This window comes from Pinus tabuliformis, chromosome 9, assembly GCF_031772625.1.
Source record: "Pinus tabuliformis cultivar Carrire ecotype Pingquan chromosome 9, CPIR1, whole genome shotgun sequence".
Taxonomy (NCBI): Eukaryota; Viridiplantae; Streptophyta; class Pinopsida; order Pinales; family Pinaceae; genus Pinus; species Pinus tabuliformis.
In genome coordinates this window covers 1609973726-1610495490 of record NC_142307.1, presented here as the reverse complement: position 1 = coordinate 1610495490, position 521765 = coordinate 1609973726, and the positions used below count along the sequence as shown (strand labels likewise).

The 521765-nt window shown below is 39.5% G+C and overlaps 2 protein-coding genes across 3 annotated transcripts; one reads left to right on the top strand and one right to left on the bottom strand.

Annotated features, from left to right (window-relative positions):
- The first annotated feature begins 225799 nt into the window (after positions 1–225799).
- LOC149154944 (psbP domain-containing protein 3, chloroplastic-like) lies at positions 225800–516488 on the top strand. 2 transcript variants are annotated; one of them, XM_089441533.1, is made up of 10 exons: positions 225801–226042; positions 226211–226274; positions 226445–226557; positions 226975–227040; positions 308506–308586; positions 308678–308760; positions 308901–308976; positions 425269–425387; positions 515856–515900; positions 516162–516488. In XM_089441533.1, exons 1-10 carry the CDS (start codon positions 225964–225966, stop codon positions 516186–516188), a joined length of 753 nt encoding a protein of 250 aa, XP_089297659.1. In that variant the 5' UTR covers positions 225801–225963; the 3' UTR covers positions 516189–516488. The 2 variants fall into 2 exon arrangements, with proteins under 2 accessions (XP_089297660.1, XP_089297659.1); XM_089441534.1 differs by lacking the exons at positions 515856–515900; positions 516162–516488 and adding an exon at positions 514530–514576 and having other exon boundaries at positions 225800–226042.
- LOC149154945 (uncharacterized) lies at positions 490412–492641 on the bottom strand. The gene is made up of 2 exons (XM_089442446.1): positions 490889–492641; positions 490412–490764 (listed from the first exon to the last, which is right to left on the bottom strand). Exons 1-2 carry the CDS (start codon positions 492419–492421, stop codon positions 490561–490563), a joined length of 1737 nt encoding a protein of 578 aa, XP_089298572.1. The 5' UTR covers positions 492422–492641; the 3' UTR covers positions 490412–490560.
- Positions 516489–521765: the final 5277 nt, after the last annotated feature.

The following is a 521765-nucleotide window of genomic DNA, read 5'->3' as shown; positions in this document are numbered from 1 at the left end:
AGATTATCCCAAGAGCTAGAACTTTCTTTGTTGTCTTTGAAGGCCTCAAATTCTAAAATGAAATGTTTTTTTGTTTCCACTTTTCGGGAAGAACAAAAAATACATACTCTTTCCTCCCACACATTCAAAAATGTAATTTAAACATCAAAAAATCACAATCTTATTTAAAATTGTATCTCTAGATTCTAGTAAAAAACCATATCATCTATAAATTTAAGTGCACCCTTATGTCAACTCAATGAGTTATAATAACAACATGGAATGTGATTTATAATAACAACATGGAATGTGATTTTTGATAACTTAATGGCATAGATGATAACATGTTAAACCACTTAGTATGATTTATGGGTTATTATATTCAATTAAGAGATTAATATTATGTTCCAATTAAGAGCATATAATAGAAAGAGGTGAGTGTGTTTTATTACCAATTTTTATAGATTATTTTAAAATGTTTTGTTAAATATTTTTTATTATTACAATCTTTTAATTACTATAAATGGAATGTGTAGTTGAAATATTAATAGCTTTATAATAATTATAATTTATATTAATTTATTAAAAAAAATATATAAATTATTTAAAAATGTGTTTTCTGAATTTAGGCTTTTGTCCACACTTTTTGAACCATGTGTTGTGGTTCATCGTAGGACAAGATGGAGCCTCTACATATTTAATATTTAAAAGGAATAAATTTAATTAAAAAAAAATCAAAATAATAATAATATTAATTTATTGATAAAAAATTCTTAAAATTTTAATTTGTGTGGGGTGAGTATGTCATAAAACTACTTTTATGAGAGAATTTCTTCGGCGTAAATCACAAAAAATTTCATTTGTGGACGGGTTTCAAACCAACTTAAGTGTGGTTCGTCAGGACAAGTTGAATGATCAGATCAGGCTTAGTATGATTAAATAGATAGAGCAGAAACTCCAACAGTTGTATTTCAAGACCAGTAACAACTATATTTACAACGGCTAGATTTGACTGGATTAGGGGAATAACCAGTATTTAATTACAAAAATTGATTTAGGTTCATTAAAATCTTAAAAGTGAACGGACCCTTTTTAACCACTTATATCTATTAAAATAAATTATAACCTAAATTAATTTACATTAATAATTAGTTATCAAAGAATTTGTATCTAAAAAGTTAGAGTAATTAATAGTTAAATATAAACATTATTAAATATATAAAAATATATAAATATCAGGATATATATAAGTCAAAGGGGCTAATTCTATATACCAATAAAAATTAAATTAATCTATAATAATAGTTATAAATAGAAATTAATCGAGTAATAGAGTAAATTAAAAATAATAATAATAATAATAATAAATAAATAAATAAATAGAAAGTCAACCAAGTTATTAAATCTAAATAGTGGAGTAGTTAGTTATAAAAGTTATAAAAATAGGGGTAATAGCAAGTTGTAATATTATTACATTTATAATATAACTAATAAAATAACTAAAAATAAATTAATTTTAATTAAAATGTTAGCTCAAAAAGAAACTAGAGTAATTTAAGGGTTAAAAACAATATAAATAAATAAATTTTTAATATTTAAAATTAAAGGTCGAAAATCCAAATTCATTTCAAGCTTATTTTCTCTAAGTTAAAAAAAAAAATAATAGATAAATAAATAAAATAAAAATAATAATAATAAATATATAAAAATAATAATAATAAATAAATAAATTTTTTAAAAAAAAGGCTACTACAAACCTTTCGACTAAAAGAACCTCAAGGAAGGAAGGCCCCAAGAAACAAGAAAACCAAGGGAAAAAAACTTAAAAGACAACAAGAAAAAACCAAACAAAGGGAAGGGGAGGCAGGAAGACCACGACTAGGAGGAGAGGGCTGGGACCCAGCAGCTATTGATCTTCCAACCATCCTCCCTATTGAGATTGTTTAGCCTTTTTTCAATCTCAAGCGCTTCCCTAAATTTCCTGTGATGGAAATGGGAAACTCTAGCAATCACACTAGCCTCCTCAATGCAGACATGATGATTGGTTTTCTCCACATGCTCTGCTAAAGCAGAAGACTTGGCTCTTCTATGCTTAAGGTCAGCTACGTGCTCACTAATCCTTTGATTAATGGAGCGACCAGTCTCACCAATATAGGGAGTCCCACATGAACAAGGGATAATATAAACCCCTTTCATGTCCTTGGGGTCGATAGGATCCTTCACAGATTTGAGGAACTTACAAATGGTATTGAGAGGTCTAAAGGTTGAGGGCACATTATGCCTCTTAAGAATCCTCGCAATCATGTCCGTAATCCCTTGAACAAACGAAAGATGGACAACGAGAATCCTCTCCTTCTTATCTCTTTTAGCTAACGAATTCTTAGCTGCCTTGAGGAAAGCCTTCTGACCCAAGTGCCTACTATAACCGTTCTCAACAAAGACATTAAGGAGATGGGATTTTTCCTCCTCGAAACTCTTATCATCAGAGATCCTTAAGGCACGAGTAGCTAGGGTATTGAGAACCCCCAACTTCTAAGCCGAGAAATGGTGGGAACTAGCATGCAGATATTGCTCCGTATGAGTTTTCTTACAAAACACTCGGTGGGAGAGGGAACCATCACCATTCTTAGAGATAAGAATATCAAGGAAAGGGAGGCAACCATTGACTTCCTGTTCCTTTGTGAACTTAATGGCCGAGGATTAATTATTGAGATGATCGAAGAAGAGGTCCAATTCCTCTTGGCCATGAGACTAGATGACATTAGTGTCATCTACATATCTTTTCCAAAGCTTAGGCAAGAGCCGTGCTAAGCTAAGAGCTTTAGATTCAAAATCCTCCATAAAAAGATTCACAACAACAGGGGAAAGGGGTGAGCCCATGGCAACACCACAAGTTTGCTCAAAGAACTCACCTTCAAAGCAGAAAAAGGTCGAAGTGAGGCAGATTTCGACCAATCGAGCGGTATCAGGATCGGTTAGACAGTTGATTACAACCATGGCCTCATTTATAGGGATGCAAGTATACAAAGAAACCACATCAAAACTGACCAGAATGTCTCCAGAGTCCAGCTTAATGTCCTTGAGCTCCTCTATAAAAGAGGTCGAGTCTTTAACGAAGGACCTAGTACGACCCACTAAGGGTTTAAGCTTCAAGGCAAGGAACTTTGCCAGCAGATAGGTAGGACCTCCAATGGTGTTGACTATGGGCCTCAGGGGAGCCCCTTCCTTATGAATCTTAGGGAGACCATAGATTCTAGGCGTGATAGGATTGCTCTCAATGAGTTTACTGTGCAGGGGACCCACTGAGCTACTGGATTTAATGGCAAGGGCCACATTTCTGGAGATCTTCTTTAACGGGTTTTTGGGAAGCTTTTTATAGCTCCCACTATTATGAAGATGCTCCAACATTTTACTCCGATAGTCATCCTTGTTAAGAATGACAGCAGCCCCACCTTTGTCAGCCTTCAGAACCACAATATCTTTGTTCTGATTCAAGGATTTAAGGGCTTCAAATTCGTCCTTGCTAAGGTTGCTCTTAGGGGCTTAGCCCTCCTAAGGACAACAGCACAATCCTGCCTAATAGTGTTTTTAATACTATCATGTAAACCATGAATCCCAAATTTTATGTCACAAATAATGTCGTCAACAGGAATCTTCTTAGGGGCCAAGGCAAAATTTAAACCTTTGCCTAGAACCTTAAAAATAGAAGAGGGAAAGGAGAAACTAGACAAATTGACCACCTTCTTATTACTATGAGAAGGAGGGAAAGGAGGATTAGACCTCATACGATTATTCCTAAAATTAGGATTATTATATCCGTTAAGAACTTTTAACTTATTATTATTGTTAAATATCTTACAACTACCTTCTATATTATTATTCTCCGAACTAAAATTAATAGTGCGGTCCTCTTTAATATTATTACTATTGCCAACACCTACATTATTATAACTAATATTATTATTATTATTATTATTCCTAAAACAATTATTATTATTATAATCAATATCATTATTAATAATACTATTATTAAAATCAATATTAATAATAATAATAATAATATTATAATCAATATTATTAATACAATACTTATAATTATTATTATTATTATAACTATTAATATCAATAATAATATTATTATAACCATTATTATTAATAGAATTATTATTATTATTATTTTTATATCTAATATTGCAATTAGACAAAAACTCACCCAGAGAGCAACGTAAGGGGAGGCTTGAGCCCAAATCGTCGACCGGAAACAAGCTGCTGCCCGGATTTGTTTCGGAATGCATCAAAACTGGCACATGGATTCCACACTCAACCTTATCATGCAATCCTTTACACGATGCCTGCGCGCTATCAACCTGAGAGCAAGGTAAGGGGCGGTTAAAGCCCAAATCGTCTACCGAAAACAAGTTGCTGCCCGGATTTGTTTTGGAATGCATCAAAACTGGCACACGGATTCCATACTCAACCTTATTATGCAATCCTTTACACAAGGCTTGCGCGTTGTCAACTGGAAACAAACTTCTACGAATTGGCTCAGTCGAAACCGTTGAATTAACTTTGCGCTCCATATTACCAAGCACACCCACAAACTGATCCTGCGTGCCAGAAACATGCTTCGATGAGCTGCCATCGAATACAAATTGACTGCAAGGGACCTGGTTGCTGGAAAGGTTCGATGAAGCATGCCGGGGAGAGACACCTCTCGCAGAATCCACGGACGGAAAACCAACACCGGATGCTGGCAATTCTTTACTATACAACGAGAAGCATCGCGTATCCTCATTAGGCAGATCATCGATCAGAGACAGTAGGCAGGATCTAGGCACATCCTCGAGCAGGGGAATATAAGTTTCAATCTTCAACTCAACGACTAAACTGATCGGACTTTGCTAGCCAGAGGAGCTGGCTACCATGCTTTCTACAGAGCTTCCAGCAATCTCAAGTGGAGGCATGACGTCAGAAACTTCATTCGCAACTAAATCCCTGAGCGAGCCTTCTGGCCGGCCGAGACCCGGCAAGGGGGTTCTCAATACCCTAGCTACTCGTGCCTTAAGGATATCTGATGATAAGAGTTTTAAGTAGGAAAAATCCCATCTCCTTAATGTCTTTGTTGAGAACGGTTATAGTAGGCACTTGGGTCAGAAGGCTTTCCTCAAGGCAGCTAAGAATTCGTTAGCTAAAAGAGATAAGAAGGAGAGGATTCTCGGTGTCCATCTTCCGTTTGTTCAAGGGACTACGGATAGGATTGTGAGGATTCTTAAGAGGCATAATGACCCCTCAACCTTTAGACCTCTCAATACCATTCGTAAGTTCCTCAGATCTATGAAGGATCATATCGACCCCGAGGACATGAAAGGGGTTTATATTGTCCCTTGTTCATGTGGGACTCCCTATATTGGTGAGACTAGTCGCTCCATTAATCAAAGGATTAGTGAGCACGCAGCTGACCTTAAGCATAGAAGAGCCAAGTCTTTTGCTTTAGCAGAGCATGTGGAGAAAACCAATCATCATGTCTGCATTGAGGAGGCTAGTGTGATTGCTAGAGTTTCCCATTTCCACCACAGGGAAGTTAAGGAAGCGCTTGAGATTGAAAAAAGGCCAAACAATCTCAATAGGGAGGATGGTTGAAAGATCAGTAGCTACTGGGTCCCAGCCCTCTCCTTGTAGTCGTGGTCTTCCTGCCTCCCCTTCCCTTTGTTTGGTTTTTTCCTGTGCTCTTTTAAGTTTTTTTCCCTTGGTTTTCTTGTTTCTTGGGGCCTTCCTTCCTTGAGGTTCTTTTAGTCGGTAGGTTTGTAGTAGCCTTTTTTTTTCTTTTTTATTATTATTATATATATATATATATATATATATTTATTTTTTATTTTTAACTTAGAGAAAATAAGCTTGAAATGAATTTGATTTTTTGACCTTTAATTTTAAATATTAAAAATTTATTTATTTAATTATTTTTAACCCTTAAATTACTCTAAGTTTTTTTTTTGAACTAACCTTTTAATTAAAATTAATTTATTTTTAATTATTTTATTAGTTATATTATAAATGTAATAATATTACAACTCGCTATTACCCCTATTTTTATAACTTTTATAACTAACTACACCATTATTTAGATTTAATAACTTGGTTGACTTTCTATTTATTTATTTTTATTTTTACTTTTATTTATTTATTTATTTATTTTTATTTTTTATTATTTTTATTATTATTTTTTAATTTACTCTATTATTCCATTAATTTCTATTTATAACCATTATTATAGATTAATTTAATTTTTATTGGTATATAGAGTTAGCCCCTTTGACTTATATATATCCTGATATTTATATGTTTATATATATTTAATAATGTTTATATTTAACTATTAATTACTCTAACTTTTTAGATACTAATTCTTTGATAACTAATTATTAATGTAAATTAATTTAGGTTATAATTTATTTTAATAGATATAAGTGGTTAAAAAGGGTCAGTTCACCTTTAAGATTTTAATGGACCTAAATCAATTTTTGTAATTAAACACTGGTTATTCCCCTAATCCAGTGAAATCTAGCCGTTGTAAATATAGTCGTTACCCAGTCTTGAAATACAGCCGTTGGAGTTTCTGCCCTATCTATTTAATCATACTAAGCCTGATCTGATCATTCAACTCATCCTGACAATAAACCACACTTGTTGGTTTGAAACGCGTCGACAAATGAAATTTCTTGTGATTTACACCGAAGAAACTCTCTTATATTTGATATGGATCACAGAAGCCTCAATTCAACAAAACTACTTTTGTTTGGGTAAAAGCTAGTTTCTGACACGAGGAAATAGGTTAAAGGTTGAAAATCTGGAGGCATCTAGGAGAAGTATGTAACACCCTCCTCCCACATCTACCCAAGTAACCAGCCAACCGGGGTAAAAATGTGACGAGAGGCTACTATGATATGATTCAACCTCCTAAGTCACCTTAAGGATGTTGAAATATGGCAACAAGAATATTCCAATTTAATTTGTCCTTGATTTAAATTGTGAATTAAAATCGAATTTAGTCTTAACAACTACTTGGAAATAATTAATTAATTAATTTTAAATCAATTAATTGGAGAAATTCAAGTTAGAAGTCTTTCTGAAGTCATGCAAGAGTTATCCCTTAAATTAAGGACATAAGATTGAGTTATATTTGAGTTGTAATTAGTAAAGTCAATTTTCTGAGTTGTGTCCAATTAAATTAGTTCCAAACTATTTGAGGAACTAATATAGAGTTAACATGCAGTTAATGCATGCATGCACTCAACTAGTGCTACTCCGGTTAACTGAAGATTCCCTCATCAGAAACTCATGCATGTCTATTCTAAGAAAGACCCAGTTGAGATTAATGTCAAGAACAGTGTACTATTAGTTGCATGTGTTTTCTTATAAAGAAAACTCATGCATGCAGTCAAGGATTCATCCTTGAAGATTGTGCAGTTTTGGAGGAGGTGTTCCACTTGGTTGAAGGAAGATCATCCACTAGGAACAATGCAAGGAAATAGGAGCTTAGAGGGCAGAGAGGAAGGCTGGAGAGTAGCCAAGATTTCCTGTGAGTATCTGTGAGGATTGTACTGAGAGATAGCTAGCTGTGAGAGCTAAGGCTTTGTATAATTCCTATGTATTTCCACCTGTATGATAATACAATAGTGTGGGGTTTTTAGCTGAGGCTTTCCCCAAAGTATTTTCATGTGTATTGTTCCATTGATTCTTCTTCTTCTGGTTATATTGTTTAGCTCGATCTTTAAGCTTCTACAAATTGATAGTAGAAGTAGGTTATAGTATTATGCTTTGATTTATATTGCATTATCGGGTTAACCTACATCAAATTTTCTACATGGCACTAGAGCTGTGAACAGTATACTGAGAAGAGAATTCAAAGTTTGAAGTTTGGGGTTGCAAATCGAATTCATATCATACTTCAAGGTTGGCCAATGGCCTTCTATGGCTTGAGATTCGAGTATGCCTTGGAAGGTAGCTCGAATTACATAGCATGGAAAGATAGAATGGAGGTTGTATTAGAAGACAATGGCTTGAAGGAATTCCTTGATCAATAAATCCCAAAGCCAGCTTCAACTAATGCATAAGAGTTGGTTGAGTGGAAGAAGTGTGTGGCTAAGGCGAGACGGATCATCCTTGAGGGAGTTCGAGACCATATTGTCTCGAGTCTCCATGGGAAGGATACTCCATTTTCAATGTGGAAGACATTAAAGGACCTCTACCACAATGGTAGCAACCAGAGGAAATTGACACTCAAGGATAAGCTTCGAAGAATCAAGATGGAGAAGGGCGATACTATTTCCACATATTTGAATAAGCTCACCACCTGCAGAGATGAGCTTGGCAGTGTGGGAATAACTACTTCCGATTATGATATGGTGAGCCTCGCTCTCCTTGGCCTTCCAAAGAGTTAGAATAGTTACCAGGACTTTGTGAATGGAAGGGAGAAACTACCGGATTGGAAACGACTGTGGTCGGATCTTATGCAGGAGGAGATCAGGAGGAGCACACGAGATGGTTCTTCATCCAAGAATGATGATGAAGAAAATTTGGCCTTAGCAAGTAAGGCAAGGAAAGGGAAGGGGAAGGCTTCCCATTTCAAATCGAATTCTTCTCATGGAGGGAAGAAGGGTGACATGTATAAAGTAAGATGCTTTAATTGTCACAATATGGGACATTATGCGACTAATTTCCCATTGAAGAAGTCCAAGAAGGGATCCTCGGAAGGATCGGAAGGTGAGGCATTAGCCTCTCAGTTCGAAATGGACTTTACCCTCATTGCATGCATGGTGTCATCGATGATGGGTTGTGTCTGGTATCTTGATAGTGGAGCCTCATTCCACATGACCGGTGATAAAAATTTATTCAGTGCCTTGGAGGAGAAAGACCTCAAGATGCGCATAGAGATGGATGACAACGGAAGGTATTATGTTTCGGGAGTGGGCACGGTTGCTTTTTAGAGGGAGCATGGAGCTCCTATCACCTTGACAGATGTGAAGTATGTGCCTGGACTAAAGAAGAACTTGGTATCGGTCGCGATGTTGGAGGACAAAGGCTACGATGTTGTCTTCAGTAAAGGAAAGGCATTCCTAAGACACATAACCATGGGTTAGACCAAGAGGATAGGGATTTGGGTGAAGAATATCTATAAACTAGAGGTAGATGATTGTGCATCATTAAGTACGAAAGCAAAATTGGTGCAAAGCCAAGACATTGGCGAGTTGTGGCATAGGCGGTTGGGTCATTTGCATCATGGGGCTTTGAAGATAATGCAACAGATATCTACAGGACTTCCCAAAGGTAAACTTGAGCAAGTTGACACATGCAAAGGTTGTACCTTGGGAAAGTACACCAATTCTTCCTTCCATGATCGAGACAGTCGAGCAGAGGCTATCTTAGAGCGAGTTCATACTGATGTGTGTGGACCATTCTCGATGGGATCCACAACGAAGCAAAGGTATTATGTGATTTTCATTAATGACTATTCTCGTAAATGTTGGATTTATTTCATGCAGAAGAAGGACCAAACCTTCACAAAGTTTTGTGAGTTCAAAGCTTTGGTCGAGAAAGAGTCAGAGAAGAAGATCAAGGCCTTGAGAAGCGACAACGGTGGAGAATATGTCTCTCAAGAGTTTAAGGACTTTTGTGCAGCGGAAGGAATTAAACGAGAGTTGACGGCACCTCATAACCCACAGCAAAATGGGGTGGCTGAGAGGAAGAACATAAATATTGTAGGGGCAGCACGGGTAATGTTGCATGACCAAGGCCTATCACTTCACTTGTGGGATGAGGCATGCAACACAAATGTCTATTTGCATAATAGAAGCCCGCATCACATACTTGGGATAAAGACACCAGAGGAAGCTTTCTTCTGTAAGAGACCAAATGTGGGTCACTTCAGGATCTTTGGCTCATTGGTATATTGCCATGTGACAAAGGATGCACGAAAGAAGCTTGAGTCGACAGTAGAGTTGGGAATATTTATGGGGTACACTGATACACCTCACAACTATCGGGGTACTTGCCTACCAGTCGGAGGACAGTGGTTCGTAGAGATCTCAAGTTTGATGAGCAGAAGGCCATGCAAGTTTCCCTTGAGAGGGAGCTCCAACTACAGGCTGTGGAGGAACTATTGGTTCCTAAGGAGGAGGAGCCTCAAACTGATGCAGAGTAGCCACATGCAGAGGTTCCAAGAGTGGAGACATCCACTCAAGCAGAGTTTTCCAGAGATGGACGAAAGTGCACAAAAGGAGCTGATAGATTGTTGGAGGATGCGAGAGAGAGTGTGGGAGCACCATCTTCTCAGCGCAGATAGAGGAGGTCACCTGAGAGGTACACCGCATACATGGCCCTCGTTGGGGAATGTGTTGAGACCGAGCCATTTTCCTTTGAGGAAGCACTGCAACAGCCGATTTGGATTGATGTTATGGTGGAGGAGTATGACTCCATAGTTCATATTTGGGACGTGGTTCCGAGATCGAAGAACAAGTCAGTTGTGAGTTCCTGTTGGCTTTACAAGGTAAATCAAGCTGCTGATAGTAGTGTGGAGAAGCATAAGGCAAGATTTGTTGCCTGTGGCTTTTCATAGATCGAGAGGATCATGTTGCTGCAGTATATTTCGACAGAGGAGTAAGATGCTAACATTTTGACAAAGGCATTGTCAAAGTGTAAATTTGAGTTGCATAGAGACAGGATCGGGGTGGCAGATAATCCCTTTCTTGTTGAGAGGGAGTGTTGAAATATGGCAACAAGAATATTCCAATTTAATTTGTCCTTGAATTAAATTGTGAATTAAAATCGAATTTAGTCTTAACAGCTAAAATTAATTAGTTGGAGAAATTCAAGTTAGAAGTCTTTATGAAGTCATGCAAGAGTTATCCCTTAAATTAAGGAGATAAGATTGAGTTATATTTGAGTTGTAATTAGTTAACTCAGTTTACTGAGTTAAGTCCAGTTAAATTAGTTCCAAATTGTTGAGGAATTAATAGAGAGTTAATAGTTAGTTGATGCATGCATGCACTCAACTAGTGCTACTCCAATTAACTAAAGATCCCCTCATTAGCAACTCATGCATGTCTATTCTAAGAAAGACCCAGTTGAGATTAATGTCAAGGACAGTGTACTATCAGTTGCATGTGTTTTCTTATCAAGAAAACTCATGCATGCAGTCAAGGATTCATCCTTGAAGATTGCGCAGTTTTGGAGGAGGTGTTCCACTTGGTTGAAGGAATATCATCCACTAGGAACAGCGCAAGGAAATAGGAGCTTGGAGGGCAGAGAGGAAGGCTTGAGAGCAGCCAAGATTTCTTGTGAGCATTTGTGAGGATTGTACTGAGAGCTGGCTAGTTGTGAGAGCTAAGGATTTGTATAATTCTTATGTATTTCCACCTATATGATAATACAATAGTGTGCGGGTTTTAGCTGAGGCTTTCCCCAAAGTATTTTCATGTGTATTGTTCCATTGTTTCTTCTTCTTCTGGTTATATTGTTCAGCGTGATCTTTAAGCTTCCGCAAATCGATAATAGAAGTAGGTTATAGCATTCTGCTTTGATTTATATTGCATTATCGGGTTAACCTACATCAGATTTTCTACAAAGGAAGTGGAACCGACGGAAACACACCATAAAAACCTTCCACAACAACAACAGGACTCTAAGGAACCATCCCCACCTCTCAGGTAACCAGCCCCTTAGTCCTACTGAGTTTTTTTACCAATCAACCCCCATACTCTCGCATGATATGGGCATGCCAGTGTCTAGAGGGCTCTAGACGCTCCCACAACATGGCATGCCAATGTCCAGGGACTATTTTTCTTAGTGTTGTGCCAGTTTCCTCGAGATTTGAGCCACTTTTTTAGACCCAAAGCCCAGGTTACTGCCCAGAATTGAATGACACCTCAGAATAGAAAGATAACAAGGGAATGATGATACAAATGCAATAACTTAAATAAGCCCTTGACTAGACCCCTACTTGATCTGAATTTGGAATATTATATTTCTATGCTAAGATCCTCATCATAATATAAAAAAATGCTTGAGGTTTGTACTCCAAAATAGCAAGTAAAACATGAGCTTTTATGTGTGTTTTCTTAAGTTAGTTTCATGAAAAACTTTTAAACATGAAATCAAAACATTGAATGGAAGCATGCATCAATCAATAATACACCAGCCATTGTTAAAGGAGTTCACCCCTCCTGGGCTACATCTCCTTGGATTAGCTCTAAAGGCATGACCCCTTCTCATTATGCTCAATTTCTAGAAAAGAAGAGCACATAAACTGCTTAAATGGAATGGCTAGTTTTTCCTTCAAAGAAACTTCTGCAAGAGTTCTCACTCCATACACTTGTTAACCTACAGTCAAACATGTAAACCTTCAGAAAACACAGGCATGTTACACCAAGACCCCATACCCCATCCTCAAAGAGAATAAATAGTACCACAATCCACTTGAAGTACATAAACAAGTCTCTTCTCAAAACACATATAGAGAAAATAGGAAATAAAGTTACAACACTGATGTAATGGTTGTTTCAGAAAGCACATGGAGGCTGGAAGACCCTTGTAAGGTTATCTCCATCTTCAAACTCCTCCATAAACTGAATCAACACTTCAGTTTTCCATGGCACCCATAGGCTTCAATTTGCAAAAATCCTATCCAAAAGTGCTCCTTTGATCTTGAGACCTGCTCCAATGAGTCCAGAATGTCCAAAAATGGCTATCTAGCCTCTTTTTGCATCCAATTTGGTTGAAAACTAAAGAAGTTATGACCTCTCCTAGCTAGGCCACTATTCGCTCCACAAATTGCTAAAAACCCGACATCGTTCCTACAATTTCACCCCAAAAAGTGCTAAATGGGAGAAATTGTAGGATGGTTAATTTTGCCCATAACCCCGTCGGCAGTTATAAAAAATGTCATCCCCACCGGCCACATGACGGGGTTAGGGTCTAACGGTTAGGTAGATGGTCTTCCCTCTCTTAGTCACGGTTTATGTTAGCGGTTAGGCAAAGCGCTCGCATGGGGGTCGGTTCGGCGGATAAGCGATGACAGTGACAATTGCAGTCAACGTCGGCGGTCACAGTATTTGTTGGGCGCATGGTTATGGTGGTCACATGGGGGGCAGTTAAGTTCGCTTGCCCCCCAACCTGGCGGTTAATACACAATAACACGAACCATAACCCATTATGGTTAAGTAACAATGCATAGGCGGGTTGGTAAAATGTTGTCGTGTTCTGTGGGAGGTCGCAGGGTTGAGCCCAACCTCCGACCTATCTTGCCATACAAAAAATTTCTTGGTCATTAGGAGGACACGTGGCGGCCTCCGGCTTAGCCACAGGTCACCTCCTAATTGGCCCAAACCTAAAACACGTGGACCAACCAGATGAAGCCAACTCAATAATATATTCCAAGAATATTTCGGTAACATTCCAAGAATATTCCTTTTTCCACCTTGATTGTATGGATGCCCATTCAGCATCCCAATCAGCCACTTGCAAAAATTTTACCTATTCATCAAAGTTAACAGATCGCATTTCTTGGAGCATACGGTGTTAGTTTTTTGTGAAACGAGTTGCGCCAAATTCAGGATGACGAGATCTATGCAGTTGTTCAAGTTCCACACCATTCTGACAACTTTTTTTGGGTAAATTTTGAGCTTCTGATCACTCTTTCCCACTGAAAAACTTTTGGTCTCCAAAAGTTCACTTTTAATTGTTCAACATTTGAAGGTACAGTTCCTTCATTTTTCCAAACTCGATCCAATCGATGTTTGTAGTGCCTTGACTTGTACTTTTCTTGGCTCTTTCTCAAGTTGAACTTGAAATATAAATTAACGAAAGAATTCAAATTCAATGTTCTTCTCGGCTTGTCCATGTCGCTATGGCCATCCACAACAACATCCTTCCCAAGAATAATTCCAAGGCATTCATCTACAAAATCCTTATCGAGGATAAGATCCCAAAAGTCTTTGCCAAATGAAAACAAGCTTCACATAGTGAATACTTGTATAACTTGAGTGCTTAACACATTTGTAACATACTGAATGTGTTGCAACTACTCATACCACAGTTTTAAAATGCTTTCTTAAACTACAAATAGAAATGCATTTTACAAGATGGAATAAACTTGACTCCTAAATTTTCCATTCAAATTGAATATCAACAAGCCAAACTAGCATAATAATGCCCAAAGAAAACATCGTTGCATATAAGTGATTTGTTTATGAACATCACTTTTACAAATTACCCAGCTATGGGGATATGCAACTAGTACAAAACAAAGATTTACAAACGTCAGTTGGACAAATAGTCCTCCCATTTCTTATCCAACTAGGTAAATGAATCCTCTATTTTAACTTTTTCTTCTTTTGAAGTTGCTTCAGGGATGGTCGCATCTTGCGCCACTTTTTATTTTGTCGCTTCCTCTTCTAGTGCTTGCATAATTTGCTTGCCCTTATCAGGATGAAGTTGTGGAAACAATTTCCAACACTTCTCGACCCAATTCCCACTAATATTATAGTGAGTGAAAATTTTCTTTTGAGCTTCTCTTGGCTCACATGTCTTTAACCTTGGATGAGATTTTCTCTTTTCGGTCTCAATTCCATTAGATATAAACATCTTCTTGATGATTGCTTTCCTTTTATCACACTTATCTACACAATGGTTAGATGAAAGGAAAAAGGTGCATGGAAATACATTCCTCAACATGTTATTCAAATCAACATGTTGTTTTCCATTATGAAAATCATTTGAATTAACAGGACGATTATACCTTTTTTTGTTGTCCTTTGGCTTATGCTTCTTGTGTGAGGAACTTGCATGGCAAGAAGAACTTAACTTTGTTTCTTCTTCAACTTTTTCATCTCTCTTTGGAGATGTTTTTCACTTCAAGTCCTCCTTGTTCTTGAGGAACCAAGCAAGCATCGATTCTAGATGCAAATCCCAACATCTTTCCTCCTCATGTCCTTTCTTATGGAAAAAGGAACATGATACCCAAGAGTTGTCGCTAGAAGACCATTCTTCTTTTGCAACATAGCATAAGCCTTCATATTTAGGCCTCTCCTTGTCTTCAATTGGATTTTTAATGCCTTGATGGTTTACTCTAAGGCCTCCTCCCTTGTAACCCATCTTGGTCAAGAGCTTGGAACCAATGCCTTTACTACATTTTTCAAAGGTTGCAAATGAATTTACCTCAACACTTTCATGTAAAGAAGAAGCATGTAAATGCTAACCATTTGCCTCGTCTTTTTATTGACATACAAATATGTTTTCAAACTCCCTTTTGATTTTGGATGTGTCCTCTTGGACTCTTTCGCTCTCTTCTTTCAGCTCCTTGAATTTGGGTGCTGATAGAACCTCATCCTCCACATCATGTAGACAAAAGGTACAAACTTGTCCATCTTCCTTCTCTGAGGGATTTTCTACACTAGCATCTTGCATAAGAGTTGTAGAAAAACATGAATATTGTGGAGAAGATGGTGGTTAATCACCATTCTTGTTACCTTCTTCCCTTGGAGAACATTCTCCTCTTAGGGGTCTAGAGCTTTCACCTTGCAATTTGGTATTCCTCTCTTCATAGAGGACTTTCACCATTTTTTCCATGTTTAAGAAATCCTTTCTAAAAGCCTTCACATCCTCTGACAATTTTGTAGGCCCTCCTCCTTGGGACATGCTTTTCTTGAAGCTTCCTCTACAACTTGAGGTAGAACTCGTGGTAGAGATTGTAACAATCATGCTCTCCTTTCCAAAACCTTCTCCTCACTTGAGCTTCAAAACACATTCACTTGCAACAATAGTCAATTCCTCCTTGCACAAAGCAAACCAATGCTCTGATACCAACTTGATCTGAATTTGGAATATTATATTTCTATGCTAAGATCCTCATCAAAATATAAAAATGTGCTTGAGGTTTGTACTGCAAAATAGCAAGTAAAAACATGAGTTTTTATGTGTGTTTTCTTAAGTTAGTTTCATGAAAAACTTATAAACATGAAATCAAAACACTGAATCAGTAATACACCAACCATTGTTAAAGAAGTTCACCCCTCCTGGGCTACATCTCCTAGGATCAGCTCTAGAGGCATGATCCCTTCTCATTATGCCCAATGTCTAGAAAAGAAGAGTACATAAATTGCTAAAATGGAATGGCTAGTTTCTCCTCCAAAGAAACAACTTTTTCAAGAGTTCTCACTCCATACACATGTTAACCTACAGTCAAACATGTAAACCTTCAACATACATAGGCATCTTACACTAAAACCCCATACCCCATCTTCAAAGAGCACAAATGATACCACAATCCACTTGAAGTACATAAACAAGTCTCTTCTCAAAACACATATAGAGAAAAGAGGAAATAAAGCTACAACCTAATGACTATTGGTCCTTTGCATAACATGGATTAACCACTTTATTTATTACTTATGGTCTGTTTGCAACTAGTTGTGGTCCCTTTCTTAAATGCGGATCAACCATTTACAATTATTAATATGGGCTTTATTGACTCTTTAACTAACTATGACTATGACTCGGCCCTATTGGGTTTATTACATAAATACAGGGGTTAGGGTTGGACCCTAACATGCCCTCCCCCATCAAAAGCAACCTTGTCCTCAAGGCTGAAGCTACGGAAACTACTGAATAATAGTGGTTGTTTCCCAGGTCGCATCTTCTAGATTGATGAGGACTTCCTTGATCGTGCCGCTGCGCAGATGTCTTTCACGAGTATCGAGGATCTGTTCTAGTTGGAGCCGGAGTGAACCTTCCTCATCCAATTCGGGTAGACTAGTTTGAATTCTAGAATTGTTCCCCATCACTTTCTTGAGGCATGATACATGGAAGACTGGATGGACTTTTGAAGTTGGTGGCAAGGCCAGCTTGTAGGCTACTGCTCCAATGCGCTGAAGTATTTGATAAGGTACGTAGAATTTTGGAGCTAGTTTATGGCAACCATTTTCTTTGAGCGATGTTTGCTTATATGGTTGCAGCCACAGGAATACTTGATCCCATTCTTGAAATGTGCGCTCTAAACGATGTTGGTCTGCCTGTTGCTTCATTAGATTATGAGCTTGATGGAGATTATCTTTGAGACGAGCTAGCATGGCGACACGGTTCTGTAGGAGTTGATCAACTGCTTGCACCTTAGAGCATCCAAGGATATAAGAAATAGGTGAAGCACCTTAGATATGTCTTCAAATATTTATTGATTGCTTCAGTTTGACCATCAGTTTCAGGATGATAGGCAATACTTAGTTGGAGTTCGGTGCCTTTTAGCTTGAAAAGTTCTTGCCAAAATTTGCTCGTGAAAGTCAGGTCACGATTAGACACAATGGAAGTTGGCATGTCATGTAGTTTGAAGATCTGGTCCATGAAGGCTTGAACCACCAAAGTGGGGGTAAATGGGTAGGGTAGCGCGCAAAAATGAGCGTATTTAGAAAGTTTGTCCACAACCACCATGATGACGGATTTGTTGCTTAACTTTGTGAGACCAGTGATGAAATCCATGGAAACATCCGTCCAGACAAAGGCAGGGAGTGGCAATGGCTGTAAGGTTCCTGGTAACCTGACTATTTCTCCTTTGTGGTGTTGACACACATCACATTCAACTACAAAAGTAAGAATGTCATTTTTCATGCCCATCCAAAATAAATAACGATGAGTGCGAGCATAAGTCTGCTAAAAGTTTGCATGCCCTGTAATGGGAGATGAGTGCAACTCTTCCAAAATGTGGGTTTTGAGGGTGGATGTCGACGATATAAATACTCGATCCTTGTAGCGAAGAATCTCATCCTTCCAAGAGTATTTGACTGAGGAATTAAGATATGCTCTCAAGTTGTGAATAAGTTGGGAGAGAGAGGGGCGTGAAAACCATTCCTTGCAGGCTTCTTCAATCCAATCTAGTATGGGAAGAGAGATTGATAGCAGGGTGCTTTCATCCTCAATTGGCGTGATAAAGAATCTGCTACAACATTGTCTTGCCCTTTCTTGTAAATTATCTCATAATCATATCCCAACATTTTGGCCAACCATTTATTTTGTTGTGTTGAGGATAGACATTGCTCCAAAAAATATTTGAGGCTTTGATGGTCTGGGCGGATTTGGAAACGTCGCCCCAATAAGTATGGTCTCCATGTATCTATATCATGTAAGATGGCCATCATCTCTTTCTCATAGGTAGATTGACCCAGATGTTTCCCACTCAGTTGTTGGTTGGTGAAAGCCAAGGGTCGACCTTCCTGCATTAAGACAACACCAATACCAGTACCGGAAGCATCACATTCAATCACAAAAGATTTGGTGAAGTTTGGTAGTGCCAATGCTGGAGTGGAACACATGGCCTCTTTGAGAGCCACAAATGCCTGTTGTGCTGCATCAGTTCAAAGGAATGAATTTTTCTTAAGAAGGTTAGTGAGGGGTCTAGCAATGCAACCATAATTGCGGACAAATTTGCGATAGTAGCCAGTGAGACCTAAGAATCCCCTCAAACTCTTCAAGGTTTTTGGTTGGGGCCAATCTTGCATTGCCTGTATCTTTTTGGGATCAAACCTGACACCTTCACGACCCACAATGTGTCCCAAATACTTGACTTCTTCCACGCCAAAAGAGCACTTGGACAATTTGACAAATAATTTGTGATTCCGAAGCAGTTGCAAGATCAAGTCTACATGTTGAAGATGTTTTTCCCAAGTTAGGTTGTAGATGAGAATGTCATCAAAGAAAACAAGGACAAATTTTCAGAGATACGATTTCAACAGGTGATTCATGAGGGTTTGAAAAGTTGATGGAGCTTTACAGAGACCAAATGGCATGACCAAGAGTTCATAGTGGCCTTCATGAGTTTGGAAAGCAGTCTTGGGAATGTCTACTTCTTTCATGCATATTTCGTGATAGCCAAAGTGAAGATCTAGCTTGGTAAAGAATTGAGCACCATGTAGTTCATCAAGCATATCATCAACAACTGGAATAAGGAATTTTTCTTTGATAGTGAGCTTGTTGAGGGCCCGAAAGTCCAGACACATGCACCATTCTCCATCTTTCTTTAGCACCATGATCACTGGTGATGAATAAGGATTGATGCTATGGCGAATAACACCTACTTCAAGGAGTTCCTTGATGATTTTTCAATTTCATTCTTTTGGGTGAAAGGATATCGATATGGGCACATATTAAGCAGTTGGGCCCCCGGGACCAAAGGGATGTTATGATTATGTTCACCTCTAGAGGGTGGAAGATTTTTAGGTTTGTCAAATACTTGTTGGTGGCGGTCTAAGACCTATTGCATCTCAGGTTGAATATGAACAGTAGTGGATTCAATGGCCTGGATGGCATTAAACTGGGCGATGACTCCATGATGGCCCTCTTTATACAACTTTTCCATTCAATGCGAACTGATGATTGAAGGAGCACCTGCCTGGAGTCCATGTAGTGTATGAATGTGGTCATTCTGCTTAAAGCTCGAATATAACTCCTGGAAATCCATTGTGATTGGGCCTAGTGTGCGAAGCCATTCAGCACCCAAGACAATGTCACAACCACCCATATTAATCGCAAACATGTGGGTCTTTAGGTGGTAGTCTCCCATTTGAAGTTTAATATTTTCGCAGCGACCTTCACATTTCATTGTCCCCCCATTAGCAATAAGGACTTGGAAATTAGAGACTGCCCGTACAAAACAATGAATAACTTCAATGACTCACTTATGGATAAAGTTATGAGTGTTGCCAGTATCAATCAATACCAAAATAGGGCAATGCTTAAGAAAGCCTCTAATTTTGATAGTTTGGGGTGCAAAAATGCCCGCCAAAGCATGTAGCGAGATAATTGGTTCATCTGGCATAGTTGTGGGATCATTTTCCTATTGGGTTTCCTCAATTTCGTCCTTGAGACCCCTAAGGGGCGGGGCTTTCTCAGATGAGTTGTGATCAGTAACTTCAATGTGAAAGAATTTTGGTTCCTTGCATTTGTGCCTTGGGGAGTCTTTGTCATCACAGTAGTAGCACAATCCTTGCTTTCTTCATTTAGCCATTTCTATTGGAGACACATTTTGAACCTTAAATGTTTGGGTAGGGCCCTGAGCCTGGGTGGGACGCCCCTTGGCTACGAAAATTGGATGAGTAGACTGGGCAACTAAGGCAAGTTCCACCTCGACAACCTTTTTGCAAGCGTCTATCCATGTAGGTGGGTGGTGCATTTGGACATGTGCTTGGAAGGCTTCTTTGAGACCACTGATAAAACACTTCAAGTAGAATTCATCTCCTAGACCTTTCGTCCTAGTGGCTAATGTCTCAAAGGCTGCAATGTAGTATTTTATTGTGCATGTCTGTCGAAGCTTAGTGAGACGGCCCCAAAAATTAGATTCTTTGTCAAAGCGGTCACAAAGGGCTTTGGAGAACATGTGCCAAGTTATGTTCTCGAGACAACATTTCCAATGCCACTGCCACCATTGCCATCTCTCTTAGTCCAAGTAAAGAGTTCCCACAAGTAGTTTAGTTTGATCATCGAAGATATCATTCAGGGTGAAATATTGTCCCATTTGTGCTACCCATAATGCCAGATTAGAGCCATCAAATTTATACATGTCCATCTTGGGTAGACGAGGGTGAGAATGTTGGTGATTTCCATGGAAGTGAATATTATGGCTAGATTCTCCTTTGAGGTGTTCATCAATACCATGCGCCTCCTGATGATACCCCGTCATGCTATTGGTGAATTGTTCAATAGATTTTGCCATGGAGTCGAATATGCCTCACTGCATAGAGAGTCGGATCTGCCTCCGAAACCCCAACTGCTGAATGTGAGTAGTACTGCGGCGATAAAACCCCAACTGTTGGATCTGATTGGTGCGGTGGCGATAGAACCCCAACTACTAGATTTGAATTGTACTGCGGCGGTAGAACCCCAACTGCTGGATCTGATCTAGAAGATAAGATAATGGGCGATCTTTAGAGAGCAAAGGGAACTATGGTCACAAAGGAGTGTCAAGTGCTATAGATCGCAATATACACGAGGGTCCAACAATAGTACTCAACCCAATCTTTCAGGGCACTAACTAAAGAGGATCAATCATACCCTTATCCGTAGTACTTGACTACCCTATTGTACGCTTGAGTAATCTCCCCGAGTGTTGTTCTTAGTGTACTGTAGCAGCACGACGGTCGACGACTTATCTAAGGCGAGGTTTCAGGAGATCCTAGGGGGCTTCCGATATACCCAAAGGGTACGTGGAAGTGCAGTCCATGTGTGGTTTTGTCTAATGCACTACTACTCGAAGGGGTACCCACAGGGGTTACAAGGGAGTCCAACAAGCGTGACCACCTCTTGTATTTCTTGCATGCATGCCTCCCTGAATCCGCATGTTTATGCGCTAAATGACAGATCCCATTGTTTAAAGACACCGAAACATGTCTCTAGCCTAATTTTTTTTTTGCAAAGATTGGAGGTACAACCAGCCCTGGAAAGTTCTCTAATACCACTTGTTATGCTCTTGACCTGCGAGAAATTCTAGAATACCAAATATGCAAAGAAATACAACCCAAAACACATAATAAAATGAGAAAAAACAAGAAGTATTTTATTATTCAGAGATAAATGCAATGTTCACTTGCCTCTTCGAGGGGGCAACCTCCAGCAGAGTAGAGCTTGATTACAAATAAGACTCGATGACCTTTCCCTTCTAACTACGACTATTTATAGCTAAATGACCTCCAACAACCTAATGACTAGTGGTCCTTTGCAGAACATGGATTAACCACTTTATTTATTAATTATGGTCCGTTTGCAACTAATTGTGGTCCCTTTCTTAAATGTGGGTCAACCACTTACAATTATTAATATGGGCTTTATTGACCTTGTAACTAACTATGACTATGACTTATCCCTATTGGATTTATTACATAAATAAAGGGGTTAGGGTTGGACCCTAACGAGTTAGGATCTCTCATAGTTAGGCCACTATTCGCTCCACAAATTGCTCAAAAATCGGCACCGATCCTACAATTTCGCCCCAAAAAGCACTAACTGGGCAAAAATTTCGGCAACCGCCCGGCGAAATTGTAGGACGGTTAATTCCGCCCATAACCCCGCCGTCGGTTATAAAAAATGTCAGCCCTACTAGTCACATGACGTGGTTAGGGTATGACGGTTAGGTAGACGATCTTCCCTTCGGTGGTCACGGTTTATGTTAGCGGTTAGGCAAAGCACTCACATGGTAGTCAACATCGATAGTAATAGTATTTGTTGGCCGCGCGGTTATAATGGTCACATGGGGGGTGTTTAAGTCCGCCCGCTCCCCCCTCCAGCCTGGCGGTTAATACACAATAACAGGAACCCGCAACCCATTATGGTTAAGTAACAATGCGTAGGCGGGTTGGTAAAATGTTTTTGTGTGCTGTGGGAGGTTGTGGGGTCGAGCCTAACCTCCGACCTATCTTTCCATACAAAATTTTACTTGGTCATTAGGAGGACACATGGCAGCCTCTGGCTTAGCCACGTGTCATCTCCTGATTGGCCCGAACCCAAAACACGTGGACCAATAAGATGAAGCCAACTCAACAACATATTTTGAGAATATTTAGAGAATATTCCTTTCGCCACCTAGGCTGTACAGATGCCCAATCAACATCCCAGTTAGCCACCTGCAAAATTTTTACCTGTTTGACAAAGTGAACAGATCACGTTTCTGGAAGCATACGATGTCTGTTTCACGCAAAACGAGTTGCACCGTATTCAGGACGATGAGCCCTACGCGGTTGTTCAGGTTCCACACCATTCTAACAACTTTGATTTGTGGGAAAATTTTGAGCTTCTGATCACTACTAGCATGACAAGCATTTCGTCAAACATGTCATGAATATGTAATCTACAGATGTAAACAACATATCTAAGCATAGGGGTCTCATACTTATATGAGATTCGTTATGAGGCATTGTTTCCTTATCACTTTAGCTGCATTGTCATATATTAGGCCATAAATACATTGTTCATTCAATTACAAGTAAAAATGCGATGAGAGCCATACATAGCCATTGCCATAATACATATTCATAACTAGCATAATAACAACATAAATACGAAGGAAACAAAAGCCATATAATCCACATATAAACCAGGATAGTACTCATGAGATAACAAGAAGAAATAACCTCATATTAATGATGCAAAAGCCAACCCGGTATGGGACTACCACATTCCACCCGACCCTAGACATGGTTAAGCCAAATATCTCTTCAACTAGTCACCCTCGTGCCATATTCCAAGCATTGATGTGGGATCTCATACAACGCATCAATCCAAAACTATCCAGGGCTTCTAGAGGCCAACCCATCAAACAGTGATTCCATCTCATGGTCAGACATCATAAAACCATCCTCATATTGGTCTCTAACCAAGCCTTCCAGGGCTCTAGAGTGTTTGTTCCAACCAAGGCTCTGGGACTAGTAACTCAACCCAAGCTAAAGGAAACATGAGAACCAACTAGAAAAACAAAGAAAAGAACCCACAACACCATGGTTATCCAAGAAATGGCAAGACTAGGCAAATCCACTATCAATCCAAGCAATCCTCCATGCCAATGACAAATCAAGACCAATAAACCACATGCATGCCAAAACTAGTGAGGAAAATATACATGCAACTTGGTAGCTGCAAGCAAAACCCAGTGTAGTTGTTGATTTCGATTTCCTTTTGCACTTTCCTGCTCTTCCTTTGCCTTCTTGCTCCAAAACTACAAGTATACCACACTCTCCAAGAGTGATCCCAAAAAACTCTCCCACTCTTGAATCCAGGAGCCATAAGAAGAGCCCATGACGGACTCTTAGTTTGTTTGTTGAAAGGGCGTGGTAAGTATCCAAGAGTATGAGAGAGAGAGAATAGAAGACAACTCCACCAAAAATGAATTGACCAAGCTTGTCAACTGATCCTTAGAAGCCTTTTTTTCAATGAGGCCTCTATTTTCTTCAATTTCCATTATTTTCCTTCAATTTCCTCCTCACATGCAACCTGTGACCTTTCACCTTCATTTTCTCCTAATTTCCATTATTTTCATAAATAAAATGCCAATAAATGCATCATGCCTTTCCAAAGTCTTTGCCACTGCCTTTGCTAATTTCCGTAGCCATAATAACCGAAATGAACACCCAGTAGGATGATTTGCCCACAATTAAGCTTGGAATACGTGTCCCATGACCATGGTCTTATATATTTTTACATGAATTTTTAACTAGGGTTGTTACAAAGTGAAAGCCTACCCCCTTACAAACCATCAGTAGGTAATTACAGGTGGCGTGGTTTTCCTTGAGTAACAGTGATGACTCAGCTTGCATTTACAAATAGCAATCAATGATGCTCATCCCCACGGCTCGTTTGATAACTAAATTATGATAGGTTTTCCCATTATGGAACACATTTAACACACACACATATAGGGCTAACACATTTATTGGATGGAAGAAGAACGATCAACCCACTAGCTTGCAAGCTTCTTGGGATAGTTTAATTTTCCGAAGTGACTTCTATCCTTAACTAGGCTTCCATCCTCAACCCTTCCCATAAAACTTGAATTTAAAACATATATATATATATATTGATCGTAATCTAACTTATAGACGAAATAACCTTTTTCATCGGAATTCACCAAAATCTGACAATACAATTTCAAGATTTTTTGTTATTTAACATACAATTTTGAATGCATAAATGTATTCAACACCCTAAAAAAACCCTGAGGGCACTTGAATTATGCATATTAAACAATTTAAACTCAAGTTTTTTTAAAAAATCTATTAGATTTTGATTAAAATTAACAAGAAAAATAGTCGTGAAAAATGTCATTTTGTCTATATATATATATATATATATATATACATATAGATATATCTATATATATATATATATATATATATATATATATATATATATCTAACCCATCTATTGAATAGAAGAAGAACGATCAACCTAGTAACTTACAAGCTTCTTAGAATAATTTAATTTATTGAATTGACCTCTTAAAAGGGTTCTTAAAAGGCATAATATCCCCGCAACGTTTAGACCTCTGAACACCATTCGTAAATCCCTTAGATCGGTGAAGGATCCCATCGACCCCAAGGACATGAAAGGAGTTTATATTATTCCTTGTTCTTGTGGTATCCCCTATATTGGTGAGACTGGTCGCTCCATTAATCAAAGGATTAGTGAGCACGCAGCGGACCTTAAGCATATGAGAACTAAATCTTCCGCATTAGCAGAACATGTGGAGAAAACCAATCATCATGTCTGCATCGAGGAGGCTAGTGTGATCGCTAGAGTGTCCCAATTCCATCACCGGAAATTCAGGGAAGCCCTGGAGATTGAAAAAAGGCCGTACAATCTTAATAGAGAGGATGGCTGGAAGATTAGTAGTTGCTGGGTCCCTGCCCTCTCCTCCTAGTCATCTCCTTTCCCTCCCTGAATTTTTGTTATTATATTTTTTCTATTTATTATTATTAGTATTATTATTTCTTTTACTTTAACTTTAACTTTATGTATATTTATTTAAATTTTACCAATATTAATTAATTAATTTAAAACCATTAATTTTATTTATTTATTTAACTTTATGTCTATTTAATTAAAAATTACTAATATTAATTAATTTAAAACCATTAGTTTTTTTTAAAGTAAACTCATTGTCTATTATTTTATTTTTAATTAATTTTTTTAAATCTAATATACTATTTTTAATATTATAATAATTCTTATAATAAAGAGAAATTAACCATTACTCCATTTTTGGTTTTATTTTTGAAGTGAACGCTTTGTCTATTAAGTTTATTTTTATTTTTATTTTTCATAAAATTTATTTAATGTTAATCTATTCTATAATTTCTTTTTAACTCCTTGGAGAATATATATATATATATATTTTTTAATATATATAATTAACTTTTTCTTTTAATATATATAATTAGCTTTTTTTTCCTTTTTTTATTTCATTCACATTCATTAATATATTTACAATGATTTATATATTAATTCTAACATTGTCCCTTACATTTTAATTCTAATATAATATCAATAACCAAAAAAATCGTATTTAATTAATTAATATAATAAAATGAATTAAAATTTTATCTTTATTCTTTGACCCTGTATCAAAGTCAAGCTAGCCGTTTTCCAGTCAATTCTAGCTGTTGGTTATTAGCTGTTAAGGCTGGATTCTCTACCCTATCTATTTATTGTGCTTAATGAGGATTCTCTACCCTATCTATTTATTGTGCTTAATGAGATCTGCTCATTCAACTTGTCCTGACGATGAACTACACTGGCTGGAAAACGCGTCAACAAAAGTTTTTCTATGTAATTTTCGCTGAAAATTCCTCTACAAAATAATTTAATTTCTTCAAATAACTCTATTCTCAAAGGAACTCCCATTCTCAACCCTTCCCATAAAATTTAAATTTAAACGCTACCCTCAACTAAACCCCACAAACCAACTAATCCATATATATTAATTTTGCTCATTTATAATACACGATAATTAATATTTTATCAAATAATGATGCGTGGTCAAACCAAATAGTAAAAAAAACGGAAAGTAGAAGTATCAACATGCTAATTTTACATTAGTGTTTCTCGAACACATTTTGAGGGCATTTCGTTTTTACTCATTCATTCTAACGTGGGACACACACCCTATCATTATGAAAAAATAAAATAAAAAATTAACGTTAGCTATGAAAGATATAATTAATAATCATTTTAATCATGTGTTTTTATTTAAGTGGCAGTGGATTTAAAAAAATAAAATCACTTTTTATAATTAATAGATTTAAGGTTAAAGTTTTTTAATAGGTTAGTTTGAATGCTTCAATCTAATAAATTATAGAAAAGACATCATGCACTGGATTCTTTAAGTTTGTTGTTTTTTGTTTTTTGTTTTTGCGAATATTGTGGGTTTATTTGATGTTTTTTTTAATTGAGTTTCAAAATTACAATTAATCGATTTATTTTTAATATTTTTTTTCGTAAATACTAATTCTATTAAAAAAGGAAAAAAGATATATACAATGAGGTCAAGATCTCAGAGGAGGCCGAGGCCATTCCTCAACCAGAAACTCAGAGATATTACAGTGCAGGCTTTCTGCCAAATTCACAGTACAAACTTCAAAATTTTGTATTTGGGCCCTGACACACTGAAAGATTTTACCAGGACTGATTCCGTCATGCCCCTCATTGACCAAAAAAGCACAAAAGCAACTAGCATAGCCATAGTTATAACAAAAAGCAGAACCTATATTGGCAGTTGCCACGACCTGTAGCAAGAGTATGAACCAGACAGAAACACATAAACTCAGAATCAACGACACGAAACCAAAATTGCACAGCATATAGGCAAGAAGGCCACCCGGCAGTGAGGAGACAGGTTTAGTCTGCATGCTTCGGTGAATCCGGCGTGTCCCTTTCCACCTGGCTGGAAGAGGCTACCCAGGTAACGAAACCGCTTTCATCATGTTCCTCTGCTCCGCCTTCAGGAGTGGTCACCAGATTTAGAATGCAACCGGCACGCTGAGACGGCCCACAGGCCAGAATGTCGCTCTGAGTCGGATCCACGGGCTGCTGAGGCACTTCCGAAACAGGGGTATCCTCTTGCATGTTGTCCGCATGGAACACCATCCCTGTCATGTCCCCTTGAAGAACACTGTCTTCCTGAGAGTGGGAGGAGGTGGTTGGAGCCGAGCTGACCTGATTACTCTCCTCCTCCGCGAGAATGATGGTGATGCTTGCTGTCAAAACAGGCCTGTTGAGCCTGCTTTGAAAAGTAAACCTGGAGGTCTGGAATGAATTATTCGGGAGAGGCCTAGCTTGACCCAGGGGCGGAGAAGAAGGGGATGCTGAGGCTATGGGGACAACATTCTGTGGAACAGGACGAGAAGGGCGGCCTCTGTTCCCGGTATGGCTACCTCTGCGTGGGATACCTCGGCATCGAGGCATACTCAGAAGTGCAGATGGACCGAGAGAGGGATTGAGGCAAAGCAAGCCGATGACAGTAGGAGCGCAGAAGATTTCAGGGAGTTTCCAAACCCAGGCGAGCAACCAAATTCGAAAGACCAAGCAGGGGTGCGGAAGCGGTTCTGCTCCACAATAAAAAGAACCAGTAGCTGAGACAGGCGCAATGAGCGGATCCATACCAATAAACCAACCTGCTTGCAGATCAACCAGGCGCGCATTAATGCCTGACTGCAAGACCAACATTCGAGACTGCTCAGTATTAATTTCACCTGCCCTTAAATCAATTTGCCATCCCACGACGCATGTCATAAGGACCATCTGCCCGCCATCTGCCAGGCCAGCTGCCTGTATTGTGCGGCTCTTCATTAATAACTGTTAATGCCACCCGCATCCGGGTGTGTATTCTTCTTCTGAGGTTTATCCCGAGTAACAATTTCCTGGAATTTAGCGAGTTGGTCCTCGGAGGCTATACTGGAGATAGTCCCTTCAAAGTATCCTACCTCAGCTTCCACTCCGAGATTGGCAAGAAAGTCAGCAAGCTTGTTTCCTTCCCTTCTGGTGTGTTTGAATGAGATTGCTTGATGCTGAGAAAGCCAGTTGTTTATTAGCTCAAGCCTTTGGGCCATTCTCCAACTGTTGCTGACTTTGTGAATGGGGGATCCATGCATGAGATTTGTAATCATTCGAATTATAATTTGCGAATCCCCTTCTATAATGAGTGGAAAAAATCTTCTTTCGTGAGCTAGTTTGAGACCTCTCCATAATCCCTCCAATTCTGCTGAGTTGTTGGTATCCTAGCCTTTCGAGCCTATAAAGATACATTGAGGATTGCCATTGTGATCCCTGAAGACTCCCCCATACCCTGCTTTCCCTGGATTTCCTTTTGAGGCCCCATCGAAGTTAAGTTGGAACATGTTAATGGGCGGCGGTGTCCATTTACTTGATTCCTTTTCCTGCATGGTGGGATTCTTTTTGATGATTGTCTGTTGGTTTATCTGGATCCTCCAATTATCCCACACTGTTTTTTCCTGCGGTGATGTGGGGAGGTCTTCTGAGTACCATTCTCTAATCGATAGAGACTCCATGATGTTCTGATGAAATTTAGTCCAAATTTGCTCTAAGGGCATAGTTTGATCCTTGAAAACTCTTCTATTTCGCTCTTTCCAGATGTTCCACATCAGTAAGCCAGGTATAAGTTGCCACAGAGTGTTAAGGAGATTACTTTGATATGGCTTTTGACTCCAGTTACGAATAGTGGCCTTTAGATCTCCTTGCACTCTACCTTCTTTTTGGCAGCGGAAGGCGACCTTCTCCCAAAGTTTTCTTCCAGTTTGACATGTCTGCATAAGATGTGTAGCTGTTTCCTCCTCTTGCATACAGTTGAGACATATAGATGGGCCCGAGAAGCTTCTTTTCCGAAGATTATCCCAAGTTAGAATTTTATTGTGACATAGGAGCCATAGAAAGGTGGAGACCTTTGGCCAGTTGGAAGTGTGCCAAATTTTATCCCATAAAGTGTCTTTGTTTATCTGATCTTGGACTATTATCTTATACGCTTCCTTTGTGGTGAATATTCCTTTCTCTTCATAGCCCCATCTTAGAATGTCTGATTCTTCTGAGATAGTGATTTGCCTCTTTTGTAGTTCTGTAGTGAGATACTGCTGAGTTTGTTCAGAGCTGTGCATTAGAATTTGATTTGCATTTTTCCATTGCCTGTGTCCTTGAGTTGTAGATGAGCTCCAGAACTGACTGACCTTGGCTAACTGATTGATATCCTGCTCTGATATTGGATGATTTTGGAGTATATCTCTTATTTTTGGTAGTTGCTGCCAGGAGTCTTCCCAAAATCGAGCTATGGACCCACTCTTGACTTCCCAGAAACTGTGCTTTTGTATGAGATTTCTATGTTGTATAGCCGAATTCCAGATTACCGATCCCGTGCTTAACTCCGTCATTCGTATTCTTTCTTCCATAGGACAGTTGCTTGCATACTTAGCTGTCCAGAGGGAGGCCCATGGGGTATTAGGATGGGCTAGCCATCTCCACCAGATTTTTGCACCCATTGCTCTATTGCTGTGCTCAGGATCTCTTAGCCCAATACCCCCTGCTTTCTTTGGAAGACATACTTTATCCCATTTAACTAGAGCCCATTTTCGATTGTGGCTTGAGCTTCCCCATAAAAAATTGCGCTGGAGATTCTTAATTTCTTTGAGTACCCATTTTGGGGCTGCAAGGATGGAGAAGAGATACAAGGGCATGGAATGAAGGACAACCTTGATAAGAACAAGTCTGCTAGCCATATTAAGGGCTCGGTGAGTCCATAGGGAGAGTCGAGCCTCCAATTTTTCCAGCAGTTGTTTCCAAGAAGAGTGTTTGAGAGCTGAGGCAATTAAAGGGGCACCGAGGTATTTGGAGGGCAGGGAAGCAGTAGTGAATCCCAGAATTCGGCCAATAGCTTTTTGGGTGGGAACAGGGGTGTTAAAGAAAAAAATTTGGGATTTAACTCGATTGATAAGGGCACCAGAAGCATCAGAGAAGTTTGACAGGATTGATTTGAGGAGGCGAGCTTCTTGCACCGAGGGATAACCGAAAAGCATATTATCATCCACAAATTGCTGGTGGGAGTAAGAGGGGGAGTTGTTGAAAGAAAGGCCTTTTAGATGCTGAGCCAGCCTGGCAGAGGTGATACTTCTGCCAAGTCCTTCTGCCATAATAACAAAAAGAAAGGGAGACAAGGGGTCTCCTTGCCTGATACCTCTGGAGGGACGGTACGTTGCCGAGGGGATACCATTGATTAGAACAGAGAAAAAAGCTGAAGACAAAAGATTAAAAATCCATCTAACCCATGATGGGGCAAAACCAAAGGCAGTAAGAATTTTTTGAATATAGACCCAACTGATACTATCAAAAGCTTTGGATAGATCTAGCTTAAGCAGCATACCTGGCTTTTTTGTCTGCTTTAAGGAATGGATTATCTCATGAGTTAGAATAATCCCGTCCGTTATTTGCCGGCCTTCTACATACCCAGACTACTCGGGCGAGATAATAAGAGGGAGCAGTGGCTTTAGTCTGGTAGCTATGACTTTTGATGTGATTTTATAGATGATATTACACAGGGCAATCAGTCTATACTTATCTGGAGTGTTGGATTCTTCCACCTTTGGAATTAAGGCAATGAAAGTGGCATTTAACCCTGGATACATCCATCGTAGTGCCCGGGATTCCTCCACTACTTGCCATACCTCATCTCTTATAAGGTCCCAAAACTTATGAAAAAAGTTTGACGTAAAACCATCCAGACCCGGCGCTTTCCCCTCCTTCAAGTGTTGTGCAGCTTCTTCAACTTCCTGTAAGTTGATGGGCTTGAGGAGGAGACTATTATGTTCCTCTGTTATTATCTTTGGGATGTCCTTTAGGAGCTTATTAATAGCCGGCATTCTGTCTATACTGGGTTCCTGATGTGCTTTCTTGAAATATCTGAGAAATTCCTCTTCAATGCCTTCATGTGTTTCTATTTTATCCCCCTGTTCATTTTTGATGTGAGTAATGCAATTGTTCATTCTGCGCTGCACCGTAGTTTTATGGAAAAATTTTGTGTTCTTTTCTCCATCTTTTAACCATCTAATCCTCGATTTCTGCCTCCATAATGTTTCCTCCTGTTTAGCCCTCTCTAATATTCGAGATTCTATGATTTGCTCCTGCTTGGTTAATTCCTCCGTGCGTCCTTCAGTGATAATGTTTTGCTGGATCCTCTTCATTTCTAAATTGAGAGTGGCTTGAGCTTTAAAAATGTTGCCAAAAGTATTGTGATTCCATCGCTTGATTTCTCCTTTAAGATGCTTGAGTTTTTGCTGAAACCTGGACATTTTTGTACCTCCAGTAGGATTGAAGTTGAGCTAGGTTGATCTAACTAATTCCTCAAAGTCCGGATGAGTTAGCCAAAATTCTTCAAATCGAAAGGGGCGCTTGAGGTTGTTGCCGGGCCTGTTCCATTGAAGTTCGATAGGCCAGTGATCTGATCCTGAGATAGGTAGGATGGACGCTGTAAATTCCCCTCCTAAGTGAGTTGCATTGTCTGAGATGAGAAATCTATCAAGACGCGAAGCAATTTGCTGCGATCCTTCTCTCTTATTGCTCCAAGTGAAGAGGCCATTGCTTGTGGGAACATCCACCAACCAGTTGGTATGAATGAAGTTTTTTAGTAGGTTACCATCATTATTTACTCTGCTTCTGCCCCCTTGTTTTTCCTCCATGCTTGCTGTCATATTGAAATCACCTCCAGAAATCCAAAGTGGGTATGGCCTATCTGAGTTGAGGTCTGACAATGTATTCAGGATTTGAGCTTTTTGAGCAGTATCCTGAGGAAAATAGACATTAGTTATAAGTCCATAGGTGTTAGTACCTATGAGATGAAAGGTTGCCTGAATGAAACTTTTATTAGCTTGTATGTTGTTTAGTTGAATGGCTCGCGCATCCCAAAGTATTGCGAGTCCTCCCGAAGCTCCCTGTGCATCAACAGCTGTTACTAGCCCTCCTGGCCAGGCTTTCGCTGCTATTTTTGCCAAAATTGTTGAGTTGCATTTAGTCTCCTGCAGAAAGAGTATGCTTGGTTTTTCTTGCATAAGCATATTTTTTAATAATCTGCCTTTCCTTGGGCCATTGAGCCCCCTTATATTCTGTTAGCGCTTGGAATTCACCTAGGCTGAGATAGACAAACTCTCAAGGCTACATCAAACCATTTCACCTCGTAGCTAGCCCTACGAGGTATGAGAAGGCTCTCTCGGGTCAGATTTGATAGATCTTATAATATAATTAGGCTGACCAATTAGGATCAAAGATATTAGGCTAGTAAATTGATAAAGGGGGGTTGATTTAAAGATTTTTGGTTTTTTGGTGGCAATTGGAGGGAGTGCAATTCAGGGTGCGGGGATTGAGCACAGTTTTTGCAGGGGGATCTTTGGGGCAAGGTAGGAACTTGTGCTGATGCCTTTGGCTTGGATGAGTGATCAGGGAAGAAAGAGAGGAGGTTAAAGAGGGCAAACAAGGACTTTGAATCCTCTTTAAACAGTGGAAAACATAGATATTGAACAGAATTAAAAGCTGAGCATGGCATGCATGAATTCAAACTTTATCACTTCATCTTGTTCAATTATCAGCAAAGAAAGAGAGATGTAACACATAAACAAACTTACAGTAACAATTAGAAGACACACCATCAACACAATGATCCACAAGAATCCACAATGAAGTCTGCAAAACCCTGGCCTTCCTTTCCTTAAATTGCAGAAGTAGATGTACAATACACAATAATGCTTTCTCCCACAAGAGTCCAACCATGAAAATGAGAAGGAGAGAGCATAATATAGACCATCTAGACCATCTAACTCCTTTCCCCACCTCTAGGGGTCGAGCTCAGCTTTCTAGGAGCAGTTTGAACAAATTATAAACTAAGAACTAGAAAATAGGCAGCCAAACAACTTGCCTCTATTACTTAGCTAACTCATCCATGCATTAATTTTTCACTTTTTACATCATGGAAGCTTCTAGAAGGGTAAAGAAAGATAAAATCTACCAAAGTGCCATGAAAATATTACATTTATCCATCATCTACAAGTAAAAATAGTCAACCATAGTCAAAACAGTGTTTTTTTGACCAAAAATGTGAATTCTGGCAAATCTGGAAGTTCTGGTTGCGCCCCTTCACAGCTATTTTTGAGTGGGTTCCACTGGTCCAAATCAGGTGCAAGATGGCTCATTGGAAATATTGGCCTGTCTACTTTCCATCCCAAGTAGAATTTCTGAATTTGGTGTTGATTTGACCCCTCAAAAACCATTTCTCCCAAGGTCACTTTCTGCAACTCAAAAAGTGGGCAGAAAGTCATTTTTTTGATGTATTTTGAGCTTTTGGAGGCTCAAAACTCAAAATCAGGCTTCTCCCAAGTATTGGTAATTTTTCTTTTTGAATGCCCTTTCCAAAAATGCCAAGTTTTCAAAATTCCGAGCAGCCCTTCAAACTGGTCTCACCCGGGGTGAGACCAGTTCTTGGGAAAAACCTGTAATTGGCACAAAAAATTCACAAATGACAAAATTTTCTCAAAATTTCTTGAAATTTGGGCTGGGAGTCCCCAATCAAGTACCATGCTCAGTCAAAGAGGCTTTGGCCAAAATTTGGAGTGGATCGGGCGTTTTCCTTCGTTTTTGTGCTTTGGCCAACCGTCCTTGGAGCACCTTCATTCTCGCCGGTATTTTTGACATTTCTCTCAAACCATCACACCTGTGTAAAAAGTGAAAGAGGTTTTTCTTCCTTGGCATGTTGTGGACAAAAACCTCTCTCAGTTTTGCAAAATTCATCTTTGATTGCTCAGAAACAGCTTTTGAGTGAAACTTGTCCCGATGTGTGAAACAAGGGACTTTGTCGAAATGGAGCGAAATGAAGGGGATAGAGGGCTTCTAAATTCTTGGGGAAATTTTTAGAAGTGGGGAGGGATGTTAGGAAGCAGGGGAAAGTGGAATCTCAGAGATTGAGTGAGGGGAAGGGGTCGAAAAGGGCAAAACACAGGCCAAACCTAGAAAATTGCCATGTTGTAGCTAGAAACTAGGGTTTGTGCAAAAATGAGAAATTTGGCGGATCTAAGGGATGGGAAGTGTTTGATAAGGTACTTTAAGGATAGGGAAAGGTGTATGAACATCAGGAAACAAGTTTTGCCGGTGATTTGACCATCCAAGTGAAATTGCCTTCAAAACCCTAGGAGAGGGAAATGACCTTGCCTAGGTGCAACTGAAGCATGAAAAAGGTGTGAAATGATTCATTAGACACTGACATGATAATGACAACCCTATGAATGATGATAGGCTCAGCTGAATGATGACATGGACTGACATTTGGGCAAACCCTAGACCTAATGCCTAGTGACCAAATTTTGCTTGAAAACTCTTTGAAATGACAAAATTTGACCTTGACACTTTAAAATCACTTTGAAAGAGCATATTTGATCACTGGAGGAAGGCTGGAAAGACTGACACTAACATATTCCATGATATCAGCTTCATTGAGAAGGATGGGGGTCAGTATTAAAATACTTGGTCAGTTTGGCATACCTCCCTGACTCCACTAATACCTCTCCTATCTTGATGGTTCTCTCAAGTGTTGTTTTTCTGCCTCTCTTCTTATTATCCTTGGTTATGAACTTGCCATCCCATGGACTTCCTATCTGGACTCCTAGAGAGTATTTCTTCTGTGCCCTATTTAGGACTTCTACTAGGTTGTCCCCTTGCCGATCTGGTATTTTTTCAAAATTCTCTGTTTTGCATGCTTGTTCCAGGCCTAGAATATCCAGATCCCCTATGTCTAAGGACTCCGGATCTTCTTCCATGATTTGAGGCTCTTGAGAGGTTTCCTCTCGTTCTTTTGATGATTTGTCATTTGGTTCAGTGTTATCAACTTCCATTCCTTGGGAATGCCAGGATACAGATTTAGATTGCGGTTGCAGGATTGATTGCTTAGGAGTCATATCTCCTGTTTGCACTGAAGTTTCTCCTAGCTGTTCTTTATTGGATTCCTTGTTCTTCTGCGTTTCCTTCTCCAGATCTTGCATATCAGTCTTGGCCAGGGCTTCAAAACTATTGCTCGTTGTGGGTATTGGCTTGTTGACTGGATTTGCCTTGGGATTGACTGTTGTTCGTTTGTTCCCTCTCCTTCGATTTGTTACCTTAGTGAAACCATCTGATGTTTGGTTATCTGAACTATCTTGGGAAGAGGGTTTCTTATTTAGTGGACAGTCTCTGTAGAGATGCCCTATATCATGGCATTTCCTGCATCTAAATGGTACATGCTCGTAATCTATAACTTGAATCCATTCAGTATCTTCATGAAAGAAACTTACCGTGTCTGGCAGTGCTTGCTTGAGGTCCATATAAACACAGATCCGAGCATAAGACGTGTATCTGCATGATTTTGTTTCTTCTGCAATCTTTACAAACTCGCCAAGTGTGTTCCCAATCTCCTGAAGAGATTTTTCTTCCCAGTATTCCCACGGCAGCGAATACAGCCTTATCCACACAGGAGCGTAGCTAAGGTCTTCCTTGTCTGGATTGAATCTTTCGACCCACGCTTTGAGATATAATCCTGCAGAGTTGAAAAAGTAAGGACCCCCATCCAGAATTCTATTGCGATCTTCCAGGCAGTTGAAGACTGCAGTGAAGAACCCCTTTGCCCCTAGGTGCAGAGTGATGTGCCCTTTTGGATGCCATTTAGCGCTTATCCAACTTCTCAGCGCTTTCTCCGTCGGCCATATTCCTATGAATTTGCCGATCAGCGCGTGATCTCTCATATACTGTATCCTGGCATTGATACGATGACTGGGGAACTCCACTCTTGGTCTGTGAGTTGCTACTGGCTTGCATGTGGAGGAACTTGCCCTGTTTCTATCTTTCTGATCTGTGTCCTTGCCCTTTTGCTTACTGCGTTCCGTATTACCTCCGCTCTGTTCATTTTCGTTTTCCCTTTCTTCCGTTGGCTGCTTTCTACTGTCCTTATTGGGGGGAGGTGCCTCACCCTCCCCCTGAGGTGACTGCATTTTAGTTTTTGTTTATGGCCACTTTACTCTGATCACCAATTCGCCTGATTGTTACCGGCTGTACTGTGCTTGGCAAGCCTGCCGTTGCAGGAGTTGCAAAAACCCTAGGTTGGGTTGCAAAGGCCGTAGGTCATCCCGCTCCCGTTCCTTGACACAAACGTCATTTATAAATTCGATTTATTTTTAATATTATCTTCAAAATGAAGGGACATTGTTTTTGAAATGAGGGGAAATGTTTTGTAAGTTGTTTGGGATTTAGATTTCATTAATTTTTATTTTTTTATATATATTATAGGTTAAAGTTTAAAGAATTATCTTAACCCATTAAAGCAAAATAGTTCAAACTATTTAATTTAAAAAAAATTATATATATATATATATGAAAGGTTAAAGTTCAAGGGATTATCTTAACCAATTGAAGCAAAGTAATTCAAATCAGCAAATTGCTAGAAAAATGGCATCCATACATGTGGAAAAGCACTGATAAGGTTTCTTTTAAAAAAGGAAAAGTAAAAAAAAAGAAAAAAGAGGAAAAAATAATAATTTGAAAGATAAAAGCTATGTGAGGATTTAATTTTGCACAATAGATTAAGGCAACCCAACTTTTGTTTTAAGTATATGGTAGAGTATAATATTTATATATATATAAGTTAAAATGCATTGGGTTAATTATATAACATATAAAAAATATAGATCCATCTTGATTTGGATTTTTAAGTAGTAAAAGACTTGAATCTAAGTTCTTTCTTTGCCTTTCTCAAAATTTTATAAAATAAATGATTATGGCCATGACAAAATGTTGGCATTAAAAATATGCTTTCATCTTACCATAATGTTTTAATAGGATTTTTAGGATTTTTTGGGTGCGCATATTAATATTTTTTTTTTGACAAATCGGGTACTGATATATTATAAAAACTTCCAGGGACTGAGTCCTATTACATGGATATGATAAACCAAGGCATTAAGGATCCAAAACGGGTTCGCAGACCCTTGATCCTTATTGCTACATAAACGGTAACTAAAATGAAAAAGGTAACGGCTATATTGCCGGATAAAAGAGCCTGCCAGCCAACAAAATTTGCAGTTCATGAGTCCTAGGGGTACTTCTGATTAACTGAGTCATCCGGGAGAGATTCCTTCCTTGCGCTGGCTCTGGTTGAAGCTTCCGCTTGCATACTTTGGGTAAGTGTCCTGATATGAGCTATAGCTTCCTCTAGGTGGGTGCATCTGTCCTTCAAGGCCTCGATCTCAGCTTTTTGTTTTTCCAGCTTCTTCCTTTTTGATCTGCTGTCCGCCTGATAATCATCTTTGAGGTCGTTGAATCGCTTGATGAATCTGCCTATCATGAAGGTGTGCGCTTTGCAGAGAGTGCACTCACTGTTCGTGATGACATTTTCTAAGGGATTGGTAGCAGGCTCCTGAGCTCCCTGCTGTTCCTGCTGATCCGCCATTTCTCCTAGCTGGGAAAGAAAGCCAAAGTGCTGGTGTTGCAGATAGGGGCGGTTTCTGGGGATGAGGGCGAAATAGGGGAAAGACAGAAAGGGGGAGTGCAGAGCTTTGCACAAGGAGGGGACCAGAAGGGAGGAACAGGATGACGGAGGAGCAGAAGAAAGAAAGGGGGAGCGCTGTGACAACCAAACAAACAACCTGTTAGAAGGAAAAGAAACTCTGTAATTAAAATTGCCTGAGTTTACCGCTGTCGAGGGTCGTGATCCAAGCTCCAGATGACTGCGCCCTGCTTCATGAGAGAGTCTGTGCTGGGAGGAGGCGCGTGCCAGGACCTTCGTAGCGGTGGAGGATGAGATTAAAGAGAGAGCCATGCTGCTATAAATAGAGGGAGAGAGGTAGCTCGAGTGAGTGATCCAGTGCTGATCGGTTCGATTCCTGAGGTGACTGTGAGTCCAGGTAGAGATTTTGCTGCGCGCGATGGAGATTTTGGAATGATGTCCGTCTGAGCAGAACCTGAGAATGACGGCGGAGGACGAATAAAACACAAGATCGGGGCTGGGAGAGGTGACATATACGATCACAGGGGGGAGGATCTGAGAGAGGAGGGACGGAGTGGCGCAGTCGAGGAGATTTGGCAGAGAGTGAGGAGATTCGGGGATGAGCAAATTTCGAGAAGGATGGAGTCTGAGGTGGCTCAGAATCTGAGAAGAGGGAGAGGGATAAGATTCTTTAAGGGATTGCTTTGTCATAGAAGGAGTCGTTTTCTCTGACTTGGCCTACGGGTCTACTGGCTGCCTTGTTGGCCTGTTCATCAGCCTCTTTGTTGCTGCTCCTTAGCACATGTTTGAGGGTGGCCCCATTTATGTCTCTTATGTTGTCGATGATCCTAGTTTTAATATTGTTCAGGGCAGTTTGCTTGAAATCCCTCCCCGAAACCATAGCAGCTATAATAATAGCTGAGTCACCCATTATGAGCGGATTTTGAAGACCAAGTCTCTTCAGAATGGAGGTTCCCAGGAGAAGACTATAGGCCTCGGCCCTATTGTTGGACATTATGCCCAATCCCCACTCGTAAGTCACTATAATTTCACCTTGATGATCTTTGATGACTCCTCCTGCACCTGCCTGACCCGGATTGTTTTTTGAGGCCCCATCGAACTGAAGGGAGGGCCTCTTTTGGTTTTGAATCCAATCTCTGATTTCCTCATTAGAGCCTCTTAGCTTCCAATCAATCTTTTTCTGACCTGTACTTGCTGCTTTGTGATTCCTTGATTCATGACTGAATTTGCCCATCCATTCAATTTCCCTTGGGTTCCCAGATTCTTGATCTGATTGGACTATTCCATTAGCACTGATGGTCTCAGAGATGAGGGCAATTGTTTTTGCAAGGGTGCTGGAGATGCTGGCCTTCTTATTGTTAAAAATGCTTTTGTTTCGGGTGTTCCAGATTTGCCAACAAAGGGTTGGAGGGATGCTATTCCACAGTCTTTTGGCAAGGGTTTTGTTTTTCTTGGGGTAGGGATAGCTGTTCCCCCAATTTTTTTGAAGGAGGGTGATCTGATTGGGCAATTCACCTATCCTTAACGGACTGGTAATGAGCTTCCAGCAATTTCGGGCAAAGGAGCAATCTAGGAAGAGGTGATTGCTGCTTTCTTCCGCTGCTCTACACAGGCAGCATATTGAGGGACCGAGGATGCCTTTCTTCCTTAGATTTTCCGCTGTGAGGATTTTGCTTTTAAGGAGGGTCCAATTAAAAAATTTGATCTTTGGAAGGCATTCCGGATTCCAGGCCGCTTTATGAAGAGGCCAATTATTGGTGGCTGTGGCATTTTGGAGGATTTTGTATCCTTCTCTGACTGTGTAGTTTCCGCCATTGGGGTCCCAGACATACTTATCCTCGGACAAACTGTTAAGGGGAGCTGACCCTGAGAGAGATAGCTTGAGGTCGGCCCACAGTTCCCTTAGATTGTTTGGGAGGGGGAGATGCTTCCAGCCCAGCCACCTGTTTTGGTCCCAAGAGGAAATGTCATATAGGGACTTAAGATTTTTTCCTTCCATCCACAATTGCAGAGGTCTGAGATTTGGGAGAGCTTCCCTTGCTTCTGAGCCCATTATACGATCAGTCCAGATGTTAATGTCTCTTCCACTGCCCGGAGCTCTTGAGATATAATCTTTGAAATGGGGGAGAGTTTTTTTTATAAGTTTCCAGACTGGGGTGCACTGCCTGTCAACGATAGATTCCGATAGGATGTTGGAGTTGGGGCCGTTCAGGTATTTTCTTTTGATTACTTCTGTCCACCAGGCGCCTTTTCCGTTGAGAATTCTCCAAATCAGCTTGAAACCCATGGCCATGTTGGCTAGTCTTGGGATTCTTATTCCTAGCCCTCCTTTTTCGAAAGGTAAAATAACCTGGTCCCATTTTACAAGACTGAATTTTTTGGAGTCCTGCCTTCCTCCCTGCCACAAGAAGCTCCTGATAATTAATTCCATGTGCTTATGAGTGCTGGCCGGGGCGAGAGTGGTTGCGAACTGATATATGGGGAGAGCTGAGAGGATGGCTTTTATGAGAGTTGTTCTTCCAGCCAGGTTGAGCCAGGACACACCCCAACTCTGAAGTTTCCCTCTCAGCTTCTCTATTAGTTTCACCCAAATTTCAGTTTTGACCGATTCCTTTGCTAACGGCAATCCCAGGTACATGAAATGGCTCCAGTTCCTTTGAGCAGGGATGTCCAAGATTGAGGAGATTCTCTGAATAATCTGCCTGGGGACGTTCCAGGTATATATCATGCACTTATTGTTATTGAGCTTTCCTCCAGACACTTGTAGAAAGAGCTCTAACGTTTTCTTGAACCTTCTTGCCATGAGACTGGAAGCTCCTCCAATTAGGAGGGTGTCATCAGCGAAGAGAGAGTGGTTTATCCCCTTGGTTCCACGCACTATGCTGATACCTGTGATTTCTTTTTGCCTGCGAAGATTTTCCAGGTGTATGCTTAGCGTTTCGGCCATAATGATGTAGAGGAATGGGGAGAGCGGGCAGCCTTGTCTCAATCCCCTTGAGCTTCTGAAGAAGTTGCTTGGCCTGCCATTAATCAGAGGGGTTGTCCAAGGGAATGATATACACTCCATGATCCTGCTGATGAAGGTGCTGGATATCCCAAATTTCCCAAGGGCTGCCTTAAGGAATTGATGGTTGACTCTATCAAAGGCGTTTGCCATGTCTAATTTAATAATCATACCCTTTTCCTTTCTATTTATGCTGCTGTGAATTGCCTCTTGGATAAGGATAACGTTATCCGTAATTTGTCTTCTGGGGACGAAGCCTCCTTGATTCTCAGAGATGAGGGAGGGGAGGAGCTTTTTTAGCCTGTTGGCTAGAATTTTGGTGATAATTTTATAGGAGACATTGCACAGGGAGATTGGGCGGAATCGATCGAAGGATTGGGGGTTGGGATCCTTGGGGATAAGGGCTAAGTGAGAAGATTTAATGCTGTTCCCCATTTTGCACTTTGAGAAGAAATTCTTTACCATTCTAATGAAGTCTTTCTTGATGGTTTCCCAATGATTTCTGTAGAATGCCACTGTGAACCCGTCTGGGCCCGGTGCCTTGTCCTGCGCCATGCTGAAGATCGACCCCTCAATTTCCTCTGTCGTGACCTCTTGGTCCAGCTCGTTGTTTTGGTCTGCTGAGATTTTATTTTCGATTAGGCTGAGGAATTCCGCATTATCGTTGGGCTGAGTGTCTGCGGATAGGAGGGCGCAGAAGTGTCTGGACGCAGCCTCTTTTATTTCCTCTTGATCTCTGAGCTCTCTTCCATCAATCATGATTCTCTCTATATGGTTCCCTGCCCGCCTGAGTTTTAGGCTGTTGTGAAAAAAGGAAGTGTTTTTGTCTCCGGCTTTGAGCCAAAGGCAGCGAGACTTTTGTCTCTGCTCTTCTTCTTCCATCCTGTTCTGCTTATACAATTCTTTGTACATTTCATTCTCTTTGGCCTGATCTTCCTCTGTATACTGGATTCGCTCCTTTTCCTGGCTCCATTGTTCAAGCTGTGATTGGAGATCAGTTCTTTTTTTACTTTCCTCTGCAGCGTGGTTTCTTGCCCATCGTTTGATAACAGTCCTGAGGGATTTGAGCTTAGCTTCCCAAATATAATGGGGCGAGCCAATAATTTCTTTTGCCCACTGCTCCTTGATCAAGTTTCGGAATTCTTCTTTGCTGTCCCATGCCTTGTTGTATTTAAAGGGGAGAGGCCCCATGTTCTTTCCTTTGTCTAAAGTCAGAGCCACAGGTTTATGATCTGAAATGTATCCTTGGATGATTTTGCTTTGGATATTTGAAAATCTTGCCACTGTTCTTTCTTGAGCGAGGATTCGATCTAATCTCTCTTTTATATTGTTGTTGCCGGTTCTTTTATTGCTCCAGGTGAATCTCCCGTTGTGCGGAGGAATATCCACTAGATTATGGGTTTGGATTATTGCTTCTAGTGAGTCTCTTGAGGGATCAGCATAGTAGTTTCCTCCCAATTTCTCGTCAGCATTCCTTATAAGGTTTAAGTCACCTCCAAGGAAAATGTTCCTTCCCTGTACTGTCATGAGGTCTGATGTTATTGATTCCCAGCATGAAGCTTTGTCCCTATAATGATTAGGAGCGTATATGTTGTATATAGAGTATTCCTCTTTTGAGGCTTTGTTCTGCATGTCTGTTCTTACCCACCAGCTGTAAGACTTTTGCTCTTTGAGTTCCCATTTTCTTTTGTCCCATAGTGTTCCTATGCCTCCTGAGGCGCCAGCTGCACTTGTTGCTACGCCTGCATAGCTTTTGCTTCTTTTTATGTGGTTTTGGAATTCTTGTTCCGTGATTTTGGTCTCCTGAAGAAGGAGAAGGTCTGGATGTTCAGATTTGAGGAGATCCCGGACTGCATTTGTTTTTAGGGAGGAGCCCATCCCCCTACAATTCCAGGAGACCAAAATCATCATTTTCCTTGTTTGGTATTTGCCCCGCTTTTCTCTTTCATTTTTTCTCCGCTTCCTTTTGATTTATCTAGAAATGTGTCCATTGGTTGCTGCATTCCGGTGGCCATTTCTTTTGCAGCGTTTTCATCTCTAATCTCTTTATTAGACTTTCTTCCAACTTTTCTGGGGGGATCTGTGGAGAGGTTGTTTTCCTTTGATTTATTTCTGGTTAAGATTCTTTCCACTGTTGGGGGAGGAGAGGGCTGGGGGAGGGAGATAGGGGAGGAGATAACGATGGCGGTACCTCGAGGGGAAGGGGGGGGGATGGAGGGTCCTCTGCGGACAGGGTTTCAAAGGGGTTGGAGGAGGAGGGGAAAGAAGGGGCAGAGCCAGAGGGATGAGAAGGAAGGGAGGGGTTTTCAGGGGGAACCTTTGAGCTTGGGCCTGGAGGGGGGTTTGATTTTTTCTTTTTGACGTGCTCCCAAGCTCCCTCGGGGGTTTCGACATTGCCTTCAGGAACATTTATTTTAGATTTGCTACATCTATTAGCGAAATGCCCATATTCATGACATACCTTGCACTTGAAGGGTAGCTGCTCGTAGTCCACTTGCTGAATGTGCGTCCACTGATCGACTTTGAGTTTGATTGCTTCCGGCAGTCCTTTCCCCAGATCTACTTCAACACAGATCCTCGCGCATGCATGCATGTTCTCCTTTGGTTCAGATCTATCAATGTATTTGCCAACTGCGTTCCCTATGGCTTTGACTGACTCATCCCCCCAGCAATGAAGCGGCAAGTGGGGCAGACGGACCCAGACGGGGACAGCGTTGGGGACATCCATTTCTGGGTCAAAGTCTGGAGTCCATCTGTTTAAGTAGAGACCCCGGGAGTCCATGAAATAGGGGCCGTTTCTGAAGATGAGGTTCCTGTCCTCCATTGATTCGAATAGAAAGGTGTAAAATCCTCTGCCACAAAACCTGATTGCTATTTTCCCTTGCACCATCGAGTTCCAGTTTCTCTCGACCCATCTCTGAACTGATCTTGGGGAGGGCCACAGTCCCGTGAACTGGCCGACCAGGCCTCTTTCTGCTAAGGAGATTGCTGCTCTCCTCGGGAGGGAAGGAGGTAGAGATACTTCTGGTATTTCATCTAATTTCTTGATGAACTTGGAGGCTGTAGGATGGATTTTTCCCGCTGCGCTCTCGGGAATGAGAGAGGCAAACATTTTCTCAAAGTCTTCTGGATCCTGAGGCGGGGGATCCATTTCTGCCATTGGAGAGTCAGATCTCTGGGAAAACCTCGAGAGGACTACCGGGGGGAGGCCCCGGTGCTGGGGGAGGGCAGGAGGCCCAGGAGCGAAGAAGGGGAGGCCAGCAGATGAGGGGCGCGGGCCTAGCAGCAGCGCTGCCAGGCGCAGAGGCGCGGAAGCGGTGTCAGGGATTCTAGGTCGCGCGCAGGTCCTTCGATCGCCAGAGCATGGGGTAGGAGGTTAAACTTCCGGTGCGCATATTAATATTAATACTTGTTAAAGTGAATAGTTTATTTTGTGGCCAGACAGTTTAAATGGACCTTAATTAAAAATATGGGTTTTATCCTCAATCAATTAAAAAATGGGTTTTCTCATTAAGCATTACATGTCCAATTAGTGTTTTCACATCACCTTATCTAGTCGATGTTTAAACCACATCAACATGTTTTAGTGCATTAGTGCTTTCACATCACCTTATCTAGTTGATGTTTAAACCACATCAACATACTATCAACACTTCCACAATTAGCAATTCAATGTCAACATGCACATTAAACATATGGTCAACATCAACAAGTAACATTTTTGGGACCCTTCTCCATTGAAAATTTGAGTTTAGCACCTTAGCTTGAAATGGTGATATATCAACCATCCATGGGTCTTTTTTCTCTTTGTTTTTGTTTTGTTTTGTTTTGTTTTTTGTTTTTTGTTTTGTTTTGTTTTGTTTTTTTTTAAACATTCAAGGTATTTTTTTAGCTTTATTGTTCTCTATTCCTCATTTTAACAACCTTCCTAGGGCATGTCTCCTTCATACATACTCCCTTTTAAGTGCCAATTTTTTCAAGGCGAAGTCTAATTGTTTTAAAATTTTGTTGCTTTCAAAAGAATTTGGCAATACAATTCTTGGTGAGAGCAATATTTTTAATTGTTTGAAATGCATTTTTTGAATGCATAAATATGTTAAAAGCCTTGAAAAACCTTTAGGGCATTGGGTCTTTACATATTTAACAACTCAAATCTGCCATTTTGACAATTTTTTGCTAGATTTTAGGTAAAACTCATCGAAAAATGTGTTGGAGAAAGGGAAAAAATATAAAATGTTCAGACCGCGCTTTCTTACATTGTATACTTTTTTATATCTATAAATTGGCATAATCAAAGTTTGTACAACAAGTCATTTGTAACTATGTTACATATAATTTCTATTTGAGTCCATTCTCATTCTTTGACCCCTCAGTTTTGTTCTAGATTATTTTATTTTTACCTTTTATAGATTCATATATTGATGTATTTACAACCATGGAAAACGTAAAAATAAAAAATAAAAAAAATTCCATAATGGCATGTTGCATGAAGTATCCTCGCTTTAAATAGAGATCATCCTTTTAGTACATTAAATTAGGGCCTTGAAAGTTAAAAATGTCCTCCTCCATATGTAACAACGTGACAAATACATAATGTTCCACACCTTGCAAGATCAAGTTCATACTCTAGAGCAACTTTTTTTAAGTGTGGATTCCAAGATTGTTCTTCAAGATCCACATCAACGGTTGAAATTTATTGAATTATGCACTCATCCACTAGATGAAATTGTAGAGAATGACATTGTTTTATCTTCTCATTATTCCCATGATTATATATTTTATGTTACACAATTTCCAATTTTAAGCAACACACAACTAGATCTAGTTCTAAATTATTTTGCAAAATGGATTATGAAGGTGGAGATCTTAGGGAGCATTTTCATGAAATTGTTGATGGAGGTGCATTGATTTGTCAAAAGTTCATACATGTGTGGAGGAGTAAAAATGTTTGTGGTTGAAGAACGGTTAATGAACCATGTATGAGCAAAGGTTTCCTACAAAACTGAAAGATATAGTGGTTGGAAACCCATGTACTCTAGTGGATGCTAACTTTTCTATATGGACTTCAACAATGTTTATATTTTGCAGGTGCAAGTTGAAAAATGAAGACTGCGATGAATAATTAAGAAGACCAAAGATCGCAAAAGAGAAATGTTGAAGATAAAGCATATAGTTGAAGAAGTTTAAAGATGGAGAGCATCAAAGAATAATATGAAGATGAGACCAATTCAAAGGACCATTGAAAAAGATAAGCGATTGGATTGTAAGTAACCATTAAGTGGGAGTGTGAAGGAATAACTCCTACTTGTGGTCATGACCAATGTCTAAATAATATGATGGATTTGTAATGATGTAGACCAATTCTAGAAGTCTATGTAAGAATAGGAGACAAGGATAAATAAGTTAGTGGTGAAGATCTATCCATAAATTCATGGAGATGTTATGGATATCCATTTATGAAATAGTTCTTATGGTCACCTATAATTATGTAAGGGGAGAATTTGTATAATAGAATTATACACAAGAATGATAATATTAATATAAATCCCTCTCCAAGGGTTTATGGAGAATATACAAATGGTGTCCCTTACTTTTCATATGTTTGTATTTTAGTTCCTGCAAATTGGTGGTGCCATCAATTGTAAAACCCAATAAACTTGTGCTTTGACTATTTAGATAGGGTCTAGTATATTTTGAACATTTAATTCACTTGCTTATCCAATATTTATGTCACCAATTTTTAAGTGTTCCATAATGTCGTCATGTTCTTCAATTTTCAAAGGACAAAGAGCATTCTTTCCCTTTTACATCGGTGCACACTCTCTCTCTCTCATTCTCAAGATCAACCTTCACAATACACTTCTTCACATTATAAGATGTTTTCCATAAACATTTTACCAAAAAAAAGGTGGCAAGATTTTGGGTTGGCTTCTACTATCCATATCTCTATGGGTGTATTGGTGCTTGGTCATTATGCACTTTCATTGTCTTTAAATGCACTATGCATGTGTGTTTCTTCCACACATGTTATACATATCCTATATGCTAGTTGTATGTGTATAAAATTCTAATCCTTTAGAGTTTTGTCACATTCTAGTGGCAATTTTAGGGTGCTTGTGTCCTTTTACAAGGCACTTTTCTCTAGATTTTTACATTAGTACCACTTTCATATGAAGTTTTTTGTAATATCCCAATTTTGACGCTTGAAATATCTTAGACATTAAGAGAATTTTGGGTCAAAAAAAGGCCTCAAAATGAAGTATTTATTAATGAAATAAACTTTAAAAGAACCAATAAGATTGAAGATGTTGACGTCATCCCCGGGGATAAATATTTTTGGAGGGAAAGAAAAGAAAACTACTCCTCTTTTAGTTGATTTTTTTACTTATCTCCTCATACGTTTACTCAAATCTCATGTGTGGGCACCTGTTGGATGCAGAATTATCCACTCTGCATACTTTTGAGTATGCCCATACTGGAAAAAATTGAAAATACATGAAAATTTGTGTTTCAACATTTTTTCATGTATTTTCAATTTTTTCAATGTGTCTACTTGAAAGCATGCAGTGGGTACTCATTAGATATGGAATTTAATTTTGCATCTAATGGGTGCCAACCCTTAACATTAGAGTAACTCTATAAGGATAAAAGCCAAAAATACGATATATTAAAATATTGTTTTCTTTCTTATCCTTTATAATTTCATCTCTTATTTTTTTAATATTATTTTATTATTTTCCATACGAGGTCCATTTTAGACCTCAAAAAATTCCCCAAATTTAGCTATAGCAATAAACGGTTTTATCACTAGTTAAGCTTCAACTTGTGCAGCCTAAGTTTGTAAATGCTTTCATATCAATACTTTGTATGGTAAATATTTCCTAGATGAATGAAAATAACGTATGTATCATTTTTCATCACTAGGAAGGGGTAGTATTTTCATGTCACCCACTTGTGTGGGATAATATATTTTGTCAAACCACTTATGAGAGGTAGGCCCATATGTTATCCCCTTGTCTTTATGCGAAAATAATCAACAAGCTTATCTCCAATGATTATAAACTTAGTAAATTACCCAACTCATTCCTCCACTTAAGAAGGGTACCCTTGGCTATTGGTATGTAATTCCTTAGCTACTAGACTTTTCCCCGTTTGAATGGTTTCCCATTATTATACTCAATTTAACCTATTAAAAGAATATAGCACCCTAGCCTTAGAAAAAACAGATCAGAAGGATTGAAAGTTTTGTGAAGATTAGGTTGGGAAATTATCTTGAAGAGTTATGTAGTGAACCTTAGTATGTAAAAAGTTATAATTCGTTAACTTTATACTAATAAAATGAATCCACGTATTAGACAAACATATAGAGAGAAGCCAAGCTAGGGTAACACCATCAAATACTCCTTATGAAAGAAATTTCTTCACAATTCATGCTCAGAATAACATAAACTCAACATCCAACATATCTAATATAATGGTCCTTATGTGTATATATACTTTATCACAAGTACACCTTGTGACCTATGCCAACTTCCACTTATTATTGTACTCTTCCCTATAAGTAATTAGTGGGCCCATTTATTACCCACTAAACACAAAGTAGGCCTATTACACAATTATGGCAATTATCAGGGTTTTGAATTGATGCCATTTTCACTGCCAGTCACCCCTTTTCGATCATATAATCATTTCTTTTTTACCTCATTAGTATACCCCTTTCCATAATTTCAGTAGAAAAGTCACTTAAAATGTTACAAGGTAATTTTGTTGTTTAATTAGTCAAGGTCCTATAACCTATATAAACATCCAACAACCCACCTCAATGGTTAGCATGTCTTCACCCCTCTAGAATGAAAAACAAGACATGGGTTTTCCTCCTAGATGCCTTGAGATGCTTATATATCCATCATATTGATTCCAAGTATGATCCGGTGGATCAGTTTAATGCTCAAAATGTGTTTGGATTGGCTCGAAACTAGCGCCAAAGTGAAGATCTCGTCATCCTGAATCCAACACAGCTCCTTTCACTAAAACCGACATCTGATACTCCTGATATCGCATTTTGATCAATTTGCTAAACAACTAAAATTTAAAAAATGAGTTTGTAGGGATGTCTAGTTAGCAATACGCTGATTGGGCAGTCATTGGACATGGCGAGTGTGTCTCCCATAAGCCAATGGGATGAGGACAAGTGGCATGTTTTCATTGGTTCATTTGGGGGCTTGTTATTGGTTCAAGTGTGATTGTGTGGACCAATCAGGAGATGCCAAGTGGGCTAATCCCTAGCTGCCACATGGCCTCCTATTGGCCATGTAAAATTATGGTTGAGGTCGAACTGCCTCCGCAAGGTTCGAACGCGAGACTTACCACATGCCATCCAAGCCCTCCACTGTCCCACCTACGTTGTTTCTTGTTAAACTATGGACACAAACCTTATTTAAAGTTTATGGAACACGCCATTAGGGGAGGGGGGTCAGGCTAAGCCCTAGCCCTTGGCCACCCTAATGCCCACGTGTAGAAATTTCGAATAATATAACGCTTATTCACAAAGATTATCCTGACTATACACTATTTGCGGAATGCATGAATAATACATAACCTTCTCTACGTTGATCATCAATTTGCGGAATTAAGAAACAATCGCATGCGCACATTGAAACATCAATCACACATATCAACACAGTATGTACTGGGGAAAGCATATAGCTGAAAACCCCCAACTATCTGTATATTATAATGATAGAGAACATGTAACAATACATAGTACAATACTCCTCACAAGTACTCAGTACTATCTCCACCTGCTAACAGAAACTAGCTCAGATCTGAACAAGTCACGGGTTCAAATCTCCTCCACTATTTGCCTACCTCTACTGCGCAATCCAAAACGAGAATAGATCTGATCCAAGCTCGAATTCCCTTGGCCTATACTACGCAATCCTCATTGGAAATCTCCATCAATGATTGTGCAAATCTCATGCACAGCTATAGTCACAACTGATAGTAGTCTCACCCTTTCACCCACCTCTAACACTTGTCTCCACTGAACTGTCCATGCACTGAGTTAACTGATGTATTATTTAGTTGATTTATGAGTTAATAATTAGTGAATTAATTAATAATTAATTCACATGACTCATCACTAGTGTATTTGGCAGTTAGACTAAATACAACTAGTTCAACTAAGTCAAACTGAACACAACTCCATCAACTCCACCAAACTCAATCACTTGAGTTCTAACTGAAGTCCATCATGCAATAGCTCAACTAACACATAGGAAAAGCGTATTTCCCTCTGGCAGTTGCATGTGCCACATCCGTAGCTCGAACTGAAGTGCTGCAAGAGGATAAGATAATGTTTATAGTCCAAATATTATTAAGAGCTAATAATATTCGACTGTTCTATTTTTAGACTGGTAGTCTAAAAATAGACTCCGCCCATATGTCTAAAAATAGAGGTCCATCTATTTTTACCAACATGACCAATCATCCACAAATAGCATCCTGCAACTCATAGACCATGATCCATATGTCTAAAAATAGACATAGTCTAAAAATAGACTTTGCGCCAAAAATAGCCTGCGGGCCCACTTAGTGAAGGCGACTTGTTTTCACTAAGCTCCATCATCTTGCATTTTCAACACTCCCTCTCAACAAGATATGGATTATCTGCAACCCCTATCCTGCCTCTGTGGTATTCAAATTTGCTCCTGGTGAGCACCTTCGTCAAGATATCAACATCCTGATCCTCCGTGGGAATGTATGAAAGTAACACGATTCTCCACTGCACACAATCTCTGATATGATGGTACCTGATGTTGATGTGCTTGGATCTATCATGAAATACTGGATTAGCCGAGAGTTTAATGCAACTTTGGTTATCACAATAAATCACAGTAGGCTCCAAGTGTGACCCGAACAACCCGACCAAGATCTTCCTCATCCATATAGCCTCGCATGAATCCAAACTTGCTGCCATATACTCGGCCTCTGCTGAACTAAGTGCCACGGATCTCTGCTTCCTGTTGTACCAAGAAACTGTTGTCGACCCGATACTGAAGATCCCTCTAGATGTGCTCTTTCTGTCCGTTGGGCTCCCTGCCCAATCTGCATCCGTGAAGCCACATAGCTTCACCTCATCCTCCTGTCTGTACCATAGTCCATATCTCGTTGTGCCTCTGAGATAACACAATACATGCTTGCCTACCTTCTAGAAGAGCTTGGTTGGCTTAACCATAGCTTGTGAAAGCTGGTTAACAGCATAGCATATATCGGGTCGTGTATTGACCAGATACATAAGCGACCCCACCAATTGTCGATAAATAGTGGCATCCACTACCTCCGCTGAAGTAGCATCCTCCTTCCTCCAACCTCCAGGAAGAGGAGTATCAACACGCTTGCAGCCATGCATGTTGAACTTCTCCAGTATCTCCCGGGCATACTTACCCTGAGAAACAAATAGTCCATCACTATGCTGCCAAATTTCCAATCCCAGGAAATAATGAGGGAGGCCCAAGTCCTTCATCTCAAACTCTCTGGCAAGATCCTCCTTGCATGAAAGTATCAACAACTCATCTCCCGTCAAAATCAAATCATCTACATAAAGTACAATGATCAGCAACTTACCCTCCACCACAATCTGGTATAGGTTAGGATCCACCTCACTCTTGGAGAATCCAAGTCCAGTGAAATAACTGTCTATCATTGTGTACCAAGCACGAGGTGCTTGTTTCAACCCATACAACACTCTCTTGAGCCTGCACACATGCGAATCACTGCTGAAGATCTCAAAACCTTCAGGCTACTCTATGTACACCTCCTCCTCAATGACTCCGTTGAGGAACACAGTCTTCACATCCATTTGATGGATGTGCCACTCCATCTGCGTTGAGAGAGCAAGAATCGTCCGTATGGAAGAATACCTTGCGACAGGTGCAAAGGTCTCCTCATAATCGATCCCCTCTATCTGTGAGAAGCCTCGGGCAACAAATCTTGCCTTGTACTTCTCCACACTCCTGTCAGCTGCCTGCTTCACTTTGTAGATCCATCTCGAACCCACCACTGATTTCCCCTCCGATCTTGGGACAATCTCCCATGCACTGTTTCTGACAATCGAATCATACTCTTCTACCATGGCATCTACCCATGCAGGATCCTCCACAGCTTCCTTGAAAGAGGATATCTCAGTCACGACACATTTCCTCACAAGAGCCATGTATCCAGTGTACCGATCAGGTGACTGTCTCTGTCTGCGCTGTGCTGTAGGTGGTCCTACAACCTTCTCTGCATCTTGAACCAGTCGCTCAGCTTCTGTAGTGCGCTTTCGCCCTCTGATGGTTGGCGCTACATGAGTGGTCTCTTCCACTCCATGAACTTCATTTTGTGGCTGATCCACGTCCTGAAGCTCCTCCTTAGGAACTAATAGCTCCTCATCTACATGCAAGTGTGGCTCCCTCTCAAGCGAACACTTCATGGCTTTCTCCTCCTAACATTTGGTATCCCGTCGCACAACAGTCTTGCGAGTGTCTGGCAAATACACACGATAGTTGTGGGGCGTATCAGTGTACCCCACAAATATCCCAACCTCTGCGGTCAGCTCCAGCTTCTTCCTGGCATCCTTCGTCACATGCATGTAAACAGGAGAACCAAAAATCCTCAAATGGGAAATATCAGGCCTCTTACTAGAATAAGCCTCCTTGGGTGTAGTCATGCCAAGTATCTTGTGAGGACAACGGTTCTGCACATATACTGCAGTATTGCATGCCTCCACCCACAAGTGAAGGGGTAGGCCCTGATCATGCAACATCACCCGTGCAGCACCCACGATTGTTTTGTTCTTCCGCTCAGCAACCCCGTTCTGCTGTGGGTTATGAGGAGCTATGAGCTCTCTTCAAATCCCTTCTGCGCTGCAGAAGTCCTTGAACTCGCCAGAGATGAATTCACCACCATTGTCGCTCTTAAGAGCCTTCACCTTCTTCCCTGATTCCTTCTCGACTAGTGCTTTGAACTCACAGAACTTTGAGTATGTCTCGCTCTTCTTCTGCATGAAGAAGATCCAGCACTTTCGAGAGAAATCATCAACAAAGATCACATAGTACTTGTGCTTTGCTGTCGAAGCTACTGAGAAAGGTCCACACACGTCTGTGTGAATTCTCTCAAGGATCGTCGTGGCGCGACTATCCTTCTCGTGAAAGGTGGCTTTCACAAATTTTCCCAAAGTACACCCCTTGCACTGATCTGACTACGCAAGAGTGCCTTTAGGAAGCCCAGTAGAAATCTGCTACAGTATCTTCAAGGCTCGATGGTGAAGGTGGCCCAATCTCCAGTGCCACAACTCGCCATCATCCCGGCTCACCAATCCTGCTGCCTTGCATGCCATTGCTGCGCAGCCATCTACATGCAATTGATAAAGGTTCTTGAATCAAACCCCTATCTTCCGGGTTTCTCCAGTTGTCTTACTGTGCAGGAAAGCCTTTCCCTCGCTGAAGACAACATCATATCCCTTGTCTTCTAACATCGCCACAAAGATAAGATTCTTCTTCAATCTTGGAACATGCATCACTTCCTTCAATACAAAGGGTTTACCAGACTCCCTCTCAAAGGAAATGGTACCGATACCGGTCGCACTGTATCTACCATCATCGCCCATCTCGATGTGCACTCCAAGATCTTTCTCATCCAGATCAAAAAACAAATCTCGATCTCCTGTCATGTGAAAAGATGCACCACTGGCCAAGAACCATACCGATCCCATCACACTTGATACCAAGCAAGTGATCAGTGAAAAATGCAGCTCAAACTGCGAGGCTAAGGCCTCTCCCGCTGCAAATCCAGCAGCTTGCTTATTTTTCTTCTTCTATAGACAATTTGTGGCATAATGTCCGTGCTGGTGACAGTGAAAGCACTTCACCTTGGACATGTCCTGCTTCTTGCCTTTCGCACCGGAATGAGAAGCTTTCTTGTTCTTCCCCTTCTTTGCTTTGGCAGCCAAAGCGCAATTTTCTTCATCAGATGCCTTTGATGAAGATCCATACCTGGTATTCCACCTGATCTCCTCTTGCACAGGATCAGACCAAAGTCTCTCCCATCCTGGCAATTTCTCCCGACCATTGACAGAGTCATAGGAATGCCAACTCTTTGGAAGACCAAGGAGAGCCAAGCTCACCAAGTCCTCATCATCGACAGTCACCCCCACACTTCCCAGCTCATCTCGACATTGGGTGAACTTCGTGAGATACTTGGGCATACTGTCTCCTTTCTCACACTTAATGTTTCTGAGTTTATCCTTGAGTGCCAACTTCCTCTGGTCGCTCTTGCTTTGGAATAAATCTGTCAACGCTTTCCACATCAAGTATGTAGAAGCTCTTCCATGCAGGCTGGATACAATGTGATCCTTCACGCCCTCCAACAGAATCCTTCGACACTTTGCTGTCTTCTTTTGCCAAGCATCAACGTGAGCAGCATCAGTAGGCTTTGGGACCTCAGCCTCTATGAACTCCTTCAACCCATTGTCATCTAACACCACCTCCATCCTGTCTTTCCATGAACTATAATTCGAGCTGCCTTCAAGGGCATACTCCAATCGCAATCCGTTGAAAGACATTTCAACTTCGACACCAAGAAAACACTGCTGAAAATTAGAATTCCACCAGCTCAAAACTCAACCGCTTCTGATCTAAAATTCGTGAGAACAAAGTATTTCTCGTACAGAGATTGACTGTATGGGCATTTACCGGATATCTCACCTTCTAAAAGAAGGATGAATCTAGAGGCTACCTGGCCCGATCACAGACTCTGCCTGAAGAAATAAAATGTAATCACTTTCTGAATAATAGATCTGATGATCAACTTCGCTCCGATACCACGTAGAACTTTTTCTACAAATCAGTCAGCCCTGGTACCATGTAGAAATTTTGAATAATATAACGCTTATTCATAGAGATTATCTTGATTATACACTATTTGCAGAATGCATGCATAATACATAACCTCCTCTATGTTAATCATCAATTTGCGGAATTAAGAAACAATCACATGCACACATTGAAACATCAATCACACATATCAACACAGTATGTACTGGGGAAAGCATACAACTGAAAACCCCCAACTATCTGTATATTATAATGATAGAGAACATGTAACAATACATAGTACAATACTCCTCACAAGTACTCAATACTATCTCCACCTGCTACACACAAACTAGCTCAGATTTGAACAAGTTACGGGTTCAAATCTCCTCCACTGTTTGCCTACCTCTACTACGTAATCCAAAACGATAATAGATCTGATCCAAGTTCGAATTCCCTTGCCCTGTACTGTGCAATCCTCATTGGCAATCTCCATCAATGATTATGCAAATCTCATGCACAACTATAGTCGCAATTGATAGTAGTCTCACCCTTTCACCCACCTATAACACTTGTCTCCACTGAACTGTCCATGCACTGAGTTAACTGATGTATTCTTTAGTTGATTTATGAGTTAATAATTAGTGAATTAATTAATAATTAATTCACAACACTCATCACTAGTGTATTTGGCAGTTAGACTAAATACAACTAGTTCAACTAAGTCAAACTGAACACAACTCCATCAACTCCTCAATCAACTCCACCAAACTTAATCACTTGAGTTCTAACTGAATTCCATCATGCAATAGCTCAACTAACCCATAGGAAAAGCATATTTCCTTATTAAGAGCTAATAATATTCGACTGTTCTATTTTTAGACTGGTAGTCTAAAAATAGACTCAGCCCATATGTCTAAAAATAAACTTTGCGCCAAAAATAGCCTGCGGGCCCACTTAGTGAAGGCGACTTATTTTCACTAAGCTCCATCATCATGTTGCATTTTCAACACCACGGACCGCAAGCGGAGGGGCTAAGGGGCTAGGCCTTAGCCCGACCCATGGCCACAAGCCCCAACATTTAATCGTCGGAACTAGCGCTGAACCGCAACAAAACAGTTGGAGGGGGGCCAGCCCCAGGGTCATATGACCCCATATATGACCATCGATGCGGGGTTTGAACCTTACCACTGGGAACCTTACCATAGTCAACGAATGGTTGGGTTATGGTATGGTGAAACTAAGCAATGGCGGGGTTCTGAAACTTGACCACAACAACGGAGGTAAAGGAATGCGATTAATAATCAGTGGAAAACAGTGAAAGAAACCTCGAATCTAACGGATATGGTCTCGCCACTTGGCGCATTTTTATTTAGTTCAAGGTTGACACAGTGCAATTAAGTGTTTGAAAATTCCAAAATCGACGGGAATCACGTTGATGTGGGGCAAAATTATTGCTCCGCGTGGTCGCAAAAGGTGGAATTTGTAGAACAATTTGTAGGAGAGTGTGAATTGGAGGACAGTTAGCAGGAAAGCTTATCTGGAGCATAACTTAGTCAATTTTCGACCTTTTTGAGTGCAAAAAGCCAAGCTAAGGGCTTTTTACTGTTTTGGAGCCATTGGAGACATTGTTTTATCATTTTGAGCACTGTAACTTGATGTAAACACATATTTTTGAGCATAATGAAAGAGGCCCAACATTGGAAGCTGGACTAGGAGATGTAGTCTAGGAGGGGTGAAATCCTTCATCATTTGTTGTCTTGTGTATGTTGTTATGGTATTGATGTCTTCTTTACTTTTGCAAAACTGAGATAAAAATAATCTTCTATGTGTTTAGTAAATTGATCCTCTACCCAAAACACATATAATTTTCGCTTGCAAATTGTTAAAAATCTTCAAGTTTACATATACCGATGATTTTGGTATCAAAGCAGCAGGTTATTATGAAGATTTGACTTGTTTGCAAGTGTTTTTCTGTTGCTTACAAGGTTGAAGCTCAAAATAGGAGAATGATAACTTATGGAGCCAAGATATCAATTTGTTTCAAGGAGAACAAACACACCTCATGCTTCAATAGTGATGGCACATGAAGAAGGTCATGAAGATGAGAAAACTTTCAGAAAAGCATTCTTTGAGATGTCTGAGATGGTTAAGGTTCTTTATGAGGAGAGGAATTCCAGATTGTATGGAGAGAGCTCAAAGCCTCCAAAAGGAGATGGAGGAAAAGGAGACAATCCTCCAAAAGGGAATGGAGGGAATAGTGACAAACCAACACCCTCACCTCCATCCTCATCCCCATATTCAACTTCTTCTACCCTTTCACAAACACCTCTAAATTCTCCAAAAGGTCATGGTAAAACTCCTTTGCTTAAGCTTGATATTAAGTTTGAATTGCCTATGTACAATGGAGAGATAAATGCAGAGAGATTAGATAATTGGGTTCCTCAGAGTGTATTGTAGGATACAAAGAATCAAAGATGATGAAACCAAGATTCAACTTGCTTCTCTTAGATTGGAAGGTGCAACACTAATTTGGTGGGAAGCCAAAACTCAAGAAGACATGAAGAAACATGGTAAAGTTTTGTCCTCTTGGAATGATTTTGTTGTTGAAATAAGAAGGAAATATTATCTATTACCATACATGTAGAAAGCTATTATGGATAGGCAAAACATTAGGCAAGCTAAGGGGCAAAATGTTCAAAGTTGTACTCAAGAATTTAGAAAAAGTGTTTTGATTTTGGGCATAGATTTGTCTTCTCAAGATACTTTTCTCAAATACATTGGAGGATTGGATAGTTACTTGAAACATACCATTCTCATGTTTAACCCTACAAAACTAGATGAAGTTTGTGTTCAGGCAACTCATTTAAAGGCAAGAGGGAAAAATGTTTCTTAAGAAACTAGTGAGAGTTCCTTTGAGTCTGGAGAAAAAGGAAAGGGTAAGTTCAAAGGAAAAGGAAAGAATAATGCTACCATCAAGATGGAGAAAGAAAAAATTACATGCAAACATTGTTCCAAAGAGGGCCATGATGAAGATCATTGCTGGAAAATTCATCCAAAGATGAGACCCAAAAAGTTAAAAAACAAGGAGAAAGAGAAGATAGTTGCAACTACACAACATGATTTAGGTTCTGATTTCGGGGATGAAACAAAGATCACAACCATGGGTTTGAAAGGTAAGGACATTGCAAGTACTAGTTTTTCAAATTGTCTCAATGAAACTGAAGATGAAAAAACAAGAACATAGTTTTTCCATATTCAATTAGAGGAAATTTGATTTTAAAAGGTTAACATTGAATTTCCATGTCATAATATGTAATCCAATGAAAATACTCTAAAATTCAAAAGAGATACAGGTGTGACTAGGCACTGGCAATTTTTTTATTAATATAATTTACCTATCTTAAGCATGAGTGGTCCCCAAGTGACCCAAAACTACATTAAATATTAAAAATAAAGTAAATATCTTATTCTATAAAAGTTATAGTATTGATAATACTTTTAACGACGTGTAACTAATTTGATTTTTAAATTTACCCTTTTAATTTAAATTTCCTTAAATCTTGTGTAAACAAATTAATTTAAATATAAAATATATATACTATTATTTTGAAAAAAATGCATTTATTTGGTTAATTTAAATTTACCTTAAATTTAAATTTTATATTCACTTTTTTAATTTAAATTTTATTAAATCTTGTGTTATTAAATTAATTTAAATATAATATACATGGTTATTTAATTTTAATGACGTGTAACTAACTTAAATTTAAAATTTAGGTACTTTAAATTTAAAATTTGTAAGTTTGTTTGTTTGTTTGTTTGTTTGTTTTTTTTTTTTAATTTAAATTTTGTGCTAATAAATTAATTTAAAAATAAAATATATATATTGTTATTTTGATAAACTACACATTTATTTGGGTAATTTTGATAAAAGTAAAATATTAAATGAGTTGAAATTTCCTCTATTTGAGAGTCATTTCAAAACATACCGAGATAGATACACTGTTTGATAGTGGTTCACAAGCAAATCTTATCTCAGAAGACATTGTCAAGAAGTTGAATTTGGAAACCATTCCTCATCCAAAACCTTATCCTCTTGGTTGGATATGTGACAATGCAAAATTGCATGTGACACAAAGATGTAAACTGAAATTTGCAATCATTTCAAACTTTTTAGATGAGGAAGAGCTTGATGTAATTCCAATTGATACATGTGGTATTGTTTTGGGAAGCCCATATCTATATGGAGGAGAGCTATTTTTCATCACCATGAAAACGAATATCTTTTGTTTAAAAATGGGAGTAAGTACATTGTTAGATCACACAACAAGAAGTTGAATGCATCTCTTGTAAATGCGGGACAAATGAAGAGGATTGTTAATGCTAGCAAAAAATTTGCATTGTTAATGATCAAACATGAAGGTACTGAGGAATCTAAAACCTTTCAAGGATATGAATCACGTTTTAAATATGATTTCATTGAGGTTTCTAATTCATGTGATAAGATGTTTGAGGAGTCTAACATGTTGCCTCCTAAAAGAGGTAAACAAAATGAAGTGAATTTGCAACAGGTTGCATCATTGTTGAACATTGGTGTGAACAAGATGTCAATGTTAAAGCATGCATAGGTAAAAGAAAAAATGCAAAGGCTATTTGACAAAGAGGACATTGGTCCCAAAACATCTTCTTGTGGGTTTCATAATGTTTTGGCTTTAAAGAAGGATGGTGCATGGCAATGGCGATCACATTTGGTAAAGATTCGAGCTAAGTGCAAGGCTAGACATGTTAAGCATCGTCATGACAACAGTGTTCAAGGTGAAAGGAACTTGAAATCGTTTAAGTTTCCATTGATTGAAGACCGAGGAGGGAATGTTCAAATTCCTTCAAGGGCATTTTTTTGTTTTGCATATCTTGAAAAATTGCAACAAGAGTTCATCTCTCATAGAATGTCTAGGACTCCAAAATCAGGGAAAGTGATGTACTTTCATGAAAAGCTCAAAGTGACAAATTCAAGAAAATTTCAGTGGATTGAGACTGAAAGGGTGAGGGAGTTGTACCCTCATCTATTTGTTGACTGATAAAGAGCTTTTGGAGGTCCAAAAGCTTCCAATTGGGAGGAATGATCTGGTAGATCAGTTTAATGCTCAAAATTCGAAGTGGTTAGATTGGATTGAAATTAGCGCCAAAGCAAAGGTCTCGTCGCCCTGCATCCAATGCAACTCGTTTCTCTCAAAAACGACATCAGATGCTCCCGATAGCGCGTTCTGATCAATTTACCAAACAACTAAAATTTTAAAAGTGAGTTTGCGTGGATGCCTAGTCAGCAGTCTGTATGCTGACTGGGAAATGATTGGATAGGGTGAGTATGCCTCCCATAAGCCAATGGGATGAGGACAAGTGGCATTTTTTCATTGGTTTGTTTTGTGGCTTGTTATTGGTTCAAGTGTGATTGGGTGGACCAATCAGGAGATGCCACGTGGGCCAATCCTTGGCTGCCACATGGCCTCCTATTGGCCATGTAAAATTATGGTTGAGGTCAAAAAGCCTCTGCAAGGTTTGAACGCGAGACCTACCACATGCCAGCGAAGCCCTCCATCGGCCCGCCTACATTGTTACTTGTTAAACTATGGATGTAAACCTTATTTAAAGTTTACGGAAAATGCCATTGGGGGGGAGGATTAAGCCCTAGCCCCTTGCCACCCCAATGCCCATGGGACAGCATGCAGAGGGGCCAAGGGGCTAGGCCCTAGCCCGACCCACGGCCACAACCCTAAGAATTTAACCGTCGGAACCAACGTTGAGCCGCAACGTAATAGTTAGAGGGGGCTAGCCCCGGGGTCATATGACCATCGGCACAAGGTTTGAACCTTACCACCGGGAACTTTACCATAGTCAATGAATGGTTGGGTTATGGTATGGTGGAACTTAACCATGGTGGGGTTTTGAAAGCTGACCACGACAACCGGGGTAAAGGAGTGCTGGTTAATCATTGGTGAAAAATAGTGAAACAAACCCCAAATTCAATAAATATGGTAGTGCCACTTAACGCCTTTTTTATTTGGTTCAAGGCTGACATAGTGCAATTAAGTGTTCGACAATTTGCACATGAATCGACAAGAATCTCGCGAGCGAGGGGCAAAATTATTGCTCCATATGGTCGCAAAAGGCCGAATTTGTAGAACAATTTGCAAGATAGTGTGAATTGGAGGACAATTAGTAGGAAAAATTCTCATGAGCATAACTCAGTGAATTTTTTACTTTTTTGAGTGCAAAAAGAGCCCATCTAGGGGTTTTTCACTGTTCTAGAGCCATTGAGGACATTATTTTAGCATTTTGAGCATTGTAACTTGATGTAAACACATATTTTTTAGCATAAAGGAAGAGGCCCAACATTGGAAGCTGGACCAGGAGATATAGCCTAGGATGGGTGAAATCCTTCATCATTTGTTGTCTCATGTATCCTATTATGGTATTGATGTCTTATTTATTTTCTACAAAACTAAGATAAAAATCATATTTTATGTGTTTAATAAATTGATCCTCTACCCAAAACACATATAATTTTCACTTGTAAATTGTTAAAAATCTTCAAGTTTACATATACAGATCAAAGTTGGACAAGGTGTGTGTTGTTAATTGGTTGAACCTATAGTCAAGTGTCCCAAAGATGGCACGTCTAGGAGAAAAAATAAAGTTGTGGCAACAACCTCTACTATTTTCATACCCTCCAACTTTATCATGGTCTAAACTTGTTTGATTGTTGTTGAAGCTTGTCAAAAAATCCACCAAATTACCCACCTATGTCCATCACAATATATATTTAGTGCTTCTAATGCATGAAACAAGGGATTCGATAGATTCCACTTGTTCATCATCTTATGCAATCTATAAACTATGTAACTCATGTGAACAAAAATGTCTTGGGGGTTTTCAATTGTAAATCTTCTTTGTAATTTGTTTAAAGGTTATCAGATCATTAGATCGTTGGGACAACATAGGGTTACGACTATAGATATATGAGACTTGTTTTTTATTAATATAATGTACTAATGTTGGTGCTCTAATATAATTTATGCATGATCACATCATGATATTGTAGTTTCTAAGTAGCGCCACATTGGTTGGGAAGGCCCACCAACTTGGTCCACATAACTCTAATTTCTTCCTTATTCTATGGTGTAGCATATTAGTGATAGATTGTGATTCATTCTGTTGGATTGTGTGGTTAATCTGTTTCATTCCTTAGTTCAATTACTTGCTTTCATTGCTTACGTTTTGTTGTATGTTTGCAAAACAATATCTCTCATTGAAGAGCTAAGAGATGCTTTGTAACTCCCTATTTATTACATAAACACTTTGATTTAAAAAATGAAACAATTGCAACCTACGTGTGTGTTAACAAACTTCATTTTGAAAACCTAGTGATTAGACATATCTCGTAAATTGTATGTATTGATTTACTTTATTTTTCATATTTACATGTATGCCCTTTCTTTGGCAATAGTTATAGAAGGAGAAGTCCCACTGAAATTGGAAACGAGACTTGTTTTATAACGATACATAAACACTTAGGAATATTGCTTGAGTGAAACACGGTCCTCTATGCCCAACAAAACCTTTCTTTGAGCTTTCCATCTAGTGAATGAGACATCTAAGCATTGTTTTTGAGTTGTTTAGTTTTAGAACTATTTTTTCCTTTTTGTAGCATTTAATTAGAAGTTCATATTTTCTTCTATAGTTTGGAAATCCCATTGATGCCTCAAACTTGTTAGAAAATGTAAAGTGACAACTTATTATATCTTATTTTCTTAACCTTGATACTTGCTTGTGAATCTTAGTTATCTTCCTTATGTTATTTAATTAGATTTGTTCATCAAATAATATCAAGAAATTGCAACAACAAAAGAGGACACAAATATAGGTTCTCAACTAAGGAAAAACCCCTCTAAGGGAAAAACCCAAAAAATCTTCTCTTCTTAGAATCTGCTTCAAATGAGATACAGTGCCCCAATCCCTAGATCAAGTAGTTCTCCCAGTACCAAGTCAACCCTTTTCTCAATACTTTCCCTTAAACTACCAGTGACTGCCCAATTACTTGACCCAACAACTTCGTCCCAACAACTGTTGCAGAAACCCTAAAATATCTTCCTTTAGAGACCTTCTTAGAGAAAAACAACTCTCCCCAAGGTCAACAAGGTCAAGAGAAGGATTCCACTCTATCCAACAACTTGTTCGTGCAATTCTACTTCCCAGCAACTACTTTTCTCCCTAGAAATTCGGACATGCAACTTCGGCCTCCTTTTGGCTGCAAAATCCCTTGCTTATTCACACGTGTGAGAGAGATAGAGCCCAAATACAAGATATTTCGACTTCCCAACTTCTTCTAGAACTTCACTCTCCTTTTCCTAGCTTCCCAGCTAGAAATCGAACTCTTTCCTTAATAGATCGATCTTGAGAATGAATGTGTCCAAATGAGGTCAAACTGCTTCCTTTTATAGACTTCTTAAGTGGTCAAATTCCCTCCTTTAGGCCAACTTGTACTTTTGGAGATTCTAAGACTTTCTATACTCAAAAAGAATTCTTTTTACAATTACAAATTTCCCGAAAGGGTCTTATAAACATGATGTTGTCTCTATTGACTCATAACAGTAAATCCTAGGACCTAACAAACCCCAAAAGCACGAAGAACATGCTTTTACTTAAAAGACCATCAATAATTAGCGTGAAACCCATGCTTTAATAATAATAATAATTTTCTTATTTTCTTGTTTGTTACATAGGATACATATTGAAATGAGTACAACAATTATGAAGACCAAATCTAGTTACATTTCTCAACAAAACTCTCTACATATATGGTGTTAGTATCTCACAAGTATACACCCCCAGATTAATTATTTAATGTCCAACATATAAGTTAATAAAATTGAATAACTTTTTTGGTGTCATTGTGAGGGAGATATTAAAGGAAATTTGTGCATTTATGGCCTATTTTTCTTTTATAATTTAGTTTTTAGAATTATTGTGTGTGAATTCCATTTTCTCTTTTGATATTATCATTCTAGATCGAGTGAAATAGTGACGGTAAGATGCAAATATGACCTCACTTCAAAGTTCTCTTAATCGTAATAGTCTGACACATTGACTTTAGTGAGTTTGTTGTCTCTTTGGTTCAAAAGCAATGCTCGTACTACATGAATAAGGCTAGAGATAATAACGGTGGATTTAAAGGGGGGAATATAATAGTTATTTCACATAAAAACACCGATTCAAATACCAACTTGCTAGCAAGAAAATCCATAACAGGATAAGCAAGCAGGACCTCAGTGACAAATCCAAGGCCTACGGTGGGTAGCTCAAAAAATCATAGGTACACAACAAGAAAATATACATAACTCATGAACTTTTAAGCTAACCCTATAGTGGAAGCAACACTAACAAGCAAGCCAAATTAGCAACTAGAATCAGAAGTGGATTTCAACCTAGTCAAGGACCTAGAAACTCCACCATTAGAGGTTGAGTATAACTTGTTTGGGGGAATGAACATCGCAAAGGGTGAAGATGAAGCATATGTAAATGCATAGGTTGAAACACGCACAGGAGATGATGAAGTGGTAACTTTTTGGTTTCCAATTGTAGATCCTACTATAACATAGAAATGAAGAATATCCCTCTATCATACTTACCTCATTTTCATGGTATTATTACTAAAGATCTTAGTGCTTTTAATTTTTTTTTAGTTTGGCATATTATGATGTAGCTACGATGATTCAAATGATGCACAAAAACTCAACTTATTTCTTGCCACCCTCCAAGACTCAATGTTGTGTTGGTTCAAGGGGTTGGGAGGAAATACAATTCAAACATGGGATGAAATGTGTTAAACCTTTCTCAAGAAGTACCAAGAATATTGTAAAACTAGGGGCTTGAGAAAATTTTAAGATGGCACAAAAGGAAGAAGAGAATTGAGAAGAACACCTTGAAAGACTATTGTGTAACATCCAAAGATCTATGAAAAACAAATATGATTAAGATACTATTAAGACCATCTTTTTAAGAAGCATCTTAGACGAAACTAATGATCCTCTTAATTTGATGGAAGCTAGAGATGTTTCACAACCAACTTCAAGTAAATTAGTGAGCTTTGCAAGAGGTATTTAAGAAGTCAATCCATATTTGGTTAGGGAATTAGAGATACTTTTTCTAAAGCTACAAAATCTACAACATGTGATAAAAATAGAATTGAACTAAGACTTTTGCTAGAAAATTTTAAGACTGATCTTCTTGATACCCTTAGTTTGTAATTATATACCTTGTAGCTTAAAAGGAAATAAGAAGATGAAAAGTTAGCTCTTTCTATCCTGTGTCCTAAATGTAGAAATAAATACCTACTTGGAGAATTTCCTCTATACAATGTGAAATGTGTGTTATTTGTGCAAGAGAACATTCAATAGAGTAATGCCCCTCTTTACCTTGTTTAAAGGTAGTTTATCAAGGGAAAAATTAAGCATGCAAACAATTATGTACACTAGCACCAAGATGAACCTAACATCTGAGAACCTCAGGCATACCCTTCGATCCTACATCTCAATTTACTTATTGTTATTATCGTTAGCAATATTCACTACAATTTTCGAATTCTATTATGCCTTGGCAAGCATGTTCTCCACAACAAGTCCCAAGTCATCCTTGGTAACAAAAAAGGTGAGGACCCGACTATGGAAACATGCTTGCTAATCATTATCCTATGCAGTCACAACAATAATACCTCACATAATCATATTCTCCACAATATCAACAACCATACCCCTCACAAGCACAAACTTAACAGATGACACAACCTTAGCAACTACAACTTCCACAACATCAGTGAATATAACTGCCACCCACTCAACCTTTGAAACCAACCCAAGTACATGTCCAACCAATTCCTAACCCAAGCAATAAGGCAACTCAACTTATTTTCAACATCGAGTTACATCACTTTCCCACTTATCTGGTCATCCAAATAGAACTACAAGATGTTAATTTAAGGTCAAGAAAGGTGCTTAATAAATGTTCTCTTGTAATAAGAATAATCAAAAGACCCTGGAATAAATAAATAATAATGTTATAATAAAATATACTCCTTCAACTTCAGAGCTTCCTCAGTCATCTAGTTTACCCCTTCATCCAGAAAGGCTAAACTTGAGAAAATCCATTACCCACTCTAAATTTGATTTGGTTCTAGAATTGAAGAATGATTCGTTTAAGTTCGCCTATTGCAAGTAATAAAAGACATTCCAATCTATGTCGAGACTATTAGGGAACTTAGTGTTAGTCTTCTATTTTGATAATATTTTGCCATGATAATATACCACATTGCAATTTAAATAAACCTATCTTACGCCATTTTGATGAAATTTTGAAATGATTCAGATCAATAAACCACTTCCTAAGGTATTTTGTTATTATTTTTATTTTTGAAATTTCATGAAAATGTATGCATTATAAATTGAGTTTACTAGAATTTTACTAGAAATTAGTAGTTTTCATAATTGCTCATTTGTTAGATACTTGCAGGCTACTTAGGCAAAAATAGGGACATATGTTTTTTTTCCCATAACCCTAAGATGGTTAATTTCCTAATGGTTCCATAAAAAACTGCATGTAGAGGTCCAGTAAACACGATTAGTTTGCCTGCTAAAACACAGATTTAGTGAATAATTTCTCCTAGATCCTAGCATATCCGGTTTTCCCATAATTTTGGTTGAGGGAGAAGTTGAATTACATCTAGAAGAAGGATCAAATTAGTTTCTTGTTAGCCACAAAGAGATTTTTTTAATAGTTTGTTTCAAATGTTATGTATAAAAGCAATGCTGGTGAAGCTTGCTAAACAACTTTTAGATTTCAAACTTTCAAATTTCTACTATGATCTCAATACTCAAAAACTTCATCATTGAAGTTGTAGGTTTTAAACCTGTACAAATAATATGTGCAAATGAATTCTTAGACAAAAACATAAAAGATGTAATAGCGAGAACACAAATATACACAAAGATTTTTCTCTTTGAACCCAAAATTGGGAAAACCATACTGGTTTTTCATTATATTTCTTTCAATGTTACAGTACATTATATACATGTCGAAGCATTCATAAACCCCCAATCCATTAACCCCAGATAAGAATATAATTGTAGTTCCTTTGACCAGATCTACAAAACTGCCCAAAAAAAAATAGGGTTGGCCATGCCCGATACGCCGTATCACACTTCTAGCTAGTCTTGGTAAGAATATAATACATACCCAATAGAAGCTTTGATTTAAGCTTCATTATTAATAATATATGTAGCCATTTTCTATTTTCACTGGTTGGTAGCCTCTGGTGTACAAGCTAAGGCATGTAGGGCCCCCAGTACACTTATTTCCATTGTTTTTCATATCTTTAGATGTTGGTACATATTTTTGTGTGTTTGCCTTTTATGTTTATACATACTTATGCAAACAAGTCTTTACTTCATGAGATTTTAACTATCTTGTCCATAACTCCCTGTTTCAAATTATCAATCTTATTACTTTATTAGTTGTCATAGTTTTACTATTATTCATGGACAAACCAAGTCTTTTTATCATAGACTAGCCAATGCTTTTGAGAAACAAGCTTATTGATAGACTAGGTAAAATATTGGGAGATCCTTTCTATCAAGAAAAGGCCCTAATGCATGCATAACTTATCAAACTAGACTTGCATCAAGCTTATAGGTTTCTTTGGATTGAATAAAAGATTAGGAGAGTCCATCTATTAGGAAAAGGCCCTAATGCATGCACAATCTGTTGGGTCCCTATAATACTAGTGATTACCCCATTACTATTGTAGTTATACCCCTTATTTATATTGATGTACCCATGTAGTGCCCATATTGTTACTATTGTGCCACATAGAATCCCACTATTGTTATTGTTGTGCCCTACAATATTATTGTTATGTAGGCTCTGATTGTATTGGACCACTTAGACTCCTATATATAGAAAGGAGGTTTTTCATTTGTATCATCCAAGAATTGTTCATTTATGTAATGTAAAGGAGGTTGCCCCCTCGAAGAGGCTGAATTATAAGGCGTGGATCTCTCTTTTCTATCTTTTTGTGAGCTGGTTTCATAACATTTGGTATCAGAGCTTTGGATTCTAGGGTTTCGCTGCTCCAAACAGGTCATCGTGGCATTTTCGCTATAACTTTTTTTCTGTGACGTTTCAGAAGTCGCAAAAAAAACCCATTTGAGAAGAATTGGCGCTGAACCTTGGGTCCGAATTTCAGAGCTTTTCTCGAGATATTTTCGGAGATATGATCTGAGGAAGTTGGTCTTTTTGCAGACTCCTGAATTACATTCAAAACAGGTGACCTGGGGAAAATCGTCATAACTCTCTCTCTGAGGATCGGATTGAAATTTCGTAAAAAGGTACAGAAAGAGGACGGACTGTAGTTTCTTGTGCGTGTGTTTTAGATTCAAAGGTTGAAACAGTGACTCGTGGCACGTCGTACAAGTTCGCTCTACTGAACCAGTCTAAAAGCAAGTCACTGTGGGAGATTTCACATAACTCTTCCTTGGAGAATCCAATTTGGCTCAGACTTGTGGCATTGGAAAGAGGACGCAGAAGGCTACTACAGGTAGCAATTTCAGAATTGGATGATCTGAAATTACAGAGATACATCAGATTCAATATCAGGCTTCTATAAAGTGAAAAAAGGTGTGTAGTTTTTTTTAAATTTTTGTGTAAGCTTGGTTTAACGGAATTCAAAGGGCATAGTAAAACATTATTATCGGTAACTGATGCCCCGAGGAAAAAAAATGCAAACACCTAGTAAGGAACCTGAAAGCTCTAGCATGACTCATGAAGAAGAGGAAGAAATGCTACATGATATATCAAAATTACAAGAACAAGTGCAACAAATGTCACGCTCACAAAAGCTAACAGAAGCTAAGATAAGTGGCGTGGAATCTAAGGTAAATGGCGTGGAATCTAAGATAAAGGGAATGGAAGCTAAGATGGATGGCATGGAAGCTAAGATGGATGGCATGGAAGCTAAGATTGATGCTAAATTTGATGGCATGGATGATAAGATGGATGAATTGAAGAAGTTGCTACAAGAAAGGGTCACTAATGGTGAAAAGGTAGTAAAGGAAACTCATGATGAGAACAAAAGAAATGTTAATCATGATTCCATAGATCTAATGTTGGATCGAAGACTCACCATGTTCCAAAAATCGATATGAGGAAGTTTGATGGCAAGGATCCCGCCACATGGATATTACAGATGGAGCAATTCTTCGATCTCAATAATGTGCAAAACACACAAAAGGTACGTATGGCAACTTTATATTTGGAACCAAATCAGTTTGTATGGTATCAATGGCTTTGTTCTCGTAAACAATTTATCACTTGGGCAATTTTTACGGAAGAATTGATAGCACATTATGAGGATACAAAAAGCAACACTTTTTTTAGCCAATTGATAAGTCTCAAACAAAAGGGTTCAATAATGGAGCACATTGAGGAGTTCCAAAAATTGAACATAAGGGTAAAAGATATTCCAGAGGAGCATAGGATTGATGTGTTCATAGGGTCTTTAAAGGATAATATCCAACATGATGTGCGCCTTTGGGAACCTGATTCATTAGAGAAGGCATTCAGGTTAGCAAGAAAAATGGAAAGCAAAATTATGGCAACTAGGAAGCATACCATTCACAACTATAAAGACGGAAGTGTTGTTGCCCATAGTCTTCCACAACCTACAAGGTTGACACCACAACAATTGGAAGAAAAAAGAGCAAAAGGGCTTTGTTACAATTGTGATAGCAAATACACAAAAGGTCATAAGTGTGCTGAGAAGAAATTATTCTACATAGATTGTGAAGAGGAAGAAGAAAAGGAGCAAGAAAGGTCAAAAGAAGAGGATATATTCCAGGAACAAAGCCTAGATGAAGAACAAATAAATCCGACCATATCTTGTAATGCATTGGCGGGAATTACCACTCCTCAAACCATCAAGATAGAAGGACAAATCAAGAAGAAAAAGGTAATAGTGTTGATTGATTCAGGAAGCACCCACAATTTTATTCATTGTAGGGTAGCAAAAGAATTGAATTGCTTCCTATATCCAGCACCAGAGTGTCAAGTGATGATTGCAAATGGAGGAACAATAAATTGTTCTGGAAAGTGCCATAATATCAAGCTATCCATGGGAGAATATGTATTGACTAGCCCAATGCTTTCCATTCCAATGGGAGGTGCTGATGTTGTACTAGGAGTCCAATGGCTACAATCCTTGGGTACAATAGCTTTTAATTTTCAAGAACTTTTCATGAAATTTTCTGTGGAAGGAAAGGAAGTTGAATTAAGGGGTATTGCAGGGAAACCAGGAAAGATAATCAGCTCTAATGGTATGACAAAGCTTCTAAAAAAGGAGCAAAGAGGTGTAATTGCACAATTATGTTCGCTAGATGTTTCCACATTGGAATCATCTATTTCTCCAGATCTCCAAAAAGTCCTGGACAATCATTCCAAGGTATTTGAGACTCCCAAAGGTCTCCCACCTATGCGTGATCATGATCATGCTATTCATCTGATTCCAGGAAGTGTTCCTCCAAACATCAGGCCGTACAGATATCCCTATGTCCAAAAAAGTGAAATTGAACGTATGGTTGCAGAAATGCTAGAGGCTGGTATAATTCAACCGAGTCAAAGTTCTTTCTCAGCTCCAGTAGTATTGGTGCACAAGAAGGATGGATCATGGCGCATGTGTCCAGATTATAGGGAGCTCAACAAGCTCACTATTAAAGATAAGTTCCCCATTCCTGTCATTGATGAATTACTGGATGAATTGCATGGATCAATTTACTTCACCAAGTTGGATCTTCGTTCGGGATATCATCAAATCAGAATGAAGATTGAAGACATTCCGAAAACAGCATTTAGAACTCATGAGGGTCATTATGAATTTTTGGTCATGCCTTTTGGCCTTACCAATGCACCTTCAACATTTCAAGGTTTGATGAATTCAATTTTCAAACCATTCCTTAGAAAATTTGTGTTAGTATTTTTTGATGATATACTAATCTACAGCAAGTCTTGGAAGGATCATGTTGAACATGTTGACAGGGTGCTACAACTATTGGAGGAGAAACAATTATATGCAAAAAGATCCAAATGTTTCTTTGGAGTCCAGGAGGTGGAATATTTGGGTCATATTGTATCTCATGAAGGAGTTAAGGTAGACCCTAGCAAAATTAAAGCCATTAAGGAATGGAAAATCCCCACATCCATAAAGCATCTGCGAGGATTTCTTGGGTTGACAGGGTATTATCGCAAGTTTGTTAAGAATTATGGGAGAATAGCAGCACCTCTAACAACATTATTGAAGAAAGATTCATTTTCATGGACTCGGAAGCAACAAAGGCCTTTGAACATCTTAAAGAGGCAATGTGCCAAGCACCGGTCTTAGCTACACCGGACTTCACAAAAACCTTTATTGTGGAATGTGATGCTTCAGGAAATGGAATTGGTGCTGTTCTAATGCAAGATGAAAGACCCATTGCTTTTGAAAGTCGTCCAATCAAGGGAAAGTTTTTAAGCAAAGCTATTTATGAGAAGGAAATGTTGGCAATACTCCATGCACTTAAGAAATGGCGACCCTACCTAATGGGAAGACACTTCAAGGTAAAAACGGATCATGATAGCCTTAAATACTTTTTAGAACAAAGATTATCCTCTGAAGAGCAACAAAAGTGGGTCACAAAGATGTTGGGTTATGACTTTGAAATCATCTACAAAAAAGGGAAGCAAAATGTGGTGGCAGATGCACTCTCAAGAAAGGATGAGGATGTGGAAGCATTGTTGTGTGCCATTTCTATTATCCAACCAGATTGGATAAACGAAGCAAGGGAGGAATGGAAGAATGACGAAGAAGTGTGGGCACTTATTCGAAAGCTACAACAAGATTCCAGTACTTCTGATACATTTAGCTGGAAAAATGATTCGTTATGGTACAAAGATCGCTTATACCTCTGTAAGAATTCCCAGCTAAAACAAAAGATTCTTATGGAATTGCACACTTCTCCCTTAGGAGGGCACTCAGGATTTTTAAAAACTTACCACAGGGTTAAGAAGGAATTTTTTTGGGATGGCCTTAAATCAGATATTCAAAAGTTTGTGGCGGAATGTTTGGTTTGCCAACAAAATAAAGTTGAAACAATTAAGACACCGGGTCTATTACAACCTTTATCCATTCCAAGCCAACGTTGGGAGGAGGTTTCAATGGATTTTATCACAGGTTTACCCAAGTCTGAGGGAAAGAGTGTCATCATGGTGGTAGTTGACAGACTTACCAAGTATGCACACTTTTGTGCATTATCACATCCATTTAAAGCCAGTACAGTTTCTACTGCATTTATGGAAACAGTTCAAAAGCTACATGGAAACCCAAAGATTATTGTAAGTGACAGAGATCCCATTTTCACTGGAAATTTTTGGACAGAATTATTTTCTTGTCTTGGTACTCAGTTAGCTCATAGCTCATCTTATCATCCTCAATCTGATGGGCAAACTGAGATAGTAAACAAATGTTTGGAAGGATATCTTCGTTGCTTTGTATCTGATAAACAGACACAATGGGTCAAATGGTTGCCTCTGGCTGAATGGTGGTATAACACTTCCTTCCATACAGCAACAAAAATGACCCCATTTATGGCACTTTATGGGTATCAACCACCATCCATCACATCATATTTAAGAGAAAATTCTAAGGTTCAGGCAGTGGAACATCACATCGAACATCAACAACAAGTCCTCCAACTCTTAAAGGATAACCTCGTGTTGGCACAAAATAGAATGAAACAACAGGCAGATCAACATCGCAGTGAAAGAAGTTTTGATGTAGGTGATTGGGTATTCCTACGGCTACAACCATATAAGCAAATGTCCCTCAAGCAAGCTAAGAAGGATAATAAATTATCACCAAAGTATTATGGTCCGTACAAGGTGTTGCAAAAGATTGGTACTATGGCATACAAATTGGAGCTTCCTGCAGCTTCTCGATTGCACCCAGTTTTCCATGTTTCATGTTTAAAGAAGGTTATAGGCGACAAGCTCCCAGTTCAAACAATATTGCCAGAACTTGACGAGGAAGGAAAAATTATATTGGAACCGGAAGCAGTCACAGAAACAAGAACTCGACAGCTACGAAATCGATCAATTTCAGAGTATCTTATCAAGTGGAAGAACTTATCCGCTGAAGATTCCACATGGGAGGATGAGAATTTTATGCAGAAGTATCCAGAACTACTCAAGCGTTGAGGACAACACTTTTTTGAAGGAGAGGGGCATGTTGGGTCCCTATAATACTAGTGATTACCCCATTACTATTGTAGTTATACCCCTTATTTATATTGTTGTGCCCATGTAGTGCCCATATTGTTACTATTGTGCCACATAGAATCCCTCTATTGTTATTTTTGTGCCTTATATTATTATTGTTATGTAGGCTCTGATTATATTGTGACCCTTAGACTCCTATATATAGAAAGGAGGTTTTTCATTTGTATCATCCAAGAATTGTTCATTTATGTAATGTAAAGGAGGTTGCCCCCTCGAAGAGGCTGAATTCTAAGGCGTGGATCTCTCTTTTCTATCTTTTTGTGAGCTGGTTTCATAACACAATCCACCAAACTAGTCTTACATCAAAGCATTGTTTCTATTCCTGAGAATTGCTTTTCATTTTGACTTTTGAAATTAAATGTGATGGTAAGTACAAGACTAAGGAGTCAACCATTGTAAGCCTTTGAACCCAAAGAAACTATAACTCGTGGGACACAAGTTGATCATCCAAAATATTTTAAGTGATTTGTGTGCTTTTAGCTTCAAAAGGTGTGATTAGTTTCTTTCAGTTGTTCGGTTGCTAAATCATAGTTTTGTTTCATATTTTCTTGATTTTTTCAATTTAAGAGTCTTAGATTTTAATTTGCTAGATTTCCTACTAGTTAACTTAAACAACCTAGCTCTAATCTCTAATACAAATAGTAATTTTTTGTTTCTTAACATGAAAATAAATCTAAGCCTAATTCCCTACATATAATAGTGTGCTTCTAAGTTTACGAACACCCAACTTGAGTAAGATATCATGTCTAAAATTATGCCAATAAATTAGCTTGACATTTTTGGAATAAATGAATGCATACCGTGGAGGAATGCTCAAAGTTTTCAAGTTTATCATTCTATTTAGTATGATAGAGTTGCGACTTGGTTGGAACAATCTTTTCTGGCACAGTTTCCTCTTGCCAGACGTGACTGCCTTGCTCTTGTTCATGATTTATAGGTAAACATTTACGTTTTGGCACAATACTTTGTACTAGGTCTAATTGTTGACACCTTTGTTTTTGTAGGTCGATAACAACAGTGATGATTGCATTGGAAATTTGACTTCACATGACCCAATCTCCTCTCTAGTTAAGTTAGGGTTTTCGGTTTAGACTAGTTAGGGTTTGCTTATTAGAGTCTACTTGTTAGGGTTTTAGGTTTAGGCTACTTAGGGTTTAGACATGCTTTTGTTGTATGTTATTTATTGCAGGTAGTTTAGTCTACTGCATGAAATTATACATTTATCTTGTATTCATTTGTTTGTATCGGTCTTCACTGCATTTCATTTACAAGTGTCTACATAGGCATTATATGGCCCTTTTAGTCGTAGTTAGCTTATTTTTATTGCATGATATTGCATTGTACTGTTTCCTGAATTAAATGTAGTTTTATCAATTACATTACATCATGCATCATTTAACACTTAGTTTTATCTTCTCATTGCATATCATGCACTAGTTGTTTACCTAGCATTGCATTTATTCTCTATGTTTCATGGCACTTCATTAGATTTCACATTTTCATCTAAGCCTTGTCCAATGCATGTTCTCCGCAAACCCTGTATTTCGTGTTGAGCTTCCCTTATGCCTCTTTGCACATGCTGAAACCCTAGAAGATATTATTTGGTTAATTTTCCCTAATTCTAAAACCCTAGTAAAATGGTTACATGTGGTTATGATGGCTACTCCAAGAGGAAACATATCTTAGATCCAGTTATCAAAATTGTGTATCGAACATATTTCCTATGAGTCTGACTCATTAACAAGGAAAAATAATAGATGCTCATGGGGAACCCTAATTGGTTCATATGACCTATATCTGTAACCTGAACCTTATGTTTGGAATGGTCCTGAATATTTTATGGTATGTTTTCATTATCCACCTGTAAGTGGGAGATATGATATGGAAATGTGACATGAGGGCAAACCTCAGTCAGGGAAATATTTGAGTTTCTGTCAGATAAGAAACAACCTCTCTTTCCCGTAAAATAAGTTAGGATCCCTCATCCTCCCTGGCACAATAAACACCTAATAAATGATGCCTATGTGTACGCAAAAGAAAATTAATCAAATAAAGGGTAAAGGATTGATAAATTCTTCCTGCATAGAGAGGTGATGCAAGTAACTTCATCGGCATACTGAACAAGCCTGCTCGCAGTGGAGCAATGCTTGTGATTTCTTGAGTGACTCCATTGGGATACTGAATAAGCCTACTGGCAGCAGAGAAACACCAGAAAAAAAAATCACTTTAAATCTCTGAATACAATAAGCTCTTCGTCATTTTTATGCATCATCGTCGAAGATTTACATGTGTGAGCTATTGTTTCAGTGTGATGACTCACAGGATCTAGCAGGAAGACAAAGGAAGGGCATATCTGTAAAAGGTCAAGTAACTCAAGGAGTAACCATAATGTCTAGTTCAATAATTCCTTGTAGTATTAAAAAGACTCGATATGTTATAGAGACATGGGCAGAGAAGTTGGAGTCTACCAGTGGTTTGCCAATTGTTGTAGCCGCTACAACACCATCCAAAAATTTTAAGCCTGTATATCTAAATTTTTTTATCGGCGTGTGCTTAATAGATATCCCTGTCAATTGTAATGGTCAAACTCTTGTCATCAAGGCTACAAGTGCTAGTATGTCCATGAGGCACGTTGCTTATGCTTCCTTGTCTACCTTCATTCTTAACATTATGATTTATGGTATTTTGCATTCATTTGTTTTGTAGATAATGTTTCAGTACTGCCTCGCAGTTTGTGTTTAAGTATATTAAAAAACTAGGGTTTTAAGAAATTTTCAAAATTGTGCTCATGCATGCTTTCATGTTCCCATGGTTTGGACATGTCCGTAGTTAGGCCATAAGGCTAATCATTATTAGGAGCAACTTTGAAAGATATTGCTAGCACTGGCCTATCCATGGTTCTTACTGTTACATTTCGGAGACTTTACATTCTCCGTACTAGCAGCCGGTGCTATGTGGCTTTCCATTATGTTACAATATCGCATCGGAGTTACATATGGTGATGTCACACAATGTCACATTCTCAAAGATCCTTTAAGGAATTACCATCTGTCAACTGGCATGACATCACTGATAATTAGTTTGGAACATGTTGTTGCACATTTTTGAGGAATAATCATGAAGCCATTGAATTTATTGTAAAACATAATGAACTTCTTCAAAAAAATACATCAATTCATGATCTTCCGACTAAATGCAATATGAAGGATATCATTTCTATCCACAACAAAGAGCCTTTGAGTAGAGAAAAATGGAATGTCTTTCAATTTACGATGTTATAAGACACATTGGCAATTTGCATGATGATGGGCAATGGTGTAAAACAATTAAAGAAGAAAGAAGATTATAAGAATAACCATGTCCATGATTCAGGCTCTTTGATTGGGCCAATTTGCTAACTTCATTTGTGATGAGGAACTAGAAACTAGGGCATCTGCTAAGGAAATGAAATGGATATTCCTGCATCTAATTCTTCTGTTTTCTCTCTCTTTCCTATTGAGACAAGTTTGTCGTAAATTGTTGTTAGTGCAACTTTTCAACCTTTAGAAAGGAAATTTTATAGAATTCCAACATTGGGAAAATCCTATACGGAATCACAACATAATTCTATACAGAATCTTTAGTAGTTTCAAGTCATTTCAGAACCTCAGAAAGATGGGACAAATACAGGAATATTTTAACTTGGAAATGGATTCACGATAGGACCTCTTGTTGTTGTAGAAACTATAGAGTGGCTTGCAATACGATGTTCTTCATGTTTATCCTTGATCGGTTCATATCTTGATGTTAAAGGAAAACCTATCTTGACTAATGAAAGAATCTTGCTACTCAAATACCCTATGTCAACATGTGAAGTTGTTGGTGGACACAACAATGTTTTGAAAAAAAACACCCTTCAAAGGATCTTTGTAAACCAATTTCAGGCTACTGGAAATGAGGAGTTGTCATACTAGACAATGATACGAAACTCAAACACAAAATTATGATGTTCCAAGTGGTCCTAACCTCGATGCAACTCATTGGAGTCACTGTAATTGAGGAATGTGACAAGGAGTTAGAATGGGAACTCTTCCTCCAAGTCGCAAATCACACACACAACATACAATGACACTGATGTCTCAAATTGCAACCTGCGATTGAACATTGCATCTGCAATTGCAACCTCCTCCTCACTATAAGTCACAAGTCACATTTCGTGTTTACAATGGTCCCTCACTGCAAAATTCCAATGTAACCTATGACCCCACTGAGCCTTTAATGTGCGATAAATCTATCGTGCACTTCTAGGATGCGACCTCCAAGTAAGTAATGCATGTCCACTATAATTATTGTTTCTTGCTTAATTGCCAAGCATTCAAATCGTTTCATTTCCTTACCCCCTATGTGATTATTACTCACAAGGTGCACTCTCCATGTTTTTTCTACACACCAATAGTATGAGCTTTCATTCCCTCCCATGCCTATCTCCTTTTCCATCATGTGTTCCTCATTTCATCTCTATCATAGGGACATGAGTCTGTGTTGAGCCTCTTAAATTGAGCCCCGTTAGCTGAAACCCCTAACCAGATGCACACATTTAATACAAGCATAAATATTATGGTTTACAACTTGAGGATCACATTCTTTCACTTGAAGAAAAACACGCCTCCTTGTTTATATGTTAGAAATATTTCCATCAATAAAAAAAATCCCCAGTAGTTGCGTACGGCTATGAATTTGAAATCAAATTGTGAGTTGCATTAAGTTTGTGAATTGTGACTAGCATTGGTGCAAGTCACATATATGTTATCCATTGCCAATTGTGTAATGGTGTGACTTGTGATAAGTTGTAAGGTGCTACCTTCCTTGTAAACTTGGATTGCAATTTCACCTTACTAGTCCTACAAGGCCAAGTCGTAAATCACATTTCCAACTCATAGGACAACAATTGGAAAATGCGACCTACCATAGAATTCTAAACTGCGACCTCTCTGCTTTGGGCGCATGTGACAAAACTAGTGCGCAACTCTCAGTTGCAACCTCCTAGTGTGGTCACATATGTGAAGAAGAAATTTCACCTTTGGATTCTAAAATAGATTACTTAGATGATTTGGAGAGTGAGGTAGATGTAGATTTATGCAGAGAAGGATGACTTATGGAAACAAACCATGGTAACTTTCTTTTAACAAATATTTATGTGCCAAATGTTGGAGAGAGGACATAAAGGTGTCCTCGGCTAAATTTCAAGCGTCGTTTTCTCAAAGCATTGAAATGTAGATGTTATAATATTGTGAACTCGGGAAAGGAAGTGGTTGTTTTAGGAGATTTTAACATTGCCCATAAATATATTGACACATACAATGATTGGAACATACAAGATATCTATACCCCATATGAGATATGAAGGATAGATGATTCCTACAAAGATTATATAGATTAATTTTGGCATTTCCATCTAGATGTAAGGGATGTATTTTCAAATTGGAATATGAAGAAGGAAGCAAGAATACAGAAAGAAGGACTTAGGATTGACTATGCAGTATGAAGTAAGGTATTTGTCTCAAGTAATAGATACAAAGATTGTTAAAATGGTGCTCAAGGGTTAGAGTGACCCTGCTGCTATAGTACTTACTTTGAAAGAGAAACCAATGTTGCCTATGCATCCTATATGAGCTATCAATTCCCAAAATATGGAACGATTCAAAGAAAATCTTAGGCAGAAGAAATTCATTGCCCTTTTTGTTGCATGTTAACTATGGTCAACGTCATCTTCCCCAAAGGGACAAGAACCTAGTAGAAATGATGGATGCACATCTCTGAAATAACTTGAGAGTTCGAGAGAAATGGATGCAGAGGATAAGCATCTTATCAAACGCAATCATCAAATTTTGAATGAACAACTATTAAGAGAAATTACAAAAGAAAATGGTTGCTTAGATAATTCCAAGGAGATTGATCACTTTATTTAATCCATGAGATTTACAAAGGAACACCTAACTTTAAACCTAAAGAATGAAAGTCAGTGTCATTTAGATCAGTTAAATAATTCTAACATTGTCGACAATGCATAATTTGATAAAAAAAAAACATGAAATGAGTTCTCCGTTTGATCATAACTTATCTGAGGCATGTGTATTGCCATATGCCAATAGAGCTATTGCAAGTTAAAATGAAAACAATCAGACTTGTAATAAAAACAGGGTTGAAAAGTTTTTTCAAAACACAAAATGGTTGAGGCTAAGTTTCTTATTGCCCGTATATGTCTCTGCTTTAACATTTTACCACCAGCTTGCAGGGTCCATTAAAATGGGTAGCTACTTTAGGGATGACAATTAACAAAGGTCTTATATTGATTATTGTAAAGGTAAAGGCAAGGAACACGATTGTTGGCGAGTCAAAATCAATAGCATTACCTTCCTTCATCTAGTGTGATAAAGGAACTTGACAAAGACTAATTGGAGGAGATTGTGTGCCAAATGTTTCTTGGAAACAAACCATTTAGAACTTTGTGTTTGTTCTCATTTAATTTGAATTGACCAAGGGACTTGCTTATAGATTCTAGTGGTTTTTAGATGGTCTCTTTATTGGACTTATCCAACATCACAGAGGAGGGTGTAGAGCTATAAAAAGGGTCTCTTTCACCTCTAATTACCTCACATTAATATGTCAACCCGGGAACGTTTTGTTATTTCAAATAGTGACTCAGTCTGAGGCTATCATTTGTCAGAGTAATGCTAGTAGTATAGCATTCAACAAAGATACAAGAGCAAACGGATGCTTGTCTATAACTAAGTTACTCCAAATGAATAAATCACACACTCTAAAACTAGGCAGCTTATCAGTTGAGGGTTCGGCAGTGGTAGCCCATCCCTTTGGAAACTGATGGAAAGGAAATTAGAGCATGGACCACGGGTCTGGGAGCTAGATAGTAAATGCCAAGGCTCACTACAGCCATAGATCGTCTCTCACACCAAACAACAAATGTGAGTAAATGTAACAGCAGGTAGAAAAATGGAACAACAAATAAGAAATCGAACAACAAATCTGGAATGGAACAACAATGCTAAAATGGAACAGCAATTCTAAAATGGAACAGCAATCGAACAACTAAGTCTCGCGAGCAGTAATCAAGCTTTATTCTACTAACTCAAATGCACTCATTGTAATCAAACAACAATCTTTCATTCTCCAGGCAAATCAAGCAGCACACACTAATGGAACAACATTAATTACTAATAAGTTATGGAACAGCGTTTGGAAATCATACACACACACAACACGCTTGGAGAGTAATCTGATCTAGCATCAATCATCATTAACAGGAATACAACTGCGTTTCAAAATGGAACAACATTACTCCTTAATCGTAAAAAACACAATTTTCAGATAAATTCCATAACACGAATATACAACATAAGAGCTCTGTAACAAAATAGTAACAATGTTCGGTCAAGACTAATAATATTCAATCAACTCTGAAAGGATTAGTAATATAATGCAGAGTCAATACAATAGTTCTTGTCTGTAAAAACCTTAATGAATGAATCTTAACAGATCATATGATGTAAGCTTATAAAGCATATCAGATTACCAAATAATGACGATAAGCAAACCACTCAGAAATCAAATTGTAGTGATACAGAATCAAGTGTCCTCTAGGGCCAGGCCCTTAGCCTCCAAGGGTACACCGCTTTAAGTTAATCCAGACGCAGAGATAAGATAATCACCAAGTTTATATTAATGCATAAAACAAAAGTACAATGAACCAGTTTCAACGAGACTCGATGATCAAAGTTCGATCTTTAACAGAAAGTTACATAAAAGCATAATCCCCCAAAGCTAACAGTGTCATCCCTTTATATAAGGGTGACGGCGGAGATGTCTAAGTAATAAGATAAATAAAGCAGTGATCCCTCAGGATCAAAGATCCTGAGGGATTCGCCAAACTGTTAATCCTTAATCACTTCTTTTCTCCTCCGCCGAGCTGGTGTCTTCTCCTCCTTTTCCAGACCGGTTTGCTTCAACCTGCTTAGCCTCGTTTGCACTCGGTCCTTCGTCAAAGGGACAGCAGTTACCCTGTTCTTGTCTTTTTCTTTGGAATAGCAGCTCCTCGTTTTTACCCCTTCCTACACAGGAGAATGACAACTATCAGCGGTTAAGTCTTGCATACTAATCCCACATGTTTTGTTATAATTCTTTATTGTTTTCCACGTTCATGATGCAAAAAGGTTCACAAGTTCCACTGAAAAGCCATTGAAATGATCATCAAAAACATACCTTTTTAGTACTCCACACACCCCCCTGCTTACCCTGTTTCATGCCCTCATGAAAACGTTGTAGTTGACATGCAAAGCAGTGAGAGAATAGGCTGGAGAAGGAATCTCATGCGGAGGCCTACAGCCGTGGTGAGTGACTAGGTAGTCAAAGAACTGGCCTGTTTGACCCTCAGGCATCTCATATAGGGCTTGATATCCGGGTGCAGGGTGCCAGATAATTGGACTGCGAAATCTATATCCTAACCAGGATGGTCCTGCCCTCAAAATGCTTTTGCCATAGAGGTTCAAACGGTTGGCAGCTAATTGAAAATTCTCATACTTAAATGGCTCCCTGAGCTGGATGTTTGGATTAGAGATTCGGTACCGAAATTTGGCTGCATCAATGGCGAGGTCTTTGATAGAAAGAAAATATTCTAAACTTTTTCGAATGAGTGCCTCGTGCATGGGTCCTAACGTTTCAATGACACCCAGAGTTCTCATGAGGTTTCTATGTGCTTTCCACAACTGTACTGGGTCCCTAGGCTCAGCCCTTACCCACAAGTCTAGGCCATTTTCCTGCCTCTGGAAAGTATTATAGGCTTTGAGCCATTTAATCTGATTAACCCCGAATGAGATGAATGCTTGCAATTGGATGTCTCCAACAAAAGGGCCAGGGTTCAGTTCAGTCTCCTGATCTAGCACGAGGTTATGCAAATAGAATTCACACAGCAATCTCTGGACCTTCACCCCATAATGTTTACAACAGTCTATAAAGTCATTGACAGTGTTAATTTGTATAGGGGCGCCTGCTTTAACAACTTTTATTTTTAATTGTAAGTACCGTTCCAGTAAAAACAGAGCATAGTTTTTGGCAGGGGCCCTACATGCTAAAACGTCATTGTATAAAGAACACAAGGTATCCATCTGCTTGATAACAGTATCTAGCCTACGAGTTACCTTTGCAACTTTCTCTTGTTCCTTTCGCCACCCTTCAAAGGCCTGGCTTTCGGATTGATTGACGTTCCTTAGTTGCTGTTGTAGTTCTTCATACTTCTCGCGAGGGACCGTTTGCTCTCTAAGCCTTTCTGCTTCTTGTTGAGCCTGTTTCAATCCCTTGCGCAAGGTCACTGTCTTTGGATCTCTTCTCCATGCAGCAGTGGAGGCCGGGAGTTTTACCTGAACTTTCTTATTGCGTTGTTTCGAGTTCAGAACCCTTATCACCCCTGAGGGTGGTGCCTCTGTCTGAATTTTCTTGTTGTCCGTTTCTTTTTTAACACGAATATCAGCTTGTTGCTGTTCCTTTTCAAATGGAACAACAGTCTGTTCCTCAGCATCATTTGGAACAGCAGCTGGATCTTCAGCAGGGTTTTGAATAGCAGGGCGATTTTTGGTCCTCCACCTTTTTATCTTGCGGATTTTTACTGCAGTGGTCATCTTTTTCTTCCCTGCGGTCTTCCTTACCCTCTGCCTCGCTTTCAGGATCCTGATCTGCTGGTGGAGCTGGGCTATTATGCTCAATAATCTCCGTTGTTCCTTTCGTAATTCCCTAATTTCCAGTGTTTTATTAGAAGGAACAGCAGGCTGTCTGCTGTGTTTTGGGTCGTGACTAGTCCCTGGATCTTTCTCCTGGGGTGCTTCTTCGCTGTTCTGTTCTGGCTGTTCTGGGGTAGGAACCCTAACTGGTTCTGTCACTTCTTGGGCAACTTCTTTTTCTATTCCTACTTCCTCCGGAATTTCCTCTGGTGCCTTGGGAACAGATTGTTCCCGTTCAGTGTCTCTTATCTCCTCTTCATCATGAACAGGCAGATTTCCTTCTTCTGCCTCTTCTGCATGTGGTTTTTCAGATGCATTTTCTTCCTGGGGTTTGCCGTGGAGGTCTGATGGAGTGGAAGGTTGGCCATACTCACCCATATTGGCCAAGACTGCGGCCAATTCATCTTCTCCCACTGGGTCCTGTGGTGGGCTACCTTCCTGCTGTCCCATTTCCTCCTCCTGCTTGGATTGTTCAGCTTCTGCCTCAGAATGCTCAGCTTCTGTTTCAGAATGCTCAGCTTCTTCCTCATTTTCTTCTTCAGATTGCTCGGCCTCCTCGGCCTCTCCTTTCTTTTCTCCTTCAGCTTGCTCTACTTCTTCTTCTGGCCGTGAGGATTGCTCGTCCTCAATTTCCACTGGCTGGCTGGTGCTTTCCTGGAGCTTTTCCAGCCTTCCTCGTATCCGAGCTAACCAGACTGATTTTCTGCGTTTCTCTGGCTGTTCGGGTGTACCGGTGTCATGCTTACGCTTTGCCGATTCCTGGCGTGTTTCTGGTCGTTCAGATGTGCTAGCAACATGTTTTTGTTTTACTAATTCTCTGCATTTTTCCGGACGTTCTGGTGTGCTTGTAGTATGTTTACGTTTTGGGGATGGTGCTGTCGCCCTCCCCTCAATTATTGCAATTAGCTCTTCCCAGCTGCTTTGCTGCTGGGTGAGGCTATGACTAACAATTAATCGAATTAACCCGTGGTGACTGACAACTGACTCTACATGCTGTGCCTTTTTTAGGCTTCGTGCAACGTCATGAAGTAATGAATTCAAAAGTGCAGGCAGATTTACAGAGCATTTCTGCTTTAGAACAGCTAAGAGTTTAAGATGTCGTGGTCTTACCACGTCTTTTCTCCCCTCGCAGGTGATGTAGCTTTGCACGGTTCTTGCTAATTCTGCCCAGGGTTCTCCTAGCATTGCTGGCAGAACTCCCTTCCCTTTAATCGTCAAGCTCTGGCCTTCGTCCTGGAAGATTTCCATGATCTTCTGTAATCTTTCCTTCTTTAGTGTCCATACAGGTCCGGTGGCTGGTAGTCCCGAGACTTCTGCGATTATATCGTCGGTGACTGCTATCTGCTTCCCCCTTACTATGGAGTGATCCTCCTGCAGATTCTGCAGGAATTCAATCGCCACTGTTTCATTAGACTCCTGCAAGCGGCTGAGATAAGTCAGCCACCCTGCTCTTTCCAGGATCTCCCGGGCAGCAGCGGAGACTGTCAACTCCTGAGGTTCCCTTCGAATTGCCCTTCCTCCCATGGTTTCACTGTGGATTCTCAATGGAACAGCAACTGCTTGCTGTTTGAAACACAGAGAGGGTAATAATCGCAAGATTTCGAAAAAACACAGAGTATGCAACAGAAATGGCTTATGAACAACAACTTGTGTAAAAAATAGAAATATCATGCCGTTAAGCCGTGCCATACCCTAGTACACTATCTTTCCCAAATAGTGAGCTGACACATAACCCGGGGAATAATGAGGTTAACCTCCCCCCCACAATGTGATAGGCTGTCCCAGCCGTCAAAGAAAGGAGCAACACCCGATCTGCAACCAAGTCATAAAGGAACAACGTATGAAAATATGCCATGTTTAGAAAAACAACGAATTACCGAAATCGAGGCATAAAGTTGGATCGCGTATTACGTAAGAGGCTGTTGTGATATGATGCGAGGCTGGGGGATAGGACGTCTGTCGTACTTGCCAAATCTCAAGTGGTCATTGTCACTTCCTTTGCCATGATTGGTGGTAATAAATGTTCATGCGATATATAAGTCGGGAGATAATGTATGATTAGTGCCTAGGATATAAGAAACAAAAGAGTATTAGTATCTTACCTATTGGTGTAATCAATGTGACTTCAATACCATTAACAGTGCTCTGCTGCCGACAGGTGTCCATAACCTTGGCAGAGTTGTTTATTTCACCCCTGGAACCATGATCCTTTATGTGCATATTAAGGAATGTAATGTCAAAGTGTAGGCCATTATGCTGGCTTGGTAACCAGTTAGCCATAATGCCATTCACGAGGAGGGAGCGAAGAGTGGGCAGGCCGGCTCGTGATGAGACCTCCTGTTCCAAGGTTTGTTTATTTGATATACCTTTTGGACCATATCCCTGGTGTGGTGGCCATAGTGGGAATGCCACTTCACTTCCATCCTCATGATCATGGTAGGCTGGCTCTTGATGAGACCCCCTATCCTGCATTTGACAACTTATAATTCATCTTTTTACTTTCTTCTTTTTCATAAAGCACTTTTCCTTATTTATACACAAAGGGTGGTTCAACACTCCTTAAGAGTAGGAATGGTGGAAGAAGTCTTATCATCTCAATAGGAAGATATAAACCCTTTGCTCTTATTCCTAAACAATAATCAAAGAGGATTAAAGGGAATGTCATGATAAAGATAACCAATCAAGGCAAAATTAGTAAGACAATGACAACAAAAGATGATGAATAAGTATGTCCTTCCTTTTGTCCTCTTACCAATACAGAGCCTTATAAAGATAGCGATTTATAATTTGCTGATTTCAGTATGTTGTGATTTTGTGTTCATTGCATAAGTGCATAGCTGTCTCTAAAAGACTTTGAAAGAACAGGAGCAAGAAGCATCCTCAATTTAGATCAGCAAAAGGGATAAGCTGTTTCACAAGGAGAGAAAAAGTATGCTAGAAGTGTTCCTTTTGGAAAGAGGAACAACAAAGGAGCATAGGTCTCAAAAGTGCAAATGTCGTTCCTTTTGAAAAAGGAACAGCAGAACACACCAATGCCGTTCCTTTTGAAAAAGGAACAGCAGCCATGAAAAATGCTGTTCCTTTGAAAAAGGAACAGCAAAAGACGCAAAAGTGTTGTTCCTTTGAAAAAGGAACAACATAAATAAAAAATATGTTGCGCCTTTGAAAAAGGAACATCAAAAATCAAAATGTTGTTCCTTTTAGAAAAGGAACAACAAAACAAGCAAATGTCGTTCCTTTGAAAAATGAACAGCAGAAGAATCAAGAATGCTGTTCCTTTTGAAAAGGAACAGCAGAAAAATCAAGAATGTTGTTCCTTTTGAAAAGGAACAGTAGAAAAATCAAGAATGTTGTTCCTTTTGAAAAGGAACAGCAAAAAAATCAAGAATGTTGTTCCTTTTGAAAAGGAACAACAAAAACACGCAAATGCCATTCTTTTAGAAACGGAACGGCAAAAATCGAAATCTTGAGGAAGAAAAGGAGCATCAAAAAATGACAAGAAAACATTTAGTTCAAGCATATGTACAAGAACGACTTAAAGAAAAGAACTTATGTACAAATTGTAAAAAGAAATGAATTCCTTAATGAATTACAGGTGAGGAAGACTTCTCTTCCTCTCCTAAAATCTCCATATCAGTGTCTCGGCGTAGCTGCTGGCAGAAGGATTCCCGAGTGAGTGGTTTACGATAGAGACGAACTCGGTGGCCATTTACTTTGAAGGCATATCCAGAACCGTCAATGGTGATTAGAGTAAGTGTCCCATTGTCATGTACCTTCTGGATTTCGTATGGTCCCAACCAACGAGTCTGGAGTTTCCCAGGGAAATCCTGAAACCGAGAGTCGTACAACAGAGCCCAGTCTCCCTCGTGGAAGACTTTGTTTTTGATGAGCGCATCATGCCATTTAGCTCGCTGCTGTTGAATCAGTGCTGTATTTTGTAGTGCAAAGAGCCTAATTTCGTCCAATTCATTGATTTGTTGTAGTCGATTAATCTGTGCCTCGCTTAGATCTAAGCCAACTTCCTGTGCTGTTCGTAATGTTTGGATTTTTATAGGAAAAATGGGTTGTTTTCCAAACACTAATTGATAAGGTGAGTAACCAGTGGTGCTTCTCCATGTTGTTCTATAGGCCCAGAGTGCTTCAGGTAGTCGAGCAGCCCAATCACACCTATGTGACGCAATGGTTTTCGTTAGGATTGATTCTATTACCTTATTATTGCTTTCTACTTGTCCATTCGCCTGTGGGTGATATGGAGTAGTGATTTTATGTTGGACATGATAATTATTAAGTGTTGCAGCTAATCTATTCCCAGCAAATTGTGGTCCTCCATCTGTAATTATTTCCCTTGGAAGGCCATAACGTACAAATAGATGGAACAGGAACTGTATGACAGAGTCCTCTGTGGCTCTTGGCAATGCTTCTGCTTCAACCCATTTGGTGACATATTCTGTTGCCACCAAGATATATGTTTTCTGATTTGATGAGGGGTTGATGGGTCCAACGAAATCAAGAGCCCATCGCTCAAATGGTTCGATGACTAACTGTGGTTTCAGAGGCATCTCGTCAGCTTGACCAGGACGTCCTGCTCGTTGGCAGCTGTCACAGGCTTGGACAAATTTCTTTGCATCTCTGAAAATCGTGGGCCAATAATATCCTGTCTGTAATACTTTATGTCCAGTTCTACGCTCAGCGAAGTGTCCCCCACATGGTCCATCATGACAGGCTTTTAGGATGTCAAAGATTTCATCTTCTCGAACACATCTCCTGATATGCATGTCTGCCCCTGTGTGAAACAAATAGCCCCCAATCCAGGAGAATCGAGTACTCTTCTGAACAATCTGTTTGCGCTCATTAGGGGTTAGGTGTTTTGGTAGTTTACCTACTGCAAGGTAATTGGCAACATCAACATACCAGGGTGTTTGAACGGCAACAACAAACAGATGTTCGTCCAGAAATTGATCTTCAACTGCTGCTGCATCAATTGGCTTTGGCATTCTTGAGAGAAAATCGGCTACAGGGTTTTCTTTGCCAGGCCGATCCTTGATTGTGATATCGAATTCCTGCAATAAAATCAACCATCTAGTTATTCTGGCATTTGTGACAGGCTTATTTGCTAAATATTTTATGGCGAAATGATCTGTATACAAAATAACAGGATAGCCTGTAATATAATGTCTAAATTTATTGACAGCATGTATTACAGCTAGGAATTCCTTTTCAGTAACAGTGTAATTTAATTCAGCAGGGGATAAATTTTTGCTGATGTAATAGATAGCGTATGGTTTTTTATCCTCTTCCTGCCTAAGGACTGCGCCAATGGCTGTATCTGAGGCATCAGATGATATCTGAAATGGAAAATCCCAGTTTGGTCCTCGAAGGGTTGGGGCTGTGGATACGAGCTCCTTTAAATCCTTGAAAGCACGCTCACATTTTTCTGTCCAAAGAAAATCAACGTTACCAGTTAGTGCATATAAAGGTGCAGCAATGTGTGAATAATGTTCTATAAATCGTCTATAATAACCAGAAAATCCAAGAAAGCTGCGTACCTCTGTTTGAGTAGTAGGAGTGGGAATAAGCAAAAGTATTTGGATTTTGGCCGGGTCTACCTGAATGCCGGCTGCTGAAACATAGTGTCCTAGAATAAGTCCTTCAGTCATCATCATGTAACATTTTTCGTGGCTTAAGCAAAGTCTGGTAGCTATGCAGCGTTGTAGGACTTTTTCTAGGGTGTCTAGTGCTGGATCAAAATCATCTCCATATGGTGTAAAGTCATCCATATATACTTCAAGTCCATCATTTATTAAATCTGCAAAAATGCTAAGGATAGCCCTTTGGAATGTGGCAGGAGCATTACATAGGCCAAAAGGTAGAACTCGGTAGGCAAATGTTCCCCAAGGACAAGTAAAAGTAGTTTTGTCCTGGTCTTCAGGGGCAATCTGAATCTGATTGTATCCACTGAAGCCATCCAGGAAAGAAAATAATTTCTTTCCTGCTAAAGTATCTAGTACTTGGTCTATGAACGGGAGAGGAAAGTGGTCTTTTTGTGTTGCTTTATTGAGTTCCCTGTAATCCACACAAATTCTCCATTTCCCATTCTTTTTTGGTACCACCACAAGCGGAGAGACCCATTTACTGTCAGAAATAGGATAGATAAAATTGACATCTAAAAGTTTCTGAAGTTCAGCTTTTACCACATCCTTTAGATGAGGATTAAGTCTTCTTTGTGGTTGACGAACAGGTCTAGCATCCTTTTCTATATAAATGTGGTGTGTACACAATTGTGGATCGATTCCTTTCATATCAGGGTAATCCCATGCAAATGCTTCTTGATATTTTCTTAACAGATGGATGAGCTTCGTTTCTTGTTCAGGTGTGAGGTTGGCATTGATATTTAAAGTTTTTCCCGGTTCAATTTCCACAATTTTACTATTTGCAACAGAAGTAACAGGTATTGTTTGATCATGTGTATCTTTCAGAGGATCTTCTTCTAATTCATTATCAAATGCTGCTTCTATCATGTGACACTGTGTGCAGGATCTGGATTCAGTTTGACTAATGAAGTTGTTAATGGCATCATCTTCTGTTTGATCTTTAAAATCAAGTGCCTCTTGTATAGTCAATGGAGATCTAATGTTATCAGTAAGGTATGATACAGGGTGCTTGTTAGTTTTAATTATTGTGACACTTGGCTGCGCTGGAGGATATAGAACTAAATTCTTGATATCAGGTCCTTTGGTTATGGTCATATTTCCTTGCCGGCAACCAATGTAAGCATCGGCAGTGGCAAGCCAAGGTCTACCTAGGATTAGCGGGTGTCCATCAAGTCGGGTTTTTGGATTAATTATCAGGAAATCGGTTGGATATTCCCAGGAATCTACAGAGACCATGACATCATGTAGAGTACCCTCTGGTCTAACCACAGATCGGTCAACCAATTCTAACAAAGTAGAGGTGGGTTCTACAGATGTAATGTCGAGCTTTTGACAGGTAGTGGTTGTTAAAATATTGATTGCAACTCCTAGATCAACTAAGGCATTAGACAGGGTCTGACCATAAATTTGAACAGTTACAATTGGATTTCTTGGGTCTTCATATTTAATGGGTGTTTCTTTCCCGGATAGTAAATTAGATAAAGTAACGACTACTTGGACTCTTGGATTAGTTGTTATATTCCTCCTTGGTTTCTTTATGCACAATTCTTTGATAGTTTTTGCGTATATAGGAATGTCTTGAATGGCTTGGAGGAATGGGATTTTTATGTACAGATTTTGTAATTCTCCCAGAATGTCAAAGTCAGGATACTGTAAAGGTCGAGGTATGACTAATCGTTCTGGGAACGGAGGAGAGGATGTGGTTGCTTGATTATGAGTCTGCTGCTTATTTACATCCTCTTGTTGCAACTGATGTTCTCTTGATAACTGATCTTCAATATGAACTGTTTTATCTCCCTCAGTTTCAATAATACGTCCAGATCGTAACTGAAGATCGTTACACTCCCTCAAGTCGGGTCCTCTTTCGAGTGATTCTATGATTTGAAGAGATTGGATCGGTCTGTTATTTGGATTGGGGTTGGGTTGGGCTGGGAGTTGCGGTCTCAGATTAGACTGGGGATTTTGTTGTAAAGCTGGCAGAGTAGGTTGAGGGAGCGGAATAGTTCCTACTGGCTGGTGCATCAGTCTTTGCCAGTTTGTCTGCCAGGGTGAACTTTGTGAAGTAGGGGGAGTCCATTGTGGAGGATATGGGCTATTTTTCCAATATGGTGGAGTGTAAGGGAAATTCGGCCAACCAGATTGGCTTGCCTGATTCAGCCACGGGTTTGAAGAAGGAAACGACGGTGGTGACCAGTTTGAAAATGGGGGTTGGGACTGACTTTGCCACATACTATATTGTTGAGCATTATACTGTGGAGGCTGAAAAGAAGAAGTTGGGTCTGGAAACATACCAGATTGTCTCGGCTGCCACTGGCGGCGCTGGTTGATCAAGTACACCGATTCTGGTTCTTCCTCTGCTTCCTTATATACTGCTTTTAATCCAGGAAGTGAGGGGCAACTTTCCGTAAGATGATCTTTTGTACAGATGGCACATGTTTGGACTGTATCCAGTGGACACTCCTTGTGACTATGCTTTTTCCTGCATCGGGGACAGAAGATCGCCAAATTCTGTTCTGCCTCCATCTGCTTCTGTTTAGCCTGCATAATATCAAGTTGTGTAGTTAGTGTCCCTAGAATATCAGTTTTAAAATTTTCTAATAAATTTCCAATCTCTACACATGTTACTCCTTCTGTTGATATTTTGTTGTCTCTTGCAAACCGATCATATTCTGCCGGTTTTACTCTTGTGCTGCCTCTCGAACTCCTGATACATAAATCAATGATGTCAGCAAAATTCTCTTGATAAATATCCCCTTTTCCCATGATGTTTAATGTTTCAATCCACTGTTCCTTCATGCCCCTTATCAATGCAGTTTTTAACACATTATCAGGTAAAGGTAGTGATGCATAAGGAGATCTTTGTAGATTGTACTGAAAACGTTCCACATACTCCTCTAATGTTTCATTTGGTTTGGCTGTCATTTGGAATATTTCGTCCTTTAATTCTCTAGACCTACAATAGTCCTGATATTTTTTTAAGAAAGATTCTTTCATTTGATCCCAATTGTTGATGACCCCACCACCTAGTCCCATAAACCATCTTAAAGCAGCCCCCTTTAATGTAGAGGGGAATAATTTCAATTTATGGGGATCGGTGGTGTAATCATACCCCCTGCACAACACATCGAATTCGAATAAAAATGCATCCGGATCTTCTGATGTGAGACCGTGAAATGTAGGGATATGTTGAAGAGGGATAACTTTCATGGGCGCATTTGCTGCAGAATCCACTATAGGATATTGTAATGTAGAGGCTTGAGTATTTGGCTGGTTCTGAGCCATAGGATCAAATATATGCCAATAACCTTCTGGGATATCTAGGAGGGTATTCCTAGGTTGAGAGGGAACGGTTTTGGCAGGGATGGTTTTAATAACACTTCCTTTATCTAGGATAAGGGGAATGCCTGATGTCTGAGGAGATTGGATTCCTTCAACAATGATTTTCGCAGCACTCCCCTTATCTGGGCTGTTTAATGGCTGATTTGTTCCAATGGGAGATTTTGGTTCCTCGGTTTCCCCTGTTTCTCCTTCTCCTTCACAAAAGTTGCTGAAATTCCCTTTCTGCAATAGTTCTGGAGTAGAATTTTCAATTTCTTGAAAGTCCTGCTCTTCAGTTTCACTATGCACCTCAGCAAAGGCTACAGATGGTGATCCTGTGGCCTGAAGGGAACTAGTAGGCTGTTTAGAAATGATTTTCCTGGGGCCTACTGATGGCTAAGATTCTGTTTTCTTATAGATTTCGTCTATGAAGGTCATTCGGCCAAGGGTCACCAGCCCTTTAGCTTTTTCGGGTTTGGATGGAAACTTAATATTCTTTTCTGGTTTTTTCTGCTTAGTCATGCACTCAAATGAACTACTAAATTCTATTCAAACAAAGCAACATCAAATCTGTTAGGAAAGCCGCCAGTGGAGCAGGGCTTTTACATGCTCCGCACGCAGGTTCTTACCTTCCATTTTTAAGATCCAACTCTTCCCTAGCAGGTTCATACACTACTCTGAAAAAGACAAATGGCTACACTCTTTCGTTGGCAACGATGCCAAAATGTAGAGCTATAAAAAGGGTCTCTTTCACCTCTAATTACCTCACATTAATATGTCAACCCGGGAGCGTTTTGTTATTTCAAAGAGTGACTTAGTCTGAGGCTATCATTTGTCAGAGTAATGCTAGTAGTACAACATTCAACAAAAATACAAGAGTAAACGGATGCTTGTCTATAACTAAGTTACTCCAAATGAATAAATCACACACTCTAAAACTAGGCAACTTATTAGTCAAGGGTTCGGCAGCGGTAGCCCATCCCTTTGGAAACTGATGGAAAGGAAATTAGAGCATGGACCACGGGCCTGGGAGCTAGACAGTAAATGCCAAGGCTCACTACAGCCATAGATCGTCTCTCACACCAAACAACAAATGCGAGTAAATGTAACAGCAGGTAGAAAAATGGAACAACAAATAAGAAATCGAACAGCAAATCTGAAATGGGACAGCAATGCTAAAATGGAACAGCAATTCTAAAATGGAACAACAATCGAACAACTAAGTCTCGCGAGCAGTAATCAAGCTTTATTCTACTAACTCAAATGCACTCATTGTAATCAAATAGCAATCTTTCATTCTCCAGGAAAATCAAGCAGCACACACTAATGGAACAACATTAATTACTAATAAGTTATGGAACAACGTTTGGAAATCATACACACACACAACACGCTTGGAGAGTAATCTGATCTAGCATCAATCTTCATTAACAGGAATACAACTGCGTTTCAAAATGGAACAACATTACTCCTGAATCGTAAAGAACACAACTTTCAGATAAATTCCATAACACGAATATACAGCATAAGAGCTCTGTAACAAAATAGTAACAATGTTCGGTCAAGACTAATAATATTCAATCAACTCTGAAAGGATTAGTAATATAATGCAGAGTCAATACAACAGTTCTTGTTTGTAAAACCTTAATGAATGAATCTTAACAGAGCATATGATGTAAGCTTATAAAGCATATCAGATTACCAAATAATGACGATAAGCAAACCACTCAGAAATCAAATCGTAGTGATACAGAAGCGAGTGTCTTTCGGGGCCGGGCCCTTAGCCTCCAAGGGTACACCGCTTTAAGTTAATCCAGACGCAGAGATAAGATAATCACCAAGTTTATATTAATGCATAAAACAAAAGTACAATGAACCAGTTTCAACGAGACTCGATGATCAAAGTTCGATCTTTACCAGAAAGTTACATAAAAGCATAATCCCCCGAAGCTAACAGTGCCGTCCCTTTATATAAGGGTGACGGCGGAGATGTCTAAGTAATAAGATAAATAAAGCAGTGATCCCTCAGGATCAAAGATCCTGAGGGATTCGCTAAACTGTTAATCCTTAATCACTTATTTTCTCCTCCGCCGAGCTGGTGTCTTCTCCTCCTTTTCTGGACCGGTTTGCTTCAACCTGCTTAGCCTTGTTTGCACTCGGTCCTTCGTCAAAGGGACAGCAGTTACCCTGTTCTTGTCTTTTTCTTTGGAACAACAACTCCTCGTTTTTACCCCTTCCTGCACAGGAGAATGACAACTATCAGCGGTTAAGTCTTGCATACTAATCCCACATGTTTTGTTATAATTCTTTATTGTTTTCCACGTTCATGATGCAAAAAGGTTCACAAGTTCCACTGAAAAGCCATTGAAATGATCATCAAAAACATACCTTTTTAGTACTCCACAGAGGGTGTAACTTTCCAGTCACTTTTGGGTGGAAAACCAATGCTTCTCACGACTAAAAAATCGATTCAAATTCAAAATAAAATTGGAGCAGAAGTAAAAGCATGTAATTGAGCTTAAAACCAGCAAAATTACCTAGAAATACAAACCATGGCTAAATTCATTAGGATGCAATTGATGGATAAGTTTTAATGAAACCAACATTTCAGGGTTGTCTATTTCTCCCAGTCCCTTAACATTATTCATGTTGGGAAACCTTATTCACAACGAATGGAGAGATACTTATTATAAATTTTCCTTTCTTATTTTAATTAAATGTTTTTAATTTGAAGCCCTAGTCATTTGTTACATGCTTTAAGGATTGTACTTGTGGGGAGAGTTATTGCACGTGTATATGATATGGATCAGAAATGATTTATTGATAGTCTAAACAATACCAAGGCCACTCAGGGTTTAACCAAGGCATCAAAGAATCTTGCGGGAAGTGCAACATCCTTCCCACAAGAAATGTCAAGATCATACACAAATCCATATGATTGTAAAGGCATTAGACATTCAGGAGTAATAAAGAAGTTCAAGAGTCATGAGGGTAGGTGAAGGGTCATAATAGATGAACAATGACCTCAATTTTATAAATATACCCTCATGCCTCATTTGTAAGGACTTTAGCACTTGAGTTAGGACTAGCATTAGATAGTTGATTTATGCTTATGGTGTTGGAGGCACTGTAATATTAGCAGCTAGTAGGGTGAGTTGTGGCGAGGCTAGGGTTTTGATTTGAAAATGGTATGAGCACCCGATGTTCCACTCTTGGGATTTGATTGTTTATAGACATGTACTTGTATTTGCAGCAACATTAATAAGAAGTTCTCCTCTTTTGGAATTGATTCCTATGCACTTCCTTGGTGGGTATAATGGTTATCCGTTATTTCCATTATGTGTGTATGCGTGCTTGCATGTGGGTGATTTTTCTATGAACTAATTCATTGTTATTGCACGTGTGTTTTCTTTTGAATCTTTGCTCATGTATTCTATGCTATGTTGATAACTTTTTGTAAAATAATTTGAAATTAACCTTTGACACTTTCCTATTCATGTATACTTGAGATTGTTTTATCTCACTAATCCTTCTTGTGGCATGATTCTTGTTATTGTCTTATTATTACATTCTTTTATCATGTTCTACAAGTTGCCGATCTTGGGTTGACCTCGTTCACATTGTCTGGGAATTTCTTTCTTTCCCTCACTCTAACATATCCACATTTGACAGCCATGAGTAAAACGTTCATGGTGGTTGTCAGACCCACATACTGCATGGGGCTTCTATCCCAAACGACTTGAGTTCTAATTGGGACTTCAAACCGAGGAGGTCCCCTAGCTATTGGCAAGACATTTTTCCATGTCAAAATATTTTTGGAGCTAGAAGGAGGGTCAAATGACAAGTTTAGTCCATGGAGCTTTTATCTTAACATCATATCTTTATATGGCTCCTTCCTGAAACTTCATTCCATGTTGTTTTCCTAAAAGTCTTAGTATTTCAATTCCCACGGAAATAGTCATCACTTGTCACAAAATAAGTTTGATGGTAAGGGTGAATTATTTGTGTTTGAACAAACACGTCAATTTCTTTAGTTTTGTATATCTAATGAAGAAGATTGTGAAGATGTTTCTTTTGGACTTTTCACCCTTGTGCTTAGAGGTTGCGTTAAGGAATGGTGCAAAACATTACCAGATGTGTTTATCCATTCTTTTGAACAGTTCGTCAAGGAACTTCATCATGCTTTCGACAATTATGATTTTCAAAGTCTATTTAAAGGATCAATGAGTTGAATATTTGGAATATTTTGCCGATAAGTTTGTCCATATTTGTTATCAATTTTCTAAAAGAGATGTGGATTGGATGTATTTTAGTGAGAAATTCTAGAGATTGGTTTGTCTTTCTTTGCAACAATTTGAATTTGAAATGAATCTTGATTCTGATCATAATATGCAAATTACAAATAAGCCAGATCTCATCCCTGATTATTTTTTGCCAAATTTTGTGAGTCGGGTAAAGTCTCAAGTCTCTAAGGAGAAAATTATCACCTATGAAATTCCTCATTATCCTACAGCTTCCTTACCTAATGATTTTTTTTCATTAACAAGTTAGGTGATGAAAAGTGTTTGCAAGGAAAGGAACCAAGTTTTCTTTCTTCTGGAACTCTCATACATCTTGTGGAAATTGGACAACCTGAAAGTCAAGTTGATAAAACACCCCTCCCTGTTGATGAGATCCAACTTGAGCCAATTAAACATATTCCAGAATCTTTTCCTGAATCTCCTCAGAATATGCTCCCTCATTCACCTGCTTGCAATGACCCAGGCCCTCTCTCAGATAATACTCGTTGTGCAATTAGTTCCACAGAGAATAATATGGGGGTTGATCTTTTGATGCTAAATCAAAATCTTGAATCTGATTTGGTTAAAAGTGATGCTTCTTCTAGGGATCCTTTGCAGTCTCCTTCATCCACAACCCTAACACAAAGCTTTCTCTCAGATAATGGAGGGTGTTCAACTCAGTTTTTGAAGCATAACATACATGTTCATCCGCTACTTTCTCAAGCTAACACTTATCTGCAAGATTTGAGCGTTGAACTAGATTTGGTTGGAATTGATGTCTCTTCACCTGTCTTTTCATCCTTTTTCCCCTGATTTTTTTAATGAATATGCAACACTAATGGTTTCTATAAACCCTTTATATCTTCATCATGTTGGTTTAGATTGCAATTGAGTACATAACAATGTTGTCCCACAATTAGAAGATTAAAATGTCGAATCCCTTTTTCACGATATTTTTAATCTACACTATTTAACTAGTGAAGAGGAAGATTCTACATCTCGGCAAGTTCAAGAGAGTCCTTCGGTGAATTCGTCTTCATTCTTATTCCTCGAAGAGTCTCATGTGTTAGTTATCAAATCTGATCAAATTAATGTCTTTAACAACTGTCCTTCTATTGACAAGGTATTCACCGAACATCTAATGATAGTTTTATGTATTCACTTTATGATCTCACGAAGCTACCGAAATTTTGATGAGACACCTTCCGAAAGTTTAGGGACTTATCTCGAAGTTGATGCACTTCAGCTTCCGTTGATGGTTATGTCAAGTTCACGTTCCTAATGAGATACCTGAACTAGGTTAGATTAGGGTTTCCTCACAAGATTCTCCTTTCAACGCCATCTTGCTAGAGGAAATCTCATTTCTGAAAGATTTTGATTTGAGTGTTGTGTCTTCGATAGAATCCTTTCATCTTTTACCAATCATTATGCACCACTACTTTTATTCTGGTTTGTTTGAAAAAAGTACACTAGAAATTGTTTCAAATCATTTAGATTCTCGCCTAGCTAGTGCAAATTGTGATGAGACACAAGTTGGTGTTATATTACCTTTTGAAGAGGAAAAGAATAAGCATCTTTCCCATCTTTCACCTAATTAGAAATCATTGTATGTAAGGGAAGAAGTCACATGACTCATCCCTTCCATGAAACTCATCTAATTGATTCATCTCCATCTTGGAAACCAAAAGAATCTTATCTTTTAAACAACCAGTCTATCAATTTTCAAACATTTGATCAAACCAACGATTTAGTCAATAATATTTTTGTTGTCACAACTGGCGATGATCATGTGCATTCATATGTTGATCTTATGGAGCCGTTGATATTTGATGATCTACCATTCGAAAATTCAGAGGTTTATCAGGAAGATGAGGCACTTCAGCTCTCGCTAATGATTATGTCATGTCTTCACGTCCTTGAAAAATTCCATGAACATGATCAGATTAGGGTTTTCACACTAAATTATTTTCATATCATAGTTACACTAGATGAATTCTCATTTTTGAAATATTTTCAGGATTTTCAAGTTGGTCATTTTGAGTACCGTGATAGAATTACTGATTGGTTGGAAGAGTCTGATGCAGGAGCATCCAATTAGGGAGGGGACAACTGGACAAGCTGTTAAAATTAAATTCACTTTTAGTTTAATTTTGTTTTATGTTTAAAGGAAGGCTATCATAGCCAATGTTTTCCTTTAATTTGAACAGTAGTTAGATTAGAAATTAGTTTTAAATAAGTTAGGAAACAAACTGCCAGAAACTAGAATATAACTGCATTGTAACTGTAGGTAGTTCCTCAACAAAATGAGGCTACCAGCAACTTAAATAGGCAACCCAAAGACAAAGGTGGGGTTGCTGCCATCCAGAAGAAAAGAGACCAGAGAGCATAGCTCTGAAATATATTTTTAAAAAGTAAATTGAAGCTTACAGGTATCCACTATTGTTTTAGATAAATGACAAGAATTATGTATTGTGCATAGAAATTAATGACAGAATTGAATGATTGTTAATCAAATTACGCATCAAACTAAAGGAGCCAAACACAACAGAAGAAACCATCCAGGTATTCCCAAAAGCATGCTATTGATTTAACATTGAAAATTTACAATTTATATATCTCTCTCTATATATATATATATATATATATATATATATATATATATATATATATATATATGTATATATATATATATATATATATATATATATATATATATATATATCTATATATATATATATAAACATTTGTCAAAGTTTACGGTAGCACAAAAAGATAGCATTTTGTAACCCCACGCAAATCCGAGGCACAGAACCTTCAAAAACCATCCATAACAGTCCTCATACAATCGACACAGGCCAAGGAGGGTTCCACACAACCTAGAACAAACCAAACTGAGCAGAAACCGAAGCATTACCAACAGCCAGAGATGGGCTACATAAACTTTTCCCAAATTCATAAACAAAAGTTATAGCAGAGGACACGGTGCACAGGGGGCCACCTATCGATAGAACAACTAAGACCGAGAACATACAGAGGCATAGCTTAACTGCTACCAAAAAAATATATATGACTGCATAGCTTAAACAAGAAGGACCCTACCCGGTTTGCGTAAAGTCGGACTAGGAGGACAAAAACCCCAACATTTTCCCCAAAGACCAAACCCTTGCAACCATTGTGACGAGGGCCGAGTACCTGCACAAACAAACAAATAATTAGTGAGGCAGCATAACCATAAACCCATGATAAAGAACAGAGAGAGGGTAGGATGAATACCCACAATGGATACCTAAAGAGGAGGCCAGGCTCCATAGCCGAGCCACAAAACTGAGACCAACAGAGCATAGCCAATGACACCAGAGCCAAGGAAAGCCAAGACACAACAGAGCGCAACCAACGGCCAGAGGGCTAGCAAATACCGAGACCCAACAGAGCATAAACCACGGCCACAAAGCCACAAGACCACCGTCTGCTCACCAGGAGCAAAGCTGTCAGCGAAAGTAAAAGGAAACAGAGAATTGAAACCAGAGTAGAGGAATTACCTCGAGTAGAAGCCGTCATGCCATCATCGGGAAAGTCAGGCAGAGGACCTGGTAAGACAATGCAACCACTGAAACAGTTAAAAATAGTGTCGTCAACCTGGTAAAATCAAATATCCATGAACAAATACAGAGAAGCCAAGGCGTACCCAGGGCGACCACAGAGCCCAAAACCTCCTCGAAAAACCATGCAAGAAGCAACCACCAGGTCCAACGAAACACCATCACATAGTTAACAAATGACAGAGGACCAGAGCCGAAGAAGGACCCAGAAGACAGCGGGAGGCAGAGCTCCATCCTTTCCTTGCAAAACGAACCAGGTAAGAACGCAGGGGAGCAGAACCAAAATCGGCGAAAACATAACCAACTCAACCACAACAGACCGCGCCATAGAGCCGTGTCACACAGACTAATACCACCTCGGGACGGAGGAGAATTATCAGGAAGATGAGGCACTTCAGCTCTCGCTAATGATTATGTCATGTCTTCACGTCCTTGAAAAATTCCATGAACATGATCAGATTAGGGTTTTCACACTAAATTATTTTCATATCATAGTTACACTAGATGAATTCTCATTTTTGAAATATTTTCAGGATTTTCAAGTTGGTCATTTTGAGTACCGTGATAGAATTACTGATTGGTTGGAAGAGTCTGATGCAGGAGCATCCAATTAGGGAGGGGACAACTGGACAAGCTGTTAAAATTAAATTCACTTTTAGTTTAATTTTGTTTTATGTTTAAAGGAAGGCTATCACAGCCAATGTTTCCTTTAATTTGAACAGTAGTTAGATTAGAAATTAGTTTTAAATAAGTTAGGAAACAAACTGCCAGAAACTAGAATGTAACTACATTGTAACTGTAGGTAGTTCCTCAACAAAATGAGGCTACCAGCAACTTAAATAGGCAACCCAAAGACAAAGGTGGGGTTGCTGCCATCCAGAAGAAAAGAGACCAGAGAGCATAGCTCTGAAATATATTTTTAAAAAGTAAATTGAAGCTTACAGGTATCCATTATTGTTTTCCATAAATGACAAGAATTATGTATTGTGCATAGAAATTAATGACAGAATTGAATGATTGTTAATCAAATTGCGCATCAAACTAAAGGAGCCAAACACAACAGAAGAAACCATCCAGGTATTTCACAAAAGCATGCTATTGATTTAACAGTGAAAATTTACAATATATATATCTATATATCTATATATATATATATATATATATATATATATATATATATATAAACATTTGTCAAAGTTTACGGTAGCACAAAAAGATAGCATTTTGTAACCCCACGCAAATCCGAGGCACAGAACCTTCAAAAACCATCCATAACAGTCCTCATACAATCGACACAGGCCAAGGAGGGTTCCACACAACCTAGAACAAACCAAACTGAGCAGAGACCGAAGCATTACCAACAGCCAGAGATGGGATACATAAACTTTTCCCAAATTCATAAACAAAAGTTATAGCAGAGGACACGGTGCACAGGAGGCCACCTATCGATAGACCAACTAAGACCGAGAACATACAGAGGCATAGCTTAACTGCTACCAAAAAAATATATATGACCGCATAGCTTAAACAAGAAGGACCCTACCCTGTTTGCGTAAAGTCGGACTAGGAGGACAAAGACCCCAACATTTTCCCCAAAGACCAAACCCTTGCAACCACTGTGACGAGGGCCGAGTACCTGCACAAACAAACAGAGAATTAGTGAGGCAGCATAACCATAAACCCATGATAAAGAACAGAGAGAGGGTAGGATGAATACCCACAATGGATACCTGAAGAGGAGGCCGGGCTCCATAGCCGAGCCACAAAACTGAGACCAACAGAGCATAGCCAATGACACCAGAGCCAAGGAAAGCCAAGACACAACAGAGCGCAACCAACGGCCAGAGGGCTAGCAAATACCGAGACCCAACAGAGCATAAACCACGGCCACAGAGCCACAAGACCACCGTCTGCTCACCAGGAGCAAAGCTGTCAGCGAAAGTAAAAGGAAACAGAGAATTGAAACCAGAGTAGAGGAATTACCTCGAGTAGAAGCCGTCAAGCCATCATCGGGAGAGTCAGGCAGAGGGCCTGGTAAAACAATGCAACCACTGAAACAGTTAAAAATAGTGTCGTCAACCTGGTAAAATCAAATATCCATGAACAAATACAGAGAAGCCAAGGCGTACCCAGGGCGACCACAGAGCCCAAAACCTCCTCGAAAAACCATGCAAGAAGCAACCACCAGGTCCAACGAAACACCATCACATAGTTAACAAATGACAGAGGACCAGAGCCGAAGAAGGACCCAGAAGACAGCGGGAGGCAGAGCGCCATCCTTTCCTTGCAAAACGAACCAGGTAAGAACGCAGGGGAGCAGAACCAAAACCGGCGGAAACATAACCAACTCAACCACAACAGACCGCGCCATAGAGCCGTGTCACACAGACTAAGACCACCTCGGGACGGAGGAGAATTAATTGCCCATTAAAACCTTACCTAAAACCCCAAGCAAATACGAGCGCAGGAAAAGTTGAACACAGGCCAACCGCCACGTAGGCTTGCCACCTCGGCATCTCAGGGATTGTCACCAAATTTTGGTATCAGAGCAAGTTCTTTCCTTAAGGAAGAAAAAATATGGAAGTAGGAAGAAGAGGTCGAGGTAGAGCTATTCGGAGAGTAGCCGACGAAGGATTGTGCGAAGAAATCAGGATCCTAAGTGCCAGATTGGCAGTAGTAGAAGCAGGGAGGCGTAGGGATCCAGAAGGTGGTGACGACAGTGAAGAAGAAGTTGTAGCTACGATGGATGGATCCAATGAGGAAGGGCCAGAGATAAAATTATTGAGGTCTGTTTGTTAGCAAGTAGCAAACTGAAGCCAGAGCTTTCGAACTATGATGGTAGTTTATCTACAGAAGTATTGTTGGACTGGATTAGCGAGTTGGATAAATACTTCGAATGTGAAGAAATCAATGAGGATAAGAAGGTCAGGTTTGTAGCCACCAAACTAAAGGGACATGCAGCACTGTGGTGGGACAGTGTGCAGGCAGAAAGGAGAAGGTCAAATAAGCCACCAATTAAAAAATGGAACAGGATGATCGCCAAGATGAAAAGTAAGTTTTTACCCAAAGACTATCAGATTGCTCTATATAGACAGGTACAAAACCTGAAACAAAGGGCAATGACTGTGAAGGAATATACAGAAGAATTCTACAGAGTGAATCTGTGAGCGGGTTATGTCGAAGATACCCCAGAAAAGACAGCGAGGTTTGTGAACGGATTATGAATGGAGATACTAGATGAGATTAGTATTCTCTCCCCCAAGTCCATAGAGGAAGCCTATCAAAGTGCTTTAAAAGCAGAAGAGAAGATCACCAGGAAGCAGAATGCCAGAAGAGGACGTGGATCTGGCCAAGGAAGAGGACAGTCTTTTGGCAGAGGCAGAACTGCCAATAGCAATGAAGAAGGCAACAGTTCAAAAACTGTAGGACCAACTGATAAAGAAGGTAACACTAGAGGAGGAAGGCCTTACTAGCGTGTAAGAGTTAATTGCAGAGATAGAGGAAATGCCTATCAGTGTTACAAGTGTCACAAGTGGGGACACCAGTCTTTTGAATGTCCTAAAAGTGATCAAGCAGGACAAAGAGGAGCATATGTTGCTCAACTGGAGGAAGCTGAGGCACCACCTCAAGAAGTGGAGAACATGCCTGAGACAGGAGAGGCCTTGGTGTTGAACAAGGTATTGTTGAAACCAGCTAAAGAATTAGCTGACTAGACACAATGGAAAGCACTATTCTGAACTGTGTGTAAATCACATGGGAAATGTTATAAATTGATTATTGATAGCGGAAGCACTGACAACCTAGTAGCCACTGAAATGGTAGAGAAACTGGGTTTAAAAAGATTGAAGCACCCAACCCCATACCGGGTGTCTTGGTTACAAAAAGGACATCAACTGCTGGTTGATGAGCAGTGCGAAGTGGAGTTTCATATTGGTAGGTATAAGGATAAGGTAACTTGTGATATTATGCTGATGGATGTGTGCCATATACTGCTGGGTAGACCATGGCAGTATGACAGGAAAGTAGTCCACGATGGGAAGACAAACTGTTATAAGTTTGCGAAAGATGGGATCAAGCATACGCTGGTACCCATGAAAGAGGAGGATACAATAGAAAACAATGGAACAAAAGCATTATTGTTAGGAGGAAAAGAGTTCCTACAATAGATTGGAGATGATGAAATAAAGTTTGCAATTGTGCGAAGGCCAAGAGCAGTGTTAATCCACACTGAGATTATTGATTTGCCTGAGGAGATACAAGATATGCTACAAGAGTTTAGCGACATTGTAGTGGATGATTTACTAGATAAATTACCACCAAGAAGGAGTATCAGTCACCATATTGATTTCATTCCAGGAGCTAGTTTACCAAACAAAGCTGCTTACCGAATGAGTCCAAAGGACAATGAGGAGATCAGGAAGCAGGTACAGGAGTTGTTGGACAAAGGGTTGATTCGAGAGAGTTTAAGTCCTTGTGCGGTTCCAACAGTCTTAGCTCCCAAGAAAGGAGGAGAGTGGCGGATGTGTACTGATTCTCGAGCAATAAATAAGATTACCATCAGGTATAGGTTTCCCTTACCACGGATGGATGATATGATGGACTGTTTGAGTGGAGCGACGTATTTTTCGAAGATTGATTTAAAAAGCGGATATCATCAAATTCGGATTCGAGAAGGAGACGAGTGGAAGACCGCTTTCAAGACCAATGAAGGCCTGTATGAATGGTTGGTCATGCCATTTGGATTGAGCAATGCACCCAACACATTCATGCACTTGATGAACGAGATGCTGAAGGAATATATTGGAAAGTTCGTGATTGTGTATTTAGATGATATCCTTATTTTCAGTAAGACAAGGGAAGAACATTTCCGACACGTCAGGTGTGTCTTGGAAAAATTGCAGCAAAATAAGTTGTTGTTAAATTTGAAAAAGTGTACGTTTTTTAAGGAGTTAATTTATTTGGGGTTCATGATTTTAGAAAATGAATTAAAGATGGATCCGGAAAAGGTTGCAGCCATAGTTAGCTGGCCATCCCCCAAGAGTTTGTTTGAAGTACGGAGTTTTCATGGGTTGGCGAGTTTTTATTGGAAATTTATAAAAGATTTCAGTGGGATTTGTGCACCCATGGTGGATACCGTTAAAAAAGCAAATCAACCTTTTCATTGGACGGAGTCGGCTGAAAAGAGTTTTCAACTGCTGAAAAAGAAGATCACCGAAAGACCCATTTTGAGGTTACCAGATTTCAACAAACTTTTTCAAGTTCGTTGCGATGCCAGTGGGATAGCCATTGGAGTAGTACTCAGCCAAGAGGACAAACCAGTGGCCTATTTCAGCAAGAAGTTGAATGAGAGTAGATAGAAATATATGTCCTACGACAAGGAGTTTTATGTAGTGGTACAAGCACTGAAACATTGGAGACATTACTTAATGGGAAATGAATTTGTTCTATTTTCGGACAATTCCGCTTTGCAATATGTCATGCAACAACATAAGCTGAACCATAAACATGCGAAGTGGGTGGAATACCTCCAGAGTTTTATGTTTGTGCTGAAACACATTAGTGGACAAGCCAACAAAGTGGCAGATGCGTTAAGCAGGAGGAGTTTGATTTTACAAGAAAGCAGAGTGCAGGTGTTAGGCTTTGAGCATCTCAAGGATCTGTATGAAACAGATGTAGACTTTAAGGAAGCATACGAAGCTTGCCAAAATTCGTTGTTGAGGGACAACAGTTTGTGGCTAGACTATAATATACAGGAAGGATTGTTGTTCAGGGGAGGACAATTGTGTATCCCAAAATGTTCAATGAGGGAAAACTTAATTCAGGAGAAACATAGTGGGGGTCTAGCTGGACATTTTGGCATAGACAAGACTTTGGACCAAGTAAGTCACTTCTATTATTGGCCAAAGATGCGGCGAGACGTACAAAGATATGTGGCTAGATGTAAGATGTGTCAACTGGCAAAGGGACACAGTCAAAATACGGGATTGTATACGCCCCTACCTATTCCGGATAAACCATGGGACTCAGTCAATTTAGACTTTGTCTTAGGCTTGCCAAGGACACAGAAGGGGTACGATTCAATCATGGTAGTAGTGGATCACTTTACTAAGATGGCGCATTTTATTCCCTGTAAAAAGACCAGCGATGCCACGCATGTAGCCCACTTGTTCTTCACAGAAATTGTCAGACTACATGGCTTGCCAAAGTCTATTATTTCAGATAGGGACGTGAAGTTCATGGGTCATTTTTGGCGGACTTTGTGGAAGAAGTTAGATACTAAATTAAATTTCAGCTCAACTTATCATCCACAGACCAATGGGCACACTGAGGTAGTGAACCGAAGTTTGAGGAATCTATTACGTAGTCTGGTAGGTGAAAATTCACGACAGTGGGATCGTGTACTCGCACAAGCAGAGTTTGCTTATAACGATTCACCCAACAGGAGTACGGGCAGAAGTCCTTTCCAGATCCTATATGGAACACACCCCCATGGCGTGCACAAGTTGCGGGATTTGGGTTGATTGGAACGAAGGAGTGTTGATGGTGAGGATTTCGCAAAGGTGATCAACGAACTTCATGAACAGGTGAAAACCAAATTGCAGGACAACAACCAAAGATATAAATAGAAGGCAGACTTAAAACGACGGGAAGTGCAATTCAATGTAGGAGACCTAGTATTGGCACATCTACGAAAAGAGAGGTTTCCTAACAAGCTCAAACTGGAAAAAACAGAGTTTGCTTATAACGATTCACCCAACAAGAGTACGGGCAGAAGTCCTTTCCACATCCTATATGGAACACACCCCCGTGGCGTGCACGAGTTGCAGGATTTGGGTTGATTGGAATGAAGGAGTGTTGATGGTGAGGATTTCGCAAAGGTGATCAACGAACTTCATGAACATGTGAAAATCAAATTGCAGGACAACAACCAAAGATATAAATAGAAGGCAGACTTAAAACGACGGGAATTGCAATTCAATGTAGGAGACCTAGTATTGGCACATCTACGAAAAGAGAGGTTTCCTAACAAGCTCAAACTGGAAAAAACATAGTTTTCTTATAATGATTCACCCAACAGGAGTACGGGCAAAAGTCCTTTCCAAATCCTATACGGAACGCACCCCGTGGCGTGCACGAGTTGCAGGATTTGGGTTGATTGGAACGAAGGAGTGTTGATGGTGAGGATTTCGCAAAGGTGATCAACGAACTTCATGAACAGGTGAAAACCAAATTTCAGGACAACAACCAAAGATATAAATAGAAGGCAGACTTAAAACAACGGGAATTGCAATTCAATGTAGGAGACCTAGTATTGGCACATCTACGAAAAGAGAGGTTTCCTAACAAGCTGAAACTAAAAAAAAAAAAAAAAAAACAACAAAACAAAACAAAAACAAAAAAACAAAAAAAAAGACAAAAAAAAAGGGGGGGCCTTGCTGGATACTGCAAAAGTTCTCTGCCAATGCATATGAACTGCAACTACCCCCGGGTATCGGGATCTCGCCCATTTTCAATGTGGCAAACCTGTACCCTTACATTATTGCTAATGTGGAGGACAATTCAACAGAATACACACTGGACACCCAGGGAGGAGGAGAGACAGAGACATGGGTAAGACAGATGCCCCCAACCAAGCCTCTAGAGATCGAACAAATATTGGATACTCAGGTAGCTAGACAAACACGACAGAAGGAGTACTTATAGTACTTGGTTAAATGGAAGAACCGTCCAATTGAGGATAGTTCCTGGTTGGATGCCAGATAGATTCAAAGCATCGGGTATTCGATTGAAGAGCTCATGGATAGGAGCCATGAGATTCATTCACCTCGGGAGCTTGATGCAGGAGCATCCAATTAGGGAGGCGACAACTGGACAAGCTGTTAAAATTAAATTCACTTTTAGTTTAATTTTATTTTATGTTTAAAGGAAGGTTGTCACAGCCAATGTTTTCCTTTAGTTTGAATGGTAGTTAGATTAGAAATTAGTTTTAAATAAGTTAGGAACAAACTGCTAGAAACTGCAATATAACTACATTGTAACTGTAGGTAGTTCCTCAATAGAATGAGGTTAGCAGCAAATTAAATAGGAAACCCAAAGACAAAGGTGGGGTTGTTGCCATCCAGAAGAAAAGAGACCAGAGAGCGTAGGTTTGAAATATATTGTTAAAAAGTAAATTTAAGCTTACAGGTATCCATTATTGTTTTCCATAAATGTCAAGAATTATGTATTGTGCATAGAAATTAATGACAGAAATGAATGACTGTTAATCAAATTGCGCATCAAACTGAAGGATCCAAACACAATAGAAGAAACCATCCAGGTATTTCACAAAAGCATGCTATTGATTTAACAGTGAAAATTTACAATATATATATATATGTGTGTGTGTGTGTATAAACATTTGTCAAAGTCCACGGTAGCACAAAAAGATAGCATTTTGTAACCCCACGCAGGTCCAAGGCACAGAGCCTTCAAAAACCATCCATAACAGTCCTCATACAATCGACACAGGCCAAGGAGGGTTCCACACAACCCAGAACAAACCAAACTAAGCAGAGATCGAAGCATTACCAACAGCCAGAGACGGGATACATAAAAATTTTCCCAAATTCATAAACAAAAGTTACAGCAGAGGACACGGTGCACAAGAGGCCACCTATCGATAGACCAACTAAGACTGAGAATAGACAGAGGCATAGCCTAACTGATACCAACAAAATATATATGACTGTGCTATCACCCCAAGAAACTCACCTAGGTTGCATAACGGTGATGCTCGGGAACATTACAAATTCAACAAAATAGTTGGATAAATGGTGGATGAATGAAACAAATGCTGCATATTCAAGCCAGATAACCACTTCTACTATGATTGACCCCAGACATGGGTGAACACCCCCAGACTACAAGGCTTTTAACCACCAATTACTCACAGTTTGAGGATAAGGTGATAATGGAGAAGACTGACCACACCAGCAGATGCATAGGACCCTGTGATGGCCGGCTGCAACCAGTTAAAGGGTCTGTAAATCTAGTTTCTAATACACAGACAGGATGACAACTCTCTATGCATTAAACAACAGAAACCTGCATACACGTTCAATGATACATGCTAAATCCTAACACAGAGGTGGGATGACAGCCCCTCTAATGCTAAACATTAATAGAACATGAATCAATGCAAACAGGCACAGCCTGGAACAAGAAAGAGAAGTGGAAAGTGAGCAATTAACAGCAAAAGAAGCTTGTATTAGCTAGAAATGAAGACTAGACGCTGCAGGTTACAAAGTAGTTACAGTCTCCAGAAGTTGAACCTTACAACAAAGTCACCTTCATCTAACACTCATCCTCGATTACATCTCTGTTCCGGGTATATATGGTGTTACATTACAAAATATCTCTGCTAAACATATGCATGGAGGGATCATAATGGATCACCAACCATTCTAACTGCTTGGTATGGGTCTCTGCTATAGCGTGACTGTGTCAGTAAACAAAATTGATCTTCTCTGATATTCTGTTGTCCTTCTCTGGCAGCTGGAACATTAACTGAAAGACGCCCCATAACTGATAAATGTATTTAACTGCTCGAGACTGTCCTATTTCCTTCTGGCCAAGCTGTTAGTTGCATGCGGTTACCTGCTATGCTGTACTGCTCCATGTCCGCTTTAACCAGTTCCGTGCCACCGAGAAATCCTGCCCGCTTTGCCACTTTTAAATATCAAAGGTCCATTTATGCAATATTTCCTCTATCGGGTCCGCCTTTTGGGTCGTAGTGCATATCACAGCCGGCCAATCCTCTGTTTCTCCTTATACTTGAAAATATATAAAAAACACTGTAAAACACAAAAATTTCCCTTTGGCGGACTTGAAAATTTATGAAATAGAGTGTTGTATAACCGTCAGGTCCGACCCATCGCATCGCAACATAACTTATTTAAAAGCCCCGCCCCTTTGAAAACGCCGATAGCGATATTGTCGTGGACCCGAACATCTATCAAAAAGAATTAATAACGCCATCAGGTCCGGCCCATCGGGTCGCATGCATATCATATGTAAAATCCCTGGCCCTTTGACTATCCCGATAGTGATATTGCGATGCGATCTCGACCGTTGATCCGGATGCGCGATCGACGGTCCTGATCGAATCGCTATATCGCATCGCTATGCTACCGCCGATACCTCCGATGCTCCGATGCTCCAACCCGCCGATACGCCGATGCACCCATCGGCGATCGCTGATCGGCAATGTCCCACATCGCTGCCGCTGCCTGCCTCCTCCGATTGCGATATGCCGATGCGATCTGGACCGTTGATCGGCCAGATCCAACGGCTGATATGAATTCGGACCTTTAAGCCTGCGATTTTGATTTTTGCATGGTTTTGGAGTGTTTTTGCCTCCCGATAATGTATTTCCGCCCTCCCAAGGGCTTTTCCTTTGCAACCATTTCGATCGGTGGAGGCCTTAAGAGGATTTTGAAGGCTTTTGGGGCACTTTGTATCTGTTTTTGGGCATCCTTTTGTGCGCAAACAACCCAATCAGGACTACATTTGATCCTCAAATGTTGGATTATGTAGCAGAGCTAACACTGGCTCCTTTTGGGGATGAGATCCTCCCTATGAGGTCTCAAGAACCTGCAAACCAATGCCTTCATACAAAAACAGCTATAAAAACACTTGCCTAGTGTCCATTGGGCATGGAGTCAACTAAGCATACAACATAAAACTGTAAAAGAACTTAATTACAAACATAAAAGCCTGAAAACTTAAACTTCAAAATTTGCCCATTTGCAGGGCAACCAAACTGTTTCTCCTGCTCTCAGCCCGGTTCATCATAGATCAACAGGACTGGATTGATTTGATCCTCTACCTCAAAGAGTTTAGGACATTTGAGCTTGATAGGTAGGTAGGGATCAAATTTCACTCCCTTTCTGTGTATTTTCCTCCTTGGATGTTCTTCATGGGAGCCTTTGTATACCAGCTGAATATTCGTTTCTAGTGTATACTTGTCTGTGTTATCTGTGGTCTGCACAACTAATATGAATGGTGAACCACAGTGTTCTTGTGTAGGAGACACAAAGACATCATCTGCTCCAACATATTTCATAGAACAATCCTCATCCAAGGAGGAGTCCCATGACTGCGCATTTTCTTCCTCTGTTAACTGATAAGCTGCCTCTTCAGTCTGTGTGGAGGCCATCTGAGCAGGTTTCATAATATCAAGACTGAGATGATCAGCTTCAGCCTCGATCATTGAACTATTTCCTGCCTCAGTGTTTAAGGGGCAACTGAGAGGGATTTTCACTTGAGCAGACAGAGAAGCAAAAGATGATGGGGAGCTTTCCTCCCCCTTTTTAATCACTGAACTGGGGACAATAGCAGGCTGGAAAATTTGCAGATCTGCATAGCCATGGAGAGGTGTGCTGACTTCGGGCTCAGATTGCTGGAAGGGGCAGGTGCTTGCTGCAAGCTGCCACTGCTGGTCAACTTGTTGTTCTGCAGCTACAACAAATTGTCGAGCAGCGCTCTTGGCCAATGCCTCTTCATAGGCAGCTCTGGTTAGGAAAGGAGCACCTTCCAAACCAGAGACCTCCTCCTCCTCAGGATACACTTCTTTCATGACTATATTCTGTAAAAGGGGCCTCTCCCCTTTATCTTCATTTGTATCTCTTTTTCTCTACAAGATCTGCATATGCTCATTGGCTTCTCTATACTGATTTGGAGCTGAAAAAGAAATGGAACAATGAGCTCCTGCTTCTACAAAATGCTGCTCAACTTTTAACTTGGAAACTTCAGAGGCCAAAAACTCAATCATCCTGGCTAACTCTTCAATCTCATGCTCTGAGGATGATGAGAGACCACCCTTCTGAAAGTTCCCAGACTCAGTATGATCATAGAGCAGATCTTCCTTATCTCCCCAGTGCTTTAAAAACACATCATCTAGGGCCTCAATGTCTGCAATAGTCCTAGGGGGTAATTCATTGAACCATTTTCTAGCGTCCCCATCTAGGCTTTGGACAAAAACCCTCATCCATACATCCTCTTCATAGATATCCAGGTTATCAGCAAAGTTATAAAAGGATTCGAGGTGCTCCTCAGCTGATACTCCTTCTGTACCAGTAAACTTTGGCATGTATTCCTGATAATCTCCTATAGGCATGGCATTTAGAGGAACAGGAAAGACCAGAGGTCTATACCTAGCAGCAATGATTCTTTCTATTTTTGTGGGAGCTTGTTGGCTTGCCATGACTGAGGTATATGAAAGAATACTGGTAGACTGAGAGGAATTAATCAATGAAAAGCATGACAGAAACAGAGGAATACGAAGGACAACATGGAAATCTTCTTTCAACTGAGGTCCGAAAGGGAACTGAATGGGTAAGGAGCTGAATGAATCTCTGAAGGTGACATTCACTAATAGAGACACATGGAACTTTTAAGGCTTACCTGACCCTGATGCTCCCTACTGCGAAATTTTCTTCTACTGAACGATCTTCTCAGGATCAGGCAATGATTCAGCTAATATTCTGAAGATATCTTCGTGCATGTTTCAGCAGCTGCGCCAGAACTTCAATGTGGAGTCGCCAAAGGATGGCCTTCCTCCAGTGGAGTCACCAGACAAATGATTACAACCAAAATCTGTGCTCAAACCTTGTCTGTCATCAAAGCTTGAAGCTGTGTCGTCTCCCAAGGAAGCTGAGCTTCGATTCTCTTCTCCCCGGCAACGACGCCATTTAATGTTATCACCCCAAGAAACTCACCTAGGTTGCATATCGGTGATGCTTGGGAACATTACAAATTCAACAAAATAGTTGGATAAATGGTGGATGAACGAAACAAATGCTGCATATTCAAGCCAGATAACCACTTCTACTATGATTGACCCCAGACATGGGTGAACACCCCCAGAATACAAGGCTTTTAACCACCAATTACTCACAGTTTGAGGATAAGGTGATAATGGAGAAGACTGACCACACCAGCAGATGCACAGGACCCTGTGATGGCCGGCTGCAACCAGTTAAAAGGTCTGTAAATCTAGTTTCTAATACACAGACAGGATGACAGCTCTCTATGCATTAAACAAAAGAAACCTTCATACACATTCAATGATACATGCTAAATCCTAACACAGAGGTGGGATGACAGCCCCTCTAATGCTAAACATTAACAGAACATGAATCAATGCAAACAGGCACAGCCTGGAACAAGAAAGAGAAGTGGAAAGTGAGCAATTAACAACAAAAGAAGCTTGTATTAGCTGGAAATGAAGACCAGACGCTACAGGTTACAAAGTAGTTACAGTCTCCAGAACTTGAACCTTACAACAGAGTCACCTTCATCTAACACTCATCCTCGATTACATCTGGTATATATGGTGTTACATTACAAAATATCTCTGCTAAACATATGCGTGGAGGGATCATAATGGATCACCAACTGTTCTAACTGCTTGGTATGGGTCTCTGCTATAGCGTGACTGTGTCAGTTAACAAAATTGATCTATTCTGATATTCTGTTGTCCTTCTCTGGCAGCTGGAACATTAACTGAAAGACGCCCCATAACTGATAAATGTATTTAACTGCTCGAGGTTGTCCTATTTCCTTCTCGGCCAAGCTGTTAGTTGCATGCGGTTACCTGCTGCGCTGTACTGCTCCATGTCCGCTTTAACCAGTTCTCTGCCACCGAGAAATCCTGCCCACTTTGCCACTTTTAAATATCAAAGGTCCATTTATGCAATATTTCCTCTATCGGGTCCGCCTTTTGGGTCGTAGTGCATATCACAGCCGGCCAATCCTCTGTTTCTCCTTATACTTGAAAATATATAAAAAACACTGTAAAACACAAAAATTTCCCTTTGGCGGACTTGAAAATTTATGAAATAGAGTGTTGTATAACTGTCGGGTCCGACCCATCGCATCGCAACATAACTTATTTAAAAGCCTCGCCCCTTTGAAAACGCCGATAGCGATATTGCCGTGGACCCGAACATTTATCAAAATGAATTAATAACGCCATCGGGTCCGGCCCATCGGGTCGCATGCATATCATATGTAAAAGCCCTGGCCCTTTGACTATCCCGATAGCGATATTGTGATGCGATATGGGCCGTTGATCCGGATGCGCGATCGACGGTCCTAATCGAATCGTTATATCACATCGCTATGCTACCGCCGATACCTCCGATGCTCCAACCCACCGATACGCCGATGCACCCATCGGCGATCGCTGATCGGCAATGTCCCACATCGCTGCCGTTGCCTGCCTCCTCCGATTGTGATACGCCGACGCGATCTGGACCGTTGATCAGCCAGATCCAACGGCTGATATGAATTCGGACCTTTAAGCCTGCGATTTTGATTTTTGCATGGTTTTGGAGTGTTTTTTCCTCCCAATAATGTATTTTCGCCCTCCCAAGGGCTTTTCCTTTGCAACCATTTCGATCGGTGGAGGCCTTAAGAGGATTTCGAAGGCTTTTGGGGCACTTTGTATCCGTTTTTGGGCATCCTTCTGTGCGCAAACAACCCAATCATGACTACATTTGATCCTCAAATGTTGGATTATGTAGCAGAGCTAACAGACCGCATAGCGTAAATAGGAAGGACCCTACCCGGTTTGCGTAAAGCTAGACTAGGAGGACGAAGACCCCAACGTTTTCGCCAAAGACCAAACCCTTGCAACCACTGTGACGAGGGCCGAGTACTTGCTCAAACAAACAGAGAATTAGTGAGGCAGCATAACCATAAACCCATGATAAAGAATAGAGAGAGGGTAGGATGAATACCCACAGCGGATACCTGAAGAGGAGGTTGGGCTCCATAGCTAAGCCACAAAACTGAGACCAACAGAGCATAGCCAACAGCACCAGAGCCAAGGAAAGCCGAGACACAACAAAGCGCAACCAATGGCTAGAGGGCCAGCAAATACCGAGACCCAACATAGCATAAACCATAGCCACAGAGCCACAAGACCACCGTCTGCTCACCAGGAGCAAAGTTATCAGTGAAAGTAAAAGGAAACGGAGAATTGAAACCGGAGTAGAGGAATTACCTTGAGTAGAAGCCGTCAAGCCATCGCAGAGAGAGTCGGGCAGAGGGCCTGGTAAAACAATGCAACCACTGAAACAGTTAAAAACAGTGCCGTCAACCTGGTAAAATCAAATATCCATGAATAAATACAGAGAAGCCAAGGCGTACCTAGGGCAACCACAGAGCCCAAAACCTCCTCAAAAAACCATGCAAGAAGCAACGACCAGGTCCAACAAAACATCATCACACAGTTAACAAACGACAGAGGACCAAAGTCGAAGAAGGACCCAGAAGACAGTGGGAGGTAGAGTGTCATCCTTTCCTTGCAGAACGAACCAGGTAAGAATGCAAGGGAGCAGAACCAAAACTGACAGAAACATAACCAACTCAACCACAATAGACCATGCCATAGAGTCGTGTCACACAGACCGAGACCACCTCGGGACGGAGGAGAATTAATTGCCCATTAAAACCTTACCTAAAACCCCAAGCAAATACGAGCGCGGGAAAAGTTGAACGCAGGCCAACTACCACGTAGGCTTGCCACCTCGGTGTCTCGAGGATTGTCACCAAAGTCTTATCTAGTGAATTCCTCTGCAAAGAGGCGACATATCGTCTATCATGTGCTAGATTTAGGGTTTAGAATAAATGAATGAAATTGTGGAGAAATTCTCAGGGTTTTCAATATTACCATTTTGTTTACTAGGATAGAGTTGCGGCTTGGTTGGAACAAACTTTTCTCGCACACTTTCCTCCTAGTAGACGTGACCTCCTTACTCTTATGCATGTTTTACAGGTAAAAAAAAAATTGGCACAATACTTTGTACTGGGTCTAATTGTCGGAACCTTTGTTTTTGCAAGTCAGGAACAACGACGATGGCCGCATTGGAAATTTGACTTCACATGACCTAATCTCTTCTCTGGTTAAATTAGGGTTTTAGATTTAGACTAGTTAGGGCTTACTTATTAGGGTTTTCTTATTAGAGTCTACTTGTTAGGGTTTTACGTTTAGGTTAGTTAGGGTTTAGACATGCTTTTGTTGTATGTTATTTATTGCATGTAGTTTAGTTTGTTGCATGACATTATGCATTTATCTTGTATTCATCTGTCTGCATTGCATTTACAATTGTCTACGTAAGCATTATCCCCTTTTAGTCACAATTAGTTGATTTTTCTTGCATGACATTGCATTGTACTACATAGTTTTTCATGTATTGAATGTAGTTTTGTCTATTGTATTACATCATGCATTCATTTTACACTTAGTATTATCCTCTCCTTGACATCATACATTGGTTGTTTACCTAACATTGCATTTGTTCTATATGTTGCATGGCAATGCATTATCTTTCACATTTTCATCTAAGCCTTGTTCTATGCATGTTCCCGATGAACCTTGTATGTTGTGATGAGCTTCCCTTATGCCTATGTGCACATGCTGAAACCCTAGAAGAGATTCTTTGGTTATTTTTCCATAATGTTGAAACCCTAGTCAAATGTTCATGTGTGGCTGTGATGGTTATCACAAGAGGAAACCTCTCTTAGATCAAGTTATCAAAATGTTTCTTGAACATATTTCCTATGAGTCTAACTCATTAACAAGGAAAATACAAACAAGTGCTCATGGGGAACCCTAATTAGTTCATATTACCCATTTCTGTAACATGAACCCTATGTCTGACATTGTCCTGAATATTTCATTATATGTTTACACTGTCCACCTATCAGTTGGAGATATTATATGGAAATGTGGCATGAGGGCAAACATAAGTCCAGAAATTATTTTAGTTTTTTTTCAAATAAGAAACAACCTCTTATACCCATAAAATAAGTCGGGATCTCTCATCTTCCCCAACACAATAAATGCCTAATAATTGATGCCAATGTGCGCGCAAAAGAAAATTAATCAAACAAAGGGTAAAGGATTGAGAAAGGCTTCTTCCACAAAGAGGTGATGCAAGCAACTTCACCAAGGCACTGAACAAGCCTCTTAGTAGCAAAGCAATGCTTTTGATTTATTGAATGACTTCGTTGGGGTACTAAATGGGCCTACTGGTAGCATAACAACAATATAAACTCACTTTAAATCTCTGAACACAATAAGCCCTCTGTCATGTTTTGTGCATCATTGTTGAAGACTTACATGTGTGTGTTATTGTTTCAACGTGGTGACTAATAGGATCTCGCTGGGAGACAGGGGAAGGGTATATCTGTAAAAGGTCAAGTAACTCAAGGAGTACCCATGTTGTTCAGTTCAATATTTCCTTGCATTGTTAACGAGGCTCAACCTGTTATAGGAACGTAAGTAAAGGTGCTAGATTCTACCAGTGGTTCATCAATTGTTGTAGCCGCTACAACAACACCCAAAATTTTGAACCCATATATCTTAATTTTGGGTCCCCCTATGCTTAACAAATATTCCTGTCAATTGTAATGGTAAAACTCTTGTCATCGAGGCTACAAGTACTAGTATGTGCATGAGGCACACTGCCTATGCTTTCATGTCTAGCTTCATCCTTAACATTAGGGTTTATGGCATTTTTTGTTTTGCAAAGAATGTTCTGATACTGCCTCGATGTTTGTGTTTAAGTAGATTAAAGAAATTAGGGTTTTAAGAAAATGCCAAAACTATGCTTATGCATGCTTTTGTGTTCCCAGGGTTTCAACAAGTCTGCAATTGGACTAGAAGGATAATCATTATTAGGAGCAACTCTTAATGATACTACTAGCGACTTATCCATGGTTCTCAGTGTTATATCGGGAAGACTTTATATTCTCCATATTAGCAGCAAGTGCTATATGGCTTTCAATTCGGTTACAATATTGCTTTGGAGTCGAATCTGGTAATGTCACACGAGGTTACATTCTCAAATATCCTTTAAGGAATTACCATCTGTCAATTAGTGTGACATCATTGATAATTTGTTTGGAACATGTTATTGCACATTTGGATGAATAATGATGAAGGCATTGAACTTATTGTAAAACAGAATGAACTTCTTTATAAAATACGTCAATTTGTGATCTTCCAACTAAATACAATATGAAGGATGGTATTTTGGTCCATAGCAAAGAGCCTTTTAGTAGAAAAAATGGAAATGTCTTTGAATTTACGATGTTATAAGAAAGATTGGAAACTTGCATGATGATGGGGTAATGGTGTAATGAAATTATAAAAGAAAGAAGATTATAAGAATAACCATGTTCATGCTCCAAGCTCTTTGCTTGGGCCAATTTGCTAACTGGAAACGAGGACATCTTGTAGAGAAACGAAATGGATATTCCTGCGTCTAATTCTCTTGTCTCTCTCTCCTATTGAGACAAGTTTGTCGAAAAGTGTTAATGGTGCAAAATTTCAAACTTTAGAAAAACAATTTCATAGAATCCCAGATGCACACATTCATTACGAGCACAAATATTATGGTTTACGACTTCAGGATTATGTTCCTTCACTTGAAGGAAAGCACGCATCCTTATTTATATGTCTGAAACCTTGCCATCAATAAAAAAAAACCCAAGCAGTTGCGTACGGTTATGACACCGACCTCAAATCGTGACACGCACTAAGTTTGTGTATTGCGTTAGTATTAGCGCAGGTCGCATATCTGGTATCCACTACCAACTGTATAATGGTGCGACTTGCAGTAAGTTGTAAGGTGTGACCTTCCATGTAAACCTGGATTGCGATTTCACCTTACCGGTCCTATAAGGCCAGGTCGCAAATCGCATTTCCAGTTCATAGAAATGCAATTGGAAAATGCAATCTACCATAGAATTCTAACTGCAACCTCTCTACTCTGGGCGCACACGAAAAAACTAGTGCGCAACTCTGAGTTGAGACCTCCTGGTGTGGTAACATATGTGAAAGAAGAATTTTCATCATTGGATTCCAAAGCAGATTACTTGGGTGATTTAGAGATTGAGGTAGATGTAGATTTATGCAGAGAAGGACGACTTATGAAAACAGACCATGGTAACTTTATTTTAACAAATATTTATATGCCAAAGGCTGGAGAGAGGACAGAAAGGTGTCCTCGGCTAAATTTAGAGCTGCATTTTCTCGAAGCATTGAAATGTAGCTGTGATAATATTGTGAACTCGGGAAAGGAAGTGATTGTTTTAGGATACTTTAACATTGCCCATAACGATATTGACATTTGCAATGATGGGTCCATACAGGATATCTATACCCATATGAGATATCATGGATAGACGATTTCTTCAGATATTATATATATTTATTTTTGCATTTCCATAAAGATGCAGTGGATGTATTTTCAAATTGGAATACGACGAAGGAAGCAAGAATACAAGATGAGGGACTTAGTGTTCACTATGCGGTATGCATAAGGGATTTTTGTCTCAAATAATAGATACAAAGATTGTTAAAATGGTTCTCAAGTGTTGGAGTGACCATGTTGTTGTAGTACTTACTTTGAAAGAGCAACTTCCTCTGCATCTTATTCCAAAATATGTAACAATTTAAAGAAGATCTTAGGCCGAAGAAACTTACTTCCTTTTTCGCTGAATGTCAACTAAGGTCAATACCATCTTCCCCACGGGGACAAAAACCTAGTGGAAATGAGGGATGCACATCTCTTAAACAACTTGAGAGTTCGAGAGGAAAGGATGCAGAGGATAAGGATCTCATCAAAGGCAATCGTCAAATTTTGAATGAAGAACTATTTAGAGAAATTACAAAAGAAAAGGGTTGCTTAGATAATTCCAAAGGAGTTGAGAGCTCTATTTCATCGAAAGAAAGAAAGAAAGAAAGAAATTATTTTAATGTCCAAGAGGCTAAAGATAGCCTATGGGACATATTGCTTCTTCATATGCTTGATGTATTCGGCCCTTTTTCTATGAAGCTTCAATATTAATGCTCCCAGCTTCTCGACAAACTCTTCGCTAAATAGAATATCCCAAGAGCTAGAAGCCAACATATTTGCATAAATTTCCATGTTGTCTTTGAAGGCCTCACATTCTAAAATGAAATGTTTTTTGTTTCCACTTTTCCGGAAAACAAAAAATGCATACTCTTTCCTCCAACGCTTCTTTTGGCCTTTTCCAGCGCCCTGTTTCAGAACGGAGTTGATGAGAATTAGTCCTTAATTGAGCAATAAGAATTTGGGCTCTCCAAGAGATATTGGCCTCTATGTATGCTTTTGGTTGTTGACTATGAGTGAGATTAAACACTTCAATATAGTACTTTTTCTTTCTTCCTAGCTCCTTATCCCAAGAACGCTTGTGGAACTTTTCCATAACAAAATCTTTTATCTCTTTGTTGTTTATGGGATACACGTTCAATCAAATACCCCATTTACTAAACCATTTGTTATTTTGCTGCATCCAAGTTTTTTTTCTCTTGCACAATCTGTCATTAAAGACAACCTTAGGCCATCTACGCACTTCCATTTGCTCAAATTTTTTTTAAATACCTTATGACTCGCACCATAGCAATTGCTTCAATAGGAGTAGTCATTGTTTCACTTAACAAGATAGCATAAGGAATTGAACTTTTAGTCTTGAATTTGCTTGTAATCAAACGCTTCTGAATTTTCTCAATTTGTCTCCACTGTATGTTGAATGTACTACTGGCCCATAGTTCACAACCATAGAGAATCATCAGAATCACTAGAAGCCCAAAAAGAGTTTGAGTGGTTTTCCAGTCCCATAACTCTGCCTCTCTACACCTATTTTGAAAAGCATAAAATGTTTTCCAAACCCCCAAAGTTCTTTTCTTTCTACAACCATTCCAGCTTAGATTTTTGTTGAAGTCAATTCCGATGATATTTATAAAGAAACACATGACTTTAAACCTAAAGAATGAAAGTTAGTGTCATTTAGATCAGTCAAATAATTATGAACTTGCCGACAATGCATAATTTGATCAAAAACATGGAATGTGTTCTCCATTTGATCATATCTTATCTTAGGCATGTGTATTGGCAGATGAAAGTAGATCTATTGCAAATGAAAATGAAAACAATGAGACTTGTAACGAAAAAAGGGTTTAAAAGTTATTTCAAAACAAAAAATGGATGAGGCTAAGTTTCTTATTATTCGTATATGCCTTTGCTTTTACATTTTACCACCAGCTTGTAGGATCCATTAAAATGGGTAGTTACTTAAGGGATGACAATTGACAAAGGCCATGTAATGATTGTTAGTCCCTTGGCCAAAACCCAACCAAGTGAGCCTTCACCGCTTACCTCCTTGGCCCATTACAACGAAGTCTTCCCAAGCCTTTCAAAGGCTTCATTACATGCTGTCCACTAACAAGAAAAACCGCGTGCTTGTAACCACCACTATTTGATAGAGGAACTTTGACTCTTTCATTAAGTTAACTTTACCTAACAATAATCATAATTCAAAACATACTAAGTGAAAAGAAGTAATCACAATACAATAAAATGCAATATTGCAATATCTAATAAAGCCTTTGAAAATAATTACAACATAATTTGCATACAAGAACTTTGTATTCGAATATAATATCATACAAAGTAATCAACTATGATTATGAATTGATGGCTAAAAAGTAAGCAATTTATTTCCCTTTTTCAACTACGGCTTGCAAGCATTCACTTAGTTATCCCTTTCATAATTTCTCTTTGCAATTAAATTGTGTATGTGTAATTGGTTTAATTACCTTAGTAACTCATTATGGGACACTAACAAACTTAGTGGTTTCTATTAACGAAATTTATCACTAATAATAAATATTATAGTTATGACTATATAAATATTGGTTTCTCTTGTGTTAGGCATAATAACACTATCAATGCAGAATGCATGTACCTTTAGGTATATTAACAATTTAGGGAAATCACAAGAATAAGGAGACCAATATGTCGGTTGAAGACATATGGAGACTGTTCATGGTTATTTGAACAATTCCATTCCCTTAGTTACATTGTTATCACCATTTGTTAGTGGGTGACTTGTTGGTTTCCTTCCTGGGAGAAGACTAGATACAATACATGCATAACAAAAAAAGGTGTAATGCCACTTGAAAGTTCCTAAAACTCTCCTATGTAAACACAAGAATAGATATTGTGTGAATATATCCCTGGGTTAGAGTCCATAGAGATTGTGTAGGGAAAGCTAGTTTTAGAGTTTAGAGAATGATTTAGTCTATGAGATTCTTGTATAATATATTGAATACTTACTATTGATTTGACAAGTATTACAAGAAATGTCTCTTAAAGTCAACAAATAAAAGCAAATTGAATGGTTCGTGGTTAGGGAAAGACCCTTCAAATACTTTCGTTGTTGTTTGTTTTGTTTAATATTGATATGTGATTTTGTGAAGACTATCATGATATTACACTTGAATTTGTGTAGTGAAGATCCTTTTGCACCACATATTTTCATAAAGGTACACATGGATGCAATGGTGACTCATCCTAATTAGTATTTCCTTGGAGATTAAAATTTGTTGTCAATGTTCTATGATTATATTAGTGTTAACATAATATATTTCATGAGTGCCAAATTGTCAATATATAATTAATTGGTGATTTGATGATATCCCATGAATGGGCATTGATTATTAAAATTTATTGTGAATGATAATCAAAATTGATAGTAGAGATTTATGGATATGCCACATCCATTTTTATTTGCTCAACATTTTCCGATGAACCTCAATTGTCGGTTTGAAACGTTGATCAAACAAAAATGGATGTAACATATTCAGAAACCTCTACTATCAATACCACTACCCACACAAGTCTCAAATATAATATAATTGAAATATTGGCATTCAAATATCTTATCCACAAAATGATCAATTGTGATGACTAGGATGATAATTCAAAATTGGGGTGATATGTTTTTTGGATGTCTCATTTGCAAACTGGTAATTGTTCATATCAACATTGTTTGCAAATAGTATAGAACATGGATGGGTTGATTATGTTTTTGATGACATGAATGATAAATTGATTAAGTCAAATTGGGGACTTTTGATAATGTTTTTTGATGATCTCCTTAACTTTTGGATGGTGAAATCTTGACGTCGATCATAGATGATCGTCTTGGTTTTGGACTATAAATACTTGATAGTTGTTTGTTAGTGATTCTCTTGAGTAAAATATGATTTGTGACTTATGAAGATCGATATTTAATTAATAAACTATGCACAATAAGATGATGTACTCATGTTCTAGTTATGGGTTGTCACATTGATTATTAAACAATGATGTTTGATTCCTTAAGTGAGTTTATTTGGTATGTGTTGATTGTTTTGGTTATCTATTTTGAGTGATTATGAATGTTGACCCAAAGTTTTGGAATTTTAGTAGCGTATTAATGATTGTAGTTGATTTTTTATTTGTCAAGGTGCTCTTTACATGTATGGCTCTAATTTAATTTGGATTATTAGTGGAATGTTTGGCATTCATATTATCTGGTAGAGATAGGGAAGCATTTTTGAATGTTTGAGAGGTTTTATTTTTTGAACAACGAGGTGAATATAAAATCTTGTATTGGTTTTTGGATAACTTGAACTTCAAATGGCTTAGGTGTGTAATGTTGTAGGTATGTTTATAGATGAAATTGTCTATGAATGGGTGATGATTTTATTTGTATGGCTAACAATTGATTAACAATAATAATTTGGTGATATTTTTATAACTTGAATGACTAAAAGTGACATTTTCTTTCTCTACTCTATGATTGACAATTATTTGTTGATATTCTTTTTGCTTGATGATATTGTTTGAGGAATGATTTATCATTATTTCAAGGTTAATATCTACCGTTTAATTAATTTTACTTGTTGAATTATCTTTTTGTAACTTGAATAATTGAAGATAACACTTGTTTCCTTAAAAGACACTTCCTTTGCATCCATTAATACCTACATTTGTGTATTGTTTGAGAAATGGCGTAGTATTTGCTTAATGATGAAGTTGATAGACAAGTGTTGTTATAATATATTCTTTTCTTGTTGGGATGACAATGCATGTTCTTATTTGATGATTGTCATCAAATTGCTATTAGACTCACCTAGTAATTATTTATTGAATTTTCTAGAAATGTAATTAATTTTCGTGAGACGGTCATTTTCGTAGTGTATGAGATAAATGATGACACCTGGAAACAAATTGATTTACACCATGTTGGTTTTGAAACTTGGATAGTGGAGCTTGAGTAGGATTGTTTTTTGTGAATAATGATTGCTTAATTCATAGTGAAAGATGTATCTTAATTTCAATGATGAAGTTAGTCAAAGGGGGGAGGGATTATAACACCACATTTTGAACTCAACATCTTTGACTTGGCATTAATTACAATGATTTTAAGTTATTGTTACATTCATATTCTTAATGTTTGTGTTGTGCTTATTTATATGTCATGCATTATTTAATTATGTTCATTGTGATTAATTGGTGCATCTCGTAATTGTGTTTGAGTCTGTATTTTTTATCTAAACTTAGTATACTAACTTTATTTGAAAATTGAACACTAAGGATGATGATATTTGTATTGAGAGGTGTTTGTGATACCCATCCTAAGCATAGTAGTGGGACTATGCAATGCTTTTGGATACAACACTTGGTTTAATAATGAACCTTAATGAATTTTGTGTCATACTTATCTTGATCACCCGATGTAATGTTCCCAAACCATCCAGTTGAGGGACATTGCTCCGAGTTCTATCTCTAATACCATAAAATCAAATTTTCTCTCAACTAGACTCTTAATTCCATAAATGTAAACTCTAATACTAAATAATCAATATGATTTTGCATATTGGCAAGAATGTAAGGCTAACAAGAAACATTGTTATGCATAGTTGAAGCATAATTAATAAATATATCTAATGAAACATACACACTAAAATATCAACAACTTTTTAAATAGAATTACACTTAATTAATCAGATTAAGCCATTCTCAAGGGAGTAAACGCTCATCTTAATGAAATCCACAACATGTTATTGACACAATACAATCCTCCCAACCTTAGGCACTATTCATGTAGAACTCTCAATAGTGGGGCACCCCCGAGCCTGGGATATGACAACACAAGGGCTGACAAGAGCACTTGGTCACTTAACCCAATTCCTTATATTTCACAGTTTTATCACCTAACCAACCATACCAATCACCAACTCTCTTTTTCTTTTCAATCCACACAACCCAAGAGTGGAACCCCCTTCTCAACACTACAGTCCCATTGGTTAACTCCCTCTTCCAGGGCTTAAATGCAAGTTGGCTAAAAAAATATCTATGCTGGGACATTAGTGATGCTTCCAAGATAAGTATACCTCAATTTTCCATGTAATTTTGGTCTTTTTAATGTCCCACTTACCCCCTTTGGAAAACCATACAAATTGTTGAGGATGGAATGGAACAAGGAATGATCAAGAATGCCTCTCAACGCACAAGGAAATGATTGAGTATGTTTGTGTCCAACTTAACACTTTGTACAAAAATAAGTATTTTTCAACTACTTGAAATAATTCCTCAGGTTGTTTTCCATTCTCCTTATTTAAGATAATTTCTCTTTGGTTAGCAATAAAATATTACTATTCATGGCTTTGGCCCCTTTCCCCCCTCATTCCTCTCTCATGGAGTCATAACACCCCTCCAATACTCTTTTCATCCCTATCTTGTACAACGAGTGATATATTTTATTAGTTTATTTGTGTACATTATTTACAATGCAAACCTTTGGCCCTTAGCCACATGATCTAGCTCACTTGGCTATATAAGAATTACGTATAATTACATTACAAAATTAGGGGTATTACATTCCCCTCCCCTTATTTTTGCATTATCCTCAATGTACAAACTACATACGGGTCATTATGATCCTCATAACATCAAAACTTCTGAAAAAATTGTGAGTATGTCTCCTACATAGCATCCTATAGCTCCCACAAGGCATCCTCAAGGTTGTAACAACTCCATTGGACCTTTACCAGGCCTATGGATTTGTTCCAAAACTCCTTGCATTTTTGGTCCAATATGCACATAGGTTATAAATGACAATGGCCTTCAAGCTCCACCTGAATCATATTATAGTCTTGTTAGAGCCATGTACATGCTTTTTCAATAATGAAACATGAAATACATTATGCACACACATGCACGTAGTCAATGCAAGTTCATACACATCCAGTCCAATTATGTGGAGTACCTTAAAAGACCCACAAAATCTAATTGCCAACTTATTGTAGCTTCCTAATTTTAGTGAGATCCTCTTTTGCTTCACTTTTAGGACTTAGTTACCCACTTTAAATTCTTTGGCTACTTACACTTGTTTGCATAACTATTTTCCTATGCTAGGCTACCTTCAAATTCTATTTGATTTTTGATACTTTTTTGTATATTTCCTTAAGCCTCTCTAGCCCAAACACTACTTTGTCCACTTGGTGATCCCACTTAATTAGTGTATTACATCTTTTCTCATACAATGCCTCAAATGGGATCATTTTCAATGATGTTTGACACCACCTATTGTACGAATATTCAATCAAGTATAAATAATTTTCCTATTTGTATGGTTTTTCCATTACACACATTCTGTGCATATCTTTAATAATCTAGTTAACTCTTTCTATTTTCCCATCTGTTTGCAGATGATAAGTTGTACAGATTAAAATTTATTCCTAACACTTTGAATAATCCTTTCCAAACATCCAAAGTAAGTTTAGAGTCTCTATTTAATACAATAACCTTGTACTCGATGTAATATATCCACCATGTGGGTTACCTTAAGTTCCATCTTAATTGAATAAAATGGGTTTCTTTAGTTAACTTGTCCATTACCACCATGATTGAATCATGTTGCTTCAATTTTATGAGCAATTTAGTGATGAAATCAATGGTAACCACATCCCATTTCCATTTGAGGATGTTTAATGGTTGTAGCAAACTAGTTGGATATCCATGTTAAACCTTCACTTTTTAAGATTCCATTATCATTTAGCTCATAATTTTTATGCTTTGATTGTAATTTACCTTACTATAGTGCTACCTTCATTTGCAAATATTGCTAATATGATTTTCCAGCGTCTCAAATTATGATTTTTAAATCTAAAATATGCATGCATATCATGTATTCTTTTGCTGAGTGCATGAACCACCTTATTTTCTTCTCCTCCTATGTGCGTTATCTCGAAGTCATACTCACTAAGAAATTCCAACCATCTCAATTGCCTTGAAATCAAGGTTGTTTGTTTAAATAAATATTTTAGCACATTAAGGTCTATCATCAATTCAAAAAAAATTCTCATGAGGTAATGTCTCCACTTTTTAAGCATATAGTATGATTGCCAACTCCAAGTCATCAGTAGCGTAATTCTCCTCATGCACTTCCAATTTCCTAGCTTCATAACATGCTACATGGCCTTTTTGCATAAGGATTCCACTAAGCCCTTCCTTGCATGCATTGATGTGCATGACAAATTATTTGGATCAACATTTTTCAAAATTGGTGCACTTGTCAATAAATTATTAAGTGTTGAAAACTTGCCTCACACGTTGTTGTCCATTCAAATTTGGTCCCCTTCTTTTGCAAAGAAGTGATCAGTTGAGCAATTTTTTAGAAACCTTGAATAGATCTTCTATAATATCCTACTTCATCCTTATTGCTCATGTCATTCTTCACACTTTTAATAAACAAATATGTCATCAAAAAAACACTATGACAAGCTTTTCTAGATGATTCCCGAAAATGGCATTGATAAGGCACATGAAAATAACTAGTCCATTTGATAACTCAAATGGAACTACTATAAACTCATGATGTCCATATTTGGTTTTTAAATTTGTCTCATTAATGTCCTCTTCTTTAATCCTTACCTGGTGGTAGTTTGATACTAGGTCAATACCTTAGCTTCGTTCAAATCATCAAATATGTCATCTCTCCCAAGAAAATAAATTGTGTTTTTTCCTTGTTATCTTATTCAGTTTCCCCAAATCTATGCACAATCATAATGTGCCATCTTTCTTCTTAACAAAGAGTAGTGTGGCTACTTAGGGTGACACACTTTGGCAATCGTGACCCTTCTTTAAAACGTCCTCATGTTGCATTTATAACTCCTTCAACTTTTGTGTGCTCATCTTGTAAGGTGCTTTGGATATTGGCGCAACTTCGGGCATTAGATTAGTAGAAAAATGTATGCCTTTTTTGGGTGGTAAACCTATAATATCATCAAAAACACCCTAACGTTATTATAGTAATGGAAAATCATCCAACTCTCGACTCTCACTTTGGTTGGCTCCTCTACATGGGTTGTTGACAACCTTTTCTAAAGAATGTTTTTGGCTACAAGGATGAAATTTCTCTGATGCAAATGGCTCTTTGAATTTCCTTCACTAAGCTCTGATTTCGTCCTTTATCAAGACATGTAAATGTATTGTTACAAGAATCTAAGACATGATGATTTTTGTCCAATCAATTTATCCAAATGAGAATGTCATAAGAGCCCAAACAAATGATATTTAAATTAGTAATGATGTCCACAATGTTCAAATTTATGGGATGGATCTTAACAGTTTCATTGATCTTTCTTTTTTTTCTTGCATCTAGTTGATCCAATCACACTCTCTCAAGCTCACTCCTTTCTAAATGAAATCTATCCATTATCTTAGGATTGATATTACTATGTCTTTCCCTTTAATCAATTAAAATTGCAACAAGATGATTTGAAAATCTTAAATTTCATCTTAATCATGTGTGGTTGGTGCTTAGTTTCCTAATCCTATAAGGCTACATATATCCTTGGAATGTTTCTCCCCATGTCTTCAATTGTATTAGCTTCTCGAAGTGTGTGGACAATCTTCATGTTGTCCTCTTTATGAGGGTAATTCTTGAAAAAATTCTCTCCTTTCTAAGCTTTGAGTAAAGATATATGGCCCTTTGAAGTTTGGTAAATTTATCCAATTTGTTCTTGTAATGCTTGCTTTTTTCTAGGAAAAAAATTATACCTTCTATATTAATGTAAAATTGAAAGTACATTCCAAATGCGCTAAGTGCATAGATCCAATACACAAACTAAATCAATGTAAGAAACTTAGATGATCCTTGTCGATGTCTTTTCATGTCACACGCCAACTAGAGTGATCATGGTTCATGCTTAAACTTATATCCCTATATATGAAGACCACATTTTGAATTATTGAAATTGATGAAAAGCCTTCAATTATTGATCCTAACGACCCAATAAGTCCCTATAATTCATTTCATTTCAATTTTGTAGTGCTTCCTCTCACAAGGTCAATGTGGATGGTTTCTCCTTTTAAAAGGATACTAAAAAAAGGGAATGTGTTGTAATCATCCTCTCATCGGATAGTCCTGTGTCATATTCATTCAACACTTTACGAAATAAAAAAACAAAGGTAATATGCTTGAGATATTGTCAATTTGGTCAAAGAACCCAACTTTCTAGTTATCATTATTATTTTCATTATCCATTGTACCATCCACTTCTAGAATTTTGATTTAAATAATTATTTCTACGGGGATTATTCTTCTCCTTCTCCTCTCATTACTTTACCATTTTTTCTTCTTAGTCATTTAACCATTTTTACTTGATCCTTTATTATTCATGTAAGTCATTTCACAGACCTGTTTCTTGCATACCTACAATTAGTCATTTTTATGTATGTCGGTTGCAGATTGTCTTTTTATTCAATTCATTTGGCACTCGTATTACTTCCTTATACTTAGTCATTCTACTTCTATGCAAGTTACGAGAGGCCTTTTAATCCCTTATCCTCCCACATGACTTCCTCTTGCGTTGATTTTTTCTTCACTCATCCTCTCGCACGACTTCCTCCCGCGTTGATTTTATTTACTTAGTCACTTTTCACTTCATTCCATTACTTTATTTCCAAATTACTCTCCTCCTAAACCCTATTTTTATTTCCTTAGTCATTTTTTCACTTTTGATTTGGCTTTTACTACATAGTCATTCTTTGAGTGTGGGTTGTGGGAAGCCTTTTCTTCACTTACTTTTTTTACACGGTCTTTTTAACCTCACTTCACTTTAGATCACCATCCATAGTAGTATTCAAGCTTAGATTATTTCCATGCATTCTCATTCCTAAGTTTTCCCCTTATTTCTTGGGCATACCTCCCAATGGCACATAGTAGTATTTATAACCGATGCTTGGAAGGTATTGTTTGGACACAAGTAACCTGGCATGACGATTAGGTGTTTAGGTGGTGACCAAATATTTACACTGCACACAAGCTACATGAGGTTCCATGGCTCTTTCTGCTTCATGCACAAATAATATGGGAGCGTATTTCCTAATAAATTCTTACAAATTCTCTCCCATAGTGCATAAGGAATAAATAATGTAGATTATAAATCATAGGCCAATATTTATGTGGAAAAAATCAATGGTTGTTTAGTCATTAACTTCCGGAAGCCATTACTTGAGTTCCTGATGTCCAAATTAGTCTAACAATAAGTTGTTTGAAAGACAGATTGGTGGAGAACAACTTAGACATAGTTTCCATGGCAGAAGTAATCGATCATGCCTAAAAAAAATACAATCATGATCATTTAAGACATGGTAACAAATTACTTTTTACAAAAAATGGTTGATTTAAAGGAATCTTTGGATCTTCAAAGTGGGTACCTCTTTGGGGAACAAATATTAAAGTTTAAATTTACCAAAAGGACTTAATTCAGTTAGCTCAAAGGGGCAAGAATCTTGATTGTAAAGTAGTTCCAAGAAGATGAATAAAGGATTGTTAAAAAGAAAAAGAAAAAAGATGGAAGAACATCGAGAAGAGAGAGAGAACCCCCTTCCAGTGTAATAAGTAAAGTAACCTCCTAATTGAGTTATTTGATATATTCCTCACAGTTGGAAATTATATAGCCTTTCATTTCATATCCATTTTTAATGACAAGATGGTTTATGAATATTTTCCTCTTTCTCTTGTATATCTTTTCATTTACATGGTCCACGGGAGCCCAATTCAATCTGTTTTGGACATGTGCATTATTTTTTTGAACATTGAGCTCTTTTTAAATTTTGGTATTTGAGGTTCCACACAGACCTCTCAGGAGTTCATAGCTAGTGTGATCTTTTGACTTTGAGCTTTAAGCTTAAAATTACAAGTGTGTAACTCCTTTCATCCTATGATTCTAATGAAAATATCATGTTTAGTTCTCTGTAAATATGGTATGTTTCTTTTTATCTTTCTCAATGACATAGTTTGTATTCCTTACTACTATTTTGGAAGCCAATGTTCTCACATTCTTTACTTTACTCTAAAATTATTATGATGTGAACATTATGACATGAATATAATTGTTAATACCATTTCCATGAGAATATACTTTTTACATTTACATGTGTAAATATTGTGGATATTTTTCTTTGCAATCATATTTATTCTATTTTCTTTCTATGAATGAGATGGTGTACTTTATTAGTAAATCTGCTATATGGGAGCTTTACTGGAAGACATGTTGGGGTTTTCTCTTTAGCACTCGCTTGCTACATTCATTTGAAGACAAAAGAAGAATCTTCCATCAATCAAGGGAGGAGTATCACCTCTATAAAATGGGGAGAGTATTTCTTTTTCCCCACAAGATTTTCTCTCAATTTTGGTCATTTTAAATTGATAGGAAAAGTGTTCAATAATCCTATAAAACATTTTTGTTTAATCTTTTCATACTAGGTAGTTTTAGATCAGATAGTCTCAAAAGGTAGTAGCAGTAACCAAAAACAAGTAACTTCATCCATTTTTCTTTAGAAACCTAACTAAGCAAACAAAATAAAATGTTTATGAAACTTCTCTTAAAATGGGCCAAATGTTTATGAAACTTCTCTTAAAATGGGCCAAATTTTTATGAAACTTCTCTAATAAAAAAAGGTGTAATGCCACTTGAAAGTTCCTAAAACTCTCCTATGTAAACACAAGAATAGATATTGTGTGAATATATCCCTGGGTTAGAGTCCATAGAGATTGTGTAGGGAAAGCTAGTTTTAGAGTTTAGAGAATGATTTAGTCTATGAGATTATTGTATAATATATTGAATACTTACTATTGATTTGACAAGTATTACAAGAAATGTCTCTTAAAGTCAACAAATAAAAGCAAATTGAATGGTTCGTGGTTAGGGAAAGACCCTTCAAATACTTTCGTTGTTGTTTGTTTTGTTTAATATTGATATGTGATTTTGTGAAGACTATCATGATATTACACTTGAATTTGTGTAGTGAAGATCCTTTTGCACCACATATTTTCATAAAGGTACACATGGATGCAATGGTGACTCATCCTAATTAGTATTTCCTTGGAGATTAAAATTTGTTGTCAATGTTCTATGATTATATTAGTGTTAACATAATATATTTCATGAGTGCCAAATTGTCAATATATAATTAATTGGTGATTTGATGATATCCCATGAGCGGGCGTTGATTATTAAAATTTATTGTGAATGATAATCGAAATTGATAGTAGAGATTTATGGATATGCCACATCCATTTTTATTTGCTCAACATTTTTTGATGAACCTCAATTGCCGGTTTGAAACGTTGATCAAACAAAAATGGATGCAACATGTTCAGAAACCTCTGCTATTAATACCACTACCCACACAAGTCTCAAATATAATATAATTGAAATATTGGCATTCAAATATCTTATCCACAAAATGATCAATTGTGATGACTAGGATGATAATTCAAAATAGGGGTGATATTTTTTATGGATGTCTCATTTGCAAACTGGTAATTGTTCATATCAACATTGTTTGCAAATAGTATAGAACATGGATGGGTTGATTATGTTTTTGATGGCATGCATGATAAATGGATTAAGTCAAATTGGGGACTTTTGATAATGTTTTTTGATGATCTCCTTAACTTTAGATGGTGAAATCTTGATGTCGATCATAGATGATCGTCTTGGTTTTGGACTGTAAATACTTGATAGTCGTTTGTTAGCGATTCTCTTGAGTAAAATATGATTTGTGAGTTATGAAGACCGATATTTAATTAATAAACTATGCACAATAAGACGATGTACTCATGTTCTAGTTATGGGTTGTCACATTGATTATTAAACAATGATGTTTGATTCCTTAAGTGAGTTTATTTGGTAAGTGTTGATTGTTTTGGTTATCTATTTTGAGTGATTATGAATGTTGACCCAAAGTTTTGGAATTTTAGCAGCGCATTAATGATTGTAGTTGATTTTTTATTTGTCAAGGTGCTCTTTACATGTATGGCTCTAATTTAATTTGGATTATTAGTGGAATGTTTGGCATTCATATTTTTTGGTAGAGATAGGAAAGCATTTTTTAATGTTTGAGAGATGTTATTTTTTGAACAACTAGGTGAATATAAAATCTTGTATTGGTTTTTGGATAACTTGAACTTCAAATGGCTTAGGTGTGTAATGTTGTAGGTATGTTTATAGATGAAATTGTCTATGAATGGGTGATGATTTTATTTGTATGGCTAACGATTGATTAACAATAATAATTTGGTGATATTTGTATAACTTGAATGACTAAAGGTGACATTTGTTTTCTCTACTCTATGATTGACAATTATTTGTTGATATTCTTTTTGCTTGATGATATTGTTTGAGGAATGATTTATCATTATTTCAAGGTTAATATCTACCGTTTAATTAATTTTACTTGTTGAATTATCTTTTTGTAACTTGAATAATTGAAGATAACACTTGTTTCCTTAAAAGACACTTCCTTTGCATCCATTAATACCTACATTTGTGTATTGTTTGAGAAATGGCGTAGTATTTGCTTAATGATGAAGTTGATAGACAAGTGTTATTATAATACATTCTTTTCTTGTTGGGATGACAATGCATGTTCTTATTTGATGATTGTCATCGAATTGCTATTAGACTCACCTAGTAATTATTTATTGAATTTTCTAGAAATGTAATTAATTTTGGTGAGACGGTCATTTTCCTAGTGTATGAGATAAATGATGACACCTGGAAACAAATTGATTTACACCATGTTGGTTTTGAAACTTGGATAGTGGAGCTCGAGTAGGGTTTTTTTTTTGTGAATAATGATTGCTTAATTCATAGTGAAAGATGTATCTTAATTTCAACGATGAAGTTACTCAAATGGGGGAGGGATTATAACACCACATTTTGAACTCAACATCTTTGACTTGGCATTAATTACAATGATTTTAAGTTATTGTTACATTCAAATTCTTAATGTTTGTGTTGTGCTTATTTATATGTCACATATTATTAAATTATGTTCATTGTGATTAATTGGTGCATCTCGTAATTGTGTTTGAGTCTGTATTTTTTTATCTAAACTTAGTATACTAACTTTATTTGAAAATTGAACACTAAGGATGATGATATTTGTATTGAGAGGTGTTTGTGATACCCATCCTAAGCATAGTAGTGGGACTATGCGATGCTTTTGGATACAACACTTGGTTTAATAATGAACCTTGATGAATTTTGTGTCATACTTATCTTGATCACCCGATGTAATGTTCCCAAACCATCCAGTTGAGGGACATTGCTCCGAGTTCTATCTCTAATACCATAAAATCAATTTTTCTCTCAACCAGACTCTTAATTCCATAAATGTAAACTCTAATACTAAATAATCAATATGATTTTGCATATTGGCAAGAATGTAAGGCTAAAAAGAAACATTGTTATGCATAGTTGAAGCATAATTAAGAAATATATATAATGAAACATACACACTAAAATATCAACAACTTTTTAAATAGAATTGAACTTAATTAATCACATTAATCCATTCTCAAGGGAGTAAACGCTCATCTTAATGAAATCCACAACATGTTATTGACACAATACAATCCTCCCAACCTTAGGCACTATTCGTGTAGAACTCTCAGTGGGCACCCCCGAGCCTGGGATATGACAACACAAGGGTTGACAAGAGCACTTGGTCACTTAACCCAATTCCTTATATTTCACAGTTTCATCACCTAACCAACCATACCAATCACCAACTCTCTTTTTCTTTTCAATCCACACAACCCAAGAGCGGAACCCCCTTCTCAACACTACAGTCCCACTGGTTAACGCCCTCTTCCAGGGCTTAAATGCAAGTTGGCTAAAAAAATATCTATGCTGGACATTAGTGATGCTTCCAAGATAAGTATACCTCAATTTTCCATGTAATTTTGGTCTTTTTAATGTCCCACTTACTCCCTTTGGAAAACCATACAAATTTTTGAGGATGGAATGGAATAAGGAATGATCAAGAATGCCTCTCAACGCACAAGGAAATGATTAAGTATGTTTGTGTCCAACTTAACACTTCGTATAAAAATAAGTATTTTCAACTACTTGAAATAATTCCTCAGGTTGTTTTCCATTCTCCTCATTTAAGATAATTTCTCTTTGGTTAGCAATAAAATATTACTATTCATGGCTTTGGCCCCTTCCCCCCTCATTCCTCTCTCATGGAGTCATAACACCCCTCCAATACTCTTTTCATCCCTATCTTGTACAACTAGTAATGTATTTTATTAGTTTATTTGTGTACATTATTTACAATGCAAACCTTTGTCCCTTAGCCACATGATCTAGCTCACTTGGCTATATAAGAATTACATATAATTACATTACAAAAGTAGGGGTATTACATTCCCCTCCCCCTTATTTTTTCATTATCCTCAATGTACAAACTACATACGGGTCATTATGATCCTCATATACATCAAAACTTTTGAAAAAATTGTGAGTATGTCTCCTACATAGCATCCTCTAGCTCCCACAAGGCATCCTCAAGGTTGTAACAACTCCATTGGACCTTTACCAGGCCTATGGATTTGTTCCAAAACTCCTTGAATTTTTGGTCCAATATGCACATAGGTTATACATGACAATGGCCTTCAGGCTCCACCTGAATCATACTCTAGTCTTGTTAGAGCCATGTACATGCTTTTTCAATAATGAAACATGAAATACATTATGCACACACATGCATGTAGGCAATGCAAGTTCATACACATCTAGTCCAATTATGTGGAGTACCTTAAAAGACCCACAAAATCTAACTGCCAACTTATTGTAGCTTCCTAATTTTAGTGAGATCCTCTTTTGCTTCACTTTTAGGACTTAGTTACCCACTTTAAATTCTTTGGCTACTTACGCTTGTTTGCATAAGTATTTTCCTATGCTAGGCTACCTTCAAATTCTATTTGATTTTTGATACTTTTTTGTGTATTTCCTTAAGCATCTCTAGCCCAAACACTACTTTGTCCACTTGGTGATCCCACTCAATTAGTTTATTACATCTTTTCTCATACAATGCCTCAAATGGGATCATTTTCAATGATGTTTGACACCACCTATTGTACGAAAATTCAATCAAGTATAAATAATTTTCCTATTTATGGTTTTTCCATTACACACATTCTGTGCATATCTTTAATAATCTAGTTAACTCTTTCTATTTTCCCATCTGTTTGCAGATGATAAGTTGTACAGATTAAAATTTATTCCTAACACTTTGAATAATCCTTTCCAAACATCCAAAGTAAGTTTAGAATCTCTATTTAATACAATAACCTTGTACTCGATGTAAAATATCCACCATGTGGGTTACCTTAAGTTCCATCTTAACTGAATAAAATGGGTTTCTTTAGTTAACTTGTCCATTACCACCATGATTGAATCATGTTGCTTCAATTTTATGAGCAATTTAGTGATGAAATCAATGGTAACCACATCCCATTTCCATTTTAGGATGTTTAATGGTTGTAGCAAACTAGTTGGATATCCATGTTAAACCTTCACTTTTTAAAATTCCATTATCATTTAGCTCATAATTTTTATGCTTTGATTGTATTTTACCTTACTATAATGCTACCTTCATTTGCAAATATTGCTAATATGATTTTCTAGCCTCTAAAATTATGATTTTTAAATCTAAAATATGCATGCATATCATGTATTCTTTTGTTGAGTGCATGAACCACCTTATTTTCTTCTCCTCCTATGTGCGTTATCTCGAAGTCATACTCACTAAGAAATTCCAACCATCTTAATTGCCTTGAAATCAAGTTTGTTTGTTTAAATAAATATTTTAGCACATTAAGGTCTATCGTCAATTCAAAAAATTTGCTCATGAGGTAATGTCTCCACTTTTTAAGCATGTAGTATGATTGCCAACTCCAAGTCATGAGTAGCATAATTCTCCTCGTGCACTTCCAATTTCCTAGCTTCATAACATGCTACATGGCCTTTTTGCATAAGGATTCCACTAAGCCCTTCCTTGCATGCATTGATGTGCATGACAAATTATTTGGATCAACATTTTTGAAAATTGGTGCACTTGTCAATAAATTATTAAGTGTTGAAAACTTGCCTCACACGTTGTTTTCCATTCAAATTTGATCCCCTTCTTTTGCAAAGAAGTGATCAGATGAGCAATTTTTTAGAAACCTTGAATAGATCTTCTATAATATCCTACTTCATCCTTATTGCTCATGTCATTCTTCACACTTTTAATAAACAAATATGTCATCAAAAAATACTATGACAAGCTTTTCTAGATGATTCCTGAAAATGGAATTGATAAGGCACATGAAAATAACTAGTCCATTTGATAACTCAAATGGCACTACTATAAACTCATGATGTCCATATTTGGTTTTTAAATTTGTCTCATTAATGTCCTCTTCTTTAATCCTTACCTGGTGGTAGTTTGATACTAGGTCAATATTACATAAGACCTTAGCTTTGTTCAACTCATCAAATATGTCATCTCTCCCAAGAAAATAAATTGTGTTTTTTCCTTGTTATCTTATTCAGTTTCCCCAAATCTATGCACAATCATAATGTGCCATCTTTCTTCTTAACAAAGAGTAGTGTGGCTACTTAGGGTGACACACTTGGGCAATTGTGACCCTTCTTTAAAACTTCCTCATGTTGCATTTATAACTCCTTCAACTTTGGTGTGCTCATCCTGTAAGGTGCTTTGGATATTGGCGCAACTTAGGGCATTAGATTAGTAGAAAAATGTATGCCTTTTTTTGGTGGTAAACCTATAATATCATCAAAAACACCCTAACGTTATTATAGTAATGGAAAATCATCCAACTCTTGAATCTCACTTTGGTTGGCTCCTCTACATGGGTTGTTGACAACCTTTTCTAAAGAATGTTTTTGGCTACAAGGATGAAATTTATCTGATGGAAATGGCTCTTTGAATTTCCTTCACTAAGCTCTGATTTCGTCCTTTATCAAGACACGTAAATGTATTGTTACGAGAATCTAAGACATGATGATTTTTTTCCAATCAATTTATCCGAATGAGAATGTAATAAGAGCCCAAACAAATGATATTTAAATTAGTAATGATGTTCACAATGTTCAAATTTATGGGATGGATCTTAACAATTTCACTGATCTTTCTTTTTTTTCTTGCATCTAGTTGATCCAATCACGCTCTCTCAAGCTCACTCCTTTCTAAATGAAATCTATCCATTATCTTAGGATTGATATTACTATGTCTTTCCCTTTAATCAATTAAAATTGCAACAAGATGATTTGAAAATCTTAAATCTCATCTTAATCATGTGTGGTTGGTGCTTAGTTTCCTAATCCTATAAGGCTACATATATCCTTGGAATGTTTCTCCCCATGTCTTCAATTGTATTAGCTTCCCGAAGTGTGTGGACAATCTTCATGTTGTCCTCTTTATGAGGGTAATTCTTGAAAAAATCTCTCCTCCATAATCCAAACATTTGAATGGTGGTCTTGGCCTTTTCACTTAAGATTTTGTCATCTTGGATTCACCTTGAACTTCTTTGATTGTTTGTTATACATTAGGACTTCTAAGGCCTTTGGAATGTTTTCCTACTTTTTCTCTTTTCATATATGTGCTTAGATTTCCTTTTTGTCTCTTCCAATGTTTCGGCTCATCAAATTGTAGTTTCTCCTTGTAGAAGTTAGGTAATCCATTCAAGAAACTTTGAATCTTTACTTTTTCATCCACAATGAAACCAACATATCTCAGTAGCTCTAAGAAATTCCTCTCATATTTACCCATAGTTATGTTTCCTAGTTTGAGTTCAAAGAACTCTTGCATCTTTTTTTCATGATAGTTATTAGACAAGTATTTCTCCTAAAAAGGTACTTTTTGAATTTCTTCCAGGTGATCTTCTTCTCATTAATATGCTTGACTTGTCTCAGTTGATTTGACCACATAGAATCCTTCCCTTGTAAATGGTAAATGGAAATTTTGGCTTCCAAGTTGGAAGAATAGTTATATAGTTGAAAATGTTTTTTCTAATCCAAAGTAACCATGCCTTGGTTTCTTCTCCTTTCCTATTTTCTCTATCAAAGCTTGGTGATTTGAATTTATTTATTTCTCCTTTAAATTTATCAAACTCACTCCTTCTCTGATGCCTAATAGGAGATATATTTGGATTGCTTTCAGATTCCTCAAATGAATGTGCCCTTCTCCCTAAGTAATCGAGCGAGTGTTGTGGTCTCTAAGTCCCGCAAACACTTCTTGAATGTCTAACTACTTTGTAACTTCCCTTTATTGCTTGAGATTACGCTTCTTCTTCTGCTTTGATCTTGATCCCATTTAAATTCCCTTTGTACCTAGTTCAAAATCTATAGAAATTAACTGTTGAGGTAATTTTCCTCCTCCCAAGCTCTGATTATTTCCTCATTATCTACCTTATAGCTATATACCCCCATTCTTAGACTTTTCATGATATTTGTTAACTCAATTGTCTATACTTTGTACCTATGCCCATTGAACTTTATCTCCTCATTTCCTATATTGAGATTCATGTCCCTCAATTTCCCCTTGTGATTGTGAGTCCCTTGGGCATATTCCATGCTTTTGGTCCTCATTTTTACAGGTCATTTTGTCACATCCAATCAGATGGCCTTGAAATCGGATCAATCAACACCCATTGACACTTTGCATTCATCTCCTACAAATCCAAGAGAATCCTCTCTTCAAAAGTTCCAATAATTATGAGTTAAACAACTCAAAACCCTAATTTTTGGCCCCATTGAACTTAGCCTTCATGCAAACTGCATTGTTGCAAGTTATACACAGATAAATTGCAATAACCAACGCATGTTTCCTTTAATGAAAGTGCGATGGCCCTTGGAATTAGGTAAAAATAAAAATAAAAAATTGAATCATCTCTTTCTAGAAGTTTCCTGAGTGGTTTTAACTATTTACTATTGGGTCAGATCTCAAACTCCTACTCTTGAGGTATTATCTCTTATCCCTAGAACTTATCCTCCCTCTAATGTGGATCTAAGTCCTATAATGATAAATCCCAAACCACCTCTTTTACCCTATAAATTCACTACCTCCCATAGAGTCTGGGTTGGATTTTGGAGACTCTTAGTTATTCCCTCATGTTGTTGCTTTGTGCCTAGGGATCCATTATCCATCCATGCACTTGAGTTGTGATTGAAGGCTTGCTTTGTGGCAAAGGAAGGACAAGATAGTTGGGAGACATCTACAAGGTCAAGATATGAAAGGGTTGTATTTTCTCCTACATTCATTAATATAAAAAGTAATTTGTTTTTCGATACATATGTCTCCTGTATGCACATGTAGAACAATGCCTTCTTAACTCATTGTTTAGAGATGTTAGTGTATGTTATTTGCCTGTTTTGGTTCTCTTGCTTGTTTCAGTTGTTTTGCAGGTTCCACTTCTAGCATTTAGAGTTGGAGTTGGAGCTTACAAGAAAGGAGAAGAGGAGAGCTTGTGTTGGATTCTAGGTAAGTCTTTATTCCATATTCTAAACTTCTCTAAGGAAATCATAGTCTTTTTATCCCTTTTGTTTCTAGATCAAGCCACTATATCTAGGGAGTTTTCTTCTGTCCGCAGAAGCAAATATCCGTCAAACACTCGTGTTTCCAAAATATGCGGGAAACAAGTTCTGTTAGATAGAAATAATTTAACAAATATGAAATGACATACTTTTCCATCCTTTAAGGTCACTAAAAGTATTATTTTAACTTTCTAAGAATTTTTGCTCCCTAATTCAAAATTTTGGAATGAGTAGATGTATTTTGTTCTTAAATAAATTTCCATTGACTACACATATGCCCCTTTCTAAGCTTTGAGTAAAGATATATGGCCCTTTGAAGTTTGGTAAATTTATCCAATTTGTTCTTGTAATGCTTGCTTTTTTCTAGGAAAAAAATTGTACCTTCTATATTAATGTAAAATTGAAAGTGATACGAAAAACGGTTAAAGGAATTGCTGCGATGAGCTCAAGGAACCCTAGCAATCCAACCGCCGCCTCCATGCCTTTGGCCGCTCTCGGCTCCCTGCCTTCGGCAGCTTTCGGGCTTCGGCTTGGCCTGGAGAATAAGAGTAATGCGTGCCTTAATCACGGATCGCAGGTTCCCCCGAGGAACCACAGCAGACTTGCCGCCGCCTCCATGCCTTCGGCCGCTCTCGGCTCCCAACCTTCGGCCGTTCTCGGGCTCCTGCTCGACCTGGAAAATGATGGTAATGTGTGCTTTAGTCATGGAATGCGGGTTTCCTCAGTCATCAGTGAACAACTCGCCCTCCAATCTCCTCTGAGTGCCCCCAGCACTCTTATATGCTCTGCTTGGGACTTTGGGGCTGCCAGCTCTCGGCCCTCGGATGTTGCTTCACGCACCTGCCGCCCCCTTCAGTTTGAAAACGCATCAGCCAAGGGTGAACACGCAGATCTTATTTCTGGTTCTCCTCATGCGGGGGTTCTTAGAAGGACACATTCTACTCTGGAAGAATACGCTGCTTCTTATCGTCAGAACTCCTCTTGCTCCCTGGATCTGCCTGGATGGAGTAACCGAAACCCCTTTGATGCAGAAGGCAAAAACAAGCACAATGACGTCAGGATGCTCGCATTATCTCTTCACAAGCCCCTGCGGAAAATTCAAGGAAAGACAGCCCTTCAGAGCCCCTGTATCCCCTCATCTCAAATTTGCAGGGGAATGCGAATCTCTGACCTCTCTGCCTCATTTCAGATCCAAATCAGGCTCATCTCGGGCAAAACCTGGCTACAGTGGGTGAGCTCATCGGATTTAGTGCAGAACCTCAAACATGCTCTGGAACTCAAGCTGGGGATACCCTCTGCAGCTCAACGACTCCTACACGAAGGTAAACAACTCGAGGATCTCTACTCCCTTTCTTTTTACAGCATTAAGAGAAATGCCTCCATTATTCTTGCCCTTCGTTTGAGAGGGGGAGCTGTAGGACAGTCTTCTTCAGCCAAGGCATTTTCATACAAAGATGTTGTCCATGCACAGAAGCAGGAGAAAACAGTGCCACCAGCTCAGGCTCCCAAACCTTTTCTGGTGGACAAACTGGAGGAAACCCCCTCCATTGAAATAATACACCCAACGCTGGATGAGAAAACCCAAAAGTATGCAGAGCATGGCATTATTTGCAGGTTCAATGGGCTATGGCCACGCACAGCAGATCTCTACCAGTGGATTCACTCTAACTGGACCAACAATTGTCAGGTTTTGTTATGCTCAAAGGGCTTTTTCATTACAGTGTTTGCTTTTGAGGAGGACTACCAAAAAGCCTTAAAAGCAGGGCCATGGTTTTGGGGCTCAGCAGGTTTATTCCTCACCCCCTGGTTCCCAGACTTCGATCCATCTACAGCAATCATCACCAAGCTCCCAATCTGGGTCAGACTTCCTAATCTCCCGGCGCATCTATGGCACTTCGCTGTATTCCAAGGGATCGGCAACTCCCTAGGCCGCTTCCTAGACACAGACACTTCTAGAGGGGAAAAGGGTTTATATACCTATGCCAGAATCTGTGTAGAAATAGACATGAGCAAAGGTCTCCCTGACAAGATCAATCTCAAAATTGGAGACTTCCATTGGAATCAGTACCTGGATTACGAGAACACAGCTTTCCGCTGCCGCAACTGCCACCACACAGGGCACCTTCAGAGCTCTTGTCCTTCAATACCCGCCCAAAAGAAGAAAGCCAACCCTAAGAAGAAATCCAAAAGCTGGAAGCCGCATGACCCTCCCCCCATGGATGATTTTGATTTCAGCTCAGATGAAGAGGAGGAGAATGAGGAAGGAGAGGCAGCAAAGATGGCATAGGATCCGCCCTCGGCTGAGCCTGAAAATTTATCAGTCTAGCCAATCTCTCAGAAAAGAAATCATGAATCCTCTACCTCGGATTCAGACAAGGAAATCTCTCAGTCTGCCCAACTTAGTTTGCAAATCATGCCAGCTCAGCAATCCCCTCCTGAATGGGTCAAAGTTGGAAAAAAGAAAGGGAAAAAATGCCGCATAGTTGACTCTTCCCATGTTGGGTAGAATCCTATGCTTGGCTTCTGCTCCCCTATTCTTCCAGTTACTTCATGCTCAGCTTTTCTCTCTTCTCTCTTCTTCTAGGAGCCGAGGTGGATAGCCTATCCTTTTCGGCTGCCTGTGTTCTTGCTTCTCTTGGATGTAACTTCTGGCTATATTATACATTTTCTTAATAGACTTAGTTTTTACCGAGAAAAAATAATGTAAAATTGAAAGTACATTCCAAATGCGCTAAGTGCATAGATCTAATACATAAACTAAATCAATATAAGAAACTTAGATGATCCTTGTTGATGTCTTTTCATGTCACACGTCAACTAGAGTGATCATGGTTCATACTTAAACTTATATCCCTATATATGAAGACCACATTTTGAATTATTGAAAGTGATGAAAAGCCTTCAATTATTGATCCTAACGACCCAATAAGTCCCTATAATTCATTTAATTTCAATTTTGTAGTGCTTCCTCTCACAAGGTCAATATGGATGGTTTCTCCTTTTACAAGGATACTAAAAAAGGGAATGTGTTGTAATCATCCTCTCATCGGATAGTCTTGTGTCATATTCATTCAACACTTTACGAAATAAAAAAACAAAGGTAATATGCTTGAGATATTGTCAATTTGGTCAAAGAACCCAACTTTCTAGTTCATTATTATTTTCATTATCCATTGTACCATCCACTTCCAGAATTTTGATTTAAATAATTATTTCTACGTGGGATTATTCTTCTCCTTCTCCTCTCGTTACTTAACCATTTTTTCTACTTAGTCCTTTAACCATTTTTACTTGATCCTTTATTATTCATGTAAGTCATTTCACAGACCTATTTCTTGCATACCTACAATTAGTCATTTTTTATGTATGTCGGTTGCAGATTGTCTTTTTATTCAATCCATTTGACACTCACATTACTTCCTTATACTTAGTCATTCTACTTCTATGCAAGTTACGAGAGGCCTTTTAATCCCTTATCCTCCCAGATGACTTCTTGCGTTGATTTTTTCGTCACTCATCCTCTCGCACGACTTCCTCCCGCATTGATTTTATTTACTTAGTCACTTTTCACTTCATTCCATTACTTTATTTCCAAATTACTCTCCTCCTAAACCCTATTTTTATTTCCTTAGTCATTTTTTCACTTCTGCTTTGACTTTTACTACATAGTCATTCTTTGAGTGCGGGTTGTGGGAAGCCTTTTCTTCACTTACTTTTTTTACACGGTCTTTTTAACCTCACTTCACTTTATATCACCATCCATATTAGTATTCAATCTTAGAATATTTCCATGCATTCTCATTCCTAAGATTTCCCCCTATTTCTTGGGCATACCTCCCAATGGCACATAGTAGTATCTATAACCGATGCTTGGAAGGTATTGTTTGGACACAATTAACCTGGCATGACAATTGGGTGTTTAGGTGGTGACCAAATATTTACACTGCACACAAGCTACATGAGGTTCCATGGCTCTTTCTACTTCATGCACAAATAATATGGGAGCATATTTCCTAATAAATTCTTACAAATCCCCTCCCATAGTGCATAAGGAATAAATAATGTAGATTATAAATCATAGGCCAATATTTATGTGGAAAAAATCAATGGTTGTTTAGTCATTAACTTCCGGCAGCCATTACTGAAGTTCCCGATGTCCAAATTAGTCTAACAATAAATTGTTTGAAAGACAGTGAGGTGGAGAACAACTTAGACATAGTTTCCATGGCAGAAGTAATCGATCATGCCTAAAAAAAATACAATCGTGATCATTTAAGACATGGTAACAAATTACTTTTTACAAAAAATGGTTGATTTAAGGAATCTTTGGATCTTCAAAGTGGGTACCTCTTTGGGGAACAAATATTAAAGTTTAAATTTACCAAAAGGACTTAATTCAGTTAGCTCAAAGGGGAAAGAATCTTGATTGTAAAGTAGTTCCAAGAAGATGAATAAAGGATTATTAAAAATAAAAACAAAAAAGATGGAAGAACATCTAGAAGAGAGAGAGCACCGCCTTCCAATGTAATAAGTAAAGTAACCTCCTAATTGAGTTTTTTGATATATTCCTCATAGTTGGAAATTATATAGCCTTTCATTTCATATCCATTTTTAATGACGAGATGGTTTATGAATATTTTCCTCTTTCTCTTGTAGATCTTTTCATTTACATGGTCCATGGGAGCCCAATTCAATCTGTTTTGGACAAATGCATTATTTTTTTGAACAATGAGCTCTTTTTAAATTTTGGTATTTGAGGTTCCACACAAAACTCTCAGGAGTTCATAGCTAGTGTGATCTTTTGACTTTGAGCTTTAAGCTTAAAATTACAAGTGTGTAACTCCTTTCATCCCTATGATTCTAATGAAAATATCATGTTTAGTTCTCTGTAAATATGGTATGTTTCTTTTTATCTTTCTCAATGACATAGTTTGTGTTCCTTACTACTATTTTGGAAGCCAATGTTCTCACATTCTTTACTTTAATCTAAAATTATTATGATGTGAACATTATGACATGAATATAATTGTTAATACCATTTCCATGAGAATATACTTTTTACATTTACATGTGTAAATATTGTGGATATTTTTCTTTGCAAGCATATTTATTCTATTTTCTTTCTATGAATGAGATGGTGTACTTTATTAGTAAATCTGCTATATGGGAGCTTTACTGGAAGACATGTTGGGGTTTTCTCTTTAGCACTCGCTTACTACATTCATTTGAAGACAAAATAAGAATCTTCCATCAATCAAGGGAGGAGTATCACCTCTATAAAAATGGGGAGAGTCTTTCTTTTTCCCCAAAAGATTTTCTCTCAATTTTGGTCATTTTAAATTGATAGGAAAAGTGTTCAATAATCCTATAAAACATTTTTGTTTAATCTTTTCATACTAGGTAGTTTTAGATCAGATAGTCTCAAAAGGTAGTAGCAGTAACCAGAAACAAGTAACTTCATCCATTTTTCTTTAGAAATCTAACTAAGCAAAGAAAATCAAATGTTTATGAAATTGCTCTTAAAATGGGCCAAATGTTGTTCATCCTCGAATTCTTCATGTGTAAACGAGTTAATAACGAGGATTTGGGTGTCCTTGGAGAGAGCATCAACCTACATATTTAACTCTATAAATATGAGAAAAAGTGCCTTTTAGAAAAAATATTTGTTATTGATTTCAACTATTGTGCAACATGAAGAAGATCTAGATTGTTAACATGCACTATGTCCAACATCCAATTAATAATATTCTTTAAATCTCCAAATATATGGAGTTGTTATATATTTATTTTAGTTGCACATATCAACAAAGCAATAAATGCATTGAATTCGCCCTTATAACTAGTGTCAATACCCAAATTTCCCTTGTCAATGATGAAATTATTTCCTTAGAGATGTGAATGAAAATAGACACCACAGATCTAACCTTCCCCTTGGCATGTTCCATCAAGTAATCCCCACATGATATCCTTGTTTATTTAGACTTCACCAACAATATGAGGGGGAATCAATTTAATAGTGGCTTTGTACAAAACAAGGAGAGTGATTACCTATAGGGCTACTTGCATAGGGGGCGTAACAATGTCTTCAAAAAGTCTTTTGTTAGTGTCCAACCAAATTCCCAAGAAAACTAGGATGGGTAGGGATCTACACTTCTTAAGGGTACTACAAGGCTTAGCCCTGTATGGGTCTCGTCCTCTCATACTCCACATCCCACTTTTTTAGGCTTGGTTTGTTTTCCAACATCCTTTAGCGTCTATATGTATAAGTAGCTAATGCAGAAGTGAGGGAATGCTTCCACAAAGATTATCCTTTCATAGTATATCCTCTTACACTCTGCATCTTATGGTCCTACACTCTACATTCTATAGTCTTGCACTCTATATTTTATAGTCCCACAATCTTGGACCTATATTATTTCCCAACATTCTTTAATGCTCGTGCGAAGAAAAAGTTAATGCAAAAGTGAAGAACTGGTGCTTAACCCATCCTTCCTCACCTACATGAACTATACCACTATCATTGTGTCTCTATAATTATGGAATTTCCATGTCATTTGACATGCGATGTCCACATGGCCTCCACATCATTAAGTACAAAAATTTCCAAAATTCAAGTTTTTTCGTAATTTTCCCAAACTCCATACTTTTCCCATTTCTGAAATTTTTGCTTGGGCTACCATTGAATATTCTAGTCAATCTTGTGTATGCCCAATTTGATCCTACACACATCAAATTCAGCCTATGCACTTACAATTCAATCCCTTTGGTGCTCCTAGGGCACAAAATTGAGCAATTAGCTCTAGAAATTTTAGGGCTTTTTCCCAATTTCACCATGGTTGCACCAAAAAATCCTAATTTTAGTAATTATAGGTCCAATGTTTTCCCACTGATTGCTAAAATTGGGGAATTTGAGCCCCATACACTCAATTCCCTAAATTTCCTCCTAGAATTGGTCCAATTTCATTCAGAAAAATTTGCTAACAAAATTGTAGAAATCCTTTGAATTTTTTTCCTAGTTCATGGTTGCATCTCGTGATATTGTAACTTAGATATGTCACTACTTTGTAACATTCGAAACAACCCAACTGAGATACATTACCCTCAGTTCTATCTTTGATACCATAAAATCAATTTTTCTCTTGACATGACTCTTAGTTGCATAATTATGAACCTTATATACCAAACAATGAATATGCCTTGCATTACACAAGAATGCAATCCTAACAAGATACATTACTATGTACAATTAAAGCATAATTAATAGATATATATATCATGAAAAACACATCAAAATATCAGTGGAAATTTTAAATAGAATTGCACATAATTAGTCACATTAAACCATACATAAGAGAAAAACACATGTATATTAATGAAATCCACAACTAGTTGCTTCCAGTCTTAGGCATTGTTGTTATAGCAATTTCAACAATAGATCACCCCTGGGGTAGGGTTGTGACACCATAAGAGCTAATAAGAGCACTCAATCGCTCAACCCAATCCCTTTGTTTCATAGGTTCCTTACTCAACCAGCCATCCCAATCATCAACTCTCATTTCTACCTGAACCCACACAACCCAAGAGGGGATCCACCTTATCTAGATTGTATTCCCTCAAGTTAACCCCTTCTTCCAGTGCTTAAGTGAGGCTGGATAGGAAAATAATCTATGTTCGAACACCAAGGATACTTCTAGGATAGTTATGCCTTAGTTTTCCATGTAATTTTTCTCTATGTAATGCCCCTGTTACTCCCTTTGGACAACCATATGAAATGGTGAAGATGGAATAGAATAAAGAGTGATTAAGGTGATTAAGGATACCACTTGACACACGAAACAAAATGTTTGGTATGCATGTGTCTAGCATAACATTTGGCACAAAGAAAAGTATTTTCCCTAGTACTTGGAATAATTCCCTAGGTTGTTTTCCCTTCTCCTCAATTAAGGTAAGTGTATTTTGCTTAACAATAAAATATTATTATTCATGGCCTTGGCTCCCTTAGGACCTCTCTCATTTTGCTATTGTGAAGTCATATCCCACCTCATACTATTTTCATCCCTATATCATATACCCAATGACATATTTTATTATTTGATTTATGTACATTATTTACAATGCAAAGCTTTGACCCTTTGCCATATGATCCAACTCAATAGTTGATATAGGAGTCGTGTATAATTACATCACAAAATCAAAGGCATTACAACTTGATATAGTTTGGTTGACTCTTTATTTATTTTTTCTATGTGATTCATGGTTCCCTTAGATTGATGACTACTATGTCCATGAAATATTTGTACCAGTCAAATCTACCCAAAAGGATCACTTCCTACCAGCTCAACCACAATGTCTGACCTCAAGAATGTCGAGATAATTAAACCCATGACCTCTCAATAGCATATGTGCTTTAACAATGAGGACTTGACCAACTGATCTAACCCTTGGGCCTTGTTGAATCTTTTTTTATTACAAACATCACGAGGTATTATTATTTTTGTTAATATTGTGATCACTTGAGCATGCACTTATGGTTTTTCACGCAATGCAAGAAATACTTGCAACATGTTATATATGACTTGGTTTAAAACATGTTATGTTTGAATTTTTTAATTACCATGATTAATTATAATGCTATCATCATGCTCTTTAATTGAATAGGTAATGTTATGAAAATGAAAGGTGTTCCTTAGTATTGGCAAGCATATGGTCTCCATGGAACTAAAAATGTTATTGAGAAACATTGAGTTGCAAGGGATGTTGATATAAAGACCCAAATTGACCCATATTAGATGTTGGGAGCTCAAATGAATGATAATATTCAGTGGAGAAATCATACTCTTAAGTAAGGGCTCTTACTTAATGAGAATGACCTAGTCGATCCTAGAATCATAGGTTCTAGGTAGAAAATGGGAGAAGTAATGGTTCATTTTGTAAAATATCGTTCCTAGAGTCTAATTAGGGTTTAACACCCAAGTAGTTGAGGTCAACTTGGCAATTTCCTATCATATGAATTAAGTAGTTATATCCCTAAACCTAGTTTCATTTAAAGTCTATTTACGGTTCTTAGTTACTCTAATAGGTTTGGGTGACGAAGATGGGATTAACCATGTGTATGCTTTGAAGCTAATGATGGAAATTGATTACTATTCTAGTTCTGCTATTGTGTATATAAAGTCCTCTACAAAAGAATTATATTTGTATGTGTTTTATTTGTGTTTAGTTTCCTTAGGAAGCGTGAACTTGTCACCTAGCTTGTGAAAGTGATTGGAGCGGTTAAGGATTACTCACAAAATTATCTAAGTGGGTAAGATGGGGTTTGGGGTATACCTATCTTATGAAATGTACTAAGCCCATTGTTTTTGTCATCGTCTAAGAAGAGCTCCATTTTTTGATGTGTCGAAGCAAAGTGGGTAGATTTATTACACACCAGTGTCTTATAAGGAAGGGAGTTGATATAATTATAGGTCTCTCCATCACATAGTTATTTATAAAAATTTGAGATTGTAGACAATTATTGTCATTTCTTTGATAGGGGTGTTTCTTGTTGAGTTTGTCCTGTAGTTAGTAGCCATTAAGTTTCCCATTGAGATAGAGCCCTGCATGGGGACCATCACCTAATTTGGCTATTTACAATTAGGTGGGAGGAAAATCAATCTTTGACTGTGATTTTGTTTATAATTATCATTGGAGATGAAGACTAGTATGCATTAATGCACTGGTCATCATCGAAGGAATTATATCTAGAGTAATACTATTTTTTTTGTTTTCTACTGCTAATTTGTATTATTGTTCTAAAATATTGAAAAAAAATGAATTACATTCCTTGTAAGTTACTTTGTCAAGTTAAAGAAGTGACAACCCACCCAACTTGTTAGGTTGTTACAATGCTAGACACTTGAACTAGTGCACTTTTAATTAATGTTGAGCACCATTGCTTTGTGTAATTTTACACACCAAAGAATAAAAGGTGGTTATGAGGGCTCCCCCACAATGCAAATTCAAAAATACAATGCACCAAATGTACAATCCCATCTATTTAAAGTATATAGGTGTGTTGTGAAAAGCACACCCAATATTGAGTAAATTTCAACATTTGGGCTTGGTGCATTATTAGTAAACTGAAGCACCATAAACAATGCATTAGAGGAACTTAGATGCACTTGTCTAAAATAAACCTTCATTGGTAGTTTTCCCACTTGAATGGAGAGAACCATCATGGGAAAGGTGTCATTTATGCCCTATTTTCTCTTGTTTGGTACATCATGGAGAATTAGTATAGCACCATGTGAAGCATAATGATGTGTTGTAATACAAAGCACATCAATACATCAAAGGTAATTTTGGCACATACAAGTTTAATTTATGTAAGGACCTCTACTTTCCACCTTTGTAAAACCTCATAAAATCTAGCACAAGTGACACACTTTGAAAATAACTTCTACAAAATTCTACACTAAAAACATGTATACTAGTAGAGTTTTTTGCATGGTTCCCTCAAAACCTATTTTTTTGCATGAAGGCTTGTTACACTTATGTTAATTCCCTCTAACAAAACTTTGTGCTTTCTCATTGACTTCAATTGATTTTCACTGTGTACACACTTCTCATATTGTTAAGTTTAGGTATGTTCTATGCTAGAGCAATTTATTTAAATTTTCACAGTTAGCAATCACACTAGCATTAAGATAAACTGTAGGTAGAACATAAATATAAATCGCAGAAGACAAGCCAAGACAAGAGGACACAAGATGTGGCGCTAGCCAGGGACAAACCCCACAATGTGTGGGGAAACCCTTGATCAATTCTTCTTTTATGTTCTTCAAAGTTCAGCAGAGAAAGAGAGAGAGAGAGATAGTACATTTACAACAGAAGTCAACACTTTGACTTATCTAGATCTAGCATAGATCATTTCATATAACGATGAGATCACTTGAAGACATTCTGCTTCAACTGATTCTTCAAGGTGACTCCTTCACCTATCACCATGCTGCATCCCGTCCATTTGTTGCACCTTATCGTGTAGCATCATCATGTATCATCATGCTGCTCGTCATATCATACATCACGCTGCCCATACATCATGATGTCCATGATCTACATCATGCTGCCTGTTGCATCATTCATCACAGTTGCACCATTGCTGCTCCTTTACTGAGATCATGGTGGTTGTACCTTTTTCATCATGTTACATAAACACTATATATAAACTGTAGTGATAATTGAGAGATCACTGTTGTGACAACGATTAAGAAGCTAATCCCTAAATTGATGTTGAGACATTACTGCTGAGCTAGCAGGAGCACATATATATACTAATATCCTTTTTCATCCATCATATCTTGCATAATTTCCAGCATGTATGGTTTCTCTGCCCTGCGTATAAAAGATGAGAGCATTACATTGACTGTGTAGACTGTGACTACATTTGAGTACATGTAGCTATTGTTGCGATGAAGGACTCTTCATTAACTACGTTGAATCCGTATGTCCTCACGTTGACGTGTGTAATGATTCTGGATGGCATCACCTTGACTGTCTTATCTTCATGCTGTGAGTATAAGTTCCTACCCTTACTGCGACTAGGTGGAGGATAAATCTTTATGACCCGCATATTAATATTTTGCCCTGCGAAACCCTAGACTACGTGTAAACATGAACAACTTCATGTCCAACGTATATATCTTATGCCCTACGTAACCCTATACGCGTGTATTCATTTCTATGAGTTGTTGCCCAACGTATTGACCAGCGTAACATATGACTGCGTGGTTCATTCCCATATGTTTATTATACCTTTATGTATCGCGTTCTCCTCATGATCAGCATATAATGGCTGTGGCTCTTCCATATGACAACGAAGCAGATTTATCAGGAGACAGTCTTGCATGTAACGAACAACGTATTCCCAAGTCTGCGTATCAATGTAAAACATCAACGTATTCCATGATTTGTGTATTAATGGTCTCCATTAACAACATATAAGGTCTCTGCATGCATCCTCATAAGCCTGCGGCTACAACTAGGGCATTACAGTAGTTAGGGCATCATAGTGGCAACTTCATGTCCAGCGTATGTTTCTCTTGGTGTCTCACGCCTTCTCCAAAAACCCAAGATGTGGAGAGGAGGAGATCACTTAAGAATTGTGTCTTCAAAAGACATCAAATCCTCATCTATTTATACCAAAAATGTATTGGTTGAATAGACATGACGTTTGGGCTTCTAGAGCCAACACAAGTGTTGGTCAGCTTGATAATAATTACATAATCAAAATAAATTCATATCTCCATAAATACTTATCAGAATCGGATGATCTTAGGATAAATCCTACACCTCCCGACGAGAGGGATCCAATAAAAATATCAGCTGCCATAAATAAGCTGACCCACATGGAGTTTGGCTCTAGTTGCCAATTTTAACATTCCCTCTCAACTAGGGAGAACTCCATCCACTGATCCATATGTCCGACTGTACTATCTTTGCCATCAGTGCCTTAACCTGCTCTACCTAGCTTTGCTCAGCTCTGCTCTGCTCTGTTGGCTCTACTGGCTCTGCTCTGCTCTTCTTTGCTTAGTTCTGCTAGCTCTGCTCTGCTCTGCTCACCTTAGCTCTGCTGAACTATGAAGAAGAATAATTGATCGAGAATGAGTCATATCATTCTCCACTGACCCGAAGTCAATCTCAGAGTGCGTACCACTGGTCCCAGACCAGTATCAACTGACCCGAAGTCAGCTTCATGGTAAGTACCACTCCTACCACTGGTCCACTGACCAGCATCATAGTCTCAGAGTGTGCCACTGGTCTCAGACCAGTCTCAACCGACCCAAAGTCAGCGTCATAGTGTGTACCACACTCACTGGTCCCAGACCAGTACTGCATTGACACAAATTCAATTTTGGAGTATGTACCACTGGTCCCATACTAGTCTCAACAGACCTGAAGTCAGTGTCATAATAGGTACAACTCCTACCACTGGTCCCAGACCAGTATCGCAGGCTCAGAGAGTGTACTACTGGTCCCAGACCAGTCTCAACTGACCCAAAGTCAGTGTCATAGTAGGTACAACTCCTACCACTGGTCCTAGACTAGTATCGCAGGCTCAGAGAGTGTACTACTGGTCGCAAACCAGTATCAACTGACCCGAAGTCAGTGTCATAGTATGTACCACTCTCACTGGTCCCAGACCAATCCTGCACTGACACGAAGTCAGTCTCAGAGTATGTACCACTGGTCCCAAACCAGTCTCAACCGACCTAAAGTCAGCGTCATAGTATGGTACAACTCCTACCACTGGTCCCAGACCAGTATCATCGATCTCAGATAAATGGAGGTCATCCTAGCGTAGGGAGTACGGTAGATACAATGATGCGTCCATCGGTACCACTATGGTCCCTAACTTCATTTCCCTACTCATTGATCAGATGAGAGGTACTTCCCATGAGTCCCAGACTGCATGGGTAGGATGCCTCAACAGGAGAACTAATAAATTCTGTCCTCACAGGAGAACATATCAATCCTGCTACAATTGCCATGGAGAACACATCAATCCAAGCCTCACAGGAGAACACATCAATCTTGCTACAATCTCCATGGAGAACACATCAATCCAGGTCTCACAGGAGAACTAATCATCCTGCTACATAGGAAAGCGAATCATCCTGTTCCACAAGAGAGCGAATCATCTTGTCCCACAAGAGAGCGAATCATCTTGTTCCAATGCACACCACCAGGGGAGGGTGAGTCACCCTGTGGTCGTATGTTTCTCCAGTAAGAACCACAAGCCCCTGAGAGCTCCCAGAGCTCAATGTATGCAACTTGCAAGACCCTTTTATAAAGGTCTCTCGACGACTCCAAGTTGTTCGGGAAAATCACAAATTTGATCTTTCCTCGGGGCTCTGACCTGTACATCATCTCAGTGCGATGGAGCCTCCTTGCTCATCGACTTACCATATCCTGGATAAGGTAGTATCTGATGTCTATCTGCTGGAGCAATTGTTGAATACGAGATTCCTCAATAATCGAATCCCTCCTCTGGTTGTTACAGAGAATCACAGTGGTATTCATCATGTGTACAAACAGCTCATTGAAGAGCTTTCCCCAATCAGGCAGCTTCATACGAGATCATACTCGTAGATATGTATCTGGTCTCGGTGGTGCTTATAACAACCGACTTCTGCTTCCTGCTCATCCATGATATCGAAGCAGAATCCAAAGAGAACCAGCACTGAAAAGTGCTCTAGTGATCCTCCACACTGCCTGCCCAGTCAGCATGCAGTTTTCATATTTCCGGCAGTGTATCTCAATCCATGAGAGATTGTGCCCCGAAGATATCTCAAAAGATTCTTGGTATCAATCCAGTGAGGCTCAACCAAATATGAGCTCACCATGCTAAGTGAAAAACATATGTCTAGACGAAAGTTCACCAAGAACATCAATGCGAATGAGTTTATGAAACTCAGTCGCATTTCCCAAATCTGGTCTGACATCACTACCATATAACTTTTGAAAGTTAATATCCTCGAGGTAGTCACAGGCTTGCAGTTTATCATTACACATACAGAATCCAACTTCCTCTGTCTCTTACAAATGAGAGGGTCTGCACCTCTCAGACATAGGTGCTGGTATGAGAGGTCTATCATCCAGAACCTTCGAGTAATCGTTTGGATTGATTTCACTCCTAGTGAATCTCAGCTTCATCAGACAATTATTGATTCTCTCATACTATGCCCAGCGTGATTTGCTTCAAGCCATAGAGGGATTTCTTCCACCTGTCTACATGAGATTCCCATTCAAAACTCCACGGGTTGTTTCAAACCTGTGGACCTGCTACTTGATGGGAATGGTCCCCTTGTAAGATTTTCCTTCCGTACATCTCAAACATGTAGTTTCATGCTCTTTTTGAATTCAGGCTTCCTTGTCACCATCTGACTCACAGACCTCCGGAACTATGTGTCAATGGACATGGTCCTACTTGTGGATTTCCTATAACTTAATACAACCCTGAACTCAAAAGTATCTTTAGAAAATTCTATTTTCAAACACGTACCTTTTCATTGACAAATGCCACCTTAAAACCTTCGACTTCCATTCCTGGGGTTTCTTGCTTCCTTGAAGAGTCGGTCGTGTCCTTAATGACCTGCATCTCTGCCATTTGGACACTCCTTCGCATAAGGGCCGAACTTATAACCAAGACATATGCCTTTCCTTCCACCCTTAGATCCGAACTTCCCAATGAAGTGATCTTTAGATGGGCCATCAGAAACTTCCGCTGCGCCATTCTGATAAAATTCTCTGCTTCGACTTCTCCCTTAGTGAATGAGAAGAGGGATAATGATCCCATTAATCCTTTTGTCTTGTCCCAACTGAATTTGGTGATTGCTCTTTCACTCTTGCTTTGGCATTGTCTTCACCTCAACTCTAATACCATGTTAAGTTTAGGTATGTTCTATGCTAGAGCAATTTATTTAAATTTTCACAGTTAGCAATCACATCAGCATTAAGATAAACCGGAAATAGAACATAAATATAAATCGCAGAAGACAAGCCAAGACAAGAGGACACAAGATGTGGCACTAGCCAGGGACAAACCCCACAATGTGTGGAGAAACCCTTGATCAATTCTTCTTTTATGTTCTTCAAAGTTCAGCAGATAAAGAGAGAGAGAGAGAGAGATAGTACATTTACAACAGAAGTCAACGCTTTGACTTATCTAGATCTAGCATAGATCATTTCGTATAACGATGAGATCAGTTGAAGACATTATGCTTCAACTGATTCTCCAAGGTGACTTCTTCACCTATCATCATGCTGCATCCTGTCCATTTGATGCCCCTTACCGTGTAGCACCATCATGCTACTCATGATCTCATACATCACGCTGCCCATACATCATGATGTCCATGATCTACATCATGCTTCCCATGCTCATGATCTCATTTATCATGATGCTGCCCATTGCATCATTCATCATAGTTGCACCATTGCTGCTCCTTTACCAAGATCATGCTAGTTGTACCTTTTGAAGTTGTTACAGTAGCATCTTTCCAATGATGAGATCTATTTATATCTTCACTGTGCTCTTTGTTAGATAAATTCATTTAGGGCTTCATTATTATAATGACAGTTTCATCATGTTACATAAACACTATATATAAACTATAGTGATAATTGAGAGATCACTGTTGTGACAACGATTGAGAAGCTTGTCCCTAAATTGATGCTGAGACATTACTGCCGAGCTAGCAGGAGCACATATATATACTAATATCCTTTTCATCCATCATAGCCTACATAATTTCCAGCGTGTATGGTTTCTCTTCCATGTGTATAAAAGATGAGAGCATTACGTTGACTATGTAGATTGTGGCTACATTTGACTGCGTGTATATATATATTTCCTGAGTGACAACGTGTATATATTCATTGAGTATATGTAGCTATAGCTGTGATGAAGGACTCTTCATTAACTGTGTTGAATCCGGATGTCCTCACGTTGACGCATGTAATGATTCTGGATGGCATCACGTTGACTGTCTTGTCTTCATGTTGTGCGTATAAGTTCCTACCCTTACTGCAGCTAGGTGGAGGATAGATCTTTATGACTTGCGTATTAATCTTGTGCCCTGCGAAACCCTAGGCTGCGTGTAACCATGAAAAACTTCATGTCTAGCGTATATATCTTATGCCTTGTGTAACCCTAGACGCGTGTGTTCATTTCTATGAGTTGTTGCTCAGCGTATTTATACCCAACTTATTGACCAACGTAAGATATGACTGCGTGGTTCATTCCCATTTGCATACTATACCTTTATGTAGTGCGTTCTCCTCATGATCAGCATATAATGGTTGCGGCTCTTTCATATGGCAACGAAGCAGATTTATCACGAGACAGTCTTGCGTGTAAGGAACAGTGTATTCCCAGATCTGCGTTTCAATGTACAAGTTTACAACATCAGCGTATTCCCTGGTCTGTGTATTAATGGTCTCCATTAACAACGTATAAGGTTTCTGCGTGCATCCTCATAAACCTGCGGCTGCGGCTAGGACATTATAGTAGTTAGGGCATCATAGTGGCAACTTCATGTCCAGCGTATGTTTCTCTTGGTGTCTCACTCCTTCTCCAAAAACCCAAGACGTGGAGAGGAGGAGATCACTCAAGAATTGTGTCTTCAAAAGACATCAAATCCTCATCTATTTATACCAAAAATGTATAGGTTGAATAGACATGACGTTTGGGCTTCTAGAGCCTACACAAGTGCTGGTCGGCTTGATAATAATTACATAATCAAAATAAATTCATATCTCCATAAATACTTATCAGAATCGGATGATCTTAGGATCAATCCTACACCTCTCGACGAGAGGGATCCAATAAAAATATCAACTGCCATAAATAAGCTGAACCACATGGAGTTTGGCCCTAGTTGCCAATTTTAACACATATTCATATTTAACTTGGGTATAAATTCTCTTGCATTAACTCTTTGATGTGACAAAAAATTGCCACATCATTATACTTTCTTTTTGTTGTTTATGGTACATATCTCCCCCTTATGAAATATTTGGTACTCTACTTCATAAATCCATATATTGTATTCATATAGCCTGTTAGTGTCAGTCTTTCCAGCCTTCCTCCAATGATCAAACGTGCTCTTACAAAGTGATTTTGAAGTGTTAAGGTCAAATTTTGTCATTTCAGTGAGTCTTCAAGCAAAATTTGGTCACTAGGCATTAGGTCAAGGGTTTGCTTTCACTCTTTTCAAAGTTACCCAAATGCCAATCTATGTCTCTATTCAGCTGAGTCTATCATCATTGAAAGGGTTGTCATTATCATGTCAGTGTATAATGAGTCATTTTACACCTTGTTCATGCTTCAGTTGCGCCTAGGCAAGGTCATTTCCCTCTCCTAGGGTTTTGAAAGCTAATTTCTCTTGGATGGTCAAATCATTAGCAAAACATGTATCCAGATGTTCATACACCTTCCCCTATCCTTAAATTACCTTATCGAATGCTTCCCATCACTGAGATCCCCCAAATTCCTCATTTTCGCGGAAACCCTAGTTTCTTGCTACAACCTGGCAATTTTCTAGGTTGGGCCTGTGTTTTTCCCTTTTGGACCCCTTCCCCTCACTCAATCTCTGAGATTCCACTTTCCCCTGCTCCCTAACATCCCTACCTACTTCCAAAAATTTCCCCAAGAATTTAGAAGCCCCTTATCCCCTTCATTTCGCTTCATTTCGACAAAGTTCCTTGCTTCACACATCGGGATAAGTTTCACTCAAAAGATTTTTCAGAGCAATCAAAGATGAATTTTGGAAAACTGAGAGAGGTTTTTGTCCAAAACATGCCAAAGAAGAAAAAAATCCTTCACTTTTTACATAGGTGTCATGGTTTTAGAGAAATGTCAAAAATATTGTTGCCTCAGGAGAATCGAATGCACCTTTGAAGTGACCTTGGGAAAATCAAGTTTTCTTCTAGCTTGGTTGGCCAAATGACTTTCTTGATGAGTCAAATGTTAACTAGACACAAAGGTATTTCAAATGAGCTATCATGAGCTCAATTTGGAGTTGAGGAAGGCATTCCAAAGTTGACTGCAACAGTACTCTGCCTTGAGGCAGCCTCATTTGGCACATTTTGACCAGTCTTGGGAGGTTTGATTTCTGACAGGGAAAATCAACTCCAAATTGAAAAATTCTAGTTGTTTTGGAAATTATACTCAAATACCTTTCCAACGAGCTATCCTGCGCCAAATTTGGACACCGGGAAGGCCTCCAAAAAGCATCTGAAAGTCGCACTACGCGTAGGGCTCAGGCGTGCTACGCGTTAGGGTTTTGGCTCAACGCGTAGCGCGCCGCGTGCTACCCTTAAGTTGGGGAGGTCCATTTCACAAAAACTCAGCATTTTTGGATTTTTCATGACAAATTACACTTGCTCAGCCACTTCCAAGACATTTCATGGAGATTTGAGCCCCCAAAAGGTCAAAAAACAAGCAAAAAATGACCTTCTGCCACTTTTTGGACACACAGGAATCAGTCTTGGGAGATTGCAATTTTGGAGGGGAAAATGGCCACCAAATTGAGAAATTCCACTTGGTCTGGAGAGTAGACATCCAAACATTTCCAACAAGCCCACTTGTGCCTCATTTGGATGCCGGGAAGTGCCTCAAAAGTGGCCTGAAAGGCGTGCTACGCGTTGGGAAAATTTGTCAGTTTTGCACCTTCAGCTCAGGAAAACGCAGCATTGACTAGTTTTGACTTTTTGGTGGGATTTTTCACCCTATTTGATGTAATTAATGTATTTTCATGTTGAAATGACACTTTTTTACCTATTCTAGAAGATTCATTCATAAAATAGCAAACATTTAATGAATGAATTGGTTTCCTAGCTTATAGAGGCAAGTTGTTTTGACTGCCTAGATTGTAGTTCTTTGTTTAGAATTGGTTGAAATAGCTCCTAGGATGATGAGCTCGACCCCTAGAGGCTAGGGAATGGGTTGGCATGGTCTATATTATGTATTTTCTAAATCATTTTCATGGTTGGAGAGGTTGGACTCTTGAGGGATAAGCTTAGACTGTATTACTCTTTGTATCTCTGCAATTTTGGCAAAGGAAAGACCAGGGTTTTGCAGCACTATTTGGGATTCCTGTGGTGATTTGTGTTGATGGTGTGTTTCTCTCATGTACTTGTAAGTTTTTTATGTGTACCATTTTCCTACTCTTCTCTTCTGCAAATTACGTAAATGAAGTGTTAAGGTTACAATTCATGGTTTCTATGCTCTGCCTTTAAGTTTGCTTAATATCTATGTTTTCATCTGTTTAAGGAGAACTCTCGATGGTTTCTTGCTCTCCTTAACTCCTCACCGGTCATATCTATCCATTCACTTATTTCAAATGCATCAAGACAATCTCCTACCTTGCCCCAAAAAGACCTCTGCAAAAACTGTGTCTCATCCCCGCACCCAAAATTGCCGTGCTCAGTTTTCCAAAAAAACCCTAAAAAAATAAAATCAAACTTTCCCTATCAGTTTACTAGCCTAAAATCAATGTTCTTTATTGGTAATCTCCGCCCTTTGAAGACCTTTTGCCGAGATAGACCCGGAGAGAGCCCTCTCCTGTCCCCGTAGGGCTAGCTACGAGGCTAAGTGGTTTGATGTTGCCTTGAATTTTGTCTTTTTCAGCCTGAGGCCAAATTCAAGCGCTAACATAGCCTATTCTTTGACTTCACGAAGTATTGCTTGTACTTAGAATTCGTAGTTTGAAATGTATTTTCCTCCATACTTTGCCCAAAATATTATGGTTTATTCATAGTTATTTATTTCCTCTAATCAATATCAACACTCTCTTTTTTGTGACTTGTGATGGTTTCTCCTTCTTTGCATAAATAGAAATTTGTTAGATTAAAAATGCACTCCACCTCATATGCATTGTTTCCAAACTTCCTTTGGGTCTAGCATAATATGATCTTCCTCAAGTTAAACTTTTTGTATGTCACTCTACGATGAAGCTCCCTCCTCTTCTATACCATCTACATTGGACATAGCTTTTAATGTTTTAAATATTTTATGTGCATTTACACATTCCTTGTAATGTGCCTTAATCTCTTGCAATATTTCTTGAATTTGTCTATATGCCCTTTCCATTGATTATGCAAAAGCCTCTACATCATCAGTCATCTTCTAGTGCATGGAGAAACTAATCAAGGTTGCACATCCTTTTATATTCCTCCTATGAACTATCTTAAATAGGGACCAAAACCTTGTCAATTTATTTGTAGAGCTACATTATACGAAAACTCTTCTTGTGCTAATAATTGACCAATTACACTAGGTTGTCTCCAACTAAACATCTCAATATATTTCCTAAACTTTGAATCACCACCTCCATCTATTCATTATTCTAAGGATGGGAATTAGAATACAAGCTTGTTCCCATATTATGTCATAAAATCTACAAAGAATGGATTAAATTGTGCACCTTACCCAAAGTGTTTGTCTTCAGCGATACATTGATTCACACAAACTCCTAGAAGACTAATAGTTATGTGCGTAACTTACATTATCGATTTTCCTATAGGGTAAAAAATGCACCATATTTGAAATCTTGTTAACCATAATGAACATTACATCATATATGCTTTGTCTCCTTTAAAATATTAGCACAAAATACTTGATAATGTCCATTAAGAAAATATTTGATACTAGAAATGGTGTAGATAATCTCATGATCCAAATTTAGGAAGGGAACGAAATGAAAATACATATTTATAACCAAAAAATAGAGATAAAGAGAAACTTGACTTCTATTAATAAACATAAGATGTTGAAACAGTAAAAATGCAGAATGAAATAAATTAGCTCAAATGGTGGTAGCTTATCTTTGGGAAAGGATGTGACTGCTACGCACCTTCACTAGTGTGAGTTACAATGAGGCCGAAAGGCCCTTTTTAACATCGGAAGCGATGAGGAAACCATAAACCTCCAATGGAATGGTTTAACTTAGAATTACACATTTCATATGGACCCAAGATGTGCCTATCGCCATATCTTGGGTCCCTGGGCACGTAAAAAAAAAATCATTTAGGGCCTCAAAAGAACCTCAAAAGTCTAGGACCTGAAAACTATAGAAAATCTGCGAAGATGAAGAATTCTACTTGAGCTAGTGGAGTAGGTGGATGGCCATTGATATTCCACCTGGATAGGTCCTCCCCTCTTAAGAAGTAATGGTCTCTTACATTGAGTGCCCCCATCAACTCGGGAAACTTTTATTAAATTTGTCTCTAATGGCCACAATAATGTTAGTTTTTGTAGCATTGGATGATGCTCTAGTATCAAGACTTTGTGTAGAGGCTAAAACACAGGAGCTCTCCAAAACCTAGAAATCGTTGCTAGAAATTCCACTTAGAGATGGCTCAATTAAATTAATTGAGCATAATTAAAAAATTTCCTAAGTCTAACTTAGGAAAAGTGGTTAATTAATAGGAATTAATTGAGAAATGTGTGAATCATCTATAAACTCACATGGATCTACTAGGAAATAATCTCAGCCATTGATTAAGTTTTAATGTTCGTTGTTGGAGTCCCAACTGGAGATTATAAGAATAAGTCTATGGGTAGATGGAGGAACACACCTAAGATCGATTTTCTACGGGAAGTTCGATTTTCCATAGAGCAACAACAGTTGTTGGAAGAGTTTGAGCCAGAGAAGGGAAGTAGACACAAAGAGTGGCAGGGACAATGAGATCAAAGGAATATTTTCTAGTTCCATAGAGTAGCTTGCGGAGAGGCAGAGATAGCCACAGAGAGGATGAGAAAGGGTTGCGCAGAAGCCTATAAAAGGAAATTCGGTTTGGAGATTTTGGAAGTCGTTTAAGAGTTCCGAAGATAGGATAATTTCACAAAGGTTGGGATAAACATTTAAGATTCAGTGGTAGGCTGAAGAGGTAGCTCAGTATGAGATCCAGGAAACACAAATGTGTGCTTGCGTAGAAGGTGAAACAAGACATTTCATGGAGGGGTTTTAGGGGCCAATCTTCAATGTCATATTGCTTATGGGGTGAGGAAAATTCCTCACTAGATTTTTTCCAGTATTTTTCTTTGTATGATTGTCCAAAAATAACTATCATATTTTGTGTGTGTGCCAGTATTTTCTGAGTTTCTAGTTTATATTCTGCAATATTTTTATTTGTGATGCTTGTAATGTGATTAATTAATTGTTATCGTAGCAATAAACTACTAAATTAATTAACAGTTAGAAGAATTAATTCCAATTCCTACAATAGAATTTCAATGGTGAAATTTTCACATGGTATCAGAGAAAATTTGATCAGATAGGAAGCTCAGAAGTGGAAGGAATAAATCGTCCAGATTAAGAGGGAGTCTAGCAGTTCGATTTCCAGATTTGCACAGAGGATGGATTGGTAGTTCGAACTGTTGGGCAAAGGGTTCGATTTTTCCAGCGCAGTTTACAAGAAAAATTTGCAAAGCCTATAAGCAGTCCCAACAGGAAATAGCGAAGTTGGGAAGCAATTCCGGTGAATTAGATCAATATTTTTTTTCGCTGAGAAGATTGCTTGTATAGGCACATAGGGTTTTTCAACAGTTTGCTAAACCAAAATAAATGCCAGGTGGAAGAGAAAGTGCACACGCTAAGGAATAAATTTCCATATTTTCCTAGTGGATTTCCAGTTCCAATTTTTGGAGGATATCTATAACTTTCCAGTTGCAGAAGGTCGTACAAGTTTGCCATACTAGCCAATTCAAGTTGTTAGGATTTCAATTCATGTGCTAGTTTTCTGGAGAAGGACATTTAGAAATGTTGAGCGAGTGGTTCCAAGAAGCAGCTTAAGGAAGATTGAGGTAAATAGAACAGTTCTGCGCATACCAAAAAGTAGTGTGAGTTTGAGAATAGGCAGTCAAGGAGGCAAATAATAAGAGATCCCAATTTTTTAGTTTCATATAACTTGCAAATTTGCAGAGATGGTCTTACAAGATTGCGAAAGGAGGTTGTGCGAGTTAGCCAAAATTCAAATATGGGAAGTAGATTGAACTCCAATTGCTGGCGATAGGTGCCAGAGGAAGTATGAGTTATCCAATGTGAATCACAAAGCGAAGAAGTGTCCCAAACAGTGACTCAACTCAAAAGGAAATAGTTAGGCACCAGAACCAGGAGAAGGAGGAGATTGATACTCTAGTGTGCCGAAATGGGAAATATCCATTAAGGTGTCTTCCTCATGGATCATTACCTTGCTACGGGGCCCCACAATATTCAATAATATGATGGGTCAGCGTGAGTTGATGCAGTCAATGTCTGGAGTGACAGTTGCAGATTAGTTGCATTCAGGTGTTGAGGAGAAAAGATGGAGTGTTGACAACATAACAGGAGGCTCAGTAGTAGAGTAAACAACAACACAGATTCTTTAATGGACAATGCATAGTCTAGTAGCATTCAGATGCTTAAGAGACAAATGTAGCACAAATACACAATTGATTAAGTATTTCAGATGCTTCTTAGTTGTAGTAACTATAGTAGCAACAACAACAGTTGAGAGGGAGTTGCAATGTAGATGCAAAGTTGGAAGAAATATAGCAGTGTCAACAACAACATAGATGCAACATCAGAGTTCACATTGGTTGGTGGGAAGTGGTAGGCAGTCATAGTGGCCAGACATTAGCAGCATATGGAGGATGATTCAGAGACATTGTGTTGGAGCAGTTCAACACTAGAACACCTTCCTCACTAAGAGGGAGTGTTAGTTTTTGTAGCATCATATGGTGTTCTAGTCTCAAGACTTTGAGGAGAGGCTAAAACATAGGGGCTCTCCAAAATATAGAAATCGTTTGTAGAAATTCCATCTAGATAAGGCTCAATTAAATTAATTGACCATAATTAAAAAATTTCGTAAGTCTGACTTAGGAAAAGAGGTTAATTAATATGAATTAATTTAGAAATGTGTGTATCATATAGAAACACACACAAATTGACTAGGAAATAATCTCAGCCATTGATTAAGTTTTAATCTTGGACATTGGAGTCCCAACTAGAGATTACAAGAAGAAGTCGATGGGTAGATAAAGGTACACACCTGAGATCAATTTTCCTTCGGTATTTCAATCTTCCAAGGAGCGACAACAGTTGCCAGAAGAGTTAGAGCTAGAGAAGGGAAGCAGAGATAGAGAGGGGCAGGGACAATGAGATTGGAGGAATATTTTCTAGTTCCGAAGAGTAGCTTACAGAGAGACAGAGATAGCCACATAGAGGTTGCACAAAAGCCTCTAAGAGGTAGCTCAATTTTCAAATTGGTGAAGTCATTTAAGAGTTACAGAGGTAGGAAAATTTCACAGAGGTCAGGAGAAACATTTCCAAATTCAGTGGCAGGCTGAAGAGGAAGCTCAGTGTGAGATCCAAGGAGCATGAATTTTTTCTTGCGCATAAGGTGATGTAGGGCATTTCATGGGGGGTTTCAGGGGCCAGTATTCAATGTCAAATTGCTTGTGGGGTGAGGAAAATTCCTCACTAGATTTTTGCCAGTGTTTTTCTCTATAGGATTTCCAGTTTGGGCATCTAGTTGTACTCATAATTTTCTCACTGCTACTTAATAATAAAAATACTCAGTTGTTGCACCAATTTTCCTAATTTGGGTTTTTCCAGGGACTTTTGTCCAAAAATAATTGTCATCTTTTATGTGTGTGTGCCAGTATTTTCTCAATTTCCAGTTTCTCTTCCGCCGTATTTTTATTTGTGAAGATTGCAGTGTGATTAATTCATTATTGTTGTAGCAATAAACTACTAAATTAATTAACAATTAAAATAATTAATTTCAGTTTCTACAATAGAGTTTCAATGGTGAAAATTTTTCAAATCACATAATCATTGCCATGTTTGGTGGATGGAAAATATGACATCTAATCCATGGAGACTGACTCGCGGGTCTCTTCTTGGGGTAGGTAGAGAAGTGTACAACCCATGGTTTTTGATGGGTTGTTTAGCAATGGCATACGTGATGCATGACCTGATATATCGCTGGACATCCAGTCGAATATTTGGTCAATATAAATATTACTAAAGTATTTCTATTGACTTCTCCACACCAAAGTCGCCTACTATTAGGTGCCTATAATACCAGTGTAATCCCCTTATTTTTATTATTAGCGTAGCCCCCTATTGTTATTTTAATGTCCATGTATCCCCCATGTTGTTATTGTTTTTACCCATACAGTCCCACTATTGTCATTGTTGTGCCCCTACATTATTATTGTTATGTAGGCTTTGATTATATTGTGATCCCTTAGACTCCTATATATACCAAGGAGGTCTTATCATTTGTATCATCCAAGAATTGTTCATTTATGTAATGTAAATGAGGTTTCCCCTTCGAAGAGGTTAATTTTTAAGTCGTTGATCTACCTTTTCTTCTATTTTGAGAGTTGGTTGCATAACATTTGGTATCATAGCTTTGGATTCTAGGATTTCGCTTCTTCAAACGGGTCATCCTGGAAGTTTCATTGTAACGTTTTTTCTACGAGGATTCAGAAGGTGAAATTGCAACCACGTGGAGACGAATTATTGGTGAACACTGTGTACGAATTTCATATCTTGGTTCGCTATATTTTCAGATATATGATCCGAGGAAGTTAGAATTTTTGCAGGCTCCATAATTCAATCTCAAACAAGTGAGTTAGGGAAAATAGTCATAACTTTCCCTCCGAGCATCAAATTTCAATTTTGTAAAAAGTTAATGAAAAATCCAATATCAGTCTGACTTGTGGGGTTTTAAATAAGACTTAGAGGGATACCAAAGGACGAAATTTCATACCTTGGAGATACGAAATTACAAAGATACAACAATTTCAATATCGAGCTCCTAAAAAACAAGAAAACTGTGTGTAATTTGTTAAAATTTTACATAAGTTTTATTTGAAAAAACAACTTGAAGTTATTCAAAGGGCATAGAGAAGCATATATATCATTGTTTGATTCCAAAATGCCTTGAAACAAAAAAAATGGACACACCTAGTAAGCAACTAGAAAACTCTTCTATTGTAGGAATTTACAGGGTAATTTCCTCAGACAAAACACCAAAGGACACCGCTCACAAACAGATCACAGATCAATACACCAGTATTCTTGATATAGTTAAAACCCTCAAAGAGGGAAACAATCCACGGCCTAAGCTAACGCGGCCACTTCAGGCAATTTATTAATAAAAGAATGAAAATTTACATAATATTCTCTCATGAACGGTTACCCTACAAATGACCCTCCATGCTCTTTATATAGAGATCATGGACCAATCAGGTGCTAAGCCACGAATCAAATGTCGATAATATTGAGGAGAGAATGAACTGTCGGATCACTTCATGTCTAGAACATATCATGACCGTCGGATTGTAAGTTACAAATGTACATAGTAAAGAAACACACTCTACCTAACTCTACACTATACCAAGTAATACTTAACTATTTCCTACGTGTCGAAATATGCTAACATCCCCCCTTACGAACAACTTGGGATAGGATTGAAGGATGTACAAATATGACACAATAGGAGAAGGAAGGAGGCACTAGAGCCTATCCCCCCTTAGTGACAACTTCCTGAACTCCAACCATAAATCGAAGTTTAGTAAACTTCACCTTTGTGAGAGCCTTTGTAAAGATGTCTGAAACTTGATCATCAGTTGAACAATATTGTACTTCAAGAACATGGTCATGAATGAGATTTCTGATGAAGTGCATGTGTAGTTCAATGTGTTTGTTAGGCTAATAATGGACTGGATATTTGTATAGTTGAATGACACTTTGATTATCACACCAAATTGTAGTTGGATGCTACTACTGAAATCCAAACTCTGGCAGGATCTGACGAAGCCATAGGGCTTCCTTACTAGCTTCTACGGCGCCACGATACTCTGCTTCTGCTGAAGAAAGAGAAATGGCACTTTGTTTCTTACAAGCCCATGTAATAGGTCTAGAACCAAGAGTGAACACATAATCTACAGTAGACTTCTGATCATCAAGGTCACCAGCCCAATTAGAATCAGTGAAACCAACCAATAGAGGAGATGCTTCTGCACTGTAATGAATTTCAAACTGAATTGTACCTCGAACATAACGAAGTATTGTTTTAGTTGTTTTCCAATGACTTTCATGTGGGTTTTGCACAAACCAAGCAATAAGGCCAACAACAAAGGAAAGGTCAGGATGGGTATGGATTAGATACAAAATTTTTCCTACAAGCTGACGGTATAAGGTAGCATCAACTTCAAGGGAAGTACAAGTGACTGAAATTTTGGCTCCAGACTGAAAGGGAGAAGGGGATGGCTTACAGTCTTCCATGTGAAAGTGGCATAGAAGATCACAGGCATACTTGGACTGGGAAAGGGAAATACCTTCCTGGGTTTGCAAGACTTGAAGACCAAGAAAATAATGCAAGTGTCCTAAGTCTATCATTTCAAAATTCTTTTTAAGGATGGAATTCACATGGTTTATAAGGATGGGATCTCTACCAATAAGGATAAGATCATCAACATAAAGAACTGAAGAATGATAAGGGACTTACCCACTTTCTTGGTGTAGACAATATTGTCAGAATGACACATAGAAAAGCCAATATCTAGAAGAAAACTATCCATTTTGGCATACTGAGCTCGAGGGGCTTGCTTGAGACCATAAAGGGATTTCTTAAGCCGACATACAAGGCTGGAGTCTATTTTTATAAAGCCAGGAGGTTGTTCCATATATATTTCTTCATGAAAGTCCCCATGCAAGAAAGCATATTTAACATCCATCTGATGGACTTCCCATTTGAAAGAGGTGGCAGAGGAAAGAACAAGGCAGATAGAGTTCATTTTAGCAACAGGGGAGAAGGTTTCAGTGTAGTCAATGCCTTCAAATTGTGAAAAGCCCTTAACAACAAGACGAGCTTTATGTTTATCAATTTTTTCATCTGGTCCAAACATGGTTCTGTAAACCCATTTGCATCTAACAAATTTTCTTCCCTTTGGAAGAGGAACAATATCCCATGTATCATTTGCCAATAATGAATTATATTCTTCATTCATAGTTGCGTCCCAATCTGGATAGCCTAAAGCTTCTGCAAAGGCGTCAAGATCATGATTCACTGAAGCTTAATCCAATAAAAAAGAGGCTCTATCGAACTGAGAACGTGTACGCCATTGATCTGTAGGATCATCTGCAAGAGCACCTGCTGCATCCTGAGTAGCACAGACCCGTTTTGGAAGCTAAGGAGCTAAAGGAGGATCCTAAGAAGGTGGGGGAGGATTGTCATCCTCGCTGTCATCACCTGAAGAAGAAATGTTTTCAGAAGTATAAGGGATAGAGAGAGGTGGCACATCCGTTGAACTAAGCTTGTAGGCCAATATATTTTCAACAAACTTTACATCTCTTCCAATGATAACTTTTTTGGACTTAAGTGGAATAAGTTTATATCCTTTGACATCTTCATAATATCCAACAAAAGTACATTTTTCACTCTTAGGTTCTAAGGATTTATGTTTCTCGTCGGGAATATGGGCCCATGCTTCACTTCCAAAAACACGAAAGTGACTTACATCTGGTTTAATTGAGCTCCATGCTTCTTCGGGAGTGATATTCTTTAAAACCTTAGTAGGAGTGCAATTTACTATGTAATTTGCACAGTTAATTGCTTCTGCCCAAAAATTAAGACAAAGTCCTTTATATTGAAGCATACAATTAGCCATTTTCTTTAAGGTGCGATTCTTTCTTTTAGCTACACCATTTTCTTGTGGAGTATATGGAACAGTATGTTGCATTTGAATTCCATTCTCAGTGCAAAAGTTGATGAATTTTTTGTTAACATATTCTCCGCCATTATGAGATCTTAGCTTAAGAATTTGGTGTCCAGATTGTGTTTCAACAAAGACCTTAGAGGCCAAGAACATATTAAATACTTCACTCTTGAGTTTTAAGAAGTATACCCAAGTCCATCTCGAGAAATCATCAATGAAAGTTAAGAAATCCTTGTAGTCAGAGAATGAAAAAACTGGAAGTGGACCACATAAATCACTATGCACAAGTTGTAAAGGGGCTGAGGCGTGCCAGGAGGCATGTTTTTCAAAACTATCTCGATGATGTTTTCCAAGTACACATCCAGAACAAACAACATCTCTGCAAGATACCATTGGAAGACCTGTCACCATATTTTCTTTACAGAGATTCTAAAGGAAGTGATAGTTTAAGTGGCCAAATCGCTCATGCCAAATTTTGATCACTTCATCATTATGAGCAACAAATACTGAGGGAATATTTGATTACCCAAAGTTGTTAAACTTATACAACCTTGTAGAATCATCAGCAATGCCAGTAGCTAAAATCTGTCTAGGATCTCTTAGGTCCTTAATTACAACATCGTGAGGTGAAAATTCAACGATTTTACCTTCACCTAAATGAGTTATCTTATATACAGATAGAAGGTTGCAAGATAAGGTTGGAACACATAATACATCATTAAATTGACCATTGCCTAGATGAACAGTTCCAATCCCTACAACACTAAGATATCTATCATCACCAACATAAATATTTTTGGTGTTACAATCGTTTAAAGAAGAAAACATGGCTTTCTTTTTGGCCATGTGATAAGAAGCTCCAGAATCAATGAGCCACTCATGAGGATGAGAAGAAGAAGATACATTTAGTGCATAACCAGACCGAGATGGTTGACAACCACATGCAGAAAGTGTTATTCCTGAAGATGAAGTTGAAGTTGAAGAGTGCTCCAAATGGATGTTATGCTTCTTCATTGTTGCTTCCAAGGCTTCCATCTTCTTAAAGCATTTGTATTCTAAGTGGCCATCTCGAATACAAAAGTGGAAATGTCTATCAGTCTTCCTCCCTTTGTTTTTATTTGCCTTATCATTTTGTTGAAATGATTTTTCATTTTGAGACTGAAATTGCTTAGGACCCTTGTTTGGTTTAGGACCATTCTTTTTAGGATACTGCTTCTTAGGATTCTTTGAATTTGGTTGTTGTTGGGCGGCTAAGACTTTCTTAGAAGAGTTTCCAAGATTAAGAAGACCAAGATATAAGAGCTTTTCTTGTTCTCTTATGAAAGAATCACAAAAGGCATCAAAAGAGGGGGACTTGTAGTCTTGTCCTTGAGAAATAAATGCTTCTCTAGTAGAATGGAAGATGGAAACAAATACAGAGTAGGTTGGTCCCAACTTAGTAAGAATGGAATAGATAAGGCTACCATCTTCTTTCTTAACCTTAACACCTTTCAAGAAAATTCTAAGAGTCTTTAACTTGGACAAAAAATAATCAATGGAAGAAAAATTAATTGGGTCCAATGTAAGCAACTCATTTTCGAGTTAATGGGCTCTAATTTCATTTTTAATTCCAAAAACTTTAGTGAGTTGTTTCATTGCTTCATTAGAAGTATCAAGTTCTGCGATATGGAATCTAAGGTCTAGATAAATAGACATCCCTATCAACCCATGTGTTTGATCTTGCCTATTTTCTCATTTGGCTGCCTTATCTTCATCTTGAGGTTTGATTTCTTGGCCCGAGGCTATTCTGTAAATACCTTTACTTCTAAGTAAATCCACAATGTAGGACCACCATTGGAAGTAGTTGGTGCTGTCAAGAATAACTTGGCATGGACTTTCCATTTTAACAGAAACTGAAGCTGTAGATGCTGAAACTAAGTGTTCCAATGGAAAGATCTCGAAAAGATAGGCTGATTAAAAAAAAACAACTTTTGGATGAAGAAGTTATGGCTTTTTGAAGAAAAGTTGTTGAAGATGCCGACGAAGTGTATGAATGTGTGGAAATGAATGATAATGTTATATTTAAAACCCCCCCTCGCAACCCCCCCCCCCCCATTTCCAAACTTAATCTAATTACCTCACTTAAAAAATAAAAAATAAAAAATAAAAAAAATTATGTGATTCACTTTTATAAATAAGTGAAAGTCACTTTTACAATGGTACTTTATGACCTACCCACTAAATTGTACCTTAAATAAAAGATAAAGAAACTTTAGAATTATAAGTGACTCACTTTTTATAATGGGTGAGAACAGTTTTACATAAAGTAACTTTAAAACATAAGTTACATGTGTTTTTTGAAAAAGTAACTCAACAAAAAGAAAGACTTGAACTCAAGACCTCTATTGTCATAAAGTAATTTTGGACTAAGTGAGCTAGTTTAAAAGGTTAGTAATTTTTAGAAAAGATGAAGGGTTTTTTTGTTTTTTTTTTTTTTTTTTTTTTTAAGTCACTGAAGGTTTGGAGTGCGTGCTTACTTGAAAAAGTTTTTTTTGCCTCCAGATCTTTAAAATGACTTAGCTAGGGCTATCGGAAACATTTTCTCGTGAAACGAAAGGGGTTCCTCACTGGAACAGATGCTCCTAACACAATAGAGCGGTCCTCTCGGCCCGAAACCATTAAAAAATAGTAGATCTAGGAAACGACAATCGGATGCAGTTGTACCGACTTCAGATTTGGATCACCAAGAGATGTGGCCCTCAAATAGCTCTGATACCATATAGGAATTTACAGGGTAAGTTCCTCAGATAGAACACCAAAGGACACCGCTCATAAACAGATCACATATCAATACACCAGTATTCTTGACGTGGTTAAAACCCTCAAAGAGGGAAATAGTCCACGGCTTGAGCCAACGCGGCTACTTCAGGAAATTTATTAATAAAAGAATGAAAATTTACATAAGCTTTTCTCATGAACGGTTACCCTACAAATGACCCTCCATGCTCTTTAAATAGAGATCATGGACCAATCGGGTGCTAAGCCACGGATCAAGTGTCGATAATACCGAGGAGAGAATGAACCGTCAGCCCACTTCATGTCTAGAACATATCGTGACAGTCAGATTGTAAGTTACAAATATACATAGTAAAGAACACATTTTACCTAAATCTACACTAGACCAAGTTATACTTAACTATTTCCTACGTGTCGAAATATCCTAGCATCTATGACACATGAAGAAGAGGAAGAGATGCAACATGATATATCAAAATTACAAAACCAAGTGCAATAAATTTCACTCTCACAAAGAGTAACCAAAAATGAATTGGAAACTATGATGAATGTTAAGATGGATGGGTTAAAAGGGAACATAAACGCTTTAGAATGAAAATTGGAAGGTTTGAAGGATGGTTTAAAAGAAGAAATTGAAGGTTTGACAAAGTTTCCACAAGAAATGATTCATGATGGCGACAAGGTATTCCATGAAACTCATGATGAGAGAAAAAAGGAAATTAATCATGATTTTAGAGACTTTAACTTTGGGTTGAAGAACTACCACATTCCAAAGATAAATATGAGGAAGTTTGATGACAAGGATCCGAGAACATGGATACTACATATGGAGCAATATTTTGATCTACATGATGTGTAACTCTCACGAAAGGTACGTATTGCATCTTTATATTTAGAACCCAATCAATTAATATGGTATATATGGATTTCTTCTCATAAACCACTTGTCACCTGGTCAATTTTTACGGAGGAAATGATAACACATTATGAAGATACAAAGAGAAACGCCTCATTTAGCCAATTGATAAATCTAAAAAAAAAGGGTTTAATGGAAGTGCACATTGAAGACTTACAAAAATTGAACGTTAGGGTAATTGATATTCCAGAGGAGGATAGGATTGATGCCATCATAAGGACTTTAAAGGATAACATCCAACATGAGGTTTGCCTTTGGGAACCTGATTCATTGGAGAAAGCATTCATGGTGGAAAGAAAAATTGAAAGAAAAATTATGGCAACAAGGAACTCTACCACTCATACCTATAAAGATGGAAGTGTTGTTTCTCCTAGTATTCCACAACCTACAAGGTTGACACCACAACAATTGGAGGAAAAAAGAGCAAAAGGGTGTTGTTACAATTGTGATAACAAATACATTAAAGGTCATAAGTGTGCTGAGAATAAATTATTCTACATAGATTGTGAATATGAGGAAGAAAAGGAACAAGAAACATCAAAAGAAGAGGATATACACCAGGAACCAACCCTGGAGAAAGAAGAAATGAATATGACCATATCTTGTAATGCATTGGCAGGAATTCCCACTCCTCAAACTCTCAAGATGGAAGGATATTTCAAGAAGAAAAAGGTAATAGTTCTGATTGATTTGGGTAGTACGCATAATTTTATTCATTGTAAGATAGCCAAGGAATTGAATTGCTCCCTATATCCAGCACCAGAGTGTCAAGTGATGGTTGAAAATGGAGAAACTATAAATTACTCTAAAAAGTGCCATAATATCAAGCTAACCATGGGGGAATATGTATTGAATAGTCCAATGCTTTCCATTCCAATGGGTGGTGCTAATGTTGTACTAGGATTCCAATGGTTACAATCTTTGGGGACGATAACTTTTAATTTTCAAAAACTTTTCTTTAATTTTTTGGGGAAGGAAAGTAAGTTGAATTAAGAGATATCACATGGAAACTAGGAAACATAATCAGCTCCAATGGCATGACAAATCTTCTAAATAAATAACAATGAGGTGTAATTACACAATTATGCTCACTAGAGGTTTAAACATCGAAACCATTTATTTCTCCATATCTCCAAAAAGTCTTGGACAATCATTCTAAGGTATTTGAGACTCCCAAAGGCCTCCCCTCTATTCGTGATCAAGATCATGCTATTCATTTGGTTCCAGGAAGTGTTCCTCCAAACATCAGACCTTACAGATATCTCTATGCCCAAAACAGTGAAATTGAACATATGGTTGTAGAAATGCTAGAGGTTGGTATAATTCAACCTAGTCAAAGTTCTTTCTCTGCTCCAGTAGTATTGGTGCACAAGAAGGATGGACCATGGCGCATGTGTCCAGATTATAGGGAGCTCAACAAACTCATTATTAAATATAAATTTCCCATTCCTATCAAGGATGGATTGTTGGATAATTACATGGAGAAATTTAATTCACCAAGTTGGATCTTTGTTTAGGATATCATCAAATTATAATGAAGACTAAAGACATTCTAAAAACAACATTCAGAACTCATGAGGGTCATTATGAATTTTTGGTCATTCCTTTTGGCCTTACTAATGCACCTTCCACATTTCAAAGTTTGATGAACTCCATTTTCAAACCCTTCTTTAGAAAATTTGTATTAGTATTTTTTGTGTATATATTAATCTACAGCAAGACTTGGAATGATCATGTTCAACATGTTGACAGGGTGCTCAAACTATTGGAGGAGAAACAATTATATACAAAAACCTCCAAATGTTTATTTGGAGTACATGAGGTGGAATATTTGGGTCATATTGTACCTCATGAGGGTGTTAAGGTAGACCCTAACAAAATTAAAGCCATTAAGGAATGTAAAATCCACACAACCTTAAAGCATATTCGAGGATTTCTAGGGTTGATAGTGTATTATCACAAGTTTGTTAAGAATTTTGGGAAAATAACAACACCTATAACAACATTATTAAAGAAAGATGCATTTTCTTGGACTCCAGAAGCAACTAAGACCTTTGAACATCTTAAAGAGGCAATGTACCAAGCACCGTATTAGCTACACCAGACTTCACGAAAAGATTTATTGTGGAATGTGATGGTTGAGGAAATGGAATTAATGTTGTTTTAATGCAAGAAGGAAGACCCATTACTTTTGGAAGTCGTCCAATCAAAGGAAAGTATTTACACAAACCTATTTATGAGAAGGAAATGTTGGCAATACTACATGCACTAAAGCAATGGTGACCTTGCCTAGTGGGAAGACACTTCAAGGTAAAAACAGATCATGATAGTCTTAAATACTTTTTAGAACAAAGATTATCTTCAAAAGTGCATCAAAAAGGGGTCACAAAGATGTTGGGTTATGACTTTGAAATCATCTACAAAAAAGGGAAGAAAAATGTTGTTGCAGATGCACTCTCAAGAAATGATGAGGATGTGGAAGCATTGCTCTGTGCCATTTCTATTATCCAACCCAATTGGATAACAGAAGCAAGGGATGAATGGAAGAATGATGAAGAGGTGTAGACACTCATTCAAAAGTTGCAACAAGATCCCAATACATCTGATACATTTAGCTAGAAAAATGATTCATTATGGTACAAGATCACTTATATAGTTGTAATAATTCCCAACTAAAGCAAAAGATTCTTTCGGAATTGCACACCTCTCCTTTACGAGGGAACTGAGGATTTTAAATAACTTACCATAGGGTCAAGAAGGAATTTTTTTGGGATGGCCTTAAATCTGATATCCAAAAGTTTGTGGCAGAATGTTTGGTTTGCCGACAAAATAAAGTTGAGAAAATTAAGACCCTGTGTTTGTTACAACCTTTACCCATTCCAAGTCAGCGTTGGGAGGAGGTCTCAATGGATTTTATCACAGGTTTACCCAAGTTTGAAGGAAAGAGTGTGATCATGGTGGTAGTTGATAGACTTACCAAGTATGCACACATTTTCACATTATCTCATCCTTTTAAAGCCAATACAGTTGCTATTGCATTTATGGAAATAGTTCAAAAGTTACATGGAAACCCAAAGATTATTGTAAGTGATAGAGATCCCATTTTCATGCATTTGACGGAATTATTTTCTTGTCTCGGTACTCAATTAGCTCATATCTCATCTTATCACCCTCAACCTAACAAGCAAACTGAGATAGTGAACTAATGTTTGGAAGGATATATTCGTTGCTTTATATCTGATAAACAAACACAATTGTTCAAGTGGTTACCTCTAGCTAAATGGTGGTACAACACTTCCCTCCATACTGCAGCAAAAATGACCCCATTTATGGAACTTTATGGATACCATCCACCGTCCATCACATCATCTTTAAGAGAAAATTCTAAGGTTCAAGTAGTGGAAGATCACATCGATCATCAACAACAAATTCTCCAACTCTTAAAGGATAACCTCACTCTAGTGCAGAATCGAGTGAAACAACAGGTAGATCAACATCGTAGTTTAAGAAGTTTTGATGTAGGCAACTGAGTATTTTTATGGCTACAACCATACAAACAAATACCCCTCAAGCAAGCTAAGAAGGATAATAAATTATCCCTCAAGTACTATGGTCCTTGCAAGGTGTTGCAAAAGATTGGTACTATGGCATACAAATTGGAGTTACCTGCATCTTCCCGAGTACACCCTGTTTTCCATGTTTCATGCTTAAAGAAGGTTATTGGTGACAAGCTCCCAATTCAAACAGTGTTTCCAGAACTTGACGAAGAAGGAAAAATAATATTTGAGCATGAAGCAGTCACAGAAACAAAAACCCAACAACTACAAAATCAATTAATGTCAGAGTATCTCATAAAATGGAAGAACTTACTTGCTAAAGATTCCACATGGGAGGATGAGAATTTTATACAGAAGCATTCAGAACTACTTAAGCCTTCAGGACAACACTTTTTTGAAGGAGAGGGTCATGTTAGGCTTCAAAATACTAGTGTATTCCCCTTATTGTTATTGCTAGTGTAGCCCCCTATTGTTATTGTTGTGCCCATGTATCCCCCATGTTGTTATTGTTGTGCCCCATAGAAGCCCACTATTGTTATTATTGTGCCCTTACATTATTATTGTTATGTAGGCTCTTATTATATTGTGACCCTTAGACTCCTATACATATCAAGGACGTCTTATCATTTGTATCATCCAATAATTGTTCATTTATGTACTGTAAAGGAGGTTTCCCCCTCAAGGAGGTTAATTTTTAAGTCATTGATCTATCTTTTCTTCTATTTTGCAAGCTGGTTGCGTAACACCTACCACCCGATTGTAACATTTCTCCTAGATTGGCTTGGCACACTTGATTGAAGGAACGCAAAGGTGGCCGAGGTACCACAACAATGTATCCTGGAGTTGGAAGTCTTGAACTTGCTTGCCTGCCATCAACATTTGGTATCTAGCAGTGAATTTTGAATCACTATTGTATAATTTTGGCCACTCAGAAATCTTGTGCCCACAAGAATTAAGAACTATGGTTAGTGCCACAACTAGGGGCTAATTGAGTTTGTTTGTGACATTATTAGTGCTATCTTTCTTGTATTTGATGTTCAAATGGAATTGTTGCAGGTATGTGGACCATTTCTGATGGCGTTCATTCTGTAACTTCCCTTCTCTATGCATAAATTGTAGAGGCTTGTTATCAATGTGGATGATCGTCTCCTTCCCCAAAATATAATGCTTCCATTGTCTGCAAGCCTGCATGATGGAGCACATCTCCTTATCGTATGTGGGGTATCTCTAGATAGTATCAGAGAGTGTTTCACCCTGATAGGCCATCATATGTCCTTGTTGAGTGAGGACTGCAACAATATCATTGTTAGAGGCTTGTGTCTCAATCTTAAACGGTCGTTGAAGGTCTGGCAGGGTGAGGACGGTGCAGGGCAAAGACATTGTTTCAAATCATCGAACACCCTTTGTTGTGACTCTTACAATAATACTTTTCTTTTTCTCCTCCCTTGGTCACTTGACTTAAGGGCCAAACGACATAAGAAAACCTCAACACAAATCTTTGGTAGAATTTAGCAAGGCTTAAGAGCATATGAAGCTCTATTAGAGTCATTGGGGTTGGTTAATCTTGAATGACCCTTATTTTGGTTTGTTCCATATGCGACACACCTTGCTCATCAATAATGTAGCCTAGATATTGGACCTTGTTCAAGCCAAAGGAGCATTTTTCCAAGTTAGCGCATAGATTGTGTTATCATATAGTGTGAAGAGCTTGTCGAATATGCTGCAAGTGTCTTGCCCTACTCTTTTTGAAAATGAGGACATCATCCAAATATATGACCACAAAAGAATTGGTGAAAGGTCATAAGATATCATCCATCAGCAGGGAAGATTTTAAGAACCACCCTAAATTTATATGTATAATAAATGGGCTAATCCCCATGATACATTGGAAAAATGGGAGGCGATTTTATCAATAATATAATATGTATATATAATTTTTTTGGCGAATCTCTCACCAAATTATATTGTCTTGTACAGTGATGGAGAATCTTTCACTGAATTATAAAATCTTGTAGATCTTGGCAAATCTTTTACTGAATAATAAAACATTGTGAAGTCTTGGCGAATGTTTTGTTAAAGTATGAAACCATATATGATAATAAGAAAACATATTCATTAAACTGTAATATACTAACATACATGTTTGGAAAAAAGAAACATAAATTTCTCTTCCTACAAAAAATGTTCCAAGTTTCAGTGGTTGTGTTTGTCAAGGTTCTTACAATACACTCTTTCATATCCTTCTATTAGTTTTGATAATATTCCACAACAAAGTTCTTGTAGTTGTTGATATTGACAATAAGTTCTGTCAAGGTAGGAGAGATTAATCTTTTCTCTACAACTTTTGTCAAGCTACCACTTTTTTCAAGTTATCCAATTTCTTTCTTATTCCATAGACTCCAACTGCGAGATAAAAAAAAAAACACATTAAGTTTGTTTACCCCAACACGCCAACAAGTAGCAAGCCCCAACTATATTATATAAGAAAGTATTAGGTGTCCCAAAGGCTTGAAGGGGACCTAATTGAAAGAAGTGACCATTGTGAGAATCCTTCCAATCAATATATGAATATGTAAATGTAGATGTATTATTATTTTAATTGGAAATCTTCAATTAAATAATAAAATTTAATTACGTCTCTCCCAATCTAAATTTCTTATTAGCATAATTCACTACCCTCATAAGTCTCGCATTTTTTAACAATGTTGTAACATGTAGATTAATTTCCTTTTTGGTGAACAATCTCCACCTTTTAGGAAAATATGGTGCAGTGGCTCCAACCCCTACAGATCATTAGGACAAACTAAGAATAGCACAGAAGATGAAAGGTTGTACAAACCAGCTTATTTTTCAAACAATTAATCCAACATCAGTACCTAAACTTTTTCATGAAGATATCATATTGAGAATGTTTGAAAAATGGTGAGAAATCTTCTGCGAGGGTGATGCAGAAAGAGTGATAAGGTTTCATTGTTTTGAATTTTTTTTGTTAAATCAGAAAAAGTTAAAAATCGATATTAACAGAGATATTGGTATTTTTTACTAAATTTTGTGAAGTGACTAAATGTAGCTTTAACCATTCACCTTAAGATGTTTTTACAATATAATTTCCTAAGTCTATTTAATATATTCATTATCATAAAAACCAACCTATATCCATCTTAACTCCACATCTGCCACTCTTAGGGGGATGAAATCTATTTATCCCTCTTAGCACTTGGTAGACCCATAATTAAGATGGATCTAACATGATATAATTTCCCCTTTAAATAGTCTATGCTCACATGAATACCATGGTATTACCATGGGTTATCATAAACCTAGAGCTTAAAAATTACTATTAGTAATTTATAAAAATTAATAAAATTAATAATTGATTTTTATTTTATTCTTTTATTTTTATCCATGTTAAAATGTTTAACATACATTAAATTACAACATCCATTTTTACTCTTGATCCACCAAGCCCCGAGAGGGATCAAATATTTTTTCACTCTATGCTAGTTTGCATATCATGATATTTGATCCCTCTCGAGTCTTAGTAGATCCATAGTAAAGATGGATCTATGTTGGTTTAATTCCCTCATTTAAATAAACTACATTCCATGTGAATACCATGGGTCAATACCATATGCCATTTTTATTTTTATTAATACTAATATTAGGGCTAATAATGTTTTTTTGCATGGTATTAATAATAATCTAGCCCATGGTATTTGGCCCATAGTATTTTGCCCATAGGTTTCACCTAAATATAACGCATTTTTTTAGTGTTCGTAAATATAAGGTGACTTATGGAGTAAATATAAAAAATGTTTTATTTGATTACCATACCTCTCGTTTATTTATATTTTTATTAATTTACCATACCTCTTTTACAAATATGGTATTTGGCCAATAGGATTCACTTAAATAAAACCTCTTTTTTGAGTCTTCATAAATAGAAAGAGGGTTATGGACTAAATATAAAAAGACGTTTTATTTATTTACCATATGTCTAGTTTATTTATATTTTTATTTCTTTACCATACCTTTTGAGTAAGTATAAAAAAAAAGTTTTATTTATTTACCATACCTCCACTTTATTTATATTTTTATTTGTTTACACCCTTGCATGTATATAATGTGACTTATGGAATAAATATAAAAAATGTTTTATTTATTTAACATACCCTCATTTATTTATATTTTTATTAATTTACCATACCTCTTTTATAAATATGGTATTTGGCCTCTAGGATTCACTTAAATAAAACATATTCTTGAAAATTAGGGCAAATGGAAGGTTGTAACTCCTAATTTCAAGGGCTAAATTTACCTTTTTTACCCTCTCCCTTAAAATACGGTGGGCTATTTGAGGCGATTTGTAAAAATGTACTATGATACAAAATATTCGCCCACTAAAATTTTAAAGCCCCTTAATTTCGCCTAAGGGCGAACATTCGCCCCTAAAATTTTCCATGTCCATCAGCCTCATGAAAGTTGTTGGGGCATTCTTCAAACCAAAGGGCATGATCAACCATTCAAAAATGCCCTCCTTGGATTTGGAAGTTGTCTTCAATACGTCAATTGGTTCTATTGGGGCTTGGTCGTATCCAAACTTCATGTTATGAAACCAGCTCACAAAAAGATAGAAAAGATAGATCGACGCCTTAGAATTTAGCCTCTTCGAGGGAGCAACCTCCTTTACATTACATAAATGAACAATTTTTGGATAATTCAAATGACAAAACCTCATTTCTATATATAAGAGTCTAAGGGGTCACAATATAACAAAGCCGACCTAACAATAATAATATAAGGGCACAAAAATAAAAATAGAGGGATTCTATGGGGCACAGTAATAACAATATGGGGACAATAGGGGCACAACAATAATAATAAGGGATACAACTACAATATTAATGGGGGCATCACTAGTATTATAGGGACCTAACATGACCCTCTCCTTCAAAAAAGTGTTGTCCTCAACGCTTGAGTAGTTCTGGATGCTTCAGTATAAAATTCTCATCCTCCCATGTGGAATCTTCAACGGATAAGTTCTTCCACTTGATGAGATACTCTGAAATGGATCAATTTCGTAGTTATCGAGTTCTTTTTTTTATGACTGCTTCCGATTCCAATATAATTTTTCCTTCCTCGTCAAATTCTGGAAATATTGTTTAAACTAGGAGCTTGTCACCTATAACCTTATTTAAACATGAAACATGGAAAACTGAGTGCACTCGAGAAGCTGCAGGAAGCTCCAATTTGTATGCCATAGTACCAATCTTTTGCAACACCTTGTACGGACCATAATACTTTGGTGACAATTTGTTATCCTTCTTAGTTTGCTTGAGGGACATTTGTTTATAGGGTTGTAGCCGTAGGAATACCCAATCATCTACATCAAAACTTCTTTCACTGCGATGTTGATCTGCCTGTTGTTTCATTCTATTTTGCGCCAACACGAGGTTATCCTTTAAGAGTTGGAGAACTTGTTGTTGATGCTCGATGTGATGTTCCACTGCTTGAACCTTAGAATTTTCTCTTAAATATGATGTGATGGATTGTGGCTGATATCCATAAAGTGCCATAAATAGAGTCATTTTTGTTGCAATAGGGAAGGAAGTGTTATACCACCATTCAGCCAGAGGCAACCATTTGACCCATTGTGTATGTTTATCACATACAAAGCAACGAAGATATCCTTCCAAACATTTGTTTACTATCTTCGTTTGCCCATCAGATTGAGGATGATAAGATGAGCTATGAGCTAACTGAGTACCAAGACAAGAAAATAATTCTGTCCAAAAATTTCCTGTAAAAGTGGGATCTCTATCACTTACAATAATTTTTGGGTTTCCATGTAGCTTTTGAATTGTTTCCATAAATGTCATAGAAATTGTACTGGCTTTAAATGAATTGTTTCCAAAAAAATTCCTTTTTAACCCTGTAGTAAGTTTTTAAAAATCCTGAGTGCCCTCCTAAGGGAGAAGCGTGCAATTCCATAAGAATATTTTGTTTGAGTTGGGAATTCTTACAGAGGTATAAGCGATCTTTGTAACATAACGAATCATTTTTCCAGCTAAATGTATCAGATGTTCTGGAATCTTGATGTAACTTTCTAATAAGTTCCCATACTTCTTCATCATTCTTCCATTCCTCCCTTGCATCGTTTATCCAATCTGGTTGGATAATAGAAATGGAACACAACAATGCTTCCACATCCTCATCCTTTCTTGAGAGTGCATCTGCCACAACATTTTGCTTCCCTTTTTTGTATATGATTTCAAAGTCATAACCCAACATCTTTGTGACCCTTTTTGTTGTTCTTCAGAGGATAATCTTTGTTCTAAAAAGCATTTAAGGCTATCATGATCCATTTTTACCTTGAAGTGTCTTCCCATTAGGTAGGGTCGCCATTTCTTAAGTGCATGTAGTATTGCCAACATTTCCTTCTCATTAATAGCTTTGTGTAAATACTTTCCCTTGATTGGATGACTTTCAAAAGCAATGGGTCTTTCATCTTGCATTAAAACAGCATCGATCCCATTTCCAGAAGCATCACATTCCACAATAAAGGTTTTTGTGAAGTCTGGTGTAGCTAAGATCGGTGCTTGGCACATTGCCTCTTTAAGATCTTTGAAGGCCTTTGTTGCTTTTGGAGTCCATGAAAATGCATCTTTCTTCAACAATGTTGTTAAAGGTGCTGCTATTTTCCCATAATTCTTAACAAACTTGCGATAAAACCCTATCAACTCGAGAAATCCTCGCAAATGATTTATGGATGTGGGATTTTCCATTCCTTAATGGCTTTAATTTTGCTACGGTCTACCTTAACTCCTTCATGAGATACAGTATGACCTGGATATTCCACCTCTTGTACTCCAAAGAAACATTTGGATCTTTTTGCATATAATTGTTTCTCCTTCAATAGTTGTAGCACCCTGTCAACGTGTTCAACAAGATCCTTCCAAGACTTGCTATAGATTAGTATATAATCAAAAAATACTAACATAGATTTTCTAATGAAGGGTTTGAAAATGGAATTCATCAAACCTTGAAATGTAGAAGGTGCATTGGTAAGGCCAAAAGGCACGACCAAAAACTCATAGTGACCCTCATGAGTTCTAAATGTTGTTTCCGGAATGTCTTGAGTCTTCATTCTGATCTGATGATATCGTGAACGAAGATCTAATTTGGTGAAGTAAATTGATCCATGCAATTCACCCAATAATTCATCAATGACAAGAATGGGAAACTTATCTTTAATAGTGAGCTTGTTGAGCTCCCTATAATCCAGACACATGCGCCATGATCCATCCTTCTTGTGCACCAATACTACTGGAGCAGAGAAAGAACTTTGGCTAGGTTGAATTATACCAGCCTCAAGCATTTCTACAACCATACGTTCAATTTCACTCTTTTGGGCATAGGGATATCTGCACGGCCTGATGTTTGGAGGAACACTTCCTGGAATCAAATGAATAGCATGATCATGATCACGAATGGCTGGGAGACCTTTGGGAGTCTCAAATACCTTCCAATGATTGTCCAAGGCTTTTTGGAGATTTGGAGCAATAGATGAATTCGATGTGGAAACATCTAGCGAACATAATTGTGCAATTACACCTCGTTGTTCCTTTTTTAGAAGCTTTGTCATATCGTTAGAGCTTATTATCTTTCCCGGTTTCCCTGCAATATCCCTTAATTCAACTTCCTTTCCTTTTGCATAAAATTTCATGAAAAGTCCTTGAAAGTTAAAAGCTATTGTACCCAAGGATTGTAGTCGTTGGACTCCTAGTACAACATCAGCACCTCCCATTGGAATGGAAAGCATTGGGCTTTTCAATACATATTCTCCCATGGATAGCTTGATATTATGGCACTTTCCAGAGCAATTTATCGTTCCTCCATTTGCAACCATCACTTTACACTCTGGTGCTACATATAGGAAGTAATTCAATTCTTTTGCTATCTTACAATGAATAAAATTGTGGTTACTTCCTTAATCAATCAACACTATTACCTTTTTCTTCTTGATTTGTCCTTCTATCTTGATGGTTTGAGTAGTGGTAATTCCAACCAATGCATTACAAGATATGGTCGGATTCATTTCTTCTTTATCTAGCCTTTGTTCCTGGAGTATATCCTCTTCTTTTGACCTTTCTTGCTCCTTTTCTTCTTCCTCTTCACAATCTATGTAGAATAATTTCTTCTCAGCACACTTATGACCTTTAGTGTATTTGTTATCACAACTATAAAAAGCCATTTTGCTCTTTTTTCTTCCAATTGTTGTGGTGTCAACCTTATAGGTTGTGGAAGGCTAGGGGCAACAACACTTCCATATTTATAGTTGTGAGTGATATGCTTCCTGGTTGTCATAATTTTGCTTTCCATTTTCCTTGCTAACCTGAATGCCTTCTCTAATGAATCAAGTTCTCAAAGGCGAACATCATGTTGGATATTATCCTTTAAAGTCCCTATGAACACATCAATCCTATGCTCCTATGGAATATTTTTTACCCTTATGTTCAATTTTTGGAACTCCTCAATGTGCTTCATTATTGAACCCTTTTGTTTGAGACTTATCAATTGGCTAAAAAAAGTGTTGCTTTTTGTATCCTCATAATGTGCTATCAATTCTTCCGTAAAAATTGCCCAAGTGATAATTTGTTTACAAGAGCAAAGCCATTGATACCATACAAACTGATTTGGCTCCAAATATAAAGTTGCAATACGTACCTTTTGTGTGTTTTGCACATTATTGAGATCGAAAAATTGCCCCATCTGTAATATCCATGTTGCAGGATCCTTGCCATCAAACTTCCTCATATCGATTTTTGGAATATGGTGGGTCTTCGATCCAACATTAGAGTTTACAGAATCATGATTAACATTTATTTTGTTTTCATCATGAGTTTCCTTTACCACCCTTTCACCATTAGTGACCATTTATTGTAGCAACTTATTCATATTTATTTTCAATTCTTCCATCTTATCATCCATGCCATCTATTTTAGCGTCCATGCCATTCATCTTAGCTTCTACATCTTTCTTTAAACCATCCATTTTAGATTCTGTTACTTTTTGTGCAAGTGACACTTGTTGCACTTGGTCTCGTAATTTTGATATATCATGTTGCATTTCTTCCTCTTCTTCATGAGTCATGCTAGAGCTTTCATGTTGCTTACTAGGTTTTTGCATTTTCTTTCCTCGGGGCATCAATTACTGATAATAATGCTTTACTATGCCCTTTGAATTCCTTCAAACTAATTTTTCAGACCAAGCTTATGCAAAAATTTTAAAAAAACTACACACCTTTTTTCACTTTGTAGGAGCTTGATATTGAATCTGATGTATCTCTGTAATTTCGGATCATCCAGTTCTGAAATTGCGACCTGTAGTAGCCCTCTATGTCCTCTTTCCAATGCCACCAGTTTGATCCAAATTATATTCTCCAAGGAAGAGTTATGCACAATCTCCCAAGATGACCTGATTATAGACATTTCCAGTAGAGCGAACTTGTATGAAGTGCCACGTGTCACTGTTTCGACCTTTGGCTCTGAAAGATATATACAAGAAACTATTGTCCGTCCTCTTTCTATACCTTCTTACAAAATTTCAATCTGATGCTCAGAGAGAAAGTTATGACGATTTTTCCCAGGTCGCCTGTTTGGAGTGTAATTCAGGAGTCTGCAAAAAGACCAACTTCCTCAGATCATATCTCTGCGAATATAGTGCTAAAAGCTCTGAAATTCGAACCTGAGGTTCAGTGTGATTTCGTCTCAAATGGACTTTTTTTTTTCGCTTCTGAAACTTCGCAGGGAAAAAAAATAAAAAAAAATAATAATAATAATAAATAAAATAAAATAAAAAGTTATAGCAAAAATGCCACGATGACCTATTTGGAGCAGCGAAACCCTAGAATCCAAAGCTCTGATACCAAATGCTATGAAAATAGCTCACAAAAAGATAGAAATGATAGATCAATGCCAAAGCTCTAATACCAAATGCTATGAAACCAGCTCACAAAAAGATAGAAAAGATAGATCAACGCCTTAGAATTCAGCCTCTTCGAGGGGGCAACCTCCTTTACATTACATAAATGAACAATTCTTGGATGATTCAAATGACAAAACCTCCTTTCTATATATAGGAGTCTAAGGGGTCACAATATAACCAAGCCGACCTAACAATAATAATATAAGGGCACAAAAAGAACAATAGAGGGATTCTATGGGACACAATAATAACAATATGGGGACAATAGGGGCACAACAATATTAATACGGGATACAACTACAATATTAATGGGGGCATCACTAGTATTATAGGGACCTAACACTTCAAATCAATCTCTTTGAAGTGCTTGGCCCCCTTGAGTTGGTTAAGAAGGTCATTAATCTAGAGAATTAGGTATTATTTCCTTACTGTGATTTTGTTTAGTGCCCAATAATCAATGCAAAGTCGCCAACTCCCATCTTTATTCTACAGAAGTACAATTAGGCTTCCACAAGGCGAGGAACTCGATTGAATTTCCCATTTTTGGAGCAGCTCTAGGATTTTTTGCTTGATTTCCTCATTTTCTAAAAGAGAGCTATGGTAGATTCGTCTATTAGGTAGAGGTGCATCGTTGGTTAGATTGATTGGATGCTTGACCTGACAATGCAAAGGTTCCCTAGTGGGTGAGGAGAATATGTATTTGAATTATTCCACAACCTTGTCCATTTGCTTCTATTGTTTGGAGGGGCCCTATGTGGAGGCCATCGATGTGGACACAATCTTATCCTTACTTTGAGACCAAATCAGGAAGAAGACAAACTTCCTGATTTGGGAGATGACCTTACTACATTGCTTAGAAAAGATCAAAGAAATGGCAGTAGGTGGAGCTACCTCTAATATCTTGTATAATTCTTACTAAAGTAATAATAACACTACGAGGTTTATACTCATATACAACATGACGCTTCCACAAGAATTCTTGGCCTAAAAGAACAACACAAACTTCAAGGGGAGCAATATCACACAACACCTCATCCTTGATGGGCTTGATGCCATAGGGTAATCGACATTGTTGGTTGATGCAAAGATCTTTCCCTTGGTGGAGACACCTGATGGTGTATGGCTACAGATGTGGTGTTGTCAGCAGGTCCAACTGCTTGATGACCTTTGCTGAGATGAGGTTCTTTTGATTTCCACTATCGACAATGAAATGCAATCGAGCACCATTCACACACATCTGTTAGTGAAATAGGTTCTCATATTCCTTCACATCCATGGGCTCACTTTACTAGACCTTCGTGCTGAAATGGTGGCACTGGGTTCTGCATCAATGATTTTAGTCGCCCTGTCTAGATCTAATTCAGAGTCAGAACCTGCATCTGACTCTGAGGCTTCAACTCAACCATCAATGACTTCCTTGCATTACATTCATCGGTTTTATGAGAGGGGCTCTTGTGGAACTCACACCACTTTCCATTGTCTTCCTTTGTATTCCCATTATCATTCTTTGTTTGTGGCTTAGATGGTTTGTCTTGGTGTGGTTCACAGTAGTTTTGTCCTTTGTTTTGCGATTTTGGGATTCCCTTTCCTTTCCTCTGTTGTGATGGATTCACAAATCCAAAGTCAACACTTCTTCTTTTTAAACTTTTGCTCGATTTTGACAACATATCAATATGTTGCGCCAAGTGAGGAGATGTCTAGAAACTAGTTTTTTGTTTGGATGTATATGTGCAGACAACCATGGTAATTTAGCACTAGACGTTTCTCAAAGTCTTTAATACCCAACTTGGTGCGCAAGTTATTAAAGATATTTGTGAACTCTAACATTGTTTGTTCCCACTCTTACCATAGTGTGGTCCATCTCACTTATTAGTATTTGTAGCTTCCAACAGTGTAATATTGTTCTTTAATAACATCCCTAAAAGAGTCCCAAGAGGGTGCAACTATAAATAGTGTTGTTCCTTCATGGCCTTTTTCTCACAGTAAGTCTCCCACCAATATTTCACATGGAGGGCAACCTTAGTGAGTGCCAAGGTAATATTTTCTCTACCAAACAAATTATGGACTGAAAAACACCATTCCAATAGAATTAACCATTTTTCTAAAGCATCTGCATCTATTTGGCCTTCAACTATAGGAATATCAAAATTAACTTGTAACTTGAAGGGGTTAACATGTCCAAAGTGTCCACTTGATGAAGATGTTTGAGCTGTTGGAATCCATTGAAGGACTTGGGAAAAATTATCCATCATCTTGTTCCTTTGTCGCGCGAGGGCTTCCTCGAGCAATAGTTTAAGAATCTCATACTCTCTCATCTTTCTTTACTTATGCCATGGGATTTCGTCGGGGACGATGAGGAAGATCTTTCAAGGGCTCAATCAGTTCAAGTCTCAACTCCTTATACCCTAGAATTTTCGGGGACATGCATAGAAAAATATATAAAGAGTAGACAACCCTTGTACCACTGATCCATATTTATGAATGAAATGAAATAAAAATACAAATTTATAACCAACACACAAAGATACAATGAAAATTGAATTATATTAATAAATAAAAGGTGCTAAAAATTATAAAAATGCAGAATGAAACAAACTAGCTTGAATGGTGGTATCTTATCTCTGGGAAGAGATGTGACCGTTACACGCCTTTGCTAGTGTGAGTTATAGTGAAGCAAAAAGTCCCTTTTTAACATCATAAGCAATGAGGAAACCTTAAACATCCAAAATCCTAATCCTAGGATATGAAACACCAAAAGGATTGTGAGCCCCACTAGGGTTAGTTGGTACATCAACCTCCTAGGGTCATAAATTTTGCATAGAATATTTGTTTAGTGTGACTGATATCCCATTGCAAAGGTCTAGCCGAGAATTACACATTTCAAACAAACCCAGGTTTTGTCATGCCTATGGCTACAATGGGGCTCCTTTGCCATGTCAAAAAAAATCGTTTAGGCCTCAAAGCAGCCCAAAGGTTTAGAACTCGAGAAACTGTAGAAAAACTTCCAAGATGGAAAATTGTGCTTTGAGCCAATGGAGTAGGTAGATGCCCAACAATATCCACTTGGACCATCTCATGTTCTAGCAAATCTGCACACCTCCTGCTTCATGCATGAGAAACAATATCGCTCCTCCAACATTTCATGCATCCTTGTATTGGGCCAAAGTCCTCTTAATTTGTAGCTATGCAACTCTTTGCTTAAATTTCCCCTCATCAAAACTCCGGGGATAAATAATCATTTGCAATTTAACGGATATTAATCTCACATGATATAGTACAACAATACTTTTTTATCATGTAATATTGGGATTCTACATTTGTGCATCCTCCACAAAATAATTGTCCTTATCGTATAGTTCCTTCATTTGTTCAAATCCTATTGCTTATTCCCTTGTCATCATCAACATTAATATCCTAATTAGAACGTGCATTAGATTGTTCTCTTTTCCCATACTATGTTTTACTACAAACATACAACTCTATAAGAATTCCATCAATATGGGGCGTTACAGTGTCAATAAATTTCATGACTTGAATATATTTGTAGGATATTATTTCCTTATCAAAAACTACTTTAGATCTCCAACACCTATACTTTTGCATAGAAATCCAAATTATACATCTAGTTTCTGGTTTCCTTGTTAAAATTCTCATTGAATGATGTTGTCAGCCTCCATTCCTCACAAAAGTTAGCATCACAAACCACTTGGAACACTTTATGAAAAATTGTTAATGCCAACACTAGTGCTTTTATTATTTTCTTCTTCAGTTACTCAAAACTACAATTTGATGTTTTCATAAATTGGAATATGTGTCATTCTATGCATTTTATGATTGACCCACATGCATCACCGAAATCATCAATGACATCCCAATAAAAATTTGCAATGCCATGGGAAATCCTTACCTTAGCCCCTGGGGGCATCTCAATTAGTGATTACCATGATAACGAAGTGTTATGTACCATGAGTTTCGAGGTCCAAATCCCCTTGATTTGCCCATGTCTATTGAAGGGGCATACGTAGGCACCTAGATGTTATAGTGGTAGTAATTCAAATTGACCTTGTGTCACATGAGTATAAAATTAGCCCAGTTATCAACTCCTCTAGTTCAAAAAAATAAAAATAAAAAATCACCCTTACCTTATTTGGATCCATGCATAAACCTTCCATATACACAATAAAGACCATGTATACTAAATCATCATTGAAAAACACACCTTTCTCTATGTTGATGGTGTTAGTGTCAGTCCTTCCAGCCTTCCTCCAGTGATCAAATGTGCTCTTACAAAGTGATTTTAGAGTGTCAAGGTCAAATTTTGTCATTTCAGTGAGTCTTCAAGCAAAATTTGGTCACTAGGCATTAGGTCTAGGGTTTGTTTTCACTCTTTTCAAAGTTGTCCAAATGGCGGTCCATGTCATCATTCAGCTGAGTCTATCATCATTCATAGGGTTTTCATTATCATCTCAGTGTCTAATGAGTCTTTTTACAACTTATTCATGCTTCAGTTGTGCCTAGGCAAGGTCATTTCCCTCTCCTAGGGTTTTGAAGCCAATTTCTCTTGGACGGTCAAATCATCGGCAAAACTTGTATCTTGATGTTCATACACCTTCCCCTATCCTTAAATTACCTTATCAAACACTTCCCATCGCTTAGATCCGCCAAATTCCTAATTTTTTCACAAACCCTAGTTTCTAGCTACAACCTGGCAATTTTCTAGGTTTGGCCTGTGTTTTGCCCTTTTGGACCCCTTCCCCTCACTCAATCTCTGAGATTCCACTTTCCCCTTCTTCCTAACATCCCTCCCTACTTCCAAAAATTTCCCCAAGAATTTAGAAGCCCCCTATCCCCTTCATTTCACTCCATTTCGACAAAATTCCTTGTTTCACACATCGGGACAAGTCGCACTCAAATGATGTTCCAGAGCAATAAAAGATGAATTTTGGAAAAATGAGAGAGGTTTTTGTCCACAACATGCCAAAGAAGAAAAACCTCCTTCACTTTTTGCACAGGTGTCATGGTTTTAGAGAAATGTAAAAATTACAATCGTTGGATCCAAGGCGGTTGGCCAAGGCACAAAAAAGGAGAAAGAGGCCCGATCCCCTCCGTATCTTGGCTGAGACTTCACTCAAATATCATGGCACTCAATAGCCTAGCCACAACTCAAATCCCAAATTTTTTTGAGAATTTTGGGTAATTTTGGCATTTTTTGGAAATTTACAGGTTTTGGCTCCTCAACGGGTCTCACCCCCGGTGAGACCCTTTGTCATGGCAGCTCCTTTTTGCAAAAACTCAGCATTTCTAGATTTTTTATGCAAATTTACATATGCATATGGATGGACTTGAGTTTTTATGGAGTTTTGGGCCTCCAGAAGGTCAAAATACATGCAAAATTTGACTTTCTGCCCCTTTTTTGAGTTGCAGAAAGCAGTCTTGGAAGAATTGAGTTTTGACTAGTCAAATGACCTCCAAATTCAAAAATTCTAGTTGGGTTGGAAAGTAGACTCGCAGACCTTTCCAACGAGCTATCCTGTACCCAATTCTGACCCCTGCAAGTGCCTCAAACATAGCTCCCAATTTGCGCGACCCGTTGAGAAGATGTGCGCGACCCGTTGAGCAGACTTTGCCAGATTTCACTGTACAGCTCGGAAAAGCACAGTTTGACTTGGTTTGACTTTTTGGGGATGAAAATGATTATCTTTGATGTAATTTTGGTAAATCTAAGACACTTTTACTCTTGTTTAACACTTCTAGAAGATTCATTCATGTAAAGGGTAAAAATTGATTGTATGAACTGGTTTCCAAGTTTATAGAGGCAAGTTGTTTTGACTGCCTATTTTCTAGTGTCTAGTTTAGAAGTTATTGAAACAGCTCCTAGGATAGTGAGCTCGACCCCTAGAGGCAAGGGAAGAGGTTGGCTTGCCTATATTATGTATTTTCTTAATCATTTTCAGGGGTTGGAAGGTTGGACTCTTGAGGGAGAAGCTATCATTGTATATTTTCACTGTATCTCTGCAATTTTTGGCTAAGGAAGACCATGGTTTTGCAGTCATCTTTGGGATTCTTGTGGACTCATGTGTTGATGGTGTGTTTCTCAATGTTCTTGTAAGCTTTGTTATGTGATTCATTTGCTTTCTTTACTGCTGCACATTAAACAAATGAAGTGTTAAAGTATGAATTCATGCTAGCCATGCTCTGCTTTTAAATTTGTTTAATTTCAATGTTTTCTTCTGTCTAAAGGGAATTCAAAGTCATTGTTTGCTCTCTTTAGCTCCTCATCTTTCATTCCTGACCATTCATTTCAGTTAAAGGCATCAACACTGTCTCCTACCTCGCCCCAAGGAACCCCCTGCAGAAACTGTGTCAAATCCCCGCACCCAAAATTGCAATTCCTCAATTTGCCACCAAAAACCCAAAAAACCCCAAATCCACCTTTTTAATCAGTTTACTAGCCTAATATCAGTGTTACCTTGTTGGTCATCTCATCCCATTGAAGATCTGCCGAGATTGACCGGAGAGAGCCTTCTCCTGCCCCGTAGGGCTAGCTACGATGCTAAATGGTTTGATGTAGCCTTGAGGTTTACCTTTCTCAGCCTGAGGTGAAATTTCAAGCGCTAACAGATGGATGGATCTTCCTTCCTCGATGCTTCAAATGCCAACTTTAGACGTTTCCAACGCTCCTTCATAATCTTATCAAAGACCAAAATATAATTCATGTAAAAAATTGCAAACTTACTTGTGTATGGACTAGACAAAAATCATTAACCTTGTGAAGGTACTTGATACATTGGTCAGTCTAAATGGGATCACCAACTACGTGCATAGTGCATCGTTGGTCTTGAATATAGTCTTCCTTTCATATTCTTATTTGATGCAAAATGATGATGAGTATTCTTTAGATATATATTTTAAAAGCATATGATGCCACTCAAATTATCCATCATGTCATCAATCTTTGGCATCAAGAACCTATGCCCAAATGTGATCTTATTTTAACTCTGGAGATTATACAACTCCTTCATGGTTTATCTTTCTTTGATGTGGTCATCATGGATCCACCCATTGGATCTTCCTCTCTTTGGTTAATTCTTTTGATAATACACCAACCCTTTAGTTAAACTATGCAATTTGCACGAGACTCGGTTGTGTGTGGCCTCACTCAATAAAGTCATTCTAGATTCAAAATTGTATGGAACACTATGTTTGTCACTGACCACAATATATGGTAAATCCTATCATATTATTTTTCAATACTTTTTCAATGATCTTCTAATTTAAACAAGAACGTCCAAGTTTCGATCAATTCCTTTGGCAATGAGGCATAACATTATTTCGTTTTCTATATTGTTCTCAAAAGGTTTTTCACTAACAAAAATAAAACTTCATTTATTTCTTCACCCTTCATGGGGAACAAATGAAATCTCCTCCAAATATTTGAGAATAGGTAGGTGTTCTTCTCTTGTCATAAATCGAGTTTCTATGTATTGGCATGCTTTCCCAACAACACATCTTATAAGACCTCATCTTGGTACTCTCCTATATGAAACTCTATCCTACATTGTTTTGTTGCCATAACTTGTTAATTTTGAGTTAACATGTTGTTTGCTTAGGAGAGTTACTTCAATGATCCCTCTTAGCCCAATTCACATTTTCATTGTAATCACGTAAGCCATCATTATATTAACATTAACTAAAGAAAGAACATAAACCATAAACACAGAGGACAAGCCAAGACAAGAGAACACAAAAATTGGCTTAAGCCATGGAAAAACCCCAATATGGGGAAACCCTTGATAAAATATTATTATTATTAATATCAAATGTTCAGTAGAGAGAGAGAGAGTACAATTTTTTAGATTCAAAATGACTTGCCAATTTGAATATCTGGTATCACTTCTCTTAGACCTGTAATTCAGGCACTCTTTTCACAGAGGTCAAATTGTATTACTATAGAAGGTTGGTCTGGTTAGGGAAATTGCAGTCCATTGTTATCTAATTCAACTGGTCCAAAATTACTCCTTTATAATATGGCCTTCCTTATGATGTTTCCCTTTGTTGGTTCTAGGAGTTGGTCTATGATCACATTAATGCCATTATTCAATTTATCTCTGTGACTCTTGGTTAGGGCTTCTGTAGCATGTTGCTCTAGTCCTTGTTCAACACTTGTAGACCTTCAAACACTGGGGCTTGTTCTCCAAACAGAGGCTCTCTTATTTTTTATTGTTTTTGCCTCTTTTTAGGTTTCCAAGCCACTTACAACAACCACATGTTCACTAACTTGTTAGGTATGTGGGCTACTACAACACCTCGGCCCCCTGGACAAGTGATTATAGGCTTGCGGCCTAACTGTAAGTGAATCTCCTAGTTGTGGCCTACCTTAAAAGAGAAATCCCACTCAAAACAAGCCATAAACCATACACAAATCCACCCTCAACCATAGCGCAACTCTGCTCCTAAACTCGGACCTGTTGAGACAAAACAATAACCCAAATAGTCCCAACCATACACAAATTCGTCCTCCTTAAGCTTTGTTGCCTCATAGATATATTTGCAAAGGAAAAATGCACATGGGATGTCACAAATGAGGTTAGAGGAAACCTCTATATATACAAATTGGTGAGGGTCAAGAGACATGACGTTTGGGATTTATGAGCCTACATGGAGGTGAGACCAAACCTTGACAATTGCATATGAGTGGTCATAAATTCAAAAACACATTTCTCCTTGTCCAAATTTGATGATATTTAGGTCGATTTTGGTCCTCTCGAAAAGATGAATTCAATGCAATAATAATCTCCATCAAATGAGCTATCCAAAGTGGAATTTGGCCCTAGTTTCCAATTTTAACACTCCCTCTCAACTAGGGAGAATTCCATTTGCCAATCCATCCATCATCATGCCATATTGTCATCATGAACCATATATGCATCTCGTCTCAACTCTGTTGAACACTAATATAGATAATGAAGAAGAATTGATCAAGGGTGATTCACAAGACCATGCCACTCTCTAATGATAAAAGTTAGTGCACATAACTGGGGGTCGAACCCTAATCAGACTTGATCCAAAGTGATCGTTGGTTGAACATCATGCATCATAGATATAGGGAGTATGACAATACACGATCCATCCATCTGTAGTGCTATGGTCCCTAAACACTTTTCCCAACTCATTGGCAAGATAACAGGTACTTCCCATGTGTCCTAGATTGCATGGGTAGGATGATGTTTAGGCAGTAGTAGGGAAAGAATAAATCACATCCTGCTCACAACCACATGTAGGGAAAGGATAAACCACATCCTAGAGTCACATGTCACAGCCATCGTTGGGAAAGGATAAACCATATCCTACAGTTACATTTCACAACCATTGTAGGGAAAGGATACACCACATCCTATGTGCATGCAACCCACCGAGAGTAGGGAGTATCCCACACATGGGGAAAGGATGAACCACGTCCCACCGATATGTCAATCATCAATCATAGGAAATGAGCATCCTACATGTAGGGAAAGCATGAACCACATCCCACTGACATGTCAACATGTGACAACCAACAGATGCCTATATGCATCTCTCACTAGGGTATCCACAGGAGAAGGTGAACCACTCGTCCTATGCATATATCATCATAAATAATCACAGGGGAAGGTGAACTAGTCACCCTGTAGCTCCAAGAAGTACCCCAGGCCCCTAGGAGCTCCCAGAGCTCAATTTTCAACCAAGCTCCTCATAGTAGGGTCTTTCAACAACTCCCAACCTCTCTCTGAAGGAAGATAAACTTGACCTTACCAAGAGGCTTTGTGAGGATATTTACACATTCATCTTGTAATGTTGGAGCTAGGTTTCTCCCTGCTATACCATATCCCAAATAAAGTGGTACCTGATGTCAATATGCTTGAAGCGGTCGCGAAACATGGATTCCCTTGAAAAGTGAATCCTGCCCAATATACAATGGAGGTTTCTAGTACATGCTTCGAATGGATTATTGAAGAGCTTTCTCAAATGGTTTTAGAATAATCCATGCATGTTTCTATATACATTCAGCCTCAATGGTGCTCTCGAAGCAACAAACTTTAGTCTTCGATTTATTCATGAAATAGAGGTGGTCCCTGAGAGATATAACCCTTAGATGTGCTCTTTCCATTTACCATATTGTTAGACCAACAATTCTCAACAGTGGACTTCAGAATGTAATTAATCTTAATTAGCAGTTATCCAATATATGAGGCTTAACCACAACTTTTCTATACCCAGATTAGCATATTTTCCATCCTTTAAGCTTAAGACAAACATCATCAACAAACATCATAGCTCCCTTTGAATATTGGAAAAGTAACCTATCTCGCAACATAACCATCAAGTTATTTTCAACCTACTATTAATCCTTTGATCAATGTGCCAAAATCATCCAATCATAATCATGTAGCTTATATGCAGTCTCTAAGGAAACAAATATATGAGTTATCAAAGTCATCATACTCAACTGTCATGACTTGACACAAAAAAAACATTGAACAAAAGAATCATCAGGGATTTTATATCTCCCTTTGAAACCTTGTTATGACAACTACCAACACAACAAATTACCCAATCCATGAAGAGGAGGAGTCTTTCTCATTCAGGAATCCATATCTATAAAACAATTCTTCATAATATCATGTCTCAATGCAACAACAAAAAGAGGATCTTTTGTTTATCGTGCTTGACAAGACATTATGTCGTGCACTTTCTTCAAGGATGAAAGCTACAATTTATTATATTTGCAAATATTTGTAGCTTCTCCATAATATATAAGTTATCCAAAGTTTACATTTGTCTTCTTCACAACTTCGTTTGTGAACAAGACTATAACATATCACCATTGCTATTGGATAGTAACGATGTCATACATAATGTTGGACTGAAAAGAAACCATAAATGATGTTGAGTTGTATATGTTGAGTTTCCATACATAGGGTAGTTCCACACATAAAACCGATGCCACATATAATTGTCACCCATGTGCTGATGTTCCATTTGATGCCATAGGACACTAGGTTGCATTCTAAACTACACCACTACTACTAGTGGCTTTCTACAATCCATTGTTTCTGCTAACACTACCACTTTAACTATCCATTGCATCCACTTATGTTGTTTCTCTTGCTGCCTCTCTTCATTTACTGTACTACCATTCCATTTTTTCCCAATCATATCTATTGTGTACATATCATAACAATTTTGTCTCTGTGAGAGAGTTGTATCATCTATGTGTTACTTTTGTTCAAAAGGCAAACCCTAGTAGCATGAAAATTATCGCAAAATGTCCTTTAGAGATGAATAAAGAAACCCTTACTAAAAATTTCTTATTGCTAATAGTGTGCCTAAAGATGACGTCTCTGACATTGTGCCTATTGTTGTTTGTGAGGCTTTCTTTGATATCTCCACACTAGTGATGTTGTTTCTTTGCTTCAACATATTGATGTCTTTACCAAGACATAAGCAAGAGAAGTTATATTACTTATATCAAGGGCAATTTTTCTCTACATAGCATATGCCTCCAACCTTAGCTAGTAGCACATCATTAAGAAAATCCTAGCCTAGACGGTAAACCGACTTGGAAACAAGAATGAGCTCACTAAAATCCAACTGAAAAAACCCTATTGGTATGATTCTCAAGGGCACAAATCATTTTAAATGCATACACAGTTTCAACATATATATTGTGATCTTATCATAACATCACCCTACTATAACTTTGGCAGTTGTAGATGCAATGGATGCAGATCTATAGGAGAAAAGTGATGGCCTATAGTTTTGATTCAATTAATTCAAGGTGACAGTTCCACATACTTCAATGAACATGTTGATGGTGTTGGACCTACAACCATTCAAGGGATCTCCTCGATATGAAGTCCCAATTAGACCTCGCACCATTTGGTGTAGGAATCCCATCCGGAATATGGCCCGATTACCGATACAATGGGTTTTAATGATGCGCCTTAGATACAATAACGCATAGAGTGATGTATACTGACATTGGTGAGAACAAGTGTGTGACCTTGTGGAGAGTCAAGTGTGATGCATGAAGGTTCTACCACATGGAAGGGAAAATGAGTGAGCCCCTTAGAAGACTGTGATAATATGCACCTTGAAAGGAACACGCGAGCATAAATGACATCACAACCTAATATTTGAAATAGTTTTCAACTTAATAGTGATGAATTAAAAATAAACACCCATTCAAAAAGATTCGTACCAATGCAAATGAAATAGTTCATAAGCATAAGTGTAAGTTAAATAAAATATATTACAAATATAACAAGAATATACCTACTACATTTACAACATATGCATGAAAATGTGTCGACTCTAAGCTTTTATTATGTGAAAGTTGCAATCATACATATACCATTGACGGACCACTAGGCCCGATAGTGGAACGTGAATTCAACATCACCTGCTCCTCCAAATAAATATACTTCCTCTATGCTACGGAGAAGCCAAGGCTCTGACAAACTCCTAAGCCTTTGATTCTAATCCTAAGACTAGCTAAAATATTGGCTCCCAAAAGCCCTTTACATGAGTTATGAGGTTCTATTTATAACAGGAGGGGGTGACTCTTCAACTCCCCTTTGTGAATTTTGGACTTCCCTCGTGACTCTTCAACTTCTTTACAAAATGACTCATTACAATACATCATGACTCTTCACATTCCAATATTAACACTTGGAATTCCACTTACAAATTAATTACAAATAATATTACACTTTACACTCATACCCATATAACACAAAATAGGGAAAAATGAATGGTAACTGAAATTTTGGCTCCCTATGTGGTCTAATGGCGCCACGTGACCAGGATTTTTGGGACTGGGGGCTTAATGACGCCCTTAACTATCCTACAAATTCACCCACTGAGCGGGAATTGTGACATGTTTAGTGCATCAGTTTCACGTATGGGGCGCTTGAGCCAGGTTGAGGCCGAATTGGAGGACGATTAGCTGCAAAATTTGGGAAAATGAAGAAACAAGCATAACTTTCTTAGTTTTTGGCCAAATGAGGTGCAAAAAGAAACAAAATAGGGGTTTTTGATAGTGATGGATCCACTGGAGACATTAGATTTACTATTTGCCCTAACTAAAGCATGTAAACACACTTTGAGCATTTTTAATGAAAGAGGCCCTACATTGGAAATTGGACCAGAAGATGTAGCCCAAGAGAGGGGTGATCTCCTTTATCATTCTTGTATTACGTGTTTTAGATATGCTAGTTTTGTATTTGTTTGCCTATAAAATTTGGATTAAATTTACTCGTTTATGTGTTTAGTAAGCTGATACTCTACCCAAAACGCATATACCTTTCACTTGCAAATTGTTAAAAAATCTTCAATTTTACATTCATATCATTTTCGGTATCATACCAATAGGTTTTTATGAAGATTTGATTTCTTTGTAAGTGTTTTCATGATGCTTACAAGGTTGAAGCTCAAGAGAGGATAAGGAAAATTGGTCGAGCCAAGATCTCAAATCGTTTCAAGGAGAACAAACACTCCTTGCTTCAATAGTCATGGCACATGAAGAAGGTCCTGAAGAGATGTTTGAAGATGAGAAGACTTTCAAAAAAGCATTCTTTGAGATGTCAGAGATGGTTAAGGTTCTGTATGAGGAGAGGAATTCCAGATTGTATGGAGAGAGCTCAAAATATCATGGAGGAAAAGGAGACAAACCTCCAAAAGGGAATGGAGGGAATGGTGACAAACCACCACCTTCACCTCCATCATCATCATCTTCGTCTTCACCTTCAGCCCCATCTTCTTCTACTATTACTACCGTTTCAAAAACACCTCCAAGTTCCCCAATAGGTTGTGGTAAAACTCCTTTGCTTAAGCTTGATATTATGTTTGAATTGCTTATGTACAATGGAGAGGTAAATGCAGAGAAATTAGATAATTGGATTCATCAGATTGAAGTGTATTGTAGGATACAAAAAATCAAAGATGATGAAACCAAGATTCAGCTTGCTTCTCTTAGATTGGAAGGTGCAACACTAATTTGGTGGAAAGCCAAAGCTCAAGAGGACATGAAGAAACATGGTAAGGTTTTATCCTCTTGGAATGATTTTATTGTTGCAATAAGAGGGCGGTTTTATCCATTAGCATATATGCAGAAAGAAATTATGGATTGGCAGAACTTTAGACAAGATAAAGGGAAAAATGTGCAATTTTATACTCAAGAATTTAGGAAAAGAGCTTTGATTTTGGGTATATATTTTTCCTCACAAGATACTTTGCTCAAATAAATTGGAGGATTTCATAGTTATTTGATACATACCATGCTCATGTTTAACCCTACAAAACTAGATGAGGTTTGTGTTCAGGCAACTCATTTAGAGGCAAGAGGGAAAAATGTTTCTGAAGAAACTAGTGAGAATTCCTTTGAGTTTGGAGAAAAAGGAAAAGGTAAGTTCAAAGGAAAGGGGAAGAAGAATGCTACCATAAAGATTGAGAAAGAAAAACTTACATGTAAGCATTGTTCCAAAGAGGGCCATGATGAAGATCATTGTTGGAAACTTCATCCATAAATGAGACCCAAAAAGTTTAAGAACAAGAAGAAGGGGAAGACAACTGCAATTACACAACATGATTTAGGTTCAAATTCTAGAGATGAAACAAAGATCACAACCATGGGTTTGAAATGTAAGTACATTGCAGGTACTAGTTCTTCAAATTGTCTCATTGAAACTCAAGATGAAAAAACAAAAATAGAGATTTTCCATATTAGAGTTGTTTCAAAACATACCAAGATAGATACATTGTTTTATAGTGGTTCGCAAGCAAATCTTGTCTCATAAGACATTGTCAAGAAGTTGAATTTAGAAACCATTCCTCATCCTAAACCATATACTTTAGGTTTGGTATGTGAGAATGAAAAATTGCACGTGACAAAGAAATGCATACTTAGATTTGCAATCATTGCAAACTTTCTAGATGGGGTAGAGCTTGATGTAATTCTAGTTGATATATGCGGTATTGTTTTGGGAAGCCCATATCTATATGATAGAAGATCTATTTTTCATATCCATGAGAACAAATATCATTTGTTCAAGAATGGGATTGAGTACATTGTTAGAGCACACAACAAAAATTTGAAGGCGTATCTTGTAAATGCGGGACAAATGAAGAGGATTGTTAATGCTAGTAAGAACTTTGCATTATTAATGATCAAACGTGAAGGTGTTGAAGAATCTAAAGCCTTTCAAGGATATCATTAAAGTTTGAAATATGATTTCATTGATGTTTCTAATTCATGTGATAAGATATTTCAGGAGTCTAACATGTTGCCTCCTAAAAGAGGTAAACAAAATGAAGTAAAATTGCAACAACATGCATCAATGTTGAACATTGGTGTGAACAAGATGCTAGTGTTAGAGAGTGCAGAGGTAAAAGATAAAATGCAAAAGAAAATTGACAAAGTAGACATTGGTTCCAAAACTTCTTCTTGTGGGTTTCATAATGTGTTGGATTTGAAAAGGGATGGTGCATGGCGATGGCGATCACATTTGGTCAAGAGTCGAGCCAAGTACAGGGTTAGACATGGTACACATCGTCATGATGACAATGTTCAAGGTGAGAATAATTTGAGATTGTTTAAGTTTCCTTTGATTTGGAATGGAGGAGGGAATGTGTTTATTCCTTCAAAGGCAGTTTGTTGTTCTGCATATTTAGGGAAATTGTAGCAAGATGTTATCTATGACAACAAGACAAGGACTCCAAAATAAGGGAAAATGATGCATATTCAAAAATGGCTCAAAAATTCAAATTCAAGCAAAGTTCAGTGGATTAAGACTGGAAAGGTGAGGGAACTGTACCCTCATCTATTTGTTCATTGATAAAGATCTTTTGGAGGTCCAAAAGCTTCCAATGGGGAGGAGTGATATCGTGGATCAAAATAATGCTCAAAATTGAAAGTGTGTGACAGAGCTCAAAACATTTATGATTAGATAGATCTCAATGACTTGAATCCAACGTAACTGATTTCACTAAAATCCAACATCGGATGCTCCCAGAAACACGTTTTGATTGATTTGGGAAACAACTAAAAAAAAATGGAAAAATAGTTGCAAGTATCTCAAGTTAGCATTCCGTACGCTGACTGGGCCATGACTTGGCATGTTGATTGGTCCTCCATTGGCCAATGGTTGATCGACACTTGGCACAACATGATTGGTTGTGGCATGGTGAAATTTCATTGGTTGATGGGTTTGTTGTGGTGGCCCAATGAGGGAGTGCCACGTGGCCTCCTCATGGTGGCCAAAATTTGTCGAGAGGTCGAACAACACCTCTGAGATTCGAAATCGAGACCTCACACTCAACAACCAAAGGCCGACAACATTGTGCCACGGCTTTGTTGCTTGATATACAATGAACACAAATTAAATTTAATGTATGGTAAGCGCATATATGGAGGGGGCGATGGGTTAATCCATGGCCATAGCCCCAAGCCATTGCACAACCATATACCCAGTCGAAAAACCAGGAGTGCAAACGAAAAGGAGCTGAGGGCTAGCTCTGGGTTGTATCACCCTTCCATATGTCCAAAAGTGTGCGCAGAGGAGGGGGCTAACCCATAGTCATATGCGCACCATAGAACCAAGGGTGCACCAACTAAGGGGGCTAGACAAAAACCCTGAAATTTCGGCTCTCTATGTGGTCGCATTGCGCCACGTGACCAAGATTTTCAGGATTGGTGGCTTAATGGTGCCCTTAACGGTCCTACAAATTCGCCCACCGAGTGAGAATTGTGCCAGAAGTAGTGCGTCGGTTCCACGTTTGGGGTGCTCGAGCCAGGTTGAGGCTGAATTATAGGATGGTTTGCTGCAAAATTTGGGAAAATGAATAAACAAGCATAAATTTCTCAATTTTTGGCCAAATGAGGTGAAGAAAGAACCAAAATAGGGGTTTTTGATAGTATTGGATCCATTGGAGACATCAATTATGCTATTTGAGCCGATTAAATAATGTAAACACACTTTTGAGCATTTTTAATGAAAGAGGCCCTACATTGGAAGCTGGACCAGGAGGTGTAGCCTAAGAAAGGGGTGAATTCCTTTATCATGCTTGTGCTATGTGTTTCAAATATGTTGGTTTTGTCTCCATTTGGTTGTAAAATTTGGTTTGAATTTACTTGTTTATGTGTTTAGTAAGCTGATGCTCCATCCAAAACACATATAAATTTCACTTGCAAATTTTAAAAAAAATTCAAGTTTACATTCAGATCAATGAGCATAAGTGTAAGTTAAATAACATACATTACAAACATAACAATAATTGTCCTACTATATTTACAACATATGCATGAAAACGTGCCAACTCTGAGCTTTTATTAAGTGAAAGTTCCAATCACACATACATCCTTGATGGACCACTAGCCCCAATAGTGGAACGTGAATTCAACATCACCTGCTCCTCCAAAGAAATATACTTCCTCTACGCTACGGAGAAGCCAAGGCTCTTACAAACTTCCAACCCTCTGATTCTAGGCCTAAGCCTAACCAAAATGTTGGCTCCTAAAATCCCTTTACATGAGTTATGAGGTTCTATTTATAAAAAGAAGGTGTTGACACCTAATCCGAAACGGATGAGGTGAAGTCGGACAGTCATCCAGAAGATGAACTGATCCGTTTTTATGTATATATAAATAATAGTTGTCTAATGAGAAATAATATGTTCTGTCTTGCGCTCATAAATAGCTGGAGTTACCCTGGCCTGACATGGTATCAGAGCTCAGGTCCCAGTCCTTAAAATAACTGTAACTCCTGCCCTCTGCCAGTTTTCTGCGCCCTCATAGACTGCGCATCCGTTTCGTCTGAATTCGCTGCCCCTCTCTGCGTTCTATTGCTGCTGTTGATCGAACCCCACTGAATTTCTGAATGTCAGATATAATTTCTAGCACTGAATTCGCTGCCCCACTGAATTTCTGAATGTCAGATATAATTTCTACCACTGAATTCGCTGCCTCACTCATTTGCCCGTTTGGCTCACTGGTTTCCTTCTGTAAAATCACGAATTGTATTACTGATGCGCCTTTTCTCTCACAGTCTTCATGACCTGTGCATAGTTCATATGCTTGGCTGACCGTGGAATTGATAGGACGGAGGGAATAGCGGCTTGTGTCTATTCTGAATGAAAAAATAGGTCGAGATATTGCGCACAGATAGTATTGCGCAGTGGCTGCGTTCCATGACAAGGTTTCCGTCATCGGTGAGGAATTCTCTGTCACGAGATCATTCCAGTGAGCTGGAGACTGCGTCCTCTTGGTATCCCCTTGTCCAGAATATCCCATGGAAATTCCCACGGCGTATGCATTGCCTGCGGTGTTATAGAGATCATTCCGGTTAGCTGGAGACTGCGCCCTCTTGGTATTGGTCTTCCATATCAGCTTTCCTGAGTTTTTAAAAGAGAAGTTTATATGAGAAGTTTATATGGAGATGCGTTTTTTATAGTGGGAATGCGTTTTATGAGAGCAGTTTATATGAGAGCATTGCTTCTATGTTTCCAGAATTTTTTTTTATAGTGGGTGAGAAGTTTATATGAGAGCATTGCTTCTATGTTTCCAGAATGCTTTAGTATTGCTTAATATATATTGAAGTAATATATCCTTTATGTGTTTTGAAGTGAATGCATTCAAACATAGTAATATTGCAAACATAGGAAGAAAAATAAAATGCATAAGGCTATGATATAAGGATATTTTTACAGAAGTTTTTGGCAGAGATATTTTTTTCAGAAGGATTTTGTTTACAGAAGTTTTTGGCAGAGATATTTTTTTCAGAAGGATTTTGTTTACAGAAGTTTTTGGCAGAGATATTATTTTACAGAATGCATTCAATCATTTCTATGGTCGGAATAGTTCTCACTGGCAAGGAGAACTATTCTGAATGGTCCCGGATGGTAAAACACACCCTTATCTACAATGAGCTGTGGAAAGGAGTGTGTGTCGGAGAAGAAGACAAAGACCCTGTGCAGCCCACATCAGACAAAGAACTCGCCATTTGGGAAAACAAGAACAACAAAGCCTTTGCATTGATCGCAGCATCTGTAAATGAGGAATTAAGTCGTCATATTTCATGCTATTCCACTGCCTTTGAAGCTTTACAAAAGCTTAAAGAACTCTATGATACACATTCTGCACTTGAAGTTGTTCAGCTCATGATTAAACTCTTCACTCTTGAACTGAAAAATAATGATCCTCTTGCTCTTGCATCTGAAATAAAGTCTATAATGCATGATATAAAATCCACTAAGGTTGAGCTGGATATCTCTCTTATTGCCTTTCTCAAAGCACTCTATCCTACCTGCTCTAATTATCTTGAGTCTTTACAAGCAAATGGAAACCTTAAAGATATAACCTTTGACTCTCTTGTGAAAAAGTTTGCTGAAAGAGAGAAAGCCTTTGGAAAGAAAACAGTCCCTAAATCTTCTGAAGATACTGTTTGCCTTGCTCACAAAGAAAAGCATCCTGCTCAATATTCTGCAAGAGGAAGAGGTGGACGAAGGGGAAGAGGAAGATATTTCAGAGGCAGGGTGGGCAGACATCCTCAAGCAGAAAAGGAAGATCTGCATTGCATTCGCTGCAAACGAAATGGATCACATGATGCTTCTACATGCAAGCTACCATGGGACAAAGTTGAGCAGAGAAGAAATCAGCAGAAAGGTAAAACTGATGACACAGACAAAGGTAAAGCACCTGAATCCGCTCACTATATTGAGGCACAATGTAACATTGGAGTACATGAAGATTTGTTTAATGCTTCACTTACTTCTTCGAAAAATGATTGGTTGCTTGATTCAGGAGCAACCTGTCATATGACTCATAGGAAAGATTTCTTTGAAGATTTCACTGACAATGTTGATGGAGCAGTATACTTTGCAGATCAGTCAAAAATCAAGCCATCAGGGCTTGGCACAATCAGGGTTAAACTGCCTGGTCTTCCAGACTTTCTTCTGGATCATGTTCTATATCTCCCAGAGCTGAAGAGAAACTTGCTGTCCCTGGTCCACATCCGCCAGCAAGGTCACTCCATTCACATGTTTGATGGCAAGCTTGAGTTAAGAAAGGCATCTGACCACTCACTTGTCATGAGGGGTATAGAAGAAGAAAGACTCCTTAAACTGCAAGGAACCTCTGCTCATGCACAACATTTCTCATATATTTCTCATCATGAAGAAGATGCACTTCCATCAAGTCTATTATGGCATGCTAGATTTGGACATTTAAACTATGATAGTCTCCGCTTGTTGAAGAAAAATGGTGTTGCTGGTTTGCCTACAATTCCTAGAAAACATAAACAATGTGATGCTTGCATTCTAGGAAAGCATAGCAAACAGTCTTTTCATGATTCACATTCAAGAGCACATAGGAAGCTTGAACTTATTCATTCAGATTTATGTGGTCCAATGCCTGTTCCTTCTGCAAATGGAAATAAATATATCATGACATTTATTGATGATTACACCAGAACGTGTTGGGTTTACTTATTGAAGAACAAATCTGATGCTTTTCAAACATTCAAGAATTTTCATAAATGGATTGAAAATGATGCACAATCTCATATTGGGTCTATTCGCACTGATAATGGAAAAGAATATACATCAAATGAATTTGAACACTATCTTCGCCAACATGGGATTAAACATCAAACAACTGTGCCTTATAATCCTCAACAGAATGGTGTAGCTGAAAGAATGAACAGAACAATTTTGAATATGGTACGATCCATGCTTTTCTTCAAAAATGTAAAGACAATGTTTTGGGCTGATGTTGTTCTATGTGCTGCATATATAAAGAATAGATGTCCATCTAGTGCTATAAGAAACAAGACTCCTTATGAATTGTGGTATGGACATGTTCCTTCGGTAAAACATCTCAGGATATTTGGTTCCACCTGTTATGCTTTAATACCAAAGGTACATAGAAACAAACTTGGTGCTAGAAGTCGTAAGCGTATCTTCCTAGGGTATTCAAACACATCTAAAGCATACCGCCTTTATGATGAAGTAAATAAAAAGTTTGGTTTATTTAGAGATGTCATTTTTCTTGAATCATCCAAATCTGACAGTGTTGTTGAGCGGCAACTTGATCGCTTGGATAGATTCACAAAACCGAAATCATTTCAAGAGTTTGATAATCAGATTCCACATCTTGAAGGGGGGATTCCTATACTAGATCAACATGTGGAATCTTCTTCTGAAGAACAATCTCCCCTGCATGACACTCCAACAACGGATGATGCTTTAAGTGATGTAATTGATAGAATTGGGAGACTCAATCTTGATTCAGACCCAACTCAATCAACAGAACAGCCTGGACCATCTCAGAAAGGTCCCCCAAAGTGGCTGACAAAGACACTTGAAAGTGTTCATCCTGATGAAATTGGAAAAACAGGAACTAGAAATTCAAACCGACAAGATGGAGGTGATGTAGATAACTCTAATTCACCTGTTGATATGGATGTTACTTATGATTGTGAATTGAACTTGTCTACAGATTTTGAACCAACTTCCTTCAAAGAAGCTGCTTCTCATGATGAATGGAAAGAAGCAATGCAGAAGGAGTATGATGCCCTCATAAAGAATGGCACTTGGAAGCTGGTTGATCCTCCATTTGGAACCAAACCAATTGGCTGCAAGTGGGTCTACAAGAACAAGTACAAAGCTGATGGCTCACTTGACAAGCACAAAGCTAGGCTTGTGGCAAAAGGTTTTGCACAGAAGGAAGGGGTCGATTATGAGGAAACTTTTGCTCCCACAGCAAAATGGGCCACCATCCGGACACTCTTTGCACTAGCTGCTCAGAACAGTTGGAAAGTCCATCAAATGGATGTAAAAACTGCATTCTTGAATGGAGATCTAAAAGAGAATGTTTTTATGTCCTAGCCTGAAGGATTTGCTGTGGAAGGACATGAACACAAAGTATGCAAACTTGTGAAGTCCTTGTATGGCCTCAAACAAGCACCACGAGCCTGGTATGAAAAACTAACTGAGCATCTTCTGAAACTCAACTTCAAACATTTTGATCTTGATGATGCAACTTTATTTGTCAAGAAAGTTGGAAAAATAGTTGTATATCTTGTGGTATATGTAGATGATCTTTTAATGACAGGGAACAATGAAAGCTATATTGCATCCATAAAGAAAGAATTAGGAATTTTTTTTGAAATGACTGATTTGGGCTATGTTCATTACTATCTTGGCATTGAAGTAACCCAACATCCAAAGTCCATATTTCTTTCTCAAAAGAAATACATTGGAGATTTGTTATACAAATTTGGCATGACAGAGTGCAATCCCCTTTCTACTCCAATGGAACAAAACTTGAAGCTCACATCTACTGAAGGAAAGGAATTTGAGGATGCAACAAGGTATAGACAGCTTGTAGGAAGTCTCATCTACCTCACTACTACCAGACCAGACATTTCATTTGCTGTTGGAATCCTCTCCAGGTTTATGCAAAAACCTTGTGAGGGACATTGGTCTGCTGCAAAAAGAGTTCTAAGGTACTTGAAGGGAACTCAAGACCTTGGAATCAAGTATACACAGGTGGACGACTTCAACTTGATTGGATACTCTGATTCAGACTTCGATGGAGACAAAGAAACTGGGGTATCTACTTCAGGATATACTATGAGTCTTGGATCAAGAGCTGTCTCCTGGAGATCACGCAAACAATCAGTACCAGCAGATTCCACAACAGAAGCAGAATACGTGGCAGCAGCTGAAGCAACGAAAGAAATTGTGTGGCTCAGGAAAATTCTTGAAGATTTGCAAGTAAAACAAATACAATCTACTCCACTCATGATTGATAACACATCTGCAATAAAGTTGGCCAAGAATCCAAATTTCCATGATCGTACTAAGCACATCAATACTAAATATCATCTGATCCGACATCATGTTGAGGCCAAAACAATCCATCTCCGTCATTGTTCCACAAACGAGCAAATTGCAGACATCTTCACCAAAGCGCTTGGAAGAGAAAAGCTTGAAAGATTCAGAACGATGCTTGGACTCACCAACATCCCTTCAGATTAAGGGGGGGAATGTTGACACCTAATCCGAAACGGATGAGGTGAAGCCGGACAATCATCTAGAAGATGAATTGATCCGTTTTTATGTATATATAAATAATAGTTGTCTAATGAGAAATAATATGTTCTGTCTTGCGCTCATAAATAGCTGGAGTTACCCTGGCCTGACAGAAGGGCTAACTCTTCAACTCTCCTTTGTGACTTTTGGTCTTCCCTCGTGACTCTTCAACTTCTTTACCAAAAAACTCATTACATTACATCATGTCTCTTGACATTCCAATATTAACACTTGGAATTCCACTTACAAATGAATTATAAATAATATTGCAATTTACACTCGTACCCATATAAGACAAAATAGGGTAAAGCCAATTATGCATCCTGTTAGTGTCAGTCTTTCCAGCCTTCCTCCAGTGATCAAATATTCTCTTACAAAGTGATTTTGAAGTGTCAAGGTCAAATTTTGTCATTTCAGTGAGTCTTCAAGCAAAATTTGGTCACTAGGCATTAGGTCTAGGGTTTGCTTTCACACTTTTCAAAGTTGTCCAAATGTGAGTCCATGTCATCATTCAGCTGAGCCTATCATCATTCAGAGGGTTGCTATCATCATATTAGGTTCCACTAGGTCATGTTACACCTTATTCATGCTTCAGTTGTGCCTAGGCAAGGTCATTTCCCTCTCCTAGGGTTTTGAAGGCAATTTATCTTGGATGGTCAAATCACCTGCAAAACTTGTTTCCTGATGTTCATACACCTTCCCCTATCCTTAAAGTACCTTATCAAACACTTCCCATCCCTTAGATCCGCCAAATTCCTCATTTTTGCACAAACCCTAGTTTCTAGCTACAACCTGGCAATTTTCTAGGTTTGGCCTGTGTTTTGCCCTTTTGGACCCCTTCTCCTCGCTCACTCTCTGAGATTCCACTTTCCCCTACTTCTTAACATCCCTCCCTACTTCCAAAACTTTCCCCAAGAATTTAGAAGCCCCCTATTCCCTTCATTTCGCTCCATTTCGACAAAATTCCTTGTTTCACACATCGGGACAAGTCGCACTCAAATGATGTTCTAGAGCAATAAAAAATGAATTTTGGAAAACGGAGAGAGGTTTTTGTCCAAAACATGCCAAGGAAGAAAAACCTCCTTCACTTTTTTCACAGGTGTCATGGTTTTAAAGAAATGTCAAAAATACCGGCGAGAACGAAGGTGCTCGAAGGACGGTTGGCCAAAGCACAAAAACGAAGGAAAACGCCCGATCCACTCCAAATTTTGGCCAAAGCCTCTTTGACTGAGCATGGTACTTGATTGGGGACTCCCAACTCAAATTTCAAGAAATTTGGAGAAAATTTTGTCATTTGTGAATTTTTTGTGCCATTTGCAGGTTTTTCCCATTAACGGGTCTCACCCCCCGCGCGACCCTTCATCATGGCAACTCCATTTGGCAAAAACTCAGCATTTCCAGATTTTTCATGCAAAGTTACACATGCTCATGGATGGACTTGAGATTTTATGAAGTTTTGGGCCTCCAAAAAGTCAAAAAACTAGCAAAAAATGACTTTCTGCCACTTTTTTGAATTGCAGAAAGCAGTCTTGGGAGATTTGATTTTTGACAGGGAAAATGAACTCCAAATTCAAAAATTCGAGTTGGGTTGGAAAGTAGACTCATAGACCTTTCCAACAAGCCCACTTTTTCTCAATTTGGCCACCTGCAAGTACCCCAAACAGAGCTCCAAAGGGGCGCGACCCGTCAGGCAGGGGGGCGCGACCCGTCAAGCAGATTTGTCAAGAAATGCACTGTACAGCCCAGAAAACGCAGATTTGACTCAGTTTGACTTTTTGAGGTTAATGATGATCCTTTTTGATGTGATTGTGACACATTTTAGACACTTTTACCCTTTTGTAACTCTTCTAGAAGATTCATTTATGAAAAGGGTAAAAAATTAAATGTATGAATTGGTTTCCAAGTTTATAGAGGCAAGTTGTTTTGACTGCCTAGTTTGTAGTGCTTAGTTTAGAAGTGGTTGAAACAGCTCCTAGGATAGTGAGCTCGACCCATGGAGGCAGGGAAAGAGGTTAGATCATCTATATTATGTACTTTCTTGCTCATTTTCATGGTTGGACTCTTGAGGGAGAAGCTATCATTGTATTATTTCACTTGTATCTCTGCAATTTTTGGCTAAGGAAGACCAGGGTTTTGCAGTCCTCTTTGGGATTCTTGTGGACTCATGTGTTGATGGTGTGTTTCTCAATGTTCTTGTAAGCTTGTTATGTGATTCATTTCCTTTCTTTTACTTCTGCACATTAAACAAATGAAGTGTTAAAGTAAGAATTCATGCTTGCCATGCTCTGCTTTTAAATTTGTTTAATTTCAATGTTTTCTTCTGTCTAAAGAGAATTCAAAGTGATTGTTTGCTCTCTTTAGGTCCTCATCTTTCATTCCTGACCATTCACTTCAGTTAAAGGCATCAACACTGTCTCCTACCTCGCCCCAAGGAACCCCTTGCAGAAACTGTGTCCAATCCCCGCACCCAAAATTGCAATTCCTCAATTTGCCACCAAAACCCAAAAAACTCCAAATCAACCCTTTTGATCAGTTTACTAGCCTAATATCAGTGTTACCTTATTGGTCATCTCATCTATTGAAGATTTTACCGAGATAGACCGGAGAGAGCCTTCTCCTGCCCCGTAGGGCTAGCTACGAGGCTAAATGGTTTGATGTTGCCTTGAGGTTTACCTTTCTCAGCCTGAGGTGAAATTTCAAGCGCTAACACATCCTAACAAGACAAAACACTATCATGTTTGAGTTTGGGGAGACTCAAGCTCAACAAATTCCAATTGATTTCTCTCGGTCACATATCGGTGCCAAACTTGGTACTGTACGATGACATCCCCAAACTGTGTGATTGGTGTTGGGTTAGAAGCAAACTCTAGTCTCCATGGAATCTAGGTACAATGATTTGGAACCAATTTGAACTTCCTTCTGGAGCACGAGCAACATTGTCTGCACTTGGACAGGGCCACTGATGTAGTTTTGCATGTTCTATTTGTTCACTTACAAATATTCCTTGGCGGTAATTTGTTTAAGATGCTCCATGTATTCTTCTATCTCCTTTCTAACCGGGTTCCTACATTTCGCTTCAGTGAGTGAGCCAACTCTTCATGTTGCTTCATTTTCTTGCCCAAGTCAAGTAGTGCCCCTTTATTTTCCAATCACCATTAGTGCATGACAACGATTGCAACTTGCACATTCATGAGAGTTTTGAAAAAATCTTTACACTGTTGCTGCAAGCCATGCACATGGACAATTGCCTTATGCACGTAACAAGCTCCTCAAATAGATTATGCATGGTCTCTCCAAGTGTCGATACTTCACTAAGTATCGCAACCTTCATTTCCTCCAAATGTATCTGTGCAGAAGTTGCGTTTTGAACTACTGCATGGAATTGTTCAACCTCTTTCCTGGAAGCCTGCAAGTTATTTGCCAATTCCTTATTCTTGGCCATCAAAAACTCGATATTAGACTTTGTTGCACCTACGAAGGCCAAGTTGGCTGCAACAATGGCATTGGGATTATTTCTGGTGTCTGCCATAATTACCCTTTTCTCTAATAAAGTATGATATGCGAGGTCATTTGGACAATTAATCTTATGCGCTTGTACAATATTCTTCTGAAGTTCATCATATGATAGATTGTATGTGTCCATAACCAAATCATCATCAAGAGGAACAACTTCCTCTTACTCACTTGGAGCTAAATCTGATGCTTGAGGTGGTGGAGACTGAACGGTGACCTGTTGTGTGTTTGGAATTAGGTCGACATCTTGATTATGCAGCTTCAATTCCTCCTCCATGTCTATGATCTCTATCAACTCTTCAACCTGTCGAGCAAGCTCCGTGTCCTACATTTGTCTGCTCTTCTCCTATGCTGGTTGTTGGTTCTTTTCTTGCTCTTCAACTTATTTCTACGTTGTTTCTTATGCTATTGCAGTTCGTCTATCTTCTTCTTCCTGCTTATGCTTCTCTTTTTGTTCTTGCTTTTGCTTTTCTTCCTCCAATCTCTTCTGCTCTTCTCTCTTCCTCTGTTCTGCTCTCTTCATCCTCCATTTCCTCTTTTCCTCTACTGCTAAATCCACTTTCACAATGGCTGGATCCACTTCCATCTCACGGCTTCATTCTCCCCTTGGACTATAAGAAACCTTTCTCTTTCCCTTATCCTGCACAGGGTTGCTCCCTTCTGTTGGCATTACTTCTCGAGTAGCTTCCTTTTACAGAGTCGCCTGTGAAGTTCCTACAAAATTGACTAGCTCGGGGTACTTGGAGGCATTATAACAATTCTTCCATGGATCCTCCTCCGCCCATTGAAATGTCTCGTCGAGCCACTGGAAATGAATTCTCGCACAATGTTCTCTACAAATACCATGGGGATTGTACAGATTAAAGTCCAGAGTACTAAATGCAAACTTCTCTATCACCTTTCCTTCAGTATCCGTGACTTTCAGGTTCTTGATCTCGTACAATCCAATTTGCATAGGAAGAGTTGGCCAAGGTGCTTTCTTCTTCCTGTGCAAAGTTGCTGACAACCCTGTGGAGAGATGATATGAAACTTCTTGCATGACAAGATTATTAGTGGCATACCTTGGAAAAATATGCAGCGACTTCTGATCGCCAAACACTCTAAGGAAGGTGCCATCCAGTGAGGCAAACCAATCTGCAATCTCTGATACTGCTTCCATTGCCCCACGTGACATGCAAGGTGGTTCTTCCTCAAAGATCATCTTGTATAGCAGAATGAGGAAGTGGTCAGTTATCTTCTCCATAACTCCTCTGTGGCTACAATCCAAGAGCAATCTGTAATGAATGTGCACGACAGGATCTCGAGGTGTCCAAGTCCAGTTCATGCCAGGGAATGCATTATGTGCACAAATTGCATCCAGTAGATATGCATACATGTAAAATCTTGCGTGCCCCTTGGGAGGATTCAGGGCATTCGCTACATGGATACTTAACTGTCGAGCCAAAAAGTCTAACCAGTTGAACGACTTTCCCTCATTCATAACTTGGTTCAAAAAGATTTCCACCCTTTAGGAAAGGTCTTTGTGCTTTGCTGACCATAAATTTTGCAAACTAAGATGATCAACAATTGATAGGTCCTGTTGAGAGCTTTTGTCTTGTATGTATTGGTGGGTGTTTGTCAAAATTTTGATGGCTCTTTCACCCAGATTTTAACAACATATTTTGTTCCCACATTTATGTGGGCACGCAAAAGTATGAATCCATGAGTGTTTCTGGTTTGAGAAAATGGTACATAAGGCGGTAATCTACTCCCACAAAAATAGCAAGCTTCTATCTCCTGGCACTCCTCAAAGTCATGCTCTTCACATCAATATGTGAAACAATCCAGTTGATGACATCTGCACATGGGAAGGCTGGATATTTGTGTGCAACCCTATGTAGCCCTGATTTATGGACATTAATGTATACCTTCTGGTCGTATGGATCTGCTTGGAAGCTCTTTGCTGAAAAAACTTCATTCACTTTTTGCCATGTAAGATCTGATTCCTTTTCCACATATAGTTGAGTGTCTGAATATACTGGCAAGTTTACTAGCGTACTCTCAACTGCTTCCCCGGTACTGCTTTATGTGGTATCTCTTGAAGCAACTCTCTTGGGTGCCATGGTAACAGTGACAACTGGAGATAAATGCTCAACAACTATGACACCCGTGGGAGGGAAAAGGCACTCATGGCAAGAATAAATTAACTTTTGCAAATCCACTTTCAAAGCAAGATCAAGCAACAAACCAGAGAACTAATGAGAGAGATTGCGCAATTCTCATGAGAAAAGGAGGGAGACTGGCTAAGGGAACTGTGCATTTCCCAGCCTCAATAGCTAGTGATGCAACCTGAGGATTGAGACTGCGCAATGCGTAGTTCAGCTTGGGCAGTGACAGGGAGAGACTGGGAATTGCACAGTCTCAGTGGCGAAGGTGACAGGACTGAGCCCTGGGATTTCACAATGTGTAGTTGGGCCAGCTTGTACTATGCATGTGCAGTCTCAGAGGCCAAGCTCTCAACTTGAGCCTTGGACTTGCGCAATGCCCAGTTGGGAAAGGCAGTGCATAGCCCAAGTGAAGTGTAGATCTTCCTGGTGAGGGTGTAAGACACAAGCATATCTAAGTGATAATTCAAGTTAAAGTGCATATCCGACTAAGTATGGATATATCAATGTGAATTAAGTGTAGAAACTCAACAAACAAAAGTAAAAGCAAAAACAAATATGCAAGCAGAGTCGCTGAAACGACGATCACCGATGAGCAAAAACAAGGAAATTGATTCAGTACTTATGAAAGGAGAACGAAAAACTAAAACAACACTTCTACAAGCTAATCTAAGTTAAAATGTCAGCAACCATGAAGAGAAACGAGCAAAACAAAACTCACATAAGCGAAACAACAAAAAATGACAGAAAAAGCGGCAAAAGACAAAAAAGGAAAAACTCACACAGAAAAGCGACGCAAAGTCCACCAAAGGCTCCTTGATATTCTTGGGAATGAACTCTAGAGGCATCAATTAAATAGATTTAGGTGGATTCAGTTTATGACGTGCATGCCTAAAATCAAGGAAAAAGAAACACTTGGCGGAAATTTCTAAAAATAACAACTGTGTCGCCTTCAGGAAATTAATGATGAATCCATATTTTATAGTGATTGCTTTCTCTCTCTCTTTTTTTTGTTGCTTTTTCGGGAAACTTTCCATGCATACTGTCAAGGAATATTGCACAATTCTAGAGAATTGGGCAACTTCCCGGGTCAATGCATTTCGCAGTTTCTGAGCTCAAGTGATGGATTGCGCATTTTCTAAGCTTAGTGTTGGGTTGCCATCCATGCCTATGCAATCCTCAAGCTCAAGGTTGATCTTCCATGAAGGATTTCATAGTTTCCATTATCAAGGTTGGCTTGCCTTCCAAGATTGCGCAGTTTCCAGAGGCAAGCCCAAGACTGTTGCAAGGTCAAGTCAGAAGGTTAGCTTGTGACTCAAAAGATCATATAAGTATCAAAACGAGCAAACACAAGCAAAACATAAAAGGATAAGTCTTAATCATTTCATGAATACTTGATGACAATAAAATATAAGCTCATGTGGACAGAAGGCAAGGCTCCAAAATCAAAGCATATGCAAAATTTTGGAGGGTGGTTATAACATACTATTGCAACTATATTTGCATTATCTTTTAGCAAATAAGCTAGGGGATATTCCTTGATTCAACGATTTCATTGATTAGATATCCTATAAAATTCTTCTTCATATGAAGCTATGCTACTGAGATTCCGAAGGTTTAGCACGATGCTAACATCACAAATGCAAGCTTTAGATCTTAAGAGACTTGTTCAAAACTTACTCCACAACAAGACCAAAAATTTTCAGGATTATATTTCATTGTTGCACAATGCAATGCTTCATGACAAGCGGAACAAATTACCTAGTGCACCGACACTGATTGCAAAACATCTATGAAATTTCACATCGGATCACTTCAATCAGTCTATTCATCACACCTCCTATAAGCTTGATCATTTTATAGAAGTGTACCAAAACTCTTCATTTTGAATAACCAGAACACACTTAAAATTAAAGATCATTCAACCATGTTGTGTGCTTAGCTTGGAAGTAAAAATTACCATCACATCACACAAGATCACATATAAAATCTCCAAATCGTCACATTGTTCGGGTGTTGGACATTTCCATCGTAATTTCATAACATTAATCATGTAATTAAGTCACAAAATTTATATACGATATGTTGGCACTAAGATGTGTCTATTATTGCTTCTAATCGAACAATTGTTTGCTCTAGAAGGACAAATATACTCCACTCAGATATGCAAAAGACTTCAATTTTTATAAGATCAATTGCAGCCCAAGTAATGATGAAGATAATTGCAAGTATTTGCTTAGCACATAAAAACAATTTTAGATATAACATGTTTATTGCCAAAGTAACCCTTGAGACCAAACCAATCATCAATCTATCAAATTTATCTTGCCCTGGATATGCTCACATGCACAAAGATGGGTTACACAATAGAAAGAAATAGTCAATGTAGCTTCTTCATGTGTTTGACCAAACACAAAAAGAAAAAAATCGAGGCAAGTTGTTGGTCTAGCTAAGGATTAGAATATGCAATGCATACACAATAATCATAAACCCTCGATGTTCCTGATTCGTGCCTTGACTTTTCTCCACAGACCGAAGGCAATTTCAGACAGAGTCTTTTATATTTGCATTAGTGATTGCTTTTACTCTTGCTTGGGCTTGACCTCTCCAGAGCTATGATACCATGTTAATTTCGAGTTAACATGTTCTTTGCTTGGGGCAGTTACTTCAATGACCCCTCTTAGCCCAATTCACATTTTCATTGTAAGCACATAAACCATTATTATATTGAAAGTAACTTAAGAAACAACATAAACCATAAACGCAGAGGACAAGCTAAGATAAGAGAACACAAAAATTGGCTCAAGTTAGGGAAAAACCATTGATCAAATATTCTTATTATTAATATCAAATGTACAGTAGAGAGAGAAAGAGTACAATGATTTAGATTCAAAATGACTTGCCAATTTGAAGATCTTGTATCACTGCTCTTAGACCCGTAATTCAGGCACTCTTTCCACATAGGTCAAATTGTATTACTGTAGAAGGTTGGTCTGGTTAGGGCAACTGCATTCCACTACTATCTAATTCAACTGGTCCAAAATTCCTCCTTTCTTCTACATCCTTCCTTATGATGTTACCATTCATTGGCTCTAGGAACTAGTCTATGACCACATTAAGGCCATCATTGACTTTATTTATGCAACTTTTGGTTAGGGCTTTTGTAGCATGCTTCTCCAACCCTTCTTCAACACTTGTAGACCTTGAAACAATGTGACTTGCTCTCCAAACAAAGGCTCTCTTATTCGCTGTTGTTCTGGCCTCGTTTTAGATTTCGAATCCACCTCCAACAACCACTTGTTTACTAACGTTTTAGGTCTGTGACCTAATACAACACCTCGGCCCCTGAACAGGTGATTCTAGACCTACAACCTAGCTATAAGTGAATCTCCTAGTTGTGACCTACCTGAAAAGAGAAATCCCACGTAAAGCAAGCCAAATCCATACACAAATCTGCCCTTAACCATAACGCAACTCTGCTCCTAAACTTGGACCTGTTGAGACAAAACAATAAGCAAAACAGTCCCAACCATACACAAATTCATCCTCCTTAAGCTTTGTTGCCTCAAAGATATAATTTCCAAGGAATTATGCACATGGGATGTCACAAATGATGTTGGAGGACACCTATATATATACAAATTGGTGATGGTCAAGAAACACAGCGTTTGGGCTTTATGAGTCTACATGGAGGTGAGTTTGACCTTAACAATTTGCATATGAGTGGACATAAATTCAAAAACACATTTCTCCTTGTCCAAATTTGATGATATTTAGGTCAATTTTGGTTCTCTCAAAAAGAGGAATTCAAAGCAATAAACATCTCCATCAAATGAGTTGTCCAAAAAGGAATTTGGCCCTAGTTGCCAATTTTAGCATAACTGCATAACCTTATTGGAACCAAAACAATCTTTATGGAAAGGAGTGCTTTTGACATGCCAAATTTTACTTTTGTTCCATTACTATAACGAAAATTCTCTTTGTGCTACTACTACTATTATCAATAATCACTCACAACACTCATCTCTGCCCTTGGACCTGATCATGGAAATGTTCCTCCTTGGATAATGCTCTTCCTTTGAGCCTATCATTGCTTTGTGAACGCTAGGATACTTGTTTGCATAATCGAGCTCTCACCTTGTTTTGCTACTTCAAGAATTGGTGCAACTCTTTATTATAGGTTTCCTCGTGTGCCAATGTGGATTTGTGCTAGTTTTTACACCCCCTATTTATAAGCATTCAATTGAATTGTGGCCTTCTATCTTGCATGCACAACAATAAATTTGTCATTAGTACCAATTACATCCTTTTCTTCGCCTTACAAAAATTTTGGCCTCTACCATTACCTAAATATGCATTTTCTTATAAAATTTTCACCTATTATTCTTCAAGTCCTTCCACCTTTGATGTGGAACAAATCATCTTATTCTAGTTTTGATGTTTCTTCTTCTAGCTTGCATTCCATGCTACTTAATCTGTAAATCATCATGGATATTAAATTAGACATTTTGTCACAATGGATCTGATAAAAAAATATAATGAAATTTTAAATCTATACCATTAAGGTTAATTACCTTAGATTTTGGATTTATTAATTTATTGTCTTCTCTGCTTGTGCATACATTAATTTAAATGTGGAAAATAGAGAACAATGAAATACAAGCACACACCATTCACAATGAACATCATATATGATTTGGGAAACCCTTTTAGGAGAAAACCCAACTAGAAAGTGACGCTACTATGCTCTTCATTTATTTGAATGGAAATGATGCAAATACAAGGGAGTGAGACCTGTGGCCTGTGGGATACTACAAAATACAAACCCTCTCTATTTTGCACTCTCTATATCCACTCTCAGCTACTTTTATCTACTATGGAACAAAATGCACTTGAATATAATGGAATCTCTTTTCCTCCTAGTGGCCTTGTTATAACACAACTTGATAGCCAATTAGTGGCTAAATTTGACCCATTTAACCATCATACTTGAATATTCTAAAGTCTTCTTCATAGGGACCATGTGTCTAGCCCCTTTCCACGAGTAACAAGGGCTACATAGGCATCCCCTTGAATTATGGTGGTCAATGACAATAGGTCAAATTTTGGGAGGCATAACTTTTGAGTCAAAACTAGCCCTAGAAAGTTTCAGACCCTCAATTCTCCAAACTGGGTCCCACCACTAAAATTGCTCTTGTAATATGATTTCTCTAATTTTTCCACAAGATAGGTGATAAATAATATAATGTTCCAATTCACATCACTACTTTCTCCTCATCTTTATCATTAATTAATGTACTTCCTTTGTCAAATGTAAATCATGTAAACTTAGTTCCTCATGTATTTTAAGCAAATCCCTTTCACATGCCTTGAGAATTGTTGGTATTTATCCTCTTTGTGTTTAACTCACATTGGTAGTTTGTAAAATTTCTTATTATATTTTAATATGTTCTACTTTGTTTCTCTCAAGTTTTACAACGAATTTAATCCCATTTCTTTGTAATATGTGGAAAAGGTCTTCTTTCTAAGTTTCGATACCATTATTATTCAACTTATAGTCTTTTTCTTGTCCATATAAATTTGTTCTCATTGCACAAAATGCCACCAAATGCACCGTGTCTTGCAAATTTTGTTCCACAAGGGTTCTCCAATTCACTTTTGCAAATATTTTAATCATATTTCCTTCAAACTTTTTTAAGAGCGAGAAAACTTCATTTTTTCATAACTCATTACTATTGAACAACACCACAATAAGCTTTGTAACATCTCTTTCTTTCACTTCCTATTATTCTTTCTCCTTTGGTTTTGATACACTTATTTCTACTTCTCTATTTTATTGATACCTTTTAGCTCTTTTGTTTATTTTCTTACCTCTAACAATTCTTTATTTATTATTTTTTTTCATCACTTCACACCATTTCTCCCTAACAACTCACTTGGTCCCCCCCTTACATAACTCAAATCTTACTTTGATATAAAATAATGTTGTCTAGGTATAATGTTCCAAATCACCAACTTAATTGTGCAACGACTTGAAGATTAATGATCTCACTAATAACATTAACCACTAATAATCATACATAAACATGCCTTCAACAATACAAGACAAATACACAATCTCATGGAAATATGTCTCCTCCTTAATATTAAATGAAAGAGTGCAGTCTTAGTTTTGTTGACTCTGCTGCTTGGCTCTTCATTTTGTTGCTACTTTTCACTTTACACTTCCTAACTTCTAATTCTCCATTATAATAGTTTTTTTCCACGAATCTTTGTATCTTAAGTCTTTGCTTACTAGTCCCCCCGATTGGGGTGAGAGGTGGCTAACAAACCCATTAAGAGGTTCATCATGACAAGGACGTCTGAAGGCAGTGGCACCACCTCCCACATGCTCGAAGCGCAGGGCACGGTGGTTGTCCGCATTGTTAAGATAAGATGGCGGAAGGAAGGTGGCATTCACGTGCACTAGAGTTGGTTGACAACAAAGAGGGTTAGTAGAGAGGAGGGAGATCGCGAAGTGGAGACAATAGTGAAGGTGGCGCAATGGTTTCAGGAAGGTGAAGAGATACAATGATCCCAAGCGTTGGTTAACGAGTATGTTCTCTGCCTGCACTACATTATGCTCCCCTATGTTTGGTTTGTTGAATTGGGATTGCATGGGGGCAAGGGGTTGGGGAGAGAGAGAAATTGGCGATGGCGAGAATAGTTGGGAGCTGAAGGATGGCGGGATTCATCGCAACTACATAAGCTATGCAGGGATATTACTCCGCTTTGGCATTGCATTCTTATGCATGGGGTCTGTTGGGGTATCACTCTGCTTTGGCATTCTCCTCTTGCGCATGGGGATTATAGGGATGGGGAGGGAAGGCTGCTAGTTAAGCGAACCTTGTCTGCTCGTCTACTTGGTAAACCTAAGGGGAAAAGGTAAGGTAGTGGCAATTGCTTTAGCGTTAATTCTAGTCTGGGTCCTGGAATGAGTTACGAAGGCTAGGGCTTTGAGGAGGACGGGGGCCATGAGGGCGGATTCCAAGGCCCTAAGGGGAGTCAGTAGGGGAGATGATGTCAGGGGCAGGAGTCCTCAGGAATTGGGGAATTGGCAAACCAGTGGTTGTAAAACTCCGTGGGAGGAAATCAGTGGCCAGACTGATCTAAGAAGGGACGACTGCATATGCGGGTGGCACCAGATAGGAGATTCAACGACTCATTGCCGAGTGGGAGGAGGATATCAATAGACCTATGAGCGTGGGGGCAGTGGACCGGGAAGAGTGGAAGGTCCTGGTTCCTGATCCGGGACACACTCGCGGTAGAGAGACACAATACAAACAAACTCTATACCTGTATTGGTTGCTGAAATTCCTCCTAGGTAAGGTGATGGAACAAATATGGATGAATGTCATTAAGGACTTTCTAGACTATAAGCAGGACTTTCAAAAGCTACAATTCCAACTGCAAAAATAGGATGGCCACCTGGGTGAATCGAGAAAAACTTCCCATGATTGTTCTTGTTGACCAAGCTGCCCAGATCCGGTGCGAAAGACCCGAGCCCGGTTACCTCAGCCTCTACTGATCAGGAGGACTAGAAGGATGAAGTTGTAGTCTTTTTTTGCTTAAGTTTATATGCAGATAGATTTTACTTTCCAGCTTGCAGTAGTTTATATATATAGACAGACAACTTATGGTTATGGACATGATAATCAAATTTACATAGATTGGATATATAGACTAACTATTTTTTTTTACTGTATGGCGTATAATGTGGTTAGGTGGTCAACAGGCCTGGTTTCCCAATGGGCAGGTTGAGACCACCTAACCAGGCTAAGTGGTTGTAACCTGCTTGCATTTATTATAATGAAAAAGAAGGATTTACCAAGCTTAACAAAAAAAAAAACTCTTTGCTTACTAGTCAATCTCTTCAACTTCCTTTCCGTTGCTTCAAATTCTCCATGATTAGTTGTTATGAACCTTGTGCCTTAAAAATAATAGGAAACCAATAATTACAGTCCTCTTCAAGGGGGAAACCTCCTTTTACAATGAATACAATGTACAAGACAAGATTTTATGATCCCAAAATTAGGCCTCCTTAGAATATATATATATATATATATATGAGACAAAGGGTTGCAATTACAATAAAATGGGACTATGAAAGGTTCTAGCCTACATAAAAATATAAATGTAATCACTCAATATCTAGGTCTTAATGAGAGATTTTAGGGTTAATATGAGGTTTACATAGGGCTTAACACCATCTAACTTCCTTCCATGTTGCCTTTTCCTTGCACTAATAAGCACACTCTCTTGTATTATTTTGGACATGTTATTCATTACTAGAGTCTACATGCCTTTGTGCCCTTTCTCGAACCTCAATGTTTGTGTACTTGGATAAACTCCAAGCATGCCATTTCTCTTTGCACACATCTTCTCATTTTACAATACACACATTTTTCACTTTCTTTCTTCAAGCATACACGTGCCTCTTGAATTATGCATTAATCCAAATTGTTAATGCACATACACGATCTGCATTGTCTAAAATATTTCTCCTTACCTTGACTCAACGATTGTTTCCTAACTTAACTTATTAATTCAAACTTATCATATTCATACTTAAACTATACATCGATGCTCCCACATCATATCTTCATAGGCTCACCACCTCAAAAGATTAAGTATTAGTTTACTACAAATTTAATATTAATCACATGGCACAATGTGGTGTAAATTGCAACAAAGCACGTATCACCATTGAATGCAATTATAACATATTGTTTATTTGTTAGACTAATTTCCAATTATCTAGATTGACGAGTTCACTGTTCCCTAATTTGGGAGAGTTTGCATTTACACTAGCCAACTTATAATATTTAAATAAGAATCCATCAACTAAGGAGTTGTGCATGGGGTATATCTAATGCCAAAGCCATTTAGGACTTGCATTTGGCCCCAACTATTATTACAAGTACAATAACACAAATACGATACATGTATGTGATTTTCATGAGAGAATTGAACCTTAATAAGTAATGGTAATGCATTGCTTTCATTGACTTATTAAGCTACCAACGACATAATTACAACATATTAATAAAAATAACAAATTTCAAATTCTAAAATCAAATCATCACCAATCTATCTTCCACCATCACCTTTATAAGAAAAAATAATAATTTAAAAATAAAACTTAAAACATCACTTCAAACCACTTTACCAATAAATATCTGCTTATTCGCTCATCAATTTACTAATAAATTGGTTATCCCATCTAAATGTGGTGTTTAGATAGTTAAAATAAGGAATCACTTTAATGTGAAAGAGTAAGCTTCATATCGTAATGTGGTTCTTTGTTCTGAATACATTTGGATTTTGTATATTTTTTCTTTCTTTCTATATTTATATGTATATATTTTATGTTAAATTATGTTTAGGCGAAAGTTAATGAACATGGTGGATGGAAGAACGATTTGTGCAATAATGAAATATTGTCACTAGTACAATATACGGTAGGAAGCTCAATCAAACTTGAATGCCCTTAAAGACAATGCAAGCTGCACAATTCTTAAAATTTAAATCTAAGAACTAACAAAAACTAAACCCCATAAAAACCAACTTATCTACCCAGTAAATTATACTTCTATAAAGTTCAACCTGCAAAGACAGAGTGGAAATAAATTTGGTTTTAGTGTCTCTTTACAACGAACAATTCTCTATATTATATTTTAAAGTTTTAGTATTATCCATTTTAAACATCCGAAAGGTTAACGCGCGAAGAGGAGAGGAAATGATTTTGGGGGCACAGTGCGTTGCAATTTCCCCACATTATTTCTAATTTTTATAGTCTTATCCACTTTAAAAATTCCAATACCCACCAACGGAGGAAGTTCCAGCGGAGCTTGACTATCGTGGTGAAGATGGGCATGCTTGGTCTGGTGTCATCAACACCAATTCCCATTACTCACAAGCTGTGCTCTCCTGTCCAACCACTCAGAAGTCTGTTCTAAAATTTATACTTTATAAAACACCGTGGTTAATATATTTAAGAAGAACTCAGATTGCAAAAGTATTCACTTATCAACAATTTATATATTTCGTACATTTTTCTTTCGGTATTCAAAAGGAATCTAAACTGATAGTATCCATCTAAAATGACATGATCAGGTAATTTCAAGAATTTCAAACATGGGAAAAAGCAAGTCACGTGCTGTTTCGAAACCCAGAACAAGTATGTTAATGAATTCAGACTAATATTTATTCTGGTGTCATTCATTCGTGCAGAACTTATTGTTGAAATTTTGTTTTCAATCTTTTTATTTTCTCCAAATTGGTCGAGAATTGTTGGTTGTTTTAAATACTTATTAAACTGTTGTGCAATATATTGTCATTTCTGTGTAGTCTGTCCTCCCATGAATTGTTAAGAAATGGAAGAAGGCAGGCCATATGCCAGATTGCTGCTTTGTTCTCAGCGATTTCTTCTACTGTCTCAGCGGCAACGGCAGCAGAAACTGGTTTTTCAGCTACCCTTATATTATTTTATTGTCGTCAGCCTCTCTTGTCAGATAATGGGATGGTGTTTATAATATAGCCAATATGGTGTTGGACTAAATGCATTTTGTTATTGTTATTTATAATATAGCCAATATGGTGTAGGACTTGAATGCATTTTGTTATTGAAGATAATATATCTCGTTTCGACAAATCTAGGATCAAGGGTGCTTAGCTCATAAAAAAGACCGCGTTACCTGTCAAGCTCCATTAGTTCTTTTGTTGGTATAGTCATTTAAGTTTGATTTTTTTTTTTGTAAATCCTGTCAAAATCACATAAGGGAACCATTAGGTGGTGCAGTCAATTACAATCATTTATCGATGGAATCTGTTTTCCTCCAGTGTCGAGGTTTATGCTAAGATTGACTTCTTTGTTGCAGAGCTTCAAGAAGACTACGAGTTGTATAAGGACGAGGCATACAAATTTTCACTAGTGGTTCCCCGAGGTGAGTGTTTCTTCTGTTTTTGTCTTTCTAGGTACCCAATTTCCATTAATATGTATATGGAAAAACAAAAAAATATACACAAATATCAGCAAGTAGTTCAAGGGCTTAGGAGATTTCAGAATTCAGATAGCTTTAACCTCCTAGTATGCAAGACACATAAGAGATGTTACCCACCATTTGTTGGGTACTGCTATTCTCCCATTCGGCCTGTAGTTTTGTGAAGGATAATGGTCCTTGACTCCTTGTAGCTGAAGTAAAAGGCTACAGGATTTTGTGTGAAGCTCCGAGGGTATGCAGTCTTGAGGAAGGTAGGAGATTTAACCCCATACCTTGTACAGGATATTAGTGCTATGGAAGCGTATGTTGGATGAGTGAGTTGAAGATGATGGTAACCAGGATGATCCTATTACAGGCAGAAATAGAAACTTGAGATTAGATGACGAAGTAATAGTATTGTTCCACTCACATTGGAATGAGGTTGAATAAGTGTTAGTTTATGTAGCTCGACAAGTGTTCTAGTCTCAGGAGGTGTCAATGAGACTAAGGGCACAAGTGGAATAATTCTCTCCAAGCCCAGTTTATTTTATAAAGGGAAAATGTCTTAATTAGATTGTTAGCCAGATTTTAATTATTTTCCTAAGTCTAACTTAGGGAAAATGGTTAATTAATCAATATTAATTGAGACAAGTCGATTTCTCTCTAGTGACTTATAGAAAAGTAACTTGATGGAGTTAGGTGATCTTAGCCATTGATTGGAATTAAATCGTGGCCGTTGATTGCTCAATGAGAGATTATAAGAAAAAGTCAATGGGCATCTTGGAGACACAATTCAATTGAGTAAGGACACAGTGATGTTGTGGGACACTAGCGGAGGGTTTTAAAAGTGATTGAGGGTGAAATTGTTGGAGAAATTTCTTCACAATGATCTCCAGTTTCTCAGCAACAGAGGGAGGTTGAATTATTTTGCAGAGGGCCGAATTTCTTCAGTGATGCGAATTACCAGAAGAAGGCGATTTGCTAGAGAGGACGAATTTGCCGGGGATGTCAGTGTGTAGGAGGAAAGCCGAGTTTGCCAGTGAAGATTGATTTTCTAGTCGAGGCCGAAATAATTTTCCAGGAGGTGTGAGTTGCCAATTGTTAAAATTGGCAACTAGGGCCAAACTCCATGTGGGTCATCTTATTAATGACATCTGATATTTTTCATGGATCCCTCTCATCGAGAGGTGTAGGATTGATCTAAAGATCATCCGATTCCGATAAGTATTCATGTAGATATGAATTTATTTGTGTTATGGGACAATTCGTCAAGGTCGGCCAACAATCAAATCAACCCCACTTGTGCTCAACGTTTTAGTATAAATAAAGGAGGACTTCAAGTCATTTAAACACTCATCTTCTTGGTGATCTCTTCCTCTCCACTTGTCTTTGGGTTTTGGTGGGAGGAGAAACCCAAAGAGGATACGTTGCACTAGAGGATGCCCTATCCTATACGCTGTCATGAAGGAGGCCTCTACGCTGCCCTAATGAAGATCAATCTTCAGTCTTGGAGGAGATCTGGCCGCAGATCTAAGAAGCCCTAGCTGCAGCCAATAGGAGTTCTAATGCACAGCAAAGGGAGCCCTAATCCGCAGCAAAGGGAAGGCTCTAATCCACAGTCAAAGGGAGCTCCAATACGCAGCCCTATCCGCAGATCTAAGGAGCCCTATATGCAGCCAAGTGGAGGCCCTAATCCACGGATCTAAGGAGCCCTATACGCTGCCAAGTGGAGGCCCTAATCCGCAGCAAAGAGGGAGCCCTATATGCAGCCAAGTGGAGGCCCTAATCTGCAGTTAGGAAAGGTCCTAATACGCTGTCCAAAAGAAAATCATATGCAGTCCAGAAGGAGCCTTAATATGCTGTTAACATAGGCCCTAATACGTTGCTTGAAATAGCCCTTATCGGCAGTCCTAAGGGAGCACTCATTCACTGTCAATAAAGTCCTAATTCAGCAGCAAACACAACAATGTTTGTTGTAGGTGACTGTGTGTTAAAGGAAGCTGATGTAGACATTAAGCCACAAGTTATACAGTGAAGGAAAGTGTTGAAGTCTGCTCCTTTGTGTTGCTGCATTAATTTACTTCAGAGTTGCTATGTGCTAGGCCATAGGCCATAACATCATAGCAAGGGTTTCTTAATGACTGCGTGGAGGGTTGTTAAATGCTACAGCTAGGCCTAGTTTGAAGAAAGAAGGACGCAGGTTTGTGTGGGCAGTTTTATGGTAAGGGAAAAAGCTGATTTGGTTAGCTGTAGGTGACAGCTAGTGCAACGACATAATGATATGGTGTAGCAGCATGATGATTTAGATGCAGCAGTTGGATGTAGCATGGAGTGAGAAGCAGCAGGATGATGAGGTATTGCAGCATGCAGTTGGATGCAGCTTAGTGCAATGAAGAGCTCAGCATGGTGCAGCATGAGGAGATGCAGTACTGTGATGGGTACAGTCATGATTAGCAAAGCATGATGAAATTCAGCATAGTGCTAATGAGTGCAGCATGGTACAGCATGGTGAAGTGCAACATGATGACGAGATGCAACACTATGATAGTTGAAGGAGTCACCTTGGAGAATCAGTTGAAGCAACATGTCTTCAACTGATCTCATGTATCATCATCCTAGGAGATGATCTATGCTCTAATCTAGATAAGTCAAAGTGATGACTTCTGTTGTAAATGTACTATCTCTCTCTCTCCGCTGAACTATTGAAGAACATATAAGAAGAATTGATCAAGGGTTTCCCCACATTGGGGTTTATCCCTGGCTAGCGCCACATCTTGTGTCCTCTTGTCTTGGCTTGTCTTTTGCGATTTTTCTGTTCTATCTGCAGTTTACTTTAATGCTGATGTGATTGCTAATATGGAAAAGTTATTGAGCTAACTATGAAAATTGAAATAAATTGCTCTAAGCATAGAACATACCCAAATTAACATGGTATCAGAGCTGAGGTGAAGACGATGCCCAAGCAAGAGTGAAAGAGCAATCATGGAAGACAGTTGGGAAAGGACAACAGGATCAATGGATTCCTCATCCCTCTTCAAATTCACCAAGGGTGAAATCGAAGTAGAGAATATTATCAGAATGGCGCAGCAGAAGCTTCTGATAGCCTACCTAAAGATCACTTCAATGAGAAGTCTGGATCTAAGAGTGGAAGGAAAGGCAGATGCCTTGGTTATAATAAGTTCGGCCATTATGCGAAGGAGTGTCCGAATCGCAGGGACACATCACTTGATGATGATGACAATCATTCCAGGGACATCTTCAATGATCAGAGGAATGACAGTGCAGGTCATCAAGGTAATGGCTAACTCTTCAAGAAAGCAAGGAACCCCAGGTATGAAGAATCAAATGTTGTTTTTGATAAGATAAAGAAGTGCTATCTTGTATTGGCCCTCTCTTTCAGATTCTTTGGGAATCTGGCTTATTGATTGTAGTGCTTCAAGGCACTCCATCGGATAGAAGGGTGCTCTCTCTAATTTGGTAGAGATGGAAACGATCATGGGATTATACTTGGAGCCAATGCTACTTATTCCGAAAAGGGTGTAGGGAATGTTACCCCTCAATTGAATGAGAGTAACTCGATTCACTTACAGAATCTCTTTTATGTACCTGATCGCAAGAAGAACCTGGTGTCCATTTTGGCAATGGAAGTCAAAGGTTTCAAGGTGGAATTCATCAATGGAAAGGTACGTGTTTAAAATAAAATTTTCTAAGATGATTTTGAGTTCAGGGTTGGCACTTTGTATCAAGTTACAGGATGGTCCATTGGGGATCATATCAGTTGACGCATCTGATCTATAGCATCGGAGGTCTACTTATGGGGCCCTACCTGATGTGAGTCAGATGGTGACTTAGATGCCTGAATTCAAGAAGAGCATGAAGGTACATGTCTGAGATGTACCAAAGGAAAATCTTACAAGGGGACCATTCGCCTCATGTAGCAGGTCCATAGGATTTTGAGATTCATGATCGGGAATCTCATGTATACAAGTGGAAGAAAGCCCTTTATGACTTGAAGCAAAACACCTTGGGCATAGTATGAGAGGATTGATAGTTGTCTGATGAAGCTGAGATTCACTAGGAGTGAAACCGATCCAAATCATTGCTCGAAGGTTGTGGATGATAGACCTCTCATAACGACACCTTCTGAGGACGACCTATTTCTGACATGTGCAGACCCTCTCATTTGTAGAAGTAAGAGGGAGTTAGATTCCGAATGTGGAATGGCAAACTGCAAGCCGGTGACTACCTCGAGGATCTTAACTTTCAGAGGTTATATGGTGATGATGCTGGACCAGATTTGGGAAATCCCTTTGAGTTTCATAAACTCATTTGCATTGATGTTTTTGGTGAACTTCCGTCTAGATATATGTTTTGCAGTTAGCATGGTGAGCTCATATTTGGTTGAGACTCATTGGATTGGTGCCAAGTATCTTCTGAGATATCTTCGGGGCACAATCTCTCATGGATTGAGATACATTGCCGGAAATATGAAACTGCGTGATTATTCGAATGCTGACTGGGCAGGTAGTGTGGAGGATTGCTAGAGCACTTCTCAATGTTGGTTTTCTCTGGATTCTACTTTGATATCATGGATGAGCATGAAGGAGAAGTCGGTTGCTATAAGCACTGCCGAGACTGAATACATAGCTACAATTATGATCTCGTGTGAAGCTGCCTAGTTGTGGAAGCTCATCAGTGAGCTGTTTGTACACATGATGAATAACACTGTGATTCTTTGTGACAACCAGGGGGATTCGATTATTGAGGAATCCCGTATTCGATGATTGCTCCAGTAGATAGACATCAGATACTACCTTATCTGGGATATGGTAAGTCGATGAGCGAGGAGGCTCCATCACATTGAGACTAATGTACAGGTCGCAAACACTTTGTCAAAGCCCCGGGGAAAGATCAAATCTGTGATTTTCCCGAACGACTTGGAGTTGTTGAGAGACCTTTGTAAAAGGGTCTTGCATGTTGCATGTAATGAGCTTTGGGAGCTCTGGGGGGCTTGGGGTACTTACTGGAGCGACATACAATCACAGGGCGACTCACCCTCCCCTGGTGGTGCGTTATGTACAAGGTGACACGTTCAACCTTTCCCTGTGATACCTTGTGGCGACTATGGAACAAGATGATTAGTTTTCCTGTGGGCCGGATGATTAGCTCTCCCGTAGCAACTGTGGAACAGGATGATTAGTTCATGATTAGTTCTATGGCAACTATGGAATTGATTAGTTCTTCTGTGGGCCGGGATGATTAGTTTTCCTGTGGCGACTGTGGGACAGGATGATTCGTTCTCCTGTGGATAGGATGATTAGTTCTCCTGTCGAGGCATCCTGCCCATGCAGTCTAGGACTCATGGGAAGTACCTCTCATTTGATCAATGAGCAGGGAAATGGGGTTAGGGACCATAGTAGTACTATCGATGGACGCATCATTGTATCCACCGTACTCCCTATGCTAGGATGACCTCCATTGATCTGGGATCAATGTAATTGATCTGGGATCAATGTAACTGATCTGGTATCAGTATGAGTGATTTGAGACACTCTCTTGTGATATTGATCTGGGATCAATAAAACTAATTTCGGGTCAGTAAGATGAAACTGACTTTGGTTCAGTAGAGAATGGTATGAGACATTATCGATCAATTCTTCTTCTGCATGGTTCAACAGAGCAGAGCAGAACTGGGCAGAGCTCAGCAGAGCAGAGCAGTGCAGGGCACTGATGGCAGAGATAGTACAGTAGGACATATGGATCAGCGGATGGAGTTCTCCCTAGTTGAGAGGGAGTGTTAAAATTGGCAACTAGGGCCAAACTCCATGTGGGTCATCTTATTAATGGCAGCTGATATTTTTCTTGGATCCCTCTCATCGAGAGGTGTAGGATTGATCTAAAGATCATCCGATTCCGATAAGTATTCATGGAGATATGAATTTATTTGTGTTATGGGATAGTTCGTCAAGGTCGGTCAGCAACCAAATGAACCCCACTTGTGCTCAACGTTTTAGTATAAATAAAGGAGGACTTCAAGTCATTTAGACACTCATCTTCTTGGTGATCTCTTCCTCTCCACTTGTCTTTGGGTTTTGGTGGGAGGAGAGACCTAAAGAGGATACGTTGCCCTAGAGGATGCCCTATCCTATATGCTGTCATGAAGGAGACCTCTACGCTGCCCTAATGAAGATCAAGCTTCAGTCTTGGAGGAGATCTGGCCGCAGATCTAAGAAGCCCTAGCTACAGTCAATAGGAGTTCTAATGCACAACAAAGGGAGCCCTAATCCACAACAAAGGGAAGGCTCTAATCCACAGTTAAAGGGAGCTCCAATACGCAACCCTATTCCGCAGATCTAAGGAGCCCTATATGCAGCCAAGTGGATGCCCTAATTGACAGATCTAAGGAGCCCTATACGCAACCAAGTGGAGGCCCTAATCTGCAGCAAAGAGGGAGTCCTATATGCAGCCAAGTGGAGGCCCTAATCTGTAGTTAGGAAAGGTCCTAATATGGTGTCCAAAAGAAAATCATACGCAGTCCAGAAGGAGCCTTAATACGCTGTTAACATAGGCCCTAATACGCTGCTTGAAATAACCCTTATCCGCAGTCCTAAGGGAGCACTCATTCACTATCAATAAATTCCTAATTTAGCAACAAACGCAACAATGTTTGCTGTAGGTGACTGTGTGTTAAAGGAAGCTGATATAGACATTAAGCCACAGTTATACAGTGAAAGAAAGTGTTGAAGTCTGCTCCTTTGTGTTGCTGCGTTAATTTACTTCAGAGTTGCTTTGTGCTAGGCCATAGGCCATAACATCATAGCAAGGGTTTCTTAATGACTGCGTGGAGGGTTGTTAAATGCTATAGCTAGGCCTAGTTTGAAGAAAGGACGCAGATCTGTGTGGGTAGTTTTAAGGTAAGGGAAAAAGCTGATTTGGTTGGCTGTAGGTGACAGCTAGTGCAGAAACATGATGATATGGTGCAGCAACATGATGTGTGCAGCATGATGATCTAGATGCAACAGTTGGATGCAACATGGAATGAGAAGCAACAAGATGATGAGGTATTGTAGCATGCATTTGGATGCAGCTTAGTGCAATGAAGAGCTCAGCATGGTGCAACATGAGGAGATGCAGTACTATGATGGGTACAGTCATGATTAGCGAAGCATGATGAAACGCAACATAGTGATGATGAGTGCAACATGGTACAACACGGTGAAGTGCAGCATGATGACGAGATGCAACACTATGATAGGTGAAGGAGTCACCTTGGAGAATCAGTTGAAGCAGCATGTCTTCAACTGATCTCATGTATCATCATCCTAGGAGATGATTTATGCTTTGATCTAGATAAGTCAAAGTGATGACTTCTGTTGTAAATGTACTATCTTTCTCTCTCTGCTGAACTATTGAAGAACATATAAGAAGAATTGATCAAGGGTTTCCCCACATTGGGGTTTGTCCTTGGCTAGCACCACATCTTGTGTCCTCTTGTCTTGGCTTGTCTTTTGCGATTTTTCTGTTCTATTTGCAGTGTACTTTAATGCTGATGTGATTGCTAATCTGGAAAACGTATTTAGCTAGCTATGAAAATTGAAATAAATTGCTCTAAGCATAGAACATACCCAAATTAACACCAATGGAGGCTGAGTTTTCTCCAGGCTGCACGTGTGGGCCGAGTTGAGGCTGTACATGAGGGCCAAATTAATTCCAAGAGGCCGAATTGCTTCCAAGTTCTAGGAGGTCGAATTAGCTTGCAGAAGTGAAGGACATAATTTGGCGGTGCTTTGCCAGTTTACGACAAGCAGTTTATGTAATTTTCAATTACAAATGTGTTGAAGGATAATAAAACCTTTATTTGCAGAATTGGTTTTCTTGGGGTTTTTCCAGGGAAAATTTGTTCAAAAATCTTGGTGTTTAGTTTATTTGTGTTGTTTTCTCAGTTCTTGCGGTTTATTAATTGGTGAAATTTGCAATTGTGTTTTTATTTAGTATTTGCAGTTAATTAATTTACTGGGTCACATAATCTGCTAAAAGATAGGTGAATAATTACCAGATTAACCATAATAGAATTTTTACAATAAGTTGTTAGATAAGTTAAAACTTTCAGCTTCATGGGATGGGACAAAGGATCTTAATTGGACACTAGGATTAATAGTGGAGTAATATGTTGATTTTTGCGTAGCAACGGATGTGCTCTAGCTCCAAAATTTCGTGGAGGGGCTAGAACACATGAGATCTCCAAGACCTCGAAATCGTTTGGTGAAATTCCACCCAAATTGTATTTTATTAAAATAATTAACATTTTTAATGGGGTTCCTAAGTTTAAACTTAGGATAAGTAAAATATTAATGGGTCTTAATGAAAATATGGGTGAGAAGCTTCTAAGAGACGAGGATCAAATCTAATTTAATCTTAGCTGTTGATTAGAGATTAGATCATGGCCGTTGATCCAAAAATATAAATGGAGGCTTGGGGTCAGTTGGAGAAGACACACAGGGAGAGCAGCACTTGAGCTACATCAAAATTCTCGGGCGTGGTTTGCTGAGAATTTTTGAGTAAGCTTCTAGTGCAGAGAGGGGCAGTTTGGTAGTGGGACTTTCGTTCAAGGCCGAGAATACATAGCAAAGAGGCAGTGTAGCACCAGGGAGAGACAACACAACTCCAGGAGGGTGACGCAGAGGCTGGAGGACTGACACGGTCACATAGAGGCAGCGCTGGGGTTTCTGTGAGGCAGATTGGGCATCAATTCAGCAAATTGATTTCTGAACCAAGAAGGCTCATCGGGAAGGTGACGCAGTTCCTAGAGGAAGTGACGCAGTCCTAGCGCAGAGCTGGGAGTAGCCATCGCTGCACAACACTGGGGACAACACAGTCACCTGTGGGGTTTGTTCATCCAGTTGCTGGACCCGCCAAAATATTTGTCTCCGGATAGAGGTATTTCTGTCAGGTTTATTCTTTGTTGGGTGAGCCGGATTTGGAACCCTAGTTGTATTCAAAAATCTGCATAATAATAAAACCCTCATATCTGCTGCATTGGTTTTCCCGCAATTGGGTTTTTCCGGGGATGTTTAGTCCAAAAATAAGTGTGAACTTTGTGTGGTTGTGTCATTTATTTTTTAGTAGTTGATCTGTATATTGGTGTAGGCTACAGTGTATTTGCATTAATATTTTCTGAATACTTCTGAAAATAACTTGTTAAATGAAGAACACAAGTAGGTAATGCAAATCAGTTTACTGTAGTAGGATTTCTGGTGTATTAGATTCAAAAATTTTCACATGGTATTAGAGCGATTGCAGATCAAGGAAGATTGAAGCCATCGACAAAAGAACAAAAAAAAATCTCTGTGTGAAGGCAACGGTCCCAAGAGACAACATAGTTTCTGGCCGAGAGAGTAGAGGGGGGGTGACACAGTCACCAAGGGAGGCTCACGCAGAGCTTGCATCAGCCTGATTGGGTGACGCTGTTGCTGTAGAGGGCAATGTAGTGATTAATGGGCCAGTGCAAAGACTGTCGAGTCTCGTTTTTCTGGTTACTGGGGCTAGAGGTGCATCGCAGACTTCATCTGGAGTTGTTGGTGGGGTGCTGATTCTGTTGGTGCAGAACAATACCTAGTGGGGCAGAAGCAAAGTAGAGGGAATCAGTTCCTTATAAGATTTCTTGCCAATAAATCTAGATCCAGTGTTGAGCTGCAACAAAGAGAGATCAGAGGGGTGGTTCGACAGTGGCTGCCAGAAGGATTTCCATGAAGGAAATCGAAATTCAAATGGAGCTTGTTCTTTAGAGGATTTCTAGCACCAAAGAAATCCAGATCCAAGTTTTGCTGGGGCAACAACGAAAGAGGGAGAAGAGAACTAGTTCGACATTCATTTGAGCAGAGATGGTAGATAATGGACTGAGGGATCCATAGAGGTTGGATGGAGCATCCAACTTCGTCATCTCAAAGGCCAGGATCCTAGCAGCCTTGGATAAAAATCGCATCAAGGATTATGTCTTGAAGACAGTTGCTGTTCTGGTTGATGCTGATCCTCTCAAGAAGTACGAGGAGGCTCAGGCAAAAGCAAAGTGCATGATCTTGGACAGGGTCAAGGATCATGTGATCCCACATACTGTTGAGAAAGACACAACAAGGGAAATGTGGGAGGCCTTGACCACTTTGTATGAGGGAACTTCTGTTCAGTGGAAGATGTTGCTTGAGAGTCAGCTGAGACAGTTTCAGATGCAGAAGGGAGAAGAAATCAATCCCTTCCTTCTCGGGTTGCAAGGGATCTGTGACCAACTAACTTCCGTAGGGGCTACACCAGATCCTGAATTTATGGTCAGGACTGCCCTGAATGCAGTCACTAAAGACTGGGAAACCTTTTTCCAAAGCATCTTGGGCAGGGCTTCTCTTCCCAGTTGGGAGGAGATGTGGGCAACTCTTCGACAGGAAGAGATCAGACGATTGACCAAGGCGGGAAGCAACAGCAAAGGGATCAGAGTCAAGAAGGAGGAAGAGGAGGATGCAGCTCTCACATCAGCGGGACAACAAGGGAAACAAAAGAGAAAGAAAAAGGACATATCCAAAGTCAGATGCTTCAGATGTGGAGAAATGGGTCATTTCGCCACACAGTGCCCTCGGAAGAAGGGCAAAGAAGACAAATCTGACTCAAAGGCTGCTCCAGCACAAGCTGACAAAGAGGACGATGAGGATTGCGCCATGAGTGCTCATGCACCTCTAGAGAAGAGGTGGGGCGATATTGAGCTGTAGTCGGGAGGACTACAGAAAGGGGCAGGATCCTTGAGTTGCACAAACTCTTGGATCAAATACGGCTACGGGAGCCCTTAATGATAGTAGCAGAATGACGGGAGTCATTTGGTGCGAGGGATGATGTAGCGACAGTGGCAAAGCTAGAGTGCCAAAGTCTGAAGCAGCGTAGTAGAGTGTTGGAGCAGTGCGGGAGGCGCAAAGCATATACAACAACAACAACGCATTAGCATCAGAGGGTCAACACAAATTAGCAGCAGAGGTAGCTTCAGCGTCCAGGGACATCCAGACTAACCAGCATGTCAGCTTTTGGGTGGTTTTTCAGTTGCTTACTTCTTAGCAACTGAGTTGTAATGCAACAGTTAGCAGTGGTAGTGCTATGGGCAACATGATGCAACTTATTGAGAGGGAGCTACCGTACAAATGCAGCAGTATCATGGGCAACAATACAGATTGCAGCAGTGTAGTGGATGAAGGGCAGTAGGCCAAGCATCAACAGCACAGAGGACTGATGTCGTGGATCAGTGTGATACTTTTGCTAGGAAGTATTGCTAGAGCACATTCCTCTCTAGGAGGGAGTGTTGAGTTTTGGTTAGCATCGGATGTGATCTAGCTTCGAAATTTTGTGGAGGGGCTATAACACATGAGATCCCAAGACCCAAAAATCGTTTGGTGAAATTCCACCCGGATTATATTTTATTAGAATAATTAATAATTTTAATGGGGTTCCTAAGTCTAAACTTAGGAAAATTAAAATATTAATGAGTATTAATGAAAATATGGGTGAGAAGCTTCTAACAGATGAGGATCAAGTCTAATTTAATCTTAACTGTTGATTAGAGATTAGATTATGACCGTTGATTTCTCAACCGGAAAAGTATAAATGGAGGCTTGGGGTCAGTTGGAGAAGACACACAAGGAGAGCAACACTTGAGCTAGATCAAAATTCTAGGGCATGGTTTGCTAAGAATTTCAGAGTAAGCTTCTAGTGCAGAGAGGGGCAGTTCAGCAGCGGGACTTTCGTCCAAGGCCGAGAATACATAGCAGAGAGGCAGTGCAGCACCAGGGAGAGACAGCGTAGCTCTAGGAGGGTGACGCAGAGGCTGGAGGGCTGACGCAGTCACATAGAGGCAGCGCTGGGGTTTTTGTGAGGTAGATCAGGCATCAATTCAGCAGATCGATTTCTGAGCCAGGAAGGCTCATCGAGAGGGTGACACAGCTCCTAGAGGAGGTGACGCAGTCCCAACGCAGAGTTGGGAGCAGCTATCGCTGCACAGCACTGGGGACAACGTAGTCACCTGTGGGGTTTGTTCATCTAGTTGCTGGATTTGCCAAAATATCTGTCTTCGGATAGAGGTACTTCTGCCGGGTTTATTCTCTATTGGGCGAGCTAGATTTGGCACCCTAGTTGTATTCAGAAATTTGCATAATAATAAAACCATCATATCTGCTGCACTGGTTTTCCAGCATTGGGTTTTTCCGGGGATGTTTAGTCCAAAAATAAGTGTGTCCTTTGTGTGGTTGTCTCATCTATTTTTTAGTACTTGATCAGTATATTGGTGTAGGTTGCAGTGTATTTGAATTAATATTTTCTGAATACTTCTAAAAATAACTTGTTAAATGAAGAACACAAGTAGGTAATGCAAATCAGTTTACTGCAGTAGGATTTTTGGTTTATTAGCTTAATAATTTTTCACATAATAAAGCTGTTAAGCATAACCAGTGAGCCATTAATTTTTCTATTTCCCGGCTTATATTTAGACTTTAATTTATGTCAATGGGAAAGGTACAATAAATGATCAGCTTTACAACACTAGATAATTAGCGCTCCCATAAATCATGAGCCTTAGTAGGCCCACCTTCATGATACTTGCACACCACCCCAAGACATAAGAATGACCATAAAGGCAGGGATTTACTACCAACCTGGGGGATGTCAATAGTTCCATAAAACAAATCACCATGAAGGTGTTAGTTTTTGGTAGCTCGGATAGGTGTTCTAGTCTATATTGGTGTCTAAGAGGCTAAGGAACACAGGAGAATAGTTATCTTCAAGACCCAGAAAAAGTTTCTAAGGAAAATGCCTTAATTAGATTAAATAGCCAATTACTAAATATTTTCCTAAGTAAAACTTAGGAAAACTGGGTAGTTAAATAAGATTAATTGAGGCAAATCGATTTTGCTCTAGAGACTTTCGGAAAAGTCATCTGATGGATTCAAGATGACCTTAGCCATCGATTGTGATTAGAACACGGTTGTTGATTGCTCAATGAGAGATTATAAGAGCAAATCTATGGCGCTTTTGGAAAAACACACAAGGCGGTTCGAATTACCTAGTTGCAGTAAGAGCAAGGGTGCAGTTTGAGTAAGGAAGACATTGACAAAAGGGTTTTAGCAGAGAAGATTGGGGAGAAGATTTCTGGAGGAATTTTCTCAAAAGATTTCCATATTCTAGTGAGAGGAAGGAGGTCAAATTCATCAGCAAAAGAGAGGTCAAATTTAGCAATGCGAATAGCCAGTGTGTGTGATGGAGGGGCTCGATTTAGTTTCCAGTTGTCTGCTCATTTTCTTGGAGGGAGTGTGAGTTGGTCAAATGAGTTACTAGACGCTGATTTGCTTGCAGGATCATTTTTCCGGAGGCAGTGCGAGTTTGTAGGCAGCCGGTGTGAATTGTTGGGATAAGTGCGAATAACACAGAGAGGTCGTGACACTCTATAGGAGGAGGCTTTGTGATTTCCAGGTCGATTTGGTCAAGAGAAAAATATTTGTTGGAGCTTTGTTAGTGAGAGGCAAGCAAATTGTAATTCTCAATTTTTGCTGAAGATTAATAATAAAACCCTCACATGCTGAATTGGTTTTCCCCACACTAGGGTTTTTCTAGGGACTATTGCCCAAAAATTTGGGTGTTCACTATTTTGTGTGTGCATTATTTTCTCAATTCTTGTTATTATTTGTGAAAATTGTAGTAGTGATTTATTTTTTATTTGCCGTGATTAATTTCTGAAGACAAATAATTTGCACAATATAGAAGAATAAATTTTGGTAACTGCAATTAAGGGAATTTCACATGGTATCAGAGCAGATCTAAAGCACAGAGGGTTTGTAGGAGTAAATCAACGCAGGGCACAGGAAGAGAAAGCTGAGGGTTTATAACCCAATTTATATTCTTCAGATTTTGGGTTTCGCTATATTTCCAGTTTTTTTAGATATGGTAACAACATGTTTGAGAGATCAAGACATAATTGGATGGAGCCTCTAACTTTGGAGTTTGGAAAGCCAGAATGTCTATTATATTAGACAAGCATGGACTGAAGGAGTATGCAGAGAATGTTATAGATGTACTGTTAAAATTGGAAACTATGGCCAAACTCCATGTGGGTCTACTTATTCATGGCAGCGGATATTTTTCTTGGATTCCTCTCATTGAGAGGTGTAGGATTGATCTAAAGATCATCTGATTCCAATAAGTATTCATGGAGATATGAATTTATTTGTGTTATGGGACACTTCGTCAAGGTCAGCCAGCAACCAAATTGCCCCCATCTATCCTCAATGTTTTACTATAAAAGGAGGTGGCTTGCAAGTCATTTTTCACTCATCTCATGTGATCTTTTCCTCTCCACTCGTTTGGGTTTTGGTGGAAGGAAAAATCACTAAGAGTATACGTTGCCCTAATGGAAGCCTAAATCTTATACACTGTCATGGAATGGAAGCCTAAATCCTATACACTGCCATGGAATGGAAGCCTAATTCCTATATGTTGTTATGGAAGCCTAAATCCTATGTGCTGTCATGGAATGGAAGCCTAATTCCTATACGCTGTTATGGAAGCCTAAATCCTATACACTGTCATGGAATGGAAGCCTAATTCCTATACGCTATTATGGAAGCCTAAATCCTATATGTTGTCATGGAATGGAAGCCTAAGTCCTACACTTTGTTATGGAAGCCTAAATCTAATGCGCTGTTATGTGAGGATGTTATCTACAACAATCCTACATACAATCTCTCGGAGGAATGACTTCAGACGAGGACAGTATATGGATCTGCCTATATACCAGTGATATATATGTCTGCACTCTTTCATGGTTTGATGAAAGTAAAGTTTCGAAGACATTCTCTTCAGCATTGCTATGTGCTAGGCCGCAGGCCATAACACCATAGCTAGGGCTACCTTGGTGCTGCTATCTTAGTTTGAAGACAACATGATGATGAATGTTGCATCATGATGTAAAGGGGTGCAACATGATGTGATGGAGTGGTGCAACATAGTGCACAATGATGGGTACAACAGTATGATGGTGCAACATAGTGCACATTGATGGAATGAGTGCACAATGATGGGTACAACAGTATGATGGTGCAACATAGTGCACAGTGATGGAATGGTGCAGCACAGTGCACAATGATGGGTACAACAGTGTGAATGGTGCAACATAGTGCACAGTGATAGTGGTGCAGCGCAGTGATGCATAGTGCAGCATTATAAATAGTACAATATGATGATGAAGAGCAGCATGTTGGGTACAACATGATGAGGTACAGCTCAGTGATGGTGCAACATGGTGCAACACAGTGATGATGAACATGGTGATGGTGCAACATGGTGCAGCACAGTGATGATGGACATGGTGATGGTGCATCATGGTGCAACACTGTTAAGTTATGGTATGTTCTATGCTTAGAGCAATTTACTTCTTTTTATTATTATTATCCACAGATTAGCAATCACATGTACAGTAAGTAAAGTGCAGATAGAACATTAAACGATTGACAGAAAACAAGCCAAGACAAGAGACACAAGATGTGGTGGCTAGCCAGGGACAAACCCCAATATGGGGAAACCATTTGATCAAATCTTCCTTTATCTTCAATAATTCAGCAAAGAGAAATAGTACATAAATCTGATTTACATCAGCAGCAACAAACCCTAGATCAGCCCTAAACTAGGGCAGACAATATCTTGCAAACCGACCGTTGGATCGGCTTGATTCCTTCACCAAAAAATGCGGCCTTTTGAGGAGAGTCAGTTCCACCTATAGTGCAGTTCTGAGAGAGAGTCTGATGGTCAACGTTGGTCAAACTTCCGATCTGCAGTTGCAGCCCTAAATTCTGCGTCCTTCCTTCCACACGTGTGAGAGAAGAGTCCCTTTCTACGCAGTAGGAGAAGAGCCTCTTTTCTACGCAGGAGAGAGAGAGAGAGAGAGATGTGATGAGATGTGTGTGTCCAAATGAGGAAAAGACCTCCTGTATTTATATACAAATGTTGATGATGAATAGATGCGTTTGTTGGGCTTCTGAGCCTACATGAGTTGCTGGTTGGCTTGATAATTATTCCATAATCAAAATAAATTCATATCTCCATAAATACTTATCGGAATCGGATGATCTTTAGATCAATCCTACACTTCTCGACAAGAGGAATCTAATAAAAATATTATCAGCCATGAATAAGATGACCCACATGGAGTTTGGCCCTAGTTGCCAATTTTAACACTCCCTCTCATCTAGGGAGAACTCCATCTGCAATTCGTCTGTCGGTTGCTACTATTCATCCATGAAATGCACTGCCCTATATAGCTTGACCCCTGCTCTGCTCTGCTTTGTTCTGATCTACTCTGCTTTGCCGTTCTGCTCTGCTTTGTCCGAATTATGAAGAAGAAGAAATGATCGAGGATGTATCATACCATCCTCCACTGACTCAAAGTTAGTCTCAGAGTGTGTACCACTGGTCCCAGACCAGTCCTCAACCGACCCGAAGTCAGTGTCATAGTGGGTACAACTCCTACCACTGGTCCCAGACTAGTATCATTGATCCCAGATCAATGAAGGTCATCCTAGCATATGGAGTACGGTAGATACAACGATGCGTCTATCGGTACTACTATGGTCCCTATCCTCATTTCCCTGCTCATTGATCAGATGAGAGGTACTTCCCATGAATCCCAGACTGCATGGGTAGGATGCCTCAAGAGGAGAACTAATCAATCCTGTCCACAGGAGAGCGAATCATCCTGTCCCACAAGAAAGCGAATCATCTTGTCCCACTCCACAGGAGAGCGAATCATCCTGTTTAGTGGATGCCACAGAGAACTAATCATCCTGGCCCACAGGAGAGCGAATCATCCTGTTCCACAATCGCCATGGAGAACACATCATCCAGGCCTCACAAGGGAACTAATCATCCTGCTACACAATCGTTATGGAGAACACATCATCTAGACCTTAAAGGAGAACTGATCATCCTATTACATAGTTGCCACGGGGTGTCGCAGGGAAAGTTTTGAGTCTTTTACCCTGTACACGTACACCACCAGGGGATGGTGAGTCACCCTGTGGTCATATGTTGCTCCAAGAAGTACCTCGCAGCCCCTCCGGAGCTCCAAGAGCTCCATACATCATACAGGACCCTCATTAGAGGGTTTCTGAACGACACCAAGTCGTTCTCGGAAAGTAAAAAATTTGACCTTTCTTAGGGGCTTTGTCAGAATGTCGGTGACCTGTTCATCTGTACCGATATGTTGGAGCCTTATAGCTCCCCGCTGCACCATATCTCGAATATAGTGGTACCTGATATTGATATGCTTGGAGCAATCATGAAATACGTGATTCTTTGATAAACGAATCCCACTTTGGTCATCACACAGGATCACAGTGGTATCCAATGTAAATCCAAACAGCTCACTGAAGAGCTTTCGTAACTAGACTGCCTCACAGGTGGCCATGCTAGCAGCAATATACTCTGCCTCGACGGTGCTCAAAGCCACTGACTTCTGCTTCTTGCTCATCCAGGATATCGAAGCAGATCCCAAGGAGAAACAACACTCAGAAGTGCTCTTACGATCCACCACACTGCTTGCCCAATCAACATCAGTGTATCCAAGTAGTCTCACATCTCCAGCAGTGTATCTTAACCCATAAGTGATTGTGCCACGAAGATATCTCAACAGATTCTTGGCACCAATCCAATGTATGTGGTGAGGTTCAACCATATGTTGACTCAATGTGTTGACTGCAAAGCATATATCTGGACGGGAGTTCACAAAGAACATTAATGCTCCAACGAGTTGACGATACTCTGTGGCATTTCGTAAAACAGGTCCAGCAATGCTACCGCTTAACTTCTTAAAGTCAACCTCCATCGGGGTAGTTACAGGCTTGCAGTCCACCATACCGTATCTTTCCAATATCTTCACCACATATTTTCCTTGAGATAGGAAAATTTCCCTTGGCTTCTGCCAGACTTCAAGTCCTAGGAAATAGTGCATCAATCCTAGGTCCTTCATTTCAAATTCAAAAACCAACTCCCTCTTACATTTGTGAATGAGAGGGTCTGCACCTGTTAGAAAGAGGTCATCCACATACAGCACCAGTATGAGAGGTTTGTTATCTTCAACCTTAAAGTAAAGGTTAGGATCGACTTCACTCCTAGTGAATCCCAACTTCATCAAGTAGCTATCGATCCTCTCATACCATGCTCGGGGTGCTTGCTTCAGCCCATAGAGAGCCTTCTTCAACCTGCATACATGAGATTTTCGATCATAAATCTCAAATCCTTCGGGTTGCTCCACGTATACCTCTTATTTGATCGAACCATGCAAGAATGCGGTCTTGACATCCATCTGACATAGGTTCCATCCTTGTGAAGCCACAAGGGCTATGATCGAGCGAATGGTGGTATATCTGGCAACAGGTGCAAATATCTCGTCATAGTCTATACCTTCCTTCTAGGAGGAGCCACGAGTGACAAAAAGAGCCTTATACTTTTCCATACTTCCATCTGCTGCATGATTTATCTTGTAAAGCCATTTAGAAGTGACAACTGTCTTGTCTGGGGTCTGGGAACTACTTCCCAGACATCATTCTTCATAATAAACTCATATTCTTCGGTCATAGCATCCTTCCATATTTGATGCTTGACGGCATCTGAGAATGATGAAAGCTCATTTTGTATGATCGTGCTCATGATGGTCAGTTATCCCTGATACCTGTTAGGTTTCTTACTTTCACGGAAGGTTCATCGGGGTGCAGTGTGTCCTTCAGCATCGTTGAGTAGCCCCCTAAGCCAAGAGGGCCTCTTCCTAGAAGAGGAAGGCTTAGGTGGATCAATAGGATCCATGGGTTCATCCACATCGGGCATTGTTACATCATCTTTTTCTTTTGGTTCCCTGGTGCCAGCTTCTTGAGAGCTCCTTAAAGTAGGAAGATTGTTCACCTTGCTGAGAGCCATATCTTCGTCAAAGGTGACCTCATGACTAATCACGACTTCCCTTTGATCGGCTACATAGATTCTATAGCCCTTAGTATTTTCACCATAGCCCACGAAGATTCCTTTATTTCCAGATGCACCCAATTTATTCTTTTTCTCTTTCGGCACATGAAAATATATAGGGCTTCCATAAATTCTAAAATGAGATACGTTAGGTTTCTTACTAGTGAACATTTCTTCAGGAGTCTTGGAACCCAATGCTTGATGAGGGCATCGGTTTTGTACATATATGGTGGTGTTTGTAGCGTCGGCCCATAGAAACTTCGGAAGTCTTTGATCATGGAGCATGGCACGGACAACTTCCACAATTGTACGGTTCTTCCTTTCCGCCACACCATTCTATTCAGGAGTATATGGTGTAGTAGTCTCCCTCTTAATGCCAACCTCTTTACAAAAGTCATGAAACTCATTAGATTCATATTCAGTCCCATTATCAGTCCTTAAGATCTTGATCTTCTTTTCGCTTTGATTCTTGATCAAGGCTTTGAAGTGTCGAAACCAAGAGAACACTTCATCCTTCTTTTTCAAGAAGTATATCCAAGTCTTTCGAGAATAGTCATCTGTAAAAGTAAGGTAATATGAATATCCTCCCAAGGAGTTCACAAGCATCATACCAGATATGTCTGAGTGAACCAACTGTAATATATCGGAGGTCTTGCTTTGGCTTGAGGGGAATGGTCCCCTTTTGAGCTTTCCTTCGGCACATCCCGAACATACACCTTCTTTCTCTACTTGGAATTTGGGCATCCCTGTCACCATTTGTCTTACATCGGGTAGAGCTTTATAATGAAGGTGGGCAAACCTCTGATGCCAAAGTTCGGACTGAAGAGATGTGTCACAAGACATGACACCTAGCGGACTTCCACCGACCTGATATAATGAATCAACTCAAAACCCAAGAGTAAAGGCATCTTTAACATTGTTTTTCCATACACGTACCTTGCCATCGCTGAAGGTCACCTTGTAGCCTTTGTCTTCCATTGCTGAGATGGACACCAGGTTCTTTTTGAGGTCAGGTACATATAATACATCCTATAAGTGGATCGTATTACCTTGATTCAATTTAAGAGAGACATTGCCTACATCTTTCATGGGATATTTCATATTATCTCCAAGCACAATTTCCAGGTTAGTTTCTTTCTCTATCAGATTATGGAGAACTTCTTTGTAACCAGTGAAGTGCCTTGAGGCACCACTATCAATAAGCCAATTTCCCAGCAAGTCTGGAGGAGCAGAGGTAGATAGAGCAGCTGGTAGATAATATTCCTCCTGTTTATTGTCAATAGTGTTAGATTCATACCTGGAATTTCTAACCTTCTTGAATGGTTGTCCTCTTCCTTGTTTTTTCTTGAATGCATCTTGCCATTACTTCCTCGAAACCAGGAATTACGTTATTGTTGAGAAGAGTAGTCCTGAACACGTACCATTTGAATGGTAATCCTCCAAGGGTTGAGAGTGCCATTTCCCTATCAGTAATAATTTCTCCAATAGATAGGAGATCGTTCTTGATCTCGGTGATTCTTAAGAAATATTCTTGCATGCTCTCATCTTTGCCCTTCTTAATTTCCTTCAGCTTATTTCTAAGAAACAAAACTTGATTTGCATCATTAACTTTAAATAAACTCACCAGTCTATCGTAGATTTCCTTGGAGGTGTTTAGGTTGGAGATGTAGGCCACCAAGCGCTTGTTGATAGAGTCCCGAATGATCTTCTTTGTTTTGAATTCACTGGTTTTCCATTTGTTCCTAGCAGCAGTGGGTGCATTTGATGGAGGCTCAACAATATTGCCTCTCACATGGTCCAATACTCCTTGATCTTCTAAGGTTAGATCGAGAGACATCTTCCATCTGTGATAGTCAGACTTCTCACGGAGCTTGTCTTTGGCAGGGAAGAGTGTTGAGGACCCCATAGTTCTTTTAGGATAGCCTTGCCAATCTTCTCTTCGGTGATTGCTCTTGCTCTTGCTCGGGCTTTGTCTTCACCTCAACTCTGATACCATGTTAAGTTATGGTATGTTCTATGCTTAGAGCAATTTACTTATTTTTATTATTATTATCCATAGATTAACAATCACATGTACAGTAAGTAAAGTGCAGATAGAACATTAAACGATCGACAGAAAACAAGCCAAGACAAGAGACACAAGATGTGGCGGCTAGCCAGGGGCAAACCTCAATATGGGGAAACCCTTTGATCAAATCTTCAATAATTCAGCAGAGAGAAATAGTACATAAATCTGATTTACATCAACATCAACAAACCCTAGATCAGCCCTAAACTAGGGCAGACAATATCTTGCAAACCGACCGTCGGATCGGCTTGATTCCTTCACCAAAAAATGCGCCCATCTAAGGAGAGTTAGTTCCACCTACAACGCAGTTCTGAGAGAGAGTCTGATGGTCAACATTGGTCAAACTTCCGATCTGCAGTTGCAGCCCTAAATTCTGCGTCCTTCCTTCCACACGTGTGAGAGAAGAGTCCCTTTCTGCGCAGTAGGAGAAGAGCCTCTTTTTTTGCACAGGAGAGAGAGAGATGTGATGAGATGTGTGTGTCCAAATGAGGAAAAGGCCTCCTGTATTTATATACAAATGTTGATGATGAGTAGATGCGTCTGTTGGGCTTCGGAGCCTACATGAGTTGCTTGTCGGCTTGATAATTATTCCATAATCAAAATAAATTCATATCTCCATAAATACTTATCGGAATCAGATGATCTTTAGATCAATCCTACACCTCTTGACGAGAGGAATCTAATAAATATATCATCAGCCATGAATAAGATGACCCACATGGAGTTTGGCCCTAGTTGCCAATTTTAACAAACACAGTGATGATGGACATGGTATGATGGTGCAACACAGTGATAGGTACAACAAGGTGATGGAATCACCTGTGTCCAAATTAGCTACCTCATGTTACATCTTCTTAGAGAAGATCTCTGCTCTTATTTTGATAAGTCAAGATGTTGACTTCTGATGTATATGTACCGTCTCTCTCTTCGCTGAACTATTGAAGAACATAAAAAGAATTGATCAAAGGTTTCCCCACATTGGGGTTTGTCCTTGTTGGCGCCACATCTTGTGTCCTCTTGTCTTGGCTTGTCTTCTGCGATTTATGTTTATGTTCTATTTGCGTTTTACTATCATGCTAAATGTGATTGCTAATTTGGAATTGATATTGAGCTAATATGGAAAATTGAAGTACATTTGCTATCAGCATAGAACATACCTAAAATTAACATGGTATCGGAGTTGAGGTGAAGACAAAGCCCAAGCAAGAGTGAAAGAGCAATCACCAAAGATAGTTGGAAAGGACAAAAGACTCAATGGGTTCTTCATCCCTCTTCAAATTCACCAAGGGTGAAGTCGAAGCAGAGAATAATATCTGAGTGGCGCAACAGAAGCATCTGATGGCCTACCTAAAGATCACTTCAATAGGAAGTCCGAATCTAAGGGTGGAAGGAAAGGCATATGCCTTGCTTGCAATAAGTTCGACCAATATGTGAAGGAGTGCTCGAATGGTAGGGACACATCACTTGATGATGATAACAATCATTCCTGGGACATCTTCAATGGTCAGAGGAATGACAAGTAATGCAGGTCATCAAGGAAATGGCCGACTCTTCAAATAAAGCAAGGAACTCCAGGTATGAAGAATCAAATGTTGTTTTGTATAAGTAAGAGGAGTTCTTCCCTCTTCACTACCTCTCCTTTGGACACTTTGGAAAAGTGGTATATTGATAATGGTGCTTCAAGGAACTTCACAAGACACAGGGATGTTCTCTCTAGTCTGAGAGAGAAGGAAACAACTTGGAGATTATTCTTGGACACGATGCCACCTATCCCGTAAAGGGAGTAGGGAATGTTACTCTTCAATTGGATCAGGGTATATGTACCTGATCTCAAGAAGAACCTAGTGTCCATTTTGGCAATGGAAAGGTTTCAAGGTGGCATTCATCAATGGAAAGGTACTTGTTTGAAAAAGTAATTTTAAGATGCTTTTGAGTTCAGGGTTGGCAATTTGTATCAAGTTGAAGGAAGTCCATTGGGGACCATGTCGGTTGACACATCTCTTCTATCGCACCGGAGGTCTGCTCATTATGGGGCCCTACCCGATGTGAGACAGATGGTGAAAGGGATGCCTGAATTCAAGAAGAGCATGGAGGTACATGTCCGAGATGTACCGAAGGAAAACTTACAAGGGGACTATTCCCCTCATGTAGCAAGTCCACAGATTTGGAACAACCTGAGGGGTTTGAGATTCAAGATCGGGAATCTCATGTATGTAGGTGGAAGAAAGCCCTCTATGGCTTGAAGCTAACACCTGGGCTTGATATGAGAGGATTGATAGCTATCTGATGAAGCTGAGATTCACTAGGGGTGAAGTCGATCCAAACCTTTGCTTTGAGGTTGTGGATGATAAACCTCCCATACTGGCACCTTATGAGGATGACCTCTTTCTGACAGGTCCAAACCCTCTCATTTGCAAAAGTAAGAGGGAGTTGGATTCCGGATTTGGAATGATGAACTACAAGCCCGTGATTACCTCGATGAAGCCTAACTTTAAGAAGCTATGCGGTAGTGATGCCAGACCTCATTTGGGAAATGCCTATGAGTTTCATAAACTCATACTAGCATTGATGTTCTTGGTGAACTCCCGTTCGGATATATGTTTTGCAGTTAGCATGCTGAGCTCATATATGGTTGAGCCTCATTGGATTGGTGCCAAGAATCATTTGAGATATCTTTAGGGCACAATCTCTCATGGATTGAGATACACTGCGAGAAATGTGAAGCTGCATGATTATTCTGATGCTGATTGGGCAGGCAGTGTGGAGGATCGCAAGAGCAATTCTAGTTGTTGGTTCTCTTTGGGTTCTGCTTCGATACCTTGGATGAGCAGGAAGCAGAAGGCGGTTGCTTTGAGCATTGATGAGGCCGGATACATAGCAGTGAGTATGGTCTCCTGTGAAGCTATCTAGTTCTGGAAGCTCTTCAGTGAGTTGTTTGGACACGTGTTGGATACCATCGTGATCTTCTGTGACAACCAGAAGGGGATTCAATTGTTAAGGAATCCCGTGTTCTATGATTGCTCCAAGCATATTGACATCAGGTACCACTTTATCTAGGATATGGTACATCGAACAAGAAGGCTCCATCGCATTGGGACTGATATGCAGGTCGCCTATATTCTATCGAAGCCCTTGGGAAAGGTCAAATTCTTGACTTTCTGAGAATGACTAGGAGTCGTGGAGAAACTCTCTCCGAAGGGTCCTGTATGATAGGGACATTGAGCTCTGGGAGCTCCGGGGGGCTTGGGGGTACATCTTGGAGCGATGAGCAACCATAGGGTGAGTGGTTCAACCTTCCCCTAGTGGTTTGCTATGTAGGCAGGATGAGTGGTTCATCCTTCCCTAGTGATTTGTTGTGTACAGGGTGAGTTGTTTTGCCTTCCCCTGGGATACCCCTGGTGACATGTAGGGAGGATGAGTGGTTCATCCTTCTCCTGCTAAGACATCCTACCCATGCAGTTTGGGACTCATGGGAAGTACCTCTCATCTGGCCAATGAGTAGGGAAATGAGGATAGGGACCATAGTAGTATCGATGGACGCATCGTGTTACTACCGTACTCCCTATGCTAGGATGATATTGATATGGGATCAATTGGAACTGACTTTGGGTCAGTAAGAGTGATATAACTCACTCTATTTTGGAATTGATTTCGGATTAGTAAGAGTGGTATGATACACTCTCTTTATTTGGAACTGATTTCGGATCAATAAGAGTGGTATGAGACACTCTCTTTTATATGGGACTGATTTCGGGTCAGTAGAGGATGGTATGATACATTCTCGATCACTTCTTCTTCCTCTTAGTTCAACAGAGTAGAGCAGGGCACTGATGGTAGAGATAGTATAGTTTGGTAGATGGATATATGGAGTTCTCCCTAGTTGAGAGGGACTGTTAAAATTGGCAACTAGGGCCAAACTCCATGTGGGTCTACTTATTCATGGCAGCTGATATTTTTCTTGGATTCCTCTCATCGAGAGGTGTAGGATTGATCTAAAGATCATCTGATTTCGATAAGTATTCATGGAGATATGAATTTATTTGTGTTATGGGACAATTCGTCAAGGTTAGCCACCAACCAAATTGCCCCCATCTATCCTCAACATTTTACTATAAAAGGAGGTGGCTTGCAAGTCATTTTTCACTCATCTCATGTGATCTTTTCATCTCCACTCATTTGGGTTTTGGTGGAAGGAAAAGTCACTAAGAGTATACGCTGCCCTAATGGAAGCCTAAATCCTATACGCTATCATGGAATGGAAGCCTAATTCCTATACGCTGTTATGGAAGCCTAAATCCTATACGTTGTCATGGAATGGAAGCCTAATTCCTATATGTTGTTATGGAAGCCTAAATCCTATACGCTGTCATGGAATGGAAGCCTAATTCCTATACGCTGTTATGGAAGCCTAAATCTAATACGCTGTTATGTGAGGATGTTATCTACAACAATCCTACGTACAATCTCTCGGAGGAATGACTTCAGACGAGGACAGTATATGGATCTGCCTGTATATCAGTGATATATATGTCTGCATTCTTTGATGGTTTGATGAAAGTAAAGTTTCGAAGACATTCTCTTTAGCATTGCTATGTGCTAGGCCGCAGGCCATAACACCATAGCTAGGACTACCTTGGTGCTGCTATCTTAGTTTGAAGACAACATGATGATGAATGCTGCATCATGATGTAAAGGGGTGCAACATGATGTGATGGAGTGGTGCAACATAGTGCACAATGATGGGTACAACAATATGATGGTGCAACATAGTGCACAGTGATGGAATGGTGTAGCATAGTGCACAATGATGGGTACAACAGTATGATGGTGCATCATAGTGCACAGTGATGGAATGGTGCAACATAGTGCACAATGATGGGTACAACAGTGTGAATGGTGCAACATAGTGCACAGTGACAGTGGTGCAGCACAGTGATGCATAGTGCAACATGATGCATAGTGCAACATGATGAATAGTACATCATGATGATGAAGAGCAGCATGTTGGGTACAACATGATGAGGTACAACTCATTGATGGTGCAGCACAATGATGATGGACATGGTGATGGTGCAACACAGTGATGATGGACATGGTGATGGTACAACATAGTGCAGCACAGTGATGATGGACATGGTGATTGTGTAGCATGGTGCAACATGGACATGGTATGATGGTGCAACATGGTGCAACACAGTGATAGGTACAGCAAGGTGATGGAATCACCTATGTCCAAATCAGCTACCTCATGTGACATCTTCTTAGAGAAGATCTTTGCTCTAATTTTGATAAGTCAAGATGCTGACTTCTGATGTATATGTACTCTCTCTCTCTCTACTGAACTATTGAAGAACATAAGAAAAATTGATCAAAGGTTCCCCACATTGGGGTTTGTCCCTGGCTGGCGCCACATCTTGTGTCCTGTTGTCTTGGCTTGTCTCTTGCGATATATGTTTATGTTCTATCTGCATTTTACTATCATGCTAATTGTGATTGCTAATCTGGAATTGATATTGAGCTAATATGGAAAATTGAAGTAAATTTGCTATCAGCATAGAACATACCTAAAATTAACATGTATCGACAGATCCACAACAGTTGACAACCTATAAAAAAGAGAATGCCAAAGCCAATTGGATTATCCTTGATGGTGTCAAGGACCATATAGTTCCTCATATCGCAGAGAAGGACACAACGAAAGAGATGCGTAACGCAATTGTAATTAGAAGTCTATGAAAAACAAGAAATTGTTTCTCAGAGAAAAGTTGAGGACAATTAAAATGCTCAAGGGTGAAGACGTGGTTTCCTATCTTAACAAAGTTCGTCTTGCCAGGGATGAGTTGGCTGTAGTAGGAGATGAGCCAAGCGATGATGAGCTAGTGTGAGTGGCCTTGAATGGGTTCTCTAGGCAGTGGGATGTGAAAATTTGATGTAGTAATTGTTTTATTTCTCCAAATTTATAATAAGTTATTCATCAATGCTTCAGTAAATATCAAGATAAATTCAACTGCATACTTCACAGGATTAAGAACTAAAAATTAAAAGGCAAGAGAAACATCAACATATGAACAACCACATTGACACAATTTTTTTTGGACAATCGTCCTCGGAAAAACCCAATGTGGGAAAACCGGTGTGGCAGATCTGAGGGTTTCTATTATTGCTAGTAAATATCTGAATACAATCTGGATGCCCTAGAGAAAATGGCAATCCACTCAGAGAAGATAACTAAGAATTTTCTCACACTGATTCTGGAGATTTTATCCTGTCCCTAGAGCCTAGATGACCCACTGCGCAGTCTCTGCGTGACCTACGTAGCCTCTACGTGACTTATGCATGGAGACTCCCTCTGACTGCGTCAATTTGGGATGCTGTTGCTTCTGCTGGTGAGAATTCGAGATTTCTCCTGCCAATCACCCACAGTGATTCTTGGCACTGATCTCTGCTTATCTCCCAACACTTCTGCGTCAACCTCTAGTTTCTGCATTGCCCCTTTGCGTCAATCTCCTCCAGCTGCTGCGCTGTCCCTCCTTGACTCTATTAATCTTCACTGTCTTCTCTGACGTATATTCACTGGAACTGGAAATCACTTCCTTCCAATACTGCCTCTGATCCTCACTGCTTCATCACTGGTTCGAATTCCTTAGCAAACCCTGCCCTAGGAAAATCAAATTGACTGATCAACTCTCTATTTATCTCTAACTGAACCCCAAGCCTCCTTCTTATACTTTTCTCGTTGAGACTTCAATGACCGAGATTAAGTCTCTAGTCAACGACTAAGATTAAAACTTGACTTGATCCGCCTTCTATATTTTGATTAATACCCATTAATATTTTAATTTTCCTAAGTTTATACTTAGGAACCCCATTAAAAATATTAATTATTTTAATAAAATACAATGCGTGTGGAATTTCACTAAACAGTTTCGTGGATAGAGCACATCCAATTCTACCAAAAACTAACACTCCCTCTTAGCGATGAAAATGCTATAGCAACAATGTCCAATTGCATGCTGCTCTGTCTCTGAAGCACCTCCTTGCTGCACTGTTGCTGCCACCAACACTGCGCTGCCGCTGCAACTGTACTGCTACCCATGACACTGCCACTGCCACTACTGCATCTGTACTACAACTCTCTCTCAAACGTTGCATCACGTTATTGAAAGGGATTTTCCAGCATACTCTTCTGTTCCTGAAATTGAACAAACTTTGTTCTTCCTAGAGCCTTGGTGTGTATATTTTCTACCTGATTTCCTGTGGGAGTACACTCCAACTGTACCACCCCACATTGAACACAGTCCTTGATAAAGTGACATCGAATATCAGTTTGTTTGGAGCGATCATGAAACACTGGATTTTCAGAGAGCTTGATACAACTCTGATTATTACAAAAGATATTTGTCGCTTCCATCCTTTTCTGAATAGATTTACAAGCAGTTTCCTGAGCCATATAACTTCACATGTTGCTTTGCTAGCTGCCATATACTCGGCTTCAGCAGGGCTCAGTGCTACCGATTTCTGCTTCTTACTGCACCAGGAGGTCATCCTAGATCCAATATCAAAGCAATACCTAGTGGTACTTTCCTTGTCTATTGAACTTCCTGCCCAATCTTTATCAGTGAATCCACTCAATTCGATATCATCACCCTTGGTGTATCTTAATCCAATGTTGACTGTTCCCTGCACATACCCAATAATGTGCTTTTCTGTTGACCAGTGTGCCCTTTTTGGTTCCACCATGAATTGACTAAGGGTGTTGACAACATAACATATGTCTGGCCTGGTGTTGACCAGATACATAAGCGACCCAATAAGTTGTCTATATAAGGTGGGGTCCACTTCCTTGTCTCTAGAAGCATCTATTTTCTTCCAATTGGTAATCATAAGTGTAGCCATAGGTCGGCAATCCTGCATTCAGAGTCTTTTCAGAATTTTTGATGCATATCTACCTTGGCCAAGGAAGATCTCACCATCCTGCTGCCAAACTTCCAATCCCAAAAAATAGTGCATTAGCCCCAAATCCTTCATGTCAAATTCTATTTCCAGGTTCTTCTTGCAATCCTCTGAGTCTGGACGATCCTGTCAAAAATAGATCATCCACATACAATACCATAATTAGAGGCTCACCTTCTACTAACAAATAATAGAGATTGGGATTGACATCGCTCTTGATGAATCCAAACTGTTGTAAGTAGCTGCCAATTCGACCATACCAAGCTCTGGGTGCTTGTTTCAGCCCATACAAGGCTTTCTTCAACCTACACACATGAGTTCTCTTTTCATGTGTTTCGAACTCTTTTGGTTGTTCGATATATACCTCTTCTTCCATCACCCCATTCAAGAATGCTATCTTGACATCCATTTAGTGAATCTCCCATCCCATTTGTGTTGCAAGGGATAAAATGGATCTGATAGAGGTATACCGAGCCATTGGGGCAAAGGTTTGTTTATAGTCTATTCCTTCCTTTTGAGCATATCCTTTTGCGACGAACCTAGCCTTGTACTTGTCTAAGTTGCCATCTGTAGCATACTTGATCTTGTAGATCCATCTCGAACCCACAACTGATCTGTTCTCTGGTCTTGGTACAATTTCCCAGACATCATTTGTCATGATGGAATTGTACTCTTCTACCATGGCATCCACCCATACCTGGCGCTGAACGACTTCTTGAAAACTAGAAGGTTCTTTGACCTGAGCTACCAATGCTTGGTACTTGTCAGGTTGTCTATGTTGCCTTTTCTCGGCACTAGGAGCTCCAACGAATTCCTCTGCATCCCTCAGAGTTTGTTGTACTTCACAACTAGTCCTTCCATTGGTGGTGGAAGGTTCCATCTGTTCCTCTTCCTGTTGTTGTCCTTGTTGTGACATTCCTAGCTCCTCTTCTCTTGAGGAGATGTTAGTACTATTACCGTGCTTGAACCAGATACGTGTCTTCTTGCCAAATCTGATCCCTGTTGCTGGACCAACGGAGCATCCTCAACCTATTCTTCAAACGTCATCTCTCGAGATTTCCTGAAGGCCCTATCTTCCATGAACTTCGCATCCCGCCTTATTATAATCTTCCTACTGCTCGGGATGTAGATTTGATACGCCTTTGAAGTTTCGCTGTAACCCACGAGATACCCAACTTCGGCAGTTTGCTCTAACTTGCTCCGCTTCTCTTATGGAATATGGCAATAAGCCACACTTCCAAATATCCCGAGATGACTAACTTCTGGCTTCTTTTCCGTGAAAATACCCTCTGGCGTCTTCTTTCCTAAAGCCCTATGAGGAGTCCTATTCTGAATGTATACAGCGGTGCTGCATGCTTCTGCCCATAAAAACTTGGGTAGATTCTGATCATATAACATCGCCTTTGCTGTTCCAACAATAGTTCTGTTCTTCCTTTCTGCGACTCCATTCTGCTCTAGATTATAAGGTGCTGTCCATTCTCTTCTGATCCCTTCTCTTGCGCAGAAATCCGTGAAGTCCTTATCCGTGTATTCTCCGCCATTTTCTGAGCGCAATATCTTGATCTTCCTTCCTATCTAGTTTTCCACTAGAGCTTTAAACTCCTTAAACCGATCAAAGACCTCATCCTTGGTTCTCAAAAAATAAATCCAAGTTTTCCTGGAATGGTCATCTATGAAGGTGACAAAATACTCAGCACCACTGATGGCTCTTGTAGACATTGGACTGCAGATGTCTGAGTGTATTAAGCCTAATACACTCTTAGCTCTATTGTTGCTTCTGGAATAAGCTGCTTTGGCATACTTGCCTAGTACACAACCTTTGCATGTATCATCATGCTTGGTAGTAAGCACTGGAACCCTTGTAACAGTTTCCTTGAGCATCCTTAACTCCCCATGATGTAAGTGTCCCATCCTTCTATGCCACAGTTCATTTAATTCTTTTTCTCCACTGACATTACTGCTTATCAATGCCATAGGAGACTCGAGTTGCAACTTGTATAACCTGTTGCTTCGAGTTCCAATTTGGGCCCTCTTTTTCCACTTAGGATGCTTGACATATACTCTATTACCGATGAAGTACATATCATATCCCTTATCTTGTAATTGAGATACAAAAATCAAATTCATTCCCATACTTGGCACATGCAGTTCGTTCATGGCTCGAAGACTATCTCCTGCCACTGTCTGGAATGTAACGGTGCCCTTTCGTATTGGGGTGCATTTCGTCCTATTACTGATTGTGATTTGGAAGTTCATCTGTTCCTCCTAATAGCTCGTGAAATAATCTCACTCTCCAGTCATATGAGCTGAAGCCCCGCTATCAATGTACCAATCCTTGGCTGATGTAGAACTTGATAAGCAAGCAAATTCCTCCTTCAAACTGGAAGCTAATTCAGAAATATTATGATCCCTACTATTCTCCATGCCCTTTTTCTTTGCTTCCATCTTGCCTGGACCTTGCTTTGATACCATGTGAAAATTTGCTGCAGTAATTGATTTATTTCTCCTACTTATTTACAATAAGTTATTCACCAATGCTTCAGTAAATATCAAAATAAATTCAGTTGCAGACTTCACAAATTAAGAACTGAAAATTAAAAGGCAAGAGAAACATCAGCATATGAACAATCACATTGACACACTTGTTTTTGGACAATCGTCCCCGAAAAAACCAATGTGGGAAAACCGGTGCAAGATCTGAGGGTTTCTATTATTGGCAGTAAATATTTGAATACAATCTGGATGCCCCAGAGAAAATGGCAATCCACTCAGAGAAGATAACTGAGAATTTTCTCACACTGATTCTGGAGATTTTATCCTGTCCCCAGCTCCTAGATGACCCACTGCGCAGTCTTTGTGTGAGCCTATGCAGCCTCTGCGTGACTTTTGCGTGGAGACTTCCTTTGACTGCGTCAACTTGGGCTGCTTCTGCTACTAAGTAATCTAGATTTCTCCTGCCAATCATCCACAGTGATTCCTGGCATTGATCTCTGCTTATCTCCCAGCACTTCTGCGTCAACCTCCTCCAGTTTCTGCGCTGCCCCTCTGCGTCAATCTCCTCCAGCTACTGCGCTGTCCCTCCTTGGCTCAACGTTGGCTCTATTAATATTCACTGTCTTCTCTGACATTTATTCACTGGAACTAGAAATCACTTCTTTCCAGTACTACCTATGATCCTCACTACTTGATCACTGGTTCGAATTCCTTAGCAAACCATGCCCTAGGAAAATCTAACCGATTGATCAACTTTCTATCTATCTCTAACTGAACCCCAAGCCTCCTTCTTATACTTTTCTCGTTGAGACTTCATCGGTTGGGATTAAGTCTCTAATCAATGACTAAGATTAAAACTTGACTTGATCCGCCTTCTAGATCATTCTCACCCATATTTTGATTAATACCCATTAATATTTTAATTTTCCTAAGTTTAGACTTAGGAACCCCATTAAAAATATTAATTATTTTAATAAAATACAATCCGGGTGGAATTTCACCAAACGGTTTTTGGGTTCTTTAGAACTCATGTGCCTTAGCCTCTCCACCAATTTTCATGGCTAGAGCACATTCGATGCTACCAAAAACTAACATGGGATGCCTTTGTCCAAGTTATCAATGGATGAGACTAGTTACTAAGTTGGGTTCGCCTATGGAGCAATTTCACTTAGGAGGAGCTTAGGCTCAGCTTGGTCAGTGGCAGTAGTAGCAGCAACGAAAAAACTCCAAGATTGAGAAGGAACAGGAAACGTAGCCCTAGCAGGAAAAGGGAAGGAGAAGAAGGGTTCCAACAAGGGGTTAGGCCCAAAAGGAGAAAAGAAGAAGAAAGACTTTAGTAAGATCAAGTGCTTGTTGAGAAATCTAGGGGCAGCAAGTGTCGGGGATTTCTCTTACTTTGATAACTGTGTGTGATATCTTTTTACTTATCTTGATTAGCTTATTTTCAACTTGATTATTATTGTGTTCTTATCATCAAACAACTACTAAACAATAAAGAACAATGAGACAAGAGGACACAAAATATAGGCGATCAACCAAGGCCAAAACCTCTCCACTTGAGTGTAGGAATTTACAGGTTAAGTTCCTTAGATAAAACACCAAAGGACACCGCTCACAAACATATCACATATCAGTACACTAGTATTCTTGACATGGTTAAAACCCTCAAACAGGGAAATAGTCCATAGCGTGAGCCAACGCGACCACTTAAGGGAATTTATTAATGTGAAAGAAAGAAAATTTACATAAGTTTCTCTCATGAATGACCACCTAACAATGACCCTCCATGCTTTTTAAATAGAGATCATGGACCAATTGGGTGTTAAGCCAAGGATCAAGTGTCGTAATACCGAGGAGAGAATGAACTATCGGATCACTTCATGTCTAGAACATATCATGATCGTCGGATTGTAAGTTACAAAAAGTACATACTAAAGAAACACATTTTACATAACTATAAACTAGACCAAGTTGTACTTAATTATTTCCTTTGTGTAGGAATATCCTAACATTGAGAGGAAAACCCACAAGAATTCTTCTCTTCTTATAGAATCTTCAATTGACGAATTCCAAGGCCTATGACCCTTAACCAAGACTCCTCCAAGACCAAGTCATCCTTCCTTCTTGATTTGCACAGCTCCAGCAACAAACTTCGACCTTCCAGCAAGTTCGACCCCCTGCAACAATTTCTGCAACTTCGACCTAGTAGATTCACAACTTCGACCTTGATGCAACATCACAACTTTGACCTTGCAACTTCACAACTTCGACGTAAAGGCAACTAGACAACCTCGACCTTGCAGCTTCACAACTTCGACCTATAAGCAACGTCACCGCTTCGACCTTGTAGCTTCACAACTTCGACCTTGCAGTCTCACAGCTTCGACCTTGCAGCTTCACAACTTCGACCAAGAAGCAACTTCACAGCTTCGACCTTGCAACTTCACAATTTCGATGCAACTTCACAACTTCGATGCATCTTCAGAATTTCGACTTAGTAGCTTCAAAATTTCGTCTTGCTCAGTAATTGTAGAAACCCTAATACAAGAGAGAGGCCTAAATCTTCGATCTTGCTCTTCTTCTTCTTTTTCGTCCCTTTTCCAGCTTCTATCTTAAGAGATCGAACTTGCTTGAGTGTGTGTCCAAATGACGCCGAGTTCCTTCTTATATATAGGCTTTTGAGGAGTACGAATTGCTATCTTTAGGCCGACTTGATCTTTGTGCCATGACGGGGTCTTGGAGGGTCTTTTGACTCAAATAAATTTTCTTCACAATATGTAACAAGCCCAAATGCGTCTTCAATACACGAGAATGACTCAATTGACTATATGACAATCCTAGAAGCACTCAATGGGTGCTTGACCTAAAAATATTTTTTCCTTGAGCATGAAACATGCCTCAAGAATAAGAATAATAAATTTATTTTTCTCTTTACATTAAATATATAAAATAATGATTACATATGTCATTATGAAGACCGAACCTAGTTACATATTTCAACAGTGCTTTGGTCGTGCTAACTAGGACAATCTGTTAGCCAATGTCCAAACCGGAATAAGGGAGAGAAGAAAGGGATTTGTCGTTAAGGCTAGAGGACGAATTCACTCTCATAGCTTGCCTCTCAAGCTTTACATCCATAGGTGTCTGGTATATTGATAGTGGAGCGTCAACACATATGACGGGAGTTAGAGAATATTTTTCAGTTATAAGGAAGAAAGATGGACTTCCAGATTCAAGTGGGAAACAAGACTAAATGTACTCTAGTCGGGAGAGGGACCATCAACATTCAGAGGGAGTCTAGCAAGAACACTAGTGTTATATATGTGCTACACGTGCTAGGTTTAGGCATGAACTTGATTTTGTTGATTTTTCTGAATCTAACACATCCGAAATTCCTACTGCATTATTTGGTTTATTTCACTTACCTGTGTATGCCTTAACAAGTTATCTAACCATATAAATACTGAAATAAACACAAATGCAGTCTCAACCATCTACAGATCAACAACTGAAATAACAAACAAACACACAAGGGACACCGTTATTTTTGGACAATCGTCCCAGGAAAAACCCAACTTGGGAAAACCGGTGCAACAGTTCTGAGGGTTTTATTATTAAACAGCTTTCTTGAGTACAACTAGGGTGCCAAACTGGCTCACCCAACAGAGATATCTATCTGGCAGTGATATCTCTCTTCGGAAGCAGATATTCAGGAAGTCTGCTCCACGAAATTCCTTCCAATGCTTCTCTGAGGCTCTGCGTAGCTCTGAAACCCTTTGCGTTAGCCCTCTGTTGCTCTGTGCTGGCTCTCTGGACTTCTGCGTCACCCATGACAGGCCCTGCTAGCCTCTGCGCAATCTCTCTGGGCCTTTGCGTGGCTTCTGCTAGTTCTGCGTAGCCTCCTGTGTCACTACGCTGGCTCTCCAGCACTATCTTTGCCTCTCTGCTATGCACTCACTGCCCCTTGCTACAACTCAGATCACTTGTTTGAATTTTCTCAGCAACCCCGCTCTAGAAAATCGAACTGACTGATCAATCTTGGTGTGTCTCCAACTGACCCTCAAGCCTCCTCTTATACTTTTACTGTTGAGTCTTCAACGGTCGAGATTAAATCTCTAATCAACGACTAAGATTAGATTTGGTTTGATCCATGTCTTTTAGAACATTCTCACCCAGTTCCCAGTTTTATATTAATACCCATTAATATTTTTATTTTCCTAAGTTTAGACTTAGGATCCATTAAAAATATTAATTATTTTAATATCTTTATAACTGGGTGGAATTTCCCTAAACCATTGTTGGGTATTGGAGATTGCATGTGCTTTAGCCTCTCCACCAATTTTCATGGCTAGAGCACATCCGATGCTACCCCAAATCAACACTCCTTCTTAGCGAGGAATGTGCTCTATTAATGCTCCACCACTAAACATCACCTTGATCATCTGGCGCTTGTACCTGTACTGATGCTTGGCCTGCTCCCCAACATACTCTACATTGCTGCCTCCTATACTATTGCCCATGGCTCTGCGACTGCCACTACTACATCTGTACTCAGCTCCCTCTGCATTCGCGTTGCTGTTAGTCCTTCCTGCCAACACTGCATCTGCAATGCAGTTCTTTCTCACCATGCTGCATCGTGCTGCCCATAGCACTACCACTGCTAATCGCTGCACTGCAACTCAGTTACTGATCTACCCAATTACTGACATCCTTTTCAGCTTAGAAGCCCCCTGATGCTGAAGCTACCTTTGTTGCTATCCTGTGATCCCTCTGCTGCCTCTGTGTTGCTGCAACATCTCTGTGCCTCTCGCATTGCTGTAACCATCTCTGCGCTACTAGAGACTACTGCACTCTAGCACTACCTTGTCGTTCCATCTGCATCTTGCTTGTACCGACATCCGTCATCTTACTACTGTCATTTGGGGCTCCTGTAGCCGGATATGATCCAAGAGTTTGGGTACTTCAAGGATCTTGCCCCTCATCTTCTGTAGTCCTCCTGACTACAGCTCGATGTCACCCCACCTCTTCTCTAGAAGTGCATGAGCACTCATGGCACAGTCGTCATCCGTCTCGTCTTCTTTTTCCGCCTTAGTTGGAGCTGCCTTGGAGTTAGAAGCCTCTCCCTTATTCTTCTTCCTAGGACACTGGGTTGCATAATGACCCAACTCCCCATAATGGAAGCACTTTACCTTGGAGATGTCCTTCTTCTTTCTCTTCCTTTGCTGTCACGCATATGCTAGAGCTGCATCCTCTTCCTCCTCTTTCTTGATTCGACCTCATTTGTTGCTACTTCCCGCCTTGGTCAGTCGTCTGATCTCTTCTTGGCGAGGAGCTGCCCACATCTCTTCCCATCTTGGAAGATTAGCTCTGCCCAAAATGCTTTGGACAAATGTCTCCCAATCCTGGAAGACTGCATTCAGGGTGGTCCTCACCATGAACTCTTGATCCAGCGTTGCCCCTATGGAAGTAAGTTGGTCCCGAATCTCCTGCAACTTGCCAAGGTATAGATCTATCTGCTCCCCCTTCTGCATCTGATATGACTGCAGCTGATTCTCTAGTAGCATCTTCCTCTGCATGGAAGTGCCCTGATACAATGTCATCAAGGTATCCCACATATCCTTTGCTGTGTTCTTCTCGACAATATGCTGAACTACATGATCCTTGACCCCATCAAGGATTATGCACTTTGCCTTGGCCATTGCATCCTCGTACCTTTCATTATCAACCGGGTCGACTGGGATAGCCATGGTTCTCAAGGCGAAGCCCTTGATGCGATGTCTATCTAGAACAGACAGGATCATGGCCTTCTAGATGACAAAGTTGGAAGCATTGTCCAACCTGTCCTGATCCCTCAGTTCGTCCATTGCCATCTCTGCTCTTCTCTTGGACTCCCTTTGAGTCTCGATTTACCTCCTGGAAATCCTCCTGCCAGCTGTCGAATTGGTCCTCTCCGATCCTCTGTGCACCTGCAACACGGATCTGGATTTCTTTGGCTAGAAATTTCTCAAGGCAGCGGTTCCCTCTACCTTGGTTCTGTCCCGTTAGGTACTTTTCTATTTCGACAGAAACAAAACCCCACCAAATTCCCAATCCACAATCTGCCCACAGCTCCTTAGGCCCCAGCAGTTGAAGAAATTAAGCCTCTTAGCTCTGTGCAATCCCGACAAGTCTAAATCGCTCCTCCGGCCAACTGCGTGAAGCCTACCTGACTGAGTAGGATGATGTGGCTCTTCGTGAGCCTCTTTTGCCTTCCTTTGCCTCTGCGTTGACCCTTTCTCTGGCTCGAAATGATGACACAGATCCTCTGCGTCACCCCTTCTCTGCTGCTTTCTGCTTAGGAACAACTTCTGTCTCTCGGGACAATTGTTTCTGCTGCAAATTTTCTGATTTAGCTGGTGCCTTCAACTCCACTGTGATCTACAATGCTCTGATACCATGTTGATGTTGAAGTTTCTAAGTTTACTTAGTTAGAAACCCTCCATGCACATTATTTAATTTATTTCTACCTACTTGTTATTTTTCTTAACAAGTTATTTACGATGTAAATACTGAAAATAAACACTAGTGCATGCTCAGCATATTACAGATCAACAGCTAAAGGAAACATAAACAATCACACCATATGACACCATTATTTTTGGACCAATGTCCCCAGAAAAACCCAATGTGGGAAAACCGGTGCAGCTATCTGAGGGTTTTCTTATTAAGCAATATCAAAGTACAATCTAGGTGCCGAAACTGGCCTACCTAACAGAGAATTTCCTTGGTAGTAATACCTCTCAGTTTCTGACAAATATCCTAGCTGAAACCTCGGATAATCCTTCCGGCAGCTCCTCAGCACCAATTTGCCCCAGAAACCCTAGCGTCAGCCTCTCTCTGGACTGCGTCAGCCCCTCTCTGCCCAGCGCTGGCCCTACGTCACCCCGGATGGGTCTGCGTCAGCCTTAGGAGGCCTTGCGTCAGCCTTCTGGCCCTCTGCGTCAGCAACGCTGGCCTCTCTGAGGCTCTGCGCAACTCCTGACTGCCTCTGCGTGGCCTTGCGTGAGCCCTAGCTAGCTCTGCGTCACTCTCCCCGGCTACTGCGCTGCTCTCCCGGCACTATCTCTGCCTCTCTGTCTCTCTGTACTCAATGCCCCTCAGCTGCAACTCCCGATCTCTAGTTCTATCTCTCTTAGCAAACCCCGCTCTAGAGAATAGAATGACTGATCACTCTGGTGTGTCTTCTCCAAGTGACCCTTAAGCCTCCTCTTATACTTTTCCTGTTGACATATCAATGGCCGAGAGTAAGTCCCTAATCAACGACTAAGATGAGATCTGGCTTGATCCATGTCTTTTGGAGTCTGGACCATTTTAACACAGTTTCATATTAATTTCCATTAATATTTTATTTTTCCTAAGTTTAGACTTAGGGACTCCATTAAAAATATTAATTATTTTAATATCTCATGAACTGTTTAGAATATGCCCAAACCCTTTCTGGGTATTGGGGATCTTATGTGCCCCAACCTCTCCACCAAATTTCGTGGCTAGTGCACATCTGATGCTACCCCAAATCAACACTCCCTCTTAGCGAGGATTGTGCTCTAGCAATACTCCTCACTGAGTATTACTCTGATCATCCGGCACCGATACCTGTGTTGATGGTATGCTTTCCTGCCCAACATCCTCTGCACTGTCACATCATGTACTGTTGCCCATGGTTCTGCCACTGTCACTGCTGCATCTGTACAACAACTCCCTCTGCATCTATGCTGCTGCTGGTCCTTTCTCCCAGCACTACATCCGCACTGCACCTCCTCTCATCATGCTGCATTGATCTGATAATGAGATCTTAGACAATTATTAAGGTATTACAGACTCATGTGCATGGATTTGCCTATGTTACTTTGTGCAATGGATCGAAAAGATTGCGAAATACATAGACAATGAAGCAGTTAAAGAGCATAATAGACAAACACACATAAACACAACAAGTTTAATAAGGAGTTCACCCAATACTGCTGGGCTACGTCTCCTGGTCCAGCGTTCAGTGGTGACCTCTCTATTATGTTTTCAGAAGCAAAGTTTTTACAAAAGTGAGTTCAATTTGAGTCTCACACAACAGATACAAACAACAAGGCTTTAATTGGATCCCCCAAGTCTTTCTGAGTACACAAACTCTCCTCATTGACTCTCTGTCTATGTTTGTGCTCTGTCTCAGCACTGTTTGTCTCTGTTTTTGGCAGTCTGTGGCTTTAAATCCAATCGGGGCTGTCTGTTCGTTTCTCCTTCTCGGCTTTCTGGCTTTCCAGCCTCTGTCCGCTCAGATCCCCTTCTGAGCGTTAGCAATCATTGCTAAATGCCTTCAGGGATGGTGGCCACCTATTCTGTAACGAAATGGGTCATCGGGCCTTTGAAATTCCCAGAAATAGCGTTCTCTGTTTACAGAGAGAAACACACTAAAAACTATGAAAATCCGCCAAACTGCCGCTTATTGGATTTGAATTATTATAGATTCCGCCTTATAACTCCTATTGGGTCCGCCTTTATATCGCTTATCGCATCCCCACCATTGATCTGAGAGATCTTGATGTAACGGCTGAGGTTCATTTCGGGCAGCTCATTCGTATGGGGGTTAACCGCCCGAAAAGGGTGGTTTTCTATCTCTAGGGCCTGGACACGTGGCAGCCAGTGTATGGGCTCGGGCGGAAATCCCGCTTGTTTCGTGATTTCCCTTTGTATTTTAAAAGTACATGAAAATATTGAAAAACCCTGTAAAATGGCTTTAGACGGACTTGAAATATTATATATTTGCATTCATAAACCCTTTTGGGTCCGGTTTCATCGCATCGACACATTTCCTTCGTATTTCGTTTATTTAACGAAAAACGCAAATACAAAGGAAAATGTCGTTTTCTAGATATCAAAATATATGAAATATCATCTATATCTCCATTGGGTCCGGCTATCGCGAGTTATGTTTATATCGGCCTCGCTTCATTGTAATGTTTCGATGCAATGTTGGATGCGATTGATCGCAATCGCATATCGCACATACCCCCGGGCCGTTTGTAAGCGCTCCTTTGTGGTTTGCTGACGCGATATTGTGATTCAACTTGGGCCGTCGATCTGCACGCTTGATCGACGGTCCTCGTTGACCCCGCTGATCGTTGTCGCATATTCCATGTGGTCTCCGCCGATAGCCTCTGCTTGCCACCGCCGATTGCGATTTGCTGATCGGATCTGGACCGTTGATCGGCCAGATCCGACGACTCCTGTGCATTGCTCCGTTGACCTCCGATAGGCTTCATTTCACTGTTTTCTTTATGTTTTTGCCTCCCGATAGTGTTATCCAACTTTTCTAAAAGTTCTTCTCATGTGATAGTTTTGATCTTTAGAAGACTTAGAGGGTTTTCTAGGATCCATTTGGATCACGCCTTCCCACTGAAAAAGCTTTTGGACCACAAAAAGTTGGTTTTTAAGCATCAATCAAGTGAGGATACAACTTCCTTACTTGTCCAATCTCTATCCATCTTGCACTGCTTGGTTTTGAACCCTTGAGTCCGATTCTGAGGTACTCAACATCCCCTTTGGTGTAGTTCTCACCTTCCTGTCCAGAACTATATCTTCCTGCAATTCATTGAGATATTCAGGCAACAGATCATCAATAGAAGGCAACTGACTTTGCTCTTCAGGATCTTCAATCAATGAAGGTTCAAACAGTCTCAAGTTCTCTGCATTAACTACTGAATAGATGTGCATGTAAGCTGGCAAATCAAGGCGAAAAGCGTTCTCACCAATTTTCTCAAGTATCTTGAAAGGCCCATACCTTATTGGCTTCAACTTCTTACCTTCACCTTGCATTCTGTCTTTGCTGATGTACAACCAGACTTGATCACCAACTTGGAAGCTATGCTCAATTCGATGCTTGTCATGCCTTGCCTTGTACTTGGCCTGGCTCTGTTCCAGCTGTTCCTGCACTGCCTGGTGAATTTCTTGGATCTGTTCAATGAACTTGGTTGCTTTGTCCACATCACTGTGTCCATCAACTGCTATGTCTTTACTAAAGACAAAATCCAAGGGAGACTTTGGTGTAAAACCAAAACAAGTCTCAAAAGGAGATCTCTGTGTAGAAGAGTGTTTAGCATGGTTGTAAGCATGTTGCACATAACACAAATGTTCATCCCAAAGCTTGGGATGCTTGCTGCAATAGCCTCTGAGCAACTGGATCATTGTCCTGTTGACCACCTCTGTTTGGCCATATACTTGTGGATGAAATGCTGTGCTTTTCTTCAATTTGGTGTCCATCAACTCCCATAGACTTGACCAAAACTTCCCAACAAATTGGGAATCTCGATCAGATACAATAGAAGTGGGTAACCCAAAATGAACCCATACATGCTGAAAGAACAACTTTGCTGTTTGTTCAGCTGTAATCTGCTTGTTACAAGGTATTAAAATACATATTTTGCTGAATCTGTCCACAATAACATATAAATAATCATGACCTTTATTAGATTTTGGCAATCCCCCAACAAAGTCCATGGAAACACTTTCCCGAGGATGAGATGGAACTGGAAGTGGAGTGTACAAGCCTAGTTTTCTGTTGCTGGGCTTGCTTTTAGCACACATGGTACACCCTTTAGTATATCTAGAAACTGTCTCATTCATTTGTGGCCAATAACAGAATCTTTGCAGCTGTGCAACCGTTTTACTTACCCCAAAGTGACCTGATATTAGAGAAGTGTGTGCTTCTCAGATTATATTAACTCTTTTAGTTTGAGGAATGCATAACTTTCCCAAATGATATAAGAGTTGGTCCTTAACATGATAATCCAATTCTTCTACTTGTTTGCCATGACTTAAAGTTGCATATACATCTTTAAAATCTACATCTTGAGCATATTGTTCAATGTAGCTTTCATGCAATACTGAGTTATGCTTAAGTATAGTAGATGCATTTATGATTGGTCTGGATAACATATCTACAACCTTATTGTGTATGCCTTTCTTATATCTGATGACAAGATGAAACTGTTGTAGAAAACCCATCCACCTATAGTGTCTTGATTGCTGTAATTTAGTTTATGAGTGCAAATATTGAAGTGGTTGATGATCTGTATGTATAATTGTTTCTTTGCCCAATAGGTAATGTTTCCATTTTTTCACATTCTGCACTAATGCATACAATTCTTTATCATATATGGGATAATTAACTACTGCAGAATTAAATGTCTCAGAATGATAACATATGGGTTTACCGTGTTGCATCAACACTGCTCCCATGGCATAGTCATTGGCATCTGTTTCAATCTCAAATGGTCTTTGAAGATCTGGCAATGCTAGTACTGGTGTTGTACTAATTTTTTCTTTCAAGGTGTCGAAGGCTTTCTGCTGTTTGCCTCCCCATTGAAACACCTTGTTCAATCCTGTTAAAGCATGTAAGGGAGCTGCAATCAAGGAAAAGTTAGCAATAAACTTTCTCAAATATTGCGCTGCTCCTAATTTCTGTAGCAGATTTGGGTTTAGGCCAGTTCACAATGACTTCAACCTTAGAGGGATCTATCTTCAATTCACCACCCCTACAATATGACCCAAATAATTTAAAGATGTTTTGCCAAATTCACATTTTGATAACTTAACAGAGATTTTTTTTTCAAAACATCTAAAGTTTTCTTTACATGTTTCAAATGTTCTTCCCATGTTTTACTGAAAACAAGAATGTCATCTAAATATACAATTACAAAATCATCAATAAAAGGTCTGAGTACATGATTCATAACTCTCATGAAAGTGGCAGGAGCATTAGTTAAGCCAAAAGGCATAACTAGCCATTCATACAGCCCTTGCTTTGTTTTGAAAGCAGTCTTCCATGCATCTTGTTCTGCAACTCTGACTTGATGGTAGCCACTATGCAAGTCCAACTTGGAAATATAAACAACTTCTTTCAACTGATCTAATAGATCATCTATGCAACGAAGAGGATAACGATTCTTGATCGTTATTTTATTCAGTGTTCTGTAATCAATGCACATCCTCCACAAACCATCTTTCTTTCTCACCAACACAATTGGAGATCCACATGGTGATGTGCTTGGCCTTATGAACCCTTTATTGAGCAACTCCTGTACCTGCTTCTTGATCTCTGCATCCTCTAAAGCGGATAACCTGTACATTCCGATGTTAGGCAATGGAGCATCTTGCTGCAAATGAATATCATGTACTATTTCCCTTTTGGGTGGCAAAACTTTAGGTTCTTGAAATAGGATATCATATTCTGAAACAACTTTTTCTAAATCAGCGTTCTGTTTAGCATCACAGTTTTCAAATACATTGGTTTTAGTAGGGTTCTTTTCCTTTCGAACCATTAGTAAAAATTGCTTGCATGAATTTACAATCCTTTTCATCTGCCCTGAGTTTATGAGAGTGTAGTTATTTTTGAGCTGATGAGCTCTTACAATATATTCTATTCCATCTTTTGCGAGTTCATACTTATTTTCAGTTCTATAGAAAATGGCTTTTCTATCATACAAGTAAGGACTTCCTAAAACAATACCACATATATCCAAGGGAACTATATTTAACTCAACCTCATCTACAAATGTTGACCCAAAAGCAAACCTAAATTTACATTGTCTAGTCACTTGTAGCTTTGCTTTATCAGATACCCAACCTAATGGATATGGCTTCTTGTGAGGTGTGGTTAGTAGTCCCAACTTCTTTACAATTGCTTTAGAAATCAAGTTTACTTGTGATCCATTATCAAATAAAGTATCAATCTTTTGATGCTTGGAAATAACTCTAATATGAAAAAGCTCATGCCTTTTCCTCTCATTTTCTTCATTATCAATAGATTGTGCAGAATTACTAGTAGATGCTTCAGAATTTTTACCTTTTATACCTATGGCTGTGACTGTTATTTCATCACTTGAGTCTGACCCCAAATTTTTCTGAATAGCAGCAACAGTCATCTTCTTCTTGCCATTGAACTTCTTGGGTTTCAGCTCCGAATGCAAAGACTAGCAATGTTCATCATCATGTCCATCCTTCTTGTAGTGAGTGCATGAAGGTTTGTCTTTCTATACAGAGTTTGCCTTCCTCTCTTTCTGTTTCTGCTTCCTCTTTTCCTTGTTCTTGCTTGCAGTGGGTTTTGATGATCCCCCAATCTCTGGGTTCACATTCTTGCCTCTAGCCTCCAGATGTGTAGCCTGAACTGATACCTCATCTATGATAGTAGGGTTAAACATGAGAATGGTGTGCCTCAAATAGCTATGTAGACCACCTATATACTTCAACAAAGTTTCAGGTGAGTTTAGAGAAATGCCTAGAATTAAAGCTCTTTTTCGACATTCCTGGGTATAGCTTTGTACACTTTGCCCCTTTAATTGGCGAAGAGTTTGCCAACTCATCATTGCTTGTTGCGTATAAGCTAGTGGGTAGAATTGTTTTTTAATGGCAGAAACAAATTCACTCCACGTATAAATAATTTTACCATGCTTCTTCAAATAAGCTTGTGTCCTGCCTTCCCACCACACTAGGGTAGTTTCTCCAAGGCGAAGGCTGGCCAGCTGAATCTTTCTCCTTTCTGAATCGATGTTCTACACCCTACAATATACATCAATCTGTCTAATCCAGTTATCTATCTTTTCTGCATTTAATTCTCCATCATATATTGGCAAATCAAATTTTACATCTAATTTAATCAAATATGTTTTCTTCTTTTTATTTTCAGGGCTAGAAGGAGGTGTTGATGGAGGAGGCTCTTCCCTTTTCCCTTTGCCTTCTGAATGGCCATCTAGAAGAGGTTCCTCTATTCCTTTGTCTTGTTTGGAGGTTGAAGTACTTTCACCTCGACCTTTCTTAAATTCTCGATACATCTCTTCTACCATGGCTCTCATGGTCATGAAACTGTCCATGAACTGAGAGTCTAATTCCAAGGGAATTTCTTCTGCCATTTTCCTCCTAGGATAGACTCTTCCAATTTCTGGGTTAGCCTCAACTAGTTCTCCTTCTCCTAATTTGAGCTTTGACCTAGTTAGCATTCAACAATCCAGCACAAGCTTGTCTAACCTTAGCAAACCTAAAGCTCTGATACCACTTGATCTAATAATGAGATCTTAGACAATTATTAAGGTATTACAGACTCGTGCATGGATTTGCCTATGTTACTTTGTGAAATACATAGACAATGAAGCAGTTAAAGAGCATAATAGACAAACACACATAAACACAACAAGTTTAATAAGGAGTTCACCCAATACTCCTGGGCTACGTCTCCTGGTTCAGCCTTCAGTGGTGACCTCTCTATTATGTCTTCAGAAGCAAGGTTTTACAAAAGTGAGCTCAATTTGAGTCTCACACAACAGATACAAACAACAAGGCTTTACTTAGATCCCCCAAGTCTTTCTGCGTACACAGACTCTCCTCACAGGCTCTCTGTCTTTGTTTGCGCTCTGTCTCAGCACTGCTTGTCTCTGTTTCTGGCAGTCTGTGGCTTTAAAGCCAATCGGCACTGTCTGTTCGTTTCTCCTTCTCGGCTTTCTGGCTTCCCGGTCTCTGTCCGCTCAGATCCCCTTCTGAGCGTTAGAAATCATTGCTAAACGACTTTAGGGATGGTGGCCACCTGTTCTGTAACGGAATGGGTCATCAGGCCTTTGAAATTCCCAGAAACAGCGTTCTCTGTTTACACAGAGAAACACACTAAAAACTGTGAAAATCTGCCAAATTGCCGCTTATTGGATTTGAATTATTATAGATTCCGCCTTATAACTCCTATTGGGTCCGCCTTTATATCGCTTATCGCATCCCCACTGTTGATCTGAGAGATCTTGATCCAATGGCTAAGGTTCATTTCGGGTGGCTCATTCGTACGGGGGTTAACCGCCTGAAAAAGGTGGTTTTCTTTCTCCAGGGCCTGGACACGTGGCAACCAGTGTATGGGCTGGGCGGAGCCCGGCCAAAACCACTTACCGCCTACGGCTCGCCCGAAATCCCGCTTGTTTCGTGATTTCCCTTTGTATTTTAAAAATACATGAAAACATTGAAAAACCCCGTAAAATGGCTTTAGACGGACTTGAAATATTATATATTTGCATTCATAAACCCTTTTGGGTCCGGTTTCATTGCATCGGCACATTTCCTTCGTATTTCGTTTATTTAACGAAAAACGCAAATATAAAGGAAAATGCCGTTTTCCGAATCTCAAAATATATGAAATATCACCTATATCTCCATCAGGTCCGGCTATCGCAAGTTATGTTTATATCGGCCCCACTCCATTGTAATGCTCCGACGCGATGTTGCGATGCGATTGATCGCAATTGCATATTGCACATACCCCTGGGCCGTTTGTAAGCGCTCCTCTGTGGTTTGCCGACGCGATATGGCGATTCAACTTGGGCTGTCGATCTGCGTGCTTGATCGACGGTCTTTGTTGACCCTGCTGATTGCTGTGGCATATTCCATGTGGTCTCCGCCGATAGCCTCCGCTTGTCGCCGCCGATTGCGATTTGCCGATCGGATCTGGACCGTTGATCTGCTAGATCCGTCGGCTCCTGTGCATTGCTCTGTTGACCTCTGATAGGCCTCATTTCATTGGTTTCTTTATGTTTTTGCCTCCCGATAGTGTTATCCGACTTTTCTAAAAGTTCTTCTCATGCGATAGTTTTGATCTTTAGAAGACTTAGAGGGTTTTCTAGGATCCATTTGGATCATGCATCGTGCTGCCCACTGCTGCACTGCAACTCAGTTACTGAGAAGTAAGTAGCTGATTGTTGGGGCCCTATAATACTAGTGATTACCCCATTACTATTGTAGTTATACCCCTTATTTATATTGTTGTGCCCCTATTACCCCCATGTTGTTATTTCTGTGCCCCATAGAATCCCTCTATTGTTATTTTTGTGGCTTTATATTATTATTGTTTGGTCGGCTGGATTATATTGTGACTCCTTAGACTCCTATATATAGAAAGGAGGTTTTGTCATTTGTATCATCCAAGAATTGTTCATTTATGTAATGTAAAGGAGGTTGCCCCCTCGAAGAGGCTGAATTCTAAGGCGTTGATCTATCTTTTCTTGAGCTGGTTTCATAACATTTGGTATCAGAGCTTTGGATTCTAGGGTTTCACTACTCCAAACAGGTCATCGTGGCATTTTCGCTATAACTTTTTTTTTATGATGTTTCAGAAGTCGCAAAAAAAACCCATTTGAGAAGAAATCGCGTTGAACCTTGGGTCCGAATTTCAGAGCTTTTCACGCGATATTTGCGGAGATATGATCTGAGGAGGTTGGTCTTTTTACAGACTCCTAAATTACATTCAAAACAGGTGACCTGGGGAAGATCGTCATAACTTTCTCTCTGTGGATCGGCTTAAAATTTCGTAAGAAGGTACAGAAAGAGGACGGACTGTAGTTTCTTGTATGCGTGTTTCAGATTCAAAGGTTGAAACAGTGACTTGTGGCACGTCGTACAAGTTCACTCTACTGAACTAGCCTAAAAGCAAGTCACTGTGGGAGATTTCACATAACTCTTCCTTGGAGAATCCAATTTGGGTCAGACTTGTGGCATTGGAAAGAGGACGCAGAAGGCTACTACAGGTTGCAATTTCAGAACTGGATGATCCGAAATTACAGAGATACACCAGATTCAATATCAGGCTTCTATAAAGTGAAAAAAGGTGTGTAGTTTTTTTTAAATTTTTGTGTAAGCTTGGTTTAACGGAATTCAAAGGGCATAGTAAAGCATTATTATCGGTAACTGATGCCCCGAGGAAAGAAAATGCAAACACCTAGTAAGGAACCTAAAAGCTCTAGCATGACTCATGAAGAAGAGGAAGAAATGCTACATGATATATCAAAATTACAAGAACAAGTGCAACAAATATCACGCTCACAAAAGCTAACAGAAGCTAAGATAAGTGGCGTGGAATCTAAGATAAATGGCATGGACTCTAAGATAAATGGCGTGGAATCTAAGATAAAGGGCATGAAAGCTAAGATGGATGATTTGAAGACAGATTTGAGGACAGATTTGAAGACAGACATGGCAGATTTGAAGACAGATTTGACAAATTTTCTACAAGAAATACTTACTAATGGTGAAAAGGTTGTAAATGAAACTCATGATGTGAACAAAAGTAATGTTAATCATGATTCCATAGACGCTAATGTTGGATCGAAGACCCACCATATTCCAAAAATCGATATGAGGAAGTTTGATGGCAAGGATCCTGCCACATGGATATTACAGATGGAGTAGTTCTTCGATCTCAATAATGTGCAAAACACACAAAAGGTACGTATGGCAACTGTGTACTTGGAACCAAATCAGTTTGTATGGTATCAATGGCTTTGCTCTCGTAAAAAATTTATCACTTGGGCAATTTTTACGGAAGAATTGATAGCACATTATGAAGATACAAAAAGAAACACTTTTTTTAGCCAATTGATAAGTCTCAAACAAAAGGGTTTAGTAATGGAGCACATTGAGGAGTTCCAAAAATTGAACATAAGGGTAAAAGATATTCCAGAGGAGCATAGGATTGATGTGTTCATAGGGTCTTTAAAGGATAATATCCAACATGATGTTCGCCTTTGGGAACCTGATTCATTAGAGAAGGCATTCAGGTTAGCAAGAAAAATGGAAAGCAAAATTATGGCAACCAGGAAGCATACCACTCACAACTATAAAGACGGAAGTGTTGTTGCCCCTAGTCTTCCACAACCTATAAGGTTGACACCACAACAATTGGAAGAAAAAAGAGCAAAAGGGCTTTGTTACAGTTGTGATAGCAAATACACTAAAGGTCATAAGTGTGCTGAGAAGAAATTATTCTACATAGATTGTGAAGAGGAAGAAGAAAAGGAGCAAGAAAGGTCAAAAGAAGAAGATATACTCCAGGAACAAAGCCTAGATGAAGAACAAATAAATCCGACCATATCTTGTAATGCATTGGCGGGAATTACCACTCCTCAAACCATCAAGATAGAAGGACAAATCAAGAAGAAAAAAGTAATAGTGTTGATTGATTCAGGAAGCACCCACAATTTTATTCATTGTAGGGTAGCAAAAGAATTTAATTGCTTCCTATATCCAGCACCAGAGTGTCAAGTGATGATTGCAAATGGAGGAACAATAAATTGCTCTGGAAGGTGCCATAATATCAAGCTATCCATGGGAGAATATGTATTGACTAGCCCAATGCTTTCCATTCCAATGGGCGGTGCTGATGTTGTACTAGGAGTCCAATGGCTACAATCTTTGGGTACAATAGCTTTTAATTTTCAAGAACTTTTCATCAAATTTTCTACGGAAGGAAAGGAAGTTGAATTAAGGGGTATTGTAGGGAAACTAGGAAAGATAATCAGCTCTAATGGTATGACAAAGCTTCTAAAAAAGGAGCAAAGAGGTGTAATTGCACAATTATGTTCGCTAGATGTTTCCACATTGGAATCATCTATTTCTCCAGATCTCCAAAAAGTCCTAGACAATCATTCCAAGGTATTTGAGACTCCCAAAGGTCTCCCACCTATGCGTGATCATGATCATGCTATTTATCTGATTCTAGGAAGTGTTCCTCCAAACATCGGGCCGTACAGATATCCCTATGTCCAAAAAAGTGAAATTGAACGTATGGTTGCAGAAATGCTAGAGGCTGGTATAATTCAACCAAGTCAAAGTTCTTTCTTTGCTCCAGTAGTATTGGTGCACAAGAAGGATGGATCATGGCGCATGTGTCCGGATTATAGGGAGCTCAACAAGCTCACTATTAAAGATAAGTTCCCCATTCCTGTCAATGATGAATTACTGGATGAATTGCATGGAACAATTTACTTCACCAAGTTGGATCTTCGTTCGGGATATCATCAAATCAGAATGAAGATTGAAGACATTCCGAAAATGGCATTTAGAACTCATGAGGGTCATTATGAATTTTTGGTCATGCCTTTTGGCCTTACTAATGCACCTTCAACATTTCAAGGTTTGATGAATTCAATTTTCAAAACATTCCTTAGAAAATTTGTGTTAGTATTTTTTGATGATATACTAATCTACAGCAAGACTTGGAAGGATCATGTTGAACATGTTGACAAGGTGCTACAACTATTGGAGGAGAAACAATTATATGCAAAAAGATCCAAATGTTTCTTTGGAGTCCAGGAGGTGGAATATTTGGGTCATATTGTATCTCATGAAAGAGTTAAGGTAGACCCTAGCAAACTTAAAGCCATTAAGGAATGGAAAATCCCCACATCCATAAAGCATCTGCGAGGATTTCTTGGGTTGACAGGGTATTATCGCAAGTTTGTTAAGAATTATGGGAGAATAGCAGCACCTCTTGTTGTCGCGCAGATTGACACGACAACGCTCAGACCGGGGGCTGTCACTCTGATCCCCGATCCCTCCGTTTAAGCCTGTCTCCCGCGGCTAAGGGGGGTAGACCCTATGATATTACGAAGACCAACTGTCGACCAGCTGGTTGGGAGACACGAGACACGATATGATAAGCACTAAAAGGATTTGATTAATTTAGCAGACCAGTGCCTTAAGAGATTGTTGTTAAAACGATTACTTGTTAGATGATATAGAAACATAAACCGTGAACAACAATCATTTGTCATCAAAAGGTATCAGCTAAATCACAATGCTCTTAAAATGACCAAAAAACAATATCCAGCAATTGAGAATTTTGAAAAGATGAATGCTTTAAACCACCACGAGGATCATAAATCATTAACCAGATATCATATTCGTATCTAGACTTGAAAATTTCAATCTCAGGATAAAAGATATAACATGATAATTCCCTGAGTAAAACAACTGAAACTGGCAAAAATATCCACGATGCTTTTATGCTTTTTCAATTTTTTTTTTTTTTTTAAACTATATCGAAACCCTAAAAAAGAAATTTATAAAAAATATTATTAAAATCTAAATCAAAACTAAACTAAATCAAAATTAAAAAAATCGAATTATAACTAACCAAATCCTAAATCTAAAACATCAAAGTATAATTAAAACATAACGTCAAAACCTAATATTAGAACTAAGCCTAAATTTAAAATCTTACTTAGTCTAAAGCAAGCAAATAAAAACAAATCAAAACGTAATGTAAATCAAAATATATTACGATTTTTTATTTTCTGAATAAATAAATGCACATATAATTCTAAAACGACTGAATCTAAAAAGGAAAATTATACCCTAACTAAAGCATGAAACGAAAAACCAAAACAGTGAAATATTACCTGCGCGTAAACTCTAAAAGGAAAACGCGTTTCCTCACGGGCCAAGAGAAATTTCACAAATGATGGCATAGCAGGGTTTTGCAATGGCGTGATCGATGGTGGATGTTAGATGCATACGATGACCAGATGCATAGACAGTTTTTTGGTGCACAAATGCACAGTCAATGGTGGCAAATGGAAATTGATTCGAAAAAATTACCGGAGTGATGGCTTGCAATGATGGGTTCAATGCGTAAAAAAACTCCTGCGTAACCAGAACTCTGACGGCGAACCAAATGGAAACCCCGACCATGTAAAATGAAACCTCGAGAGCACGCTTCGACTGACAATCAATGCCAAATCTGCAGGCTGAGCACGTTGGAGGCTTTGCTCGTCACTGATATAAGTTCATGCCACTGTCTGAAAATATGCAGCCATCGTTTTCAGAAATTGTGTTGGAGCTTAGAACGTCTCACTAGATGCTCACACTGAATGATTTTGACACACTTCAAGAAAGATTTACTCAGCCAAATATGTGAATCCTCAGTCCACGCAGCACGTGAGTTGTTGAATGGGCAGAAAATCTTAACGCTGGTTCTGTGAGGGCACAGGGATGCTGAGACTGCGTGAGATGCTGTGGTTATATTGCATAGAAGAAAACTGATGTTTTCACTGTTTGTAATCTGCAGGAAAAAAGAGAAACCGCAACATCATATATGCATAAAACAAAATTTAAAACCCTATATTAGCTGAGTATTTTACAGGATTTGGCCCTTTAACAGCCAGATTTAGCAATGATTATAGTAATATTTTCAGAAGAAAATTTCAAATTAAATGTGAAAAATCTCTCATGCAAACCAGAAAAGGAACTTTTAAATAATTAACCCAGGGCAAAATCAACTGGGCTCTGCAAGGAAGAGCCTGTGGGAGTTGGCTGGTTCAGCCTAGAACTTCCCCAAACGCCCACCAATCTTTTTCAGTTCAGGTTTCTCTGCACAGCTCAAAACAACCATCAATAAAGAGAGTAAAGAATGTTGCTAGATCTCAAAAAGTAATGGAGATACCTGCCATTACTTTAGAAACCCTAACACCACTCAAAACCCTAGCAAATGAACAAGATACCTGTGCTCATAATGCTCTAAAATAAGCTATTATTAATGGCTGAAAAATAGAAAATGCAGAAAATTAAAACATCTCACAGCACTTCTAGAGAGTAACACCAGCAAGATTTGGACCCCAAAGTCTTCTTTTATTAACCAGAAATCAGATTACAAGAGAGCTTTTTCAGCACAAGACTCACAGATCCAATGATCTGAAATGACCCCTAGCACCCTATTTAAAGGAAATGATCCCAACGGCTAGTTCGAGTGATCCATGTCGAAATGATCTCGACCGTTGATGAGAATCAAGACATCTCTTAATCTCATCCGTCGATTTATTAAAAAATGATATTTTACATGCATTCACTCAAAATATTATTATTTTATTATTTTAGGGTTTTTGCTTTATTTTATAATTTTTTATTATTTTATTATTATTTTTATTTTTATTTTATTTTGTTATTATTTTTTATTTTTTATCTTTCAGTTATTTATTTATTTATTTTTTAATTTTTTAATTTTTAATTCATTTTCTAAATGGATCCTCGAACTTAGCCTTTGGAAAAAATTCCCTAGGACCTAGGACTTAGGACTCATGAGGGGATTTACAACATTTTCCAACCCTCAAGACACTTTACATCATGACTTTTACAATTTACATCTTAAGGGGGAAAACCCCTTTTCATAGGCCCTCAATAACCACCCAGTTCTGCGACACAACTATAATCTAGCAATTTAACACACTAGGATTCTCCTAAAATTCGAATGACAAAATCAATCCCGGCTTTGGGGTAAGGCTGAAGGAAAACTCTGCCGATCATGGATCGGTGAGACGAAAAACCTTCCGGGACGTAGATTATCATTAGAAAGTTAGGTCCACTTAGGCAATTTCATACACGACTCATATCTGCTAAGATTATTTACATTTCATATATGCAGTCTGGGTTTACAACATAAATCGATCAAGCTGCTGATGACTGCGGGATGGCACGGACATGCTGATCAGGTGCTACCCCTTTCTGCCAAGAAAAGGGGGTGTACTGCATGGGTAGTTGACCAGTAGTGGTCAACACCTCTAACAACATTATTTTCATGGACTCCGGAAGCAACAAAAGCCTTTGAACATCTTAAAGAGGCAATGTGCCAAGCACCGGTCTTAGCTACACCGGACTTCACAAAAACCTTTATTGTGGAATGTGATGCTTCGGGAAATGGAATTGGTGCTGTTCTAATGCAAGATGAAAGACCCATTGCTTTTGAAAGTCGTCCAATCAAGGGAAAGTTTTTAAGCAAAGCTATTTATGAGAAGGAAATGTTGGCAATACTCCATGCACTTAAGAAATGGCGACCCTACCTAATGGGAAGTAAAAACAGATCATGATAGCCTTAAATACTTTTTAGAACAAAGATTATCCTCTGAAGAGCAACAAAAGTGGGTCACAAAGATGTTGGGTTATGACTTTGAAATCATCTACAAAAAAGGGAAGCAAAATGTGGTGGCAGATGCACTCTCAAGAAAGGATGAGGATGTGGAAGCATTGTTGTGCACCATTTCTATTATCCAACCAGATTGGATAAACGAAGCAAGGGAGGAATGGAAGAATGATGAAGAAGTGTGGGCACTTATTCGAAAGCTACAACAAGATTCCAGTACGTCTGATACATTTAGCTGGCAAAATGATTCATTATGGTACAAAGATCGCTTATACCTCTGTAAGAATTCCCAACTAAAACAAAAGATTCTTATGGAATTGCACACTTCTCCCTTAGGAGGGCACTCGAGATTTTTAAAAACTTACCACAGGGTTAAGAAGGATTTTTTTTGGGATGGCCTTAAATCAAATATTCAAAAGTTTGTGGTGGAATGTTTGGTTTGCCAACAAAATAAAGTTGAAACAATTAAGACACCGGGTCTATTACAACCTTTATCCATTCCAAGCCAACGTTGGGAGGAGGTTTCAATGGATTTTATCACAGGTTTACCCAAGTCTGAGGGAAAGAGTGTCATCATGGTGGTAGTTGACAGACTTACCAAGTATGCACATTTTTGTGCATTATCACATCCATTTAAAGCCAGTACAATTTCTACTGCATTTATGGAAACAATTCAGAAGCTACATGGAAACCCAAAGATTATTGTAAGTGACAGAGATCCCATTTTCACTGGAAATTTTTGGACAGAATTATTTTCTTGTCTTGGTACTCAGTTAGCTCATAGCTCATCTTATCATCCTCAATCTGATGGGCAAACTGAGATAGTAAACAAATGTTTGGAAGGATATCTTTGTTGCTTTGTATCTGATAAACAGACATAATGGGTCAAATGGTTGCCTCTGGCTGAATGGTGGTATAACACTTCCTTCCATACAGCAACAAAAATGACCCCATTTATGGCACTTTATGGGTATCAACCACCATCCATCACATCATATTTAAGAGAAAATTCTAAGGTTCAGGCAGTGGAACATCACATCGAACATCAACAACAAGTCCTCCAACTCTTAAAGGATAACCTCGTGTTGGCACAAAATAGAATGAAACAACAGGCAGATTAACATCGCAGTGAAAGAAGTTTTGATGTAGGTGATTGGGTATTCCTACGGCTACAACCATATAAGAAAATGTCTCTAAAGCAAGCTAAGAAGGATAATAAATTATCACCAAAGTATTATGGTCCGTACAAGGTGTTGCAAAAGATTGGTACTATGGCATACAAATTGGAGCTTCCTGCAGCTTCTCGATTGCACCCAGTTTTCCATGTTTCATGTTTAAAGAAGGTTATAGGCGACAAGCTCCCAGTGCAAACAATATTTCCAGAACTTGATGAGGAAGGAAAAATTATATTGGAACCGGAAGCAGTCACAGAAACAAGAACTCGACAACTACGAAATCGGTCAATTTCAGAGTATCTTATCAAGTGGAAGAACTTATCCGCTGAAGATTCCACATGGGAGGATGAGAATTTTATGTAGAAGTATCCAGAACTACTCAAGCGTTGAGGACAACACTTTTTTGAAGGAGAGGGGCATGTTGGGTCCCTATAATACTAGTGATTACCCCATTACTATTGTAGTTATACCCCTTATTTATATTGTTGTGCCCCTATTACCCCCATGTTATTTTTATGCCCCATAGAATCCCTCTATTGTTATTTTTGTGGCTTTATATTATTATTGTTAGGTCGGCTGGATTATATTGTGACTCTTTAGACTCCTATATATAGAAAGGAGGTTTTGTCATTTGTATCATCCAAGAATTGTTCATTTATGTAATGTAAAGGAGGTTGCCCCCTCGAAGAGGCTGAATTCTAAGGCGTTGATCTATCTTTTCTATCTTTTCTTGAGCTGGTTTCATAACACTGATCTCCTAATTTGACCTCCCTGTTGGGCTGGAGACACCCATTGATGCTGAAGCTCCCTCTGCCGCTGACAAGTGCTCCCTCTTCGACCTCTACGTTGCTGCAACAACTTCCTACATCTCGCACCATTGCACACCTCTCTGTGCCATCCTGCACTGGTGCAACACTCCTGTGCCTCTTGCATTATTGCAGCCTGCTAGCCTCGCGCTATCTTGGGACTCTTGCACTGTAGCTCTCTCTGCCGCTCCATCCGCATCCGTCTCTACCCACATCAGCCAGTCCTACTACTCCTCATCGGGGCTCTCGTAGCAAGGTCTAATCCAAGAGGCTGGGTACCTCGAGGATCCTGCCCCTCATCGCCTGTAGTTCGTTTGACTATAGCTCGATGTCTCCCCACTTCTTTTCAAGTGGTGCGTGTGCACTCATGGCACAGTCATTGTCTATCAAAACTTCCTTCTCTTTCCGTGCTGGCACTGCCTTAGTCTCGGAAGACTCTCCCTTACTCTTCTTCCTTGGACACTAGGTTGCATAATGAGCCATCTCCCCACAGTGGAAGCACTTGATCTTGGAGAGATCTTTTTTCTTTCGCTTTTCCTGCTTTCCCTTAGATGCTAGGGCAACATCTTCCTCCTCCTGCTTGACTTTGATCCCCTTGCTGCTGCTACCCGTCTTCGATTGTCGTCTGATCTCTTCCTGGCGAAGAGCTGCCCACATCTCGTCCCAAGGTGGGAGAGTCCCTCTGCCCAGTATACTCTGGACAAATACCTCCCAGTCTTCTGAGACAACATTCAGGGTTGTCCTCACCATCAACTCCTGATCCGGCGTGGCTTCTATAGCAGTCAACTGATCTCGAATCTCATTCAGTCCTCCGAGGAAGGTGTCAATTGGTTCTCCCTTCTTCATCTGATACGACCTCAACTGATTCTCAAGTAGCATTCTTCTCTGCACAGAAGTATGTTGGTACAATTTCTTGAGAGCCTCCCACATCTCATATGCCGTTTCCTTCTTGGAAATGTGTGGTATTACATGATCCTTGACCCCGTCAAGGATGATGCTCTTGGCCCTCGCCATTGCCTCCTCGTACTTGTTGTTATCATTGGGGTCGACTAGGATAGCTATTACCTTCAAGGTGAAGTTCTTGACACGATTTCTATCAAGTCTAGATAAGAATTTGGCCTTTCAGACTACGAAGTTCGACGCTGCATCTAGTCTATCTTGGTCTCTTACTCCGTGTAGTGCCATGATGCTCTTTTACTTCCCTTTTGGAAGTTCTCTGTTCGACTCCTCCAAGTCTCTACTTCCCGTCTGAAAGTTCTCTTTTGGACTCCCTCTGAGTCCTGATTTCCCTCCTGGAAATCCTTCTGCCATTATCGAGATGGCCCCTACTCTGATTGTCTTGTGCAACTGCACCACTTATTCGGGTTTCTTGACTAGAAACCCTCGGTAGCAACTCCCTCCTCTTGGCCTTGCTCTGTCAAGTACTGTTCTGACTACAGTACCTCACCAGCTCCACTTTGCAATATTTCCACAGCCTTCTAAACCCCATCAACCGGAAGGTGAGAGCTCCTAGGCTCTGCGCAATCCTGACACCAGCAACCCGGCCTCCTCTGCCTGAGCCCTGGTTGGCTCTGCATCACTCTCCCCGACTACTGCGCTGCTCTCCCGGCACTAGCTCTGCCTCTCTGTCTCTCTATACTCAATGCCCCTCAGCTGCAATTCCCGATCACTAATTTTATCTCTCTTAGCAAACCCCGCTCTAGAGAATAGAATGACTGATCACTCTGGTGTGTCTTCTCCAAGTGACCCTCAAGCCTCCTCTTATATTTTTCCTGTTGACATATCAACTTCCGAGATTAATTCCCTAATCAACGGCTAAGATTAGATCTAGCTTGATCCATGTCTTTTGGACCATTCTAACACAGTTTCATATTAATTTCCATTAATATTTTATTTTCCCTAAGTTTAGACTTAGGGACTCCATTAAAAATATTAATTATTTTAATATCTCCTGAACTGTTTAGAATCTGCCCAAACCCTTTCTGGGTATTGGAGATCTTATGTGCCCCAACCTCTCCACCAAATTTCGTGGCTAGAGCACATTTGATGCTACCCCAAATCAACAGTTGATTTTTCTGAATCTAACACATTAGAAATTCCTATTGCATTATGTGGTTTATTTCACCTACTTGTTTATGCCTTAACAAGTTATCTAACCATATAAATACTGAAAATAAACACAAATGCAGTCTCAACCAATGTTTTAAAACTTCGACTCCGACTCCGACTCGGTATCGACTCGACCGACTTGATTTCATTGACTCGGTCATTGTAAAAAATACATTAAATAATTTTTTGTTTTTATTATAAAAAAACATAATTTTAAGGATTTTCATTCATGTTTCCAAACACATAGCATTAGAAAATAGATAGAAGACAACATATGATCAAAGTAGGCTCATGAATATATCCATTGTATCAAAATGGCACCCAGTGCACTGTCCAATACATACATGATGATGATATAGAGATCAAAACAAAAACACATAACCAAGGAAGCTAGAAATGGCTTCTACAACAAAAGTACACTGTGACCAGTACTACTGGCTACTGCTAGAGGAGCCAAGATCATCTGGCTCAACCTCTGGATCATATTCACACTGGCCAGCCCATGGCTCTTCCTCCTCGTCATGTCCAAATGCAACTGTAGAAGTGGTAGCACTAGCAGGTTGTGCAACACAAGATGAGATAGACGAGATATGCGCTTCTGTCGTGGCTGAGTAGAGGAAGTGCCTGCAATTGGAGGACTTGGGGCTGGCCCTGAGGCTGGTACAAGTGGATCAGGATCTGCATTCAACTGAACATTATGTTCGAGTGATGCTTCCGCCTGTAAATCCAAATCAAGATCCTCATCAGAATCAAACTCTGTTGGATTACTCTCCACTACCCAATCTGATGTTGGATCAATGTCTTCCAACATAATGGGATCTGAATTAGGTCTTTTGTTCAACAATTGGTTGCGTTTGAGCCAGAGGTTGTATTGGACACAGACTAGATCATTTAACCGTTTTTGATCCAAACGGTTTCTCTTCTTTGTGTGAATCCTCTCAAAGAAAGACCAATTACGTTCACACCCAGTAGCACTGCAAGTTTGACTCAAAATACGAATTGCAAATTTCTGTAAGTCAGGACAATGGCTACCAAAATCCTCCCACCATTGTGCTACAAAAAACATAGGAATGTAATGAGTTAGCTCAACAAAATTACAAGTTATATCCAAATTTCAAATTATAAACGATTTAACAAAATAAGTATTAAGAATTTGAAAATTGAAATTTTTGTTTACCTGACTCATCTGCTTCCCTTGCAATCTTTGCTAGGTTCTTCCCAAAGGTACTTGAGGCATTGCTGAAGGTTGTGGCCTGTCGGTGTATCTCCAGCTGATCACACTCCAATGGGATCATGCGATCAATGCAATCAATCAATCCATCTCTAACCTCCCCCTTCAAAGCTCCTGTCACCTTAGCTTTATAATGATACTGTGGGTTCAGAAAATACCCAGCTGTATGTATAGGGTGATGGAGTTGATTGTTCCATCTTTCATCAATGATTGCACAAATGGGCCCATACTTAGCCACTTTATTCTTGTATGCCGTCTTTATTTGCTCCTTTTTTTGATCCATAGCCTCCTAAATGAAGCCCATAGCCAATCTTTTCCCATCCACCAGCCACAACACTTCAACCGGTGGCTCAGCAAGCTTCACAATCTCTGCTGCCTTTCTCCAAAATATTTCTTCATTAACTTTCTTTTTCAATTATTTCCCTTCCTCTTTGTGAAACCACTGGCTTTGATTCCATTCTTCACTGGAAAATATCTTTTGCAAGTTTCTATGTTGTGAAAACATAGATTGCAATGTCAAAAAATGAGTAGCAAATCTAGTGATGACAAACCTAATAATATCCCTGTCCCCTGTGTGTTTCCTCATCAGGCTCAAAATCCATGAATGATTGTAGATAAATTTTGTTATGCTTTTGGCATGATCAATAGTGTTTTTGACCCAATCTAATTTTGCCAATATCCTCAAGCATGAGGTCTATGCAATGTGCAACACATGGGGTCCAAAAGATGGTTCTGTGTTTTTCCTCTAACAGTTTACCAACAAGAACATAGTTAGAGGCTTTATTTGTGATGACTTGAACAACATTAGCCACCCCCACTTCCTCAACAACCTCATCCAATAGCTGAAACAACAATTGTCCATCTTTTACCTTATTAGATACATCAACTGATTTTAGAAACATGGTTCCCTGTGGGCAAAAGATAAGAAGGTTTATGATGGTATGGTTTCTTTGATCAATCCATTCATCTGACATGATGGTACATCTTGTTCTTGCCCATGAGTCCTTGAAATCTTTCAAATACTCATTAATGGAGGCAATTTCCTTCTGCAAACGATACCCCCTTATCTCATGCATAGTAGGGCCTTTGAAGTCTTTTCTAGCAGCATGTATGGTATCAATCATTGGCTCATAATATGGTGGGCGGGAGCATTGAAGGGGATATCAACATCATACCACCATATACATATGTAATCACAAGTAGTCTTCCTCAATTCTTTCTTCCAATGGTCATTTAAAGTGAGCTGCAAAGTTCTACTAGCTTGAGGACCATGTGCATCTGATGGAGAGGAGGGTGTGACAGTGAAATAACTTTTGATATTCATATCACCCTTCTTTTTCATTTTACCCTTACCCTTTTCTTGAATAGACTCAAAAGAGGGAGGAACATATTGGAAGGGTTGGATGCATCAGTACAAGGGATAGAGGAAGAACCCTCAAAATCAAGATGGGGGTTGGTAGCCAACATTTTTTGTATATTCCTCTTCCTCCCAATTTTAGCCTCTAACTCTTTTTGCCTAGTCTTTTCTTCTTTAAACTTCTCAAAGTTGGCTAACAATTCCTTTCTAATCTCCCCAATTTCATTTGATTCACATGGAGTAATTTGGCCTCTAATCCCCGCCAAGTGTTGTTTCAACCTATTATTGCCCCCAGGACCTTCCTTAATTTTTCTATGGCAAAATTTGCAATGCATTTGACTATCAACCATTTCAACATATGCCCAAGCAGCATCTTTCACTCTAGGTGCCATTTTTTGACTGGGAAATGAAAGCGAAAAATCTGAAAATGAAAAAAAAAAATAGCATTGCTTCAATGTTCATTCCTTTCACAAAAAACACTCTTTTCAATTTCCAGATTTGCACATAAAAATTAATAAGCAAAAACATATTTTTACAAGTGAAGAAAATGCGCACAAACTGCCTCCTCAAGGTTGCTCCAACAAACCAACTCCTCAATGCTACTCCAAATGGTTGCCCAAGAAGCTCCTCACCCCTGCTACAATGCTTGGGGAATGGACCCCAAATAACCTATAGGCAAATTAGAAATTTGTTTGGGGTCCCCAAAAAGCAAGTAAAACAAAATCGTTGTGGTTGTTGTTGTTGTTTTTTTTTTTGTTCGGGCCGCTATCATCGAGCCGACCAGATTATGACCGAGCCGGCTGAGTTGTCTACCGGTTCGATGGTCGAGTCGACCTAGTGAGGACTTGACTCGGACCAACCCGGTCGAGTCGGTTCTGAGCTGACTGATTCTTAAAACAGTGGTCTCAACCATCTACAGATCAACAACTGAAATAACAGACAAACACACAAGGGACACCGTTATTTTTGGACAATCGTCCCTTGAAAAACCCAACTTGGGAAAACCAGTGCAGCAGTTTTGAGGGTTTTCTTATTAAGTAGCTTTCTCGAGTACAACTAGGGTGCCAAACTGGCTCACCCAACATAGATATCTATCTAGCAGTAATAACTCTCTTCGGAAGCAAATAGGAAGTCTGCTCCACGAAATTCCTTCCAACGCTTCTCTAAGGCTCTGCATCAGCCCTCCTGGCCTCTGCGTAGCTCTGAAACCCTCTGCGTCAGCCCTCTGCTGCTCTGCGCTGGCTCTCTGGCCTTCTACGTCACCCACGTAGGCCCTGCTAGCCTCTGCGCAGTCTCTCTGGGCCTCTGCGTGGCTTCTACTAGCTCTGCGTAGCCTCCTCTGTCACTGCGTTGGCTCTCTGACACTATCTCTGCCTCTCTGCTATGCACTCACTGCCCCTCGCTGCAACTCAGATCACTTGTTCGAATTTTCTCAGCAACCCCGCTCCAGAAAATTGAACTGATTGATCAATCTTGGTGTGTCTCCAACTGACCCTCAAGCCTCCTCTTATACTTTTTCTGTTTAGTCTTCAACGACCGAGATTAAATCTCTAATCAACGGCTAAGATTAGATTTGGTTTGATCCATGTCTTTTAGAACATTCTCACCTAGTTTTATATTAATACCCATTAATATTTTTATTTTCCTAAGTTTAGACTTAGGAACACATTAAAAATATTAATTATTTTAATATCTCTCGAACCAGGTGGAGTTTCCCTAAACCATTGTTGGGTCTTGGAGATCGCATGTGCTTTAGCCTCTCCACCAATTTTCATGGCTAGAGCACATTCGATGCTACCCCAAATCAACACTCTCTCTTAGCGAGGAATGTGCTCTGGTAATGCTCCACCACTGAACATCACCCTGATCATTTGGCACTTGTACCTATGCTGATCCTTGCCCTGCTGCCCAACATCCTCTGCACTGCTGCCTCCTATATTGCTTCCCATGGCTCTGCCACTGCCACTGCTACATCTGTACGGCAGCTCCCTCTGCATCCGTGCTGCTGCTGGTCCTTCCTGCCAACACTGCATTTGCACTGCAGTTCTCTCTCATCATGCTGCATCGTGCTGCCCATAGCACTACCACTTCTAATCGTTGCACTGCAACTCAGTGACTGAAAAGTAAGTCACTGATCTACCCAATTACTAACATCCTTGTTAGGTTAGAAGCCCCCTGATGCTGAAGCTACCTCTGTTGCTATCGTGTGCTCCCTCTGCTGCCTTTGCGCTGCTGCAACATCTCTGTGCCTCTCGCACTGCTGCAACCATCTCTGCGCTACCAAAGACCAGTGCACTCTAGTACTACCTTGTCATTCCATCTGCATCTTTCTTGTACCAACATCCGTCATCTTGTTACTGTCATTTGGGGCTCCCGTAGCCAGATATGATCCAAGAGTTTCGGTACCTCAAGGATCCTGCCCCTCATCTTCTGTATGTAGGTTTTAACTCCGTACAGAAATTACCTGCATATGAATTCTAAAACACAGAAAATAAACAATGCGAGAGCATAACACATAAAACACATATACACATAGATTTTCCCTTGGATCCCAAAACCAGGACTACCAGCTTGATTTTTCATTATGTTCCTTTCAATGTTACAATACATATTTATACATGCCAAAGCATCCAATACCATGGACCGAAAACCATCGCGTCCAAAACCATGGACCGAAAACCATCGCATCCAAAACCATGTGCAAAAATCATGCACAAAACCATAAGTAGGTCCGCCCAACCTAACATAGGGTCCAAAACCAAAATTTTCCGGGGCGCTGCCTCAGACCCCATAGAGTGGGGTTCCCTGCACCCCTCAAACCCCCTGTGACTCCCTCTGCTATGCAATCGGCGCAATAAAGGGGGGGCTCCGCCCCCCTTCTAACCTCCCGGTTAACTACGTGGGCTAGTCGTGGAAAGAATATAACGCAACCCAGCATTGTAGTCCTCTTGACTACAGCTCTATGTCACCCCACTTCTTCTCTAGAGGTGCATGAGGACTCATGGCACAGTTTTCATCCATCTCGATTTCTTTTTCCACCTTAGCCGAAGCTGTCTTGGAGTCAGAAGCCTCTCCCTTATTCTTCTTCCTAGGACACTGGGTTGCATAATGACCCAACTCCCCACAATGGATGCACTTTACCTTGGAGATGTCCTCCTTCTTTCTCTTCCTCTGCTGTCCCGCAAATGCCAGAGTTGCATTCTCTTCCTCCTCTTTCTTGATTCGACCTCCTTTGCTACTAATTCCTGCCTTGGTCAGTCGTCTGATCTCTTCTTGGCGAAGCGCTGCCCGCATCTCTTCCCATCTTGGAAGATTAGCTCTGCCCAGAATTCTTTGGACAAATGTCTCCCAATCCTCAGAGACTGCATTCAGGGCGGTCCTCACCATGAACTCTTGATCCGGTGTGGCCCATATGGAAGTAAGTTGGTCCCGAATCTCCTGCAACCTGCCGAGGTATAGATCTATCTGCTCCCCCTTCTGCATCCGGTACGACTGCAGCTGATTCTCTAGTAGCATATTCCTCTACATGGAAGTGACCTGATACAATGTCGTCAAGGTATCCCACATCTCCTTTGCCGTGTTCTTCTCGGTAATATGCTGAACTGCATGATCCTTGACCCCATCAAGGATTATGCACTTTGCCTTGGCCATTGCATCCTCATACCTTTCATTATCAGTGAGGTTGACTGGGATAGCCACGGTTCTCAAGGCGAAGCCCTTGATGCGATGTCTATCCAGAACAGACAGGATCCTGGCCTTCCAGATGACAAAGTTGGAAGCCCCGTCCAACCTGTCCTAATCCCTCAGTTCGTTCATTGCCATTTCCGCTCTTCTCCTGGACTCCCTCTGAGTCTCGATTTCCCTCTTGGAAATCCTCCTGCCAGCTGTTGAACTGCTCCTCTTCGATCCTCTATGCACCTACAACACGGATCTGGATTTCTTTGGCTAGAAATTTCTCAAGGCAGTGGTTCCCTCTACCTTGGTTCTGTCCCATTAGGTACTGTTCTATTTCGACAGCAACAAAACCCCACCAACTTCCCAATCCGCAATCTGCCCACAACTCCCTAGGCCCCAACAACTGAAGAAATTGAGCCTCTTAGCTCTGTGCAATCCTGACAAGTCTAAATCGCTCCATTGGCCAACTGCGTCAAGCCTACCTGACTGAGTAGGATGACGTGGCTCTTCGCGAGCCTCTTTTGCCTTCCTCTGCCTCTACGCTGGCCCTCTCTCTGGCTCGAAATGATGACGTAGGCCCTCTGCATCACCCCTTCTCTGCTGCTTTCTGCTTAGGAACAACTTCTGTCTCTCGGGACAACTGTTTTTGCTGCAAATTTTCTGATTTAGCTGGTGCCTTCAACTCCACTGTGATCTGCAATGCTCTGATACCATATTGATTTTTCTGAATCTAACACATTAGAAATTCATACCACATTATCTGGTTTATTTCACCTACTTGTTTATGCCTTAACAAGTTATCTAATCGTATAAATATTGAAAATAAACACAAATGCAGTTTCAACCATCTATAGGTCAACAATTGAAATAACAGACAAACACACAAGGGAAACCGTTATTTTTGGACAATCGTCCCTGGAAAAACCCAACTTGGGAAAATCGTTGCAGCAATTTTGAGGGTTTTATTAATAAACAGCTTTCTTGAGTACAACTAGGGTGCCAAACTGGCTCACCCAACAGAGATATCTATTTGGTAGTAATACCTCTCTTCGGAAGCAGATATTCAGCAAGTTTGCTCCACGAAATTCCTTCCAACGCTTCTCTGAGGCTCTGCGTCAGCTCTCCTGGCCTTTGTGTAGCTTTGAAACCCTCTGCGTCAGCCCTCTACTGCTCTGCGTTGGCTCTCTGGCCTTCTGCGTCACCCATGCAGGCCCTACTAGCCTCTACGCAGTCTCTCTGGGGCTCTGCATAGCCTCCTCTGTCACCGCGCTGGCTCTCCAGCACTATCTCTGCCTCTCTGCTATGCACTCACTGCCCCTCGCTGCAACTCAGATCACTTGTTTGAATTTTCTCAACAACCCCGCTCTAGAAAATCGAACTGACTGATCAATCTTGGTGTGTCTCCAACTGACCCTCAAGCCTCCTCTTATACTTTTTCTGTTTAGTCTTCAACAACAGAGATTAAATCTCTAATCAACGGCTAAGATTATATTTGGCTTGATCCATGTCTTTTAGAACATTCTCACCTAGTTTTATATTAATACCCATTAATATTTTTATTTTCCTAAGTTTAGACTTAGGAACACATTAAAAATATCAATTATTTTAATATCTCTCTAACTGGGTGGAATTTTCTCAAACCATTTATGGGTCTTGGAGATTTCATGTGCTTTAGCCTCTCCACCAATTTTCATGGCTAGAGCACATCCAATGCTACCCGAAATCAATAGATTTCAATTTTTGCACTTCAGGACCAGGGTTACGATGTATATTTTGTTGGGCAAAAGGTGTACATCAAACACTAGAGTTGGAAGAAGGTCAAATCGATTAGGATCAGGAGCAACAAGTTGTATAAGTTGCAGATTGATACTCCAAAGGCACTGATTAGCAACAATAGTAACAGAGACATGGGAGAGCTATGGCATAGGAGGATGGGGCACTTACATCATGGAGCAATCAAGTTGCTCAGGGAGACCGTGACAGGAGTTCTAGAAGTTACCATGAAACATGACAATGTGTGCAGAGGGTGCGTGCTTGGGAAGTTTGCAAAAGCAACGTTCCCAAGGAGTGAGAGTAGAGTCAAGGGTATGCTTTAGTTGATACATTAAAATATATGTGGCCCTTTGTCTACAAAATCTCTTAGGGATTATGAGTATTTCGTAACTTTTATCGACGACTTCTCTAGGAAAACTTGGATCTATTTCTTGAATAAAAATGATGAATTCTTCATTCGCTTCCAAGAATTTAAGGCTCTTGTGGAGAACACGACAGGAAAAAATATCAAGGTGCTTCGGACAAGCAATGGAGGTGAGGACACAGATAAAGCCTTCATGGGGTTCTGTGCGAAGGAGGGTATCAAAAGAGAGTGGACAACTCCATACAACCAATAGTAGAATGGGTTCGTAGAGAGAAAGAATAGAACGATAGTTGGGGCAGTGAGGGTGATGTTATATGACCAAGACATGTCTAGATTTCTTTGGGCAGAGGCATGTAGCACAACTATGTATATTTAGAATAGAGTTTCTCACTGATAATTGTGGAAGATGACACCTGAAGAGGCTTTTACAAGAAAGAAGCCAGATGTTGGACATTTCAGAATCTTTGGCATTATAGCTTATTTTCATGTACCAGATGACAAACGCACCAAGTTGGATCAAACTGCAGAGAAGGGCCATTTCGTTGGATACAACGTAACGTCCAAGGCATACATGATCTACATTCCTAGTAGCAGGAGGATTATCGTGAGATGAGATGTTAAATGTCAAGAGGAGAAAGCCTTCAGAAAATCTCGCGAGTTGTTAGCAGATGATTAGAGTGGGCTAGCAAAAGCTCCAAGGGCTGAGCAACAACCGCAGGGATAGTAGAGCACAAGTACAATTGCCAGTACAAGCACTAGCTTAGGTGTAGGTGGTCCAGTGAGTTCACAACAATCGAAGTAGCAAGGGCCAGGATGAAGAGCATGAAGCTCCACCCACCACTAGTAGAAGAAGAAACAGGGAGGTGCTTCAAACATTGAAGGATGTGCAAGAGTTCGTCGGAGTTCCTAGGGCAAGCACTAGAGAGCACAAACAACCAAACAGGTATAAGGCATTGGTGACAGAGGTCATTGACAGGGAGCCTTCTAGCTATCAGGAGGCTGCATAGCATCAGATGTCGCAGGATGCTATGGTGGAGTATAACTCCATCATGCTCAATGATGTATGGGAGGTCATGCCTAGACCAGTGGATAGGTCAGTAGTTGGCTCTCGATGGATCTACAAGATCAAGTATGCTGCAGATGGCAGTGTGGAGAAATATAAGGCTAGGTTCGTGGCCAAGGGTTTTTCTTAGAAGGAAGGCATAGACTATGTGGAGACCTTCGCTCCAGTAGCCAGATATACTTCTATTAGGGTCGTGATACCATTAGCAACACAAACGGGATGGTAGATTCATCAGATGGACGTCAACACTACTTTTCTGAACGGGGTGATAAAAGAGGTGTATATCGAACAACCAGAAGAATTTGAGACACATGGGAGGGATACTCATGTTTGTAAGTTGAAGATGGTGCTATATGGACTCAAGCAAGCTCCTAAGGCATGGTATGGTTAGATCGACAACTACTTGTAGCAAATGGGCTTCATGAAGAGTAAGGTAGATTCTAACCTCTATTATTTGATGGTTAGAGGTGAGCCGCTCATTCTCGTACTGTATGTGAATGATCTATTTTTGACAAGGTCATTAGGGCTCATAAAGGACTGCAAGAGGTACTTGGCAACAAAGTTCAAGATGAAGGACTTGGAACTAATGCATTATTTCCTAGGAGTGGAGGTATGGTAAACGGATGGGGAGATCTTCCTTGGCCAAGGGAGATATACTATGGAGATCTTGAAGAGGTTTAGGATGTAGGACTATAGATCCATGTTTATGCCTATGATTACCAACTGGAGGAAGATAAACGCATTAGAGGACACAACAATGGCCCAACCTTGTATAGGCAGCTCATTGGATCTCTTATGTGTTTGGTCAACACAAGGCCAAACATTTGTTTCCTGGTCAATATTCTCAGTCAATTCATGTTGGAGCCAAAGAGAATACATTGGACAACAATGAGACATGTACTTAGATATCTACGAGGTACAGTCGAGTATGGGTTGAGATATGCTTGAGGTGATGGTGTCAGTTTGATGGGATATACAAATGCAGACTGGGCAGGTTGTTCAGTGGATTGACAAAACATGTGAGGGTGTTGCTTCAGTATTTGATCAGGGGTTGTCTGTTGGTGCTGTTAAAATTTGGGTACCAGAAGACAAGTGGTTCCCTAAGGCTTTGATCTTTGGCCTAAAGAGAAGTGTCCAAATTTATTTCTACTTTTCTCCTAAAGTGACTTTATAAGTGGTAAAGTCAATTTAATTTAAAAGTGACTTTATAAGTGGTAAAGTTACATTCTAATTTAAAAGTGACTTTATAAGTGGTAAAGTTACATTCTACTTTAAAGGTGACTTTATTAAAGTGAATGAAGAATTAGAAAGTGAAAAAGTGACTATGGCAATAAAAGGTTAAGTGGGTCTTTAATTAAGTGGGTGAGTTAAAAAATAGAAAGTGAGAATTAAATGCACATTTATTCTCATCCCTAGATCTAAACGAATCTCAGCCATTAAACCTTAGGGTAACCCAAAAGGTCATTTAGAGAATAAAAGGAGAAGAGAAGAGGAAAAGATCAATTCATTCTTTCATGAGCATTTGAGAGAAAGAGAAGAGAGAGCAAGGAGAGAATTTCTGAGCAGTGAGGAAGTGAAGGAGAGCAGCAAGAAGACATTTCAGCGAATCTGGGCAGCAACATTTATTGGCATGCATCCCAAGGAAAAACCGTACAACAAGAGAAAGGCATAGAAATTAAGGAAGAGGGACAACAAGTTCTGGGCACATTTTTCGAGGCTGGCCGTACAAAATTTAATGTTGTTTTATTGCTGTAAAAATTTTGTTTTGGCTGTTTGCTGATTGGCACGATTTTCGAGGTGGAGTTCAAGCACGAAAATCGAGATAAGTTGTAATTTGTGGTCGCTGGAATTTTTACTATGTATTTCAGTTTCTTTGTAAAATCATTTTCAGAAATAAAGAAGAGCTCTCAAACTGGTTTTCCCCAAGAGTTGTAGGGGGTTTTCCAGGGTCACATTGACCAAAAATCACTGTGTTATTTTCCATGTGTGGCTGTCATAATTTTGCTGTGTTTTATTTCTGCAATTTCAGCAGTTGTGAAATCTCTAAATTTGTGTTTTCAGAAAAATATTATCATTTCCAGATTTTAGAATTTTTATCATGCTTGGATTTAAAATTAAATGCATGGAGTGATAGGGAAAGCTGATAATCAGAGTTGGGGTTGAAATTTCTTCATGGTATCAGAGCTTGGTTGGCTAAAAAGTGCAGTTTGGGACAACAAAGTGAAAATTATAGCACGCTGATTTTTACACAGAAAATAGAAATCTTTACCACAGATTTGAAAATTTCAATTTGGTAGGACAGTGAAACATGTCTTTGGGTTTGAGAGTTGAAGATAGGTTGGATGGGCAAAACAACTACAGTGCATGGAAGGAGAGAATCCAGAGCATCTTTGAGGAAGCAAAAGTCTGGGGCATTATGGTAAATACCACACAGAACCCAGTAGTAGTACATGCGGACCCTATATAGTTGGTAGAGTTTAACAAAAAGAATGCTAAGGCAAAAAGATTGATTTTGGAAGGAATCAAAGACCATGTCATTCCTCATGTGAGAGGAAAGACTTATGCACATGAGATGTGGACAACCTTGACCAGTCTTTACCAGAGCTCAAATGAAAACATAAAAATGGTCCTAAAGGAGAAACTGAAGGCCATTAAAATGGCTAAGACTGACAGTGCTACAACATACCTCACAAAGATCACTTTAGTGAGAGATGAGTTGGCAGCCGTAGGTGAGATCATTGCACCCACTGAGTTGGTGAGGATTGCTTTGAATGGTCTTTCCAAGACTAGGGAGAATTTTGTGGATGGCATTGTTGCACGGGAAAACCTTCCTGATTGGGAGAGGTTGGGGGATGATTGCATTTAGAATGAGATCAGAAAGAACCATCTTGGGGCAGCCAAATAGGTGGAGGAGGATGACAATGTGGCATTGTTAGCAAGAGGCAAGAAGGGCAGAGCAAAGAAGCAAGCTTCCAACAGTGGAGGCAAAAGCAAAGGTAAAGGCAAGCAGCAGAACAAGGAGAAGGACTATTCCAAAGTCAAATGTTGGAATTGTCAAAAGTTGGGACACTACGCTGTTGTGTGTCCGAAGAAGAAGAACAAGAAAGGGAAAGACAAACCCATGGCAGCTTCTGCAGAGATAGAGAGCTTCTCAGAGAGATTTGATCGGGAGTTTGGGTTCATAGCTTGTGAGTCCACTAGTGCAGGATCACCTGCCATACATGTTCAGAGGGAGTGTGCATTGCCCGCTACTAGCAGAGCATTTTCTAGCATTTGGTATGTTGACAGTGGCGTTTCCCGCCACATGATAGGATTCAGAGAGTACTTCTCAGAGCTTTCAGAGAGTGACACTGATATGGAGGTAGTACTTGGTGATGACAACATTGTTAGAGAAGTCGTTGTGGGGAAATTGGCATTTGATAGGAGACCCAAACCTCCCTTGAAAGTGTCAGATGTTCTATATGTGCCTGGAATGAAGAAGAACCTGATATCCGTCTCAGCACTTGAGGATAGAGGGTATGATGTGTTGTTCAGGAGAGGGCAGGTGCTTATATATCCTAGGGGAACTCCATCTTCTTCACCTGGAGAGATTGGTGTGCGCCATGCTAAGGTGTACAAGTTCTCATTCCAGCCCTTGATGGCATTGAGTAGTAGCACCTGAGACAGGACCGACAACAGATCTAGCAGTTTAGAGTTGTGTGAGATTTGGCACCTTAGGATGGGGCACATGTATCATGGGGCCTTGAGTACATTGTGGGAGATCACCACTGGTGTGCTAGATTTCAGTTCTGATCACCTTGATGTATGCAGATGTGCTATGGGGAAGTTTGCTAGATCCCCTTTCCCCAGCAGTGACAACAGAGCCACTGGGATCCTTGACTTGATACATACCAATGTGAGTGGTCGGATGTCTCATGTATCATTGAATGGCTACGAGTACTATGTTTTATTCATTGATGACCACTCCAGGAAGACCTGGATTTATTTCTTGAAGACCAAGAGTGAGGTCTTCAAGCGGTTTCAAGAGTTCAAAGCTCTTGTGGAGACCCAGACAGGTAGGAAGATCAAGGTCCTCAGGTCGGACAATGGAGGGGAGTATACCCTTGGTGAGTTTGTTGATTTTTGTGTTGAGGCAGGCATTAGGAGGGAGTTCACAGTTCCTTATTACCCCTAGCAGAATGGGGTTGCAGAGAGGAAGAACAGATCCATTGCAGGGGCTGCCAAAGCCATGCTTCATGATCAGGGGTTACCTTTATTTTTGTGGGTAGAGGCCTGCAACACTGTTGTGTACTTGCAAAACAGGAGTCCACATCGTGCCTTGGGGAATGTGATTCCGGAGGAGGCTTTTTCTAGGAAGAAGCCTAATGTTGGGCACTTTCGTATCTTTGGGTGCCTTACATATTCCTATGTCCCCAAGGAGAATAGGACCAAGCTAGAGCCCACTACAGACAAGGGCATCTTTGTGGGTTATGGCGAGACCTCGAAAGCTTATTAGGATTATATTCCTGCGCAGAGGAAAGTGGTTGTTAGGCGAGATGTGAAGTTCGAGGAGGAGAGAGCTTTCAGGAGGTCATGGGAGTTAGAGTATCCAGAGTCACTAGACCCTCAGGAGTAGCTGAGTTAGTCACAGGGATCCAGTGGTCAGGGATCAGGAGGTACGTCGATTACAGTGTCAGGTCCATCAGTGAGCAGTGGCTCTCAGAGTCAGGTGGGTGGTTCTTCGGGCAGCATGTAGGGCAGTCCATAGAGAAATTCACAGGGTAGTCCACTAATGGACAGTTCACATGCTACTTCAGCATCTATAGGCATAGGTTCAGGCATGAGGTCAGTTGACAGGCCTTCAGGAGTTCAGGCTTTTGATGATGATGAGGATTCTTTCACTCCGGTGGGAGAAGTATGCTCAGGGAAGAGGAAGCCCAAGTGGCTTCAAGATACCTTGCGTGAGGCCAAATCAGTTGTTGGGCCAAAGAGACAGGTTAGAGAGAGTAAACCACCTAAGCAGTTCTGCAGTTACATGACATTGGTAACAAGCATTGTTGACTCCGAGCCGTCTAGCTATGAGGAGACAGCCAGCCAGTAGGTCTGGAGAGAGGCCATGATGGAGGAGTATTCTTCTATTATGAAGAAGGATGTTTGGGAGGTAGTGCCGAGGCTTGAAGGTAAATCAGTTGTTACTTCCAGATGGCTTTACAAGATAAAGCATGCTGCAGATGGCAGTATCGAGAAGTTCAAGGCTCGATTTGTGGCGAGAGGGTTCTCACAGGTAGAGGGAGTTAACTATGAGGAGACCTTCGCTCCCGTAGCTCGGTATACATCTATTCGCTCCATTATATCGATTGCAGCAGAGATGGGTTGGAAGATCCACCAGATGGATGTGAAGACCGCATTTCTCAATGGCTTCATTCAGGAGGAGGTTTATATTGAGCAACCGTAGGGCTTTGAGGTGCATGGGAAGGAGTCCCATGTATGCAGATTGAAAAAGGCACTCTATGGCCTGAAGGAAGCTCCTAGAGCTTGGTACTCGAGGATTGATAAATACTTGCAACAATTGGGTTTCACAAAGAGTGAGAGGTTGATCCAAACCTATACTTCATTGTGGTGGGTGCGGAGCCTCTCATTCTGGTGTTGTATGTTGATGACTTGATCATCACTGGTGCAGAGAGACTCATTGAGGGCTGCAAGAGAGATCTTTCTTCAGAGTTTGAGATGAAGGATATCGGCTTGATGCATTATTTTCTGGGATTGGAGGTGTGGCAGGAGGAGGGGCATTTCTTCCTGGGACAAGGGAAGTACATTGTGGATATTCTTAGCAGATTTCACATGGAGGACTGCAAACCCATGTCTACACCTATGATCACTAACTGGAAGAAGCTTCACGCTTCTGATTCCAAGTTGGTGGATCCTACTCTATACAGATAGTTGATTGGTTGTTTGATGTATTTGGTCAACACTCGACCAGATATATGTTTTGCAGTTAACACTATGAGTCAGTTCATGTGTGAGCCCAGGAGAGTGCACTGGGTAGCTGCAAAACACATTCTTCGTTACTTGCAGGGGACTGTGGATTTTGGTCTAGATTATAGACAGGGTGATGGAGTGAGACTGGCAAGGTACACGGATTCAGATTGGGCAGGTTGTGCTTCAGATAGGAAGAGTACTTCCGGGTGTTGTTTTGGGTTGGGTTCAACAGTTGTGTTGTGGATCAGCCGAAAACAACAGTCAGTTGCATTGAGCTCAGCTGAGGCAGAGTATATGGCTGCTAGTTTGGCTAGTTGTGAGGCCATATGGCTTCGCAAGATGTTGTTTGGTCTATTTGGTCAGGCATTGAGACCTTCAGTAATTTACTGTGATAATCAGAGTTGCATAAAACTCACGGAGAATCCAGTTTTTCATGACAGGTCAAAGCATATTGAGATCAAGTATCACTTCATTAGAGACTATGTCCAAAAGGGAGCTGTCAAGCTTGAGTACATTTCTACAAATGAGCAGGTAGCGGACATTTTCACCAAAGCCTTACCATGGGGCAAGCATGTATACTTCAGAGACAAGATGGGAGTGGTGAGGAACACTTTCCTCGGTAAGAGGGAGTGTTAAAATTTGGGTATCAGAGGACAAGTGGTTCCCTAAGGCTTTGATCTTTGGCTTAGGGAAAAGTGTCCAAATTTATTTTTTACTTTTCTCCTAAAGTGACTTTATAAGTGGTAAAGTCAATTTAATTTAAAAGTGACTTTATAATTGGTAAAGTTACATTCTAATTTAAAAGTGACTTTATAAGTGGTAAAATTACATTCTAATTTAAAAGTGACTTTATAAGTGGTAAAGTTACATTCTACTTTAAAGGTGACTTTATTAAAGTGAATGAAGAATTAGAAAGTGAAAAAGTGACTATGGAAATAAAAGGCTAAGTGGGTCTTTAATTAAGTGGGAGTTAAAATAGAAAGTGAGAATTAAATGCACATTTATTCTCATCCCTAGATCTAAATGAAATTCAGCTATTAGATCTTAGGGTAACCCAAAAGGTCATTTGGAGAATAAAAGGAGAAGAGAAGAGGAAAAGATCAATTCATTTTTTCATGAGCATTTGAGAGAAAGAGAAGAGAGAGCAAGGAGAGAATTTCTGAGCAATGAGGAAGTGAAGGAGAGCAGCAAGAAGACATTTAAGCAAATTTGGGCAATAGCATTTATTGGCACGCATCCCAAGGAAAAACCGTACAACAGGAGAAAGGCATAGAAATCGAGGAAGAGGGACAAGTTTTGGGCACATTTTTTTGAGGCTGGCCATACGACATTTAATGTTGTTTTATTGCTGTAAAAATTTCTGTTTTGGCTGTTCGCTGATTGGCACGATTTTCGAGGTGGAGTTCAAGCATGAAAATCGAGATAATTTGTAATTTGTGGTTGCTAGAATTTTCACTGTGTATTTCAGTTTTTCTGTAAAATCATTTTCAGAAATAAAGAAGAGCTCTCAAACTGGTTTTCCCCAAGAGTTGTAGGGGGTTTTTCCAGGGTTACATTGACCAAAAATCAGTGTTATTTTCTGTGTGTGGTTGTCATAATTTTGCTGTGTTTTATTTTTGCAATTTCAACAGTTGTGAAATCTCTAAATTTGTGTTTTCAGAAAAATATTATCATTTCCAGATTTTAGAATTTTTATCATGCTTGGATTTAAAACTAAATGCATGGAGTGATAAGGAAAACTGATAACCGGAGTGGGGGTTGAAATTTCTTCAGGTGCAACAAGAAGTTGAAGTCTATAGCACTGAGTTTTGCAGAGGCAAAATACATGGTAGCGGGCATGGCCGCATGTGAAGCCATTGGGATTTGAAAGCTTCTAGTGGAACTGTTTGGTCAATAGTGGGATTCAACAAGTATCCACTGTGATAATCAAAGTTGCATCAAGCTCTCTGAGAATCCAATGTTCCATGATAGGTCGAAAGATATCAACATCAGGTACCACTTTATCAGAGATTGTGTACAACGTGGATTGGTTCGGCTACAATATGTTCCCACAGATCAATAGGTGGCAGATATTCTCACGAAGGCCTTGGGTAAGGAAAACTTTGTTTGCTTTAGGGATAAGTTTGGAGTAGTGGAGAACACCTTCCTCGCTAGGGGAGAGTGTTAGTTTTTGGTAGCTCGGACAAGTGTTATAGTCTCTATTGGTGTCTTAATTAGATTAATTAGCCAATTATTAAATATTTTCTTATGTCTAACTTAAGAAAGTTGGTTAGTTAAATCAGATTAATCGAGGAAAATTGATTTTGCTCTAGAGACTTCCTGAAAAGTCATTTGATGGAGTCAAGATGATCTTAGCAATTGATTGTGATTAGATCATTGCTGTTGATTGCTCAACAAGAGATTATAAGAGAAAATCGATGGGGCTTTTGGAAAAACACACAAGGCAGTTCGAATTACCTAGTTACAGTAAGAGCAAGGGCGCGGTTTGAGCAAGGAAGATGTTGATAAAAGGGTTTTAGTAGAGAAGATTGGGGAGAAGATTTCTGGAGGATTTTTCTCAGAAGATTTTCATATTCCAGTGACAGGAAGGAGGTCGAATTTAGCAGTGCGAATAGCCAGTTTGTTAGTGTGTGTGACAAAGGGGCCCGATTTAGCTTCCAATTCCGGGATCAGTTTCTCGGAGGGAGTGCAAGTTGGTCAGATGAGTTGTTGGAGGCTGATTTGTTTGCAAGATCATTTTCTCGGAGGCAATGCGAGTTGCTGGAGTAGCCAGTGCGAGTTTGCAGTTAACCAGTGTGAATTGCTAGGAGAAGTGCAAATAGCATAGAGAGGCGATGATACTCTGCAGGAGGATACTTTGTGGTTTCCAGGTCGATTAGGTCAAGAGAAAAATATTTGCTGGAGCTTTGCCAGTGAGAGGCAAGCAAATTTTAATTCTCAATTTTTGCTGAAGATTAATAATAAATTATAAAACCCTCATCTGCTGAATTGGTTTTCCCCACATTGGGGGTTTTCTAGGGACTATTGTCCAAAGATATTGGTGTTCACTATTTTGTTTGTGTGCATTATTTTCGTAGTTGCTGTTATTATTTGTGAAAATTGCAGTAGCGATTTATTCGTTATTTGTCGTGATTAATTTCTGAAGACAAATAATTCCTTAGAAGATAGAAGAATAAATTCTGGTAACTGCAATTAAGGAAATTTCACTGAAGGCCTAGATGAGGTTTGTCTTCATTAGGAAATGGGAGGGCTTGCACCATCATCAGTGCCCTCAACGTTGGAGCAGAGATAGAGATTCAACCACATGGAGATCCATGAGACCCAGTTTGTGCCCCTAAACACATTTGGGGGTCCACAGGATGATTTACACTGAGGCAAAGGGGCCAAACCCTCCATCATGATTTTAGAGGCCCTCTAGAGTCTACACTATACTCGGCACAAGACGGCCTCAATGCATGCCCTCTAGAGGCCTACGCATGCATGACATCAACATTTTGGCCCTCTTTTGGAGATGTATTTTGATTTGCACATTGGTTACTAGGTCAACTTGTGACCTAGAGGCTTTTCTTGCCCATTATTTTATGATTTTAGGGGCTTGTAGGCAAAATAGGTTATGTTAGACCTCATATATATTAGAGAGATGTCATTTCATCTCTCATCATCATCACACTTGGGATTTCAGCCTCCTTAGAGAGACTCACACTTGTTCTTTTCTTGGACTATTGGATGATTGGATGCATTTTGATATTTGGAGCTGATTTTTGGACATCTTTTGGAGCTATTCTTGGCATAATGGATGGATTTTCTTGCTAAATTGTCTTGTAAGTGCTTTATTGTTGAATATCTTTCTTTTTCATGTCTAATGTATGGAATGAGTAGTTCTAATCTATGCTAAATTGTGCCCTAATTGTTGATAATTATCTATTGAATGCTAGTTAGAAGAAATTTGCATGCATTATTCATTCATGACATTGTAAGAATTATCCTAGTGGTGAAACTCTTCCCATAAACTCCATTATTCCTTGAGTGGGTAAATGCTTGGAAATTGAGCTAGGGCATCAATTTTCAGCCTCCTTAAGAGCAAGATTGGCTATCCTTTGACATCCATGACTCCATATACCCAAGGGACAAGGCACTAGTCCAAGTCTTTGGTGATCATTCTAAAATTTTATCCATTTTCTCCTCCTTTTAATTCAATCCTTTTAAAGCTAGGGAGAAAATCTAATGCTTGGAGCGAAATTTTAGGGAGGAGGATTTTTTTTGATTTGAGAGCTTAAACATCAAGAGATAGGACTAGGCTACCTAACCTATCAATTTGGTGGACATCCTCTCAAATTTCATCCATAAAATCTCTTGCCCTAGGTGTTGCTCTAAGAGGGAAACCCTAGGTTCTTTTTGTTGAGAAATGTAACTAGTTTCAGTTCTCATAATTGTTGTACTCATTTCAATATGTATCTTGTGTAACAAACAAGAAAAGAAAAGAAAAGTTATTATTATCAAAGCATGGGTTTCATGCTCATTATTGATGGTCTTATAGGTAAAAGCACATTCTTCATGCTTCTAAGGTTTGTTAGGTCTTAGGATTTATTGTCTTGAGTCAAAGGAGTCAACATCATAAGACCCTTCCTAGAGAAAATATATATGTAAAAATAATTATTTTCGAGTCTAGAAAGTTCTAGAAGCTCCAGAGTACAAGTCGTCCCTAGGATCATCAAGTCAGCCTAAAGGAGGGAGTTCAACCCCTTGAGAAGGAATTTGTGAGACACACACTCACAAGTTTGATCTATCAAGAAAGAGCTCGATCTGTAGCTGGGAAGCAAGAAGAAGAAGAGCAAAAGTTTGGGAGAAGAAAGAAGGATGAAGAATCTCTGTTTTGGGCTCTATCTCTATCACACATGCAAAGATCTAGGGTTCTTGGTGCTGCAGAAGGAGGCCAAAATTGTAGGTCTGAGTTGCAGTAGGACGAAGTGCAAAATCTTGTAGCTGGAAGGGAGGAAACCCTACATTGACCTCGTTGACGTTGGAAGAGCTATCGTGCTCTAGGAAGGTTTAAGGAGGAGGTTGGATTAGGGTTTCTAGAGGAGCTGCAAGGACAAAGTTGCAGGGTTGAAGTTGCTAGACGAGTTGCAATATTGAAACTGGCAGGTCGAAGTTGCAATTTGAAGTTGGTTGATGCAGAATCAAGGACTTAAGGAAGGGCTGACTTGGTACTAGGAGAAGGACCGGTCTAGGGTTTGGGTCTTTGTATCTCATTTGAAGCAGATTCTAAGAAGAGAAGAGTTTCTGAGTTTTCCCCTTGGAGGGGTTTTGCCCTGGTTGAGAGCCTGATATTTGTGTCCTCTATTGTTGCTATTGTTGTTCTTGATATTGTTTGATGAAAAGATCTAACTAAAGAACTAAAGAAGATAAATAAGAATTCACAAGCAAATATCAAGGTTAAGGAAAATAAGATTAATAGCTGCCACTTTCCATTTTCCAACACTTTCCCCTCAACTTGAGAACTTTCTTGAGGGTTTCATGAGCCTTGGATTAGCTAAATATCGTTGTAAGAAACCCTTTCCTTTGGGCCTTGACCTTGTGAATACCTATCACCATCGAAAACCTTAAAACCCTAGGTCTCGAGCCTTGTTTTTCTAGGGCTTTTCTTGGAGAGCGATTTGCTTCTTTGAAGCCATCATACCATTATTGCACCTCTTTTTGAATGAGCTTTAGTAGGGTCATTTTGTACTTTATCATTATCATATCTATTTTAAGTGATTCTTCCTTTATCGAGACTCCTCCCATCGATGAAAATCCTAAAAGAGCAAGGGGTTTTGGCTAAGGTGACATTGGGCCTTTACTCCATTGTTGTCCCATTGTCCAGTTTATACCTTTTAGAGTTTCCCTCTCCAAGGCTTGCTAGATTTTGTGGCAACAGGGAGCATAGCTTAAGTGTCCAAGCTTGCTTTTAATGATTTAACATTTATTTACCCCTTAATGATGAGTCAGTTTCTTGCTCATCAGGGTTGGGACATGCAAGGGTTCTTTTATTATGTGATGGAACATCAAGTGTCTAGAACCGGATGATGGCTAATGAGGGGGGTAAAGCTCATGCTAGGCTTTTTCCCCCGAGCTAATTAATGTCCCAACCATATTTTGCATTTCAACTTTCTTTTTCTTTCATTATGTCCATTCTATGCTTTTTATCGTTCTTTTAGCTGCATCAACCTCTAGGGAAAAGTTTCTGGCCTAGACTCAAGGATGAGGATATGAGGATGCCAATCCCAATGAACAAATGAGCACAAGTCTGAAGAATGGAGCTGAATTCTGGGGAACGGTGGAAAATGGTAAGTATGGAAATATCATGGACACACTACATAATCCAAGTCTCCCAAGTAGTGCCCCTCCTCTAACCCTAAGGCCTCAAAGGAGGTGCCATTGGACTAGGGTCAAAAACTAACCTCCCCGGTAAAGTGAAAGAACATAGTTACAATCAAGATCGGTCAATTATTCAGATCACCCCTTAATCCATGTTAAAATGCCCAAAACATTAAGTAAAAGCACATGATTGCAAAATGTTTGAAGTACCTGCTGAATGATGGCCCACCTTCCTTCAAGAGGAAAACTGGATGGTGAGAGGTATCTGACCGTGCAAATAGCGGAGGAATATGGCATATCATTGTGTATTGAGCAATATAGGGACGCTAGCTGGTTGGTTGCCCAAAGAAGGAGAAACTTTTTCTTCTATGGGGTTACACACTTTTTAGTGGGTAACAGAGATTTAATCGAAAGGTGCTAGTTTGTGAGGTAACAAGTCCCAAATTCTACATTTTATTTTATAAGCTTTTATTCTGTTCTTATTCTTAGGGAACTTTGAAGGCAGACTTATCTGCTGATTTCTTCTTGAGTTTTGCACAGTTTTTAGATAGGAAAGACAGCAGTAACCCCTTTGGGGAGACACCCAACTGTGTTTGGAAAAGCATCAGCCCGAATAGAGAGGCATTTAGCAAGTGACAGGGCTAAACTGCCTACAGTGGTCGCTCAGATTTGTTTGTCTTTAGGTGCTTTTCATGGTAACAGTTGGAAAGGGAGCTTGCTCTTGAGCACAGCTTCCCCATCTTCAGCAGAAATTAGGGACAATTTCCTGTAAGCAGGGAGGAAATGAAGAGATATAACCACCTTTTGAAATCTTATTCTATTTTAATAGTTTGGTAATTTTTTGATTTTCTTTCTATACAGTACGATCTTTAGGGGATAATGTAATTTTTGCTAACTATTAACCTCATTTTGATCATCTTGTACTCCAGTTTGAATGTACAGAAGACTTTTAATATGCTGAATTATTCTCCTCTAGAACTTTCATGTCCACGTGAGTTTGCTCATATCAATCATTTAATGTCCACGTGAGTTTTCTCATATCAGTTGTGGCCTTCTGGAAGTTATATGACAAGCAGTCACAGGGAAAACATTGCGTCAGACTTCATCTACATAGGACCCCAAATTTACAGTAACCAAGTAACTCATTCATGTATTTTGAAATTTGAGCTTCCAAACAACATAGCTTCAGCAGTCAACTAGAAAGAGAAAAAATAAATAAGAAGAGGGAAAGCAATTCCATTACAGATGCAGATCCTTGGAATGTTTTTGCTGTCATTATTGTGCAGACTGGATTAAGGGTGAAGGAAAAGCAGATGGACAGAGATCAGTGACTGCCTTTTATCCTGAAAGCAGACCAGTTTCTAATGGTATGCTTGTTTCATGATTTGGCTTACTTTCCTGAATAGTTATCATGATTAGAAGTCTGATATAAAAGAATCACCTTTTGGACTTCTACAGTGAGTGTAATAATAACAGGACTCTCTGCTGACTATACAAGAATGGAATCATTTGGCAATGTTGATGCATTTGCTGAGACCCTGGTATAGAATTTGCTGCTTATCATAGAGCATTTCAGTTCCCTGTTATAAAGCAATGCAGTTTTTAACATGATAATTTTTTTAAATATATCTTTTAATGGATTTCTTTTTTTTTTGTGTTGATTTCTTTGATTGTTTATCAGGTTAATTCTCTAGATAGAAGTTGGAAAAGACCACCAGGACAAGCAGCAAAGCTGCTTGCTGCAAAATCCAAGAATGGTACTGATTTTCCTGTTAGAAATTGATGTAGACTCACAAACAGAGAGATGATGGAAAATTTGATGATATACTTTATAAGTGCTTCATGCTTCCCACATTGAGTGCATTTGCATGTATATGACAGGCCCCCGTTCTGGTTTCCTCATAAAGCATGTCTCACCTAATTATGTTTTTATTGCACCATTGATGATTTTATTACATCATTGACAACTTTGTCCTAAAATATATATTTATGACTTCCTAGAACTCTGCACCTCCCAATAGGTTCCTGAACTCTTCTTTGCTGAATGCTTTCATGAAAATATGTGCAACTTGGTTCTGTGGCCTGCAAAAATCAGTACTCTCTCTTTATTCTGCACTTGTTCCCTGGTGTAATGGTGGTACACCTCTATGTGTTTTGTTCATGTGCAAAAAATTGGATTATCATCATCTTTATTGTAATTGGGCTGTCAAAAGGCAAAGTTGCTGGCTGGATCTGTTTCATCTTTAGTTCACTTAATACCCTGCAGAGCCAAACTCCTTTACAAGTCACTCCATCTGCTGCTCTGTATTTTGCTTACGTTAATGAAAATCCAACAAAACATAGTTATTTTCTCGTCCAGGAAATTTGACCTCGCCAAAGGCTGAAAGAATAATTGAATGTTGCCTTCTGTCATCAACCACTTCTGCCCAGTCTGCAGCTATAAATCCACATTATTTTCAAATGCAAGCCCAAAATGCAGTCTACCTTTGATATACTTTACTTTTTTCCCAAGGAAAATGTTGCAGGATCACTGAACTTTGGTTATGAGTGATTCTAGCTAGGAGGACTTGGTGTCTGCAAGGTGATTTGGGATAAATTAGAGAAGTATCTGCTGCTATAATCGAATGCTTTAGATCAGCCCTAAGGCTGAAAGTTGACAGGGTTAGATCCTAGAAACTTCAAGTAAATGAAGTGAAATTTGAGATTTGCATTAATTGCCTCTGCCACCAAAATGGGTAACGCCATAGGAGAAAACTTTTCTCCTACATTTGACAGCCAGCTGGATAGCCAGCCAGCCAGCAGACCTTGACAGCTACTATTTGATGATGATGTGCCATGTGCCTCTGCCATCTGCACCAGTGACATGCCTCTCATTATCTGGTATTACCACTTGGATGAAGGTGGGCAACTATTCAAAAGGTATTTTGATCGTCTTGCAATCGGGTGCTTAAACATGTTTGTTTTAGGCATTTCGTATGGATAAAGGGGTGATATGGAAGATTGACGGTCCAATTTTGAATGTAAATCTGTTCTCTCACCTTACCAGGGGGGTTAATCTTTAGCTCTAGTCCAATAGGACTTCCCTTAAGGCCTTAGCGTCATAGGAGGGGCACTACTTGGAAAAGCCGGATTGAGATAGCGTGTTCATTATCCCTTACACCATACTTGACACTTTCCATCACACATTACAAGCCCCATATACCACATCCATTCTTCGGGTCTAACTTGTCATTGGTTCATTGGGATTTTGCACCCATATGTCCACACTCCTTGAGTAGGGCCGGAAAACAATGCCTTGGAGGTTGATGCATCTAAAAAAATGGAAAAGCATATCATGGCTACAATAAAAGAAAAAGAAGAAAATCAAAATGCAAAAGATGGTCGGGACATAAGTTAATGTTAGAAAATTAGAAAGGCAGAAATATTTTCTTCTATAGATAATTACTTGTGATTCTTTTATCTTTATGTTCTTCTTTTATCTTTTAGTTCATCAAGCAATTACCAAAACAATAGCACAAGGACAACAGATGTAGGCGGACAGTCAGGGAAAATCCCTATCTAGGGGAAAACCCAGTCAACAATTATTCCTTCAATAGTTTCTTGAGATAATCCAAGACTCTTGACCTAGACAAGATTTCCTCCACACCAAGTCAGCGCTCAATCCTTCTTGCAGATGATAATCCTTCACTAGTAACTTCGACCTAGCAGCATCAACTTGTAAGCAACTTCGACTAGACAAAGAAAAACTTCGATTTCCCTAGATACTCATCTGAAGTGAGAGATAGATGGCTCAAAATTTCGATCTTGATGTCTTTTTTCTTTCTTCCAAACTGCACACCCTTTCCTAGCCCTTTTCCAGCTCTTTTCCAACTTTGTACTTCCAACTTCTTGCTTCTGGATATTGAACTTATCAGAGAGAGTGAATTGATTCAAATGAATTCGAATTGCCTTGTATATATAGCCTTCCAGTGAGGTTGAATTGTCCTTCTTGAAGCTGGCTTGATCTCTTTGAGGCCGACTTGGTGTGGAGGTGACAAATAACATATTTGACTCAATATAAATTCTTTTTACATGATTCAAAAGCCCAAGGGGGGTCTCTTTTAATGGACACTGATTCTAATGACTCAAAATAAATCCTAGAAGTCCTCAATGGGGACTTTTGACCTAAAACATGATGACCCAAGCATGAAACCCATGCTTTAATAAGTCATAATAATAATAATAAAAATATTTTCTTCAGTCTTTTAATAAATGCATTTCATTGTGACTAAAATACATTTATGAAGACCGAACCTAGTTACATATTTCAACACTCCCTCTTAACTAGGGAGGTATTCATAAGTACAAGTACAAGGAAGATCTCAAAACACATGAACCATGAAGAATTTTGGGCAATGCAATGCCATGGACTAGATTCCTGACCAAGGCAATCTATCCAAGGTCTTTCAACAGTTTCAACAGTTTAGGCACTCACGATGCCATGGACTAGATTCCTGACCATGGCAATCTATCCAGGTGGGACTAAGATGAACTAAAGCTTTCACCGTCTCTAGGTACCATCAAGCTTACTTACTAACCATCAACCCAGGGATCTAGGTGCATATCCAAGGTCAGAGCTCCATGACCAACACCACCCTCCCTACTTCGGGAACTAGACATCAACACATAGTGCCGACCATATGTCCTCCTAGGCAATGTGTCCTACACACAATGCCTCAACACTTCGATTATTCCAATTGGTAACAAATCCTCCCTTACCAAATAGATCAGTAACAAATCTCTCTCGATCAAACTGATCGATAACCAACATGCTCTCAAACCTTTGAGAGATTTACCTATACAAACACAACCCTAATCAGTAACAAACTTTCAAATGTACACAAATAAACACAAACCTCCAGGGTCTTCCAAACAACTGATGTTGCTTTTCAGTTTATCATAGCAGGGCTTCCAAAAGATTCCTTAATCATACATCTTCCTTTCTACTTCACATGCAACAACATATTCTACAAATAGATCCGACTTTTCTCATTTCAGCAACCCCTCAAAATACATTCTCCAATTTTCTTCTTTCAAGGTGTCCAAAATGACTATTATATGCCTTCCTCTCAACTTAGGGAGATTTATTTTATCCAAGCTCCCTCTCAACTTAGGGAGATTTCTTTCATCCAAGCCCCCTCTTAACTTACAGAGCTCCACTTTTTTTCTACAATATTGGAGAATCCTTCATGGCTTCCATCCTTCTTATCAGAGTTATCATGACCATTATCATTCACATAACTTTCTTCATCATGCTTATCATAACAACTTTACGAGCATCTTCACCATCTTGAAGATTATGTACTTGCACAACTTAGATAGCAAGTACAACCAAATCTATAGAGGCATGAAGTTAACCATATCAGAAACATATAATGCAAGCATTCAACTTTAGACATCAAATACCTAAACTTAGTTAGGTTCACCAACAACAAGAAACACATACTTTTATACTTCGACTATATGCTAGGGTTTTTGTCATAAACCTTAAATTTCATCATCAAGTCTTCGAGCACCTCAATCAAGAGAATAATTGTCATTATATCTAAGGCTTCAATATTTCTTCCAGAGGTACTGAATACTCTACTACAAAATATTGCAAACCCTAGAAGCAAATTAAACAATTATAGTTCTAAAATGCATCTAACAACTTTAGAACTCATATGTTAGACTTTCACTAGGATTTAGTGTAAGATCCTAGATTTCATACATGAACCATCAAAACCAATCACTCAGATTCAGATTTCAACAATCTTTCATAAATCTCAGATTATCACACTTGTCATCACATATTAGAGAATTGGACTTCTACTAAGGTTTAGTTACAAAACCCTAGAATTCACAAATACTATCATCCTAGAGAATCAAACTTTGACTAGGTCTTAGTTCCAAACCCTAGGGCTCATGACCATCAATAATTAGGTCAACCTATATATCTAGAATTCCATCATCATGCGCAAGCATATCATAACATGTGTTAGTCAAACCCAATGACACAAATATCAATATATTAAGGTTAAACATATAACAAACTTGATCAGATGAGGGTTTCGATTGGACAAACACACATATACCTAGGATTTTATTTCTAAGACATTATCTAAAATAAGGGTCTTGCTTATACACCCTACCAAACCCTAATGATCTAGGGTTTCAATACATGACATAACAAATCCTTTAAAACTTCGAAAGTTTGAGATTTTATTAAACCCTAACAAGTTAGGGTTTTTCATAACCATACCAAAACCTTAAACATGACATCATCAAAGCATCAAACATTTTCTTTGGACTTCATCAATAACCCTAAGTAGGCTAGGGTTCCACACATTATCATTGACATACCTTAAGTTAGGGTTTTTCATAGAGAACCTTTCTAGGGTTCCACAAGAGTAATCAAAAATATGAGGAGGGTAGATTTATCTAATGTTGAATCACCCAATCAAGAATCTTTATGATTCAAGAGAGCTAGATAGAAAATTATAGTAATAGTTTATCAAGAATGAATATGAAGAGAGAAACAACTTATAGTTTAAGACATACCTTTGTTTCTTAACAAACTTTGTAATTCCAATGCTTTGTCTTGTGAAGCCTTCTTCCATGTGCCTTGAGTATTCAGCAAGCTTTTCCTAAACAAGGAAAGTATGAATACAAATGTGCTTAGTATTTAATGCAAACAAAACTAGATAAGTAAGGAAAACTAAAAATGAAAAGGTAATAAGATACTTATCTTTAGAATTTGGTGAGGGCTCCCTCCAACCTTGAGGGATACCTATAACCTTATAAAACAAATCAAAAATGTTCTTCCAAAATGTATTAAACCTACAAATACTTGAAATAAAAAATGAAACAACTAAAGCTTAGAGCAAAGGACTTATAGTGTAGGTCCCTTATATCCAGTTCTTCGGGTTTATTCTTTTTTGGAGATCCTTCTTCAACAACATTGGCTTGGTCTCAGTTTCTTTTCCTATTCTTCGGATTGTCAGGACAGTCACTTCTATAGTGACCCATTTTGTGGCATTGGTAGCATTCTATTTTGGACATATCAACCTTCCTTCTTGGCCCTTTTGACTTCTTGAAGTTTCCTTTCTTGTGAGAAGTAGAGTATGCATTTGAAACCTTTTCTTCTTCATTGTTGGATACTAATGATATTCTCATTTCTTCTTGATTGCAAACATTCCATAATTGCTCCAAGGTAGGAGCTTCTTTCCAGCTGTTGAGACTTGAAGCAAAAGAACTCCACATAGGTGGCAATCCCAATAATGTAGTAATTACTAGCTCCTTTTCTGGTATAATTCCATCTATGGCTTGAAGTTCATCTCTAATTCTAGATATTCTTACAAAGAAGGAAGCCACAGTGTCATCCTTTGTCATTTTTGTAGTCCTTAATTCCTTTAGACTTGCTACTTTACCTATGTTCTTGATAGTCAACAATTTGGATAAGGCTTCATACATTTCTTGAGCATGGTCTATATTGGAGATGTACGGGACAAGATTGTCCTTTATGCTTTCTACCATCAGTGTCATAGCCAATATTTCTGACTCTCTAAACTTCACTTTATCTGCATCACTGGATTCTTCAGTAGGTTTCTTCACCTTTCCTTTGACCAAATCCAAGATCTTGTTTTTTTCAAGAATGAGGTCAATTCTCTTCTTCCATGCCCTTTAATTTGATGCTCCTTCCAATTTGTTCTCACTCTTTATTGTGTTATACATTGTCCTTGAAGATAGTGAGCTTGATCCAAGTGGATATTGGTGACCACTCACTTATTCCACTTGGACCCCCACCATTATTTCTTTCAGTGTTTCAGTTTTCTTATTTGTAGCACAATTTACTATTTTTGGTAGTTTTTTCGGTCTTGAACTTCCGGAGCCATTTTGAGGCCCTAAACAACGTTTTTTGGGAAAACTGGATGTTGGTCATTCAAAAGTTGTAGTCCTTTGATAGATCTTTCTAACGAGGTATTGTGCGCGTCAAACGAAGATCGTATGCCAAAGTTACAACCCCAGGAAGTTGATGTACCAATTTACCCAAACGGGGCCCATAATTTGGCGCTTCATCTCCTAGGGTTACGTTTTTGGATGTTTAGGGTTTTCCATTGTTTCTCAATAATAAATAGGCCTTTGAGCCTCATTGTAACATAGTTCAGAGGCATGTAGCTGCCACATCTCTTCTCAGAGATAAGCTACCATCGCCCGAGCTAGTCTTATTTCCATTCTATTTGTAAGCATATTTTAGTATTTGATATTAATGAAATGAAATATCATTTCTACTACATCTTTGTATTTACGGTTTTATCTGTAATTTGTTGCATTCCTATTTATTTTTGGATCAGTGGTATCAGAGCGGTCTGCTCTTTCTCTGCTTTTCTTTGCATGTCCCCGACGAGGTCGGGATATAAGGAGTTAGGGCTCGATCTGGTTGAACCTTTGCAAGATGAACCTCGCAAACCTCGACGGCCGCCCATGGGGGAAGAAAAGAAAGATGAGGGGGCAGGACATCCTATCAAAATATTGCTCGAGGAGGCCCTCGAGAAACAAAGGAACGCGATGATGGATAACTTTGCCTAGATCCTTCAAAGGTTGCCCATCGACGGCGCATCCACGTCCAACAGCCACTCTAGAGTCTCCACTTCGTTTAAGGTACAAGTAGACTTTGACATTCCCATATTTGAGGGCCAAATAGATGCAGATGCCATAGATAAATGGTTAAATCTGCTAGAAGGATATTTTTCTGTTCATGATTTTTCCAGCTGAGAAAAGATTACTTTTTCTCTTCTCAAAGCCGCCCCCCACGTCAAGGATTGGTGGGAAACCTACTGTGAGTAGAAGGATGAAAGTACGACCTCACTTTTTTCAGCCGCACCCACTTGGAATTCGTTTCGGGATGCCATCAAGGAGCAGTACTACCTTGTCGGGAGCTATGAGGATAAATACATAAAGTGGACAACACTGCGACAGGGAAGGGACCAAAATGTGTCAGCGTTTACCAATGTTTTTCATACCCTTCGCACAAAGTGGCTATCAAGGATTTTGAGAAACATTTGGTACTCAAGTACCGCGGTTGCCTACACAGGTACATCCAGGAGGAGATGGAGTTCTTGGACATCTCCTTGCTCGGTACAACGTACCGATATGTCGTCAAGATTGAGCAAAAGTTTAAACAGAAGATGCGGGACTTTGGTTCTGCGAATCTGAAGCAAGGGAAAGGTGCCCCCAAACTGCAGAACAAAGGACAAAGCCAAGGTGGGGCGACTCAGGACAACCCGCCAAAGCCGCAAGCAAAAAAAAACACCGCGAAGCTGAAGAAGGACACGGGGAAGTGGTGTGAGTTCCATAATAGCTCCAATCACAACACAAGTGAGTGTCAGGCCAAGCAGTCACTAGTTGCCGAGCTGGAGGCTTCAGAAGCAGATGCATGTTCTGACTCTGAGTCAGAACTCGACAAGGGGAATGACAGAGGGAAGTAGATTATTGATGCGGAGCCCAATGCCACTGTTGCCACCACAAAGATCCAGAAGGAGGAACTAGAAGGTCTAGAGGAGGACGAGCGCCTCTTCCACTCCCAGATGTGGGTCAAGGGTTCCTCGCTACAGTTCATTGTCGACAACGGGAGCCAAAAGAACCTCATTTCGGTAGAGGTCATGAAGCGGCTGGGCTTACTGACCACAACACACCCACAACCGTACACCATTGGGTGGCTTCACCAAGGATGGGATCTTCACGCGAGCCAACGGTGTCACCTTCCATACAACATCAAGCCCTTCACGAATGAGGTATTATGTGATGTTGCTCCCCTTGATGTTTGTGATGTATTATTAGGACACCATACTTGTGGAAGCAACATGCTGTGTATGAGTCAAGGCCTCGCGCTGTTATTGTTACTTTGGGAAATAAGTTGTACAGGATACCGGAGGCAACACCGCTTACTGCCATCTCTTTGGCTACTACAAAACAATGCAGTAAGCTCATTTCAAAAGCCCGGAAGTTTGTTTTCCTGATGATACGTCCTCAGGGAAAGAAGACGATGGTGGCCACGACCTCCGGACAGGGCTCCTCCGCGTGACAACAACAAATGGACAAGGTCGTGGAGGATTATGAGGACATCTTCACCTCCCCCACAGGGGTGCCTCCGCACTGTCAGGTCAAGCACTCCATCGATCTAACCCCAGGTGCGCTACTGCCCAATGGACCACTATCGGTGCTCCGTTTTGGAGAATGACGAAATCAAGAGGTAGATTCAGAAGCTGCTGTAGAAAGGTCACATCTAGCCGAGTTCATCACCGTGTGGGAGCCCGATCGTGTTGGTACAGAAGAAGGATGGAACTTGGAGATTTTGTATTGACTATCAGGTGCTGAACAAGATCACTGTCCGGAATAGGTATCCGATCCCACAAATTGATGACCTTCTGGACCAGCTCAAGGGGGAAAATATTTCAGCAAGATAGAATTGAAGTTTGGATATCACCAGGTACCAATTGAACCCTTCGATGTGTGGAAGGCTACATTTGAAGCCAACGAGGGCCTTTTCGAATGGTTGGTTATGCCTTTCGGGTTGACGAATGCTCCTGCAACCTTCATGAGGTTGATGGATGACATCTTGCGGCCATTCACCAACTCATTTGTAGTGGTATACTTGGATGACATCCTGATCTTCAGCCAGAGTTGGGAAGAGCACCTCCACCACATCCGACAAGTTCTCCAAACACTGTGGCAACACAAGTTGTGTGCCAATTTGGAGAAATGCACTTTTGGCATGACCCAGGTTTAGTATCTGGGATACATTATTGATGAATGGGGGGTGCATGTGGATCCAACTAAGATCCAAGTCATTCGGGATTGGCTAGCCCCAACCACTCTGACAGAGCTCCGCAACTTTCTGGGTCTTGCCAATTTCTACCGTAGGTTCGTGTTGGGATTCTCTCATATCACTTGGCCCTTGAGCCAAGTCACCAAGGGAGGAGCGAAAGCAAATTTTTTTTGGTTTGAATCTCAACAGAAGGCATTCGCAGAGTTGAAACATCGTCTCTGCTCTGCACCAGTGCTCACTTTAGTAGACTTGCAACAACCATTTGAGATCGAGACAGATGCCTTTGACTATGCTATTGGGGCAGTCCTTACTCAACAGGGGCATCCAGTGGCATATCACAGTGAGACACTTTCAGACACAGTCCGAAAGTATCCCACTTATGACAAAGAGATGCTTTCCATTGTGCAGACTTGCCAACAATGGAAGCATTGCATTTTGGGGAAGGAAATGGTCATCCACACAGACCACTGACCCTTGCAGTTCATACAGATGCAAGGGAAGTTGCAAAATGATCGCCATCAGAAGTGGTCCACATACCTGCAACAGTTCCATTTGAATATCAAGTATAAGAAGGGCAACACCAATAATGTTGCAGACTGCCTCAGCTGACCACTGATCATGGCGTTAACCACCGTGCTCAACTCTTGTGGGCACGAGACTTCTGATTGGCCACTTCTCTACAAAAGCGACCCAAAATTCGGCCACACATACCAAACGCTCTTGGAGGGTCAGCAAGTTCCAGATTTTCACCTCCAGGATGCCCTGCTATGCCACCTGGGACACCTTTGTGATCCTTCAAGCGAGTGTGCCAAGATGATTTGGGAAGCGCATTACAATCGGGCCGCTGGGCATTTCAGGGTTGAGAAAATGGTGGTAGTATTGCAGAAGTATTTCTATTGGCCAAATCTTTGACAAGATGTCGGGAAGTACATCAGATCCTGCACTGCCTGCGCCATTGCCAAATCGACCATCAAGAAGCAAGGCCTCTATACTCCACTGCCTACCCCTAGTTGACTTTGGGAATCCATCTCCATGGATTACATGTCGGGCCTTCCTTCTACTAAGCATGGCAACGAATGTGTTTTTCTCGTCGTCGATAGATTCTCGAAGATGGCCATTATGGTGGCCTGCAAGAAGAATATCACAGTAAAAGCCACTGCTAAACTCTTCTTTGAATGAGTGTGGGTACACTTTGGGATCCCACAATCTATCATCTCAGATTGGGACAATAGGTTCCTCAGTACATTTTGGTCCAGTCTCTGGTCGATGCTGGACACCAAGCTCACCAAATCCACAGCTTTCCATCCCCAAACTGATGGCCAGACAGAGGTCGTCAACAGGATGATCGTACACATGTGATACAACTCAAAGCATCCACACACATGGGATGAGAGCCTCCCCTATGTCCAAAACAACTATAACCGGGCTCTCCATAGCTCGACTGGGCACAACCCTTTTCAGGTGGGCTTGGGATTCCAACCACTATGTCCCATTGATGTGGCCATACCATTTGTAGCTACTCAGGCAGATTCGGCTCATGTCCAATCGGAAGCTGATAAGGCAAACAACTTCATTGAGCACATCCAACATATCCGCTAGTAGGTCCATGACATTTTGGAGAAATCAAATGCCAAGTACAAGCAGCGACATGATCAACATCGGGTGCCACACAAGTTTCAGGTGGGCGACAAAGTCTGGTTGCATTTGCAGAAGGAACGCCTTACTGGAGCCTATCAGAAACTCAGACCACTCCAATATGGTCCTTACACCATTACCAAGGCTGTGGGAGACAATGTATTTGAGCTCAACATTCCCCCATTCCTTGGCCTACACCCAGTGTTCAATGTGGACTGCCTTCGACCATACTTCCCACTATTGCTGGACACATCAGACATTGTAGAACAACTCACAATTATAGAGTTAAATCCAGAATGCATGGAACAAGCCACAACTGATCAGATCATGGACACGCAGATCAAGAACACCCGACAACAAAGGATCCAACTATATCGAGTTGTCAAAGCAGGCCAGCTCCTTCACTAGGGTAAGTGTCTCACCATGGACCAAGTTCAGTAGAAGTTTCCTCATCTCATGGACGAACTCAACGCAATGGGGACCATTGCTTCCTAAGGGGGGAGGAATGATCCAGGTGGATATTGGTGGCCACCCGCCTATTCCACTTGGACCCCCACCATTATTTCTTTCAATTTTTCAGTTTCCTTATTTGTAGCACAATTTACTATTTTTGGCAGTTTTTCGGGTCTTGAACTTCCAGAGCCGTTTTGAGGCCCTAAACGACGTTTTTTGGGAAAACTGGGACCAACATGGGTCATAGACCGATGTTGGTCATTCAAAAGTTGTATTCCTCGGATAGATCTTTCTAACGAGGTATTGTGCGCGTCAAACGAAGATCGTATGCCAAAGTTACGACCCCGGGAAGTTGATGTACCAATTTACCCAAACGGGGCCCATAGTTTGGCGCTTCATCTCGTAGGGTTAGGCTTTTGAATGTTTAGGGTTTTCCACTGTTTCTCAATAATAAATAGGCCTTTGAGCCTCATTGTAACATAGTTCAGAGGCATGTAGCCGCCACATCTCTTCTCAGAGATAAGCTACTATCGCCCGAGCTAGTCTTATTTCCATTCTATTTGTAAGCATATTTCAGTATTTGATATTAATGAAATGAAGTGTTATTTCTACTGCATCTTTGTATTTATGGTTATATCTGTAATTTGTTACGTTCTTATTTAAATCTGGATCATAGCTTCCTCCTTATAAGAGCTCCTTATATGATCCCTTGTTCAATCTTTTAGACTCCTTTCAGTAGATTCTCAAAACTTCCTTTTTCCTTCTTCACCTTAGCCCTGAAACCATGTTAGCAAATCAGAAAGGCAGAAAGATTTTCTTCTATAGATAATTACTTGTGATTCTTTTTATCTTTATGTTCTTCTTTTATCTTTTAGTTCATCAAGCAATTACCAAAACAATAGCACAAGGACAACAGATGTAGGCGGATAGCCAGGGCAAAATCCCTATCTAGGATAAAACCCAGTCAACGATTCTTCCTTGAATAGTTTTTTGAGATAATCCAAGACTCTTGACCTAGACAAAGACTTCCTCCACACCAAGTCAGCTCTCAATCCTTCTTGCAGACGATAAATCCTTCACTAGTAACTTCGACCTAGCAACATCAACTTGTAGTAGTAGCTTCGACCCAGCGACAGGTAACAACAGTAGCAACAACAACTTCGGCTGGACAAAGAAAAACTTTGATTTCCCTAGATACTCCTATGAAGTGAGAGATAGATGGCTCAAAATTTCGATCTTGACGTCTTTTTTTTTTCCGCCAAACTTCGCACCTTTTCTAGCTCTTTTCCAACTTCGCACTTCCCAGTTTCTTGCTTCTAGATATCGAACTTATGAGAGAGAGTGAATTGCTCCAAATCAATTCAAACTGCCTTGTATATAAGCCTTCCAGTGGGGTCAAATTGTCTGCCTTGAAGCTGACTTGATCTCTTTGAGGACGACTTGGTTTGGAGGTGAAAAATAACATATTTGACTCAATATTAATTCTTTTTACATGATTCAAAAGCCCAAGAATGGTCTCTTTTAATGGACAATGATTCTAATGACTCAGAATAAATCCCAGAAGTCCTCAATGGGGACTTTGTGAAAATTCGAGAATCCCTCGAATCACTACTGCAACAACTGATTATATTTCTCTTACTGAATCAAGTTATTTATAGTATTATACGGTAAACATCGAAATAAATACAACTGCAGCCTTCACAACTTTAAATAATATGCGGAAACAAGAACTTAGCAAGAAAGAAATAACACGCATAAGTGACACTGTTGTTTTTGGACCAATGTCCCCGGAAAAACCCAATGTGGGAAAACCGGTGCAGCAGCTGAGGGTTTGTATTATTAAGTAGTAGTTTTTTGAATACAATTCTTCAGGTGCCTAAACTGGCAATCCTATACAGAGATCTAACTAGACAAGAAGATGGTGAGATGATCTCACCTTGTCACTGGAAAACCCAACACTGATCTACGCTGGAGGTGAGCCTTTGTGTTGCCTCTGCATAGTACTACGTCACACCCACGCAGTCACTACGTCACTACAGCTGGCACTGTGCTGCACCTCCTCTGATCCTTTGCTGGCTGGAAACTTCGGCTCTCTGTCCTCCTGGTCTCACACCCCGGCTCCAACACTTGATCTTGATTATTCCTCAACAGAATTTCAGACTCCCTCTAAAGCTCTGCACTGCCACAACATAGCTCTGCGTGGCCTTGCATCAGCCTCTCTAGATGTCTTTCTGCCCTCTCTGCCTTGTACTCTCCGGATCAGGAAAACTTTCTTCGTAAACTATCCTTGCCCCTCACTGCAAGAAATCACTTCGATCTCTTCTCCGACAACTACTGCACTGCTCCCTTTAGAATTCGATCTCTTAATCTCTCACTCGATGTGTCTTCCAAATGCCCATCAAGCCTCTTCTTATAATCCTCTCGTTGATCAATCAACGACCCAAATTATATTCTAATTAATGGCTCAGACAATTTTGGCTTAATCTTGGTCTTCTTTTAGAAGTTTCACCCCCTGTTTAATTAATACCCTTCAATTATTTTAATTTCGTAAGTTTAGACTTAGGCATCCATTAAAAATAATTAATTATTTTAATAAAACCTTCTCTGGGTGGACTTTCCCAAAACGATTTCTGTGTATTTTGGAATACATGTGTCCTAGCCTCCCTGCAAATTTTGAGGCTTAGAGCACATCCGATGCTACCAGAAATCAAATTTTTTTTGACCTAAAACACGATGACCCAAGCATGAAACCCATGCTTTAATAAGTCATAATAATAATAATAAAAATATTTTCTTCATTCTTTTAATAAATACATTTCATTGTGACTGAAGTACGTTTATGAAGACTGAACCTAGTTACATATTTCAACAATTAACACATGGGAAAAAGCCTAGCATGAGCTTTACCCTCCTCATTGACCATCACCTGGTTTCTAAGCCCATGATGCTCCAGTACAGCGAAAGGAACCCTTCCGTGTTCCAATCCTGATGAACGATGAACTGTCTCATCTTAAAGGGGTAATATAAATGCTACATTGTAAAGAGTAAGCTCTAACCCTTGAGCTATGCATCGTAATACAAAGCATTATCAAGAAGTAAAAGGCGCACTAGAGGGGTGGAAAAAGTTGGCAGAGTAGGGTAACTCATGCCTCCATGATTGCTCCCTCCTTTACATTCATACACTTAGGATTTTGATTTCCCATCAACTGGTTCCTTTGACCATGGCACTTGGCCATGAAGCCTTTTCCCCTACATTTCCTATATTTACACTAACACCTATTGATTGAGGGGTTGACCTTGGAACTGTCCCTTGAGGGATGGAAGCGCCTAATAGGGTTGACCATTAGCCACCTCTGTTAAGGTAGGGAACACCTTTAGGGGACTTGGTCTAGTTAGATATTGGAAGGTGATGCTTGTTTGAAGTATTAATATGCCCTTAACATTCAATTTTGGTTCACTTAGATGCATATATGATCTTGGTCTCTGATGGATGGTTGCATTCACTCGAGTTCATGTTATTTTTGTCAGGCGGTCCATAGCAGCCCAGGCCTTGAGGGAACCCACTCCACAGGTACCCAAGCATCCTCAAAGAGATAGATGGCTTAGCAGATGCAACATTGAGAGAGTTGAGCCTCTTGATAGCTGGAGCAGATGTTACATGTCCCAAAGCACCCTCAAGGCCTGGGACGTTGGTCTACTTTGAACTAACATAGAAGATTCTTCATGACGACACCACTAGACCTAGCATGCCCCGAGGATGTCCTTGATACAACCTGATGGGCAGAACATGATTTAGAGCCCAGATGAGTATGGTCTCCCATAGAGAGACTTGGGAGGGCTTGTTCCACTTGGAAAATCCCTAACACTTGTGAGAGGAGGCCTTGATTTCACAGTTGGAGACCCATGGAGATGACATGATGGCACCCCAGCTAGACTTGGGACCTCAAAGGAGGATTTGAGGGAAATTCCTCAAATTTTGGATAATTCTAGCATCATGGCACTTTTTCAGATCTCACTTCATCATGGCATGGCATTTGGAGCCCTAAAAGGGCAAGACGTTAGCGTTTCTAGAGCTATGGTTAACATGTATGGGCAACTATGGTTTATTTTGTCATTTAGCTAGTGGGTTGGCTTGTAACCCAATGTTATCTTATGTTAATCTTGTCTTAGGGGCTTCATTAATAAAAAATTAGTTGACGTAGACCTCATGTAAATAGAGGTCACCTCATTTGTCTTTTCATCATCAATTCAACCTCTTTGAAGGATTTTGGCCTATTAAATTTCCATGAAACCTTGCAACTACTTAGATGAATAATTGAAAACTGAAAGCTAGTTTACTTTCACCATGATACAGAGCTTCTTAATAATTCATAAGCAGCAGAATAAAAAAACATAGAGATAAAAAAACATCACACAAATTGACACACTTATTTTATCATGAAACCCAACAGGGAAAACCTGCTTCCTTGATGTGGTATTTTATGGATTGTCATTGAGCAAATTGTATCTATTGCAAAGCAATCTGTCTTTGAGAAAGCGTTCTGCTTATTCTCATAAATCTCAATTGATACAATTGTTCTTGGCTTGCCTTGATCATTACTTGATCTCAACCCTCTAGCTCGCAACTGTTCCTCTGTCGCCTCCTTGACTTGCTCTGCAAAACCTACTCTTCTTCTGCTGATCTTTGTGCACTAGGTCCCTATTTCCTAGGGAACATGAGCCCCTATTTTTCAGTGTAGATCAACTCCAATTTTATAGGGAAAATTCCTATTTCCTTGCGCACTTCTTGCCTCCTATTTCTTAGGAACCCAACTTCTCAACCCTGCACACAATCAATCTCCTATTTTCTAGCGCACTTGTGATCTCCTATTTCTCAGGACACAAGATCTATGATCACACAATCAAGGAATCTCTCACAAACTCGTGAGCTGTCTTGTCTCACAAACCTTGTGCACAAAACTATAATTTCCTTTGCCTTCATCCTCCTCTTTATAGGCCCAATTCGAGCATGCAAGGAGACCTAGTTCAAATTTAGAACTCGAGTTCTGATTGACGAGTTAACTGAGAGTGACACTCTTTCTCTCTCCAATCAACACTGGAGTTCTTAACTCGTCCTTCCTTCAATCAAGACTAAAGACTAACTCGCTCTAACTGAACTTGTAACTGCCACCTCGTTTTGTAGTCAAACTGATGAAGACTCCACTTAACTGAAGCTCCAACTCTATGCATGCTAACTTGATGATTATTCCAGTAAATTGGAAATAACTCATTCTAACTGAAGTCTAACTCACGAGTTTGCATTGATACTGGGAGAAGGACAATTCGAGGTCTTGAATGCCTAAGGCACAAGCCAAAAGGCCTTGCTCGCTACATTTTCAACATGACCTAGCTGAAATAGAGTTGTATCTTTGTGGAGATGTGATCTTTTGTGGAGTATTTTCTTTTGGAGACATCATTTTGGGATAATAAAGGATTGGTTCATGCATTTTTCTTGTATTCTATGTTGTTGAATATATTTTATGGCTATTGCATGGAATGGTTTTTGTTAGGATTTTCTATTGCTAGTTTTTATTATTTTTTCTATGAAATCTTGGCAAAGTATTGTATGCATTACCCTTAAGAGTGTGTGACAATCCCTTGAGTGAATCTTCATGTTAAGCTCTTCTCAATGATTTTATCCCCTCATAAAATGATAGTTAGGGTTTTGAAAGCTGGAGTTTTTCATTATCCCTTACTCCATTCTAGGGTTTGATTTTCCAAGAGTAGATCTCCCTCTAGATTCCATCACCCGAGATCAAGCACTAACCTTTCCACATAGATGATCATACCATAAAAATTCCCTTAAACTTAAATTTTCTCCCTCTCCTCAAATTTTTGGCCCTTTAAGGCAAGCCCTTAGGCAAGGGCTAGGGTCAAATTCAACTAGGGCAAGTGCGTTTTGCTTTTGGAAGGGTTCTACATGTGGTTTGTGACTCATTTCCTCAAAATCACCCCCTTTCCATGGTGAATTCTTCCATTTTAGGGCTAATGTCACAAGCCCTAGGCAATTTTGCCCTAGGGTAAACCCTAATCTAGCCCTAGGCTTCAACTTGGGGCTTTTTGAAGGCTTGTTGTCCCAAACATTGATCATATTCATCTTATCAAGCCTTTTCTTGGCCTTGTGTACCTTGGTAAGCCTGTTATCATTGCTTATTCACTAAACCCTAGGTCCACTTGTGCCTTAGATAGGTCTTTGGAGGGCACACTTTGCCTTTTCCTTACTAGTTTGAGCCTTTTCCTTATGCTAAGTGTCTTTCGTTAGCCTATCCTCTTAATCTCCAAGCCTTAGACTTGAATATCTATTAGGTGACCTACATAGGGAAGCCTCCCCTGTGGTGAAATTCACTAAAGAGCAAGAGGTGGTGGATGTGGTGACAATAGGTCTCCACCTCATAATGGTGTCTCTTGGTCGAGTCCTTGTTTTGTGAGGCCTCTCACAAGACTTGCTAGATTTTGAGGCAACAACCCCTACGTCCAATTTTTTTTACATTTGGACAATCTTTTAAGTGCCCCTAGGATTGCACTTTGTTAAAGGATTTTGTAATATTCGAGTGCAGGTTTGGGAAGTAACACTCCTTAGTGTTACATAATACATTCCATAAATCATTACCAACCAACTACCTAGCATTCCTTATTCAATAAGTATGGCCCATTACATTAGTTAGCGAGTTCGCTCACCAACAAATTGGTGGTGCTTGTTCCATGAGTGTAGGCAACCTACATTAATATTGTCCCTAGGTACCCCCCTAGGTACTTAACATTGCATTGATTATCCTCTTGAGGTACATTATAGAGGTAGAAGGTCCAACATGAAAGCATTGGGACTTATTTGTTGTGGAAAGGTATAAAGACCATATCAAATGGGGTTGTGCTCTTGATGTTGTTAATTTTTGAAACACTACTTGTCCAAATGCAACCAAACTTGGTCACCAACTTGAAAATGTGGAGCACTTAATGGTAGTCATGAAGTACCTTGTTCTTGGCTTCATGTTTATTGAAAGAAATCATGAACCTTGTTGTGGATCTTGGGTTGTTTTTGCATGAGGTTAGTTCCCCATCTTCCTTTTTATTTATGTGGTGGGATGAGATATCCCGTTAGCTTTTGGCCAAAGGAACTCTCTTCACAAAATATGCTTGCTCTTTGGACCCGATTGATTATTCTAACTTTATTTCATCTCTTGTTTCTTTGAGGAAGAGCTTATGATCATCATTGTATATACCCTTTTGGTTTTTTCTAGAGGTCTTCGTAAATATCTTTTTCTAAATATAAGATGTGTTTCACCCCCAAAAAAGGTGTTGCAAATTTCGTTTTAGTGAATATATTGCCAAGGGTCCAAAAAGAAACTTGTCAAATATTGAGAAATAAAATTTGGACATGAAAAACTCAAATAAACTCAAAAACATTTGCAACTTGAAAAAACTTAGAAAACCAAAAATATTGGGAGAAATCAAGCTATTGCAGTAGTTTTTGTATGAAAGACAAAATTGTGGAGCCTTAGTAAAGTCCTATTCGTAAGTCTCTAATACCAAGTTAGCTTTTGGGGTTACTCCAATAGTGTTTACAGTGTACACCATGTTTGGGGGTGCTCCATGAGATTTGAAATACATGGTGTATGATTAGCCTTGGATGGATTGTGATGGATTTGGACAACAGAGGTGGCTTACCTAGTGGTTACTTAATTGGATGTTTGCATGGAAATCTTCCTTAATTGTTGGAGATCTTCAAACAACTTGGAACATTCTTCATGTTGGCCACATGTAGATTGGTTGCTTGCTTGATAGGACACCTTACTTTGGAGGAAGAGTGTTTAGCTACCTAAAGTATGTTAAGCCATAGACAACATGGTTAGCTTGGATGCTTTCATGAAGGAATGGAGTTGACTTGGGGACACCTAGGCTGCAACAATGTTCATGTAGGGGAAGTAAATCTAGTGGAGTGAATGGCTAAGAAGTGTTGGAGTCCTTGGAGGCTTGGAGGAGTATTGGACACATATCGTGGTGTGCCCTTGCATTGGAGCTTTGCTTGTGTATGGCATCATGTTGGAGCTTGACATGTGTATTGTTAGAGTGTAATGTTTCACATGTGTAAGCTTGTTGCTTTCTAGGTTGCTTTAGGGTTTAGGCTGTTGACCATGCCGCCTACACCTACCTACAAGTTAGTGAGAAAAGCCTTCAACCCCACAAGGTATGGTTGGTGGTAGGGAACTTAGAGAAGGGGTTGTCACACTAATCCCGACTCTTTCCGTTTGAGCTATCTCCTAGGTTAGCTAAGGGGGTTGATCCCTAATGAAAAGTTAAGTTAAAAAGGATGTGAGTTTCTAGGAGAATTGTTAGAGTTAAATAGATTACCTATTTAAGATTTATAAGCAAAAATTGATATGAGCAATAACCATCATAAGATAAGCACGAAGTACATAAACAACCAGTGCCTTCCCAGTATTTGCTCTTTAAGAAATGAAATTTTATTTTCTTAGAATGAAGTGAAATGCTTTCAAATGGAAAGCCAAAATAATCCTGAAAAGTGAAATAATAAATTGTTAGCACAAGATATTTTAAATGCTTTCAAGATGAATAAGTCTACAAATCAAAGCATGGAAACTATCTTGCTCAAAAGTATACAAAAATAACTCAAATGTTAGACCAAGATGACAACATGCAATTAAGTTTGCAACCCAAAATAATAGTACTTGAAAGTGAAATCAACTATTTATGACAATGATTAAACCACAAGATGAGTCAATTTCCAAGTACAAGAAAAATTAAACTTGTTGCAAAATTAAAAGGAATTACAATGTTTGCATCCAAAGTGCCTCTTGAAATAAGATTTGCATGTGAGACTTTAAACCATCAAGATAGCAAGAAATTTAAGAACTTTGCAAACAAAGCAAATATGATGGAATGAGTTCTTGGTTTATTTTATTAATTAGTGCTAAGGCAAAGTTACAATTGAACTCTAGTCCTCAGACCTCATCCTTGCCCAAATGTTTGGATCTCACAATGAATAGTCAATAGAGGTTGAGGGTCCCTAAAAGTTTATTCAACCAACTTAAGTTGGAGATAAGTTTTAATGAGACTTGTGGCCTTCCTATACTAAAATGCCTAGATGAAGTGCAAATTGTGTTAAATCCCCAAATTAAACTAATGCTTCAGAGAGAAATAGTTTGCAAAACTTGAGAGTGTATGCATGTGGGAATTTAAATACAAGATTAGTAAAAATTTGCATTTGGAGTGAAATGTGTTGATTTTAAGCACGCACAATCTGAAATTTAAAAGCTAGAAAGCTAAGAAAAACTAAAAGCAAGATTAGACCACCCACAAGAATCCCTCCTCTAAATGAGGAGGGGGGATGCCATCGTAAAAATCCCAAGCTCCCTACAACAACTTTATTTTTATTTTTTATTAGCGCTTAAAGTGGGTAAAAATGCTTCTAAGAGGGTAGCCCAGAATATGAGAAAGATCTTTACAAAGATGAGACTCTAACAAAGCTAGACTCTCTCCCCAAAAATATAACAACAACAAACTTGAAGATGGAAAAAAACTCTCCAAAAGAGATTCACAAGGCTCAAAAGGCCCACAACCTAGATAAGTTTGCAACTCTCTCCCAAGTGCTTATGGCCTCTCTAGAAATCAGTCTTTGGACAACATGAGAGGGTCTTGCATACACACAAGTGAGTAGTTTTCCAAAGCTTCTCCTCAAGCTCCTTGCTGCTCAATACTCAACCCTATGAGCTGCAAAACACAAAAAAAATACCAATTGTTAGTGTGAAATTAGGAAAAAAACCAAAACTAAATTTAGAATTTAATTTACAAAGTACTAGCTCAAGTAATGGGAGTGAACCCCCATACTTGCCTAGCTTTAGAAATGACTCTTGAATAGGAGATATAACTTTGAAAGAACTGGAACCAAAGAAGTATTTTGAATTTTAAATGGATGATCAAGTAGCTATAGACTAAGAAAACTCCATTTTTTTTTTCGTTGGATGGAAAACTGGGAGCGAAAAAATGGCCGAGTCTTGGATCGTTGTGACTCTAGGAGTGAGTTGATCTAATTGAGATTTCTCCTACTTCCAGATGGATTCTTACACACAATACAAAAGCTTTTTCCTATACACTTGAACACGTATTAGTTTGCACAAGATTAGAGCAATATAATGAATAAGATAAACCAAGAATTCCTCTTAAAATGAATAAGCAAGCTTATCCATAGAATACTATTCTAAATCAATGATATGTGCAAGATAGTTTGCACACATCAATTCAAACAAGATGACAAGCATAAACTAATATTAATTCAACATGCGAAAGAAATTAAACATAATAGCAGTAGTATGAAAGGATATCACCTCATAACGCCAAGAGAACACCAGTCAGATAGCCCCAAAGTCTTGATTATATTAATAATGTATGCACGTACAAAATGATAGAGTTTCATCAAGCCCAATAGCTATTACATGATCTAATATGAGAGCCCATGGCTCTATTATATAGAGAGTTGGGAGCAAATCCCAATGAAGAATGGTAATGACAAATGGCATTGGAGCCAAATCCAATGTAGAAGTGATTAAACAAGTGGCACGAGGTGACAATCCCAAAGAGAAATTCAAATTTGTTGAATGGAGCTCCAATGCCAAGTGTAAAGATCGAATTCTGGTAAGTGGACATCATTTTCTTCTTCCTTTATGTGCCAAATTCGAATTTTATGATAGAATGACAAGTGAATATGGGTGGTAACCCATGTGGGGACAATTGCCTACAAAAATCTCCACCAAATATTCTCCCAAATCCTCCCAAATGTGCATTAACTTCACAAATTCAAATGTCCAAGTAGCAACTTTCTCCTTTAATGCCAGAAATTCAATTTTATTTGGGCATATGTCATTTCCTTGATTTTAGAGGTCCACATCACCTTGGGACTTCACTTTAACTCCCCCATAATTTTCCACTTCATTTCCATGACGTTTAACATGTGTGGATATTTATTTTTCTCTATTTATTTAATTTATGGCTTAATTAATTGCTATATTTCCCACTAAACCTAGGAAAAGTGGGTTTTGAGGGCTCAAAACACATTTTTAACCCATTAAAGTGTGTCATAATGGAAAGTTGAGAGTGAGAGGTGCAAATTTCATTACTTATTTCCCATACAATTTCTCTAGACATCACTTATTACATTACAAATATAATTTTATTAGCAATTTCCACAGTGCGCAAAATCTAAAAAATTAAAAAGTGACTACTTAGACCTAACCAAATTCCACAATTTTTTTTGTGTAATCTAGTATGGTAATATACATTGACTCTAGGCACTAAGATGTGTTAGGGGATCAACCTTCAAACCGTCACCCCGGCTTTGGGGTAAAATGTGAGTGAAAAAACCTAGAAAATTGAAAAAGAAGGGATAATTAACCAGATAAAAAAATCACTCCAAGGTGTACTCGTTTGCTGATCGAGTCCCAACATCCTAGGCCTGTTACAGACTCGAAAACTCATCATTACTAGTATCACTTATTACAATTCCCCATAAGGTGTGGAATCTGGGCACAAGAAAGATGATGAGAAGATAGAAGTAGAGTTAAAAAACTTTGTTGACTAATGATATCTGATGGTACAAGTGTCCTCTGGATCATCGTTGGGCATGGAGTCTTCATATAATCATTAGGTGCCACTCCAGTGGTCAACAAGGCCCACATATGTGTTGTTGGCTTTCCTTACCTCTCATATATATGAAGGAGAGAATCCTTTCGTAATCATTGTCTTGATCATCTCATGTTAGAGATGTGAGGAGAAGAGCACCCTTCTCTCTCTCTCTCTTAACTTCATCTTTGTATTTTCTCTCTTTTGTCTTGGAGGCTCTAGAATTTCATCCCTTAGAGACATTGGGACTAGGTTTTGTGATTAAACCCTAGATTTTACTTGTTGAGGAGTGGAGAAGAGGAAACATCTTGCTTAGGAGGACTTTTTAGTGGGATTCTAGCTTATTGGAGCTCCTTAGTGTTAGGTAGGGTTTTCTTGGTTTTCCTTAGCTAGGTGTTTGGAGAGATAAAGGATTGTACTAGCCAGATGTTACCCACTAGCCTGTGGGTAACACCTTAGGGGATATTTTTCCTCATTTTGATCCAAGTTTCTAGCCATAACCTCACTTTGATCTACAAATAGCCACTCTCAGTTGCCTCTTAGCCACTCTCCAGTTAGTGATTTACCTTTCATCTAGCTAGTTCACCCAATGAAGGTGGGATGTCCAATATGAGATTCTCTAACCATTCATGTGTTCAACTGCTTGCATTTAATGGTTAAAGGCATTCTAGTATGGATCATAGGTTAAATTAGATAATTGATTGCTTTTGGTTGTATCCTTGTTCCCTCGTTTCACATTGTTGGTTATCACCCACCCCTTGTCTAGTGTGACCCTCCTTGAAGCCTTTTCTTTCACTGTCTAGGAGGGGCACAAATAGGAGGCACTGATTGACGTTGTGTGTCCATGGTAGTCCATAATAACCATTTTACATTCTTTCCCTTGTTTCGTGTCCTTTCTTCTAGTTGATTGCTTTTTGCTTACATTTATTGGTTCCCTGTGTACCTTATCCTTGAGTAGGGGCCCAGAAACTTGGCTCTAAGAGGTTGATGCGATTGAAAGATAGATAAAAGCCTATGTAGCCACATTAGAAAGAAAATGATAAAATGAAAATTATGTCTAGGACAAAGTGAAGTGTGTGGACCAAAGCCTAGCTTGTGCTCAACCCCACCTTAGGCCTCACCTAGTTCTTGGTTTATCTGTATCATGGCCTATCTAATTAAAAGCAACTTTGAATTTCCCAAACCTGAATGGCAATGAACAACTACATCTTAAAGGGGTAATTAATGCATCTAAGAAGCTTGTAACCCAAGATGTGCATGGAAAGAAAAGGAAAATCATTGAAGAAAAAGGTGCACTTAATGGGTGGTAAAAATAGGTGGAGGAAAGGGGTAGCTCAAGTCCCATGATTGCTCCCTTTTCACATCATAACGCTCGAGGAAATTGGTTGCAGATGGCGCACCACTGTGGCATCTTCTGTGAAGTTAAACCCTGATCCATATCACCTTGTGCTAACACCTTTTGATTGATGGGTTGGCCTAGGAACTATTTCTCACCTTGGGGTTGTAAGCATCTAATAGGGCATGGTGACAACTCGCCATACTTAAATGGGTAGCTTGTATACAAATCTTAAGCTAGAAAGACATTTGTGATGCCTTATTCCATTAAATATGGTCCACTCTGATAGATTTATGGTTTGAGGTACCTATGATGATGATCTCACTTGATTCCATGAGCTGTGTTAGGTGCTTAGATTTATGGTTTGAGGTACCTTTGATGATGATCTCACTTGATTCCATGAGTTGTGTTAGGTGCTTGCTTCAAGTTCCATTGGCCATCCCTTGAGGGATATCATCATGCTTCTTCGACACTTTAGAGAGGACGTCCAAACCACATGTTGACTCCACCAAAGCACTTCTAGGAAAGTCGTTGCCCACATTTTGAGGAACGTTGGGCCATGTGATGATTCAATTGCATTGATGATGACATCCTGTCCCTCAAGCACCTTGAACATTGATCATTGGAGATAGGATGTTGCCTCCACAGATGTTGTACCTTAGAATACCCCTAGGTTGGTTTTGTACCCTCTTGATGGACGTGGCCTTGCGGATGAGTGGATTTGATGATGATGGGGATGGTGTCTTGATGATGGAGCACTTGCCCATGATGATGGAGGTGGCTTGTTCATGATGATCACCTTTTGAGGTGCCCCTTGCAACTTTTGATGAGAGTGAGGTTCATTTAGAGCATGGCATCACACCATTTAGCTTCATTATCACATGTGTGGTTTATTTTAAGGTTTTTTGTAATGTTTTTGAGTTAAGACAACTATTTTTAGGGTCAACATTTGACCTTCTTCCCTTATGTCATGGATTATGTAGTTCATGGGGCTCATTTAGCCTTTTTTAGAGGTATTACCTCAAAAGGCTCAATCCCATTGTTATTCCAAAACTTCTTTTTCCATCTATCTTGCTGCAATAGCTGAGTGCTTAATTGCTCAAATGTCATATCTTTATCTGTACTAGTAACGTTCAAGGTCTTAGTAAAATTTGCATAGGAAGAAGCAAACTTTTCAAAGTTAGAACCACCATATCTTCTTCTTCCATTTCCCTTTCATTGATATATAATATCTTTGTTTTTTAATGAGTGATCTTGCAAGGAGTTAGACTTTGTTGCCTTAATCCACACCTGGGATTATCGTGGAGAAATCTTTAAATCTACTTGGTGTGGCCTTGGGGGCAAGTTTCAAGTTGAGGCTGTCACTCAATTCTCAACTCCTCTGTCTAAGCCTACTCCTAGTCCAAGCCAAGGAGGGTGGACCCTACTAAAATATCTAAGGCTTAACTAATTAATGCTAACAAGTTAAGTTCTAGGAGTTAGTGAAAATAACCAAGATACAATTCAACTTATGTAAAATCAACATAAGGATTTAAGACACTTTCATTGATTCCATGAACATAAACATCCACAAATATATATATTGCAAGATAAAGAAAAATAGACCAGTGCTGAATGTAAGTACTTGCAAGCAAATAATCCAAGTGCAGAAGATAAACTTGAAAGTAAAGCTTGGAAACTAAATTGCTTGAAAGATAGATGCCCCACAAGATAAATACTTTAGAAAGTAAATGTGGCAGAAAAGATAAGCATGTACAATAATGAAAATACTTGGAAATGTAAAGACTTGAAATCAAGATGCTCAACAAATGATATATGTGTACTTGAAAGAAATGACAATTGCTTCAAGATAGATGAACTTTGCAAAGTATAAAAACAAATGAAACAAATCTTCAAGAACCACAATTGCAAAATGAATGTAGTGAAATGCTCTTGGTTGATTTTAGATTTAATTTGGTTGTCACTAAGATTAAGTAAATTAGATTGCAAGATTGTCAAGCAAGTTTCAAAGTAACTTCATCCCTAGGCCTTACCCTTGCCCGAGCCCTGATCTCAAGGTAAGGAGTCAATAGGGGATGAAGGGTCCTTAAAAACTACTTCAACCAGTTAAGCTAGAGGTAAACTGATTAAGTTTAAGAATGAAATGAAATTAAAATTAGCAAGCAAAGAAACTAAGCTAAATTCGATTGTACAATAAAGTGAAAAGTTAGATTGCTCAAGTGAGAAAATTGCAAGTTAAATTGAATGATACGAAGAAATGGAAATAGCTTGCAAAAGGAAATTAGATGCACTTAGTTGATTGATCTACTCTACTTTGGTTTAGTCAATCAAGAAAACAACTCAAGCATCACATGAACATTTTGGGGGATGCTTAGGGGAAAATCTCCCAACTCCCAAAACAAAATTGCCTTTTATTACATTAGACCCCTCTTATAAAAGAGGGATAAAGAGTGATTTGTGAAAATTCTATCACTGCGACAACTGATTTATTTTACCTACTTATTTCCCGATAAGTTATTTATGAAAATCCTTCAGTAAACAATAATTTTTTTTTTGCTGCAGATGTCACATCATAATACAGAAACAAACACATGCACAAGAATTAACACATCGACACAAATATATTGGACAATCAGTCCCTGGAAAATCCCAATGTGGGAAAACCGATGCAACAAGGGAGGATTTTATTATTCAGTAATTCTTTAGTACAACTGGGTGCCAAGCTGGTTTATCCAACAGAGAGAAAATTCTTCAGCACTTCCTCCAGTCTCAGCATCAACCTGGATGATCTCTGCGTTGCTCCCAGACCCTCTGCGTCAGCCCTTGCCTTTCTGCGTCAGCACTGGGCCTCTTTGCGTCACCCACGCAGGCCCTCCAGTGATTGCGCAGTCTGTAGCCTCTGCGTCTGCCTCTCCAACCTCTACGTTGTTCCCCTAGTGCTGTTCCCGACTCTCTGTTCTGTACTTGCTACCTCCTGTTGCTCTCCGGACCACTAGTTTGAATTTCTCAGCTAACCTCGCTCCAGAAATCGAACTGACTTGTCTCCCTCAGTGTGTTCTCCAACTGACCCTCAAGCCTCTTCTTATACTTTTCCTGTTGGTCCTCCAACGACCGAGATTAAATCTCTAATCAACGACTAAGATTAGATTTGGCTTGATCCATGACTTTTGGAACATTCTAACCCAATTTTATATTAATACCCATTAATATTTTATTTTTCCTAAGTTTAGACTTAGGAACTCCATTAAAAATATTAGTTATTTTAATATCTCCCAACCCGATTAGAATATGCCCAACCCATTTCTGGGTCTTGGAGATCTCATGTGCTTTAGCCTCTCCACCAATTTTCACGGCTAGAGCACATCCGATGCTACCCCAAATCAACGCTCTCTCTTAGCGAGGACTGTGCTCTAGTAATACTCCACACTGTGCATTACTCTGATCATACGACATTGGTACCTGTGCTGATGCTAAGCCTCCTTGCTCAACATCCTCTGCACTGTTGCATCCTATACTGCTGCCCATGGCTCTATCACTGCCACTGCTACATCTGCACTGCAGCTCCGTCTGCATCCATGCTGCTGCTGGTCCATCTTCCCAACATTGCATCTGCACTGCAAACTCCTTCTCATCATGTTGCATCATGCTACTGCTGACTGCTACTGCGCTGCAAGAACATACCCATTTCTGCTATTGAAATGGATTCTTTATCATCCCCATCTTCTCCCTGAAATAATCAAACTTGGTTCTTTTAGGGACCTTGGTAAGGATGTCTGCCACCTGTTCTCCTGTAGGAGTGTAGCTCAACTGTACAACTCCTTGTTGGACACAGTCTCTGACAAGGTGATACCAGATATCAGTGTGCTTTGACCAATCGTGAAACATTGGATTCTCAGAGAGCTTGATGTAACTCTGATTATAACACATGATCCCGGTCGCCTCCATCTTTCTTCTGAATTGGTTCACAAGCAATTTTCTGAGCCATATGGCCTCACACGAAGCTGTGCTTGCGGCCATGTATTCTGCCTCAACAGAGCTCAGAGCCATGAATTTCTGTTTCCTACTGCACCAGGAGGTCGTTCCTGATCCAATTTTGAAACAATACCTAGAGGTATTTTTCCGATCCATTGAACTTCTTGCCCAATTTGCATAAGTAAACCCACTCAATTTGATATCCTTACCTTTGGTGTACAGCTGTCCATAATGGACTGTTCCCTGTAAATACCTGAGAGCATGTTTGGCTGCTGCCTAGTGCGCCCTCTTCGACTCCACCATGAACTGACTGAGGGTGTTGACAACGTAGCAAATGTCTGGCCTGGTATTGACCAGATACATCAAGCATCCTATATGTTGCCTGTATAAGGTGGGATCAACATCTTTGTCTTCTGATGCATCAATCTTCTTCCGGTTGGTTATCGTTGGAGTAGCCATGGGTCTACAGTCCTCCATCCTGAATGTCTTCAGGATTTCTGTAGAATATCTCCATTTCCCAAGGAAGATCTCCCCCTTTTGCTGCCAAACTTCCAACCCGACGAAATAATGCATTCGTCCCAAATCCTTCATGTCGAACTCCATGGCTAGATTCTTCTTGCAGTCCCCTATGAGCCTGGATGATCCTGTCAGGAAGAGATCATCCACATATAGTACTAAGATTAGAGGCTCATTATTTACAACCAAATATTAGAGATTTGGATTTGTGTCACTCTTGACAAATCCCTTTTCCTGCAAGTAGCCATCGATTCGCCCATACCACGCTCTAGGTGCCTGTTTCAGTGCATACAAGGCTTTCTTCAATCTGCATACATGAGACTTCTTCTCATGTGTCTCAAAGCCCTTTGGTTGTTCAATGTATACCTCTTCTTCTATCACACCGTTCAGAAATGTCGTTTTGACATCCATCTGATGAATCTCCCACCCCATCTGTGCTGCAAGAGATATCACGGTTCTAATAGATGTATACCTGGCTACTGGGGCAAAGGTCTTTTCGTAGTCAATTCCTTCCTTCTGAGTATACCCCTTAGCCACAAACCTGGCTTTGTATTTCTCAACGCTGCCTTCTGCAGCATATTTGGTCTTGTAGATCCATCTCGAACCTACCACTGATCTGTCTTGAGGCCTTGGCACTACCTTCCACATATCGTTCACCATTATGGAGTTGTACTCCTCTACCATCGCATCCAACCAAACTTGATGAGCTGCCTCTTGAAAACTGATAAGCTCCCCATCTCGAGCTATTGATGCCTAATATCTATTTGGTTGTTTTCGCTCCCTCTTATTGTTCCTTGGCGCACCGATGAACTCCTCTACATCTCGCAGAATCTGACAAAGTTCCCTGCTCGTTCTTCCTCTGCCAGCAGGCGCTTCTATTAGCTCCTCCTCATCCTGTGATTCTTCCTGACCTGAGGAAGAATTCTTTTCTTTCGTTGGTTGAAGAGGTTTGACCAACGGTTCCTCTTTTGACTGCTCCTGGAAAGGCATTTCTCGAGATTTTTTGAAAGCCCTGTCTTCCATGAACTTCACATCTCGTCGAACTACTACCTTCTTGCTCCCTGGAAGATAGATTCTATATGCCTTAGCGTTCTCGCTATATCCCACTAAAAATCCTTTCTCCGCAGTTTGATCCAGCTTCTTCCTCTTTTCCTCTGGTATGCGACAATATGCTAAGCTCCCAGATATCCTGAAATGAATGACTTTAGGCGTCTTCCTTGTGAAGACTTTCTCTGGAGTAATCTTGCCCAATGCCCGATGAGGAGTTCTATTCTGAACATAGACTGCTGTGTTGCATGCTTCTGCCCACAAGAATTTTGGCATATCTTGATCATACATCATGGCCCTAGCTGCTTCTACAATAGTCTTGTTCTTTCTTTCTGCTACTCCATTCTGCTTCGGATTGTATGGAGCTGTCAATTCTCTTCTGATGCCCTCCTTAGTGCAAAAATCAATGAAGTTGTTATCAACATACTCTCCACCATTATCTGCGCACAAAACTTTTATTTTCTTCCCAGTCAGATTCTCCACCAGAGCCTTGAACTCTTTGAATTGACAGAAAACCTCATCCTTGGTTTTCAGAAAATAAATCCAAGTTTTCCTTGAGTGGTCATCAATGAAGGTAAGGAAGTACTCGGCACCACTAAGAGCTTTAGTGGACATGGGTTCGTAGATATCTGTTTGTATCAATCCTAGTACACTCTTGGCCCTATTTTTACTTCTAGGAAATGCTGCCTTAGCATACTTTCCTAGAGCACATCCTCTGCATACATCATCTTGTTTCGTACTAAGATCCGGAACTCCTGTTATAGTGCTCCTGAGGATTCTCAAAGCCCCATGGTGCAAATCTCCCATTCTTCTGTGCCATAGTTCGTTCAAATCCTTGTCTCCATGACTACCTATTAGTGCCATTGGTGATTCTAGTTGTACTTTGTACAACTTGTTACTTTTCATCCCGATTTGCACTTTCTTTTCCAGTGCGGGTGTTTGATGTATACTTTCTCCTTGATGAAGAAAACGTCATAGCCTTTGCCTTGAAGTTGCGACACGTAAAGTAAGTTCACCCCTAATCCTGGTACAAGCAGCACATTGGTAGCACGGAACAACTCTCCCGTTTCTGTTTGAAAAACTATGGTACCCCTCCCTACCAGAGTACATTTTGCCTTGTTCCCCATGGTGATCTGAAAGTTCATCTTCTCCTTTCGATAATCTGAGAAACATTCCCGGATTCCTGTCACATGCCAAGAGGCCCCACTCTCTATATACCATACCTCTGATAATGCAGAGCTAGTTACACAAGCCACTTCTTCTTCCAGCCTGGAAGCCAACATAGAGAAATCAAAATCACTTTCTCTTGTGCAATTTTCTGAAAATCTATGCAAGTCTCATGATGTAGATGCCTTTGCATCATGGTCTTGACCCATAATTGATTTTTCCTTCCTGTCTCTGATTACTTGCTCTGATACCATGTGAAAATTCTATCACTGCAACAAGTGATTTATTTTACCTACTTATTTCCTGATAAGTTATTTATGAAAATCCTTTAGTAAACATTACAATAAATTCTGCTGCAGATATCACATCATAATGCAAAAATAAACACATGCACAAGAATTAACACATCGACACAAATATTTTGGACAATCAGTCCCTGGAAAACCCCAATGTGGGAAAACCGGTGCAAGAAGGGAGGATTTTATTATTCAGCAATTCTTCAGTACAACTGGGTGCCAAACTGGCTTATGCAACAGAGAGAAAATTCGTCAGCACTTCTTCTAGTCTCAACGTCAACCTGGATGACCTCTGCTTTGCTCCCAGACCCTCTGCGTCAGCACTGGGCCTCTCTGTGTCACCCTTGCAGGCACTCCAGTGATTGCGCAGTCTGCAGCCTTTGCGTCTGCCTGAGAGGCTCTGCGTTTGCCTCTCCAACCTTTGCGTTGTTCCCGACTCTTTGTTCCGTACTTACTGCCTCCTGTTGCTCTCCAGACCACTAGTTCGAATTTCTCAGCTAACCCCGCTCCAGAAATCGAATTGACTGGTCTCCCTCAGTATGTTCTCCAACTGACTCTTAAGCCTCTTCTTATACTTTTGTCGTTGGTCCTCCAACGGCCGAGATTAAATCTCTAATCAACGACTAAGATTAGATTTGACTTGATCCATGACTTTTGGAACCTTCCAACCCAGTTTTATATTAATACCCATTAATATTTTATTTTTCCTAAGCTTAGACTTAGGAACTCCATTAAAAATATTAATTATTTTAATATCACCCAAACCGGTTAGAATCTGCCCAAACCATTTATGGGTCTTGGAGATCTCATGTGCTTTAGCTTCTCCACCAATTTTCATGGCTAGAGCACATCTGATGCTACCCCAAATCAACATGATTTTGGGAGGAGCTTACAATGAAATCCCTCAAAGGGATAAAGTACTCCTTCCAAATGTTACAAATGATCAAAGGGCTCTTCTTCAAGAGCTACAATGAAAGTCATCTTGGAAAGTTACAATAGAAGTTAAATGAAAAATTTACAATAGGCCACTTTGGGTAACAAAAGGGGTAAAAACCCTTCACAAAGTTAGAATAGGATCCTTGAAGAATATTTGAATGGAAAACCCTTTTGAAAGGGATTACAAGGTAAGAGGTTGTTGGTTTAACAAATAGTTGGTCTTTGGTGCCACAATCCTTCAAGTTGCAAAATCCACCAATGCTCTTCCTTGTTCAAAGCTGTCCCAAAGATCAATCAAGAAGGAGATCCTACAATCTGCCCAAAAAATCAGCCAAGAAGGACAGTTGGTAAATAATCATGAAAATCTTGAAATCAACCCCCAAAAGCCTGGCATGTGTTAGATTTAATTGTCTACAATATTGCCAAATTAAATCTAGTAAACCCTACTCTAGATTGCCTAAGAAAACCAAGTCCCTTCTTAGACAATATGAATGCTGTTCGAATAAGAAGCCAATTGCTTGATTTTTTCAATAAGAGCGCAAGTAAAGTGTCCAATTTTTTTTGATTTGAGTGATGGAAGGAAAAAAAGGAGTTCAAGGCTTTTGGAAACCCCCTTTTGATCTCTTGTTTTGAATCCTTTGGATGGTCCCTAGCAAACTTGAGTTATGTGTTCCTTGACGTGCTTGGAGGTGGCTAGTTTAGCCAAAAACGTCCCCAACTCCAAGACTCTTGGTAACCTACATCACAATACCCACAACCTTGCAATACAAAGATTAGCATCAAAGAGAGCTTGTTCATATGATGGCAAGATTGGACATGTTGTTCATCTGAGAACATACAAGTCCCAACCAAGCCTAGGATATGAGCAAACCCAAGAAAATCTACAAATACTTGTAGCTTTTCTCCCTTAGACAACAATGCCTCCTTGGGCTAAGACACCAAATAATTGTAAGCAAGTAATAAAAAAAATCACTGGAATAAACATACAGTGTTACCTCAATTGTCAAGGAAGAAAAACACAACACAATACGGTGGACCTCCAAAGTCTTGCTTTATTATCAATGAATGAAGACAAATTTTAGCATAGTATACGCAAGCTCCAAGCTTTCAACCATGGAAGAATGAGAGCCCAATGGGCTTATTTATACAAATTGTGGGAGCAAATCCCAAGAACTAATTCAACAAGTGTAAGATGGTGTCAATCCCAAGGAGAATTTGACCTTCCAAGTGGCTGAGATGACTGTTGTTGGAGTGCTGTAGGTGGCAGTGCACTAGCTGTAGTAGAGACAGTGCAGATCGTCAAGAACATGTTAGCCTCACTCTCACATTAAAAACAATTCTAAGTCCAAATAATTAAATTCATTAAAATCATGAAAGTTAGGATTTAAGCCTATCTTTCTAGATTGAGTTTGTTCCTCATGGATAGGAGTCAGTTTATGCTTAGTTGGTTGAGAGATTCTCTCCAGCTAGTTAGGCTCCTAGATTAGTGTTGTTGAGATATTTTCTCAACCATAGTGTTCAAGATAGACATACTATCTTGAGACCAACTTCCTCATGTATTTATTTGTACTATTATCATTCTTTGTACATTGGATTGATTAATAATGAGAATGTGAGGAATGTTGTAAGGCTGAGGCCTTTTCCGCCATGTCTGGTTTTTCTATATGTCTGATATTTATTTTATGAGTGTGAGTGTGTATTATTTGTTTATTAGTTTTCTTTAGAACACTTGCGTATTTGATTTGTGGACAAATGTGAAATGGAGCAGAGATAAGGGGATACAAATCCCCATCTAATCAACAATCAACTCAATGTGAAAACTGCCATAACAAATGGGTGCCTTTTGGCTGGTGCGCGTATTCTATTGCCTGCCTGCGTGTAGCTGTAGAAACTGGTAGCGCATCTCATGTGTGCCAATGTGTAGGGAGAGGTGGAGGAAAGGGGGACAAATCCCCCACATAACCTGTGTAAGTCTGCCACATAAAACTACTAACACACCAGCAAACTCAGCTTCCCCTCAATGCTGAACTCGGCCCCCCTCATCTAGCTATACATGGCCCTGTTTTGGTGGGACTTGGTCCCCCTAACAAGCAGTGGAAAAGATCCATTCAACCTTGGCTTATGTGGCTACTCAATCATCATTGAACTCAGCCTTGAACTTGACTTGAATGCCATATCACTTGCTTTGATATTTTGACTTGGAGAGACATAAAATATGTCTCAAATTATTAATTTTTTGGTCCTTTTATCCACTTTTATTAGAGAATGCAGATTTTCAAGGGGAAATAACTATTTTTAGGCCCCTATGGTGTGTACTAGGATAATGTTGGTGCTCTGAGCATGAATTTTGAGCACCCACATGCCACCAACATCTCCTAGCGCCACTTATTTATATCATTACATAGGAAATTAATTAAAAATCTCGGCCTATGGGAAATTTTAATGAATTAAAAAATCTTAGCAAAAACTAGTCGAATTCCACGAAACTCTAGATATGACTTAACATGGTGTTGTCGCACAGAGTGTCTAGGCCACGTGACAACACTCAGATCGGGGGCTGTCACCCAGATCCCCGATCTCTTCGTTTAAGCTGTCTCCCTGAAGTAGGCTAAGGGGGCTAGACCCTATGGGATAAAGGAGAACCAACTGGGAATCAACCGGTTTGGGAGACACAACGAGGTAAATCGAAGACCTAGCTAAAGCTCAGCAAGACTTGAGACTGATTGGACTTTAAATGATTAATACCAGTGCCTTGATTATCAATTGCTGCTTTAGGAAGATGAGATCTATTTGTAATAAAAAATCTTTAACAATTACTTGAAAAATGTCTATCATGTAATGAGCATTAAGTATTCCAAGCAATGACGATCAATTTCACAAGATACACAAAGCCTTAGCAATTAAATTTCAAAAGATACAGATACCTTAATTACCATGAAACTTAAAAGCTAAGCAATTCAGGTCCTATAATTATTTACCACTTTCAAATAGTTAATCTTTAAATAAACATTTAAGCGCATTTAACTATAGAGAAGTAAAAAAGAGTTCACCTTTCAAATTTTAGCCCTAGCACAAGATTTTTTTTTTTTTTAATTTGACAACTGAATTTCTTTTAAATGTGCAAGGTTTTAGCCCTGCGTGAGCTCTGGCTGGCTATGCGTCACTCTTCTTGGCTTCTGTGCTGCTCTCCCGACACTATCTCTGCCTCTCTGTCTCACTGTACTCAAATGCCCCTCAGCGGCATCTCCCGATCACTACTTCTATCTCACTTAGCAAACCTCGCTCTAGAGAATAGAATGACTGATCACTCTAGTGTGTTTCCAAGTGACCCTCAAGCCTCCTCTTATACTTTTCCTGTTGACATATAAACGGTCGAGATTAAGTCCCTAATCAATGGCTAAGATTAGATCTGGCTTGATCCATGTCTTTTGGACCATTCTAACACAGTTTCATATTATTACACATTAATATTTTATTCTCCCTAAGTTTAGACTCAGGGACTCCATTAAAAATATTAATTATTTTAATATTTCCTGAACTGTTTAGAATCTGCCCAAACCCTTTTTAGGTATTGGAGATCTCATGTGCCCCAACCTCTCCACCAAATTTCGTGGCTAGAGCAGATTCGATGCTACCCCAAATCAACACTCCCTCTTAGCGAGGACTGTGCTCTAGCAATACTCCTCACTGAGTATTACTCTGATCATCCGGCATTGGTACCTGTGCTGATTCTAGGCCTTCCTACCCAACATCCTCTGCACCGCTACATCCTGTACTACTGCCCATGGTCTGCCACTGCCACTGCTGCATCTGTACGACAACTCCCTCTGCATCCGTGCTGCTGCTGGTCCTTTCTCCCAGCACTGCATCCGCACTGCACTTCCTCTCATCATGTTGCATCATGTTTCCCACTGCTGCAATGCAACTCAGTTACTGAGAAGTAAGTAACTGATATCCCAACCTGATCTCCCTGTTGGGCTAGAGATACCCACTGATGCTAAAGCTCCCTCTGCCGCTGACAAGTGCTCCCTCTCTGACTTCTGCGCCGTTGTAACAGCTCCCTACATCTTGCACCGTTGCACACCTCTCTGTGCCCTCCTGCATTGGTGCAACACTCTTGTGCCTCTTGCAATGTTGTAGCCTGCTAGCCTCACGCGGTCTCGGGACTCCTGCACTGTTGTAGCCTGTTAGCCTCACGCTGTCTCGGGACTCCTGCACTGTAGCTCTCTTTGCCGCTTCATCCGCATCTGTCTCTACTTGACGCAGCCAACCCTGCTACTCCTCTTCGGGGCTCTCGTAGCAAGGTCTAATCCAAGAGGCTGGGTACCTCGAGGATCCTGCCCCTCATCGCTTATAGTCCATCTGACTACAACTCGATGTCTCCCCACTTCCGCTCAAGTGGTGCGTGTGCACTCATGGCATAGTCATCGTCTGTCAAAACTTCCTTCTCTGCCCGTGCTGACGCTTCCTTAGTCTCAGAAGACTCTCCCTTACTCTTCTTCCTTGGACACTGGGTTGCATAATGACACTGGGTTGCATAATGAGAGATCTTTCTTCTTCCGCTTCTCCTGCTTTCTGTCAGATGCTAGGGCCGCATCTTCCTCCTCCTACTTGTCTTTGATCCCCTTGCTGCTGCTACTTGTCTTCGACTGCCGTCTGATCTCTTCCTGGCGAAGAGCTGCCCACATCTCGTCCCAAGGTGGAAGTGTCCCTCTGCCCAGTATACTCTGGACAAATACTTCCCATTCTTCTGAGAAAGCATTAAGGGCTGTCCTCACCATCACTCTTGATCCGTTGTCGCCTCTATAGCATTCAACTGATCTCTGATCTCATTCAGTCCTACGAGGAAGGTGTCAATTGGTTCTTCCTTCTTCATCTGATACGACGTCAACTGATTCTCAAGAAGCATTCTTCTCTGCACAGAAGTATGCTGGTATAGCTTTTTGAGAGCCTCTCACATCTCAAATGTGCCGTTTCCTTCTCGGCTATGTGTGGTACTACATGATCCTTGACCTCGTCAAGGATAATTCTCTTGGCCCTCGCCATCGCCTCTTCGTACTTGTCATTATCATTGGGGTCGACTAGGATAACTGTTACCTTCAAGGCAAAGTACTTGACACAATTCCTGTCAAGTACGGATAAGGTTCTGGCCTTCCAAACTGTGAAGTTCGATGCTCTGTCCAGTCTATCCTAGTCTCTTACTCTGTGTAGTGCCATGATGCTCCTCTACTTCCCTCCTTGAAGTTCTCTGTTCGATTCCTCTGAGTCTCTACTTCCCGTCTGGAAGTTCTCTTCTGGACTCCTTCTGAGTTCTGATTTCCCTCCTAGAAATCCTTCTGCTGCTTGTCAAGATGCCCCCTACTTTGATTGACTTGTGCAACCGCACCATTGATCCAGGTTCCTTGGCTAGAAACCCTCGGTAGCAACTCCTCGTCTTGCTCTGTCAAGTACTGTTCTGACTACAATACCTCACTAGCTCCACTCTGCAATATTCTCACATCCTTCTAAACCCCAACAACCTGAAGGTGAGAGCTCCTAGGCTCTGTGCAATCCCGGTACCAGCAACCCGACCTCCTCAGCCAACTACGTCGGCCCTCCCAACTATTGTGTGGCTCTGCGTGAGGCTCCCTTTGCCTCCTTAGCTTCTGCGCTGCCTCTTCTCGGCTCACCTTTGATGGCGCAGGCACTGCGTCACCCTTCCCTTGTTGCTGCTCTGCTAGAAACAACTTCTGTCACCTCAGGACAACTGTTTTTTGTTGCTATTGCTCCGCTCGGCTGATGTCCTTTAGTCCTCCTGTGATCTGCAATCACTCTCTGATACCTTGTTGAAGTTTCTAAAATTACTTAGTTAGAAACCCTCCATGTACTTTATCTGATTTATTCCTACCTACTTGTTATTTTGCCTTAACAAGTTATTTACAATGTAAAAACTGAAATAAACACTAGTGCATGCTCAACATATTACAGATCAACAACTAAAAGAAACATAAACAAACACACCATATGAAACCATTATTTTTGGACTAATGTCCCTGGAAAAACCCAATGTGGGAAAACCGGTGGAGCTATCTCAGGGTTTCTTATTAAGCAATATCAGAGTACAATCTGGATGCCAAAACAGACCTACCCAACAAAGAATTTCCTTGGCAGTAATACCTCTCAGTTTCTGACAAATCTTTTGGCTGAAACCCCAGATAATCCTTCCGGCAGTTACTCAGCACAAATCTGCCCCAGAAACCCCAGCGTCAGCCTCTCTTTGGACTGCGTCAGCCCCTCTCTGCCTCATGCTTGCCCTGCGTCACCCCGGATGGGTCTGTGTCAGCCTTGGGAGGCCATGCGTCAGCCCTTTAGCCCTCTACGTCAGTAACATTGGCCTCTCTGAGGCTCTGCGCCACTTCCGGTTGCCTCTGCGTGGCCCTGTGTGAGCCTTGGCTGGCTCTGCATCACTCTCCTTGCTTCTGCACTGGTCTCCTGGCACTATCTCTGCCTCTCTGTCTCTCTATACTCAAATGCCCCTCAGCTGCATTTCCCGATCACTAATTCTATCTCTCTTAGCGAACCCCGCTCTGAAGAATAGAATGACTGATCACTCTTGTGTGTTTCCAAGTGACCCTGAAGCCTCCTCTTATACTTTTCCTGTTGACATATCAACGGCCGAGATTAAGTCCCTAATCAACGGCTAAGATTATATTTGGCTTGATCCATGTCTTTTGGACCATTCTAACACAGGTTCATATTAATACACATTAATATTTTATTTTCCCTAAGTTTAGACTTAGGGACTACATTAAAAATATTAATTATTTTAATATCTCTTGATCTGTTTAGAATCTGCCCAAACCCTTTCTGGGTATTGGAGATCTCATGTGCCCCAACCTCTCCACCAAATTTCGTGGCTAGAGCACATCTGATGCTACCCCAAATCAACACTGTTCTTCTAAACTCCTGACCCTTGCCAGATACCAACTGCTTTCCCTTGCTGTCTTTTGCTTTTATCTTTTCTTTCGCCGTCCCCACTTCCAGTTCTATTTGGTTGCCCTTTCCCTCTGCTGCTTTCCGCTCTCCTTCTTGTCCGCTCGGCTATTCCTATTTTCTTTCGCTACCTTGCCGCAACTGCCTGTTTGCCGCATGTTCCTGCTTCCATCCTCGACTGTCATCTCCACAGCTCAACGTTGCTCCCGCCACCTGTTTTCCGCAGTGTTCCACAGGGATGCGTCCCCCAAGGTCAGGTGCACGCAACCCTCGCACTTGGGACGGGGTGTTTTTGGGGAAACTTTTCCTGACGTCCCCCTTTTGGGGAGACATAGGGAGACGTAGGGGGACGTTTCCCCAGTGTGGGGGACGCGACACCCCAAAAGGGGGATGCCTAGGTGTCCCCCACCAAAATTGGTTATGCGTCCCCCCTTAAATTTGCTTGTAAACAATGATTTATGACAGAGAAAACTTAGTATTTGACCATATTTCCTTACTAATGCTATGCAATTCATGGTAATGTTAAATTCTTAAAGTAAAAGGAATGAATGAAAGATAAAGGAGAATGTCACTTTTACTTAAATTTTTAACATTACCACCCATGAAATGACTCGGGATGTTTGAGAGTCGTTTCGACCTCATTGGATTTCATATGGAGAAAGTAGAATTTTAGATCTCAGTCAAAATCAACAGACTTAATAGTTTTTCAAGAATTCAAGATTCGATGGATTGCAATGTTTCCATTGCATTTTGTCATGTACAAGGGTATGGAATTAGTATTTAATCAGGAGCACCCATCCCTCTGTGTACTTTAAAGTTTAAAGTGACTTTTAGATTCATCATTGCACTATTTTTGAGTCCAGTCTTTAGATTTCAGTATCTATTATAGTCTATTTTGCTTAGTACTAATTAGATTATAGAATGATGAATGATGAATTTTAATTTTAAATCAATTTAGAATTAGAAGGATGAATGATGAGTTTAATTTTTAAATCAATATAGATTCTAGAATGGTGAATAATGAATAATGAATATGGGATCAGAGTATTTCATTATTGAATCTCGTGGTCTATGGATGAATCATGTATGTATTAGTAAGGATGATGAGTATGGATCAATGTATTTCATTATTTAATTCAATTATGTATGTATCATTGTATTTATGCTTTCATTATTGAATATGAATTTGAAATATATATATATATATATATATAAAAAGGAAAAAAAATTATATACTCCAACGTCCCCCCTAAATTTCCCTAAAATTTTAGGGTACTCCCACACATCCACCTTGTGTGTCTCCCCATCCCGGAGTCTTGGTGGAACATTGGTTCTCCGCCTTGGTTCCCCCAAAAGTTCAAAATTGAAAATGAAGGCACCAAAAGGCCCTGACCACAATGCTTTGACTCATCCCTGAGTCAATCTATCTCGAGCGTTGTGGGTCCTGGCTTTGGTCCTCCTGATGTTTCGTTGTTTCTGCTTGTTGTTGTGCTGGTCATTCCTTTTGCGGGGCTACTGCTTCAGCTGCTTCTGCTACATGCTAGCCTTCTTTTCCGATTGAAGGTTGGTCTTTTTTTCCAAACGAAGGCCCCAATTCAGGGACAATTGTGGTCGTTTCTTGCTAGAAGCGGGTGTAATCATCAAGCGCTGCTTGCCATGTGGTCGTGATTGAGTCGGCCTGTTTAATGAAATCGTCCGCTGCGGTGGAGGTTGGCTGATTTGGCCTGTTGCTGTGTAGTGTGCTCCACTATGCTTCATTGTTGTTGCAAACCTCCCGCAGAGCAAGAACATGTCAGCGAACCGATGGTCTGAGGTCATGGATTTTCTTTTTGGTGTTCGCAGACTCTTCCTTTATCTACTAGACTTGGGCCTCAATGGAGGCGATCTCTTCATCAATCTGCTGTAGTCGAACTGAGTCCGTGCAAGTTTTGTTGTCCGCGATGTATTTTTGTAACTACTCACAAAGGGTGAAGACCGGTTGTTTCTTTTGAGCCACGTTGCCTGACCAATCGTGTACCTGGTCCATTAGGGCATGTCCATCTGCGAGGGATTTAGTAAGGGATTGCTTTATGGCGGCAACGGTGGTGAGCTTCTGATCAATTGCTTGGGTGTAGCTCGCAATTTGATCAGGCAGCGCTGATCTGACTGTTTCTAAGTTCTTCTTCAGCTCGGTGTTTGTGGCCAGCAAGTCTGAGCACGCTGCCTGAATGTGTTCACAACAGTTGACCAGTGTGCAGGATGCAAAATCTTCGGGAGCTTCGATAACAAGGTCAGAAACTGTCGACCAGAGAGCCCGAAGCTTATCCGTGACTTGGTCTACTTGTGATTGGAGGTCCTGGTTTACCTGTCTGAGCTGATCTCTTTCCTCTGTGAGCACTTGCAATTGCTGTTTCTGCTGCTCATGCTCTTGGACGAGGTCGTCGTGTATTCTCTCCGCTCGCTGCGCAGCCTATTGGATAAATCCAAACAACTATGAGGATGACTAGTGTTGGAGAGTCTCTTCCTGCATGGTGTTTGGATTTGGGAAGTTACTCTGAAGGGGTAGGCTGCTGGCGATGGATTTTTCGGAGTGGGCACGAGGCGAGGTGGTTCGTTGGGAATCTATGGTGAATTGAAGAGTGGGTGGAATAATAACAGAGTTTGAGATTACAGGAAAATTTATCTGAAAATTGGGCTGGTAGGGTTCAGTTCCTGTAAACTGCGGTGTGGAGGCGATCGACTCCTCGCCTAAAAGTGGGCCCGACCCTAGGAGCAGGGATACTAGTGAGGAGGCTTGAGTGTCGTTACCTTGGAGTGACCCGATGTACTACTGTACTGAGTCGACCTCCATTTCCTCTGTGGCCACTCAGGTACCGGGGGGAATGGTTTCGGACAAGGTTGCGGAGGTGGAGGTGATGTGTGGCGATGGATCTTGCGACCCAAGTGAAACTGTAGACGTGGATGAGGGATTTTCTCCAATTATGGGTGAGGCGGACACTGGGTAAACAATATGAACTACAGGGGTTTTCTTAAGCTTCTGAGCAGGGGGCTTTTTGGCCCCTTTTCTGTTTTGGATTAGGTATGGTTGGTTTAGGTTGTGCATGAGGGCTGATGTGAGGGATTGCTACAGATAATGGGGTGGTGACAATTGGATTAAATAATGTGGACCCTTGAAAAGCGACGGACTAAGTGCTCTTACCTGAGGGGTCCGCGAAACTTGCAATTGTTTGCTTGAGCGAAGACATTTGTTTCTGCATTTGGGTAAACATGGGCTGTAGCTCATCCTTGACCGCTCTCTTCATGTTGCTCCCTGGTGCTTCTCTTGATGACAGTTGCGGTTGCATGCTTGCAAATAGGTACCTGTATCGACCCTCTGTAATCTCACACATAACCCCTGGCCATGAACCAACTTCAATGTGGAACACTGCATCGGCCAAAGCAAACTTTGTGTCCTCATTTGGAATGTCTCTGGATGGACACATCGTGGTCTTATATAAGTATGTCCATGGGTGACCCCGAACTAGATATTCTTCGAAAACTCGTCCAACAACGCCCTGGGAATCCACTCTCCCTGTCTGATTGTGGCAGGAATCATTGAATACCAGTCATTGAAGAATGCCTCATTGACCTCTTTACTGCTCGGGTCCCTTGAAGTCCTCCAAGGATCATACCTCAGGGCTATCGGTTGGTATTTCTGATTTGTGTAAGCTACTTTCCTCTAGGCGGATGCCACTTCCACATTACCAAAGTCATGAGCAAATATGTGAAGATAAAGTTGGTGCTTCTCCTGTATATGTCTTCGCAAGCCTCAAAGAGTTCGTTTAGCAAGAAGGCGAACTAGTTGATCAAAGTTCCTTTGCAAAAGCGTTCCGCAACCGAAATGGTGTCCAGAGTACACTCATTTCTGGAAAAGTGTCTCATCGTCTTCCCTGCTATGATATAACAGGCGAATTTAATCTCTTCCTTGTTGATCAGGTCAATCTTGGCGCCTTTGCCTCCGCGCTTGGTTTTATACTTGTCGTAGTAGTCCTTGTCACCTTCTTTCTTCTCCTGTTTTGTTCCTGCCTGGAATGCAGAAGAAACTGCATTCCCTGTCACCGAGAGTCCTGTTAAACGCTAGATGTCGTCTACATGAATTTGGTATTCTTTATCTAGCCACAACAACCTGCCATGCATCCTACTTGCAAGGAGCTTACTACGTTTGATTGCAGCCAATTGTGTCCTGAAAACTGGTAAATTTCTAAGGTTGATCAATGTCAAGCACTGGAGGCCCTTGAATGTAGATTTAACTCTTGTGACTATGTTACCATCCCCCTTGGGAACCTCCTCTGTGTAGACTTCTCGTTTTAAGGTTGGGAATTGGAAACAATCGAAAAGATCGTTGTCCACTACTGTCACCTTATCATACTTTCCATATAGAGTTTCGAGAACCACAATTTGTTCATCCAATTTATCCTTAGGGACAGATATGCCTTTGTCATTTTGCTACGCCTCTGATAGATTATGGTTACCGGAGGTCGATAGCTATTGCGCTTCTGCTGCTGCTGGTGCTCAGACTGAAATTTGAACTCTTCTACCACCCGCGTTTGAAACTCTGGAACTTCCTGTGTAGCCATGCAGATTAAGTAGACCAGCTTCGACACGACATTTCTGACTAGACTCGCTAACTAATTACTACGACAACTTTCCCTATGTAGACTCAATCGTGTTACTCTGTCGTCGGCTGACCTAGACCTGACTCAGATGACGTAGCACGAGATAGAACAAAGTGGAGCGTATGGGTAATAAAGTTTCTGTAATGGTAAACACTTATTAGTTAATTTATTCTATAACGGGAAAAGATCCTATGGAAATTTATTTGACAGGTGTATTATTGCCTACTTATTTCAGAAAAGAGTCGGAGTACGACAGATAAGACTCATAAAGCATGTGACCACCTACCCCGACCACAAGTGGGTTGCGGTTTTACAACATTGATGTTGCCACCGAATTGACATGTACCATTTATTTGCTAGAAAAAGAAATGAAAATGTGACGGACTAAGTGTTATTGACTCTAAACCTACCTATGGGCCTGTTTCCGAGACCCCTTGAACTTGAGGATATTACTTTGGACTCGTGGAAAGGTTTCAGGCGTGCGCCATTCACCCATCCTTGTAACAATATTCTATCTAGTTGCGCTAACTTCACTGCACTAGACTCTTTGATCTCCGCAACTATAAATGAGCCCAACCAATGCATCTGTAACTTGCTCAGAATTTATGAAATTTGCTGCCATATAACAGAACATGATCTCCCACTATGAAAGCCTTCTTCTTAATTGTGCCTATCATGCCAAGCTTTCTGTCTTGTTGCTTGACTAATTGGTGGAATTCAGCTAAAAACCTTGATTCATATAACTCCGTTAGCTCCTCCAACCTCTTTTGTTAAGGATGCATCGCTTGTCATTCTAGAAGCCTGAGAAATGAAGATGCTTGGTACAATAAATGCCGCTGGTATTACCGCTTCTCAGCCGTACACCAATTGGAATGGTGTTTGTTTGTGTGACCGCTTTACTATCGTTTTGTATGGCCACAACATGGCTGGCACCCGCTCATCCTAGTCATCTCGATTTGCTGAAACAAACTTTGTTAGGCCCTTCTCAATTATCTTGATGAAAGCCTCCACTGTTACATTAGCCTGAGGATGGTAAGGGCTGCTCTTATGATGTTGGACCAAGAAATTCTTTAGGAGAGATGCAACTGTTTCGTTTATGAAGTGAGTCCCTTGATCGCTGGTTAGGCTCTTCGGACACCCGAACCTGGATATTATGTTTTCGAAGATGAACCTTGCAGCTGTATCGGTTGTACAATCTTTACTGGCGTTGTCTCTGCCCATCGAGTGAGGTACTCGATAGCTGTGATAATGTATCTTGCATGAGAATGACATGCTGGTGGTGTAATCGGACCGATGTAGTCTACTGTCCATTTTTCAAAAATTTGTATTGTGTACCGGATGTAAAGGTAATTCATCCCGATGCGATGGCTTGCCGACCCTCTAACAAACATCACATCCCTTTGCATATTCCTTAGCGTCCTTGTGGAGGGTGGGCCACCACAACCCTACTTGTAGGACTTTCCTTGCGGTAGCCTTTCCGCCGACATGCCCCCTCGCAACCCTAGCATGGCATTCCCACAACACCTCGTGCCTTTCGTGCTAAAGGAGACAACGTCACAGGACTTGATCAAGTCCTAGATTGTATAGATGCCCGACAATTAGCTGATACTCTGCTGCTCTTACTACTAGGTGCCTTTTCTGCGTTGCTGTGTATCCTTCTAGGCAATGTCTTGTCGCCAGGAAAGCAACAATCTCCTCCAGGTAATCTGGTATGGCCTCTATGTGGAACAAATCAACATCTGGTAGTTGGTCGTCCAACGAGCCTTCATTCTCTCCTGACTCCAATCTTGAAAGGTGGTTTGGCCCCACATTTAATCTTCCCGGTTTGATAACAACTTCAAACGTGAATTTTTGGAACAACAACAACCATTTGCAGATTCTTCCTTCTAGGACTGGCTTATTGACCAGATATTTCAAAGCTGAATGGTCCGTGAAGAACTTGAATGGAGCTCCCAGTAGATAGTGCCTGAACTTTTGTAATGAGTATACCATGGCTAATGCTTCTCTTTCCGTTGTGGTGTAGTTCTTTTCTGTAGGCGATAGCTTCTGACTGGCAAAGTAGATTGGGTGATCTAAGTTCCCTTCTCCTGGTTGCGCCAATACTGCCCCTAGTGCAATTCCTGATGCGTCAATGTGTACATGGAACTGTTTATTCCAGTATGGATATACCAAAATGGGAGCTCTTACTAGCTTTCCCTTTAGCATGTTTAGCGCTACTTGACAAGCCTCTGTCCACTTGAATACTTCTGTCTTCTTTAGCAGTCTCTCCATGGGAGCGATAATGGATGCGTAGTTGCAGATGAATCGACAGTAATATCCTGTGTGGCCCAGTGCTGATCGCAGTTGCTTCACATTGTTCGGGGGTTCTTATTTACGATTGCCGCAACCTTTGCGGGGTCCACACAAACACCATCCTTGCAAATAATATGGCCTAGAAATGTTCCGAATGGAATTGCAAAGATGCTTTTCTTCAGGTTTAAAGAGATTTTCCGCTGTCTGCATCGCTCAAACATCACTCAAAGTCGACTGGTATGCTCCTTCAACAAGCTGTAAATTGTCCAATCGTCCATGTATACTTCTAGGTATTGGTGGATGTAGTCCCTAAAGGCAGCTATGACAATCCGGGAGAAAACAACAGGTGCATTCTTCAGACTGAATGGCATGACATGATATGCGTAAGACCCCCATTCTGTGGTGAATGTTGTTTTCTTCTTATCTTCTTCTGCTATGCGAACTTGATGGTATCCTGAGAATCCATCGGTGAAAGAGTACGCTTCATTCCCCGCAACGTTATCCAGGGCCTCCTCGCTGAAGGGCATCGGGAAAGGGTCGTGTATGTTGACCACTGGAGTGGCACCTGATGATTATATGAAGGCTCCATGCCCAAAGATGATCCAGAAGACACTTGTACAATCAGATATCATCAGTTAACAGAGGTTTTTAACTCTACTTCTATTTTCTCATCATCTTTCTTGTACCCAGATTTGACACCCTGCAGGGAATTGTAATAAGTGATACTAGTAATGATGAGTTTTCAGTATGTAACAGGGCTAGGATGTTGGGACTTGATCAACAAACGAGTACACCTTGAAGTGTTTTTTTTTATCTGGTTAATTATCCCTTCTTTTTCAGAGATGGATAATTTTCTAGGTTTTTTCATTCACTTTTTACCCCAAAGTTGGGGTGATAGTTTGAAAGTTAAGCCCCTAACACATCTTAGTGTCTAGAGTCTATTCAATTACCATACTAGATCACACAAAAATTTTTGTGGAATTTGGAATTTGGAATTTTTCGTACTACGGAAATTGCTAATAAAATTGTATTTGTAATGTAATAAGTGATGTCTAGAGAAGTTGTATGGGGTATGAGTAATGAAATTTTCATCTCTCACCCTCAACTTTCTACTATGAAAACTTTAATGGGTTAAAAATGTGTTTTGAACTCTCAAAACCCACTTTTCCTAGGTTTAGTGGGAAATCTGGCAATTAATTAAGCTATCAATTAAATAAATGGAGAAAAATAAATATCCACACATGCTAAATGTCATGGAAATGAGGTGGAAAATTACGGGGGAGTTAAAGTGAAGTCCCAAGGTGATGTGGACTCCTAAAATCAAGGAAATGACATGTGCTCAAATAAAATCGAATTTATGGCATTAAAGGAGAAAGTTGCTTACTTGGAAATTCGAATTTGTGAAGTTAATGCACATTTGAGAGGATTTGGGAGATTATTTGGTGGATATTTTTGTGGGAAATTGCCCCCACATGGGTTACCACCCATCTACACTTGTCATTCTATTATAAAATCCGAATTTGACACATAAGGGAAGAAGAAAATGATGTCCACTTGCCTGAATTCGATTTTTACACTAGCATTGGAGCTCCATTCAACAAATTCGAATTTTTCTTTGGGATTGTCATCTCATGCCACTTGTTTAATCACTTCTACATTGGGATTGGCTCCAATGCCATTTGTCATTGTCATTCTTCATTGGGATTTGCTCCCAACTCTCTATACAATAGAGCCATAGGCTTTCATATTGTATCATGTAATAAGCTATTGGGCTTGAGGAAACTCTGCCATTTTGTACTTGCATAATTTCCTAATACAAATCAAGACTTTGGGGCTATCTAGCTGGTGTTCTCTTGGCGTTATGAGGTGATATCCTTTCATACTATTGCTATTGTGCTTGATTTATTTCACATGTTGAATTAATATTAGTTTATGCTTGCCATCTTGCTTGGATTGATGTGTAGAAGCTATTTTGCACATATCATTGATTTAGAGTAGTATTCTAGGGATAAGCTTGCCAATTCATTTTAGGAGCAATGTGTAGCATAAAAACTATGGCTGAAGCACGAAGACTGATAGCTTGTATACTTTAATAAAAATGCACACATGTATTTAATAATAATAATTTATTAATATATATAAAATGTATAAGATGGTATAAGATGGTTTGAATGTTACAATGAGGCTCTACTTTTATACCTCAGCAGTTGACCTTTCGTGAATGGGCATGTCTTTTAGACATGCCTTTTCACTTAATGACTATTTAACCTAACTAATATTTGATTATTTAATATTTATATTTATTTTATTTATTTAATTTTTATGAATTATATTCAGAACATAGCCCTTTCCTTCAGAAGCTTTGTCTTCAAAGCTATTTTGCTGGCAATCGTCTTTGCGGTTGTCGTCTTGGCATATGAAAGGCGGAAAGTCTCCGTCAGTGGTGGCTCAGCGTCTATAATTCGCTAATAACTCTATTTTGAGTCCAAGGTTTTTTTTATTGTTTTTTTTTTAACTCTAAATATATATATATATATATTTATATATATATATATATATTTTTTTTATTTTTTTTTAATTTTATATATATATATATATATATTTTGAACTCTAATAATTTATTTATTTATTTTTTAAATTCTAATTTTTTTTTTGAAACTCTAAAATATATATATTTTTCCATAATACTATACCATATATATATATATATATTTTTGAAACTCTAAAATATATATATATATATTTTTGTAATACTATACCGTATATATATATATATTTTACGTTAATATAAATTCGATTTTATACCCAACCTTACTCATCGAATCGACGCCTTCAATGGTCACGTTGCCTCGATGACCATTTGACGGATTCGTGACAGACCCCCCAGATCAGTGGACAAGACGGTAGTTGATTACCATGTCACTGAGTTGTTCACCACGGTTCGCTTCAGACTTCCCCTTGCACCTCTCGCGTGTGGTTGGTACTCTCGGGCCAACAGAATGAAGGTTTCCGGAACCATGAGGCGAGTATCCCCACCGTTTTAGGCCAGAAGACACGGTCGGGCACTAGGGTGTCTAGGGAAAGCAACAAACCCCAATATTTTACCTGTATTATGCCTTTCTTCTGTCGTATTATGCTTCGGATCTAGACTATTCGGGCTGGCCATGAAGGAGCTGTAGCCCTTGATTGGGCCAGGCCTACGGGAAACTATAAAATATTTGGAACGCTTTTGTGGGGCTGTATTAGCTTTAACCGAAGCCTTGTCGAAAATATTACAGAGAATATTGATATGATGCAAATCTCCAACACGTTGGGCTGTTTTAAGGACCTACGTTTTCTGATGCAGGAGGAGTACAGTCCCGTTATCTTTTTTCATTCCCAGGACTTGTCTCTTCATTTTGAATAGTATCGGCACGACCATTTTGTTCATCTCTGGTTCCATCAGCACGAGCATTCTCCGCTTCTTGTCCTTGCAGCTGCGCTTTGAACTTCGAAACGCGATGCTTGTAATAAGCATGATAAGGGTTGCTAGGGTTCAAGAATTTAAACTTGGCGTTATTCTTTTCATTTGCCAAAATCCTCTTCTCGAACTCTGGGCCATTGCGAGCAACAAATTGTGCGGTCTTATCCACCATATTTCGAATGTCCGGCAGAGGATGGATGATTCCGATGGTTTTGGTGCGTGTGGCCACCGATGCAGGGGTTGATGACAAACTTAATTTGCTGAGATTCTGAATTGTTCAATTATCTTCTGTATTGCCTTGGTTAGGAGATATAGATGGTGCTTGAAATTCCAGGTCCATCCCAAATTCAAACTCAGTCTTTTTGGTTGTATCATTACCCTCTGATCTAGCAAGTTCCTCTTCTTCCAACAAAGTAACTTGATCATCTTCTTCTTGATCTATATAAGCTACATCAGAATCATTATCCTCATCTAGATCATTTTCCTTTCGACTAACTTCTGCATATGAATTTTCTAAACCCTGAAATACTTCTTGAATTTCACTAAAATGTCCATCGCATTCAGGACATGAACGTAATGGCACATTGTGCGACAAACAACGTTCAAAGGCTCGCATGATTATATTGTGTGCCATGGCTCCGATGCCACTGTAGCATAAAAATTATGGCTGAAGCACGAAGACTGATAGCTTGTAGACTTTAATATAAAATTACACACAGGTATCTAATAATAATAATTTATTAATATGTATAAAATGTATAAGATGATATAGGATGGTTTGAATGTTACAATGAGACCTTGCTTTTTTACTTCAGCAGGTGACCTTTCGTGAATGGGCATGTCTTTTAGACATGCCTTTTCACTTAACTTAATGACTATTTAACCTATCTAATATTTGATTATTTAATATTTATATTTATTTTATTTATTTAATTGTTATGAATTATATTCATAACAGAATGCTTGGTTTATCTTATTCATTATATTGTTCTAATATTGTGCAAACTAATACGTATTCAAGTGTGTGGGAAAGATCTTTTGTATTGTGTGCAAGAATCCATCTGGAAGTGGGAAAAATCTCAATTAGATCAACTCACTCTTAGAATCACAGTGATCCAAGATTCAACCATTTTTTTGCTCCAAGTTTTCCATTCTACGAAGAGAAAAATGGAGTCTTCTTAGTCTATAGCTACTTGGTCATCCATTAAAATTCAAAAATACTTCTTTGATTCTAGTTCTTTCAAAGTTATATATCCTATTCAAAAGTCATTTATAAAGCGAGGCAAGTATGGGGGTTCACTCCCATCACTTGAGCTAGTACTTTGTAAATTAAATTCTAAGTTTGGTTTCGGTTTATTTTTCCTAATTTTACACTGACAATTGGTATTTTTTTGTGTTTTGCAGCCCATAAGCTTGAGCATTGGGCAACAAAGAGCTTGAGGAGAAGCTTTGGAAAACTACACTCGTGTGTATGTAGGACTCCCTCACGCTATCCAAAGGCTGATTTCTAGGGAGGCCATAAGCACTTGGGAGAGAATTGCAAATTCATTGAGGCTGTGGGCCTTTTGAGCCTTGTGAATCTATTTTGGAGAGTTTTTTCCATCTTCAAGTTCATTGTTGTTATATTTTTTGGGGAGAGAGTCTAGCTTTGTTAGAGTCTCATCTTTGTAAAGATCTCTGTCGTATTGTGGGTTGCTCTCTTAGAGGCATTTTTACTCAGTTTAAGCGTTAATAAAAGATAAAAAAAATTGTTGGAGGGAGCTTGGGATTTTTCCCATGGCATCCCCCTTCCTCATTTAGAGGAGGGATTCTTGTGGGTGGCCTAATCTTGCTTTTAGTTTTTCTTAGCTTTCTAGCTTTTAATTTCATATTATGCATGCTTAAAATCAACACATTTCACTCTACATGCAAAGTTTTACTAATCTTGTATTTAAATTCCCACATGCATACGCTCTCAAATTTTGCAAACTATTTCTCTTTGAAGCATTTGCATGAAGCATTAGTTTAATTTGGGGAATTAACACAATTTGCACTTCATTTAGGCATTTTAGTATAGGAAGGCCCCAAGCCTCACTAAAAGTTACCTCCAACTTAAGTTGGTTGAATAGACTTTTAGGGACCCTCTACTTCTATTGACTTCTTATTGTGAGATCCAAATATTGGGCGAGGATGAGGTCTGAGGACTAGAGTTCAATTATAACTTTGCCTTAACACTAATTAATAAAATAAACCAAGAACTCATTCCATCACATTTGCTTTGTTTGCAAATTTCTTAAATTTCTTGCTATCTTGATGGTTTAAAGTCTCACATGCAAATTTTATTTCAAGAGGCACTTTAGATGCAAGCATTGTATTCTCTTTTAATTTTGCAACAAGTTTAATTTTCTTGTACTTGGAAATTGGCTTATCTTTTAGTTTAATTGCATATTGTCATGATTGGTTGATTTCACTTTCAAGTACTATTATTTTGGGTTGCAAACTTAATTGCATGTTTCCATCTTGGTCTAACATTTGAGTTCTTTTTGTATCCTTTTGAGTAAGATAGTTTCCATGCTTTGATTTGTAGACTTATTCGTTTTGAAAGCATTTATAATAGCTTATGCTAACAATTTATTGTTTCACTTTTCAGGATTATTTTGGCTTTCTATTTGAAAACATTTCACTTCATTCTAAGCAAATACAATTTCATTTCTTAAAGAGCAATACTTTGAAGGCACTGGTTGTTTATGTATTTCATGCTTATCTTATGTATTTATGGTTATTGCTCATATCACTTTTGCTTATAAATCTTAAAGAAATAATCTATTTAACTCTAACAATTCTCTTAGAAACTCACATTTTTTTAACTTAACTTTTCATTAGGGACCACCCCCCTTAGCTAACCTAGGAGATAGCTCAAATGGAGAGTGTCGAGATTAGTGTGACAACCCTTTCTCTGAGTTCCCTGCCACCAACCACACCTTGTGGGGTTGAAGGCTTTTCTCACTGAATTGTAGGTAGGTGTAGACAGCAGGGTCAACAGTGTACACATGCATTGTTTAGGCTCCTATAATATATGCACACCCTGATTTCTGTGGCATCCTTCTTATTTTGTATTACAATGGGTCTGATCCATTCTACCTTGTCTACCGGGAATATGAGTCTTGCTTTTAACATCTTATCAATCTCTCTCTTGACCTTCTCTTTTACCCTTGGGTTGAGCTTGAATGGTCTATGATTTACTGGTGGTGCATTTGGCTTCAACATAATCTTCATTTCCCCAATGTCCCCTTTTATTCCTTTCAACTCAGCGAATGAAGCTGGGAATAGGTCCTCATACTCACGCAACAAATAAAAAATTTCTTTAGTTGTTTTCTCATCCCAATAATCCCCAATGGACACCATCTTAGGTCTATCTTCTGAGCCAATGTTTTGCTTCCGCAACTTTACTGGGAGCAAGTGGGGGGTGTTCATTGCAGGTCCCTCTTGAATGTCCTGCTCTCCTTCAGTTTCTTGAAACGTCAGGTGCCTGAGTCCTTCCAAGTCATCCTCCTCTGGATCTGCGTTAACTTTGCCGCAAGCCATGAACTCTGGATACCCTGATTCATAGAAGTATTTTAAGAATCTCTCATCGACGCACCCTTCCCACAACTGTCCTAGAGTGAAAATAATTCTTTGATGGCATGCAGGGCTTCAGTCAATTGTCGGTCATTGTCTTTGAATGAGAAACTGCTACTGAACTATTTAGCCATAGTGTCCCAGTCTTCGGTCTGCCTTTGAAGTTCTTCCTGTATATACCATGCTTGGGGAATCGTACCCAGGTATGTATGAACATGTGTACCCAAAACTCCTTTGAGACTTGCTCTTTTCTCCATCTCTTTGTGCAGTTCTCTAGATGTTTATCAGGATCAGAGTTCCCCCTATACTTCGCAATCTCTTGTTGGCGGTCTCCTTCTTGCCTAAACCTTTCCCTCATGCGTTGCTTGATCTTATCCCAGTCACGAAGGCTGTTGCGATGTGCTCCCCACCATTGCACTGGGGTGGCTTGCAATGCAATATCCAATAACAAGACCTTGTGGATTTCCCTTATAGTTCTGTCAACTTTATTTAGAAAAACATCTACTGATTCTATGCCATGGAAAGTTGGATAATTACTTACCTCTGTTCCAATCCAGTTCACTCGGCATATCTTGGCTCATCGTCTGGTATCAACCTCATATCCTCCTGTTTCCAAACATCCCAAGCAACTTCTGAGCTGACTTCTGAGCTCTGTATGCTTCTCCAACTGACTGATCCTCCTGCAATGGGATTGATATAGTTTTCTCTTTTACTTGCAGTTAGTCTGTACAATTGATTTAGCGTTCGAGGCTCATCTCGGTTGTCTACGAGTTTAGTGAATCTTGGCCCTTGGTACGGATCTAGTGGTTGTATTAACCGCATCCCTTCTACCTCAAAAAACATCAACTCCTTTTTAAAGTCAATGATGGCATAATTCTCATATGCCTAGTCGATACCAAGAAGTGTTGGGTAGGGGTCCTTGTCGCCCATTATGTCTATCACTTCAAATTCGGCATGTGTCTTTACCCTTGCCACATCTACCTCCACATCTTCTAGCCTCCCGATGGGTAAGATGCAATACTGGTTTGCCATCCGCAGTTGAATTGGTGAGTACTTCAGTTGCGGCTTCCCTAGCGCTTCCCATGTTTTCTTGGGTAGGATGTTAACATTTGACCCCATATCTAGCATTGTATCTTTAATCTGAAATCCTGCAACTTGAGCATCGATCCGGAATTCCCTACTGGTCCTTTTCTTGTTCCTCTAGACTCTCCTTGTATGTCTTTCAGGCATATTTGCTGATATTTCTCCTTCTCTTACTTCTTCTTCCAGTAACACTGCTTTTAGACTCCTGCGCAACTCCCCTAGCATCTGTTCATTATCAACAATTTGTAGGAATAGTTTGAACCATTCCTCAATTGGTCGAGAACTTGCGGCTATGCTTAAGTCCGACACCTTGTCCTTTTGAGCCTCTGTTAAGTTGTCGAACAACTTGGCTGCTTCTTGATAGTATTGCTTCTGTTGAGTAGGGTTGTATGACCGCTTCGGGGATGCCACCCGAACAATTGAGGGCTGGTCTAACGCTCCCCGATCATCCCCTGTCTTCTTACCCCCTCTGGTAACTATGTTTATATTGGATAGTGGGACAATGTCAACGGTTCGTGGCTCTGTGTTGATCAAGTTAGTTCCCTATTGCCTAGTCCTTTCTTCCCATCTTGCAATCAGCTCGGGGAAATCTTCTGTGGCATGTGCATTGACCTAGCATTGTGAGCACTAAGGCCTTCTTGGGAGTGGGCAGTCCCTTGCGACATGTCCCTCTTGGTTGCAGTTGTAGCACCTCATGGGTCCTCTACCCCCTATTCTTCCTCCTCTCATACCTCCTCCCTGTCCTCCACAACCAGTTTCATTAATCTTGAATGTCGACCGGTCCAATCGTTCTGCCAAGGCATCCAACGCCCGACACTGGTCGGTGTGGTGAGTCGTGGATGCACATAACTCACAGTAGTTTTTATTGGGTACATTGGAGTACTTTTGCAATATTGGACATAGTCGCGGCAGGGGTCCGTAGCTTCTACAAAACTCACAGTAGTCTGGCGAATTCCGGCTCGGGAAGGCTCCTTGCGATCCTACCACTGCAACAATTGCTATTGGTGGGGTCCCCGATGATCCTGCAAGGCCTGCTGAACTACTTGTTCCTCTCAGTCTTGGGCATTCAATCGCTACATGACCCTTTATCAAGTAGTGAGTGCACCATACATTGGGTCTCATCGACCGAATCGGCTGTAAGTCTTTTAACTTCTCCGTTAGACTGGCGATCTAGTTTTGGAGGCCCATGATCGATTGATCTGGATTTAAACAGGAACACAATAAAATATAGAGATAATCATAAAGACAAATATGCAGCGGAAATAATACTTCATTTCATTAATGGAAAATACTGAAATATGCTTACAACCAGAAATGGAAATAAACCAGCTAGGGCGATGGTAGCTTATCTCTGAGAAGAGATGTGTGGCTACATGCCTCTGAACTGTGTTACAATGAGGCTCAAAGGCCTATTTATTGTTGGGAAACAATGCAAAACCCTTCACATTCCAAAACCTAACCCTAGAAGATGAAACGCCAAATTGTGGGCCCCGTTTTTTGGGTAAGTTGGTACATCAACTTCCCGGGGTCGCGAATTGGTCGTATTATCTCCGTTTGATGCGCATGATAGCCCGTTGGAAAGATCTCTCCGAGGACTACGACGAAAAAGACAATTTTTAGACAAAAAAATCGCTGGCGGTATATTTCCCAAAAAACGTCGTTTAGGGCCTCAAAACGGCTCCGGAAGTTTAGGACCCGAAAAACTGCTAAAAATAGTAAACTGCGCTATAATTAAGGAAACTGAAAAACTGAAAGGGACAGTTGTGGGGGTCCAGATGGGATAGGTGGGTGGCCACCAACATCCACCTAGATCATCGATGGATCTTAAGATCCCATTCCTCCCCGATACTCATGGGGCTAGCTTGCCATAGCCTCTATGCTCGTTGCTTGCTCAAGCGCATCTTGGAGGGTTTCGATCTTCTGTTGTGTCAATGGGGTCCGAGTAAGGGGTAGGAGCGCCTTAATAAACCAATCCCTCTGGTGATTGGGGTCTATTGTATAGCTTAACTTGCTAATTTCATGTTTGAACCTCTGCATTAATTCCCAAGCAGTCTCTCCTTCCTTTTGCTTGATTTTCCACAATTCTGACAATTTGAACTCTTGCACAAAGCTCTTCTTGATATCGTCTACAGAGGGATTTTGATTTAGCTCCGCCCATTTGATGAACCACCTTAAAGCTCTCTCCCTCAGGGTAGTCTGGAATTCAATTGACTTCATGTTGTCCGGTGTTTGGCGAGCTCTCCATATTGCTTCGCATAGGTACCAATGCTATTCCACATCCTCGTTCCCCCGACTAGAGAACTTCGGATATCTAGTAAAGGAGCCTGCCATGTTGGTTCGAGTATGTGCTAGGAGCACAAATCCTTGGGCTCCGAGCTACTGAGATCCTTGCAATCCCAAGTTACTAATACTGCTAGTCCCACTACTGTTAGATGTACCAAAACCTGTCTTATATCTAACATGCACACTATGTACGCATATCACTTTAAGTAACTTAACAACAAATTTACGAGGGCTATTGTAAAGCACTAGGGGAAGGTCGGGTGAACACTACCTGAACTTTGGGGTTTCGACTGTTAAATTTCATCTAGTGTATCATTCTCCGCAAACAATCGCCTCATCACATCGCACATCTCATCTTCCATTTCTTCCTTGGGATTGCTGTAATTACTTCCTTCCAGTATCTTCCCCGCAACCTGGGAGGGAGGACTCCTATCATTCTCCGGGCTTCCATCTGTCCTGTCGACGTCCCTCTCTTGAACTGGGTCCCTTACCATCTTACTTCTCTCCTTCAAACTCTATGACACCGCTCCTGCTTGGTGGGGTCTTGCAACTCTCTCTTTCAGTGCCTGTACCGCTCTTTCCTGCCACTTCTCTGCTATCAGCGCTCTCCTTTGCGCTGTGACATCTCTAGCTCTTCGCGATCCTTCTATATCCATTCCTTTAGTAGCATCCTAGTTCCCCAAATGGTAGCGTTCTCCCCTTAGATCCTTCCCCTAGCACTGGGGTTTTACGCTACCATACTCACTCCGTGTAAAGGTATCAAACCCTCCTCCACCATCAGCATCTTAATCCAAAGGGGTACCTCTTTCAACTGTTTTACTCTCAACCCCGATTTGAACACCACATCCGCTTTCGAGAAGGACTGGTATCTCTCAGCTGCAAACTCGACCATGTACCCCTCTATGGTAGTCTGTACCTAGAAATCTACCGTGCTCGTCAGGTCGTTATCCAAGCATTGGAGCACCGCAAGATCTGCAGGGGCCGAATCGCGACGTGCTGGTGTCAGTTCTTCTGGCCGAGTTTTTACTTTTAGTCTCCTTAACTAGTTGTACAGCTCCTCCGGGAATTTACACCAGAAGATCTCGTATTGATCGCTTGCAGCCTCTGAGTACAAGATTTCTTCGTTTGCTTTAGCAGTAGATCAGTTTCAAAGGGTGGCATTCTTTGACACGAACAGATCCACCTGATTATCCCACCAGTCTCGTATTTCCTTCTTAAATATCCTTGATACCATATTCTGAACCACTTCTTGTGATTTCAGGTCCCGACAACGGAACCATTTGTTGGCACAAAAATGTCATCAGGGAAGAGACCCTGGGTTCAGGCATAAGGGGCCAACAAGGATCCGCTGTAGTCTAGGACAACGCCAACATTTTCACCTTACCCAAGGGGTAAGGAGTCTCACCCGAGGCATGCTGTGATCGAAAATAGGAAGGGTTGGAGGGATATCAAGGGAGATCCAAACATCAACCATCAATAGCTTAAAGAGATCATTCATCACAACATCATAGTATTACGATCACTATATTCATCAAGCAAAAGCCCATTAATTAAAATTTTGAGCAGGTCCATAAATTAGAACAATACACTTGACCATAATACAACACCCAAACTGTCTCATTCATTCATTAACATCAACATAGGGAAGATTCAATACAACATACATAAGGCACAAAGCCTTTCATCAGATACATAGAATAACATAAACACAGGATGCCTCAGACCTCTGGCCGAGTCTAGCTTTGGCCCTTCTGCAACTGCTCAGGTCCTCGGGACCCTGTTCTTCTAAATTCCTGACCCTTGCTGGATACCAACCCCTTTCCCTTGTTGTCTTCTGCTTTTATCTTTTCTTCCACCATCCCCACTGCCTGTTCTGTTTGGTTGCCCTTGCCCTCGGCTGCTTTCCGCTCTCCTTGTTCACTTGGCTATTCCTGTTTGCTCTCGCCACCTTGCCACAACTGCCTGTTTGCTGTATGTTCCTGCCTCCATCCCCACTGCCTGTTCTGTTTGGTTGCCCTTGCCCTCGGCTGCTTTCCGCTCTCCTTGTTCACTTGGCTATTCCTGTTTGCTCTCGCCACCTTGCCACAACTGCCTGTTTGCTGTATGTTCCTGCCTCCATCCCCGACTGTCATCTCTGCAACTCAACCATTGTTCCACCACTTGTTCTTCGCCTTGGTTCCCTCAAAACTTCAAAATTCAAAACGTAGGGCCCAACTTAAAATCAACCAAGGTTCCTGCATTTCACATAAGTCTTAGGAATTGCATCTCATATAGGATAGTTACTCATCAAAGCAGCAATTGTCCATCCTGTACTTGGTATTAAAATTATAAAGCAAGAGTATTGACTCCATATGGCACTAGTTTCAAATCTTATAAATTGTAATATTCCTAATTAGCCATGGCTAATTGGAATATTCGATTTTGCTCAATTTTGCCTTCTATAGCTATTTATAAATAAAAAGGTGGGGAGAGGGGGACATACTCACTTCATGAATAAAGACACTCCCTAGTAGCACAACGTTGTAACTTAAAAGGTGAGCCAAGGGGGGCCAAAGAACCACGTAGACACTTGGAGTGACTGCGCAGATGGTGAGAAACACGTGGCAAGAGGAAAACTACGTTGGAGGAGGTGAGCCTTGGGATTAAGAGAGGCCAACACTATAAAGGAGAGAGGAGCCTCCTCATTTTGGCATTTGATTATGTGCATTTGAGCTAGTCACTTTGACTTAGAGCACGCTGGCTGTTTAGCTAGTCTACAACACTGTTTAGTGCATTGAGTGTCTCCGTTCGAAGATCTCACCCTTAGCCCCGAGGGACTTCGAGTGCCTGCTCGGGCAAGGTATTTCCATTAGTATTTTTGCAGTAGTTTCATCAGCATTTTGGCAGGAGGATTGAGCATCTTGGATGGCTGCGCAGTCTTGAGAGGGATGATGCAGTTCTTTTTGGCAAGAGTTTTGGATTAAGGTTTTGCAGGGGGATTTGTGCTGCGAGGTTGAGCAGGGGATCAACCCTTGCATATAGGAGGATTTTGGCTGAGTTTCAGGCAGAGTTGTGGTGGGTTTATTTCAGTGTTAGCGCAGATCCTTGAAGAATTGCGTGGGTCTTCAAGGGGGGGCGATTTTCGGGGGTCAGCCATTTCAGAAAAGCTTCCTGGGTTTTTATGGGTTTCTTGAGTAGAATCCGATTCCAGAGTTTCAACATTTCCTGAGGAGGGGAATAGACCCAAATCCTCATTTGATTTCCAACAGCAACAACAACACGACAGTTCTCTAACAGCTCGGACGCAGTTCAGAGAGAGGCCATTCCTTTGCTATTCTGAGTGTATTTCTTCACTTTCCTTGTGCAAGTCGAGGTGGCATCTTTCTGATCACCTCATGTACTCATTCTATTACTCAGTATAATAAAATGGCTTAGCATTTCTCTTTGCATTTCTTGAGTATCTGCTTATATTTCATGGTTATATTGTCATATGTTGCACCATTGTTATTTTTATCACTTTGAGCTTCCCGGTTATTATATCATTTATACGTATTTGGTTGGAATTTACTAGGGTTTGGGGAATATCTCAGAAACGGGATATTACAGTGGTATCAGAGCATAGATCTGGCTCATCCTGTGGAGCTATCAATCTATGACACCGAGGGAAAAGCCCTACATCTATTACAGAGTTAGGAGATATAGAGACACTGGGCGTAGGTTGGAGAACACCTACGGAGAGGGAGACTGTGTTCCAGTAGTGGACGCAGAATAGGAGGAGCCTGTGGCGGACGCAAGACAAGAGGATCCTGTGGTGGACACAGAGCAGGAGGATTCGATGGTAGATGATGATGGGAAGAGATTTGCGGACATGCTCCTCAAATCAGTGCAGGATCTGTCGAGGCAGATTGAGGTGATGGGGCAGAGATTCACGGCAATGGAGGCTAGACAGCGTGAGAGCTCACGGGTTTTCCAAGTTGGAGAGGGATCGGGTGCATCTCACCATTTGCCAGAGCAGGGTGCCACTCAGCGTGATACTACTCAGTAGGTGGCCTCACATGCCCCTATACGCTCTACCATGCCCACTTTCTTAGGAGCAGACACGGGGTCCAGAGCACAGCAGGAGGCAGAGCCTAGTCACATGGGCAATTATTTTACAGAGTACCAGGCCTATGGGCAGGGGTTCAGGGACGCTCTCTCATTCAGAGGCTTTGTTCAGCTCTAGCGGGATAGTAGACCCCGTGACCATCACAGAGGACATCGGCATTATCACGATGGAGAGTGCACAACTAGTAAATTCCACTTGCCTACATTTGATGGTTCATCAAACAGTTCGGCAAGGTCTTGGGTGGAGAAGCTAGACATCTATTTCCAGCTTAACCAGATGTTAGAGGTAGAGGCCATCAAGGTGGCGACATTACATTTGGATGGTGAGGCCCAGGATTGGTGGTTCCATGGGATGGTTACACTCGGACATTCCACAGTGACGACATATGCTGGGTTTACCAGGAGATTGATGGAGAGGTTTGACCAGAGGGATCCGGAACAACACTTCGTTGAGCTGACAAGGCTCAAGCAAACAGGGAGCCCAGAGACCTACATTGCAGACTTCTTGAGGATTTCAGTGATGGTGCCAGATCTATCCACGGCACGGAGGATCTACATGTATGTTGAGGGGTTAGCAGAGCCACTTCGGGGTCTAGTCTGGCCCACTAGACCAGCCACACTCTACGATGCTATTAGCAGGACCCGGGACTTACAGGGTGCCTTACCAAGGACCCGGACACCTTACCCCCAGAGACAGGCTTTCTAGCCTATGGGGAAGGATGTGAGGATTCCGCCTCCAAAGGGGAATCTAGGACGAGCACAGATTGATGATGATGCCAGGAGGGAGTTGAAGAAGAAGCGGTTGTGCTTCACCTGTCAGGGGCTGTGGGCACCAGGACATAGATGTGTTGCTGGCAAAGCACATTTTATTGAGGTCTTCTCCGAGAGCAGCGGGGAAGAGGATGAGGAGGATGATGTGGAGGCAGGAGGTAGTCATGCCGCGCATGATCGTTTACCACCTCCACCACTAGCAGCTGGTGGTGTAGCTTTTGCACCTACCGAAGGGGCCCTTGCCTCATTACGAGGAGTTCCCAAGTATTTGACACTGCGCGTACGGGGGACAGTACGTGGCCAGTGGGTATTAGTTTTGGTTGACAATGGGGCAACCCACAACTTCATCGATGCACAGAAGGTTGAGCGGAGAGGTATACAGACAGAGAGTTTTGATGGCTTTTCAGTTTTGGTCCCAGGAGATTAGAGTCCAGACCATGGTGTGTGCTCGTTATGTTCTAGAGTTATCAGTGACGATGGGCACCTACACACTGACTGACCACTTTTTCGTGGTCGATATTCTGGACACCAACATGATATTGGGTGTTCAGTGGCTTATCACTCTAGGGAAGGTCATGACAGATTGGAAAACCCTAGAGATGGAGTGGGATGATGAGAAGACAAGGAAGCATGAGAAGATACAGGGACAACACACATATTCACCTCAGACTGTTTTGGCTCATTGGATGGAGGCAGTCTTTCAGAAGGGAGACGTAGAGTGGGCAGTGGAGTTGCGTGCATCAGAGGTAGGGACTACAGGGCAGATAGTGCACCAAGAGATATAGTCCATCCTTGACCGATATGCCATAGTATTTGGGGAGATATCGCCAGGACAGCCACCGGACCGAGGGTTTGAGCACACAATTGAGCTTGAGCAGGGCATACAGGCAGTGATTACTACCCCCTATAGGCATTCCAAGGCCTATCGGGATGAGATTGAGTGGGCCATTCAAGAGTTGCTGGCCCTTGGGCACATTCGGCCGAGCACGAGTCCTTTTGCTTCTTCCGTGGTGTTGGTGAAGAAGAAGGACGACACACTGAGGATGTGTATTGACTACAGGGCCCTGAACAAGAAGACCCTGAAGAACAGGTACCCCATACCCAGGATCGATGAGTTGATGGATGAGTTGAGAGGAGCCCGGTTCTTCTCAAAGATTGATTTGAGATCTGGGTACCATTAGATTCGCGTGAGGGAATAGGACATTCCCAAGACCGCCTTCAGGTGTCACTATGGGCACTTTGAGTTTTTGGTGATGCCCTTCGGGCTAATCAATGCCCCAGCTACATTCCAGTCTTGCATGAATCACATCTTCCATAGTCACTTGAGGAAGTTTGTGTTGGTATTCTTTGATGATATACTCATTTACAGCAGGACTTGGGAGGAGCATCGCCAGCACATTGAGACAGTGTTGCGCATATTGGAGGAGCAACAGTTCTATGCCAAGCTCTCCAAGTGTGAGTTTGGATTGACAGAGATGTTGTACTTGGGACACATCATAGGGGTGGACGGAGTGAGAGTCCACGAGGAGAAGATTAGGGCCATCCGAGATTGGCCAGAGCTGAGGAACGTGACGGAACTTCGGGGATTCATTGGTATTTGTACTTACTATCGGAAGTTCGTCAAGAGTTTCTCATAGCTTGCTGCACCCCTGACAGATTTGATGAGGAAGGGGGCATTCAGTTGGTCGGATACAGTGCAGCGAGCCTTTGACAGGCTCAAGGAGGTGATGAGCAGCTGCCCAGTGCTTGTATTGCTAGATTTTTCGCAGCCATTTGTTTTGGAGTGTGATGCGTTGGGAGAGGGGATCGGCGCAGTATTGATGCCTGGAGGTCACCCTATAGCCTTTGAGAGCCGGAAGCTCCTTCCGCACGAGAGGTTGTATTCTATATATGACAAGGAGATGTTGGCCATCATGCATGCATTGGCCAAGTTTCGACAGTATTTAGTGGGTAACAGGTTCAAGGTGAGGACTGATCACAATAGCCTCAGGTTCTTTTTGGAGCAGAAGCAGCGACAGGAGAGGCAGCAAAAGTGGATCAGTAAGATCCAAGCGTATGACTTTGAAATTGAGTATGTCAAGGGTAAGAACAACGTGGTAGTAGATGCCCTTTCACGTAGACTAGCCACGTTGTCTCTTATGAGCTTGGACACAGACTGGAGGGCTCGACTCTTAGTAGAGTACTCCAAGGACAAATTTGCATGTGAGGTTCTGGATGGGCAAGTGGCAGATGATAGGTACAGGGTGGTCGATGAGATCATCTACTATAGGGACCAGATCTTCTTGACTGAGAGATCTCAGCTCAAGAAGAAGATACTGCAGGCGTCACATGATTCACCATTGGCAGGCCATCAGGGGTTTACCAAAACCTACAGGGCCATTAGAGAGAGGTTCTCATGGAAGGGCCTCAAGGAGGACGTACTCCAGCATGTCCGGGAGTGCGACGTTTGCCAGAGGAACAAGGGGGAGATGAGCCATCCCGCAGGATTATTGCAGCCTCTTCCCATTCTGGAGAGGAAATGGGAGAGTATTTCGATGGACTTCATCACAAGGTTGCCCATGGTGTAGGGCAATGATTGTATCTTTGTCGTCGTTGATCGACTGACAAAGTATGCACATTTTTTCGCCATATATGCACACTACACAGCAGCACAGGTGGCCGAGTTGTTCTTCAGAGAGGTCTTCAAGCTACATGGTCTTCCTAAAACCATCATCAGTGACAGGGACAGCCGTTTCATGGGTGGGTTTTGGAAGGAGCTTTTTCGGTTGGTGGGGATGGAGTTGACTTCGAGCACCAGTTATCACCCACAGACGGATGGGCAGACAGAGATAGTTAACAAGTGGCCGGAGGGCTACTTGCGTAACTATGTCAGTGGGCAGCAGCGAGCATGGCTGAAGTGGCTGCCTCTGGGGGAGTACTGCTACAACACTACACATCACATGTCCATTGGTATGTCACCATTTCATGCTTTGTATGGGTATCATCCTTTATCTTTTGCTGACATGATGTTTGGTGCTAGCAAGGCTCCGAGAGCCAAGATTTGGATCCAAGAGAGTCAGTATATTCTCCGAGCTCTCAAGGATAATATGGCTATAACACAGAACCAGCAAAAGCTGTATGCTGACAGGGGTCGGGTGGAGAGACAGTGTGAGGTAGGGGACCTGGTCTACCTATGATTACAACCATACCGACAATCGTCACTGAAGCAGAAAGGGGCTGAGAAGTTCAAGCCTTGCTTTTATGGGCCATACAGGGTGATACATAGGATTGGACAGGATTCATATGAGTTGGAGCTGCCCCAAGGCAGCGAGATTCATAACATTTTTCATGTATCATGCCTGAAGAAGGCATTGGGACAGCATGTGACAGTGACAGATGAGCTACCGCCCATGGATGATGAGGGGCATTTGGTGTTGCAACCAGAGGCTATTATTGATACCAGGGAGAGGTAGCTACGAAGCAGAACGGTTCGGGAATTCTTGGTGAGGTGGAAGAATTTACGGGATGAGGATGCCACTTGGGAGAGTGAGAAAACTTTGCAGCATCCATCACTTCAGTTGCTTGAGGACAAGCAACATTTTGCGGGGGGAGACTGTAATATTCCTAATTAGCCATGGCTAATTGGAATATTCGATTTTGCTCAATTTTTCCTTCTATAGCTATTTATAAATGAAAAGGTGAGGAGAGGGGGACATACTCACTTCATGAATAAAGACACTCCATAGTAGCACAACGTTGTAACTTAAAAGGTGAGCCAAGGGGGGCCAAAGAACCACGTAGAGGAGGGGCCCACGTAGATACCTGGAGTGATTGCGCAGATGGTGAGAAACACGTGGCAAGAGGGAAGCTACGTTGGAGGAGGTGAGCCTTGGGATTGCGAGAGGCCAATGCTATAAAGGAGATAGGAGCCTCCTCATTTTGGCATTCGATTATGTGCATTTGAGCTAGTCACTTCGACTTAGAGCATGCTGGCTATTTAGCTAGTCTGCAGCACTGTTTAGTGCATTGAGTGTCTCCGTTCGGAGATCTCACCCTTAGCCCCGGGGGACTTCGAGTGCTTGCTCGGGCAAGGTATTTACATCAGTGTTTTTGCAGTAGTTTCATCAGCATTTTGGCAGGAGGATTGAGCATCTTGGATGGCTGCGCAGTCTTGAGAGGGATGACGCAGTTCTTTCTGGCAAGAGTTCTGGGTTGAGGTTTTGCAGGGGGATTTGTGCTGGGAGGTTGAGTAGGGGATCAGCCCTTGCATATTGAAGGATTTTAGCTGAGTTTCAGGCAGAGTTGTGGTGGGTTTATTTCAGTGGCAGCGTAGAGCCTTGAGGGATTGCGTGGGTCCTCAAGGGGGGCGATTTTTGAGGGTCGGCCATTTCAGAAAAGCTTTCTGGGTTTTTCTGGGTTTCTTGAGTAGAATCCGATTCCAGAGTTTCAACATTTCCTGAGGAGGGGAACAACCCCAAATCCTCATTTGATTTCCAGCAGCAGCAGTAGTACGACAGTTCTCCAGCAGCTTGGACGCAGTTCAGAGAGAGGCCATTCCTTTGCTATTCTGAGTGTATTTCTTCACTTGTCTTGCACAAGTCGAGGTGGCATCTTTCTGATCACCTCCTGTACTCATTCTATTACTCAGTATAATAAAATGGCTTAGCATTTCTCTCTGCATTTCTTGAGTATCTTCTTATATCTCATGGTTATATTGTCATATGTTGCACCATTGTTATTTTCATCACTTTGAGCTTCCTGGTTATTATATCATTTATACGTATTTGGTTGGAGTTTACTGGGGTTTGGGGAATATCTCGGAAACGGGATATTACATAAATCTAATCGAATCCTTAATATCTTGCTAAATCTAAACATGTACTTGGTCACTCAACTGTGTCTCCTAGATTAGTTGGTTCCCAACTAGTCCTTCTTCATCTCATTTTCATAGGGTCTACCCCCCATAGTCTGTTGTTGGGAGACAACTTAAACGGAGAGGCTGGAGATCAGGGTGACAAACTCCGACCTAAGTCGCTGTCGCGGTGCCTATACATTTTGAGCGACAACAGGACACATATAAATTAGAGAGCTGTCATTTCATCTCTCATCATTATCAAACTTGGGGATTTTTGGCCTCCTTAGAGGAACTAACATTTGCTTCTTCTTTGGATATTGGAGTTGTTGACCCTGCCACCTACACCTACCTACAAGTCAGTGAGAAAAGCCTTCAACCCCACAAGCTGTGGTTGGTGGCAGGGAACTCAGAGAAGGGGTTGTCATACTAATCCTGACTCTTTTCGTTTGAGCTATCTCCTAGATTAGCGAAGGGAGGTGGTCCCTAATGAAAAGTTAAGTTAAAAGATGTGAGTTTCTAGGAGTGTTATAGTGAAAATGGATTATTTTTAAGGATTTATGGACAAATATGAAGTGAGCAACTTGAAATAACAATGCCAATCTAATATGATTAAAAACCATAAAACCAGTGCCTTATAAAGAATTTGCTCAACAATTTAAAGATATATTTGCTCAAAGTAAAATGAAATGCTCTCAAAAGAGAAAACAAAGTAACCCTGAAATGTAAATAAGAATTGTTAACACAAGATATGTAAGATACAAAATGCTTTTGAAATAATCAAATTTATAAATCAAAACATGTGAAACATATCTTGCCAAAACCCAAAAATTAGTAATTAACATGGAAATGTAAAAGAAAGGAAGTGCTAAACCAAGACATCAATATGCAATTAGACTTGAAACATGAAAAGAAAACACTTGTTTGAATGATTATAATACTTGCTTTTGGAATAGACTTTGCATATGAAACCTCAAACCATCAAGAAACAAGTGAAGTAAATGTAATGGAAAGTGCTCTTGGTGATTATTAATTAGCTCTACAACAAGATTACAATTTAATTCTTCAATCCTCAGACCTCACCCTTGCCCAATGATATGGATCTCACAGTGAAGAGTCAATAGAGGAGTAGAGGATCCCTAAGATGTCTACTTCAACCAACTTATGTTGGAGGTAAAATTTCAATGAGGCTTGGGGCCTTCCTACACTAAAATGCCTAGATGAAATGCAAATTGTGTTAATTCCCGAAATTAAAATAATGATACATGCAAATGCTTCAAAGAGATGGATTTGCAATGCTTGAAAATGAAATAGTGTTCAACATAAGTTGCAATTATAACTTCAATTGGAGGAATAAAATTAGCTTACAAGTGTTGCATATGTTTCATCAATGAATTAAAATGATACAAGTAATTTGCTTGAAAGTAAAATTTGTTTCAAATAGACAATGACAATAAATTGCTCCAATATTCAAGATAACAATGTAGCATAAAATTGAAGCATGTATTCAAGTGCTCATGAAACAATTTACCAAGGTAAATGGAAACGAATCAAAATTTGTTAAAAATATAAAATGCTTGCATGTAAAGGATGAATTGCCCAAAGTAAAGTGTAAGCTTGTAGCTCTAAGCAACAATGAAAAAGAAAATGCAAAGCTCAAATGAAATTGTAACAAATTTTAACTTAATGAAATGTGATAGTGAGGTTGTGTTAATTCCCAATTAAAGCATGCATGTAAGTGAATGAAGTATGAAAACTTAAACCACGCAAATGTCAATCCACCCAAGAGAAGCCTCCTTCTAAATGGGGAGATAGGATACCATGGGAGAAATCCCAAGCTCACACAAGCAAGTTAGATCTTTTATTAATATTACAATGAGAAGAGGGTCCTTCAAAGTTCTCAACTATACTTCAAGGAGAGTTCTCACAATAATTGCTTGAAACTTGGACACTAGACTTCCTTTCTTGAAAAAGTAGTGGCAAGATCTCACAAAACTTATGCAGGGGAAACAAGGTGTGAGTTTCCTCCAAATGCCCGCGGCTTAGGGAGGAAAATGGGCAGCCCTCTAGTGAACTCGACTTGGCCAAAATAACCTCAAAAGGGCTCACGACATCCTTGGAAATCGAATTCCCAACACTTGCCAAAGGTCCTGCAAACACTTGTTAGATGTTGCGGGAAGTTTCTCTTCAAAATCTGCTACACAAGAGTTAGCAAACAATCCAAACAATGGCTGCAAAATAAGTTAAGTATTAATGGAAAAATCAGCAAGATAAAATGTATATGTACAATTATAATTTACAAAAGGCTAAGCTAAAGAGTGAGAGTAAACTCTCGTCTTTGCTCAACCATCTTCAAGCTCTTTGAGAGCAAATGAAATAAATGAAGTACAATGTTTTTTAAAAGAGATTTAAATTTAGAATTCCTCGGCTTGTGTACAAGCTATGTGCCGGAATCTCTGCAAAACCACTTTGTAAGATAAGATTATGAAGGTTCAAAGAACAAATGAGAGCTCTTTTAAGAATGTATCAAGAGTGGGTTAGTCTCTCCAAAGACTTTCCCTCACGCTTGATTCTGTAATCAAGAATTAGTTCCATATAGATTTAGTAATAAACAATGATAAGAAACTCTAGAGATTTATTTAAAACCAATTAGAGCATTCTATACCTAGAGCATACTTCTAAATCAAATGTCAATGCAAGTTAGCTCTACATTAACAAATCTACAAGAGCATATGGAAGCAAATTAGATCAAAGCATGAGTAAAAGGAATTATACCAATACTTAACAATTCATCACACTCGAAAAGGAGGAACACCTCATGAATGAAACCCCAAAGTCTTTATTAATATTTTTGAAAGTGTACAAGGCAGCAGCGCTTCCGCAAACACAATAACTAGTAACAAACTTATATAATGTGAGAGCCCATCGCTCTATTATATAGAGAGTTGGGAGCAAATCCCAATGAAGAATGACAATAACAAATGGCATTGGAGCCAATCCCAATGTAGTAGTTAAACAAGTGGCATGAGGTGACAATCCCAAAGATAAATTCGAATTTGTTGAATGGAGCTCCAATGCCAAGTGTAAAAATTGAATTCTGGCAAGTGGACATCATTTTCTTCTTCCCTTATGTGCCAAATTCGAATTTTATGGTGGAATGACAAGTGTATATGGGTGGTAACCCATGTGGGGACAATTTCCCACAAAAATCTCCACCAAATATTCTCCCAAATCCTCCCAAATGTACATTAATTTCACAAATTCAAATTTCCAAGAAGCTTTTTCATTTAATGTCAGAAATTCGATTTTATTTGAGCACATATCCTTTCCTTGATTTTAGGAGTCGACATCACTTTGGGACTTCACTTTAACTCCCCCATAATTTTCCACCCATTTCCACAACATTTAGCATGTGTGGATATTTATTTTTCTCAATTTATTTAATTTTTGACTTAATTAATTGCCAGATTTCCCACTAAACTTAAGAAAAATGGGTTTTGAGGGTCCAAAACACATTATTAACCCCTCAAAGTGTGTTATAGTAGAAAGTTGAGGGTGAGACGTGTAATTTTGATTACTCATACCCCATACAACTTCTCTAAACTATACTTATTATAATTTAAATACAATTTTATTTGCAATTTTTGACATGCGGGAAATCTAAAAAATTAAAAAATGACTACCTAGACCTAACCAAATTCTACGAAATTTTTTGTGTGATCTAGTATTGTAAGATACATTGACTCTAGACACTAAGATGTGTAAGGGGCTCAACCTTCAAACCATCACCCCGACTTTGGGGTAAAATGTGAGTGAAAGAACCTAAAAAATTATCCGCCTCTTAAAAAGAAGGGATAATTAACCAAATAAAAAAGAACACCCCAAGGTGTACTCGTTTGATGATCGAGTCGCAACATTCTAGGCCTATTACAAACTCAAAACTTCTCATTACTAATATCACTTATTATAATTCCCCATAGGGTGTGGAATCTGGGTACAAGAAAGATGATGAAAAGATAGAAGCAGAGTTAAAAAACTCTGTTGACTGACGATATCTGATGCTTCAAGTGTCCTCTGGATCATTTTTGGGCATGGAGTCTTCATATAATCATCAGGTGCCACTCCAGTGGTCAACAGGAGTCTTGGATGCATTTTGATGTTTGGAGGCTATTTTGAATTGTGTTTGGAACTATTTCTTTGGTGAATGGATGGATATACTACGTGTTATCTTGTAAGTTCTTATTGTTGAAGATTATTATTTTGAATTGTCTAATGTATGGAATTGCGGCTTCTAGATTATGCTTGTTTGTGCCCTAATTTGTTGAAGATAAATTTTAAAGGTTATCTAGTTGAGAATTGCATATGTTACTCATTGTATAACATGTAATGAATGTTCCTAGTGGAGGAATTCTTATAACTCTTCCTCCAACTCCATTTTCCTTAGAAGTTGGTAATTGCTAGAAACTGATACCTAGGGCATCAATTTTCAGCTTTCTTAGATTTTTCTTTAGCTTATCTTGAGCATCCTTGACTCCAAATGCCCAAAGGACAAGGCACTTGTACAAGTCCTTGGTGATCCTTCTCACATCTTATCCATAAATTCTTCTCTTGAAATTTTGGCTCTTTTAAGGCTAGGACGACAAACTAGGGCTTTGAGCAAAATTCTTGGGTAGAGGTCTTGTGGAGGCTTGAGAGCCTAAACATCAAGTGGAGGGTCTTGGCTACTTGACCTATAAATTTGGTGGGTATGCACTTAAGTTTCCTCCATAAAATCTCTTGCTTTAGGTGTTTCCCTAAGAGGGAAACCCTAGCTTTCTCTTCCTCAACTTGAGGGCTTCCTTGAAGGTTGTATGAGCTTTGTACTTGTTGAAGTATATCTTAAGAATCCTTTTCTATCCATTGCCTTGACCTTGGGAACTCCAATACTCAAGCAAAATCAACAAACCCTAGGTTTTGTGCATTTTCTTCCTAGGTCTCTCATAGAAAGCATATTGCTTCTTAGTGAAGCCTTATACCTGAAATTTGAGTCTTTCTTAAGAGATCCTAGCCTATCACCTTATACCTTAAACCTTAGAATACCTTTCATAGGTGATCCTATTCTACCGGGACTCCTTCCATCGGTGAAAATTCATAGAGAGTAGGGGGCCTTGGCTGCATGACAGTGGGCCATTGCTCCATTGTTAGCACTCAGTCTAGATTTTTTGTCTTGTAGGGTTTCCCTCTCCAAGACCTGTTAAATATTTTTTTCTCTTGTTTTCCTAGACTCATTGACACCACCTGAGGCTAGAAAACTTGCCCGAGCCGCATCAACCAACACTCCCTCTTAGTGAGGAAGGTGTTCTATGTTGTACACCATCATGCTCTGTGCTCGCATCTGGAAGACATGTCACCTTGAGTATCCCATGGCCCATTCCACTATGCCACAACTCCGGGATTGTTGCTACAAGCGATGAGTGCAAACTAATCCTCCAGCTGGCTATAGAATTCATCCGCGATTGTTGCTATATGCTTCTCGCCCTTCTTGTAACCTTTTTTCTTGTGCAGACAATTGCTGCGGTAATGGCCAAACTCGTGAGAATGATATCACTTGATCTTTGACATGTCCTTCTTTTCCTCCTTGGAATTTGACCCTTCACTGGATCCCGTCTTTGCTTTGCCCTTGCTCACAAGAGAAACGTTCTTGTTGTCATCTCCTTTCTGCTCGGAACTGCTACGAGCACCACTGTTGCCTTTCACAAGGCTCAGTTGAAGCTCCTCCTGTGTTTTTCCACAAGCGGTCCCAAGTACGAAAATCAAATCTTCCACCAACCACTTGCACGAAAACATCCCACTGCTTCTAAAACCCATTCAAGGTTGTTCTCACAAGCTCCTCGTAATCAACCTTCTCACTAATGGCTGCCAGCTCATCTTTGACTGTCTTGATGCGAGTGAGATGACTGGCAACTTTCTCTCCCTTATTTTGTCTGGTGCTTATGAGCTTCTCTCTTAGGACCAATTTCTGATTCATATTTTTATCTTGGAAAAGTTTGTTGATTTGGGGTAGCATCACATGTGCTCTAGCTACGAAAATTGGTGGAGAGGCTAAAGCACATGAGATCTCCAATACTCAGAAATGGTTTGGGCAGAATCTAACCAGTTTGAAAGATATTAAAATAATTAATATTTTTAATGAAATCCCTAAGTCTAAACTTAGGGAAAATAAAATATTAATGTGAATTAATATAAAACAGAGTTAGAATGGTCCAAAAGTCATGGATCAAGCCAGATCTAATCTCATCCGTTGATTAGGGACTTAATCTTGGCCGTTGAATTGTCAACGAGAAAAGTATAAGAGGAGGCTTGAGGGTCACTTGGAGAACACACCGAGTTGATCAAGAATTTGATTTTTTGGGGCAGCGCTTGCCGAGGAAATCGAAGGAGTGATCAGAATTGCAGTTGAAGAGTAGTGAATGTAGTAGCAGAGAGGTAGAGATAGTACCGGGAGCATCAATGTAGAAGCCGGGAGAGGGTTGATGCAGAGCCAGCTAGAGGCCACACAGAAGCAACTAGAGACCATGCAGAGGCATCCAGGAGCTGCGCAGAGCCTGAGGAGGGCCAGCGTGGGAGACGCAGAGGCTGACGCAGAGCCCAAAGAGGTTGACGCTGGGCTAGAGAGGTTGACGTTGGGCAGACACTGGGCCAGGGAGGCTGATGCAGATCCTAGGGGTTGATGCTAGGAGATTTCGTGGGGAAAATTGGGGCTGATATCTGTCTCTGACTGAGAGGTACTACTGCTAAGGGCATTCTCTGTTGGGTGAGCCATTTCTGGCACCTAGATTGTATTTTGAAATTTCTTAATAATAAAACCCTTAGATAGCTGCACCGGTTTTCCCGCACTGGGTTTTTCCGGGGACATTAGTCCAAAAATAACGGTGTCACTTGTGTGCTTGTTTTTCCTTCAGTTGATGATTTGTATGTGTTGAGACCTATGTTGCAGGAAATGTGGGGGGGAGGTGCGTTTCCGGCTAGAAACTGGGGCGAAACGCGGAAACGCGTTTGGTACGGTCGTGAAACGCGTTTCCGGCCGTACTGCCACGTTTCCCGAAACGGAAACGTGGCCAGTACGGCCGGAAACGCGTTTCACAGCCGTACAACCCACGTTTCCCCAAAAACTTGTGTTTTTTTTATTTTTTTTTTTTTAATTTGTTTTTTAATTTTTTTTAGGCTGTCTAGTGAGTTCTAGAAGCCTGTCTAAACTTATAAAAGAGAAGTTTGTCTCATTCTCTCATCACACTATTCAGCAAGTCGTTTCTCTTGGAGACTGGCAGTTGTTTAAGCTAGGGTGTTTTGAGCAGTGAGCAAAGTAGATTTCAACAACAGGAGAAAGAGATTTCAGCAGCAAGAGAAAGAGATTTCAGCAGCAGATTTCAGCAACCGCAGATTTGGCTCAGCTACAACCATATTTCTCCTCTTTTCTGGCATTTTGGGGTAGTTTCAGCCACATAAAATTAATTTGGGTAAGCCACATTCATTTTGTTAGTTTTTTCTTACTATTTCTTCAATTTTTCTAGGGTTTATGCAACCAGAAATATGAAAAACGTTTTTTATTTATGAATTTGTTTTTTAAATTTATTTTTGCAGCAGATTTGGCTCAACTACAGCCATATTTCTCCTCTTTTCTGGCATTTTATGGTAGTTTCAGCCACAAAAAATTAATTTGGGTAAGCCACATTCATTTTGTTAGTTTTTCTAACTATTTCTTCAATTTTTCTAGGGTTTATGCAGCCAGAAATATGAAAGACGTTTTTTATTTATAGATTTGTTTTTTAAATTTATTTTTGCAGCAATGGCTTCCAGCCAAAGTGCAGCTGCAAGTTCAAGCCCTAGGGCCAACCCAAGGGCTGAATATTATCCTCTTTGGAGGCATGTGACGAAGCTTCAAAGATGTGGAGGTGGTGGCTCATGGGAATGGCGATGCAATCTTTGCAATAATACGTACAAGGGCTCCTACCCAAGAGTGAAGGCACATCTATTGCATGGAGGAGGACAGGGGGTTTTAGGTTGCACAAAAACAACAGATCCATTGGCAAGGAGGGCATATCAAAGAGAGCAAGATGAGGCGGATGGTACTAAGAGAAGGCATGATGACCTTACTCAAGCTCCATCTAACATTGAGCCAAGGATTGTAGCTGAAGCAAGAAAGAGGAGAGCTGGTCACACTCAACAACATGAACAACCAGCACCCAAAAATACCAGAGGCCCAGGGGCATCCCCTTCAGTTCAGGATAGCAGAATTGCTAGATTGGTGAATGTGCAAGCAAGAGAAGAAACTGATTCTAGAGTGGCTAGGTGCATTTATGCATGTGGTATCCCATTCAATGTTGTTCGCTTTCCTTACTGGCAAGATATGATAAGGGCAGTTAACAAAGCTCCTCAAGGGTACAAGGGGCCCAACTATGAGAAAGTCAGAACCTAGCTTCTTGAAAATGAGAAGGACCTTGTGGAGGAAATTTGAGCTCCAATTCGTTCTTCCTGGAGTAGCTCTGGGGTTACCATAGTCTCAGATGGTTGGACATATATAAGGCGCAGACCATTGATAAATATCATTGCCACTTCCCCCAAAGGAGCAATGTTTATCAAGGCAGAAGACTGCTCAGGAGAGGTGAAAGATGCACAGTTCATTGCTGATGTTATTATAAAAGCTATTGAACAAATAGGGCCTAACAAGGTGGTGCAAGTTATCACAGATAATGCACTAGTTTGCAAAGCTGCAGGTTTAATTATTGAGGGGAGGTATGACCACATCTTTTGGACACCATGCATTGTCCATAATCTGAATGTGATCTTAGAGGAGATCGACAACAAAGTTTCCTGGATAAAGGAACTCACAGGGGAAGCAAGGGAGATTATCAAATTCATCACCAACCACCACCAGTCTCAGGCCATATTTCGAGAGTACTCCAAATTGGAGTTGTTAAAAGTTGCTGAGACAAGATATGCCTCAAACTTCATGATGTTGCGCCGCCTTGTTGAGGTTAAGCATGCATTAGTTTCTATGGTGGTAAGTCAACTTTGGATTGAGTGGAGACAAGCAGATTCAAAGCGGGGATCTATGGTGCGTAGATTGTGCCTTGATTAGGATTGGTGGAGCAAGGTAGATTTCTTGCTAAAGTTCACAACCCCTGCATTTGAGCTTCTCTGGAGTGCTGATACTGACCAACCTTTCTTGGGAGAGGTATATGATGGCATGGATTCCATGGTTGAGAAAACTATGGAAATCATTTCGCAAGAGTCTCCACAACTTTTGTTTGTTGATGATCATTTTGCTGGTTTGATCAAGAAAATCATTGTTGATAGGTAGAACAATTTCAATACTCCATTGCACACTTTAGCACATGCTTTGAACCCCAAATTTTATGATGAGGAGCTTATTGCTCAAAGCAATGGGAAGAGGAAGGCACCCCATAAGGATAGAGAGGTGGCTAATGGGGTGAAAAAGGCCCTTATGAGAATGTTTCCTTCTCATCTACATAGGGAGGTAAAGGAGGAATTTGCTAGTTTTGCTGCAGGAATAGATGATTATGCAGATATATCAGCTTTGGAGGAGAGAAGCACCATGAATCCAGTTAGGTGGTGGATTTGTCATGGAGCAAATGGTGTACATTTGCAAAACCTTGCCATTTGTATTCTTTCACAAGTGGCAAGCTCTTCATCAGCAGAAAGGAATTGGATCACTTATGGTTTTATTCATTCTGTGAAGCGCAATAGGTTGGGTTCACAGAAAGCAGAGGATCTTGTTTATGTGCACTCCAACCTTCGCCTTGCATCTCGTAGGGGTCCAGAATACAACAGTGGTCCTTCTAAAGAATGGGATGTGGATGCAGAAAATCCTAATTTGGAGCTCTCTCTTGCTGCCCTGAATATTGAGGCCAAATTTGGAAGTGGAATTGGTGCATCATCTTTTTCAACACCACCATCCAATGTTGAGCATTGTGCTACTTCTATTCTTGATGAGGATTGTTATGATGAGGATTAGTCTTTTGTCTCTATAGTTCTTGCAACCTTATAGTCTTTGTTGTACTTGCAGCCTCATATACTAATATAAATAAAGGCTGATTTTGAGATTTTTCCCTTGGATATATAATAAAGGTTGCTTTTGGATTTTCCTATATTTTTATTTTCATTATGTGATCATTCATGACTCATGAGTAAATGTGATGTAAAGTTAATCTTAATTTTTTAAATGTAATAAATTATAATGTATCATTAATGCTTTATGATTGCACATATATATAATAATTTTTAAATATTTTAAATATATATACATGTATATATATATATATATATATTTTTATATATATATATATATTCGTGTTTCCTCGTTTCCTAAATTTGGGGAGGTCGCGTTTCGTATCGCTTCCCGTTTCGGAAACTCGTTTCCGTTTCCCCGTTTTGTGCAACTTAGGTTGAGACTGTACTTGTATTTATTTTCAGTATTTACATGGTAAATAACTTGTTAATCAACAGAACAAGTAGGAAGAAATAAATCAGAAAGTACAGGAAGGATTTCTAACAGTTAGACTTAGAAATTCCAACATGGTATCGGAGCGTGATTACAGACCATAGGATAACTAAGGGCATCAGCTGAGTACAGCAGCAACAGCAAAAACAACTGCCTCGAGTGACAAAAGCTGTTCCTAGTGGAAAAGCAGCAAGGAAGGGGTGACGCAGTGCCTGCGTCCCTGTTCGAGCTGGGAAGAGGATCAGCACAGTGGCAGAGAGGAGCAGACCTGACCTATGCAGTGCCCGGTCATCTTTCTTAGTCAGGGAGAGGATTAATGCCTGTGGCCAGGAGGTGCAGATTTTGCTGGTGCCGGGATTGCACAGAGCCTAGAGGCTCTAACCTTTAGTTTGCTGGGGCATAGGAGGCTGTGGGTAAGTTGTAGAGTGAAGCTGGTGGGGTACTGTGGTCAAAACAATACCTAACAGGGTAAGACCAAGGAGGAGGGAGTTGCTGCCGAGGATTTCTAGCTAAGAAATCCGGATCAGTGGTGCAGCTGCACTAACGATCGGAGTGGGGGCATCTCGACATTGGCAAAGGGGTTTCCAGGAGGGAAATCGAGGCTTAGAGGGAGTCACACCGAGAACTTCCAGGAGGGAAGTAGAGAGACTTGGAAGAGTCGAAAGAGGAGCAACGAAATGGTAGTGAATGGGGTAAGAGATCAGGACAGACTGGACGGAGCCTCAAACTTCGTACTCTGGAAGGCCAGGATCTTGTTCGTTCTAGACAAGAATCGTCTCGAGCACTTCGCCTTGAACACTATAGCGATCCCAGTTGACTCGATTGAGAATGAAAAGTACGAGGAGGCAATGGCGAGGTCCAAGAGCATTATCCTTGACGGGGTCAAGGACCATGTAGTACCGCATATTGCTGAAAAGGACACGACAAATAAGATGTGGGAGGCTTTGACGAAATTGTATTAGCATACTTTCGTGTAGAGGAAGATGCTACTAGAAAATCAGCTGCAGTCATACAGATGCAAAAGGGAGAACAGATAGACACCTTCCTCGGTTGATTGAAGGAGATCCGGGATTAACGAACTTCCATAGGGGCCATGCCAGATGAGGAGATGTTGGTGAGGATCGCATTGAACGCAATCTCAGAGGATTGGGAGGTATTTGTCGAGAGCATACTGGGTAGGTTGACCCTTCCAGATTGGGAGGAACTGTGGGCATTTCTTCGTCAAGAAGAGATCAGAAGGCTAACCAAGGTGAGAAGCAGCGGTAAGGGGGTCAGAATCAAGAAAGAGGAAGAGGAGGATGTTTCCCTAGCATTTGTGGAAAGCAGGAGAAACGGAAGAAGGACCTCTCTAAGGTCAAATGCTTCCACTGTGGGGAACTGGGTCACTATGCGAGCCAGTGTTCGAGGAAGAAGAGCAAGGGAGAGGCCACTGAGACCAAGGTTGCGCTAGCAAGGGCGGAGAAAGAAGTGGAGACAGATGATGATTGTGCCATGAGTGCTCATGCGCCACTCGAGAGGAAGTTGAGAGACATCAAGTTGTAGTCAAACAGACTACAGGCGATGAGGGGCAGGATCCTTGAGGTACCCAACCTCTTGGATTATACCTTGCTACGAGAGCCCCGAAGAGGAGTAGCAAGACTAGCGGATGTCGGTAGAGACGGATGCGAATGGAGCGGCAGAGGGAGCTATAGTGCAGGAGTCCTAGGACAGCATGAGGTAGCAGTGCGAGATGCATAGAGTTGTTGCAGCAGTGCCGAGGTCAAAGAGGGAGCACATGTCATTGATAGAGGGAGTTTTAGCATCGGGAGTGTTTCTAGCCTGGCGGAGATGTGAGAGTTGGGAGATCAATTACTTACTTCTCAGTAACTGAGTTACAGTGTAGCAGTTAGTAGTGGCAGTGCTATGGGCACCATGATGCAGCATGATGAGAGGGGTTGTAGTGTAGATGCAATAGTGGCAGTGGCAGAGCCATGGGCAGCAGCACAGATGTAGAGGGCGCTGCTGTAAAGATGTAGCAGTGGCAGTGGCGAGGCCATGGGTAGCAGTACATGATGCAGCAGTGTAGAGGATGTTGGGCATTAGGCCTAGCATCAGCACAGGGACCAATGCCAGATGATCAGGGTGATGCTCAGTGAGGAGTATTACTAGAGCACAGTCCTCACTTAGAGGAATTGTTGATTTGGGGTAGCATCGGATGTGCTCTAGCCACGAAAATTGGTGGAGAGGCTAAAGCACATGAGATCTCCAATACCTAGAAATGGTTTGGGCAGAATCTAACCAGTTTGGGAGATATTAAAATAATTAATATTTTTAATGAAGTCCCTAAGTCTAAACTTAGGGAAAATAAAATATTAATGTGAATTAATATAAAACTGAGTTAGAATGGTCCAAAAGTCATGGATTAAGCCAGATCTAATCTTAGTCGTTGATTATGGACTTAATCTCAACCGTTGAATTGTCAACAAGAAAGTATAAGAGGAGGCTTGAGGGTCACATGGAGAACACACCGAATTGTTCAAGAATTCGATCTTCTGGGGCAGGGCTTGTTGAGGAAATCAAAGGAGTGATCAGAGTTGCAGTTGAGGGGCAGTGAATGCAGTAGCATAGAGGCAAAGATAGTACCGGGAGCATCAGCGCAGAAGCCAAGAGAGGGTTGACGCATAGCCAACTAGAGGTCACGCAGAAGCAGCCAGAGGCCACGCAGAGGCAGCCAGGAGCTGCGTAGAGCTTGAGGAGGTCCAATGTGGGAGACGCGGAGGCTCTAGAGGCTGTTTCAGAGCCCAGAGAGGCTGACGCTGGGCCAGAGAGGCTGACGCAGACCCTAGAGGTTGACACTAAGAGATTTCGTGGGGCAGATTGGGGCTGATATCTATGTCCAATTGAGAGGTACTACTGCCGAGGGAATTCTCTGTTGGGTGAGCCATTTCTGGCACCCATATTGTATTTTGAAACTGCTTAATAATAAAACCCTCAGATAGCTGCGTCAGTTTTCCTACATTGGGTTTTCCAAGGACATTAGTCCAAAAATAACAGTGTCACTTATGTGCTTGTTTTTCCTTCAGTTGATGATCTGTATGTGTTGAGACTGTACTTGTATTTATTTTCAGTATTTACATGGTAAATAACTTGTTAATTAACAAAACAAGTAGGAAGAAATAAATTAGAAAGTACAAGAAGGATTTCTAACAACTAAACTTAGAAATTCCAACATTGCTCACAAGAGAAACATTCTTGTTGTCATCTCCCTTCTGCTTGGAACTGCTACTAGCACCACTGTTGCCTTTCACAAGGCTCAGTCGAAGCTTCTCCTATGTTGTTCCACAAGCAGTCCCAAGTACGTAAATCAAATCTTCCACTAACCACTTGCGTGAAAACATCCCACTGCTTCTAAAACCCATTCAAGGTTGTTCTCACAAGCTCTTCGTAATCAACCTTCTCACCAATGGCTGCCAGCTCATCTCTGACTGTCTTGATGTGAGTGAGATGACTGACAACTTTCTCTCCCTTATTTTGTCTGGTGCTTCTGAGCTTCTCTCTTAGGACCAATTTCTGATTCATATTTTTATCTTGGAAAAGTTTGTTGATGGCATCCCACATCTTCTTGGTTGTATTTTCTTCCGCCAAATGTGGAACAATGTAGTCCTTGACACCATCTAGAATAATACAAATGGCCTTGGCATCATCTTTCCGGTACTCATGCAACATGATATGATCGTTTGGTACTGTTGATTTCTGGTAGCATTGGATGTGCTCTAAGTCTTAAATTTTGCAAGGAGGCTTGGGCACATGTATTCCAAAGAACCAAGAAAGCGTTTTGGGAAATTTCACTCGGAGACAGTTTTATTAAAATAATTAATTATTTTTAATGGGACCCTAAGTCTAAACTTAGGAAATTGAAATAATTAATGGGTATTAATCTAACTGTGGGTGTAACTTCTAGAAGAAGACGAGGATCAAGCATAAATGATCTTAGCCATTGATTAGCTTCTAATCTGGGCCATTGAATGTCAACGAGGAGATTATTTAAGAAGGCTTGAGGGTCATTTGGAAAACACACAGTGTTGATTAGTCAGATCGAATTGCTGATTCTAGAGGTAGCGCAGTGATCTCATAGTGATCACGCAGAGAGGGGCAGAGAGAGTTTTGGTTGGAGTATCTTCTTCGGAGCCAAGAATACTCAGCAGAGAGGCAAAGAGACACACAGAGGAGGCAATGCAGTTGGCAGAGAGGGTGACGCAGAGCCAGGAAGGGCTCACATAGGGCCCACGTAGAGCAGCGCAGAAGCCTTCGGCGCAGAGGTCCTAATTTACTGGAGAGCTAGACGTTCTGAGCCGGGAGGGTTGGAATCAGCTCCAGAGAGCAAATCGAATCCCAACAAAGGTGATGCAGTGCCTTAGAGGCTGACGCAGGCTCACGCAGAAGTAGTCGGGGACTTGTTGGTTCAACTGCTAGATCATCCTAGACTTGCAGTGTAGAGTGAGGTAATCTCACTAATTTCTTCTGTCGAGTGATATTCTCTGTACTAGATTGCCAGCAAGGCATCTAGAGGTTGTATTTAGAAATAACTTTTGCTTAATAATAAAAACCCTCAGATCTGCTGCATCGGTTTTCGCGCATTGGGTTTTTCCAGGGACATTTGTCCAAAAATAACTGTGTCGTTTGTGTTGTATCTTTTTCTTGTTCAGTTTCTTGTTTCGGAAAATTATTTTAAATGGTATAGGCTGCAGTGTATGTATTTCGATGTTTTCCGTAGGAAATTGCAAATAACTTGTTCATGTAAATCTAAGATGTAGGAGAAATGTCATTAGTTGTTGCAGTATGGATTCCGGGTTCAAGGAATTTTCATAGGTACAACAATATGTGCCATAGTAAACTCCTTCAACTCGTGCTCTTTTGAAATAAGAAGGCACCAGATTTTCTAGACACCAAAGTTAGATGCACCATCCAACCTATCTTGGCCCCTTAATCCTGTTGAAGCCATTACTGAAGCCCTCGAGAGAAAAAAAAAAAAATCTCTTCTACTAGCTAACAAAAATACCTGGAAAACCTCATGGTCTCCCTTTGCAAGTGATCTTGGCTTCTCTGAGAATTTTCATCTTTCCTGGATAACAATATGGCCTACTCGTGTGGCCTTTGGCTAGCAAAATGGCCTCACGACCTTGCCTCTAGAAGTCTTGACCTCCTAAAAAAGACTCGACCTCACCCTCTTGACTCTCTTGTATTATTTCGGCCCTCAACATGGTCTCAACATGTTAAGTTATGGTATGTTCTATGCTTATAACAGTTTACTTCTTTTTCTTATTATATTCCACCGATTAGCAATCACATGTACATAAAGTAAAGTGCAGATAGAACATTAAACGATCGACAGAAAACAAGCCAAGACAAGAGACACAAGATGTGGCGGCTAGCCAGGGACAAACGCCACAATGTGTGGGGAAACCCTTTGATCAAATCTTCTTTTATCTTCAATAATTCAGTAGAGAGAAATAGTACAATAAATTTGATTCATATCAGCAGTAGCAAACCCTAGATCAGTGGCATCAGCATTAGCGACTTCATTATCAAACTAGGGCAGACCATATCTCACAAACCGACAGGCGGATTGACTTCATTCCACCACCAAAAGTTTCGGCTTCCAGAGGAGGTTCAAATGAACCTACAGCGCAGTTCAGATGAGGAGATCTTCTAGGCCATGCAAGTCAATCTTTACTTCTGCAGTTGCAGCTTCAGTTTCAGCAGTTTCCGGCTTCAAACTAGGGCAGTCGATATCTTGCAAACCGTTCGTCGGATTGACTTCATTCCACCACTAAAAGTTGCGGCTTTCAAAGGAAGTTCAGATGAACCTACAGCGCAGTTCCAAAGAGGAGATCTTCTAGGTCACGCAAGTCAATCTTTACTTCTGCAGTTGCAGCTTCAAATTCAACAGCTTCCGGCTTCACATGTGTGAGAGAGAGAGACCCATTTCAGCGCAGTAGAGAAGAGACTCATATTTGCGCAGTAGAGAGAGAGAGATGTGATGAGATGAGTGAGTCCAAATGAGGAAAAATCCTCTTATATTTATACACAACGTTGGTGGGTGAATAGATGCGACTGTTGGGCTTCTGAGCCTACATGAGTTGTAGGTCGGCTTGATAATAATTCCATAATCAAAATAAATTCATATCTCCATGAATACTTATCGGAATTGGATGATCTTTATATCAATCCTACACCTCTCGATGAGAGGAATCTAATAAAAATATTATTAGCCATGAATAAGATGACCCACATGAAGTTTTTCCCTGGTTGCCAATTTTAACACTCCCTCTCAACCATGGAGAACTTCATCTGCAATCTGTCTATCGGTCGTTACTATTCATCCATCAAATGCACTGCCTTGTACAGCCTGACCCTTGCCCTGCTCTGCTCTATTTTGCCTATTCTGCTTTGTCTTGTTCTGCCCTGCACTGATCTGTACTGTTTTGTTCTGTTCTGCACTGCTCTTGCATTGTTCTGTTATACTCTGCTTTTGTCCGAATTATGAAGAAGAAGAAATGATCGAGGATGTATCATACTGACTCAAAGTCAGTCTCAGAGTATGTACCACTGGTCCCAGATCAGTCTCAACCAACCCAAAGTTAGCGTCATAGTGAGTACAACTCCAATGGTCCCAGACCAATATCATCCTCCACTGACTCAAAGTTAGTCTCAGAGTATGTACCACTGATCCCAAACCAGTCTCAACTGACCCGAAGTCAGCATCATAGTATGGTACAACTCCTACCACTGGTCCCAGACCAGTATCATTGATCCGAGAACAATGGAGGTCATCCTAGCGTAGGGAGTAAGGTAGTTACAACGATGCGTCCATCAGTACTACTATGGTCCCTAACTTCATTTCCCTGCTCATTGATCAGATGAGAGGTACTTCCCATGAGTCCCAGACTGCATGGGTAGGATGCCTCGACAGGAGAACTAATCAATCTTGTCCTCACAGGAGAACACATCAATCCTGCTACAATTGCCATGGAGAACACATCAATCCAGGCCTCACAGGAGAACACATCAATCCTGCTACAATTGCCATGGAGAACACATCAATCCAGGCCGCCATGGAGAACACATCAATCCAGGCCTCGCATGAGAACACATCAATCCTGCTACAATCGCCATGGAGAACACATCAATCCAGGCCTCACAGGAGAACTAATCATCCTGCTACACAGGAGAGCGAATCATCCTATTCCACAAGAGAGCGAATCATCTTGTCCCACAAGAGAGCGAATCATCTTGTTCCAGTGTGCACCACCAGGGGAGGGTGAGTCACCCTGTAGTCGTATGTTGCTCCAGTAATAACCGCAAGCCCTCAGAGCTCCCAGAGCTCAATGTATGCAACATGCAAGACCCTTGTACAAGGGTTTCTTACCGACTCCAAGTCGTTTGGGAAAATCACAGATTAGATCTTTCCTCGGGGCTTTGACAAGGTGTATCAGCCTGTACATCATCTTAATGCGATGGAGCCTCCTTGCTCATCAACTTACCACATCCAAGATGATGTCTATCTGCTGGAGCAATCGACGAATACGAGATTCCTCAATAATCGAATCCCACCTCTAGTTGTTATAGAGAATCACAATGGTATCCAATGTAAATCCAAACATCTCACTGAAGAGCTTTCGCAACCATACTACCTCACACGAGGTTATGCTAGCAACAATATATCCTGCTTCGGCGGTGCTCAAAGCCACCGACTTCTGCTTCCTGCTCATCCAGGATATCGAAGCAGATCCCAAGGTGAAACAACACTCGGAAGTGCTCTTACGGTCCACCACACTGCCTGCCCAATCAACATCAGTATATCCAAGTAGTCTCACATCTCCGGCAGTGTATCTTAATCCATGAGAGATTGTGTCCTGAAGACATCTCAGAAGATTCCTGGCATCAATCCAGTGAGGCTCAACCAAATATGAGCTCACAATGCTAACTGCAAAAAATATGTTCGGACAGAGGTTCACCAAGAACATCAATGCGAATGAGTTTATGAAACTCAGAGGCATTTCCCAAATCTGGTCCGACATCACTACCATATAACTTCTAAAAGTTAAGATCCTCGAGGTAGTCACAGGCTTGCAGTCCATCATACCAAATCTTTCCAATATCTTTACCACATATTTCCCTTGAGATAGGAAAATTTCCCTTGGCTTCTGTCATACTTCAAGTCCTAGGAAGTAGTGCATCAGTCCTAGGTCGTTCATTTCAAATTCAGAGGCCAGCTCCCTCTTACATTTGTGAATGAGAGGGTCTGCACCTGTTAGAAAGAGGTCATCCACATACAATACCAGTATGAGAGGCTTGTCATCTTCAAGCTTAAAGTAAAGGTTAGGATCGGCTTCACTCCTAGCGAATCCCAGCTTCATCAAGTAGCTATCGATCCTCTCATACCATGCTCGTGGTGCTTCAACCCATAGAGAGCTTTCTTCAACTTGCATACATGAGATTTTCGATCATAAATCTCAAATCCTTCGGGTTGCTCCCCGTAGACCTCTTCTTTGATCGAGCCATGCAAGAACGCAGTCTTGACATCCATTTGATGTAGGTTCCATCCTTGTCAAGCGGCAAGGGCTATGATCGAGCGGATGGTCGTATATCTGGCAACATGTGCAAATATCTCATCATAGTCTATACCTTCCTTTTGGGAGAAACCTCGAGCAACAAAACGAGCCTTATACTTTTCCGTGCTTCCATCTGCTGCATGCTTTATCTTGTAAAGCCATTTTGAAGTAACAATTGTCTTGTCCAGGGTCTGGGAACTACTTCCCAGACATCATTCTCCATGATAGACTCATATTCTACGGTCATAGCATCCTTCCATACTTGATGCTTGACGACATCTGAGAATGACGAAGGCTCATTTTGTATGATTGTGCTCATGATGGTCAGGTATCCTTGATACCTATTAAGTTTCTTACTTTGCCGGAAGGTTCCTCAGGGTGCAACATGTCCTTTAACATCATCAAGTATCCCCCTAAGCCATGAAGGCCTCTTCCTAGAAGAGGAAGGCTCATGTGGATGGGAATCTATCAGATCCATGGGTTCTTCTACATCAGGCATTGATTCATCATCCTTTTCTTTCGGTTCCCTGGTGTTGGCTTCTTGAGAGCTCCTCAAAGTCGAAAGATTGTTCACCTTGCAGTGAACTTTTCTTTAGGAGTCTTGGAACCCAATGCTTGATGAGGGCATCAATTTTGTACATATACGACGGTGATTGTAGTTTCAGCCCATAGAAACATCAGAAGTCTTTGATCATGTAGCATGGCCCAGACAGCTTCCATCATCGTGCGGTTCTTCCTTCCCACCACACCATTCTGCTCAGGAGTATGTGGTGTAGTAGTCTCCCTCTTAATGCCAACCTCAGGTATGCCTGAGTGAACCAATTGTAATATATCAGAGGTCTTGCTTTGGCTTGAGAGGAATGGTCCCCTTTTGAGCTTTCCTTCAGCACATCTTGGACATGCACCTTCATTCTCTATTCAGAATTCGGGCATCCCTATCACCATTTGTCTTACACCGAGTATAGCTTTATAATGAAGGGGGGAAAACCTCTAATGCCAAAGTTCGGACTGAAGAGATGTGTCATAAGACATGACACCTAGCAGACTTCCATCGACCTGATATAATGAATCAACACTAAACCCAAGAGTAAAGGCATCTTTAACATTATTTTTCCATATACATACCTTGCCATTGCTGAAGGTTACCTTGTAGCCTTTGTCTTCCGTTCCCGAGATGGACACTAGGTTCTTTTGAGGTCAGGTGCATTTATTACATCCTGGAATTTCTGGCCTTCTTGAATGCTTGCCCTCTTCCTTGATTCCCAGCTCTCCTCTTACCTTTGTTGTTGAATTTGTCATTCCTTTGATTGCCATCAGAGGGATTTTGATCATTGTCCTAGAGTGAGTCCTTTCTATCAGGGCACTCCCTTGCATAGTGACTTGCTTTATCGCAAATGTAACATCGTCATTTTCTTCTAGCCTTAGGTCTAGCCTTTCCTTTTGATTTAGTCCCGGAATTATTTCTTTTCTTTGCATGAAAAGAAAAGGTAGCAGGAGGACCTTTAGGCATGGGCATTTCTTACACTTCTTCCCTTGTTTCTTCTTGAATGCATCTAGCCATTAATTCCTCGAAACCAAGAATTACATTATAGTTCAGAAGAGTAGTCCTGAACACATACCATTTAGATGGTAATCCTTCAAGAGTTGTGAGTGTTTCCCCAATAGATAGGAGATCGTTCTTGATCTCGGTGATTCTTAAGAAGTATGCTTGCATACTTTCATCTTTACCCTTCTTGATTTCCCTCAGCTTATTTCTAAGAAACAAAACTTGATTTGCATCATTAACTTTAAATAAACTCACCAGTCTCTTGTAGATTTCCTTGGAGGTGTCTAGATCAGAGATGTAGGCCACCAAGCGCTTGTCGATAGAGTCCCGGATGATCTTCTTTGTTTTGACTTCTCCATTTTTCCATTTGTTCCAGGCAGCAGCAGATGCATTTGATGAAGGCTCAACAATATTGCCTCTTACATGGTCCAGCACTCCTTGATCTTCAAGGGTTAGATCGATAGACATCTTTCATCCGTGATAGTCAGCTTTCTCACGGAGCTTGTCTTCGGCAGGAAAGAGTGTTGAGGACCCCATAGTTCTTTTAGGATAGCCTTGCCAATCTTCTCTTCAATGATTGCTCTTGCTCTTGCTCGGGCTTTGTCTTCACCTCAGCTCTGATACCATGTTAAGTTATGGTATGTTCTATGCTTATAACAGTTTACTTCTTTTTCTTATTATATTCCACCGATTAGCAATCACATGTACATAAAGTAAAGTGCAGATAGAACATTAAACGATCGACAGAAAACAAGCCAAGACAAGAGACACAAGATGTGGCAGCTAGCCAGGGACAAACCCCACAATGTGTGGGGAAACCCTTTGATCAAATCTTCTTTTATCTTCAATAATTCAGCAGAGAGAAATAGTACAATAAATCTGATTCATATCAGTAGTAGCAAACCCTAGATCAGTAGCATCAGCGTTAGCGGCTTCATTAGCAAACTAAGGCAGACCATATCTCACAAACCGACAGTCGGATTGACTTCATTCCACCACCAAAAGTTTCGGCTTCCAGAGGAGGTTCAGATGAACCTACAGCGCAGTTCAGATGAGGAGATCTTCTAGGCCACACAAGTCAATCTTTACTTCTGCAGTTGCAGCTTTAGTTTCAGTAGTTTCCGGCTTCAAACTAGGGCAGTCGATATCTTGCAAACCGTTCGTCGGATTGACTTCATTCCACCACCAAAAGTTGCGGCTTTCAAAGGAGGTTCAGATGAACCTACAACGCAGTTCCAAAGAGGAGATTTTCTAGGCCACGCAAGTCAATCTTTATTTCTGGTTGCAGTTTCAAATTCAACAGCTTCCGACTTCACATGTGTGAGAGAGAGAGACCCATTTCAGCGCAGTAGAAAAGAGACTCATATCTGCGCAGTAGAGAGAGAGAGAGATGTGATGAGATGAGTGAATCCAAATGAGGAAAAGTCCTCTTATATTTATACACAACGTTGGTGGGTGAATAGATGCGACTGTTGGGCTTCTGAGCCTACATGAGTTGTAGGTCGGCTTGATAATAATTCCATAATCAAAATAAATTCATATCTCCATGAATACTTATCGGAATTGGATGATCTTTATATCAATCCTACACCTCTCGATGAGAGGAATCTAATAAAAATATTATTAGCCGTGAATAAGATGACCCACATGAAGTTTTGCCCTGGTTGCCAATTTTAACACAACACCCCACACATGCAGCTAGATCTGGGCAACACGACCCTTCAGAAACCCTGCGACTTGACTGAAAATCTCGGCCTCTCCTACAAAAAATAACACTGGTAAAATTCCTCTAAGTAAATTTGGGACAAACTGAAGAAATCGATCTGGGTATTAGAGCCTTGGCTTCCTCTTCCAAACCTTTGTGCTGATCTACTCTGATAAACCTCAATGCTTCAGATTTTCTCTAGTACCATGTGAAAAATCGAAAAAAAATATTGTTTATTGCAATCAACTGGTAATTATCCAATATATTTAAATTTGAGCAAAATTAATTTTACTACAAATACTGAATAAAAACATGATTGCGATATTTACCAAAAATAAACTACAAAAACTTGAGAAAACCCAATCACAAAATGGACACTAACATTTTTGGACAAAACGTTCCTGGAAAAACCCGAAGGGAAAACTAGTTCTTCAGATCTGAGGGTTTTATTATTATCTTCAACAAATTCTGCAATTGAAAAATATTACAATAGTGCTTGCCAAACCTCAACAAAATATTTCTTCAGCTCCACAAGTCGATCTAACTCCTGGAAGGATCACATCCTCCCTCTACAACAAGACACGACCTCACACTAGCAAACACGGCTTGTATGGCCCTAGACACGTGGCTCTTGGACCCTTTGATGCTTACAACTTGGACGAAATTAACCTCTTGGCCCTTCTGGCAACTCGTACGACCCTGCTGGCAGTTTCGTATGACCTCCTCCTGGCAAATACGACCTCCACAAGAAATCTCAACCTCTCTAGGAGAAAACATGACCCTCCTAGAACCCTCACAGTCTCGATAACTCGACCTTCCTGTCTGCAGAAGAACTCTGAGAGAATTCCTCTTCTGGATCTCGTAAACTGGAAGAATACTGATGAAAGAAAACCCTAGAAAATATCACTGTTGATAATATCGGTATCGGCAAAATATCGGCGAGGGTCCAAAAAATATCTTATCGGCAATATCGGCGAAAATATCGGCAAGCATAAAAAATATTTTTTTCAAATTTTTAAATATAGCCGATATTTTGCCGATATTTTCCGATATTTGCCGATATTTTGAAAATATCGCGATATTTTCAAAACAGAAAATATCGCGATATTTCCGAATATCGCCGATATTATCAACACTGGAAAATATGCACTGCTTAAACTGCTGCCGAAACCCTCGCTGCTGTCAATGTAATGTTCCAAACTGAAATTTACAGCTAATAACAGACACATGAACTAGGTTATAGCAAATAAAATCATAAATACGCATGCACCATCAAAAACACCAAGAAGTTGGGAAAATAAGCTGAGCCATTTTATTAAATTCTGAGCTGTAAGGAGTACATATGGCAAGGAATAAGTGCACTTGGGCTTGCATAAGCAAGCCAAAGCAAACCCAAGTGGAGGAGATGACCCCGAGAGCTATAAAATTTCAGCGAAATATCCTTCTGCGCAGATCCATAAATTGGCAACTGCGATTGCACTAGAAACGTTGAGAATGACCCTTTGTGATTCTTGGAATTGCTTGAAAATGCAGCTGTAGCTTTTCCCAAAAATACTGATCCAAACCCAGAAAGGGTTATGCCCCAAACCAACCACCTAGAAAACCCACAAAATGATGCAATTACTGGCTGAATAATAAAACGTACTGCTGAATAAAAGGAGATTTATGGCTTGAATACTACGCGAAAAATTCTGTAAATTTAACCCCGGACTCCTCTGAACAAACCCACGAAACCCCAGGAAGGGATTTGGCTAATTCCAACCTTCCAAAATTGCCCTATTTTGGCACTACACCCTACTGAACAAAGACTGTGTCCCCCAATGATGAAATTTGTTGCAATCCTCATCCCTCCTTAATCTTCTGAGGAAGTGTTTTAGGAAATTCCCTCTACAGTAGTAGAGGCGTTCTACCACAAATTTAGGCACTCAAGAGCTGAGCCCGACACCATACAAATCTATCCAGCGTCCCCTCTGTACAGGGCCTGGAAAGAGAAATTCATCCCTCTCAAAGGTAGCAATCTCCAACCTCGAAATTCTCCACAAAGCTTAGTCTTCCCTGAGAGCAGTGTCTCTAAATCTCTCTCGGCAAACACTCCTTGGAAAATAGTTGAAATAAGTGGCACGAGATCCTCTACTGCATCCTCCCTGGAGCATGAATTAGTTGAGGGGAATGGCTGAAAGATGCTCCCAAAATTCCACAAGCCTCCCTTCAAATGTAGCAACAAATTTACCTCCCTAGGGTGGCACTTGAAGTCCACTGAAAGAAAGTGAGTTCTCCCCTTGGAGAACTCTATACTAAACAACACTTGTGACTCAGCTGAAAAACTTGAGCAACAATGTGTAAATGTCAATTATCAAAAGGTGCCGATTTCTGCCCCCAACCTTCTTTTTATAATTGCTACCTTACTTTTCCTTGTGGGTCCCTCCAAATATTTTGAGCTCCCTTTACAAAATTGATTTTTCTCCCAAGAGGTGTGTATTCCTTGAGGGGTAGTCCTCAAATTCCACCAACTTTAATATTTGACCCACTTTCCCTAAGTTTGTACCCCAAAAATGTGTTAGCTCCAAAATGGAAAAAATGGTAGATGTCTTCTAGCTGAAATTTATTGAGAAGGGACATTACAATCCTCCCTGCCAAAAATTGCTTGTCCTCAAGCAATGTTCGAACAAGCTCTCTCGCCCGACTGACCCAACTATCAGTGCAAGCAATACAGGGGTCCCAATGGTGCCACTGAGCCACTCCCGATCCATGCGATGTCTTGTCATAAAGTAGTCCCCAGGTACTATGGACCCAGGCCATCACGTTCAACATGAAGCATCCTTCGCTCCATGTGTAGTCCCAAGGTGTAGGGGCGCGAGAGTCCTCTCACCTCCTGTTGATAAGCAAAGCAACTCGATGCTTCCAAGCCCCTGTAAACTCCTCAGAAGGTTGTCCCATCGGAAAATCAATCCTGGGTACCTCAAGAGGGAACTCCTGAAGACATAGCCCAAGTCCTCAAAATAGATCCTTCGTCCCGGTGTGTCAATCACGACCTCCTCTTGTGGGTCACATAGCTACCCAAGTGGGGCGTTATCTCGTCTTAATTGGTCCTTGGGAAGTGAAATGCCTGATATCAAATGGGGTCCCAATGGCAGAGTCGAGTGACCTCCCCATATGAGAACCCACCCTCCCAAATTTGTAACACATCTGTTCAATCCTGTAGCTCTCAGGTCCCAGACTAATCTCAAAGTGAGTCCACCAAGTGGATGCTGCATCAGTTTGACCATAACTGCGACCCTATCATGCTCCTGTAGTGCCATCCACTCCGGTGAATCTCCGCCACAAATCCAATAAAGGGCAACTCCCCTGCGTGCAGGTATATCCTGTCAGGGCACCCTGCCAAGGTCTCCATCTACCAATCCATGCCCAGTCTCTTGTCGCAACAATAGGGAGAAGGGCCTTCCTCGACCCATTGTGATCATCTTGATGGTCTTCGACCTTTTGTGCAAAGGAGGATGCAATCTTGTCTCTGTCATCCCCATGATCCTCCCAAAACAAGCTAATCCTCTAACCCAATGGATCCCTGGACCCCACAACTAGATTGGAGGCCCATCACTACCAACTAATGCTGCCTGCCACTGGGTAGTGCCAATGACTGCTAAGAACCACACATGTTAATCATCCTGCCATACTAGCGCAATGCCCCAAGTCATCCACGAATCTCTAGAGGGCGAACTACTCTCTGTGCAACTAAAATCCAATGGAAGACTCGTACGATCTTCCCCTGTAGAAACTAGCACATCCCTGAAGGGGGCTGAACTACCAAGCCTTGAGAGGCTGAGATCCTGTGTCGATTGCAAAAGGAAACTACCATACTGACGCCATACTGACGCTGCAAATCTCTCTTCACAACCAACGGTCCAACATTCTCATACTGGGTCCTCCCCTCCTGTATCTCTTGACCACCATACATGTAATAACCAAATCTATTCCCAACATGCGGGGATAACTCAACAATGCTCGAGCCTCCCACCCCATGACTAACCTCGATCCTCATCAACAACAGGGAATACCTACCTTGCCATGTGTAGAAAACCTTAGTGATCTCCCATGTGTTGACCCAAGAATGAGCTAGATCTCTCTTTGTCAGGGTCCTTCTCATCTCGAAGTGGAGTTGTCCACTCATCGACTGAAACCCTAGATCCCGAGTTTGCGGTGACATAATTCTGACAACTGTTGTGATCCATCCATGCCTCACCTCTGACCCCTGCGGGTATAGGCTCCATATATCAAGGGATAATCTCGTGTATACCCCACGACCTTGCTCCTGCCTGGCCACACAACGAACTCTACCATCCCGTCCCCGGATGGTGTACCAAAAAATTGCCAGAATCCTATGTACCCTCCTGTAGAACAGGTCTATCATCCCTTGTGCCGCATGCCCCTTTAATGCTCCGGAATGCCTTGTCGAAGGTGTGTCATACAAATCCCCCATAGTGATATCCTCAAGGGTGGTTTCGGGGGCAAAGCATATGCTACCTCTACAACATACCATGTCATCCCTATGCCTCCACGTGCCAACACGCGCATAGTCCGTCTTCCCCAACGAGAAAACTCCTCTCCTGTCCATGATCCTCGGAGTCACATCCATCCATCCCGGGCGAGTCTCTTGCGCTACTGCTCGTGGTGAGGGCATCAAGGGACAACAACCAACTCTTTTGTGACTGTATGCAAGCCCTTATGGATATACTCAAGAGGCGCTCATCACTGCATATCTCTATACACCACAGAATGCCACGGCCCGAGGCTGAGTTAGTTGCAGTAACCTACATCCTGTCAGGGTCACCATCTCTACTACCACACCTCCATGACCTCGTATGGGTGGAATTCCCCTCTTGATCCTCTCAGAGAGATCTAACAGGCAAACCTCCCTACGTGCCAGTGGTGGTATCATTAAGGTGCTGTTGCCTGGTGTCCTTTGCACTCCACATATCCGTAGGAAAGCCTCATTCTCGTACAATGCTCTGATGGTGGCCTGCCAATGCCACCTCCTCCGACCAACCCCTGCAAGAGTATGCTGATCATCCTGTGGCTCCACGCCTAATCCACATGCCAGGACAACTCACGGGATCCACCTACTCCCTTGTCGATCCAGCTAGCCACTAGTGCCACTCGAAACTCTGATAGAAAACTGTGGGTGTGTGTGTCCTCAATCCTCGGATCCAACGCACAACTACTACCATTGCTGAATGACTCCATGATGCGATGGGGAATTCCACTTGGATCCCAAAAGTAGCTTAGCCCTCGAGCCCCTTTGGTAACCCACAACCCCTTTTGAACTATGGCCATGGATACATCCCGACACCTAGTCCGCTCCATTAGGTACCAACTCAATACCTCTCGCTATCCAACCCCATGAGAGGGATCAAATGCAGGAGCACCCATATACGTAACAACTCCACCCTGCGAGTGCTGCACTTTATGCAACTAATGTTGCCTTGTCTCATTGTCTTGGTCTGTTGAAGAAAAAGGTGACTAGGTTTGGTATTTTTCAATGTAATTTTGCTCTTTGTACTTGTCAAGAAAAAGAATTATTATTTTTATAAAATAATATGAATGAGTTTCTTGCTCATTCCATAGATCTAGGAAAGTCAAAGAGTCAAAATTATATTGAAGAGCTCTACTTGAGCATCTATGTAATAAAAATGGCTCAACCTAGTGTCTAGCAATGCTCCAAATGACAAGCACCATCCTCTTTGTCATGTTGGCTTGGAAATCAAATTAAAAGACAGTCATGTCGGCCTAAAAGAAATTAGTTTCACTCATGTCAACTCAATAAATAGACACAACGCTTCACATAGTAATGTCGGCTTATTTATGGAGACGTGACTACTATAAATACCCCGTTGGGGTCACCGTAGGAAACACAACTTCGGATCACTCTGAAACTTCGGACAAGGCACAGTATCTCGGACAAGGTATAATATTATAGTATTTCGGTGGAGCACATAAGTACAAGTATTTCGTTGGGTACAATATCTCTGTGTTTTCGGATGATCATCATGATCACAGTCTTGGTATACTAGGATAGTCTTGGCATATCTATCGTGATAAGGATCTTGGTGCAAGAAACTCTCAACTATACACACTAGACATCATTCTCTAGATAAAGTCACAGTCTTGGCATGCTTAGGATCTCATTGTTATATGCTCTTAGTATGCCAAAACACAGTCATAATCTCGGCACATTGACAACTATGATGGAAAATTATAATGAAGACTATTGATTTTGGGTAGCATCGGATGTGCTCTAGCTATGAAAATTGGTGGAGAGTCTAAAGCACATGAGATCTCCAAGACCCAGAAATGGTTTGGACAGATTGTACCCGGTTTGGGAGATATTAAAATAATTAATATTTTTAATGGAGTTCCTAAGTCTAATCTTAGAAAAAATAAAATATTAATGGGTATTAATATAAAAATTGGTTAGAAGGTTCCAAAAGTCATGGATCAAGCCAAATCTAATCTTAGCCATTGATTAGAGATTTAATCTCGGCTGTTGATGGACCAACATGACAAGTATAAGAAGAGGCTTAAGGGTCAATTGGAGAACACACCAGAGTGATCAGTCATTCATTTTGCTAGAGTGGGGTTGCTAAGCAAAGTTGAATCAGTGATCAGCAGCGAGGGGCAATGAGTACGAGGCAGAGAGGTAGAGACAGTACTGGGAGACCAGTGCTGAAGCAGAGAGAGCAAGAGCAGCAACCAATCCAGGCTACGCAGAGCTCAGCAGAGACAACGCAGAGGCAGAGGGACTGCGTCATCCACGCAGAGGCTGCTGGAGTGACGCAAAGGGTCCTGGGGTTGACACAAGTCAGTTGGAGGCTGACGCAGAGGCCAGAAGGGCTAGCGCTGAGCTTCAGTTGTGTTGAAGAGGGTTTCGTGGGACAGGTTTTCTGAATACCTGTTTCCGAATATAGAGGTATTGCTGCCATATATTTTTCTTTGACGGGTGAGCTGGTTAGGCACTCTGTTGTACTCAGAAAGACTGCATAATAATATAACCCTCAGAATAGTTGCATTGATTTTCTCGCATTGGGTTTTTCCGAGGATATTTGTCCAAAAACAACGGTGTCACTTGTGTGCTTTTTTTCTTTCAGTTGATGATCTATAGATATTGTGCTCGTATTGTGTTTATTTCGGTATTTAAATGTTTTAAATAACTTGTTCAGAATTTACAAGTAGAAGAAATAAACCAGTAGAATACAGATTAATTTTCTAACAGATAGACTCAGAAAATTCAACAAAGACCTCGTTGAAGTGTCCACATAAATATCTCAGTATGGAAGCCTAATCAACACGATAATGATCTCAGTGAGAAGTGTAGTAATGATCTAAGAGAAGATGGAGATATGGTGCAACAATTATGTTCTCATTAGTGTGATGAATATCTCAGTGAAGGTGCATGAATGCTGACCTCAGTGAAGCGACAGTGTTGATGATGATCTCAAAAGTAAGAAGAGGATTGGTGACTTGGTCTTGGAGTGGCCTAGTAGGTCAAGGGTCATGGTCTTGGTGTTCGTCAATTGGAAACTCTATAAGAAGCAGTGTTGCACACATCGCGATAAAATCGCGATAAAATCGTAAAATCGCGATTTTTTAATTTTGCCGATTCAAAGCGCGATTTTTATCGAAAAAATTGCCCCTTTTTTTTATAGCGATTTTTATCGAAAAAATCGCGATTTTTATCGAAAAAATCGCGATTTTTTGAAAAAATCGGAAAAATCGGGAAAAAATCGGAAAAAAGCGGGAAAAAATCGTTTGGCACAAAAATATTCATTTTTTTTCAATTTTTTTTCAATTTGTGCCAAACGATTTTTTCCCGCTTTTTTCCGATTTTTTCCCGATTTTAACGATTTTTTCCGCTTTTTTCCCGGCGCCGATTAAATCCCGATCGCGATGTGTGCAACACTGATAAGAAGAATTACTTACGAGTTTTCCTCATCAAGAGGGAGAGGTTTTGGCCTTCGTAGAATGCCAACTCCTTGTGTTCTTGTCTCTTTGTTTTGCTAACAATTTGATGAAGTAAACACACACACTCATAATAAGATCAAGATAAGATAAATGGTAAAAGCATTTCACAAATTGTTATTAAGTATAGAAGAATCTTCTAATGGTAACTGCCCTAGATTCTTCAGCATGGTCAAAATATACGATCTCTCTAGCTAATTCAACCACTCTCCCTCCAACGTGCAGAGGTAACCTAACAATACTGCAGGCCCCCTCTCTGTAAGCCTGAAGAGAGCTACTGACTTGAGGTACTGCAACTTTGCTAGTTGTCTGCGTATTTATTTGATCCCCATCGATGGCAGGCCCAAAAAATGATTTCCCATCCTCCTCCGTCATGGGCTCAACAAGAGTCCTGAGCCGCCCCACCACATGTAGCTTCTCAAGCATAACATCCTCATCTATCTCACACTCCTCAAGGTGCTCTCCCTACTACTATAGGTAGCGGTCATCTGGGAACGCTGTCACAGCTCTGGGTACCTCTGCGCCTACTGGCACCTCATCAATGGAGGGTCCTATGGGTGTGTGCCCAACTGTCTCCACCAACGTGTCAATCGGGGCTACCAAAGGAAACTCCCGCAAGGGTGGCTCCTGTGTCACACTAGGTGTATCTACATGCTCCTCATGACCCTGTGTACCCTCGACATCATGCTCAACCTCCTCCTTCTCAGGCTCCTGATATCTAAAGCCAAGTCTCCACTAGCAAAATCGCCTCCTGGCCTCACCCTCTAATTGCCCTTGGCCTGTCTGCTCCCTTTGAGGAGATTTGGTGCCCTGATTTTGTCGACTCTCCCCATATGGTGTAGATGGTTGTACTCCCATGACCTGTGCACCTCTAGTGTCTCTGTTGTAGGGACAAGGATGGATCTAGTCTGACACCTCCCTCAATTGAGCCAACTTCTCATCGTTCCAGCAGATTCCAACCTAGAATTCCGGCATACTGAATCTCCCTTGAGCCATGGGTGGTGTATGGTGTAACCTGTCACTGTGCATACATGCCCAAATCTCCCATGATCTAGTTGGCTAACCCACAACTAGCCAAGATCATCGCTCTGATACCACTATAATGTTCCAAATTGAAATTTACAGCAATAATAGACACGTGAACTAGGCTATAGCAAATAAAATCATAAATTACGTATGTACCATCAAAAGCACCAAGATGCTAAGCAAATAAGCTGAGCCATTTTATTAAATTACAAGCTATAAAGAGTACATATAACAAGGAACAAGTGCATCTGGGCTTGCATAAGTACGTTGGAGCAAACCCAAGTGGAGGAGATGACCCCAAGAGTTAGGAAACTTTGGCCCAATATCCTTCCGCGCATACCCAAAAATTGGCAACTGTTCCTGCACTAGAAACGTTGAGAATGACCCTTTGTGATGCCTGGAATTGCCTGAAAATGCAACTGTAACTTCTCCCAAAAATATTCATCCAAACCCAAAAAGGGATCTGCGCCAAACCAACCACCCAGAAAACCCACAAAATGATGCAATTACTGGCTGAGTAATAAAATGTACTATTGAACAAAAGGAGATTTATGGCTTGAATACTACCCGGAAAATTTTGCAAAATTAACCCCAAACTCCTCTCAACTGTGAAAATTTCTAAATACAAATTCTATTATTGCAACCACTGATTTGTTTTACCTACTTATTTCTCAATAAGTTATTTATGCAATTCCTTCAGTAAATATTAAAATAAATTCTACTGCAGATATCACACCATTATACAGAAACAAATATATGCACAAGAATCAAACACATTAACACAGTTATTTTTGGACAATTGTCCCTAGAAAAACCGAATGTGGGAAAACCAGTGCAACAGAGGAGGGTTTTATTAATCTTTAGCAACAATCGCTTTTACAGAAAATTTTTGCATAGGCACTGGGAGAAAACACTTGTGACTTTTCTCCGAGAATTTCTAACACCCTAGAGGACTTCGTTCCCCTACTGCGTCAACCCTGCATCATTCTGCGTGGCTTTGTGCTGCTCTGTCCTCTGCGTCATCCACTGAGTCTCTGTGAACTGCACCTCCCTCTGCACTGTCTCTCAGAGTCCCTATGTCACCTCTTCTGAGCTCCCTAACTGCTGCTAATCACCCCCTCTTCCTCCACCCTGCAACTCTCCCTCTGAAACTGATTTCACCCTCTCTGAAAATCGATTTTCCTTGGGATACTGAGTATCTGCTGTGTGTTTCCAAATGACCCTCAAGTCTTCTCTTATACTTTTCCTGTCGACGAATCAATGACCGAGATTAAATCTCTAATCAACGGCTAAGATTAAAACAGACTTGATCTTCGTCTCTTAGAAGCTTCTCATCCTTATCTTTATTAATACCCATTAATATTTTTATTTTCCTAAGTTTAGACGTAGGAACCCATTAAAAATATTAATTATTTTAATAACTCCTCATTCAAATGGAATTTCTCAAAATGATTTCTAGGTCTTGGAAATCTTATGTGCTTTAGCCTCTCCACCAATTTTCATGGATAGAGCACATCCGATGCTACCACAAATCAACATCAACAAACCCACAGAAACCTAGGAAGGGATTTGACTAATTTCGACCTTCCAAAATTTCCCTATTTTGGCACTACGCCCTCCTGAACAAAGACTACGTCTCCCAATGATAACATCTGCGGAAATCCTCCTTATTCCTCCTCAATCTACTAAGGAAGTGTTTTAGGAAATTTCCCTTGTAATAAGAGAGGCGTTCTCCCACAAATTCCGGCCCTCAAGAGCTGAGCCCGACACCACACAAATCTGTCCAGCATCCCCTCTTCTTAGGCCTTGGAAAGAGAAATTCGTCCCTCTCAAAGGCAGCAATCGCCAACCCCGAAATTCTCCACAAAGCTTAGTCTTCCCCTGGAGCAGCTTCTCTAAATTTCTCCTGGCAAACATTCCCTGGAAAATAGATGAAATAAGTGGCACGAGATCCTCTATTGCATCCTCCCTAGAGCACAAATTAGTTGAGGGGAATGGCTGAAAGATGCTCCCAAAATTCCACAAGCCTCCCTTCAAATGTAGCAGCAAATTTACCTCCCTAGGGTGGCACTCAAAGTCCACCGAAAGAAGGGTGAGTTCTCCCCTTGGAGAACTCTGTGCTAAACAACACTTGTGACCTAGCTGAACAACTTGAGCAACAATGTGTAAATGTCAAATTATCAAAAGGTGCCAATTGCTGCCCCCAACCTTCTATTTATAATTGTTGCCTTACTTTTCCTTGTGGGTCCCTCCAAATATTTTGACCTCCCTTCACAAAATCGATTTTTCTCCCAAGAGATGCGTATTCCTTGAGGGGTGGCCCTGTTATATACTTAGGGGGGATAATATGGGGTACCAAGGGAGGTACCCAAGGTAAGAATGTAATAATGGGATGGGCCATAGTAATAAATAAGTTGGTTAACCCATGTCATGTAAGGGACCACAAGTAGTTAATAATAATGTAATGGGCCCATGGTATTAGTTGATGGTATGAGGGAACCATGGTAATGATGCATGGTATTGTATGTATGAGGCCTATATAAAAGCTAGAGACTCCACATGGAGAGATATGAATATGAAGTGAAACATTATTGTATGAACATGCATATGGCTTGTGGAGTATTCTCCTTCCTTAAGGAGTGAATGTATGGTGTTTCCCTACCTTAAGGGTTTGATAATAAAGTATCATTTCATCTTATTTCTGGGTTATTTGCATTATCTCATATTTTCATATCTAATCTATAATATTCTTGGGTTAGATCTATAACAATTGGTATCAGAGCTACAACAATTGGTATCAGAGCTACAACAGGCCCCGACATTCCACCAACTTTAATATTTGGCCCACTTTCCCTAAGTTGGTACCCCAAAAATGTGTTAGCTCCAAAATGGAAAATATGGTAGATCTCTTCTAACAGAAATTTGTTGAGAAGGGACATTACAGTCAAACCCCAATAACCATGATCATGATCTCCAAGGTTGCCTATCAATTTCCTTTATAATCTCTTATTGATAAATCAACGACCAAAATCTAGATCTGAAATGATCTAATCGATGGCTAAGACACTTAGAAACTTTTCTAGAAGCCTCTAAAGTAAAATTGACCATGTCTCAATTATTACTAATTAATTAATCTATTTCCCTAAGTTAAAAGTTAGGAAAATAATTAAAAATTGATTAATTAATTTAATTAAGACATTTCCATTCAAAATAATAATTTGGGCTTGGAGATATTTTTTGCTCTTGTGTTCCTAGCCTCACTAACACCACCTGAGGCTAGAAAACTTGTCTGAGCTACATCGACCAACATTCTCACTGTTGTTTGTTCTATTATTTGGTGGCTCACAGTAGTTGTTTTATCATTTGATGGCTCCTACACTGTTGGCTTCCATCTATTTATTCATTTCCTTGGAAGTCTATTCCTCTTTTTCTAACAATAGCTGACACTCACGTTTATGTTGGTGTCTTTGCCTCTTTGATATCACCATTTGGCCAATCCAAATTGCAACTACTGTTGCCATGACATATGCACGTTTTTTTATATGTCGAAAATGCATTTTTGTTGATGCACAATCAACCCAATCTTTTGGTGGCTTCCTCATGGGTATATGCCAAACGACAAACCAATCATTGGGCAGATCCAATCACCTAATGACTTCTTCCCAGTGGTGGCTCTTCCTACTTGTTGGACTAGTGGACCCATGTGGGCACCCTTTTCTTTGATGGTGGCTAAAAACATGTTTTCCTTGTTAATTTTTCTTAGTTCTATTTTGTTCTTTTCTTTGATAATTGCATTTCTTGATTTACACATTAAATTCACCCCATAACATCGTAACATTATTTCGATTTACATCATTATTCAACTATGTATAAAGAACAATATCATCATCATCAGTGCATCGGAACATAAAGGAACAATAGAAGACAAACATTCACACATAGAGACACTAGGATTGGTCGGAGACTAGGGCAAAACCCACTACGGGGAAACCCTTTCAAATTCTTCTTCTTATTAGATTGTCATTGAATGCTTCAGCAAAAGAGGGTACAATGATCCATATCTTCATCCATACAACTATCCAGTGAAAATCCACTGAACAATATCCATGAGATGAACTCAACATTGCCCATACTCAAAACCTTGATTCAAAAGTCTGTAATGAACTGTCATTGTCTATAGTCAACTGTCGAACACTATGGTCAACAAGCGAAAACTTTTGACAACTGAAATTTCAACATTTAGGTTGCAGTCGCATGGAGGCGGAGGTATGGGAGCGATTGAGAGGATCCAGTCGCTCCCTTGAGCCTGTAAGCCAACGACTGCAGTGAAAATCAACCTTTGGAAAGCCTGCGACTGTGATTTAGAAACCCTAGATGCCCGTTGCATGGAGGACGTGTTGTGCGTGCAATTGAAAAGCTTCAGTTGCACATATGAGTCGACCAGCGAGCTACTGCAGTCGAGATCTCTTTATGTCATCCCTGTGACTGAGGGCCAAAACTGTAAAATAAAAATGCGAGCTTCGGACCCTGCAATTTCTTCTTCGTGCTAACCTATTCTCCGCGGACGTGCCTCAGCCCTGTGCGAGCCAAAACCAAGAAAGAGAATAGAAGAGTGTCTCATGATGATGTCCAAATGAGGTAGAGGTCACTTGTATTTATAGCCTTCCAAGGGGGTCCAATTTGCTTTAGGGCCGACTTGATCAAATATGCACATGTGGGTTCATAATTCAGAAATACACTTTCCCTTGTCCAAATTTGAAATACACTTTCCCTTGTCCAAATTTGATGACGTTTAGGTCGATTTTGGTCCTCTCGAAAAGAGGAATTCAATGCAATCATTATCTCCATCAAATGAGCTGTCCAGAGTGGAATTTTGCCCTAGTTTCCAATTTTAACATTCCTTTGCACTTCACTGAATTCTCATGGTGGCTTTGAGAGTCTTTGAAATAGCTTTCCTTTTCAACGCCTTTGAATTAGCCCTCAATGGTCTTTTACCACACAACTCCTTAAAAATTCTCTAACTCCATGGCTCTGAACAAATATCAGATTACAAACTTATCCATGTTGTTGACCACTACTGGTCAACTGCCCATGCAGTCCACCTCCTTTCTGTTGGCAGAGAGGGGTAGCTCCTGAGCGACATGTCCGTGCCAGCCTACAGTCATCGACAGCTTGATCATTTTTGTTGTAAACTCAGTCTGCATGTTTGAATTGTAAATAATCTAAGCAGATTAGAGTCATGTATGTAAAGTTGCCTAGGTGGACCTAACTTTCTAATGATGATCTGCGTCCCGGGAGGTTTTTAGTCTCACCGATCCATGGATCGGCAGAGTTTTCCTTCAAACCCGACCCCAAAACCGGGATGCATTTTGTTATTAGGACTTTAGGAGAATCCTAACGTGTTAATCTGCTAGATTATAGTTGTGTCGCAGAACTGGGTGGTTTATGAGGGTCTATGTTAAAGTGGGTTCGTCCCCTTAAGATGTAAATTGTAAAAGTCATGATGTAATGTGTCTTGAGGGTTGAGAAATGTGTAAATCCCCTCATGAGTCCTGCCTAGGTCCTAGGAGATGTTTCCAACGGTTTGGTTCAAATGATCCATTTAGAAAATAAATAAAATATTAAAAAAAAAAAAAAAAAAAATATTCATAAAACAAAGCAAAAACCCTAAATAATAAAATAATAATATTTTTTGTGAACACATGCAAAATATCATTTTTAAATAAAATCGACGGATGAGATCAAGAGATGTCTTGATCCTCATCAACGGTCGAGATCAGTTCTACATGGATCACCCAAAACTAGCCGTTGGGATCATTTCCTTCTTATAGGGTCTTAGGGGGTCATTTTACAGGTTTATCTGATCTGTGAGTCTGTACTGAGAAAGCTCTCTTGTAATCTGATTTTCTGATTAATAAAAAGACTTTGGGGTTCAAACTGGCTGATGTTACTCTCTGGAATTGCTGTGAGATTTTTGCTTTTCTGCATATTTCAGTTTTCAGAAGTTAAAATAACTGGTTTTTTCAGAGCATTGTGAGTACAGTTATCTTGCTCACGTGCTAGGGTTTGAATGTTGCAGGGTTTCTGAAAAATGGCAGGTATCTCCATTATTTCTTGAAATCTAGCAGCATTTCTTGCCCTCTTTGCTGATGTTTGCTTGAGGTGTGCAGGAAAACTTTAGCTGAAGGGTATTTGTGGGCGTTTGGGGAAGTTCTGGGCTGAACCAGCCGACTCCCACAGGCTGTTCTGTGCATAGCCCAACTGATTGTGCCCTGGGTTAATTATTTAAAGTTCATTTTCTGTTTTACAGGAGAAATTTTTCTTTATTTTCACAGTAAAGTTTAAACTATGATATATTGAAAATGTTACTGCAATCATGGTTAAATCCGGCTGTTCTAGAGCTGTAAAATTTTGATTTTAGGCGAATTTTCAAGGGTTTTTCTACAAAATTCTGTGTATCTGCCAAATTTCTTCCTTTTTGCAGGATATCTGTTGTCATCATCTCTTGCCTATTTCGCTTGCAAGTGTTAAACATAAACGCAGAATCCAATAATCAGGGCATCCTGTCATCCGGTTGATACTAAGAAGAACAAGGAGGGGTTGCTGCTTTTCTCAGCATAAAATCGAAGTGATTGTGGCAAGCATTCAGCATTCAGACGACTGACACTTCAAATTGATGCACGGTGAGTCAAATTTGTGCTGCCGGCAACTCCAGGTAACGTATTGCACAGTTTAAACCCCAAAATAGTTTCAAGTCTTCTTTTCTTTTCAGCTGAAAGTTGAAGCATTATTGAGCGTGAGCTGATCTGGTCATCAAAGTTTTCCTTAGCCTGCTTTTCCCTTTTGGATTTTTGCCCAGGAAGCGTACCTCTGTTTGAAAAAATCACTCTTGAGTTTGCTGTGGCCTATTTTTTTTAAAAAAGGGAAGTTTGAATCGATTTTTTTTTAGGGGCTATGGTTCAAATCGTGTTAGTTTTCTGCCTTTCGATTTGCTTTACGTTATCTGCGGGTTTCCTATAAGTCGATTTCCATTCAAATTTCTGTGCCAGCATTTATCTGCATTTTATGCTCGCGTTTCTCTTGTCAATGTAGCCATTTGTATGCACCTGGAAGCGTAAGTTTGTTTGGCTCATATGCGGCAGTCTCTCATTTCAAAAATCGACCAAGTACGCAGTCCCTGAAGCAATAGGGACATTGATTCACTTGGTGGATATACGCATTGGCTAGCGCATTTCTTGGCTCCTGTCAGCGAAACCCTCGTCCCACTCTCGCTCTCGATTTCTGGTCTGATTTTTATTTGCCCTCATGCATTGCGTTATGAAATATCACGTTTTTCTGTTGTGGTGATTACGTCTTTGTTTTCCTCTCCTTTGATTTATGCTGTTGCAGCATCCCTCCTTCGCCGTCGCATTTGTTGGGGAACGCATCTGCGTTTATCTCCTCCAAGCCCGCAAGCCCTTCTCGCCTTCTTTCACACATAATACGTCTCACCGTTGAGCCGTTTCTCTGATTTTGTATTCCCGTCAGTGTCTGAGTAGTCGTAGGTTAGCGTAGGTTTTGTTTAGGTTTTGATTTATTTAATAAATTTCTTGTATTGAATAGTTTCGTGCACAAAGTTTACGTTAGTTCCTTTTAGGATTTAAACATTTAAGATTTTAATTTTTTTTTTAGATAGTTGCATACTTTTTCCATAAAAAAAAAAAAAAAAAAAAAAAAAAAAGAGGAGGATTTTAGGCTTAGGTTACATTTTTGTTTTAGATTGAATAGATTTTAAGTTTAGATTAATTTTTTTTAAATTTCTTTAAAAAAAAAAAAAAAAAAATTAATTTTAGATTTTAGATTTTAAATTTTTCTTTTAGTATAGAAATTTTCTTTAGAAAAAAAAAAAAAATAAATAAAATAAAATTTGAAAAAGCATAAATTTTTTTTCTTTGTTGTGGAGAAATACTTTTACCACCTTCAGTTGCTTATCACTGCATATCTTTCACGCTGAGATTTGAACACAAAATAGATATCTGGTTTCACTGTTGTTTAAAGCAATTTATTTCTCTTAGTTTGCTGGATATCGTTATTTGAAGAGCGTTGTGGTTTTATTGCTCTCTTTATCTGATGATTGCTGTCCGTGGTTCATGTTCTTATATCATCTAGCTAGTAATCATTTAGATCTTTTAAGGCACTGGTCTGCTCAATTCATCGAATCATTTTAGTGCTTATTTCAATCGTGCATCTCGTCTCCCAGCCCAACTGTTTGGCAGTTGGCCTTCATCTTTTCCCAGGGACTACCCCCCTTAGCCGTAGGAGATAGGCTTAAACGGAGGGATCGGGGATCAGAGTGACAGCCCCCGGTCCGAGCGTTGTCGTGTCAATCCGCGCGACAACATTTTTTGGCGCCGTTGCCGGGGATAGAGTTTTTCTGTCCTTGGTCCTTGTTTTTCAAGCTTTTCCGTGCTTAGCTTCTTGTTCAAGTGGCGACTCCACTTCCTATATTATCTGCAAGAGTGTACACTAGAAGACATCCGAGCAGTCTATGCAATCCTACTCCTGATCCTGAAAAGGTTTATAGGGTGCGATCACACAAACTCGCCTCTCGTACACTTCTTGGAAATCTTGGACAAGAAGCCCTCTCCGATATTCATTTGCTCTTTAAAAGTCAAGTTAAGCGCTACACCATGAGTCTGTTTGCCCCTTGTGATTTTTCTAACATTCCTGGAGCCCCCAATGATATTCCATCTGTTGGGATAGACAAATTGCCTAGCTTTCATGGAGATAATGCCATTACTGTTAATTCCCATTTGCGAGATTTCAACATATGGATGGCTAAGTATGCTAGATCTCCTGATTTTGACCATGAAGATGTCAGGATGACCCTTTTTATCTTGACTCTAGGAGGTGATGCTCATGACTGGTTTACAGAAAAACCTCCTAATTCTTTTGACTCTTTACAATCAATCATTAATTCATTTAGAGAAAAATTTGGAGATAAGAGAGAGGGAAGACATCTTGTAAGAGCTCTTACTCTGATGAAAAAGAGAGAAGACGAAACTGTTGAAGAATTTAATAGAAGGTTTAATGGTATTATTAGAGAATTACCTCAGGACTATAAACCTTCAGATAAAACTCTCCAAGATTTTTATATCGATGCCTTTGGTCCTGAACCATCTTATGAGTTGAGGCGTGCTAAACTTACTGATTATCGAGATTGCCAAGCCTTAGCTGTAGAACTTGAAAAGGACAAGGCAGCTTCTGGGAAGTCTGAAATCCCAGGCTTTGATATGGCTGCTACGAAACTAAAGGAACCTAAGGGAAAAGCAGCCCAGGAACCTGAAAATGAACTTGTTCTCAAATTGCTTCAGAAAATTGAAACCATGGAAATTAATCATAACAAGGAGATAAACACTTTGCAGAATAGGTTAATTCAAATGGAAAGAGCGCAACCGCAAAATTTTCAGCCTCGAAATAATAATAACAGAAATAGTAACTGGCAAAGAAAGGGTCAATCTAGTGAGCAGAGGCCCCCTAATCCGCTTACCAATCTGGTGGATGATGCTCCTCCTTACTGTCGTGCTTGTGCTGATTTTCACGAAGAATCCTCTTGTCTCATTATCAGAAGACTTTTCGATAATGGAATGTTTGGGACAGGTGAGCAAATAAACGTGGTAGGGAGCAAGTTTCCTTTGCCCATGAATGATTGGATAGAGGTTAAGGAAAGAAGCTATGATGTTGTGAATCCTAAATCTGCTTTTAGTATAAATAACCTTGAAAACGAAGATGACATTTTGGCCAGGTTATATGGTGAGAAACCCTCTCCTGAGAAAATTCTGGAAATTGCTAGAGATAAGGGTTTAACATACCAGAGAAGGGATAAAGATCAGAGCGGGAATCAAATTCCTCCTCGAACTTTAAACCCTGGTATAAACTCTGGAATAGATGTCGATTTGGGGAGTTGGTTTAATAATGCTAAAATCTGGGTTCCCGTATCTGAGATTGCTAAGATCCCTTCCCAAAGAGACAAGTTACTAAAAGCAATTCAGGGTCCTCAAGTCAATGCTTCTCAACAGAAGATTCGTGAGGTTGACTATCAGGATGCTCCTATTTACCTGCAAAGCGTAGATGCTGATAACAAGGATCATCAACCCTTCTTTATCACCTTGTTAGTCAATGGGTATAAATTGAATAACTGCATGTTGGATTCAGGTGCATCTGCTTGTGTCATGACTAAAAGGGTTATGGAACAGCTTAACTTAAGAGTTTCCAGACCCTACTATAATATATGTGCCATGGATTCTAAGAAAATCGAAGTTCATGGTTTAATCAAGGATTTGCAAGTTCATCTTTCGGTTTACCCAGACATCATGGTTGTTATGGATATTGTTGTCGTTGATGTACCTGATGCTTGGGGTATGCTGTTATCCAGAAAGTGGGCCTCTGATCTAGGGGGAAGCATTCAGATGAATTGGTCATATGCTATGATTCCTTCTCCTAGCGGTGACGGTTTCGTTAGACTAAATAGAGAGCCTGAGAGGAAATTTCATGTTGAGAATCCTAAAAAGCCTCATAACGAAGTAATTAGAGAGCAATCTGACATTGGGAACTATGCTATCCTGTCTAACTTCATAACTACTCCCGACGAAAGGGTCAAAAGTCTTAAAGATGAAGTCTGGTATATGTATTTCGATGGTGCTTTCTCTAGTCATGGTAAGGGTGCTGGAGTTGTGCTTAAGTCTCCCCTTGGTCACGTATTCAAGTTTGCCTATCGTCTAGAATTTGAAGCGACCAACAATGTCGCTGAGTATGAAGCCATATTGTTGGGCCTTGAATTGGCCAAAGCCTTGAAGATTAAGTTACTTAGCATAAAGGGGGATTCCGATCTGGTTATCATGCAGCTCAAGAACAAATTCACATGTAGAAATCAGAGATTAAGAAACTATCGAAATGCTGTGTGGGATACTATGGAGCACTTCGATGCCCTTAACCTTGAGGCAATTCCTAGAGAGCTGAATAGTTCGGCAGATGAACTTGTCGTAGCTGCTACCACTTTCCAGTTGTCTGATGAGTTAATTAACGACAAGATTAAAATGGAAGTAATATTCAGACCATCTGTCCCAGACAACTCAGAGCATTGGCAAGTTTTTAATGATGAAAAGCAAGTCGTTCGTTTTCTCAATAGTCTAGACGAGTTTGAGGATTTCCGGTTAGTTTCTGACGAGGAGGGGTCTTTAGATCATAGACATATCATAAATCCCACTCCCAGAAATGTGGTTGCCTTAGAGCAACATTTTGATCGACATGATGCCACGAAGCTGAGAGAAGAAAACAAGATGGACCCAGGTGAGTACCTTGAAGTCAACATTGGCACTTCTGAAAATCCGAAAATAGTTAAAATCGGTAAAGGTACTAGTTTGGAGGAAAGGAAAAAGTTAACCGATTTACTTCGTGAATATCGAGATGTTTTAGCTTTTTCCTATGATGAATTGAAGGGCTATAGGGAGGATATTATGGAGCATACTATTCCATTGAAGGACGAAAATGCTAGACCCTTCCGGCAGAAGCTTAGGCAGATTAATCCTAAGTTAGCCCCCCTGGTCCAGAAAGAGCTTACGAAAATGCTTGCAGCAGGGATCATCGCTCAAACTAGGCATTCGACATGGTGTTCGAATTTAGTTATTGTCAAGAAAAAGAATGGTACGATAAGACTTTGTGTCGATTTTAGAAACCTTAATCTAGCGTGCAAAAAGGATAATTACCCTTTGCCAAAAATGGAAACTTTGTTGCAAAGAGTAACTGGGTCTGGGATGATGTCATTGCTAGACGGTTTTTCTGGGTATAATCAAGTTTGGGTTAAAAAGGAAGATCGACACAAGACCACATTCACAACACCATGGGGCACTTTTGAATACATCAGAATGCCATTTGGGTTAACAAATGCTGGGGCTACTTTCCAGAGGGCCATGGATTATGCCTTCAAAGGGTTAATCGGGAAAATCATCGAAATTTACCAAGACGATCTTACTGTTTTCTCTAAAGATGGTATCAGCCATATAGATCATCTTAGGAAAGTTTTCGATAGATGCAGAGAATATGGAATTTCTTTGAATCCGGCTAAATCTGTCTTTGGGGTAACTGAAGGGAAACTTCTGGGTCATATCATTTCTAAGGAAGGAGTCAAGGTCGATCCTGAACGAGTTGAAGCAATTCAAAAGATTCCTCTCCCGCACAACCTCAAGTCCCTTCAGTCTTTCCTTGGAAATATAAATTTTATTAGAAGATTCATCCCGAATTATGCGGAAATAGCTAAGCCCATTCAAAGTCTTTTGAAGAAAGATGTGAAATTTGTCTGGCAGGAAGAGGGCAAAAGGGCTTTCCAAGAAATCAAGTCTGCTATCGCGAAAGCTCCTGTCCTTGTTAGTCCTGATTACTCCAAAGATTTCATGATTTTTTCTTTCGCTTCTGAGGATACCATTGCCGGTGTCTTGCTTCAAAAGAATAAAAATGGTCATGAGCAGCCTATCGCTTTCATGAGTAGAGCACTTCAAAACTCCGAATTGAAGTACAATACCATGGAAAAGCAGGCTTACGCCCTGGTCAAGTCTCTTAAGCATTTTAAAACTTATGTGGGTTATTCTAAGATCATTGCTTTCGTCCCACATTCTGCTGTTAAGGACATATTAACTCAAACTGATTGCTTAGGGACTCGTGCTAGGTGGGTTACTAAGATACAGGAGTATGATTTAGAGATTAGACCCACTAAGCTGATCAAAGGCCAAGGTTTAGCTCAAATGTTAGCTGAAAGTAATGAAAGGACTCTTGGTTTGTTCTGCCTTGACGATCTTTCTTCACCAGAATTAAGGAGGTTAGCTGAGCATGAATGGTATAAGGACATAGTTTACTACTTAACAAACCTTGCATGTCCTAACCACTTAGTCGCTCATAAGAGAAGGGCTCTTAGACTAAAAGCCACTAGGTACTGCCTTATGAAGGATGGCCTTGGATGGAGAAATCCAGAGGGCATAGTGCTTAGGTGTGTTGACGATGTTGAGTCCAAAAGATTAATTTCAGATTTTCATTCAGGATTTTGTGGTGGTCATTATGCCGCTAGAACTACCGCCCACAAAATCCTGAGAGCCGGCTATTATTGGCCTTCGATTTTTTCTGATGTGCACAAGTTTGTTAGAACGTGTCAAGCCTGTCAACTGTTCACTGGGAAGCAGAAGCTTGCTGCCCTTCCTCTACAACCTGTTATTGTAGAGGCACCTTTTCAGCATTGGGGTCTGGACTTCATAGGGAAGTTCCATGAAAATTCTAGCAATGGCTACTCTTGGATTTTGACTGCTACTGATTATTTTACTAAATGGGTCGAAGCCATTCCTGCTAAGAATGCCACTGAAAAGGTGATTATGGATTTCATTGAGAATAATATCATTACTAGATTTGGTGTCCTTGCTAAGATCACTACCGACAATGCCAAGGCTTTCAGTTCTTCAGAGTTTACATCTTTTTGTTTCAAATATGGTATTGTCTTATCTCATTCGTCGAATTATTATCCTCAGGGTAATGGTTTGGCTGAATCAAGTAATAAAAATCTCATAACCATTATCAAGAAAATAGTAGGAGATAACAAGAAGTCTTGGGACAGCAAAATCAAGTATGCTTTGTGGGCAGACAGAATTACTAAGAAGAAATCTACTGGTAAATCTCCCTTTGAATTGGTTTATGGCTTGGATGTTACCTTACCTGTGCACCTAAAATTGCCAGCCTATCAGCTTCTCCAAAATTTTTCCACTGATAAAGATGTTGTTCAGAATAGGATAGATCAGATTGTGGAATTAGATGAGACTCGTCGGACAGCTTTTGAAACTACATGTAAAAATCAATCTAATATTAAGAAAAGCTTTGATAAATGCTCTAGATCTAGATCTTTGCAGGTTGGAGATATGGTTTTACTTTGGGATCGCAAAAATGAAAAACCAGGAAAGCATAAAAAATTTGACAGTTTGTGGCTGGGACCATACATCATTAGAGATATAGCTGGGCCAAACTCATTCTACTTGAGCAGATTGGATGGCGAACCACTTGATCTACCAGTGAACGGCCAAATGCTCAAGCTGTTCTTCAGAGATGATATCTGATGCCATGGGGCATCTTTTGTATTGTATTTCTATCCCTACTCCTTGTCTTTTCATCATTTTATTTCTGTTTTTAGGATTAGATTTACTTTTCATGTTAATAGTTAGTCAATAAATGAAGAGCTTTTATCTTTCCTGTGCTTAATGTATATGATGATTTTGGAATGGACGCTACTTATTTTTATTTGTGTGTTGTATGGATGCAGATTCTGAATTCTCACATTCCTACCAGTGCAGCAACGTGTCCCCAAGTAGAGCCAGATGTTGACCACTACTGGTCAACTGCCCATGCAGTCCACCTCCTTTCTGTTGGCAGAGAGGGGTAGCTCCTGAGCGACATGTCCGTGCCAGCCTACAGTCATCGACAGCTTGATCATTTTTGTTGTAAACCCAGTCTGCATGTTTGAATTGTAAATAATCTAAGCAGATCAGAGTCATGTATGTAAAGTTGCCTAGGTGGACCTAACTTTCTAATGATGATCTGCGTCCCGGGAGGTTTTTAGTCTCACCGATCCATGGATCGGCAGAGTTTTCCTTCAAACCCAAAGCCGGGATGCATTTTGTTATTAGGACTTTAGGAGAATCCTAGCGTGTTAATCTGCTAGATTATAGTTGTGTCGCAGAACTGGGTGGTTTATGAGGGTCTATGTTAAAGTGGGTTCGTCCCCTTAAGATGTAAATTGTAAAAGTCATGATGTAATGTGTCTTGAGGGTTGAGAAATGTGTAAATCCCCTCATGAGTCCTGCCTAGGTCCTAGGAGATGTTTCCAACGGTTTGGTTCAAATGATCCATTTAGAAAATAAATAAAATATTTAAATAAAATAAAAAAAATAAAAAAATAAAAAATAAAAAATAAAAAAAAATAAAAAATAAAAAAAATAAAAAATAAAAAATTCATAAAACAAAGCAAAAACCCTAAATAATAAAATAATAATATTTTTTGTGAACACATGCAAAATATCATTTTTAAATAAAATCGACGGATGAGATCAAGAGATGTCTTGATCCTCATCAACGGTCGAGATCAGTTCTACATGGATCACCCAAAACTAGCCGTTGGGATCATTTCCTTCTTATAGGGTCTTAGGGGGTCATTTTACAGGTTTATCTGATCTGTGAGTCTGTACTGAGAAAGCTCTCTTGTAATCTGATTTTCTGATTAATAAAAAGACTTTGGGGTTCAAACTGGCTGGTGTTACTCTCTGGAATTGCTGTGAGATTTTTGCTTTTCTGCATATTTCAGTTTCCAGCAGTTAAAATAACTGGTTTTTTCAGAGCATTGTGAGTACAGTTATCTTGCTCACGTGCTAGGGTTTGAATGTTGTAGGGTTTCTGAAATAATGGCAGGTATCTCCATTATTTCTTGAAATCTAGCAGCATTTCTTGCCCTCTTTGCTGATGTTTGCTTGAGGTGTGCAGGAAAACTTTAGCTGAAGGGTATTTGTGGGCGTTTGGGGAAGTTCTGGGCTGAACCAGCCGACTCCCACAGGCTGTTCTGTGCAGAGCCCAGCTGATTGTGCCCTGGGTTAATTATTTAAAGTTCATTTTCTGTTTTACAGGAGAGATTTTTCTTTATTTTCACAGTAAAGTTCAAATTATGATATATTGAAAATGTTACTGCAATCATGGTTAAATCTGGCTGTTCTAGAGCTGTAAAATTTTGATTTTAGGCGAATTTTCAAGGGTTTTTCTACAAAATTCTGTGTATCTGCCAAATTTCTTCCTTTTTGCAGGATATCTGTTGTCATCATCTCTCGCCTGTTTCGCTTGCAAGTGTTAAACATAAACGCAGAATCCAATAATCAGGGCATCCTGTCATCCGGTTGATACCAAGAAGAAAAAGGTGGGGTTGCTGCTTTTCTCAGCATAAAATCGAAGTGATGGTGGCAAGCATTCAGCGTTCAGGCGACTGACACTTCAAAATTTGATGCACGGTGAGTCAAATTTGTGCTGCCGGCAACTCCAGGTAACGTATTGCACAGTTTAAACCCCAAAAAAGTTTCAAGTCTTCTTTTCTTTTTAGCTGAAAGTTGAAGCATTATTGAGCGTGAGCTGATCTGGTCATCAAAGTTTGCCTTAGCCTGCTTTTCCCTTTTGGATTTTTGCCCAGGAAGCGTACCTCTGTTTGAAAAAATCACTCTTGAGTTTGCTGTGGCCTATTTTTTTAAAAAAAGGGAAGTTTGAATCGATTTTTTTTTAGGGGCTATTGTTCAAATCGTGTTAGTTTTCTGCCTTTCGATTTGCTTTACGTTATCTGCGGGTTTCCTGTAAGTCGATTTCCATTCAAATTTCTGTGCCAGCATTTATCTGCATTTTATGCTCGCGTTTCTCTTGTCAATGTAGCCATTTGTATGCACCTGGAAGCGTAAGTTTGTTTGGCTCATATGCGGCAGTCTCTCATTTCAAAAATCGACCAAGTACGCAATCCCTGAAGCAATAGGAACATTGATTCACTTGGTGGATATACACATTGGCTAGCGCATTTCTTGGCTCCTGTCAGCGAAACCCTCGTCCCACTCTCGCTCTCGATTTCTGGTCTGATTTTTATTTGCCCTCATGCATTGCGTTATGAAATATCACGTTTTTCTGTTGTGGTGATTACGTCTTTGTTTTCCTCTCCTTCGATTTATGCTGTTGCAGCATCCCTCCTTCGCCGTCGCATTTGCTGGGGAACGCATCTGCGTTTATCTCCTCCAAGCCCGCAAGCCCTTCTCGTCTTCTTTCACACATAATACGTCTCACCGTTGAGCCGTTTCTCTGATTTTGTATTCCCGTCAGTGTCTGAGTAGTCGTAGGTTAGCGTAGGTTTTGTTTAGGTTTTGATTTATTTAATAAATTTCTTGTATTGAATAGTTTCGTGCACAGAGTTTACGTTAGTTCCTTTTAGGATTTAAACATTTAAGATTTTAATTTTTTTTTTAGATAGTTGCATACTTTTTCCATAAAAAAAAAAAAAAAAGGAGGATTTTAGGCTTAGGTTACATTTTTGTTTTAGATTGAATAGATTTTAAGTTTAGATTAATTTTTTTTAAATTTCTTTTTTAAAAAAAAAAAAAAAAAAATATTTTAGATTTTAGATTTTAGATTTTTCTTTTGGTATAGAAATTTTCTTTTTAAAAAAAAAAAAAAATAAAAAATTTTGAAAAAGCATAATTTTTTTTTCTTTGTTGTGGAGAAATACTTTTACCACCTTCAGTTGCTTATCACTGCATATCTTTCACGCTGAGATCTAAACACAAAATAGATATCTGGTTTCACTTTTGTTCAAAGCAATTTATTTCTCTTAGTTTGCTGGATATCGTTATTTGAAGAGCGTTGTGGTTTCATTAGATATTTAAAGCATGGCTCTCTTTATCTGATGATTGCTGTCCGTGGTTCATTTTCTTATATCATCTAGCTAGTAATCATTTAGATCTTTTAAGGCACTGGTCTGCTCAATTCATCGAATCATTTCAGTGCTTATTTCAATCGTGCATCTCGTCTCCCAGCCCAACTGTTTGGCAGTTGGCCTTCATCTTTTCCCAGGGACTACCCCCCTTAGCCGTAGGAGATAGGCTTAAATGGAGGGATCGGGGATCAGAGTGACAGCGCCCGGTCCGAGCGTTGTTGTGCCAATCCGCGCGACAACACATGTAATCATCTATCCGCTTGTGTGTGATCAGTCCCTCAGTGCACTCTCTGACCCCAACAGTCGCTTGGCTCCATCACCCACTTCCACAGCTTCCTAAATATGGCTTTGATACACATTATAATAAAAGGGAATGGATTCATTCTTTAAGTAGATGATACAATGTCTCATTCCATAGTAGGAGAAAAGGAGTGCATTGCGTAACTCCCAAACACCAAATCCTTAACTACTATAATAATACCTTAAATCCCTCATTATTACATCATCACTTTATCAATGGGACATTTATTATCCGTGTAAGTCGTAAATATGTCTAACTTTTAAGTGGACCATTATCTGTAACATCAACATCTCAAACCTCAAAACCTTTTTCACTGCCTTCTTGATCTTGGATTTTAGGATTGGATACTGTTGGCATAGCTTAGCTAGCATAACCATTCATTCCTCTTGGGTTCACATTTTGTATACCAAATTTAGAGAGCATATAAGAGAAAATTTTCTTTTCTCTTATGTTATAGTCGAATTGCTTGAAGCACTCCCTTGTCTTTAATATAGATGTATAACTTCTACTATCCTGTATAACCATTAGTGGTTGTAAGTAGATAATAATAAATTTTAATTCCATTTCTTTTATTTGAAAGCTTCAAATTCTGCTTGATTATGCCATAGAAAATGCAATCTGAATCAAAGTCTTTAAAGAGAGGTTTGTCATTACCTGATAAATCATAAACGATAAATGTGTTCCAAGTTGTTATATGTTGTATAGACTCTTATCGTTTATCATTGGAGCTCATTATGGAAGTGACCTTTTTTAACTTATACTTTTTCAGGTTTGTTTCTTCTCCTAACAATATGTAACTCTTTGTTACTGCTGGGTGATTTTTTCTTTTGTTTTCTGAATCAAGGTTGATAGTAAGCTCTTAATTAAATGATTGATTTGATGTTTGCAATTTAGTATTTTTGTTTTTTGTACTAGTTGATGGTTTTCCTTTTTAATTGGACAGAAGTGTTTAAAATATTTTTCTGCAGGCATGTATTATGTAGAGTATTCGTTGCAAAAGCCTGGGGAAAGTAAGATCCATCTTCTCTCCGCGATTGGAATGGCAATGGATGGTTGGTACAACAGACTTTACACTGTAACTGGGCAGGTAAATTGAGTCTGTTTTACTCTAAGCCAGGTCTTATGCTTGTTTACAGTTTTCCCAAGTCTGAATTTGCATTGCTCCCTCCTCGTACTCATGTAAATTGCAGACTTTTAAGTTTTCGGCCTCAGAAGCTGATGTAGAAGGTTGTTCAATGCTGCTTAAAATAATTTCTTATGAAAGGGGTTCTTGTAATATATCTACATGAAATTTTGTTGTCTTCAGTCTTGTTTGGAGCTACCTCTTGTCAGTTGTTTAGGTGCATCTGTTTCAACCTGAAAATTTCCACTGGTTAAATTTCTCTTAGGGTAAATAGACTTTTATGAAAGAAAGATATCATTACTGAATCAACCTTTACTTGATCAACATGATTAGTACATCTCTGTACTGCAATACTATGGCTACCTACACTGAGAAATTCTTTCAACTTATATATTGTGCAATGCCACATCCATGTGTGCCAGTTTTTGTAACATCTCAGATGGATGATTGACTCTAGAGTCCAAGTTCTTGCCTTCTTTAAAATTCATACAACTATCGAGGATTGTTCAAGATGAGAGGACATGAGGTTCCCCTGAAGCAAAGTTTTGGAATGGCTTTGCGCCTCTTATATGCATATAAAATGTATTCCATGAACTGAAACAACTTTATTACGGGCATTATATCCATATGAACAAAATATTGGAGGGGGCGAAGACCTTGAATGTCTTCAGAATCCTAATACCAGTCAACTAATGATGTGAACAGTTGATTAATTTTATACTTGATGCTGAGTCTATTCTTTTGTTGTTCTTTTACTGATCTATTAACTTCCATTCCCCCTCATAACTGCCAAACCCCTATTATTTGAAGCTAATGAAAATAGCCTCCATCATGCTGCTTTTTTGTCTTTGTTGTTCATTTTATCTCATTTTGGCTACCAGATGTCTACAGCACAAGGCACTACGAATAATAATCATGCTGAGGAAGCTAAAAATAATACGGAAGTTATAATGGTTGTGGAGTTCAATTCCCTATCCCCCATGGACATCCTGGATTGGATGTTTCATCTGAAACCATCCTGATTAGATTGGAGAAATTAGAGTCTGAAAATAGCCTACTCCATTCTCAGTCCACTACCTCATAGGCAGAATTGTGGAGGTTGAGTTTGAAAATCACAACCTTAATAAGCCGGTAACAAATTTGAAAATTCAGGCACATCGAAAAGACATCCACTTTGATGGGTCTCATCTTCTTCAACTGCAAACCCTGACCTTCTGCCTTGGCTCCTCCCATGGCTTCGGCCTTTGGAGGGGGCTCTCCCCCTCTCTCCCCAGGCATCCTGGCTTTTTGCAATCTGGCGACCTCTATCAGCAGATCCACTAAGCCTTCTTCAAAATTTGTAAAAAAGTTCGTTGAAATTCCCAATGTCCCTATGCCCCTGACTTCCTCTCACAATTTTTCCCTTCGGTTTGCTGATAGGGGTCTGATGGGAATGTTTACTGCTTTTGATCCTTCCCCTGAATCTCTCGCTGTTTGGGTTGAGAATGGAAGTCCCTTTTCAAGGGACAACTCTCCTTTACCCTTTGCAGCAAAGGTTTTTTTCGCTTTCTTATTTGAAGAAAAGGAAGATACAAACCTCATCTTCCGAAGTGGTCCATACTTCATGGGCTCCTGCAGAAGGTACCTCAACAGATGGATGTTGGATTTTAACCTGGAGCATGATATCCCTCTATAGTCCCTGTTTGGGTGCACCTCTCTCACCTCCCTCTCCACTGTTGGACAGACAAAACAGTTCTCAATATCAACAACACCTTGGGGAAATTCATTGATTGAGCAGATCATAAGGACAGATTAAAAGCTTACGCTTGTATCTGTGGGGAAGTGAACTTCAAAAAGGGCCTTCTAGAATACGTTCAACTCACTCCGGACAGCTGGTCATGTATGTTTTATCTTTGTAGACAGTTCTAGGCTGGGGAACTGTGCCAAAGCATCTAAGGGTTTTAATTGAATTGGATACCCAATGTATTAAACCATTAACACTTGTAAAATCTAAATATTTCTGGGAAGTTTCAAAGGGTTGATTTTCAATCATAACAGTGTAAATCTTTAATTGATTGTGAAAGTAAAAAATGAGAAGATATTTAATAATCAAACATTCATATTGAATAATTAATTAATTAAATACAGTTGATGCGTGCAGAAGAATTCTACAACCAAACAATACATGTTCAAAAGATGACAAAAGGAAACAATGAAAAGATGTAGAGGAACTAACTTAAACAAACTGTTTAGTTAATTAATCTCTATAATGATTATAACTTTGCAGTGGGCTGTCAGGGAGATTGATATTCAATCTAGCCTTGCCCTAACTCCTATGTTACCTTGAACATATGCACATATAGTTTATGAAAAACATAAATGAATAAACAATAAAAGCTCACATGAACACAAAAACTGTTAAGAATGAAGCCAAAATCTTTTGATTATCTTCAAAAATATTTTAGAGTAGTACAATAGTGTCACTGAATCATCACAAGTGCTCAACCCTCCTTCCTTCAAATTACAAAATACTTATAGAGTGTAACTCCAAAAATATCTAGATCTAATAAAATTTATTACAAAATACAATATTATCCAAAACTGATTTGGATATTACAAAAATAGAACACAAAAATAAGTTTTCTGAGCTGATTTCAGTAATTAGTACACAATTCGAGGGTGTTGTTTAATGACTGCCGCTTCAAACTAACTTCTCTGTTTTATGCTCCTATTATCTTGCTTTCTGCCCCTGTTTTCTCTGCAACTGGTTGCTGAAATTCTGCATTCTGTTTTACTCAATGAGTTCGAGTAATCTATCCCATCTTTTGTCATCTAGAATAGAAAATTTTGTTACTTTTCTATATGCTTTAGTCGCCTCTGTATACTTCTCAAAGGTTGGCTTAGCATTGAACAGATGTTGAATTTCATGTTGGATAAAAGATCATATTCTAGGCCTTCAAAGAATGCTTTACCACTGATTATCCCTTTGACTTTAGCAAACTTTGTTCTATTTGCTGCTATCTCATGCAATCTGTGTTGGTAATTTTCTAGTGGAATCAATTGGCCACTAGAATCTCTTAGAGCTGGAAGTCCTTTCTGGCGTAAAACATTAAACTTTCTATGAGTTTTTTTAACCTGTACTTCTAAGTTTTGACATTTATTTTCTAATTGTAACATTAAGTTCCTTTTTGTCAAAACTCTTCTTACTTCTAGGACTGTATTAGTCTTGTCTTCAATTCCAAATTCCTCCAATTCTTCTTTTGTTTTAGAATTCAACACTTTGATTATTCTGGTTGCTTCTCCTAGCTTGTGATCTAAGTCTTCTTTGATTTCTGTAATGGTTGCCTTTGACTTCATCACGAGTTCCTCCTATTCAAAAATGATTTCAATAGATGTCCGAAGTTCAGTTATGATGGAATTTATATCAATCCATATTTTTTCTTTTGCTTCAGATAATGTCTGTGCAATCAATGATTCATTTTCATAACTTTCAAGTTGCTTGGTTAATCTAAAGTTTTTCTGTATTTCAGCAAGATATGCATTATCAACGCTTATTTTTTTATTTTTTATTTTATCTTGGGTCTTCTCCAACTGAGCTCTGAGCTTCTCAATCTCCATATCTTTTAATGACAGATCTCCCATAGCTTTTGATAATTGCTCTGCTGGATTCTGACTAGTAAACTTTGTTTCTGCTGTTGACACTGCTACTGTAGATGTCCTTGCTTCAGTATTGATTTGAAGTTCTCTTTCCTTGATTAATTTTTCCATCTCTGCCTCCATTTTCTGAATCTACACATTTTGTTCCACAATCATTCGAAGCATGTTTTCCTTTTCCTTCTCTAGCTGACCTACTTCTTGTGCTTGGGGATGTTCAGTTGTTGGTAATTTCAGCTGTTTCTTTAGTGCCTGAATGTTTGCATTTCTGTTTTTAATTATTTCTTCAGCTGCCTTTACTTCTTTAGGATTCAATTCTAACTTTAAAACTGTTAAACACATACATGGCAGAAACAAAGTCTGAATGATAAGCATGAGAGTACATCTATTATTGGCATGATATGCATTTATAGTACATGGTGTGATCCTTGGATTCATATTCCAAGTGGTCTCTTGGACTCCCTTTGGTTGTTTAGCTTGCACACCAACCCTTAGAGGATTAGGTGTCCAACAAAAACCATATCTTCTAGTCCCTTAATTTTGGTATCCTTAGCTAGAGAAGACATCTTTTCTAGCTTCAACTGAGAGTGAATATTGTTCAGAGATGCTTGTAGCTTGGATGCTGCCATGGCAGAACTTGTCAAGGATGTGTAGATCATTTCTCCTGCTTGCTTGTGAAGATCAATTTGATCTATAAGATGTATTTGTTTAGTATCAAATGAAAATACAAAGGTTTTGTAATCTTTAACACTCTTAGGCACAGGGACCTTTGGTTCCAAAAATGCTAATTGGAACTGTCCTCTTTCACTATCTAAGGCAGAAAGTAACCTAATCCGAGTTGTGGAAGATTGTTTCCAGAACTCTGCATATGTCGAAGTTTTTAGTGCCTCGTTTTTCTTCTTCATCTCTAAGAATTTTGCAAAAATACTCTGCTGTCTTGAAGAAGGAGAAGAAGGAGAATCTATGGTGGTTTCTTCAATTTGCTGTAATGAAAATGCAGATTCTCCTGAAAGTATGACTGTGGTAGGTTCTTCAGAAGTTTGAACTTCTGAGGACTCTTCTTCAACATTTATTGTCTTTCTTCTCTTAAACACTTTGAATGTTGCCTTCTGAAACTTTGATCCTGCTGGGGATAAAATTTCTCTTGGTCTTTTCAATTCTTTTTCTGTCATCCTTGGAGTTTCCAATGTTGTTTGACTGGAAACTAGCTCTTCAACTTCTTGCAGTGTGTTCTCTTCCCATTCTTCTTTGTTAGCATACTGTTCAATCTTAGGTTTTGCAATGTGCACATATGGTGCAAACTTTTTCCCAACTCTCATTGATGATATTAGTCCTAATGGATCATATGACCAACTGAAACTCAATCTAAACTTCATATGACTTAACAAATCATTGACTTCTTTTTCTGTAGCTTTAGTGTTGACTATGAATGGGCCAACTTGTGCCTTTATTTAAAATTAGCTTTTTGCTTCTTGGAAACAAAATGAACATCATCCATGTTCATCATCTGTCTGATATATTCTAGTGCAAAAATCCTCATGGGGAGGAACATTGGTAGTTTGTAAAGTGGAAGCTCGCAACCATAGATTCTAATCTCTGTAAGATTCTGGTATAAATACTAGTCTCCAACTTTAGACTGCTCATTCAAATGTAAAATCCTTTTGATCTCTGTAGAAACTCTGGGAACTACATCACTACTTAACAAATAGATTGCCATATATAAAAATTGATTGACAAAGTCACTAAAAGAGAATTCTTCGGAAATTTTCCTCACTAATGAGGTTCAATGAATCATTGGCTGTAGTTTTCCTTCAGCGTCCAATTTCTATTGAGGAAATTTGAACCTTTCTGACTGATGATATAAAAATAAATAAACCAAAATTGGCTGGTGCTTGAATGACCTTTCAACACTGAACTTTAGGAATTGTTCACGAATTGCATTTGACAGAAACTGACTGTAATTGAACATAATTGAAGGTTTTTTACGAGAAGAAAACACTGATAAGAACTCCAAAATAACTTCATCTACCCGCTGATCATTGGGATATCGTAACAGATAAGAAACTAATTTAATAACATGCCTAGACATCTTAGGGATCATTGCAAAGGGATAAGGTGGATTTGTCCTGGGTTATTCAAAATTTTCTGGTAGAAAAGACTAAAAAATATGCGCTCTTTCTGAAAAAGAAAGTTTCTGGTAAATCTGCATAAGGGCATGTTGTAGCGACTACAACCACCCTCCAAAATTTTACCTTGGCTTCGTTTTGGAGCCTCCCTACGAACCTTTCACAGCAAGATGTCTTGCTTCGTCAAGTACAGAAGCTTCAGTGATTTTCTTGTAGAATGACAGCTTGTCCATTAGAGCTTGTTGCATTCCCCTCAAAGGTTGTTCCTCTGGACTTGTTCCAGCTGCAGGCTGAACAACTCCCTCAAGAAATTGTGCAATTCTAGGGGGCAACCAACCTTACCTCCAGAAATTGCGCAATTCTGTCTGGCAGCCTACTGGGCTCCAAAATTGTGCAATTTTCCCAGTCAGGCTTCATCCAGAAAATTGCGCAATTCCTCCCAGCAGGGTTGCTCAACCCAGGAATTGTGCAATCCTGGGCAGCAGTCAACTGCTCTACCCAGAAATTGCGCAAATCTCCGGGGCAGCCAACCCAACTCCCATCCAGAAATCTGAATTTCTCCCAGCAATTGAGCAGCCTCTTGCATGTGCAGTTGAGTTGACCGGTCCCTCCAGGACCGAGCAAAACTGATTTTCATGCACACGCTGCTTCTCCCAAGGCAGCATGCAAAGGCATCCCTTGATTCAGGGATTTACTTTTAGCAGCTGGAGGTTGTGTGCAAGGATCATCTCGGAAACATCCCACTAAGTGTTGCTCTTCCTAGATTTGTGGCATGCACGTCACATCTTCGATTTTATCAAAACTCATGAACTGAACGCTGTAGAGCTCATTCCTAACATCAACCTTGTAGCTCTGACATCCCACATCACATCTAGGAGCCATCGACACATTCAACTCAGTTGTTTTGGGGAAAGCCCGCTTTCAATGTCTTGTGTTGCATTTCTGGCACTTTTTGTGTTTCGCTTTGTATGAATGCTGTCTGCTTGATTTCAGTGAGCACTTGCTATCGTTTTGATACATACTAGCTTGTACTAGCACCGTTTCAGTTTTCATTAACATCTCACTGTTGTCGCATGCATGAAATTGTTTTTCACGAACGGTTGCCGATTCGATGGCTTGCCTCACCCACATGCATGTTGTTCCGTTTTCTAAATCTGTCATTCATTGTTTGCATGCACGATCATTCACTTATGCTTACACTCAGTATCGCCATGCATTCGCATTCACATTCGCTTTCAGTTACTCGCCGGTGAGTCTGGGCAGCCTTGGCCCAAACTCTGCCTCACTAAGACAACATTGCGCAATCCTGAGAGGGAAGGCTCTATCTTCCTCTTAGGAAATGTACATTTCTGCCCAGTGACTGTCCTCCAGTATTGCATTGCGCAATTCTGAGGGACAGTGACTACTGGCCCAGAAAATTGCACAATGCAGTCACTGAGCCTGCAACCATTGCCAGCTGAGATTGCACATTGCACAATTCTAGTAGTCAGCAACCAGACTGGACTGTGCATTGCGCAGTTCCAGCAGTCAGTCAACCTCCCAGCAGCCTAGACTGTGCCTTGCGCAGTCTTGGCAGTCAGTCTCCCAACTTCCCGACGAAAATTGCACAACCTTCATGATCAGTCACAGAGGTATGTTGCAAGTCGGTTCTCAAGTTCATTTTGGTTTTCCACTGACAGATTGCTTGCCATGAGTGTTGCCATGTCTCCAGGTATCGCAGGTGTTCATCTGCCTCTTAGCAGTATAGGTACAATGGTTTCCAAGAGAGCAGAGTCGAAAACACCGTTCAAAGCACGCTGGGAGACGCAGTTGATCAAGTGGCTATGGACTTGCCTACCCACGAAGACATCAAGTTGTTCGTAGACAAAGACATCAAGATATGACGGCATCAACATCACAACGAGCAGCATCATGAACAACAGTTGAAGGCAACATACTGAATGCAACGAATGCAAGGGGAAGGTTGTTGTTAACACAGAGGCAGAACAAAATTGCAAGCTCAAGCATATCCATTGGTGATGAAAGCAACATTGGAGACTCAGGCTATGAGGTGATGGCGCAACATGAAGATCGCGCGAAGATAGAGAATGGAACAAAGAAGGAGTTGCATGTGTTGAAGCAACAACTCAAGGAAGAACATGAGTTGCATAGACGAGAGAATGAGTTGTAGCAGGAACAAGAACAACAGGGGGTGCAACATGCACTCACATATGAAACTGCGTCTGTACAAGTTATAGATCCATCCTAGCAGCTGGCACGAAGCAGACAAGGTGAGCAGTGTTGTTGATCGTGTTGTCGCACAGATTGTCATGACAACGCTCAGATCGGGGGCTGTCACACTGATCCCCGATCTCTCCATTTAAGCCTGTCTCCCGTGGCTATGGGGGGTAGACCCTATGGGATAAATGAATGACCAACTGGGGACCAATTGGGTTGGGAGACACGAGGGAAAACAAGCACTTATTTGATTTTATTAAGTTAATAGACCAGTGCCTTATGGAATTAATGATTAAATGATTATTTACTAAATGTTGCAGAAATATAAACCATGTAGAGCAATCATTTATCATCAAATAACCCGAGCGATGCAAGATATTCAGTAAATTCACAATGCTTTAACGGTGATCCAACAATTAAACTTAAAGAAGAATTAAATGCTTTAAATGATCATAAAATTTAAATGTTGATTAGTTACCACTCTCACATAGCTAACTTTAACTAAACATTTAAGTGCATTTAGCTATAGAGAAATGGAACATAAACACTGCAAAAATCGCCAAAAATGAAATTTTTAATTTTTTATTAAGCTTTTTCAAAATTTATATTTTTTTTGTTTGTTTGTTTGTTTAATAACTAAAAATGCAATAAAACTAAATTAAATCTAATATCTAATCTAAAATTTTAAAAGGAACCTTTTGATTTTTTATATATATATTTTTTATAAATGAAACAAAAAATGAACAAAGAAAAATATCTAACTCTAAAAAAAACTAAGTCCTAAATTAAATAAAACTTAAAAAATTCAAAAGTTAAACTGAAAAAAAGAACAAATCAGAAATCTTTTTATTTTTTCAAACATTTATGATTTTTATTTTTTTATTTTTTTTAGTTTTTATGATTTTTTGATTCATTAAAAAAAAAAAGAAAAAAAGCCAGAACTAAACGTAACTATACAAAACTCTAAAACAAAACTAATGATTAAAACTTTTATAATTTTTTGGGACTTTCTATAATTTTTTTTTTTTATACCAATCTAAAACTAAAATTTAAAATCTAAATAAAAAAAACCTAAAATCTAATCTAAACCTTAACTATACGAAATCTAAACTAAATAAAACGCAAAAAATATAACAAAAAATGAAAATCGATTTTTATGGTTTATTAATTTATTATTATTATTATTTTTTTATGAAATTGTAAAGTTCTGAAATTAAAATCAAAATAAAATAAAATGAAAATCTAGCTAAAAAATTAAAAGTCTAATCTGAACAAAGAAAGTACGCTAAATTAAAATCTCAGATACGTTCTAATCTATACTAACTTTTACCCCCGCATAAAAAATGGTGATCGTATTGTGTGTGTGTACAGGAGGAACGCAGATCTTCGACAACAACAAAATGGAGCTCTGGCATTCGAAGGTGAGTAGCACGTGAAAGAGAAATGCACGCAGGGAGCTGTGGCAATGTTTTGTGGCAAAAGTATGGAGCAACCAGCATGCAGGCAGAGAGAGACGGTTACAAATTTCTGGCAGCGTGGATTTGCTGAGGGTTATGCAGGCGGAAAGGAGATGGCAGCTTAGAGATGGGGCTGCGGGTGAACTGAGGGTTTCAGTTTTTTGATTTTATTTTTATGTTTTTTGCAGGCTGGACGTGGAGGAGGCTGCTGCGGTGAGAGGAGAAGAGACAACGATGAAGCTGCGTGAAGGAGGAGGAACGAGCAGCAGATGGAGCCACGGGAGCAGAGGACGCAGGGGATGAGTAGATAATGGGTTTCGTATGCAGGGAATGAGGAGGCAGCGTAGAGAAATGAAAACAACGTGCAGCTGCGTGAGGGTGAGGGTTTGGGCAGTGAAAACCCTCTTAAAAATTTCGAAATTTCTCCGAAAATTTGAGACTCCAAGTAGCAGCAGAAAAAGGGACCAAAAAACCCTCCAAATTCTCTAGATTAAATTGTCTCAGATTTATTTATGAAATCCTTGCAGACTTTTCTCCAGATAAAAAATTTAAAACCCTGGATTGCAAAAAAGATGCACCTGCAAAGGCTATTTTCTGGGGCCAGATCTGGCTTCACACACAAAAAATTTCTTCTCAGACCTGCAACCTGCAAATGGAAAACAAAAACCCAGAAAATATATGCAAGGATTAAAAATAAAACCCAGTATTTACAGATCTAAAGCTCTTTAGCAGCCAGATTTGTCAATAATCCACAGTTATATTTTTCAAAATTTCAGATTTACTATGAGGTGCTTCAGAAAACCCTTTATGCATTCATAAAAAAAATTCAGATGATAAGCCCGGGATTAAAACTGGCTGGGCTCTTTCAGAAAACACAATCCGGGAGTTGGCTGGTTCAGCCGAGAACTTCCCCGAACGCCCGGTAATCTAAAAAAAAAGATTTCTTGCACAGCTTAAAATCAACCATTAACATAGAGGGAAAAACGATAGTGAAATCCAGATCAAATGGAGATACCTGCCATTATATTTCAGAATGTAAACTATCATTCAAACCCTAGAGATCAGACAAGATACCTGTGCCTGAATCAATCTTCATCAAGCTAAAATCAATAGCTGAAAATAAAATTATGCAGAAAAATAAAACATCTTACAGCATTTCTAGAAGAGTAACACCAGCAAGATTTCAACCCCAAAGTCTTTCTTTATTGCACAAAAATGACTACAAGAGAGCTTTCTTTAGCACTAGACTCTCAGATCTAATCTGATCTCAAATGACCCCTATCACCCTATTTAAAAGAAAAATTCCCAACGGCTAGTTCGAGCAATCCATGTCAAACTAATCTTGATTGTCGATGAGGATCAAGGATTCTTTTAATTTCATTCGTCGAATTTTTAAATGCATTTTAATATATTAAAAAATTAAAATTCTGCATTTATTTACTAAAAAATTTGACTTTTTATTATTTTATTATTATTTTTTTAAATTTTTATTTAAATATTATTTATTTATTATTATTATTATTTTTTAATTTTTATTAATTTTTTAATTAATTATTTATATCTTTTATTTTTTTATTGTTTTTTATTTTTTCAATTTTTTATTTTTATTTTTAAATGGGTCCTCGAACTTAGCCATTGGAAAAATCACCTAGGACCTAGGACTTAGGACCTATGAGGGGATTAGAACATTTCCTAACCCTCAAGACATTTTACATGATGATTTTTTTACAATTTTACATCTTAAGGGGGAAAACCCTTTTGAATAGACTCTCATTGACCACTCAGTTCTGCTACCAAATATAATCTAGCAGATCAATGCACTAGGATTCCCCTAAGATTCTAATGACAAAATTCATTCCGGCTTTGGGGTCAGGTTGAAGGAAAACTCTGCTGATCATGGATCGGTGAGACAAAAAACCTTCCGGAATGTAGATTATCACTAGAAAATTAGGTCCACCTAGGCAATTTACATAAAAGACTCAGATCTGCTAAGATTATTTACAATTTACACATGCAGACTGGGTTTACAACATAACATGATCAGGTCGACGATGACTGTCGAATGGCACGGACACGTCGATCAAGCGCTATCCCTTTTGCGAAGAAAAGGGGGTGTATTGCTATGGGTAGTTGACATGTAGCGGTCAACATCTGGCTCCACTTGGGAACATGTTGCTGCACTGTAGGAATGTGAGAATCTAGAATCTGCATCCATGCAACACACAACAAAATATAACTAGCGTCCGTCCAAAAAATCATCATATAATATTAAGTACAAAGATATAAGCTCTTCATTTATTAACTATCTAGAAAAGTAAGTCTAATCCTAAAACAGAAATGAAAACGCTGAAAAAACAAGGAGTAAGGTTAGAAATACAGAGGATGCCCCATGGCATCAGATGTGTTCAATATAATGTATACTGAGCATTTGCCTGCTTTCAGGCAAATCTTTCGGCTGCTTATCGGATGTGCCATGTCCAATTCTGCATATGGTAGGACTTTTTCCTATCCGAAAATCAAGCTGCTCGCGGCCGTCTGATGCATCAAATCTTCTTCTCATTTTCTTTCTCTTGTGCTTTTTCTTAGTGGCAGGCTGTATCACTGATGACATGGAACTTTCTGCTTCAAAGCTCTCAGATGAAGTATGTAAGATATGAGTGACATGTCTTTCTTCATTCTGCATCTGCCTTGTCAACGATGATGGATCAATCTCACAGGGGCCACGAGTTATAACTTGATCTTCAATGGCTGGTGGATTAACCATGTGAGCATCAACCTGATTATTAATTTCCCTTTTATCCAGGTCACCTTCAATTATCCACTTTTCAATGGAACAAAGGACCTCATAGTATGATGGAGCTTGTTGTAACAGATAAGGCGACTCCTGATCTATTGACGTTCCCTGGTTTCTTTCATCCTCTGACCATTGTTGAAATTTCTGAACCTGTATTTTAATGGCATGTATCTGACTAGAGTGTTCAACCTTTATAGCACTGATTTCCCTGGCATGGTCTTCTTCCATGGTCAATAACTTTTTCTGAAGACATATCTGATTAGCTTCCATATCTTTTATTACTTTATCGTCTTTTTCCTTTATGGTCATCAAGCAATGCTGCATAGAGTTTATCTCTTCCTTATGATTTGCTTGCATGGTAGCTAACTGATTATTATGATCGAATGTCATGATAGTCATTTCTTCATCCATAGTTAATAACTTGTTTTGCATAGAATTAATTTTCCTATCATGATTAGCTTTCATGGTCGTCATATTTTCCTCTAAGCTTGATAACTTGCTTTGCATAAAACTAATTTCTATGTCATGATTAGTCTTCATGGCCTCAATTTCCTTAGCATGTTGATTTTGCATGATCTCCATCTCCCTATTACGTTTTTCCAGGTGGGTGCATAAAGTTCTCACATCATTGGTGTAATTAGTTTGATTTATCTCCATATTTTTTACCAGCAGCATTACTTCTTGTATAATTTGCTTTTGATTTTCCTTTCCATTTTCATTTGTCCCTGCTTTTCCACTATCATGGATTTGATTTTCAATGGTAAAGGTGGATGGCACATTTTGATATGAAGAATTGTCTTGGAATCTTTCACTGACAGCTGAACCTTTCACAAGATTACTTTCATTCTGTTGCACAATTTTAGGGGCACAAGGCGAGTTATCTGGGAGGGCTATTGGCTATTGGCAATAACTTGAAAGCCTTGTGCATTGATGGAAAACATCTTTCGAGATGGGTGGTCCACCGGGCGAATGAAAGCCCTCCAACTCTAACTCTTACTAGAAATAGAAAACTCTACCTAGAACTCGACGAAGGATCCTTTTCCTCCTTCTATTCTTCCGTTCATTTCTTCTCTCCCGTTAAATTCTTCCTTCTGGTTTATAAACTGATTCTTGGCGGTGGTCGTCCTTCCTCCAACACACATCGCTTCATTTCCTCACGACACCCTTCCCATGTCGTGTCATGTATATTTCTTTTTTTTTAAATATATTGATTTTTAATTAACATTCCTTTTTCTGATTTTGTATAAAGGTTAAACTTACATTAAAATACTTTATCATTAGTTATATTTTTATTATTTTATTAATTTGATTAATATAATTTATTTAATATTATTTTTATAAATAGGTCGTTACATACACCCCCTCTTCAGAAAACTTCGTCCCGAAGTTAGAGTTTTATCTTATATGAATATTCATGATAGCGATTAGTACATTTTTTTTTTGTAGGATTATGTATTGAGGTTAAATTCTTACTTAATGTAAGAGCACTACAAATTTTGGTATTTTAAATACTTTAGGTTTATGACTTTAATGATCATGTTTTATTTCATTAGGTTCCCCAGCTATTACAAAATCATCCTATCCTTCCTAATCTCTTCCGCTCCCATCCTATCTGTCCTCTACTGGAGTATGCCATGGCATCAGTTATATTGACCTAACCATTCATAAACTCTAAGGATGACAGCATCGGCTATACAAACCTGATTCCCAGTAGGCATCTGGCAGTCATCATCACACATCTAGGGGAGCGTGACTTGCACAATCCTCCCATGACTCCAGGATTTAGAGGATAAACGGTGGGCAACACCTCCACCTCTCCTAGTAGAATTAGGGTTAATATCCTATCATGAAATCTCTTTGAGCCTTAATTGTTTTGAGGTTCTGTCATCACGTGGTCATTTTGGTAATGGATATTATCTGCAATCATAAACACTTGTCCATGCATTTATAAAATGTGCATTAACATATTCAAAACAAATAGCTTACGTATAATTCACACATGTCAACTACAATATAACATACTTTGCTATATTCTATTCATATCATTGAATTTCATATTAAAATGTAATTATTCTTTGATTTCTATCTCATCAATCATATTGATATGCATAACTAAAATAGAAATATAATATCTTAATTCCCATCAAAAGCAAAAGCACTTAATATTTTAAACTTTACTATGACAACTATGATTTAGTAAGATCAATAACATATTCAGTCTTGGTATCCATGTACCAGCGGAATTTAAACAGATATTATGTCATAAAAATTCACGTTTATATATGATCATTCAAAATGGTTCTGAGTCTCTGATTTGCAGTAAAGTAAATATATACAAAACATAGTTTTAAATTCCTTCAAAATTAACACAGATTAGGGTATTTTTGACATATGTTCTCTGTATCTTCCCAAGTAGCTGATCCAGGACTATACTTGTCCCACTGGACCTTAACTTGGTCTATGAGACAATTCCTGAGTTGTCGAACCCTACGTTCCAGTATATGTAATGGTTCGACCGATATAATTCCCTCGTCCGATCCCTGCAGTTCCTTCCATTGAAGGTTATGAGATTGATCAGCTATATAATGTCTTAATACAGATACATGAAATACATTATGAATTTTATGCAAGTGAGGTGGCAGTGCCAGACGATAGGCGACAGGTCCAACTCTTTCCATGACTTTAAATGGTCCAATAAATCTGGGTGACAACTTTGTCCCTTTTCCGAATCGAATAGTACTTTTATCTGGTTTGATGCGGATGAAAACCTGATCTCCTACTTCATATTTCCTATCCGTTCTGTGAGCATGAGCATAACTCTTTTGTCTATCCTGTGCTTCCTTTAACCGCTGTCTAATTTGTCTTACCTGCTCTTCCATTTCTTGGTTTATCTCTGGTCTTATTATCACTCGATCTTCTAACTTGTCCCAACTTCACGGTGTTCTGCAAGGTCTGCCATATAACGCTTCAAATGGAGGCATTCCAATCGAACTGTGGTAACTATTATTGTATGCGAATTCGACTAAGGATAAGTACTTTTCCGAATGTGATTGCTGATCCATAACATACATTCTCAACATATCTTCAAGTACTTGATTTACCCTTTCTGTTTGCCCATCAGTTTCAGGATGATAAGCTGTGCTTAAATTTAGTTGAGTTCCTAAGGCTGACTGCATGCAAGTCCAGAATCTTGAAGTGAATCAAGAATCTTTGTCTGATATAATTTTCTTAGGTACTCCATGAAATCTGATAATTTCATTTATGAATACTCGAGCTACGTCAGTGATGTCGTAAGTATTTCTTACGGGAATGAAATGGGCACTTTTTGTTAATTTATCCACTACTACCAAAATGGCATTGTGTCTTTGAGAAGTAAGAGGTAGCTCAGTGATAAAATCCATAGAAATAATTTCCCATTTGGTCATAGGAATGTCGTGAGGTTGTAAAAGACTTGCTGGATGACAATGATCTGCTTTTACTTGCTGACATTCCAAACATCTTGCAACAAATTGAACGATATCACGTTTCGTGCTCGACGAGAAGAAGAGTTTCTTGGTATCCGCATACATTTTCTTTACTCCAAGTGATCCTCAAGCCTCTTCTTATACTTTTCTCGTTGATGATTCAACGGCCGAGATTAAGTCCCTAATCAACAGCTAAGATTGATTCTGCCTTGATCCATTACTTCTGGACCCTTCTAACACAGTTTTATATTAATTCACATTAATATTTAATTTTCCCTAAGTTTAGACTTAGGGACTTGTTGATGTTTCGAAAATCGCTGCATCAACATCCGAGAAAACCACCCGGTCCGGACCTTAAAGAAGCTCATTTTCCGTTTGGTGTGGTGGCTCTGATTGGATATAATGGGACCAATTTCCCAATGATATATAAGTGGGATGGATAAGTGATCAATTTATAGTATCTAATGGGAATGATGAATGATCTATTCTAAAATGCAACAACATAAAAGTGACTAATCTATCTCGTGAAGTCTTTCTCCTAGTGCAATTTTTTATGGTTCTTATTGACAAGTAAACATATAGATGACTTACTCATAGATAAAAATATTTATTCATATGATAATTACTTTATTCAAGTAGTTGAACAAAGTAATAATTAAAATGTTATCACACTAATTGTTATATATTACTGAAACACATATATATGAAAGATATCAATTCTTAAACCTTCAATAGTGATAAATGAAAGAATTGCTGTAAAAACATATACATATATCAATAATAGCAAAATAAATAAATGTTGATTCACATAAAAGCATGAAGCAAAAACACAGATAGTAGTACTGTATGCATTTGAGTATCCTCCGATATGAATCGCATTTAGATCTTGTCTTTTAACTTGGGAATACTTTCACAAGAAGCAATAGTGCATATCACATAAAAGCATTCTTCATCAAAACTCAAAATTCAGGTCCAATTTTTATAAAAATAAATATATCGGAAGCACATTAGTGCAACTTCCAATCCAAGTCTTAGTACAAAAATTTGACGACCCTTTCTAAAAACATGAAAGGGTCTATAAATACTACTTAAACTAACAAACTATGAAATAAATATGCTATGCGCTAGTATAACCAAATCACAAAAACGTGAAAATATTCTTGAAATAAGAATGTTGCAGTCGGTCAAAAATGGTTCACTGTATCAGTTAATCATCTTGTGATTCGAGCTGACAAATAGCGAGCATCAACTGAAGTTCTAGTGGATGACTTATGCATGAGTGTAACTGAGCGGTGTATGTGGCATCATTAAGTTCAAGAATCATATGGCCTTGCATCGGTGAGGCATTTCATTGCTGTCCGTTGACTATATGGTTTGACAAAGAAAAACCAAAAGGATTCCCATGTTAAATTTTGAATACCTGCGATCAATCTTTCCCTCTGCTTCAGCTCCTGTTTCCACGTCTGTTCTAATGCTTTTACTGGTGGAAGTTTTCCTGGAGAACATTGTTATTAAATTTGATAAATAAAGACTGTTATTAATTAATTCAACCACGTTGCCTGTTGCCGATCTGCATCTTGATGTTGCTCTTTCAACCTTCATTAGTTGAGATTGCCATTCAGTAAATAGAATTTATTTATGCTATTCCTGGATTTGTGGTAGATTATCAACTTTTCCCTCTTTAGTTTCTTGCCAAAAGAGAAAATTTGTTAATCTTTCATCTGCTTTTTCCAAGTCCAGCCTCGCATCAGCTGATTTGTCAACCATGGATGATGAAATTTCACATAGAGAAAGAACCAGTGAGATATTATGACATAGTAAACTCAACTGGCTAGACAATGCCCTGGTAATTTGTAGAGCCTCAGATCTGAATTCTCCCACTTGGAGATATTCTTTGAATTGTTCTATCTGAACTGTCAGTTGAGCGATTTGTTCTTCTTTCAATTTACTCAACTATTCATTTAATAGATGCAACCTACTCAATGCTTGGGATTACTCCTGTTGCTTATGAATTGCTTACTCATCAATCCTTTGCTTTTCTTTGAGCAATTGATCATTCAATTGGTCATTTATCTGCTTCTGAACTGCTAATTGTTGTTCCAATTGTTCTATCTTCTGTTGTTTCTCCTGTGCCTGTGCTTCTAGCAAACTGATTGCTTGGTCTTTTTCTTTTAGTAGATTACTGACCTCCGATGCTTTATCCATTGTGGCCATTGTGTATGCTCCAACACGCTAAGAAAGTCTGGTGAGATCTTCAGAAGGATTAACTTCCTCTCTCCATACCACATTCATCATCTCCGTTTGTGAAGTCAAAAGAGGAGAGTGATCAATTTTCCTCTTTTTTCCTTTGTCTTTTGATTATAGCCCTATGCTTAGGAATATAGAAGACATCTAATGGTGGTATCTCTTCTATGTGTAAAACAATTTCATCGGAGGGATTTTCAGGGATTATTTTTACATCCTTATGGATCATGGGTGGATCGCTTGTTCCTTCAGTCGGAACTGTGTTGATTACTGACTTCTGAGTAGTGGTCACCTCAGGTATGCTAAATCCTTGAATGCTTTCAGTATTACTAATGATGGAATCAAATTGCTGCCATTCCTTGATTAGTTTAGGATCAACATAAATGCTTAAATCAAGGAGTCCGCTACTTATTTCTTGTCTCTGCTCTTGCTCTGACAACTTTTCATTTTCGGGAACCTTCTCTACTATAGGAGTATTATCGGCAGCTTGCTATTTACTTTGACTCTGTGGCTGAACTGTTGGGGTTGTAGCTAATAGATCCAAAGGCAGAGTTTGCAACCTCTGGGCTCTGAGCCTATTGAATTTTTCTAGTCCCTCTTCTCCATATTTGATACTAGCCAATCCTTTAACCCGATAAAATATTTCAGCTGAAGCAAACAAATCATCAAAGTCATCTGCTTCATGATCAAATCTGGTAAATTTAGCTTGAGAAGTAATGTTATAGGCAACATTCCTTGGGTCATATTGCTTATTCGGAATAGTTGCAAGATTTAGCATTTGAATCTTCTTTGCCTCTTTTTCTGCATGTTTATAATCATGTAAGATAAAAACGCCACACCGTAGGGGGAATGCAGGCCACATATGTTTCTTGGAATCCCTCAGGGTTTTTGACATTACTTCAACTATTATCTGATATACTAACTCTCGGGCTAATAGTTTATCAGGAACATATAAAGGAAGAACATGGGGTTTGGTAAAACTGCCAGAAAGCCTTATGTAAGTGAATTTTTCCTCTTCGAACCAGCTACCCACTGCTGTTAGGTCAATTGTTGCTTCCTGAAATATCGTAGGGGCATGCTTATTGAAGATAGAATAGTATACAGGTAAGACAAAACCATTGCAAATTATGTACAAGTGATTCTTATAGTGGGCCTTCCACAATTGTTTATGATAGATATGAATAGGATTAGGATCTTGGGAAGTCCACTTCCATCCGAGTACAGGGTATTTAGAATTAAAACAAATGATATCAAGAATATATGCACTGTAGTAAAAAGGAGGAATGGTTTAGGAAGTTGTATACGCTTTCCTTTTGTATTCTGGTATCTCAGTGGCTATTCTATCAGATAGAATATTTGCCCAATCCATAACATAACCATGAATCGCAGTTTCCATTAACGGAACCATATCTATAGTAAATCTTGCAGAATCATGTTGTCCCCATAGTCTACACATCATAGCGTCGACATAGCAATAAGGAGAGGCTAATGAATCAACAGAATACTTACCCGATGACTCGTGCTTATGTTTCTTCGGGAAATGCCTCCAGTGTTTGATCAGGTTCGATTCCAAGTCATTTTCTTTTGTAAACGCTTCCAGGAATGCCTTGTTATAGCGCTTCTCGGGCGAAGGTAGATGGTACATTTGCTTGAGATCTTCAGGTTTAAATGACCCGAATATTCTTCCATCAACCGTAGAAAATGTTCGGTCTGAAGTTGGGATTTTCTTGACGACCCATCTAACCACATCAATGTATGGCAAATTTTGGCCCGCATTGCTATCCTGTGAAGGTATGAACAGGCCAGTTCTTTGAGAGTTCCTTCTGATTTGCTGGTGGAATCGGTTGTGGCTTCCTCTTCCAATTCTTCGGGCTCCTCTGCTTCTATCAAATTATAGATACTTTCCCAGCTCGCATTTCCCAAACCGAGGCATGTTGTATCTGATATTAGTCCCTTCTTACTCGGTTCTAGTTCTTTAGGTATAGGAGTTGCCTTGGCCTTCTTAGATTTCTTCCCCATCTTCTTCGGATTCATGAGTTCAAAGAAACTCTACACAGACAATTACAAACCGTAACACAGGGATATTGCCGCTGAAAGCCAATATGAAAATGAACAGAATTAAGGCAATTGACATATGATAAGTCAGACACAATTAAGAACCACCACGAGTGAAATCTTTGAAGGATTTACTCTTAACTGTGAAATTAATAGCCGTTCAAGCTGCCAATTGTGATGAATAAATACCATAAATACCTGTCTCATCGATCATATATGAATGATTATCTCAAGCGTGTCTTTGGATTTCCCCGATCAGCGATCGACGATAAATCGCAAATCGCAATCGGGAGTTTCAAAAGGACGAGGCTTCATCACTTGAGATAAATATCTTCGATTGCGATAAAGTGATATTATAATAAGGCGGAGTATGTTTTCATTGAATTGGTTTGATTTATTAATTTTTAAAAGACTTATGCATGCAAACCATCTCGCGAATGATTTATTCTTGAGATGTGCACCTTATTTATTAATCGCAATCGGGGGTTCAACTTGAGCTTTAGTTCTTTGCTATATGATACCTTCGATTGCCAATTGTAATTACCTTTATTGGATTGGAGGATTTGATGAGGACCTTTTTATGTGTATCCCTTTGTCATTATGATACGCGATCTCCGATCGCTTTATCGCAATGTAGAATTATTTATGATGTTTTTTAAAAGAACACTTTATACTTTATTGAAAATACTTTACCGAATGAATCAATTACATCAGGCCTTTTGATAAAGGTTTTTTCTTATAATGAAGTCAATACCAATTTTATTTATCAAACCACAAATTTCACTAAGTTCATTTAAAAAGGGACCCATTTCTTATTAAAATTTTTGTGTAAAAGTTTTTAGGAATGAGGGGTTGTTGTACAGCACAACAACTGGCGATTCACTGGAAAAAACAGTTATCTCTGAGAAAGTAATGTAATATTTTAACCTTCTTAATCTGAAAACCTTAGTGGATAGAGAAAATCTAATATAACTAGGTAATCATAAACTCTGAATATAATGAAAACTATTTTTTCCATCTCTTTCTCATCTCAAAATTAAATATATTCTAAGTTTAAATAAATCTTAATTGGTTGATAATGATAAAACAAGAGACTTCTCCAACTTAGCTTATATAATGACTCCCTTGTCACAGGTAGAGCCACTACTGCCAGCAAACGTTTATAGTCTCGACAGGGTTACCTTTTAACCATTTAATCATTCATTGTCCCATCCATTTCAGAGTATAATTTAAAAGAATGAATCCAAAAGATATGTTTCCACATATTTTGTATTGCATTTTTCTTTTTTTCTTATTTCTTCATTTTGTAAGATGAAAAGTCATTGTCCTGGTTTGGTGGCCAGCTGTTGACAATGCCATTCACTGGTTGTAATTTAACTGAACAAGCTGGCTCGTGATGAGACCCCTTGTCTTATAAATATAAGCCATTACCCTGTTTTGGTATGCAGTGTTGGTAATGTCAATTGAACTAGTCCCCTATGATCATGGTAAGCAGGCTCGTGATGAGACATCTTATCTCTTATATCAAATATATTTTAAAATTACACTCTGAAAAATTATAAACTTTTATGGATGGGGTGAATAATTTTCTCCCTAAGAGAACATGGATGACACTTTTAAGAGTTGAAGATGCTAAGATTAGATCAGTGTTTGCTTTCTATTGATAACCTTTTTTAGGCTTTTAAAACTTAGATTGATTTACAGTATTTTCAAGTTTTGAGAAGATTTTACAAAAATAAAAAGGATTTTCAGAGTTTAATTATACTTAATTTCCTAGTACTTTCTCTTTTTCCTTCAAGGCTTCCATCTATCAAAAGTAAATATTAACACCATTTTTCTTTTAAGTAACCTTTTCAAAATAATAAAAACCAATAGAGGGCTATTTACAACTTTATTGTCCAAGAAAGAAACTTGTAACGGCCCATCTAAACCAATCCACTATATAAAGTTTCAAACTTTATAATAAAAACAAATGTGATGAATTTTAAATAATAAATTTATTTAAAGTTTTATAAATATAATTTTTTTAAAAAAACTTTATAAAATATAATTCTAAACTTTATAAAATATATATAAATATTAAACTTTACAATATATATAAGTTAACTTTATAAAATATAATTATAAACTTTATAATATATATATATATATATATTAAACCTGACAATATATATATTAACTTTATAAAACTAAAGTATATAACAAGAAGGAGCCTCATGTACGGGGGACGTTTAATTCCAACAGGATAAACTTCAGAGTGCTATGACAGCAAGGAGAGAGACTCAAAGCGTAGAAGGCGTGTCGGGACAGGGGAAGGCGGTGGTTGCATGCTGGAGAGCGGCCACCGCTAGGCCCGGGGTTAAAACCGAATTTGTGAACCGAGAACAGGGGGGAAAAATGGAGCAGTGAAACCAGAGGAGGTGGAGCAGAATTTAGCAGTGACAGAGATTTACTATTGGAAGAGCTTTAATCCGTCTGAGGTTCTGGGCACGGGGGACAGTGGGCTTCTGTGAGAAGCTTGTTGGATTAAGCAGCCAGCCTCTGCTCAATCAGGTTGGGTGGAATTGGTCTCCCTGGGTAATTGGAGCCTACAGCAGCAACGGAACAAAACAGCAACAATATCGTCGACTTCACGGGATCAGCTAGCAGTTCAGGTGAGTACAAATCAAATTTTCATGCTTCCTGCTTTCAAATTTTACGGCTATTACACATGGTATCAGAACCCGTGTTCAAACCCTTCGGGACCTCCCAGGCCCTACGCTTTTGTACACCTTGTGATTCAATTCTGCTGTGATTTAATTCGTTCTTGGACCAGCAATCTTTACCAGCGCTGTGTGTTACCACAAAACCCTAGACGCGTGAGTCTCTACGGCGTTTTACAGTGATTCCGAACGCTTCGCGCGGAGAAGAAAAGCATGGACAAACTGCGGGAGTTGTAAATTTACCAGCCAGATCCTCGTAATTCCTCATAAAAAAAGAACAAATCGAATGCCCAAAACAGATCTTTACGCCAGTGGAATCCCTGTAATTCCGCCTAATCCCAAAAAAAAAAATCCCCGAAACCGATCCCTGTGATATTGTGTTGTTGTCGAGCAACGTTTCTAAAGGATAAGATAGGTACTGTTGTTTTATATTTAGCGGATGATTATTAATTCAAAAGAATTCCGACCGGCCATGACGAACGCTCAGTCAAATCTGAGGACGTAGCTGGAAATGTCGACGTACTGGCCGGATCAAGATCTTGCTCCAAGTCCCGTTTGTACGCATTCACAAACTTAACATTTTCGTTCATACCGCGGGATATACGCCAAAAGGGGAAAAGAATGGATTTAATTGCAGCCACAGCCATATCGGTTTGAATCCATTCGCGCAATCTTTGCGTCAATGCGATGGTAGAGGAATCCGGGTCGTTATAGAAATGACTTAATTGATGTTCTCGATTGCATCCCAGATTATCCTATTAATCGATTTCAACAAACAACATTGCGAGTTTTAATGTCGCGCGTTTTAAAATATACACTCCCTTTCATGGACAACGTACCCGACGGATTAGATTCTGCCATAATTTGACTTCTCTGACCAAAAGTATATGCATCCATTTGTATAGCGAAACAATCTTCTTGCCAGAACCCTATTGTGGTGGTATATATTCGACTGGTCTCTCTCCAACCAAGATGAGCTTTTACTAACTTAGTATTAGCAAGAATAAAGAAAGAGCAACCGCATCAAAATAGAGGATAATCTGACGGAAAGCTAACCAGAATCCCCACTTTCTCGTATGATACTAAGATGAGTCCAACCAATCTCCTCAATCAAGGACAACCGTAAGTCATAAAGTTTTTTTTTCTCTGGGGGCCTAGAATCATCTTGAATAAGATCATTTAATACCTTGAGAGCGGATCCAAGACGCTTGCAATGCCTCTCACGTACCACTGTCAACAAGCCATATTTATGAGAAATTGCATCTGCCCATTTGCGAAACTCTGCATAGTTCCCTTCAAACAAATTCCTTTTGTCATCTGCTGCCAAGGCAGTGTCACTTTGACTTGGGAAATCATCATCATCTCTCTCTATTTTCTGTATCTCCGATAAATCAATCTCTGCTAGTGCTAATCCCTTTCTATAGAGTGCATTTGCTAACTGATCACGGAGAGATTCCATTTTCTTCTTGGTTTCGGCTGCATCCTCATCTTCAGATTCACTCTTCATTGAGAAATATTTTGCTAATTCATCTTCTGCCTCTTTCATCTGCTCTACATCACATTCCAGTTCACATAGAAGATAGAGTTCATCGGTGGCTCTATTAAAATTTTCAAAAAGAAAGCACCAAAGCAGTGCCTGAATCTTTCTTTGCTTTCTCCTGTCTCTTCTTCCTCATATGCATTTATCAACATGTTTGTAGCCATCCTCATATCCTTATTAAACTTCTCACCATTTATACTTTCAATCACTTCTAGATCCTCCTTTGATTGTGCAGTATCTCTTGTAACAGTAATAAACTCTGTTCTACATGATTTTCAGAAGAATATTCCTTACCTTCACAATTATCTATAGAAGAACCAGATTCTTGAATATATTCACCTGCAACAAACACCTTGTTTAGCATAGTTGTTCCAAAGAATTATGATGATTTTGTATGCAACTAAGAGAGGTCTCCTGAATAGGTGTTCCTTCAGCTTCATCCAGGATCAATAATTGGTTTCCACACCCCTCACGTTTTACCGATGCATTATCAATAAAACCCTCCTCTTGTGCCTTACAAAAATCTTCAACATTACTAGATTTATGATCGAGCTGTTGTACACAACTTTCAGATCCTCCAATTATGTTGGCTGATCATACTGTAAAATCATCTTCTTTTGAATCTTTTAGATATTTCTGAATCGTTAGAAGGTGCATCACTAATCTCAAATTCTTGCTTATCTTCAGCAACTCTTGAATTACCCTGCATAACTGAACTATTATCCTTGTTAATAACACAAACAACACTCCTAGCTAAAGGCATAGTATCCTCAGTTATAGGCCTATCATCTGAATTTTGAGGCTTAAGTGGTTGACTGTCTGTTCCCATGGTCTGAGTTTGTTCCAACTCATATTCATCCAGATTCCCCATTTAATTTTTGGAACCTGAGTGAAGGGTGAACCTAAAATTGACTGATTTAAAACCTCTGATTCATGGTTAACAATGGAGAAGCCTCCCATACAACTGTCAGAAACATGGTGTCTTAAAGCTGTCGTATCTTTTAGTTGTGCTTTCTCCAAAGAATTACCTGCTGAATTAACAGAATGCTCAAGTGATTGGTTCTCCTCTGGGACTTCATAACTCTGTTCATGCACCTTATGTTCTGAGTGCTTGTTATCAGGCATAAGCTTTGTAATCAAAGACATCTTTATCTCCATCTTCAATCTTTTGTGGATCACCTGGACATACAGGTATGTTGGAGGGGCCTTGCCTTGCTGGCCCAGGTACTGAAGTGTGTCCCTTCCTAACATCAGACTGTGCTTTTCTCAAAGTGTCAGGACGGACTCTGCTAGCTCCAGCATTCTTGGGCATGGCGAGTTTTGTGTTTGATCTGTGTTTCTGCAACATTATTCAACCAAGGAAAGGAATTTTGGTGAGAACTCACATTTTCTCTTAGATAGCACAACACACCTGTCCACAGCAACCAAAACAACCCTTCTTTTATGGATTTAATCCATATCCAAGTAATATATTCGGGATATAGATACATATGACCCCTTAAATGTAATAGTCAGGTTGAGGTATGACAGGTATGTTACCGATGTACATTGTAAACGAAACATCTAACATTTTCATTTAGTGGATGTTATTAGGTAAATAAACCTTAGATGTCTTACTTTTGGAGCTAATAACCATATACTTCTGCATTATTCATATTAGGATAGAATACCCTGCATTAGGACAAGGAGGTTGCGAGACCACCCTCCTTGACCTCGGTACCAGTAAGATCCGCCTAGCGGGTAAAAATAGCAAAAACTATACCCGTTTATAAATGTGATGTTGCAAAAGAAAATTGTGTGTTAAAATTCGGTTATCCACCCCAAATTTTTATAGAAAATTTATTATGTGTTTAGGGACCATTACCATGGTAAGGACGTATGAGCGACGACGACGTGACCAGGCAGCATCATCACCATTAATGCCGCCATCATCATCCCCATCACCATCGTCACCACCAAGACCATTGTCAACATCAAACGCTCCAGCGCCAGAGTTGACTGTGATAATGAACTCTTTGGAAGCCTTATTGGAGACATTAAAGGAATCAACTAAGGCTAAAAACAAAGAGGAATTTCAGCATGTAGCCACCAGTTCAGCGAAACCAAAAAATTTGGAGCCCAGAGGATCGAGAGAAGACATCTCTAGAGAGCTTCAGAAAATTAGACTCCCTGAATTTTCAGGAGGTCGAGCAGGTGAACGCGCTGAAGCATGGTTGGAAGGAATGAACCGATGCTTTAGGTTAAGAGAATATTCGCCTTCGGCAAAAACAAAAATTGCCGTGTTTCAATTAAAGGAGAGTGCCTTAATTTGGTGGGGAAATCTGGAGAAGCAGCTGCACCTTACATCGGATAATGTTCCTTGGGAACTATTTGAGGAAAGGTTCCGCGCAAAGTATTTACCTCCATACTTTCAACAACAGCAAGCGAGAGCCTTTCATACATTAATTCAGGGAAATAAAACGGTGGAAGAGTACGAAATAAGGTTTATGGAGCTGGTAAAATACATTCACTACTTAGATTCTGATGAACGTCAAGCTGAACGCTTCATATTTGGGTTAAATCCTCGCATTAGAGCCCTGGTAAGCATGTGGAAACCGTCATCAGTAGCCGAGGCGGTTGAGTGTGGTCGTTATGCAGAAGAGCACCTTGGAATCAGAAATGAGATAGGGCTAGCAGAACCTTTACAATCAGGATTTCCTGGAAAGACTCCTCGAAACTTTATCAACGGAGGTAGCTCAAGGCCACCTTACGATAACAGGTCTACCTCTAGAAATATTGTAACAAGAGCTCCCATGGCAGTAAACACTATAGCCTCGGAACCATCGAACGCTAGGTCATGGTTATCTCAAGGGACTGCCAGCAGAGGTAGAAATTCGAGAGAAATCAGCATGAGAGGACGAAGCTCGTTCTCTAGCAATTCACGTCCTGGGTCAAGAGGATCAATGCCGCTAAATTGTTGGGGATGTGGGGGACCGCATTTTCAACGAGATTGCCCTGAAGCTTCGTCGAATATGTCGCATAAGACTAGAGAGGGACCAATATCAAACAATCAAGATAATCATAGAATTCATGCAGTAATCAGCAACGACCAAGCAGCGCATCAACCCACTATAGCGGGATCTTCAGGTATGGGACAAGGGAATCGTAACGGTCGAACCATTACGTATATTGGGACGTAGGGTTCGATAGCTGAGGAACCGCCTGGTGGACCAAGTTAAGGTCCAATGGGACAAGTACAGTCCTGGATCAGCAACTTGGGAAAATACAGAGGACATATGTCAAAGATACCCTAGACTATGTCAATTTTGAAGAACTTTAAACTGTGTTTAGTATATATTTTTACTCTATTGCAGTCAGAGACCCGGAAACATTTTTTGAATGATTATAGATAAACGTGAAATTTTGTGACATAATATATGTTTAACTTCTGCTGGTACATGGATACCAAAACGATATATGTGGTTCATTTTATTAAATTATAGTTGTCGAAGGAAAGTTAAGACAGTTAAAGGATTTTACTTCTAATAGAAAATAAGATATTGTAAATCTGTTTTGTTTTTACATATCAATATGATCAATGGCATAGAAATCAGGAAGCGAATACATTTTAGATGGAAGTCAAAAGACATGCATAGAAAATGGTAAAAATATGTTATACTGTAGTATCATATGTGAATAATACATGAGTTATTTTGAATATGCTGATGCACATGTTACGAATGCATGAGTGAGTGTATGATTGCAGATTCAAGTATCCAATTATCGGGATGACCACATGATAACAAGACTTCAGAACAATTAAAGCTCCAAGTGATTCTATGATAGGGTGTTAGCCCTAAGTTCTATTGGGAGGGGTGGAGGTGTTGCCCACCGTTTATCCTCCGAACCCTGGAGTCATGGGAGGACTGTGCGAGTCACGCTCCCCTAGACGTGTGATGATGACTGCCGGATGCCTACTAGGGATCAGGTCGGTATAACCGACGCTGTCACTTTAGAGTTTATGAATGGTCAGGTCAGTAAAACTGGCACCATGGCATACTCCAGTAGAGGACGGATAGGATGGGAGCAGAAGAGATTAGGAAGGATAGGATGATTTGAGGATAGCTTGGGGACCTGGATAGAAAAAGTCATATCCATTAAAACCTTAAACCTAAAACTCTAACTTCGGGACGAAGTTTACAGAAGAGGGAGTGTATGTAACGGCCCATCTAAACTAATCCACTATATAAAGTTTCAAACTTTATAATAAAAACAAATGTGATGAATTTTAAATAATAAATTTATTTAAAGTTTTATAAATATAATTTTTTTAAAAAAACTTTATAAAATATAATTCTAAACTTTATAAAATATATATAAATATTAAACTTTACAATATATATAAGTTAACTTTATAAAATATAATTATAAACTTTATAAAATATATATATATTAAACCTGACAATATATATATTAACTTTATAAAACTAAAGTATATAACAAGAAGGACCCTCATGTACGGGGGACGTTTAATTCCAACAGGATAAACTTCAGAGTGCTATGACAGCAGGGAGAGAGACTCAAAGCGTAGAAGGCGTGTCGGGACAGGGGAAGGCGGTGGTTGCATGCTGGAGAGCGGCCACCGCCAGGCCCGGGGTTAAAACCGAATTTGTGAACCGAGAACAGGGGGGAAAAATGGAGCAGTGAAACCAGAGGAGGTGGAGCAGAATTTAGCAGTGACAGAGATTTACTATTGGAAGAGCTTTAATCCGTCTGAGGTTCTGGGCACGGGGGACAGTGGGCTTCTGTGAGAAGCTTGCTGGATTGAGCAGCCAGCCTCTGCTCAATCAGGTTGGGTGGAATTGGTCTCCCTGGGTAATTGGAGCCTACAGCAGCAACAGAACAAAACAGCAACAGTATCGTCGACTTCACGGGATCAGCTAGCAGTTCAGGTGAGTACAAATCAAATTTTCATGCTTCCTGCTTTCAAATTTTACGGCTATTACAAAACTAAACTAATTATTCACACAAATATAGCTGAAAATTGAATATTTACAAAGTAAGAAGGGGTTACTTCCTCAAGTGAAGAATTTTTTCAAAATAAGCCCATTTACAGGAAGAGAATCTCTCTTTCCTGATAGATCTTGCAATATGAACGTTGATGGGCCTATCTTTTCGCTGATTCGAAATGGTCCGAGCCGCATTTTCTGAAATTTAGTGTGTTTTCCTTTATCCTCGTGGGCTTTTTCTCATTTCAAAACAAAATTACCAACTTGTAAAAGTTTTGGGCCAGTGGAAGTTGTATCAAATGAAGGCTTAATAATTTGTTGATGCTTCACATGTGTAGTTCAGGCTTTCTCTCTTTCTTCTTCTAATTTCAGGATCTGATTATGTTTCAATTGAATAGAAGCTGAGAGATTTTCTTCAATAAACTGCACTGAGGTTAGTGATGGAAGTACTAAGTTTGCTGGTATGACAGCCCCCTTTCCATACACGAGATTAAATGGAGAAGTGCCTATTGAGGCCTTTTATGTTATACGGTCTGCCCATAATGAAAATATCAAAGGCTTATGCCAATTCTTATGATTCTGATCAATCGTTCTCTTAATGATTTTGATAAGATTTTTATTGGTGGATTCTGCTAAACCATTACCCTGAGGGTAGTAGTTTGCAGAATATTTCAATTTGAATCCTCTTTTGATAGCAAATTCAAGTATAGAATTACCAGAGAAATAAGATGTATTATAAAAAATAAGAGCATTTGGCATACCAAACCTGGTAATGATGAATTGGTCTATGAATTCAATGATTGCCTCAGAGTTTGCTGCCTTCAAAGGAATTGCTTCTACCCACTTAGTAAAGTAATCCGTGGCTGTAAGGATGTACCTGTGCTGTTTGGATGAATGTGGAATAATTTCTCCAATGATATCCAATTCCCATTGTTCAAAAGGTTGCTCAATGTTGACTGGTTGCAAAGGAAAAGCTGGCTTTCTTTGTCTTCCACTAGCGGTTTGACATGTTCTGCATTTCCTTACATATTCATGAGTTTCTTTAAATAAGGCGGGCCAATAATACCCAGCATGAATAATTTTATGAGCTGTTGTATCAGCTCCAAAATGTCCTCCTGCTGGACCATCATGTAACTCCTGCAAGACCTTTTGCGCTTTATTTTTTTCTAAGCATCTTAACAAAATAGAATCATAATTCCGTCTAAACAACACATCATCTACAATCATGAAGTTTTTTGCTTTCAGTCTTATGGCACGTTTATTTTATAGGAAAGTTTAGAAGGAACATATCCATTTTTCAAATAAAATATGAAATCTACATATTGGGATTCAGGATTGATAGTACTTATTTCCTTGATTTTTTCAATATTGTTGGTACCTTCATGTTCTTGAATATTAGAAGTTCCTGCTAACCTTGGCCTTTGACAATCTTTGCTGGTCTAATATCCAAATCATATTCTTGTAATGTCGTAACCCAATTTTCCCTTTTTCTCTCAATTTCCTTTGCGCTAGCAACTGTCTTATTGCTGAAAAAGGGACTATTACTTTTGTGTGAGTCTTTAAGAGAAAGGGCCTAAAGTGTTTAATGGCTTTGAATACAACAAAGACTTGCTTTTCAACTTCAGAGTAATTAAGCTCAACACCTTGAAGATTTGAACTATAAAATGATATTGGTGCTTCCAAGTTTTGATCATTGATTTGTGTCAGTACTGCTGTGTAAGATGAATCAGATGCTAGAGTATATAAAATAAAATGATTTGAAAAATTGGGAGTGTTCAATGCAGGAGCATTTATGATTGCTTGCTTGATTGAATCAAAAGCCTCCTTTTCTATATGCCCCTATTTAAACACTGAGTTTTTCTTGATCATGATTTGTAATGGTAAAACAATCTGTGAAAAATCTGAAACAAATATTTTTACAAAATTTATTTGACCTAAAAATGATTGCATCGATTTTTTATTATGTGGAAATGGAATATCATAAATCTTTTTGATTCTATCTTAATTGATATAAATACCATCTTTTGAAACAATGAACCCCAAGAGTTTACCTTGGTCAAGAGCAAAAAATGACTTCTTAGGATTCAGTGAAATCCCATACCTTTTACAACGTTCAAAGATTTGTTTCAAATCATGTAAATGATTTTCTCTTTTCTTAGAGAAGACAGTAATGTCATCCAAATAGACAACCACTGATTTATTAATCAGACCTTTGAATGCTAAATCCATTGCTCTTTGGAAAGTAGCTCCAGTGTTAATTAAACCGAAAGGCATTTTTTGATAGGCATAAGTTCCCCACTTAGTTCTAAAAGTAGTCTTGAGTCTGTCATCGGGGTGCACCAAGATTTGGTTATACCCTGAAACCATCTAAGAAAGACATTAATTCAGAACCAGCGACTGAATGCAGAGTTTACTCCATTGCTGGTAGTGGGAAGTTATCTTTTTGACTTGCCTTATTAAGATTTCTAAAATCAATGCAAATTCTAATGTCACCATTTTTCTTTCTCACAAGCACCAAGTTGAACACCCAATTTGAATGTCTAACAGGAAAAATTATTTTAGCCTTCAAAAGTTTGTTTAACTCTGCTTTTATTTGACTTTCAAGGTTCAGATGAATTTTCTTTAATTTTTGTTGTACTTATTTTTCTTCAGATATCATTGGATTGTATGCTGTATGATAGAAGTATCATATGTTTTCAAGTCATCATAAGTCCAAGCAAAGATATTTTTATATCTATTCAATAATCTGATAAATGCAAATCTTTCTTCTGAAGTAAGTCCTAATCCCAAATTGATATTTTGTGGCTTGGCCTCTGTGCCAAGGTTTATTAATTCAAATCTTAAAGTAGAACTTTGAAGCTTTGAATTAGTAACCTGTTTAAACCTATCTTTGATGTCATAAAGGTCTTCAAGTTTGACCACTGGTTTAGGTATTGAATTTTCTTCTAGTTTTTTCTTTATTTAAAGATTATGCTCATTTTCATTAATAATTTGATCATCATAGGATTTATCAGAAGTTAAGAAATTTAAAATGTCGTCGTCATGATTGAATATTCGCTAGTTAGTGACATTATCTGGAACCGATGGCCTAAAAATTAACTCTACTGAAAATCTATCGGGACTGTAATCTTCAGATGGAAGGAGCTTAGAAGCAACATTGACTAATAAATCTGCTGTTGCATTCTGAGATCTAGGAATGGGAGAAATATTAAATGCTAGAAAATGAGATACAAGGTCTTGTACCAAGGATTGATAATGTTTAAGGTGACTAGAAAGGCAATGTATAGTATTTCTGACTTGCTTTATAACAATTTCAGTCACCAAACACTTTCAAATATTTCACTTTAAGACCTATTGCTTTGTAAAGACCTTGAATCAAGGTTTCATATTCAACAGTATTATTTGTGCACTCAAATTCTAATCTACATGATAACATAGTCTTTTCTTCTTCAGGACTAACTAAAATACATCTTGCTCCTGCACCGTCATTAGATTTAGACTCATCAAAATATAATGACCAAAATAAAGGTTTATTTACAATTTTATTTACAATTTCCTCAGCAATTTTAACACATCTTGATGTATCTGTTTGGGAAAAATTTTCAATTTGAGATGTGAAACTATTAACTGAGAAAGGTGATGATTGAGCACTAAAATTACCAAATAATGATTCAGATGAGTAGTTACCAAGAATATTATTGTTGAATGCTATAGGCTGGTTTTCTTGTTCAAACTCTGTTACAGTATGAGTCATATGCTTTTCCCGATCAATCTTGATCTAATTTGGCTTCCCTTTATAGGGAAGCCACATGTGAGACCAATCGGTAGAAATGTAACCATGAAGTTTCTCAAACCAGTCTCTGCTTAAAATCAAACCATAAAACTCAGGAATATCAACAATTAATATATCAATTCTCTGAACCACTCTTGGATCAGCTAATAACCTAATGGTAACTGAGTTGATTTCTCCCAATGCTTGGACCTTAGTTTTATCCAACTGAACAATATGCACTGCAGACTTTTGGGGTTCAATATTCAATTTAAAACAAACCGAAACTGGCATTATATTTGATGAAGCCCTTGAGTCTATCAAGCAATTATGCAGATTTCTATTATAAATCTCGTAGGTCAAGCAAAAAGGAGTATGGGAATTTGATCTATCTCCGATTATAACAGCATCAGTAGCTTCTACTCTACTAGCTGGTGGCTTACCTGTGTCATTAGCAGCTTTGGACAATACATCATTCAGAAGAGGAGAAGAAGGTACTGCATTTAATTCATTGAGCAGCAATTTTTGTTGATGTTTGAGCTTACTAAGCTCAAATATAGTGATATTTGCTCTCGTTTTCTTCATGTCTTCAATGATGTTGTAATCCATAGAGTCTACAACTACTAATGTTTTAGATGATGAAGGTGGATTGGAAGTTGATGGCTGATTTTGAGTAGGTATCGTTGTAGACTTCTTTGTGGGAACCTTTTCTTTAGTAGTAGTACCCATGTTCTTTTTCTTTTGAGTCGCTTGAACAGGTTCAGGAGTTCCTTTACTCTTGGTACTTACTGGAAAAGCTTCCTGTTCATTTTCAGTATCAGAATTGGGCAAAATGAAGTCCCACATCCCATGACATTCTACAGCTTCCTCTTCTTCAGTTTCTTTAGATGATAAGACTGTATCTTCTTCTTCATTGTTCTTGGGGTCTAACTTTGCGTTGGATATAGCATTAGGGGGTTTTGATTCTGGTTTCTTAAAGTTTCTAAATGGCTTCTTAGTTGAGGTCTCAACTACTTGTTTCTTAATTTCTATCATTTCATTTGACATAGTTTTTAGAACCTTTTGGAGACCTTCCATATCGTATGGATCTTTAACCATTTTCTTCTTTGAATCATCTTTGAAGGTGACTTTTTTAGATTTTCTATCTTCAAGAGCAGCTTTATTTTCTAAGGCGATGATACGTTTTTCCACAACGATTGCCTCGTTCATATTATCTGCTAAAGTAAGCTTTGCAACTCTATCCACAAAAATAGCTATGTTTGAAGGTAAAGCTGATATGTACCATTCACTTCTAACCTCTTCACTAGGTTTTGATGCAGTAGGAATCTTATTTAAAAGTTTATTAAATCGTGAATTGAACTCTTTTATAGGCTCCCTAGATTCCGTTTTAAGATTTGAGAGATCATTGATTAACGTCGCTAAGGACCTGTCATCACCAAATTTAGTTAAGAACTGCTCTTGGAAAATATTCCAACTAGTAATGGATCCTGATGGTAACGAAAAGTACCAAGACTCGGCTGATCCTTGTAGGATATACGAGAAAAGCCTGACAACCACATCTTTTTCAGTAACTCCTTTTAAATTGATTGACAACATAAAGTTGTTTGTGTTCATCTGCCTGTATGCCTGCATCTGGGTTGAATTTTGGCAACCATTTCTCGGGATGAGTTGGCAATTGGTTCAAAGGTGCAGGCATTGTGACTGCACGAAGATTGTTCCATGGGTTCTATGCCATTGTTAAACTACTAATGGATGATAGTGTAGATGAAGTTCCAGATGGTTGGGAAAGAAACAATATTGAAGTTCCAGGTGGTTGAGAAGCAGATGTTGAAGTTCCAGTACCCTGTTGAATGAAAATCTGAAGTGGGGGAGTGGGTGGTTGACTTTGCAATGGAGAAGATGAAATGGATGATGATGATGAGAAAGTTTCACTATCAGACCCTTCAGTTGTCTTCCTTGCTCTTTTTCTTTTAGGCAAAGGTAATTTAGTAGGTTCAATACCAAGCTTTTCACTCTAAAGTCTAGTGAGGGGATGAGAAGGAATGAATTGCGAAGTCACATTGCCTTGAGATAACTCAGATTTCTGTGGTGATATTGAGAATCCTTGAAGTTTATGAATTAGAGACTGTACTTTAGGAGATTCTAGAGTTGATTTATCTGAGATGTTTTGGAGTTCAGCAGTGGTTGTTGTTTTCTCGACTTCTCGCTTAGAAACTGAAGATTTAACATGCGAGGGAGAAGTCGGAGGTGAGGTGGAGGGAGATTTACTCTCAGAATGGATTATAGATTTGGATTTTGTTATGAAACCAGTTCAAGAAAAGATAGAAAAGATAGATCAACGCCTTAGAATTCAGCCTCTTCGAGGGGGCAACCTCCTTTACATTACACAAATGAACAATTCTTGGATGATACAAATGACAAAACCTCCTTTCTATATATAGGAGTCTAAGGAGTCACAATATAATCCAGCCGATCTAACAATAATAATATAAAGCCACAAAAATAACAATAGAGGGATTCTATGGGGCACATAAATAACAATATGGGGGTAATAGGGGCACAACAATATAAATAAGGGGTATAACTACAATAGTAATGGGGTAATCACTAGTATTATAGGGACCCAACAGATTTTCTCGCCTTTCACAGTTCATGCCCTCCTTCTAGCGCCAAAAATGTTGATGTTTCGAAAATCGCTGCATCAACATCGGGGAAAACCACCCGGTCTGGACCTTAAAACTGCTCCTTTTCCATTTGGTGTGGTGGCTTCAACTGGATATAATGGGACCAGTTTCCCAATAATATATAAGTGGGATGGATAACTGATTGATTTACAGTATCTAATGGGAATGATGAATGATCTATTCTAAAATGCAACAACATAAAAGTGACTAATCTATCCCGGGAATGCTTGAATCAAAGGGTTCGCTACTTGTTTCTTGTCTTTGCTCCTGCTCTGGCAACTTTTCCTTTTTGGGAACCTTCTCCACTACAGGAGTATTATCGGCAGCTTGTTGTTTACTTTAACTCTGTGGCTGAACTGTTGGGGTTGTAGCTAATATATCCAAAGAGAGAGTTTACAACTTCTGGGCTCTGAGCCTATTGAATTTTTCTAGTTCCTCTTCTCCATATTTGATACTAGCTAATCCTTCAACCTGATAAAATATTTCAGCTGAAGCAAACAAATCATCAAAGTCATCTGCTTCATGATCAAATCTGGTAAGTTTAGCTTGAGAAGTAACGTTATAGGCAACCTTCCTTGGGTCATATTGCCTATTCAGAATGGTTGCAAGATTTAGCATCTGAATCTTCTCTGTCTCTTTCTTTGCATGTTTATAACCATGTAAGGTAAAACCACCACACCGTAGAGGGAATGCAGGCCACATATGTTTCTTGGAATCCCTCAGGGTTTTTGACGTTCCTTCAACTGTTATCTAATATGCTAACTCTCGGGCCAACAGTTTATCAGGAACATATAGAGGAAGAACATGGGGTTTGGTAAGACTGCCGAAAAGCCTTACATAAGTGAATTTCTCCTCTCCGAACTAGCTACCCACTGTTGTTAGGTCAATTACTGCTTCCTGAGATATCCTAGGGGCAGGCTTATTGAAGATAGAATAGTATACAGATAGGACAAAACCATTGCAAATTCTGTACAGGTGATTCTTATAGTGGGCCTTCCACAGCTGTTTGTGATAATTATGAATAGGATTAGGATCTTGGGAAGTCCACTTCCATCCGAGTACAGGGTATTTAGAATTAAAACAAATGATATCAAGAATATATGCACTGTAGTAAAAAGGAGGAATGGTCCAGGAAGTTGTATACGTTTTCCTTCTGTATTCTAGTATCTCAGTGGCTATTCTATCAGATAGAATATTTGCCCAACTCATAACATAACCATGAATCGCAGCTTCCATTAACGGGACCATATCTATAGTAAATCTTGCAGAATCATGTTGTCCCCATAGTCTACACATCATAGCGCCAGCATAGCAATAAGGAGAGACAATGAATCAATATAATACTTACCCGATGACTCGTGCTTATGTCTCTCCGAGAAATGCCTCCAATGTCTAATCAGGTTTGATTCCAAGTCATTTTCTTTTGCAAATGCTTCCAGGAATGCCTTGTTATAGCGCTTCTCGGGCGGAGGTAGATGGTACATTTGCCTGAGATCTTCAGGTTTAAATGACCCGAATATTCTTCCATCAACCATGGAAAATGTTCGGTCTGAAGTTGGGATTTTCTCGACGACCCATCTAACCACATTAGTGTATGGCAAAATTTTGGCCCGCGCTGCTATCTTGTGAAGGTATGAACAGGCCAGTTCTTTGAGAGTTCCTTCTGATTTGCTAGTGGAATCAGCTGTGGCTTCCTCTTCCAATTCTTTGGGCTCCTCTGCTTCTATCAAATTGTAGATACTTTCCCAGCTCGCATTTCCCAGACCGAGGCATGTTGTATCTGATATTAGTCCCTTCTTGCTCGGTTCTGGTTCTTTAGCTACAGGAGTTGCCTTGGCCTTCTTAGATTTCTTCCCCATCTTCTCCGGATTCATGAGTTCAAAGAAACTCTGCACAGACAATTACAAACCGTAACACAGGGATATTGCCGCTGAAAGCCAATATGAAAATGAACAAAATTAAGGCAATTGACATATGATAAGTCGGACACAATTAAGAACCACCACGAGTGAAATCTTTGAAGGATTTACTCTTAACTGTGAAATTAATAGTCGTTCAAGCCACCAATCGTGATGAATAAATACCATAAATACCCATCTCATCGATCATATATGAATGATTATCTCAAGCGTGTCTTTGGATTTCCCCGATCGGCGATCGACGATAAATCGCAAATCGCAATCGGGAGTTTCAAAAGGGCGAGGCTTCATCACTTGAGACAAATATCTCCGATTGCGATAAAGTGATATTATAATAAGGCAGAGTATGTTTTCATTGAATTGGTTTGATTTATTAATTTTTAAAAGACTTATGCATGCAAAACATTTCGCGAATGATTTATTCTTGAGATGCATGCCTTATTTATTAATCGCAATTGGGGTTTCGGCTTGAGCTTTAGTTCTTTGCCATATGATACCTCCAATTGCCAATTGCAATTACCTTTATCGGATCGGAAGATTTGATGAGGACCTTTTTATGTGTATCCCTTTGTCATTGCGATACGCAATCTTCGATCGCTTTATCACAATGTAGAATTATTTATGATGTTTTTTAAAGGAACACTTTATACTTTATTCAAAACACTTTACCGAATGAATCAATTACATCAGGCCTTTTGATAAAGGTTTGTTCTTATAACGAGATCAATACCAGTTTTATTTATCAAATCACAAATTTCACTAAGTTCATTTAAAAGGGGACCCATTTCTTATTAAAAATTTTGTGTAAAAGTTTTTAGAAATGGGGGGTTGTTTTACAGCACAATAGGACTCCATTAAAAATGTTAATTATTTTAATATCTCCCAAACTGGTTAGATTCTTCCCAAACCATTTTTGGGTATTGGAGATATCATGTGCTTTAGCCTTTGCACCAATTTTCGTGGCTAGAGCACATCCGATGTTACCCCAAATCAACACTCCCTCTTAGCGAGGACTGTGCTCTAGCAATACTCCTCACTCAGCATCACACTGATCATCCGCATCGATCCCAGTGCTGATGTTAGGCCTGCTACCCAACATCTTTTGCACTACTGCATCATGTACTGCTACCCATGGCCCTGCCACTTCCACTGTTGCATCTATACGACAGCTCCCTTTGCATCCGTGTCGCTGCCCATGGCCCTACCACTACCACTACTGCATTTGCACTGCAACCCCTCTCATCATGTTGCATCGTGCTACCCCTAGCATTGCCATTGCTAACTGCTGCACTGCAACCCCCTCATCATGTTGCATCTTGTTGCCCCTAGCATTGCCATTGCTAACTGTTGCACTGCAACTCAGTTACTGAGAAGTAAGTAACTAATCTCCCAACTCTAACATCTTCGTCAAGCTAGAAACACTCCCGATGCTGAAGATCCCTCTATCACTAACAAGTGCTTCCTCTTTGACCTGTGTGCTGCTGCAACAACTCTGTGCATCTCGCACTGCTGCCTCACACTGTCTTGGGACTCTTGCACTGTAGCTCTCTCTGTTGTTCTATCTGCATCCGTCTCTACCGACATCCGCCAGTACTGCTAGCGAGGTACAATCCAAGAGGTTGGGTACCTCGAGTATCCGACCCCTCATTGCCTATAGTCTGTTTGACTATAGCTCGATGTCTCCCCAGTTCCACTCAAGTGGCATGTGAGCACTCATGGCACAGTCATCATCTATCTCCAATTCTTTCTCCGCCCTTGCTGGCACAACCTTGGTCTCGGAAGCCTCTCCTTTACTCTTCTTCCTCGGACACTGGCTCGCATAATGACCCAGTTCCCCACAGTTGAAGCATTTGACCTTGGAGAGGTCCTTCTTTCATTTCTCCTACTTTCCCTCAGATGCTAGGGCAGCATCCTCCTCTTCCTCCTCCTTGATTCTATTCCACTTGCTGCTGCTTCCCACCTTGCTTAGCCTTCTGATATCTTCTTGGCGAATGCTCTAGACGAACACCTCCCAGTCTTCTGAGACTGCATTCAAGGCTGTTCTCACCATCAATTCTTGATCCGGCGTGGCTCCTATGGAAGTCAGCTGATCCCGGATCTCCTTCAATCGACCGAGGAAGGGGTCGATCTGTTCTCCCTTCTGCATCTGGTATGATTGTAACTGATTTTCTAGTAGCATCTTCCTCTGCACGAAAGTATGCTGATACAACTTCTTTAGGGCCTCCCACATCTCATTTGTTGTATTCTTCTCGGCAATGTGTGGTACTACATGGTCCTTGACCTCGTCAAGGATGATGCTCTTGGCCCTCACCATTGCATCCTCGTACTTATCGTTATCAGTCGGGTCAACTGGGACCGCTATTGTCCTCAAGGTGAATTGCTTGAGACGGTTCCTGTCTAGAACGGATAAGATTTTGGCCTTCCAGACTACGAAGTTTGAGGCTTCGTCCAGTCTGTCCTGGTCTCTTACCCCGTTCACTGCCATCTCGCTGCTCCTCTACTTCCCTTCTGGAAGTTCTCGGTGTGACTCCCTCTGAGCCTCGATTTCCCTCTTGGAAACCCTTCTACCAATGTCGAGATGCCCCCACTCCGATCCTTAGTGTTGTTGCACCACTGATCCGGATTTCTTGGCTATAAACCCTCGGTAGCAACTCCCTTCTCCTTGGTCTTGCCCTATTAGGCACTGTTCTGACTACAGTACCCCACCAGCTTCACTCTGCAACTTACCCACAACATCCTAAGCCCCGGCAAAACTGAAGGTTAGAGCTTCTAGGCTCTACGCAATCTTGGCACCAGCAAAATCTGCACCTCTTGGCCACGGGCGTCAATCCTTCTTGACTGAGAAAGATGACCGGGCATTGAGTAGGTCGAGTCTGCTCCCCTCTGTCACTGCGTTGATCCTCTTCCCGGCTCAAACTTGATGACGCAGGCATTGCATCACCCCTTCCTTACTGCTTCTCTGTTAGGAACAACTTCTGTCACTCGGGACAGTTCTTTTTTGCTGCTACTGCTCTGCTCGGCTGATGTCCTCAGTTCTCTTGTGATTTGCAACCACACTCTGATACCATGTTGGAATTTCTAAGTTTAGCTGTTAGAAACCCTTCATGTACTTTCTGATTTATTTCTGCCTACTTGTTCTGATTAATTAACATGTTATTTACCATGTAAATACTGAAAATAAATACAAGTACATGCTCAACACATTACAGATCATCAACTGAAGGAAGCAAAACAAGCACATAAGTCACATTGTTGTTTTTGGACGAATGTCCACGGAAAAACCCAATGCGGGAAAACTGGTGCAGCCATCTGAGGGTTTTATTATTATGCAGTTTTTTAATACAATTTGGGTGCCAAAACTGGCACACCCAACAGAGAATAATCTCGGTAGTAGTACCTCTAAGTCGGAGACAAATGTTTTGGTTGAAACCCCGGATAAACACTTCGACAGCTCCCAACTCCAATTTGCCCCACGAAAAACCCCATCAACAGCCTCTAGGGACTGCATCAGCCCTTTCTGGCCCAACGTCACCTTAGCTTGCCCTGCGTCAACCTCTAGAGGCACTACGTCAGCCCTTAGAGCCTTTGCGTCACCCATGGTGGCTCTCTAAGGCACTGTGCAGCTCCTAGCCGCCTCTGTTTGAGCCCTGGTTGGCTCTGTGTGAACCTCTGGCTGGCTCTGCATCCCTCTCTCTCGGCGTCTGCATTGATTCTCCTGGTACTATCTCTACCTCTCTGCTTCTATATTCACTACCCCTCAGCTGCAACTCTGATCACTCTTTCGACTTCCTCAGCAAACCCTGCCCCAGAAAATCGAAATCTTGGTCAACTCGGTGTGTTCTCCAAGTGACCTTCAAGCCTCCTCTTATACTTTTCTCCTTGACGATTCAACAGCCAAGATTAAGTCCCTAATCAATGGCTAAGATTAACTCTAGCTTGATCCATGACTTTTGGACCCTTCTAACACAATTTTATATTAATTCACATTAATATTTTATTTTCCCTAAGTTTAGACTTAGGGACTCCATTAAAAATATTAATTATTTTAATATCTCCCAAACTGGTTAGATTCTACCCAAACCATTTTTGGGTATTGGAGATCTCGTGCTTTAGCCTCTCCACCAATTTTCATGGCTAGAGCACGTCCGATGCTACCCCAAATCAACAAGAATACGAGTCCATCATGAAGAATGATGTCTGGGATGTGGTACCTAGACCCCAGGACAAAACAGTTGTCACCTCGAAGTGGCTTTACAAAATCAAGAATGGAGTTGATGGGAGTGCTAAAAAGTATAAGGCTCGCTTTGTTGCTTGAGGCTTCTCTCAAAAGGAAGGTGTAGATTATGATGAGATATTTGCACCTGTTGCCCGATACACCACCATCCGCTCGATCATAGCCCTTGCCGCTTCACAAGTATGGAACCTACATCAGATGGATGTCAAGACCACATTCTTGCATGGTTTGATTAAAGAGGAAGTCTATGTGGAACAACCCGAGGGGTTTGAGATTCATAATCGGGAATCTCATGTATGTAGGTTGAAGAAAGCTCTCTATGGGCTGAAGCAAGCACCCCGAGCTTGGTATGAGAGGATCGATAGCTATTTGATGAATTTGGGATTCACTAGCAATGAAGCTGATCCGAACCTTTACTTTAAGGTTGAAGATGATAAGCCTCTCATACTGGTGATGTATGTGGACGACCTCTTTCTGACATGTGCGGACCTCTCGTTCACAAATGTAAGAGGGAGTTTTTTCCGAATTTGAGATGAAGGACCTAGGACTAATGCACTATTTCCTTGGGCTAGAGGTCTGGGAAAAGCCAGGAGAAATTTTCCTATCTCAAGGAAAATACGTGGTGAAGATATTGGAGAGATTTGGTATGGTGGACTGCAAGCTCGTGACTACCTTGATGGAGCTTAACTTCAAGAAGTTATGCGGTAGTGCTGTCGGACCTGTATTGGGTAATTCTTTTGAGTATCGTCAACTCATAGGAGCATTGATGTTCTTGGTGAACTCCCGTCTGGATATATGTTTTGCAGTCAACACGTTGAGCCAATATATGGTTGAGTCTCATCACTCACATTGGATTGGTGCCAAGAATCTTCTGAGATATCTTCGGGGCACAATCACTCATGGGTTGAGATACACTACCAGAGATGTGAGTTTACATGGATATTCTGACACTGATTGGGCAGGTAGTGTGGTGGACCATAAGAGCACTTTCGGGTGCTGTTTCTCTTTGGGTTCTGCTTCGATATCTTGGATGAGTAGGAAGCAGAAGTCGGTGGCTTTGAGCACCACTGAGGCAGAGTACATTGTTGCGAGTATGGCCTCCCGTGAGGCTTTCTGGTTGAGGAAGCTCTTCAGTGGGTTTTTTGGACATACGCTAGATACTACCGTGATCCTCTACGACAACCATAGTGGGATTCGTTTATCAAGGAATCCTGTATTTCATGATCGCTCCAAGCACATCGATATCAGGTACCACTTTATCCGGGATATGGTACAACGAGGAGGAATAAGGCTCCATCATATTGGGATTGATGAGCAGGCCATCGACATTCTAATGAAGCCCCTGGGAAAGGTCAAATTCTTGACTTTCTGAGAACGACTAGGAATCATGGAGAGACCCTCTTATGAGGGTCCTGTATGATGCATACATTGAGCTCTAGGAGCTCCAGGGGTCTTGGGGTACTTCTTGGAGCGACGAGCGACCATAGGGTGACTCAACCACCCCTAGTGGTGCGCTATGTACAAGGTGAATGATTCAGTCTTCCCCTGTGGTACCCCGTGGCGACATGTAGGCAAGATGAGTGGTTCATCCTTCTCCTGCCAAGACATGGACTCATGGGAAGTACCTCTCATCTGGCCAATGAGTAGGTAAATGAGGATAGGGACCATAGTAGTACTGATGGACGCATCGTCTATCTACCGTACTCCCTATTCTAGGATGACATTGATCTAGGATCAATTGGAATTGACTTCAGGTCAATAAGAGTGATATAACTCACTCTCTTTTGGGATTGAATTCGGGTTAGTAAGAGTGGTATGAGACACTCTTTATTTGGAATTGATTTCGGATCAGTAAGAGTGCTATTAAACACTCTCTTTTATCTGGGACTGACTTCGGGTCAGTAGAGGATGGTATGATACATTCTTGGTCATTTTTTCTTCTTAATTGTTCAGCAGAGCAGAGCAGAGCAGCACAGGGCAGTGCATTTGATGGGAGAGATAGTACCGACAGACAAGTGGATTAGCAGATGGAGTTCTCCCTAGTTGAGAGGGAGTGCTAAAACTGGAAACTAGGGCCAAACTCCATGTGGATCACCTCATTTATGGTAGCTGATATTTTTCTTGGATTCCTCTCATCGAGAGGTCTAGGATTGATCTAATGATCATCTGATTCCGACATGTATTCATGGAGATATGAATTTATTTGTATTTCTTGATAATTTGTCAAGGTTGGCCAGCAAGTAAAACAATGATTTTCACCCCCAACTTATCCTCCACGATTCATATAAAAGGAGACCTTGTGGCATTATTCCACTCATCTCACCACACATCTTCTCTCTCTCCTACGCATTAGAAGAGCATCTCTCTCTCACACGTGTGGCTGAAAGGAGGACGCAGATTTTTAGTTAGGGCAGCGTTGACTTGGGTTGACCTAGCTGTAGGTGGGCAGATTGGACAACGTTGACCAGCGTGGAGGCTTTCTTGACTGCGGTTTGGGTTGGGCAGCCTCTCCTAGGCTAGCCGCATTTCTGTTCAGCCTTTTTGACCAGGTTTGACCACTCTTTGACCTGTGTTGATTGTCAAAGAGCTACCGCAGGTTTGACCAGAAGTTGATTGCAGTTTGATTAGGTATTGTGGATTGTTTTTGGCTGCCTATGCTTGCTGTTGAAGATCGAGTTCTTCAAGGTTGACTTGAGGTCATTTGGGAGTTGTTTGACCAGCTTTGACTTTGTTGGTTAGGGTTGTATTGTTGTTGTTATAAAATCACAGATTTGTGATATTGTACTATCTCTCTCTCTGCTGAATTATTGAAGAATATAGAAGAATTGATCAAAGGGTTTCCCCGCATTGGGGTTTGTCCCTGGCTAGTGCCACATCTTGTGTCTCTTGTCTTGGCTTGTCTTCTGTTGTTTACATTTATGTTCTATCTGCATTTTACTATCATGTTGATGTGATTGCAATACTAGAAATTAATATTGGGCTAATAAGAAGATTTGAAGTAAATTGCTCTTAAGCATAGAACACACCATAATTTAACAATTTATCTATCTATTACCAAATATATACATACCTCTTCCTTCTTTTGGTCATCTAGACTTCCTTTTAGAAACTTCCTTTCCTTGCTTGAAGATGAGAGTACTTCAACCAACATGACATGCCACACATCTTTGTCATTGTACCGCCATCCTTGTAACTAGTGGATCCCACACAAGGTGGAATGTAAGGTATCTATGAGATGCTTCTTCTTGAGTAGAGGTGAATTTTCTAACAAGGATTCCAATGGAGGATCTTGATGATCCTCATTCTGCAAATGGTTCTTTCTAATGACGATGATGTATGATGATCTCTTGTCTTCTATCTGCTAGATGACTTTCTCCAACCATATAGATTGCCTCTTTGGTTGTCCTTCTATGGTTTTAGTGAAGATTCCATGAGCTATTTCCTTTCTATCATGATGACTGCTTCAATATAAACTTCTACTTCGGCTATGCCTTGCTTCTATGATGATGTCATCTCAATTTTTGCTACAATGCATCCTATACCACTTGTGATGCATTCCATCATGTCCAATGTCTTCTACAAAACTGAAAAGAACTAAGTATATGATGTTATCTCAGTCATAGTAGAGGTCTTTCACTTCCTCCTCTGTTTTCTTGTTTTTTGGTTCTTCTATTTCTTCGATGACACAATACAATAATCTTTGACATATCTCCATGGGGAGTCTTTAGCCTCTATATAGGCTTCATACATACAATACCATGGGTCATTACCATGCGTCTCTCAGTACCATATATCTAATACAATGGACTTATCTCATTATTGCTAACTACTTGTGGTCCCTTACATGATGCGGGTTAACCACTTTATTTATTAACTATGACCCATCCCATTAGTACATTATTCCCATGGGTACCTTCCACTGTACCCCAGGATATCCCCCCTAGGTATACTACACATGGGCTTCATTTCTTTCCTTTCTCTTCTTGTTGTCCTTCTTGAGTTTAGGACAATTCCTTTTGAAATGTCCATATTCATTACACTCATAGCTTTGGATTTTAGACATGTCGATTTTCTTTTGAAACTTCTTTTGAGCCTCAAACTTTCCAAATTTCCCTTTCTTCCTTGTCGATGTTGCATATGCTTGAGTTTGTTCATTTAACCCAGCGTCGTTCTTTGCCTTTAATCTAGATTCTTCAACCTTGCATAATGACCACAAATCACTGAATGTTGTGGTTTCGTTCTTCTGATAGATACTTGACACAAAGTTGCCCCATTCATCTGGTAGTGCATTGAGCACAATGGTGGTCATCTCTCGATCAGACATTACTTCTCCTAGCTTTTGTAGTTGATCTCTTATTTGAGATACCCTCATAAGATATGAGGCTACCCCTTCTTCCTTTGATACCTTCATCTTGTATAGTCCGGTTTTCAACGATATAATTTCTCCTGCAGTGCTTACAGAAAACAACTCCACCAATTTGTCATAGATCTCTTTAGTTGTCTTCAACTTAGCTACATAAGGGATGAGAGAATCCTTGATTGACTTTATGAGGATCATTTGTGCCCTTATTTCTCCTTTCATGTACTTTGCTATTGCTTGAGATTTCTCTTGTGATGGTTTGGCGATGGAGCCCTTTACATATTCAATAACTTCATTCTCCATGATAATTAAATCAATTCTCTTCTTCCATGTAACGTAGTTCGAGGTCCCAACCAATTTATTGTTCTCCTTGCATAATGAAGTCATCTGATTTGAGGATTGAGACATAAAAATATAGAATACTTACTTGTGAAGTGAAGATGCTCCTTTTATGATGATATCTTCGACTTGATGTGTTATTGATGATGTTGACACTTTAAGATGTGTTCTTGATGATTATTGCTTCCACTACTACTTTGATTTTGATAATTGAAGATGCCTTCTTAATGACAATTACTTTTTTTTTTCACAATGTTTCTTCTTCAAGATGGGGAGAGATGATCCTTTTCAAGAGTGTTTGAGATGTGATCCTTCTTCAATGTGAGGGAGATAACTTTTGATCTCTTTGATGATGATGAATTGTCTCTCTTGCTTCCTTTGGTTGATGATTCTAGAATATGTAAGCTTCCCAAGAATGCTTCAAGTGTAGAGTCCTTATTTGAATGGAGGTAGGTCCTTGAGGTCTTTCTTCTTCTTCCAAGAGTTTCTTCCATCAAAAAGATGTGTAGACTAGTCCTCCTTGATGTGCTTATTATGGTCGGCCCAAATGTATCCTTCTTTCAATGGATCGATCTTCAAGCTGCCTCTTCTTGTTGTTGTTGTCACCTTAACTCTGATACCATGTTGAGAAATCAAGGAGCAGCTAGATTAGGGTGAATTCTCTTACTTTGATAATTGCTTGTGATGTTCTCTTACTTAACTTGATGCACTTGTATTTAACTTCTTCTTATCTTGATTATTATAGTGTTCTTTTATCATCAAACAACTACCAAACAATGAGGATCAATGAGACAAGAGGACATAAAATGTAGGCTTCTAGCCAGGGCCAACACCTCTCCTCTTGAGAGGAAAACCCACAAGACTTCTTCTCTTCTTATAGAATCTTCAAATGATGAATTCCAAGACCATGTCAAACCTCCTTCTGATGATCTTTTCTTCACAAAGTCAATGCCAATCAAACTTGCTTCCCAACTTCAGTTTTCAGCCCTTACTTCAGATTTTGGTCACTACTTCAGTACTGCACTTTTCGGCCTACCTGTAATTCTTGCAATTTCGCACCTGTGAGATGTCTTAGGGCAAAATTTGAATCTTTTTCTCCTTCGCTTGAGGTGCTTCTACTTTCTTATCAAGTCAGCTCCTTTCCTTGATCCTTTGGCTCCCAAACTTCGGCTTTTTGACAGTTCTGAAATTTTGGTCTTGCTGCAATCATAGTGATGCCCTAATCTTGCACGTGTGGAGGATGGCAGCCCAAAAACACTTCGCTTTCTTCTCCCTTTATTGTCCTTCTCTTCACTAGGCTTGAAGGTCTTCTTATCTTCTTTTATCGAGCTTGTGAATGTGCTCTGAATGAGGTTGAGTGCTTCCTAATCTATAGGTTTCCCATGGTGGTCGAATAGCCCTTATGAAACCGACTTGTCATTCCTTGAAGGCCGACGTGTTGCAGCTAGTTTGACTTGATCTTGGAGGGCCTTTTATGACTCAAATAGACTTTACATAAATTTTCTTAACACGCTACAATATGCCCAATGGGGTCTTTTTTTGTACCCCAAGGAAAAATTGTAACTTTCATTAATGGATTGAAAATTACATGTTGTAGATGCTTCTGAGAAGCATATGAAAAATTGGTGGCCATGCCACATTACTGATATGACTGTCTGTTACATAACTATAACTAGTATACTGATAATAAATACAATATATAACATGTTTGGAAAAATATACAAAAATTGACGTCTGCAGAAAAGTTCTATCAAAGAAGTGTCATCAAAAGATCAAGGCAGATTTTCCCCCAGAAGTTGTTGATCATCAAATGGTCGATGGAAGTATTGGTAGAAATCATGCCTAGACTGCTCATGTATCAACCAATGACCCCGTGGCTAGAGCGCGACCTCCTTGGATAGATGATCGGAAAACTGGTTCCTTTCCCTGTAAATATGTTGACAAGAAATGGAGTCAAACTGAGATTTCAATAATAATACATCATCCAAAAGGTTCTTGAGTGTGTGCACGTGACAAACAGATTGTTGATTGAACCAATTAATGACAAGTTTTGAATCACCAAATATCTGAAGATGCTTGTAGCATTTCTCTAAAGCAAAGTGAAGAAGATGTCTAAGCGTAATAAGTTTTGAAAAATTGTTTGTGCCACCTCCTAATCCCATCTGTAGTTTGAAATAATGTTGATTGTTGACATATAATATAGCATCCCCTCCACATGCTATCTGCTGTGCAGATCCATCAAAATAAGCCCATGGGTGGGATTTGTCGATGTGTTCAGCTGAGATGTTTATGTGGGTCTATTTTTAATCATCATCCAGTAATGAGTTTGTTGACCACTACGTGTCAACTACCCATAGTAGTACACCCCTTTTTTGCAAAAGGGATAGCGCTTAATCGACATGTCTGTGCCATTCGACAGTCATCGTCGACCTGATCATGTTCTGATGTAAACCCAGTCCACATGTGTAACTTGTAAATAATCTTAGCAAATCTTAATCATGTACGTAAATTTCCTAGGTAAACCTAATTTTTTGGGGATAATCTATGTTCTGGAAGGTTTTTTGTCTCAACGATCCATGATCGGAAGAGTTTTCCTTCAGCCTAACCCCAACGCCGGAATGAATTTTGTCGTTAGAATCTTAGGGGACTCCTAGTGTACTTGGTCGAGTCTATGTAAAAGTAATTTGGAAATAATTCTAACTATTTGGTTAGGTTATTACAAATTGCTTGATCTGCTATATTATATTTGTGTCGCAGAATTGGGTGGTCTATGAGGGTCTATGTCAAATGGGTTTTTCCCCTTGAGATGTAAAATTGTAAAATTCATGATGAAAAGTGTCTTGAGGGTTAGAAAATGTTTTAATCCCCTCATAAGTCCTAGGTCCTAGGTGATTTTTCCAAAGAGCTAAGTTCGAGGATCCAAAAAAAAAATAAAAAAAATAAAAATAAAAGATATAAATAATAATAAAAAAATTAAAAAATAAAATAAAATAATAAAAAGTAAAATTTTTGAGAAAATAAATGCAAAGTTTTAATATTTTAATATATTAAAATACATTTAAAATTTCGACGGATGAGATTAAAAGGGATTTTGATCCTCATCGACGGTCGAGATTAGTTTGACATGGATCACTCGAACTAGCTGTTGGGAATTTTTCTTTTAAATAGGGTGTTAGGGGTCATTTGAGATCAGATTTGATCTTAGAGTCTGGTGCTAAAGAAAGTTCTCTTGTAGTCATTTTTTGTTCAATAAAGAAAGACTTTGGGGTTAAAAATCTTGTTGGTGTTACTTTTCTGGAAGTGTTGTAAGATGATTTATTTTTCTGCATAATTTTATTTTCAGCCATTGATAATAGCTTTATAAAGATTGATTTAGGCACAGGTATCTTGTCTGATCTCTGGGGTTTGAATGATAGTTTAGATTCTGAAATATAATGGCATGTATCTCCATTTGATCTGGATTTCACTATTGTTTTCTCCCTCTATGTTAATGGTTGATCTTAAGCTGTGCAGGAAATCTTAGTTTTGAGTTTACCGGGCGTTAAGGAAAGTTCTCGACTGAACCAGCCAACTCCTGGATTACATTTTCTGAAAGAACCCAGCCAGTTTTTATCCCGAGCTTATCATTTGAAATTTTTTTATGAATGCATGAAGGGTTTTCTGAAGTATCTACATTAAGTTTAAAATTCTGAAAATATTACTATGGATTATTAACAAATCTCGCTGCTTAAAAGTCGAAAATCTGTAAATATTGTAAATTTTTAGCTGGTTTTAGGGTTTTCAATTTTGTTTCTTTCACATTTTACTTCTCGATATTTTGTTTTTGCCATTGCAGGTTGCAGGTACAGATTTTAAAAATTTTGTAGGGTTTTCATCAGATAATCTGAAGCAGCTAATTCAAAATTTTAAGAGCCCTGGTAAATCTTAAGAGGGTTTTCCGATCTATTTAGCTGCTGCTTGGGGTTTCATTTTCGTTGCAGGAAAATTTTGATTTTGTGTTCATTGTTGTTTTTCTCAAAAGCTTTTGGGAATTTTTAAGGTTTGGGTGTCGATTTTAAAATTTTTACAAGATCTGGAAAATTTCTGGGCTATTTTCCACTATTCAAACCTTCTTCAAACGCTTCCCACAAATATTCCTATGCAGATCTATGTTGGCCATCATTTCTACCCACGTTGGCAAAGATATCCATCACCTATCCTGCGTCCCCTCATCCTTTGCCATATCTCTGCTCATTCATCCTCTGCCGCTGTTGTCCAGTCTTCCAACTATCTGCTTTTCTCCAATCTGCAAACAAAAAAAAATATCACACATCTCCAGCTCTCACCATCGCTCCAAAACTTGCACGCACAACAAACTTCGAATTTTTTATGTTGTTGCTCGTATTGCCTCGCTGCCCCCAGTCTCTTCTATCCTCACGCAATGTCATCACTGCCAGCTCCCTCTGCTACCTATGCATGCTTTTTCAACCCATCCCCACAGCAAATCCTCATTTGTTGCTAGCTCCAAACCGTCCCGCTGACCTGCATTCTCCAACTGCCTGTATGCTGCTATAACTGCAAAAAAAAAAAAACTGCGCGTAGGTCCTCCCTTACCATTCCGTCCACCTACAGACGCATTCCTTCAGCTCTCTCGCTCGAACTCTTCTTTCCATGTTGCTGCCTATGTGCAGTCTCCCCTCCCTACGTAGCGTCCTCCCTTCTGCTGTCGAGTTCCCTCACTCTCCAAGCTGCCAGATCTGCGTGGCTCCTGCATCGAACCATTTCGCTGCTCCGTCGTGCCTTCCCTTGCCCGTCGTGCCTGCAAACATTAAACGCAGAAAATCGATTTTGGTTTGAGACGATGCGTAAAGTTTTAGTTTAATGTATATATGTTAGCATAGTTAGGGTAGATTCAGATTTTGTTTATATCGTATAGTTTATATTTGATTTTTTTAATTTGGTTTTTCATTTAGATTTAAATTTCTTTTATTTAGATTTTTTTAGAATTAAATTTTTAGTTTTAGATTTTAATTTCAATTAGATTTATTTTACTTTTTCTGTAGTTTAGAATTTAAATAAAAGAAATAAAAAATAATAATAAGTCGGATTGGTTCTTCAACTTGTCCTGACGATGAACCACACTAGTTGGTTCGAAACGCGTCGACAAAAGATTGGTTATGTGATTTTGCCGAAGATTATCTAAACAATAATAATAATAATAATAAAATTTTGGGTTTATATATATATATTCATGTGCTAGGCCCTTTTAGTTAGGTTTTAAATTTAAATTAGAGTTACATTTTATTTTTGGTTTAGCTTTTAGTGTAGTTTAGTTTAATCCTCATTTTTAAATTTAGTCTAGTTTTATTTTATTTTAGAATAAATCAAAAAATCAATAAAAAATTAAAAAAATTTCATAAAAGGTTAAAAAGTTCCTTTTTATTTTTATTAGACTTTAGTTTAGATTAGATTTTATTTCTCTTTAGGATTTTAGTTTTAGACCTAAAGTTTTATAAAAAAAATATAAAAATTAAAAAAATATTTTGAAAAAGCTTAACAAAAATTTGAAAATTTCATATTTGGTTTCTCTATTTTCCATTTCTCTATAGTTAAACGCACTTAATGTTTATTTTGAAGTTAGCTATGTGAAAGTGGTAACTGGTCAGCATTTAAATTTTATGACCATTTAAAGCATTTAATTTTTCTTGAAGTTTAATTGCTGGATCATCGTTAAAGCATTGTGAATTTACTGGATATCTTGCATTTTGCTTGGGTTATTTGATGATGAATGATTATTAATGATGGAATTTCAAAGTTCATATTTCTACAGCATTTGATAAACAATCATTTAATCATTAACTCCATAAGGCACTGGTACATTAACTTCTAAAATTAATCAAGCGCTAGATTGCCTTGTTGTGTCTCCCAACCCAACTGGTCCACAGTTGGTCTTCCTTTGTCCCATAGGGTCTACCCCCCTTAGCCTTGGGAGATGGCTTAAACGGAGAGATTGGGGATCAGGGTGACAACCCTAGGTCTGAGCGTTGTCGTGACAATTTGCGCGACAACAAAATTATAAAGTGTAGTGATGTGAGCAACATCAAGTGTCCGGTGAGGAGAGATGCCTTGAAAAATAAGTTTGTTCTTGTTCTGCGATATGCACCAGCAAACCATAAGCGATAGATTCCTGAGTTTGGTGGGGTGTGCCTCATCCCACCATGATTCCCATGCCAATGTAATAGTCAAACCAATCCATCTGACAATCAAATTCAAAGATAGTTGTACTTGATTCCACAATGCAGATGTAGAAGGATAATGGAGAAATAGGTGGTCAATGTTTTCTTCAGCATTCTGACAAAGTACACACCACGAGGGTCCCTGGAAAGACCAACGTTGTAGGTTATCCCCTGTTGGTTCTTTGTTGCGCAGGATGCACCACATGAATAGTTTGGATCTGGGGGGGCTGTAACTTCCAAAGAGGACGCCACCACCATACAGTGGCAGGGGGCTTATGCTCAGTATAAATAATGGGATAGCCATCCTTTGGAGTGTATGATCCATGTTGTGAGAGTACCCAAATGAGCTCATCTTCCCTGTCCAGAATCCGGACATGTGATTTAGCAAGTGCATTTGTGTAATTGATCCATTCATGATGCCAGACCTCTGGAATGCCAAGATGCGCCGCTGATTTCCAAGCCTGAGAGAAGATAGTAGTGTTATCTGGATCGGAAATGTGGTCTAGAGTGGATATACTGGAGTCCGTCAGATGTTGGATAAGTTCAGGAGGAAGGGAGAAAGCATTCCCGCAACCCAACCAGGGATCCAGACCAATACGTACCTGACTACTAGAGCCTATTCTCCAGGCCAACCCATCTCAGATGTGAGCTATAGAATTTAGTACTGCTCGCCAAATCGAAGATATATTTGTTCTGTTCCAGTGTGGTCATTGGACCCAATTGATAGTGTGGAGTGGACTGATGTACTTCTGATAAACTACCTCGGTCCACAAATTTTTAGTTGTAAGTACCTGCCAACCCATTTTTGCTGCAAGAGCTTTTGAAAAAGCGACAAGGTTTTTCATACCCCAGCCTCCCCATTTCTTTGGCAAGGCAATATGATCCCATTTAACCCATGCATATGTATAGCCTTCCTTGTTGCCCTTCCAAAGGAATCTGCAACAAAGTTGTTGAATTCTAGAGAGTATGCCTCTAGGGATCTAGGCCAACGACATCCAATACACAAGTATAGCTTCTAATACAGATTTGATAAGGACAAGGCGACCAACTCTAGAGAGCCATCTGTGATGCCAAATATTCAACCTTCTTTCGATTTTTTCCACCAACCATGTCCAATCAACAATTTTATATCTGTTAGGCTTGAGCCAGAAGCCTAGGTATTTAAGACCATCTTCAAAAGCGAGAAGAGAGAAGGGGAATCTCTGATGTGCATAATGAATTTCATACTGTGAGCACCCTACAACAGTCAGAGTGGATTTCGAGTGATTATATTCCATACCAGTGGCTTTACAGAAAAGCTTAAGGGAAGTGTTGAAGGTAGAGGAATCACTGATAGATCCATTCAGAAAGATGAGGATGTCATCCACGAATAGGAGGTGTGAAAGGACACAGTTGTCTGCAATTTTGATTCCCTTTAATCTCCCATTCTGTTTTTCTCAGCAATTAATCGACTCAAGCCTTCCATAACCAATAGAAAAAGCAGGGGAGAAAGGGGACAGCCTTGCTTGAGACCATGCTCAGCATGAAAGAAAGAGGAGGTTGATCCATTAATGAGAACGTTGTATGACACATTAGAAATGCAACACATAATCCAGTTAATGACAGATATAGGGAAGCCCAGATGTGTCAATAACATCTACAAGTATAACCAGCTGGTTTTGTCAAAGGCCTTAGATAGGTCAATCTTGAGAATCATACCCTTCAGGTTCTTAATTTTAATAGAATGAATTCCCTCCTGAGCAATGCCAATGGCTTCATGAATCTGACGATGGTTCAGGAAAGCAAACTGTTCCGGGGAGATATGGCAGGATAGAATAGGTTTAAGATGGTTAGCAATAATTTTGGCAATAATCTTATAAATGCAGTTGCAAAGAGAGATAGGTTTGAAGTCGTTGAAAGTCTGAGGTGAGTCGAACTTAGGGATAAGGGCAATGAAAGTTGAGTTAAATGCATCATACATTCGACCACTGGTTCTGCATTCTTCAATAACACGAAGAAGATCATGTCCAAGCAATTCATAGAAAGAGAGATAAAACTCCACCGGCCAGCCATCCGATCCCGGGCTCTTATCCTTCTTGAATCATTTGAGTACACCCTCCAGTTCCCCCATCGACACAAGCTTGGAGAGGTCTTCAGCTATATCAGGATCTACAAATCTCGGAAATAGACTAGCAACTTTGATCACTTCTGCCAATGTAGCTTCCTGTGAGGCTTTGAATAGTTGACCAAAGTGGGAGGTTCCGAGTGCGGCAAGTTGATTAAAAGAATGCACCTTTTGACCAACCTCATTTTCCAGGTTCCATATGGTGTTGATGGCCTTGCATCCTCTAGCAAATTGTTGGTAAAACTTGGTATTGTCGTCTCCAACTTGTAACCAAATGGCTCGGCTCTTGAGCCGCCAGGTCTCTTCTCTGTCTTTGAGAATTCTGAGTCTATCAACTTCAAGTTTAATGACACGGTCTTTGGATTCAGTGGTGTCAAATCCTCCTCCACCTGCTTCTTCCAGTCTGGCTAATTCCTCCTCAATCAATCTGAGGTTGTTGTCATCCTTCTTCCTCTTGTCCTTGGCCCATTCAATCGTCTTCCTTTTAAGACAAGTAAGTTTTGATGCAAAGCATTCTGTCGCTGATTGCCCAGGAATCGGAGGGTGAGTTTGCCAGAAGTCTGTAACTAATTGTAAATATGCCTCATCTTTAAGCTAGGTCGAATTGAACTTGAAAGGGGCCTTTAGCTTGCGGGATACACCAACAATCTCTAAATAAATCGGGGAATGATCTGATATGCCACCCAATCCAACCCATTGTCTGAATAGGGAGAGATTGTCAAGTAGAACATCTTTGATAAGGAATCGATCCAGTCACCTAGCAAGCATGGCATCCCCAATTCTCCTATTGCGCCAGGTAGGTTGTGGGCGAGCCACAAGAATATCAATAAGGTGGTGATTGTCCAGCAGGTAGTCGATAGTATCTGATAGTGGATCAGTTTGTGCATGATTCCCCCAAGATTCCGCATGTCCAATCGAGAAATTAAGATCACCCCCTAGTATGATATTATCGGCTTGCATATATGAAGAGTTCAAGATATTTTCCCAATAAGCCTCTCGATTTTGACAGGGGCCATATATATTAATCAGCCTGAAATCCATCCCAAGCTCTTCAAAGAAAACATCGACCTCTAATACGCTTTCCCCCCTAGATGTTAGTGAGTTTAATGGCCCTGGGATTATAACTAATCGCAATGCCCACCGAGCGACCACGAGCATCTAGGGCATGAAAGTGCCATCCAGGCACCAATGCTTCCAAAGCGGGGATAATAGAATCACAGACACCAAGAGTCTCCTGTAAATAAATGACATCCACCTCCTCTATACCCAAGAGCCTCTGAAGTGCTAGTTTTTTGGCGAGACTAGCCAACCTGCGACAATTGAAGGAGAGCCACTTCATAGGGGAACCAAATGCGGGGCATGTCTTGCTCTAAGGACCCCATCAATGGATAGTTTCCTACCTTCAGCAACATCCAGCCCAACCTTGTGTATAGCTTTGGACATATTAGAATGTCTGCCCCAAGAGGGTTTGATAGTCTTCGGGGGAGGTATAATGCCAAGTCCACAACCATCCACAGTTGTAGATTTTTCCAGCGAGCGCAGATTGTATCTGTGATAAGTGTGAGAGTCAGAGGAATCCTCGTTTGAAGGGGCATACTGAGGAATATCAGGGATGGAGGGGGGAGGAACAGAGTATACAGGAGGGGGTGAAGTTGATGGACAAGTGAGTGGATTAAGATCACGAACATATATATGAGGTTCCCAAGAGCTATATCCTTCATGTTTGACTGCCACGCATTTTGTCCTCCATGATTCCCATGGTGATGTCACGAGCTCTTGCTTCTAATGCTTCTTTAATGGTCATATCCATAACAAAAGATTTAGGAACTTATGATAGGACCCTTTTGTGATGGATACCATCTTGATCATAGTAGAGATCTGTTACTCCCTCTTTTCTTGGCCCTTTTCTTCATCTCCCTCCATCTTTCCAGTGATATGAGCTTCTTTCCATAATCTTTCCATAGCATTGAATCTTAGCTATACTATTCTGTGTTGTTTGAGGATCAAACTTCCCTTTCCTTTCTGCACATGTTTGGGTCTTTTAACCTTCAACACTTTTGCCCTCAACTTGTCTTTTTCTATCTAACATAGAGACCACAAGTTGTTGAATGAGGTAACTTCCTTGTCATTTGTTACCTTGCTTTATCAATTAGATCAATGATGATTGTCTTCTTATCATCTCTCTCGGATCTCCCAATTGAAATCTCATGAAGATATTCCTTCATTCTTTGATACCTTCAATCAAGTCCAAGTGATATGACCTTCACTTTATTTTAGAGAGTATATTTTCTAGCATTTCATATGTCTCTTTTATGTCTCCTTTCTTGCTACATAGGGATGAGAGGACCTTAGGAGTTCCCTCCCATGAATTCAAAGGAGACCTTTTTGCTTGATATGTTCACTGAATTCTCTTATCTATGAGGACTATGACAATCCTCCTTATTCCATGGAAGGACCTTTGATGACCCATCCAACCTATAGATCTCCTTGCAATCATGAAGTCATTTTTACCAAATTGATTAATGAAATTACTTACTTGACAAATATTCACCTTGATCATGTTGAAAGTGGTTGAAGCAAATGCACTGATGCTTCCTCCAGATGAGTGTGAAAATTTCTAAACTGAAATTCTACTGCAGCAACTGATTTATTTCACCTACCTATTATTAACAATAAGTTATTTACGAAATCCCCTCAACAAATATTAAAATAAATTCTATTGCAGTTATCACACAATTACTCAGAAAAAAATACATGCACAAGAACCAATCACATCAACACGGTTGTTTTTGGACAATTGTTCCCGGGAAAACCCAATGTGGGAAAACTGGTGCAACAGATGAGGGCTTTATTAATCTTCAACAACAATTGCTTTTACAAGGAATGATTTTACAGAGAAACTGAAACAAAACACCTAAGACTTTTTGACACTTTGGAGACCCTGCTCCCACTCCTGCGTCACTCTGCGTGGCTCAACGTGACCCTGAGTGGCTTTACGTCCCTTTGGGTTAGCCTGCGTGAGGGTTGCATCTCTCCTCTGGACTGTGTCTCTCTCTGCGCTGTCTCCCACTGTCACCTCCTCCTCAGTCACTACCTGTTGTTGATGCCTCCTCTTCCTCCACCATGCAACTCTCCCTTTGAAATCGATCTCCTTTACTTGAGAATCAATTTTCCTAGAGATACTAAGTATCTGTCAGTGTGTCTCCAAATGATCTTCAAGTCTTCTTTATACTTTTCTTGTTGACGAATCAATGGTCGAGATTAAGTCCCTAATCAACGACTAAGATTAAAACAAACTTGATCCTCGTCTCTTCGAAGTTTCTCACCCTTATCTTTATTAATACCCATTAATATTTTTATTTTCCTAAGTTTAGACTTAGGAACCCATTAAAAATATTATTTATTGTAATAACTCCTCATCTGGGTGGAATTTCTCAAAACTATTTTTGGGTCTTGAAGATTTCATGTGCCTTAGCCTCTTCTCCAAATTTCAAGACTAGATCACATCCAATGCTACCAAAAATCAACACTTCCTCTAAGCGAGGAATGTGCTCTAGCAATGCTTCACTATAGAAACATCACACTGATCTTCCGCATTGGTACCTGTGTTGATGCTTGGCCTACTACCTCACATCCCCTACACTGTTGCTTCCTGTACTGTAGCTCCCTCTCAACATATTGCATCATGCTGCTGATAGCACTGTCACTGCTAATTGCGGCATTGCAACTCTAGACACTTATCCATTTCTGCTACTGAAATGGATTCTTTACCATCCCCATATTCTCCCTGAAATAAACAAACTTTGTTCTTCCTAGAGCCTAGGTGAGGATGTCTACCACCTGTTCTCCTATAGGAGTGTACCTCAACTGTACAGCTCCTCGTTGGACACAGTCTCTGACAAAGTGACACCTGATATCAATGTGCTTCGACCGATCATGAAATACTGGATTCTGAGAGAGCTTGATGCAACTCTGGTTATCACACATGATCCTGGTCGCTTCCATCCTTCTCCTAAATAGATTCACAAGCAATTTTCTGAGCCATATGGCTTTGCACGAAGCTGTGCTAACTGCCATATATTCTGCTTCAGCTGAGCTTAGAGCCGCGGACTTCTCTTTCCTACTACACCAGGAGGTCATTCCTGATCCAATGTTGAAAATGTACCTAGTTGTACTTTTCCGATCTACTGAACATCCAGCCCAATTTGCGTCAGTGAACCCACTCATCCTGATGTCATTGCCTCTGGTGTACAATAGTCCATGCTTGATTGTTCCTTGTATATATCTAAGAACATGTTTGCCTGTTGCCCAGTGCGCCCTCTTAGGTTCCACCATGAACTAACTGAGGGTGTTGACAGCGTAACAAATGTCTGGCCTGGTATTAACTAGATACATCAGGGACCCTATAAGCTGCCTGTAGAAGGTGAGATCAATGTCTTTATCTTATGATGCATCAATCTACTTCCAGTTGGTGATTATTGGAGTATCCATAGGTCTACAGTCCTGTTGCATGCATCCTGAATCTCTTCAAGATTTCTGTAGCATATCTCCCTTGTCCAAGGAAGATCTCACCCTTCTGCTGCCAAACTTCCAACCCCAGGAAATAATGCATCTATCCCAAATCCTTCATGTCGAATTTTGTGGCTAGGTTCTTCTTGCAGTCTTTGATGAGCCTGGATGATCCTGTTAGGAAGAGATCATCCACATATAACACTAGGATTAGAGGCTCATTCTCTACGACTAGATAGTAGAGATTAGGGTCTGCATCACTCTTGATGAACCCCATCTTTTGCAAGTAGCCATCAATTCAACCGTACCATGCTCTAGGTGCCTGTTTAAGCCCATATAAGGCTTTCTTCAATCTGCATACATGAGATTTCTTCTCATGTGTCTCAAAACCTTTTGGTTGTTCAATGTATGCTTCCTCTTCTATTACCCCGTTCAAGAATGTCGTCTTGACATCCATCTGATGAATCTCCCACCCCATCTGTGCTGCAAGAGATATCACGGTTCTAATAGAAGTATACCTAGCTACTGGGGCGAAGGTTTCTTCATAATCTATCCCTTCCTTCTGAGCATACCCCTTAGCCACAAACCTTTCTTTGTATTTCTCCGCATTGTCGTCTACAAAATATTTGACTTTGTAGATCTATCTCGAACCTACCAATGATCTGTCCTAAGGCCTATGTACCACTTCCCGGACATCATTGACCATTATAGAGTTGTATTCCTCCACCACAGCATCTACCCATACTTGATTTTGAACAACCTCTTGAAAACTAGAAGGTTCCTCAACCTGAGCTACTAAGGCCTGGTATCTGTCTAGTTGTCTTCACTCCCTTTTATTATTTCTGGGTGCACCAATGAAGTCCTTTGCATCCCATAGAATCTGTCGAAGTTCCCAGCTCGTTCTTCCACGAGTAGTAGGCACATATATCAACTCTTCCTCTTCCTGAGATTCCTCCTGTTCTGAAGCTTTGTCTTCAGGAGAATTTATGGTACTAGTTTCTGCTGGTTGAAATGGTTTGACCAATGACTCGTCTTTCGACTGCTCCTCGAAAGGCATTTCTTGAGATTTCCTGAAAGCTCTGTCCTCCATGAACTTTACATCCCGCTGAACTACTACCTTCCTACTCCTTGGAAGATAGACTCTATATGCCTTAGCATTCTAGCTATATTCCACAAGATATCCTTTCTCAGTAGTTTGATCTAATTTCTTTCTCTTTTCTTTGGGTATATAGTAATACGCTAAACTCCCAAATATCCTGAAATGACTGACTTCAAGTGTCTTCCCTGTGAAGACCTTCTCTGGAGTGATTTTGCCCAATGCCCTATGTGGAGTCCTGTTCTGGACATAAACTGTCGTGTTGCATGCTTCTGCCTGTTGTCGCGCGGATTGGCACGACAACGCTTAGATCGGGGGCTGTCATTCTGATCCCAGATCCCTCCGTTTAAGCCTGTCTCTCGCGGCTAAGGGGGGTAGTCCATGTGAGATGATGAGACCAACTGTCGACCAGTTGGTTGGGAGACATGAGATACGATATAAAAAGCACTCGATGGATTTGATTAATTTAGCAGACCAGTGCCTTAAGAGATTGTGGTTAAAACGATTACTTGTTAAATGATGTAAAAATATGGACCACGAACAACAATCATCTATCATTAGCTAAATCACAATGCTCTTAGAATGACCAAAACGATATCCAACAATTGAGAATTTTCAAAAAAATGAATGCTTTAAACCACCATGAATCATAACCATTAACCAGATATCAATTTTGCATCTCGACTTGAAAATTTAGATCTCAGCATGAAAGATACGACAATTCTCGAAAATGACTGGATCTGACGAAGAGAATTTTCCACAAAATTTTTTTATACTTTTTCAAAAAAAAAAATTAAATATTTTTTTTATTTTTTATTTTTTTTTTTAAAACAAAAGTTAAAAATGAAATCTAAAAAATTTAATTTAAAACTAAACTATTTAAAAAAAATAAAACTAAATCTAAAAAAATTATAAATCTTTTTTATTTTTTTATTTTTCATAAAATTTAAGTCTAAACAAAATAAAGTCCTAAACTAAAATAAAAAATATAAAAATTTAACCTAGAATCTAAAACTTTAAAATCTAAAACATAGAATAAAAATCTATTTAAATGAAAACTAAAACGTTAATTATACAAAAGCATAAACCTAAGTCTAAAAAAAAAAATTTATTTTTTTATTTTTATTTTTTATATCTAACAAAATGAAATCTAAAAAATAAAAGAATTAGAATCTAAAAAATAAAATACGTAACTAAGGACTAAACTAAAAAAAACTATTTAAATCTAAACAAAACTATACGAATTGAAATCCTAAAGCTAAAATCAAATATAAAAATACAAACTAAAAAAAAAAAAAGGGGTGTAATTACCTTAGCCTGAAGTGTGAAACGACTAAACATTACCTGCGTTGATGGCCTGGAACAAACGATCGAACGCATCCATCGAATTTTTGCTTGGTTTATGATTTTGCAGGTACGCAGATTGATGGCTGAGCGATCAGAAACGCATACGATCAAGGAAGAACGCTGAGACGAGATCAACCCTCAACAAAGAGAATCGAAAAACGCTGAGGCGCGTGACAGAACTCTGCTACAATGCTGGAGCTGAAAACCCTTGTCCGCTGGTTCGATTTACCCGCAGAGAGATGAACGCGTGAAACAAAATTTCGAGCACAGGCACGGGTAACGACGGACAGAGACGCAAATCGTTTTTGCTTGAACACGCAGACGGAGGCTGGGAGGTGATCGATTTTGCAAGCGTGTAAAAATTTACCTGGCCTGGCGCTGTCGGCAATTTTGAAAACGATGTTGGAGTAACCTTTTCTACACATTTGGTGCATGGCTGCGATGATGCCCAATAAAGAAAGAAAGAACCATCACCCTGGTGACGCATACGCTGAAAGATAACCAGAGCATTTGTGCTTGGATCAAGTCTGAGGAATTTTGGATCGATTTGCAAATAGATTCACAGTGAATAAATCTCCGATAGCAGCTCGGATATATATTTTCGCTTTTAGAAACCCTGATTTCTGCGTGTGAAAAGATCGGAGCTGACGCTGAGCCTTTGTGTGAAATGATGAGCCCAGAGATTCAAACAGTGAAACGCAGTCACGCTTGCCTTAAGCGCAGTCAAATGTGATAAACAGTTATTATGTGTGTCTGATGTGCGTGAATGTGAATAGATGGTTCTGCCCACGCTGAAACCACTGCTCGCCTGACGCATATAAGCCAAGCGAAATTCTGAGTGAAGACAGAAAATCGCAGCAAAGGGACAGGATATGGCTCAGAAGGAGACAGCGTGTGAAAAAGATATTAGAATTTGTCCAAAGTTTGGCAGTTTTGATGAGGAGCCTGCAATTTCAAAGAAACAAAACCCTAATGAAAGTTGCATAAAACAAACATTTAAAACCCTAGATCAGAAAAATTAAAACCCTTGAACAGTTTATTAATGTACAGATTTGGCCCCTTAACAGCCAGATTCATCAATAAGCACAGAAATATTTAAAAAAAAAGGAAATTTCAGACTGTCACTGTGAGGAACTTCAGAAAATCTCTCATGCAAATTAGAAAAATAAACCGAATGATAGACCCAGGATCAAATCCAACTGGGCTCAACACAAAATGCTTGCAGGAGTTGGCTGGTTCAGACGAGAACTTCCCCGAACGCCCACAAAATTTCCTTCAATGATGCTTTCTGCACAGCTCAAAACAACTGTCAATAAAGAGGGCAAAAATGCTGCTAGATCTCAGGAAGTAATGGAGATACATGCCATTACTTCAGAAACCCTAACAGCACCCAAACCCCAGCAAGTGAACAAGATACCTGTGCTCACAATACTCTACAAAAAGCTATTATTAATGGCTGAAAATAAAATATGCAGAAAATTTAAACAATCTCACAGCATTTCAAGAGAGTAAAACCAGCAAGATATGGACCCCAAAGTCTTCTTTTATTAACCAGAAACAGATTTACAAGAGAGCTTCTTCAGTATCAGACTCACAGATCCAATTATCTGAAATGACCACCTAAGACCCTATATAAAGGAAATGATCCCAACGGCTAGTTCGAATGATCCATGTAGAAATGATCTCGACCGTTGATGAGGATCAAGACATCTCTTGATCTCATCCGTCGATTTATTCACTTAAAATATTATTATTTTATTTAAATTTTTTATTATTTTTTATTTATTTAATTTTTTAAATTTTTAAATTTTTTATTATTTTTTATTTATTTAATTTTTAAAATTTTAAAATTTCTTATATATATATATATATATATATATATATATATATATTTTTTTTTTTTTTCTTATTTCGTTTTTTTTAAATGGATCATCGAACTAAGCCTTCGGAAACATCACCTAGGACCTAGGACTTAGGACTCACGAGGGGATTTAAAACATTTTCAACCCTCAAGACACATTTCATGATGACTTTTTACAATTTACATCTCAAGGGGACAAACCCACTTAATACAGACCCTCACAAAACACCCAGTTCTGCGACACAACTATAATCTAGCAGATGAACACACTAGGATTCTCCTAAAATTCCAATGACAAAATCCATCCCGGCTTTGGGGTCAGGTTTGAAGGAAAACTCTGCGGATCCATGGATCGGTGAGACGAAAAACCTTCCGGGACGTAGATTACCACCAGAAAGTTAGGTCCACCTAGGCAATTTACATACATGACTCATGTCTGCTAAGATTATTTACAATTCATACATGCAGACTAGGTTTACAATCAAAATGATCAAGCTGTTGATGACTGTAGGATGGCACGGAAACGCTGATCAGGTGCTGCCCCTTTCTTGCAAAAAAAAGGGGGGGGTACTGCATGGGTAGTTGACCAGTAGAGGTCAACATCTGGCTCTACTTGGGGACACGTTGCTGCTTGCAGGAATGTGAGAATCCAGAATCTGCATCCATACAACACAAAAATAAGTAGCGTCCATCCAAAATCATCATATACATTAAGCACAATAAAGATAAAAGCTCTTCATTTATTAACTATCCAAAGCAAAAACGAAAATGCGGAAAAAACAAGGAGTAGGGTTAGAAATACGATACAAAGGATGCCCTACGGCATCAGATGTGTTCAATATAGTGCATACTGAGCATTTGCCTGCTTTCAGGCAAATCTGTCGGCTGCTTGTCGGATGTGCCATGTCCAATTTTGCATATGGTAGGACTCTTTCCCAATGTTGCACGAAGCGGGAGCGAAGCGGAAGCGCAGAGCGCGGAAGCGTCATTTTCCAAAAATCTAGGAAGTGAAGCGTCCGCGGAAGCGTCTGCTATATATATATATATATTTTTTATATTTTTTTGCATTTATACTCAAAACAAACATCCCAAATACCAAATTAATTGTAGAAGACATGAAAACATGCATATTTTTGCATAAATCAAGATAGATATGGCATCCATGATTCCATTGTAGTTACTAGTATGTACAACAATCATCTATATTCTAGCTATTACAAACATACATCAAATTTTTAAGCATATTATAAAACATAAAACATTTAAGCATATTATAAAACATAAAACATAGAGCATATTATGATTTATCTAGCAAGTGAGCAACTGTCAACATTTGTCATGTCCAAAATTCAAATAATAATGTTTACAAAATATGTCACTTGGTCACCGCCAAGCCAAAAAGGTTCAAAATTCAAATTCACAAGTCTACAAGTCTAATGAGTAATCTATGACAAAAAGAAGTAGATTGTGAATATATCTACTAATCTCTCCTCCTTCCACCACGAATAGAACGTGATGGCGGGCCTCCACGTGGTGGCAATGAAGAAGATGGTCCCTGTGTAAGTCGTGGCACTGGAACTGATGAAGAAGAACCCCCTGCTGTTGATGTTGAACCATGGAACCTAGGAACCAAGGGACCAGATGGGGGTGGGGGTGGTGGCATATCAACACGGTCATCATCATCCTAGAATCGCTCAAAAAATTCATGCAAAAAAAAAAAAACACTAGTTAACAAAAAAATTAAAAACATGAATTAGAGAAATGCTTTATAAGGGAAAATTGGAAAATTCATACCACAATGGACATACCTGGATAAGAGCATCCTCTAATTGCTCTAGTCGCAACACTCCATCCTCCAAATTGGGCTCCTCTGGATTCTTGTCCCAAGTCAACAAGTCTTTATTAGACTTTGCATCTTCACAGTAATGGGACAACAATCGCAAGTTGTAATGAACATAAACCAAGCTCTCTGCCCGGTCTAAACTCAACCTGTTCCTTTTAACACTGTGGATGAAAGAATAAGAGCTCCAACACCTCTCTGCAGAAGAAGTGTTTACCACCTGTGATAGCACCCGCAATGCCAAACTCTGTAGAAGTGGAGTAGCCCCTCCATGCATGTTCCACCACTCAAGAGCAGAAAAATGCTCTCGATCTTGAATTGCATGCATGCTCCCAAATGGACCAGTGTTGAGCGTATAGTTGCTCACCTGTCTCCGTACCAATGCAGCCTCCTCATTATCAGGGATTAATCTACTCAATGCAGCCATATATTTTTCGTGAACCTCTCTATCTTGGTGTGGTTTTTTCCTGCTTCCCCCCCCAGGTGCTGGTTTTGAAAGCCATGATGGATGATAGTATTTAGGTGTCAAAACATATGCTAATGCATGTAATGGAATATTTAGCATTTCCCATCGGTTTTGCACCTCTACACGAATATAATTGTACAAGGTGGTATCTCTAGGCTCAACAATGTCTTTAATCTGCCCCAACATGCTATCCATTTGCTCATACACCTCCCCAATTACTGGTCGATCTGAATCTGCAAACTTGATCATGTAATAAATTGGTTTGGTGAATTGCAAAACATATTTAACCTGTGACCAAAAGTAACTGTCAAGAACAGTGTCCTTGACTACATTAGCACCATCTGTGTCAGTGTTAATTTCATCCCATGTTTCAGCACACACCAGATTAGTTAAAGCTTGTCTCACCCTCACTAGCCGCCTAAAGGTGAGGTAATAACTAGCAAATCTTGTCTTTGCAATTTTAAGCAATTGCAACTTGGAGTAAGTGCCATAGAAGTAGTTTACCCTTGTATGCCCTGTGATGAATTTAATGAGATGCTTCCCTTTCCTGTAAACCTCAGCAATCCACCCACAATCTTTGTGTTTCACAATATCATGCATCAAAAGGTTCAATGTGTGAACCAGGCACCCAGACCAAAAGATGTGTGGATGAGTACGCTCAATAATTTTTCCTGCTGCCTTACAATTTGCTGCATTATCTGTGATCACTTGAACCACATTATTCGGACCAACATCTTTGATTGATTTCAATAGGAGATCTGCAATGTTTTGTGCAGTTGCACTGATGGAGGAGTCATGACATGCAATAAATACTGCACCACTAGAAGAAACACCAAGAACATTTATCAAATGTTGGTTTCTAATATTTGTCCACCCATCTGATACAATGGATACCCCATAATCCACCCACTCATGTGTAAAACGTGTCAAAGCTCTTTGAACCTTAGCTTTTTCTCTTTCTAATAACACTGTTCTAGCTTTTTCATAGTTGGGGGCCTTGTATCCTTTTGGGGCTTCATTGATGGCCTTTACCATGTCATGCCAATAGGGAGAGCGAAGCACATTGAATGGTACACCGCAAGCACAAAGAAAACGGACTATCTTTCCATCCACATCATCCCTCCCAGCAACATTAAGGAAATCCCCTATTGTTTTTCTACCTCCAGAGGTTGCAGAAGTACCATGAGGAGATGGGCAACTACCAAATTTAGAGGTTGCACTTGATTCAGAATGAGTTTTTTGTTTCTTGTTTTTTTGTTGTGCAACCATCTCTATTTGGATGTATTTTTTTCTTTGTTCAGTTGAAATGTTTGGGAAAATGGTTACCCCCACAGAACCCTTTTTTTCATCACTGTCCAGCACCCCACAAAGATGCCTCCTCAGACGGGTATATGAACCCGTATATGGTTTTCCTCCATGACAACCATGAGGGCACAAAAATTTGTAAGATCCACCACCCTTTCCCCCTTCAAGTTTGGTCACATAGTTCCACAAGGGATTTGATGTACCTTTCCCATCTTGTGCTTCAGTGTCCCCTTCAAGTTCATCCCCTTCCTCTTCAAACCCTTCCTCCTCATCATACATTGGGTCACTACTATTAGGACCAAGTTCATCCCCTTCCTCTTCCCCTCTATTCCTCACCCTTGCCATCATTAAAACCAAGAGTGGAATGATACATAGAAGCCAAAAGAACACCATCTTGGAATATGGATATAGGTGGTGGACAACCTGTAAATAAAGGAGCAAGTAGAAACAATGGGAAAGAGTAGGAGAGGGAGGAGAAAAATACAATTTTTTTTTCAAAAAAACAAGGGAGTTTGGGGTTTGAACTTACCTCTTTAGCTCTTGTAGATGAAGTCCTCCAAGCTCTTGCTCCAAGCTCCTCCTCCTTCTCCTAGCTCCTCCTTCTTCACTCCTCCAAGCTCTCCTCTCTTCTCCTCTCCTTTCCTCTCTTCTCTTCTCCTCTCCTCTCTTCTCTTCTCCAACTCTCATAAACTCAAAGTGAGAAAATGAGAAGAGAATGGAGGCTTTATTCTTTTCTAAACTCACCCTAAACTCACTCTAACCCACCCCCTCATGCTAAGTTAAGTTAACTTTTAAAAGAAATTAAAAAAAATTTAAGTTAATTTTTGCTGCCCGCGGGTTGCGTCCGGGTTGCGTCGGGTTGCGTCCGGGTTGCGTGCGGGTTGCGTGCACTTCCGGGCGGGTTGCGTGGCGCAACCGGATGCCAGAATCGCCCTCCGAAGCGCGGATCCGGGGCACCGCCACCTAAAAACCAGGAATCGTTTTTAAAAAACGGAATCGCGCCACCTAAAATTTGGAATCGCGCTTCGCCTTGAGATTCCGGAACGATTTCGTACGGGTCGCGGTTCCGGCTTAGGATCCAGGGGGGGGGGGCGATTCCTGCAACCCTGCTCTTTCCTATCCGAAAATCAAGCTGCTCACGGCCGTCTGATGCATCAAATCTTCTTCTTATTTTCTTTCTCTTACGTTTTTTCTTTCTGGCAGGTTGAATTACTGATGACCTGGAACTTTCTGTTTCAAAACTATCAGATGAATTATGCGTGATATGTCTTTCTTTAGCCCGCATCTGATCTTTATCATTCTTAAGTCTATCCGGATCACCTTCAATTAACCATCTTTCAATCGAATCAATAACCTCTTCATAATAAGATGGAGCTTGTTGCAGCAAATGAGAAGACTCCTGATCTGTTGATGTTACCTGGTTTCTTTCATCTTCCAATTGTTGAAACCTTTGAACTTGTATTCTAATGGCATCCATCTGTCTAGAGTGTTCAACCTTTATATCACTGATTTGTCTGGCATGATGTTCTTCCATGTCTTTTATCATTTTATTGTTCTTTTCCTTTATGTCCATCAAGTAATGCTGCATGAAATTTATTTCTTCTTTATGATTCGCTTGCATGTCAGCCAACTGATTATTATGATTGAACGTCATGATAGTCATTTCCTCTTCCATAGTTAGTAACTTGTTGTGCATAGAGTCAATTTCCCTATCATGATCAGCTTTCATGGTCACCATATTTTCCTCTAAGACTGACATCTTGCTATGCATGTTTCCAATTTATGTTTCATATTTAGTTTTCATGGCCTCAATTTCTTTAGCATGCTGATTTTGCGTGACCTCAATCTCCCTATTACGTTTTTCCAGGTGGGTGCATAAAGTTTTCACATCATTGACATAATTAGTTTGATTGATTTCCATATTTCTCACCAACATCATTAGATCTCGTAAAATTTGCTTTTGCTCTTCCCTTTCATTGTCATTTGTCCCTGATTTTTCACTATCATGAACTTGATCTGCAATATTTCCGGTGGATGACACATTCTGACATGATGAATCGTCTTGGGATCTTTCAGCTGGACCGCTTATCAAATTACTTTCATTCTGTTGCACAATTTTAGAGGCAGAAGGCAAGCTGTTTGGATAACCATATCTATTTTTAAAAGCATCGACAATGTCTTCTAAAGAAGTGAAAGATTCCTTTGGAAAATTGTTAAACCAATTCAAAGCATCATCTTCTAAAGAAAGGACAAATAAGCGCATTTTGATATCTTCATGATTAAACTGAGGGGATCTACAGTATATGATCATGATGCGAGTAAACAAGACTAGATGCCTTCTAACAGCGATTGGATCACCACCCGAGAAAATAGGTAACTTAGGAATGGCATCTTCCGGAAAATCATGGAGACGTTCAGTAAAACGACATGGCTTAAATGAACAATCCATGATGAATGATAAGGGATTAGATGAATGATAGAACTAGATCTCTGCTCAAGAAAATCAAGAGATGAAAGAAGTGGAGTCGCCACTTGAACAATGAATCTGATTCTAAGATCCAAAAATGAATCACAAGCAGATATGAGGAAGGCTTCTTGTCTGGGAAAAATGAGAAAATGGAGTCGCCACCCAAACAAGAAACAACCCGAAGAGATGCTACTAATATGGTGAAAAATAAGGCAATAAAAGATCCAAATGATAACCCAAAAGGTTGAATTTGCCAGCTCAAAATGAGAGATGAGAAAGATGAGAAGGTGAAAGTCGATGAAACCTCCAGGAACAGAAAAACTCTGTCCCCGGCAACGGCGCCAAAAAATGTTGTCGTTGCCGGGCCAGATGAAAAGATAAGAAGTGAGAAAGAAGATTGTCGTTGAAACGCCGAGACAACAATTTCCCCGGCAACGGCGCCAAAAAATGTTGGCGTTGCCGGCTCAAACGAATGATAGACAGATGAACGATGAATGATGAAAAGTCGTTGAAATGCCGAGAAAACAAAGTCCCTGGCAACGACGCCAAAAAATGTTGGCGTTGCCGGCTCAAACGAATGATATACAGATGAACGATAAATGATGAAAAGATGTTGAAACACCAAGGATAGAAAAACTCTATCCCCGGCAACGGCGCCAAAAAATGTTGTCGCGCGGATTGGCACGACAACGCTCAGACCGGGGGCTGTCACTCTGATCCCCGATCCCTCCGTTTAAGCCTGTCTCCCGCGGCTAAGCGGGGTAGTCCCTGTGAGATGATGAGACCAACTGTCAACCAGTTGGTTGGGAGACACGAGATACAATATAAAAAGCACTCGATGGATTTGATTAATTTAGCAGACCAGTGCCTTAAGAGATTGTGGTTAAAACGATTACTTGTTAAATGATGTAAAAATATGGACCACGAACAGCAATCATCTATCATTAGCTAAATCACAATGCTCTTAGAATGACCAAAACGATATCCAGCAATTGAGAATTTTCAAAAAAATGAATGCTTTAAACCACCATGAATCATAACCATTAACCAGATATCAATTTCGCATCTCGACTTGAAAATTTAGATCTCAGCATGAAAGATTGACTGGATCTGACGAAGAGAATTTTCCACAAAAATTTTTTATACTTTTTCAAAAAAAAAATTTAAATATTTTTTCAATTTTTTTATTTTTTTATTTTTTTATTTTAAAACAAAAGTTAAAAATGAAATCTAAAAAAATTAATCTAAAACTAAACTATTTAAAAAAAATAAAACTAAATCTAAAAAAATTATAAATCTTTTTTATTTTTTTATTTTTCATAAAATTTAAGTCTAAACAAAATAAAGTCCTAAACTAAAATAAAAAATATAAAAATTTAACCTAGAATCTAAAACTTTAAAATCTAAAACATAGAATAAAAATCTATTTAAATGAAAACTAAAACGTTAATTATACAAAAGCATAAACCTAAGTCTAAGAAAAAAAAAATTATTTTTTTATTTTTATTTTTTATATCTAACAAAATGAAATCTAAAAAATAAAAGAATTAGAATCTAAAAAATAAAATACGTAACTAAGGACTAAACTAAAAAAAACTATTTAAATCTAAACAAAACTATACGAATTGAAATCCTAAAGCTAAAATCAAATATAAAAATACAAACTAAAAAAAAAAGGGGGGGCATAATTACCTTACCCTGAAGCGTGAAACGGCTAAACATTACCTGCGTTGATGGCCTGGAACAAACGATCGAACGCATCCATCGAATTTTTGCTTGGTTTATGATTTTGCAGGTACACAGATTGATGGCTGGGCGATCAGAAACGCATACGATCAAGGAAGAACGCAGAGACGAGATCAACCCTCAACAAAGAGAATCGAAAAACGCTGAGGCGCGTGACAGAACTCTGCTACAATGCTGGAGCTGAAAACCCTTGTCCGCTGGTTCGATTTACCCGCAGAGAGATGAACGCGTGAAACAAAATTCGAGCATAGGCACGGGTAGCGACGGACAGAGACGCAAATCGTTTTTGCTTGAACACGCAGATGGAGGCTGGGAGGTGATCGATTTTGCAAGCGTGTAAAAATTTACCTGGCCTGGCGCTGTCGGCAATTTTGAAAACGATGTTGGAGTAACCTTTTCTACACATTTGGTGCATGGATGCGATGATGCCCAATAAAGAAAGAAAGAACCATCACCCCGGTGACGCATACGCTGAAAGATAACCAGAGCATTTGTGCTTGGATCAAGTCTGAGGAATTTTGGATCGATTTGCAGATAGATTCACAGTGAATAAATCTCCGATAGCAGCTCGGATATATATTTTCGCTTTTAGAAACCCTGATTTCTGCGTGTGAATAGATCGGAGCTGACGCTAAGCCTTTGTGTGAAATGATGAGCCCAGAGATTCAAACAGTGAAACGCAGTCACGCTTGCCTTAAGCGCAGTCAAATGTGATAAACAATTATTATGTGTGTCTGATGTGCGTGAATGTGAATAGATGGTTCTGCCCACGCTGAAACCACTGCTCGCCTGACGCATATAAGCCAAGCGAAATTCTGAGTGAAGACAAAAAATCGCAGCAAAGGGACAGGATATGGCTCAGAAGGAGACAGCGTGTGAAAAAGATCTTAGAATTTGTCCAAAGTTTGGCAGTTTTGATGAGGAGCCTGCAATTTCAAAGAAACAAAACCCTAATGAAAGCTGCATAAAACAAACATTTAAAACCCTAGATCAGAAAAATTAAAACCCTAGAACAGTTTATTAATGTACAGATTTGGCCCCTTAACAACCAGATTCATCAATAAGCACAGAAATATTTAAAAAAAAAAGGAAATTTCAGACTGTCACTGTGAGGAACTTCAGAAAATCTCTCATGCAAATTAGAAAAATAAACCGAATGATAGACCCAGGATCAAATCCAATTGGGCTCAACACAAAATGCTTGCGGGAGTTGGCTGGTTCAGCCGAGAACTTCCCCGAACGCCCACAAAATTTCCTTCAATGATGCTTTCTGCACAACTCAAAACAACTGTCAATAAAGAGGGCAAAAATGCTGCTAGATCTCAGGAAGTAATGGAGATACCTGCCATTACTTCAGAAACCCTAACAGCACCCAAACCCCAGCAAGTGAACAAGATACCTGTGCTCACAATACTCTACAAAAAGCTATTATTAATGGCTGAAAATAAAATATGCAGAAAATTTAAACAATCTCACAGCATTTCAAGAGAGTAACACCAGCAAGATATGGACCCCAAAGTCTTCTTTTATTAACCAGAAACAGATTTACAAGAGAGCTTCTTCAGTATCAGACTCACAGATCCAATTATCTGAAATGACCACCTAAGACCCTATATAAAGGAAATGATCCCAACGGCTAGTTCGAATGATCCATGTAGAAATGATCTCGACCGTTGATGAGGATCAAGACATCTCTTGATCTCATCCGTCGATTTATTCACTTAAAATATTATTATTTTATTTAAATTTTTTATTTATTTAATTTTTTAAATTTTTTATTATTTTTTATTTATTTAATTTTTAAAATTTTAAAATTTCTTAATTTTTTTTATTTTTATTTTATTATTTTATTTCGTTTTTTTTTAAATGGATCATCGAACTAAGCCTTCGGAAACATCACCTAGGACCTAGGACTTAGGACTCACGAGGGGATTTAAAACATTTTCAACCCTCAAGACACATTTCATGATGACTTTTTACAATTTACATCTCAAGGGGACAAACCCACTTAATACAGACCCTCACAAAACACCTAGTTCTGCGACACAACTATAATCTAGCAGATCAACACACTAGGATTCTCCTAAAATTCCAATGACAAAATCCATCCCAGCTTTGGGGTCAGGTTTGAAGGAAAACTCTGCCGATCCATGGATCGGTGAGACGAAAAACCTTCCGGGACGTAGATTACCACCAGAAAGTTAGGTCCACCTAGGCAATTTACATACATGACATGTCTGCTAAGATTATTTACAATTCATACATGCAGACTGGGTTTACAATCAAAATGATCAAGCTGCTGATGACTGTAGGATGGCACGGAAACGTTGATCAGGTGTTGCCCCTTTCTTGCAAAAAAATGGGGGGGGGGGTACTGCATGGGTAGTTGACCAGTAGAGGTCAACACTGCCCACAGAAATTTAAGCATATCTTGATCATACAGCATTTCCCTAGCTACTTCCACAATAGTAGTGTTTTTTATTTCTGCTCCGGATTGTAGGGAGTTGCCCACTCCCTTCTGATGCCTTCTTTAGAAAAAAATCAGTGAATTCCTTGTCAACATACTCTCCACCATTGTCTGAGCGCAACACTTTTATTTTCTTTCCTGTCAGATTCTCCACTAGAGCCTTGAACTCTTTGAATCGACCAAAAACCTCATCTTTGGTTTCAGAAAGTAGATCCAAATCTTTCTGGAATGGTCATCGATGAAGGTGACGAAGCATTCGGCACCACTAAGAGATTTTGTGGACATCAATCCGCAGATATCTGAGCGTATCAATCCTAGAACACTCTTAGCCCTATTATTACTTCTGGAAAACGCTGCTTTGGCATATTTGCCCAGAGCGCACCCTCTGCATACATCATCTTGTTCGGTACTTAGTTTTGGAACTCCTGATACTATTTTCCTGAGAATTCTCAGAGCCCCATGGTGTAAGTGTCCCATCCCCCTGTGCCATAGTTCATTCAAATATTTGTCTCCATTACTGCCTATCAGTGCCATTGGTGATTCTAGCTGCAATCTGTACAACCTGTTACTTCTGATTCCAATCTGGGCCTTCTTTTTCCAACTCAGGTGTTTGACATATACTTTCTCCTTAATGAAGAAAACATCATAACCCTTGTTTTGAAGTTGAGATACGGAGAGGAAGTTCATTCCCAATCCTGGCACATGCAGCACATGGGTTGCTCGAAGTCGTTCTACTGCGTTTGTTTGAAAGACCACAGTACCTCTTCCTACTGGAATACACTTTGCCTTATTTCCCATGGTGATATGAAAATTCATTCTCTCTTCCTGATAATCTGAAAAACATTCTTGGATTCTTGTCATATGCCAGGAAGCTCCATTGTCTATATACCAAACCTAAGAGGAGGCAGAGCTTGCTAAGCAAGCGACTTCTTCTTCCAATCTAGAAGCTAACATAGAATGATCATAATTCATGTCCCTTGTGCATGCTTCTGAAAATTTGCGTGAGTCCCCTTGAGTGGATGCCTCTGCATCATGCTCTTGACCCATAGTTGATTTCCTATTGCCGAATCTCTGCTCCGATACCATGTGAAAATTTCTAAACTGAAATTCTACTGCAGCAATTGATTTATTTCAGCTACTTATTATTCACAATAAGTTATTTACGAAATCCCTTCAACAAATATTAAAATAAATTCTACTGCAGTTATCACACAATTACCCAGAGAAAAATACATGCACAAGAACCAATCACATCAACACAGTTGTTTTTGGACAATTGTCCGAAAAACCCAATGTGGGAAAACCAGTGCAACAAATGAGGGCTTTATTAATCTTCAGCAGCAATTGCTTTTACAAGGAATGATTTTATAGAGAAACTGAAAGAAAACACCTGAGACTTTCCCTTTGAGACTTTTTGACACTTTGGAGACCCTGGTCCCACTCCTACGTCACCTCTGTGTCACTTTACGTGGCTCAGCATGGCCCTGAGTGGCTCTGTGTCCCTCTGCGTGAGGGTTGCATCTCTCCTCTGGACTGCGTCTCTCTCTGCGTTGTCTCCCATTGTCCCTGTGTCACCTCCTCCTCAGTCACTACCTGCTGCTGATGCCCTCCTCTTCCTCCACCATGCAAGTCTCCCTTTGAAATCGATCTCCTTTACTTGAAAATCGATTTTCCTAGAGATATTGAGTATCTGTCTGTGTGTCTCAAAATGATCCTCAAGTCTTCTTTTATACTTTTCCTGTTGACGAATGAACAACGAAGTTTAAGTCCCTAATCAACGACTAAGATTAAAACAAACTTGATCCTCATCTCTTAGAAGCTTCTCACCCTTATCTTTATTAATACCCATTAATATTTTTATTTTCCTAAGTTTAGACTTAGGAACCCATACAAAATATTAATTATTTTAATAACTCCTCATCCGAGTGGAATTTCTCAAAACAATTTATGGGTCTTGGATATCTCATGTGCCTTAGCCTCTCCTCCAAATTTCAAGACTAGATCACATCCGATGCTACCAAATATCAACAATGAGATCCTTGTTGTAAGAATAGGAAGCTTGCCTTCAAGTTACTATGACTTATACATCTGATCCTTATGATTTGAGATGGCACTGTATTGCTGTCACACAAGTGAACCTTGTAGTATGCAGCATCATGTAGAATCATAGAACATCAAGGTTACTTGCTACAATCACCTTATAGTACCTGGACCTATTTCTGAGCTCTATGTTGTAGATGATCTACTTCAATATGCCATCGAGTATCATGAATCTGAGTTGTCAAGACTATATTCTTTATAGAAAAAGATTCAATCTGAGGTAGTGACTATCACTGGTATGATGAGATCATGTTATTATTGAGATCACTGTATGACATAGACTGAAACTGTGGGAGACACCAAAACTGTTGCCATGTACCCGAGTTCTGAACGCTTCATCTTTTGACTGAGATTTCTTGATCCTAGAACTTCAGATAAGGATCCAAATCAGTCTTGTTATAGGACTAAATTGTCTTGCTGTTGTAGACTGATCCTTCAATCCTTGATGTAGGTTTTGAAACACAAAGCCCTACAACTTGCTTTGATGCCCTTCTTGAAAACTGATCCTTGAATGTCTCTTTGCTGCCCTTCCTTTGACTTCAGCACCTTAGCTCTGATACCATGTTGAAGAATCTAGGGCAAATGAAGTTAATGAGATTCTTCTTTACATGATAACTATTTGTGAGGCATTTTTAACTTTTTCTTATTAGCACAATCTTCTCTTGATATTATTAGGGTGTGTCTTCTTAGTTCATCAAATAGTTACCAAAACAAAAGAGACAAGAACACAAGATGTTGGCTTTCTGCCAAGGCCAAAACCTCACACTCTTTGAGAGGAAAAACTGCACAAAATTTTGTTGATTTTGGGTAGCATCAGTTGTGCTCTAGCTCCGAAATTTTGTGGAGGGGCTAGAACACATGAGATCTCCAAGACCCAAAAATCCTTTGGGAAAATTGCATCCGAATGAGGATTTATTAAAATAATTAATATTTTTAATGGGTTCGTAAGTCTAAACTTAGGAAAATAAAAATATTAATGGGTATTAATAAGAATATGGGTGAGAAACTTCTAAGTGACGAGGATCAAGTCTGTTTTAATATTAGTTGTTGATTAGGGAATTAATCTCGACCGTTAATTCATCAACAGGAAAAATATAAGAGGAGGCTTGAGGGTCAGTTGGAGACACACTTGAGAGATTAGTCAGTTCGATTTTTCTGGAGCGAGGTTTGCTGAGAAAATCAAACAAGTGATCTATTGCAGTGAGAGGGGCAGTAGCAGAGAGTTGGGTTGGAAGGGAGTTCCGAGCCAACGAGTACCAGTCAAAGAGGCAATGCAGAGGCCTACGCAACCCAGGAAGGGGCTCATGCAGAGCTAATGCAGGCCAAGAGGGTTCTTGCAATGGCAGTGCGAGATAATCGATGGAAGTTCGATGTTCTGAGTCGGGAGGGTTGAAGTCGAAGCTCTTGAGAGCAAAATGATCTAGTAGAGAAGTGACGCAGTCTCCGAAAGGCAAGACATTGGCACACATAGAGCAGATTGTGCTGGGATTTTCCGGTGCTTATCGGAGTGAGCCATTCAGTGGATTAGTTGGGACTTAGAGAACGAGGTAAACCCTCATATGTATTTCTTATTGTTGAAATTTCTCTGAAAGGTTAGTCGGTATGAGAGGCAACCTGATGTACTCAGATTCTACTTGCTTAATAATACAAACCCTCTATATGTTGCACTGGTTTTCCCGAATTGGGTTTTTCTGGGGATGTTTATCCAAAAATAACTGTGTCCCTTGTGTAATTGTCTTGTTCTATTTTCAATTCATAATTTGTATGTATGTGTAGTCTGCAATAGTGTTTTCATCGTTGTTTAAATAATTAACTTGTTGAATTTAAAAAAAAAGTAAGAGATGATAAACCAGTGATTGCAGTAGGATTTTTGATGTGTAGATTCAGAAATTCTCACATGGTATTAGAGCATTGCAAAGCTAGAGTGCTAAAGTCTGAGGCATCGCAGTGGATGTTGTCGCAGTGCGATAAGCACAAAGCAGTTTGCGGCAACGCAAAAGCAACAAAGAGTCAGCACAGATTAGCAGCAGAGGTAGCTTCAGCATCGCGAAGCATCCATACTGACCAGCATGTCATTTTTTGTGTGAAATTTCAATTGCTTACTTCTCAGCAACTGAGTTGCAGTGCATCAGTTAGTAGTGGCAGTGCTATAGGTGTTGGAATTTCTAAGTCTAACTATTAGAAATCCTTCCTATACTTTCTGATTTATTTCTTGCTACTCGCTCTATTAATTAACAAGTTATTTACCATGTAAATACTGAAAATAAATACAAGTACAGTCTCAACACATACAGATCATCAATTGAAGGAAAAACAAGCACACAAGTGACACTGTTATTTTTGGACTAATGTCCCTAGAAAAACCCAATGCTGGAAAACTAGTGCAACTATTTGAGGGTTTTATTATTAAGCAGTTTCAGAATATATTCTGGGTGCTAGAAATGGCTCACCCAACAAAGAATGCCCTCAGTAGCAGTACCGCTCAGTTGGAGACAAATATCAGCCCCAATCTACCCCCTGAAATCTCCTAGCGTTACCCTCTAGGGTCTGCGTCAGCCTCTCTGGCCCAGCGTCAGCCTCTCAAGCCCAACGTTAGCCTTTGGAGCTTCTGCGTCTCCCACGCTAGCCCTCCTTAGGCTCTGCGCAGCTCCTGGCTGCCTCTGTGTGGCCTCTCATTGCTTCTGCGTGGCCTCTAGCTGGCTCTGCGTCAACCCTCTCCCAGCTTCTGTGTTGATGCTCCCGATACTATCTCTGCCTCTTTGCTAATGCATTCACTGCCCCTCAGCTGCAACTCTGATCACTCCTTTGATTTCCTCAATAAGCCCTGCCCCAGAAAATCGAATTCTTGATCAACTCGGTGTGTTCTCCAAGTGACCCTCAAGCCTCCTCTTATACTTTCTCGTTGACAATTCAACGGCCGAGATTAAGTCCCTAATCAATGGCTAAAATTAGATCTGGCTTGATCCATGACTTTTGGACCATTCTAACTCAGTTTTATATTAATTCACATTGTTAAGTTATGGTATGTTCTATGCTTATAACAGTTTACTTCTTTTTCTTATTATATTCCACCGATTAGCAATCACATGTACATAAAGTAAAGTGCAGATAGAACATTAAACGATTGACAGAAAACAAGCCAAGACAAGAGACACAAGATGTGGCGGCTAGCCAGGGACAAACCCCACGATGTGTGGGGAAACCCTTTGATCAAATCTTCTTTTATCTTCAATAATTCAGCAGAGAGAAATAGTACAATAAATCCGATTCATATCAGCAGTAGCAAACCCTAGATCAGCAGCATCAACATTAGCGGTTTCATTATCAAACTAGGGCAGACCATATCTCACAAACCGACCGTCGGATTGACTTCATTCCACCACCAAAAGTTTCGGCTTCCAGAGGAGGTTCAGATGAACCTACAACATAGTTCAGATGAGGAGATCTTCTAGGCCACGCAAGTCAATCTTTACTTCTGCAGTTACAGCTTCAGTTTCAGCAGTTTCCGGCTCCAAACTAGGGCAGTCGATATCTTGCAAACCGTTCGTCGGATTGACTTCATTCCACCACCAAAAGTTGCGGCTTTCAAAGGAGGTTCAGATGAACCTACATCGCAGTTCCAAAGAGGAGATCTTCTAGGCCACACAAGTCAATCTTTACTTCTGCAGTTACAGCTTCAGTTTCAGCAGTTTCCGGCGCCAAACTAGGGCAGTCAATATCTTGCAAACCGTTCGTCGGATTGACTTCATTCCACCACCAAAAGTTGCGGCTTTCAAAGGAGGTTCAGATGAACCTACAGCGCAGTTCCAAAGAGGATATCTTCTAGGCCATGCAAGTCAATCTTTACTTCTGCAGTTGCAGCTTCAGTTTCAGCAGCTTCTGGCTTCACATGTGTGAGAGAGAGAGACCCATTTCAACGCAGTAGAGAAGAGACTCATATCTGCGCAGTAGAGAGAGAGAGATGTGATGAGATGAGTGAGTCCAAATGAGGAAAAGTCCTCTTATATTTATACACAACGTTGGTGGGTGAATAGATGCGACTGTTGGGCTTCTGAGCCTACATGAGTTGTAGGTCGGCTTGATAATAATTCCATAATCAAAATAAATTCATATCTCCATGAATACTTATCGGAATTGGATGATCTTTATATCAATCCTACACCTCTCGACGAGAGGAATCTAATAAAAATATTATCAGCCATGAATAATATGACCCACATGAAGTTTTGCCCTGGTTGCCAATTTTAACACTCCCTCTCAACCATGGAGAACTTCATCTGCAATCTGTCTATCGGTCGTTACTATTCATCCATCAAATGCACTGCCTTGTACAGCCTGACCATTGCCCTGCTCTGCTTTGTCTTGTTCTGCCCTGCACTGATCTGTACTATTTTGTTCTGTTCTGCTCTGCTCTTGCATTGTTCTGTTCTACTCTGCTTTTGTCCGAATTATGAAGAAGAAGAAATGATCGAGGATATATCATACTGACTCAAAGTCAGTCTCAGAGTATGTACCACTGGTCCCAGACCAGTCTCAACCAACCCAAAGTCAGCGTCATAGTGAGTACAACTCCAATGGTCCCAGACCAATATCATCCTCCACAGACTCAAAGTCAGTCTTAGAGTATGTACCACTGATCCCAGACCAGTCTCAACTGACCCGAAGTCAGCGTCATAGTATGGTACAACTCCTACCATTGGTCCCAGACCAGTATCATTGATCCCAGATCAATGGAGGTCATCCTAGCGTAGGGAGTACGGTAGTTACAACGATGCGTCCATCGGTACTACTATGGTCCCTAACTTCATTTCCCTGCTCATTGATCAGATGAGAGGTACTTCCCATGAGTCCCAGACTGCATGGGTAGGATGCCTCGACAGGAGAACTAATCAATCCAGGCCTCACAGGAGAACACATCAATCCTGCTACAATTGCCATGGAGAACACATCAATCCAGGCCTCACAGGAGAACACATCAATCCTGCTACAATTGCCATGGAGAACACATCAATCCAGGCATCACAGGAGAACACATCAATCCTGCTACAATCGCCGTGGAGAACACATCAATCCAGGCTGCCATGGAGAACACATCAATCCAGGCCTCACAGGAGAACTAATCATCCTGCTACACAGGAGAGCGAATCATCCTGTCCCACAAGAGAGCGAATCATCTTGTTCCAGTGTGCACCACCAGGGGAGGGTGAGTCACCCTGTGGTCATATGTTGCTCCACTAGGAACCGCAAGCCCTTAGAGCTCCCAGAGCTCAATGTATGCAACATGCAGGACCCTTGTACAAGGGTTTCTTGCCGACTCCAAGTCGTTTGGGAAAATCACAGATTAGATCTTTCCTCGGGGCTTTGACAAGGTGTATCAACCTGTACATCATCTTAATGTGATGGAGCTTCCTTGCTCATCGACTTACCATATCCCAGATGATGTCTATCTGCTGGAGAAATTGACGAATACGAGATTCCTCAATAATGGAATCCCACCTCTGGTTGTTACAGAGAATCACAGTGGTATCCAATGTAAATCCAAACAGCTCACTGAAGAGCTTTCACAACCAGACTGCCTCACACGAGATTATGCTAGCAACAATATATCCTGCTTCGGCAGTGCTCAAAGCCACCGACTTCTGCTTCCTGCTCATCCAGGATATCGAAGCAGATCCCAAGGTGAAACAGTACCCGGAAGTGCTCTTACGGTCCACCACACTGCCTACCCAATCAACATCAGTATATCCAAGTAGTCTCACATCTCTGGAAGTGTATCTTAATCCATGAGAGATTGTGTCCTGAAGACATCTCAGAAGATTCCTGGCATCAATCCAGTGAGGCTCAACCAAATATGAGCTCACAATGCTAACTGCAAAACATATGTTCGGACGGAGGTTCACCAAGAACATCAATGCGAATGAGTTTTTGAAACTCAGAGGCATTTCCCAAGTCTGGTCCGACATCACTACCATATAACTTTTAAAAGTTAAGATCCTCGAGGTAGTCACAGGCTTGCAGTCCATCATACCGAATCTTTCCAATATATTTACCACATATTTTCCTTGAGATAGGAAAATTTCCCTTGGCTTCTGCCACACTTCAAGTCCTTGGTCCTTCATTTCAATTCAGAAGCCATCTCCCTCTTACATTTGTGAATGAGAGGGTTTGCACCTGTTAGAAAGAGGTCATCCACATACATCACCAGTATGAGAGGCTTGTCATCTTCAACCTTAAAGTAAAGGTTAGGGTCAGCTTCACTCCTAGTGAATCCCAGCTTCATCAAGTAGCTATCGATCCTCTCATACCATGCTCGGGGTGCTTGCTTCAGCCCATAGAGAGCCTTCTTCAACCTGCATACATGAGATTTTCAATCATAAATCTCAAATCCTTCAGGTTGCTCCACATAGACCTCTTCTTTGATAGAACCATGCAAGAACGCGGACTTAACATCCATCTAATGTAGGTTCCATCCTTGTGAACCCACAAGGGCTATGATCAAGCGGATGGTCGTATATCTGGCAACAGGTGCAAATATCATAGTCTAAACCACGAGCAACAAAATGAACCTTATACTTTTTCCATACTTCGATTTGCTGCACGCTTTATCTTGTAAAGCCATTTTGAAGTAACAATTGTCCTGTCCAGGGTCTGGGAACTACTTCCCAGACATCATTCTCCATAATAGACTCATATTCTATGGTCATAGCATCCTTCCATAGTTAATGCTTGATGACATCTGAGAATGATGAAGGTTCATTTTCTATGATCGTGCTCATGATGGTCAGGTATCCCTGATACCTGTTAAGTTTCTTACTTTGATGGAAGGTTCCTCAGGGTGCAGCATGTCCTTCAGCATCATCAACTATCCCCCTAAGCCATGAAGGCCTCTTCCTAGAAGAGGAAGGCTCATGTGGATGAGGATCAATCTGATCCATGGGTTCTTCTACATCAGGCATTGATTCATCATCCTTTTCTTTCGGTTCCCTGGTGTCGGCTTCTTGAGAGCTACTCAAAGTCATCTCAGATTGTCCACCTTGCTGAGAGCCATATCTTTGTCAAAGGTGACATCATGACTAATCACGCCTTCCCTTTGACCGGTGGTGAACATTTCTTCAGGAGTTTAGGAACCCAATGCTTGATGAGGGCATCGATTTTGTACATATACGGCGGTGATTGTAGTTTCAACCCATAGAAACTTTGGAAGTCTTTGATCATGTAGCATGGCCCGGACAGCTTCCATCATCGTGTGGTTCTTCCTTCCCACCACACCATTCTACTCAGGAGTATGTGGTGTAGTAGTCTCCCTCTTAATGCCAACCTCAGGTATGCCTGAGTAAACCAATTGTAATATATCGGAGGTCTTGCTTTGGCTTGAGGGGAATGGTCCCCTTTTGAGCTTTCCTTTGGCACATCCCGGACATACACCTTCTTTCTCTACTTGGAATTTGGGCATCCCTGTTACCATCTGTCTTACATCGGGTAGAGCTTTGTAATGAAGGTGGGCAAACCTCCGATGCCAAAGTTCGGACTAAAGAGTTGTGTCACAAGACATGACACCTAGCGGACTTCCATCGACCAGATATAATGAATCAACACTAAACCCAAGAGTAAAGGCATCTTTAACATTATTTTTCCATATACATACCTTGCCATTGCTGAAGGTTACCTTGTAACCTCTGTCTTCCATTGCCAAGATGGACACTAGGTTCCTTTTGAGGTCAGGTGCATTTAATACATCCTAGAATTTCTAGCCTTCTTGAATGCTTGTCCTCTTCCTTGATTCCCAGCTCTCCTCTTACCTTTGTTGTTGAATTTGTCATTCCTTTGATTGCCATCAGAGGGATTTCGAGTTGCACCACTGCATACTGTACCATGCTTCTCTAATCATGATTATAATCATGCTGCCCATGTCCATGATTTTATCCATTATAATGCTGCTCAAACTAGTGTGCATCATCATCATGCTATCCTATATGTCCATGATCTCATGTTGCCCTTTATGTCCATGATCTCATTCATCATGATGCTCATGATCTCATACATAGTGACTTGCTTTATCGCAAATGTAACATCGTCATTTTCTTCTAGCCTTAGGTCCAGCTTTTCCTTTTGATTTAGTCCCGGAATTATTTATTTTCTTTGCATGAGAAGAAAAGGTAGCAGGAGGACCTTTAGGCATGGGCATTTCTTGCACTTCTTCCCTTGTTTCTTCTTGAATGCATCTAGCCATTAATTCCTCGAAACCAGGAATTACATTATAGTTCAGAAGAGTAGTCCTAAACACATACCTTTCAGATGGTAATCCTCCGAGAGTTGTGAGTGCCATTTCTCTATCAGTAATGGTTTCCCCAATAGATAGGAGATCGTTCTTGATCTCGGTGATTCTTAAGAAGTATGCTTGCATACTTTCATCTTTACCCTTCTTGATTTCCCTCAACTTATTTCTAAGAAACAAAACTTGATTTGCATCATTAACTTTAAATAAACTCACCAGTCTTTTGTAGATTTCTTTGGAGGTGTCAAGATCAGAGATGTAGGCCACCAAGTGCTTGTCGATAGAGTCCCGGATGATCTTCTTTGTTTTGACTTCTCCATTTTTCCATTTGTTCCAGGCAGCAGCAGATGCATTTGATGAAGGCTCAACAATATTGCCTCTTACATGGTCCAGCACTCCTTGATCTTCAAGGGTTAGATCGATAGACATCTTCCATCCGTGATAGTCAGCTTTCTCATGGAGCTTGTCTTCGGCAGGAAAGAGTGTTGAGGACCCCATAGTTCTTTTAGGATAGCCTTGCCAATCTTCTCTGCAATGATTGCTCTTGCTCTTGCTCGGGCTTTGTCTTCACCTCAGCTCTGATACCATGTTAAGTTATTGTATGTTCTATGCTTATAACAGTTTACTTCTTTTTCTTATTATATTCCACCGATTAGCAATCACATGTACATAAAGTAAAGTGCAGATAGAACATCAAACGATCGACAGAAAACAAGCCAAGACAAGAGACACAAGATGTGGCGGCTAGCCAGGGACAAACCCCACAATGTGTGGGGAAACCCTTTGATCAAATCTTCTTTTATCTTCAATAATTCAGCAGAGAGAAATAGTACAATAAATCTTATTCATATCAGCAGTAGCAAACCCTAGATCAGCAGCATCAACATTAGCGGCTTCATTATCAAACTAGGGCAGACCATATCTCGCAAACCGACCATCGGATTGACTTCATTCCACCACCAAAAGTTTCGGCTTCCGGAGGAGGTTCAGATGAACCTACAGCGCAGTTCAGATGAGGAGATCTTCTAGGCCACGCAAGTCAATCTTTACTTCTGCAGTTACAGCGTCAGTTTCAGCAGTTTCCGGCTCCAAACTAGGGCAGTCGATATCTTGCAAACCGTTCGTCGGATTGACTTCATTCCACCACCAAAAGTTGCGGCTTTAAAAGGAGGTTCAGATGAACCTACAGAGCAATTCCAAAGAGGAGATCTTCTAGGCCATGCAAGTCAATCTTTACTTCTGCAGTTACAGCTTCAGTTTCAGCAGTGTCCGGCTCCAAACTAGGGCAGTCGATATCTTGCAAACCGTTTGTCGGATTGACTTCATTCCACCACCAAAAGTTGTGGCTTTCAAAGGAGGTTCAGATGAACCTACAGCGCAGTTCCAAAGAGGAGATCTTCTAGGCCACGCAAGTCAATCTTTACTTCTGCAGTTGCAGCTTCAGTTTCAGCAGCTTCCGGCTTCACATGTGTGTGAGAGAGAGACCCATTTCAGCGCAGTAGAGAAGAGACTCATATCTGTGCAGTAGAGAGAGAGAGATGTGATGAGATGAGTGAGTCCAAATGAGGAAAAGTCCTCTTATATTTATACACAACGTTGGTGGGTGAATAGATGCGACTGTTGGGCTTCTCAGCCTACATGAGTTGTAGGTCTGCTTGATAATAATTCCATAATCAAAATAAATTCATATCTCCATGAATACTTATCGGAATCGGATGATATTTATATCAATCCTACACCTCTTGACGAGAGGAATCTAATAAAAATATTATCAGCCATGAATAATATGACCCACATGAATTTTTGCCCTGGTTGCCAATTTTAACACACATTAATATTTTATTTTCCCTATGTTTAGACTTAGGGACTCCATTAAAAATATTAATTATTTTAATATCTCCCAAACTGGTTAGATTTTGTCCAATCCATTTGTGGGTCTTGGAGATCTCATGTGTTTTAGCCTCTCCACCAATTTTCAAGGCTAGAGCACATCCGATGCTACCCCAAATCAACAATAGGCAACATGCTGCAACATATTGAGAGGGAGTTGTAGTACGGATGTAGCAGTGACAGTGGCAGTGTCATGGGCAACAATACTAGTTGCAGCAGTGTAGTGGATGAAGGGCATCAAGCTAAGCATCATCAATACAGAGGACCGATGCAGTGGATCAGTGGAGTACTTCTGTTGAGAAGTGTTATTAGAGCACATTCCTCGCTAAGAGAGTGTTGATTTTGGGTAGCATCGAATGTGCTCTAGCTCCAAAATTTTGTGGAGGGGCTAGAACACATGAGATCTCCAAGACCCAGAAATCATTTGGAGAAATTCCACCCAAATGAGGAGTTATTAAAATAATTAATATTTTTAATGGGTTCTTAAGTCTAAACTTAGGAAAATAAAAATATTAATGGGTATTAATAAGAATATGGGTGAGAAACTTCTAAGTGACGAGGATCAAGTATGTTTTAATCTTACCCGTTGATTAGAGACTTAATCTCGGTCGTTGATTCATCACAGGAAAAGTATAAGAGGAGGCTTGAGGGTCAGTTGGAGACACACTTGAGAGATCAATCAGTTCGATTTTTCTAGGGCGAGGTTTGCGGAGAAAATCGAACAAGTGATCTGTTGCAATGAGAGGGGTAGTAGCAAAGTGTTGGATCGAAAGGGAGTTTTGATCCAATGAGTACCAGTTAGAGAGGCAGCGCAGAAGCCTACACAGCCCAGGAAGGGGCTCACGCAGGCCAAGAGGGTTCTTGCAGTGGCAGTGCGAGATAATCGTCGGAAGTTCGAGATTTTGTTGGGAGTTCAATGTTCTAAGTTGGGAGGGCTGAAGTCGAAGCTCTTGAGATAAAATTGATCTAGCAGAGAAGTGACGCAATCTCCGAGAGGCAAGATGCTCTCCCACACATAGCATAATTTGCTAGGATTTTCGCAGTGCTTGCTGGAGTCAGCCATTCAGTGGATCAGTTGAGACTTAGAGAGCGAGGTAAACCCTCGTATGTATTTCTTGTTGTCGAGATTTCTCTGAAAGGTTAGCCGGTGTGAGAGGCAACCTGATGTACTTAGATTCTGCTTGCTTAATAATACAAACCCTCTATATCCTGCAACGGTTTTCCCGCATTGGGTTTTTCCGGGAACGTTTGTCCAAAAATAACGGTGTCCCTTGTGTATTTGTCTTGTTCTATTTTCAGTTCATGATTTGTATGTATGTGTAGTCTGCAATAGTGTTTTCATCGTTGTTTAAATAATTAAGTAACTTGTTGAATGTAAAAACAAGTAGGAGATGATAAACCAGTGATTACAGTAGGATTTCTGATGTGTAGATACATAGATTCTCACAAATTCTTCTTATAGAGATTCCAATCGACGAATACCAAGACCATGACCCTTGACCTATTAGGCCACTCCAAGACCAAGACATCGATCCTCTTCTTTGTCACTGTTGAGATCATCATCATTGATGCAACACTGAGGTCATCTCTACTACACCATTGAGTTCTTCATTATTGCTGCAACACTAAGGCCATCATTACTGCACCACCGAGATCTTCATTACTACTGCAACATCAAGGCCATCACTACTGCTCTACTAAGATCTTCATCAAGATCATGACCTTGAAGATCATGATTACCATCGTCCAGAATGCATGCCTAGACAGAGTGTCACTATTGGATAACCGAGATCATTCATCACAACGATGCCTAGTATGCCGAGAGTGTATTACTGAGATCCTTCTCCTCACATCGATGCTTAGACTATGACTGTGTTTAGTATACTGAGACAGTGATCAGTGAGGAGGCCAAGACACAAAGATGCTTGTCCAAATTCTTTATGACTGTAATTACTCTGAAGTTGCAGATATAATTGTATTCATTGTAATTACCTACTTTAATTACCACCCGAAATTACAGAGGCATCCAAGTTTCTATCCTCCTATAATGCCAATTTCAGACCACTATACCCATCCGAAAAATTTAGAGAATCCAAGTTCCTATTTTGTCCTTTTGCGTAGACCCTAGCTGGGTATTTATAGTGGTTTCGTCTCCATAATAAGCTGACTTGTGTTCATGAAGAGATGTATCATTTCAAGTGAGCTAACATGAGTGTATTTAATTCGATTTGTTGGCCGACTTCTTCAAGAGGGATTGTGCTTGTCTTTGGAGGGCTTCTAGACTTTCCTATAGACTTGTATATCTTAAACATAAGCTCAAGAAGAGCTTCTTCATACATGACATTGACTCTTTGACTTATTATAAATCCTAAGGCTCTCAATGGGAGCCACTACCAAATAAACCTCTTGCTCATGAAACCCATGCAGCAAGGCATATAAAAATAATTTTATTTCTTTCATTTCATCATTTACAAAGATCATGTCATTATGAAGACCGAACCTAGTTACATTTTCTTCAACACATGTCCCTTCATATGAACGATCAACTATAAATTGGAGTCTATCTTCCTCCATTTGACATACCAATTCGATGGAAATTTTGTGGTTCATATAAGGTTTCTATGGCTCGCATCCATGGTTTGGTTACTTATCTATGGCTAGATTCTCTTGAGACTTGCATCTAATTACAGAGGCTCGCATTATATCTTTTTGTGGCTCACTCCTCTATTATAGTGGCACAAATTTATTTGTAGCTTGTATTCTATCTAACAGAGACTCGTATTACATATCTTTGTGGATCATTAATGGCTCACACTACATTCTTTATGACTCATTGACATATTTGTGATTCACATTATAACCGTGTGACTTGCATTTGTTATGAGACTCGCAGTGACTCGCTCATACTCTGAGGCTCACACTTATGATCACAGTGGCTCATCTGAGCCTCACACAGTGAGTCGCTCTGAGGCTCGCTTTTGATTATTATTGTGGCTCACTAACGTTGAGGTTTGATACAGTACAATGGCTCATAAACTCTTTCTATGGCTCAAAATGTTTTGTAGCCCACATTTTTTTATCACTGTAGCTTGCATTCATAATTTATGTGGATCGCAATGTTTGCAATCTATTTACCTTGATGTAAGAATGATGATCTATACAACCATGAGACAGTGATCTATGTAACAGATATGGCAGTGAACTTAAGTGCCCTTGATGACAGTGATGACATTGACAATAGTGACCTTGATGACATTCCTTGATGACAATAGTGACCTTGATGAAAGCGATATCAGTATGTCTATAGTATTCTTGTGACAGTGACATGGAGAACTTTGTATACTTGTCTGCTGCCAGGTTTGGCCTAGGAGGCCTAATGTGTTGAATGATGGAAGATGTGCCTCATACTTATTGTACATTGTATCTTAGCTGAACATTTGATGAATATCTAATAGAAGAAGAATCTGGTTAGATTTTCCCCCTTGTGGCGTTTTTCCCTGGTCTCTGACATAAATCTTGATGTCTCTATTGTGTATGTTTTTATTCTACTGTTCCTTTATTGTTCCACTGCATTATTGATGTTATTCTTCTCTCTACATAATTGCTAATGATGAAATGATGTTATGGATTGAATGTTATATGAAAATGTTGAAAAAAGTTTGAAAGTGCAATTATCTACCTCAGAGAACAATCTAGCCCTAAAAATTAACACCATCCAAAGTCTCTTTATGAGTTAGTAGAGTTTAGAGTCTAACAAGCTAACTAGTAAACATAGAACTTAATGATTCTGAATAGTTTACATTACAAATTTTAGGAAATAATAAAAATATAAATATAACATGCATTCCAAGAATGTTATAAAATAATTTAAGATTAGTATTGATAAAATGATCATTTCTATATGACCACACTAGTATGTATGCATACATAAGATAAATACTAAATTAAATAATGTTTTCCAGAATCATAGCCCATTTAGAGATACATATCTAATACATATAAATAATAAAATCTTCTTTGCTCAACCTTCGATTCAAATTGTTCATTTCTTTTTATAATTTCACTACCATAGAGATGTGATATTGTTCTTTGCATCTCATTTCCATTGTGTTGTTAGGAAACCAACTTACCATGATTACAATTTTGGCATATGTAAATTTAGAGGTCAATGACTTGTTTAACGTTCAACATACTTCAAAATTTGGGTTTACTCTTGTAGTATCTAGAAGACGATGCTGACAAATATGGCTCAAAGATTGAAAAGGTAAACTCATACCTTCATTAGAACTTTTATTTCCATAATCGCTTTTATTGTACACCATTTTGTTTTGTCTGCATATGCTTTCTCTAATCTTGGTTCTTCTAGCACTCACATATTAGTTTCTGTCTTATTTGGAATTGCTTAAGATCACATCCTATATTATTTCAATTTTTCATATGAAAGTTTAAGGTTGTGGAATGTTTCGTTTTAAATCCATGACTTTCATTAATCTTGTAGGTGCTAATGGAATTTGTTTATGTGCAGTCCATTTCATCTTTCAAAATAGCTTGAAAGATTAATTACCTTCCATGTGAGACATCAAGCATGTTGGGCAGAACTTTTAATGTAGAAGAATGCAAAGGGGACAGTGAATAATTGATTTTTCCTCATTTTATTCATCTCCAGTTATGGATTTTTGTACTAAAAATGTTAGTGCTTGCTATGAGAAATTTATTGTTTGGAATAAACTTGCTTTACCCTGTAATCTATAATGTATGACATAATATCTTATTTGGAACTATGACGTGAAACACTAATAGTTATTCCAACTGAATCTTAGCTTAGACAAGGGAACAAAATACATTCAATGTCCTTATTGTTTACTATTTGTTTTGTGCACTTTAATGATTTCACTATGTAGCGGTGTACTTTTAAAAATTTATGGCCACCATTAAGTCATAATAACGAAGGAAATGAATACAACTTACAATGGACTTTTCAAACTCTACTATCTATTGAGCTTTAAATTTCAAGCTTACAAAGTGGTCGTTTGGGCAACTTCTACTCTATCTATCACTGAAATGCAAAAATATGGCTGTTGATAACCTTTGCACCAACTAGCTTTCTTTCCTTTTCATTGGGAATTAGATTTTCTCACTCACAACCTTTTTTTTTGTCCTCTATATTGTTTTTGACCCCTCCACTACTAGCCTTAAATATACAACCATTTGGTCCCAGGAAATCGTTGGCTAATAATGGTTGGTTCTTTGGTCTGACTATTGTGCCAATGTGAACCCATCTTTTTAGCTCCACATGCTTCAACATCCTTATTGTCATCCAGTGCAACTACAGTCATATCAGTTGTTTTTATGCTATTTTCAATTGTTTAAAAATTAACTTCAAAAAGGTTGAGCATGTGGCTTGTTTGTAGCTTCCGTCTTGTTTGGCTAAAGGGACTGTGGGTACTCTCCATGACTGCTCGGATTCATTTTGGAGTTTAGAAAGGGGCAACGTTAGAAAGTCTTTGCAACTCATTCAATATCAGTTCTGAAGTTTCAGATTGCCTCCACATTGGAAGTTGTTGAAGTTTGAAAATGGCAGTTTGAAAATCTGTTCTATCTAATCAACATTGTCTTTTGAAGCCGAATTTCCACTTCTTCTTTTTTAGTTATGTTGTTTCTTCTTCTTCTTATGCTTGAACCTTTACAGATCAGAACTTTCCCTTTAAAAGGTTTTTGGTCTCTATTGACCATACATGTGTCAACTTCCCAAGATGCAAAGTACAGAGCAGAACAAATAAATTTTTCAAAGTCATCATCATCATGCAGCTTCCAAATTGTCATTGTAATCCCAAATTTTGTAGCCCTGTGGGCCTTTATTGTAAAAATGATTCTAATATGTCTATTAAGCCATGTAAAACATCTAGGTAAGCCTTTGATTCTTAGCAAAGAGTTTCACTCTAGGGATTTTTTTTCTTCGATAATTATTTGTTTTTCAACGCTTATAATTAGTAAAATGTTTCTCCCACACATACCCCAAAGCTAGAGTGGGGCTTGATGGTAAGGTCTTAGGTGAGTCCTAGTGTTATCAAGTCTATGTATATTATCATACTAGATCATCTATCAAGTGTCGCAGAATTTGGTTGTGTCTAGAGGTCATGTTTTAATTGTAAAATTTCCCCTTCTGTGTTGGATATCTATGTAATATTTGATGTAAAAAAGTGTTGTATATAGAAGTTATAGGGGGTATGAGTACTTGATTTTACACTTCAACTCTTCAAATTTCTATCTAGACACACTTTGAGGGTCAAAAATATATGTAAAACCCCTCTTGAGTCATTTTTTTTCCAGCAAAAAAAATGTGAAAATAATTGGCTGGAAAATTGTTAAAATTGGAAACCTGGGCAAAACTTCATGTGGGTCATCTTATTCATGGCTAATAATATTTTTATTAGATTCCTCTTGTCGAGAGGTATAGGATTGATATAAAGATCATCCAATTCCGATAAGTACTCATGGAGATATGAATTTATTTTGATTATGGAATTATTATCAAGCCGACCTACAACTCATGTAGGCTCAGAAGCTCAACAGTCGCATCTATTCACCCACCAACGTTGTGTATAAATATAAGAGGACTTTTGCTCATTTAGACTCACTCATCTCATCACATCTCTCTCTCTCTCTACTGCGCAGATATGAGTCTCTTCTCTATTGCGCTGAAATGGGTTTCTCTCTCTCACACATGTGAAACCGGAAGTTGTTGAATTTGAAGCTGCAACTGCAGAAGCAAAAATTTACTTGCGTGGCCTAGAAGATCTCCTCATCTGAACTGCATTGTAGGTTCATCTGAACCTCCTCTGAAAGCCGCAACTTTTGGTGGTGGAATGAAGTCAATCCGACGAACGGTTTGCAAGATATCGACTGCCCTAGTTTGAAGTCGGAAACTGCTGAAACTGAAGCTGCAACTGCAGAAGCAAAGATTGACTTGCGTGGCCTAGAAGATCTCCTCATCTGAATTGCGCTGTAGGTTCATCTGAACCTCCTCTGGAAGCCGAAACTTTTGGTGGTGGAATGAAGTCAATCCGACTGTCAGTTTGTGAGATATGGTCTGCCCTAGTTTGATAATGAAGCCGCTAATGCTGATGCTACTGATCTAGGGTTTGCTACTGCTGATATGAATCAGATTTATTGTACTATTTCTCTCTGCTGAATTATTGAAGATAAAAGAAGATTTGATCAAAGGGTTTCCCCACACATTGTGGGGTTTGTCCCTGGCTAACTGCCACATCTTGTGTCTCTTGTCTTGGCTTGTTTTCTGTCGATCGTTTAATGTTCTATCTGCACTTTACTTTATGTACATGTGATGGCTAATCGGTGGAATATAATAAGAAAAAGAAGTAAACTGTTATAAGCATAGAACATACCATAACTTAACAAAAATTGTCAAAAAATTACAATGAGAGAAAATTAAATTCTCTCCAAGTGGAAAAATTATTAAAAAGTATTGAGGATCTTTCATAAAAGGAATCAAGTCAAAAATAGGAGAAAGGTCTCATTTCCAAGGCAGGAAGTCCTGCGCAAAAATTTGTTGGGCCAAAAAGAATTGTTTTCTCAAAGAAATCAAAATTTTTGGTCCAGGTGATTATTTTGAATGAGGGAATTTCAAGAATTCTATTTTTTGAAGATTCTCCAGTGGTCCAAAACCATCCATAAGTGAAATCTTGGCCCATCCAACACACCCATCAAGGAAATCAAATTTTTCTGGTGATTTGTGCAATAGTAATCGAGGGATCGAATTATTTTGAAAAAAATCAAGCCACGGATCAAGGGAACTAGCCGTTTTTCCACTTGGAGGGGTCTCATGCTCTCATTTTTTCTATATAAGTTATTTGCTCTTCATTTGATCATGAAAAAATTTGCAATCGAGCTCTAAGTCAAGATCTGTTGGTCTATAATATTTTTCTGGAATAATAAAGAAGTCTTTGGGGTTTATTCATGGTGGTGTTCCTCTTCTGCTTCTTGTGGTAACATTTTTCTGAATCATGTTCTTAATGCTCTACTGAATTAAATTATTTTATAAGTTGTTATTTCATTAGTTGGTTGTTGGATTAACTATTTGCACATGTATCTTGCATTCGTTAATGGGCCTAGAGAAGCATTTTAAGTTGATTGATCTAGCAGGTATCTTTAGATCTTGAGATTTATTGTGTTATGTAGCCTCTAGTGATCTAATAACTTGATCTTAAATGTGTAGAGAATTTTATGGTATTCAGATCTTGGGCACGAAGGGAAGTCTTCTGTTGGACCAGCTAACTCCCAAGACAAGAAAGCTTAAGAGCCCATTTTGTTGAACTTCAAGACTTATCTAATGATTTGTTTTGCAAAGATTTTGGGCACTGCTCACTTATTAAATTATTTTACTCATCTATTTCGAATTATTTGTGCATTAACTGAATAGATCTGCTTATAAGAGCCATAAATTATTGTAAATTTTGTAAATTACTTTGTAAAAAAAATTCTCTAACCCTTGTATATATTTCTCTATTTTTTGTATAGTAATTTGGGTTTTATTTTGATTTTCTTGCATATCCGAAGAAAGCGACAAGGGTTTTCCTCTTGATTTGTTTCACATGTTGATTTCTCAAGGGATCAAGGGAAGATTGATTTTCTTGAAGGCTCTCGCCTTCACCTAGCATAGACGACTAGGGTTTTTAGCTCAAAGACTCATCTTTGGAGGACCGTCTAGCCTTTTAGCATCCTTCTTCATGGCCGCAAGGGTTTAGGGCCATTTATAGACCTCTTAAGGCATCAATCCATATTTTTGTGGCTTCATTGCATTAAAGAAAAAATTTCTAAGGGAGCTGCTAGGGTTTGAAGCCCTTTTCTCACTTGAGAATTGATTTTTTGGCAAGGCTTTTGATTTTAGAAATTTTGTAAATAGTTTTTCAATTATTTCTTAATTTTACCATTAGGATCTTGACTTGGGTTTTGATTTTGCAGGCTCATAGACATATTTTGTGGCTCAAGTTTGGATTACACACCTTTTGGCTAGCTGCTAGCTCATTTTCAATTTCTAGCCTAGTCGCAAGCCTCCTAAGGCTTCTTATTGTGAAAATTCCAAAACAGGAACCCCTACTGTAATAACTGATGATATTACTCCTGTTTGTTAAATTCCTTTAAACAAATTACTTGCAGTTTCCTACAACCTTCACTTAATTAAATATTATGTAGAAACAAGAGATTGAGCAAGAAGGAAAATACAATACAATTGAAACTGTTATTTTGGGACAAATGTCCCTAGAAAAACCCAATGTGGGAAAACCGGTGCAGTAGATTTGAGGGTTTTATTATTATGTAGGAGAAAATCTGAGTACAATTCTTAGATGCTCAACTAGCAATCTGATACAGAGAGAAACTGGACAAAATGAATGGTGAAATGGTCTCACCCTGTTACTGGGAGAATCTAAGTCTGATCACGCTGAACTAGAGCCTCTACGCAAAACTACGTCACTGTTGTTGGTTATCAAGCATCTCTGCCTCCCAGTCTCACACCCTGGCTCCCGGATACTCAAACTCGATTTCCTCAGCAGGAATTCGATCTTTGTCAAAGGCCTACGTTGCCACTGCATCAACTCTGCGTGGGCTAACGTCTGCGTCTCTTTGGACATCGTTCTGCCCTCTCTCTACCTCGTACTCTCCGGCCTAGGAAAACTTAATTCTTCCAAATACTCACTGCCCCTCTCTGCAAGAAATCTCCTCGATTAGAATTTCCTCCTGAGAACATCTCACTTCAAAAATTCAATCTCTTGATCTCTTGGTGTGCCTTCCAAATGACCCTCAAGCCCCTTTTTATATCTTTCTATTGGACAACCAACGACCTAGATTAACTCCTAATCAAAGGCTCAAATTATTTTGGCTTGATCTTCGTCTTCTTCTAGAAGTTACACCCACAATTAGATTAATACCCATTAATATTTTTAATTTCCTAAGTTTAGACTTAGGGTCCCATTAAAAAATATTAATTATTTTAATAAAATTGTTTCTTGGTGGAATTTCCCAAAACACTTTCTGGGTTCTTTGGAATACATGTGCCCAAGCCTCCCTGCAAACATTGAGGCCTAGAGAACATTCGATGCTACCCCAAATC

Bases quoted from the DNA above. Each gene is read 5' to 3' on its own strand.
- LOC149154944 (XM_089441533.1), top strand. From the start codon at position 225,964: ATGGGCATGCTTGGTCTGGTGTCATCAACACCAATTCCCATTACTCAC. The intron at 226,275-226,444 runs GTATGTTAATGA...ATTTCTGTGTAG, and splicing joins TGTTTCGAAACCCAGAACAA to TCTGTCCTCCCATGAATTGT. The intron at 308,977-425,268 runs GTACTGATTTTC...ATTTTTCTGCAG, and splicing joins TGCTGCAAAATCCAAGAATG to GCATGTATTATGTAGAGTAT.
- LOC149154945 (XM_089442446.1), bottom strand. From the start codon at position 492,421: ATGGTAAAGGCCATCAATGAAGCCCCAAAAGGATACAAGGCCCCCAAC. The intron at 490,765-490,888 runs GTATGTCCATTG...GAGCGATTCTAG, and splicing joins TAGAGGATGCTCTTATCCAG to GATGATGATGACCGTGTTGA.